At 41.9% G+C, this 502,448-nt stretch overlaps 11 protein-coding genes, 3 long non-coding RNA genes, 2 other non-coding genes and 1 pseudogene across 40 annotated transcripts; 10 read left to right on the top strand and 7 right to left on the bottom strand.

Annotated features, from left to right (window-relative positions):
- The first annotated feature begins 5,137 nt into the window (after window positions 1–5,137).
- Window positions 5,138–28,628, top strand: LOC117755818 (filamin-A-interacting protein 1-like). Of its 2 annotated transcripts, XM_034575923.1 has the most exons (6): window positions 5,138–5,403; window positions 16,343–16,637; window positions 17,209–17,382; window positions 17,721–17,899; window positions 24,210–27,003; window positions 27,992–28,628. In XM_034575923.1, exons 2-6 carry the CDS (start codon window positions 16,350–16,352, stop codon window positions 28,196–28,198), a joined length of 3,642 nt encoding a protein of 1,213 aa, XP_034431814.1. In that variant the 5' UTR covers window positions 5,138–5,403; window positions 16,343–16,349; the 3' UTR covers window positions 28,199–28,628. The 2 variants fall into 2 exon arrangements, with proteins under 2 accessions (XP_034431814.1, XP_034431815.1); XM_034575924.1 differs by lacking the exons at window positions 5,138–5,403; window positions 16,343–16,637; window positions 17,209–17,382; window positions 17,721–17,899 and adding exons at window positions 23,109–23,370; window positions 23,979–24,099.
- On the top strand, window positions 9,207–26,527 carry LOC117755828 (annotated as a pseudogene).
- A 1,424-nt stretch (window positions 28,629–30,052) lies between the features above and the next one.
- Window positions 30,053–36,853, top strand: tmem30aa (transmembrane protein 30Aa). Its single transcript, XM_034575934.1, has 7 exons — window positions 30,053–30,563; window positions 32,155–32,274; window positions 32,710–32,817; window positions 32,910–32,997; window positions 33,176–33,319; window positions 33,947–34,156; window positions 35,682–36,853. The coding sequence occupies exons 1-7, from the start codon at window positions 30,315–30,317 to the stop codon at window positions 35,873–35,875; spliced, it is 1,113 nt and encodes a 370-aa protein (XP_034431825.1). The 5' UTR covers window positions 30,053–30,314; the 3' UTR covers window positions 35,876–36,853.
- A 1,820-nt stretch (window positions 36,854–38,673) lies between these two features.
- On the top strand, window positions 38,674–95,525 carry col12a1a (collagen, type XII, alpha 1a). Of its 3 annotated transcripts, none has more exons than XM_034575911.1 (65): window positions 38,674–38,824; window positions 40,253–40,358; window positions 43,922–44,038; window positions 44,149–44,292; window positions 44,582–44,635; window positions 45,999–46,262; window positions 46,578–46,742; window positions 46,998–47,171; window positions 47,287–47,577; window positions 47,726–48,328; window positions 49,091–49,369; window positions 49,458–49,733; window positions 49,834–50,106; window positions 55,379–55,648; window positions 57,087–57,353; window positions 57,540–57,732; window positions 57,826–57,950; window positions 59,919–60,068; window positions 60,151–60,270; window positions 60,366–60,530; window positions 60,635–60,781; window positions 61,572–61,711; window positions 62,432–62,561; window positions 63,640–63,785; window positions 64,239–64,368; window positions 65,038–65,174; window positions 66,328–66,457; window positions 66,691–66,830; window positions 67,000–67,132; window positions 68,076–68,215; window positions 71,587–71,716; window positions 71,821–71,960; window positions 72,050–72,179; window positions 73,964–74,106; window positions 75,140–75,269; window positions 75,396–75,538; window positions 75,649–75,778; window positions 76,383–76,502; window positions 76,609–76,755; window positions 76,860–76,976; window positions 77,089–77,241; window positions 77,398–77,472; window positions 77,578–77,717; window positions 77,828–77,951; window positions 78,050–78,193; window positions 78,425–78,589; window positions 78,786–78,824; window positions 78,961–79,099; window positions 79,826–79,968; window positions 80,365–80,474; window positions 85,112–85,270; window positions 85,538–85,615; window positions 86,440–86,526; window positions 87,058–87,111; window positions 87,556–87,651; window positions 88,030–88,083; window positions 88,990–89,043; window positions 89,336–89,389; window positions 89,898–89,969; window positions 90,086–90,121; window positions 90,219–90,285; window positions 90,399–90,581; window positions 90,739–90,816; window positions 91,862–92,032; window positions 94,658–95,525. In XM_034575911.1, the coding sequence occupies exons 2-65, from the start codon at window positions 40,289–40,291 to the stop codon at window positions 94,798–94,800; spliced, it is 9,321 nt and encodes a 3,106-aa protein (XP_034431802.1). In that variant the 5' UTR covers window positions 38,674–38,824; window positions 40,253–40,288; the 3' UTR covers window positions 94,801–95,525. The 3 variants fall into 3 exon arrangements, with proteins under 3 accessions (XP_034431802.1, XP_034431803.1, XP_034431804.1); XM_034575912.1 differs by having other exon boundaries at window positions 93,783–95,525; XM_034575913.1 differs by lacking the exons at window positions 43,922–44,038; window positions 44,149–44,292; window positions 44,582–44,635; ... (10 more) ...; window positions 57,540–57,732; window positions 57,826–57,950 and having other exon boundaries at window positions 38,675–38,824; window positions 94,658–94,800.
- On the bottom strand, window positions 50,114–71,936 carry LOC117755829. Its single transcript, XR_004612673.1, has 3 exons — window positions 71,805–71,936; window positions 52,512–52,580; window positions 50,114–52,350 (listed from the first exon to the last, which is right to left on the bottom strand). It is a non-coding gene; the product is annotated as an uncharacterized LOC117755829 (long non-coding RNA).
- Window positions 95,526–165,155: 69,630 nt separating the features above from the next.
- LOC117756067 (CD109 antigen-like) lies at window positions 165,156–180,871 on the bottom strand. Its single transcript, XM_034576369.1, has 32 exons — window positions 180,748–180,871; window positions 180,494–180,645; window positions 180,377–180,405; window positions 180,012–180,245; window positions 179,772–179,894; window positions 179,633–179,685; window positions 178,458–178,535; window positions 178,259–178,364; window positions 177,990–178,110; window positions 177,792–177,901; window positions 177,517–177,711; window positions 177,124–177,228; window positions 176,965–177,027; window positions 176,265–176,435; window positions 176,017–176,172; window positions 174,621–174,690; window positions 174,087–174,180; window positions 173,868–173,985; window positions 173,408–173,521; window positions 172,576–172,794; window positions 172,307–172,448; window positions 171,205–171,381; window positions 170,926–171,007; window positions 170,019–170,250; window positions 169,759–169,930; window positions 169,107–169,297; window positions 168,458–168,613; window positions 168,301–168,366; window positions 167,608–167,747; window positions 167,357–167,513; window positions 166,073–166,175; window positions 165,156–165,525 (listed from the first exon to the last, which is right to left on the bottom strand). The coding sequence occupies exons 1-32, from the start codon at window positions 180,825–180,827 to the stop codon at window positions 165,323–165,325; spliced, it is 4,212 nt and encodes a 1,403-aa protein (XP_034432260.1). The 5' UTR covers window positions 180,828–180,871; the 3' UTR covers window positions 165,156–165,322.
- A 2,260-nt stretch (window positions 180,872–183,131) lies between these two features.
- si:ch211-195o20.7 (cytospin-A) lies at window positions 183,132–199,847 on the bottom strand. Its single transcript, XM_034576370.1, has 13 exons — window positions 199,548–199,847; window positions 198,910–199,034; window positions 194,893–195,507; window positions 194,608–194,660; window positions 186,924–187,468; window positions 186,542–186,617; window positions 186,359–186,425; window positions 185,040–185,100; window positions 184,654–184,750; window positions 184,195–184,311; window positions 184,055–184,114; window positions 183,735–183,931; window positions 183,132–183,691 (listed from the first exon to the last, which is right to left on the bottom strand). The coding sequence occupies exons 2-12, from the start codon at window positions 198,947–198,949 to the stop codon at window positions 183,842–183,844; spliced, it is 1,821 nt and encodes a 606-aa protein (XP_034432261.1). The 5' UTR covers window positions 198,950–199,034; window positions 199,548–199,847; the 3' UTR covers window positions 183,132–183,691; window positions 183,735–183,841.
- A 2,205-nt stretch (window positions 199,848–202,052) lies between these two features.
- On the bottom strand, window positions 202,053–205,374 carry zgc:193593 (uncharacterized protein LOC564090 homolog). Its single transcript, XM_034575588.1, has 2 exons — window positions 205,064–205,374; window positions 202,053–203,895 (listed from the first exon to the last, which is right to left on the bottom strand). Exons 1-2 carry the CDS (start codon window positions 205,112–205,114, stop codon window positions 203,617–203,619), a joined length of 330 nt encoding a protein of 109 aa, XP_034431479.1. The 5' UTR covers window positions 205,115–205,374; the 3' UTR covers window positions 202,053–203,616.
- A 1,899-nt stretch (window positions 205,375–207,273) lies between these two features.
- On the bottom strand, window positions 207,274–217,307 carry LOC117755627 (glutamate-rich protein 1). Of its 3 annotated transcripts, none has more exons than XM_034575585.1 (7): window positions 216,670–217,307; window positions 215,505–215,645; window positions 215,196–215,342; window positions 211,358–211,735; window positions 210,149–210,346; window positions 209,100–209,133; window positions 207,274–208,734 (listed from the first exon to the last, which is right to left on the bottom strand). In XM_034575585.1, exons 1-7 carry the CDS (start codon window positions 216,686–216,688, stop codon window positions 208,599–208,601), a joined length of 1,053 nt encoding a protein of 350 aa, XP_034431476.1. In that variant the 5' UTR covers window positions 216,689–217,307; the 3' UTR covers window positions 207,274–208,598. The 3 variants fall into 3 exon arrangements, with proteins under 3 accessions (XP_034431476.1, XP_034431477.1, XP_034431478.1); XM_034575586.1 differs by lacking the exon at window positions 216,670–217,307 and adding an exon at window positions 216,281–216,424; XM_034575587.1 differs by lacking the exon at window positions 209,100–209,133 and having other exon boundaries at window positions 216,670–217,304.
- Window positions 217,308–217,391: 84 nt separating this feature from the next.
- On the top strand, window positions 217,392–389,493 carry dlgap2a (discs, large (Drosophila) homolog-associated protein 2a). 17 transcript variants are annotated; one of them, XM_034575580.1, is made up of 15 exons: window positions 217,419–217,625; window positions 229,831–229,885; window positions 302,489–302,521; window positions 333,627–334,774; window positions 346,869–347,083; window positions 356,944–357,012; window positions 358,173–358,332; window positions 359,118–359,334; window positions 367,228–367,287; window positions 374,862–375,247; window positions 381,934–382,022; window positions 382,136–382,575; window positions 382,661–382,752; window positions 387,035–387,187; window positions 388,007–389,493. In XM_034575580.1, exons 1-15 carry the CDS (start codon window positions 217,608–217,610, stop codon window positions 388,211–388,213), a joined length of 3,342 nt encoding a protein of 1,113 aa, XP_034431471.1. In that variant the 5' UTR covers window positions 217,419–217,607; the 3' UTR covers window positions 388,214–389,493. The 17 variants fall into 17 exon arrangements, 16 of the variants coding, with proteins under 16 accessions (XP_034431462.1, XP_034431464.1, XP_034431463.1 ...); XM_034575579.1 differs by having other exon boundaries at window positions 387,035–387,208; XM_034575583.1 differs by lacking the exon at window positions 367,228–367,287 and having other exon boundaries at window positions 217,418–217,625.
- Window positions 389,494–390,191: 698 nt separating this feature from the next.
- On the top strand, window positions 390,192–394,257 carry LOC117755624. Its single transcript, XR_004612634.1, has 2 exons — window positions 390,192–390,530; window positions 390,561–394,257. It is a non-coding gene; the product is annotated as an uncharacterized LOC117755624 (long non-coding RNA).
- Window positions 392,660–394,646, bottom strand: LOC117755625. Its single transcript, XR_004612635.1, has 3 exons — window positions 394,636–394,646; window positions 394,389–394,390; window positions 392,660–392,747 (listed from the first exon to the last, which is right to left on the bottom strand). It is a non-coding gene; the product is annotated as an uncharacterized LOC117755625 (long non-coding RNA).
- Window positions 394,647–396,985: 2,339 nt separating this feature from the next.
- cln8 (CLN8 transmembrane ER and ERGIC protein) lies at window positions 396,986–400,753 on the top strand. Its single transcript, XM_034575584.1, has 3 exons — window positions 396,986–397,061; window positions 397,391–398,058; window positions 398,509–400,753. The coding sequence occupies exons 2-3, from the start codon at window positions 397,516–397,518 to the stop codon at window positions 398,833–398,835; spliced, it is 870 nt and encodes a 289-aa protein (XP_034431475.1). The 5' UTR covers window positions 396,986–397,061; window positions 397,391–397,515; the 3' UTR covers window positions 398,836–400,753.
- Window positions 400,754–402,145: 1,392 nt separating this feature from the next.
- On the top strand, window positions 402,146–458,497 carry arhgef10 (Rho guanine nucleotide exchange factor (GEF) 10). 3 transcript variants are annotated; one of them, XM_034576375.1, is made up of 30 exons: window positions 402,146–402,320; window positions 413,414–413,523; window positions 418,244–418,627; window positions 419,547–419,891; window positions 421,112–421,142; window positions 421,609–421,697; window positions 422,022–422,078; window positions 422,640–422,827; window positions 423,761–423,877; window positions 424,804–424,915; window positions 425,218–425,330; window positions 425,427–425,504; window positions 425,586–425,765; window positions 426,717–426,833; window positions 427,148–427,240; window positions 427,760–427,930; window positions 429,176–429,321; window positions 429,802–429,986; window positions 435,733–435,848; window positions 437,046–437,173; window positions 438,592–438,692; window positions 439,021–439,142; window positions 440,898–440,984; window positions 442,088–442,314; window positions 442,922–443,079; window positions 446,685–446,827; window positions 449,010–449,184; window positions 456,493–456,615; window positions 456,976–457,501; window positions 457,593–458,497. In XM_034576375.1, the coding sequence occupies exons 2-29, from the start codon at window positions 413,487–413,489 to the stop codon at window positions 457,479–457,481; spliced, it is 4,329 nt and encodes a 1,442-aa protein (XP_034432266.1). In that variant the 5' UTR covers window positions 402,146–402,320; window positions 413,414–413,486; the 3' UTR covers window positions 457,482–457,501; window positions 457,593–458,497. The 3 variants fall into 3 exon arrangements, with proteins under 3 accessions (XP_034432266.1, XP_034432268.1, XP_034432267.1); XM_034576376.1 differs by lacking the exon at window positions 402,146–402,320 and adding an exon at window positions 408,687–408,748; XM_034576377.1 differs by lacking the exon at window positions 423,761–423,877.
- trnai-aau lies at window positions 413,620–413,693 on the top strand. Its single transcript has one exon. It is a non-coding gene; the product is annotated as a tRNA-Ile (tRNA).
- On the bottom strand, window positions 416,315–416,387 carry trnaf-gaa. Its single transcript has one exon. It is a non-coding gene; the product is annotated as a tRNA-Phe (tRNA).
- A 1,956-nt stretch (window positions 458,498–460,453) lies between the features above and the next one.
- LOC117756136 (kelch repeat and BTB domain-containing protein 11) lies at window positions 460,454–465,742 on the top strand. Of its 2 annotated transcripts, none has more exons than XM_034576486.1 (2): window positions 460,454–460,994; window positions 462,203–465,742. In XM_034576486.1, the coding sequence occupies exon 2, from the start codon at window positions 462,269–462,271 to the stop codon at window positions 464,147–464,149; it is 1,881 nt and encodes a 626-aa protein (XP_034432377.1). In that variant the 5' UTR covers window positions 460,454–460,994; window positions 462,203–462,268; the 3' UTR covers window positions 464,150–465,742. The 2 variants fall into 2 exon arrangements, with proteins under 2 accessions (XP_034432377.1, XP_034432376.1); XM_034576485.1 differs by having other exon boundaries at window positions 460,455–460,994; window positions 462,197–465,742.
- The last annotated feature ends 36,706 nt before the right edge of the window (window positions 465,743–502,448 follow it).

The following is a 502,448-nucleotide window of genomic DNA, read 5'->3' as shown; positions in this document are numbered from 1 at the left end:
TAGTATATTTGGTTTCAATGTCGCAATAGTATTAGTAGTAGTAGTAGTAGATTTATGCTGAGCAGAAGTTTGAAACCAGTTTTAGTATTAAAGTTGTGGTTTACCATATCAGACTATTTTTTAAATAGTTTTCTTTCAATAATAGTTCATTATCATACTTTAAAAAAAACTAACTAACTATATTTTCAACAAAACAAACAGCCACACTAAACAAACAAAAAAACAATAAAAAAGAAAGAAAATAATAAAAAACAAATTTACTCTGCACATCCAACAACCAAGCAGAACTTCTGTATCTCAACATCTGATCAACTAAAATAAAATATGTTAAATCTAAATAAACATACATGTACATCATATATAATCATAATATATCCTGTCTCTCTCTCTCTCTCTCTCTCTCTCACCCTAACTTCATATTTTATCCCTCAACAGCAGAACTTTAATCACAACTCCAACATTTGTTCCTAAATAACATTATAACATAAAGTTATATGAAATCCGATTCTCTAGTTTTAATGTGTATAATCTTGGGTTCAAATAGCCTAAGGTAGAGTCTGAGCTGAGCTTTGTTAAAATGTTGTATGAATGTAATTTTCCTTTTTATAAAAAAAAAACCTAAATTATGTTCATTTTTCATTTTGGACAGGACACTATTACTGTGTACGGAAGTGGAAAATCCAAACCCTAATTAGACATACTTGTCTGTCAACCTAGGGCACAGCACCACATAAAAGACGCTGTGGTACTTCAGCATTGGCATTCCTGTGGTCGTCATTGTGTTCCTGTGATACATGCGCTGTGGTGTTTCTGTGGTACTGTGAGATTGGCTGGCACGTTGAGGAGAATTTACTATAAGACGTTTAGTGTTCTGTGGAACTGCAGTGTTATATGAGTGCTGACATGGTACTTACTGTGAACTGAATAAAACTAGTGTTTCCTGTGCGCTGTGTGTTTCATGACATACAAAAGAATCATGTCTCAGGGAAAATCGTCCAAAAGTCTGGAAGTTCTGGTGACAAATAATTCAGGTCATTCTGCTGATGCCACCTGCTGGTGGTTATGTCAAAGGGATCATTCGATATGTTGGGGAAAAGGGTTCATTTGCTCTCATGCTGAAAGTTACATGGCCAGGCTCCATCCAAAGGTAACAAAATCTGTCATTACGTTGTATCTCACGTTAATCGGATTAAATGAAGGTTTAGGAAAAAACTAAAAATCACTGTATGTACAGATGGATGATGCGTCTCCACTCACTCACACTATCCACAATTGAAGCCTAAATATCCCGGGCATGAGTGCCACCATCTTGTGCATTTAGAGCTAGAGTACAGTAGCGATCAAGAGGTGGAGCTGCTGTAGCGGGGTCACGCCAACACACATGCTCAGCCAATCACGAGTCATTCTCAGCTGTTTCACATCATTTCCATAGCATCAAATAACTAATTAAAACCAAACTTACCAGAACAATAAGAACTTGAACATACATCAGTGTGATAAGAACTAACTAAAATGACTGGAACAATCTTATAGAAAATTTGATTGGTACTTTGTTTGGTCCCATCCACAAACATGGGGGAGGCGGGATTTATCTATACTGCAGCCAACCACCAGGTGGCAATCGAGATGCTTTGGCTTCACTTTTGGGGAGCATCATGTGGTCCATCTTTAAATAAAGATTTCAATCTTAATGCTAAGCTAGCTGGCTGCTGGTTCTAGCTACATATTTACATGATCTTATCCAACTCTCTGCAGAAAAAAACAATAGACTTTCCTTTAAAACAACACGCTTTACAGAAGTGACCACAAGAATAAACATGGGTATAAAGATCTGCTCATGTCCTCTGACTCCCTGACTTTTCTTCATCATTTTTCTTTGGCCTTCATCTCCTCTGCTTAAATCCTCTGTAGTCCCTTTGTGGCTCTGGACCAGGAACAGCATGTTCCCTGTTGTCTGGTCTAATATCACAGTGCTTGGACAGCTCTGGCTGCTAATGTTGCAGGCTGGAGCATTTTTGAATGGGACCTCTGTCGTTAACTTGCTTTGCTTCCACGCAACTGGATGACAAAGCTCAAGTCCCACGGCAACACTCTATCATCCATCTTGTGTTCATTAAATCTGAGTGCTCCTCATTCTGATCGCATCGCATAAGTGTGGGAATGGCAGCGACTTCAACCGACCCACATTTCTACCATGATTCCCAACAACCGCAGCCCCAATGGGCCCGGACAGCACCAGAACTGTCCTGTGGGCATTATATATACAGAGTGAAATCATAACAAACCTCGTTCTAAACTGGATCCCCACCACATGACTTCATTCTGGGTGTGGGAATCGTGGTGTTCAATCAAAATACACTCATGACCTCAGTTTGGACAGATCTTCCTCTTCGATACCACATGACTTCATATGTGGGGAGGAAGGGGTCTGTCAAACAAATGCGCTTTGTATTTTAGTTTATCTTTGCTCAAAATCACCCTGAGTGTCACACACAGGACAAAGAAAAAGGTAAAAAAGAAAAAAAAAGTCTTTAAGGTTGTTCCAAAGCTGGAGAACTCTTGGATGACCCGATATCAGGTGCTTGGGAAAGTCAATTGACAAATGAACAAATGAGGTCAAGGAATGTAAAGAGACAGAAACTGTCCTTCCATTTTCTTCATGCTCATCTCTGGATACATTTGTGTCTGCTGAAGTGTGTTTTCATTTTACTGAAACATTACGTCAGACCCACACCCTCATATTTCAGCGGCGGCTGAACGTGTGAACAAAAGCTGCTCTTAGGTCAGACGTATGTTCACTGCAACACAAAAGAGCTGAGGAGGGAGTGAATGTGTCCGTCTGACATAATTCCTCTGTGAGTTTATCTGCGTCTTTTTGTTTGCTTTGGTTTCCACCTAGTGATAAGAGTGTCATAATGTTCGCCAGGCATCTCCCTCGGGTGACCAGACAGGACTTTGTCTATAAGGATAAAAATATACTGGCTGAGTTGAAATTCTCCTGCATCATATATAAACTATATAAATGTAAAAGTCAGCAGACTGAAACCGTCATAATCATCAGCTAAAAACACGATAAACATGAAGCAGAAGCACAGAACGAGGTCCAGCTGGAAACACTAAGATTTGACACGCACATATTTTTTTTTTTGCTTTAGTATTTTTTAAAGCCATGTCCACACGCCAAATAATAAAACTAAAAGGAAAATCAACGACCAATTAAATCAGAGGCAGAAAGGCAAAACTGTTGTATTGTCTTTTCTGTCTATGATGATGAGGATGTAGAAAATTATTTTACCTTGAATATAGAACTCATGATATTGTCGATATATTGTAAATCTCATAAGTTATTTGACTTCACAAAGTAAAATAACTTTCATTATGATAATTTTGACACAGCATTCAGGGAACTGCAACTTTATATCCTGACACATCAGTGTTAATGTCTGAAAACCGATTAACAAAGGTTAGCATGCTAACAGGGTAAAGTAAGATGATGTAGTACATGGTAACCATTATGCCTGCATCCGCTTATATTGTCACTGTGAGCATGTTAGCATGCTTACTTTAGAATTAAGCATTTAGCACAAAACACTGTTCTTGGCTTGTTTGCCTATGACATTTTAAAGCTGAAATGTTGTGTTTGTCAGTATGTCTTGGATCTCTTCCGGACCCTGGAGGCCTCAACATTCAACCCCAACTAGTAAAACAATACACTTCATTATCCTCACTAAATATTAACCTGTGTTTTACAGCTTCCTCCATTTTGGACTCTCCAGCTCTCAATTCCCACACATGTCAACACTTTCCACCAGGCTTGATGACTATAATTCCCTTTTCACCTTTGGTCCTGCTCTGACCTGGAACGTCCATCCTGAGGGATCTGGTCGCCAGCGGACAGCTCCAAGTTACTGGTGTGAACAAGCTCAACACGCATTGGCAACGCATTTGAGATCCGATCACTCAGACCATATTCGGAAGGAGTAGCCTGATACATCCCTGAACCGCTTACATCTGGTTCTAACACAGAAGCAATTCTACTCCTCTGCTATGTCTACTCTTAAAGGTGCTATACATTTTCTGCAGAGGGGAACCTGAGCCAGATTTTTTCACCACCACAAACAAACCCACTGATTGCAATTTATACTGCACATTTCTGGGATTTTAAGGACGGGGTCATCAGTCATGGTCTTAATTCTCTTTTATTTTAAGGGCCATTTAAGTAAATTTACCTTGTACTGTACACAACTACAACATTTTTGTTGGCCTTAAAAAGTGGCTTAACATGATCCCAAAAGTAAAAAGGTAAACCAAGATTAGGCGTGTTTACTTCCCTTGAAATCCTGCACATATCTTGCCCAACAGTACCCTGGCAGCAACTGTTACAATTTATGCGGAGCACAATTACTGTACCTCAGCTTTAGCTCCCTGGCCTGATTTAGATTTCTACAAGCAGGGCCAAAAAGCCAGTCTAGCTCCCAAGGTCCACGGGAATTTGGCCACAATCACTCCTCCTAAGTCAGCAACTGGTGGTTCCTTGTACCACTGTTATAGGGCTTGAGTGGCTGCTGTCACCGGACTTTCCCGGCATGAGAAAATGGTACGGTAGGGTTCAGCTGTCACCAAGGGGTCAGCAGCAGCAAGGGAGAATTAGATGTGCAGCCGGCCAGCCAAGACATCTAGCATTCAGCTAGCCTCAGCTGCTAACAGCACCCGCGTTGGCAAGAGTGGACAAGTTAAATATAGGGCCATACTTTTAGTCTCTGTGTGACTCTGGTCAAAAAGAGCTGGGAGGGAGTATGGAGGATGCAGCTGAGTGAAAAGATCTGGCCCCGTGACAAGATCAGACATCACACCGCACCTCTGCTCTTGCACCGGGTAACGGCCCCCTTTCAACCCTGAGAGGCCGTGGAACAGTGCCTGCCTTTACCTCCTTCAACCCCCCACCCTGTTCTGCCTTTTTTATTCTCACACACTCGTCCACTGGCTTCTGGGAAAGATAGAAAGGGCGAAAGAAAACGAGAGGTGTGTTTAGTGCTGGGCAGAGCAGAACTGGATAGGCTGTGGGAGTTAAAGCAGAGAGGGAGGGTGAGAGAGAGAGAGGGAAGTTACAGTGCTGTGTTAGTTCTCTCTACCATTTCCTCCCTGACCTGAAGAACTGATAGAGGACAGAGAGAGAGAGAGAGAGAGAGAGAGAGAGAGAGAGAGAGAGAGAGAGAGAGAGAGAGAGAGAGAGAGAGAGAGAGAGAGAGATGGCTCTTGGCACCACTCAGTAGCAGACGCCACAAGTGGACCACACAAGCGAGAGGATATTAGTGGATACTCGACTCCTTCGACTGCCTTTTTTTTCTTGGATTACTAGTTGTGGCTGCTAATTGCTTAAACCTGGGAACAACACAACGGCAGGTAAGTCAGCTTCTCCTGAGTTTCTTAGATGATGCTCCTGTTCCCCTTGGCCTTGTGGGATACTGCCGGACACGACAATGTGCTTCTGTCCATCTGGTCTTCATTACAGTAAAGGGCTCAGGTACAGGTGCTGCTGTGGCCGGACTGTCAACAGTTTTACGAACCCCAACAAAATCCAACCTCCTGGCTCCACTTGAGCTGAATTTGAGCCATGTGAATGAAACAAGTCTTCCCTTGAAGCGTGTAATCAATTCAGCCCATTTTAATATATTCAAATAGTATGGATTTCTACATTTTGAATTAATTACTCAGCCACGAGAAGACAAGGGACTACTCTTAGTGCTGTCAATGGCAATACAGATTTGGCATTGTGGCTATGAATGCATAAAAGAGAGCGGTATGAATCACATGTTATATCACTGTATGAATAAGACAGTTTAGTACGAGGGATTTTGGGCATTGCATGTGGGAAGAGAAACCCACAACGTCTCCAGTCAACATGGGTTATGGTGCACTGAGATGATATGATACTGAGCTTATAGGTTGGTTCATGTTTGGAAATCATATGCACACACACAAATGCAACCTTTGTCCTCCCACATCCGACCAACTCCGACACCTCCGCAGCACCATCCACCTCTCACTGTTGTACATTAGGAGGCATTCATGGGCTGCAGCGGGATGACATCTTTCACCCTGAATATTTATGGGTTGTAATGACCCCCAAAATGAATTCCATTTCATCAACGTGAGGTCATCGGCCTTTCGGAGGAGACACATGACTCCTGCTGCTGCCGCTGTCCGTTTATCAAGGCGCACATCACCTTATACCTCAGTGAGAAGACAAGAAGGAAATGTGAAATGTGCCTCACTCACAAAAGGGGAATGTAGTGCAGGTGTGGTTCAGGCTGCTGTCAGTGTCCAGGGCCTCACCCTTCCTCTCCCCCGCTGCCTCCCACCCTGTCCAGCTGATGTGGCCTCTTAGCACCCGGTGATATCACCGCCGAAACAAGACGAAGAGAGCTGGAGCAGAGATATCACTCATTAACATTTTTGTGCGTACTCCAGCTTTATCTGCGCACATCCTCTCTCGCTCGGCCCATGTACCCTGCAAGGTCCGCGGTGGAGCTCCATCAGCGAAATGGCCACTTGAAAAAGACAGATATGTGAGAGTTGACTGGGCAGTTGGTCAGTCTCAGCATGTAAATCAATCAGTCGTACTGTAAATCAATATTACAGCCCCTGTTTAAACTGAAACCAAGCTGGCTGCGCATGGGTGTTTGCCAAAGCGGCATTGATTTGAGATGCGTTAAATGTCTCACTGGTTACATCATGACATGACTATAGCTCTGTGTCGCCTGACTTGTTGCTCATGCAGATGGTGACATAGTTTATCTATGAGGTGTAGCATTATCTCATCAAACACAAAATTTAGTGTCTGTGGGATTTCTGTGGATCTCTTTATTTGGGGGGGTTTCAATAAAGTTACATATATAATATGTGTATATTCTCTAAAGTTTATACAGAAATAAACAAAAGCAAAAAAATGATGTCATAGATATTTCTTTGCACACCATAGACTGTTTATATAGTTGGATGACATGACAGCTCCCCAAAAGTGAAGCCAAAGTGTCTCAGTTTCCCCCTAGTGGCTGGCTGCAGTATAGATCTTAAATCCCTCCTCTTGCATGTTAGTGGAATGAACACTGACCAAACTAAAAAGTTACTCTACATCAAATAATTATTTCTCAAAGATTGGTTGTATCATTTTAGAAAGTTCTTACCAGCCTGATGTGCTTATTTTTCCAATACGCTGTTGATGCTGTAAAAAGGGGGTGAAACAACATGAGCTGAGACTGACTCGCGATTGGTTGAATGAGTGTATCGACGACACCTCAATACCTCTGCATCTTCAGATGGCTACTACAAAGACTCACAAATGCAGAAGATGGCAGCGTTCAGCGATATTTTATATTAGTGATCAGACTAGATACTGGGAGGAAGTGGAGACATGTTGCTTATCCCTATATACAGTTTATGGTACACACCATGTTGTTTATGTCTATAAAAGATCGCCATATGAGTGCTTCTTCACATCTTTTGGGAATATTGTGTGGGGTTGTGCGTTTTTCTGTTTCCAGTTCGACAAAATCAGTGTTCATGCTGAGGTGTAGTCTGTACAATACTTTGAAGTGCATCAATCCATGTGTGCAGCACAAAGAAGAGGAATGAACGTGTTCTTGAGCCTTTGTTTTGAGGAATTGCTCACCTCTTAACACAAAGCTTTGGACAATATACAAAAGAATATAAGCAGTTATAAAAATATTAAAATTCTAACGTCAGTATTTTAGTAATAGTTGTTATTATTATTATAATTATTCTTTAACATACACATCAACCCCATTCCTTTCTTACTACTGTATGCATTTGTGTTGTATGCAGTTGTCTGTGTGCACCCATAGGCCACTTCATTCAAGGACATCTCTATGTGCGTGCACAGAAACGCACTATAATGGGAGGTGGAGCTGCATCGCTGCCAGCATAGTCGGTGTCTTTCCCATACGTCTGGTGGGCCTCAACAACAGCTGTCACTGACATATGCACAGCTCCAGTCGTATGCAGGCCTCTGGACTTGAATTCCAAAAATGCAGTTTAGACACATTTGGATGTTTCGCAGAACTGCCGCGCGTATAACTCATGATCTCCTGGGTTTAAAAATAAGTCCTCAAACTCCACAGCAACCCAAGATCTTCTTAAGACCATTTGATATGTGGTGTGAGATACTGGCTATAAACAGTAGATTGTTTGTTAATTGGTTCTTGACATGGAGTCAAATTAGAAGTAGTGAGGTCATTCACCAAGTTCACGTGCAGGTTTATTACGTTGTGTTGCAAATGTTTCAGGTTGATTGAAGTTTGTACGTTAACAAGTATTTTCCATACACAGTTTGTGTCTGGCTTTCTCTTAGAAGAAAGGCTTGATATAAATTCAACAAGAGGAAATATGATTTGAATTCATTCCCACCCTTTCTATCCAACACATGCTTTCCTTCTATCAGCCATGTTTTTTTTCTCAGGGGAAATTACATAATCATGACTCTTCCAGTGGAGCAGTGTGTGATGATGACAGCTACCCAGAGACCTCATCTGTCCAGTGATGACTCTGAGTATGGGATAATAAACCAGCGCATATTTACTGACCGCACAGTAACAGTTAGTCTCTGTGGTTGATTGTTAGTTTGTGTTGCAGATTCAACACCACACTGTTATTTCACACAACTGTCAGTGAGACAGAGGTCCTCCTTTCTATTCTACTTTATTGTTGTTCCACCTTAAACTATGCACTTCATTGTTTTTATGATAACTCGTTTTTGTCCAATACGAAAAAGGTAAACAACCAGAGACAAAAGACGAGAGTCACAATAGCAACACCAAACAATACAGTGGTTAAGATTTGAAAAAGTGCAGTAAGCAAGAAGTCCTTAAAAGCTCTCATGACGTCATTGGTATAACATTATGATTCCAAGCAAAAAATGTTTACTGGTTGAACCAACTTTTAGTTTTAAGGCTGAATGTTCATGCCCTCAGGTTACTAAAGACGTACAAAAACAAGCTGTCAAAGATGCATTTTTCAACCTTAAAATCCAACACTCATGCAGCATATCATTTCCAAAGCTCAGACTTCGGTGTGTGCATACGCACTTTCAAGTGGGAATGTGGGAAAAACACGGAGGCTTAGAATTAAATGTGTTCTAGTTATGTGTTTAAAACATTTAAAAAAACACCCTGTCCACTCTTTCCGGCGGTAGAACAGCATCAAAATGGGCAAGTTTATGAAGCCTGGGAAGGTGGTGATGGTCCTTGCTGGAAGCTACGCTAGGCGCAAAACTGTCGGACATGCCATCGTCAATGGCACGGCTGACCGCCCTCACTGCCACGCTCTTGTCGCAGGTATCGACCGCTATCCCCGTAAGGTTATCACAACCATGGGCAAGAAGAAGATTGCCAAGAGGTCAAAGATCAAGGCCTTTGTCAAGGTGTTCAACTACAACCACCTCAATCCCATACTCTGCAGATATTACTCTGGACAAAACTGTCATCAACAAGGACGTCTTCAGGGATCCTGGTCTCAAGCTCAAAGCCAGGTGGGAGGCCAAGATCAAGTTTGAGGAGAGGTATAAGACGGGCAAGAACAAGTGGTTCTTCCAGGAGCTCAGATTGTAAATTCACTCGGTTTCACAAATACAACCCCCTGGCTCCACTTGAGCTGAATTGTGGCTATGAAGTTTTCACTGAATAATTATTAACATTGAGATACTTCAGTCTGGAGGACCAACCAAAACTGACGCTGACAAAACCATACCAGGTTCATTTAATTGTTGTTTTGGGCTCAGTGGTTTGGTTTTACTGAGACAGCATTGCAGCCAGTTGTTAATACTGTATGTGCTTTTCCTCCTGTGACATCTCAAACTGTCTGCTGTGAAAATGGACTTTTATCCGTTGGTTCATCGCCAGCTCCTATAAAACATCTGATAATTAAATTCAGTGTCTATAAAAACAATACAGTATCACGAGGGAAGAGAGTTCCATCGAATTTAGATGCAGCAGACTTTGCCCCTAATAGGGCCTGTATGGCCATAAGCAGAAAATGATCTCCCCACATATCAGAAATTGAGGAAGTGAAACCACAAAGTGACACGATCCAGAGCAACAAAAGTCCAGTTAACCCTCGGATTGAAACAGTGACAGAGATGTTGTCTCAATCTATGACCTCCAATGGCTGTGATATAGCTGTGGCATCGGCATAATATTAAATAATATTAAACAACGTGTCACGAAGTCAACAGGCCTTTCCAGTCAAAGAACTGCCCTTAATTGAAAAGGGTCATCAATCATAAGCTTAACGTTCCAAAAAAGTCACAAAAACGTCTATCTGTGAGCCAAGGATTTCTTTAGCTAACAAAGGAATTACCCTCAGTGGAATTCCGATCATGTAGACGTGGAGACAAGAGAGTTCAGACAAGTGGCTCGCCCCATGACATCGAACCATATCTCAGTCTGTTTCATCCATATGTTGTGTTGCTGCCTCTATTCATAGAAACAACCAGAACTTGATCTCCTACTTCATCTGCATGCTGCGAAGACGATATCCACTCAAGCCGTTTAGTCAGTTTGGTTTTTGGACCCTCCTGATAGAGCAGATAAAACACTGTTGCTATGGGGACCACTCCCTATTCTGAGGCCACAACTGGTTCAAGTCTTACAAATAACGGATGCGTTCATGTTTCCCATTATGTAGGGCCCGCTGTATATGAAACTAATTTTGACAGATGGGGGTGACTCATGTATTCCAGCAGCTGCGGCGATCCATATGCTCGGTGACGGAGTGGCGCTTTAAGAACAATGGCGGTTGCATGTTTGTGCGACTGAAGTCACACACGCACTCCAATGTTCATAATTCACTATTGCTCTCATGACAAAATCCTAACCCCTAACCCTATACCTAACACTCAAAGTGAATATTTAACAAACTGCAACCAGCACAACTGTCATAAATATGTCATAATTCATGTGTTACTGATTCAGGAACTGCTCAAGAGGAATTATTTATGATGCAAAGAGAGTTTTTTGCTTAGAGCAGTATGTAAGTAATTGCACATGGAGAATTACTGACCTTCCTCCTAGTTCACTCATTAGTGAAACCTTAACTGCTGAAGCTCCAGTCAGTGAGAGGATCAGGTTCATTTGACATCAGGAGAATACTACAAGATGAAACCCACCACCTCTGCTGACATTTTGCTCCAGTATGCTACGTCATGTTTGAGGTATCATGGCTGACCTCAGAAGTCATCGGCCGTGGAGTTTGGAATGTGCTGTCCGTCGCAGTCCGGGAACAGTCTGCAGCATTGTACCCGTGCATGGGAAATAGGTGTTTCACAAAACTTTCAATATCCAGACGGATTGTCTCGTAGCTTCGGAATCTCATCTGCAGCTACAGCTTTGATTGAAATTCCCATATCTTGGCGGCCGCGCGTGTTTTTCTTGTAAGGACGGAAGAGCCTCTCGAGCGTAACCGCACTTTATCAGTGTCCTCTGGCAGAGCGGGCTGCCAAACGCTCGCATGCAAAGAACATTTCTAACACCTTGTTTGGTCACATTAGGTCTGCGGCGTGAATACGTGGTAGCTCGCTGAATCAAACTAATCATTTTTTTCCCTGTGGCACGTTGTTGCTTTATTTGCAGCTGCTGTTCTCATCTTTCATCTCTGGCAAATTAATATGGCTGCACGCCAAAATATTAAGTCCTGACCTCCCCTGTTACTCGCGTCCTCTCTCTACATGAACTTCACAGACGTGGACTCGAGATTCCATACCTCATCGGGATAACAGTGAGCATTTCTGCTAAAATAGTAATTCACATTATCTTCAGTTTTTTTTAAAGCTCTGAACAATAAACACACACAGGATTTAAATTCAGACTATCTGCGCAATGATACATGCGTCCTTCACTTTACAATTGAAGTCTGAAACACATAAACCTATTAAGATAGGGATAAACACCTTTGATAATCTCCAAAATCCCAAGGGGACATATTCAGATGAGCAACAATCCAAAACCCATGGATATGAAACTTGAAAAAATATAAATATAGTATTATATAATCTAATATAATACTACAACAGCACTCAGTAAAGCATGTATCTCTGCTAAAGCCCAACAGTCCCGTAAATATCAATCAAGATGCACTAAATTTCTCACACTCAGTTGCCTAAATATGTCTATTCCATGAATTACTCTCTGAGAACATAATAAAAAAAGGTTGCTATCTCCCAATAGATGGATCCGCCCCCTGATCAAGACCACACCAAAATTGAATGGGTTCTTCCCTGACACATACACCATCCTTCCACTAAGTTTCATGGAAATACATCCAGTTGCTTTTGTGTAAACTCGTTTACAAACAAACAAACTAACAAACAAATGGACAGGGGTGTAAACATAACCTCCATAGTGGAGAAGTCAGTTGATATTTGCATGTTTTTCTTGATTAAATAATGTAAACACTTCAATTAATCATCTAATCATAACTAACTAATCTTCTGTTTATCGACTAATCAATTAATCTGCCAATTGCTTCCATTCTGAAGCTGCGGGACTGTCACCGAAAATATGAGAGCTATCTGCCACATGCTCTTGTTGACTTGCTGACCAATGACAAAATTTATAGCCCCTTTTTTCCTGCTGTGGAATGGAGGCATATGTTTTTTGGTGAGGCCTATAAATACTCATATATGTGATGTGACAGCTGGACTAGCCCAAACCTTGGGATAGATTTAGGGTCCTGCTTTAAATTTAGACTTAGGCCTTGACTGGGGTCTCGCCGGGTATTAGGCCACCCTTTCATATTAGAAGACATCAAGGTATTAGACGGTGGGCGGTTGCATTGTGCAGATGGCTCAGATGCCATGAATATGTGTAGGCATTGTGGCGGGCATAGGGTCAGAGCTCGGTGTAATGGCTCATTGTCTCCCGGCTCTCCTTTATTTTCCATAAAGACAACTGGGAATGTCACGTGTCAGACTGGAATTCTGGACGCGTGGCTCACGAATCCCCAAATGTTCCTCTGGAGAATTCATTACAATCGGGACAGCGGCGACCAGTCAATGTGGATCAGACAGTGACGACATCATATTGATGCAAAGTGCTGTTATCAATAAGCTGCGATGACAGATTTACTTTGCTGTCTGTCAAACTAAATCTCATCATCAATAGAGCCCATGAAACTGAAGTGACTGTTACCATCTCCCACAGCTGTCCAGGAAATGTCCTGTGTGACATGTTGTCGATATGTGCAACCTCAGGAAGGTCGGAGATGTATGAAGTCCTTTTAATGAAAAAACTCTTAAGGCTGCTATTATGAGGATTATTATTTTAATAATGCATCAACTGACAATGTGTGATGTGTCTGCACATTCCCTCAGTCTACAGAGTGTTTCAGTATGTTTCAGCTCATTGTTTGGGTCTCTCTTAGAGTCCGACCGATATTAATATTTTGGGGCTGATGCCATAGAAAACGTCCGATACAGATATAGCGGCCAATATACAGATTGAAAATTCTTTGGCAATGATTCCTAAGATGTCGTTATAGAACCGTTGTGACAAAGGAATGTAATTAAGGCTTGATATTTACTTTTAACTCTAACTCTGCAATTATTGACTTTGTCATCATACATTCCTTTATCATATATCATCAGTGTTTGAAGAGATTTCTATTTTATAATATTTTTATATTCATATAGCTCTCAACTGTATCGTTTGCCCTGGTGAACGTGAGTGACCCTGAAAACGAGGTGAGCTGTTACAGTAGCTTCTCTGGATTTTCATGGCATCAGCCAAGAATTTAAAAATAAACCGTGGAGTGCCTAACTAAGTGTCAACCATTTTGTCAGCTGTATTCCGTCATCTACAGTATGTTTCTAAGTTTCGTCACTGCCGTGCCCTCAGTGGTGCCCGTTTAAATACCCCTCCACCCCCGGTCGTCATTCAGACTCGTTGGCACTGTTTGAATGGTGGCATGTAAATTGTAGCCGTTCTGGACCACAACATTAGACTGTGTGACAGGGAGCAGCACAGCTGAAACTAACAGTTATGGGCAGGACAGAAGGCACCAGTTGAGAGCCAGATCTGCTTGGAACCAGTGTGCACTCACTGAACTCCCAGTGCTAAGATAGGGAATGTACCTGATCTGTCGGTTCGGTTTGAACCATGAGATGCAGTGTTATCTTCCACTCTTCTCTCTCATGTTTTCCTGGAAATAGGTGCAATTCAAAGAGCTGGTTTCAAGCCTCATTAGAATCTGCTTCAGTCTTAACTTTGTTGACTGCTATTACAGAAGAAGATAAACATTTTTTCTAAGCGAAACCTTTGAATGACTCACATTCAAGCCTCTCCACATTGCACAGAGAGTCTCATTCCTCTTCTGTAACAGCCATTTCACTTCTATCACGTAGCTGATCCCAGATTGCACTCTGAATATATTTGGCGGACTCGCTCAGGATGTCTCAAAGCATGAATCAGAGGTGAGGGTGCTATGACATCAGCAGGGTGCTATGGAGGGGATTTCAGGGGCGTGGGGGTGTTTCTCTGTTTGCAATTAACAAGTGCGTTGATGTCATATCTGAAACTGATCAAGTGCAGTTTGTCAGGGTCTCAAGGCTCTCGTCAAAAATGTTGAAACACACTTGCGCGCACACATACACACACACACACACACACACACACACACACACACACACACACACACACACACACACACACACACACACAGATGAAGACAAACAGCAACTACAACTTTGACCAGGGCGAAATTATCTCAGCTACAAATGTGTATAACAAGTATTTGCATATGTCTGGATAACAGAATAACAAATTGATGTGATGCTGACCATTAGTATTTGTCATTTGTGAATTGATAAGCTGATGAAGTCATCTGTTACTAACATGCATCAGCTGTAACATTTGACACTGAGAGTCTCTAGTTATCAAGCAAGCAGTGACATTTTAACATTTAGATAAAGATAGTGGATAAATAGTTTGCTAAAAGTACTTGAGAAAAAAATGAAACAGCTAAAATTAAATAATATACAGTTGAAAGAGTGACATAAATGTAGGGCTTGGGAACAAAACAATTTCAATACATATTGCAATACAATTTTCATCAAAAGCAAGATAAAATAGATTCAATGTATATTGCTTGTGCATTAAGGAGTTATATAACACATAACTTATTGACCTCAGGTTTATAAGAGGTTTTACTGTTTATGGAGTGTTTGTCATCTCTGCTCATAAAGAAGAGATTAAAAACGAAAACCTCCCCTCAGGACCAAAAATACGTCTTTAGACTTTTAAAAGAAATAATAATGTGACATTTATCATGATAATTATTTATATAAACTGACGTTTTTATCTTGATGTAATTTTTGGTCTTATTGTCCAGCCCTATGTTAAAGTATGGATTGTTTTATTTTGGTAACAAGTAATGGGTGGTCTCTCCTTCTATCTCCATCCTTGAGCTGGGTTGTGGCCCGATAAATTATTTAACTGAGTTTATCAAATGCATGGACAATAATATATATGTACAACTATCCACATCTGCAATACTGAATAACATATCATTTCAAATGCAGCACTTGGGACATAATACATGTGAGAGGTACAGAGCCAAACTGATAAGGTTTTGTGAGGTCCTTCAGGTTACTTAAAATTGGAACCACTGATGTATTACATATAAGTGAAGAGTACATGTATGCACCGCTGTAGCTCCTCTGTGTTATTCTCCCAGCTCACTGTATGTTTAAGTAATCAGGTTTACAGCATAAGCTGCAGGCCCCCTCAACAGGACCTGTGATGTTATAAGTGATTCATGTGGTGTAATTAAATTCAGTCTGTCATCAACAGATTTATGATAAGGTTCTGGATAAAATGTTTGAGTCAGACTTTTTTAATGTGAGCATAAAAGGTTAGAGCACCCAGGGGTGCCACAAATGTGCCTCCAGACCATCAACCCTCAGCATCAGATACACAACGCCTGTGAGGGGACGTGTCAGGAATGCACACACACACTCCCACACACCCACACAGACACACAGTGCTATGGATATTCATTCCACTATAGGAATGCTACACAGGTCAATATCATGGGTGCAGTATGTTTGTGTCTGGGTGAATGTATTGGATAGAAGTAGGTCAGTAAAGCGGCTGGGGAGTCACTAGATAAGGAAGGTGGTAAAACTCTCTGTAACAATCACAATCTGAAGTGTTACAGTTGACAGATAGTCAGATGCCAAACTTTCAACTGAAACTGAAAATGTTTGTTTAAAACAAAATGTATTTTTTGTTTAAAAATAAACTTCCTCCTGTCTCCTCTGTCCTTGGTGCAGGTAGAGGATGCGGTCCAAAAACAGCGGGGTGGAGAGAGAGGCCAACGGCGTCCTTGGGGTTCCGCAGGACGACCACGACAACAGCCAGGAACAGGAAGTGGGTTTGCCCGTGAAAAGCCTGAAGACCAAAGTTCAGCAGAATGAGAGCGAGGATAAGGTGGAGGTGGAGGTGATCACAGATAAAGAGAAGCTGCTGTTTGATTCCTCTGAGGCCAGAGAGAAAAGAAGGGACATCATGGATCTGTCCAGAGAGGATCTGCTAAAACTGCTGGGGATCATGGAGGGAGAGGTTCAAGTGGGTTTCAATGTTATTCTCACTTTGCATGTGACCTTTGACCTTTTACCCGCTGTAATTTGTGTAGGGTAAGAAAACATACCTGTGAAAGGCATCGTGGAGGAATACAAATATCAATTTGTTTAGTAAGTGCATCCGTATGCTTTGGATTGAGTTTAACTAGAATTTCTTGCACAATAGCTCTATCTTGTGGTTGAAAATGGCAACATGCAAGTATTTGCAGGCAGATTTGCAATGTGTTTAGAATGTGACAATATTGGGGGAATTGAGAGGCCAGTCTCTTCACACAGGTGCCCAGTTGGAGTGAGTACAAACTCCTCCTCCTCGATCCAACAGCTAAAAAATCAGGCATTTAAAAATGCTTTCCTATGAAAATACGTTTTAAACAATGTATTTATCCTGAAGACTTGAAATATATATGGGATTTTGTGAAAGCTAGTTCAGAGATTCAATGGTTTATAAAACAGACGGTGGGGTGAGGGAGTTTTTTTACCTCTGAGAGCCCCGAGCCCCTAACCCTAACCCCTGTTCTATACCATATATAAGTCTTTTTATGTCTATGTTATTTCAGGCCAGAGAGGATGTCATCGGCATGTTAAAGTCCAAACAGACTGAGCCAGAGGCCCTCGAGTCCCGTTACGGCTCTGCAGTCCCCAACTCGGCCCTCCAGGCCCTGCAGAGAGACGGCTTCAACACTGGCACTGAGCCACACAACCACAGTGTCTACCAAAAGCCTATGGCTGAGGTCAGTGTGCAGCTCTGAGTAACCGCAAGGCTTCTGCTCTCAGCAAACACATTCCAATGACAAAATCAAGTAGTCTAAAGAGAAACAGTAAAGAAGAGTTATCAGCTCTAAAAATATATTACATAATATATATAGAATCAGTGTCACGTTTATAATTGGAAAATTAAAAATTTAAGTTTTAAATAATTTCTCTTTTAAATCTGTTACATTGCAAAAATAAGTCAAATATATTTCAGAGGGTAAAAGCTTGAATGTGAAAATCCTTCACTCTTTGTTGGAAGAAAAGTGTCATATTACATCACAGCAAAGTCTTTTTTCTGCTTCTGTGGTTGTGTCAGCTGGAGCGTCTGCAGGAGAAGCACAAGGACACGTACCGGAGGATGCTGGGTCAGCTGCTGCTCGCTGAAAAGTGCCACCGCCGCACCGTTCACGAGCTGGACACAGAGAAACGCAAACATGTGGACTACATGAACAAGAGCGACGACTTCACCAACCTGCTGGAGCAGGAGAGAGAGAGGTGAGGAGGGAGGATGAGGAGTGTGGGAACTGGGGCTTAGAACTGCTATGGTCTTATTTTTTAAATGATAGTATTTAATATCTGAGAAGGTCACTTCAGAGATGTACCAAATCAAGGAAAAATAAGAAAACACGGCTTTTACACAGTAGAATATCTATTTTTGTCATTAAAAGTTTTGTAACATTCATCAATATGTGTTAAAATACAGAATAGGTTTGTAGTACTGACATACATTTTCATTGGATTGGATATGTATCAGGTTGAAAAACTAAAACATTACTTTTTATGTACAGTTTAAATGGTACTACACTTATAGATCTTACCATTTTAATTTAAAGTGTAAATACAACTTTATTTGCTATACTGATACAAACATAATGTGTTTTTCATTTGGAAAGTTTGTTTGCATCCACAGACTGGTAAATTAAGTTTTAGGAGGAAAGAGGAAATGGAAGCAGGAGGAGAGGAGTGGTGAGGGAGAGGAGTGAGGAAGTGAAAACATGAGTTAGAGCCACCATGGATTATAAAAGCAGTGTGGAACATATAAAGTGGAGTGGGGGGGGGGGGGGGGGGGGTGATGGAATGCATCAACTTTGGAGAATGTGTGAAAGACGGCCTCATCAACCTGGTGAGAGAGGACGAGAGGACGAGGGTGAGGATGGAGGGAGCTGGTTAGTGAAGTGATAACCTCACATACCATGACAGGGAGAGGTGCATATAGATCGGGGATGGGAGGAGGGAGGGCGGAGTGGAAAACTGTAACTGGGGAAGGGGTCAGGGTGTGTAGAGAGGATGTGAGGAGGAGTATCGGGATGAAGGCCATTTCACTGGCGCTAATCTCCCATGACATCATCTGTAGAGTGAAGTCATCGCTGTGGGTGGGTCAGGGCTTGTTGGTCAACAGGGGATGGGGGGGATGGGGGGGGGGGGGGGGGGGGGGGTGAGAGGTTGGATGAGGTTAAAAGTGGGGAGGCGGATGGTTGCATCTCGTGTGTGTGTGTGTGTGTGTGTGTGTGTGTGTGTGTGTGTGTGTGTGTGTGTGTGTGTGTGTGTGTAGAGGGCCTCACGGGGATGAAACAAACTCGAGGAGTGGATGTGCGCTGAATGTCTATGAGAGAGGAGGAGGCCCTACTAATTAAAGTCCTCACACATGAGAGGGTTTAATTGGCTGCTGCTTGTTGAGGAATGTATTTCGTTGCAATTCCCAGTGATTAACACATCAGTGCCCATTCTCACTCAATGACCCTGAGAGGTGGGGATACTGTGCATCGGATGCAAGTGAATACGCGGTTCTCTGGTGAGGTTGCACATGTGAGCGAGGAGGACAGCGACCTGCAGTAATGTACAGTACAGTGTATACAGCGCCAGTTAAAGGTGAAGCAGACTGGGAACCACTTACATGCCACATTTCATGAACTGTCTGAACTTCAAACAGCTCATTTCGCAGCACTGACCGAGCCGACACACACAGACACACACACACACACATACACAAAGCTTCTATACCTTGGGCTTTTACTGCAGGATGCAGGAAACAGACCGTGGAAGTTAAATCACAGACATGACAGTTGAGCTGCCATCAGACGCTGAGGGAGACGGTGGGGAAATGAGCAGCAGACTTTCAGCTTCAGTGTTCCGGCTTCTCCTCAGGCTGGTTTCATGGGACGAGGGAACGAGGGCAGTCATGATTTAGAACGTTTCAATGAATAATTTGTTCTTGAGTGTAAATCAGTGAGCGCACAGGCCTAAATTAACTTGTCTTTAGAGTGAAGGTGGGTGTTTTATGATTTCAACAAACTTGCTGTGTGTGGAACTGAAACCATTTGGGTTTTGTACGAGAGAGCATATATTATGTTCTAGTGAGGATTTGGTTTGACTGACATCCTAATGAACTTTTACTTCCAAACACATCTATCCCGGAGCAAAATGTGTGCATGAGTGAGTGCAGAGAAGTTGAGCCGAGATAAAATCACGGGATGAAAGTCAAGAAGTGGGTTTTCCCTTTGATGTGCAAGTAAATTAGTGCCGTCTAGCATCTTTTCAAACGTCGTAGTGACAGCACAGAAGGGCTTTTGGGAAGCTGTGAGGAGAAACATGACAGCAGCTCTGTGAGGGTGTATTCAGGCACAGTGCTGCTTTCTGTTTAAATTATTACAATCTATATTGAGGGGGGAAACCATAGATAAAGAAATTAAACCAAAATATCCTAAAACGCTGCCATGTTGCACATTTGGAGCCAGATTCTGTGCGGTAGCGATCAGGGGATAAAGCTGCCGTACACACCCTCGACCAATTGTGAATTAGTCTTAAGGCTCATTTCTGCTCAACTTTAGATATGAAAATGGATGTAGTCTTCTGTCCGTTCTCTGTGTAAATTTTGTCCAAATTTGTACACGTCTTCTTGAATGAGAACATAATAAAAACCTATAGTCATCGGTGGCAGTCAGCCTTGACTTCAGTTTGAAGCATATGACACAAATCACGCACTTCATGAACCCCCACTTCCCTTTCACTTGACTCTCAGTTTGCATGCTAGAAAGAGTTGACCTCCTTCTATTGCCAGGTAGTTTCCAGGAGGTTCCTTGGCTCACTCAGGTCAGCCTCTGTCACCACAGAGAGAGGAAAGGGGGCGATCTCTTCTCAGGCTTGATCTGTCAGTGCCTGCAGAGCCCAGGTTCTTCTATTTGTTGCCGTAAAAGGACACAAAACTGTCTTGGAGTGTCACGAGAATGAGGGTCGTGGAAGGAGAACAAACAGAAAACAGAAGGAGAAAAAGTGTCTAAAGCCACGTTTAGGAACTTGGCTTTAGAAACCTTTGTTGGATCTCCTTGCGTTTCTACTGCAGGGACCAGGGTCTAAATTAGGTTCCTGGTAAAACTTTTTACCCATAAAAACGTCCCTGGTCAGAGTGTAGTAGCCTACTAAAATTCCCAAGCATTAGGGGTGGGCTTGCAGTGCTAAACATACCTGAGAGCACATACCTCCAACAAGGCTAACGCCCTCTCTTATCGGGATTCTGCTTTAAATGAATGGGTTCTCCCTTGGGTCATGCTGCAATCCTCCAGAAAGTTTCATGGAAATCGTTTCCATTGTTTTTGTGTAATCCTGCTAACAAACCAAAAAAACCCTGATGAAATCTTAATACAGCACCTGCTCTGCATGAAACTATCAGCGGCTAACACCTCTACTGGGGTATGCACAAATCCGCCATGTCGGGCACCGCTCTGTTTTGACATTCAGTCTCTCAGGTGAAATGGAGGCATGTCATCGTCTCGTCCTTATCAATGTGTATCTCCTCCAGCCATCTGGGCGAGAGCGAAGAGAGAGAAGTCAGGGGTCTTGTGCCAAACAGCTGCAGGAATGCAGAGGATGGGCACCGAAGAAGCCGTTTCTGACAGACAGCCACCAGCCATTAACACCCTCTGAGACAACAGAGCACTTTATAAGTCAGGAAGTTTAAATATTTGAGTGGCATGGTGGTATGTGTCACGATTAAGAGAAGAAATGGCTGCCATTCATGAGGTGTGTTTCAAAGAGTGTATACAGTCACGCACACAAAATGAAAAGGTCTGAATGGTTGTTTTCTTTGTCATTTAAACCCAAACTACACATTATTCAAGAATCCGTTGGCAGATTCTGAGCACAGAGCAGTGTGTAGACCTACTGTGAAGGCCTGCCTCTGATTTCTCTCTTTTCGCACCATATCAGTCTAGCATACTGTACATTATCACCGACTCTCTTGCTCAACACTTAATGCTTTTTCTCTGTCAAGAAAGGTCATTACTGCTTTGACAGCTTTTTGGCAGCTCGTGTCTCCTTCAGTCTTCAGCCTCCTGACGTGGGGGGTTGGCTGCAGTGCCTCTGAGCACATTCCCAAGGAAACATGGGATGAGATGTTGTTCCATGATGAAAAAAAAAAAGCCCGCTTGTGGATTTTGGGCCTGGCTTGTACATCACACCTGTGTACCTGCGCAAAAATGTGTTTATGTTTCGCAAGCACAGTTTGTAGTTGTTGAGGATGCTGACACCCTCGTTCAAACAATTTCTTAAACCTGAAATGTTCTTCAAACAAGAATGGCGCTGAGTAGAGCCAAGATCCAATAGTTCACTTAAATTTGAACAAACTGCACCATATTTCACACATTCATAGATATCAGCTCCCTAAATGTACCTGTTTCCCATCAAGACCCATGAATTATTCTTTGGGAGATCAGAATCTCCTTGGTGGAGGCATTAAGGTGATAAATTAACATCTATTTAATGTATAAAGTAGGAACAAGGAGCAAGTACTATTATCATAGTAATTAGTATATATATATATATAGCATATCGCATATAGCCAAGCATTTGTATCTGCCACTGGATGCAGCCACTTAATCCATAGTTATTTCTAAATTAAACTATAGTTCTTACATTACCTGACCATTGGTGCCAAAACCCCCTGACATCATGACTTTGACCTTTGCAGGAAAGTAATTTTGGATTGCCAATTACTAGGGTGTCAGTGACATCTGACTGTGTAAGTATGCATTTTAAGAGCTGGATGGCTCCTTTGTACAGTAGCCAGGCATGCCAGCTAATGCTACTTGGCAATGAATCCTGCAATGAATCAGTGTTGGATGTTTACTGTCACATGTCAACTGAGAGACAACAGGATTTCAATTTGAATTCATCTGCAGAGATTTGTGAAACTTTGTAGTTTTTTGATTTACTTGATCTGCATAGTTTCATGGCAAGAGTCTGGGCATATAGCACTTCATAAACCTATCGTCATGGATACGCTCAATCCTTCTAGATCTTCTCTCCGCCTCACGGGAGACATTGGACTCATCCATATCTGGTTTTCTCATCACACGTAGACTTCGCAGGGATCCCCGTTCAGGTACAGTTGCCCCTGGAATAGAACCACGGCAGACATTCTCCCCTGTCATACCAGTGAGATCGTGCAGACACAATATTCAGCATGTGCACTTTGGAAAATGGAGATATAATTTATTTCGCACCAATCTTGAACCAAACCAGATTTTGTCAGAAAGAAATGTTAATATTTATCATTCTTTCTCATCCTTTCTTTATACATTTGTAAACCTTCAGGATTAAAATAACTGTCCATAGTTGTTTTCCATTAAACAAGACATGTTTTATGAAAGCACGAAATTTGGAGAGGGGGAGCTTGCCAAAACACTCCTCCTGTGGCAAGGGTCCCACCCCCTTCACAGTGTCCAAACCCGGACAGCACGAACGCTCCCATACACACATTTCTGCCTTATATGGATGAGGTGACAACACACACAGGAGGTCTGCTTGTGCTCCACTGTATTTATTCGCCTCTCATTGTCCTGAGAACATGCATGGAATGTGACAGTGGAAGGTCTGTGGAAAAGGAGGCTCCTGGTGCATCTTATGCATTCTGTGGATTTTATCTAACAGCAGAAATGTCCATGTGGTGGCTTGTAGAGCATCAATAGAGGGTAAGTTTTAGGTTAATTTGTTTCTGTGCTGTCAAACAAACCCCATTCGAGGTGACAGGACATGTATGTAGAATAGGCACCTGCATCCTTGTTGTCCTGCCGGTTGCAAACTCATTTGGTTTCTTTTACAATGCAAAATGTTCTATTAGAATATTGCATTAGTCTGAGTGTACAAGGAGAACACGCAGCTTTGCATTCAATCTGCTTTGCATGCATTTGGTCGGAGCCGGAGATGAGAATGTGCATGAGCAGCATAGAAAGAAGCTGAGAGAAAAGAGGAGCACTTGGTGAGGGGCTGTTAAACTTTCACGAGCAGTTTGTGTCCTTAGTTTCTATCCCATCAATGAAAACAATGTTTGAGTTGTGCTGTGGTGTAGATCCTTGCTAGTTTACCCTCACGATCTTTGTGTTTGTTCTGCATAGTAACATAGCATATAAGATCTTTTGTGCACAACATGCAGTATATCTATAACGAAATTGTCTTTTTTTAAAATCTTGGATGGATTCAAAATGACTTCAGTTACTGGATGTAATCTCAGAATCCTGAATTTCAGTTTTTACTTTCAATATGTATCAAATTTGTTTTATCTTGGATTTGTGTCTTACAGTGGTGTGATTTGAGATCATGACTTCCATAAAGAGAGAACACCTTCAAACTAGTCTGAAAAGAATCAGTAGGATCATTCACATCATTGAAACAATAACTGGAATAAAACATTACATTCTGGGGTACAAATAATTCATATTTCTGTGACACAGATGGCTAACACAGATACAAAGTTTCTGACTTTGACAAATACCAAACTAAAGCATTGCCTTTTTTCTCCTCCTACCTTTAGACTGAAGAGGTTGCTTGAAAACGAAAAAGCCTATCAGGTCAAAAAGGAGAAGGACCACTCTAAACGTCTGGCCAAGGTGCAAGAGGAGCTGGTCAAGCTGAAGTCCTTTGCCCTGATGTTAGTCAATGAGCGCCAGCAGCACCTGGAGCAAATGGACCAACAGAGCCAGCGGGTCCAGGAACTCAGCCAGCAGCTGCAGCAGCGGGAGCAGGCACTGAGTGAGGCCAGGGAGCATGCCCAGGAGGATGGCCACAGGGTGCTGAGCCTGGAGGCTGAGCTGAAAGAGAAATCAAATAAGCTCACCCAACAACACGAAGAAATGAGTGCCAAGCTGGCCAGTCAGGAGAGCCACAGCCGTCAACTCAACGTCAAGCTTTTGGGGCTTACGCATAAAGTGGAGGAGCTGGAAGAGAGCAACAGGGCCCTGAGGAAATCTGAGGAGGAACTGCAGGAGCTCAGGGAGAAGATTGGCAAAGGGGAGTGTGGCAACTCCAACTTGATTGCTGAGGTGGAAAACTTGCGGAAGCAGGTGCTGGAAATGGAAGGAAAGGACGAGGAGATTACCAAGACTGAAAATCAATGTAGGGAGCTGAGAAAGAGGCTTCAAGAGGAGGACAATAAAAGTAAAGACCTTAGGCTAGAAGTGGAGAAGCTCCAGAAAAGGATGATGGAGTTAGAGAAGCTTGAGGATGCATTCAGTATCAGCAAGTCGGAGTGTGCGGAGTTACACACTGCTTTAGAGAGAGAAAAGGGCCTGAGCAAAGAGCTCTCAGATGAAGTCGTAGCTCTCAGGATCCGTATGAAAGAGCTTGAGTCTTCAGAACTCAAGTTGGAAAAGTCAGAACTGAGTCTTAAGGATGACTTGAGTAAGCTGAAGTCACTGACGGTTGCTTTGATGGAAGAACGAAAGACCCTAATGGAAAGAATGAAGTCAGATGAGAAGAAACAGGAGGATTTGAGTACAATGGTCAAGGTTGAGCAGAGTAAGGTCATGGAGGTGACTGAGAAACTGATAGAAGAAAGCAAAAAGCTCCTGAAGTTAAAATCAGAGATGGAAAACAAAGTAGAAACTCTTACCATAGAAAAGGGGGAGCTAAGCAATAAGCTAGCTTATGAAATAGATACATCTACGGATCTCAATTCTAAAGTCAGCCAAATGAAAAAGAGGTTAGATGGGTTTGAGCAAGCAGAGAAGCTATCAGTGAAGAATTTGGTGAAAAGTGACCCGGGACGAACACCTGACCCCATAAGAAAAGAAGACAACAAAGTTAACGAACTGACTTTTGAAATTGAGCGCCTGAAAAATCGTCTCAAACAACTTGAAGTGGTAGAAGGAGATTTGATCAAGACGGAGGATCAGTACGACATGTTGGAAAAAAGGTTCATGACTGAGCAGGACAAAGCCAACATTCTCTCCCGGCAGGTGGAGGAAATGAGGAATCAGATAGCTCGGAACAAAGCGATTGAGAAAGGAGAGGAGGACAGCCAGGAAGAAGACCTCCGACAACGATGCAAGAGAGAGGAGGTCAAAATGAGGGAACTGCAGGCGGATGTAGTTGCCCTCAAAGAGAAGATCCATGAACTGATGCACAAAGAAGACCAACTTTCTCAGCTGCAAGTAGACTACTCTGTCCTGCAGCAGAGGTTCCTGGAAGAGGAAGAGAAAGCAAAGAACATGGGAACTGAAGTTTTCCATCTCTCCAAAGAGCTGGAGATAGCAAAGCGCCACAGTCGAGCACTAAGGCCCAGCTTGAATGGGAGGAGAATGGTGGACGCTGCTGTGACTTCCACTGGAGTACAGACAGAGGCGTCGTCGTCTGGGCCAGCAGAGGAGGATACCCCAGCTGTGTTTATCAGGAAGTCGGTTCAAGAAGAAAATCACATCATGAACAACCTCAGACAGAAGTGCCTCAAGAAGTCAGAAAAGTCTATTGAGCGTTGTCCTTCATCGAGCAGCGACATGGGCTTGAAGAAATCCTGGATTCCCTGGATGAGGAAAAAGGACAACCCCCCTCAAGAGACCAGCTTGGAAAAGTCTCTGCACATTAATGGAGATCATCTGCCCTCTGAACTGACCTTGTCCCCAAAGCCAGGGCAGCCCTTACACATCCGAGTAACACCAGACCATCAAAACAACATGACCACTCTTGAGATCAGAACTACTGAGGACGTTTTCTCTAGCTCAGCTCCCCTCAGCCCCAACCCATCTCAACCTAAATCAAGAATCACAATCATTCCCAGCTACTCTGCCCAAACCCCCAAACGAAAGCCCACCACTGGACATCAGGGTCTTGAAAGAGCAAAGTCTCCAGTCACCATCACAACTATATCCAGAGCCAAGTCTCCTGAGAGCAACCGACCTTGCTCCACTGCTTCAGGCAGGCCATTGTCCCCTGTCTCCATTATGACAGTCAGCACTTCTGTAGTATCCGAAGCCTCCGCCTCCCCAGAGCCGCAGGAGATGACTATGGGCCGAGCTGTGTTCAAGGTTACCCCAGAGAAGCAGATGGTCCCGGTGCCTATACGGAAGGGTCACAACAGCACCAGCATCATCACCACCACTGAAGATAATAAGATCCACATTCACCTAGGCAACAGCATGACCCCAAAGATGGTCATCAGGCCAGTGGCTGCTGTGACAGAGAGCAAGGAGATGACCTTATCAACTGGGACAGTTTTGCGCTCGCCCCGCCAAATCACCACCACTGCTACCAGGAGCTCACAGAGCAAAGTGATGAGCAGTATCACGATTTCCCCTGTTACATCCTGCACATCCAAACCGACACAAACCATGGTAAGTTTTATTTAGAGGTTCAAGTAATCCTAATTATGAAATAATGTTTTCCTCTATCCCAGTAAGACAAAACAATAATGTCACTGGCATTCTCCGGACATTTTGCTTGGGGGTTTCCAGGATAGTTCTGTTCAGAGCAATTGATTTAGACATTTGCATTCAGAAATTTCAGGAAAATGTCCGGACTTCAGTGTATGTCTGAAACTATCTTAAGCTAATTTCATGAAATAGTCGATAGTTCCCATAATGGCTAACTATTTAAAATTCCATCAAAATACAAAAGTAATTTAAATTCACACGATGCCCAGCAAAGTAATTTTTCCTTTTAATACGTCCAGGTTTAGAGAAAACTCAATACAGCAGAGGTAGTCCAAGTTTTTTTTTTTACTGATTTGTTTTTCTTTTTACTCTACGAGAGGTTTCATAAGGTGAATTAAGTTCACTCACAGCTTCATCTCACACGGACAGAAATGGGTCAGGAAGCAGCTCTGTGTTGGTGTTTCAGTGGACCTTATAACTTGCTCTTTGTGGATCAGATGCCTAGCGTGACAGAAACGTCCCTATGGGGAGGCCTCAGAACAGCAGAGCTAATGATGTGGCATTTTGCCACCCTGCTTCAGTCATGCTGTAATTTATAGTTGTTACACGGTGTTTACATACACAAACAGCCATGCAGGGCTCAGTGCCCTCTGGCTGACACAAAACAGCACTACACCAGGAACTGCAAGTCGAAACTTGGCCTGGACGAGAGCTCACCCACTAGGATTTAAGTGAAAGAATGGATAAATATTTACATTTTTCCTTCACACACTTCCTATAGTGCAGATGATCAGTTAAATTGTTTGGAAGTTCTTGCTTTTTTTCCTCTTCCTGTAATGGGGTTTTCCTTTATTTATTCGTTATGTTCGCCTCAAGTGCTCCCTGTCTTCATTTCCCTGTCTGAGAAACTGTACTCTTTCACTCTCTCTCTCTCTCTCTCTTTTGTCAGACCGGGCACGATGCCCAACAGCCTCGCACAGGGCTGACCCGCATCCCAATGTCAAAGAGCCTGAAGACGGGGAAAGCTGTGCTGGGATCCATGGGCATCTCGGGGGGAGTGAAGCTTGAGTCGCGAGCCGAGACACAGTCTATGAGGATAGAAGTGAGGAAATCCACTGTGAACAGCAATGCTCTACAAAATGGAGGAAAAGCCTGATTGACACAATAATAGTCTACACATACAATTTTCAGATATACATGTACATTATCTAAATATGGGGCTTAAGGGATTAAGACAACACTCACAATAAGAAAAAAAGCTCTGATGTCTCTATACAACTATTTGATAACCAAGCCATTTATTTTTGTAAAGTCTTTTATACTTGTCAGTCTCATATCTATTTCTGTGATATGGATGAATACATATTCTTTGTATTTACAGTGTGTATTGTGATGGGCATTTGGGTTAAATATCATATCAGACTGTGCTGCTACTAACTGCCTCTTGCTTTGAGTGTTTGAGTGACTTTGTGGATATATTTTATATGGAACCATTATAGACCAGAATACTTTACTAATGTAAATTATGTTTATTTTTTTCCGTGAAAGATTTGTACTTAATATGTATTATAAAATAAATATGTGGTCAAAGGGTCGTGTGACTTGCTTAATTGTACAGAAAAATTAAAAAAACATATAAATGCAGCAAATACAAAGGCACAACTGTGTACATCTAGTCAGATCAATTGCATGTGACTGTTTCCTTTGTGTGGTTATAGTAAGTAATGTGTTCACAGTTAATACTTCTATTATTTAGAAATGCACTCAAATGATGTACTGAACTATCATGGGCTGAGGGAACATCAGTGTGAACCTCAGAAAATTTTTTCATTCTGTTATTTGAAATAATTTGAAGCAGAAAAAGGCCTTAATGATTTGAAGTGAAACTGAAGGCATATTCGTTTTTTCAGATTTAAAAACCACAGATGCTAAACAAAACATTTATTTATTATAAATAAATATAACAGAATACATTTTAACCCTATTTATCATTATGATAAGAATTGAAGATGAATACAAATAAAATTAAGTAATTATATTTAAATGTCATTGACTTCAGAGAATTGAATTGTTATTGCTTTGAAAACCATCTATCTGAATGTAAGAGTCAATTTACAGACACATTTGAACTTCTCTCTCTTGAATTACAAGAAGAATGTATGGCAGTATATCATTACCACCACAGCAAAATTGCTTTTGTTTAGGTTTTCATGAAGATAATTTTATAGAGAAAATGTTTATGCTGTAACAAGACATTTTTAATGTTATTCTTTCATTCCCATTAACAGACTATTCTGCATTTATGCTAAACTTTTGTTGTTATGACACAAAACTCACATAATTTTGAATCCATAATATACTATACATATTATACATACTATAATATCTATGGATTTGTAATAACTTCCTATATTTCACAAAGATCTTCTTAAAATGTCACTATTTAAAATTTACTTTCAAGATGTGGGTTCATACCACACAAAGTTAAACAGGTTAGTGGTTCAAAAAGTAAATTAGATTGCCATAAATTCAGAATTCAGTTGTTCAGTTTTTCTTTTATACTGTCATAGACAGTCTTTTTTTTTATCACAAATATTTTCAAACTATTTAATTAAATATTAACTTTCCTCAAACACATTGACAAAAATATAAACTTTACTTTCTACAACTTTTTTTTAACAAACTTGTATATATACATAAATGTTGTATGTGGTTGACATAGACAATAATCAGCTAAAGTGACAGTAAAGTTAAATAACATTCATATAGATGAAAATGTATCTGTTAGAACAGTACAGACATACATTATGTAAAAAAAGGATATATAACATAAATATAAAGGAGAGAACATAAAATAAAGGGGGGGATAGTTTCCTATTGTTCATTGAACATTTATTTAATTGTAAATTTTGACATTTTTCTGACTTCTTTCGGAGTCTTTTGTAGCTACTTGATATATTCTTTAAAGTCACATAGAAATCCTGTCAAATTAACGGTACAGGATCAGACAGGAGGGGCGTCTGTATTTCCTCTGATCACGTCACTGCTGCGTGTCAACATGCTATAGGCTCGGGCGCTTCCGGCTTCTTCCTCTGGGCATGAGATTAACCGGACAGATCAACACTACAACAAGTGGAGATTTGAACCAGACTCGGGGGGTTTCGCTCCTGAGACAGTTCCACCATCTACCTCATCGTGTCGTCTCTGGTTTCACCGAGGAGCCGTCGTCCGTCGGGTAGAGAGGATCACTGTGCCCGGAGTGGATCGCAGCCATGATGGCGTCCAGCTACAACGCCAAGGAGGAGGACGGGCAGCACCCTGGCGCCGCGGGTCACGGCGGAGCGGCGGAGGCGAAGAGCAAGAAGCCGGACAACACGGCGTTCAAGCAGCAGAGGCTACCGGCCTGGCAGCCCATCCTGACGGCGGGCACCGTGCTCCCGGCCTTCTTCGTTATCGGCCTCATCTTCATCCCCATCGGCATCGGCCTGTTCGTCACATCCAACAACATCAAGGAGTTCGAGGTAGAGTAACTGTCATGTCTGCCGGACATTTAATCGGCTGTCACCTGTGGGAACTGGCTAAAGGCTTGTTCCCCCTCAGCCCGTTTAAAGTCACTGTTAGCAAACGGCAGCTGCTCCACAAACCACGTCAACCTGTTGAAATTACACGAGAACGTAAACAACCAGAGACATCTTGTCTTGTTTCTGATCCTCTAACTCTGCCCAGCTGGTCGTTTATCAACGGACTCGAGCTAGCTAGCAACTAGCTAGCTAGCTCAAACTAATAACAAGAATTCAAAAGTACTGCATGGACAAATACAAGCGCTCAGCTCGTGCTCAGGCAACTTCATGGACATTTGAGACTCTGATTTTAATATTCAGATGATTATCAGGATGTTTTTCACCCGTTTAACGCACATGTAGAACAGATATTGATATAGTCAAATTGAACTTTATTTTCATTCAGACCACACAGCAGGATGTTGTGTTGTTGAAATTGCGTTTCTTCCGGCTCCATGTGCAAACATAAAAAGCCAAATACACTAAATACAACAAAAAAAAGACATAATAGACAGACACAAAACATAAGTATAGACCTAAAGACAACCTGAGCCACAAAGAATGAAAAATGGCACGTCGTTTTCACAGTGGCTGGAATGTTCGATTTACTTCTTAGTATGTAGCACCAAGTTCTTATTTATGACGGTTTGCAAAATGTTAGAAACAACAAAGCAATGCAAAGACTATTTCTTTTAAGGGAAGTAAATAAGTCCTGATGATCGTTTTGCATCAATTTAGTGAAAAGTATTATAATTTACAACATCACACACTGGTAAGGAGATCTGAGGCTGAGAAGTAAAAGTAAACTCTCACATGGTTAACATAGGATTCTTAGAAATAAGAAACTCCTCGACACAACTGGTGAAGCTGTACACGACACAGACCGGGAGGAAAACTAGTACATTTGAAAAACTTCCATCTGGAAGACGACAGGGCACCAAAGAGCAGCAAAGAGAAATATTTTCAAGTGATATTTTGTTCCATTTTCAGTTGTTTTACTCAAAGAATACTTTTGTATGAGCTGTTAATACTTTAGCACCTTTATCTAAAATGTTTACCACCTCAGACTCATTTTATTTACTGCACTTATTCGTATTTCTTTTTTTATGTTTGTGCCTAAATGAATGAACTGTGTTTGCCATGTGCTATGTGAACCAGTGTTATCACAGCTTGTGGTCAACTTTGTAGATAAAAACAAATGTCCACACAAGTGGCTTAAAAAAAGCTTTCTATTTAAGTGAAACCAACACCCAGCTTGTATCAATGCAGTCGACAAGAAATTGGGAAAATATTGGATAAGTACAATACAGTACAGTTCAACAGCATCACATTACAGCTTCCAGTGTCAAGTTAAAGTTGAATCCCTACTTCAGTTATATTCTTTATATTAAAATACAATATGCTGCATAGAAGTTCATAACACAGAATCATAATTTCATCTACTTGTACTGGATTTACTGTCTGTTTAGTGTGTCTCAATATGGCCCAGTATGAAACTAAATGCATTTATTTGAGCTAGGTGTAGTTAATAAATCCACCCCTCTTTTTTCAGATTGATTACACCGGTGTGAACACTGAAAGTCCCTGCTACAGCTGTGCCAATAACATTAGCTGGAACAACACAACACCATGTCTCTGCTCTGTGAACTTCACCCTGGATCAGCCATTCGAGGTGAGCGGGACACCAGCTTACAGTATGCAGGCACCATGAATAATACATGACTTCCACTCTGATATTGACAATGTGGCTGGCGTAATGAAAGGGAAAAAAACTGCCCTCCTTACACTTAAGGTCCATTAAGATCCATTTTGGGTCCAGAGAAAAGCAAACTCAGGGTTTGTTTGGCGACTTCATTGTCATGGATTATTCTCGTCTGAGAATGTGCAGTCCAGTAACTCTTTAAAAGGCTTTTATTGATTAGTTATTAAGAGCTCAAACCCAGTTGTATTTCAGTCTCAACAGATTTCAGATAAGACAATTACTCTCAAAAGATGTTCTGTCTTTTATAAATTATTAAATTTGCATTTATGGGTGCATCAAAGATGAAACTGGACCGATACTTGTTATCTATCCAGTCTGTAACACTATCTCTCTTCTCCCCTGCAGAGCAATGTCTATATGTACTACGGCTTATCCAACTTCTATCAGAACCACAGACGCTACGTGAAGTCCAGGGATGACAGCCAGTTGTATGGCGACCGCTCTGCTCTGAAGGTATGACACTGACGACATTGTGTGTTTACATCATGCAAAGATTTTAGATTGAAAACCTCTTGCTTCAGTGTTGCCTTCTCTGTTGTGTATAGAGCCCCAGCAAAGAATGTGAGCCGTACCGTACGAGTGGTGGAGAGCCCATCGCTCCGTGTGGGGCCATAGCCAACAGCCTTTTCAACGGTAAGTGAGATATGGTGAACAAACACTTTTGCAGCTCCTTTGTCCAACGTCAAGTCTTATCTCACCATTTCATCTCCAGCTAAAAGCTCTGTAAACTCTGACATTAGTTTGCAGAAGTGAAACTCATTGTCTGCTCTTGCTGTGCGCTGGTATTGAATGTAATGCTTCTTTGTTTCAGACACTCTGGAGCTGTATCATTTTGATGTCAATGGCACCAGAAATCTAATTCCTCTGGTGAAGAAAGGAATTGCTTGGTGGACAGACAAGCATGTGAAGTTCAGGAATCCGGGTGTAAACAACAACCTCACTGTAGCATTCCAAGGTGGTTTCAGCAAACTGTGCACAAACTTTTCAAAACACTTAAAGCAACACTATGCAACCTTTTTTTTTTATACCAGAAAATCGCAGCTTCTAAATGAGTTTGATGGTCCACATAGGGACAATGATGCTGTTTTAATTCCCACTCCTCCCCCTGAACACCTGTTGCTGCTCTCTGTAACTGTGGTGAGTGGCAACGATCTCCTGTGAGTGTGTAGCTGACTCATAGTCGCAGTTTAAATTGCCAGAATCAGGCCCAGCAAGTTCAGGAATAATGCTGAACTGTAGATCGGTTAAAATACTTTATCTCCAATATTCAGCGAGGAAACTTTACAATATCAAGAATTATAACACAGTTTGATTTAGTTGTTACAGCAGCACCTCTTTATGTTCAGGAAGCCAGGGATCATGGGTAATATCCACCGCTCAGCTGAGTTTCACTTCAGTGAGTGGGAGTAACCTGTCAATAGATTGATTGGCTTTGTTTTCTTCTCTACATTAAAACCACTTTGCAAAATTAGTCCCAACAAGTGGCTGCAGAGGGCGCTGTTGCTCAGTAAAAGTTACAAAGCGTTGTTTAGAAACCCTTGTCTTGCAGTGTCTAACTTGGTTTTGTCTTATTCTTTCTCAGGTACAAGTAAGCCGGTGAACTGGAGGAAGCCAGTGTACGAGTTGGACCCATCAGATCCTGACAACAACGGCTTCATCAACGAGGACTTCATTGTGTGGATGCGCACGGCTGCGTTGCCCACCTTCCGCAAGCTGTACCGCATCATCCAGAAGAAGTCCAGCACCACCCCCACTCTACCCAGTGGCAAATACGTCTTGGACATTACTTACAGTATCCTTTTGAATTATGGCCTGAAACACTGCAGCACAATCAAAACTAAAGATGGCTTTAAGCTCGAGGGTTGGCTTGTATGAATTTAATTTCCTCATGGAAAGCTACACAGGACACGATTTATTATCTAGAAGTATAATCTTAGATCCTCATTAATCACATAGAGTTGCCTTTAATTCACAAATCCTGTCTGCACCGGGAAACTCGGTGAGCATGAGAACACATTAACATCGAGTAAATATTAGTTTTTGTCGTCAAATCCTGTTCTATGAGCAAACACCAATACACTTACTCTGCGACTCCAGAACTGTTTGTTTAATGTCCACAGCGGGGTGAGTTATCTTAAAAAGTCTGCTGAGTAAAAGAAAGTTGCATTTAATTTTATATCAACATATGTTCCAGAGCAGAGAGGAGTCTGGGTTATTCACATACCTCAGATTAAGGAGCATGTGATTGATGAGGTGTGCTGATACATGCATCTTTGAAACAGGTTAAAGCCAAAACAAGTCCAGCTCTATAGAACTGAACTGAAATTGTGCTGCCCACACAGAGTTATTTAGGTTCATGTTTTACATACATGAGCAGTTTGATCTTATGTAATGGCTTACAGTGGAAAACAGTTTGTTACTTTGAACATTGGTAAAGTTTCTGGGAATTTTCATACACATAAGCAAATGTTCAGGCGTCATGCATAGTTTGTTTAAGTTGTAGTTCTAACGATACAAATATTAGCTCCCTGCCATAAAACAACAAACGAGACCAACATGGACTGGTCAGAAGTGATCTCAGTACACTCGGCGCGGCTGTGGTAAATCAGATACATTCCTCTTTATATACAGTCTGTTATAGAAACCTACCGTCTCTGCCTGTAGTGTGAGAGATAACGTAGCATTTCGAGGGTTATTCTCAACGAGGCTACTTCACCTTATCTTCAATTATAGGCAAGTATAAGTAATTTTGTGACTTTGATATTCCTTCATATCTTTCAGACTGGACATAGGCCTTAAGTAAGTAATGTTATGTTGTTTTGCTACGAAGATGGAGGATGCTACCAAGCAAAGCGGACACCAGAGTGTCTGAGGAGCGGCTTGTGGAAGTGTTTTGTGCTCCACATCGTAACATCAAAGTAACAGATAAAAGTCAGACTGTTGACTTCGTACCATAGTGCTTACTCTTCAACCACAACAAATCTTCGTGCTCAACTCAGATTTCCAATCAGCTGAAGCAGCAGAGGACTGCAATGCGCGTTAGAGCAAATTGCATATCATGTCAAATTTGTTGTAACTGGATATTTGTAAAGTATTTATAGTATTGGTCCAGTAAACAGGAGTTTCCTGTTAACAGGAGTTTCCTGTTTACTGATAGGACAAGTGCAATTTTTGGATAATTAGGTTCTGACTCTACTGCTGTAAAACAGCCCAGTTCAGTGTTACTGCTTTTGCTGTAGATTACTTCTAAATCTTATATCGTCATTTTCTCTCTTTCCAAAAGCTGCAGTTGTTTTTCTTTAACCATTTGTAATCAGATTACCCTGTGACCAGCTTTGATGGTCGCAAGCGAATGATCCTGAGCACCATCTCCTGGATGGGGGGAAAGAACCCCTTCCTGGGTATCGCCTACATCACAGTGGGCTCCATCTGCTTCTTCCTGGGTGTGGTTCTGCTCATCATCCACCATAAATATGACACCCGCAACAGCAGTGCAGATATCCCAAACTAAACAGTTCTTCTGTTCTCTCTGCATGCATGTGGGACCCTGTGGGGTCCGTTCAGGACTGCTTGTTGAATTTCTTTTTTAGTGTGAATACACTGTTATCTGTGATTGTCTGTCGCGTGTTTGTGGAAGGACAGAAGCGTCTTCGGTCTCATCAAAAGCCGTGTTTCGACGTAGGACGTTTATTTTAAAATGAAGATGCTAGAGTCTGTGTCTCTGTGCATTAAGCTTTAAGTTGGCCCCTGCGATCGTCATTGCCCGTCCTCAACTTCTTTTTTTTATTCTCTAATTTATCTATAAATCTATAAAGTGTCTATTTTAGCATCGCTTTGCAAATGGCTTAATTATTGAAGGATGTATGTATTTTTAAAGTAATTGTCTGTACTATTTACTGTTATATGTCCTGCTGATGAATGTACTGTTAAATTCCATTGGCATACCTCTGACGTGACCTTGAATAGAGGATGGGATGAACATTGCCTGCATGCTGGTAACTATGATAAGCATTGATGTTTAACAAGACCTACTTTACTCTTGCAGAGTCAGAGAACATTTATAATTAATACCTACCAATCTACCCCCTGCTATGACTGGACGTATAAGAGAATGTGCCCATCATATTCTATATTTAATTATAAGAAATACTCCAATACGATCTAATTCTTATTAATAATGTAAACATGATTCTTTACAACTACATATCCAGTGTTCTCCCTTTAGAAGCACCTCTGGCTGATCAGAGCACAAAATTATATTTTGGTTTTTACACTTAAGTGTGTAAAAATATCCTGCGTTCTCCGATGTTGACCAAATTATACTGAATGCACTTTAAAAGTGTCACATCTGTTAGTTTTCCTCTTGTTTTCACTCCATCTTCTGTCGTACTGTTGCGTTGCTGATTAGTAAATGATTCGTTAACTGTTTAAACTCAAGTTATCGGTTTTTATAAGGTTTATAGGGTCCAATTAAACAACTTGGTCAATGTTCTGGTGTCATTTGTGATTGTTTTGTTGCACCTCACAGCCACCACCTCACTTCTGCTGCTTTCATCATTAATCTTTTTATGACTAAATAAGACATAAATAATGAATTAAAATCCCTCAAGAGGCCAAGATTCCTCATATTTTTCTGGTTGTGCATGCATTCCCAATTTTTGCAAGATAAACCACACTGAATAATATTGAACATGACAGGAGGGAGTTGATCTCTGCTTTGACAGTGTCCTCTGTTCTATTATTAGGTGCAAGTGCAGTAAGGATAATTAGCCAGCAGATGTCACTATTTTGTTAGAATCAAACATGGAACAATTTTTTATATCAAGCTAAACTGGTTTATTTCCCTTTTTATATACAGTCTGTTTATTTGTCTTGTCACTAGTGGAAGACAGTTTGAGCTGAACAGTCAGAAACTTTTCCAACTTCATGTCACTTAATACACGTGTGTATTTGTGGGACTTCACTTCAGATTCAGTGTAAATTATCACCGTCATCGTGAGGTCTCTCTCTATTTGCTTTCTTTAACAGGAGGATAGTAGTTTACATTCATCTGGAGGTCGGGTTAAAGGACACGCGGCTCCACAGAGTCACTGTGACTCTGTGTGTTTGGTATTTCAGCATTCCTCTGAGATTTGATGAGTCAGGCTCACTTCAGATGTCTGTCTTTTTTTCCTTTTTGGATAAAACACATTCGGCTCCCTAATGTTATTACTGAAAATAAATAAAATTCCTTTGACTAGATGAATCATAAAGTAATTGTTTGAAGTCTTGGTCATTTGCCTGCAGCTCTGTCTAGGACCCATCTGTTATAGTTGACATCTCCACAGGGAGCGGAAATGAGCTGTTTACTGCTGCAGTGACTAGGAAGTCACAGTGAAACAGGACTGTGCAAAAAGACTTTAATATTATTATTATTATTATTATATTTGTGCAAGATGCTATTTCATCAACTCTCTGCTTGTACTTTGGGAAATTATTTGTCCTATCAATGATAATATCATTATTTCATGATGGAAATCGTTACTTATTGATAGTACAAATATTAAACTGCACTTTTTAAAACCTGATTCCTGCTGTAGCTGTTTGGTAAATGTTGCTTTATATGCAGTTTACATATCAAGACATGTTTTTTATTCTATACCCAGAGTTTGAGTTTAGTGTGAGACTGTCGTCCGTTTTCTAACTGATGTGATTTTAACCAGGTTAGATTAGATCTCTGTCACCAACCCCAACATGTACGTATATAGTGTAGGTCTTAACTGTGACCATCAGGGAGCAGTAGAAACCAGTCAGCCAGTGGTTGTGAGGAGCAGGATAAATCTGTTGCTGAAATCCTTTTTCCTTTCCCAACAAAAGTTCATTTTAAACCAACTAGAAGTAAATGGTCTCATGTGACTACTCTGTCCTTCTGTCTTTAAGTATTTAAGCTCTTCAAGATAAATAAACCTGCTCTAGGATTACACTGATTAATTTCTGTTTACAAAGCCAAATATTGAACTTTTATTCCAGTTGAAATGAAAGGTAATACATTTAAATTTAAAGCTGCCTGTTGCACATATGAAACACTTCCCCCTGTCAGTGTTGTCTGTGCCCACTGCTGTGAAGTCACGCTGCTACTGGAAACTCATTAAAGCCACCAGAGGAATGCAAGAGAAAAGAAAAAGTAAAGTTTCCAAACAGTGGATCAGCATTAGAGGGGAGGGGGGACACTTGGTGACAGGCAGGTTTCCTAAGAAGCCCATCTGATGGTAAATTGAGAGCTGGGAACTGCCCCCCTTGTTAAGTAGCTGCTGGTGGAAAGATTCTTCCCACTTGGAGGCTTTTCCTTGTCAGACATCTGCTGGCGGAGAGGAGACCTTGGTTCTGCCTCAGTCTGTTACTCACTCTCACAGGAGGAGGCTTCAAACAGGCTACTCTCAACATTTGGTCTGTTCATGGTATTTTAGGGGGGGTTGAATTGGTGAGTAGACTAACTTTTCATTCACAGAAAATTATTAGTTACTGTGGCATTGTAAAGAAAAGACATTTTATATTTTGTAACAATTTAAAAAAAAAACTTTTGTGCCAGTTTTGTGCCACAGTGCACTCTGCAATAATTTGATATATGTGGGCTTTAAATGCGTAATTTGACATCAACTAAATTACTTTTTCGTTTTCATTACACAGAAGTGAATTTAATGAAAATCACAGAGAAGCTAAATTATTACTGAAAATACACTTCAGTAATAATTTAGAATCATTGTAAGTTATGTTGTGTATTAGCATTTATTATTATTTATTATTAATTATGTGTAATTGAGTCATTTTTTAAAAAAGTTTTAAAGGTCCCTGCAGCTGCAGTTTTCTTGCCTTTGCACCAGGCGGGGTGCAAAGCCTGTGGTTAAAGGTTAGAGAAGCTGGGGTCAGACTAGAGTCTACTGTGTGGGTGAACGGGCTCAATTTAACATTTATAGCTAAAAGACCCCCTCTAATTATTTTTAAAATATATTATTAATCAACTAAGTCTGCTAATGGCGTTAGATGAGTACATGTGAAAAAAGTCAAAAATAAATACATGTAGAAAATAGAAATATATGTAGAGTTTAGAGTGTTTATGCTATAATGGCACAAAGTTGTATGCCTTTTTACTTAAGAGGCTCCGGTGAGGGCAATACATTTTATACATTCAGACGCATGAAACAAACCATTAAGTGACCTCTGATATCACAGTATTTCATGCAGACCTCCATCCCTTCAGGGGCGAAAGTCAGTGTGAACCATAGATGAGACGACAGTGAGCTTCAGTGTGATAATAAACTTTGTGAAAATAAACTTGTGCATAACAGGAAGAAAAATGGATGTTAAAAGTGTACAGGTAACAACAAAATAAGCAGTTGTTAAAACAGATGGGATCACACAGATTAAATACGGTATGCGCCAAACATTCATAAATGCTTTGCGGTTAAAGACAGCTAGAAAGCAGTGGGCCTCCAGTTAAGTCAAAGCAGATGAAAGAGTTTTTTTTCTCCCTATTTAAGTCCTACAGCTGTTAGTACAAGCGTCTACCTTTGGGTGTGTGCGTCAGCTGGAGGCAACAAGGTGTGGCCCTTGTTGTGTAAGCGAGTCTAGATGGTTCTTGCACTTTTTGTTATCATGATGGAACAAAGAGGAAATAATGAGAGCTGTCAATCTGGATTCCTCATTAAAAAGGCATTTCAGGAGAGCGTTTATCTCCACTGTGCATGTTGCATGTGAATACAATGGAATCTAAGTCCAAGGCATACTGTCCGTTCTGTGTGGATCTGACCGACTGGACGCTGCGGTGCGTACATGTGGTTGAGCGTCGGTCACGGCCCCACGCTGAGCTGCAGATCTGCAGCTTGAACTCATTGTATCTCTTTGTTCTCAGAGTGATTGATGAGCTGCTGACCCTCAGAGTCCAAACATGAAGATAGGGCTGTCACTGGCCACTGCGGCCTTCCTCGCAGCCTTGTTATCCTCCATAGATGCCCAAGGTAAATGAAACCACCTGGCCTCCGCCTACATACATACATACTACATCATCCTGTCTCTACATCTCTTCCCTCTCTTCTTTCACCTATTACCTCCACTGGTTGATTGCATTATGATTAGTTTGTTACTTTACGTTGAAACATTTGTATTAATAAGCTGAATAAAGTTATTCTTATGTCATGTGTATGGTATTTGACAATGTGACTTTTGAACTGTTTGATTGTTTGATGACTGTCATGACTTTATCCCTCATTTGTAGCGTCAGATTGATCTCATCACAGGCTTTGATGTAAACTCCAAATCCACTTTACACGTATTCAAGCTGCAATTCAAATCGTTTAAACCAATTCTGCAGCTGCAATTATCTCATTCCCATTTGGCGCATATAGAAGAGACCAAGCTCACTAACGGTTGTTTTGTTTCAATTATCTGATTAAATGTATTAAACACACTAAAAGTAGAACAAAACTAATTTCGTGCTGTAATGTTTCCCTCAGAGATGTTTTAACAGGCCTGTTGAGCTTGTAGTAGATTCTTGGTTTCAGCACCAAGTAAAAACTGTGTTTCAAGTCATTAAATCACTTATGCAACAACTGAAATAGAACAATAGTGGAAGTGGAGCGCAGTGATTTAAATAATTTACTCAATAGGCTGTTAAAAAAAGATTTATTTTGATGTCAGTAACAAAAGTGAAAGTTGAAGCTTCAAGTTCAGAATTGTCCCTTTTTTTTTTTTTATGGGTCCAGTGTTTTATCTATAATTCAACACTGGATCCATAATGTAACTTTATTGGTAGAACACATGGAAACGTCTGAAGAAAATCCATTAACTTAAAAAAGACATTTACTTGCACAACTCTGTTACTTTCCAGCTCTGATCTGTGCTCATACGTTTCTGTTTTAGTGGTAATTAAATACATTTTCTGTGCATGTCACAGCAGCCAGCCGCACACTGTTAACAATCTGTCACTAGATTTGACAGAAAGTGACTCAAAGTAATTTCATATGCAAACATTTCAGTCCGGATAATGACAATTATGGAAATATTGTATGGAAAACTTCTGATTTCCCCCCCTCCCCCCTCCCCTTTGAAAGCTCCCTGGCCGGGGCGAGAGGAGTCGAACGTCAATTCTCACATATCTCCGCTAACGGAATGGAAAGATGAAATACGAGAAGAGCAAATTAATCCTCAGACAGCCCGAAGACAAAGAGCCTTTCTCGGGCTTCTTTGCGGGCACCCACCAAAACGCTGAGTTGCAATACATATGGAAAGTTAATATGTAGTAATGTTTAATGTCAGCACATGTTGTGGAATTACTTTGGCGTCTGTCCTGCCTCTTTTGGGAGAGTGGGAGCTCTTTCCTCCTCCGTGCTGGTCTCTCCTCCTGGCAGGAGCTGCAGGCCAGGAGAGCTGGCTGGATGAAGACAGAGGTTACTAACAGAACAGTAGCCAGAGTCTGGCCCCTCGGAGCCAGGAGGGACCTTTATTAGGTCCTGATGGGACAGACATTCGTATAACAATAGCAACCACAAGATCCAAATAACAAACCAGAGATTTCTATATTTCTATATATATATATTTTTTTCTTTTGGACAAAAACCTCCTTTGTTCCTCGAGAATATTTTAAAACCAGAAGCACATGTGGTCAAAGAAATGATAACAAATTGAAACAGAAGTGGAAGGTGCATACATAACGTTCAAGTGGGCACCGGTCGAAACTTTTTCCACTACCCAATTTGCTGCCAGCCTATGCTGCGACCCCCCCACCCCCCCACACACATACACACACACACACACCTTACCATTTGGTGTTGGAGATGAGTACTCATGGAGAGTTCAGTGGGAACACGGCCCATCAAGTTGATATGCCAGGTTGGTGATCCTCCAAATCCCAGTGTTTTCAATAATTTAGTGGGCTCCTGTTTGTCATCTGCCTGTGCATTCAGTGTGTCCCAAGCTGTGGCTTCATCCTCCGAAGTGTATTTTACAATGATATTCTTGCTCTCCCACTGCCCTTCTTCTTCTACTTTACAGCCACTTGGCAAAGCTCTGTGCTCACACCTCACCTATCTCCTGCATGGACTCCTGCTGCCACTGTGGATTAACCTCCTAGTGCTTAAGTTAGTGCAGATAACATCAAGCTAATTTCATTCACGGCTATAACATTCTTACGAAACTTCTTTTGTTTTTCAGAACAAATTTGATCTTTAAACACCAATTTAGAAAATTGGTGTTTCTCAGGGGCGGATCTAGGGCCAGGGCCAGGGCCAGGGGGGCACTAGCCCCAGCTGAGATCTGATTGGCCCCTGAGGTGCCCTAGAGTAGTCTTTTGAGGAGAATTGCATGTAACATATCAAGAATTTAGTTGAATCGTTAAATTACATATATGACAGCAGTTTATTTAAGGAAAACGTAATTTTTGCGATTTTAGAGTCAGCTCTGATGTGACTTTCATGCATGTAAATGTAGTGTAAATATAGTGCTAAATGCTAACACACTTTCCGCTACCTAACATGAGCTCCCAGCTGCTGAAGCTGCGAGACAGAAAGAATATCATTTTAAAATATGTTTGTCATCTCTGTCTGTGTGGTCCCAACTGTACATGGAAACTACTGTCCAGTCAATCAAAGTTGTTGAACCAAACAACTTTATCATGTACATGATGCATGACGCTGCGATCACGTCAGCTCGGCGTGAAGCCGTGTGGTCTTGTCACACCGTTTATGTTCTTCCTGTGTTTATCGTAAGGTACACACTTCCTCTATTATAGCACATCTGGAGAAATACTGATCTCTCATGCCTTCTCATGCAGTATGCTGCCAATGAAAAAGTACACAAGAGTCTCCAGTGACAAATTGTGTATTCTTTTTAAAAGGTTTGCAATGGATGTGTGCCACTCAAGTGTCTCAGCCAAATAAGCTTCAAAACCACTTATTTTGTCTCCGAAATATGTTTATATACAACGTATATATAACATATGGTGTTCAATTATGTCAAGTGTTACTTCAACAACTTCATGGCAACCTTGATTCCATTGTATAATCAGTAACTGAAGAATGAAGTCAGTGTTGTGTTTTTTTTCTCCTTAATTCTGAGATCAGCTCTATCATAAAAGCGGTTTAGTGTGTGTGGTCAGGGCATGCGTTGTAATGACTGCACTCAGCATGTGTTGGATGGTTCAATCAGTGTTTGCACTTTGGTTAGTTTGTATGGAGTTGTGCACATGTCGGCATACACACACACAACGTGTATGCCGGTGCTTGAATTGCTGGCCAATCTTGGTCGGGCAACTCAAACAAATGTCATTTTGCTCCAAAATGGCTTCTCACCCAGTTTTTATTTAATTTTTTATGTTGTTACGTGTTTTTTCTACTTTGTCACAACGGTGCTGTGTGTCTGTCCCCAACAACGAACAAAGTCCACTTCAGTCCTGAAGTGTTTGTCGTTGGGATCAATGTGAATGCTTGATTTAAAACTGTTTGATCTGATCACGACATATAGAACCATCACTATACACAACCATCACGTTTGTTGTGATATAACGCTGTGTCTCTCTTCCTTGCAGTGGAACCTCCCTCAGACTTGAAATTTAAAATTCTAAATGAAAACACAGTGGAAATGTCATGGGTGAGACCCTCGTCAAACATACAGGGCTTCAGAATACAAGTTGTGTCAGATGCAGGTCAGTATGGAGTCAATGTACACTATAAATAAACACATACAGTATATGCACACAGAAAATACACACGCTGCAACCTGAGAGCTGATGTACCACTTGATTTCTTCTCCCAGATGAACCATCAAGAGACTTAACCCTCGATGCCTATGCCACTAAAACCTCAATCACTGACCTGACCCCTGATCTGGACTACTCTGTGTCCATTAACTCATTCTATGGGTCAGAGGAGAGTATTCCCATCTTTGGGCAACTGACCAGTAAGTACAGACTTCGCATTAGGTCGATGTAGGTAATTCGTGAAAAATATACCAATATGCAATTGTAAGTTATTTTCTTTGGGAGGAAAGAGTCTGTTTACCGACTTTTCAATTGCTCACTGTTAAAAGCTAATGCAGCATAAAGATGTGTGTTGTTGTGTGCATGTGGTTTTGATCCCTTTTACGAAGTGTTAATTTTCTTCCCCCCCCTTTTCCGCTGTGAAAAAGCACACAGTAAGCGTCAATGTGCTGCGATGTGCAAACTCACCAAGTGTTTCCTGTGTTTCAGTCCAGTCCAGTAACACCAGCACACGAGTCAGGAAGCCAAAGTCAGATGCCCTCAGTGAGTATGTTTACTGTGGTGTCAACCCTAATCTGAACAGAGATGGCTTTCCTATTTTTAAAAAAAAAAGTTTTTTTTCCCCTCATCCATCATCATAGTATTTTTTTCCCTCTGGAACAATTTGTTTCAGGCGGATATTTTACCTTCTGCCAGGGTTGTCACAGGGTGAGCAGGCAGGGTTGCGACAGTGACTGGGAGGTCACACATCAGGTTCTTTTAATTGAAACCACCCGGCATTTGAACCCCTGTCTATATTTAAAAAAAATTGAGACAGGGGTTCTGTTATGTGTCACAGAGAGGAGGGGAAGAGGAGGAGGGGGTTGTCAGGCAATGATGTCTTCATTGTGCCACCTTTAGACGCAAGTTCTGTCCCTTAAACCAGAGGTTCTCAATTTTTATCTGAGCCAAGAACTCCCGACAAGATAGAAAACATTCCTGGGACCCCCTCATGTATGTCCCTTGGGATACTTTGGCATAGCCTACTGCCTTTACACGTCTACTTAGCTACAACATGAGACTTAGAAAGACATGAGACTGAAGACATAGATTCCTTTTATCCTGATAGTTTTAATGGATCAATTTTCTCTAGGACCCCCTGGCAGTGTGCCACGGACCCCTGGGGGTCCACGGACCTTAATCTGTCAAAGGATGTGGCAAAGTTCATAATCAGACGTCTCCTTTTCAAACTGTCTTCAGCTCATGTCATGAGACTTATCTGTGGTCATTGACATGGTCACTTATCTGATGATAGGACCCTGTAACCTCCCTTCCTCTGCTTTGAGGCCATTATTTTTAACGTTTAACGACCAGGGAACTTTAAGAAAGAAAGACTCCTTTTCAAGGCTAAGATGTGAATAATTGAGACCTACTGGAATGAGGATTAAAGTACATCCGCATAGGCCCAGCCAATTTATTTCAGCAAAGTTAGAATCTTTAATGTTTCAATGAATTCCATCTGTGATTTAAAGCTCTATAGGATTTGAACTTTACGGGTCTATAAAGCCACATTTTTGACTGCTGGAATGGGTTTACAGCCCGATTTCTTTGGCACTGGTTGATGTTATCTTTGATGTCAGAATGGAATGCATATCCAACTATCTGTCAAGGATCTGATTTCATTCAAACAGACAGGAGAAGATATGGACCAGTTTGAAAATATTGTTCCAAGATCGAGCTATTGCTGCTATACCTTAACTGGCACATTTTTGGCTTGAAAGTCCATCTAACTTGATGTGCACGTTAGGAAAACCCAAACTGTTCCTAATCTAAATCAGTCAAAATGTGTTGCATAACTTCTAAATGCTTCTGTTGGCTTCTTCTGACTGACTATCTAATTTCTCCAATATCAATATCTGTTTTGCAGAGTGTTCGGTCAGTGCAATAGCAGATTTGGTTTTTCTGGTGGACGGCTCATGGAGCGTTGGCAGGGAAAACTTTAAGCACATCCGCAGCTTCATCAGCGCCCTGGCTGGGGCCTTCGACGTTGGCGAGGACAAGACAAGGGTGGCTGTGGTTCAGTATAGCACAGACACCCGCACAGAGTTCTCCCTCACCCGTTACACCAGGAGAGGTGACCTGCTGCAAGCCATCAGCTCCCTGCCCTACAAGGGAGGGAATACAATGACAGGTAAGGTGCTTGCACATCCTGATATAACCTTAAAGTTGTTTAAATACAAATATGTATAAATGTCATGACGTCCTAAATGGTTGACTCTAAATGGTTGACCGTCTTGTACCTTGGTTCGAAATACCAGGTGGCGTTGTAAGCCATGTTAAACCCATAAATGTAGTTTTGTTTTTTTAAATCAATTTGGTAATAAATGATATATTAAAACCAACATTGATGTATTTTATCAGAGAACAGCCATATAATTTAGCTTACAACTCGAAAAAATACATTTAAGTGTGCAGTATTTCTTTAAATACACATTTCTGTCTTTAGGGGATGCCATAGATTTCCTGCTGAGGAACATCTTCACGGAGGCAGCTGGATCCAGAAAAGCTTTTCCGAAGGTAGCCATGATTATCACCGATGGAAAATCCCAGGACCCAGTGGAGGAGCATGCTAAAAGACTTAGGAACATCGGAGTGGAAATATTTGTCCTAGGTATGGTTTATTATTCAGGGTTTTCTTGAACTGTGCTCCACCATGTGAAAGTCAGCCTGTCCTTGGCAACCATTTGATTTTCCACTGATTGTTCTTTGTTAGATATTTAAAAGTGAGGAACTTTTGTTTTATCTATCATACACAATGCTCTTAAACTGTCCGTCAATGGTCCTCCACATCTGTAATGCAGACGGTGAGATGAAAGTTTAATAAAAAGTAAGTTGACATTGTTGTACTTCACATTTTCCCACTCAGGTATCAAAGGAGCCGATGAGGATGAGCTCAGGGAAATGGCCTCCACACCTCACAACAAACATGTGTACAATGTTCCGAACTTTGACCTGATCCAAGAGGTGCAGAAAAAGATCATCACAGAGGTGTGCTCCGGCGTCGATGACCAGCTCAGTTCAGCTGTCAGCGGAGAAGAAAGTGAGTCAAATGATCTTCATTGAACATGTGTTATAATACATGCAGTTTTTCCATTTAATGCTCCTACTGTAGTTTTTACCTTATCCAACCCAACATTTTCTCATCTTCCTCTCAGTGGTGGAGCCAGCCGCGAACCTTCAAGTCACAGAAATCGCATCTAAGTCAATGAGAGTGACATGGGATCCCTCCCTGGGTGAAATCACAGGCTACAAGCTCACCCTTAGCCCCATGTTACCTGGATTGAAACGCCAGGAACTGTACATAGGATCGACTCAGACATCCATCAACGTCCGTGACCTTTCCGCAGACACCGAGTATGAAATCACCTTGTACGCCCTAAAAGGTCTGACTCCCAGTGAACCCATCATGGCGATGGAAAAGACCCAACCTGTCAAGGTGTCAACAGGTAAGATGAAGTGGTTAGGCATGACACATCAGAATTTCTTGACGATTCTTAGGATAGATTTACTTGAAGAACCTCACTCGTCACCTTGTTTCATTATGTAAGCCATACAAAGCCTTTAATTAACCCATGCTTTCTTGTATTTTTCAAGAGTGCTCCCTGGGAGTAGATGTGCAGGCCGATGTGGTCCTTCTTGTTGATGGTTCATACAGTATTGGATTACAAAACTTTGCCAAAGTTCGTGCCTTCTTGGAGGTTCTGGTCAACTCCTTTGACATTGGCCCCAACAAGGTCCAGCTTAGCTTGGTCCAGTACAGTCGTGATCCACACACTGAGTTTGCCCTCAACACCCACCATCACCTCAGCTCAGTTGTGAAAGCTGTGCGCAGCTTCCCCTACCGCGGAGGCTCCACTAACACTGGCAGGGCAATGAGCTACGTCAGAGAGAAGATCTTTACCTCTGCGCGTGGTGCGAGGCAAAATGTTCCCCGTGTCATGGTCCTGATCACAGACGGAAAGTCATCAGACTCTTTTAAGGATGCGGCCACCAACCTGAGGAATATCGATGTGGAGATCTTTGCCGTTGGTGTGAAGGATGCAGTGAGGTCTGAGTTGGAAGCCATTGCTAATCCCCCATCACAATCTCACGTCTTTGAGGTGGAGGACTTCGATGCCTTCCAGAGGATTTCCAAGGAGCTGACTCAGTCCATCTGTCTGAGGATTGAACAGGAGCTACTCAACATCAAAAAGAGAAGTAAGAATGAGGATGGAAACTCTTAACATGCTAAGTGTTTCCAGCCACATGATATAACTTTTTGACATGTATTCTGGACGACTGCCATTTGCTAAGTTTGTTTGTAGCTCCATGTTGGTCCATACTGTCTTTATTAGACACTGCACCATTTGACTGTCTGTTGGTGGCAAAAAGCCAATGCAATCAAGAAAAAAGTAAAACACAGCATTATACAGTGTAAATTGCCTTCAGGCAAGGCACCAGCAAAATTTAATCAACTCCCCCCACAAGTAAACATACCACAAAACCACATGCATGCTTTTGGAATGATGCTATCACGCCATTTGTTATCACTCACAGTTCCAAAAGACAGCAGCGACTAGAAAAACAATTTTTTTAGTTTTTCTTTTTACTTGACCATGCTTATGATTCAGAAGCCCCCTTCAGCTCTGAGAGAGAATGGAGCTGTGGTCACACAGTGGTAAAATTTCCTTACACTGCACAATTTGTTTATTGATGCTTGTAGTCTCAAAACACAGACCAATTACTGAGTGTACCATTCCATGCCCGATTAAAAATCTTTTTTTAAACTTTGCCATCTGCAACAATACTTTGCTATTTTCCCCCATTAATTAAAGCTAATGCCCATGCCCGAGGCAATGGAAAGAGAGGAAAAAAGAATAATAGTCAGCTACAGTAGCTGAAATATGATCATGGTAGAGTGACTTGCACAAGATTAGGGTCCATACGCTGCATATTTCTCAAATAAGTTTTATTTTTCAGGTTTGCTTCCACCCAGAGATTTGGGTTTCTCTGAAATCACCTCCAGAAGCTTCCGTACTACTTGGATTGCCCCTACTACCAATGTCCTGTCTTACCTGGTGCGTTTCCGTAAGGCTGAGGATGTCACTGGAGACTACATTTCCATGGCAGTGCCTGGTGGCACCACCACAGCCGTTCTTCCCCACCTTTACCCTGTCACTGCCTACGAAGTCAACGTCTTCGCCCAGTATGAAAAAGGAGACAGTTTTCCTTTGACTGGCGAAGAGACCACTCTTGAAGGTAAGAAAGATTTACTCTGTTTTACCTGATACAGCTAAAATAATCAAAACAAGAAAATTTAGCAACCGTAATATGATTTTCTTTTTAGAGCAAGGGACGGTACGAAATCTACGAGTTTCAGAAGAGACAACAAACAGTTTTAGGGTGTCTTGGATAAGTGCTCCGGGTTCAGTGATCAGGTATCGTCTCACCTACGTTCCACTGAGTGGTGGTGGGGAGTCTCTGCAGGCACAGACCAATGGACCAGAGACAGCCATAGTCCTCCAGGAGCTTTTCCCCATCACCACCTACCGTGTGTCCGTGGCTGCTGAGTATGCTAATGTTGTAGGGGACGAGATGCAGGTCGATGGGACCACAAAGGAAGGTGAGTCAGATAAGCTTCTGGATTTTGAAATAATTTGTTTACAGCATGTGCTAAACAGTCCTGTGAAACTTGTGTCTGATCCGTTTTTGTTTCCCCTCAGTCCGCGGCTCTCCTCGTGACCTCCGTGTTTTCAATGAGACCATATCTACAATGAGGCTGGCTTGGCAGGCTGCTCCAGGAAATGTCCTCCAGTACCGCATCGCCTTTAAACCTGCTGAGGGGGGCGAGAGGAAAGAGATATCTGTCAAAGGAGATACTACCCAGGCTATGCTGAAGAACCTCAAACCGGCCACTGAATATGAGCTGTTCGTCAGCGCTCGCTATTCCTCCGGTTTGGGCGATCCTCTCCTGGGCACAGGAACCACCTTAGAAGGTAAGGGAGGAAGTCACAGTACTAATGTCTAACTTGGAAGCTTTGAAGCATGATGTGTGACAAAAGTGTGAAGCATGCTTTATGGCTGTGGACTCAGTAAGTTGAACTTCTGAATAGACAAATGTAATTGTGTTCAGCTTCTTTTCGAGCGCCAAGAAACCTCCGGGATTCAGGCATGCATGTTTAGGAAAACCTTGTCCTTGATTAGTATTTATGAGTTTAAGTGCTGCATAGTGTAAAACTGCTGAAATTAGGTCATTTGTCTGCCACTAAGTCCTTTGAAGAATGTAGTATCTGGTATTTCTCACAGGCGACTCCATCAGAATTACTTTGCAAGCTTGGTCGAGTATATGGGATGTTGTTATAAGGGAAAAGACAGGAATGAGGCACTTAATGTAATGTTTTTTGGCAGAGACTGTAGGTTAGGGTGGTTCTACTGCCCATGAAGGCAGTGAAGTGGAAATGGTTGGGGGATGCTTGTAAACCTAGAAAACTTATGGAACAGATGTCCATATGCCTGCCTAGTAATAGCTTCACATCTTGGCCTGCTTGGGACATATGATTTGTAGTTTAACAGTGGTTTTTAAGAAATGTGGGTTAATAATTATTAATGTAATTAATTGTCAACTCCACTTGTGGCTGCAAAACCAGTAAATTTTGTGTGAAATGAAAAGAGTTCACTTATGTGGGCAATTAATTATAAGGGGGGAGTTTGACCCAATATGATCCGCCCACCTCTGCCTCTGAATCCGACTTCGCATTAAAATGGGGTCATTTGCTTGGTTTAAAGATAATGTTTGTTGTCGGATAAGCCTAAGAGGTAAAAACTCCAACAACAATTCCAGTACATAAAACAACTTTATTGTTAGAGTCACGCACTTTGGCATGTGGCCTCACCAGGGTCATCATGGTCAAATGTTTTTGGCTTGTGGCCCTTGTTATGGTCCAGATGACCCCCCAAGCCGAAACACGTCAGTCTAACAAGTGGTTCTATTTACTGCAAGTGTCGCTGGAGCTTTGACCTCTGCAGACTTTTCTCCTCTTCTCAGTGCACCTTGGAAGCAGGTGAAGTTGTGTCAGAAACCTCTACTCAAGTTCTATTCTCAATTCAACTCTTCAAACTCTCAATCAATCTCAATTCACAAGCTTTTATTTAACCAGGTTAGTCCCATTGAGATTTCTGTCCTGGCAAAGAATAGCAGGAACACAGTTTCAACAGTGAAATAAAATAACAGACAAAGATATAGATTAATAACATTAACATTAGTTCCACTCTTCTAGGTTTTGAAGCTGAAAATCAGTCTGCATTAGGTGCCTAAAAGCAAAAAGCTTTCTTTCTCCATTCAGTCCCGACGCTGGGAACAACAAATCGTAAAATGTCCACAGAACGGAGTTTATGACATTCGTAATTTCATTTTAAAAGAGAAGATAAACTGGAATTAAGGAATTTATATTCTTGGTTCTGTGGACATTTTGTGATTTGTTGTTCCCAAAATCTGTCCAGTCCACTTGCCAGTGAAACCAAAGGCTTAAGCTTGGAGGTTATTAGTTATGACCGCTCTATTGTCTTGTCTTAAAAATCAGTCAGTTCCTGTGTTTTATTCATCTTTTTGTGCGCCAAGATAAAAACGGCACAGTTGCAGTCTTAGCTCGCCTTGAATTGGACTCCCTTCTGAAAGCAGTTTGAAGCCACAGACCCATCCAAAGATTTTCTATTCATCATAATGTGTGTTGAGTAGAATGGGTAGAGACAGTCTGTTCCTATTCAAAAGCGATTTATTGCAGACCACATGGACCTGTGCTCTAGGTTGCATAATACCACATATTGGCTCGTACTGTATACTCTAGAATTGACAAAATTTCAACTCACAACCAGTACAATGGATCTTTGTTTACATTTTGATGAGTGTAAGAGTCTGAAAAAAAGGGATTTTCTTTTCCCACATTCACCAAATGGTTTGGGTTTGATTATACAGTTAATTTCCACTGGTCATTTCTGTGCTGTCATCGGCAACACACCCCCGCAGGAAAAAAGAAGCTCCATGACAAAGCACTTTGTTTAGCCAGCTCTGTCAATCTGTCATGACATCAGCAGGCTTCAACACTGATCTCATTGTTTTGAGTGCCACTCATGTTGGGTGCCCCCCCCCTGTGAAGTTCATGTAGGCGAGAACCAGGAGACAGTGGCTCACACAAAGCCATCCGTTGTGGCTATGACGGTGGATGGTCGCCAGTCCAGAAGCACTGAGTGGGACAGAATTAAAACATCCTGAAATAACTCAGAAGGAGGACAGAGAAGGTGTTAAGGGGAATGCTTGGATGAACGTCCCAATATTATACACAAACATGGCCAAAGTTATTTACTTAGGAAGAAGCCGTTTTATCCGACATGTGGAAGATGTTACCTACGAGGACCTTGAAAAGGCGTGTGAGCTGTCTGTCTGGTCTCGGGGGAGAGCCGTCTGGTTGTCTTCCTCCAGGGTGGGGCAGAGGACAGGCAGAGGCAGAGAGAGGGTGAGGACGAATAGAAAAAAAAAGTCTGTTCAGAAATGTGAACCGGGTTGCCTCAGGGTGGCTTTGCGAGTGAAGCTCAGCCCATAAATCGAGAGGTCACATGTTCAAACCCCTGAAGGAGCCATTGTACCCATCTCTCTAATAACTAATTACTTAAATTGCACTGCAAATGTTTTCCCATGTGCCTCTGGCACAAAAACAAAACTGTCTTTAACTCGCAGAGCAGCACAATACAACACCAGGTGAAAACGTAGCATCTTGCTTTGATTTCCTCTCAAAGTGATGCCTTTGCAAACTTTTAAGCTGTGCCAGGCTCTTTTTTTCTCCTTCGCTCTGAAGGTCTTTTGAGGTAAAAAACCAGAGATGGGCAACGTTGGCACAGAGACACTGAAGGCTTCATTTTTGTGTCTCAGACGTACAGTATTAGAACCAAGAGCAATACAAGGGAAAACTGAAGTGGGATGCCAGTGCTGAGATGGCAGTTTGAGGGAACAGTGCATTTCCTGCAGTGATTTTGGGGTTCAGTTTTTAAATTCAGCTTTTTCATACTGAGATCAAAATAACTCCTGAGTCTATTTTTTAAAAATTGGATATTGCTGGGAGGCTAGTACCTTAACTGTGCAGTTTCTTCTGGCTGCTCACACTGATGTTACTTAACATGTGCAGTCATTTCTACTTTGAAGCTTTAGGCGTCTTCGGCTGCAGATCCGTAGGTTATGTCAGCACATGCTCAGCACTAATCTCTTTCTATCTCCTTGATGATTTTCAGTTGTGTCATATGTGGTTTTGTGGAGAAATGGGCGAGGCTTTTGTGTGAATTTGTGATCAGGCCTCGTCCAAGGTCTTAATTTGAGAGTGGCCCTCTCCTTGAAGGGCGGGATGCAGTTAGAGGGGCCTTGAGAAATAAACTTAGACAAGGAGATTCAGCATTTTTATTTTTGTATCTTCTTTATGGACATACTACATGGGGGCAGCATGGTGGTTAAGTGGTTAACACTGTTGCCTCAAAGCAAGAAGGCTCCAGGTGCAGCCGGGGTCTCTCTGTGTGGAGTTTGTTTGTTCTCCCTGTGGAGTTTCCGGCTTCCTCCCACAATCCAAAGCAATGCAGTTGGGGGGTTGGGTTAATTTTAGACTCTATATTGCATGAGGGTGTGAATGTGAGTGTGAAAAGTTGTTTGTACTGTGATATGCTGGCGGCCTGTCCAGGGTGTACACCGCCACTTCAAGGTCTGCTGGGATTGGGTCCAGCCCCCCCCCCCCCTCAAAGGATAAGAGGCATAGATAATGGTAGGATAAATATACTACATGCAAGCATTTGTCTGCAGGTATCGAGAAAAAGGGAGCCACTGCCTGCAGAAGTCATTTTCTTCTGATCCTTTTGTCCTTGGTTCACACACAGTTGTGAAAGTCAGTCAGGTTCATCCTGTGCAGTTGGCAGTTAGAACCTTTTAGACAGAATGATCCGGGTATTTATTAGTAGTCTTCACTGTTTTCATGGTGCTCCAATATCTGGAACTCTTCATCAGTCTGATTTCGCGGCCATCACTCTTCCTATCTGGCCTTTGGTCTGAGGGATCAGTATGCTCTGCTCTGCTTGGCCGGGTGCTGCTCTGTTTTCTGTTCAGATCCGTTTCCAGTTCCTCTGTGATGGACTGATGCTGATGCGGACTCACAGGGTGACAGATGGACACAGTGGCTGCCTTTTGTGCTCAGAGTTCTCTTAAATTTTCCAAATGACAATCTGTGGGACTTGTGGAAGATTTGTGGTGCATCTCATTCTCTGCATTTGGCTTTTAAAAAAAAGAAAAGAAATCGTACTTATATCTGTCAAACCTCAGTCTGATGAATGGGGTTTGACAGAGACCACCCAGCGGGGCGCAGCCTCGCTCAGCCTGTGATTATTTTGTCATTAGGTGCTGGCATGTAGGGCCTGAGGGGCTCGAGCGAGGATCACGATCTCAGTGGTTGTGTAGGAGGATACGTGCGGCAAAGCCCATCTTCCTGTGGTGGATGCAGCTCCTCTATATGGCAGCCAGACTGTTGGGAGTCCATCTCAACATGGGCATCCCTCTCAACCAAGCATGTGCTGGCTGCTCAATACGAAACACCACCGCAAAATCCCCCTCCACCCTATTTTTATGCCTGTCTCCTTTCATGACGATCTCTAAGGAAAAGCGAGCGAAGGAGGGAAAGGAGAGAGGGAGCGCACCATCTGCATTTGTAGCAAGCACACTTTCGTGGCTCTGGTTTCCTCTGTTTCAATGGAAAAATAAAGTGCTACTGGGAGAGGCGCTGGGGTGGATATGGGATTTGTGATTGGTTTTGCAGATATTTTTCCAGTGGTCTCTGATTAAGAAGGGAGAAGATCAGGTTGTTCAAACTGATCCTGAGAGGTTACGGATGAGTAACTGTTGGTGGCTTATCGCTGGGGTTCGTTCCATTGCCCACCTTTGTGTCACACAACCTACTTCCTCCAACCTACAATATTTCTATATCTTCATTATAAATTAACACCACCTGGATAAAGCCCTCACTGAGCTGGAGGAGGGTTGGGGTATTTTTGTAGTTCGGCTTTAACACCACCATCTTAGTTCAATTATTATTCATCGCAATAAATCAAAACAAAGAAAATCCTGAGAAATTTGTTTAGGGAAACTAGATAAAACCTGCAGCACTACCAACTTTCCGTATCCAGTTTGCAAAGGTGTATTTAATACCTCTACCTCTGCTAATGTTTTTCCGTTTCATTTATCCACAGAGCTCGGTTCACCCAGAGACTTGGTGACCAAAGACGTCACAGACACCAGTTTTGCCGCGTCTTGGGTGGCGGCTCCCGGCAACGTTCGTCATTACCGGATCAGGTGGAAGTCTCTGTTCACCGAGGAGACCGGAGAGAAGACAATAGCAGGAGACACCACCGCCACAGTTCTGGACGGCCTCACCCCTGAGACACGCTATCAAGTGTCTGTGTTTGCTGGCTATGGCCACGGAGAGGGCCAGCCCCTGGCTGGAGAGGAAACCACGGATGGTAAGTCACTTAAGCTGCTGTAGCTCCTGCACCATAAACTGACTCCTTCACTTAATCGTTCCATTTTCCTCTTTTCTCACTGCCTACATCTGCCTCGTTCTGAATTTGTTCTGAGTGTTTTTATTAGTCTCTTCCTGAAGCGCCTCCTTTCTTGTGTCACCTTTCTCAGTTTCTGAAAGTCTCATTATGAAAGTGTGAAGTTGTGTTCATGCGATTTCACTCTGTGACCATAAAAGCCAATGAAAACCACAAAGGGACAGCTAAACAGTTTTTCATGTGTAACTGTCACAGTAATCGTTTTACAAGCCAAGAGTCCAGGTCTAGACTTTCTTGTCATTAACACGTTTTGTACCTCAAAGTTTTATTTGTCCGTTCCAGTCACAAATGGACGTTAGAGGATCATCACTGAGGAATCTGGGGGAGTGACGCAGATTAAAGAGTTCTTCATGAAATTCAATTCAGCTGTAGGAGACGTTTCTGGCTTTTATGTAGATCCGTCAGAGACACATATTCTGTTAACGCCTTGGCTGAGTCATCAAGACGTTAGAGACTTTGCGTGCACATCTTTAAATCTGTGCATGTGTATGTACAGAGGTGATGTAATGTCCAGTGCACCTGCACCCTGTTTTCCTGGGATATGCAGGACAGATAGACGTCGGCCTCTCCCCCTTGTTAGACTGAACTTTGCTTGGATGAGAAAAGCACATTGAGCGGAAACTCTCAACATTTGGGGAGGGACATTGTCCACCACTTAGTGAGATGGAATGTCGTCAGGGGAAAAAAAAAAGATTTCCAACCATCGTTAGTGTATAATGTTCACTCTGCTCATTCCTTCCGTCACTCTGCACCCGCTATCTGTGGCTCTCTCTTTTCATGTGCTCTTCACAAATCACAGCTCTCTGGGGACCCAGCCACACACGGCAAACTTGGATGCGCTGCTTTTTTCCGTTAATAAAAATGAGCGCTTAGAATATTTTCCTTTGCTTGTTTTGAATCCTTTGACGATTCACACTTGCCCTCCCTGCTCCAAAAATAAAATTGAAAAAACACTGTAGACACACAATGGAAAAAAGGAAAACTATGGGGTTTGCTTAAATTCACAGGGCATCTCGGTCTGGCTCCCAAAAGCCACCAACTAAACACAATCAATCACGTAAATTTGGGCCTGTTTAATGTATCCCTCTGAAAATCGGAAATATTTGGGTGTGTTTGTGTTCACACGCATGTGGAAACTGAGCAGATATCCAGATGAAAGACTGTGAGGTAGCCAAGCGTGTTACTGTTTAGTTTACTTACCAGCAGGAAAGCCATGCTGCTTATATTTCCAAAGGTATATTGGAAATACATTCAGCACAGATTCCCATCTGAACGAGGCCCAAAGTCCACATTTTCCCTTTCCGCTTTAACCTTCGTTCCCCCCCTCCCCTCTTCTATGCAGTCTCCGCTGCCGGCAGAGCAATTGTAGTCTCGGAGGAGACGGAGAAGAGCATGAAGGTGACGTGGCAGGCGGCACCTGGAAATGTGCTCAACTACCGTGTTACCTACAAACCCCAGGTTGGAGGGCGCCAGCTTGCAGCTAAGGTGCCCGGTGGCACTACCACCACCGTGCTGCGACGCCTTACTCCCCTCACCACATACGACATCACTGTCCAGCCCGTCTACCGTTTCGGAGAGGGCCGAGCGAGGCAAGGAGAGGGAACAACACGTACGTCAGTCTATCAATCATCAACACAAATGTTGCTCTGTCTATTGTCTCAATCCTGTTCTCATCCCAATCATAACCATCTCATACTAAAAGACAATATTAAAGTACATATTAGTATTTAGTTTATTTTTGAATATTCTTTGCTGCTCATTTAGTCATTCAACTAAGCAATCCTCTTCTCTCTAGTGTCACCATACAAAGGTCCTAGGAACCTCCAAACGTCTGAGCCTTCCAAGACCAGCTTCCGTGTCACCTGGGATCACGCTCCCGGCGACGTTAGGGGCTACAAGGTCATTTTCCACCCTGCAGATGAGGACATCGACCTGGGAGAACTCCAGGTCGGACCCTACGACAATACTGTGGTGCTGGAAGAGCTCAGGTGTGTCCTCATTTTCATTCTCTTTGTATTATAAGCTTCAAATAATGTTTTCTGATATATCAAGTAAAATGATTGGGTTTTTTTGGTCTGCAGAGCTGGTACCAAATACACAGTGAATGTGTTTGGTATGTTTGATGGAGGAGAGAGCATGCCGTTGGCTGGAGAGGAGAAAACCACTCTTAGTGACGCACCCGACCCTCCACCTTATGTGGCAACAGGTGAAGTTATCCAATGTTCATCAAAACCTACATTCATATGATAAACAGAAAACAATGTTTTATCCTCAAACCAACAAGAACATGAACAACTGCAATTTCTTCAGTCTTTGTTCTGCTGTTAGTTATTCAACTGCCATGCCTGTCGTTACCATTAAGGTAGTGTCTCCCGTCTGAATCACGTTGTAAATTATTGCTTTGGAAAAAATGCTCTCTATAGACATGCCCCATAAAAGCTGAGGAGTTTCTCTGAATGCCTTTCCTCCAAGCTTTGTGTCTCACGAAATAACAGATGTAATGGCAATTCCATCTGTCTGCCCCTCTGGCCCGTCTTCGCTGTGTCACTTTGGGCTTCCGCTTTTTATTTCCAGTCTGAGAGCAGCCAGTGTAGAATCGAGCCATACGCATATAATCTGTTTGCAGTAATAAAATGTTTTACTACCTAGTGAGTCGGTGCAGTCAGTGCAAGAGGAGGAAAAATGGTTGTGATTGCATGGGAGGAACTGGAAAAGGTCAGCTCGACCGCTGCAGCTGCAGGCCTGGTCTTAATAGGGAGGCAGATGCATATTCAGTAATGTGCAAAAAATAAAAAGGGTGAGAAAATCCCAGTCTTCTTCCTGTTCTCTCTATTGGCTACAGGTCAGTTCTCAGACAGTTTAGTTAAGTTTAGTTTACTTTAGCCTAATTTATAGATTCTAAATTTCACTAATCCAGTTTCCGTTCTAAACCTTCTGTTTGACCTGTAGTAACAGTGGTTGCAGCTCTCTTTCTTAAAGTGTAAAAGTGACCTGCAGCAATTGAGCCGCGGCAAGTAGGGACTCAGTCTACTGACCCCGAAGCTACGTCACTGCAGCTGGACAAATAGCTGTTCACCTCTTTGTTCAAAGTTTGGTGAAGCTCGACTCAGTAGAGATCACATAACTCGAGAATCAGCTGGTGCTGGTGTTGTCGAGAACGAGCTGTTGTCATGATCGACAAAGTCTCTTACGTTGCTACAGAGCCCTGGTGGCGTGTTTATTCAAAGTAAATTAATATTGAACATGTCACGTGTCCAAATCGCACAAAATTTGACACTGCTCTTCCTTGGGTTTCTTAACACTACACGTACCAAGTGTGATGCTGATATGATGAACACTTCTAGGGATATGAGAGCCACATTCAGACTGACAGAGATTTCTGGAATTAATAGATTGATAAGAAAATCCTCTTTTTACGATATTGTAACTTTGTGCAATTTGTCCCTTTTTTAAATTTGAATCCAATCCAACGTACCTGTGCATGCTCTCTCTGTCTCTGTAAGCTTGACAGCTGGTTCTCATTCATGGAGAATTGTCTTTGGATTTTCTGTGTGAGCAAACCAATGTGTAAATCATATATATAACCTGTTTTCAGTTGCAGACAGTGGCAGTTAGTGCAACATCTGCCTATCCCTGTTGCACATCTGCAGCTGTCTTTTAGGTGCCGAGGATCAGACGACTTCCATGTCGCCACCCAGCTGCGTGTTGGAATATTACCCTGCAGCTCTGGAGAACACACTTGTCCACTCTCCAGTGAAGGCCCTTTGATATGTCATGGGCGTATTATTCCTAATCTGCCCTAAGGGATGAACTCATGGATCCAAGAGAAAGAAATACTGTCTCCACACGCCACAAGACAAGAAGATAATAATCATGACACCTGGAAAAAAGTTATCTGATAAGAATTCCTCTGTGAAGGAGAATATTAGTTCATAATGATTTACTGCTTATTCCTGGAGATGTGTGTTTAGGATTGTAGAATTTTTCTTGATGTCCTTGTCCTTTTTGATGTTATGAACTTTTCTTTTACTCTTTCCTTTTACTCTCACATTTCTTTGAGCACCTTCCACACCATTTTAATTCAGACCACACCTTTATTGTGCACATGATAGTTGAACTACTGTACATCTTTCCCCTCCATCACATGATGACACATTCACTTCTGCCCGCTCAGGTGTGAGGTGTAAGACCAATTCACAGGCCGACATTGTGGTGCTGGTGGATGGTTCATGGAGTATTGGACGTCTCAACTTCAAGACCATTCGTGCCTTCATCTCCCGTATGGTGGGAGTCTTTGACATCAGCCCCGAGAGGGTCCAAATTGGTGGGTGTATCGGTCAACTGCTTACCACCAATAATATGAAAATGGTCTTTTTGAGTTGGTCTAACAGGTGTTGTGTCGACAGGTCTCGCTCAGTACAGTGGAGACCCCAAGACTGAATGGCACTTGGAGGCTCACAAAACTCGGGACTCCCTCCTGGAAGCTGTGGCTAACCTGCCCTACAAAGGCGGAAACACCTTAACTGGTACTTCCATCTATTCAGTCTAAAAGAGGCAGCACCACAGCTTCTCTGTCTCACTTGGAAATCAGCGTGATGAGTGCATGTTGTCTCCATTGCAGGTATGGCTTTGAACTACATCCTCCAGAACAATTTCAAAGAGGACGTCGGGATGCGACCCAACGCTCGAAAGATCGGCGTGTTGATCACTGATGGCAAATCCCAGGACGACGTCATCGTCAACTCTCAGAACTTGCGTGATGCAGCCATTGAGCTGTATGCAGTCGGTAATGAAAATTCACACCCCTTTATTTGCAGATTCATTATATGACCTAAGATTTCCATGTGTGTCAAGCTACTAATCGCTATCGACTTAATCACTGCGGTTTAGGTGTGAAGAATGCTGATGAGAACGAATTGAGGTCCATTGCCACTGATCCGGATGATATTCACATGTACAATGTGGCTGACTTCTCCTTCCTGTTGGACATTGTGGACAATCTTACAGACAACCTCTGTAACAGTGTCAAGGGACCAGGTATGGATGGGTTTAAATAGTTAATAATATCAATAATTTCACAGTGGAATCGTCAACGCCAACTGCTCTGCTCCCAGACAGTATGATATGTAGTGTAAACGTAGAGTAGATCATCCCAAACCCACAGACAGTTTAATGTCTGGCCCACCATGGAAGGCAACTCTAAAAGCTAAGAACCGGCTAAGCTCTTGAAAATTATTGCAGATCTGTTACTTTCTTCTTCCACTAATATTCTTGCCTCTGTGGAATAGGAATTTGTCTGCTCCTTAATCAAATCAAATAGCTGCTATTGGGAAACCTCTTGGAGGATGCGGCTTTAGTCTCATTCCATAATGTGGTGTGGACATGGTTCCTTTAGAAGTTTTTTCTGAATCAAAGTTGTATCTGTTGCCACATTTTATTTGTTTTTGCTCTTTCAGCTTTTTTAATTTGGGTTAATAGTTGAAATGGTTTACATGCTCTAATGTTCAGAAAACAAATCACTTTCCTCGGACTGTCCATTGCTGCAGTTCGTCCTGTCAGCCTCTGTGACGTCACATGATATCACAATGATGTGTAACTATTGGCTGGACTATTGAAGAGGTGTTTGTGATGCTTCAGGGCAGTGTTTTCTGTGGGGGAGAAGAGCTCCTGTCCTTTAACATTTGTATAAAAGCTATGAAACTGTAGTTTATGGTAATCCAGATGACTTTTGCATTAAAAGGAAGAAAGATCCAACATAAAAATGTATAATGATCACTGTGATGGCCCATATTTCAGTTTCTATCTTTCTGTACCAAAACCTGAATAGGAGGAGCACCGGGTGCTCCTACTGATCTTGTGACGTCCGAGGTGACACACCAGTCCTTCAGAGCCTCCTGGACCGCTCCCGATGGCCCAGTGGAGAGTTACCGAGTGGAGTACATGACTGTGTCAGGACAGCCACTGCAGGTAAAACTTATTCCATAACGTGCTACAACTCCCAAACAACGTCTTCCATTCCAATCACAGAAAAATGAGCAGTATGCGTAGCTCATCTTCCTGTGTGGGTATTAATGGGAATCTCCATTCAGACGTCTATCCAGCCTCCTGTTTGTGTTGGCGTCTTGCTGCGTGGGTGTCTAATTACATTACGATCTGACTTGGGGCAAGGAAACAAAAACACACACAGCTCTCAGTTTAGAAGATTAGAAACCAAATAATGACATCATGAGTGATAGCCTTGTTGGCCAGCAGGGTCTTGGCTCCACAACGTGTGGCGAGATACATTTTTGGTGTCTGAATCTCATTACAGTTGTTTGTTTTTGTCCAGCTCCCATGGATTTAATAGTGAACACAGTTGATGAGGTTCTATTATTGTTTATGCATCTGGGATTGAAGCACATGTTGAGATTTAGGTCAGTAGAAATTGGTCAAAGGGCTTTCTGGTTTTAATTTCTGGCTTATAGTGAATCCGGTAAACAGATAGAGCTTTTGATTATTTTGCTCCTAAATGAATTATCGCTCCCCCAACAAAAACACCCTCTTTTATTTTGAGAAAGTATCTGCAGACACGTTAACTTCATCAAAAAGGTTTTGACTCTTGAAACTTCTGTGCAAAAACACATCGCAGAGGACAACTACAGCTCGCTACTGCAGCTACATTCACCTAACTCCTCCCTTTGTCAATAGGTGGTCGTGGACGGCACTGAGACCACGGTGGTCCTCCGACAACTCAACCCTCTGACCCAGTACCTGGTCAATGTCTACGCCCTGTTCGGAGAGGATAGCAGCGAGCCTCTTAAAGGAACTGAGACCACACGTATGTCTTCTCTTTTTGACTTACTTCTCAGCCTGTATCATTTATTGAATATAAACCACCTAAAATCAACTCTCTAACAATTACAATTTCACATGAGTGCATTCATCCGCCAATGCCAAACAGTTCCCTTTAATTCAATCAAGCAAGATTTTTTTCAACATCCCTGAATTTCTACCAGGGAAATTCGTGAAAATGTAAAGAAAATAATAAACAACCAAAAAGAAAAAGCCCTTTTCACACAATGTGTTAAAAAAAAGTGGTTAAAATTCCTGGATCCGCCCATCTATACCAATCTGTACCAAGATATCATGGGTTCTTTCTCGGCCCATGTCCCATCCATACATCAAGTTTTGTGGAATGTGCTCAATAGTTTTGCGTAATACTGCTGAAACAAACCAACCAACCAAAAAACAAACAAGGGGCAAAGACATAACCTTGGCCGACTACATTTTTAATTAAACTGGTTGTCAGTGCATCGATATTATGGTGAACTTGCTCGAAATTGGATGAGACCTTCCGATTCAAGAAAAAAATGGGTTGTCTGGGAACGACAGGCTCTTTCGCACTTCAGCCTTCACTTCTATGAGCAGTTTCTCTTTGAGTCTGCCGCCGTCACTGAATCCCTCTGTTTCAGCCACATAACACACATGTAATATTGATTTCCTTGTGGGCTCCATTTATCAGATGTTCAAAGGAAATATATATCTTAGTCCTGTTTATAAATCCCTAATTGGTAGCAAAATGACAACAATAGTACATTTTAAGTAGATGCAAAGTTAGAGGCCTTTTACATGATCTCACTGGTGTCCAACTCTGACTTCCTTCTTTGTTTCTTTAAAGATATTGTGAAGAGTTGTTTCACTTTTGCTCTCTCAAATAGCAGAGATATAATAGTGTTACATAACAGCTATAAAAGCACCAATAAAACAGCATTGATTTTAAGAGTGTGAATGACAAAAATAAGCCTGAGAAACTGTCTGAAGTCCAAGAAAACAAGGAAAAAGAAACGTGAACATCTACAGTTTGTATTCCTGTGAGCACATATGTGTATGTTTAACATAATTGCCTGGTTCTCCAGTGCCCCTGAGTGCCGTGAGGAGGATGGACATTTACGATGAACAGATCACCACCATGCGGGTGAAGTGGGAGCGGGCAGCCGGCGCCACGGGCTACATGCTGCTCTACAGTGCCATCAACGCCACAGAGCCCACCCTCGAGCAGGAGGTAAGAGAGCGGCATGCAGCCAATCAGCTGTGAATATGATGTGTTTACATGTGGAGAAAACGCATTCGTAAACACGCTGCTAAATGCTACATGGGACCAAACGCAACCTGCTGTCAGCATTTTTCTGACAAATCGCAGATGTCACACACTGAAATACCACATTACAAAGTGGCCAGTGTATGCCTCACCATTCAGCAGACAAGGCAGAAGGGACAACACAGAGGAACACTGTTAGTCACAAAGGGGTGGGCGAACCATGAGCTCACTCTGCCAAGGGAACATCATCATTTGTTTATGAGGTGTCAAACCCAGTGGGTCCCGACCGGATTCAGCAACAGATCGTTTGTCTCAATTTTCTTGTCCAAATGTTTCTCTCCATGACAGTGAGCGGTCCCTGTTGTCCACCTCCCCTCTGACCTCATGTTGTCTGTTTGGTCTGCTTCCCCCTTGCAGATCAGAGTGGGAGGAGATACAACTGACGTCCAGCTGGTGAAGTTGCTCCCCAACACGGCCTACACGCTGTCCCTCTTCGCCCTGCACGGAGAATCAGCCAGCGAACCACTGACCAAGCAGGGAGTCACGCGTATGTGCTCACTCAATCACGAGTTGATTTCATTGATGCAGCGCATGTTTTATGACGCTGATTTGACATAAGCTGCTTTCAGAAATGCTCTGAAGTCCGGGCATTTTCCTGAAATATTTCAGAGGGGCTGTACGTGAGAATATGAATGTCTTTTTTACTGACTCCTGCCAGTGAGTCTGGTAAGATGTACAGAAAATGTCCAGGTGAGGCCATGTGAGGGTGCAGAAGGAAAATTCATAGCGAGCGAGTGGGGGCGTGTCATGACATTTCTAGCATGCAATGGACGATACAAATATCTCAGGATGAGAAAGAGGAGCTATGCAACTAGAACTTTTGACGCCTGTGTTCATATGCTGTAGACAAAAACATGTGATTTCCGCGATAGAACTTATACATCATGTCCTGTATGTTCCACCCGGGCACCTCCCCTTGCCTGAAGTGGAAATCTCCTGCTGCGCTCTTCATATGTGAAAAGCAAACCTTTCGGAAAATGTCCGAAGGCAATTTTCCTGACATTTTCTTGAGTGCCTGAAAGCAGCTTAAATGTTTATCGGTGAGGCCTGATGTGTTGGGGCCACTGTGACCTCGGGACTGTCTTCATTCATTTGTTCGTTTATTTAAATATCAACCTGTCCAGAGACTAACACTGACCTTCTGCTCCTCCTTCAGTGCCCCTACCACCTGCAGGCGAACTCAGAGTTCGTGATGTCACCCACAGCACCATGTGGCTTTACTGGGATGCTGCTCCTGGTCTTGTTCGCAAGTACATCATCACCTACAAGCCTGAGGAAGGAGATGCTAAAGAGGTTAGTTTAGTTCCACTATTGTTGCTTTCCTTTCCTTACGTCCCTAAACCCATTCAAACAGATGTAAACAGGCTGTTAGCAGCCAATGACTTACCAATCCATTTCCTACATAATTACTACACTGAGACTGTTCTAATGTGTGTTTGAGCCATTTGGTTTGATAGCGATGAACTTCTATAGATATTCTTTTGATTATTCCTTCAAAGTTTTGGCCTGGACCACATAATGGAGACGGCAGCTGTCAGGGGGGCGGGGGCATCAGGGAATATTCTCGAGTCCAGAATAGATCATGAAACTATACGAACTTGGTCCCTCATGGTGAGGGATTAAAGAGGGGTTTTGGTGGTTGTAGAGATTGAGGATTACGGCTACGGCAGCAAACTCTTAACATCTGTCATTTACCATTTCCTTAGCCATAAATCAGATTGAGGGGATCCTCAAAACTCCTTTGGTGGAAACACACATGTGAAAGTGACTCATGGGCTGAGGATGTGATTGTCAGAAGTTGCCCAGAGAGTTGTAGAACATCACGTCTGACCTTTATATTAAGTGATAGAGCCCAATAAGTGACAGTATGCCCCCCACAGCACAGGCTGCAGGACATATTTCCACCAGCTGAAGCCCTGTGCGTGCTTTTATGGTGCTGAGAGACAAATTAAGGGTCTGTTTATAATGAAAATGAGAGTGCAAACAATCACACAAGCATACAGCAGCTGGTATTGGTATCGAAAAAAGATTCCCTCAAGTTTTATTTCTCGAGTCTCAGCTAATAAAACCTAATGGAATCTAGAGCAGTAAAAGCAGTGTGGTATTTCCTGTAAGTATTCCTGGTGTTCAGTCAAATTCTGCAGCTTGTTATTGTTTGTTGAGTGTTTTATTTGTTTCCCATTTTCCTCTGGATGAAGCACAGTTTTATACCTTCTGGTCAAGTTTCCAACCAAGTCTTATTTGGTGAATATTACCGCCGTCGCCAAAGCTCCTGGAAACGCACACTGAGAGCGGAATTAAAGTTTCACAAGACCTGGCAAACATCTGTCTGAAGAGGAAAACATATGGAGTCTTTTCTACTTTCAAATAGCATAAAGAAGCTCTGTGTATTTTTATATTGATTTGATAAAATTTGTATATAACAAACGTGTTTAATTGTTCACAGCTGGAAGTTGGGGGAGATGTGACCACCAGACAACTGGACAACCTGATGTCACAGACCGAGTATGGTTTGACTGTTACTCCGATCTATGATGAAGGCGCTGGACAGCCAATGCTGGGAGACGCAGTCACAGGTAAGAGTGAAAACTATTATAACTAGTGCAGTGTCCGTTCTGAACCTGCCTGTTTGGAATGGGCTGTCTGCTTAGGCTGTGTTAATGCTAGTTGCAGTTCTCGAGATATGTTAGCCACATACAGACAGACAGACAAAGATATCTAGTGTTATACTATGATGGCAAAGTGGATGTGGACTCGCAGTGATCATAACTAACCCCCCCCCCCCCCCCCCCCCCCCCCTTCTCTGTAGATGTGGTTCCTGCCCCGAAGAACCTACGATTGTCAGAGGCTACCCAGACAAGCTTCAGGGCCACCTGGGACCACGGAGCCCCCGATGTCGCTCTGTATCGCATTGGCTGGACGAAGAAGGGAGACCCCAACTTCCAATATGTAAGAGAAAAGCAGCTGTGCCCCAGATGTTTACATTTCCAATAAATCACAGAGTTTCATGATGAGTCCCACACAGACTGCTGCACCAATCGAATTATGTTTTGTTTGCTTTGGATAAAGTTGTAGCCAAGCACCTTCCCACGTACTCCGTTTATGTTTTCTTCATCAGTCCATTCTCAACAACGACGAGACGACCCACGTCCTGGAGAACCTGGAGCCAGACACGCTCTATGACGTGACGGTCACCGCCATCTACCCAGACGAATCAGAGAGCGAGGATCTGATGGGCACTGAGAGAACATGTAAGATCTAGCAGCTCTGTGACGACTATTATCCAGTTTTTCTCAGCTCTTTGACAGAATCAGTGTTTACTCCTGACCCAAGTCAATAAAATGATTTAACTTTTGATTTTACCTTCTGTAAAAATGCTGTGTGACATGTTCAGTGAAGGGTACGACCATTATACCTTTCTATTTCAGCCTCTTTAGTGGGCAGACCAGGTGGTAGCAGAAGTAAGTATGTTTGTGGTAAAGCAAGAGGATGCTTTTCCTTTCAAGCAAAGAAAGCATGTTTTATCATTTTATGTATCATCCATGTGGTCATAAGCTATGCTGTTCTTTGGACAAGCATCATTTCATCATCAACCCATCCACTGCTCCAATGATGCTACAGCAGAAACATCTGTTTCATCGTGTGTTTGTCTGTCCTCATCCGTTTGTCCCAATGTCCACGCCATTCAATCCACGGCTGTTCATGACTGTGTTCTTACTCAGAACACTGGATTTCAATTGTGCATGCCTTGCAAAACAGAGATTTGAATCCCTGTTTTTGCAGCCCATTCCATCATCCATCATCTGTTCCACCATCCATTCATCAATCCATTCATTGCCTTCATTCATGCATTAATCAGTCCATCCATCCTTCCATCAATCCATGGCTGTTCAACAGAATCCATCCCTGCTTCAGAAAAGACAAAACCCCAGAGGTGGTTTGTCTTTTCTTCTCTTAAAGCCACAGTCCTTGATACAAATGAGACACACCTGCTTTGTTATAGTATGAGAAGTAAATTAACTTATATTTCAATGAAGTGAATCATTCAAGACTAAGAATACACAGCTGAACACAGACTGACCAAAATATCAAGGACAGTGTCTTTAAGATATTTTTTTTATGTGAGTGAGTGTGCTTATGACAGATTAACATGGTTGTAATTGCGATATGTGTGTGTGTGCGTGCATTTCCCAGCCCCCAATGCACCTCCCACCGACCTTGTTGTGTTCAACGAAACCACCACCAGTATGAACGCCAGGTGGAATCCAGCTCCAGGTCGCGTCCAGAACTACAGGATCACGTATGTCCCCACATCTGGAGGCAGGACCCAGACAGTAAGTCTCACAACAGACCAACAGAGAGACACCAGTACACAGCACATTCACACTGCTTTGTGTAGAATTTTGAATAAATATCTATCCCGCGTATGCATGTCATTGGACTGTGGGAGGAAGCCGGAGTACCACCTGGAGAGCATGCAAACTCCACATAGGCCGACCCTTCTTGCTGTCAGACAACATTGCTAACCACTGTTCCACCCTGAAGGAGTACACTGCAGTTAAAATATGACTTTCGTTGATGAAATCTTACTGTTTTTTGTTAAAGAGTGCAAATTGGCCACCTTGTGTTACTTTTCAAGTGGTGATCTTGAAAGCACAAGCAACAAAAGCTCAATTGTATTATCTATCAAGAGAACTCCACTTGGTTGGAAAGACAGAATACCAGCTGAAGGAAGAGGATTAGTGTCAATAAATGTCAAAGTATGGTATTGTAAACCTATTTTAATTTAAAAGGTCAGTAAATCTGATCTGGTAAATGCTGAAACGTTTGCACATCTCGATTAAATCTTTCCTTCATTAGCAGCACCAGTAAGCTTAAATGCTACTTACTCCTCCGTCTTACTCCTTGTCCTCTTCACTGGACTTCAGTCTCGCATTACTTGGCCAGACAAACGATGCTAACTCAGTCAGCGCATTTGTTTCTTCCTCCAGAGCAGCTTTGCCTCCAAGAAATATACACTTAACTAAACATCTGCTACTGGTATTGCATTATTTTAGTTTATTCTAAGTCTTCAAATCTCTTAATCTGTTGTTTGGAAATAGAGGCATTAATGTGGACAAAACCCCTTCCTAGTTTTTCTCAGTATTTCCTGACGCTGCAGAAAGTCTCCTGCTAGTCATACATTTTTGGCTGCCTCTCTGAATATGCAAAAGTATTTTTTGGAATAGACAGCTGAATGTTTGGTTTCAATTTGCTGTCAGACATTTCTCATCGCTTCCACGCGCAAGACTTAAAAGCGGGACTCGAGAGAGTGCTGGAAGGTGTTTTTGCACAAGCTCTTAAACAAGGTTGCGGCCTGATAGTCACACTGATAAGCTGTGAAACAACCACTTAAATCAATGTTGAATGTTCCAACCAACTTTAGCGGCTATATTTCACCCTCAATGTGAAGAGATGAGATAAAATGTTACCGTCTGATAATTTAACAGCTTTGTTGGGAGACAGTGAACAGATACTTATGAGATCAAACATTTCTCTGCACTGGGCTGTAATGGTCCACATGCAGTGTGTGCTATTTGATCAGCTCTGGAAAGCTGTGACATGGAATGCATGTGCCAAGTCAGGTCAGTTTATTTAATGAGGATTGTGTTTAAAGTGCTGCACAAAGCCACTGTGCTCACAAACCTCTTTCTTCAATGCTTCTTTTTTAATAAAGCCCAGATGGCAGGTAAAATATGTAATAGTGGAGAAGGCAAGTACAATTTAAAGCACAGTAGGATTCTTAGGGATCTATTAAAAATGAACAGAGCCATGTAGTAACCAACAACATTCATGGATTCTAGTTTGACCAATGAATCACCAACCTTGCAGGTAGAGAGAAAAAGAGGTGATACACATTGTGCGAAGTGTATCTGCTCTCCATTCATATGCAGATAGCTGATAATAGAGATTAGCCAAACTGTTGTCTGGACCTAAAACACCTACAAAAAGTTGCACTGCTTGTATTTTGTGTGGCGAAACCTTTGACTCCTATGATAAAGAAACTAGTCGGACTGGGTATGGCAAAGGGAGGAAGCTGTCTTGGCCCAGATATCCACCATCTACACAGGAAGCCCCAAAATATTGGCTGTTGCCCCCAGAGGCTAATTTGTCATCAGACGTTAGCCGATGGGCTCAGAGATTGAGAACAGACAAACCAAACACTGGCTCCAGCAAGGGCCATTACCGGATGGCCACCGTAGGTTAAGGGAGGGCTACTCAGTTGGTTAGATTTATTCCAGAAAATCGTACACACTGGCCCTTTGAGCTAATTTTATGTACTTATTATTCACTCAGTCATTTTGTGCAATATTCAGCTTTAGTTCAGCTGGTGTTACGTGGCTCATTTGTTGGCCATTAGTTTCCCTTTTAACACAAGATGGAATTTTTTCCACTTCAGTACTTGATGACATGTAAATGTGTTGATTGTATGGCTGATATCAAAGTGAAAGGTTGATGGAAAACTGGAGGATAACAAGCTAATATTAGCCAAGTCTTCTTGGTTCAGTGTCAGGATTCCAACAAGGACAGCTAGCCCAGGCTGTTTTGCATTACTTTGTCTGTTTTTGGGAATTTCTGACGCACATGTTGCACATGTTTTGAACAAGAAAACTATCGGGCCAAAGGATCAAACGTCCGTCTTTGCGTTTTCTATTTCATTGCTGATAAAAAGAATCAATCGGTTGATTGAGAAAGCTTAAGAGAGCTGTATCATGCAAACGCACTCCCAAATCTCTTTTTTAATTATATCTGCAGTCCTTATGGCTCAAGCCAAAAGCAATATTGTAAATTCATCACCAGTCATGGCTCCTTATGACAAGACATCCTGCTGTTTTAGCCATCAGCGTACACATTTACCTTGGCCAGTGTGCTGGCGACTCACCCTGTCCAAAAACACTCAAAGCATTCCTCCTCTGATATGTTGACAGTCCGGTAGTTTTCCGGTAGAATTCTTTCCATCAAGTTAGTGTCATCAATTCAAGGAACACATGGAGAGTTGTTTAACTTTTTATCCCGGTCAAAACAAATCAAATATCTTTTCCGTGATAGCTGCAGATGGTTGATGGAGATATTTTAGGAAATGTAAAAAAGCTTGAGAAAGAACAGTTAACTGACTAACTAAACTAGTAAACTATTGATTAAGTATCTAAATCCATTATGTATCCAAATTATCACGTGTAAACATACACTTTACAGCATCGTTAACATTACCTCAACATAACTCAACAGTCCCCTTATGAAACCACATTTAAATTATCTATAGATCCAGATTTATATTTGGATTCTGCACACATTAATAAATATCAGTTCCCTAAACATGTCTGATAATTTTCAGACCATATAGATCCATATATTACTCTGTGGGAAATCAGTGAAAATGTAAAAAAAAAAGAAAGATTGAGTTGAGGAAAGTGATCAAACCTTCCTGGATCCACCCCTTTGTCCAGATCCAATCCAAAATATAATGGTTTCTTCCTTGGCTCATACCCCACCCTTCCATAAAGTTTCAAGAAAAATCGGTTCAATATTTTTTTGCCTTTATCCAGATAAAAGTCAAATAAACAAACAAACAAACAAACAGCAATGAAAACAAAACCTCCTTGGCATAGGTAATAATAGAGTTATGCAGCCAGTGAGGCTAACATGTGATCTCTTCACTAACTAGACCCAGGTTGGAGGGAAGAAGACCACTGTCCTGCTTCCCAAGCTGACCCCTGACACCGAATACGACATCAATGTGGTGGCTGTCTACGCCCGAGGAGTCAGCGAAGAGCTTAATGGCGTCGGAAAGACCAGTAAGTTGTCTTTCACCTAAGATTCTCCCCAAATGAGAAGTCATAAAACCTTTGGTATCTTATGTCCCCAATATTAAGTGTATCATACCTTTATCTTACCTTAGAACCTCTGGGTGGCGTTAGGAACCTGCAGGTTACTGACCCCACCACCAGCACCCTGAATGTCCAGTGGGAGGCTGCTGAGGGCAACGTTCGTCAGTATCGGATCTTCTATGTTCCTGCAGCTGGGGGAGAGGAGGAGATGGTGAGCCGGAGAGGGTCTCTACACCATGCATAGAGCTTTCCTTCTGCTCAAACACAAACTGATGCTCGCCTTGTTGTTACCCTATCCAGGTGCAGGTATCAGGCAGCACTTACAGCAATGTGCTGAAGAACCTGCAGTCTGATACTGTCTACACTGTAACTGTGGTTCCTGTCTACCCCGCTGGCGAGGGAAGACGCATGTCGGAGAACGGCAAAACATGTAAGCACTGCATGCATTTGGTCAACTGATGTAGATAAGAAGTTAGTCAAGCGATCCATCCTGGGACATTTAGATGCAGGGGAGACGACCTTAGAAGACAGATTTGAGGGGTTTAGAAGAGCCCACGCAGACTTGGAAGAGATTGACAGCAGCGATTTTTTCAATCGTCAGGAATCAATTCATGTCTGTCCAGAATGAACTCACTGGCCTCAGCTGCTGGTTTTGCTGTTCCTCAGACACCTAAAAACAAAAGGCAGCCAGTCATTTCTAATTTATTTCATAAAATCATTCAAGGCCTTTTTGATTCTGTGATCAAACGCCGTTCATGCACACTCAATCAAGACCTTACATGTAAAACATAACTTACAACATAATAACGACAGCGCTAAGCTCCGTCAGCTGCAGTGAGTTTAAAGAGCAGCAATTTTGTTTTTCATTTTTCTCCCAACGTTTCAAACCGCCAACCTCTGCCGGGAATGAGTCAGCATTTTGCGTGGGTGATTGCGTAGGAAGGAATTCCTCCGGGTTGGTATAATGGTGTCTCCTCTCTCTTTACCGTAATGTTGTCCATTTATAGGTTGGAGCGGAGGGTCGTGGTTGGGATAATGGGGGGAATGGGGGAGGGGGACCCATTGAGTAATTGGCTCCCCTTTGGGAAAAAGAAACAAGGGGTGGGGGGAGGGGGTTATAAATGAATGAATAGCATTATATGTTTTATGGCTCTCAACTTGCTTGGCTGGGGTCATGCTCCATGGCTGCTACTGTTACCCCCACTTTCCCTTCGGTGGCAATGATGCCTCATGTTTATTGGCCTTTTCCTGGACACATTACCCAACAACTCTTGTACAGTATGTACAGTACATCAGAGCATACTGACCTCGTAGCATTGTTTCCTCTGTTGAAAATAACATTTATCCTCATTTTATCCTCTTTGACGAAGGATCACACTCCCACCACTTGAGCTCTACCATTGCAAAGTCACCGATGGTTAATTGTTCCTCCATGTTCAAAGCAGCTCCCTGGGCAACAGTGAAACTTTAACAGTACGGATGCTCGCTGACTGCGTTTGGCCCACTGCGTTTTTCTCCCCCTTTGCATTTATAGGTTTATAATGGGGAGCAGCACAAAGCCTCTAAACATCTGCTTTGGCTTTTTTAGAAGGCGAGCTTCACACGGGGCCACACATATGCCTTGTGTATCCGTTTCATTAACCTTTAGGGCGTTGACAGGAAGTTTCCTGTTAATAGCTGTTGTGTTAAATAAAGCCTTTAACTTGTCTGTTGGTTGCTGCGAGTATTGTTCTCGTTTTTATTGAAACATTCTCATGTATTCATTGGGCTGCTGGCTGTCTGCACAACTAGACCATGTTTTTTCAGTTGAGACAAAGAACGGCAGCACTACTATTCAGGAGATTCACAAAGGTTACATGCAGAGTCTTGTAAGTGCTGATAAGCTCCACAGGATAAAAAAGCCTCTATAATAGAGCGAAACTAAGAATAAGTGTATTTGTATAGTGGTATTATGAGTGTTTTAGAGAACCTAACTGAAAAATCTCTCTCTGTTTCTGTCTCCTGTCTCGTCCTTTCTCTCCATCTATCCGTCCAATCTGCACAAACCACTCATGTCCTCGACCTTTCACCTCACCTTGTCATCACTCTTACCTCTCTGTCCACACTCCGTCATCACGCTTCACACCACTTTGCACCCTTTTTTTTACCTTTTACCCTACCCTGACCCTCACCCCGACCTTTCGCTGCCTCTAACTGACATTCCTGGCTCGGCAGTGGAGCGAAGCCCCGTCAGAAACATCCAGGTCTTCAACCCCACCACCAACACTCTGAACGTTCGCTGGGAGGCTGCCACGGGCCCAGTCCTGCAGTACCGGGTGGTCTACGCACCTCTGACCGGCGCCAAACCCTCTGAGTCGGTGAGTTTCCATCGCTGTGTGGGCAGAAGTGTAGTTTAGCATATGTTGTATGCATGTAAAGAAAACACATTAAAATCATACAATATGCACACACAAACACTGAGGGATCCACGAGGAAAGAGGGTGGAGGTGTGAGCACATGTGGCACAAAGAGGAACCCACTTGGGCAGCTTTTACAGTTCACCATGTGTCATTAAGAATTAAAGAGCCTCATCCTGAACTATTAAAAGCAAATCATCAGTCTGTTCGCCAAATGGTGCATGTGTGCAGCTGAATTCTTTTCATTAACAGACGGATAAAGTTCTAAACGAAAACACTAAACCATTAATTAAAGCAGATTCCTTAATTACAACTTCTGTTCTCGACACGGTATGTGGCATCTGGCACCAGTGTGCCCACATCTTCATGTGTGAAGGACTTCTGGCTCGACAACTTTTGAAGTTTTGCCAGTGAGACTGCACCGTTAGGAACAGTTTCTACATTGGGACCCTAATAACATGCTCTTTGAAGAGTGAGGCATACTCCAGTTTATTGATAGAGACCTGCTCTCTGCCTCTATCCCTATTGGTTCGCACATTTATGGCAGACTCAAATCTTTTCCGCGCCCGGAACCACCGATATGCATCATTGGCAATGTGGCGTTTGTCAGTCAGCACCATCAAACTTAACACCATATGGAGATCAGCCGCATGAATTACCCACTTAGTTTTATACCGAGACTCTCATGCACATCAGTACGTTTTTAATCAGGAAAGATGGCAGCAGATTTAAAGTTATGCTATCAAAAGAGAACTGAAATAGACGGCCAGACATTGATCCATTTACATGAAAACATGGTGAACAGATTCATCCACCAGTCTGCAGGTCTGACACACATATGGCGCTATTCCTCACACGCAACCCCAATGCACAGGTTCTCCCTTTCCGTCGAAACCTCCAGCACAGCTCTTCATCCCTCCAACGAAACTGATCTGATGGTTTACATATACATACAGCTGTGTTAGTTCCTGACACGTTTGGTACCTCTGTGCAGGTTCTGGTACCAGGAACCACCACCACTGCCTTGCTGCAGCAGCTGATCCCAGACACAGACTACAATGTCGGGGTGGTCGCCCTGTACAGCGATGGCGAAGGACCCACCATCAGTGACAGTGGAAAGACAAGTAAGAACCTGTGCTAATACCATCTAAATACCCTTTGCATCATGCTTCCTATACAGTATAAATAATGAGTATAGAATAAATGTTTGTAATTTATCGCACAACCTTTTTTCTTGTTCCCACACTCAGGGCCCCGCAGTGCCCCAAGGAACATGCTTGTGTTCGACCCCACCACCACAACTCTCTCTGTGAGCTGGGAACATGCCGATGGCCCTGTCACGCAATACCGCATCACCTACGCCCAGACCACAGGAGACCCCATCGAGGAATTTGTAAGCATGTGTATAATAAATGGTTTTCTGACCATAGTCCAAAGTGATGACCCCAACAATAGCCCAGATATGCTCTGGATTCTTAACGTGGCCTCTCTTTTCTCTTTTAGACCACGGTGCCAGGAAACAGAAACAACGTGGTCCTGCAGAACCTGGACCCAGACACGCCTTACAACATCAAAGTGACCGCCATCTATTCTGATGGACCAGGAGGGGACCTGGAAGGCGATGGACACACAGGTACAAACTGCTACATCCTCACAACCACAAGAGTGTTGCCTTTGTGCATCTTTTAAACTGATGCAGATTCTATTTAAATACATGAAATCAAGCATAAAGGACTAATGCTTATAAAAGATATCACACACACAGACACACAGACACACATGCACTTACACTAGTGCTGAAAAATCTGAATAGACTGATCCACTGATTAGGATCTTAAGTCATTGCAGCTGAAATGGAATAAGTGAAATTCTTGATGTTTGCCAGAGAATCATGAAATGGCTGCATTCCACTCAAGGATAACTCATACTTGCAGTGCCGGCCAGTGTCTTACTCAATTTTGCCTTTTTGAACAAACAAAATCCTATTAAATATCGTAATGCTGCTCCCCTCCTTGAGGCGGCTCTTTTTTTCCCCACCACAATATCTCTGATGTGTGTGAAGTGTTATCACCCTCTTGATCACACACTGAGATATTTTATCCATAATTCAAAATCCATAAACAAGCCCAGATACAGTAATTACCCCGCTGACAGCTCAATAGCAGCAAATAAAGTGAAATTCAAAAGGACCTGCAGCCATTCCAGTGAACTGAAGCTTTGTTAACTGTTTCTCACAGTCGGCATGCTCGGCCCCAGGAACCTCCGCGTTTCTGATGAGTGGTACACACGCTTCAGGGTGGCCTGGGACGCCGCCCCATCCAGGGTCACTGGATACAAGCTGATCTACCAGCCTGAGGGTACGCACGTGTTTTTACGTTGATGAAATAATCATAATGTTTTTGGTGGGGGAGATGGTTTATAAGCCGTTACATGTAATGATGACATTTTTACGCCTCTTCCCAGGCTCTGATGAGTCCATGGAGACGTTTGTTGGAGACGTGACCTCCCACCAACTGAACAGCCTGAAACCTGGAACCACCTACGACCTGAAGGTGCTGGCACAGTACAGCACAGGCCTCAGTGCACCTTTGATTGGTGAAGGCACCACATGTAAGTTGATGTTAGGAGCTATTCTCATGTAAATAAAGTTGTTTAATTGGCCAAAGGAGAAATACATGTGTGTGCTAATGGCCACCCTGCATGCATCCATTCAGTGTACCTGAACGTGACAGACCTGACCACTTACAACGTTGGCTACGACAATTTCTGCATCCGCTGGGCCCCTCACAGAGCAGCGACCTCCTACAGACTCAAAATCAATCCTTTTGACGGTAAGCGTTCCACTCAATGACATCTTGAAGAGGCCGTGTTGAATCAGACAATAGATATTTTTGATAACTGCAAGCTGGATCTGTCTGACGTGGATTTTTTCCTCTCCTCCAGCCTCCAAGAGAGGAGCTCAGGAAATCACTGTAAGAGGCTCTGAAAGCAGCTACTGCTTCGACGGCTTGTCCCCCGACACTCTCTACAATGCCACCGTGTACACCCAGACCCCCAACCTGGAGGGGCCCGGAGTGGGCGTCAAAGAGAGGACATGTAAGATCACATTTTCCAGTGACACTAATGTATGAGAAGATGGTAAAAAGTCCTGGAACTTTAATTTTTTGGGGCACTATATGAATATCTCCTCACCTATTACAGTATAGTACCTCCCAGTCAGTCTTGTGCATTTGTCTGTATTTTATTTTGCAGTGGTCAAACCCACAGAGGTGCCGACTGAGCCTCCCTCTCCCCCTGCTCCAGTAACGGTCCCCCCTGCGCTCGACGGTTAGTAGAACTTTGACATTTGCATCCTGCGTACTAACAAATAATAACTCTTACTTCTAAGTTGAAATCATTCTTCATATTAACACCCTTGTATCTGTGCCACAGTGTGCAAAGGTGCCAAGGCAGACCTGGTCTTCCTCATCGACGGCTCCTGGAGTATTGGAGACGAGAGCTTCAACAAGGTCATCCAGTTTGTCATGAGCATGACCGGAGCGTTTGACGTCATCAGCTCCACTGGCATGCAGGTCAGCACGAATCTCGTCTTTTTCTTTCCAGTGATATTTGTCTCTCCATAGATGTTTTCAAATGTTTTTTAAAAAAAAATGAATTCACCTTTTGTTTGTCTTTTGAACAGGTCTCATTCGTGCAGTACAGCGATGACGCCAAGACAGAGTTCAAACTGAATACCTACCACGACAAGGGCGTCGCGCTGTCAGCTCTGCAGTCTGTCCGCTACCGAGGAGGAAACACCAAGACAGGTACGCCCTGAAGTGTTGGCACCTCTAACTCCACATTTCCATCTCGATTGGTCTGTTCCCTGATGTCTCGCTCTCTCTGGTCCCTTTTCTTCACGCAGGCGTTGCTATGAAGCATGTCTATGAGAAGGTGTTCACCTCGGACAGCGGCATGAGGAGGAACGTCCCCAAGGTACTGGTGGTGGTCACAGACGGACGCTCCCAGGATGACGTCAAGAAGAGCGCAGAGAAACTGCAGCATTCAGGTCTGTGTGGAGTTGTTTATCATTATCTTTATATGTGTTTTGTTTTGAGTTTGTACATTAAATATGTACAATATCACACATATGTCTCTTAGTAGAACTGTTTTCTCACACACTTCAATTTCCTTTACGTTGTGGCGGATTTATTAAACTCTTGTTAAAAACAGCCAGCGGTTATTGGAAGTAGTACAATGGTATTCATTTTTTTTGTTTGTGTGTGCGTTTCCCCCACAGGCTACAGTGTGTTTGTGGTGGGAGTTGCCGATGTCGACATCTCAGAGTTGAGACTTATCGGCAGCAAGCCCAGCGAGAGACATGTGTTCGTGGTGGACGACTACGATGCCTTTGCCAAGATCCAGGACAACCTGATCACCTTCATCTGTGAAACGGCCACTTCCAGTAAGACGGAGATCCATCTACCATTAAAACACCTCTATGGTTTTCGTATATTTCTGCATGAGTGCGTCTGCAGAAGTAACAAGAAGTTCAATCATTTATCTATTGCCAGAGGAAATGCAAAAGTGAAATGAATCAAATTCCTGAAACCCTAATCGGTTCCAACTCCAAATAACATCTCTACATCTACCTGTTTCAGCTTGCCCTCTTATCTACATCAGTGGATTCACAACACCTGGTAAGCATAAAACATCTCCATGAAACATACACATTAACTTGTCCTGCACAGAGTCTGCTGGCATTACTAAACTATAATTACAATATTCTATTCAGGGTCAACATGAGTAATGTTTCTATATTTCAATCCACTCCAGGCTTCAGGATGCTGGAGGCTTTCAACATCACAGACCGGTCGTTCGCCGGCATGAACGGCGTGTCCATGGAGCCGGGCTCCTTCAACAGCTACATCGCCTACAGGCTGCACAAGGATTCCTTCTTGAACCAGCCCACCAAGTAAGAGCTGAGGCTGAATAATATATATGTGTGTGTGTGTGTGTACAATAGAGGGAGTGTGAGTCTCACTTTACACATATCCCCAGCCTATTGGCCTCATCTCCTGTGCACAATAATGGTGCTTGACCCACAGTAATTATTCATAATCATGTTCATTCACCTCTGTAGTCAGAGGGGTTTCCCTTCTCCCCTTTGGCACTGAGCCGACAGCTATTTGTTGTTGCAGCATGTGGAATAAGGGGTGCTAGCATTTAAAAGTCTCCTGGACCAGGCGCTCGTCCCTCCTATGGGAGCCGACATAGCAGCCCTGGGTGAGGAGCTCTGTCTCTTTGTTAGACCACTATTTATGTGGTGTTAGGCTGAGTATCCAAAGCTCTTCAGCATACTTTGTTAATATGTTTATAATGATGCGTATTTTGCGTGCGTGGGCCCAGCTGTTGACTTAATGTGCACAAATGGAAACACTTGGAACTGCAGCAAAAAAAGGAGAGGGGACAGAAAATACTTTCAATATGTGGTCAATTTCTGCAAGGCCACAGGGAAAACTGGCAATCAGTTCCAGCTTCTGCAGCCAGCGTGACACACTGGCTGCAGAATCACTGCACCAAGATTTAATACTTCTGGTATTAATTTCTAACAGGTGATGTTCCGACTGCAGGTGTGATGAGGGCACAGCTCGGCCTCATGACACCTCATGATGTATGTTTTTATTTCTAACACTAACAGGGAGATCCATCCGGAGGGTCTTCCCCCAGCGTACACCATCATCCTGCTCTTCCGCCTGCTGCCCGACACAGGCTCCGAGCCTTTTGATATCTGGCAGATTGCAGACAAAAACAACAACCCTGAGGTCGGGGTCACCGTCAACCGTAAGCCACCCATCATCGCGTTTCAGTGCTCAGCTTGAGGGGGGGAAGCTGCTTTAGCCGACCCAACGTAAACACAGCAACGTGCACAGTTTATTTACCAACTTGTGCCTTTTCTATTTAACTTATTAACAGAACATTGAAGTATATTGACCTGTGCCAGATTAGATAGGCAGGACATAGAAAGCCTGCATTTTCTTTTTCTTTTCATACATTTCTAACACACATGGTAAATGCATGCACATAATCACGGCCATAGACCTAATCCCTCCAGGCCTCCTCTTCCTCCCTCTCCTCCCTCCACAACCATGTGTTCTCTGCTGTTCCGTCCCTGCTTTGCGTGCCACCGTGTCGTAACGCACTGTCAGGAATTCATCAAGGACTCCTTTCTCTTTTCAGCTTCCAGCAAAACAATCACGTTCTACAACAAGGACACCCGAGGAGAGATCCAGAAAGCCACGTTTAATGAGGAGAAAGTGAAGCAGGTTTTCCATGGGAGCTTCCACAAGGTAAACACAGAGCATGATTTCCTAAAGAGAAGGGGTGCTGTGTGCACCGCATAGTGATATCATTAAAGTTTGGCTTAGACAGGACAGACTGATCTGATTGTCCTTTATACGTAGATCCTTTTGTACACAGTGTGTTGATTCAACTTATTACTTCCTTCACATATATTGCTTTTAAATCTCTTCCTATGTCTGTGAATGACTTCTATACCTTTACCTTACCTGATTCTGCTGAATTACCTTTTATAAGGGTTATTTTCTCATCTTTATTCAAGAGCGTGGTCTTTCAGTTTGAACCCCTAACCCTGACAGGTCCTGCTGATTTAACGTTCAGATTTTGTAATGCCTTCACTCAAAATTCTGCGCTTGCACTCAAATAGCCCCTGCTTGTGCTCAGATATTTCTGTTGCTTTTCCCCTTAGATTTCCTGCGCTCCAGCTTCAGCTCTTCTCCTCATGCTCATGCTTCTTCTGTGCCCATGTGAGACATCTGCTATTGGATTTTTTTTTTTATGCACTTGGATTGTTTTATGCAATAAGTGTATCAAAATTCCCCAACCAATAGAATGCTAGGTGTAGTGTTGACAAAGGAAAGTTTCCCACCCTCGTTGTGGCTGTGTTTGCTTTACTTCTTTGAGAGTCCCGTTCAGGTGGTTACTTTACTCGGCCTCCGGGAGCACAGGAAATCCGTCCAAGCAACAAAATATCTGAGTGCAAACACAGTTTTAGCACAAGCAGGGGCTATTTAAGTGCAAGCGAAGGATTTTGAGTGACATTACAAAATCTGAATTCAATCAATAAGTCCTGCTCTAAAAATGAAAGACCACACTCTTGAATTAAGAAAATACCCCCATACTTTTAATGCCAATGCCATGTTGCTGCACGTGTTACCTGTCAGAGGTTTCCTGCGCTCCGACTCAGACTGCAGTCAAACTGGTCCTTGCACCTTTTTTACGATATGACATTAAGCTTTGTTTTTTTTTGAAGACCACAGGCACTTACTCTGATAAATGGGCTGTGGAGCCTATAAATAATTTTAAGGTGAGGTTGGAGGGAAATGCTGATACCTCAGCCACCCAGCGTAATGTGAAAACTGTTACAGTTACCTCCGGAGGTCTGACTACATCAGGACTAGTCTGCTCCTAACTGGATTGTATTTTCATTTGGCTTCGGCTTGAGTCGGGTTCAAGAATGTCCTGTAGCATTTTCAAGAAACAGGTCGCCTTATTTTTCATGAAATAAGCAGATTTTATTATATTTTCTTTACTCTCATGGTATCTCTGCCTCTCTTGCAAGAAAGTGAGATTGAACTATCTCAGGGGAGAGCCGACTAAAAGATTAATTATCAGCTGCTCTCAAAACCTCTGATCTAATTTAAAAGAACCACCCACAATGGCGTTATTGTTTTGCAAGCTCTTTGTTTCTCCCCAGTGGCTTAACCACCAAATCAGGCCCACATTGCCAAGCTTTAAACTGTGATAAACAGCATTTGTATGGTATGGATTCTCCTGGGGCCGCAGTGAGAGGTAAGAAGAGACATCCAATGCCTTCAAGTCCAACCCAAAGCAGCTGAGAATATAAAACATCCTCTGTTGTGTTCCACCACAGCAGGGTGTAGCGAGCAGAACAATGAGGGACAGTATATTTTCATACGGAGCTGGATCAACTTAAGATGCTGGATTCATCACTAGAGGAGAAATTGCTGGTTCCAATGTACTCTAAGTCACATCGCATTGGATTGCAGTTTGTTCCCAAGGACAGTGTGCTCCTTATGTAGTACACAGGTTCATTTCCCCCCTAATTCTAAAGTAATCCGAATGAATGACCCTTTTCAATGCAGCAGGGTCTTATCCGACATCAAAGTGCCCCCACTTCCTGACATTACAAATTGCAGATTTTTCTGGGACTGATGAGAGCAATAGATTGGCTCGTAGATCAGAGCTTTCTGTAAATGGATTTTTAGTTTGAGCATTTAGCATCCACACAAATAATTGCAGGGTAACTTCACAGATGAATGAGACCGTGGAAAATGTTTGGTCAGGTCTGGATGTACTGTAAATGACATCACTGCTGGTGTAGTTGGATAGCAGCTTGATCTGTGTGTGTGTGTGTGTGTTCGGTCAGACTGTGGCCATAGTGGAGACTGCAGTCTGAATGTACACTGGGTGGCTAGTTTGTGGTGCGGTAGTTGGTGTTTCATGAGCTGGCAGATCCACAGCGGTCTACCTAGCTGCTCATTTGCTGGTCGGCTGAGTGAGTGCCACTACTGTGGTGGTGTGTGTTTACATGTTGTCAAAGGTTTCCCAAAACTTTGTCCATGGCTATTACAGAGTGACCGCAGTGTGTGTGTGTGTGTGTGTGTGTGTGTGTGTAGTATGTGCGGCTAGTCACTAACGACAGTTGGGCTCACTGTCCATGTGTGAAGATAAAAACACATGTTGACCTTTAACCTTTAGGTGAACCAAGTGGAGCCTCAATTTAGGATCTTTTATCACTAAAAAAATCTATTGACATCTTCAGATGTATTGTTTTGAGTGAACAAAAGTCCCAAACCTAATAATATGCAGTATATTACCACATAAATAATAATGTAAAAATACAAGTTTTATTTTAAAATAAAATAAAGTATTCACTTCTGAGAAGTTGGAACAAATTAATTACATGAATAAATTACTTTAAAAAATCAATCAGGTTTTTGTCACTGTCCTCGTTTCAGATTTAGTTTTTCACATAAACATTGATTTTGAAATTTGTCTGATGAATTTTAAGATTCATTAACTATTTGTAATACACAGTTAAACACTAAAGTGTCAGCTTGCAGATTTAGCTTCTCTACAGAGTAACTGCAGAGGTCGAGGTCTGCTCCTGACGAACATGTGGGAAAGCTCTCAGCGATGACTTGAGCAGATGCTGTAGCCGCTCACTACCCCACTGGGGAATCCCACCCCACACTGGACGGGTGGGAGTCTGTGGCAGGAACCTTCCTGTTAACCCAAGTGAAGAAGACATTTTCCATAAGCCACAGTGACTAGTTATGTGTTTGAGTTGTTGTACAGTCACTGCTTCAATATCCGTGCTGAAAAATGGACAACCCTGAGTGTTCCTCGAGAAGTCTTGAACTCGGCCGTTCAAACTTTCCTTTCAGAGGCTCAGCAGGGAGGCCTGTGCCAGTATATGCACACACTAATTAAGACTGAGGGGGCGGGGGTGGGTGAATGAGGTTCTCCACAAAGCCAAAGCTCTCCTTGATGCTGGCCTAAAGCATGGTTTGCCAAAATGTCCAGTGACTGCTCTCTTTGTTCATCTGACATGCTGAAGTCTTTTCTCTGTGTCCTGGACAAGTGGACTTAGTGACCCGAAATAAAAGCCCACTCGAAATACAGGAAATTATGAATTAACTTAATAAACAGACAGTGTCTGCTCACTCAATATGTTTTAAAGAGAGGACTGACACCTGCTTATTAGTTTGTGCATGAAATTAAGACTGTGGGGCCTACAAGGTTGAGGATTATGAAAACGGAGGACAGGGCCAAGAAAAATAAAATCGAATCTGATAGAAATCATTGAAATGTGACAAGTACGTTAGAGCCGAGAGCCTGAAATCATATGTAGTGTTGACACAGGGAAGAACTGCTCTGTGTTAATAATTGATGAATGGAAATTGTTGATCTGTCAGCACCTCGCTGCAGAGGGACCAGATCACTCAACAGCACATATCATCATCTGAAGAAACAGTAGACACTCGAGAGATCCTGATGTCTTATTTTCCAGTGACTGAAGTGTTTTTTATTGTGTTTACTTATTGGTCAGTGAGGTAAAATACATACATGCTTATTATTTGCACTCCCAGAAGATCCTCCAATGTTTTTCCGGTAAGCACTCAAGAGCATCATGGTGTAATATATCCACGTCAAGCCCCTGGGACAAACGACACCCCTCTACTCTTTGCGGTTCACCAGATAGTTTGTTGTGTTGCCAAGGAAGTAAAATGTAATTTTGTGATTGGTTGCCAAGAACTATGGCCGAGTCTGCGGTTGGTACGGGCTTTGTAGAGAGGAATGGTAGCTTCCTGACATAAAGAAAGCTTGTCTGACTGATGAGCAGGGGGGAAAATTTGCCACTGTGAAGGGGGAAAGTATGGAAAGTGTAGGACTGATATTGTTTCAAGATGTGGAGCCAGGTCCTCTGGACAGGAAACCTCACAATCTGGCACTTTGTCATCCCCTGTTGTTATACAATCACTGAGTGCAGCTTTAATGTTACACTGAAATGCCAACTCTTGTATATTTACTCTTTTTTTGAATGGTCCATTCATCTGCAGAGGGTTCAAACGGCAACTGTTTGCCAAATCAGTAACCGCTCTGGGGTAATATCAGAGCCTATAATTAACATGGGTCTGCAAAGACTAAGCAAAACCGAAATCTTGCAATTATGTGGAATAAATGATCAGCACCTTTTCTCAGACAACATGGTTTCAAAAGGTTCAGTTCAGTTGTTTCCAATTATGCCCCTTCCAAATAGAGACAACGACAAACCTTTACCAAAGCTCCTGTGCTCTTACAAGTCTTTGCCAAGTCATTGTGTTGTGTTTAATTAACGGGGCTCTCTCTCTCTCCATCCTCTCCTCTCTTTCTCCCGCAGCTCCACATCACCATCTCTCCGGAGAAAGTCAAGCTCAACGTGGACTGCCAGGAGGTGGCAGAGAAGCCGATCAAGGAGGCCAACAACATCACACTCGACGGCTATGAAGTGCTTGGCAAGTTGGTCAAGTCTGGAGGCGGGAAGAGGCAGTCTGCACCAGTAAGTAAAAAAACACACAAAAAAAACCACTTGGAAAACCACGTTTGGAAAAGCATTTCGCAACTTTCCAAATAGCGAATGTCCAAAAATCTCTTGTGCGTAGATGCAAATTTTGGTTTTAACTGCTCCCAGTGACTTCTTGAAGGACGAGTCCCTCCATCATCCTGTCTCTCTGAGGGTGGTGTTGTTGTCTGCTCTCAACATTGACTTTCATTTGTGAATGGGAGCCATTTGTAACACCTCTCCATGTTTTCTTCTGTTGTGTAGTTCCAGCTCCAGATGTTCGATATTATCTGCAGCCTGAGCTGGGTCAGCCGAGACAAATGCTGTGACCTGCCCGCCACAGTAAGAACAAGTGTCACTGTGAAGTCATTTAATACTGAAGTCAAGAGGTCATTTACAGGTGCAAGACTGGATAATTTACCAGTTCTTAAAGAAACAGGATAATTAATTTAGATCTTAACTAAGAGAATATGTAAGAAGAGAGCCATTCCGATTATATATACTGTACAATTGCGTAACATCTCAGAGCTTCACCATCTATGTTATCTTTAAAATGGAATGTGGCCATTGAGTGAAACGAATGGCTGATAAGACGATTACTTCTTGCGTCAGCCGAACTGAATAGAACCTTGTATCCTGTGTATTTGTGCTGATCGCACTGTTGCCGGCACAACCTCCCTAAAACACATGAAAACAAGCGCTCCTTTAGATCACAGAGCAGACAGTGTATTATATTTATTTGGATACACCATGTTAAATAGGGGATGCAGGCACATTTATCCAATTAGAGGTAATTCGTCTGTGATTTGCATCAGATATTAATACACCACATCAATGATCGCCGTGTTATATAATTTGCACAATGCCAGAGACTCGATTTTTGCAGCTGTCTCTGAGTCTCAAAGCCTGAGCACTGACTTTGCTGATTCCAGTCACATGTCAGCGTGAGCCACTGTTCCAACATGACCTTTTGCTGGGTTTCTGATCTGTCTCCTCTTCTTAAATGACGACAGCACAGCTGCATTTTGCCATGATACTGTCACGAAATTACATCAGGGATTTTTTGGGGTTTGTTTTACTCTGCAGAGTAAGATGTGCTCTCTGTTATTAATGGGTATGAAAAGGGACTCTTTTCTAATTTCTGTCTCCTCTGTCTTCCTTTCCAGAGAGATGAGGCCAAGTGCCCATCCCTACCCCATTCGTGCACATGCACACAGGACAGCATCGGCCCTCAGGGGCCCCCTGGACCTTTGGTAAAGACACTTTTCAAACAAATCCAATCACTGCACCTTCATGTCTTTCTCTACCTCCTCTTCCTCTGTCTGTCTTCACCTGATAATGTTTTCTCCTCAGTCCACATGTTTCCATGATAATGTTAAAGCCTCTTCCCTGTGCTGATCCACACAGAAAGTTTTAACATTATAATGACCATCTCAGCTATAAGTACCTTCTTGACATTGGCCTGCTCTACAGTCTGAACTTCAGTAGACCGAGGTGGTCCCTCGAATCAGGAGTGGTATTTTCTTTTCCTCTGGAAAGAGCAGTAGAGGATGAGACCAGTGGCATGCACAGAAATATGGGTTTAGGGAGAAGTGTCAAAAGATAAATGCCTGTTGGAAAAACAAAAGTGAAAATGTCTCAGGGAGAAGTCTGGAATATGTGTGCTTGGTAACCTCACTAAGCCCCAGCGAGGATTTCATAGGGCTTGTTTTTTTTTTGGGGCTTTTGGAATCTGCTCCTGTTGTTACACTCACTCAGCCTTTTTTGGATCTTTGCTTTTCCAGGGCAGCCCAGGTTCTAAAGGACCACGAGGAGACAGAGGAGAGCGCGGCAATGTTGTGAGTTTAACTTTACGTCACTTTAAGCATGCAAAGTACTATCTGTGTATTTTTTATTTTACAGGCTGTGATTTATTTTACTGTAAGTTAAGTGCTAAACAAATAATCAGACGCTGTTAATAGCCAACGAAGCTCGCTGACATTATCAATAATAGTAAATCTACACATAATAAACCTCAACTTCTCATTGCCATGGAATTTCAGAAGCTATTATTACTCTGCGAGGAAATTGCAAACATCTGAATTCAGTTATCAAACGCTGCTGTATATTTTTGCTCAACTTGATTTAAAGGGAGCCCCCTGAAGGGATCATTTGCCAACACTGCTAACTTTTCATTTTCTGTATCGGTGGAATTAAAATGCTCATTTAGGTTTGTCTTGGGGTTGTTTTCCAAGTGAGTGGCTTTGTAACGGCCTTTATGTTGTGACTGGGTAATTCTGCAGGGTGGAATGGGTCCACGCGGTGAGCAAGGACTCACAGGATCAATGGGACCACCGGGTCCACAAGGCCCTAACGGACTGTCTCTACCTGGACAACCTGTGAGTTTACCTCCACTACAAAGCATTCATATATGATATTAGGAACACAAAACAAAGATGACAAGGGATAGACGGATTTGAATGTATATGACAGACACTGTCATGTATGATTAGTGTTCGTATGTGCTGATATGAAGGAGCAGTTTGTGTGAAAGTAGTTGAAATATACTGCAGATCCACCAGCGAGACGGATTTACAGCAACAGCCAAAACACATTAGATTCCCGTCTACAGGCAGCTAGACTGCTTCTTTATTTTCTTACCAGCAGATGTTCTTGTCAAAACATGAAATCAATCACAACCGAAGCCTGAAAAAAGGTATAAAACAAAGATTGAAGCATCTTGCAAACCTCTCTTTTCGTCTGTCCTCCGACTTCAGGGTCGCCAAGGACCAAAGGGAGATGCTGGAGACCCGGGCATGACTGGTCTGCAAGTGAGTACTCCCCTCGCCTCTTGTGGTTTATGAACAGGAAACAGGAGACTATCCATACAGAGCGGCGCTGCTGCTACTGGAGCCTGGATTCAGTCCATACAGCGAGATTGAAACCACACTCTGAGTGGGAGGTTTACCATGCCATCCTCCAGGGGGGAGACCCACACGCTCAAATCAGCCTGGTGATTGACAGACAGTAGAGGCTCCAGTGATGCAGTTAAACTATTATGAAGCGTGGACTCGTGTTACCAGAGGGGAATTAGGGAATGGAACATGTTCTTCTGCATTGTAACTGAAGACTGAAGTGAAGTTTGAGCGTCTTTGACTTACAGTAGTTTGCATTTGGGGGAAACTCCTTGGATGAAAGTTCAAAGTAGAGACGATTTAACCCTGAGCTTCTTCAGATTATCGATCCCACTGCTCAAGTCAGAGAACAGAATTCAATTTTACATCCCATGGGAACTTGTGAAAGTGCATTTTTGAGTGGGCTGGCATTACGTGGCCATCTCTTGGCCGAGCGAGCTTTCATTCATCCTACTGAGGTCATCCAAGCCAACTCCCACCATTCAACTGGAGAGAACATCAGCACTGGGTATTCTGGCCTCTGAATAAACAATGTCAGACATGGGAGAAAGTCCCATTCTGAATATTTAGAGCCTATTGGCAGCATTGTGTTGGCTACTTCACACAATAAAGCTTATTATGACAGCTCAGTTCAAGTCGATGTAAGAGAGAGATTGTTTCAGTTTAGAGTACTAGGGTGATAAATTATCTTTGGCCTAATAACTGGGAAACTTTTCTTTTTTTTTCCTGTAAATTCTGGTTAAACAGAGGCATAAGGGAGCTGTGTAAATATGTTGTTCCTGATCATTAGTATTTGATTAAGTGTGTCTGTTTCTTTCCCAGGGTCCTCCTGGGCAACGTGGTCCTCTGGGCCCTGTCGGACCGGGCGGAGTGCGGGTAAGTTCTTACTCTAGGCCTGCTCAGTGTACACTAAGCATACAAATGGATCCAACACTCACTTTACACACACTTTGCATGTGATCACCAGCCCAGCTCAGGGTATATACAGAAGTCCTGCCATTATGCTGCATGTTCTCATTTTCGTCAGCCAAAATAATACCTGAGAAAGTAATTTCAAACGACAGACTCGAGGCGGAAGCCAATGTAAAGTCATGACACTGATGTATTACATGAACATGGTCCCTGGAGTGTTGTAACACACGTGTGATTGTGTGTTGTTTCTACATAGGGGCCACCAGGAAAGGAGGGACCATCTGGACCCAGAGGCCCATCGGGGCCAATGGTGAGTGTGTTTGTGTTTGTGCCTTTGTCTTGTGCAGAAAAGAGCGAAATGATTATTCCTCAAGTGTGTTTTATCTCCTGGTACATATACGACTATTACTGCTCTGGCTCCATTGCACTCTGCTGGAAGAGCATGTTAACTGTAGTGTCTCGGCCCTGTTGCTGTTACGAGGATGGCACACACATCTCATTTTCTTCCTCTGTGGTTTTGGTGGAGGTCTGACTCTACTTAATACAGCCACCGTTCCAACAGGCAACACTCCAGCATAGAATTCATATGCACTATACCATCCAAAGTGCTCTCTGTTTCCATCTCCTCTTTAGTGCTCTTGGCAGCATGTGCCACAGTCACCAATCCCACCTCCCACCCCCCGGCAGCATAGATCCCCACTTAAAGCATGTCATGTTACACAACCATTAATACGGAGCAGAAGTGAAATGATGCAATCACTTACTGTGCAGTTATTTTAAAATAAACGCTATTTGCTCTTTTCCTTTTTTTCTCTCAGGGAAGCCCTGGAAATCCAGGTGTACCAGGAATCACTGGGAAAACAGGGAAACAAGGAGATACAGGAAATTCAGTATGTATTGAAATAACAAGGCTCAAAGTGATGGTTACATGAAAACGTTTAAGGAAGGAGTTTAAGTTTAAGGATATTGTCACTGCTTAGTCTAACTTTGCTCCTGTCTTTGTCAGGGACCTGTTGGCATTAAAGGAGAGAAAGGAGAGAGGGTATGTATAGTTTTTCATTGACTGAATCATACAAATGTTTTATCCAGCAACAATAGAGCGAGTGCCATCTCTTAATGAAAATTTTTTTTTTCTCCAGGGTGACTTTGCATCCCAGAGCATGATGCGTTCCATTGCCAGACAAGTTTGTGAACAGCTTGTGAACAGTGAGCAAAACTTTTGTTGTTCCTGAGGGTTTATTCTAATGATGCCAAGGGGATAACTTTGATAGTCCTCAAAATCTTATCCAGATCCAACTTACTTTTTCCTCTTTTCACAGGTCAAATGAGCAGAATCGACATGATGGTCAACCAGATTCCTTCTGGACATCGTAGCAACACTCCGGGGCCAACCGGTCCTCCTGGACCCCCTGGCAACCAGGGATCCCGCGGAGAGCCTGGGCAGCCAGGTCGAACTGGTTTCCCTGGAGGCCCAGGTACACCTGGAAATCAAGGAGAGAGAGGTACTTTATTTTTCCACTTTTTCCAAAAATATACCTAAATACTGAAATATTTAATTTCCCCCGTGTTTCATACATGCTTTTTAGATATACGCTCATTAAAAAAACCTGCTTTATTGATGTAAAATATGATTTGTGGTCTTCTCCATGGTTTTTGTAGGTTTGTCGGGAGAGAAGGGAGAGAGAGGATCTGCCGGAACTGGTATCAGAGGACAAAGAGGCCCAAGTGGTCCACCAGGTAACACAGGTTACCTTTTCTTTAGCCTGTTTTAGTTGAATCTGTGTTCACAGTGAGGCAGGAACCATCGAATGATCCCCTCCAGAAACAGTTTGCTGGTGTCCCACTGTTCTCTTACTACAGATTCACTGTGACAGCAGAGTATTCCCGTATTCCAATTAAAATGACACATTGCTACCAGAGGCCAAAGTTTAGGACAATATATATGATTCAGGCACTGACGTTTGAGCAGCTGCACCACGACTCCTTTGGAAAAAAACCAAACACAATCCCAGTTCTTTCCTCTCTTGAGGATTTACAGTATGTCTTGTGTATACTGAGCTTCTCCAAACACTCTGCACATGTGAAATATTAAACAGTAAATGGAAGGTATTTACATCCAACATTAAGGAGATAATTTGTGTCTAGAGTTAAGACAGTGAAGGTCATGATGTGGTCTTAGAAACATTTACTAGAAAATGTTATTATAGACTTATTTATCAGATTAAAAAAATATCATGGCCTTCTCTCGGTTGTAGTTGATCTGTAAACAGCTTCAGACGATTTATGTTCCCCAGGGAAGGTATTGTAATACAACAGAAACCTTCTATTGATGTCTACCCCACAACACCAAACACTGTTTGTGAATGAAGTGAGATACAACTGAGGACCAGAAGGAGGAAGTCCACGCTGATGACTCATTTGTGTGTGTGTAGTTGGATTGTTGTGCAATGAGCTTTCTTTGGTGGCTTCATTGACAACACATGGGCTCACTTAAGGCAGAGAAAAAGAGAAGGGGGGAAATTTCCATCCTGAGTTTTTACCGTCTAGACACATGGGGCCAGGGGGTAACTCCACACAGCTCCAGACTTTTCTTTTTTTTTCTTTTGAGTCCAGCTTTTTAATTGAGCCATTGAAAAATTTAAATTACAGTGCTGGAACTCCATGTTACCCCCACCTTTCCAACTGAAAATTTACGGGGGGGATGCCTGTGGGTTTCTTCACTGAGCTCCAGAGACTCCCTTTTTCAAACCGCCCTCACTCACCTTCTCCTTCCTATTTGCAGGGCCACAAGGCGAGTCTAGAACTGGACCCCCAGGTACTTCTGGCTCCATGGGGCCTCGTGGCCCTACAGGTCGCCAGGGTACTTCTGGGGTGAGGGGACCACCAGGACCCACTGGATACTGCGACTCTTCTCAGTGTGTTGGCATTCCTTACAACGGACAAGGATACACAGGTACACACAGTACTTTCTAGATCCTGCATGGTACTGCATAAGATTAAGGACTAAGTGTATGCAGACTAATGACATTTGCAACTCAGTGCACTACTTCTTTCTCTGATAATGTATGGAGGTATGGATGTTCCACAGTGATATTAAACAGAAAGCAGTTTTAATGCAATTCCATAAGAATTTCGTTCACTAAGCTCCGCCCCCTTAGTTACAGTTACCATGCCAGGCTTTTCGTTAAACAGTGGGTTAAGCAGAGTAGATTTCTTATTTTTAGCTGACGACAGTTGATTTTGGATAAAATGACAACTATCACTGGCAGATTTTGTTTTGCCGTAAATAGCTAGTGAATTAAGCAAATGTTAGCTTCATGGGTTGTTCGAAAACAGCTTGAAAGCTGACTTTTTTTTTATACCAGTTTCAAAATAATAATGCTTTAGAATGGTCTTCAATATGCATTTGATGGCTACATACATGATATTATTTCTAAAGAGCCAAGGAGATAGCTAGCATATCAAATAGAGTTTAATATAGAAAATGAAATAAAGCCACAGGATCTTAGACACAGCATGTTTGTGCAAAACTAGTTAAATATATATATTATATCGTATGATAAGAAAAAAAAATCCAATATTGCACTATTTGTTGTTTAATCGTCGCTGATTGGCTTAGATAATTGGACAAGCAAGGCATTGAGAAATCCAAAACTCGACAGACCTGCCATGGCAAGTTATGATCACTGTTACCAACTATTTTAAAGCAACAGTATCTAACTTTTAGCAACAGCGCCCTCTGCAGCCACAAATTTGGTTGGGCTCCATGTCCAAGCGATTAAGTTGTTTTCACGTAGAAAATACCAAGCTCATCATTGTAGAGCTCGGACTGTGTAGTCCCAGTCACTGAACTGTAAGACAACTGATTGGTGGATATTATCCAGGATCCTTCGCTTCCTGAACCAGAAGAGCTGCCACAGTAACAAATACACCAAACTCTTTTCAGATTTATTCATATTTTAAAAGTTTACTCACTCAAATATCAAAGATAAAGACTGTTTTTTAATGACTTCTGAGTCATTTTACCTGATCTACAGTTCAGTATTGCTCTTAACTTGCTGGACGGGATTCTGACAATTTAAACTGCGACTGTCAGTCAGTTACACACTTCACTTCTCACAGGAGATTGTACCCACCACCAAAGTTACACAGAGTAAGAACAGACATCCGGGGTGAGGAGACTGATTGAATTCTCCTAATTTCAAGTCAGGGTACAATCAATATAAATTTGAAGCTGCTAGGTAAAAATGCATGGTGCTGCTTTGAGTGGAAAGTAGAGAAATGGAAAGTTTCAAGTCACGTTAATTCAACTTTTACAAAAACAAAAAAGTTTTATAATTGAACAAACAATGGAGCTCTGATTGGTCACGTGAACATGTTGCTGCTTTCCTTGACATAATGAACTAAGTCAGTTCGAATACACACAGCCACTGGCATAACATTCACTGACAAATTAGCATTTATCCTCCAGGGAAAGACTTGTCCGACTGACATGTCAAAACGCGTGAAAGACGCTGTTGGGAGGCAGGGGTTTAGTGAACGATCAGCATCCAATACCTCCATACATTTGATGTACGATTTTAAAACTGGCATGTACATTGCATTCTAGCTAGTGGTGTATGATGACTTGCATTAAATCGAGTCATATGCTAATAACTTTGTTCCACAGAGAAAACTCACACCCTCTTTTAAACTATTTTCAGGTATGGCATAGTAAACGCTCTGTCAGCTGTGCCGCTTACACTTTGAAGCCAAGTTTCTGAGAGGTTTGCCCACTTGCTATGGGGCATGTAAGGATAATCACCATGGACATAATTATTGAACATTGAAACAAAACATTACAAAAGCCAAAAAAATACGCAAAACGGAGCGGCACTAACATCAACTCACAGCTACAAGCTACAGCGATGGCAACCTGCTGGCCTGTTTGCATCTTGAGCCACAAACCGTTGGGAAGTTTAAAAAAAAACAGAGACTGAGCATTTCTACGAAGGAAGGAGCATGTACAAAACACCATCCAAAACAACTACTAACAAAACGGATTTCATAGCTGAAAGCAATGTTGATGTAGCGTTGACATGTGTAAATAAATCTAATGTTTTTTGGTTTTTTTTTGCCTTGTAAATGATTGTTTGAACCAGGACATTTCACTAAAAATCAAGTTAACATCTGTTTGGAGCTTGTGCCTCATAACCCTCTGCTTACTTACCACCAGCATAACCTTTGTTTATGACGCCTTAAGTGACTTAAACAGCTCTGGTACAGAATTAAGCATGTTCCATTTGTACTTTTAATCATCATGCTCATTGTGTAAATTCAGTGCCATTTCCATGTGTCATTTGTAGTTTCAACTGCTTATTTTACTGCGTCTTATATCCAATAGCTTGATGGATTTTATTGTAAATGTCAACAGTTTTTTTAATATTTAGCTTTTTTTGGTACTTTAAGAAGCAATAGTTTGACACGCAAGGCATTTTCTGAAAGTCAATTGTGCAATATAACTTAAATTTTGCATGTAAAAAGTTGTAAAAGGGGAAAAAAACGTTTATTTGATTGGCCGTCCCGAATACTTTTCTAGCCGACCGCTACCCGCCCGAAGCTGAGGTAGAGTCTATACCTGTGGAGCCAGCTGAAGAGTTTGACACAATACAATCGCCCGGTTACTCACGGAACCAACGAGGAAAGAGATCACTAACAAGAGACAATACAGACACGTCATAGCTTCAAGAAAGAGTTCTCAGAAAGTGTAAGATTGAAATGACTTCCACGATCACTTAATGTGAGGATCATGTGATATTCAGAACAAAACTAGTACTTATATGGGTTTGATACCCCTGGTTATATTGAACATATATATTTTTCTTGACATGAGAAAGTTTAGCAAGACGACTACAAACCTACATGTTCATTCATTACAAACCTGTGTGCTTGCTAAGTGCTACCCTTTTAAGTGTCTGCTTGTAAAGTAACTGTAAGTGTTTATCAGAGTCCATTGTGTAAAGCACTAATCATGTGACAACCAGCGGAAAGTGTGGCGAAGAAAGACAACCCGTGCTTTTTTTGTCTATTTTCAATGTGTAAAGCTGTTTCAGATACGCCAACAATTAATTTGGAAGATTAACTTGATTCCCAAAGATTTGTTCATTGTGATGTTTTATATGACTTGTAAACCAAATGATAATCTGACTTATTGTAACAAACCAAACTTTTTTCCTGTTACCAAAGGTGGAATTGCATGTTTGTGTTGTATATTTACTGAGGATTTCTAAGTCAGAATATAGTTGTTGTTTTCTATCAATGCAGTTTGGATTTGCTTGCAAGACTATGGACATAGAATTGCCTTTCTCATGTTTTAACTGCACATTTTGTGAATTCCACACAGCCTTATTTTCTTATTTATTTCTGAAACAGAAGAGGCATTTTTCAATAAAACTACTGAAAATGTAGCATTTGTCTTGGCCTCCCATTTGTACAGAACATTTCGTATAAAGCCAAATATATCGAGGGTCAGATCTACAGCTGTTAATCAAAACTTACCATCTTCCCTTTTCTACTAAAATCCTCTAAATGAAAGAGAAGTCTTCTGATCCGGAGTGACAAAACCTGTTCTTCCCAACATTAGGCCTTGAGGAGTTGAAGGTCTAGCCCTTGTTTATATTGACAACCAAATGGGTTGAGGACCGTCCAGAATGTCAGTTTGTGTCAAATCAACAAGAAGAGGAAGGAGGGAGTGTGAGCAAGCAAGCAGTCCAAAGTACCTAACTTTTCCCCCTTCTTTTAAATGCACTCAGTTTGGCTTTAGTCCTATCAGGTTGTAATGATTATACTGACACAAGGAAACAATACAAATGTAACTGGGTAGATACCGGACCTGGAAAGACTCACAGATTTCCACCCATTAAACATATCTAACGATGAAACAAGAGATGCATGAAGTAAGGAACAACTTATGCCATTTCCCTTTATCGTGATGAAATGAAAGCAGGTCTGAGGAGGTGCTCTGAACAAATGCCAGAGATCAATGAGTTGGGTGGGTGTGGGGAGTTGTGGGTGATCAAGGTCAACATCACCACCACACAAGAGGCAAGAAATCCTGTTTGGAAACCCTTAAATTTCTTACCCTGATTTCCTGAATAAGCAGCCTTGGGGCACGTTTGGAGTATCTCAAATTGGACATTTATATTTAATGAGAGCTGGAAATTCTCGCAGGTAAAGCACTGTATGTGTCTGACCAGCTGGTAAACTTAGGCCATAAAAGAGGCGAAGGCAAGTCTGTGAAAGTACATACACAAAAGAGCTGACATGAGAACACATGTAAACGAAAAAGGACCAGCCGCCCCGTAAATCTCCATTTAGCAGTGTATGGTAGAACATAAAACCCACAGCGATGGTCTCAGTGCACAGTTTATTTCTGACTCCTCTATAAACCTCCTGTTCAATTACAATTCTTACCTCTGAGCTACAACAGAGGTAAGAATTGTAGATGAAATATGTTCTCACCTCTTTACGCTATGTCTCAACATCAGGCTCTGATTTTTGTTGTGACGTCATCCTTTGACCCTGTCCAACGCAACACCGAAGCCTTTAAAGACCCTCCCTCCTTTTCTGTTTCAACCACAACCAATCGAACCATGCTTCCCTCCAAACTCATGAAAAGTTATGCCTGTTTACCATCCTCGTCGTAACCCAGTCTGCGTTCTGTCCTCTGACTTTGTTGACAATCCAGCATCCAGCTGTGTTCACTTTGTGGCAAAGAGTTGTAAGAATGCTGCTCCAGTTTGTGGTTGTTACAGATTTTAATTAACTCCTGTTCTATCTCCAGTTCTCCTGTTATATTAACTCCTGAGGAGATATTGGAATATGTGAGTAGGCATATTGTATATCAAGCAGTCTTGTTGTCCGCGATCAACAATCCACGATCACAATTCATCACCACAATCGTGATCATGGTGGAACCTGATCACGATTGACCACCACCATCCACCATCACGATCTCTGATCCACCATCATGATCACAATCTACATTAGCTTTCTTGACGAGAGATAAATGGCTTAGCTCTGTCAAAAATGTGTGTTAAAGGTGCTGGTTGGTGGATATTATCAACTTTGGTCAGATGTTTCTCTCTGTTTCCAGTCTTTGTGCTAGGCTAACCTGAGCTAAGCTAACTGACTGGAGGGTCATCTTTGATGGACAGATATGATAGCGGTATAAAGGTTGCTTATACTACAGTCAAAAATATATTTTTTAAATTAAAGAAATTGGAAATCGTCGTCAAGAAGCCGAAACAAGAACAATCCCAAACCCCTACGGTACAGTCAAATTAAATAATTGTACACGCTAAGACAACAATCGTGTTTTGATTAATTTCTTTAAAGATGTCTCACATTGTTGTAGCCCCATATTCATATCAGCTGTGGGACATAATGTGTTAGCACGTCACAGTAACGCAGACCGAGGTTTGAAGAAAGCATAACTCACCACAACATACCATCAGGTTTTGATATACTGAAGAGCCAACTACATTAACGTTTAATGAACTGAATGGCTTCTTTCTTGATTTACAATTCATCTAATGCCATCTAAACCAAACAGGCTGAATTCTTGAGTTGTTTTAAAAATTGAACGCTATGAGAGTGAATTTGTGCATGAACGCTGGGCAGCACATGAATGAGCCTGGCACTGAAACGTTAAGTAACTGAAAAATAAAATGATTTGCTCTTTGAGGAGTGCCATGAAAGCATGAGAGTTGGGGTAAGAGATGAAATAATGGATATCACATGCACTGGGACGTTGGAACATGTGGAGATTTTGACTATTTTAATTAAAACACGTTATAGCTCTGCTCATAATGTAACATGACTGCACAGTACATCCATCATTACAATGCAAGCCTTACATAGAGATAGAGAACAGACTTGAAACATCCTCCTGGCAACGGACAGCAAATATAAATACATGCTTCTCTAATGTATCTACATTGAAACATTAATCATTTACAGTGTGGACAGTCGCATTCAACACGCCTCATTAAGGGAATAGTTGAAGATTGCTGGAAAATTTTAGATAGAGACTCTAGTGTGATATCAACCTTAACATCTTAATCTCCGCAAGAAAACAAACCATATTAGTACAAGGAAAGTATTACTCAAGGTCACTTCATCACAGTGGAAACTTGAACTTCACAGGGTTTGAAGGATGGGATTCCTGAGAGAAACTAGCATATGGCATGAAGGAGCCAAGGTTTCAAGCCCTAGAGACACTGACCAACTTGGGTTTTAGAAGACCAATAACAGCAAAGATTTTTATTAGATGGCCTTTGCAACCAGCCAGTTTTCTGTTCCGATTTTAGATTTTTTAAGTTGCAAAAATGTCCCCTCTGAGTTCTACCTTTGGCAGCGTGGACGAGCCTCCGAACCAACATCTCGACTATGCAACACTCCAGCAAAATCGGAACAACAATTTATTATCAAAAATACTTTTGTGGCATTCCATCAAAAACATAATAAAATCTATTTACTTGAAGTTACAACCTTCATGCCAACGGTACTAGCACATTATACTGTATGTAATCTCATCTTGGCTTTAACATCGCATCAGGGGAATCACTGCACAAAGGCAACCAGACACAAACAAATATTAATTGCTTTACTTGAAGCAGCTTGATTCTTGAATTGCCAATCAAAACCTAGAGAAGGCATGAAGTAGACCTTTTGAACATGAAGGAGGATTGACTCCTCCAAGGGCAAATATTCAGTCAGCCTGCAGACAGTAGGTTTCCACAGATGTGAGATGCCAAGAGCAACAGCGGAGCAGCACTCCCACTTTGGATATAGGAAGAGGAGAGTCAGCAGCTCGCCAGCTGTCCTTGTAAAAAAGGAGCTTTGGTTGTGAATTATTCCTCTTAAAACAACCATGTCCTGGTTTGCCCCATTCCCGGTCACCAAATGCATCCCAAACGGGAAACAAAACAAGGAACTATGCAATGTGTTTTATACATAAAGTCCCTCTTGATTCTCCTGGACTCAGCCTATAGTATCGTATAACTTGAAATACTAATGAGAGACACATGTAAAATGTTTTGAGGCCAAACATGGATGAGCTTGTTGATATTTCAGTCTTGGTTGATTTGGCAGCACCCAAGGTGAGTGGAGACAACGGCATGCAAGGTTCAACACTTACTAAGCAGCTTCTTTGTCAGGAATAGAAAACAAGTATGTGTTTACAGCGCAGAAAAACAAACTCATGTTGTTTCAATAAAGGAGGAAGCCAAGAATAATTCTTCCTGCGAACTGATGTTATTATGCTCACTCACTAGATGTTTTCCACGCCACAGCAGGCCAAGGTGAGGAGCTTCAAGTCTTCCTTTCAAAACCTAAACATGATCCGCTGTTGTCTGAGACTCTGATTTTGATTTGGGAGAGTAAACAATAAACAATGCAGCTGATTTCCATTGAATAAAATGTATAACATTAATGCTATTGTGTTCCATGAATGCCTCGTCAGTAGTTAGGCAATCTGAATCCAGCGTAGCACTGGCAGCCTTTGCAAAATACAATAAGTAACACTATATGCAGACATAATTACAGAATGTAAATAAATTGAGTGGTTGTTGCTGAATTCAGAAATAATAGTTGTTTACAGGTTAATAAGGTTTTTAATTTGGGGATTTATTTGTATAGGTTACATGCTATAATGTTTAAAATATGCATGATTTGTCTCATGTCATACATCGCTGCTCTTCACCCATTGTCTGTTATGCTCAGTGTTGCCCCAAAAAATCTCAACAGAAGTATCTATTGGCTCTCTGAAATGCAGCTAAAAGAAGCTAGATTGCATAAAGACTTTATATGTTACGTAGATACGTCTAATTTGCATACGCCGTGCTGCCAACCGGCAGAACTTTTGTAAGCACTAAATAGCTACATGTCACACTAATGGAAAGAAAAAACCCTGAAAAGCATAATACAGGCACTTAGATCCACAAGATCTAAAGGATTATAACTTATAATTTTGGGATCTCTTCTTTATTCCGCCCAGCTCAGTGAATGCTAGACGCTGTGCAGGGGGAGCACAGCTGTGGAGATCACTGACGATTAAAGCCAGTAAGTGTTTTGATTGCCTCGACTATCCCACCAACGGTTGCACTGATGTTTATGAACTGTCTGACCTTTTTCCAGAATGAGCTGTGATGGTGTATTTATTTAGAGATGACGGGTGGTCTCAGATGCTTTGTAGTTCTGAGGGTTTACTCATCCAGAGGATCTCTGTGAACAGAAGATAGCGGTCGACTGTTGCTGTTAGGAAGTGTTAACATTCTATTATACTGTATTTTCAATTCATGTATGAGTGTAGGAATGGATGGATCTGTCAATAACCTGAGTACTTCAACATCAATCTGCTTCTATTAGCACTCATTTATTTCAGAAGTTGGGATTTCTAACCAATCAGACATCATAACGCAGCCATAGGTTGAAAAGGAATTGTTTGGAATAGTCGTCTGTTTTGTCTTGTATTGATTTAGTTAGTTGTAAATATAGAAAAACCTGATTTGATGGAAGAACTGAGAAAAAGGTTAAGTAGTTTCATGAAGTTTGTGCCACAGGAAGTGTCTCCTCTGAAGTGGTCTGGAACAGGACACGCCATGAGGTCAGTTGTTGAATGTAAGATAAAAATGAGATGCAAATATAAATACGCTTTGGAGCATGGAGTATGTTCTGGGGACAAGATGAGTTTTTGACTTCAGAGTTTTTGTGGGGACAGAACACTAAACAAGCACCTAATGATGAACAGATCTCAGAGGCCGTTCCACAGGGATTTACCAAATTTGAATTTGATGGAGGAGATTTCATTCCAACAGATCCTGGTGAGATCGAGCTTTGATGCTCAATAACTGGCACATTATCACGTGTGGAAATCTATATTTCGCCATTTACACCGTGTTTTTAGTCTAAAAGTCCGCTCATATCTACCTATGAGGTGCACATCGGACGTGCTAACGTCCGCTAGCTTAGCCACATCCGGTGGATTTTTAGGCTTAAAACATGGTGTAAATTACTTCGTTTCAAGTCGAATATGAATGTCGGGGCTTGCGGACACTTGGATGACCCCACACAAGCAGTATGGAGGCAAGTTATGTTTTTTCTGTTGTTTTATTACGTCTGAAGTCTTGGTCACCATTGACTTCAATTGTATTAGATTCTGCTCTAACACCGTTTACCCCTGAGACTCCAGAAGGGTTTTGAGGACTCAAACACTTCACCCACCCCTCCATCGGCATAATGGTGTGTAGATAATGAGTGAATTTCATTTTTTCCGTGAACTATCCCTTCAGTGGTTTCATATTCTGATGAGCCCTCAGATTTATCATGAGGCTGCTTGGTTGGTCCCCTCCTGAGGTTGGACACCACAAAATGATAGGTGACCTCGTGGAAACCATAAAATAAGTGCTAGCTAGTTACATTTCACAATAGCCACAACAGAGCCCCCCATTGTGACAGAGTTTGTTCAGATATTTGTGTGGGTGTAGTAGTGTGGGGGGCCTGTCTGTGTAGGCTCGGACAATCAGTGCCTAACCCCCCCCCCCACCAGGGGACTGTGAGAATAAAAACTCTTGCTGTGTCATTCTTTCCTCACAGAGAAACTTAGAGAAAATCCTCTTCAATTTCCCCTCCAGGCTGTAGCAGCAGCTGGCAGAGCAGCCAGTCATTTTGACCCCTGAATCCCCCAACGGAGAAAGAGTCTCTGTGACTCAGCTCCCAGAGGTGTCTGTGAATGTCAGTGAGAGGAGGGATATATCCTGCTGTTCTGGGAAAGACTGACAAAAATATGGATAATGTCTTCAAAAATTCCTTTTTTGGCTGAAAGGATATTTGCAAAGTGTTTTGAGTTAGACATAATGGTCAAAAGTGGCTTGTAAGAGAAGAGAGCTGTTAAAATGTTCTCATAGCATATATAGCTGTGAAATATTTTATATTAGGATTCCCACGTTTTAATTTAGCCTGAAAACTCGGGCTTTACTAACTTGAAGTCATTCATGGATCAAAAAAAGGATGAAATAAATTGTTTTGTATCATGACCCACCTCAACTTTCAGCACAGATTGCCGTGACACATTTTTAATTTGGGTCAGCTGTTGATAGTTCAATTTAGATTATATCACTTCAGTTAATCGTTTTAATGGAGAAGATATCTCATTCAGACATCTCGTGAAACAGGTATTTTTGGTTAAGTACTAGGAACTGACCAGAACGGGGTCAATGAAAACATTAGGATTCATCCTCTGGGAACATCAGACACCCTCTTTGACCCCAGCATCTCAGGGTACACCCAGAACACACCAGAGAGGTTACTAGTGCTAGGAATGCATTGGGACCTCCCAGCGAGAGCAGGATGTAACAGCAGGGGAGAAGGTGGGTGCCATAGAGGCCACCATGCTTAGCTTTCTGTCCATAAATCCATGGATGGGCTGATGGAAAAAAGGTCATGTGGACAACAATAGAAGGATTCTCCCTCAGGGATTTACACAACCTACAGTAGATTTCAGGATAATAATTTTGTCATGTGCCAAATTAGTCAAGGGGAAACAGAGGGTCTCTAAATCAGTAGAATTGATATTGTAGGAATTAATCATAGCTATTTTCATGGCTAACTGATTTTGGACTTTGGACGGTAAGTGTTAGATAGAACATGTTACCTACCAAGATTATAGGCTAAACCAAAAGTCTACATGGGTAAATATCAAAGAGGTTCTTTTACTTTCAGACTGTACAAGTCTTTCAGTTTGAATCAGATATTTGATCCTAATCCATACATAACGTCTATCTTCAACAGAAGCCAAGTCATAATCCAATTGTCACTTCAACGTCTCATGAAGTGAAGTTCTGACGACATGACAGATTGTACAATAGGTTTGTTTTGACTCTATAGTCGAGGAAGCAGCAGTTCTCGCCCACAAATGTTTACACCAGAATACTTTGTAAGAAAACGGGCCTAATTCCATCCATACTGCTGCAGTTAACAAGAGCAGCCAACAGAATAAAACTACATTACATCTGTCCCTCACTGGTCATTTGGAGGCTTTTTACAACTTCACACTGCAGTCACTGTTGAACCTCTCGGTGGAACATTACGTTATGTTACAGAAAATACAGCACCAGTACGTACTCCGGGAGTCATATCATGAATCAAACACCTACAATTAAACATGATTTACTTTGTTTCTTCTTTGTTCCCTCTGTTGAGCTCTCCCCACAGGAGGACAGGAATTTCTTTTTCAGACTTTGGATGGGGGGGGGGGGGGGCTGCTTTGAAGCCTGATGGTCTTCATCTGTGTGGGAGGGACATTCCAAGTGGATGATAGTGGAGTTTTTTAAATAATCCCACTCCTATCAGTGATGGATTTCACAGACGATCACTGTCTGCTTCTCTGCCGTGCGGTTACAGACGAACCGGATGACGACTGGAGGGGTTGTGGTCCTCCTACATCCACCCACCACCACCCCCTCACCAAATAATGTGTAATGGCAGCAATAGGTCCTGTTTTGAATTTAAAACACTGTTTCGGCACATTGGTTTTAATGCAAAACACACATGCTATGATTATATTGAAGAGGTGAAGCACAACCATATATATTTTGCCAGCTGATAACTGTTGCTAGCTGTGACTATCTCACCCCTTTACAATTTTAAAGTTTCCAGCGGACTCATTTTACAAGGAAACTGTCGAACAGTTGCAGTAATTTAAACCATCAGACACTTACTAATCCTCATTATGTTGGGTCATCACTGACAGCTGTATACATGTGTGGGACTGTGGGACTGTGGGACTCTGAGCTGTAGGCTGTAGTGTACAAGCCTCAGACATTTTCACTCTATTATGGACATTTTAGGGCATTAACTAGTGAACATATTTACACACTCAGACTTTGGATAGTCTGCATAGTGTTTGTTTACACTTTTTGCTCTTGTATTTTCGGTTTTTGAAAATACCATAGACTGCATCTAAAGATGGGCGACATGACAGCTCCCCACAAATGGAGCCAAAACCTCTTGATCGCCTCCTGGTGGCTGGTTGCACTATAGGTGATAAAACCCACCTCATCCATGTTGGTGGATGGGACATAGGCCAAACTTAGAAGTCAAAATAGAGATTGAATGAAGTTTTCAGATAGTTACTCTCATTTTAGGAAGTGCTACCACACTGATTTTCAAGATCAAAATTTTATGACAAATTTGATGCTATAAAATCAGAGTAAAATGTTATTATATGCAGCGGAGACCTCTGGCTCCAAATGTGCAAGATGCGCGTTTGTATCCAGGATATTTTACTGCATTTCTGGATAGTGGGACATGCTTCAACCAGATGTTGCTTCAACATGTGGAGAAATCCCTGACAGGCCTGCCATGCCTCGTTAGATTTGCTAAGCTATGATTGGACAATCACTGTTCAAGGGATGTGTTAACAAATGGTCAATTACCAAATGTACATTCCAATGAAATAAGATGTATGAATGATGATCCAATAATATTATGTTTGACCCCAAAACAAGTCTGATTCGTGCTGTTCTTTACTTGTTTTGGTATGAGGTGAATAGTAAAACCAAAACACAGCATAATATCCCTGCAATTAAGTCTAACTACTGCAATTAGGGCCAGGTCTTTCTTTAAATCAAGATTCATCGTTAATCTTTACTGGTCTAATAAATCTTCATCTCATCAACAAGGGTCTTTTCTTCTCATGCTTTTACAGTTTGGAAAGACAACCTCAGATCTGGATCTGAGGGATCGACACACAGCTGCAGGTCTATTAAAATGATCTGCAGTTACGTAAATAACAAACTAAAGATTAATCTGAAGCAGTCTGATGAATAAGATCCTGCTGTAGTCTCATATAAAGTTAACATTTTGTCTTTTTATTACATTAAAGACACTTATTTGAAGTCCAGCCTGAGGTTTCTCTTCACTCTGTCTCTCAACTTAATGCACGGTGCTTCATTTTTTGAAGTTAATCACATGCTGACATTTTCTGCATGATTCTAGGAAAAACGCCGCCTAGTAATCTCGTGGAAACTCGATCGCGGGTTTAAACTAATTATGTCTGAGAGCCTTGTGTCATTTTCACTGGCTGTTTGACCATTTTGCCAGGGTTAATCACATTTTCTGTTTGCGCTGCTGGTGAAGAAAATAGTCAAATCATTGTGTGATCTCATGATGCTTTTAGAGCGAATCATGGATGGAAGGTTCTGATGTGCGATGAAGTTTGTAATTTGTGTCTCAGCCTTAACGCTACATGTCAGCTGACTGGTGATTAAGAGGCTGTGTGGCAGCTCTGGTTTTGCCCTCAAATGTGTTCATATGGCACCACTCAGGAAAACATAATACTGTAAAATGAATGTCTTTGACTGTCTTCAGAATTTGAAAGGCTGCATCCACATGACCATCAATAATGTGCTTATACTAGATTTTCTTACAGGAAGGAATTTACATTTTTAAATCATCATTGACCCAATAATCGATCCAATAATTTGTAAATATTCTACCTTTATTTATTTTTCAGAAATCCCATCACAAGACCAAAACTAACAATGAATCATCCCCAAAAAAGGATTGCCTGTGTAGCCAGAACCTGTTATAGGGTTTTTGCTCTATGCCAAAGAGAATGAGTCAGACCTTTGAATTTTTCTTCATTACCATGAACTTAAGAATTGTAGTTTATTTTGACTCAGTCCCAAATTCATCCTTCAGCTGAGCTGAAAACAAAGTTAGTATTATACTACAGATGAAAATAGCCTCGATAAAATAAACCTCTCTTTTCTATTTGGGTAATGTTTTCTAATCCTAATTTTAAACACTACTCACCCTTAATTTATAAAAACAAATTAAACTATTTATTTATACTACATTTTTAAAGATTTCAGTTTAATGGGCTAGCTCAAAGGATCATAGAGGGATAAGTCAGAAAGTTCTTTTGAGAGGACATTTCCACATTGACAGCATATTTCCTGTGTGTAGGTGGCTATGATGTCACATTAGCTGCTCTCAGACATGAACTCTGGAAAATGTCCAGAAAACTGGAATATTTTTCCGAAATTTTCCCTGGGGACTGTATGTGAAAAACCGAGGGAGTGGGCATGTTGATCACTTTTCAATACAAGTAACAAAGTGCTTGACAACAAACTATTTGAAATTCACCAAAATCTGCGTAAAAAATGCCAATTATAATAAAGATACAGATAACAAAAGTCATACACATCATTCGATAAAGGCTTTTTTTTATAGAGATGTGTCTTAAGGAGAGAGATAAATCAAGTAACCTATTCCGCTGGTCTAATCTCTTCTGGCAGTTTGTTCCAGAGTGAATTTACACGTTATTTCCTGCCTCCTCCATGCTCTACCCTGGCGCCACCTCTCACCTGAATGTTCCAGACATTTTCCTGTTGTTGTGAACGCATCTGACGTAGATATCTCATGCTGCTTTCTTCATAGGTGAAAATACTCTGGAAAAAGTCCGGCCAAAATATCCCACGCATTTCTTTTTCTTTGTCTGAAAACAGCTAGACAGACATTCACAGTCAATTCACGCAATTATCACTTGTAGCATAATCTAGTTTAAATTAGGATAATCAGTCTTTCCAGCGCGTCTTCACTCTCTGGCACTTGACAGGTAATATGATGTGATGGACTTCCATCTTGAAACCCTCATGGGCGCTTCGATCGTTCTGTCAACATTCATCTATTTTCTCTTTGCATTAGATTACTTTTGGCCAAACTGCACTGTAGTGTGGGGTTGTTGGGGTTCATGGAGCTTATTCATTGTCTCCTGTATAGATTCTGATGCTGTCTTCATGCTTTTGGAATTCAAAGGGCCAATATTTCCTCTGCTCCGGCAGAATTTAGTTACAGGCAGGAGACACCAGAGACTCCCAAAAGCGGAGGTGATTTTCTTGTCTGCAAACCACCTATTTTCCTTGTTTAGCTTATGGGTTTAACACTTATTTCTCGGTTGTCTTTACTGCGATTATATCTCAGAGGCTTTTTTACATAACTTGCCCACTGAAACTGATCCTGACTCTTCACCTTGTCCTGGTACTTTGTGGTTTTAAACAGTGCCCCGTGTAAAAATATGGCCCTGAGCCAGTGTCTTAAATCCTTCTTGTTTCCAGGGTTTTTCATGCATAGAGAAATTTCGTGCCACCTCCGCTTACCGACAAAATTCTGGTACAGTGGATACCGCATATAGTGATCATGTTTGTCCTGGGCCAAATTCATCACTGTAAGTGGTTGATTACTATAGAAGAATTGCTTGAGGAAAGGTAAGGGCGCGTACACACACAGCTGCTATATTTAAAACAGCAATTAGATGAAACAAAGGTGAATGTAGGAATATTTCTGCTTAGGCTAACATGACTCAGATTTGGGCTTTGCTTTGTTTCCATTGTCAGCTAAAACAATACAGATTGCGCCTTAAGCTAGGGCTTCATGTACTGAATCCTTTGTCATGTTTGCTTTCCTTATCAACAAAATAACACGCTCCCTCCCCACGAGAATGGGGAGAACCCAGTGTTTCTAGTTGTAGTATTCCAGTGTTGTGACTGAAGGTTCCGGCCAGATTTCAGCAGATGTCTTTGGTTTCGTTCCCCCCCACACCTCCCACCTCTAGAGGGTTTACTATGCACAACAGCTCGGATTAGATCGGAAAGTGTGCTGTTGGAGTGTTTAGCGTTTCCCTCTCCTGTCTGGCTTCATTTAGGCCCCTGTGCAGTCAGATAATAATCGCGTTTTCCCAGAGACTGATGAGGGATGTCAACAATAACTCTTGCGTGATTGGAAGGTGGTTCTGGGCTTATCTTGAGGATTCCTCTGAGGTAATCCCCTTATTTTATTTCACAAGAGCACCTGCACACAGGATCTGCTTCAGGACAAGATGATTTCATTTTCCTGTCTGCATATTATAAAAATGATCATGATAAAACTGTTCCCACAATTTTATAGCAATTTCCTTATCATCATAGAAAAACACCACTGTTGCGTTGTCAGGTTTTCTCGGCTGGAGAGATGACCATGTGCTTCTTGTTTGAATACTGGGAGTATTACTTTTGCAGACAAGTGGCAGCATCTATAAAAAATCCATTTTAAGCAATGACTTGATGCATGTGTGATGTGCTCAACACTTTTCATAAATGTGGTAACATGTTGGCAGACAGTGATCCACAGATTTGTGTCTTCCTCCAATTTGAAGCAGATGCCACCTAAGTATCATTTTTCTACGTACATAACATCTTCGCTTGAAGTTCATAAAAATATTTCTCACAATAATCCGAATAATATCCTGATAATGACACTGAGGTTATTATTAATCCTTGATGGAGAGTTAATTAATAACATAGTAATTTCACATCACATCACATTGCTAATAATGTTAGCAGCAGTGATTGATGTTAAACAACAACACTAATGAAAGTCTATTCAGAATGGGTCATAGTGATCTTTGTGTACGTAAGTTTGAAAGGATCAAAAGTGTGGCCCTTGGATGCACTGACTACACACCATCCAGGACATGTGTGACCCCTGAGAGGAGTTGTGTAGTTTGGATGTAGAGAGATCCGTTCGTTGGTAAGTCTCAGAGCCAAACCTGTCGGTTAGCTACAGTGTCGTACTGCTGTAAGTCAGCAGGCGGACATCCACCACAGTGTGAGGTCCTCTGACTGCGAACCACTAAGGCCAAGTTTATGCTGACCACTGAGACGCTGCTTGTTAGAGGAACAGTGCTGCCTCCAAGCGACTGGGAAAGTCCAGTCATCCAGTGTGTGTGTGTGTGTAGGGGCATAGACAGACATGGAAATTCGTAACACATAAGGTGTGCTGCCTCTCATCCAGACTGTCAGCTCTCTTTAACATCACTGCAAAGCCTGTCATGTGAAAGTCAAAACACTGAAATGAAAAAGACATAAGACCTTAAACTAAATCACAAAGTAAAACCAGATATTATGAACAGTATTATGTGGCTACTTGAACAATGTATTTCTGGTATTTGTCAAGGGACCTACAAGCAGGTAGAGGTTTATCAGAGCTCACCGGGACACACTTAAAGCCCATCACTCATGCAAATACAGTACATATATGGGGGGGGGGGGGGGGGGGGGGGGGGGTGTTCACACATGGACTTCTCCTGGATTTCTACGGACTTTATACTAGGAGGCCATGAGCGTCCTTTCCGGAGTTTAGCGTTCACACGTGCACCTCCTCCAGAGAAAATAGGAGGACCTGCGGAGTTCAGTGCATGTCTGAAAGCAGCTTTATAGAGTCATAGGGCAAATATTAAAGACCTAACCCTAATCTACATGTCTTTGGACTGTGGGAGGAAGCTGGAGTAACCTGAGAAAACCAACGCAGACACAAGGAAAACATGCAACAAGACCCCGGCCGAACCGGTATTGGAACCGGTAATCTTTTTACTAAGTACCACAACACTGTGCTGCCCTTTCTTCATAACGTCAACCCAAATCAGGCTTATTATGTTGCATAGTCACAATACATAAGCAAATATAGTCTATGAATGACACAGTAATGAATCATTACACCGTTGAGAAGACTTTACAAGGTTTACACTGTGATGAGAATGATGGAAAGACATAATGATCAAAAAACAGTTTACTGGGAGTAATGAAAGGCCACGCTTGGAAAAACAAACCTGGCTATGAGGTAATGAAGGGAAGATTTGTGAAGAGACACAAGAGTCATGTATTCTCACTACCCACAATCCAATGTGTCTGTCGGTTTGCCAGATAATGACCCGCCAGGCCACATAAAGAGCAGAGATGTTCTCACAGGGACCTTCTTCTTGTCTGCTTTCTGTTGGACAAGGCGGCCGTGAAGAGTCTGCCTTGGCCCTCTGCGGCGGTTTTACACCTTTAGGTTGTTATTGATTTATTTATTCATGGCCTGAGAGTCGGCCGTGTCTGCTGTGAAGTATGTACAGAAAATGGGATCCTTGTCTGTGCAGTCGGGGAATGTCTGCTTCAATTAGAAATGTTCAGACCATAGCCGGAAATTTTTCCACTGTTTGCTCTTCATCCACTCACATTTTCCATCTGCTGTGAGAGTTTAAGCTCCAGCGTTCGGGAGCACGGAGTTCTTTCGTTTTTTTGCTTTATTTAAGGAAGAAGCGGGAAAAAAGGGGACAGGGAATCTTTCAGCGGACATAATGGTGTTTTATTCACTTTCACATATCGGCCTTAATGTCATAACAATCTGCCGAGAAGGTGTAGTGTTCAATTATCATTTGTAAAAAGCTTGTGAAAATTTGGGAGCATGTTCTGATTCTTGGCCCAAACTGGCATTTATGAATAGGGTACAGCTGCGTGGCTCACTTTTTACAGCATCTGCCCCCTCTTTACATCCCCAACATCTTCTAACTGGCCATTTATAGCTGCTTTGTAATTACCATCTATCACATTATGCATCAGAGAAAAATCACTGGAAACCCTTTAAGACCCTCTCTACAGCAATTTTCCTCAATCATTCAATTAAAAAGCTCTTTTTTGGGAAACCAGAAATAGCAGAGGAGTGACTGTGTCTTTGGCATCTATCTTACATCGTGATGTCGGGGTGCTTGGTACCAAATGAACCGTTGGGAGAAATGCGTCCATTCATTCCACTCCCTTTGGTGTCTTTAACTATCGCTCTCATGTGGAAATCTCACACACAACAGAGGAGCTTTTGTTCAATCCCGGCATGGTTTGGTTGCAGATTTGGCAAATTTGTGGTTTAAAAATTGCACAATTTCTCTCAGAGACACTTAGGTCAAAATGCCCGGGACTATTTGCTGCATAAATGGTTATATACACTTTTGGGAGAAGTGATGTGCACGCACTTTTAGGTAACTTTTACACTGTTATGCATTGGTAAATTCTCCCACGTACTGTTTGACCTGTGCATGCGATGATTAATGATGTACTCAATCGTCTGGGAAAATGGCAATGATGCAAAATAGGAGAGAGGGACTTCCAATTCCCTGTATGTAATTACATGCTAACCAATTCCTGTTTAACCCGATGACCCCTGACATTTGTGGAAAAATTCTTTAAAAATTACAAGGTGCATCCCAGCGTTACACCATAAACGACGGGGATACATTACCCACACTCCCAGAATCACTGCCAGGAGACAGGGTTAGGTTTTCTTTTTGTTTTAAGCCACAATGCTCTCGCTATTCTCCTTCCAAAATTAGCCGAGGCAACATCGAACAGAGGGTAAACGATCGCCCTCTGCCAAGCCAATACCATTCAGTGGCTGCACACAGGCGCAAGAGACGACCAGAATTTTTTCCTAATTACTTGAAACCTCTTTTTGAAGGATGACGCAGGCGGGGGATTGAGGTTTCCCTCTGACAAGATCTGGCGCTGCTGAAAGCTTTTTAGGAGAGGTCATGGAAGGAAGGACCACCTCCAGACAAGATAGTAATTGTTTTTTTTCCCTCAGATCTGAGGTTTAATGCTGGGCTCGCATGCCTCGGCTCCCTCAATAAAACAGACAGCACCTGTATTAAAAAAGTCCTAACACATAATTTGAGGCTCGTAAAACTGTTATTCACCCAGCGTGAGTACCGGGGTGATCTGAGTTTATGACAAACTTAATTCATGAGAGCAGAATCCATGAAACTGTCTCCATGACGTACATTTTGGATGTAGGCTAATAAAAAGTTAGACACACAGCTTAATTACCACAAACCTGTAAACCTGTCTGAAGCTAAGTGTTTTAAACAACGGATCAAATAAATGTGTGACATGTGAAAGCTCATAACAATGAAACCACAGACGATTATCCCTGGACTCTAGCAGTTCCACTCAGCTTAAACTCACTGCACACGGCCAGTTGGGCATCAGATACAAGAAAGACAAAGTTAGCGATTAGCTGGTGAACATAGTGGAACCTTAAAGTGTCAGAGACTTCCCTCAGGAGCTAAAAGAAACACCATTATTACAATCTTCATTTTGTCTGAAACATTTGATTCTTTTTCAGTTTTTCTCAAGTGTGTTTTTTGTCTCTTCTCTCTTACAGAAAATTCCTGAATATCCTGAAATGCCTCGTCAGTAGGTAGGTCAATATTTTTGCAGAATCATTATGTATTTGATGCCAGCGAGTCTAATAAAGCCATGTAATGCAAGAGAACCAACATTTCCTATATGTGCTGGGATTAACTGACCAATCACAATAGAGTGGGCCTACTGGCCAATCAGAGCAGACTGGGCTTCATCTGGAGAGGAGAGCCTAGAAGCTAAAACTGCAGAAATGGAAAATATGAGGAAAGTGATGCTTTTTCTGAACATGTTTAAGTAATTAATAAAGTACACAAATTCTACATTAATTACTGCTCATCTAAAATGCTGCAACAATCTGATAAAAGAGAGCATATTACTCCAATTTTATTTTTTTTATTTTTCACAAATAAGTGTGTATAGATTAAACTGTTTAATTGGAAATTAATACCCATCTACTATAACATAGTTTGAGTGTGAAAAATTTATATAATTGCTCCTCAACTGAATGATGAATAACTTATCATAAATTATAAATATTTAATACTACATCTGCAGTATTATCAGTAATATAGGGAAAGTGAAACTAAACAGTTGTATTTACAGTGTGAATAGAAATGCATGCATGACGACTAGCTCATAACATTACATGTCATTTGGCTGACGCTTTTATCCAAAGCAACTTACAATTATTGCATCATCATCTATGAGGGGCCATTCGGGGTTCAGCATCTTGCCCAAGGACACTTCGGCATGGGCTGGGAATCGAGAACCTTCTGAGGACGACTACTCTACCCTTTAGGCACAGCTCATATGTTTAGAAGAATTACTACATTTCAGCCGCAGGTTACAAGCATTATTTAGTGCTCAATCTTTCCACACAGTCATTTCACGAGCTTGAACATTTTAACAACACAAATATCTGTCACAAATGTAATTACAGGCTGTTACAGCTGCAGTTCACAATGAGTCAGTGTACCTGGGATGGAGGAATCCCTGGTGTTTTGGCTCCGACACAGTGAATGATAAATGTGACCAATCCTCCTTTTTTACCACAACCACAAATGTGCCATTCAGCAACATGTGAGCCTCAGGGCAGTCGTAGCTCATTTTCAGGGGTTTAATGGTTATGGTGGCCACAGAGGTTACTCAGCGGAACAAATATGCCCACATGCTGTGCTGCTGCTCGGAGCCTAATTCTTCTTTGACCTTTGGACTCTTGTCTTGTTGCTTCCTGTAGTTTCAGATCACCTCCCTACATCACTAAATAAGGCTGAAGCCTCCTTTGAAGAACTTCTGAGATACAGTACTGCAACACCGGGAAAGTTGGATGACGTACAAGAGGCTAACTTGATCAAATGACATGTGATCTCTCTGTTTAAGTGACCGGCATGAAAAATCATGCAATTATGGGTTTAGTAAAAATGTCAGCACCTCATTGCACTTGCATTCTGTGACAAGGATAAAGAGTTTGCACTCTGCGCCACGAGCTCTGGCGTCGGAGAGATCTCTCGCAGTACTGTACATGTCACGGGCAGTGAAATCTAATACCTTCTCCTGTTATCACGATTATGCAGGATTACCGTGTCTTGCAATTGTGGTTTTCCTGCATGAACGACCCAAACAACCGAATGTTTTGTGTGTCTGAGGCTGTAGGAGCAGTGTTCGAGCATTGCAGAGGCTGATTACTGTATCGGTCCGTACATGACATCATGTGTAGATTCAGAGTGCGGTTTGCAGTCTGCTGGCTTTCAGTCAGCTACAGTGTCGGGGGAATGCTTCTCATTACCCCGTGTAAATAGTACATCCTGACTCACTCTTTAATTTAACTTTAGGAAGCTGCGTAGCTGAAAATAGCACAGATCGGTCAAATGTTTGAAGGCAAACACAGTCAGCCTCCTTGTCCCTGAGTTGTGGTTTGAGGAATGTTCAGGCCTGATTTCTTAACTGGAGTTTCACACAATCTGGTGTTTGAAGGTTGTGCTGACGCTAGCACTGAAAGTTTAGTTGTGTACTCTAGGAAATTGATTTAAAAGAAGAAAACTAAAATCTGTGTGCAGTGATCAGTGTATTTCAGGCAAAAGAGGTATTGTCTTATTATTTTTATATTTATTAAGTTATTGGTGAGACCTTTGAGGCCTCCCCACATAACATTAATTGTTTTGACCCAGATTTGGCCCACACTGTCACTGCTACACATAAAGCCCATGTATCACTCCTGTTTGCCAGATCTGGGTCATAAGTAAACCATATACCAATACCACATGTCAACCAAAGGTGCCAAAGGTGGTCCAGGTTTGTTTTGGGCCATATTCACCATTTACCACATGGGTAACTTTAGGTTCACATCCAGATTAGACCTTGCTTAAAGCGCTGCATGTTTGGCAAAAAAAAGGCCCAGTTTGGGGATATTTGGCCCCATTTGCTATTTTACAACTTTAGGCTCACATCCGTTTTGTCCAGGCCAGAAAACCAGAAGTGCCGCTTCATTGCCTGAAGTGGCCCACATCGCGACAACATACAGTGTATTTACCAGATAATATAAGGCTGAACTATCAAAACCCACAGTAAACTAACAGCAACCGTCTGACAACCCTGGAGCTCTGGGGAAATATGAACAGGATGTTGCTTTTAAAATGAGAAGACAAAATAAATAAAGTATTTACATTAAGAGGATGATTAATGAGAGCTGCCACAGTAGCTCTCACTGCTAAAGGATGATTTCACTTCGTGTAGATGACAACTTTCTCTAGTGGCCCTAATATCAGGCTTTAACGACCCATGGGAATATAATGTTTCCGAACACACAGTCATGTCTTTCATTACAAGTAAAAGAAATGCATATGAACCGTTGCCGTACTTCTCATAGCAACAGATTTTCACAGAAATTCCTTGTGGCCTTAAACACAACAGTCTCGTAACAATGTAAATACTTTAACACATGAAAGTTAAAAGGAATTTATTTCATTGGTCATCATTGCGAATGAACATTTGTCCCCACTTTGGTCAGCTTTCCATGTGCACAGCCTTGTAAAGTCTCAGATTCCACTGATTCATTGACTCCAAACAATGCTTTTGTTTCCTAGAACTGGATTTTTGCAGACGGAAAGTGTTTCATGAAAAAAAAAATGTATGAGTCCTGGTGCATGAATGGCTCATTAGTGTGTTGTCTGATAATAACTTTATGATGTCCACTTTCCCATCTTTATCCAGACAGTGAATATAGAAATATTCTCACACACACATACACATGCACAAACACACACACACACTGTAACAACTCTAGAAATGAAGTCTATTGTAAGTTCTATTAAATACTTACTTGAAGTGTGACTTGGATTATATGGGATATTAAGTAATTAAGTAAATAAAGTTACATAATTAATGCACTGGGTGATATTACACTAAATGAATAATGAATGAATGTTTAAATTCCAGGAATCAAGAACTATGGTTAACTGTATCTAACAAAGTAACAAAGAATCTCTCCAGTTGTCCAAACCGTTTCCAGGATAAATTTCCTTCTAAGTGTTCTGAACAACCAAAGCTGCAGTAAAACTAAAGGCACCTTTATTGACCTTGCACTGTTGTCCTTTCAAATGAACCACAAAACCACACTTTCCATGGTGCCGGTCTCCCAGACAGCCAGTCCTGCACACTGCCGGCCCCACTACCTGTAGAGGAAGGATCTGAGGGCCGCCTGGGCTCCGTGACTCATAATATCCACACTTGAGATGCCTTCCACACACATTCATAGCTGCAGCGGTAAATCATTATGCACATGCTTTACACTACCTTCAGTACTATGCACCATATAGCTGATGTTTATTTATCCAGACAGCTTGGACATGTTGTTTGTTTAGCACAGGAGGACATAAACACGTATGGTATACCACATCTACTATAAAACTCCACAACAGGATTTCATTTTAAATGACTAATTAGTTGGAGATGGAATACAACAATGTGAATTGTACAACTGAAACAGAATTTTCAAAACCACAAACCACATATTCCATGATGCCAATCATCCAGGCAGTCATTGCACTGCTTATACTGTTGACTAGACTACTGAAGTTTCTGTTTGCTCAGCCAAAGTAAAGAAGATGCCAGTAAAAGATTTCTTGGTGTTAGTTTAACAAAGCAAATGCGAGTTTAGCCTGAATCCAGGAGGAACCTCTCGGATAAAATGTTTGATAGTGAACAAGCTTGATATGTGAGTATCTTAATTTAAACAATACCACTGTGTCCTCCTTTCTGTAATGCCAGGCAGAGGCAGGGTGATACAACTGGACAATCATGGATTCTTGTCCACTTCAGTCCAGTCATTACATCACTGCTTCCACCTGTCAACTAACCACATTAGTGCATTCACTTTAAACTGCAGGATTCTGACCAAAACTGCTCGCCATTTGGCCGAGCCCTTTCGTCTCTAACAGTTACTGGAAGGTGAAACTATGCAGAAACCGTTTTTTTGTTTCTGTCTTTTAAATCTTGCTGCTTAATTCAGATTTTTCCTGATGATGCATCTCCGATCCATTGTTGTCAAAAGATTGCCATTTCTTTCTAACTTTCAGTTAGTGAGTTAGTTAGTTTGTTTTGAAATAATTGGTTGGCTGGCATTTGTTCAAAATATGTATCGAAACAAGTCAAACATTGCTATGGCATGTTCCAAGAGAAAATCTGGGGTGGTGACAAGTTCAATAATGGCAGAGAAAAAGGAAGAATTTAAAACATATCTCTGTGGAACAGATATATGCTTAATAATTTCGGACTTGATTTTTTATCATATCCTAAAGATTTTTTCCCTTTAAACAAATTAAATAATCAGCGAAAAGAACAAAACTTGAACTGGTTACATCATAGATTGTGTATAAAGATAGACGACATAACAGATCCCAAAAGTGAACACAAATCATCATCTGTTGGCTGGCTGCATCCTTCTACTGACGTATTATAAATGAAGACATCGATAATTCACATTAATCTCTGGTCGAGATCCTGTTGACGCTGCATGTCTTTGAAGTCATGCTGCAATTACAGCATCTTTGTAAACAACTCATTTTCAAGATGCATGGGTTTACATCTCCATAACGTTGGTAAACCATACAGCCTTGAACTCCAAGAAGTGGAAGGAAAAAGAAATGCATGACAGATTCTCGCACCAGTGGAAAAAGTTCTCTAAGCATTGCCACATGTCCATGTAGACATCAAGCAACCATCATGTAAGAGGAGAAATGCAGACAAGCACAGATAGTTTCTGCTTTGCGGTTCGCCATAAGATTCAGAAATGAAATTACAATACTGCTCCCTGCAATTGCTTGGGCAGCTATTCTGTGTTATATCCACGGAGGGACGCAGTGAAGGAGACGTCTGGGAGGGTCAGAGTCTTTTTGTGCATGCTGTGTTAATGTGCTCCCTGCTGTGTGGACATCTGACCTGAGTGAGCTGGATCTTCATGAAATGTTTGGTTGTCACATAAACACATAAAATGTAACTGCAAATGGGAAGGAAAGAATGCATGTATACGTTTTACTTGTATATGGAGTAGTTTCACTCACAGATTTACTGTAAATCACAGGTTTTCAAAGTGGGGGGGATGAGCCTCCCCAGTGGGACTCCAGACAGTTTCAGAGGACGCTCAGTGAATGGAAATGAAAAAAAGTTTTTTGTGGTTTGTACATTCGTTATCAAAAGGAGATCACGTCGAGGAGTCCAGATGTGTTTGTGTATTTTGTGGAATTTAATTTCACTGAGCCAGAAACGTAGGCTGGATGTCAAACAGAAATACAGGATTGGGTTATCTTTGTGAATAAAACTTAAACACGTTACGTCGTCTGTGGACATGTCACGCCAGGTTGATTTTCATCCGCAATGGTGGTGAAGACAACAACTCCCATCATCCCACACTGCGGCATGACATCATCAAACTAGGTCTGTTGTAAAATTTTTTGATTAAGAGATTGCGTTACATATTGTGTGTTTAAATATTTGTACATGTTGATTCAATTTATGAATATCCATCAATGATGTGAGATCTCACACGTCTTTATTTAAGTTGGACAAATTTAAGTAAAAGAAGTATCCTGGCCTGACTGGGCCAATTATAACATGGTTACATAAATGTCACTGAGACAAAATACTGTATTTCATTATACTGAGAATTTCAGTTGAATTTAATTGATGCTTTATTCTATATAGTTTCATTTACATGCTTCATTGTAAAAATATTGCTGCATGTGTATTAATATAGTGTAGGAATAAAAAAAAAAAATCCCCTCGCTATGTGGGCGGTCTGGAGTTTCCTCCTTCGAGCTCTGTTCCTCCTCAGTTGTCTGGCTGTAGTCACCATTTATCTTTTCTCTGTGTGTAAATTAGACAGATTCTGACATGCAGTACTTTAAAAGTGCTGATTCAGTAACAGCAGGTGTCAGGAGGGACTATCATGTTGTGGCAGCTGCAGAGAGCATTTAAAACAATCACATAAGTCACCTACTCATTTGTGCATCTCACAACACGGTCATAAAAGTGCCACTGAAGTTTCAAAGACACATCATCTCACATCACCTCAGTGGCTTGCAGATTATTGGATTGAGTGGAAACACATGCTGCTTTTACAGCAGGCAAAGCTTGTGATGGCTCACAAGTAAATAAAATAACAACTATTAGCATGGATGGGGATCAGAGCTCAGCTGGGGCAGTTTATGTAAACTAAAGTCAAATAAAGACGAGGAGTTGTCAGAGTTGATTTGGAGAGATCTCTTCCCTTCAAACGCTGATGCACCATAACAGCATTAATAATCGCGTGCTGATGTCATGGTGGTATCACTGCTACTGACCTATTTCTCTCTCTAAACACCAGCAGTCAGGTTTGGAACTGGGAGTGTTTTTACACCATAACTGGACACAGACTTTCCACTCAGATCTGTCAGCGGGGAATGAGTGAAAGTCTGCTTGGGCCACGTCCATCGGAGGAAGACTCCAGATTGCGTGTGTAGCCAGCAGGATAATTCACAACACATGTGAATAAAAGAGGAGGAGGAAGCCGAGGGGCTGGAGAGACAGAGACCAATGCGGCTACTGTGTTTAATCCTGCTTCACAAAATCAAAATTAAACTTTACAGCAATAAGGCATCTTGGTGGAATGGCACGTGTGACACCAAGTGTCCAAAAGTAGCTGCACATCATGATAGATGTGTTCCAATTCAGGGGCCGCCTCTTTCGGAGGACAAGGTCCACGCCGCCGACGAAGGCCACCTCCTTCACGTAGACTGCAAAGGCTCAACTAAAATGAGATGGTCTTGGATTTCAGCTTGTTCCCCTTCTGTCGCCTTGCAACAAAGCTGCAGTTGGACACGTCAAGAAAGTATCATGCCCCTTGGTATTTTATCCTGTGTAGCGTTAGCTGTTCATTTGAGTTGAGGCCTAATTTGAAAGCTTTGGACATCTCGTTGCTCACCAACCCCCATTATCTCTCTGAAAACTGTTATTCCCCGAAAAAAACAATGTATCCTGGCAAATGTTGGATGGAGAAGGATCCCCCCATTAGAGACTTTGCTGCTCTGGGATGGAAGGACACATTTGTTTGGCGTATTTGGAAGAGCCTTCGAAATGGGAAAGCCAAGTCGTGCGGCTGTGATGCAATCAACCTTCAAATGCAGCCTCTGAAGGAGGCGGACCCTGAATTGGGACAAAGCTGACATCTTCATCATCCCCTAAGTCTTCATCACTTGTCATTTTTCTTTATTTTGAAACCTATAAAGCAGAAATCTGACACGTGCAAAGTTTCTGAGACTTCAATCCTGTTTAAATTTGCAACTCTTCTCATTATTGAATCCATAACACCTCAGTGGAAGATGCTCCATTTCAACTGTGACATCATCCTGTAGACGCCATGTCAACAACAGCTGTATCTTGTAGTGATAGTCATCGATAATAACGCAACAGTTGCACATGATTTATGGAGCTGCTCTGTGTGTTCATATAATCCTCCAGCATTAGCAGGGCTGAGGCCTGGCCGCGGTTGAAAGTCTAAATAACAGCCTCCTGGGTATCTGCTAATCTGTCAGACAGGGTGGTCACTCTGCATGCAGCTCATCCTCTGCAGAACAACGGAAGCCTCCAAGCAAACGTACAGTGTTGTGAAGGGGATTTTAGAGTAAAGTCAGTGGATCTTTTCTTCTCACTGCTCGACGAACAAAAAACAAATCCCTCACATGTTGCTGAGACTGTCAGAAGTGTTGATTCAGCCATTGCGTCTCAATTATCGTGTTTGCCAAGTTTTGAAACTTGCAACCATGATGTGAGGTAGGAGCTAAGTGATCACATCTCACTCACACAAAGTGAAGTCATTTGAAGTTTTGGGGTTTGCAGTAAACATCAGAAAGTCGCTGCCTGAATTCCTGTGGAACAAACAATATAGAAACGGATAAGTCTCCTGAAAACATATGCGAGACACATGAAAAGCAATGACTCTCAACAGACTATCTGTCCATCAAGAAGCAAACAGACTTGCATTTACTGCATACCTATATATAATTTAACTTAGGGTATATTCTTTTCATGTGTTTCTTTATCCATGAATACAGAAAGTAGACAGTGAATGTTTCTTATATATACTGAAAAGAAGCAGGGAATGTAACCAAAATTCTTTCCATCTGTATCCAAGGTTTATGCACTCAACTGTTCTTGGATTTCAGAGTTCTCACATTTCCTGAACAGACATTATGTAGATCAGAAACACGTTAAGTTACAATACTTTTTTATACTTCAAATATTTCTTGTTCGTTGAAAAATTAAGCAATCCTGGGGGAAGTGTGTATCGGCAGGGCTTCACTACCATGACTCCATCTTCTGCTCGCTACTGCACAGACCGTTGCTTCATTTATGGATAATGGGAGGAAGTATGCGTCGTACATCTCTTTATACATTCTATGGTTTTCTTGCCCCAGAAACCAAGTAACTATGATGCAAAAGACTTACTACAGGACAAAAACATAAGAGTCGTGGTAGATCTCATAATATTCTATCACTCCTATAACAAACTTTTATTTCCTTGTCTGTCTTGTCTCATTGTTGTAGAAACAAACAGAAGTGTGATGTTGGGCCCAACATGTACTGTATACTGACCATGAAATTCAGAGACAAACTGAGTTCACCACAAAACCCAATTGGACAAGCCTCTCCCTTCAACTTGAATTATTCTTGAGAAAGATGACTATAAGACACTGGATATTTGTAATGATCTTACTGTGTAACACAATGCTATTCAGAGGGTGTTGGTTCATGGAGCATATGCCACAATCAAAGTATATTAGCTGCTTATCTAGGGTGGTTTTGTGCCAGATATGACATCACGTACAATGCATAAGGTGAATATATAGTCTGGAAACAGAATACACATAAGGAAGAAATCTGGAGAGCAATCACATTAGCTACAAATGAGCTGCAGGTTTTTGGAGAGAACCTTTGCAGGTACTTGATAAAATTGGTCTGCTCTTTAACTACAAAGATGTTTATTGTCTGGGAATGGAAACTGCATGACTGTTCTATTTTTACAAAAGGAAAGGGAGAATACTGGAGGATAGGGTGCCGTAATCACAAAACACATTTTCAAATCACCTCAACTGTGTTTGGGAATAATTTGTTGTGAATGGACTTTACTAATTCACATCCTAATTACGTTCAGAACTCTTTCCACACATCCTGCAATACTGTAGGTTCCACTATGGTTCAATGCTTAGTGTGATCTCAAGCAAAACAGAAACCTCTCCACACCAAGCTATAGTTATATGTGCGGTAAAACGGGACATACAGTGTACGATCTGAGCCCAATTTTGACTTGATGTCCTCAATGCACAACTCATTTTAGAGGTGGACCAAATTGCAGCTTTGTGTTTGTGGGAAAGTGTACAACTACAGTGTACTACCTCAAGTAGTGACCAGACACTCCAAACTGGCTATTTGACATTTGGATGAAATTCTAGCATGTAAGTAATGTTGGCCGATTGTCTTTAGCTTCTTGCACACTTAAGACATAGACACAATTTGATTCTCCAAACAGCTCCTTTGCGAAATGGCAAAACACAATGAAAGTGACACCAGAACACGGAGACACAACACATCACATGGAGAAAAAACATGGAGGCCTGGCTGGTTGTGCTGTGGTAACAACCTACCTGCCTGTTCAATGTTCCTCGTCCTATCAAGACCGAAATTTCGTCACTTTCGTCACACAGATTGACACATCTGATAAAGGCAGCGCTTGTCTCTCTTGATAGCATTGCGTGAGTAAACATACGTCATCGTTAGACCCTTACCATCACAGACGTTTTACTCTTAGAGTATGAATTGGAATCAAACTACAAACATTCCTAAAATTGCATGGTATTCCCATCTTTTCTGCAACGTAATCCATAGTGTGCACTCTATATATATATATATATATATATATATATATATATATATATATATATATACTGTACTGGACTTCGGAGCCTCAATTCACAGACATTGGTAAATATGTTTTATATTAAATACCTATTTGACTTTTGTCTTTCACAAATCTCGTCGTCTGACAGCTCTGCCTGAGTGGTCATCACTCAGATCAGACGTGTAGTGTTTATTTTTGTTTCACTGCCAACATTGTGTTTGCCATCACTTTGAAGAGCGATGTTCATCATGCTCTGGACTCTCTCTTGCACAGAAGGGGTAAGGAGCCTGCGGGTTGGAAGTGGTCAGATGTGTGATGCCTGGTGTGTAACACTGGAACATCACAGCTACTATCATATATCCATTTAAGCAGCAGCATAAACTTTTCCTTTTCGGGGGATATACCAGAACACCAAGGCGCACGCACACACATGCACACACCAACTCAATAAATGTGGATAGACCGTTGGTGTTTCCTTTAAACTTGCAGAGGGCGCTGGACCAGAATCTATGCTCATGTACTCCCACTCAGTCGTGCATCCAGCCATACTGTTACCCTCCACTCTCCAAATGGATATTAATGATGATAATAGAGGAGAGTAGAATTACCCTACTTCACTTGGATGTGGTGTCCATGAAGATTACATACTCAATTTATATTTAAGAGACCGAATCAGGCGGAAAATGTTTTTCTTCATCCCGGTCCAGCAAGGATCTTTCCCAATGCCCGAGCATCACATCTGGGAATGTACAGTATATGAGCCTTTACCAGATATCTGTTTGTTTATTAGATTTTAATTTGTTACATTTTAAAGCTGCATAGGGGGAATCAAAGACATTTGGAAGCGTCTTCTGTACCCTCTCAAGGATATATTCATTACCTCATACATATAAAGATGATTACAAATGCTTTGTTTACATGTCTTAAAGGGATAGTTCACCCAAACATTTTACTTCGTTATCTACTCACCACTATGCCGATGGAGGGGAGGGTGAAGGGTTTTAGTGCACAAAACACTTATGGAGTCTCAAAATCTAAACTTTGTAGCAGACGAATCTGATACAATTGAAGTAACTGGTGACCGAGACTTCAGACGGAATAAAACAACAGAAAAAACATGACATGCCTCCATACTGTTAGTGTGGTATCATCCAAGTGTCTGCAAGCTCCTTCGGTAAAGTGGTGAGGAGATGAGTGAAGTTTCATTTTTCAGCGAACTATCCCTTTAAGAGTAGCTAGTGTTAGCATTTTTATTCCTTTACTGTCCAATTATTTTTGCAGTCAAACCACAGACTGTATATAAAGATGGACGACATGATGGCTCCCCAAAAGTAAAGCCAGAGGGTTCAGCTCCCTGGTGGCTGACTGCAGTATAGGTCAATAAAAAAAACTTATAAAGATGGTTTCTTTGATTTTAGGTAGTTCTTATCACGTCGATGTCTGTACACCTGTAGAAAGTACTTTTTTAAGGATAAGGGTTTTTGTGTATTGTTCCATAGCTTGTATTGTCTGTAGCTTCAGTCACATTTAAATGGGTAAGGCTGTTGTATCCTACTCTTACATCACATTATGTTAATCGGTTGGCAGAGGGGGGAAAGCAAGATGTTTACAAGGACAACCGTCCAGCAGCCTTTTACATAATGTAAATTTTTCTTGTTCAGTGGTTTCTGGCAATGTCACCCAAGTATATATTACTGTCTGAGCCTCTCTCCATCTCAAGCCAGCCATGTGCTGAAACATTTTCCTCAGTTTTCTGTCCTGTGGTTTATGGGAAAGCTTGCATTTCCAGGAGATTTGTTTGAGGCCACGAACAAACATTGGAAACACCTTCGCTGGATTTCAAATTAGGCTGGAGCCTAATCAGAGGCCGGCTGGCGAATGCACACAATCAGCAGAAAGTTCCACCAACCAGGGGTAAAAAAAAAAAGGCTGAGGAGGAAGGAAAAGGATGTTTAGGCGCCGCAAAGAATGCCAGATCCTATCCCAATTTTACAGACTGATCCATTAACATTTTTGGTTTTGTGGATTTTATCCGCACTAATAAAAGCACAAGATCACAAATTCTTGGCCTTTTTAAACTATTTTGTTCTTAAATCATCATACAGACCATGTAGCATATTTTGTTATTTTAACAGTTCAGACCCTCTGCCTCTCTGATAATACCAATAGCAAGTTTCCTGGTCCTTTACAGCCACTGGCACTTTTTCTTGTTTATATTCCTCAAAAATTGATTGAACATCACTTAATTTCAACCCAGATGCCACTGTAAACAAACTGGATGAAGAATGGTTTATTCAAAGGATTTGCTGCTATAGCGAGCCCTGTTTATGTGTTCTGCCAGAATGGTAGGAAAGAGTTCCTCTGAGTCGTCCAAGGTAAACAAGACCATTTAATGATCTTCCCAGGTAAGTTTTTTTTCTTTCTCTCAGCTTAAAAGCAAAGAAACGTGGAGGCTTTCCTGGCTTGAAGCCTCATCTTTTAAATGGTCTACCTGGGGGCCCGTGCTTAAAGCCCACTCATATATCTACCTGTGTATTATTCGGATTAGAGCTTGTTATAAATTTCAGGAATGACAAACAGCGTGTGTTTTTGTCATTTTATCACAGCGTTAAAAGTGAGAACACAAGAATATTGCTCACTTCACTTCTCACAGATGATATGTAACTGGTTAAGTCAGTTGAGTTCTTTAAAGATTGAGATGATAAACAATAAAGTAAAACATTTTCTCTAAGTTTTTTTTTAGTATTTGAAATTTTATTTTGGAACTGAGCTGTGTAATGAAAGTCAGACTAGGTTTTTCCCTGTAAGTGTAGAGAATAAGAATAAAACAGATAAAACAACCCTGGCTGTCACATCCGTCAGACCTTTATCAAAAATCGTCACTTTTTCAGCCTCCTGGAACCGTCACATGTCTGCATGTTTTTATATATTTCATGCTTGCAGTGCCTGTTTTCGGTTTGGCATACTAGTAGATAGTAATCTTCTCCAGTACAAGAGCATAAACTAAATACGAGCTAATGGCTGCATCTTCAGGCAGCACGTTTGTTCAAACTAGCTTTGTTTAAATCTCAGGATGTAGCCGTATAACTGATTGGAATCATTAGGATATTAGTATCCAAATTTTGATTTATCCTCATCAGTGGATTTTGGTGATCACATCAGACATTATATTCACAGTCAGCTGGAGTACAACACAACCGGATGGCTTCAGCCTCAGTGCTTGGGGGACTACCAGGATTTCCAAAATGCTTGGTGCGTGAGTGTCTTTAAGAGTTTCTGCAGATGTGTGAGATATATAATCCGTCGTAGGCTTTTTGCATCATGTCACCTACCTCCTATCAAAACACCCGCTGCAACTTAGCACACATTCAGCCAGCAGTCAGAGCTGATCCTGACCAGAACGGCGTGCACCAAACTCCCTTGACCGTTTTCACACATTTTCATCCGGGCTGAGATCACTCAGTCTGCGGATGATGAAAAAGCTGTGAGCGAAAATAGCCCCCCTGCTGATTTGTCCTCACTGCTGCGAGGCTGTTGGTGAAAAGGCAGGCTCATTCTTAATCTTGTAAAACACTAGAACAATGACAATCCCTCCAATTCTACTGGGTGAGACACAGCTAGAGCACATGCAAATTCACTTAGTATAAATACAAACCATGTCAACATCTCAACTCTGTCAGTAAATTATCCATGTTTCAAAGACGTGAAGAGTCATCGCTTGCGATAACAAATAAAGGAGAAGAATGATGTTTTCAACAGATTTTCATGTGGACGGCTGAGAGCTGCAGATGTTCTTAATCTCTCTCCCTTTTTCCCATGTGTAGCTGTCTATTACAATTTATTTGTGTCTAAGCAACACGCGTCTGTGTGAACAGCGAGCAGAGTTAGCTTGATGGGAAACGAAGCACCAATTTGTCAGCTTGATCCTGTTCAACCTGATTCACTGTTTTAGCAGCTAATGCTGGCGCAGAGCTATCTGCATTCTTTGAGTTTCCCTGATTTAGATTGGTGAGAAGTTACGATGTTCAGCTCGCATCAGAAATAAGTGCAACAACCAAGTGATAAACAGGGAGTTTGACGGCTGTTGCTCATTATCACTGAGGCCTCCGGAGCGCCTGATATCTGCTGCACCGTGGGTCTGTGCTCTATAAGTCAACATTCAGGGATGGAAGACGTTTCTATTTTATACCACAGGCAGCTTGAAGTGTTTCCAGACTTTATAAAATCCAAACTGACTTTTTAACTGAAATAAATTATCACCAAACACTGTCTTTTTTTCTGTGGAATTGAAATAGATCAAACACACATTTTATCAGAGCATTTTGTTGAGGATAAACTGCACCATACAACGTAGCAATGAGTAAGGTCCTGGAGGCTCCAACTGAACCCACACAGCAAACTTCACCTTGAAACCAAACATTTTCATCATAGTACCAGATGCCAACCAGTATTTCTACAATGCAATACAACTGTGAGCCAGGCCCTGTCCCAATTCCTCTCCCTTGGCCCTACCCCTATGAAGTGCCCTTCGCTGGGAGTGTCCCTAGAAAATCTTGCCCTAGGAATTGGGACACCACTCGCTACGTCATCAGCAGCCAACCAATATTATTACAGTGACAGACAATATCAACTAATATTATTATATTAACAACCATTATCAACCAACTGCAGGACACACAGGACAGATTGATCTATTGATAACAGTCAGTCCACGTGTTTGCATTTGTTATGTAACGTTAGTCCTGTCCAGAGAAAGTCATATTTATACAAGTAGAACCCCTACACAAATTAAACAACTGGAATATGTTAGTCAATTACACTATAACTTTAAAGGGATAGTTCACCGAAAAATTAAAATTCACTCATTATCTACTCACCCCTATGCCGATGGAGGTGTGGGTGAAGTGTTTGAGTCAATAAAACTCTTTAGGAGTTTCAGGGGAAAACAGCGTTGCAGCCAAATCCAATACAATTGAAGTAACTGGAGATCAATTTCTCAAACGTCAAAAAACAGAAAAAAAACATGAAATGCCCCCTTATTGCTCCTGTCATCCAATTGTCCGTAAGCCCAGACATTTAAATTCGACTTGAAACTGCGTGATTTACACCATGTTTTTAGCCTAAATGTCCTCTGATATCCTCTTCTCTCTCTCTATATATATATACACAGAGGTGCTAAAACCTGAGTAAAAACATGATTCTAACTTGACTCTATAACTTTTATGGCCTCTATTTTCCAAAAAAGGAAAATCCTAAAAGGCTCAAGAGGGACTCAAGATTTTTTGAATGGTTCATATCACCAAACAAATCGAATTACCATAAAATAACTGACATACTATATGGGGCCTTCAGGGGCCCACGGAGTCCATGGCAGTTGCTCGCTAATTGCTTATATGTTAGTGATTTGAGTCGTCAATGATTTTTAAACCAAACCAGATAATTACATGGGACTTTAAGGCTTAAAAGAATATATAAACTCTTTTCTCAATCCCTGAAAAAATAATCAAATTACTTAAAACTGTTTTTTGTAGTAAGAGTTTGTTACAGGTAATTGTACCAGTTACCAAATGGGGAAATCTATAATTAAAGTCGTTCAGGTATTTTAGGCACACTTGTAAATAAACCTGTCATAACACAGTAAAAAAGGAAAAGTGAAGTTGTTTTCAGGTCTGCTCTCCTCAGGGGGTTCGCCAGCATTTATTTTCCTTCCCGTTGAAACGTGCTGTAAAAGAACCTGCGTTCATCTGCAGCCTCTGCAGGAAATAAAAAGTATTGCAGACAATAGAGAATCAGATAGGGAAGTGCAGCAAAGGTGTATCCACAGAAAGGATTCCCCCCCATCAAAATGCTGACATGTGTTGATGTTTCACAACCTCTGGGAGTCCTGGCACAGACGCCACACAGAGGTCATGGACAGTCAAAACCAAGATGGAGGAATGTTATAGCAGCTGCTTGCTTTTATTGCTGTTATATGAATGCCATTCCATTTGCATTTTACTGTCTGGTCTTAAAGGAATGAAGTTGACAAAAATCTGATTCAAAAGTAGATAGAAGTTCACTTTGGAAGGTGCATATCAGGACACATGGAGGGATGTATGTTTGAAGTGAAAGATATAGGCCGGTGGGTGGCTGTGGCTCAGATGGTTGAGATGGTTGCCAACTAACAATAAGGTTGGTAGTTTGTTCACCTGTTCTCGACTCTACACCTTAGAGACACTGAACCCTAAATTGCATCAGTGTGAATGATTTGTGATAGAAAGTGTTGCATAAACCGGTGAATGTGACTTGTAGTCTAAAGAGCATTGATTGGTTGCTAAAACGAGAAAAACGCTCTATGAACTTTTACCATTTACTTGGTTGATGCTCGTGAAACTAAACAGAGCCTCAAATTAAAGCCTAAAATGTAATTATTGGTTTCCTTGCTTTTTCTTTTCCGATCGTTATTGTGTGGAGAGCTTCCCTGGAAAACCTTCCTTCAGCTGTGCTGTATTTTTGGCATCAGTTTCAGAACAGGGGCCCCCGCGTTCTCTGCTGATTGCTGGCTGTCAATCATCTCGTAAGGTTAACGTCTTGTCATGGGGATGTGAAGCCCCCCACAATAAAGGCTGCCCTGCCTGTGAAGCTGAGATGCATGAGTACATGAGCTAGGAGTCAACCTGTTTGCTGATTACAGTGTGCAAAGTTCTCAACATGGACTCAAAAAAAGTGCACGTTTGATTACTCTCCCTCTAACATTAACATTTTCTCTTTTTAAACTTCAAATGATGAGTGTAAATTTAGAAAAGTAGTGCCTGTGCATTTTGGGGCAATTTAAAACGTCAAGTGACGGCAACATTCAAATTTAAGTATAACTGTACATTTGTATTAACTAAATGGACTAAAAACGTTGTCACAAAAGGAATAGCTCAAGATATCTGGAATAAATACACAAATTCATGCTAATAGTTAAAAATGAAGATCGCACTTGTCTGTGAGGAAAATGCTAAAGCTAGCAGCTATTTAGCTTAGCTATTTCTGGAAAGGTGCTAGCGCACCACCCAAAGAATCTGTTAAATTCATTTAAAAAGTAACTCACTTTTGTACAGACAACAATTTGTAATAAGCACATTTCCAAATAGTCAAACTATTATGGTGAGATTTAGCCTGTTAACATGCAAATACCACATATGAACAATATTTTTGGAACTGCTATTTAGCATTATACTTAGAGATCAGTCATATAATATTAACTGACATATTGGAGAAGAAAAATCATGGCATCCTATATTATTCTCAGAGGTTTTGGACACTACATTGCAATTATAGTCTCTCTGGCATCAGAACATCACTCTTTTCTGCTGCCAGTGCAGCAGAGAGCATGAAAGAAATGGCCCTTAAAGGAAAACAATTTAAAATGTATTAATTCTATCCACGTGCCATACAGTACATTCACTGCAGGCCTAATTCCATCCTAGAATAAATATGAGCAGTGCCTATATGATCCTAAATGAAATTCTGTGGGTGAGTGAGTTCATGTTGAAACTTCAGTGTATTGTTTTAATTCTCAGAATTAGAAGTCATGTGACAAATGAAGAAATTGTGGGCAATTTCTGGTATAATTTGATGTGCTGTGGCAAGAATATTATGTCATTTTATGTTTCTAGTGTTTGTGTAGCGTGTATTTCTCAGTCGTATCAGTTTTTGTATTACCCACTGTATATTTGACATTCATTAGTTGCTTAAGCAATCATAGCTCTCTCCTTTTAGGGACTTGCTCACTTTCTCTTTTAATATCGGCTCGTTACTTTAGCTGAGTAGAAAGCGATAGCATCTCTCTTTGACTCCTTGCTCTCTCTCTTGCTCAAGTCTTATGTTCCTCTGCCTTCTGGTTCTCATAATACATGTTTATCTGCCATTTATTAGTTCACAATAATGGACTACAGAGACAAATTCCAGTCTGTGTTTATCAACGGAATGCCAGTCAATATAATGGAGGACAGCTAGCTCAACTTTATTCGCACACAAGATAATGGTCTTGCTGAGGCCTCACTGTGTATAACACTCACAGCTGTAACTCCTCTGAACAAGAAGGCAGTGAATCAGAGGAGACTGTAGTATAATTCACAAGTTTACGTTTTAACGCAAAAATCGCAAAAGTTGGACAGGAGGTGGCATTCCACCAGTCCGGAAAAATTTAGCCCAGGCTGGGAAGATAGTCTAACAGCATACAAGGCCCTCTACAAAACCTCCTATTTTCAATCAATAATAGAGAAACAATCTCACTTCCTATTTACCGATGTAGCCAGTCAAGAGCCATAGATCTTTTGAACTATTGCAGAACTATACAGGCGCCTTGGAAAAAAGTGTAATGTCTTATTTACATATAAATATAAAAAGGTTTTGTATTAATATAGCACTTTCTATGCGTCGATGGAAACTCAGAGCTCTTTGCATTACACATTCAGACACATTCACACAATGCATCAATGTGTGCAGAACATTCTGTAAGCTATATCACTCAAACACTGCTGGCACAGCCATCAGGGGCAATTTGGGGTAAAGTATCTTGCCCAAGGACACTTCGGCATGCAGAATGGGGAATTCAAGGGATTGAACTCTCGAGGGTAGTGGACAACCTGCTCTACCCCCTCAGCCACATTGATTTATTCATTACATTATTGATGAAGATGGCCGGCCTCCCTTAGTCTAGTTCAACTAGAGGTTTCTTCCTGTTAGAAGGGACTTTTTTCTCAGTCACCAAGCGTCTGCTTGTTGTGGAAAGTGTTTGGTTTGGAGAATATTGAACATTCTCCACCTTAACATATCATACACTTAGATGAGGTATCTTGTGATTCGGCACTGCATGAAATTTATTTAATGAAACCATCCTTTATTGTGCAAGATCTGCTGAACCAAGTCCAAATCATCACTTGAAGGAATGTAGAATTACAATTGAGCGTGCAGATGTGCAGATTTCACGTTCCTCTGCAGGCATTACTGGACGACCCGAATATTTTTTCAAATTGGCCACCTAGCTACATCTGCACTGCAGAAGTCAACTCTAATGTGTTGTTCCAAAGAGGATCCTGGAAATGGCAGGAACAGGAACAGACAGAAGCAGACAGATCACAATTTGGTCTCTTTACAAGGTTTTGCTCCAGCCATCGAGTGGAAAAATCTTCCAAAATGTGTTGAAACACTCAGACAAATTATGATTGCAGCTTTTAATTTTAAACAGCTTTAAATTCTGAGAAGCTGGTAACTATACTAGTCTCATATATGCATAAGACTATACGGGTTTGGTCACCTGGATCTATCCCCCAGACAGATCTGACATGAGAAGTCATATTTTAAAAAGCCGTTAGGGCCCACATTCTTTCTCTGAAATGCAAATGATTTCCTCTCGTCTGTGACAGGTTCATTACTATCCAAACGACTCTCGCATAATATTTGTCCAACACAAACCATCATAAATAACTTTAGATGGCACTGTTATGTCATCAAAACCTCCCTTATTCTCAGTACGGTCTGGAATTACTCAACTTGTTATGTAATGGCATAAAGAGAAAGGCTCCAAATTTCCAGCTGTGTAAAGCTTCCAACAGCACACTTGGTACTATTCCTCCTCTCCAGGCCACACTCTGTTTAAAATAATATCTGTTGTTCTTTGTCTTTTTATTGTTTAATACACATAACACGCTGAGTAATCTCAGATTTGAGGAACAATACAGACCTCTCTCTCTGCTTTTAGTTGCATTGAGGAAGAAAGCTATAGAAAGAGGCCACAAATATATATTTTTAATGGGAAAACAACTATCAAGAGTAACAAATAATTTCCTAAAATTGGGTGCTTTGTAATTTATAGCATTAACTACTCAGACTGGAATAAATTCTCTACTCTTTAGCTTAGTGCTCCAGTTAATAATTGCTGCAGCTCGACTTTGCACGATTCATTCAAATCTTACTAGATTCTGTGTTCAGCATAATGAGAGTTTCACTGAGTGTGGTAGTGGGCTGATTTATGTGTTATAGCAGTTTTTGGGCAACAATTGAGGTCTTTGAATCTGCAGACAATGCTGGTTTTATCTGTTCCTCGGTTCACAATAAGAAAAATGTGGAATATCACCCGCCTGTTCCTTTAGAAGAAACCAACTGTTGAGGATAATTAATAACAATAATAAAATAATAACAAGGAAGCACTTACCTCTTTGGTCAAGGACTTGTATTCAATCTAATGCACATGTAGAGAACACAGCAGTTTGCTTTGTGCATTTACATTCGGAGAAATTCTCCTGGCATTAATTACTCTATAAATCTACATTGCGCAGTCCGTGTGGCTGCTCTGCCATGACGATTCATGGCTGGACTCAGCGTTTGTTTTTCTATGGCATAGTTATGGATTGATTAATGACCTGCCCACAGGCTTTAAAGGAAATGCTGCTGAATCTCAACATTAAAATTAAAACAGGACATTATTACATTACTACAAGACATGGGGTGTTTTTTTTCTCCTGTAGGATTATCACTTATTCACGATGCCATATAAAGATGTAGGCGGTTAGTGGAAATTTGATTTTGGGGTCTGGGACTTCATTTAAATACCAAGTGCTTGCATGACAGTTCTACTTCTCCCTTCTTTCAATGTATATTAAATTCAAAAGGACCTTTGTCTTGTTTACAGAAAAGGACAAAATGAACATTGTTGATATGGTGCCAATTACATCCAGATCAGTTTGGGAATAATACAATTTGATTGATTGATTGTTATGATATTTGCAAGTGGAAAGTATTTGAAATCTCTAGGGACCGTGTTAAAATACTGATGGCATTTTTTTGCCTTTGAGGAGGTTGGAGAAGCTTAAGTTTACAACCGTTCAGTTTATTTGATAATTTTGTCATAAAAGTGTTCATGAACTCAGTATGTTTGCATGTTTCTGATTAATATTCTGTTAGTAATCAAAAGCTTGTGTCAGTGCACATTGTGTGCTATGAGGCTATTCAAATGACCTTAACTACAGTTGAGGGATCCTGCAAATGGATGGACAGCATTTATATAGGCTCAGTGCTTTCCTAGTGTTATCGACCACCTGCAGTGAGACACTACAGTCTGTGAACGTCAGATTAGCAGTCAACTCCTCGCTTGAGAGATTATTTTATGGTCCATAATCCCAGCAGGATTAGTGAAAGGCATGTCACCGTCACTCCAATTTGCTAATTATCCTTGTGCTTTACTTAAATTACCCAGCAAACCTCATATATCAAATAATTCCTGAAATTTCATTCTTTCATTCTTAGTCACAAGCGTAGAGGACACCGAACATGTCAAGTTAGTGTTGTTAACAGTTGACGCCGGTGTCTACGTGCTTTAAACACACACATATGATCCTAGCAGTGGAATTTATATGTTACATCCGGCCTCTTCCCGCTGTACCACCCCTCACTTGAATCCTCCGGAGGATTTGTTGCTGTTGTGAAAGCGTCTGAGCAGAGAACCTCCCGCTGTGTTGTTCATGTGTGAAAGGAAACTTCTGGAGAAACTCTGCACCCAATTCTCCAGAGATCCTTGGAACGCATATCTTGAAAACTGTTGTTCTTATTGCCTGCAAACATGGCATGTGTATTTTTAAGGACCCAAAGAACAACAGTGTTAAATTTGTTGCGATTTAGACAAGCAATTTGTACAATATAAAAAAAACTTTGACTGACCAGCACTCTGTAAGTGATGTTTTCGATCACGACAACACCGCATTCAAGAAAATAGCTGTGTTAAAGACAACGTCAATGACTGACTCTCCAGTCCAGATGGTTATTAAACAGCGACAGCTGCACGGCTAAATATACGACAACTGTACAGCTGCAGCAAACAAAGTCAGTGAGACATGCAACATCGATTACTACAACATTCACACAGTAGATTTATGAAATTAATTACACACGTACAAATACAATATTGTATTGCCAGTTATTTAATTGAGGACAAATGGTGCCACTTCACTTCAATAATGAACTTATTTCTCTTCTACCCTTCAAACCAACATTATCAAAAGTATTCACTGATGCTCAGCTCCAACAAATGTAAAAAGATTAGTTGTTTTTAAATCTGCTCACCATTTTCTCCATGAAACCGCTTTCAATTATTTAAATATAAACATGTCTCTCGCTGGTGTAATGAAGCGCAGATGAAACCGTCAATGCTTCAGATCAGAGTTTGTTTTTCTCTTTCACGATGAACAAACCTGTTTTGAATTCATAACTGAGGCTACATCCACATTTACTAATATAATTTGGTTTAAAAACTCATCACTCTTGCTTTGTTTATGCCTGCTGTCCATCCTGCTCTGGCGTATTTGAGCCCATAAAACAGAGACGTGAAAAAACCCTGCTGGCCACGTTTTATTGTCATATTTCTTTGCAAAAATGAATTCTAGGACCTCGGTTAAAGAACTGTTTAGGGTTATAATGTATGACGTTTACGCTTTTACGCTGTCATTGTAGATATCACAATACATTTTGCAATGATTGAATGCTGTGTAAAAATGCAGTCTGTGTGTTATTACACTGCTATATTTTGAGTTCTGGTATTGTTTTTTTGGCATTTGTTTTGTTGCTGTTGGGCTAGTTTTGATTTAGCCTTGGGCTGGTTTGTCACACAGACCTGGCCCTGAACCTATTTAAGAGTGAAATATAGCTTTTAGTAGCAAGGGTAGGAGTTCTACTGCCATGTACATCTTTACTCTGGGGGTTTAATGTGTATTTTAACAGAGGCTTCTACCCAGGGGTTAGATGACTGGATGTGCATTCAACTCATGTTACACTGGTGACATCTCCTCCATCCATTGTAGACAAGAAAAGTTAAAAACAGATTAAAAGATGAGGATTCGAGGAGATTTCCAACGAACCACCAACAAGGATGAAGTGGAACCATGTTGTCCTTATTACATTCTCACGTTATCCCATCCAGTGCTGACAGTGGTTATATGCTAGCATACAATTATGGCAGCAGTAATGGAAATCACACGATGGGGTGGAGGTCTGATTGTGGAGATGGTCTTTTTAGTTATATTTCTTGTGACATGGCAACTGCTTGCTGTGTAAATTGTTCCTGTGGGGAACATGATACAAAGAACATAAAGAGTAAGGGAGGTGGTCAAAAATGTACATATTATCATACGTGTCTGCTTCCATTATCATCTCTCTTAGCCATATACTGTATTTCCAATGCAATCTCACCAGGGGCTGAAGCCACTCAATGATAACTACACCACTCTGCAGTTCACCAACCAGTGCAGTTTCAGTCTGTACAGTTTGTTTCCAGACCAGTGAAAGCTAAATCAGTCGAAGTGACAACTGATCAAACTCTGAAGAAATTGTCAATAGGCAGACTTGAGATATCATGTCCAAGAGGTCTTAAGATGTTTTGTGAGGTCACCATGACCTGAACCACTAAAATCTGATCGGTGAGTCTAAGTGAAGATTTGTATCAAATATGAAACTATTCTCTCAAGGCGTTCTTAAAATAACACATTGATTGGGCAAAAAAGTGTTTTGTGTGGTCACAGTGACTTGATGTTGGACATTTGACCAGCAAATTCTAGTCAGTTTACTCTTGAGTCCTGCTTTTTGTATGATAAACTTAGCTGAGTCAAAATTTTTACTAAAGTGGAGATTTACACATCACTGAGTGAAGGCTAACTAAAACAAACCAAAACAAGCTAACATTAGCTTGCCAATGTGATCTATGACCCTTTTAGATTGAAAAGAAAAAATACAATCTGGTATGTTCGAAATAAATGACCTGAACCTTATTTGGTGTTTAATCATGATCTAGTTAACCAGGTAACGTTTCACAAAAGTAACACAACATATACTAACCTAACATATATACATATACTGTATATAAATTGTTGTGCTGATAATGTTTTGCTAAATGACCAAGTAACGCTAGCAAAGACAGACAGCAGATATTTCCCACTCATTTGAAACTGCACAAATTTTAATCTTTAAAGGCTCCTTCAGAGAGGAATTTTTCCTCTGGTTCTTTTTTTATTTTTAAACAATACATGAATAGAACTTCTTCCTTTGACCGAGCCTTCACTCTCTGCTGTGCTGTCAACAATTGTGAATATCTGAAGGTAAACTGGGGTGAAATAGCCGAGGTATTTGATCCAACAATTACATCGTCTTCCCACGTAGACTCTCCTCAAGTGACTCTTTTCAGTGCTAACCCAAATGACCTATTCCCACAAAAGCTCTTCAAGTGCCTCACATCTGGTCTGCACAATGGCCTGTGACCAGTGGGAGATCTGCAATGTGAGTGCAAGGAATGAAGAGAATACATTTGTGCGCTTCTGATTATGATTTCAAAGTGAATAACTGGCTGAAGGCATGATACAGATCAATAACAGGAGACAGGAAGTTCATAAGTTGCATATTTGGATTTGAGGTTGTTTTTAAAATTGCTGATTCTTTTTTTGTTGATCTGCTATCACGATCTCTTTTTCTTCATGTTGCAATGTCTCGTAGATGAAAGATTATTTAAGGAGTAGCCTATAATGTTAAACTCCCACACTATGATGAAACGCTTTGGCTTTGACTGACAGGTTTGACCACACCAGCTCCAAACATTTGGTGCATTTTATTACCAGAGCTTAGAAATCAAGCTTCACAATATCTCATAATACATCATGACACTTGTAGCTGTATTTGCCAAGTGATCGGGCATAACCCTCTCACTTTGCATTTTAGTCTTACCGCAGACGTTTGCCTGACCGTGTGCCCAGATGAGACCAATTACAATAAATACTGTTTATTGTTCTTAAGAGTGAGCACTCAAATATGTTTGACCCTTCAGCAAACAAGCGTTCATTATGTTTAATTTGCCATAAACAAGGTCTTTCCGTGTCACTGTCCTTATGTAACCGCTAGTAAACACTCTATTGGGTTAGTGTGTGATAATATTAATGAAACCCACAACAATATGAAAGTGAAAATACGTTTATAAAAGGATCTGCTAGTTGTACAGACAGTAACTGAATAGTACAAGGCCTTAGAGGCACATGACCTAATTATTTACACAAAGAAAAATGCTTGTTTTCTATAGCAAGTTATAAAATCTTTTACTGCACTGCAGAAATAATTCTGGAGGCCTTGAGAAACACTTGCCATTAACGTAGGAATGATCAACATAGTAGTTACTGTGACGTCTGTGGGTATACGGCCCCATGTATTCACTACATTTACTCTCCTCCTCAAGTGCACACAGAAACAAAACGTCCCATCATAGAGAGAAGAAGGAAATGAAACGTCAGTGAATCATAAATCTTAAATATTTACATCGCAGCCCAATGACTAAGTGAACATGAGGAGCACTCTGGATGATTGTTGTTTGATTAAGCCCACTGGAAGAGCTAATGGTGTTGCCAGATTGTGTATAAAAGAGATCAGCAGTTTAAAGCTTCCTGACATCAAAGCACATATATGCTGATACAAAGCAGTGTCACGTTCCCATGCATCTGGCGTGGTACCATCTATAATCTTCTAAGGAGCTGCATTGTACCATATATTAATTTATTCAGCATTCGTGCTTTTCACTAGTTTCCAATTGTAAGGGTCAGCAAAAGATGTAAACATAACTTACATATTATCACCCATGAAGGTTGATATGGCCAATAATTGCAAGATATCCAGAAGACACAGAGCAAACATTTCAATTATTTCGAGTTGTGTCATCCAACATGAATGTGCTCACTAGCTAGTCTGTAATTTTGTATGTCTGCTGTTTGGTTCAAACACAGAGAGGTGTTAAAATGATTTGAAACGCTGAGGAGAACTGCAGTCTGTTGATATGTTATCATTCCAAGTGATGTCTGTCACATTATGTTATCATAAAATCCAGTACCCACTGCAAGAAATAAATTATATTAATTCAAACAATCAAATTTAAAAGTAAAATCTGAATTTAGAGCTTGAATCCCTCATATTGCTTTAGGACATGCCCTGAAGTCTGACATTTTTCCAGACATTTTCTGGAGGGGCTGTATGTGAGAACACATGTCTGAGTCAGTTGCACAGCACATTTTCCCAACTTTTCTTGTTGATTATGTTTCTAACACGCAACAGGCACAAAAAGCCCCAAAAGAATACACAAATCAGACGTTGTTCCTGTGCCCAGTGTTAAAAAATGGCTATCTATCCGATAAAAAAAGTTGATGAATGCACTCAGCAGCTTTAGTCACATTAAACAACCTCATTAAGTTTGATTGAAGCTAATGGCTAAATTTAGACCTTGAGGTTTGCCTTGGAATTACAAAATAACCGAGAATAAAACAACTGATTGTGATTGTTAAACTTCAAGGGTTCACATGATCCTGTGAAAATGAGCTCGGCTTTCATATTGGTACTGGTACTAACCAGGAAAGAGAGCAGCTGGATCTGCCATATCCAGAGGAACGGAAAATCTCTCCTGCCAATCCAGACCTCATGCACGACCTGAATCAATTTACATACATACAAGACACAAACTGATCCGAGGGCAGTCTAAAGGAACATGTTCTTTCAATTCAACAAACAGAACATGAAGAGTTTCATTCTGTATCCGAGGCAATGCCCTCCGAGCATCTGCAACAGTCAAACAAGAAATTGCTGAGAAAGACATACATGGTGCAAATTTCAGGGTTTGTCTGCTCCAAGGATATGGGATCCACTAAAACCTCATCTACTGCCACAGCTGACAGCTGGGTGGCCACAGACCTCTTTTGGTTTGGTTACTATTGTGGATTGATGTCCCCATATAGAAGCCACTAAAGAAGAAATAGGGAGAGTGAGGGTTTCCATTTGGCCGTTATTATAGAGTTTGGTAAATAGAGGGCGTTTAAGTGGGTGCTGTTGAAACTGGCATTTGGTGTCATGAATCAACATTGAGAGGGAGTTGTGGTGACGATATTGACTTAACAGTGAGATGCTCACATAGGAAATGGTGTGGAGATGACCACTAGAATTAAACAAAGAATATATTTTCATCAGAATTTTTACATTACAATTTACAATTTAGTTTTGGAGAAAAAGGCAAAAATGTCTCATACAAGTTCTGGACATTGTTAAATTACATCTGAACACAAGAGCCTCTTTTCTCCGCCTCATGCTTGACTTACCAAAGATTAATCAACACACACACACACAGGTTTGCGCAGCTATCCTAATTAGGACGTCGCATTAACATCCATTCATTAAGGACGGCCGAAGAGATAACTTATCCCTAACCTTAACCAAACACAATCATATCTCACCTCTAACTTCAACCAGGAGCTCAGAAATGGCATATATAGGCAACAGACTTTGGTTCCCATTAGGTCTCCTGGTCCAGGCAAGATCAGTGTTTATGCTGGAAAAGGTCCTAAGGGGGTACCAAAAACAAGTGCAGACACACAGACATTCTGACTCATCCCGATGAATTGACCATTGTAGCTGTGATCAATCATTAAGTAACCCACTGATTTCCCTTCATGTTCAGGCATGCTATCTTGAAACCCGATGACATGCTGGTGAGCCCTCTGGTGCAGCCCCCTACTCAAAGAGCTGGCCAATTAAGTGCCATTAGAAGGCTTTAAACTTATCACAGGACCATTTTGGAGGCTTTGTCCAAGCTTTAGTCACAATAAGCCCAAAGGTATGTCTGGAATCCGGAGTCAAGGATTCTTCTCTCCTCAGGCAGATTGAGATTGCATCCCTGTTTTGAGTTTGACAATTATATAAGAAATAAAAAAAGAAAATCAGACACGGGATTCTACAAAAGGGACCCAGGTTGCATTATTTGAGACAGAAAGAAGACAAAAAAATGTCCCTAGAAGTTTTACAAGAATGTCATTAAAACAAACTGTCCACATTTACCGAAGCTGCATAAGGAAATGTACATATTGTGTGTGTGTTCACAAGTACATGTGTTTTTGTGCTCAAGCATCTGTATGGCTTTGAAACACTGTTTGTATGCGTGTTTGTGTGAGTGTATCCCACAGCATCCAGATGCCCCAGATGTGTTTTCAGGGACACCGTGCTTCGTGTGGCCTGATATTTTGGTGCCTGCAAGGATGTAGATGAGAGAGAGACACTCATCTGTCCACCCCATCTTTAGAAAGCACAACGAGAAGAGCCCCAGGACTTCACATGCGGAAACCCACAAAGACCAGAGGATTAGGTAAACATTCGATAAAAGGCCTTAAATCCTAGAGAACAAATGATAAAAGAGTTATCCAAGGAGAGTTTTGAGGTGTACCGATGGACCAACAACAAACAAGTGTGTGGCAGCAATATGTGATCAAACGACTTTCGTTGTCGGCATATAAACAGAGCCCAAAATGCTCCGAGTGATGGTGAAAATGACTCATCCAAAAGGTGAACACAAATCCAATCCAGAACAATAGACTTTCCAAATCTCAGAAATTAACCCGCAATCATCATTTAGGACCATTTAGTTGCTTCACAATGGATAAAAACACAATAGGTGTTTGTGTGAACTTTGTATCAGCAGGTTGCAATAACAAATGTGTCCTGAGTATTTCAAAGAATCCAATTATCTTCACCCTCAAAGCACAGTGGAAGTTTAATTAATAACATTACATCAGCAAATAAAGCTGTAAGTAGAATGATCCTCAGCAGAGAGAATACCTCCACCAAGGCCCAACAATCCCCTTGAATTCAATCAAGCCGTGCTAAATTGCACACACTCAGATATCAGTTCCTGTAATTTATCAGATTTTTTTCTTTGAGATCCATGAAACTTTGGGAATGGGAAAATGGTGTAATTGTTGAAAAACGTCCATATCACAATGTTAAAGAAACTGAATAAAAAATTAAGAATCCTGGATCCACCCCCGGATCCACACCAAAATGTAAAGTGTGCTTCCCTGATCCACATCCTTCCGCTGGCTTTCACGGAATTCTGTTCAATTGTTCGTGCTTATAAACAAAAAATTGGGCAGAGATGAAAACATAACCTCCTTGTCAGAGGTAATATCATCTACTGTAGTGAAGTTTAACATTGTCCATGGTTTTCTCCCGTGTGCCGTAATATGTCATGTAAGAGGAATTTACTTGCATTTCATTGTAATTTTTACTAGATGGAATTAAAGTTGTACGAAACAGCAGTTGGTCCAGATGTCGTAAATCCTCATAATTTTATAGTGTGTAGTAAAATGCTGTCAATTTACAATCAAATTAAACCGAATGACATAACTACCTCAGAAATGTTGGGAAGACTGAATGAGTTTCTGTCGAAGTGTTTATAACCCAAAATACTTTTCTATTAACAGGAACAAATTTCTAGTTTAAAATAGCTGCTCTCATCTGTCATCTGTCTGCAGAGAAATAACTTGTGTCAGCTTTAAAAACAGAAACACAACTGTGGGCGCTCGTGCGTGATAGAGAAACACCCTGAACTACGTGATTAGAGGGGGACGAGACCAAAATGACCTCGCTGCTCAGCCAGGAATGGCTTCACTTCTTTAAATACACGGCTGGTTAGATTAACGGTACATAAATCTGTCTTTGAGAAGAGGTCTCAAGGTTTCTGTAACCATATCTTTGTGTAGAGCACTTTTCAAAACATATGTTACAAAGTGCTTTACAAAGGCAGCAAAAGAACAGACGGGTCGTAAAGCATCGGGTTTAGATGAAACAAGTAAAATATATTACTGTATAAATACAAGTGCCTTGTGAAATGCTCAGTAAAATAATTTAAAAAGACAGTCATAAGGAAAGTTTAGACTCAGGTAAAATCAGGAAAGGCTCTCCGATAAAGGTGTGTATTAAGAAGGGACTTAAAAGAATTCACTGAGTCAGCTGACCTGATCTCTTCAGACAAGAGACCTCTTGCAGAGGATCTCAACGTGTGTAGTGGTGTGTATGATTCTTAAAGATCAACGATGTAGCAGGGAGCGAGGCCATGAAGGGCCTTAAAAGTGATCAGTAAAATCTTAAAATCAATTCTAAACATACAGGGAGCCAGTGTAAAGATGCTAAAACAGGAGTGATGTGATCATGTTTCTTAGTTCTGGTTAAAAGCCTGGCAGCTGAGTTCTGGACAGTCTGGAGTCAATCAATAGAATTTTGGCTCAGGCAGGTAAAAAGGCTGTTACATTAATGTAAACGTGATGAGATAAAAGCATGTAAAATGGTCCCTCTCTCTTTAAAAGTTAGCTCGGATCTAATTTTGGAAATATTTCTAAGGTGACACATTTACTAATATTTAGGATTCTAACAAAAACATTATATCATATTTAACTTTAGTTAATTATTTGTTGTCCAGCAATTTAGTACACTGTAAATAATTCCTTCCATTAGAAAGAAATGAAGTTCCCCTGCTGTCTTAAAAACCTGAATGCACTAAACTTAAGTTATTTAATAATGTCACTTAGAAAAACTATTTGAGTAAATGGAACTTCAGAAATCGTTGAGTAAATCTGAGATGAATTTGAATCAACTGTTTCTCCACTGTTTGTAAATGTTTTTTAAATTTCAATTCACTTTGTTGACTTTAACTCACATCTGTAGCTGTTGAAGCCATTTTGTACCAGTGTCAGTATAAAGACAAGAGACCAGGAAGGATGTTCACAATGATTAAAGTCAAAGTGCACGGTTGTGAGGACTGAGCTCAATACTTACTTTATGTGGTCAACATTGTTTCTATTATTATGAAAAGAAACAGAAGAAGTCTCCATCCTGTCGGTGTAGCATCCCCGGCTGAATGATGGTCTGACTCTTCTACTGATGGTTCACAACGCTTTATTGACATCTCCCAACACGCTGTGATCAGTGTGAACACACCGTAAGAGCTAGGAGGAGAACAAAACAAATATTACTTCCCTTAATATCCTTATAAAAAGGACCTGTAAAGCCCTTTAAAGTTGTGATAATATTCAACTACAGTATTTTAGATTGTCCCTCATAAGGCTTGACTTGAACATGAATTTATACAAACATAAAATCCCTATCACTTTGATATAGCTGTTTATCTTAACAAAATAACAAACTCTTTATAAACTTAAAACTCTCACGTTATAAACTACACCATATTATCAAAAACATAACGAAAAATGATTAGTCTGAATGATACTCAGTGTCCGTATGAGCATACTTGACCCACATTTTGTAAAATTAAAAACACACACACACACACACACACACACGGTAATGAGCGACCATTTTATACCCAGGTGTAATAAAAAGCCAAGGCTAATTGGCATCTTGTTAGCTTACCCACGCTCACACAGTTGTCCTGAAACTGCCAAAGTACGTTTTAAATTCCCTCTATATTAACCACAACAACAAACGAAATATCCACAAACCTTGTGCCTTTATCCGCCAGTTGCTAAACCACCAAAAAGTATGATTTCTCATTCATTTGCAAGTCACACCTGCCATTTTATCAATGTCTTACGTTTACCGGCAGTACCTTTTCAAAATAAAACTATACTATTTATGCTTCCTTCAATACCATTTCAAGATAAAGGCATTCAATTTCTATACAACATGTTATTTAGGTCATTTACAGTCTGTTTCCTTTTTAATTTGCTAGTTTTGTTCCTTTGAAATGACAAATGAATGAGATGAGTGAACTAGCAGCAGTTTATTTATGCAACTCATTCCACTTAAGTCAAAAGACCAGGAGGAGCTGTATGTGTGAACCTAAAAATCTGAATCAGTTGAACTGGTACAGAGTTTGTGAAATGATCAATTGAGTCGATGTGTGATAAGAGCCAGTCGTTGTAATGTACAACAAATAAGGGATGAAGTTTCTCTCATTTCTCCTTCACGCCCTACAGGCACCACTCCTCTCCCAAACAAACTGAAAACCTCAGGTAAGTGAGAACATATCTAACATCAATCTCCAGTGTGTGTGAGGGCAACTCCAGACTAACATTTAGACCTGATTTCATGGACATTATCGGGAGTTGATCTGTGACACAATGGCTAATATGAGGAAGATATTCTGTCGATTCTAACTTTCTTTCTGAGCGATCATTTTGTATGTAAATGCCGCTAGTCACAAAACAGCCAACTTCACGATAGCAACGTAGAGCAGCAGCTTGAAAGTGACTGCGATTTCATGAACTCTTATTGGGCCAGGTTTCTGTCACTATTTCATACTGTTCCACACAGAAAAACATGTAAATGAGGGTTTTGACCATATTAAAATACTGTATATGGCAGCAGAGAGTAGGAGAAAAGCAGACAGAAAATGGGCTGATCCAGCTGTTTTAAAATATTTGACCAATTTCGCAAATAGACCATACATGTTCTAGTACATACGTGTTTTAACCTATATTCTTGTTTTGAATTTCCCCTCTTATCCCTCCTTCAGCTTGGCTGCTGTGTGTGATTCCACAGATGCTGCAGGTTGTTGTTGTTTAAGATTTGGCTTCAAAACAGTAATTGTCCCTTCATCCATCTTTCACGTCGTCATTTGGCTTCCGATGATGACAAATATCATACGATATTAATCATAGTCCTGGAATCGAGGACTTTGGATGTACACACTGTGTAGTAGTGTTTTATACTCTAAGGTAGCAAATAAATATGAATCCAAGTACACCTCCATAAACGAACCCCCAGGGGGTCACTTATGTTTATGAGAGGTCTTGTATTTTATATTTAAAGACACGCTGATAAACCATAAGTCAAAGAGATGACGGCCACTGTTGAAAGTGCATTCTTACCAACATTGTGACACATTTTACTCCACAGTAACATTATCCCTAAAGCATAAATCATATTCCCACCACTTCTTCAAAGAGACAGCATGTGTGGAGCCTGAGGGAAGTTCCTATAGAGGTCAGAGTTCAGACAGATACTTTTAGTGTGATGAACAGATTTCACAGACTATAGCCAAAATTACAGACAGCGAGTTTCAGCGATCTGACATGTTATCTGGAGCTTTGACTCTTATCTGCTATCAGCACTCAGAATGCGTTTTTTCTTATCTCCGTGTGGGAGGAGGTGCTGTAGACGAACAGTGACACCTGCTGGTGAAAACCCCAACCCCAGTCCATCCACTACAATTAAAGGCCCACCATGTGTGCACTCTTGACCCAAACTTCTCACTCATAGGCCGACATGGTAACAAATAACTTCAGGGGTCTAGAGCTCTTAGCGAACTGCAGTTCATTTAAAATGTGGAAAGATTGAGCAGGACGTGTTTTATTTTGGCCGGACGAGAGAAATTTGACCATGCAAAACAAATTTCGCTGAAATTATGACAGATGATGATGATGCTTCTTTAGTTTCAAATCAGAACACAGATTTTAAAAAAGAGTATCCGTGAAAAACCTATTTCAAATAAAAGGTCAAAATCAAAAAAAAATTGCATCTGAAGCACACATCTTTTTCTCCCTTGTGCTTTTGCCCAGTGACAAATTTCCTTCACGGACAAATGAAATTAACCAGACAGATACAAATCTGGTCGAACATAATCACATGTTTTCCAGAATTAGGTGCTACATCTGCGATCTGTCTGCAGTTTTCTTGCTCTATATATCCGTCCACACAGCGGCTGGCCTGGCCGCTCTCCTGTCTTCCCACATGACATCATCCCCTCACCGCTCTGGGTCCTGTTACCAGGTTCCCTGGTGCTCTCCTCCTCCTCCTTCCATGAGGAGCCTGTGAAGTCTTTCGGTCTCTGCGCACTCAGCTGATACTGCCACCTAGTCACTTTACTTAATCAAGCGGCTACATCTCTCCCGGGGCAGCCACTTTGACCCTTGACCCCTTTAAAGTTATAAGCAAAGAATAACAAATAAAAGGCCTGCTAAGCAGTGCATTACTCACTGAGGCGCCCTGCCTCGCTTCTTGGTATTAGTGTAACCTTTCTTATGGGACTCGGTTGGATGGGGCCACTGCTCTCTTGGCTGGGTTTCGTATACACATTGTGACGCCTGAAGCCCTAAAGAGGGACTGAATGTATTTGCACTTGTCCACCATGAGGTTTTAGGCACAGTTAACATAAAGAGAAAGGCCTCGCCCTGCTGCACTGACCCAAAGTGTAATGTACATACCTCCTCAGATTCCATCTCTAGCTCCTGCGCCCCCCATCCACCCTGAGACTACACTCAACATCTGTGTGTTGAACTTACGAGATGCTCCATAAAAAGCCTCTGAGCAGTTCCTCTGTCTGGCTTGACCAAAAGCTTTGGTGCTTTTATTGACATCCTGCCTTAAGAGAGAAGAAAGAGCTCAGCAGTCACAGTCTTTGCGTGGAGGCAGGCGGGCTGCAGACAGCGGCTGGTCCCAGCTTGCAAATAATGCTCCGCAGCTGAAATGATGGGGAACACACATTCTGACTCAACGATGCTGATTGCTTTCTCGTTTGCTAAATCAGAACAAACTGCTGTGCCCCTCAGATGTGGCTTTATTGAAGACTTTGTAATGGATGAAAAAGTTAAACACATTTTACTTCTGAGATCCAAGTCTCTGGAGGCTGATCGGCTTTGATCGACCATTGATATTGTGATATGTATTGATGCCACATAAAGAGAGACTAAAAACCATCAACCAAGATGTAAATGTAATCCTTCTGTGTCTATAAATAAAACCTGGAAATAACGTTTTATTGTCCAACCTGTGATTATATTTTGTCTTCATACAAATAACATAAAATGATCTGGATAAAAACAATACAACTCAATAACCCTAAAACTTTGTATGGTTACATTTGTAAAATCAGAGCTTTGTTGTCTGCACACAGTTTTATTTCTCCATCTGTTTATCCATCCATCTTCATCTCTGTGTTACTGTGCTCATGTTGTCGAATCATTAACAGATGTCACAAAGAATAAGTTCGTCGTTGTGCGACCACATGAATAAATAAAACCAGTTGATCCACAACAGAGCTCTGAAATTAAGACCTGATCACAGTGCTGTATTGGCCTTCACCACTGTCTGTGCTTCAGAGTTTGATGAGAAGATCGATTCAACTCTCATGTCTGTTAATGTGGCGCTAGTTAGCTTAGCATAGAAAAGAGGCTGGAAAGAAGGGGAAACAGTTACTCCGGCTTTTTCCAATCTATGAGCACCTTGAAAGTTAAGTAATCAAAATGCACAACACATATTTCATGGATTTAGTTTAATCCATGAAATGTCAAGGTGATTTTATGGGTGGTTTTGTATCTTGGAGTCTTGAGGTCAACATGTTGTTGGGATGTCAGGATGTCCCTGCACACAGCCAAGAAACCATCTGGTTTTCCACCCAAAAACCACAAACTAATGTTTTTTATACTTTTTTACGCACACCAGGCCCAACAGTCGCCAAGCTGCACCAAATCCCACACACTAGTAGATAAAAAAGATTCCTGGATGTGCGCCCTGATCCGGATCCACACCTTAATTTAATGGCTTCTTCCTTGATACTACATCCTTCCACCAAGTCTCATGGCCTTTGGAGGCCTTATTGTTTTTGTGTTATCATGCAAACGCAGCTAAATCAAAAGGTCACACTTTTAATGACTTCAATTCCCAGCTGGAGAATCTCATTGACGACTGATGGTGGAATCAGGGCGGAGAGCTACAGGGGAGGCAGGAGAGGAAACAGGGACGAAGCAGAACACATACATACATTCTGGTATAATCAAATAAAGAAGATGAGACTGATGGCCCAGGATTTGCTATAAAAACATGAGCATCGCCATGATGTTACTGTAAAGATAAGACTTATAACAGTATTCAAGCATTTGACTTGTGAGAAATAGGGCAGTGGGTGAAACGTCTGTGGAACAAATTTCTTGGGGCATGTTTTTTAACAGTCATCATTTGCGATGACCTGCTGCTTCAGGCTTCACATAACGTACAGAAGCCATTTATGAGCTCATAATGATGGTTTTCAGCTTCATTCCAATGAGCCGGCTCTACCAGGGCTGGCCAGAGCCAAATGAGGTCATGCTTTCAGGCGCAGTAATGATTAGACCCACTTCAGACGACACCATTTCCTGCAGGAGGGTGATTATTACACATGCAATCACTGGTGTCCCACATTTAAAAACATTACTCTCACGCCACCGTTTAGTTTCGTCACCGCCGCAAAGATCGTCTCAACTGAGGGATGAAGCTACCGGAGGGGAACATTGATGAGAGGAACTCCAGGTAACTGTGGTCAAGAGCATAAACTTCCAGACCGCAGTGATGTAATGTTCAGTACATTCGTGTGTACACACCTCTGAACCTTCTCAACCAACAGCCAATAAAACAGCGCGGCCTGAGAAGCAGGCGTACTCCCAAAAATGAACGTGGGAAAACAGAGGAAGTGCTGAGTCGGCAAACTGTATTGTTTCAGAGAGAAATGTGATGACCGGAGAGACTTGCCATGCTACACCGGGGTCTGAGGGTCCGCTTTTAACGAGCGGAAAATGAAGCCTGGGAGCTGAATTTGCATGAAAGCCTTGGAAACTAATCACGGAGCTCAGTGGGCGATGAGGAAAAGACAGGATCCCTGTGTTGCCCATACAGTCGTCTGATCGAGGCTCAAATTCCAGAGATTATTCACTTTCAACACAAGATTCAACACGTGTCTCGAGGAAGAAATGATGACATGACTTCATTAGGTGTAGTTAATTCATCACTTTGGTTTGGAAATCATGCCTCGGGCAATTTTGATCATGTGCATTATTTCCTATCAGCACCTTCCATTTACAGTTGGTTTGTTCACCATGTGTTAAATTAGGTATGAGGTCACTCTTTAGGCAGATGGACTGTGTCAGGAGCCGAGACTGTTAATGGGAAAGGCCACACTGCGCTGAGCCGATGTCGTGACTTCATTTTTTTCCCTTTCAAGTAAAAGAGAATGACAGGCTGTTAAACTCATTATCACATTAGGATCATCAGCCAAGATCTGGAGATAATGTGCGCGAAATACTCAAAGGGAATTCAAGCCAATAACAATCTGGATTTAATGGAACAACTTAAAAGGGTAATGGGTATTCATGTAACAATTCATTTTTATCGTTTTAATTTCTGATTGTTTATTTTATAACTGCACATGAATTTTATTGCTGCACATGTGTTAGTTTTCCAGACCAGAGGACTTTCCATTGCCATTGTCTCGCCTGTTTCATGAAGTTCTAATTAAGGAAAAACTCTTTCATAGCATTTGGAGATTGTGGTGAGACAGAGCCAGACTTGGTATTTGTGGGGTCGAACGTAAGGTCAATCTAACCTAAGTTGCAGCAGAATCCTCTCCTCTTTACATACCAAGGCACCAGGATGTGAGCATGACAGACATTGAAACAGTGAGCCCCTGCTTGTTTGTGCATGGTGCATTTCTCGATGGTGCTTGGTGTCACTTACCTGTCTACATTCCTGTTGCCCAGAGGTCAGTCTCTCACTATGTCCACTTACATCTCTGGATTGCAGATTCAGGGGCTAGGTGTTCATCTTATTCTTTGTCTGACTCAACACTTTGCCTCATGCATACACTCCTGCTTGGCACGGCCATGTTTTGGCGAAATCAACTATTGCGGTCTGAAAGAAAAAATTAGATGTCACAGCCAGTCATTAATCACAACTGTCCACTAGAATGGAGCATGATGAACTGTTGTCGAAGGACAGATAGAAAAACATGCAATTTCCCAAAGTATTCATGTGATACCATAGAGAAGTAAAACTTTAGTAGGAGTGAGGCAACTAATGATCAGCCAAGATGTTAATATCCTGCAAACACTAATCTTATCTGCTGATTTATTGTATTTATACATAATGTGTTCTATCTAAAATGATGAACTAAGTTCTGTCATTGTGGGCAGATGGTAAACTACACACTGAATTCTTTAACTGGTCTGGAAACTAAAATGTGGAAAATAAATGGATCATTTCCAGATTGTGGGGTTTGGAAACAGCACAGCATGTCTGGAAAGTATATTTAAAAGAACACTGTGATCCTCTTCGACATGCAGCCCATGCAACATTTTATGTTGTTTTCTTATACCAGCGGTCATTTGATATATTATAATACTTCCTGTTGAGGAGAAGAGTCTGTTCAGTTGAGCGTGATACTGCCCCACCAGGTACTATTAACATGCTGTACTGTGGGCTGGTCAATGAATGGTAAAGCCAGTGATGACATTATGGTCTGGATTAAGTGAGGAATTTTAATACGGTATATGTGGCAGGAATACAAAACCATCACAATACCAACATCGGTGATGGTTGTCAATTTAATTAGACATCTACTAATGAAGCTCATGTGATCAACAGCTCAAGTTCATTTCATCAATGGATCCTGAGGTGAGGTTCCTTTTCCTGCTGCTTAAGAGCAAACTTTGGTTCTCAGTCTTGATACATAGGTATTATTACATTTTTAAGAGAGTTCCTACTTTAACGGTGGTTAGCACTGATTCCCTGGTTCCAATGCTGCTTCGCCGAGTTTGCATCTTCTCCCTCAGTTGGGATTAGGTTGACTTTAAATTGACCATAGTTTAAATGTGAGTGTGAATGGTCGTTTGTCCCTGTACGTTGGCCCTGCCTGTCCAGGGTTCACCTCAAAAGGATAAGCAGTATAGATAATTGATGGATGGATTCTGTTTTAAAACCTATGTATTTGTTTGAATGGTTGATTTTACCCTTCTTTATAAATCACTGTTATGCCTGTGTTGAGTCCTTTCACATTTATTTTTTACAACCAAATAAAATATTGTTTGATCTGATATCGAAGCAGATAAAATGTCAAATGGAAACTATTAGGCAACATTTATTCTTTCAGTGTTATCCCACGATCTGTCGACCCACCTATCATTCCAGGAAGTGACTACGTGAGGACACTTGAGCTGTTTGTAGCGCCCACTCACTCTCTCTCACTCACACACACACAAACACATGCACAAAGCTTGTTTCCCCTAGCTTTCTACTCTGCCGATGATGTATCATGGGGCTCGCTGCTGGTAGGAACGTCCCCGCATGCTCCCAAAGAAAAGATGTTAATTTGTCTGGAGTGAAAATAACCACATAATTTTACTCTGGAAATGTTGGAAATGCTGGAAATGCTTTGAGGCACTTTTATACCAAGACTAATATTGTCTCTGTTTTATTGGGGGAAAAAAGTTGTCAGCTTTACAATTGGCCGCCTGATGACATTGAACGTGTCATTACTGATCTGAAATGCACAGTCTTATTATCAACGTCCTGTTGAGTAGCTTTGAGTGTAATCCCAATTTTATGGTTGGAATTACTATTTCAGGTTGATGCAGCATTTGCAGCATGGCGCTGCTCTTTAAATGAAAAGAGTCAGTAAATGTAATTTGCCAGTGCATGTGGTAAGATCTGTCCTACAAATCTGAACAAAAATATTGACGTAAGATTCCAGTCAATTTATTTGAAATAAAGTAATATATGCTCAGGAAATACTGCAGCTCTTTCAGCAGCAGGTATTTCAATTTCTCCTTTAGTCTTAGCACAATAGTGACATCAGCACGGACGTGTGTCATAACTCTTCTGCAGTAGTGACAGGGAGGAAATCCTTTGACATGGTGTGCATCTGTTCTACACCTCAGACCCTGAGCTAAATGAATAAACAAGTGTGTTGCTGGGGAGCCAGGACATGCTACTGAGTCTCATGGGGCCCGAGAGTAGTTCACAGCAGTCAGATCTCAATACCCAAAAAGGAACTTTATTAGTGGTCAAAATCGTTCTTATGTTTGCAATGCACCACTTTCTGCAGGTACAAATGAAATCCATCATCCTCTAGACATTAAGACATGCAGAGAAAAACTGATCTGAGAAACATTCCTCTCGGAAACCCTTCTTCCTTGAGAACAAGTCATCCCATAGCACGAGAGCTCATAGAACAATAAACTTCCCATTTCTGTTACGCCTTTTTTACTGGACTGCAGTATCGGGGTGGGCCTCGCTCAGGTCCTCCGGGGTCGCAGGGTCTGCTGACTTTCATAGCGCTTCAGTGCTCAAGTGGCGTAACAACTTGGCCCGGAAGGACCCTCACCTGGGTGTTCCACCAAAAAAGCAAGCGTTGATGTTGAGATTGCTGCAAAGGCGGCTACAGAGCGCCCCCCAGAGAGCTCTGAAAAAATATTCTTTAGTGCTAAGTATATACTTTAGTAGGCTCATATTGGGCCGAGGGTCTCTCTGTGGGTGTGTAAACGCTTATGCATGATGTTTGAAGGTAATATGGCCAACGTTAAATGCTGATGCAGGCTTCACACAGTTATATACAGACAGTGGTGGAGAATGATAATTTGACTGGTTTATGAGATGATAAAATAACCTGATGCTCCTGAATAAAATACAAAATATATTACAGATATAACTGTTCTGGCCAGTTCTGACCGGTCTTGGCTCTTTGTTCAGAGAAGAGACCCCATCACACCAGCACACAAACATCCAACCCTGCCTCCAACTGTATCCTCTATGACCAGCACGCCCACATGTGAGCCCTGTGGCTCGCAGAGGAAAAAAAAAACCTCCAAATCAGAGAACCACAAATCACAGATGGGCTATAGTTCAGCTCCGACAATCCCGACTAGTATTCACGTGCAGGCACATGTACGCATACACACCTCTCAGACGGAGCTCTCTGGTTTATGTTCTCAACAATGCGTGGAGCTACATAGGAAAATAAAGACTAGAGAAATAGTTGAGGGGAGCGAGGCCGTCCAATTAAGCAATTACTAGCTTTGGGGGCCCAGATTTTCCATGACTTAATCTCAGCAGCTTCTTGTTGTTCACTGTGGAGGCTCCGCAGCGTCTCCTGGAAAGAGGCCTGAGACAGGGAGATGGTGGTTGCTGATACAGATGGATGTCCACCCCCCCACTCCCCCGGAGTTCGGTTGTCCCGACTTCCATCATATATTAGGGGAAGTCTAGAAAATATAAAGGCTCCTACTGCGCTCAGGAGACCCGGCGGCCCCTTCACACCCGGTGCTCAATCAATCTTAAGCCTCTTCTAAATTCTCCTGCCTCACATTTTTCTCCCACACATCCTCAGGTGTACCTTTCTCTTTTTTCTGTTCCCTCCTTCAAGCTCTCTGTCACTGCAGATTGGGCTGGGCTTTTGGATTTGGGTTAGCTGGAATACAGCCTGTCTGGGCAGAGTTATGTAAGACTTGGCATGACTGGCTCCACAAGTCGTACCCGTTCTCCACACGCTGTAGCCTGCATGGCATTGAGCTTAAGCCAACTGTATTTCATTCAAAGAGGAAGATAATGTCTGCTGCCGCTCACCTTGCCGCTTGATGTTTTCTGCATATGTCGGGTCCCCCAGCGGGGAAGGAGCGGCTGTAAAATCTATTTAGGTCAGAGCTATTACGTTTCAACCCTTGTTCCCTGTCTCAGCAGTTTAGGGGGTTCAGAGCGTCTTGACTCCATTTGTCTCCATCCAGTAGATGTTTCTGCCTTATGTATGCTACGTAGTATACAGGAAACAAGGAGGACAGCCCTTCCAATGATACAACACAGTAAAGAAAATGGAAACGATTTTTCTTCGATTTTCCTTTGAATCAGAGCAGGTTTGCTCAGCATGCGTGTTCTCTTTCAGCAACACGTTCCTGATATTCGTCTTGCTACACACATTCGCGCTGTCTGCTTGTCACCATTGAGAAGCCTGACTTGAGAAAGTTACTTTTAACTTCATCAAGACCTGAGGAGAAAGGAAAACTTAAAGAAAAAGTTAGACATTCCATGTTAACTTTTTCTAGCACGAAAGTTAGAGACAGTTGGACAAAAAAATGTATTATACTCTGATATCAGTATGTTATGAACCAAGCCAGAAGGTAGTTAGCTTAGCAGTTAATAAAAACAGGGAAAAAGGGGGAAACAGCTAGCCGAGTGGTGTCTAAAAATAGAAAACAAATCTCTCTACCACACTTAAATCTCACTAATGTGATAGCTTGTTTGTCTTAATCTGTATATAAACAAAATAAAAACAGACCAATTGCTCTTCAAAGCTGCAAAGTCAACGTGGTGGTTATATCCCAATAAAACAAAAAAATATATTACCCCTACATTGGCGCTCACACGTGTGCATAGGATGCTTTAATGAAAATGTTGCTCATTCCCTTAAAATAGGGTGAACTCATCAGTTGCCGAACTGCATTGTGGTTCGGTTGGTTTGCTCTACTTGCGTTATGTCCAGTAGAATTCGAGCAAAGCTCAACTTTTCAAGAGTCAGTTCCATTAGCATTGCGTGGACAGTTAGTGTGGCATGTCAGCATAGCTTTTGTGTCCTGACCAGGAAACTATGATTGGTTGTTTTACATGTAGGGCTTTTAGTAATGAAGTCAATTTTTAAAACTACCAAAGAAAGAAATGACATCAGAGACATTACTAACATAACAAAACATTTACATGTACAGCCAAGTTTATAATACGCCACCTGACAAATCATCGCTTACGGTAACTTACGCCATGCTCCTAATACCGTCATGGACGCTTTGTGCCTACGCACTGAACTGTAATGATTTCCATTTCATTTATTCCAAGTGAAACATCTTTTATAGGTGTTCTTGTGCATGTGTTTTGTTGTACGTGCGTGTAAGAGCGCTGAATCAGTTGTATGCGCACGGGTGTGCTGGCCTAGACGTGTTTCCAGGTACACAGGCTGCTACACAAAAAAACGGCTGCTGGAGAGGATCCATGGCGGCAGATGACCGTGCGGCCTCATGTGGACCTCAGATGTTTGGAGCGAGCCCGTTGGAAAGGGAAAATTCCACAGAGTACAAACAATAACTCAACGGCGGCAGGCACTGCAGCGGCTTTACAGTGTGTGGTACGATAGGGAGTCAGCTCAGAAGTCAACAGGGGGTCAAAAACAACATGGCTGCTTTAGTTGCGTAAGTGACGAGTTACATACAGGTCACTTCAGATGTGGAAGACGAGGGCAAAGAGAGGTTACAGCCCGACTGTTAACTTGGGCTTGTCTGCGTCCTGGGAGCAGGAAGATAAATGTTCTTAGGAACAAGGCCTGCCTGTCAACACCGGGCTCTAGATGGAAAGTCTGAGAACAGAAGGGATCCGGCTTACGAGCATGCCTGTTGTCCCATTGACCATTAAAATAACATCTAAATCTACGATAAACACTCCAAATAATCATTTCATGCTCTGGAGGTGGAGATAAAGCTCCTTAAAGAAGATTTTACATTTGGAGCAAAAACCTCATGCATACAGGCTATAGTTTGCAGCTCATAACGTTCCATTGGCATCTGCTTGGTTTCCTTCCACTCACACATGTGGCCCTGACAGACATTCCTGTTCTGTCTGTCTGAGCTCAGCTTGTCTCCACACAAACACCACAAGATTGACGAAGGGGGGTTGCAGTTAAGATCAGGAGCAGATTGGGTGTGTTTCCCTGAGGTGTTTGATGTGTCAGCGGCCTCCACATGGGTGGAGTGCTTGTTCACTCATTCATACAGTACATGTACATACAGATGCTGTCTGAGGCTGGAGGAAAGAAATACAGGGGAGGTCACAAAGCAGCAGCAGCAGCACACCTTAGCAAGATGACTGATTCAGATTTGGGCACCTGGGGCTTGATACCCACATGAAACATACAAAATGCAATACAAAAAATAAGTTATCCTGCAAAAATCCATAGTTATGGGATAATGCATTTTCTCATACTTTGTACATAATCAAATATTACATAGAGAAAGAGTTAATGCTGCAAAAAATAGCTTTTAATGGGAGAGGAAGGAAGGTTTGAGTAAGGGGATGACGAGAATCCATGCAAGTTTCATTAATGTTGTAAAGAGGGCTGGAGGCTCCCTGAAGTCCACACTGCCAAAGCTTGTCACGTAACCTATTTTCTAGAACAGTTTCCTTTTCAAGGTGTCCACGGGCTAAAAACAGCAGCGGGGCCTGACTGACAAGGTCTGAGGCCAAGGTCTAAGGTTTACGAGCTTTTGAATGTGAACAACTTGAATTGGAGCTTGAAGAGACTGTGTCAGGTAAATTCATTTTAGTCAGTTAGGTTATACACAGATTACATGTGAGGAGTTGTTTCAAGGCTGCATGCCTTTTATGGTCTGGATTTATGGCCCGCCGACAAAATATCACATGACTGAACGCCATTCCCGAGTGTAGACCTAATAACATGTGCACACACAATACCTCCATACTCATTAATGGTAATGGGGTGGTAAGATTCCCCACCTGGAAGAGTGTAGCTTGGATTATTCTAGCCTGTGTCCACCCAGGGAGCACGCCTATAACTCACAATACGTCACTCACCATATTGTAGTGGGCCTAAAGTGGCTCACAGCCCAGTAGCAAAATGGAAATTTTTTGCTTCTGAGTCTTACACCATCTGCCCTCCTGTAAAACTCCTTAAACTGTGACAGGAAATATTTAGACAACAAGATCAGCTCTGCTGAAATCACAGGACAGATGGGATTAGACAGAGCTTAGAGGCCAAGAGAGAAACTGACTAATGTTTTTCTGTGAGGATGTTCAACTAAAAGTTATGGAAACATTTTTACAGACTTTTTTCATAGACGTGATCAGAACTTTGTTCTTTAAATAAGTTCATGACGTGTTTTTTGTCATAAAGAAAATGGATTCAACCAGAAGCAGATGTTTATGATCATAGAGAGTACTCTTGTGATAACATTTTTTTTGCACTTTTATAATTAATTAGCACTTTCAATCACTGTATCACAGTTTTCAATACAAGCTCTCTACTACAAATCTGTAGTGTTTAGGCTCAAGCTGATGATGTCACTAGGGCTTGTGTTTTTTCAGACTTTGCTGTGTTTACAGGATGTCTGACCTGTATGTATGACCTCTAAGAATCATTTCCACCGCTAAAAATAAAATACGTATTACGAGAAATCCGACTGACGCAAATGGGAATGAAATCCTGTATTAAAAACAATACTTAGCCCATGTACTTATGTATTAGGGAAAAATGTATTTAAGACATAAAATGTTAAGTGGCCTCTTATCAGTGTTATATTTACCTCCACGAAGGAGGTAATGTTTTTAACCCTGTCCGTTTGTTGATTGTTTTTCTCTATTATCGATTTGTTAGAGCTGATTCTTTAAAATACAAGCTGCATTTGAATGTTGTAGCTGGTTTAGGTAGAACAAATTCTGAGTAGTTATTTGACTATTTTCTGATAAATTATTAACTGTAATATTGTCTTAAGTGATAGCATATGTAAAATCGTGCACCTGCACACCCACAGGCCCTCCACTTCGTGCCTCAGGTCAGTGTGGGCGTGTACACTGTGCTTGAGTGACATCTCTCTAATGATGCAGACGCACTCGTCCATGTCTGAGTGAAATGGAGCGAGACGTGTTTTCATTCAAATTGACATTCAGTCTGATTGAACTTAGACCTGCACGCATTTCAACTCAGTGATATACAACAGACTACTCTGAATGCGGGGCTGCACTGTTTGATAAGACATAATTAATGAACGTCTGCCACCCAATGAGAAACAGAAGTACACATGTGATGCAGTTGCTCCATCTCAGCTGCGACCTCCAGTATTCCCAGCAGCATTCGGGTCTGCTCCTGAAGTCTCCATTATCACCGAGCTGTACATCAGTGGAATAACAGAGTGCGAGCGTTTATTTGCACAGCTCCCTCCATTCATCAATCCCGTGATCGCTGCTACTGCATGACCCGCCTCACGTCACACCAGTTTAGCTCGGCCTCCTGACGAATCGGACGGCGCTCGGGTCCTAATCAGGCTGCAGGAACTCCCTCTGTTTCTGTGGTCTAGACGCATAATAATCCCGTGTCAGTCAGAAACGTCTATACAAACACATCTTCCAGAAGGCCGCCCCTGGCTTTCACACATCTAAACAGTCTCGCTTTGATTTCCTCTCCTCTTTCTTTTGTCCTCTGTGTGCATACAGTACAAACAGTCACGTATACACATACGGGAGCAGTGGCGTAAACCTTTTCCCACCTGCTTCTGATTACTGTAATTGACTGGCGAGGCAGGGGAAATGTGTGTCAGCTGAATCTGGGGTAGCAAAACTGACCCCCAGTGAAAAATGAGCGGAAAACTGTGAGAGCACCGCAGTGAGGAGTCATACGGTTATTAAGAGTCAGAGTTTGCCCCTTCGTGTGTGCGTGAGCATGTGTGACTGATTATGTTTGGTCTGTCTACTACTTTGAATCATTCATTCTTTGGGGGGGTGCCAAGTGTGAGGCTAAATAAATGGAGCTCAGAGGTGATGAGTCAAGGAACCATCCTGGGCCAGACAGAATATATCAATCACACTCCAAGAGCTGCTATCATCGAGGCCCTTCAAGAATTGATGCCCTCTCACGACAATGTAAACAGCTTCATTGGCTTGTGCTGAAACCTTAGATGGGCTGGTCATTCACTCTCACGTCAGGCAATACACAGGGTGTAAGCTGTGGAAGTACCTGTGAAATCTGGGAAGCGGAGAAATGAAGAGGCGGGGAGAAAACCACAAAGAGCTGAGTAGTACTCGATCCATGTCGGTTCATGCATGGCTATCACAGTCAATGTCAGACATTAGAGGTGGGAACCATGCATCATTTCTCTGATTGGGATCATTTTATAGTTTTTACACTTTGCATTCCTGTTCAAATACACAATTAGTATAAGGGCCATGTATTGCAGAAAAAGAAATTCTGAGATTTTGTGATTAAAGTTGTAATATTACGCAAAAAAAGTTACAAGAAAAGTCATAATGTTACAAGAAAAGAGGGAAATAAGCAGCAAGGAGAACCCATGCTCGCCGGAGTTCCACTCTATGAAACCTCATTAAATATCACAGATGTAACCAACGATAACCTCACAATCGACCACTACCAAACATTTCCTCCTCCATAAAAGAGTCATTTCTTTTAAGTCTGTGTGGTTCTTTTTACAGATTTAAACTCAGTTTCTTACGCAATCTTTTCAAAGGCCTGATACTCATGGTAATGTGGCCCCTTAAGTGACAAAATATGAAAGAATTTGATTATTTTTGAACATTTCTAAAACATAAATTAACAAGATGCTCCACATTCCTCGTTTTAACACGGGCGACAAGCTGATCGTCTGATACTCACCCTTTGAAATGAAACTAGCCTAAAATTTGGAATTTATTCTAATAATATTAAGACTTTATCTCGAAATCTCTGAATTTTCTCCCCCTTCAACGTGGCCCTGACAAATGCACTGCATTCAAGTGATACAAGTAGAAAAACTTCCCTGGTGGAGTGAATCTGTTTTTTTATGTTCCTTTACACTCACCCGATGCACCTTTTTCACACAGTTTACAGTTCATTGAATACATTTCCTACAATTCCACAAATTTGCATTTTAAAAAACGAGAATCTTATCACCAGATCATTGACCCTGAATCTCCAAGTTGTGGGAAACATCAAGGGCAGGACTATGATACATACTATGTGATTCTGGTGCTTTGCCGTAGTGTTATGTCTCACTGAGCTTGTAGCAGCTAATACTTGTATAAATATTAGTGATGCAGACATACACACAGACAGTGATTCACACACACACACACGCACACACACGATAGTCTGGCAGCATCTCCAACTGAGAGGTCCATACCATAGTGATAAGATCCGGGAATGCCTCGCTCATAGAGGACGACTGATTGGAGCAGCAGCCCTGCTTTTGTTCCTCAGAGGAGTCCCCCTCTGTCTGGGATGGATTCGTTTGTCTGGGCCGGTCTGTGCAGGGTCGCCTGGGGGTTGTGTAAATACAACTCTCATTGTGGGTGGGATGGAAGCTCAAAGGGTTTTTCCATGACTCGCCCCGCTGAATGGAGCATGACTTGCCAAACAAACGCATCATCGTCCTCACCAGTCCCAGGCGCAGGGAATCGTTCAGGTTCTGCATCCCTTGGGAGTTGGAAGGTTGTTTTTTTTTCCCCTGCGAATCATCTTTGTTGTTGCTGCCACCGCTGATTTGTGTGTGGACACCTGCAGCAGTGGATTTCCATATGATCTGGTTTTGCGTTGTGATTGGTCATTCTTTCCTACTGATGTCATCTGGAGCAGGGCCACGGGGAGCAATTCACTATCTCTCTTTCAGGAATAAATGTTTTACCAAAATATAGCATCAGACTTGCCAGAAGCACTTCCTAACACCACATCATCCTACACTGAATCACTGTGGTTACGAAACGCAAACTACATACAGTCTTTACTGTGCAATATATCATTACAGTACTGTCATACATTCTTTTTATTGCTGAATATACAAATCAACAAGGCTGCTACTCTTGTACTATACAGAGCACAGACATCTAACCTTTATGCACTGTATACTGGAGAAATCATTGAGGAGTGATTTTTATTTACAATGATATCAAGTTAAATTACAAAGACAGAAAAAGAGGAGAAAAAAGAGACAACTACAACAATATAGGGGAATACTAATAAACAATTCACAATTTACCAAAATAAAAGACAAGATTTAAAAAATTCAAAATAAAAACATGACTTTACAACTTTAAAATGCCAAATAAAATAGAGTTATGTGAGACATTAGGCTTAGTGTAAAAAAATAAGTTAGATAAAATAATTGCAACTGGTTTTAGATCAAATTTCTAAAATATCCAAAGCTTAGAAGCTACTTCACTGGAGGATGTGCTGTATTTTGTTCCTCTAAAAGAAAAGGCAGATTTTTTGCAAGTTCTGAAGAAACCAGTTGAGCGGATGTGAAAAGATACATCAGCGTGTTAGAATAATGCTGTTAGATATTCTGGTCTTTTTTAATTCAGAGCTTTATAAATAAATACCATTGAGATTGAGAATCCTGCTTCACTTGGAGAGAAACCCACCCGACATCATTGTATAGATGCAGTAAGTTCCATAAGCATCACCAGTGATGAATCTCAGGGAAGAGTGATAACGCTTTTCATTTTGTAGAGGATGCACGGATATAAATCACACCACTGTAGTCCATGACGAACATAATCACTGCCTCAACAACAAGTTTTCTACAATACATGGGAAATATTCTGTTTCTGAGTCTTTAAATTATCGATGTGACATTGAATGTAGATTTATCGTCAATCAAGATGCTGAGATATTTGTATTCCAAAACTCTCGGTCATAAATGTGCTCAAATCATCGTACCTTAAAAGGTGCTTTTTGATGAATGTGTTTGATAAAATCTACTCAGCAAGAGACACATTCCTCTCAGTTATGCAACAGCAGATCCATCTGCAGAACCTGCCGTCAATGAGAATTGCTTATTTGAAACAAAACACAGAGTCCATCTTCCCAACAGCAATACTGCATGTTTCTCCGAAGGCTCGCACCAGGAAATCATAAATAATGACCTCCTCCGCCTTGTTTACCCAATCTGCATCCCCCAGAGAGCGGCGCGTTGCCAACGCTACTGCTCTCACACACACACACACATTGATGGGTGTGATTATTAAAATATAAATCTCATCAGACTCAGTGAACCTGATTCATGAGAACAGACCTAATGGTCAATCTGGGCCCAATACGACCCAAAGAGCTCCAGAAACTTCTGTGAATAATCCGTCTCCATTTGGGCATGAGCTTTGTTTTGGGAGATTTTTACATTTTGTTCTTTATAATCTCCTGTTGCTTCACATCTGCATGATAAAGTGGTGAAAGATGGAGCCATTAATCTCTCTTTGCATGTGTTTTATTTTTTTTATAGAGGTTCCTTCAACTCATCTTAACGTCTTAATACCACGACTGCACTTAACCTAAGCTCTCTCTGAGTTAAGGCCACTACATTAGACAGTTGTCAGCCCTCTGTCAGAGTCCATGCATGACCTCACAACCGATGCATGCCCCTGATTTACCGAATGTTTTTGCAGCCTGACCCATAACAAGGCCCTGGTTTGTGGGGTCGTCCGTCGTGACCTTAAAGCCTGTGTCATTATCCGCCGTGTATACACACAGAGCCACAGCACAGCTAAAGAAAACCCACAAAATGACTTTTAGGCAGTAAATAATGTGACATCATATAGAATACAGATGTTCATTTTCACAAACAGTGCAAAAGTAGATCCTGCAACTCTGCTTTTATCCCCTGAGGGAAGTGTTATTTCATGTCCTACCAACATAAACATTTATTTTATTCATCAATGACAACGTTATTATTAGATCAAAAATATGTTAAGTGAACAGGCAAAAAGTATTTCCTGTTTGTGGTACTATCCATTCATGGGGCCTTGAAGTCTCACTTCAGCTTTGAACCCATCACTATTAAAATAGCAAGGCTGCCATCTAGTGTTTCTGAATCTGGCACTGCAGCTTTTTAGTTTATGGTGACATCAAGTATTTAAAAATTACGAGAACAATGAAGAAATAAGCGTACAAATAAACTGCACAGCATGGAAATACTAAAACTATATTCTAGCCATCCCTTATTTTCTGAGTGTCTTTTTGCACTTTTAACTTGTAACCTTGTAAAACATATTAACGCAACTTTCTCCTGTCAGATGTTGTTGTAGTAGGCATCTGTTGCAGAAATTAAAGGCTTTTAGAACTTTTACATTTAAGTCAGATTTTAGGGAAATGTTACAATATTACAACTTTCAAAATTATTCAAATCAGATCTGATCTCAAAATTTAAACGGAGTAAACTAATTAAGAATGTGCGAATAATCAAATATACATATTATATTTCAGGCGTTTTACTTGAATGTTAATATATTCAGTTTTGATTAACAAAGTGATTCACTTTGAGGAGAGTTATGCACGTTGTGTGCGTTCATGGCCTGATAGCAAGACCTACACAAAACACCATTGTGAGGCTAAACAATAGGACCCACTGACTATATAAATGTGGTCTTTAAATAAAGACTGCCTTGTTTTTAGGAGAGCTAAATGTCATTTGGTAATTTTACAACAGGGGGCTTTACAGGGTTAAGGAAACATGCTTATATAAAGTAGAGTCTTATAGCAACGACATATGTGAACACCACGGGGACACAAGCCCGTTTGCTCACATATGGTCCAAATATTCACACCAGCATCAGAGTCTATACTAAAATTGGAAATCCAAACCAACTGTGCTGTGATTCTGCAGCCTTCTCATTGAGCTGCACTGGTGTAAATCTACTTCACTCAAGGATCCGCTTGGGTTTAAAGGAGGGATTAAGGCAATTCTCACAGGTTGTAACCATTTATCACATTCCACCCAAGCCAAACAGTAAAGGGCCGACTGTGTAGAAGTTTGCCTGAAGTATGGATTAGCTTTTTTTGTGTACTATACTTCATTCAATGTCTGTTTTTGCTTACGAACTAAAAGCTTTATTGCCCCTGAAGGAAAATTGCGTTTGCCCAATGAGCCTAGTAAAATGCAACACATAAAAACCAGACATGCCATTAAAACACTAAATATCAGCAGATTAAAAAAAAGGTCATAAGGTAAGAGTGTGTCTTTAAAAGAGGTCAAAGACCAGGTTCAGAGCATAAATCTGTCACTAGAGCCACGATGGGGCAGATGTTTGGTTTCACTATACATCTTTCTCTGGGATTTGGGGGATTCATAGCCAGTAAGATACTAAAATTGTCTCAGTGACTTAATGTGAGGTGTATATAGGGTAGAAGTCAGTAAAAATACATATAGAATCAAGAGAGTGCATATCTCAACCAAGGCCCAACAGTCCCCTTATGTAACCGCAGTTCCTGATTTGTATTTGGATCTCCACCATATTGCACACTCTCATAAAGTAATCAGTCCCCTAAACATGCTTGGTTTTTGTCATCAAGACCCATGAAATATTCTTTGAGAAATCAATGAAAATGCCATTATCTTGTCATGCTGAAGAAAATGAAAAAAAGAAAATCCTGGATCTATCCTTTAATCTAGATCTGGACCAAAATGCAATGGGGTTTTTCCCGGACCCATAACGCATCTTTCCACCAAGTTCAGTGGAAATCCGTCAAGTACTTTTTGCGTAATCTTGTTGCGTAAACTTTTTGCGTAAACCTTTTGCGTAATCTTTGTACAAACAAACTAACCAACAAACGGACAGCGGCATAAACAACCTCCTTGGTGCAGGTAATTCATTTTCATGGTACTCAGTATTTCAATATTGTTATTGTTACCTTCAAAGTAAAATCCCGCCTGTGTGAAATGACTGATTACTACAGTCAGAAAAGCAGTCACATTCAAGCGAACACGCTGTGAAATGTTTGCGTTGTAGAAAATGAAATATGCTGTGGACTGAACACAGTCGGTCAAAATCGTAGAAATCGCATTCAGAATTTATGATACGGCAGCTGGGATGATTTAAACGTGTGCATATGTCTGCAGGTCAGTCCACATTCCTCTGGCGTAGTGTTATGTGATGTGGCACAGGGGTAACGTGAGGCTTTATTTCACTCCAAATCACCTTACATTTTCTTTCCCTGTGCCGCATTCACGTCCCGAGTGTCTTACATCATGTGTAGACGTATATTAAACCCAAAAGTCAGACAGTTGATGGAAACTGTAGGAGAGCTGTAGAATAAACACATGGATTTAATATAGAGTATAAAAATGCTTTAATATGTTTTTTTATGTTTAAAATCAAACAATATATTCACAGTACAAATGAAATATATGGGTAGGTTTCCAAATACAGTATTTCCACATTAAACTCTTTTCAAAAATAACATAAAATAAAACCCACTGTAAATAGTAGAAGGTGAGTGTGCACTAAGCAAAAGAGCAACATGCTAAGCGTCTAAACGTTACAATCATTCGTCAAGAAAACATAAATTTCATATAGAACTTATAAACTGGATCCAGTGCATATCAATGTTTACATACTGTACTAAATTTCCCTCAATTCATTACTTTAATGTTTTTTTGGTTTAAAAAAAATCCACAAACGCAGACTACAATGAAAGGAAAGCAATGACTCCAAGAAATATGCAACTCAAGCTGTAGGTGGCGCTGTTTACCGAGCTAGACAGAAGAAGGGGGGAAGAAACGGTCACTGTGATTCCAGGTCTGCACAGATCACAGTCCGAACCACAGAAGAAGCAGGATTCCATGTTGTGAAGAAAGTCAGAGTTGTACGTTCGTACTGCTTTTCTCTCTAAGACGCAGAGGAAACAATCAAAATTATACTAGAAAATAATCAGAGAGTCACACTGTGTATATCACTGTAAAATCATACTGGTGTGTATATTGAGAGAGCTTGACTTTTGCTACAGTCCAACACAAAGGCTAAGCTGATTGTAGAGTGTGTTTACATATGCTGTAGTATCTTAGTTTTGATTATATTTAAGAAATCACATTTACATGGAACATGAAAAACCTGGATATTCTTATCTCTGTTACGTAATCACAACAGTTTCCTAGTTTTTGACAATGTGACTGTGTCTTGATTTCTCACAACGACCTCCAAAGCAACAGTATCCTGGAGTCTATTGGAGCACTCCAGGTAATATATACATGCATTGTTATAAACAAGTTCTCATCTAGCTCTCTGCAACCAGTATAAGCTGTTTACATGTGCAAAAATAACCAGGATACTTGGAAACCAGATTCTGCATTTGATTTCTTTTTCTTTCCAGGTCTGTGGCTTAAAGAACATTTACACATACTATGAAATTACAGCCGGAATGTGAAGTTGTACTCACGAGGTTCATAGTAGTCGTAAACCTGCACCACAGCGTCCTGCACATGGGCCACTTTGTGGTTTCTGATAACTGGAAGTCCGATGCAGACCTCTGACTTGTTGAGCTGCAAAGTGCCAGAAAAGTGATGATGACAAACTAATGTCTGTACACAAAAATGAACCTTAATCGGAATGTAATTTATCAATTTGTTAATGTTTGTTAAGATGACAAGCTTTTTATGAAACACACTTCTTTAATAAGAATAATAATACATCGCATTTAAATAGCGCTTTTCAAAGCTCTCAAAGACGCTTTACATATTGAAGGATAAAATAAGGAAACAATCAACATACTCTTTAATACTAAGAAAAAGATTAGAATGAGGTATACTAAGAAATATAAAAACATGGAGTCGGGGGGTTAAGCTGGGGAAGGCAAGTCTGAAGAGATGGGTTTTGAGGGATTTTTTTAATCATAGCAGTGTGGGGGCATTTTTAATGTGGGGTGGTAATGAGTTCCACAGAGAGCGGGCGGCGACTGGAAACGCCCTGTCACCCCAGGGTCGGTGCTTGGTCCTAGGGACCTGAAGGAGGTTGGCATCAGTAGATCTGAGGCGTCGGGTGGGGGTGTGCTGGTGGAGAATTTTGGAGAGGTAGGGGGGAGCCAGGTTGTTGAGGGTCTTGTATGTGGTGAGTAGCATTTTATAGATTTTACTGGGAGCCAGTGGAGGTCATGGAGAACTGGGGTGATGTGATCAGTTGAGCGGGCACTGGTAAGAAAGCGGAAGGCAGAGTTCTGGATATACTGGAGTTTGTAAAGGACTTTGTTTGTGGCACCAAAGTGTAAACTGTTGCAGTAGTCGAGTCTGGATGTTACAAATGCATGAATGAGTGTTTCTGCAGCAGAAGGTGAAAGTGAGGGTCGGAGGCGGCCGATGTTACAGAGGTGGAAGATGTGCTGTTTTGGTGATATGGTTGACATGGGGCAGGAATGAATCAAATACACAGAAAACACTATACATAACTTTTTAACTAGCCAATAGAAGTATATTCCTCGCAGTAAAGTAGGATCAAACCATGTTGGGAAATTAAAATGAATAAATACAGTTTTTGGTGGCTAGTCAAAAATGTCTTGAGGTTGGACTCACGACTCTGTATCTTTAAAATCCTTTACGGCTGTTGTACTTTTATGAGATTATCGGATTGTTCCAACAGCCGTGCTTTAGAAAAAGTATTTGTACAACTCAACTGAGCTCAAATGTTCCTGAAATTCTTATAGTATGACAAATGCCGATGAGACACTTACTGAATCCAGGTACAAGCTGATCTTCTCAGGCAGTATCTCCACCTTCCTGATGAGGTCCGTCAGGGCAGCGGCTCCAGGAGACAGCCTGAACCCACTGAGCATGCCCACCTCCAGTATGACCATACCTGTCTGAGATATCACCTGACTCTCCTTTAACCTGGAGAGCACGAAAACACAAGGTCATTTAAATTCAGGGTCTGGTGTTACTGGTGTAAATTTGCATGTAAACAAATCTGTGTTGGAGTACTGACCTCATGCATATAGACAGCAGCATGTGATTGTGCTCTTTGTCCTCAGCAACGTCAACATCTAATGAGAACGCGTCTTCGTCCCAGGCAGGTCTGACGTCCTGGGACAACGCTGAGCTCCTCACGTTGTAAAAGACGTTCATCTGGAGGGATTCATGCTCATGTTTAATAACATAGTGATGAAAGTGCACATTTAATATTACTTTACTACAGCAGTTCACACTGGTACTCCCCACAGTCACAAAACTAATATCGCTTATAGTCATGGAAAACAATTGAATCTCTGTATCTATTTACCTCTTTCTACATAAAAGTATTAAATGACAGATGGGTTATGAAGGGGATATGTGGCTGAGGTTATAACACTGAACATAGTGAAAACATTTACCTGTCACCACAGTCATCATCCACTCAGTGATATTATCTGGATTACTACATTATGTGTTCCAGATGGTAATTGCTGAGCGTCTATTATCCCCCAACATTAGTATTTAGCTGCATTGCTGTAGCATTGGGCCGGGGGAAGCTATCTGCACAGCTGCTGCGTTCAATTTATTCTGGTCATGCTCCGCTGGTGGAACTGAACTTCATGTCGAGCTGAGTAAATTGGAAGTATGGAAACAATCCTGTACTGCAGGGGGTAGTTTGGAGTTGTGGTGTGATATTTTCCTTTAACAGCAATGCTGTATACTGTACCTGAAATATGGCAAATCCTCTTCCCTCCATGTATACGTTTATGTTTAGATCCTGGTCCGCGTTAATCTAACAGGAAAGTAGAAAGCCCAGGCTGACAATAGCTCGGTAACTACAGCATCATGTGAAATATAAAAAATAACACACACAGGTTTATTACCTCTTGGCTTTGATACATCCGATAAGTCGTAGAGTTGATGCTAAACAGAGAACCGAACGAAGATGCTGGAGCGGATATGTTAAGTCTGAGGTCGATGGCGTTGGCTCCGCTGAATGCTGCGTAGTAAGACAGAGCCTGGAGGCCGACCACCGTGTCCTGAGGACGCACATCGGAAACAATCAATACTATATCATGATATATGCAAGAGATAATCAATATTGTATAAATTATATATACATGCAGGATACACATATACACGTGCACATACGGACACACACATATAATGGATAATCCATATTTCTTATAATATACATGCATATTTATATATACATGCATCTACAACATATACATAATCAATATATTTTATAATATATATATATGTATATACAATATAGACATACACAATTATACAGCTCCTATATTTTATGATATACACACAGACACACTACATATAAGTGTATGTGCATGTGTGTGTTTGTGTGTGCCTGTCATTTAATATGCTATTTTCACAAAGCTCAATACACAAATATATTTACAACAATGTTCAATTCTCCCCACTTACCTGATAATCGTCTTTTAGACCGAACCAACCCGTCACACAGTTAAACATCATCTACCTGAGTCACAGAATGAAGGTTTCTCGTCCCACCTGTGTCGTCCCGAAGCCTCCCAGATGATTGCTCTGCCTACTCAACCACTTCAGGAGTGCAAAGCCCTCGAGGAGGCTGGCACCCTTGAAAAGAGCCAGCAGCACGTAAGAGGCCATCTCGATCTGCGCCGAGTACGGCTGCCAGTCACGAGAGTTCAGGCCAGCAGAGGACGCCCACATCATAACTCCATCTTTGGGATAAAATGTTCCTACAGATTTATCATGCTGCTCATTGGAAAAAATATCTACATCGATCTACATGGTTGTCATAACAGATTTAAGATGGAATTTATTTTTAAGATGGATCTGGATAAAAGGAAATTTAAAACGCAGGAATGTTCTAGCAACTCACCAGATGGTCACGTTATACTTCTGTAAAACTAAACCAGGCTGCTTAGGGGCAGATATCAAATGTTTTCTGGTTGGTAACATAACAAGAAAATACTTGTTATTCAATAACAAGTATTTGGAATCCAACAAAAGGTTTTTTGTAACAAAACACAGACATGGGGTTTCACTAATGCTGCAGTTTCAGAGGATTTGATGCATCTTGTGCATCTCAAATATCAGTTTGAACCAGGACTGTTGCGAAGTTCCGATATTGATACAACATTTTATATTTTCGTTAAACAAACAGCCTTTGTTAAATTACCTGTGTAGTCGGCTCTCCCGGTGAGCTGGGACAGAGCAGTGGCAGCCGCCCGACTGTTGGCCAGAGCTAAAGCATATGTCACCAGACACAGGCTGTAGTTACTGAACACCTCACTGGACACTTTGTTCTCCAGGTACCTCGTGGCCAGGGACACGTTGGTTTTGTACATTTCCTTCACGAGGAACCAGAAGAAGAGATCATCAGTGTCTCCGCCTTTCTTCCCTCGTATACTTTACATGACACCGTCTCGACCGACATACCGCGTAGGTCTCATCCTCCAGCAGCGCAATCAGCACATAAGCGGTGAGCCCCACGGAACTGTTATCCAGTCCGCCCTGCATCTCCGTGTGGATCAACCTGCCCACCTCTCTGAACTCTCCCTGAGGCCCCTGGTGCTTCAAGAGCCAAGTAATGGCTTGAGTCAGGACACTGTTGTCTACCTGCATGTAGGGCTGAGCTTGGAGGAAGCACCGCAGCACGAAGGCTGTCAGCCTATGACGGAGAAGAAGAAGCAGCGGGAGGGAGATTACTTTCTGTGAACTTGATGTTTATCAACACAACAACACAATTAAGGGACTTTGGGGGCCCCATACAAAGGGGACCTGGGAGGACCAACATCAAACCAAACCGAACCAAGCCCACAGCCATTGCCAATTTTTTGGCAATGGCTGAAAATCGTGTGATTGATTACCTCTGTGAAGTAGGTTGTTTTCACCCCTGTCTGTTTTTCATCAACAGGACTACTCAGAAATTACTGGATGGATTTCCATGAAACTTGGTGGAAGGATTGGAAAGAGGCCATTTAAATTTTTTAAGCCCTGACAAAGGGGTGGATCACTTTCTTTAAAATAACGAGATAAGGCGTTTTTGTTACATTTTCACCAATTTCCAACAGAATAATTAATGGGTCTTGATGAAAATGAGGCACATTTAGGGAACTATCTATGAATGTGTGAAATGTGGTGTGGTTTGACTGATTTTAAGGGAAGATTTGTGCTCTACTGAGTGACATTCTAGTTTAATTCTACAAATCAAACCTTACTGACCCCTCGGTAACAACACCTCCGAGTGTCCTATCGTAAACCAGAAGCAAGGGAGCACTGCTTTCACCTCATCTACAATGAACCACCTGTCACTTGTGTAATTTCCAGGACACTAGAAACCCACCACGTGCTCCCAGAGGTGTCGCTGTCACCAAAAGCAGCGAAGGATCCATCTTCTCGTTGGAAGGACAGTTGTCGCTGATAACCTTACACCAAAAAATATAACATGATGATAAAACATGACATGTGAAGTGAAACTCAGCAACAAATCACTGAATTTCATACAGATAATTATCTTTATGAAGACGCCCTGTAGAGCCTAAGTAACGATTACACTTTATACAGTATGTACACAGTGTCGTTTACCATGAGTAATCCAGTAAGTCATGAAAATGCTACTCACCCTCCATCATGTAACCCAGAGCCCGTTTCCTGATCTCCTCATCATCCAGAGTTGACTTGTTCAGGTACTGGAGAACATAAACGCTCGGAGCAAAGTGGATCATGTTCTGCTCCCCACAGCCCTGAGGCAGCTGCACCAGAGAGTCCAGGTTACTGAAGGACAAGGCCAAGAGATCACCTGTGTGAAGGGAGGGAGGGAGCAATTAACTGTTGCACAACAACGTGTTCACTAACAAGTTTCAGGTGACAACTCCTCCATGTTAGTGGATGGGACATGGACCAAACTAGAAGCTCAAAGTTATTATCTCAATTTTTTGGAGAAGTTTGGTTTCAGTTATTATTTGATGCTATAAAAACAGGGTTAAAAATCATGATTGACGGCTGAGACTGACTTGCAATTGGTCAAGAATGGTGGGGCCTCAATATCCTGGCTCCACTCCACCATAATCACTATGCAAAAGCAAAAGATGGTAGCTCTTCGATCTGGGATATTTTAGCTTTGATTTTAGGTCTGAACTGAAATACAGCTGCTGCAGGAGGACTCAAGCCTCCATATGCTTTTGCGCTTCATTAAAGTACAATGAGAGGAAGTGGAGAGTCCTTATCCATAATTATATACAGCCTATGGCATGTACTGTAAAAGAACCACACTTTTGAAATGGCTTCTTGGAATCACAAGTCAGAAGAAACACAATCATAAAAACACCATCTCAAGCAGAGTCAAATACTCCATTTTGCACATTTGCTCAAAGTTTAATACTCAGAAACCACAAATTTGGCTCCAAATGAAGAAAAACCCGAAGCCTGCCTCTCTACCATGACGAACGCCCAACATCCCTCAACCTGAAAGGAGCACAGCCTGACAGCTGCTCTGAATCTGCCCACCATAACATTCCTGTTTGAGTTTCATTGTTTCCATTTCCCAACACACAGCACCTGAATGTTTTCAGGACTTTGATGCACAAACGCCCGAGCTCCACATCCAAACACTTAGGAAAATACGAGCACATATTACCCATGCCTAATTGACCTAAAGTAAACACAACATGCACTCAGATGGAACAGCCAATGGCCCAACAGGGAAAGACAAATGATAGACGTACCAACCAGTGCCACATGGGCCTTCTGGCTGTCCGGCACCACATCTGGTGGGAAGGAGAAGGAAACGGATCTGGAGTGGTTGTGCCTCTCTGGTGCCAGCTCCAGGAACAGGGTCTGTGAGTACGACTGTTCCACTCCCTCAGGCTTCAGAAACAGGAAAGTTCACCGTTATCATGGGATTAACCATATGCCACGTAGCATGTTGTATATTATACTGCATCCATCCCCCTAAACAACATCTATAGTATCCTCGATTTCAATCGCGTTATACCTTCACATGCACTCTCCAGACCAGGCTGTCTGAGGCCTCTGCAGATACGGCGTCCACAGATATTTCAATCTCACCCAGAGCTACTGGCCTGATGGGGAACCAGGCTGAAGCAGAGACATGACTCCCTAAGGTGAGTTTCTGGGCATTTACCACAGAGACATCGCCTCGATCTCCCAGGACAAACTTGAAGGCGGCACTCTGTGCAAGCAGCACGATCACCTGCAGAGAGAAACATATGGGAGCTAAGCAAAAACCTTTTAGACATCAAATCAATCAAGCAAACAAACTTTACTTCTATAGCACCTTTCAAACAATTCAAATGCAACTCAAAGTGCTTTACAAGTGAGTTAAAAACATTCAGATTCAGAGACCAAAGCATATCAAAGCAATCGATAACAAAAAATAATAAGGATAAAATATAAAAAATAATGAAAGCTAAAATTATGAAACCCTTAATAAAAAGACAGGCTAAATAGGTGGGTTTTAATTTACAATTTAAAATATCAACATTTAGGATCCGAGGGAGCTTCGCTGTTCATAAACAACAATCATCCCTGATAAGAAGTCTGATGTACAGTAAGTCCATGTAGCGCCTGATGAACTTTTATTTTAAAATCAAAACAGAAACTAACAGGTAACAAATGTCAAGATGTAAAAAAAAATGTTGTAATGAAACTTGACAGTCATACATGTTTATTATTGGAAGATAATTTTAGATGGTCGGTTAGGCAAGTTCTTGGACTTGTGAAGGAGTTAAATAATACTTTGTCCATCAATTATCTGTACTGCTTTTATTTCAGCCTGAATATCCCACAGATTTATTCATTCAGACCTCCAAGTCCTGCTCTAAATGGTTGATGATGTCGACCTCGAGCACCATCTCCTCTCCCCTGATGAGGTACGACGGGACATTCAGAGACAAGGAGAAATCTTTGGACACACTCATCTGTAAACAAGAGGACACAGATACAATTGAAGCAATTTTGGCTAAAAATAATACAAAAAATAAAAGAGACCACAATTCAAATATCTATTTTTAATATTGCTATTTAAGAAAACGATATTGCGGTAATATAATAATATAATTTTTTTTTTTTTTTTTTTTTTTAAATCGCCTGGCCCTAGAAGGATCTGAAAACTAGATTGCAAAAATCTCTTCCTGTATCTCCTGTTCAGCAGAGACAAAAGCACTAAGGCAACTTTGAGAAAGAAAACAAAACAATAGTTGGAAAATACCCGACAATTGAGAAATATCCCGAGGACACAATGGCACATAGTGAGTATTTAGTTACCTTTAGTGGCACAGGAGTGAAGCCCAAACCCAGATTGTCTGACATGACCAGGGCTACAGCTCCTAAAGCAGGAACACCATCTGGCACTGTGATTTTCACACTCGTCCAATTTGTATCACTGAGGGAAATGACAGGAGGAAAGAATGACACGGTATTTATATATGAACATAAATCACTCCGTTTAATCTACCTAACCCTAAATACTGTGTCAGTACTCACCTGACAATAGTGTCTAACCAAAGCAAGGATTCAGTGGCATCCATCCAGTGGCTCCAGTACTTCTCCACCAATAGGACGTCGCCTTTTGAAACCCCTCCCCACAAAAGAGAGAGAGGAGATCTGAATAAGCCCAGACTGTATTTATATCTAAGACTGGAGGTTAAATCAGCTTTTACTGAATTTGTGGAACCAACTTACTTTGCTATTTTTGTTCTTTTATCTCTATTATTGTATTACCATTATTATTAATGTACCTCTTTCTGTATTTAACCATTTGTTTTCTTGTTGTGCAGCACTTTGTACTGTAAGTGCTCAATAACTACAGTTATTTGTTATTTTGCAATTTAATTTTCACAAATTATTTATGTATTATATCTTTTTAATATCCTCCTATTTTATATAATTTCATATCATTTGTCAAATCATGAATGTGTCATCTACATTTGCTTTTTCTCTGGAAGCACACTGAGTCTATGCTTGCCATATGAAATGTTCTATAAACGGTAAATAAACTTGACTTATTTATTATCCTACCATTCTGAGGTCCATCAGGCTGCTTTTGCTTGTACAGTGTGGCATTAGTCAACATCCAAATATGACATTCCTGTAACGTGAAAGACACCAAAAATACAATAAAATGTATACATTAATTATCAGCTGCAAAACAATACAACTGTAGAGATAATCTTTAGATGATGACCACCATTAACGCCTGTACTTAGACGTCCATCAGATGATGTATCGTTAGAGACTAAGAAAAGTAGGTCAAGTCTTGGCAGGTGATGTAAGGTGTAAAAGAGTGTCAGCTCAGGCCAGAGGAGATTTCGGTTTATAAACGGTTTGTTCAAGCCGATACAATTTAGAGCTTTGGAGACGAGGAAAGTTCATCTTTAAGACGAGCCACAGCGGTGAAGGCTTTGTCTCCTCCATCCTGCATCCGTCAATACCCCCTCAGGCCACGCAGCCAACACACTAGAGTTACCAGCTCTTAGAAACGGCAGAGTCATGGCCTAACAAAGCACACAGATAGGTTACATCCAGACCAACTGGTTTAGTGGTCACACACTAAATACAGTATCTCACTGGGAAAACTGTGTCTTTACAACAGATTAAGGTGAGTGTAAGACCAGTGTATAGTAATTAACTGTGAAGCAAATCTGACCGAATCTGAACAGGTGACTTTGTGAAGGAGGTTCTCAGAAGATCAAGTTTCAGAGATTATGTATTTGTCTCTTTTGACAATGGAGCTTCTGGGTTCAAGTGACTTTAAATCACCGATCAGTGTTAAGAAGAGCAAAAAAAGAGCTTTAAAGCAACACTAGGTTGTTCTTATACCTTAAAATAACGGCTTCAAATTACTATTACAGACACCCCATTGCACACCCACTACCAGAGCCGGACTTAGCAGCTAGCTATATCTCAGTGTGGACATAATGGCAGAGCTACAAAGGAAACTAAAAGCTAAAAGAGTCAACTTTATCTTGTTTGCTATGTCTTGTGGTGTTCTGCTTGCTTGATGCTGGGCTGTGTAAGTGTAGGTTGTCGGCTTGTTAGTTTACCATCAGACCCCAGGTAAACCCATTTCAATAGGTGTAGCTGGCAAGTTAGCCAAATAGCGATAACTGCGCCAGCTACTTGCTTGCTGTGTTTTCGCTGAACTAAAACACTTATTCTTCTCTATTCTGTACTTCTTCTGCTTTACTTTTTACTCCAGTGTCACGACAAATAAAACTAACCCGCCGTTTGTGCAAAATTTCGACCTTGTCAGAGGTTCTGAGTTAGCCAGTTGTCAACAAACACAAATGTCCAGGTGCACTGGGAAGCTCAGACCCCAACCCGGATTTACGACAGCGAATTTCACATCCCACCTGTAGGGGGAGCCCGAGTATAGCCGAGAGTGAATCTTGCTAAAGCTTAAGAACTACCGTACCTGCTTCACTTTAAAGTCCAGGTCATCCTCTGGAGTGTTGTCGTCATGCATCCCCATTACCGCAATTCCAACATGGGACCTGGGTTCAACAGCAGTGACGGAGAGTGAAACCTGCTCACCTGGCCGAGCCTCGTCACTGCTCCAGTTGAGAGAGACCTGCCGAAAGAGAAACACGCAATCACAGGCATGTCCAGAAGAATTGTCCACCAATTGTCCACCAATAGTGATAGCACAATAAATGAAAGTACATGGCTGTGTTGGCTGATGGGTACGTGTGCTGCGTCACTGGCGACCTCTCCATCAGAGAGGACGCAGTAGACGGTGATGCAGGCCTCAGGTGACCAGGCCAGTGCTGGGGTCAGAGAGAAAGAGGAGGAATTCTTTGTTCCAGCCGCGAGCACCTGACCTCTGGCGCTCACCTGGAAGTACAACAATATAAGAGAAGCTTTTCACACAGAGAAATGATGAGCACAGTGATGTCTCATAATGATCTATACACCAGCATCCATTGTGGTGTGGTATTTGCAGGCTTCACTGTGATTAATGTGATGGTTGGAGCTATAAAGAGAAAATTCAACAATAATTGCATCAGGGCTTGAAGATCCATAAAGATAATTGAAATGTAAATATATAAAGGCCAATATGAAAATGTACTGATACTGATACCAGCATTTGTAAATGCCTCTGATACTGCTGAAAATGCCGGTTTGGGCATCAGAAAGTACTCTAATCTATGTGCTAATCCAATACCACGTATTTAAAGTATATTAGTTTCACCAAGATTAAACAGCAAATTTCTTTTAGAGGATACAACTTCTTCAGCGCTCAAAAACAGCGAAGAAGAAGTGTAGCATTAGCCAGAGCTAGCTTAAATGTCAGCAACGTTTAAATTCACAGATATCGCACTGGTACTCGGTTTCTACATTTAATACATTTGACTAAACATACCACAAAGTGAAGCGCAGTGGGTTTAAAGGTGCTCTCCACTTCTATTTGAAGAGCCGATCCAACCTGAAAGTTAAATATATTCCATGAAACATAACGTAACACAATCATCTATGTAACAGTCTTTGGGCACAAAGCGACAAAACACATGTTTATGGTTACCTGTGCAGGTAAGGCAGTGATTGGGGTGATCTGAATATATGAACCACTGGGAGAAACATAGTTGTTGTAGATCTTCAGAGTCTCCTCACTGGACTGGAATCTGGCCTGAACATATACACATTATATACACAAATATATGAACTGTTATATATAAATGTTATATAAATATAAACTCAAATACTAATTTTAGTCTTTGGAAAAGGCGCCATCTATCTTTTTAGATTTTATGCTTTTTTTTCTCCTCAGACAGAGGAAAATAAACCTCACTTATTCAAATTTGTTTCTGAACATGTGTAACGAAACTACTCATCTTACGTACAACGAAACCGCCGAACGCCACTTTTCCCTGCAGGACCAACATTCCAGGTGTTATAAATCAAAATAAATACTCACCCGAATAAAAAGCATCGCCACTTGAGCTCGTAACTCAAGCTTAATGTGGACGTCCCCGTCCTCGGGCACTGGTGCCGTCAGAGTTGTGGTCTTGGTCGAGTTCAGCGCTGGCGTTCTCTGATCGACCTCAAACACAGCCAAGTGTGTTCGATCCTGCGAGCTCAGGGGCTTTCTGTCATATCTAGTGATCCTAAGCTGAGGAATAAAGAGGTTCAGCTCTTAGCTTCATGAAAACAGCTGCTACATGAATAGAGTGATAATAATAATTCACTCACTTTTGTAGCGAAGTGTAAAGATGGTCTGAGGGACGATGGGATATCATGGAAGGTGAGCTGGTATTTGTTCCTCACCAGGTGGACTTCAACCGATTTGTTCACTTTAGATCCTAAGGTGATGAGATGATATCAGTCAATGGCTTGAAAACAGGGAATTAAGTATCCCATCAACTAACGCTGTTTTTAAATCCATCTCACCTTTAGAGTTGCTGGTAACACAGACGGCAACGTGCACTCGGGTATCGCTGCTTCTTCCTGATGAAGCGTGGAGGGTTTTAACTTGATCTTTGCTGAAGAAAAACTGTGTTGACCCATAGATCTGAAAAAGAAAAAACAAAGATCAGACGTCAGCTAATGTCATTAAGTATGTAATTGCTTGAATTGTAGAAGGTGGATAAAAACACAGGAAGTGGACTGTTGGCGTATATTTACTTCATAAATGAACTACAAGGACAATAAACCCTCACCTCTTTGGTTTGAGTCAACTTGTCCTCAGAAGCTGCAGGCATCGTTTCAGGTGCCAGAGAGACAGAGACAGATAAAGTCCCCTGTACAGGTTGTCCACTGGGGTATCTAAAGAAACAAAAACCCTTCACATTATTAATGTACGTGTAAATTGCAGATGTGATATTATTGATTATTGGCAATGATCATAATTGAACCCACAGTGCTCTGACTGATCCTGAGATGTCGTCTCCAACGAGGACCCGTGACGGCATCTTTAGCATCACTTCGAAATGAGGACTCTCTGCTACAACAAGTAACGATGCAGTAAAGTAAAGGATCAGGCAGTAATTAAAAGACGGGCTTACATATTTGTGAGTTTATCTTTGGACATTGGAATACATTTTGCTGGGTGTAACCATTGTTGCCATTTAAAGATGCCTTTAAAACATGCTTTAAAGGGATAGTTCACCCAAAAATGTAAATTCAACCATTATCTAACCACCACTATGCCGATGGAGGGGTGGGTGAAGTGATTGAGTCCACAAAACTCTTTTGGAGAAGGTGAACATGGCTCCGGAGCAGGCTAACAGAGGACATTTAGACTAAGAACATGGTGTAAATGATGCTGTTTCGGGGCTTACGGACACTTGGATGTAACCACAGGAGCAGTATGGAGGCATTTTATGTATTTTTCTGTTACGTTTGAAGAATGGTCACCATTCACTTCAATTGTATTGGAGTTGGCTGCAACACTGTTTACCCCTGAAACTCCAAAACTGTTTTGCGGACTCAAACGCTTAACCCACCCCTCCATCAGCATAGGGGTGAGTAGATAATGAGGTGAACTATCCCTTTAAATCAAAGCAAATGGGAACAGAGTATTCTGTTGGTGCAGTGTGTCCATGCTGAGCTGCAGAGGAAGGACACCAACAAATAGAGGGCTTGGTATTTTTAAGCAGTGCTGGATCTAGGACTTTTCTAAATCGGGGTTCATAAATGGGCTTTAAATATATTTAGACAATTGTTTCTTGTTCAAGCACATTGTGTACTTTATAAACGCTTAGAAAATAAAAAATTCTTGAAATTTCATATAGTAGTAGGTGACTGCTGACAGGACAGGGGCCCTTCAGGGTCAATCAGATTTCAGCTGATGTTCCATGCCCTTGGCCCCGCCCCCTGCTTTTGAGGCTTTAACTTTGAAAACTGTACTGGAAGTGGAATCTTTAGGAAGAGGTCTCATCGGTGGGAAGAGTGGGTGGTAGGCTGGCATGTATACAATGGTCAATGACCCTCTCAATGTACAGTGCACATATGCATGTCACTGTTGTTTGAAGAAAGATAATGTGAACCAATGTATTTAAGCTTATTTTCAAAAAAGATATGGCAACAAAAACAAAGGTCTGTTACCATGATGCTCCACAGAGAACGTTTTCTCTTTAGGCACCCCCTGTAGTAAAGACAACATGAGGTTACATTTTTCAGTCTTTTAAAAATAAAATACGAAAGTAAGTCAAACAAAAAAATCAACCATACATTCACTGTTGTTATGAACGTCCACTGTCCAAGAGGAGCCGTGTGCGTTAAACTGAATTCCTGCAACACAATCCCCAGATTCCCTGTGGACTTCCACCTGTCCACGACATCCCCACTGGGATCCTGCATGAGACAGAGGGACGTCGGTCAGACTTCCCACGGCGAAACAATGCCGGGCTAAATAAAAAATCTATTCAGCTCCTGTGGCTTTGTCCTTTCACACACATGACAGAAACCTACCTGTACAGCGATATCCACTGTGCCTTTGTATGGACGGTTATCCAACTGGACTGAAACAATCCTGACTCGGATGTTGTCACCTGGTTGGTAGCGTGATTTGTCCATTTGGATAAAGACGGAGACGTTCTTCAGGTTGAAGCTGAGGGTGGTGGTGTTGGTGAAAATGACATTGTCACCCCTGTAGCCTCTCACGGTCAGGTTAAAGAGGGAATTGTGGGATATAGAGCCAGGAATCTGGAGCGAGTGCATAAGAATCATTAGAAATCTGTGACGATAGGCTAAGAAATCTTTACTGGCATCTTGGAAAGAAATACCAGAGATTTTCTGAGAGAAGAAAGAATAAGGTAAAGAAGAAATATACTCACCGGAGGCAGTGTGAGGACCCGGGTCAGACCTTTAAAAACAGAATGGAGCTTCAGCTCTCAGAGAAGTCAAAAATCATTTTGTCTATCAACTCTAAATTTCTGGAACTGCAGTATCACCTCCTTGGAAGTCCTCTGTTTGAGCCACTTTGGTGTCGCCATGTGCCAATTCAGCCATCACCCTGCCAGGGAGGTCTGATAGAACCGTGACAGCCAAGGATGTCGGTGTCCCAGCATGCAACACATCTGGACCCGAGATCAAATACAACGTCCTGATAGGAGGGAAGACATCCATTAGTCAGACAAGTTGGTTCAACTGAATCAATATATAAAATATGAATGTTCTTGCTTTTACAACAAACTGCACCACTCACCTGGTTGAAACCTGAGTCGAAACAGGCACAGCAGAATACACAACTCCCAAACACACAACCAGGGTCCAAATCCAACCCATGATTCCGTTCCCCCTTCTCCGTTGCACGTCCTCCAACTTTCGGAACTGACGGGCCACCACAAGCTCGGGCAAGTTCAACTGACCTGGACTCCTCCTCCTGTCCTCACACCGGTGTCCCTCATATGCTCACACACCCACCAGCATGCATACTCATACCATCACACTTATAATTCTTTGTCACACACAATGGAGAAGTGGAGTTGGGGAGGGGGGGTGGTGTTCACACCAGCACATACTCTTTCACTCCTTTGCCCAGAGGGGAGCATCTCATCTGTCTATTCAGAGGACGACAATTCACAGGGCACTCCAAAGTACACAGAGATGCTCTGATGTTTCCATATAGTGGAAAGAAAATACGTCGAGAACACCAGGAGGAATCCAACTGTGACATGTGACCCAAGATCCACTCAGAGTTTAATCCCTGGCACGAAAACAGATGACGACATTTGAATCGGTGTAGTTTTACTACTTTATGGCTCTTTCATTGGAAAATAAATCCATATAATCACAACTCAGCATTGTAATTAACAGGTTTGACATTTGTATTACCTTGTGGCCAACACAGGGGTCCAGGACAACAGAGAAGAGGGCTGATGATGAAGTTATGCACTGGGGCAAAATGTGGATCAGTTGCCAAACCGCAGTTAAATAAGTCCAAACCTTCTCTTTGCAATATTACAACAATTATTGGATTTAAATTCTCTTAAACTGAAAAATTAGAGATGCCATATCATTACACTGTTTCCTATTGTGACAGAAGAATACAGGTTATGCAGAGTTTGCACTAAAAACAGCAGCACAGAAGAGATCAGCTAAAGACACAGGCTAAATTAATTATTGCCTGTATTAACCCTCCCTCACCAGCAGGAGGAAGCAGACTCAAGGACAACTAATCACTTTAAAGCCAAGATTAAAACCAGAAGAGATGATGAGAGTTCTGATCATGCTCCAGTCTTTTCATTGTTTCTGGGAAATACTTGATCAGATGTCAAAAAACACCCACACATTGTCATTAGTTTCATATTAATACTTTATTTCTTTGGTATCATGTTTCTTTTTTCACATTAGTTACATATAAACAGGTTTTACAATAGATGGTGTATTTTGGCACGTACGACTTTGGCAACACACGCGGCATTAAACGTGTCATGACAGTACCTGGTGTTTAGTTTTTCAGCTCTTGTGAAATAAGATGTTTGGTGGGATGCAGCTGTAACATGAAATGGAAACTCTGCCTGTGTGTGTGTGTATTTTTTTGCTATGTGTCACGGCTGTCATGCACATCCCTGAGCACCAATGCAGCACTGGCACACTCATGATAACACGGAGGCATGATACTTGTTTTTTTTATTTCGATCACTGCCACACAGTCCCAGTGTTTTCCTGTGAGAAAACATCGACTGCCATTCACAAAGAAAAAACTGACTGGTCTGCAGCCTTGACACTGAACGCCCACCCAAGCTTTTCACACAGGTCTGTACTGTACATCATTACATTCTTACACCAAAAAAAAAGTGCGGACAAAGTGCATATTTACAGAGTGCTAAACAGGTCCAGGAAACAAAGAGAGAGTCACATACAAGGTTAAAAAAAAGGTTGAACATATCTGATGAAAGTCACAATGTGATAAAGTTTCTGCCAGTGTGGAGACGTTTACAGCACCTCGTTCTGTTTACACAACCTTTCTCCAAGAGCTACTATCAAAAAAGATCAACATATCTTCTATAACGGTGGTCAATGATAAGCTTTATTTTGAAAGCTGCATTATGCAACTCTTTGCATTTTGCTTATCTCAAAACTTTTCGCTCAAATGGATAAACTGCGCACTTGGACTGTATCCGAAGTTTTCGGACTACTCACAGATGTGTGTGAAATGTCAGCTGGTTAAGGATATGAAACATACAGGCAGGTAAACAACAACAAAAAATGTATTATTGACTGTGGAGTCAATGTGACTTCCACTGCCTCGACCTGGTCAGAGACAAATACTGTAACAGGACGACGTGTCTTCACTTCCTCCAACTATCCAGGAATGAGGAGAAAATATCCCAGATGGGAATACCACCTTCTTACACATTTGGAGTCAGAGTCTGCACAATAGTGATCGGGGGATGGCACCGCAACAGTGAGGTCCCTTCAATACTCAGCTGTCAATCACGACATTTAACCTCTTTCACTATCTTAAATTGATAGAAACCATCTTTAAGAAAAGTTGTATGTGACTTCTTTAGTTAGGTTCATGTCCCATCCCCTAACATGGAAGAGGCAAGATATTTGACCGATACTTCAGGCAGCCACCAAGTGGTGATAGAGATCTATTGGCTTCACTTTAGGGGAGCAGTCATGTTGTCCATCTTTAGTTTATGGTCAGGGAGCGTTTCCACATGACAGCAAAAAAAGCCAAAGCGAACTTCAACCCACAGGAACAAAATCGATATTAAGAAATATTTATAATTTCTTAAATATAATTTTTTAACTATTATGTTTTCAAGATTAAGCCTTTATCAGGTACCTATATACCACATATTATTTTCCCAATTTACTTATCAAATAAGTTTTTAGCAAAAGGACAAAACAAGGATTTTCCTCATGTGTTACTAACACATCTGCTTAGCTGTGAAATGTTTAGATTGTACGTAAACTCACTTATTCAGTAAATATGTGAAATCCAATGTGCTAGAATCTTCTACACCCTCATTCCTGCCTGAGCCAGCGTTTGTAAAGTCACATTAAATATGAAAGGAAACGACCCAAGTGGGAAAAGCTGACGTCAGCGTTTACGTCCTTTGGTTGCGACGGCTTTGAGTCATAGATATTGGAGTTTCTAACAAATCCTGCACTGCATGTCAAGCAAAATCCTATTTCACGTCAAAAAGTTGCAAATTGCAGCTTTAAATGAAATTTTTTTTCATACAGAACTGTTTCTCCAGTTTCCTGACACGAATGATGGAGACATCGTCATAACAACATGATGGGTTTCCTTTGCCGTGTCCTGTCAGTACCTCTGTCAGCAGTCACATCTCGAAGTGACGGTACATGCTCTCCACGTAGCTCAGCACCCTCTGCCAGTCAGGACCCCCTGCTCTCAGCATCTCCTCTACTGTCTGTCAAACAAAGATTTCAAATAGCTTTATAAAAACCAACCTTTCATCTGTCACTGAAACAAGTCAGATGAGGCTTTGCCCGGGAAATGGTTTGTTATATTTGTAAAGTACACAGAGGCGTACCAGGGTTTGTGCAATCCCAACAGTCTCTCCTGTTTTGAATGCCAGACCGAGGTTCTCCCTCTGCAAAGAAAAAGAATGAATCGATAAGTTGAACGCCATTAATCACTGGGTGGTATGCGTTTCACGGGCACAGCTCGCACCTTGTTCTCTGGAGTGAGGCTGCTGTAGGGGACGTGTGAGGGGAGGTAGGTGTGGTAGACGGCGCAGAAGGCGAGGCCATCGGCCCAGCTGCTGCTGAAGTTGGTGATGTCAATATTCTGCAAGGAAAGATAGAAAGATTGAATGAGAGAACATAGGAGACGGAGCTTTGGTAAGTAAGCAATTACTCTTCAGGGAAAAACTTCAAACATGATTGTATTGCCTTGTATTGTATTGTCAGTATGACAGTATAGACTTTAATTCCTACACAACACTAATTTGACATATTTTCAGATATTTGTTTCTTTAGACGAAACTTTCAGATATCATTACAATAACAGGAGCAAGTGCTTGGTGCCCTTTTATTTAATCTACATAAAATATGATGGGAATTTTACATAAAATATAATCTAGTTCATCTTTAAGAAAGACTTTAGGAAAGACTTGTTCTGGATGATTACCTTGTAGCCCTGGGTTCGGCTCTGACACCAGCGGAGCAGCGAGTTTCTCTTGGAGCCTCCATGGCGACGCAGCAGCAGGTTGAAACCATCCTGGGACCTGACAACAGGACACAAACTACTGACGACCTCAGATTTATATGTTAACAATAAAATAGTGTTGCTATAAGTTTAGATTTTGTGGGGGTATTAAAAAGAACCACTCGTCACATGGTTGACTCGTTTATCGAAAGAGAAACTTAATTAACAGATTGATTCAAGTGGTGTTTTGGCCCCAATATTGACTTCAACAGAAAAACATGACTAATTAGTTTTACACAGGGTGTAGCAATTAGGTGTGTGTGTGTGTGTGTGTGTGTGTGTGTGTGTGTGTGTGTGTGTGTCCTCACTTGGTGGGAGGTAAGTCGGTGAGGGCAGAGTTGTACTTGTTTAGAGACTCCTCACGTTTCCCTGCAAAGACGAGCAACAATACTGCATTACCTAACACCAAGTCATGGGTATGAACAAGCTGAAAGGAGAGGCGTTAGTTATACAATCCGTGACCCATCGACATGCTTACATTCATTTGTTTGCCACTTGGGGGCAGTGAAACAAGCTGTAAACAATATCACTGTATAAAGACTAATGCCAAACATGTTAAATAAAAATGCTCTTTAAATACGAGTTTATCAGAACCTTTACACCTTTTAATAATAATATAAGAGCTGTGAGTAATGTTGTGAACCATGAAAAAACCAAAACAATAAGCTGAAAGATGCTAAACTGTTCTGTGGAATTAAGGGACAGAAATGAGTAACAGCTTCCTGCGGTTTCTTGTGTTTTATGTGCTTCCTCTTTCAACTCACACATACTCGTCATTGTTCAAATATGTGGATTAGATCATCTTTAAAAAGGTGCACGTGAGATGTGAAATGTGTGTTTATAATCAGTCTTTCTTAACCAAAATACATTGTGCACATCCTGATTTTCTACTGATTTGTAGAGCTGATTCAAAATATTGGAATGTTGTCCTTAATGTACTTAACTAGCAGTTCTCTTCTTCACTGCCTTTGTGGACACAGTCCCTCTACGCTTCTTTGAGCTTTATCGCCATCTACGCTCATTTAGCAGAATAGCATAAAACAATCAGCAACAGTATGTGTTTAATCTCCCACATCCTCAAGCATGTGTATGTACATCCATGTGTGTCGTCCGGCGCATTGTCCCGCTCATAAAATTGTTGCTCAATAGCACCTCTAATGGCCATAAACCCCTCAATGGAGTGCCTTTAAGGTGTAACAAGTTTCTCTCCCTGAAAGAAAAAAACGGAAGTTTCTCTCCCTGAAATTAAAAAAAAAATGCCTGTGATGTGCTGGGAGGTGAAAGGCACACCATCCCCCGGCCACCCACACACAGGTATCGTAAATACACACATAAAGCATATCAATTAACTTAATAAAGCTAAGTTATCTAGGTTGTCTAGCTATGAGAAACTTCAGAACCTTCAGAAGCAGCACACAAACATTTGCACCAGAGATGTCGTATGAACAAGAGGCTTCTCACCTCCGGAGTTTCCTAGAACCTGGCTAACCTGAGCCGTTTGAACCTCCATATGATTTAGTTTACATATGTTTAAGTGTACAGCTCAAAAAACACATTTACTTGTGCAGTATCTCTACATACAAGCATACTGTAAAACATTGCACACAATCATTTTGTACACACACACCTATGTCAGTGCTTGACTTGCTGTCTTGCGAATCCAGATTTTTTCGGCCCCTTATTTGCCCTGAGTTCTTGAAAACAAAAGAATTAATTCAAATTAGGTAAAAATCATGACATTGACAACAAACTGTTGCACAGACATTTTCAAGCTAAACATAAAATACGGCACCATGTTTGTGGGTCCCACTGTCGTGGCGCTGTTGGACTGGGATGTTCCATTCTGCATGGTGAGGTCTGTCGAGGCAGGTAACCTGGACAGGCTTCTGTAATATGACAAAACACAGTGAAGAGAATGCACACAATAAGCTAAACCAGCTGTTTTGGGTGGTATTTTTTCCTTAGACAGCTGTTTTACTCGGCTCCAGCTGTAAATACAACTGTTCAAACTGTCCTCACGTGGCCCAGTTCATGCCTGTGGATCGATTGCAACACATTCATATGATTAAATGAAATGATTAAGATAGGAAATAAGGCTTTGGTTAGAAATTTTTTAATTATTAATTTGCTGCAGAAGTAATATTTGTTTTATAAATCCTTTAAAAAGCACAAGGTCAAATAGTTTAACGCACCTTGATCTTTCTGTGGTTATCGTCCGTCGTGTCTCTGTGGGTCGCACCTCCTCTCCCCTCCTATCCTCATTGGTCACATTCCTCAGGTAACGTTTAGCCACGCCCTTACAGTCCGTTTTCGCATCCTCGCTTACGACATTCTTAGTCAGGTCCTTCTCGCTCCGTCTCTCCATCCCTTCTCGTCCCAGCCTGTACGACGTCCTCTCCGTGCCCCTCTGGGTTCCTTCTCTGCTCTCAACAGTGATGGTTGGTTCTGCGTTGGGCCTCTCTGGGGCCGGACACGGAGCCCGGGCCTCAGTTTTACCCTGAGCCTGGTTGACAGTTGCCAGTCTCTGCCTGCTCTCCTTCAGCTCCCCCCTCACGGTGACAAGTTGCGTATCAGCCTCCTTCTGCCTCTGCTGGGCAGCAGCCAGCTCCCTCTCGACATCTGTGTGCGCCGTTCGGAGAGCCGTCAGCTCTTCCTCTGCCTCTGCTCTCAGGCGGTCCGCCACTGACACCGCCACCTGGAGGTCAGCCTGGAACTGCAGCCACTCCCCACGCTCTGTCTGGAAGGTAAACAGTGGGTGTGTTCACAAGATGCTGTAAAGGAACACAAACTGATTTCTGTAGTGGTTCACACTAGAGCTGCTTTCATGACATGCACTGAACTCTGCAGATCATCCGCATTTTCTCCGGCTGTGGTGTACGTCTGAATGCTAATGTCCGAGTGAGAGCCTCAGGATTATCTGCAAACTATCCGTCTGGCCCCCTAGTATACCGCGAGCGAGTAGGGTGGTTGGGGGGGCTTTTGACGAATGACAGACACAAAAATGAATAAAAGAAAACAAATATCATAAAAACACAGATAGAAAACGCCGACTAAGATGTCAAGAGAGTTTGTGGTGAAAAGAGCCTACGACAGTTCATATTCGAACTGTAATGATCGATTCAAACTCAAAACAAACAATCCAGATGGACATCGAACCATCTGAAATAGTTGAAGTAGTTTCTAATAATAATAATAACTAGTACTGAATAGTTTGCCTGATGATCCAACATGATCCATGATGTTTTTCTAAGAAAGTGGAGCAAGCAAAGTCATCCTGAGCGGACAATCACACCAAAGCTTCTGAGGAACAGCGTGTGTTCTACACCTTAAACGGAAAATTTAATGAACCAAGGTGACGGTTGTTTGTCGACTTTGTACCACGCAGCTGTCATCAACGTCAACTATCTGCGGGCTCACCAGTTTACCAACAGGGGTTTTCAATATTTATGAATGAATTGCGTGTCGTGTAAAATTTGTTCAAACCAGATTTTTGGAAAAAAAAGTGTCCCTATTACAAATCAATAGACATCTTTTTATATTGAAATGCACTTATGTCATGAAAACCTCCAGTTAATGTTTTCAGTGAAATGATGCTGCTTTGCTCATTTTCTACACTTTCTCCACAAAGTGATTAAAACTGGATCTCATCGTCAAAAGCAAACATGAACTGAACCCTCACAAGACAAGCAAACAAACAAACAAACAATTAAATATCTCATATCCTCATTAGGAAACTACAAGTTGAACAGAGGTGAGTGGCAAGCCTCAGCAAGCAGAGGAATGGAACTGGCAAGTCATTTCTCATGAGGTGTAAATGAATCATGAGCCAAAAAGGTTTTGCTCATGTCATCTAAAATCAAGTAACCAAGAATGCATTTTCAATTTTTAGGGGAAATAAAAGGACCCCTAACAAGCCCGGACACAGAGAGAAAACAGGATGAAGCAGCCGAGCCAAAGATGCATTGTGAAACTTCTGTGGTTACTGTTCTCCATTAGAAATGAGCCGCACTGGTTAGATGAAGAACTGACTCTGAAGCAGATTCTGTTTCAAGATGAAAAGCGAAAAATGGGCCGTTTTCATCCCTCAAGAGTATTATTGCCTCAGACAAGCACAAACACCAACCCAGACATCTAAAGACGCACTCAGAACCAGTGAAGCCAAGAGGTAAATGATGCCAGACCATTAAAGAAAGACTTTAAGAGACCATAATCATAAAATAGATAGAAGGAATATGAAAAAGCAAAAGAGAACAGGCAATAACAGTGGTTGTAATCACAGGGCGGTGGAGGAGGTTGGGGAGGGTTGGTAATTAGATGAAGAATGGATAGAGAGACGAGGAGGAGGAGGAGGCCCCGTCTGAGCCAAGTTGCTGCCTCATCTGACCAGTGACTTAAGACCACAGCTGGACCAAATTACACTGGATGTGCGCGCACACACACACAGTATCATATTCCCCCCTTCCTGTCCCACATGTGCACCTCTCTTATTCTTTTACCTCACCACCGAACCACATTGTTAAGTTTTCTCACACACATTCAGGGTAAGCTGGAGCAGACTGTCCCTGGAGACATGTGTCAAATGGTTAGTCTCTGTTTTATTTCTATATTAAGTAGTAAAAACTAAAGCACCCACTAGGACATGGAGGATCCTGTTATCACCGAGTCGTCGCTATCTGAGTGTGGACACTCCAACTGGAGCATGTCTGTTTAAGGAAACAGGAAGGGGCGCTCCTCAGTTCACACTGAGATAAGGGTGTGGACTGTCAGTCTTAAGACACACACTGTGGTTCAGTCCCTCAAGACCTGACCTAGTGGCCCACTGCAAGACCAGATGTGGTGTCCCACACACACACACACACACACACACACACACACACACACACACACACACACACACACACACACACACACACACACACACACACACACACACACACACACACACACACACACACACACACACACACACTTGCCATCTATAGTGTGGGTGCACATCTGATTTACAGAGTTCCTGGAAAGCGTCCAGCACACTTGGGGATTGTGTGTAGTGGGTACGTGTAGAGTGTGTGTGTGTGTGTGTGTTCGAACCATCTGTCCCTAGTTCACCTCCACACCCAGTCTTTCGAACACATACTTGGGGAAACATCGCTATGTAATGGCTCCTCTCTCCAGCTTTCCTGCAGTGTGTGCTTTCAAAAAAATGGTTGAAAACCCTCTTATGACTATTGAGAGACTTTTCACTCCCTCTATAGCAGTCACACACATGTACAGTACAAAACGGCTAAGATTCCCACTGAATGGCCACTGAAAGATAACTTCAGAGAGCCTAGAAATTGCATAAATGCCCTCGGACATCGAAGAAGATTCCCGAGATGCTGCCATTTACTGTGCAGAGCAAATTCAACACAATACACAAGGATATATGCACAAGCACTCCTATAGGGCCCATATTGTAAGTAAGTTATAGCACCTTTCGTGAGCAGAGACGTCACAAAGTGCTTTACATGGTAAAATAAGCATATGCAATGCAATATTATTAGTGTGTGTGGAAACTTTTGTAACTGTATCTCAATCCGAGTGTATCAGCTTTTCAAATGTGTACTGAGCTTGTATTGTGATTTGTACACGTGTAGACAAATCTGCAAATGCGTGCATGGATCTGCAAATATTTACACAAATCTATAAATGTAGACAATGTCCTCCAACTACGAATCATAAACTAAACTCTCCCTCTGCATGTGAGCAGCCTCCACATACACGGCATTTTTTAAGTCTGGTTCGCTGGAGCGGCCAAGCGAGGAGAAGAGGGACAACCTGGAGATCATTCCTGGAAATCTCCGGCAGCGCTCACCTGGAACTGATTCCAAAAAAGCCGCGCACTGAGATGGACCAAATCTCCACGAGGGAGCATGAATCTGACGTGCCATCCACCACTCCGCCATGAATGGGCGTGTTTTCATTTTTGTTGGTTAGGACAATTGAAGACTGGCGGTGCACATAAGCGCAGACAGATGGTGCGTTGGATAACATCCTTTGCTGCACATTGGGCAATAATGTGTCTTTGTTTTTTTTTTATTTAGTTTTACCTACAGTACATCCGAAATACACCGTGACTGCTGGATAAACATGGAGCGATTGGGAAAGTGTGGATCAAGACAGATGAAGAGGCGTGGGGGGGGGAGAGAGGCTGATAGAATGTGCCTGGAAGAATAATGTCTACTTGAATTACATGGAAAAGGAAGGAGGTCAGAGCTGAAGAAAAAAAAAGAAGCTTAAATGCTCAAGTTGGGGTCAGACAAAAAGACAAATGGAAGTGGAAGAATGGAGTAGGTGGGGGAGGGAGTGATGGGAAGATAGAGGGAGGAAGGGGGGAGAATGAGGAGGAGGAGTGGAGCAGTGTAGTGAAAGTTGAAGGGTAATTGTTTTGAGTTCTTGAGCTCGGAGAGGAGCGGTCAGCTCTCTAATGGAGAAAGAATGAGGGAACGAAGAGAGAGAGGCACGGCGAGGGTAGGAGGGCGGGATGGGAGGGGGGGAGGCGTCCCTGCAAAGCAAAAACCAACTGTACTCGCCAGGACTTTCAAAGCATGCGTTCTGGTTTTTTGAGAGTCTTGTGTCCAAAGTGGAGCACGCACACACATACACAACAGCACACGGTCAGCCAGTCACTTCAAGCTGCAGCGCTCCACCCGCAAACCCCCCTCCACCCCACACAGCACAAAAACAAAACAAGTTTTGTCTCCCGAACAGCCGAATGTGAACCCCCCCTCCTCCACATTCAGTCATTCAGTCAGAAGCTTCAGCTTCTATTGCTCTGCAGAGGGCCCGTGTAAACACAGTGTTGGATTGCCCGTGATTTTATACCTCTCAGCACGCCACAGTTCTCTCTGAGGTTTATCTGGCAAAGGCCCATAGCTCCAAGGTCCTCGTGGAGATGTGGGAAAGTGAAGGCGAGTGAGAGAAAAGATACACAAGGAGCAGGATATCGAGTGGAGAAACAACGGAGGACAAGTTGTGCGTCAAATTAGAAAGCTTACTAAAAATAATTCAAATTCTAATACATGGCAAAATAAAAGAATAATGGAAGTGGTGGAAGAAAAAAGATGGTTTTAAAAAGGACGTGAACTGCAGATGATATTCCAGCTGTTGTAATATGTGGCAGACCTGGAGGAAGCCGGGAGCCTCTGGCTTACAATACTCATAAGGGAGGGTCAGGAATTGGAAGCAACGACTAACAGGAAATTACCACAGAATATCACCATCCTCAGAAGAGCAAGTAACGCCCCAGCATTTGGACTGAAGTGTGTGTGTTTTTTTTTAGGGAATTTGTATTCTTATTGGCTTATCCAACTTTAGGCTTGGGACGTAATAACGGGAAAGTCCTACACAGACATTTTGTGCCTGGATGCCAGGAAATAAACTTTCAAGTTTCAATATTTATCTCTTGAGATGATGCACAGAGATGATTCATTCATTAACAAAACATCAGTTTCAAGCAGGCAAGTTCAGATTAAACTTATTTAAAGTGCAAAATATATAAATAAAATGAAATAAGTAAATATTTGCTGGAACATATACAAAGATATAAAACACTATGATGCAAAAAAAAACACAGCTGCCCTTGAGGATATCATACATTTACTGAGTCACACTGATCCCTTATAGAAGTATTGCAGTTACGAATATATATATATATATATATATATATATATCATATAAAGGTAGTTGAACTGTAAACATCTGAGCAGTGCGATGCAGATGTGACTGAAAGTAAAATACAGTCGTACAAATGGTCACACGGGTGGGTTCACAGCTCTGATGCCCCACAGTTTGCACATTGAGGATGTGACTGTTGAAAGTGTTGTGTCCAGCTCCACTGTTTTCACATCATAGCGAGGAAAGGAAAACAAGAATTAACCACCATCAACATGTGGCTGCTTGTCTTGAAGTTGCCGAGGTTTCAGATGATGGTTCATTGTTGGCGAAGTGATCCTCAATCTTCCACCTGTAGGCCCATTCAGCCTCCCGCCTGATGCTTCTCTTCAGATTGGCTCAAGCAGCACGCTGAACCTGAAGAAGGTGTTCAAGTCCTTGAGGAAAGTTTTCACCTCCTCAACACAGTTCTGTGTGTAGGGGAGAACAGTTGAAGTGTTCTCCTCCAAATCCTCATCCTCTAAGAAAAATCCCAATTTGTTGTTTCAAAGCAACATGCCTCAGTCCGTATCTCAACTTCTTCTTTTTAGAGACATTTGTAATATGTCTTGATGTAGTGGAAACTTCCTTTTTAAACCTTTAACAAGGAAAGCAACAGGTGTCCTGCAGATGTTCAAGAATCAACTTCTCCCTTCACAAGGAGGCTCCATAGGCACCAATCTGTGATCAGCTTTAAGACACTTGAACAGAAGGTGATCTGAGGGATTTTCCTCTTTTGGACCCCTCAGCAGAATCACAGGACAGGAAGACCTCAATTAGCAGAGCTGGACCTCCCAGAGGGGCCGAGCGGGGCCCATTCCAGAGCTGTTTAGGTGTCATCTCCTGGAACACTACGGTGACTTATGTATAATTGGTGTGTGACTTCCTGTTTACATTGCTATAATTATCCTCTTAAATCTTTCAACTGTTTTGGTTTTTCTCATGTGTGGAAAAGTAGGAGCAGATATGAAGAAGGTGCATTCCAGGCAGAAATGCAAAGTGAACAAGATGAGCCTCATAAGTAAAAAAAAATAAGAAAACTAGTAAGACTATATAACAGCCGGTGCACTATCATTTCAAACCACGGCTGCCTGTACTTCCTGTTGTCAGCACTAAAATAGACAGCTCAGCTCATCAAAAGAAAATAATATATATAAATTATTTTTTGATTTGCAGAGGAAGAAGTGTTTCCCAGAGACATGGCTACAGGGAGATAGTCTGGATCCCCTCGTTACTAACAGCAGTTTCAGGCTCAGGCGGACAGGATGGAACATTTCTGCAGCCCAGACACTGATCTATTAGCTGTGGGGAGTTTTCATGCACCATCCTGGATTGTTGTCGACATCTGCACCGGCTGTATGCTCACGTAAAGAGGCCTCTGTTAAGAGACTCTACCGTGCGCATCTTCTGTTGTTATACTGTTTCATGTAGTCACACTGTGAACCAGAGAAGCCTCACAAGCACAGTATTGTTTTCACCCCGGTCTGTCTGTGTGCGTCTCCAGACGATCAACTTTTGGAGCTGATCAGTCAAAAGTCAACTAAAATATCCATCCGAAAAAGTGACAACATGAAGAAGTCACAAAGAAGAAGTCAGAAAGTGACGTCATGCGTAGTTCAAACATGCGTTTTTGATGTATTTCTGTCTTCTATAGGGCTATAGACACAACTTAAAGCTTAAATAGATCCAAAAATAATTATGATCATATGACAATAATGATGTCATACAGTACAGTAACAAATCATTCATCATCATCATATAATGACGTCTTCATTATAAAAGGCCATTATTACAATATGAAGAAGTGAGCATTACCTGATTGGTGTGCATGCAGCACACAAGCAGCGCATGTGTTGCTCCTCCAATGATTTTATTGTTTGACTTACTCCTACTTTTCAAACTGTGTGTTATGAAATGATAACACAGTAATTACCCTTCAGGGGTCGTTCAAGGTTTTCTGATTCAGTTGTCGTGCCAGTTGTCAACTTTCATACAAAAGCCATGGAATTAATTGGGGAGCAGGACTGTGGCCTAGTTACAGTTGCCAAGCCAAAACTGAATAATTACGGTTCAAGGGAGTGGTTTCACCAACTGTCACTTACTATAAGTATCATACTGAGTAGCCAGCACAAACAAGTGGTAGAAGAGAAACTGTCCAGAATGTATTTAAGATGGAGCACACCTCACCTGCAAAGTGCTCTTCAAAGTCTTCACTTCTGCCAGGAGCTGCCGCAGTATCTCTGAGGGAAGGAAACAGAAATGTCATAAGACATCACATGCATATCAAACACTAAAAATAAATGTCAAGGAAATAAACCTGCCCTTCTCAGAATGGGGAAACGGTAAGCCCACAATGAAATGAAAAGTTTAAGTGTTCAAACAATAACTCGACAGGCCTGCATATTATTTATATGTGGTATTTTAAGTGTATTTTAATTTAAATACTAGTAGTATAACATATATCTCTCTTACCATCTGTGTCCGTGGCCTGATCGTGACTGTCGGTGATACCCAGTGATGTCCGACACTCCTCCAGCAGCTTTCCCCTTTCCTCAGCCTGGCCGTCCCCAGATTCAAGACCCAGCAGCAAAGACTGACTCAGACCACTGTCCCTTTCCCTCCAGGTCAGTCCTGAGGAACTGCCCACCACAGGTGAGGCACTACACAGAGAAGAGGGGCTTTTTGTGGGGCTGAAAACCACAGTCTTCCCCTGGGAGCCCGGAGTCCGAGGCGTAGAGGTAGGAGGACCCCCGTTCCTCCCCACAGCCGCTGGCGCTTTAACCACAGCAGCTCCAGGCTTGTTGTTGTGCACCGGGCTGACTCCAGGGCCAGTGGCTGAGCTGTTTGAGCTGACCGACGAGTTAGACCTCCAATTAGGAACCGGAATGAATTTGCTGGGAGTGGTCGGCGTGGTGGTGGTGGGCTGTGATTTCTTCCCAATTGGTGTGATGACTGGGACTGGAGGTGGAGGTGAAAGTGGGGCAGCGAGGGAAGAGTGAGGCGTGGTGGCGTGGAGGAGTTGGGGGACGGCAGGAAGGTCATTTTGCGGAGAAGCAGGTGGAGTGTGGAAACTCTCCCCATGGGCCCCTGAGGAAGAGAAACATTCAATTCAGACAAAATAAAAAAAGTAAATGTTTAAAGACCCCCCCCCCCCAGTCAAGACATTAACATTTTACACTTCAAAAGGTTTAACTACTGGATACAAACTGTCTCCTTCGATGAAACATTTTATTTTCCTTGTATATGCACTGGAGGATATTTCAGTTTTTCTTTCCTGTAGTGTGTTATACAGGTTTTTTTTTTTACCTCAAAGCAGGTTGTGTTTTAATTTAGATTGTCTTTTGTTTGTTAATCAACTGGAAAGATTTCCACAAAACTTGGTGGACGGATGTGGTACAGGGCGGGAAAGACAGAATATCCGATATATCCAGATCTGAATAAATTGGCAGATCCAGGAATTTAGATTCACTTTTTCTGCAGCGTTTCCCTCAGAATTCGTTCAATCTGCAGCGTTAGCAGGTTCGCGCGTTCGTGAACGTCGCTCTCATGTGCAACAGAATCTTTGTGACAGATACACACAACAAAAAGTGAAAGACAAGTTCTCATGTGAGAGAGAGAGAATTGCTTTGCATGCCACTTGCAGCTGAAACTTGAGATCTAGCTGCTGTCTGACTGTCGTGTGACATCACGATACCCCACACTGGCTCTACACACACCTAGCTGCTGGTCTGGAACGCCCCCTGACGAAGCCAGGGCTGCGTTCAGCCTGGACAAAACAGACTTGTTTATTTAAACTATAGAACCCTCTGAGGTAGATGACATGGGTGTGGAGTTTACCCAGAGTTTGCCTTTCAGACATGCACAATGCATTTTGAGGTTTGTCTGCACGGACGTGTTCACAACAGCAACGAATCATCTGTTGTTCAGGCGAGAGGTGGAGCAGCAGGGTGTAGCAGGGTGCAGCAGACAGAGACAGGAGGTGACGTATTAACTCTGCTGCGTGGATCATGTGATCATGTTTACAGCCCCCACGACAACATCGTCAGCTCTAATCACGACAAACTCTCTTGGCATCTTCGTCAGGTGTCTTCTACGTGTGTCACCGCTTTCTCACCAGGAGATTTTTTATTTTTTTTTTATTTTTGTGTCTGTCGAGTGTTAGAAGCATCATCAAACCCCCCCCCCCCACTAGCTCACTTTGAATTCAGGGGGGGGATCCTCTGCTGTGTTCACACATCGACCTCTCCTGGATTTCTACTGACTGTATTCTAGGAGGTCAGGCGGATAAAGTCTGTAGAAACTAAGAAGTGTCTCACTTTGACATTTGCGTTCACACATGCACCTCCTCCGGGGTCAATAAGGAGGATCTGCGGAGTCCAGTGCATATCTGAAAAAAAACACCCATCAAATGAGAGAAAACACCCATTACAGTCTGTTGCACACTGTATCGAGCGAACATGTCGTTCAAGCTGACCCTGCAGTGAGACGATGCAAAACCTTTATGAGATCAAACGTGCCACAGGTAAAGCGACAGCAGCATATTTCCTACAAGCACTGGAAGCGGTTGACCGATAACAATGGAGCGGGCCAGCTGACCAATCAGAGCAGCCTGGGCTTTATCGGGAGGGTGTCCTTAAAGAGACAGGAGCTAAAACCAAGTGTTTCATACGGAGGCTGAATAGAGGAGCTGCAGCAAAGGACAGTGTGAGAAAGGTGATGTGTTTTCGGACCATAAGAGCATGTAATCCTTTTCAAGTTAAATTCAAACTATGAACCTGAATATGAGCATCATGTGTCTCCTTTAAGTTTCCACATGACTCCATATCACGCTCGTCATAAGCGGAGATCCAAGTCGAGAATCCTCCTTCAGCAGATGAGTGAACAAAGCTTTCTAGTGTCACATTCATCATTCTGCACAGTGAAGCTCAGATATTCAAGTGAGAACAAGGGAAAACCTTTTCTTTAAGTGGACGGGTTCAGAGCAACTGAAAGAGACACTGACTAACCAACTAAATCATGGACAGAATGCCGGCAGAGGAAAGTCGTGCGGTCACTCATATGGCATGTTGTCCCTGAAAACACATTTCAGTGAGGTGACCGGGACAACAGGGCCCTCATTGGCCAGCGGACATCCAGACCGACCATGCCCCTGAAGACGCTTTGACAGAAACATTCCTCTTGGACTGCTCATCCTCAGTGTTGCTGCAATGCTCATTCTTCACATTTAGGTACACTCACATACTCAGAGGACAAATGTTCCATGTCCCAGCAGTGAGCTGCAGCTCACTGCTGGGACATTTTGGCTCAGCGCTCCTTTAAACTCAGAAATGATGGGAACTAGTGGATATCACGTCTCCTCCCTCTCTTTCCTCCTTTACCTTGTTTGGACAAAACTGCTCGAAAGATGAATGTACTTTTTTTTTTCTAGTGTTCTAAGAGCAGCAGCCAAACATTTGCAAAGTTACGCACCACCGACTGTGAGGTCCAATCACTAGGAAAAGAAAGACAGGGCTGTCTAATAACTTTCTCATGTCTCCCCTGATTTTTGTTTCTTCATTCCAAACCTTAATGTGCTTGTCCAACCATGGGTGGCAGATTGACTGAATGACTCGGTGTGTGTGTGTGTGTGTGTGTGTGTGTGTGTGTGTGTCAGAGAGCATTAGGCTTCCCATGATTAATCCGTTGCCCTTGTGCTGAGCCGGGGAATTCTGCCGATTCATCACAGCTGGCCCGGCGGGGCCTGAACGAATCACACGGGGACGCGAGGAGAATGACCACTGACTGAGCAGCACACAGGAAGCCTGCCAGGAGTCCGCCTGCCGCTCAGCATGCACACACACACACACGCAAACGCATAGAGAGTCTTTCCGCCTGTTTCTCCTTTTGTTGCCTCGTATTTCCTGATTGCCCCTTATCCAACCTCTCCTCTCTTTTTAAGGAATTTTCCTGTACTACGCTCACTCCTCCTGTATCTCTCCTCTTTTATCTCTCCACTATAACTACTACATGAATCAGAGCCTTGAGGTGTGCTGGCTTTATTCTCAAAGAACACACACAAACAAACACAAACACACACACTGTCAGTCCTCTGTGTGTGGTGCCAAATCTTTTAGAAATTCAGTTCACAATTCTGATGAAGAGCAAAGAATATTCAAAGGACGTGATTTGACCGGAACAAGAGAGCTTGTTATTGAAATAGGATTCATAAGGGTATGTACATGTGTTTGAGGTCCAGGTATTGCCAATGTTGTGGGGACCTAAATCTGTTTACACAGTCACATTATGGGGACTTATTTACCTTATGAAGACAAAAGCTAGTAATAACTTAAATCATTTCATTTTAAGGTGGTAGGATAAGGATCAGTTTAGGTTACTTACATTGAGGGTTAGGCAAGTAGTAACAATTGTTAAGGTTTGAGTAAGTCTCCAGGAAATCAAGTCAATGGAATGTGTGTGTGTGTGTGTGTGTGTGTGTATCCATCCACGTACCTGTGGGTCCATGGCCTTCCTTGCTGGAGAAGTTGCCCATAATGCTGCAGCGATGGGGTTTGGGCCCCCGGTGCAGCCCTGCGGTGTTTGCTGCTTGTTTTCCCTCAGTCCACACCGAAATGACACTGTGGAGGTTACACACACACACACACACACGGTTATCCAGTTGAGAAGCAATTCAGTGGCTGCAGCTCCGATTCTCCAAACATTCAGCCAGCTCCGGAAAATCATTTGAATGTTAAGAAAATCAGTGTGTTTTGCACAGTGAGGCTGAAACAGGAGACTGAGCTTACACCACATGTGCCAAACAAAGTGTTGTCATGTCAGGTTTAAATACAATCCGAAAACTCAACACGAGAAATGCGTCCAAATCAACAGAGAAGCAGCAAATTACGCGCAATCTAAACCACAAAGTAGTCCAAGTTAGCGAAACTCATTTGATACACGTTGGCATTTTTGTTAAACAAAAAAAAACGTCCAAAACGCTTCTGATAAAAGCGTCAAAAAGTTTTGACGCGCGATCAAACTTGCAATGCGCATAAAACATGTTTGGAAAAGTACTTTTGCGCAGACTACGCTAAAACCTGCGCTTTTAAAATGAAGCTGAACGTTTAAAAAAACAAACATTGGATACAAACCGCTGAAGGAAGACAAATAAAGATCCAAACGATCCGCTGTGAGTTTGGTGAACTCTTCTTCTCCACGCTTTGCTTCCTCCGGCGCAGCCGAGCGCACAGTGCTGCCTCTCCACTGGGGAGAGGGGCGAGGAGCAGCCGGAACAGACCGGTGCTGCTGCTGCTTTCACTGGGAACAACGTTTAACAAACACCCGCTGGATTCAGCCTCTAAAACAAATATATAAACACGGATCAAAGCGATGAAGTCCGGTTTTAACAGAAGGGAATGAAGAACAAAAAGGATGAGAGATGGCTGCTGGGTGTGTCCACTGGAGGGCGCAGTTACGCTGCGTCAGGAGGAACCTGTTGCCTTCTCACCAAACCTCCCTCATGGAGTCTGTGAGGCTGTTGACCCTCTGACCTGCTGGTTGAATATCAACTTTGAATTATCTACATTCCATTTAAACCGACTCATTCCATCGCTGCTGCTCTGATTTGATTTAATTCTGTCGTAAACAACACAAACACAGCACGCTCCTTCCATTTCCTTTCATTAAATCTTGTTAATCCTGTTTTTGTAAACTCTGATGGTCGCCCACCCTGAGCTCTGCCAGAGGTTTGTTCCCATCTCCCAGGTTCGCTCATTGTGGGAACTGTTGGATTCCTCTCTTTCATATTGTCAAGTCTCAACCTCACTGTGTAAAGTGCCTTGTTGTTATTTCATACTATTTGTGCACACGTGAGTTCAGTTAAATCTGGTTGTTGTTCCAAACCTTTAGGTCACACACATGAACTCTGACAGTCTCTTTCTCTTCTCTCACACGCACAAACATCTGTATTAATTTAAAGAATGTACTGAATCATCTTATGACAGTCAGGCTGTTATTGATCACAGCTTATTGTGACTCGTTTGCTGGTTGTATTGAGAAATCTGTCTGGAGTCATGTTTGTTCCAACATTACTCAAAGTCTGTCGCCCACTGGCTTTTTACCTCTGCCAAGGAGGTTATGTTTTCACCCCCGTCTGTTTGTTTATTCCTCTTTTGGAGGAAGGATGCTGTTTGCATCAGGGAAGAGCCCATTACATTTCGGTGTGGATCTGGATCACGGGGGCGGATCTTGATGATAAAAATCAGGCACCTTTAAATATCTGTGTGTGTATGAAATTTGGTGCAGGTTGATTGAATGTGCATTTTATGGTTTGCGACGATGCATAACTGCCTATCCAACCTTGAGTTTATGCAAATTTACAAAGGCACATATTTGAATATTGTCTATTCAAATATGTCATGATAGTATCTGTCCCAGCTTTTTGGATGAAAAGATTCCAGCCAAAATCTGAGTTTGATTTTACTGCAGTGTTCAGACTCTGAAAGATCCAACTCAGACTCATGGAAACCCTGCGTCCGAGTGTTTGAATTCTGTTTTATTGAAAAATCCCAAAATGCTTTAGGTAATTAATATCATGTCGATATTAATGTCAATTGTCCTCAGCTTGTTTACTTGATGATACCTTTATTTATTTATTTACATTAGTCTCCGAAATTATAAAGTAATGTTTCTCCAAATGAGGTCACAGGCATCGTGATTCCCTCTGCATAGTAAGGACATTATTCATCCTAACAACAAAAAAGATGTATCACATCAAATAACTTGGAGGTTTGTACATTTGAATCCTTAAATCTACTCATATTAAAGTGCTACAACGTTCTCTCACCTCTTTGAGCGTAATGACAGCAAAACAGTCTGAATTTCACTTTTACTATAAACATTTATATCTCGGTACAAAAAGAACAGCGTCATCGTGTTGCGTTTCTGCGCAGAAACAATGAGACACACAGGTGTGACTGAAGTGCCACATGCTTTTATTTCACAAGTCTCTTCCAACATGTCGTCATTAAATATCAATCATGTTGCTAACAGAACAAATCTCTCCTCTAATGGACACAGCTTCATTGAATGTAATGGATGAGCACTGATGTGTGAAGCTCGGCAAACAAAGACGAAGACTGGGCCTCCAAACGAATCCCCTGTATTTAAACAAATTTCCCCCAGGGGACAATAAAGTCTAAAGTCTTTATTTCTGACAGCTGAAGGTTTGCAGGTATTCGCTCTGTCAGTGCACCGTCTCGGCTGCTCTGCACGGTGCTGAGCGAAACAGGAAGTTTGCTGCAGTGAGCAGACGCCACCTCGCTCGCTGACTGAGATCAATAGGTTTTCACAGGGGCTCCGTGCTCACTGTGCAACACTGCAGTATAGAGAGAATCCATCAAAACCAGCCAGGTGCACTACACCGCCTCCAACCCATACACACACATTGATTTCACACTCGTGGGAGAGCAATGCATGGACATGAGTACCAGCATGTGAAATACCTGGATTTTACAGCAGGTGAAGCTCATGTTGAATCTGCAAAGTGTTCAAAACCCTGATGTACCTTTTCCTTTTCCATCAGGTGTATGAACACACAATCCTGATGTTTAGAGACCCTCACGTCGCCATTATGCTGAGTGGACTATGATCATTTCGTTGGTTCTGGATTTCCGGTACCGGGGCTCTAAAAAGCTGCAACTGGTCCAATTTGGCCGACAGACAAGAGCGGCTCTTGAGCGAGGAAGAAAAAAAATTGGATTACAAGTTCTGGCCGACCTCATAGTGATGAAACACTCAACTCTCTCACCATCCTCATATTTCACAACCTTACAGAATACTGGTTAAACCTCTTCTTGTTTATAGAGAAATGAAACTCCCCCTTTATGACGTGTCACCATCATATCAGGTTCAATTGATTTCTACACTGTCCATACTCAGCATATGGGACAGTCCATTTGAAGACAGTATGCGCTCCGCAAGGCACTGCACGCATTCTCAACCACGCTCGGTGTCTCGCCACATTTCAAATCCCTTTCAACTGCCAAACACACATGGAAACACCATCAAAAATCCACGTGTGACAGGGGGACGAATGGTGGACACCGCAGGGGGAAAGGTACAAAGTTGGGATGCACAGGAACTGCCTCCCATGGGTCCTTGTCTCTCTAATACCAGATTAGGTCCATGAGTGTGTGTATGTGTGTGTGTGTGCCAGGGATGATTTTCCACCTGGGTTAATTATACCCACTGAGAACACACAGGCTTATCCAGGAGGAATCACCATCCTTACCCTGCCCGTTTGCCAGCGGCAGTGTCCCAGCGAGGTCAAATTAGGTCTCATAATCCGGCACGGTGTATTTGTGCGGGTGTATTTGTTTGTTTACATGACTCAGGTCTTGATACTGAAAGTACATAAGCCTTCAGACATGTTTTGTATCCAGCAAACAGGCCCTGCCACTCTCTCTTTCACCACCCTGAACAAAGAATCTTTTCTAAAAAAAAAAAAAAGTACTGGTGACTAATTCAGCTACAACCTGTGCCTTCCACCAGTGTCTCCTGATTGACAGCCGATGCCAGACTGTGCCAGCCGACGCCAAGGCTACTTGATGGATGGCGGTCGCTTCTCCTCAGAGGAAATCAATTGAAGTCATGGACAGGGATGGGCTGCTGAAGCACTTACACATGGCTGGCTGTCTGCCTGTGGGGACGGGTGGAGGGGTGGGGGGGGGGGCACAGCGAGAGGGGTTGCCAACCATCTGTGTACAGAGGGGCGCTGCCAAGTGTCAGTCCCTTGTTACGGCGGGCCTCAAGGAGACACACAATGTCTCCGAATTAAACATTTAAGCTCATTCAGTCTCCAGTCTTTGGGAAGCTCCAGCACATCACATGCTCATCCAATCATTCACACTAATTAGTGTCCACTCAGTGCATTAAAGGCTCTAATATTACGGAGTAATTCATGAAATCCAGCGGAAGTTAAGCTATTTTTACATGTGTCGCACTATTTTCAGTAACACAACATAAGCTATCGCTCCCAACTTCCTCCCGACACACAGGCTCAGTCAGAAATCCACACTAGCACATCTTCAGAGAGCACATGGGCCACATTTGTGCAACGGGCCAGCATAGCTACAATCTTAGACGCGCTACAATGCAGCAACTGAAGCTCAACCAGTGACGCCGGCCGACCTTGATCCAACCCTCCAATCACATTTTATCTTAAGGGAACTTCTGGCCAATGAAGGAGGTGGGTGGGATCTCCTGACAGGCGTTGGCCCTGCGAGTTACATCCAGAAGGGGGGTCTTGTGGGCCGCCGCGCTGGCATCGGTGTGCGTGCCAACCCACTGCAGCACGCGGGCAGAGGGCCGGTGGTAGAGGGCCAACTGCCTGGAGCTGTAGCCGCACATAGCGATCCCCACCGCCCCCAGCAGCACGGCCAAACTGGGCATGGTCCTCTCAGCTGGGGGCACTACGGCCACATTGTGAAAGGCCTGGGTCTGAAAGAGGAGGGAAAAGAGGGTGAATTCGTGATCAGAGGGATGTTTTGATTGAATATGAAAGACAAACACATCAAAGTAGCAGAGAACAAGAATGATCACAGAGTTAGGATTTGTTAATATACAAAGTATATGCATGGAAGGAGATCAATTTGCAGCACTGGGGGGGACAACATGCCTAGCAGCCCTTTTTTTCCAAACACTCGTCTGCATCAAATGAGTGAACCACAATATGCTCACCTCGGCCCCCACCCCATCCGATCCCCGCCACCAATGCCCGAGAGATTTAAAACCCATCTTCTCTCATTTACCTAAATGCAGAGTCTCTGCACGGCAAAACACAAAAGCCTCGTCTATTCCGCGTCACAGACAATTTCCTCCACCGGTCCCTGACAATTATAAAGAGCGAGGAGGAACGGATAATAGAAACTTCATAGTTTCAAATGGAGCTGTGTCACAGGCAGTTAGGAAGGCTCATTCACACAGCTCCCATTCCCACTTACAGTGCAATGGACTGTCATTGCATTTCTGCATTGTTTGTGGTGAACAGCAGGAAAAAAGTGTGTTTTATGAGCTAAAACCAAATGCATCCTATAATTACGGGAACAATAGCCTGGATGGTATGTATATAATGTGCTGGATACAGACTGAGAACTGGCTGCATAATGGTTGCAAATATTTTAGTTAAGCCAACCTTCTGTATGCTCTGTCCCTATAGAAAACAAGTACGAAGCTATAAAGCCGCACACGTTCATTATGGCCGCTCTCTGACCAATCGAGTTGTTCCACTTTCTTCTACTTAACAAGGACTCCCAGAGCACCGCGCAACCTTGACTTCAAGTCCAAGACGTTTAAAGGGTTTTCTGCCCTTTTCTTTTAAAGGTCTTAAATCAAAACAAACTGCCTGCTGCAGATAAATAGCAATAAAGTGCAATCCACTGCAGGCAATGTGCATTGACTCAGCAATTTAGTTCCCTGATACACAGCAGTACGGACAACTTTAGTGTCCCTATGCATCTGAGAGCAAGACTAACAGCTTATGAAAATATGTAGTAGGTGTTTAAAACATGCCCCTTTATGACAAATTGCATTCAATTATCAAACCAGAACCTCCTTATTCTATTTAATTAATGTTAAAACTAACATCAGACTTGATCAGAATCCTCACCTGCAGCAGCCTGATGTAGCCCGGGGTCAGTCTCGGGATTCTGAAAAACATCTTGGAGCGTTCCCACTGTGGCCTTCCCGTTGGATCAGGGGTGAGTCAAAGACCTGGTGACAGGCTCAGACTCCTCTGCCTGGACTCCCTAGAGGGGGAAGCCAACTGCTGGAGGCTCCGTCCAGGTGTATGTGTGTGGACTCTTCAACCTGCGCTCTCCTCTCTGGATGCAGGACAGACCCGTCAGTCCTTATAACGTCCTGACTTTACATAAGAGGCGGCATGTGGTGTGTCTAAGGGGATTACAGGAGCTGGCACACGGGGACAGAGCAGGCAGCTTGAATATCAAAGCGGAAGTGGAGCCATGCTGAATTTATATAACTGTACTGTATTATTATTTTAAAATCATTCAGTTAAAATAACTTTAACATTTTAAAATTAATAAAATGTCTATTTATGAATTGCACAACTGTTTTGTCTGACGTATTGTTTTACAATGCAACACCTGCATTAAACATACAAGTATTTTGTGTGATCTTTGTAATCTATGTAACATTTTCAACATTGTGATGATTTATACATAAAGTGATGACTACAAATGATTTTCATTGATATATTACTTTTAGTATTATTATAATAAATATTTTTTGTACATACTTAGAAAGCAGATTACACTGTCCACAGTCTTTACCTTCGGAGCTGATATGATTTAGGTGGTGTTTCAAGGATTTTTCCCCCCAACTTTCTTTAACATTACAAGCTAAGGTGTTTTATGAGTTTTTGAATTTGTTTATAAGTAAGACAGAGATCTTGATGAGTGTGGGCAATTCGGTGCAGCTTGATTGACTTTAAAGGGACTTTTGGGTCTTAGGAGGAGGTATGCGCTCTCTTAATACATTTTGGTTTCTGCTCCAAACATTTCCGCCTTTGATGCCTATTTCCATCTTGTTTGAGAAAGTTAGACACCACAGCAAAGTGGAATATGATGAACAAGAAGTTGATTACGAGGTAGATTCAGCACATTAGCCTCAAACAGTTTCTGACTTCAGCAGCTCCTCGAAGAGCCTTCTACATTCGGCGAATCCGCCACATACTGCACATCGATTTGGATCCTTTCCAGTCGATGTAGAGAATGGCTTCTCTTGCCATGTCAGCACATTTCTCTGAGCTTTAATGTCCTGCCTGGCCTCAGGGTCCTGAGCTCAGAGCGAGGTCTTATTATCAGGTAGCTGGTAACGTTTCTTTCTTTCTTTCCATTTTCTCTGGTGAGAACAGCCAACAACGACATTCTTAACATCTCCGGTAACAGGACCTCACTCTGCCTCCTGACTCATGCATCCATGGATAATCTCGAACCCTGGCAATAATGCTGCAAAGTCAACATGATGCCGCTGAAACTTGTAATGCTGAGTGGGTTTGTCAAACAAAACCATACTAATTTTAGAGTGCTATTTTAGAGTGAGATAAAATTACTCAGATCACTAATGACGTCAGAAAATATACAACAGGCTAATGTGATTCCATTAACATCTAGCAGGTATATTTATTGATTTACATTTGTTAATTAAGAGTCAACAAACAGCAAAGCTGAGGTAGATGGGAATATAGGTAATTTGACAGATATTTGGTTATAAAACAAAGATCAGACAGTTTCAAATGTTGACCTCTGGGTGGCACTATATAAGTCAAACCTCCAGCAACTGATATTGAGGCCATTTGGAACAAGGAATCGATCCGTCAACCCAACATAGTGGAACTGCGGATTCATTCATTCTCCCCTTTAACATTGTCACATTGTCTATCACACGTCATTCGATACAATGACTTTATAAATATCATACACTGTAGCTGCTTTAAATGATAACCAAGGTTATTAGAATCCATTCTCGTAAAGCCATGCATATCTGTACCAAGTGTAATGGCAATCTTACACATAGTATACAATAGTTATTGAGACATTTCCCTAAAACCTAAGATGTGAACTTTGTGGTGACGCTGTGGTTTTAAAGCCCTGTCTGGGAACCAGGAATATTTTTAAATGTTGTGCTAATCCATCCGGTAGAACTTCAGGTATTTCACTAGATGTGTGAAAAATTTCAGCTACAAGTAACAATAAAGTAAACGTCAAAGGATGTCACGGTAGCCGTCAGGATTCATGCTCTGGTCATCGTCGATTTTCGTACCAAATTTCATGGCAATTGGTTTAATGATTATTGAGATATTTCAAATCAAAGTGATACTGCTGCCCAGGGAGCCAGCCTAGCATGGCTAGGACAGAGACAATGAAGATAACAATCCATGGACTTTATATTAAGCTACATAAGCGTGAGAGGTAATGTGGTCGGTACCCAGATGGTCTCCTCTGGCTAATGTTGGCAGAATGAGCCCATGAACTTCCATCAGACACAGCACCTGGTGCGTCCACCCATGAATGGAGGCCACAGACGGCTGCGATCATGCCAGTTGTTCACCACTGTAGCCCTTCCCACGCACTCTTTGAGCCTGGGTGTTTCTGTGTTCGCTGTAACCTGCCTGGTGCATCCCAGGTCTTGAAAGACAACAGCTCCTCTGAACCTGGTACGTGGCCTTCAGCTCCCATACAGGTCGTCACAATGCCACCGTCCAGCCGAGATAATTCTCCGGCCTCTTCCTGAACCCAGCCCCTGGCATTGAGGGATGGTTGAACGTATTAGAATAGATTACCTGAGCTGTAGACGGGGATAGCGATGCCGAAGGTTAAGCTACAGACTCCATGGGTGGTACTGGATCCCAAGGTCCAGCAACAACATACTGCGCTGCTATATCGAGCGTAGAGTTAGATAACAGCAACAGGGGGGGGGGGGTTGTGGGAATAAAGCAACAGGACAAGTTATTGTTCTTACTCATTCAGCCTTGTAACGACTGTCTGCTGAGTGACCATTACCATCATCACTGTTGCTTCACTGAGGTAATTAATCTAGAGCCGATATATTGTCGGTAGAACAAGTGTGAAGAGGCACATGGAACAGCAACAAGGTCAGATATCGATCTGTGGGGTGTGAACCGTAGATAATTGAGGGGCTATTAGGTTAACTGGCTGGGTTTAAATGTCATAACATCGGCGAACAACACTGCACCTTCGTCGGAGCTGACATTTACTCCTCCGGCAATTAGAGGGTTCGAGTCTGATGTAAATACCAAATAAATGTTTGATGAACTTAAACTACAAGAAGAGCAACTCTTACAAACCCAGAGAAGACAGAAACAGCTCGGCTGATGACAACAACTTCAGGCTCTCTCGTGGTGGGCGGACGAGCTAACAAAGCAATTTCCCTGCGGGGATCAATAAAGTTTTTATGACTCTGGGAGGAATCTCAAAGCTCAGGATTAACTGGCCTCATGTTCTTTTACAATATCGGGCATGATAGCGGATTACACAAAGGAAAAACAAGCAGAAATGTTTTATTGTAAAAAATATTTTATACAGCGTCTTAAGCTTGACATTTTGCAACGCACGAAATGAGAAGAAAGTTTCAAGATGTAGCGATAGAAGTATCCTAATCCTTCAGTGGCATCTCTGTTTCAGTGTGACTGACAGTCTCATGGGTGTGTGGTAGATAGTCCCGTCGTCTTGTCGCCCCGCATGGGAAGGATATCTGTGATCCAGTATTGGAACAGTGAAGCGACGGCAGCGTATTCTTCTAAAACACAGAGACACAGAGAGACACAGAGAGACACATTTCAGTCACAGCTCAAGACTCCTGACAACAACGATACCACGGGAACCGTCAGAGACTTCATTTGCTGTTGCACTTTGAGCTAAAGAAATCAAAATCACCTCTCAGCGTGCAGACATTCAAACTGACACCTCTGTCTCCAGCCAAAGACAGAAAATCTGAATTAAATGTAATCTGAGCAGAACATAAAAAGGACGCTGTAAAAGCCGGTGTTGTTCATGATAGGATCTCCGGGGTGCAGTGAAATCTATTTAAAGGAAATGTGCTTCAGAAGTGCTCCTGCAGTCGATTGATTGCCACTGCAAGGGTAGATAGAGCGATGAACTCACTTGAAGGACTTTTCAAAACCCGCAGGAAAGGCTCCTGCATGGAGGAGGATGTGGGATTAATTAAAATGCTGATTTAACAAAGTGGATGCTCACCAAAGTTATCGAATATTACTCCACCTCAAATATATCAGGAACTTAACCTTCGCGAACCACAAAGATTCATTCATTCACAATGAATTCTTTGACAAGTTTTGACAGTTTGCATTTTGTCGCCCTGATACAATCTGCCTGCAGAGATGCATTTTAAAACAGTGACTTGAAGCATGACTCATACAGTATGAGGTGGGTGGGGGGGGGGGGGGGGGTGGGGGGGGATTGGAAAGGCTTTCAGCTGAGAATTAGATACATGGAGAGGATACGCACAACTCTTTGGTTTACATGGCGTCATCTTGGCCACAGGGACAGGAAGAGACTAGTAACACTGTGTGACCGACAGTGAGTCTCCTTGCACATGCACACGCACGCACATGCACACACACACACACACACGGTGTCTGCGCATGACAGCAGCAAAGTCCCTACTGATCCTATTATACAGTCAGCTAGCCAAGCACGCAAATGAGCACATGGGCAGACACAGACACAAACACACACACCCAGGGGACACCGGAGATGTTTTGGCAAAGTGAACAAGTTCAAACACGTTAGTTAATTCATGGCGGAGGTCACCACGAGTGTGAGATGTAATATTATGAACTAAACTGGTTTAAGTGTTGCAAATCAAGGGCAGGTGCGTGCAGACGAAGGCAAGTAAGGGCAGGTATACTCATGTGAACAATACGCGTCACTGTGAGAATGAGAGGCAGGCGCTGACAGACAGAGGCAAGTATTAACCTGCAGAGACAGGTCAGTGAGGTGCCTCGGGCAGATCCTGGCAAGAGCAGGCCAGTGCAGACGCATGCGGATAAATGCTTGGAACAAACATGAAGCAGCATCTTATACAAGCAAAGCTCTCATTAGCAGCCGTATCACAGTTTCTCTTATCTCTTGCTCTTCTTGGAAAAAATACAATTTACATTTTTGATGTTTTCCGTGATACCAGCACTGACCTGCGGTCATACTCGAGGTGTTGTGTAGCTCCTGCAGCGCCTTTTCCAGTTTTGCCGTCTCTTTGTGTTGAACAGAAGTCTTGAGGCTATAGAGCTGCTTCAGGACAGAGTTTGGCTCACATCCGCTGGACATGTGGCTCAGAAGGTTGTCCACTGTGCCGGACAGGAGAAGACTCTTGTTGTCTACATGCAATTTGCCTGTAGGAGCACAGAGGAGGATGAGGGGTTAACCAACTCATAAACAAGAACTATTTCAAAGCAACACCACATTTCTCTACCTTAAAACAGCAGCTTAAAAATGTGTTTGATGGTTCACTCACTAAGGCAGAATAGTGCTGCTTTCATTTTCACTTATCTGTCAGTTTAAAACTGACAGATAAGTGAAATGAAATTGCCAGAATCAGACTCCTAAATTTTAAGAGTAATTCTGAACTGTAGATCAGATAAAATGACTTATAGGTCAAATCAAAATCTTTATCTCCAATATTTAGTGAGGAACCTTTAAAAATATGAAGAATTCTAAACAGAGTTTGGTGTATTTGTTAAAGTGGCAGCTCTTCTGGTTTAGGAAGCTGGGGAGCATGGGTAAAATCCAGAGTCAACACACAGGGCTTTGTTTTATTTCTTCACAAAAACAACATTGTGCCCCACAGAATGAATGACCACATGTGGCTGCAGAGGGCACTGCTGCTCAGTAAAAGCTACATAGTGTTGCTTTAAAATGAATTTGAATTGATCAATCAAAACAGTTGTTGATGATCACCAGTCAGAACTCACTGCAATTCTGATTTGATTTTGATGCTATGTTTTAACTTCTTTTCTGTTAATCCATGCACTCTCACGTATTTTCCAAATAACCACAGATGTGCTGTGGCAAAGGTGCAAAACATTCTGGTCACTGGTTTTGATTAATGTGCTTTCAGCAGCATTTAATTAAGCGTTCCTGGATTACATCTTTGCATTGCACCAGCTTTGTTCATTATAACTTCCAAAGTGGGTGAAAGTTTTAAAAGGTTTTAACGGCAGGGTGTTGAAAGTTTTAAAAGTTTTAACGGCAGGGTGTTGAACGTTTTAAAAGTTTTAACGGCAGGGTGTTAACTTTCTAAAAATTAACAGTCAATGAGGAATGTTTCAGCTCTGGCTTTAACAGTGACTAGAAGATTTAGTTCAGAGGTAACATAGGTGAAACAGCCTCTGCTCAGTACTTACGATCTGACAAATAGATTTCCAATGTTGTCCTGAGGAAGTCTGACACCTCAGCAGCTCTCCTCTCAATATCCTCCTCTTCCTCCTCCTTTCCCCCATCTTTTTGGTACGTAAACTCCAGGGCAGCAGCTCGGGGCGTCACACCCATGGAGAGCAGCTTCTCTTTGTGCCGTTTCTTCTTCAGCTTCCTCTTCTTGTTCCTGCTGATGTGCTCTCCTCCCTCAACCGCAGCCACAGTTTGCCTCTGGCCTGGAGCTGCACCATCTTGCCCAGAGTCTTGATGAGGAGCTGGTTTCCTTTTCTTCCTTTTCCTTTTTCTTTTGTGTTCTTCTTGCTCCGTATCCTGGTCTTGTTCCTCATTGCTCTCATGGACGCTCTCTTCTGTGGGCAACAAGATCCAAAGCTCTTGGTTAGAATCCAGTACACTCTTCACATGCAACTCTACTCTTGAGGGAATCAGATCAGGAAAAATGGCAGATTCTTAGATTCACATAGGTAAAGGAAGTGATTTATCTTGGCCAAACCATAAGGGGGGGGGGGGGGGTTCAGGGACAGGGACAGCAGGTTCCATCCAGTTAATCAATGCAACAGTTGATGCCATCAAATAGATGCTTTGTCTTTTTCACTGGTGTTTTGTTCAACTCATGTATTCTAATATGGATTAAGAAGATATCTGCTTAATCTTGATTTAACATGGAACAAGTCAACTGGCAGTAAATGAAAGTACAGTAAAATCTGAAAACTGTAAATATGATGCCTCTTGACAGAATAGTTGACAGAATCCTGTAGTCAATGTCTTTTTATTGATTTTTTTAATGTAATGATAATTTACTGAAATCTACATTTCCCATGCTGCTTTGCAAAATTCCTTTTATTTTGAATCCAGGTCTAAATCTGATGAAAAATCAAGGCGATTGCTAAGCTTATGTAACATCTTTGTATAGTGCATAAATGTACACACAAAATTACCACATTCCACTTACCCCATGGAAATCATCACTGCTGCTACTGCAGTAATGTTATAACTTTTATCACTGCATTGGCCTATTTTTTAAGACTTAACCAGGAATGAATTTAACTGGGATGTGAGTCCATGCAGAAACAGGGCTCTTGTTAGACGAGCAGCTCCCTCTCTGCCTCGTCACACCTCCCTTCTCCTTAACAACTCCTGAGTCACTGTGGGGTCAGAGAAAGCAGCACCCCATCGAATTCTTAACCACTCAGCCATTCACTACAGTGAGCAGCAGCATCTCACTGGTTAGCAACTTGGACATAATGCAGCTGAAGAAGTGGCAGTGCATAACCACAAGAAAAACAAGGTTGAAAAAAGGAGTTTCAGCTCAGTCTAAGGAGGTTTGGAGCGATGACAAGATAAAACGTCCTGTACAGCAAGACGTGTCTCTCGGAGTGTAAATTTAGCTAAATCTGAAAGAGAACTTGTTGTCATTTTGTTCCTCTCATGGTTCAGTCCTGCTACCATCTGCTCAGAAACAGATCCTGAACAGAGCATGAACAAATATGGAGAATTTGATGGATTTCAATGATTTGGTTCTTTAGTGGAAGATTAAAAGTTAAACAGTGTCTAACATCGATAAGTTACTCAGAATAGAAACAGAGAGAAAACTGAATTCACAGTCTCCGTATAATAAACACTAATCATGAACTTTATTCGAAACAACTTCACGCCTGCTTATTCATCTAGTATCCAATCATCCAACCACGTGGCAGCCGTGCGATGCAAAGTAACACGGACACAGGAAAGGAGCTTCAGTTATTGTTAAAATATCAAAATGAGGATCAAATGGGACCATATCCTGTTTGAGCATTTCTGAAACTGCAGATCTCCTGGGATTTTTATGCACAACAGACTTTTAATTAAGAACGATAAAAATAAAAAACTGTTCTTGACAGTAGATGGAAGCACCTTGTTGATCAGAGCTGTTGGAACAGAATGGCCAGATTGATTGGAGCTGACAGAAAGACTACTGTAACTCAGAAAACAATTACTGTATTTACAACTGTTGTACACACAAGAGCATCTCAGAACAATCGTGTTGAACCTTGAGGTGAATGAGCTACAAAACACGTCAGGCTCCACTCTTGTCAGCCAAGTGTGATGCTGCAGAGGACACAGACTCACCAACACAGGACAGCTAAAGACTGGAAAAACATAACCAACAGAATCTGGATTTGTGTTGGGTAGATGCTAGAGTCCGAATTTGGCATCAGCAGCATGAATCCAAGGTGGTGGTGGTGTAATGGTGTGGGGAATGTTTTCTTGCCACACTTGCATACCAATCACACCATGAATGCCACAATCTGCATCCCTATATGGTCCCAATTTACTATCTTCAAGTGGCTGAAATGGTTTCATGACCACAACGTTTGCTGTTCTTCGGTGACCATGACCACAGTTCCCATATCTGAAGCCTTAAAACTTTTAGAATGTGGCAGAAGAAGACCTTTGCAGCATGAATGTGCAGCTGACGCATCTGCAGAAATGATGTGATATTATTATGACAAAATGGAGCAGAAGCTCAGAGGAAAGTTTTCGACACCTTGTAAAATTGATGCCACAAAGATCTGAGAGCAGAGGGAGGAACTACCCAGCATTATTATGGTGTTCCTAACAAAGTTGTCAGTGAATGAATGAGACGAAAAAATTTGAAAAATGCTTAAAAACAGGCAGTAAATATTCCTTCTCTCTTTGAATAAACAAGATGTGTTTTTCCCTGTTCAGACTGGAACATCAAGCAGGTACAATGACACAGAATCGTCTGAAAAAAGTAGTGGATCAGAGATTTATTTCTAGAAATATTCCTTGAATCAGCATGAGCCCACAACTGCACATAAAAATGGAGCTTTTACATTAGTTTTATTTCCATAGCTTACTATAAAATGTTTTGAGCAAAGACTTCACTGTAAAAACAGCATGAAAATACATCTGGCAAATCAATGCTTTAGATTTGTATTCACGCTTAACACATTCACCATTACTACATCGCATCAACAAGTTAGTGTTGGACCGTTTCTGTGATATTATATTAATGCTTTATTGTCAGGAAACCTTTATACAGCCCAACTCAATATAACCTTAAACTGGACTCTGGATCGCACCATCCATCAAGGCTCCCTGCCCACTAAATCAAAAAGGTGTTAAATTAAGCACTGTTCAGCTGCCGAGCACAATTACTCAAACTTCACCTCATAATTTATTCTGGACGCTGGAGTATCTGAGCCAACAAATCTCTTTTATTTCACTGAGGTAAAGCAGAGGCCTGTCAGGTGGATGAAGGACTGCGTCAAGGAAGACGATGATAAGTACAGAGAAACGTGTAATGAGCCAGGGCTTTTATTACAGCCAGAGAATTTCACTGGTTCACAAAGATAAACAGTCTTTAAATGATGCATATCAACTGCCAAGCGCGAGACTCGCTCACCGTATCGAATTGCGAGCCAACTCTGCACATCACAGGTCAAGAATATTTCATCTTGGCTTGAACACCAGCTCTCAATTCAGCCTTAAAGATGGCACCACAGAGGGCTAAGTATCTATTTGCTGGGATATATCTCGCAAACAACACATTTAATAGAGCTTTCAAAGTGGAAAAAAAAAGAAGAAATCACCCGAGCTCAAACGCCATCTGCACTGTGTTCAAATTCTCCGCAGTTCGGGAACACAATTGATTATCACTGTCGGTTTCCGCTAACTAGAGTGGCAGGATAATCAGAACGAGTGACTTCAGTACGGAGAGCCAACCTGGAGAAATCCCATATCCATCTCTCCCAGCTTTATGGTGCATGGCACAAGTCCATAAATGTAGGATTATGGTCGTCTTACCAGCTGGGTCCTTGGCACTGTTCATACTTTCTGGTTGAGAGAGTGTGACCGATTTCTCTGGATGTGTCTTGTAGTCTGCAGGAGGAGGAAGGACAGTGTACACCCGAGCCTGGGGATTGGCTGCACTCGGTGTCTGCCCTGCATCACCTGAGACACACAAAGACAGCTGTTAAAACCTGATGTTAACGGCTGACAGGTATAGGATAATTCTACATGTATGATGTCCTGGTATGTGAATGTGTCTTTTGGGAAAAGTAAAAAAAAGAATGTTTTTCTAAACTTTTGTATGCTGCAAGTTTCTGATCTTACCTGTGGCAGTGTCCTCTTGAGTTGTCTTTCTTGTCACAAAGGTTTTCTTAGCTAGAGCGTCTACAATCCGTGGTGGGCTGGGTTCCTTCTCCAATTTGGGAGCTACAGGAAAAAGCCTCTGCAGGACTTTTGACCGAAATACTAAGTAAGACAGAAACAGACACAAAAAACAGACATAACATTATCATTGGCATTGCAAAGTACCTGACCTCTTGTATGAATTAGAATCTTTACCTTCATGCTCAAATCTGACAGTTTAACAATGCAAGGTGTGCAGTGAGTTTAATCTGCACAGGTTATAAACCCTGATATGTGTAGAACAAAGGATGAAGTCAAAGAAGCAACAACTTCTACCAACAAGTGAGAGAGCTGCTGTTTTATGGATTATGTACATACATGTTTTTTATTTCTGTGTCATGCCAGTACATTAGGGCCATCACTTCTTATTATGAGACACCCCTAATTCCCAAACCCATACATCATCTTCTGGTATAATACACATGAAACATAACACAAACACACAAAAGTTCAACGGGATCACATATCTATAAATTGACTTGATAAAGAGATATATTCTCTCCTCCCCCAGACTTTCAAAAGACAATAAGCTAATTCATAAATTTCATACATAAACAGCTAAAAACAATCTTTGCACATCATCCATATCCACAGAATCAAATTGTGTTTATTCTACAAACGATGCAATAACACTAGTTTTCTTCAGTATTTTGACAGATACACTAAGAGTAAAACACTGCACTTTACCACCGACTCACCAAACACCCAATCACTCATCTGAATTGGAAGATTTCTGCAAACTTTTCAAACCACGTATAAGCCTTCAGAAACAAGCAAGTTTGACCGGAACTTACTATAAAAGATCTAAATCTAAACCAGCTAAACTAAACTAGAGCTTGTGGTTCAACGTAACCTTCTTTATGAACATCGCAGTGACTTGGTATGGGACACAGGAACACGGGGAGGCAGAAATGTTAAGGCAGTCGTAGTTTGACAGTGGAACACGTGCGTTTGTTTACAACTATTACCACTTAACGCGAGACTTAGCCGCCGGTTAGCTACGTTAGCAAGCTGGCAGCAAACCCCTACGCTACAACGTGATGTTTTTAATTTCCCTGAGGTTGTAGTTGACACTGGCGATGCTCACCTTCTTTCCTATGTGTCATGTCGCTGACAGGAAGCGAAGACGAAGCAAACGCGAGTGTTGCGGGTGGCTAGGCAGCTACAGGTAGCATGCTAGCAGGCTAACCAGCATGCTAACTTTCAAAATGAGCTCGTTACGTGCCGGAGAGGACGCGACATCCCACACGCGCACAGGAAGTCAGAGTTGTGCGACTCGTGTTAAGAAATAACTTGTGAAATTCACTTTAACCACACAAACTAAACTGCAGTAATGCTCGGACTTGTCCAGCTCTGCACCAACGACTACTCACATACAACACAGGGCTGGAAGTGAGGGGGAGAACCTCAAGGCTGGGCCAAATTTCATTCGAATTAATGGCAAAGTAATTTGGACTTGGTTATTTTGAAAATTATTTGGCTGTAATATCATGGTTTTGTATATTTTCTGGATCAGTCATATCCATTCTTCAATTCGGCATACAAATCAGTGCTATTTAATGTAGTATGTAGGATATAACGTGTCATATTGACACTGATTGACCATGGCTAAGAAGGACTAAAGCAATCATAGCTTTAAATCTCTTCAGACTAATTCACTTCTGACATAATAAATGCAGGACGATTTCAACTCCGACAGTTCCTCCATCATGATCTGAAGTCAGTTGAGTGATCGTTACTTCCTGTCACAGTGATCAAGGCCAATTTATTTCAAGGCCAATTTAAAATGTGTGATGCATCAGGCTACAGCTCCCCCTGCGTTTGGATCCTGCAACGACAGCGTGTTAAGGGGCGTGCGCACACGGAGCCAGCGGCTGGAAGCGAGATGAGATGAGAATATTAAGCAGGCACCTCATGGCTCAGCATCAGCACCGGTCAGAGTTAGGATTTGCGCACCCTCCAAACTTGGCTTGGGACCCCAGCATGTGAACGGGCTTTTTTTGCAGGAGGAGGATCCACCTTAGCATGTCAGCCCTGAAGAAGGTAACTCCCCCCTCTCTCTTTTATTAATCCTTAAGTGCAAATTCAACTACTAAAATGTGACATGAGCAAAGATTCCAACAGTGCATTTCACCACCGAACTGGAAATGGGAAGGTGCATGCAGGAGTGGATAAAATGGGTGTGTTGAAGCAATGTGGCTGCAGGATTTTCCTAGTTCTGCATTGCAAACAGACTTTTGCATTTTCAAAATGGTCAATTAATAATGATTTAAACTATGATAAGCAGCAAAATGAGTGGTTGGTTTCCTCACTGCTGGATACCATACGTGCAATTTTATTTATCCCAGAGGAAGAGGCTCGGATGAGGAGCATCTCAGGCAGAAAAGCCTCTTAGCACAAGGTGAACTCCTCCTAAAGGATGTAATGTCAGTGTAGATTTCCCCGGGACTCCTCCTGATGTGCACTGTCATGTAATACTTTATGTTATCATGCCCCGACTGTAGTCTATGTAGGTGGATGGGGCTTATCTGACTTTACAGAGCCTGACCTCAGTGCTGGGCAATCCTGAATGAGTGAAGCTCCTTGAAGCTCAACAAAAGAAGGCATTGGAGGAGTTGGGGTATTTGTAAGAATTAAAAAAACAACTCCACAGACCTGTGTTACTGTATGCATTACAGTGAAGAATAAGTAATTGAGCAGCATATGCCCTCTGATTGTTCAAGTAGTGACAGTTGCAGTCATGTAAATGGATGATTATTGCTCCTTTATTGTTGGGGATATTTGCAAAGAGAGGAATGGTTAACTGCTAGTGGTGCAAAACCCTTATCATCACTGTTTTGTACGCTGACACATTGTGTTGTTTGAAATTCAATGCAGTTGCAAGCATTCATGTCTCTGCTCCAATAGATTGAGCGACAAACAAAGAAGTTGTATAGGATGCCTGTCTCAGCACCGCAGCCGCATCCAAATACACAGCACTCAGCAGCACACACCGTGAGTGACAAAGTGCTGTCTGCCAGCGCTCACATCATTAGACATCATAATCACAGAGCTGCTAAAAATAGGGGGACTATATTCATTGCAATGCTTCATATTTAGAAGCTCAATGGTGTTATCGCAGCCCACCCCTCGCAAATGGAAGTTGCTGCTGTATTTGTACCCTACTCAATAATACAAAAAGTTCTTATTTTAGACGGCCGTGGTCGGCCAGTTGTTCTTCAGTATCGTGCAGCTGCTTTGATGAGACTTTGACGCGCACGTTAGGGATTTAAAATAGTGTGCATCATACACAGCATGCAGGCCATACATGGAAACTGCATTTTCTGCCATAGTAGAAAGCAGGTAAAGTGTCTCATGTTCATTCATTATGCAGATGACTAGAAGAGCTGTGGTAGCACCAAGCAGTCAAGGGCAAACGTAATTACTGTAGATCAATGAGAAGGGATTTGACAGTATCTTTGTGTGTGTGTGTGTGTGTGTGTGTGTGTGTGTGTGTGTGTGTGTGTGTGTGTGTGTGTGTGTGTGTGTGTGTGTGTGTGTGTGTGTGTGTGTGTGTGTGTGTGCGCGAATCTGTGCGTGAACTTTTCTTAGGTGTGTGATAATAAGTATTCATAACTGTAGCCTCTCTGTAGCTAACAGACAGGGAACCCGTGGGTGGGCAGGTGGTGGGTGAGAAGTGAATGTCATCTCTAAAAGTCCTTATGAGACTGAAAAATAAATTACTTGTCACTTAGCAGCTTTAGGGGGCCCCACCTTTCACCTCGTCCACATAACCACCTCTGCTAATCAGACTGTCAGTGACGCCCAGGTGATATGAGATGGAGAAAGGGGATTTCTTTAAATGAAAAGATGAGAGCCTGATTCGAAGATTAGAAAACTATGGCATTCAATGCCATAGTTTTCCACCATCGCCTCATGAAACACATTTAAGTTGACTAGATTCCCATTTTTATTTTGATCTGCACCAAATTACACACTCTCGTGGATATCAGTCCTCTTAACATGTCTGAGATCAGAAACATATTTCAATATAAAGCAGTTCAAGTGAACAGCAACATAAGGGTTCATGATGACCATAGAGTTTAATTAACATCTTTTTGACACAGTGTCAGTAAGAGAATTTAAAAATCTCACAAAATATTAAGGACAGCACTGTATGAATTGCATTATCATGTGTGGGTATTAATGAACTAATCAGAGACTGGAGATAAATATGGATAACCAGAAATCCAAAAATGAAGCTGGGATATTTCGGGTATGAACGCTGCCATTTTGCATCGGATCCATTTATTATTCTTTGAGAAATCAATGACAATGTTGACAAATTCCCTGTCTTGCAATGTTGAAGAGAGTGAGAAAACTATTCCTGGAACCAATAAACAAAGGACATAAAATAGATTGGAAACCGACACTATTTGTACTCAGAAGTACTTTGGAATCGAAGATAGCTTGATTCCGATGCTGATGTTACCTTCGCAAGCGAACACGCACACATACAGTACACAGTCATCAATGCGAAGCTTGTGTTGACTTCTTGTACTTGGCAGTGACATGATAAGGCTCTCATAATCTGTTTGAAGATGCATAGTGAACTTGAAACGCTGCATTTATGCGTGTGGTGATGTAGCTTTGGTCCACAGGGGGGAGGAGCAGCAGTTAATGTAGACTTGTCTGACTAAAAGTAAATGTTGAAACATTTAGCAGGCTCTTTTCTCTTTTTTATTCACCCACATACCGTGACGGATGTTTTTCGGCTTTCTCCTATTCTTCTCCTCCTTCTATCTTCTTCTCTGTAGGCCTGCAGTTTTATTCACCTTTTCTGTCTCTCTCTCCATCTTTCTCTGTCTATGTTGCTCTCTTTTTTTGTCCCTGATGAATGCCTCCCCCAACCTCAGCAATAGTTTGGCTTCAGTATATGGATGTAAAGGGAATGGACGGGATGGATGGGACTAGGGTTTATGAATCTAATAATGCATTAGAGCCAAGTTTGTGTATACACTGTACAGTGTGTGTGTGTGTGTGTCTCAGTGTGCATCAACACTACTCATTTAATCACCTTTGTGCTGCGGTGGGCACAGATCTTGCGGGCATGTGGGTGTCATTGCATTCTCCCTGTGTTACTGTGCAGTAGCTGCAACATCGCCCAACGTCAGATGTGACTCATTACAAGGTCCATTAGCAATTTATTACAGTATCTGTAACCTTTCCTCTCTATTCTAATTGAACAGTCATAAATACAGACGGTTTGATCCGAGTTTGTGATGGCATCATTTGTGATGTTTTTACCCGGCAGCAGCAGCCTCCCGGAGTTTGCACTGCAGAGAGACGTGTCCCTGTGTCTCCTGTCAGAGCTGTGTGCCATTGGAAGTCTTTGACTGGAGACAAAGTGAAATCATCTCATCATTTAAATGGAAGTATAAAAGTATTTGTCTCCTAAGGTCGACTGTGTTAAAGGACCAGTGTGTAGGAGTAAGTGGCATACAGCAACTAAATACCCCTCCTCTCACCCCACCCTTCTATAAAAGAATCTACAGTGGCCTTCAGGTAATGTAAAATGTTGAAAGGCCCTCTTTACAGCAAGTGTTTGGTGTTTGTTTATTAGCCAAATCAGCAAGAGAGGATCAACAGAAAACTTGGATGTATTAAGGTTTTTATAGGATGAATTTTATGCATCACACACAAGGGAGAATTCTGCTAATGTTACATTAGGTTAGACACAATGTTGGGTTTTGACACCTCGTGAATTCGTGAATTAACGTTAACTTCTTAAAGCAATCAGATGTGAAATCGGTTTGTGTCTCCCGGCCAGGTTAAGGTTGAGTGTTTCTTGGTTCTTCACACTTCTGGGTCCCAGGAGATCCAAGATAGCAGATCTATAGAATCTATATCAGCTGATTAGTCATCATCATGTAACAGGAAATCGTTGTGGTCGCTGAACACTCGTTTCCTCCTCATCTTTCCATTTATGATAAAATGGATCAATAATCTGGCTTCGGTTCACCTCCTCACGTCTACATCGTCATTTTCCCATCTCCAAAATGTGTGCACACATTCTCCTGTCAAGTTTGTTTTTAAGAATCCCAACATTTGCGTGAGAAGTGGTGGAAGCATCTTTCAGACCCTGTTTTGTGCATACGCAACTGTTATAAATGAGGCCCCAGGTGTAAAAAGTGAAGCCAATGTGGAAGTTCCTGAAACCTGTAGAGGTTCTATAGAGGTGTATGAGAAAATCACTTTAGTTCTTCCGTGACTTATAACGTCAGGTAACATTTTCATATGGAGTTAATGGTCTCAATCACTAGTTTCAAGTTTTCCTCAATACACCTTGATGTTCAGTTTTATAAATTATAGTCCCAGTTAGAGTCAAATAGACACCATATGCATCGGGGCTTACTCTGAGGATGACAGCCGGTGTAAGAGATTGGATTAAGCTTTAGAAAAGGACCCAGTGCTGCAATGTGTTAAGGCTGTTGAACATAAATAGCAGTTGTCTCTCTACTAGTATCGCCTGGATGTTTCTGTTCAAGGACTGAATACTTCACACTTCTTTTATTTAGCAGTCAGAAATCAGCGGCTTTGGATACAGAGTGCTGCTGATACCATGATTATAGTGCACTAGTATGTATATGAAAATGTACGACCCTCTATACCACCCGAGCCACAGATTATAAAACTGGACTGCCCAAATCCTTGCTATGAGATTTATGGTATTGATAATGAATTTTAGAGCTAGGGCATGGTAAAAGCAAATGAATTCCCCAATTCAAGGAAACCCTGTACACCCATGAGACACCTGAGACATGTGAGGGGGGTTAAGACGAGCAGAAGATAATCAGTCTTTTCTTTTTTCTGTATTAAAATATGGTGGTTCTATAATGAGGACTAACAGAGCGAAGCTTCCTTATTATCACATTCAAGTTTCGTTGATTGTGTGTAAAGATCTCAACCAAAGAATATAGATCGCCCCCTTGTGGCTGGTTGCAGTATAGTTCATAAACCCTGCCCCCTCCATGTTAGTTGATGAGAAATTCAACATTCAGTTAAAAAAACACGTCAGAATATTTTTTGTCAGAGATGGTTTTTGTCATTTTAGTTGGTTTCACGGGCCGCGGCTTCATCACCAGAACACTATTGTTCAGACGCTGCCTCAAGACACTACGTGCGAGATGGCAGTATTCGTATCCAGGATATTTTGGTTTCATTTCTGGATAATGAGAGGAAGTGGCGATACTTCGTCCATCTTTGTATACAGTCTATGATTGTTTTGTGACATATGTTTATGCAATTAATACTATAATTACCTTCACCAAGGAGGTTATGTTTTCACCCCTGTCCATTTGTTGTTTGTTTTTAGGCAAGATTACACAAAAACGTCTGAACACTTTTCCACGATACTTGGTGAAAGGATGCCGTGTGGGTCAGGGAAGAACCCAAAGTGTGGATTCAGTTTTTTTTTCTTCACTTTCTTGAACATTGGAAGTGTTTTTCAAGATTTTCACCATAGTCCCAGGGAATAATTCATGGATCTTGATTTAAAAAAACAAATTTACACAAAAGACCCATTTAGGGAACTGATATCTATGCAGATTGATTAAATATTAAAGGGATAGTTCACCCAGAAATGAAAATTCAATAATTATCTACTCACCACTATGTCGATGGATGACAACGCACGAGCAGTATGGAGGCATGTTGTGTTTTTTCTGTTGTTTTATTACGTCTGAAGCTTGGGTCACCAGTTATTTAAAGTTGTATTGGATTCCGCTCTAACACTGCTTACACCCTGGTAGATGCATGCATTCTACTGAGTGCCATAGTATTTCATATTTTGTGAAAGTTTTTGATTCTGTTACTGACGTTGCATCAAAAAAAAGATGTTAATCCAGCTCTATGGTCATTCTGAGCCCTTGAGTTTGTTACGTTGCTCATTTCAACTGCATTATATTGAAAGATGCTTCTGATATTTGGTCTCTTAGGGTGCTTTATCCATTATGGCTTTTGCTGGGGTGAGCGGCTCCAGTGCAAACCTTATCTTCTGCTCAATCTGCACAATGGACCAGATAGTGCTCGAGGCAGACAGGAGGAGCTTTGAAATATAGTGGATTGACTCCACTTCCAGATCTCCACTTCCGCTCAGATCTCCATTAGCTCACCAAGAGTTGCTCTCTAGCCCTCAGCAGCAAACGCCAAGATATCCTATTATACACTGCCACTTGTGATAATTGCCTGTACCCAGCAGTAATAGTGTTAGGAGATAGGTGCTAAGGCTCTATGTGTGTGTGGGTTTATGGGACTGCAGGTATTTTCTTTCTGAGCATCCTGAAACATCACTTGGACAAGAGCCGGTCTTGTTGTCCTACAGCCTCGGATCACGTATAGAAACATTCTATGATCCTGATGCACTGGAGCCCGAGACATTGACTACATCTACATGGACACTTATATTCCGACTGTTGACCTTATTCAGAATTAGACATTATTTCAATTTACGTGTTTACATTAGAAGCTATAAGCCATTCATTTTCACATTACATGTTACGGCGCATTGCTTGATTCCGCCAGTTTTAAAACCCCAACCTGAAATGGTTAAATGTGCAATGCTACCCTATATCATTTGGGTGTTTTCCTAATAACTTTGCAAAATCTAGAACTCTCTTTTCCGTTTTGTTTACACCCAGGGCCGGTGTTGTCATGCTCTTGGTGACTATGTCAATTCCAAAATAATTTAAAAATCCCAATAGGATGTTATATTGAGATTAAGACGTATACTTGTCTACAAAGTGTGACTAAGATTAGAATACTCCACATGTATTAATTCCATAATTGCTTATTCTGAGTGTGACCCATTCAGGTTAAGGTATCAGAAAATGCTGTTTACATGACTGTTTTATTCAGACTATTGTCTTAATCGGATTATAATATCAGAATAATGCTGTCCATGCAAACGCAGTCATTGTCACAGTCATAACTTTGATAACACCCAATTAATTGTGCTTTTGTTGTTGTAACTTTACTTTTCTGAACATCTGCTTTTGCACAAGTTAAATTATGGAGGATGTTTGTGATCGTAACTCTCCAGTCTTATGAGGCAGACTCCATCAAACAGCCAGAAAAACAATCTCTCAGAGAAATGGACGTTCAGGGGGAGAAGTAATCAGCACTTTAACATATGAGGTTGTTTTTTCCCACAAAGCTGATACAAGGGGAAAAACATGTCTTCATTAACTCAAACAGTGTGTGACTCACCTGGTTGGTTTGATTGTTCATTTCAGCTATGAGAGTGCATTTGGTTGTTTGTCTTTTCCATGGCTGCCTCAGCAGTCTTCAGTGCTCGGGAAAAGAACCACGTGGCTCAATATCTGCTTCATCCAAGACATGCAACTATATATAACCCCCCCAAATATCCTTGAGCCTTGTTTTTCTGATCATTCTCAGAAACAAAACACGGAAACCTGAACCTCCTGAATAATTCAATGCAGTTATGAATTTCCATGTGATATTGTCTCTGCTTTCTCATTTTTATTTGATGAGCTGATCTAAAATGGGCTAAAGTTGATGCGATAGGGGATCTGTTAAAAGGTCATGTCTTCAAAAGTGACAGGCAGGTTGGTGCAGCATCAGCAGTAATGTGGGAGTTGTACTGGGTCGTTGTGGTAAAAAAGGAGCTGAGTCTGAACCCTCACCTATGGTCACAAGCTGACTGAAGAACGAGATCGCAAATATAAGCGGCTGATATTAATATTTTCCATTGGGTCGCTGGGCTCAGCATTAGAGATAGGGTGGGGAGTTCAGACATGCAGTGGGAGCTCGGAGTAGAACTGCTGCTCCTTCATGTTATAAGGAGACATGGTTCAGCCATCTAGCCAGGATCATCCTGACAGGATGCCTCTCCATGGAGGCCTTGATTTGGAGGTTTACCGTGCACACCCAACCAGAAGAAGAGCCCGGAGTAGACCCAGTTTTCAATGGAGGGACTACATATGCCATTTGGCCTGAGAATGCCTCAAGATCAGATGTCATGAGAATTATAGATGGAACAGGGCAATAAGATGGAGAGTTGAGAATGACTGGAAAAATCTACTTTCTCTATACCTTCAGCTCTATTCAGTAGAGTGTAATTCAGCAGAGTGCAATGATATCTGCACCGAATCCTTTTTCTTTCAGCCTAAGGAATATAAAAGAACAGCAACCAGTCCTGTTGTAGGAGCGTGATGGCAAACTGCTACAACATTGCCAAATGGAGCCTTTTATTAAGTCACCGACTCAATGGGGTTTGAAGAGTCATTCACAAGATTGGGTTATTGAGGTTATTTATTTGGATTCTCATTGAGGATCAATTTGATTTCCTCTGATGCATCTTCAGTGGCGGCAACAAATAAACACAAAACTGTCAGATTGAACTGCTGATTTATGTGGGTTATAATTAACTAGGTTTTGATATAATGAAGAAGATGTTTGTCAGGTATATTTGTAACAAAATCAGCCTGGCCATAACATGTGGTTTGAATGACGCTACCTATTCAAATGTGTGTATAATACGAGAAAGAAAATCTGTACAAATACCCAAAATACCACACCAGGATCTCGGCTGTTTTGTATTTCCACTCGTCCCAGTTACATGTGTCCATGGGATTGTCCTCGTGTGTCTTGTAAATCTGTCTCGATAAAACACGGTGACATAAATCCTCTCTTGTGCTCATCCCAAGATGAGCTTAAAAAGACAAACGGATGCCTGAGCGCGTTTTCCTATGTGAAATTAGGCGCTGTGCATCCGGACTCCAATCCCTTTAAAGCGTAAATGAGAGGCAAGTGACAGCTGCGTGTGTCTGAAACACTGAAGAGTGTCGCTGACAGTTCATTTTTCCACACTCCTCCAGTACGACTCCTCTGCCTGCCAGCCAGCTACCCAGCATAAATTAGAACTGTACATCATGCAGCTGTTTGAGTCATTACAAAGCAATCATTGTGTCTCTAATCTCCGCAGAGCCATCTTTTTCTTTCTTTGACTCAACTTTCTTTAACACTTCTTTTTGAATGGATGCAGGGAGATATAGATAGATTAATCTGATATATACACATACACGCATGTTGTGATATATAATTACATAGTAAACTGTACAGCAACATGGCTCAGGCTAAGATATATAAAGTGTATAATAAGTACAATATACAATAAAATACACAGTACTAATAGTAATAATTTCTGAGTAGCATTTTCTAGAATGCAGACAATACTGTCACCTCTATGTAATTACATCATGTTAGGTGAAAGGGATCTATTGGCAGAAATTGAATATAAAGTAATCCTAGTGAAATTTGCACAAGTGTGTTTCATCTAAATTGTAAGAATTGTTTTTTTCTTTACCCTAGAACAGGCCCTTAATATTAAAATACTTTATATTTACCTTGGGTGCGGGTCCTCCCTTACGGAAGCCGCCATGTTTTTTATACTAGCCCAGACTGGACAAACTAAACACCTTTCTAGTTTTTATGCCAACTGAAGGTTACCACAGGTTCTCTTTCATGTTTGGAAGGGGAGTGTGAGGTGAGGGGTATTCAGCTGCAACATTAAACTTCACACGCTGAACCTTTAAATGTAACGACACATTCTTTCCACAATTCCTGATAGGGATCTAAAAATATGCTATAATGACCCGGCCCCTGCTTCCCGTCTCCCCATCCTTACAGCTCCCCTGCAGTTGTGGAGCCTTTTCCATCTACTGAGCTCCATACACAAATGGATAGGATAGGTTGCTTATGTTTTTGACATCACAAACCTGGCCCTGAATCAGTTTTTTTTTTTTCAGACTGGCATTTCTTTACAGCATTGTTAAGGTGGAAATACTGAGCCATGATGCTAACTTCCACTCAGAATCTTTTATCATATAAAAGACACAAGGGGGACATGGGCATGTTCGGACGTCTACCAATCTGCCCATGTAGCCTACATGCATTTAGGCTGAAATGTTGATGTAATAGTAATGTAAATAGTAAAGCAGTTTTGTCATCTATAAATGATTGACCATAGTCTTCAATGACTTAATCCTCATAAACGGGTGTCATCGGGCTGCAAGGAGAGATTCATTACAATTTTGGGTAAGATTAATATTTAGTTTTTTTAATTAAAGTAAAAAAGAAAAATACACTGTCCTTTACGAACTGAGTTCAGATTGAGTTTGAGGGTTGGTCATGAATTGACTGAATTCGAAGGGAAATTTACTTACACACACCACTAGCGTGGAAGAGTCTGTTATGACAGTATTATCTCTCCTCCTGATGTGCTGCTAGTAGAGTAGAAAATGGAACTGGATGACAGGAGTCGATGTGCCCGAGGTCTTCCTCCTGCATGAATGATGTAGTGGGTTGATATAGCTCAATACATGTCCCCAGAGACAAGCCATTAAGGGTTCATTGCTATTTTTTAATATATGGTCTTTTCTCTCTTTTCAGGGGGTACCTTTATATATGTTCCCATGATTAAAAGGGACATTTATCTGATCAGTCTGGTTCAGTCCCAGAGTGGATGAAAAAAAAAAACACTTGGTGAGACAGAGGTCTGAGAGGTTTGAGATAACCAGCAAGTCAGCGATTTTAACACCAGAGGGAAGGAAAGGAGGTCTGGCTGTATTACAAAAGTCATTAGATTCTGTCAGGCGCCACGGTCGTGTAGCACTGACAGGATCTGAACCATCCTCTGGCTGAACCTCTGTTACAGTTTGCATGTTCTCCCCGGGCCTGCGTGGGTTTCCCTCTGGGTACACTGGTTCCCTCCCACAGTCTGAACACAAGTTAATTGAAGGTAGGAGTGAATATCAATCAATCAAATTTTATTTGTGAGTGTTAATTGTTGTTTGTCTCTATGTGTCAGCCCTGTGATAGGCTGGAGACATGTCCGGGGTGTACATGGCCTCTCGCCCAATGTCAGCAGGGGATTGGCTCCTGCAGTTTTGGATAGATCAGAGATTGTGTCAGATAAATGCAAGAACAAAGATACACCTGCTGAGCCTCTTCCGTATCTCCCTCTTCAATTTGGTTCCCTGGGCTTCTTTCTCTCAGAAATCCTGCATATTTGTACCTTTTTAACACTCGTAATCTGTTTTATTGTCACAGTAAAGTCTGATCATAGAGAGAATCTAAAACACACTTTATTTAATTCTGCAGAAAATGATTCTGCAATTTTTCCAAAGAACCTAAACCATTCACTTACGGAAGGAAGGTTATGACAGCGGAATATTAGTATCTAAGACATATGCCTTTGATTGTATTAACTTTTTATAGAACTCTTCACCAAATGGACTGTAATCATACATTATTGATCAGTGCCATCACCTCAGGCTTGAGAGTAGTGCAGTAACTGGCTGTTGGAGCTGCTGCTACCACTTCCTCTGATGGAGCAGAGAAGGCTTCTAAGAGCGCGTGCCCACACCACACTGACCCATTAGGTTGCCACCCCTTCTGTCACCATAAAGATAATATATGTAAGAATTCTTCTTTAAAATATAGTCTATAGCGATTTTATATATTATACTGACATTGTCCAAAATGTTTTCTGACAATGTTCAAAACCAGAGAAATCTCAAATTTTGTTCATGGTAAAGAGACGTTTCCATTTGGCCGCCTTTTAATTGCATCATATGCACTTTACCCGTGACTTTGCGTAACTTCTGCAGTCAACCATAATGACTACGGAAAAACACTCTGCAAGCCAGTTAGCCGGTCGGCTGCTTTTTCCTTCCACCGTTTGAATTGGTCCCTCGTAATTGATCATGATTATTCATCGTTGTTTTCTCTGCATTATGTTGCCGAAGCTGAAACGTAACAATGGTGAAGACCACTCCCATGTGCCCACACTGCTTCACAACATCATCAAACTAGGGCTTTTGTTATTGTTTAGAATGTGAGACCCCTTGCGGCACAAGTTACATATTGTACAGTTAATTGGGCAATTCTTTATTTCCTGGAAACTATATCCTAATGGATTGTTAGCATGTTTGTTTCTGTTTCACTAAGAGCTCTTAATCAGAGACAACATTAGAAATGTGCTCTGCTGCTCAGATCTTGTGGCAGAGGGAAGGTGGGGGAGCAGCTTCTCTTAATGAATTTACACCTGTTGCTTCTCTGTACCTGTGGGTCACAGCGCGGCTCAGTGCTTCACCACCTTGTTCATCTGCTCTGAGCTGTTGTGATATTAACATCTCTCTTTCTCCCATCTCTCCCCACCGTACCCCTGTGTCGCTCTCTTCTGAAGGTGTTGCCAGGCATACTGCAGAAGCATTGCTGTATCTTACCAGACAGGAACACAGGTAAGGACCAAGCAGATGTCCCCCTCACCACCGAACACATCAGTCACACAGAAGGAGGCAGTCGGTCAGCGGGAGAGATGAGTGGGTGGTGCTGCTGAGGGAATGGATGCTCAGTGGGTGGGTCATATTTGTCTGTTTACCTGTTTTTGTGTGCGTACCGTACATCATATCTCATCCTCTGCTTATATACATACCCACTTTTTTTGCACACAGTCTTTAAGATGAGATAAACTATTGATCCCCAGCCAGGGAACTTCTCTTGTTACAGCAGTCACAGTATTTGTTGCAGCAGTATTTGTGCATTATGTATAACTAGATATTGAAGCAAACAATATATGTATTTATGTATGTGTATGTATGTGTATATATATAGTTAGAAATTCACAACAGTATACAATATGCTATGGAAATAAAAAATGGTATATATGAATAGATATCATTTCACATTAGCATACAATGTGATATGAATATAAAAATGGCACAAATAGGTTAATTTTCACAATAAGAGGCATATATATTGAATAATATAATTGGTTTATGTTATATAAATAAATAAGAAGTAGCCTAATGTGCAAGTATATAATGACTTGCTATCACCTTACTATTAAGCCATAAACTGACCACTTTATCACCATGAATCTCACATTACACTTGTTCTTCTTAGCCCCTCGCACACAATGTTGTTTCTAGAAAAATGTACATGTTACTATTGGGCCTTAAATCACACGGGGCATGGGGAATAGCTGTTGGCAGTTGCTGCGAACTTGTGATGATGACAGGCTTCTTCACATTATTGCAGGTTGGAAGAGGTTGCTGATGAAATTGAAGAGCAGGGAGATATACTCAGGTACCTGCCTGCAGTCCTCACAATAATGGCTTCTCCTACCTCTCTGTGCGTTTTACACCCGGCGACTCGGCCTCTCTAACTTCTCGACTGCAACAAGACTGCATGCACACAGGCTCTCACATCCATCCCACTAACAAAACCTCCCTAACACCGCCGCTCCGACACGTCCCGGCCGTGCTGTGGTTCGGTCATTCGTCAGACTCACAGCCATTTTGTCATCTTAACAGCATCTGCCCTGTGCGGTGAACTTAGCCCTCTGTTATGCACTTTGTTCTGCAAACAGTGCAGGACCGATGTCTGCTTTGGACAGCAGTGTATCTCGGACACATGGAGAGGAAGCTAACCGCACACTCCTGTGCTGGTGTGAGACACATACTGAAGAGAACAGCAAGGGCACAGCAACCTTGGTGACAGAGAGTAACTTGTCAAGAGTTTTTAGGTGTCGCAGGTTGGAACTTGGAGTTAGAACTGATCACTGTGAAGCATCTTGCAGCGTGAAATTAATGTTTTATGGGGCATGGAGGAGAGATGATCTGCATTTAAGCAGATAAGGAATCTGACCAACCTTTAAATCAGTAGCTTTACTCTTATTCCCAGGATCAGGGTTAAGTGTAAGTTAAGTGCAAGCCTGTCTTTGGTCAAATTTTAATCCTATCCCCTCTCTCCAGAGGGTTTCTAATGCTATGGAACAGTCCTCTTGTTATGCTAAGCAAGTTCAATCAATTACAGAAAAGTGTGTTAAGAGATCTGCAAATATTAGATCAAGTTAGTTCCAGTATTTTTACAAGATTTCGCTCTCCCAGCAGGATCAGTTGCTGTGTGTTTAGTGGCTAACAATCGCTGCATGAATATGTAGGACCCAGGTGTGCACTTCTCAACCGGACTTAGAACAAGGTGTTCTGACAGAGTGGACACTTATTAAAATAACCTTATGAATATGGATGTCTGAGGCTCTGAAACTTTTCCAGGGTGATTCTAGCAGACACAGCCCTGGCATAGGGATCTATAGCTGTGTATTTAGATCATTATCTTGGTCTCTGTGTGTGCATATACATTAAGCTTAAAAAAAGTAGCTCTTTCTCTGAAAATATCTTTATTCTGTCAAAAAGACACAGTGCAGTGCACGTCTCTGGAAAACTCATCTGTGGTGCATCGGATTTTTGTCAAAATATTTCCCCCAAAGTTCACACACCACCATTCAGACACACGTTCCAGATCTCAAACACAAACACTAGCCTTTTGCTGAGTAATGTTCAGCAGCTCCCACAGCTGCCAACAACCTCGGTGCCCCCCCAGTAGTTTTGGTATTTATCAAGTCTACCATGGCATCCTGTTCCCATGGCAACCTCAGCTTGTGGTGTCAGGAGATGTGTCCATGTCTAATAAGTGTTATTTGTTTCCATCTGATTGGGCCGATGGGGGGCTGTTGGGCTTGCATATGTTAAACCGATGGCATAAATGTACACGTGCATTGGATGAAGATGCTCATTAGAATGTTCAGTAGTGTTGAGTCAGGCTTGAGTCTGACGGAGCAGTGAGGTAGAGGAGGGTTGAAAGAGGTGTTTGGGAAATGATGAAGAGTCCGATTATATGAGACTTTAATGTGAAATAATGGCTGCAACAAGACAATTGTCTCCTGCTGGTGAATACGTTGATTGTGTATGTGCGTGTCCGTGCTGTGTGCATGTGCTCTGCTCTGCTAGTCTGTCAAGTGAGGGGCGCCCTCTCCTGGCCAGTATCCCGGCACCTGCAAATCCGTCTCATCCTCAGCATCACTTCCCATTCACCCGCTCCCCTTTTTTTTACCCGCGTCTCTCATTCGAAGGGCCTGTGCTCAGAAACTGGAGAGTTAGGGCTTATCGTAATCTTCCCCTCTCTGTTATCAATGTGTCCCTCTGCTCCTAATGCACTCCACGAGCAGAGCCCTTTGTGCTGATGAGCACTCATCATTTCTAATGCCACAACTTCACAGACTATTCCTATTTATAGATATTAATTAGTGTGTGAATATTTCACCATTTTGTTGCCATTTTTCACATCCATGCTGAATTTCCGGCCTCTTATTATAATACGTCCCCGACTCAGAGTCTCTCTCTCCTGCTCTAATATTTAGAAAAAAAAGAAATTTCCTCTCATTCAATGATACTGAGTCCTGGTTCACATTCACATTTTGACTGTTGCATTGTGAGAATTTTTTTTTATTATCCATTACGATATTTGGACATTTAGCTTTTTGTCATGCCCTTGCATCGCCATTGATTCTGTCTCCCCTGAGTCTCACCTCTGTTTCACTTACACACACAGTGACACACACGCACCCACACACACACACACACACTATTGCTATTACCCATTACCTCAGTTTACATTTCCCATGTGTTCTCTGTGTGCAGGTAAGTGTTTACCTGCAGTTATTGTTTGTCTTGCATTATTCACTATTACTGGAGAGTGTCTATGAAACCAGTAAACATTCATGTCGCCTGCATGATTTATAAATGTATCAAGCAATGTCTCCAACTGCAGTTCACAAGGTTTGCTTACATTTTTTATGGAATAGCAAATATCTAAAGTATTTTTCATCATGAAAGTTGAAAATGCACTTAACTATACGGGGCAAGAGTTCGATATTTCTTCATTCTAAAACATAGTTTGGAGTTTAAATTTGAGCCCTACAGATTTATAAGTTAGCAGATAAAATCAGCTCCTTTCACGGACATATTGGTATCGGTATGTTTGCTGATATGTGCTGATATGAACACTCTGTATATTTGGTTGTATTTCTGTTTTCTTTTTATTCATAGTTATGTAGTTTATGGTTAACTGTAAAATATCAAGCCTCAATTACATTTCCTTGTCATAAAGGATTGATAACAATGTTTTAGAAATCATATACAGCCTATATCGAAAGATAAATCAGAATTATCTTTTTTAAGCAAACAGCAACATTGTAAGCCTCAATCTTACCTTTTTTATATTGAAATGTTTGTCCTAGTGACATTTACACAATGAGAACTTCATAATAAATAATACATCTTTATAAATGTCAACAAAGACAGGAAGAACCAAGCAAGTTTGCCTGAATGTTCAATTTCAATCAATCAAATGTAGCTTGCCAACTCGAGCGCTAAGGAAGTTGTTGGGTTACACTTACAAAAATTAACTTTAATAACCCATTTCACTCTCGCTGTGTTTTTTTGTGTCGAGGTAAAGTGGATGGGTTTGTCTGAGGACACGTTTCCATGGAAACAAGTTGGCCAGGAGGACTCTGGGAATATAGAAGGGACATTAGATAGACACAGATGAAAATCATAACAAAATATTTGGGGAATTAAACTTTAAAGTCCTCACAAGAACCTCAAAAGATATCAAACCAGAGAAGTTCTTAACTTCTAAAGAGCATCTTCAATTCTCCTTGTGTCCCCAGTCGGGAAAGTTTCTGTTGTGTCCTCATCCAGACACAGTTAAAGTCCTGAACTAAATCAGTCCAATGGCTCTTCTCTTTAATTTTGTCTCTGTCCAGGGTCGCAGCACGTCCATCTCAATGCTTCACGTCCTGCTGTGAATCTCAGTGACACAGGAGCCAAGCAGAAGCTGCTCTATTAGCCTGTGTAATTACTAGGCGGGCTGTTGCATTCCCTCTGAGTGTGTCCAGCCTGCTTTTGTGAATGTGCATTGTACACAGACACACACACACACACACACACACACACACACACACACACACACACACACACACACACACACACACGCACACACACGCACACACACACACACACACACACACACACACACACACACACACACTAAAGTCAGTCAGTGCACACATGCACAATGTGTCCTCCAGCACACTTGATATCAATCTGTTGCAAAGGGAGACAACCAGGGAGAGCCTGTCTCTTTCTGATAGCAGGGTTACTCAAAAACTACCAAACTGATTTATTGTCTTATAGGTTGCAAAAGTTAATTCATAACTACGGTATATGATGTCATTTTCTGACTTCATAGTGAGGTAACAATGACATCATGCTTGCCACATGATCAGACATTACTTTTAGATTTAAATAAGCTTTATGTCATGTCCATAGTAGGATGCAGAAATACCTGAGAAATGCATTTTGGATTTATGCATGACATTATTGTCACATTATATATCGTCTTTGTCTCTTTAGCCCAATTATTTGTGGAGATGTCATGGAAAATAAATGTGTTTTTCTGACCATATGTTTGTTCAACTTGACCCCAACCTTTGACTGATCAGCACCAAAAGTAAATCATCTGGAGATACCCTCCCCTACCAAGTAATAATCTCACCAAGTTTGGTAAAAATGTGCATTAAGTTATAAAAAAGAACACACACACACACACACACACACACACACACACACACACACACACACACACACACACACACACACACACACACACACACACACACACACACAGAAGGGTGTAAAACAATAGCCTTCTGTACAATGCTTCCTCTGCTATGCCTGCACCAGGGTAAAGATGAGAGAATGAGTGAGAGCTGTAAAGCGTGTGTGTGTGTGTGTGTGTGTGTGTGTGTGTGTGTGTGTGTGTGTGTGTGTGTGTGTGTGTGTGTGTGTGTGTGTGTGTGTGTGTGTGTGTGTGTGTGTGTGTGTGTGTGTGTGTGTGTGTGTGTGTGTGTGTGTGTGTACTGGCAGCCCTCAGGAGCTCTCCTCATGTCTTCTAAACTCTGGACTGCTGTAGCTGATAATGAGTACTGCACTATCTCTCCTCCTCAGCCTCCTTTACTTTCTGCTGCATCCTCGACTCTCGCCTCCCTCCTCTCTCCTGCTCTCTCCTCGTCTACTCTCCCTTCAGCTCTCCCACTGAAAAGCTACAAGAGTGGGTAGCTTTGAAACATGTCCTCTTCCTCCAGGCCCCTGTCTGTGTGCAACCCGACTGCCGTGGCACCAGATTGATTGTAAACAAATATGACACCGAAGCATAATAGAGTAGAGGGAAACTCAAACATGTGTCATGCGAAATCAGAGATCTGTAAAATAGGACGTGCTGGTCAAGGTGCAGCTAAGCTGAATAAGAATGATACAGAGCCTATGGACATTTTCAAATGATGAAGTTAAGTTGAGAAGAGCTGTGAGACATGGTGGGTTGTCCGTATGCCAGGAGGCTGGTCATCTGGATTTAAGCGGAGTTGAAAGGGACCTTAGGGCATAGTCAGGTCTATAAAGATGGACGTCATGACGGCTCCCCAAAAGTGAATCCAAAGCGTCTTGATCGCCACCTGGTAGCTGGCTGCAATATAGGTCATAAATCCTGCCTCCTAACTAAATAGTCAAAGTACACATTAAATACATTTTTCTGAAATTCTTGCTATTTCTTAACATACTGATGTTTGCAAATTTTTCTGGTAAGTTTGGTTTGAATTCGTTATCTGATGGGTTGAAACTCACAATTGCTCGAGCACATGTCTCGACGGGACTTCACTACCACAGCTTCATCCCCCTATTTGCTATACTGCGCAGACTCTGGTTCCAACCGTACAAAATGTATTTTCCAATATATTTTATTTTCATTCAAGTGGAGAATGTCATTCTTCTTTATATAGTCTATGAGCATGTCGTGGGGTGACCTGTCAGAGGGCTCAGGAGGTTTATGGTGCCACAGTTTGATGCACAGTGTGGGACCATAACATACTTTCCTCTACCAAGGAGGTTGTGTTTCAATTGCCGGTTGTTTGTTTGACTCTTAGCAGGATTCCACCTAAACTACTGAACCAATTTTCTTAAAACGTAATGGAAGGGTGGAGTAAAGGCCAAGGAAGAATCCATTACATTTTGGAGTGGATTCAATTGAGGGGATGGATCCAGGAACTTTTTTCCCCCCAGTTTCTTTAACATACTGAAATGTGGCACTTTTCTTAATTCTCAAGAAATAATGCAGAGATCGTTATGAAAAAGAAAAACAAAGAGTGCTAATATCTATGAGCAGGTGACATTTGATGCAGATCTGGAAAACCGCGTGTGTCTGATTTGAATAGATGTCTATGTTATGTGGTGATAAAGTGGCCAATCAGCTTTGGCCGAGGTGTGGGCTCTCTAAGTGCCCTTAGTTGAGCGATGATTCTATACGACACGACTTGTAAGACATTTCACCAAATTGATGAATTTGAATGTAAGTGAAAATCTTTTTGCTAATCCTAGCGCCTTCCAAATGTGTTGCACACACCTATTGTACCTGCCTAGTGACGTGTCTGAGTGCGTCTCTCTGTAGAGACTCATGTCCTTGAACTGCACAGTGTCTGACGGGAGAACAGCAGGTCTCTGTGGATGTTCTGTCTCAGCTTGTCCCTGACAGAATGAGCGAGCGGGGAGTAAGCTTTGATTTAACGCTGAGTCACTCTGCGTTGCAAGCTGCTCATTAATAAATGAATGATGGTGGCTGAAGTGGGAGAAATGGGAGGTGGTCGCGTTTTTTGTTACTTTCGTGACAGACCTTTAATTTGCTTTAATCTTTTCTGCTTGCATCCTGTCCGTCCTTCATCAGCAGTCACAGGCACACATACACGCACTTCTTGATGGCGCACCCATCATCAGACAACAGCCCATTATACAGAGTATGTCTCCATAACGGCAGACGTACATGGTCCATTTCACGCTGACGCTGAAGAGCTATAAACTCCATTCTGATGCTCTGAGCTATAGCGTCAATCCTGCACTAATAGTGATCACTCTGTAGGAGCGAGCTGGAATGAGCAGCTCCCCTCCATATGCGCTGAAACAGAAGTGCTGTAAAAGTGAAGAGAAATGGAATCACGAAAGGAAATAACAAGTGAGATACAGATACATGGGAAAGAAAACTGCTGGTGTTAAAGGTACATTTTTAAATCCTCATATAAGACTAAAGTGATTGCTCTGCAAATCTAGTAAATTTAGTATTCTTTTATTATTATTACCTCCATCAAAAGACATTGGTTTGCGTTTGTTAATTGGTTTATTAATTAGCAGGATTACATCAAATCTACTGAATAAATGTCCATCCTTAGTGGAGGGATGGGGCTTGTGATTGGGAAGAACCCGTTTTTTTCACTTTCTTTAACAATGTTTTATGACAAATAAATCATTTAGATTATCAGACCACTACCTTTTTTTCATATATATATATCTACACAAGAAGATTGTTCGACCCTGGGGGAGGTATGTGCTCCAATGAGGGCAATTCTACATGTATCATGATGGTAGAAATAAACAAAAAGATATTTTGTTGGATTTATGTTTTTACTGTCGATATTTCATACTGGAAAGTATTGATGTACAAGCAACTTCACTATTTCATTCAGCAGATGTCAACAACTGCTTTTAATGTTAAGAATTAACTTTCTATCTCAGCTAATCATCTGTTGAGGGAGATTGTGTGATCCAATTGAAAGTTATTGAGCAGTTACTAAATGGACCTCATGGTGAGACTGCATTATCATTAGAGTTTGGCTTGGACTGCAATTTTCTGTCAGAACCCGCCCGATCCCGAGAGAAAACTAACTGAGCCCGACCTGAACAAGTCAGGGATTTTGTTTTTGGAGTCCGAACCCGACCCTAGCCCAATATATTCCCCAATTACAGCCACGTGCAGTGTAAACAATCAAACTAATGTTACCAAACCTGCCCTGAACCTGCCCCATCTTCAAAATTGATGTCTGAATATATGTCGGGTATCCACTTTCTTAATTGTCATGTATTGTTTCCAAAGACAAGAATGAAAGTTCCATTTCAATATAACCTGGAATGGCAGCGTGCAGGTTAACCCATTTCGTGAAAACCTTAAAAACCACTTTAGGAACTGCAAATAGAATGTTATGACTTTTTGCCTTTGCTTCTTCGAGAGGTTTCTCTTTGAATTTGACTGATTTTCATCAGACAACATAATGAGTGGCACACAATCCACTAAATAATGGTCTTATTTGGTTTTGGCCCTTATTTTCTCAATTAATGCTACAGTGGTTCACATTGCAACTTGTATGCTGACTTTAATGAATGTGGGGGACTATGTATGTACTGTAAATTGAAGTGAAGGAAAAATGCCCTCTGCATTTTTTCCCTGAGGAAATTGAGGGGGGAAGCTGCAGCCCACTGCCTGCATGTTAATACCAGATCCCTCCATGGAATAGCTTGATAAAATTGAGGTTGTAAGGTGACAGTGGAGGGTGATTGTAGCAAGCTCATCTGAAATCGGAAGCGCAGTTGACCAGCTAGATAGTCCAAACAAAGTGGGCCAGTATTTGTGAATGAGTGTGTGTGTGTGTGTGTGTGTGTGTGTGTGTGTGTGTGTGTGTGTGTGTGTGTGTGTGTGTGTGTGTGTGTGTGTGTGTGTGTGTGTGTGTGTGTGTGTGTGTGTGTGAGGGTGACAGTGAGAAATAGCGAGCTGTCTGCGACGCTAAGGTCTCAAGTGTGGAAACTCAGCTCAGACTTCCTTTCAAAGTTTGTACGTTTATAGCAGAGACTTTGTGTAAAGACGGAAGACGTGTCTCCACTTCCTCCAGACATGAAGCCAAAATATCTCGGAAACAAACAATGCCATCTAAAGCATTTGGGAGCCAGAGTCTGTGTAGTTATGGCCGCGCCATGGTTGCGAGGTCCCGCTGATACATGTGCTCAACCAATTCTGAGTCAGACTCACCTGTCAATCGTGGTGTTTTTATAGCACCAAACAAGTAATTAAAAAAACAATGGCACTCAGTAGAGCGTATACCTCCGCCAAGGTCCACCAGCTCCCTCTAATTTCAAGCTGCACCAAATCTCATACACTCATATTGGTTCGCTAAATACGCCCAATTGTTTTCATCTAGATCCATTAATTACTCCCTCGGAAATCTGTGAAAATTTCCCCCCCAAAAAAAGAAATTATCTTGCAATGGTGAAGACGGTGATAAAAAAGAATAACTGGATTCACCCCCTGATGTGGATCCACAGCACAATTTTCCCTGACGCACACAGCATCCTTCCAGTTTCACAGTAATCCACACAATAGTTTTTGTATAATCTGGTTTATGAACAAACAGACAAACCAACAAACGGACAGGAGTGAAAACATAACCTCCTGGGCAGAGTTAAAGATAGAAACCAGTCTGTATGAATCCATATGTTTGTCCATGTGCGACACACAACATGCAGCAGCTCTTATCCAGAATACATTGCCTCTTTTTTTTTTTTTCAGTTACACTCCTCAGTCCAAATATCACGCGTTGTGTTTCACCCTCATTACAATTCTCTCCACAATTGCCCATAGCTGTACAGGAGTGACTTTCTATTGATTTTCCATAGGTTGGCATTTTGGCATTTGGAAACACTGACCGCATATTTAAACTGAAGTGCTGGCTCTCCCTCATCTGTCAGCTGCAAGGATGAAGTTTCCACTGGAGAGTGAATCCCACTTTTGCCCTCCTCACTTTTACAGTTTCAGAACAAAATGATCAAAAATGTTTGGTTGTTGTTCGTTGGTGAGGCCCTGGGTCTTGCCTCTCAGGCTACTGTCTACCTTTTACCCTTGTCTTCTAAGGGGAGGTTGTGGGGTAGAATGTAGCCTATAGACAATCTGCAGGGATGAAAGTCCCTTGCCTTTTTGTTTACAAAAAGATACAGATAATTAGTCTAAAAAATACAATAGAACTAATCCATAGTCAAAAATAATGATGTAAAAGATGTGTGGAAATAAAACATTATTTATTGAGTTAGGGTTAAAGTTCATTGTGCTGGAAGTGGAAGTAATTGTTCGTATAATGATAATTTTCTCAAAAGTAAATCCATTGAATAAAGTGCATTATGCAGCAATTTAATGTAGCTCTTTTTGGTACACTGTCATTAAGCAAGATAACTAATCAGAATCTTTTCTTTTCTAGATCACATACAGTTGTGAATGTAATTTTCAGTATATGTTAATTGAAAATTACAGTCATATCTTTATTTTAAAGAACCCCTGACTTGGACACACCTCAATCCAATCCTATTCCCTTGGTTAGGTGGAATTTTTCCTGCTATGAAAAACAGTAGCAGGAAAGACATACTAATATCTATAATAATACATTTGCTTGATCATTTGCAATCAAAGCATCAGGCTGAAGCAGAAAGAAGAAAACCTGTCTAGCTCTAAATCAGACATATTCTGTTTGAGATGGAGATAATAATAGATAGATAGTATGTACGGTATAATCGCCACAGTGACAAGAAGCCTTTGAACCTCTTCTTTGCGGATTAATCTCGATCATTCACCTGTTGAGATGGAGAATTTACACCGATCCATGTATTTTTGCCGTGAAATTAAATTACAAAATAAGTTTTAAAACACATAGCTAATGGTTCTAGAATTCCCTCTTTCAAAACAGACCACTGACATATATACCAGTTAGCCACAGTATTAAAACCAGTTCCATGTTGGGGCTGATCAGTGTCACGAATCAGGTCTGGCTCCAGGATTATTGCATTTTTTGGGTGTTTTAGTATAAAAATAATTTAACCATGCAATAACCTTGAAAAGCTTAATAAAAGTGACAAAAGGCGACTGTTTAGAAATCAAAAAACAGCCTTTATGTGAGAAGTAGCACTAAAGTGTCAATTTTTTTAATTCATGAATGATTCACAGTCTAACTTGAGGTTGGCAGGTTGCAGCTCTCTATAACTGAGGGGCCTTAAGACCCCTCGTCGTGCTGGGTCCGTTACAAACTAAACTAAAGCATCACTGTTCGTCCCCTCTTTCCTCCGGTGCTCCTGTCGTCCATAGTTGTTGTTACCTGGTGTTACGAACATGCGTCTCCCTCTGCGGCAATTACACGACAAGTGACACCATTCATTTCAGCCTTCATTATTAGTGACTATGTTGAATAGATTGTTCCCGTCTGGCAGCCTGGAGCTCCAGACGGGGAGAGTCTAACCGAGCTCCAGCTGTTTGTCTGAACATGCTGCAGGCAAACACTTTGTATGTCCCTTTCTCTTTTTATGTACAGCACTTTCTTATCTGTCACGTCCCTTCACATTCATCATTGTGTGGTTGTCTTTGCTGGGACACACACACACACACATTTAAATGGTCATTGCTGCATAAAAATAGGAGAATGTAGAGCTTGTGGAGGCCAATCTCAATGCAAACATTTGTCTTAGTGTTTGCACTGTCAGACGTTCAGGTACTCAGAGGGAGCCGATAACTCACACTATCACGTCTCCCTGAAGAAAACATTTTCTCCGCCTGACAGCCGGCATAGTCATCTTTGTAGTACTTAGCACAGTTCAAATTTAGTTCTTTCTTTTATTTTCTATTTGTGCTAATGCTGTGACGGATAACAGTGGCCGTGCCTGCTGGTAACAGAATCGGTTTGTTTTCACAGGAAGTGACATTATCTGTGGAGCGGCCGTAGCCGTCGGGCCCCATGCAGCAGTCGGCTGTCTGGAGAGGCTAGCTGTGATTTGATTAACCGGGATCACAGCCAAACCAAGTGCAAGACAGGAAGTCAAATACTAACAAAATGCTTTGTTTTGACCAGGATTCTCTGGTGTGCAATGGAGGACAAAGACATGAAAAACCCAGGGCTGCAACTGACAATTATTTGTTGTTATATCTATCTGCAATTATTTTCATAAGTTAAATCAATAAGTTGTTTTTATAAGATATCCATAGAAATTCCCCAGAGCCCGGGTGACATCTCCAAGTAACCAACAGTCCAATAAACATAAAGATTTAGCTTAATTTCTTATAACATAAACAGAACAAAAACATCAATCTTGACAAAGGAGAAACTGGAACAACCAATATCTTTGTTTTTGATTGAAATATAAATTCACAAGCTAAATGAAGTATAGTTGAATACTTGTTTTCATTAACTTATTGATTAATATTAATGGTATCTGGTCTAGAACAATTCAGTGTAAACATGCAGTAGGTAGTGGGTACATCAGGTGAAGTGCTGTAGTTTTGTCATGTAAGTTGCAAGCCTTCAGTGGTAATGGTAATATTAGTAAATAAATACAAGTTGGTACATGTAAATGATCTAACCACTTAAAGCGTTCGTAAAGAGTTCTTTACTTATCAATGGCATTTTACTAATCTGTAGATCATTAGTATATAATTTATTGACCATTCATTTTGCCATTCATTAACTTAAACATTATTTCCTAGAAAGTGGTAAATTAAACAAAATATTAAAAATAAATGAAATAAATAGGCAATAACCCACAAATGATGCAATGATGCAAATGCTTCATCGGAAAATGTTTAGCAAGGAGGCTACAAATGATGCAAGTACCTTCAACAGACATGTGATTTGCTCTAAAATGTGACTTTTGGAGAAGAAGTTTTCTTTATTCACGTCGCCTGCCTCTGCACTCAGCCAAGCCTGCAAGTTAAACTCAAGGACATCTCCTTTCAGAGATTTCCACTGCTATTTAGAATTGATCAGAGGCTTTGCTGGCGAACACACTTGATACGTCAGTGTGTGTCCAGCTGTTTTAACCAGTTTCGTGCGGCCTCTTTGCAGAGACAAGGTGACTGTTTGTGGATGTGTTTAATATTGGATGTGTGTTTGGTATCACTGTTTTAACGGAGTGTTTATCAGGGTCAATCCAGCAGCAGAGCGATGCTGCAGCATTTCTCACCGATGCACAGTTCTCGTCAGAAAGCACCACAATACTTTTTTGTGGAGTTTGTCTGTCTTGGACCTTTCACAATGATCTGAACCATGTTTTATTGTTCATAAGTAGGTTCACGGGGACGGTCACTAATAAAAAACCTGCGTGGACAGATACTTTAACAGCCTCTCCTTTTCAATGACAGAGAAGTGACACATCAGCTGCAGCTCTCTTTCAAGTGATGACTCACTCGGTTTTTATTGTAGCGTTTATTTTGATGTGTCATCAGTAGCTCCTCTTTGTTGGGGGCATCATCGTTTCTGGAGTGACCTGGCTCTTTCTTTTATTTCACAATGCTTCATACAATTTTTTTTTTGGTGAAATCTTCTGAAAATGTCTTTATCAAGGTTGCGTGTGTGTGTGTGTGTGTGTGTGTGTGTGTGTGTGTGTGTGTGTGTGTGTGTGTGTGTGTGTGTGTGTGTGTGTGTGTGTGTGTGTGTGTGTGTGTGTGTGTGTGTGTGTGTGTGTGTGTGTGTGTGTGTGTGTGTGTAGACTTTTCCTTTTCCAGTATAAACACTGACTTTGACAGGACTAGTAGTACTCATGGGGACCAAAGCTCTGTCCTAATAAGGTCCTGGTTAAGGTTTTGGTTTGGATGTCCACAATCAATGGAAGTCAATGCAGTAACCTAACAAGGATAAGCTTGGGAAAGTGAAGGTCAATGTTTACAAATATCTAAACAAAAATAACACAAGATATCCCTTTTTTAGATTTTAAGTTGATCAGAAAACATGACATCATGAAGAAGTGGTAAGTCAGAAAATGACGTCAAGCATAGTTAAATAAATGCATTTTTTCGTTTTGTGTGTGTTTGACATGTTTTTCCTCCCGTAGAATTTGTATTAGAAGAATACTTTCTCGTTTCTTTCATGTGCCACATTGATTAGGTAATTGACGATTTGTCTCAGCTCTGGAGCCGAGCAATGTAGGGAATAACAGGCCGCTCTCACCCTCTGCGCTGCCTGTCTGCCTGATGGCACCCCCCCCGCAGCAAGAGTCAGACCTCCAACTGGGCAAATGATCAAAGACGACCAATGTCAACCTCATTCCACAGCTCATCAGGATACTTCACTGCCCGGGGTTAAAGTTAAATGTGTGTTTGAGTGTGTTAAAGGGACAGTGACAAGGAAGAGGAGCAGAAGGAGAGACAGAGGGAAGTGTAGTATTAAAAAAGCCCAAATACTAAGAATAAAATCTCATGTTAAGCCTTGATTTAATCATTAAACCCAGTCATGAAAAAAAGCTGAATTCCTGAGTCAGATCTTTTTGCGGCACTGTCTCAAAAGCTTGGGCATGCTTACTTAGTCGTGGAAACGTTTCAAAGATCTTTGGTTTTATGACAAGCACCAGCATTTTCTTGTTAGGATAAGTAGTCTTGACATTTCCCATTAGCAGCGATGTTCTCTAATCTCTTGAACACAGGAGATTAAAGATCTGAATCCAACATGGAGAGGTAGACAGAAACAAAAATATCCCGAAGCCAATTAAATATGAATAATGAGACTATTATGAAGCAGTGAGACAAAAGCCGTTTTCAGACACGTGCTGCGGAGGATCTCCGGAGATTCGGGTCCGGACTTTCTTCGCAGTTTGCCTTTCACACATGCACAACGAAGACGTGTTCACAACAAATGCCCCGCTATATTCAGGTGGTGGTGCAGCAGGCAGAGGCAGGATGTAATGTCCCATTTCCGCTGCGGAGGTCACGTGATTTTGTTTACAGCATCAACACCGGCATAAGCTCGTTTCACCACAAACTCTGACGTCTCTGTTGAGGCCCACAGTCCTCTATGTGTATGGCACCAGTTTTTCATCCAGAGATACAGTATATGTTTTGTTTTGTTTGCGAATCCAGCGGGTGATCCCCTGCTGTGTTCTCACATCGACTTCTGCAGAAAGGGGGCCAGGTGGAGAATGTCTGTAGAAACTCCGGAGGGTCTCACGCAGACATTTGCAGTCACACATGCACCTCCTCTTAAAACTGCGGAGGATCTCTGAGTACATGTCTGAAAGCAGCTAGAACAAGATTTAAGTACAATGAACATATATATACTTTGTGTTTTTCTTATATAATCTTGGATCCAGAAGACAAAAGTCGACATTAAGAATCGACAGTGTAAATGTCAAGATCATGATTTAGCACCTTGTTATATAGTCCTGTGGAGGAAAAGACACAAATAACAGAAGACTCTCTGCTGCAAGCTTTCGGTGGTTCAGAGGCCACACTGAACTTAATCAAATTGCATTAGATAGTAGAGTAGCTGGCTTGATTAGTTTTTTATGCACTGGGAGAGATTATTTGGAGAATATTACAGAGCAGCGGATTCAGTTCCTTTACCACTGTGATGTGACAGATGTTTGAATGGGCTTCCATCCCCTCAGTCCAAACCTTTATGAGACGCAGTGTGAGGGAGCCCGGCTGGGACGAGTGGATGACAGAGTGAAAACATGCACTTTAGAGTGCTTTAATTATCATGGTGTCTCAGGAAATTAAAACAGACATGCAGTGTAAGGAGCAGGAACATTTGTCTGTTTCTCATACCAGAGTCACATATTCTACATAACACAAGACAAGAATAATAGCAGGTAGTGCAGGAGAAGGAAAGAGAAAGTTATTACTACTGACAGTGAACTCATCAGTCTGCAGCTTCCCTGTAAGACCCCTGTGTTTCTTAATCAAATAACTCTAAGCACGTCATCCATGTGAAACCAAGTTATATGAGACTGTCAGTCTTACTAAACTTCTCTGTACTGTACAACATCTACAGTTCATTGACAATAACATTGACTGACTCAACATTTGTGTTGCTTCTGGCTCAAAGACATCCTAACAGGAACAGCTTAAATGATAGAAAGCCCAATTTAATGTGAATGGAAACATTGAGGGCTGCTGTTCGCTGCCTTGGCAACAAATTTATTCTGGGAAGTGAAAGTACATCCATTTGGTTCAGCTCTTTGTAGTTCCAAAACTGATTGAATTAGAGCCTGTTGAGTGATTTGATTACCAAAACTGTGGTACGTGAGTAATGTTAACATCGGAGCCGTTCCCTCAGATTTATTGAGAGCACATTTGATTGCACAGCTTGTCTGTGCAATCAAATGTCCTCTAAAACTCTTTTCAGAAGCCACCAAATTCAAAGCTGCCATCCAGGTGAGAGCAAGAAAGCTGTAACAACAATATTATGTGGCAGTTACAACTGTCAGAAACAAATTGTCAGAGTCAACCATCGCTAACATGTGAACTTCAGACAACTTCAGATATGACCAAAAACAATAAAACAGGAACAAGACATTTTCCATCAGCATCTTTAATTTTCAATCTCCTGGAAAAAGGCCCAGAATTAAAGTTAACACAAGGTAAAAATAAATTAAACTCGATAGTCCATTCTAATAATAGAGGTAATTACTCGCATAAATGTAGGCAACATGCCATGACTACCATTGTCACTACTATATTTAATCATCATTTATTACTGATTGTTGTTGATCTGCATAGTTGTGAACGGCTTCCATTAAAGTTAACATTACCAATGTAAATGTTGTATGCAAGGAAAGCTGTTTGCCACATTGGTAAGTTAGTTAAAAAATATACAGTTATCATTGACCTTAACTGCTTTGTAAAACTGATTCCTAAATCTCATTTCTTTGAGGTAAATTGGAAGACATAGGGATGTCACATTCAATAAACCTTCGGTGAGATGCTTTGCCAAGTTGGACATTGTTCACAGACAGGTTTTGGGATGTTTGTGGGCTTGTCCTGAATGGCTGAGTGAAATAATGTGTGATTTATCCACCCTGACAGTTATACAGCCAGAGGGGACCACTCTTAAAGGGATAGCTCACCCAGAAATGAAAATTCACTCATTATCTACTCACCACTATCCCGATGGAGAGGTGGGTAAAGTTTCAGGGGTAAACCGAGATGCAGCTAAATCCAATACAATTGAAGTAACTGGGGACCACTTGAGTATCGTGAAATGAGATGCCGTCACTTTGTGCCCCTTGGGTGAGAGCATAGAGGAGAGAGAGCATAGGGAGAGAGAGCATAGGGAGAGAGAGCATAGGGAGAGAGAACATAGGCTAAAAACATGGTGTAAATGACGCCGTTTCGGGTCGAACATGAATGTCAGGGCCTACGGACACTTGGATGACACCACAGGAGCAGTATGGAGGCATTTAATATTTTTCTTCTGTTGTTTTTTACGTTTGAAGGAATGGTCACCAGTTACTTCAATTGAATTGGATTTGTCTGCAACTCTGTTTACCCCTGAAACTCCAAAAGTTTTTTGTGGACTCAAACACTTCACCCACCTCTCCGTCGGCATAGTGGTGAGTAAATAATGAGTGAATTTTCATTTTTCTGTGAACTATCTCTTGACGTGTTTGTCTATTTTATGCAGATGTGGTCCAGAGACTGGACTTTCCTCTCATCAATTATCTAAACGATAATTATATTGACCACAAGAGGTTTGGTGCATTCGTTCATGATTTTCAGGGGATGAATTGTAATAACGTGACCTTTCACAAGGTCAAAATGTTATTTGTCGATATATGTTGTTGAATTATATCTAAATACCTGCGGGAATAATTACATTCCCATCAGTCCAGCTTGTGTTTTGTGTTTAGTGCCAATTAGCAAATATTAGAATGCTAACATGCTAAACTGAGATGGTTGTCATGGCAAACATTATGTTTTCCGAACATTAATGTGCTAGCATTGCTACTGTGAACATGATAGCAAAGAGAGCATTTCAGCATTTACCTCGCTAACTGGAAACTAGTGTATCAATCTAACAGAGCCATGTTAGCACTTAGGTCTAAGCAAAATGCTAACATTTCGACTTTTGTTTATAGGCTTATTTAAATGCAATTTGTCCTAAAGTTAAATAACTTTGTTTTTTCTGTATGATAATGGTTTGCTCAGATAAAATCTGGTGCTTCATGATGAGCTGAGAGGAACTCCATGCTTTCTCGAGTCTCTTCACACTATGATGATGAATGCATTATGTTTAAATGTAAAACCACCCTGTTACAAATACAGCAGGACCTGACGCAGAAGCAAATATTGGTTTCCCTGGCCGAGCGTGGGGTAGAGCTTGTGAAAGCAACATTTCTCCTAAAGCAATAAAGGCCAGACAGTCATGAAGACAGATGGAGGTTATCTCAGCTATCTAGCATGTCCAACGGCACAGGCCCAAATAAGGCCCTGCTGGGAGCGCCACAGGGGGATAGACACACGGGGCTCTCATTAAGACGGCAGTAATGGTGCTTCACCATCACACACCTGCCTCAGCGAAACGCGCTGTGGCTTTGAGAGGGAGTCATAGTCCATTAGTGGTGATTCACAGCTTTTGTTTGCATGCTGCTCTGCATCATAGCTAATCAGTGTAGTACACTCAGTGGCTACACACGCTGCCATATGTCTAAGATTATCGACAGATGAGGTTTATGCATCAGTGTGCCACTTTGTACCCAAGCAGTGGGTTGCCGTCTTGAGGAAGCGTCTGCATAAAGAATGCTAATAACACCTCCCTGTTAATGGTAGCAGGTAAACGGCTCATGCATCATGCTGTATATGGAAAGGAGATTGTGTTTAGCGTTGACGGGGAGTGCGTCCACTCGAGAGGAGTGATGGCTCTCTGTTTGAACAGCAACAGACGACCTGGCATACGGTTGTCATCATTGTCAAAAGCTAAGGTGTGACGGATGGAAGTGATTGAGAGTTGAGGTATAAATATAAACAACCACGGACTGCGTGAGCCGTCGCTTAACATTCACAGCAGCTCAATCTGTCATTCAATTATCACCTAGTGTCGAAATAGCCTCATAATTAGGTTTTGACTTTTGTTTTTCATTGGACACGCTTTCCTTTTGTGCAGTCCCTGCATTCCCCTGTTCTCATGAAGCATCAACATCTATTTAATTTTCTGCACCACCAGCTCCTATATTATTATGCCATTACAAGTTCGGCTCCAGCCTCCTTTTAATTGGAAGGCATCATTTTTATCGCCGCCTCTATTTCCAGCCTGCATCACACAGATTATGTAATTCCACAGCCTGCCACATCCTCCGCTCTGAGATGGTTTGAACCTGCTGTTATTAAGTGACTTCGCAGCCTCGCCTCACTTTAAGCAGGCGTCAGAGCAGTTAATAAGTCATGCCGCTGTATAGCTTGTGTCTTTCCTTCAAGTACAGTGTGTGGGGCCAGTGCTGTCTGATGCCACCGTCAACATCGTGAGCTTTGATTGTGCTTCAAAGTATTTGGGACGGTAGTGGAACGAGTATCAGTATGTTAAATATTGAACGGCTTGTCTGGAGATGTTGCCCAAATCCGTTTCTTGTAATGTGTGAAATTCTGTTCTGGTGTTTTACAATCCACATGAAAAAATGGAGGAGATGCAGTGCGAGTGATGTGGACCCCCGTCACCACATAATTAAAAAATGAAAAAAATGACCCACAATGCCTCTGGGGTGAGTGTCATAAGCGGGAGTGCCTGCTTGTGTAATCCTCATCTACATTTTTGGAGTTCTCTGCAAAGATTTATGTATTACAGTATTTTTTGTGCTGCGAGCTTTATTCCTCTGTGTTGTCTGATTAGAGATGAATTTCTGAGTGACACCATGAGATGGTGCTATGTGCCTAAATTGGGATATTTACTAGAGAGAGACACATCATGTTTAAACACAGGTTACACCTGAAATCACTGATATGTAACTCATGTTCAGTAACGCTGACTAATGCCCTCAGCTCTTTGCTATGATTTTTGCTCTGTGTACATCTGATGAAGCTGTAGATGCTTTACCTGCATGTGGGAAAAATCTTGAAGGGCTGGAACTGCAGTTAAAAAAAAAAGAAGAAGAAACTACTCCTTTATCCAATTCTTTCCTCCTCAGCCCTGTTCTAAGATTCACTCACACTGCTTAGCATTCACCTGTCGTGCACTGTGAGTCAGCTTATCTTTCCTCTGCACGACTGAGAGGGGTGAATCTGTAGCTGCAGCAACTCGCAGGCCTTTGCAGGAGATTTACATCACTTTCTCGCCGCGCGGAACACTGGGGAGGGAAACGGCACCGGGTGTACGGGCTAGCGGAGCGGACCGCGGACCCGTGTAGCATTCAATCTGTGTACCATCACAACGCATCAGCCTGCTACTTCAGCCCATGCCACCAGGCACGCACGCCGACGACTGTCTGGAGAGGGTTTTAGCAGTCTGCCTAAAGACTGCAAAGTCAACCCCAGTGGAGTAGGAGGCTGAATTTAAACAGGCTTCAGGAATGATTATAATCAGGCAGGAGCTGTGACAGGTGGGCGGCATTTTACTTTTGCACCAGTTTTTAGGGTCATAATCTTTCTCTCAGATGCCCTGAAGACTCATGTGCGATACTTACTCTAATGATCAGCGTTCCTACAGGATATTCACTGCCCCTTATTTATTATTCATTGTGTTTTGACCACACATTAGAAATTTCAATATTGGCGTACCCGGGCTACTTGCAAAATTGTGGCTATTAATCATGGTGGGGACACCCTTTATTACTGTCAAGCGGTGCAAAGAAGTGACCCTAGTCAGCATATATTGAAGAAATTCCATCTAAAAGCTTTAATTATTAATAAACCGTTTTACTCCTATGTAGCTCGGGATTTCCTCGAGTGAGAAGAACAGAGGACAGAGAGTGTCGGAGCTCCGGATAAATAGAGGACAAAGTAACACCTCGTAGCATGCATGTGTCTGCATCCTTCACGGACGTCTTTGCACAGACTTACCTGGGAGCACAGAGAATACATTTTGTTTTCTCACTGATAAGACAAAACACGGATCTTCTCGGATTTAATCCCGCAGGCTCTTCCCGCAATCAGCTTTGTTGTGTGCCCCCCCTCCTCCGGTGAGGGAATTTGGAAGAATTGCTGAGGTGTGGCGTGCTATTCTAGAAGGAATAGTTTGCAGACACACACTCGCACATCATCTCCGGCCAGTTTCCGTTATGGAACAAACCTCCGTGGAGGGGGAACATGAGGATACTAGAGACGACGGTAGCTGCCATTCATCCAGGCTGGCTGCCGGCCCAGAGAGAGAGGGTACCAGGCATGAAAAGTGCTGGCTTGGCTCTGTGTGGGAGAGAAAAGAAGAACAAGTATCTGGCCAGTTATTGTATATAGATATTGTGTATGGGAGAAATGATAAAAAAAACACACCTCTAACAGCGTGATACACCTCGGTAAATGTGCCAGGGCCAAAATCCTATCACTGCCTTTTCCCAGGAACTCCTCTCCTCTTCATCTTGTCTTCCACTTCCTTTTCCCTCAGTCCCTTCTATTTCCTCCTTACCTGAATGATTTACACATATACCGCCACTCAACTATCCCATTTTTCCCATTTAGAGAGTTCTGCTGGGTTCTGATACAAACACTAAAAAGGCCCCTGGTGCGGAGACATCTGAAGTGGATCCCAGATTTTGTCACACTCCCTGACAGTGCTTTCAGAATCTATCTGTAACACATGGCGTAGGTCCACATGTGCAAGCCTCTGCCTTTTGTCCCTCTAAACTTTCCTTTTTAAGCTTTCCTTTCTCATTTTATGCCAACTTCTTTCCTCATGGGGGAGCTGTGATCTCTTATTCAAGCCCTGTCGGAATAAAATATTACTACACTGGTGTCTTAGAGCTGCTATATTTGGCACCTCACACCATGACACACTGGAGCACACACTCACATATTACATTTGACCCGGGGAGGGAAATCTTAATTGCAGGAGCGTGATCTTTTGACCGCCTCTCTTTGTTTTTTTTGACAGTGCCAGCAGTGTGGGGCAGATAGAGTGGCCCGGTTATCACACGCGGCTAAAATATGAAATTGAAGGATTATAGTAAGTCCGGGCAGAGTGGCTGTCCTCTCCACTGCTGTGTTATGGATTTCAGCATCCCTCTGACTCAAAGCAGGGCCAAGAGGAACAAGACTCCACTGCAGGCTGGAAATCATTGGGTTTGGAGTTGCTTCAGGACGAAGAGTACGCGTATACTCATATTTATACTGCCGGTTTATATTCCCCCTAATGATCTCGGCTCAACCCTTTGCCCTCAGATCCCAGGTCCCTGTAAAAGACTGATCCCTTGCTTATAAACAGACGCAGCCAGAATTCCTACAGAAATGGTCCGCCGTGTCGTAATATTGTCGGAGTCATGCTGTCTGGTTTGCCTGCTGCCATTTGGGCTGTGAGATGATCAGGCGGATTGGCATGAGGGCACAGGAGGGGAAGGGGGGGGGGGGGGGGGGGAGAGAGAAGAGGAGAACGAGAGAAAAGACAGACTGTGTGGAGACAAGCCAGGTCACTCGAGCACAGCCCATGTGTGTTGGAGAACAGGTGGAAACAGAGACTGAGCAGCAGTGAAAGGACACGCTTCATAATCTACACAGGGACATGGACAACCACAGATTTTCAACTAGCATCAGCACAGGTGGGGATGTTGCAGTGAGCAACACTGGGGGAAAAGGTGATATTGATCATTTATGTGAGCAAGGAGATGGAGTTACGCAGGAAAACGTTGCCAAAAGCTTGAGTTTACCATCATTCAAGGTCTTTTTCATGCTGCCTCCAGACATGCACCCAACTCCGGACATTTTACTGAAAATTATCCAGAGGGGCTGTATGTGAGGAAGAAAACGGTCAAGTCAGTTGCTGTGGAGATTCACCTTAGTTTCTCCCACCAGCCCCTAAGTAAAATACTCAGAGAATCTGTGAGTGAAGCTATCTGAGATTGCAGCAGAAAAATATCTGGAGAGCCGTGAGTGGGCGTGTTGATGACTTTATTAAGATGCGAAAAGCAGAAAAGAAAAAACACAAAGAATACAAATATCTCAGGATGAAAAAGAGGTGCCACATACAGAGAAGACGCTGATGAAGATGTAAAATAGGAAAGACTAGATTTAGAGCTTTTGGCGGAACCGACGCTCTGTTTCCGTAGAAAACACAATGAGATATCTGCAACAGAATCTATACGTGATGACCTGCCCTGACGCCGCCCCTCACCTGAATCTTCGGGACATTGAGTTGTGAACACGTCTGACTCAGAGAATCTCCGGCTGCATTGACCCTTTGAGAGTTCATGTCTGAAAATGGCTTCAGTCATTGTAGGACCACAGATGTATATCTATAGGGACCTGTTGACTGGCACCTTGTGGCTCACTGCATCACCCTGAAGTAGAAGCAGCTAAATGAAGCCATCATTCATTTTATTAGTCATATACTTCTTATTTACCTACATATTAAAATATCTGCTGTGGAATAGGCCTTCAAAGAGTATCTGGAAACAATGGCTGTTCAAAATCAACCTCTCATTCAGTCAATCACTTCTCTGCATACAATAGGCACTTACTGTATAACAGTTCCGTCTGTAGGGAGCAAAGTAGATTTCTGACACTTACTAATCACAATAATAATGATAATAACAGACTTTGAATATACAGTAGGCTACAAGTTTAAAGCACTTCCATTGTTGCTTTGACATTTACATCATGTCTCAGTGTTTCGGAAATGAAAGCGTCGAACAAAGGATTTTGAAAAGATTTTTACTCATTCAGGAGCTGAACCCGTATTTGTGTTCTTTCTACAATGGAACTAAAATATTGCTTGAAAGGTAAATAGATAGATAGATATTTTTCTTCTCTCAGCCACCCCTCACCTTCCAACTGGTTTCAGGTTTATCAAATTGAATTCCAGTCAAAATACATGTTTTGCATTGTATTTACAGCTATTTCTTAATTACTCTATGTATATATCACAGATATAGGGCGTTCCAGAATATTTAATTACCAAGTTTTAGTAGATACAAAAACCTGTGATATTTATAACCAAACCCTTAAAACTAGTAAAGTAATAAAAGCTTTAAACACAAAATATTTAAGGCACAAAACACCAAAGAGGTTGTTGTCTCGTGAGCACAGAATGATGTCTACCTCTAAACATATGTTTATGATCTGTTATGAGTTTTTGTCGGAAAATGCACAAACATCTTCCATGCTGTGATGCAGTTGAATAGCTGAGGAATCAGTGATGGTGGGTATGGGGAGATTTTTACCCAAAGTTGGAATCGTACAGAGGACGCAGAGTGTTATCAGCATGAGTCTTGTGTGTAACATATTCTAATGACAGCTTTGTTTGCTGTTTTCGACTTTATTTTCTTTCCCTGGGGTGTAGAGAGGGAATATTAAAGGTACCCTACACTTTGAGAAATAAGCAGAATTTCAAAGACGAGCAGTGACAAACTCTGAGCACGCTGAATAATGGATGAACAGTGGCTGTGGTGATATTCAGTTCCTCGTCTTCCTTTCTTTTCTCTTGAGATTCTAGCCTGTCTAGAAACAAACAGGTGCTGTCATGCATCAGTGGATAAAACAGTGGATAGAGGATAATGAGTTTATACATGGACATAGAGCTTGTATTTTAACTATGTGTCAGATAATCACAAAGTATTTGATCATTTATTTGATCAGAGTTTCTACTTTTCCACATTTCCACAAGTGGACTAATTGTTTCCGTCATCTTATGAAAGAACTTTATATGACTTCTCCCCCCTTTTTTGTATCCAGCAGTGGCTGACACAACCGCACACTATAAATCACATTTATCATCCTTGTCACCCACCCAAACAAATTTTCTGTCTCTTGTTGTCTCTTCTATCCCTTTTCCCCCTCTCGGGCAAAACCCTCAGATTCTTTCTCAGCTCAGCTACTGACAGCAGTGGAAGAACATGTTACGTCATCCTTACATCCTTATATTCTTTTCTCTAGTTTTCTATGTTTGGACTTAGTAAGTGCACACTTACTTGTAGTTGTATAGTACATAGACTGAATATAAAGATGGAAAACGCATCTTAACTCCTTCACGCTGTCCAGAAACAAAGCTAAACTACCCTGGATATGAACTGGCCTCGCTTTCGGGAGCAGTCATGTCCTGCATCTTTATATAAGAAAGAGGAACGAAAGAAAAGAGAAGGGGTTTGAAACTTGCTAGTGTTCCCTCTTTTCGTCTAAGTTTTGACCGTGCTCTGTGCACATGCACTTTTAGTTGTATAATACTGTAGTGGGCTACTACTCCATCACTGTCAAACCCAGAATCACAATAAATTAGCTCCCCTCAGCTATTATTGCTGTTGTGTACTCTAAATACCAAATAAGTCTCCTAGATGCTTGATGACTTCGTTTTCGTCTTGCCTGGAGACTTTGAGACTCTGCGACTCGGCAGCAATTACAATCAAAACTTTTTAGGAAAGCCCCTGAGGTTATTTACAAAGCTGTAGCAATATAGTACATCCCTCTGAAATAGACTCGTGTGTTTCAAAGCAAAAAGGCACAAAAGTCTGCTAGAATATGCATTTGTGCTCTGATGCTGGTTGACGTCCTCGCAATCTGTTGTGCTTCTAATGATGAAGAGGAATTCACCACTGAGCCAGGCATTTAGAACCCATTTGCAAGCTGTATGTGATGTCTGTTTTTTTAAATATTTGATTTACCTCCGTTTCTTACACTTATTTACAAAGGGAAAACATTTATTTAGCCTGCTTGTCGTTTCGAGATGTTATTCACAACCTCAGTTTGACTCAACCATGCTTGCCTACAACAAAATGTGCGCTGCATCTCTATCGCTGTGTATTTGCAAACTCTGAGCCCTCGCAGAGTGTCAGATCAGATAACCCACTGTTTCATGTTAACCAGCATGATCCCTGTGTCAGCATGTGCCGCGCTGCTGGTAATATCCAATAAGTAGGCAAATATACACAAGATTTAAAATGATGATAGGAGGAGGGATGTTTCTGCACGTCACAGCACAGACTCTTGTTGCTCAGTGTAGACTAGACCACGGCCTACGATGGAAACCCTCGTTTTTTTAACTCAAGGGAGTTCATTTCCCTCGACAGAAGCTAAAAGGGAAATACATTCTATAAACAACACTAACACAGATACACATCATATCAACATAAATCTGCCACATGGAAAAAACATGTGTGTTTGTGAGAGTGTCCCACCGTTGCCGTCGTGCCAGCTGGCGTGTGGCTGCCTTGTTTTTGTCTTTCAAAGGGCGTTGAAGGGAGCCGACCGCACAGACGCCACATATGTGCACAGTTCCGCCGCAGTGGGTCAAGCTAATTTAACGGGAGCACACTTTGTTTTAATTTTCTTCAGTAAGCATCGACAGACGACCCCTAATCTGTCTTCGAGTCGCGGCACCAGGTGCAGGGTTGAACATGTGGAGGCAGCATTTTCTGCAAGAGGGACTGTGAAAATGAGTGTGAGTCACATGTTAATCACAAGAAATTAATTACTGCTCTGATAGGAATCTTTCATCTTGTTAAATGCAAACAGGTGAGAACAGATGCAGCTTAAATCGCTTGTTTTTGTACCCGTATTGCCTGAGAGACCTGCCCTCTTCTACCAACAGTTAACATATTTTGGTAGAGTTGTGTAACCTCATGCAGTATTTTTACTACGATTTTATTGGGACACTTCCTCACCCTAGCAAGTTTGCTAATTAAGCTAGTGTTAGCTCCACGGGTAGCTTAACACACTGTCTGCGGCTGACCTTTTGGAGGTTGTGAATGAGGTCTTAACTATATTTGTATGACTTCACACTGAGTTTAAAGCTGCATCCTCACCTTATGATTCATGCAACGGTATTGTTTTATAATTGCTTTGGGGTGTTACAGCCCGAATTATGTCCTGGAAAACTTCAAGATCAGGCTGTTATTTTATTTAGACATTTTATAAATTACTCATCAAATACTTCACAAAACTCATTCCAGGTTCACCAACTGGGGCTGCCTGCTCTCTCCAGGCTCATTTTGACCTTTGTTATCAGACATGATTTGATTGGCTAGCACCTGCACTTGAGTATTTGTTTTAGCACAATTTGATTGGTTGGTGTCTGAGAACTGCAATGGTTTGACAACGTGACGTCATTCAAAGTGAATGAGCATCGTTTTCATCAAAGCCTCCAATGCGCGTGTGCTCCTTTACTGTTTGTAGTTTCAAATACTAAGTGTGAACAGAGCTTCTTTTGTAAAGTAAGGTTTATCCCACAAAAGAGTATGATATTTACCACCTTGGAAGTTGTGTTGGATTAAGGCGCAGGTAGCTCATTAGCCTGACATGCTAGCTTTTGCAGATAACATTAAAGCATATGAACATCTTGTTTAAACCATTCCTTGCATGTTTGCATTTGGAAAAGGTAAAAACACAAACCACTACCAAACTCTCCTCTAACTACTGTCTCCTGTAAAATATGTCAACGTGAAGGGCGTGTCAATCTAAAGTTTGACACGCCCAATTAGGTTTGCTACTCATTGGACAATCACTGTTCGGGGGTGGGGTTTAGCAAACTGTCAGTACCTGAGTTCTGTGACTCTTTTGATTAGCATTTGGGGTTCACAGTGACCCAGATTCTGAATATCATTGTTGTAATTCATTCAGTTCATTTCATGGGGGATGTTTGGTATTACAGACTTGAGACCACTGTGGAAATTATTCAGACCGATAATAGCAAGTCTCCATGTGCATAATCTCCCTGATTGGTCCTTTATTGAGCTCCGTAGTGCTCTCCCTATCCGAATGAGATAGTTCATACTCATTACAATCTCTGCAGTGCTGCTCCGGAGCCCATCTTGTGAACATGAAGTGATATTGAATTTCAGTGTAAGCACAATTCTTCTTCATCCCGTGACTTCTTTTCATTAAATCCAGCTTTGGGTCCACAAATACTACCACATCTTGGGGCAGTGTAATAATCACCATTGCTCACTCTGTAATGCGTCTCATTTCCCTTTTCGCTCTCCACTTTGTACCCCGCCAAATCATTTGTATCTGTCACCCTTTCCAGGAACAGAATAGCACCTTCGTGACAGAGGTTTCTGTCACCATTACAGCCGTCCTTCCCAAGGTTTGTGTCCGATTAGGGGGGAAAGTAATTGGTGCCGCGGTGTCATTGAAAATTCTCATTTTGGGCTTCCAGACCTACAGATGACAAAGTGGCCTTTTGAAGACTTTGGAGGAGCTGCAAATGGAATTGGCATGGCTGCGTGTGTGTGGTGTATACACTATGTTTCTGACAGCTGCTTGACATTACCATGGCTTAATATTATGTTTACACCATCTGGACCACTATTTTAATTTGTATGTAAACATTACCGCCGTCTCTAGATGGTAGGAGCCATCTTTACCTGAAAATGTTAAATATTCCACGTTCAAATTGCGTGAGTGTGATTCATAGTGATTCAAACAGCAGCCCCACTCCTTATTGGGCAGTAAAATGGTGTGTTGAGCGTTATGTCACATAATTCCTCGTATGGAAAACTTGTGTCTACGTTAATGTTTTTCATCAGTGCATTTGTGATTTGTTGTATATATTAACTTTACCATCTTGTGCAATTTGTATTCTAATTTCCTGCACACTGTGAAAATTCAAAATTCAGAGTTACAAAGATATGAACACTATGAGAGTGAGACTATAATGAAAACAAGCATTCAGACTGAGGTAAATTTCACTGGCTAATGCTATTATAATTCTGACGTCAGTAACTTTTACTTTTAAAAGGATATATTGGCCCTCAGTTCAGTTTCTTAAAAGAATACATTTATGATATGCCTTCAGAATCAGTGAAGTGATGGCAGGAAATGAGGATATGAGGTAATAACATGCAGAAAACCACATTGTGGAACATGGCATTGGCAAACACTGTTCAACAGCAGTTCAGAATGTCTACAGTTATTGAAAAAAAGAGAAAGAAACAAGTCTGTTTCAGTCTCTGGTGATGAATAAAATGTCAGTGATGTCAAATCACATGCATTTCAACAAAATGACCATTTTTTATTCCAGGGCCCAGAATGACAAATGTGTTTTTCAAAGTTTTGTAAATGGCATCGATGTCTCTAGCAGCCTAGAGGGCAAGTGGACCAACCTGACAGTCGCGCTTCAGCCTCTGCATAATGTTTGACTCGGAGAGAGCTGTTGAGAAAACAGAAACACAGCTAATGCAACCATAAGAATAACAAGACAGTGCTGCACGCTTGCCTTTATTGTTTCATTTCGTGTCATCGTTTTCTCTGAGAAGATTAACTGGCGTGACCTCAGCAGTAAAGTGTCAGTTGAATGCCAAACTTTCCCGCGAATGTGCTGACGTTTATCATACTTCTGATGGTGCCACAGGGGAACGGGGGTTTGCAGCCACAAGCCCTGATTTACACCTTCTACGTCTCCTGGCCGTAAACATTTGCCCTCTACCACTGGGTCTTTCAAGACCTAATGATTTAGATGAATCATAGACAAAGTGCTGAAGTTCTCCTTTCTGCTGCCACACAGTGACCTGCTGAGTCAGGACTCTACAGTGGCAGCTCACCACAAACTGCACGAGATGCCGGCCTCAAATTGGATGTCCGGCTCTGATCACCTATTCCTGGGCTAAACGCTGTTCATCACTAATTTACTGTTTGCCTTCATGTGGGGAAATGTAATTGGACATGTCAGTCATCTCTGTTTTTACTCATGCACGACCAAACACAAGAAGGAACATTTTGCTTTCAATTTTGCTTTGCAAGCTGAGAAGATTGAAACGCATCTGTATCAGTCTCATTAAGTAAACTGAGGTGGAGAGGAGAGAGACCGAGAGGCAACATGTAAGAAACATTAAAACACTTTTCAAATTGCTCAGCCATTAGTTTCCACCTCGTAACATCAGATTTGCATATCTGCGTGTTTTATATGTGTGTTTTACCTGTTTATTATGCGCTTGCAGTCGGGGTGCCTTCGCTCACACATTTGTCTTTGTTGTGTGTGTTATTACCTTCGGGAACATCCATCACGCTGCTTAATGCAGCCGAGTAATCACCTGCTCAGAGTCATTTCTGGTGCTTTCCTAAACCGCAAACAGAACGACTTGGCCTACTCAGCACGTTGTTTTTCTTACAGGGCCTGAGGAGGCGTCATTCATCAAGCCCTGTGTTGACCCAGTCAGTGCCCGATATGAATGAAGCAGCGACATTAACAAATAAATGTGCTGTTGTTGGCTACTCTTTGCAGTTCACCCTTCTCATAGCCCGGGGATGGTGTGGATGGAGCAGACCCCTCCAGACAGCGCCGGCACCTTCCTGTATTTTTTTTAAAACTGCTGTGAATGATTCAAACGCTCTGCAGCTGCTTTATTCCTCCGACGTGACATAGCCAGCTGAGAAGTGGATCGATGCACCCCACTGTAATGCAGACGTATTATCGGTCTGTGAGGTTTGTCTGTGTGAGAAATCCTTGTGAATAATGTGGGCGATATCACCTTGAACAACTTCAGCAGTGGGTTCAGTGGTTACATAATGGTTACACACACACACACACACACACACACACACACACACACACACACACACACACACACACACACACACACACACAAACCACAAACAAAAACGTAAGAGCAAATGAGATCAGAGGGAGCAGATAAACTAGGAGATCCATTATCCCGACTGCAAGCAGAGCCAGATATGCCAGGAATACAGACGCAGTATTAAATTAACTCTAGATTTGATTTGTCTGATAGACTTAGACATTTCCTCTTGGATGCATTTAATGTCACAGTGGTTTAGCAGTTTTGACAGTGTGCAGGTAAAGCGCACTACTATACCACCACTGGAGTAAACATGTGCGTCAGAGTGATGAACGTGTGTGAGGCTTGGTTAGTTTTGGATGTTGGACATTGCTGCTTGATGACATCTAGGTTTCTAATTGTGTTCCCGACAAACTGGTGCATGTTTAGTGCTGTATTCGTCTAAAGAGGTGAATCCGGGTAAAAACCTACTTCAGTTGGCACGTCACTGTGTTTACATGACATCATGGTCAATTTATAGCCACTGTCAACACAACTCAGTGTCTGGAAACATCTGAATGCTGTCCCATGGAAGACATTTGTCAGGTCTAACGAAATTATACAAGTGTTCTCATTACTTAGGTACAACAGCATAGGCTTAGAGACAAGACATGTGTAAAAGAGAGCCAGTGCTTTTTGAAATGTAAGGAGTCTAATATCCGTACTCTGTATTTATTTTGTCCATATGTGCACGTCTTCTGAAAGCTTAAAGATATGGATGAAACAGAGCAGTACCACCAGAGATTAGGGGGGGGGGGGGGGGGGGGGGGGGGTGCAGTGTAGACAATAGTAAAAGCGATACGACCATAGGACGTGAGGAAGGAATCTCAACAGTGGCGTTTGTCGTCAATTTCTCTCATAGGTAATATTAGTGAAAAGGCTTTTACCGTCCACGTGTGGCAATGTCTTTGATGGCCTCACAGACGCATCACTGTATACAGTACAATGCAGCCCCCACTATCACAATGTCTAATGGTCTCATGAAAGACACCATCAAATTGTATAATGGAAAATGTTGGATTCAAGCTTTGGAAGGGTGACGAAAAGGCTATTTCTGCGTCTGCTGCATTAGTGTTGAACACTTGTCTCCAAGGGCTGTATGTCTCAAGAGGTTTTGTACAATTGGAAGGTTCCTGGTTCATTTCTCTACTTTCACAGTTTCAAGTGTTGGACTCTCCTTGAGCACAAGAATGAACTCCTAATTTCTCATCAGTGTATGGATCCATGGGAGAATGACATATACATTCTGAGCACTTCTGAGTGGTCGATAGATTAGAAAAAGTGCACGGCCCTATATAGATGCATCCCATTAACCATTAAGGCAGAGCCATTCATTTAGTCCGCCCACCACTTTGATCCAGACTGAAAAATCTCAATCCTTATATATGTAGTCTGTGGTTAATGTTAACAAGCAAAACATAGCATCATTTTATCCCAGAGGCTCTAAGCAGGCCTTCAGTATGTTAGTCAGGTTTAAACACATATCCCCCATTTCTAAATTGTACAATGCTGAATTTGCTTTGCAACATTTTGTCAAAGCTTATACCTGTAACCTTCTGCATTTGTGTCACCATCTCCCTCCAGCAGAGATGGTGGAGCAGCAAATGATCAGCTGGAAGACGTGTATCAAAGTTTAAAAGCATTGCCACCCTTTGTTCCTCGGTTCAGGATTTTTTATATTTTTATTTCTAACTCTGTTGATACTGCTTTAAACTGTTCCGTACTGTATCTATGGTGTGTGTGTGAATTGAATTTGTTGGAAAGGAATTAGTATTTTACACTAACCACAAATATAAACAATATTTTTTGTTAATCTGAGACGTGGATTCTGTAAAAACCAGGAAAAGATTTGGATTCTAAGTGCTCACTGTGTGTTTCTTGTAATGCTGACACACTTTGAATGAGAAAGTTCTGTTAGCTCTCTTCCATTAGGTCCCCACACTCAACAGTGGTTCCTGTGGGATTTGGTACGTGCATCATTCAACGATGACAAGGAGCCCAGAGCACATCAGTCCGCCACAACAAGACATGTGAGATGTGTCTTTTACACATGTTGTCCGGCCACAGCCATTTGAGAGCGACGATAAGGCCGGATAGTGAATGACTGGAATGAATAGATAGCTGCGACTGCATTCTCATTACAAGGACAAACCACGTACAGCAGGAGGCTGATATCTCTGGCACAGCCCCATTCCGCTGTTTCCAATTTGAATAAAGAGGGGAATAATGCTTAAAGCCTTTCCCCACGTGGATATTGGTTTGTATGGGACAGCGACCCGTGAAATGAATATTTTTATGAAATGAGATTTGTTTTACACAAAGAGGAAGGCTCGCTTTTTTCCAGTCGACTGAGAACACACCCGGCACAGGAGAGAAGAGGTATTGTATGATGAGCATGTGTGAAGCTCGGAAAATGATCTTACCTGAGAAAAAGAGATGAGAAGAGGGATCGAGAACAAGAGGGTAGAGTAGAAGATGAAAGGAGAGTAAGAGAAGAGTAAACAGTAGAGAATTGGAAGAATATAAGAAGGTGGTGAAGGTCATGGTGAACAAGAAGATAACTGAGAGGCTGGGCTAATATAAGATTACTCAGACAATTTGAAAGTGTGTTTTGTGATTTGATGTGACTGTGCAGATCAGACTGAGCAGCTGCGTTATGCTCGTTTTGTGAAGCTCCTTTAGCGAGAGGTTTTCTATTGCATGAAATATATATTTTTAAAATGATTATCATTTGAATCTCTGAGGAATTTAATTTGATATGAATCTTGAGAAAGTATTTTTGTTAAGCAGATAAACTAAATACAAGGTAAAGGAACAGATCTGTCTCCCAAACGGCCAGGGCAAATACACCAATTAAAAAAATTCTCAGGCTCCCAGAGGCTTATAAGTTTAGGACCCAATGGGAAATAAGCATTAGAGTCCTTGACCGGCAGAGCTCTGTTTAGTTCACAAGTATAAAACTTTTACATTTGAAAATCATGGTCTCTTTATGTAGAAGAAATCAGACACATAATACTTCAACTGCACCTACACTGTTAACCTTTGCTGTATTCTTACAGTTAAATTCCACAAAATACGCAGTGAAAATACCAACAAAATGTGCAAAACATTTTTACATTTAATTACCACAATTTGAATGGCATTGTGGGTAAAGTGCAGTAAGTGGGTAAAGAAAATAGTCCACAAAACACTTTGGGAGTTTCAGGGGTAAACAGCGTTGCGAGCTTGTGCAGTGTGTGTGCACAGACACGGCTCCGAGCTGAGGACCACAGAGGACATTTAGGCTAAAAACATGGTGTAAATGACGCTATTTCGAGTCAGATTTAAATGTTGGGGCTTACGGACACTTGGATGACGCCACAGGAGCAGTATGGAGGCATTTCATATATTTTTCTGTTGTTTTTTTACATTTGAAGCAGTGGTCGACATTTACTTCAATTGTATTGGATTAAAACCAAACTTACATACAGCACATCAGTGTGATTAAAAACTACCTAAAATGACAGAAATCATCTTTGTATTGAAAGCATACTTTCACTTTTTAGTTGGTCCATGCATGTCCCCTCTGCTAACATGGGGGATGTAGTGTTTACGTCCCTTACTGCAGCCAGCCAACAGGCGGCAGTGGAGATACATTGGCTTCACTTGTGGAGAACTGTCATCTTGTCCTCTTCATGTACAGTCTATGCTTGGCCCTGATGTTAAAGCACAGTATTATAAATTGGCATCTAATTCAAATTATATCCAATCTAACCTAACCCTTGGATGTTTGGCATGTAGAAAAGTTGGAGATTTGCTGTGCCTTCGCCTGGTTGCTATGGTATGATTGGACAATTTCTGCCCAGGGGCGGGGTTTCATGAATTACCCATTTCCAACCAATTGTGGTAATAATAATAATATTTTTTGGTGATGAAACATTATTTCTGTGGGGCTTTTCAATAATGCTAAAATGGGGCATCAAACTAAAATTATACATTCATAGTGAATTAAATTGGACGATTTTGATGAAATTGGACAGTGATTCATAACAGACGGTGAAAATAATGCTGCGAAAACATCATCCCACCGGGAATAACCCAAGAAACCATTCTGGTCTGAGCCACATTGTCATTATAAACCCAGACAGCCCACCCCTTCTTTCTCGTGTCTCATTCACCTTCATTTTTCCCCTTAATCAAGGCAGGGACCAGTATCAGGGTTACACATTTACCCACCTTTCCAGTGAAGGGGTGGATGAATTTTTTTCACTGAGATCATAAATCCCCTCTCTATACCTGGTCGAGCACTGTTAGAACGCGCGGCGGTTTGCTATAGCCGGCTCCCCTGGCCCGAGACTATAGATCTGGATTGACAGCTGCTCGTGTCGTGTCTGCCACTGTTAATTATTGAAGGATTTGGGCTGACGGCGAGCAGCTCTGCCAAGCGACCTTGAGCCCTGCTGGGGCCGAAGGACTTCCAACTAAAAGCCTGCTCCCCTGTCACGGCAAGCAAGAGGCACTTCAGCCAGGCTGCCCAATTGCTTCATAAGAGAGATTGATAGATAACTGCATGTGCCACATTGCTGGAGAGTATTCCCCTTCAGAATCTGATGTGCTTTAAATATGGATTCCCACTCGTCTGCCTAGTTTTTATGCACCATGTGGATCATTTGACCAACACTGTGACCTAAATGTACAAGAATTCCCTTTGGAGTACTACACTTTTGATATCTGATATCTACGGTGGCCCTGAGAGCTCAAAGCAGTACAACTTTAAAGACCACATCTAAATAGATACAACACGTGCAAATGGAGGCAAATAGAAAACCAACACTCCCATACAACACATCACAAATAATTATGTCACAACTAAAAGCTTTGATAAATTTTAACTTTCAAAGACACTGAGAGGATTTTACATGCTTTTATTTCATCATGCCTTGACTATTGTACCAGCCTCTTTACTTCCCTAACACAAAAAGCTATTGATCGACTCCAGACTGTACAGAACTCTGCTGCCAGGCTTAGAACCAGAAACAAAAGCCATGACCACATCACTCCTGTTTTAGTGTCTTTACAGTGGCTCCCTGTATGTTTTAGGATTGATTTTGAGATTTTACGGATTACTTTTAAAGCTCTCCATGGCTTTTCTCCCAGATACATATACACGTACATTGAGACCCTCGGGCAGAGGTCTTCTCTGTTTTCCAATTACTAGATTAAAAACTAAAGGGGAGCATTTGCTGTGAGGGCTCCAAAACACTTGAACTATCTGCCTGAGGAAATCAGGTCAGCTGAGTCAGTGATCTCTTTTAAATCCCTTGTTAAAACATACTTTTATCGGAGAGCCTTTCCTCATTTTACCAGAATTTTTTTTTTTCCATTTAAAATAATTGTATCTCTTTCAGCGTTCTTTTAAATGAATACCATCTTTTAATATTGTGATTCTAAAATGTTTGCTGTGCTCGTGATTTTATGACCTGCTGCCCTCGTAAAGCACTTTATAACGTGGATTTTGAAAAGTGCCCTATAAAGTCATTATTATTATAATTACTCACAACCCAAAAGGGGACACTAAAAAGGGATAAACGTGACACTTAAGCCTGCCGATTCAAATAATCTGGTGAAATACACTTAATTAAATGAGAAACAGGCTCACTTCATGTTGGCGTTCAATATAACATGCTTTATAATTAGCTGGATCAAACAGATGAGAAGTTGTTTTCACAAGTTCTAATCGACCTTTAACTTTTTCTGAACAATAAACTAACGAGCACTCAAGTCAATCACTTTACCTGCATCACTGTGTGTGTGTGTGTGTGTGTGTGTGTGTGTGTGTGTGTGTGTGTGTGTGTGTGTGTGTGTGTGTGTGTGTGTGTGTGTGTGTGTGTGTGTGTGTGTGTGTGTGTGTGTGTGTGTGTGTGTGTGTGTGTGTGTGTGTGTGTGTGTGTGTGTGTGTGTGTGTGTGTGTGTGTGTTGATTTGGACTACAGTCTGTTTAGGATTTGGGTGGTGTAAATAAATTATTTCATTTGTATTCAACCCGGGCACAAAGAATTCAACCCACTGCAACACTCTAAAAGAAGGGAAAACCTCTGACCTGGCAACCCTACATGTCAACAACAAGTGTGTCTCAGCCATGTTCATCACTTTTTAGTGTCCCCTAAAACATTTCAGTTGTGTTGTGAGTATTTGGTAGTGTTGTGAGTATTTCGTGTTTTGGGAGTATTTGCAGTGTGTTTTGTATTTGTACTGCATGTGTAGTCAAATTGATGATGTGATTCTATTTGCATGTGTTGCATCTATCTTAAATTGTAGTGAGTTGAGCTCTCAGGGCCACCGTCGTTATCTCTTCTACGTTAAATTCTAAAACAGTTTGCAGCGTGTCATACATAGGCTGAGACGGCACAAGAAAGAGAAAGGCAGACAGTGAAAAATCCTTGACGGCATCATAGAAAGAAAACCTACTTGGAAGGAGCTCTTGATATGAAGTAAGTTTAATAGTTTATCCACAGTGACAGAGTAGATAAGGAAACAGAAGAAGCTGGAGAATGATGGTGTATTATGTGTCGTGCAAGAGAGGAATGGCGCTGAGATAGTGGGGAAACTCCTGCTCACTGCAGCCTCTCATTACCTCTTGCTCCTCTTCTCTTCATCACTCTCCAAGTGTTGAGTCCAGGATCCAGACTCCAGTCCCCAGGTTTTTGCTCGAGCCATGCTGTTGGATCCAGCAGCAAATGCCTGTTTATCCTGCCTCTCCTCTCTCCCCTCTCCTCTCCCTCTCTCACTGTGCACTGCTCTGCTCTGCTGCAGTGGATGGTCCTCACCGTGCGCTCACAACTCGTCTCCGTGGAGGAGATCTGAGCATCTCACTGTCGTTTTCCCACCCTCCTGCTCTCCCCCCTGTTCTGCCCCTCGTTCCTTTGCCACCGCACCATCAGAGGGGTCTGGATAAATGTGAGGGAAAAGTCATAGGATAGAAGAGGGAGAGAGGGAAAGAGCTCAGGAAGTGTTTAATCCAACATCTCCTGCACACATGACTGTGTGATGCTCCACTGTCTCCGGGTGACAGAGATGCTCGTGCTCTTAGATGCCTCCTGCGTTTAGACTCTGTTCCAGGTAAGTTCTTCCTCTGGCTTGATCTGTTTGGTCTTATTCTGCATTTTGATGTAAAAGGTGACTGAGGAGCATCAATGGCTTATTTCCCCCTCAGGGTGTGGGAGTAACATGTTCTAATGAGGGGATGGTATTTTGGCTGAGATTGTGTGGTCTATTATAGAGTATGTTATGGATACGGCATATGTGTATGTATGTGCCAACTCTGTGATTCCATCATATTTTCCAAAGAGCTCTGCAATGAATTCTGCTCCACTGCAGCAACTTGAAAATCATCTCTTTTCAAATATTGAGGCCGGATCAGCTGTGTTTACCCTCTTGTACTGTGCACGATTTGCATGTTCCACACACTGTCGTCCACGATCCAATCTGTAATTGGGCATCAGGGAGTGGTAGTGGATGTATTAACGTGTATTGGAGTCGCTCAGAGTGTGTGCCCTGGGGTGGGCCAGTGGGTGGGTATAAAAAAAAAAGTGCAGCATTATAAATGTTACCTTTTTGTTTGGGGGAAACCCTTTGGAGATGTTGTGCGTATGGAGTGCCGCACAGCATGGATGATAACAAGGAAATTCTGTGCGTGCACGGTCGAGGGCGCACGCTCACCCGCGCATGTGTGTGTGTGTGTGTGAGCGCGTGCATGTGGGTGTGTGGGCAGCTGTATGCATGTAATGTAAACTCATGGAGGGGAAGAGCGCTGCGTGGGCGGCTTGTGCGTCATTTTTGTGTTTTGTGAATGAAGTGCTTTTAGTGTGCGGTCAAGGAGAAAGAAAGTGCACGTGTGTTGACATATGTTTCCTCTGTTGTGTGTGTGTTTCCCTCTCAAGCACTATTATTTGCTGGCTCCCATCCACTTGAATGTGGTCGTGGGCTAAGACCTCAGCAGCACACACACACACACACACACACACACACACAATCACTTTTGGGGAAACACTCCTCTACAGTACAGTGGCGTCTCTTCATGAGGTAATGCCTGGCGTTCCTCTGTGGGTGGTGACTCGGTGACGATTTACAACCCAGGCTCGGGGGTTCTCACCACCCCTGGTGTAAATCAACCCGCTTGGCGAAGCACAGAGCCACTGCAGCCAGTTTGGAGGAGATGCTCTGGACGTTCATGTCCACTGCTGCACTGCAGACAGATTCTCTCTCTCCAAAGTGTTACTCAGCCACAGACAGCGTAGGCTTGGTTAGAGAGCCTCTTCATCTATCAGTCCCTGCTATTTGAACAGATGCTCGTAATCTGAAGTAACTTCCAGCACGGCGGTGTGGTGTTTTTGCAGGTGCGGGCGGACCTATCTGATGGGAATTGATGCCTGTGTGTGGCGTTGTGATTGCCGTACTAGAAAAACTGATGCCGCTATGCTGAAGGATCAGGTCTCTAGGTATTAGTTGAAAAACGATTTCAGCATCTGCCATATAATGAACATAGTGATAATCAATCCCCAGCACATGTTGTGGCTCATCTGTCTTTCCCTAGTGAAGCTCATTAATTGGAATTAGAGGGCCTTCGTTTTCAATGGGGCTTCCCCCTACATGTAAACAGTACAATTCTGTGCCTAATACTGTACTGTTACGTCATTACAGTAGACTGCTGCTGTAGTATTAGGCACAGTGCTATACTGCAATAAGTGTATGTAAGGCAGAGCAATGGGAATCCTGGTTCAAGTCACAGTGACAGAAACCATCTGCTGAAGTGTTTTTGCGACAGGTCGCTGTGTCACACATAGCTGGGTGTATTCCTGCAGAGCACAGGTGCTTCTTTAGCCGCTCTTATGTTAACATGCATGTGTTATAACATGTCTTCCTGCAATACTAAAGAAATAATTATAGAACCAAGGACAAGTGTCACTGCGGTGATGAAGTGGTCCCCTTCAATCCGTGTCTCACACTCAGGAAGCATAGCTCATAGTTAATGCAAATGGAAGGAGGAGGTGTTCATGAATTTGTACGTGACTCTATAGAGGACAATCGTGAACACACGTAAGAGTTTGGAGGACTAGATGTAAACAATTAAGGGGGGTGAGGCTGTGGAGGACAGGTTCCCACTGGAGTCTTTCTGTGTGGAGTTTCCATGTTCTCCCTGTGTCTGTGTGGGTTTTCTCTAGGTAGGTTAGGTTAATTAGAGACGCTACATTGACCTTCGGTGTGAATGTAAGCGTGAATCCTTTGGTTGTACACTCTGTGATACACTAGAGATGTGAGTGTTGTGTTGTGTTGTGAGTATTTGGTTGTGTTGTGTGACCCTCAAAGGATGAGTGGTACAGATAAATGCAACGGACGGACAAGCTATTTTCCAGATTTTTATATATGTAGCATCTATTTCGCCACATTTTTTGGGCTATAAAAATGTAATAATGAACAAATTAGATTGTAGATCTAATTTAGCCAATGGCCAAAAACAACAACATAAAAATGATATTGCCCTCAATACCTCTCTATAGAGAAAGGAGAAACTGTTACATAATTTATCACATATTTTGCCAGGCTATGATTTGGTCTGGTATAATGATGTGCAAACATGTTTTGTTGACTTATCTGAAAACTAAACATTAAACCATTAAACACATATTTCATGGTCTGGTGCATGGGTAGAAATTCAACCATTAAAATATTATATTCTTCCTCTAAAACCATTTTGTGCTGGGATTGGCACACCTGCCAAAGAAATCAAACAAGCGGGGCGAGACCGAGCTTTATCACCACACCCTCAGATTTTTACTCCACAGACTGTTTTCGCTCATGGCCTCCTGCAAGTGTGATGAAAATAGCAGGCAACCGCACCGGTCATTAGAGCTTTGCGTTTGCAGTAGTATCCGAGTTAACCACATCTGCCAGCTTGGCTCGTAACTTGATGACACCACCAGGCAATAATAACATTTGGTTTTGTTTTTAATCTCAAGCCTTGCACACTCTGTTTGCACACAAACAACACGCAAAGCAGTTAAACCCAAAACCTCCATCACGCTTCAGTGAATTTACCTTATGTAGATATATGGAGTGCACATTAACCTGGCTGACGATGGCAGGCTATCGACTGACTGACAATGAATCGGAACGAACCAGGACTGAGACACATGCAGCTGTTGGTCTGCTGAAAACGACGCTGTCACATTTACTTTTAGCAAGATGCGTTACTCTCGAGTGGCGGCTGGATTTGACTGGGCCAACAGGTTGATTACATAATGTGTTTTCCTTCGGTCAATTAGCATGTTGTCTGTGTGTCATGTTCGCTTTGGCTGTTTGGCTTATTCCACTTCCGTTTGATGTTTTTCCCAAGAGTAGCGAATGAAGGACAAATTGATATTTATGTACACACACATGCACACAAACACAGACACACACATTAAGTAATGCACAGATGGAAGAAGCGTTCTGAGCGTTGTTGGCAGCTCACGTTGGCTATCTGGGACAATGGACAGCTTTTGATGGCAATGGTCCTGAACACTCCAACGCTGACGCTCATCGACGACAAAAACAGCCCAAAGTGTTATCATCCCTCCTCCCCCATCTCGACATGCAGCTGTAGCTGTGAGACCACGTACAGAATATTGCCATCAGCACCTTGCAATACTAATCTACATCACTTCACATGAATTATACGTGCGGTGGAGAAATCTGTAATGACTATGACAAGGAGCTATTCATTCAATTTGTGCAAGACGCCTGGAGTCACGCGTCTTGAAGCGAGTTATAAGGAAAACCAGGGGTCTTATAAGCGTTACGAGCCCGTGAAGGTTTGCAGATAGTTAATTGGTTTTTGAAAATGCGGTTGACGTGGATACAGGTCTGTTTGCGTCGTCAGGGCAACAAATCCTGTTTGCAGCGCTCCCGGTTTCATGGTTCGCGGCCCACTCACGTTGATTTGCAAAGATTAAGGACGCATGTTTCCACAGTCCAACAGGGAGCGTCTACTGGAACGACGGTGAAGTGACTCTGAAAACGTGTTCCTTATGTAAAGAGACACTAATTCTTTATTTCTGTTGCAACGCAGCTGCAGGAACTTTGCAGGGAAGGAACGTGTTTGACTGAATGAGATAGAAACGGGCTGACAGCTTAATCTGAAAGAATTTAATTTGTCATGGATCATTGTTTCAGCAGCTGACATGGATGAAGACTATGGCAGGGCACTTTCTTATTTTTGGAATGAGAATAATGTGCCACAGCTCTGGATGAGTGCACGAACTGTTGGACACACAGATGGTGGCCTGGCTTGTTATATGAATTCCCCGGTCAGTACATGTTGTTCCACTGTGCGTCCTCTCGCTGGAGATGGTCAGTAGCTGGTGTCAGATGTGTCAGTTTGCAGCATGTGTGTGCGTTTTTTTTTATGTGTTTTATGTGAGGCTGAACAACTGTCAGTGCACAATCTGCTGGGTTCATTTTTTTAGCCTCCAATCAGTGTCCGACTGATTCCATCAGCCTCTCTCCTTTTAGAAAACACACAAACCTGCAGAATGCTAGAGAGGCTGTGAACAGTCACCTCTTCAGAACAGGCTTCCCTCCCTACGGAGAATCTTGAACCGAACCCAAAAGAAACACAGGAGAACAAAGTCCTCTCTTCTTTTTTCCTCAGGCTTCCTCTCTCTTTCTCTCTCTCTTTCCTCTTCATCTCCCCCCCGCCCTTTCTACATCTTCTCTCTCTCCTCTTCTCTGGCCAGTTAGTTAGTTTGAATGCAGCCTGAGCAGGTGTCAGAGCTCAGCCTCTGAGCCACAGGTCGAGAATTAAAGCCAAACGTCTCATGCACGGAAAACTAAACAACCTCCTTTGCTTCCTGAAAGTTAGACTCCAATGAGCTGCGATTCTCTCTCCCTTTACCTCCACCAGCAGCTTGTTGACACACCTTCACGCCTCTGCTAGCCACCAAGTCACAGGATGATAAACTGCTGTTCGCTCGGGCACGCCACCATTCTACCGCTACCTTTTGCTAGTGTAACAGGTTCACGCGTGTGTTTTGCATTGCACTACCTTTCCGCAGTATGGCTGCGTCCACATAGTGTGTCAAAACTGTTTTATTTCTGTAGCCCATTTCCCACAATGTGGAACCATCACACCACAAACCATTCAGTCCTGTTTCAAAGGAGTAATTCAACATTTAACTTACAGAGACTGAGACGAGACAATTGATTCATTCTTTACTGTTATCGTGATGCTAAAGACATTATTTATTTTGTTGTATTTATCATTTTTGTACTTCAGTTTTAAACATGTTGAACAATGAGCTATAGAGGTTTGGCAGGCTATTGTTTTCCATCTATTTCTAATATGTTATGCTAAGCTAAGCTTCCCAGCGTAAACCTTTTTTAAACTTTCACTTTAAATTTGGACTAATCAGGGGAGGATATCTGAATATTACAACCTACAATAGATTTCAAATATCAGCAGTCACTTTTTGTAATAAATGTTAAATTTTTTGGGCAAAAGACATTTGGTCGTGGAGGTTCCAGAGGATCAGGATCACAAACTCTGCAAAACTTCAAACCTACAGTTCTCCATCTTCAGTCCTTGTGGGAATCCAAAAGTTTTCAAAGACACTGAAGATATTCGGCTGAATCTGGAAGAAGTTATATGAAATGATGCCCAAGACAACCAGGGTGTGATGCAGCTTTGCAGCCACATAGATGCTTGGGTTTGATTGATTTACTCATAATCTGTGGCTTAAATGAAGAATCAGAAGATGATTCACGATATTAATGATTTGATAAAACTGTAGAATAAGATTTTTTCATTTTTTTCTGTACCTTAGAAGAAGTTAAAGTGCATGGGGATATTATATATTATGTTATTAGAGTAGAATTGTATTGGTAGGAACTGCACTTCCTGACACAACATATTGCATTGATGTATATTGTCATGTAAGGACTTATCCCATCACACCATCACCACTAAACACAGTTCCTTTCTTTGCAATAAGGTTTAAAATCCTGTCTGTTTGACACCACATCACAGGACCTTGCTCCTTTAGTTGCCATGGAGACACCATTAGGCAGTGGTGCCATACCGATTTTTGTATTTCTTTGCATAACCCCACGCCAAACCTGCTTGTCAGGCGGCTCGGCGGTGCCAACTTCCTGCGTGGGTGTGTGGATGGGTGCACATGCACGTTTTTTTCTGACTGAGAGCGAGTGGGAGTGAAAAGAAAAAGAGATATCAAAACAAGGTGGGAGGGACAGAGAGAATGAACAAAAGAGCGGGGAAAAGAATGAGAGGAGTGAATGATGGAGACGACGTGCAGGAAACGTACACAGAAGTAAACTGTACACACACACACAAACACATACACACGCATCCTCCAGCAGAGATGACTAGATACGGACGTGTGAGTGAGCAGGAGTGTGGGTGGAGGGATGCCGCAACAGTGCAGCTTATTTTGCTTCAACCCCCTCTCAGGGGCTTCTCCCTGCATTACTTCAAGTTTCCTGTGAGGCCACTTCACACAGTGTGATGCCAAATACAGACTCACTCTCATTATAGTCACACATGAGAGTTTGATTACGACTCTTAACGATTTTCAAATCCCAGTAAAACATATTGATTTGTTTTCTGAGAGTTTTCAGTGCAGTGTAATACCGTTTTTAAAAAACGGGGCTAATTTGTCACCTTGTTTTCACCTAATCCCCATCACTCACTGTGCATAATCATTGTGAGTGACCCAATTTGGGTTAATCCATTGGGCTATTTGCTCCTTCAGAAAACTCAAGTTACTACATTAATAGTCTGATTTCCTTTACTGCATTCATTGGCAAATAGAATATTAACATATTCAATGCTCAGTGAATGATTTCTGGTATTTCTGCAAAGTATACAAAGGCACATACATATTTACATGTAGTCTGAAGAGAGTATTATATTATTAATATTATATAATACGTTCTATTGAGTTTCACTGTTTTTATACAATAAGAAAAGACACAAAACATATGAGTTAATCATCCCTCCAGCACAAAAAGCAAGTATGTTGAGAAGTGGAAATCCCCATTGCCTTCCCCACCCATCACAGGCTGAAGAACACATAAGGATAAAAGGTTGAAAATATTATGACATATTCATAAATTGAACAATTACATTTATACAAAATAAAAAAAAATTATAACATTAAAAAATAATAAAAACAAAAGCAATAGGGTCCTCGCACTGTCAGTGCTCAGGCCCTAAAAACAAAGAGGTTATTATAATGTAATAGCTCTTCGGACACAGTGAAGTGCTTTGTAATGCTCCTCGGATGCATTGTGGATTCTGGTCAGCAGATGTCACTGTCCATGTTTAATACTGTAAATGCATTATTAATGGTGTATTGGGTGTAAAAGGTTTTAGGGCTTTGCATTAAGGTAGGGTTCTCTTTGATAAAGCAAATGTCTTTGTAAGAAGCGTTCAAATCGGCCTTAGGATTTACTGTATATATCAAATTGGTGATGCTTTTGTCGCTGTCACTGATATGTCTCCAAAACAAGGAGTGAGGAATAGTTCAATATGTCAATTAACATGAAGCTATATTAATAATGATCATTTCTCTCTGCATGTTGCATCGGTCTTTACAACCAGTTCTGAATTCATGACTGGAAAATATCCTCATTTTCGCTTTGACATTTAAAAAAGAATTTGGCTTGTGTCATACATATTATGGAATATGTGGAACAGCTACTATCTTAATCAGGTAAGAACCCAAATGCTGATGCCACATGAGCGCAGATCCACAGTCTTTAATTTGCCTTACAGGTAGGGTGGACAGATTGGGAGTCAGGAAGGTCGCGCTCAGGGAAACGGACCAGACGAACTGGCACTTATCAAAGAGAGACTAAATGCACAGAGTTAACTATACATAGGTAAAACTAATCAGGGTGGGGCAGGTTATCGACGAAGGGCGGGAATGCAGTGAAATTCTCTGAAAAGAAAAAACACAGGTTAGTACAAAATAAAACAGGAAGTAATAAACTCAAATTGCCAATAACTGAGTCAAATCCAAGTCCAAAAGCTCAACAATGAGTCCAACAAAAGATCCACGAAGAAATAAAAAAGTCATGACACCTTTCTCATGATATATATTTACTATATATAACTGTAAATTGTACATAACGATCCACAATGATGTGCATAACAGCACGGCTTGTTCCCTTTGCACATAAACCTATCCAGTGTGTTTAGTTTACTGTTTCTAGATATATCACAGAAAGTAATTTTACTGCTCAACGGTCGTCTATCCACATGATGCAACCCTCCCTCTGTCGAGTGCCTCAGAATCATCGCTCCATCCGTACACAGCTCTCTGGTAAAGTGACACAACGTGAACTGTGATTGAGTATTGGGACCTTTACCATTTGTTTCACAAGAGGTTTGGTATATAAGGCCGGGAGTTCCATCAATCCTGCTTTACTTTACATTGCCATCACAGAGGGTGGAGATGCTGCGACCTGAGACAAATAGTCAGGACTTCTGATATGTGCCGGGGACGCAGTGGATGCACCTGTAGGTCAAAGGCGACACTGCGCAATCAGAGAGAAAATGGAGTGGCTGTTGCTAGGTTTTGAGATGGAGAGAATGGGGGGGGAAAGTGAGACCTGGTGAGCGAGATTTCACATCTGTCAAGTTGCATCAGTAGACGAGTGAGGAAGATGGCAGTGGCGGCTGTAAAGGTTTTGTTTTGGTTCCTTCATCGATTGATTCAACACAATTGAACTTCATCTTTATATAATCTAATGATTCCACAAATCTGTCTGTGACTTGCATATCTCAAAAGCCATTCAGGGAAGTGCAGTGTCACATCCGGACATGTGAAACATTCCAAAACTGTGAATAAACAGGCGAGCAGCTCTTTGTGCAGCAGCGGTGCTACAGTTTCAGAAAGAAAACTGCAACCAGCATCACCAAAGGCCAAACAAACAGCCCATTCCAATCAGCCATGTTTACAAGGGTTACTGGCAATAGTTGATTTGAATCATTTAATTTGTCTTTGGTGCTGGGTCTTTTGGGAACACAGTCCTCCGTGTGCGTGGTGTTTACCTGCAGTGTTTGTCTCTGCACAAACCAAAATTCAAACATCTGATAAAGATCCAGGATCGTTCATCACAGTTGTAACCGCTTTAAATGACTAAGTAATCATTGGCAGGGCACCACAGAGAGACGGTGTGTTTCTTGGTGCGGGGACTCAGGGGTTTTCAGGTGCAGATTTTTCAGCAGCTTGTGCCAAATCCTCGGTTATGCCAGGACACAAACTTCTGTGTACATACAGTATGAACACACTGACCCTCTGGATCTGTACCCTGACCAAAATGCTGAATGGAGTACTTTTGCTATTTCTCTTCTCCCCCGGAACACTTGTCTTTTTCTTTTCTTTTTTTTACCCCTCCCAATTTACTCTGTGCTTGCTCTCTCTTGCCCGCCCCCGTTCACAGAGGTACACGCACACATTTTCTCATCCGGATCCTGAGCCTCTCATTCCCACTTGTTTACTCTGTGTTTTTTCTTCTGCAGTATGAGCGCATCCAAACTTTAACATTGCTCCGGTCATCTTTAAAGAATCCAGCGTGGATTTTTTTTTGTGCTGTAAATTCTCTCTCTCTCTCTCTCTCTCTCTCTCTCTCTCTCTCTCTCTCTCTCTCTCTCTGAAAGTGTGCAGTTTGGCACCATCAGAAACTGAACTACACAAATACACCATCCTGATCTCCTTAATGGTATTAATGTATTCTCTCACAAGTCTTGCTGGTGTCTCTCTCTCTCTCTACCCATGCCTACACAAACCCCACATTAAAAACACAGCCAGTGCATTACAGACCATCTGAGGGCTGTTTGAAGCACCAGGGTTCTGACCAGACTCTTGCTCGCTAATGAGGAGTACGGGCGCTGCGGCCACATCACTTAGTTCAGTCATGTGATGCGCTGACCTGTTCTGAAATTAGCATGTGCATTGTGTCAGGCAAGACATGATTAGACCCGATGTGGTGACGTCAAAGGCAAATGTGCACTGGCCGCATTTTGCCACAGTCAAAGATTTTTATATATGCATTAGCCTGGCATTACTGACATGGTTTCTTATTCACATTGCATATACAGCATAGATAGTATGCATTAAAATTAGCATTAGATGGAATTGTGACCCAAGATGAACATAAGTAACCAAAGCTTGTTTGGCATGTTGTGAGGTTATGGTACTCTCTTGATGTTATGTTGTTTTGCATAGTCACTCGCTCCATTAAAGAGCTAAGTAGCAATTATGACACCAGCATCATGAGGGGTTAAACCTGCTGTGGTGATGAAGCCATTTTGTCTGTTCACAGTTTTTTTGTGTTTTCAAGTTTTTTAAGAAACGGCTGCAGGGGTGTGCAAAACAACTAATCTGCTTTTTGCAGCATCCCCAGCAACTCCAACAAACTTTACCTAATACAATACTTGAGCTTGTATTTAGTTACTGTACATAATTTCTAGCTAAGTATTAAGTATTAAGCCAGCATAACCAGGTTTTATTCTGAGTTGTTGTAAACTAGAGTGTGGCTCAGCCTGCAATTGACTAGCCAAGCCTGACCCAAACTCCACGGGTACTCTGGTTTTTGTATCCAAACCTGACACAACCCTGATATTATCTCCCGATACCGGCACGTGCAGTGTAAACAGTGAGGTAGATAGCCCGGCCAACGTGACCAAACTGAATATCATTTCTGAATTCTTGTCCAAACCCGACTCGAGCCTGTCAGGCCTGTCAGGCTGGGACAAACATTTCTCAGTGTAAACCCCACAGCTTCACTGTACTGTGAGACTGAGCTATCCGTAGACGGTCATTAAATGAGTCCAAACTGATGGCTGGTTGATTACTGTGTGTGGAGGATTTGGATTTATTCAACAGCACCTTTTGAAGGAGCTGGGTGTATTGTAATAACTAATTAATCAATTATGAGTAATTGATTGCGGAGTAACTGCAACATGATTGCTGCATCGTGTTTTTCTTTCCAGACACCAGCAATCACTGGATAGGCTGAATAGCTGGCTCCTGTTTGCGCTCTGCAGTTCACCAAATTGCTGGGTACAGTTGGTGAATCACAGCTGATGTCTTTGTCACACTCCAAACAGAATGACTGGGAGTCTTTCCTGGAGCTTTTCAGTCAGGACCAACTGGAATAAAGACGCAGGATGGGGCAGGGGTTTTTTTTTGCGTAAAGCTAAGGGAGGAGGAGAGGGGGTCGTGATTAAACAAGTTTTTGTCACTTGGAAGTGTGAAGCTGTTTCTTACTGCAGATATTTAGTTTAAAACTGATCAGAGAGGAAGTGTTATCCTTGAAGTGACCAAATGCCCTGCACTTCACTGCCATCTACTTATATTGCTCACCGCATTACACAGTCAGTCATCACCAGAATGCAATTACACCCACTCCCCTCACAGCTCCTATTAATAGCTGCAGATAAATCATCAATGTGACATGTCCGTGACACGCTGCCAAATTTTAATCAAATGACTGTGGCATGAGTGTGGTTTCCCAACAAAATGCATATCGAGAGCATTCAGATGCAAACGTTAAAAAAATGTTGAATAAACGCAACAGTGCCCCTTGTGAGAAACGTGCTTTAAAAAAAAACACAACCCCTGTCAACGAGTGTAGTGTGGGGGGCCTTCAAGCACAAACACAATTTTCACATTTGCACCTTCCCCATGTGGGCTCGGTAGCAATGTGACACCTTTGAAATGATGTGGTGGCGAGCTAACACCTGCAGGTCTGTGTGTGTTAGGGGGAAAAAAAACCACAAATCCATCCACAACTGGACCCACTCCATCCTCCTCCTTACAGCTGATGGGTAGCAGGTCGATCCAGAGACCTGCTGACTAATGGAAGGGAGGGTCATTAGGCCAGGTGGTGCCGCTGTGAGACCCACTGAGCAGCACATGTCCGGCATTATCACCTACAGACAGGACTATAGATTAACACACTCTGAATATTAGGCATTATTCCAGTCAAATACAATCAGGACCCAACCTGCTGGAATGCCATTTGTGTTTGAGGAGTATGCCACACTGTCTGTTTGGGAATTTACTAGTTTTTGCTAACAGGTATAGAGAGGCAGGCTTAAGACTGGTTGTTAATTGGAATCATAGTGTTTCTGCGGCATTGCTGCAAACACCTCAGTTGTCCTAGTTGACTTTTTAAGAGCCACCAGCACCAGAGTTTTGTCCGGTGTACAGCTCTTGTGTGTGACGGTTGTGTTTCTACATGTCTGAGAGTGAACCAGATCAGGAGTGAGGAGGAAATAATGCTCAACAAGCAATTTGTGCCTCTTATGTTACATTGACGTCACACAGCCCTGCATCCAGAAGGTCATTTACAAACACTTACTCCTGTTACCCCTGAAGATGTTTCCAGAATCCTCAGACTCTTTATACCGTCTTAATTTGGTAATTTAGAAAAATGATGACACTCCTGTGAGCACCAGCATTTCAGACCAAAGGAAAACTTCATCAGCCACACTTCTGGTCTCACTCCGAAAGTGAAAGTGCTCCCTAAACACACAATGAGAAGCACATCTGGAAAAAAGTGAGCAACCGAACAATACGATTTTTTTTATACCTCTAGAAAGAACTAGAGGTAAAAGCCAATTAACTAACTTTACCATGCTTACTCTATAGGAAGTCACAAATAATAATGAATTCAGAAATGAGCAAAGTAAATATTTCATCGTCGAGTGTAATGCCTGTTTTCTTTTTTACTTTGGATGTGACAGTAAAGAATCTTGAATCTTTAATTTTGACTAGGAGCGTTTGGGGGGGACTGTGGGGGACCAAATTGACCCCCACCCCCCAAAGAACACTGGATTCTCCATTTTATAAAAACAATGGGAGTCACAATGTTTATTCTGGTCTTTTCTCTTTCATTGTCAGAAGCCCAACCAAACAAGCTGGTTTCTTCAGCAGAGGATAATTCTCTAAGGTCAATTTCTTCAAACGCTTCATATGAGTATTACTCTGAGATCTCACTTTATAGTAATACAAGAAGGGCCAATGGTTCCACTGGGAAGGTCTCACATGCACTAGTATGCAAATGTAGCCGAATTAGCTACCAAAAGAAAGAACAGAGACGCTTTGATTACAACGCGGTGACTTTGCTTCTTTCTCTGCTCAGGAAACATGCACTCCACTATATCTTCACAGAAACAATGAGTGTTGGCTGCTATGTGAATGTTTAAAGTGTCATATGGTGCCAGTTTGGCTCTCAGGAGGATTGGATGGAGAGTTGTGAGACGGGGACAGCACTCAATCCGCTGTTCAAATGCGAGAGTGAACCAGGCTCTGTGAATGACAATGGGGGATCACAGTGTCAGCTCTCCAAACTATCTGAGTGATTTCAGGAAACAGATGCACTGTACAGATGGGCATTGGTCTTTTTTCATTCGCAGGCATATGACGCAGGCTCTAAATGTGTTGAATGGGCTTTTAGAAAGTTTGCGATTCTATCATTCAGGCTGGAAACTTGAACGTGTAGGGCCTGACACATCTTGTCTATTACTGATACTCAGGCATTGTATTGGCATTAATGAACATTTTTAATGGCTAGATACTTGAAAATTACCACAAAGACTCTCTGAACTCAAGTATCTATAAGGCAGTTCTCTCAGTGGGCCTCAGGCAGGATTCTCTTAATGAATAGAACAGAGACTAGATGGAAATTCTTTGTGCTGTGCCTGTCAGAATAAGTTGGGCATCCATGAGGTTGTGAACCCATCACTAGGATGTCCCTGGGTCTAAGTAGCAAGTAGTTATTACCAGAGGGCCAGGCTCACCTTACCCATCATGTATTACCAGAACTATCATCATAAAGAGAACAAAAAACCCCCACTGTGATATAAAATTTAAGGTCACATCTGTCACCTTTAACTTGGAGTAAAAAAACTGTGTGGAATAACATAAAACTATCTCTGGTTCTGCCGCATTGAGGCTTTTAAAAAAACTATCTTTTAATATTACAAAGCAAATCAATGGAGCACTTTTTAAAAAGAAGACCAAAGTGGACACACACCGATAACATCCCTACGCACAAAATTCCAAACCTGGCAGACACACAACAACTCACTGGTTATTAACCATTTATTAACCCTGTTAATTATTATTTATTATAATTAAAGAGCTGGAGTTTGAGAACATGGAGCTGGTGCAGCAGAAGGCGGTTCTGAAGCTGATGATGACGAGCAAAGAAAACAAATGGGCCGAGGTCTGCACAAGTGGCACAGAGAGGGTGGGAAACAGGGAAGAGTGGGATTAACAAGGAGCCGAAGGAAAAAGAAAAGAAGATGCAGGAAGAGAGCGACTCTTTAAAGTCAAAATTGTTTCAGACCAGAATTACATTCACAGTAAGTTGAAGGCTTCTAAAATCGCCAGCGAGGGTTGGAGTCTGAGAACAAGGGGATCCACAAGAGGTTGATTGTGAAGGAGAAGGAAGTGAAGTCCCTGAAAGCTCATCTACAACAGCAGCAGACCGAGGCCCAGGTCAAAAATAAATCTTGAGAATCTGCAAGAAGAAAATGAAGCAGATCATCTGAGAAAAGGTTGAAGTCATCAACAGTGTCAAGACTGAAAACATGGCACTGGTCAACATCAAGAGCTTATGGCCAAGCTGAGGGCCGTTCAGTCTGAGATCCTCCAGAGCGAGACGGACATGAAGCTGAAAGTCAACTCTCTGGAGGACGGTCTGAGGACTGAGCAGGTTGAGAAGGAGGCCAGCTTCACCAGAGTAAAGGAGCCGGAGAGTCACATCAGAGTCACTAAGGAATAGATTACTATTACATGGATGGAAAATGAACTGTAACTGTATGCAATGTGGTGCAGATACTGTGTGATTGACAGCTAGTGCCGCCCAATGGGTGCAGGTGGTAGGTTTAAGTGGGCGTGCTGTGTCCCAGAGCTCTCAGTCAGACCGACCCTTGACTTGACCTTTTAAATTATTCAGGCCTAAAATACTCCCCTGACCTAAGAAAGACAGGGAAAATACAAACAACTTTAATAAAGTTAGAAATAAAAAAGTATTTTAAACATTTTTTTTTTTTTAATAATACCAACATCAGACCTCAGCAGTTTTCACAAGCCCTGGATGTCAATGCCATTTTTCGTTATGCGTATGTCTGCTCAGTCTGCACCTATAGAAAGGCAAAATTTCCAAGTTTCCTCTTGGATAGCGCAGACACACACACACACGCACGCACGCACACGCACACGCACACACACACACTGTACCATCATTCCTGCATGCCATTGCTGCTGTTGATTAGGTGCAGGACCTCTAAGCCATAACAGCATTGATTGGAATCATATTTCGTTGCGGGGGCCACAGATGCTGATCAACTACCAAACTCCAGGCATGTTCCACATATGAGATTCGATGTGCTTGACATTAATTAAATCACCCTGGGCCAGAGACCGCCAGTGTATGATGGCTTGACATAAATCAGCGGCATCGTGGGAAAAATGCAAACACCTCCCAAGCGAAGTGTTGTTTGATTGGACGGAGTGATTCCCTACAGCTTTGTCACTATGATTTAGACTCCAATTCTCTTTTCTGCAGCCATGGAGTGATGTTTACATGTCTGTGTTTTATGAGTCATCCCAGCTCTTTGGTTTAATCCAATGCAGATTCACACATCAAAGTTGTATGTTATGGTTTTGCACTCAAACACCCCTGTTGTGTTGAACTCTATTCCATATAAAGGTGGTTTGCCATCGCCCTAGCCACTTGTCTGAAAGTTGATATTATATCCCAGGGTCACTTTGTGAATTAGACGACAGACTCATGTATCACTGCATGTTTTCGGCCTTAACCAGCCACATTTGCTCCACTTTTATCCTTGGGAATTCAAGGCTGGTCCTGACACAGACAGACCGCTCCCCATAAGTTCCAGCTGTTTATCCTCGCCCGGCCATCAATCTCTGTGCGCTGTCTCCAAAGGGATGACAGACTAATGGAGATGAGCCTCAACATCTTTTACGTCTTTCTCCCAGCAAAATTGATGTCTGAGCCTCTAAATGTGAACCCAAAAGTGAGCCATCTGTGAAACGCTGATGCAAATCCATTTTTTACCAGGTCCTCCACCTGTTACTGAGGGTCGTAAATCACGTTAAGAGAATCTACACTAAGGCTGCCCATTCTCTCTTTTTTTTACTCTTCTCTGGTTGTCTATTTTTGAGAAGAAATTGTCAGATACTTTTAATCTGTTTCTCTCTTTTGGTGAGCTGATTTCAATCCTCTCATCACTGCTGTTCGGGTGTAGCCCCCTCCAGTAACCATAACTCAAAACATGTCCTCGCTCTCTCGCTCATATGACTTCACTTAAAAATAAAGTATCTCTTCTTTGCTGCATGTTTTTCTAGTTTGGGTAATTTGCACTGTCCTTTTATCTCAATGCACCATTGATGAAAGGATAATATTACAAATAGCTCATTTTGCTTTTTTTTAAGACTAATGCTACATTAGATCGAGATGAAAGTCATTGTTAATCTCAAATGAATGTACAATATACAATATAATGCATTTTGCCAAGGATTACTTTAAAGATACCATTTCCATTATCAACATACAATTAAATTCTGTTGTTATTATCTGTATTTATTGATTAAAGGTTGGGTTAGTAAGTTGTGTTCTGAAACTTGTCTTTATCTTATTTGTCAAAATCCTCCTTGTGTCCCAATAGCCATCAATAAACAAAGTCTTCTGAAAAAAATCTGTGTCTCAGTTCATTTGGACAGAATTAAATGATTGGCTGGCGTACCTGTCTGTCACTTACCGACCTGCCTACCTGCTCACACTCTGCCTGTGCTCTCACTGCACATGACCAGAGTCTTCACTGAAAAGACATACGACAATAAAGCAGACGATAGCTAGAAGTTAGTGAGTGAGGGATTCTAGCAGTTGTCACTCAGGGCGTAGCTTTGAACGAAAGGGGCGATGGGAGGGGTTGGGATGTATTGGTTGCATTTTTTTAAAGTGTAGCTTGCTCTTACTTACTTCTCCAGGATTACCAACCCTAGCTTTAATTGTTTGATCAGAAAGAAGATCTGAAAGAAAACAGCAGCTAATCCTTCCATTTGAGAAACTAGATACAGCAAATCTTTCTGACAATGGCAATAATGGCAAACACAAGCTTTTAAAAACTATTGACCTGCATTGAAAAACGAAGGCTTTGTCCATTATGTCCTTTGACCATTTCTCTGCAGTTGTAAGTTAAACGATTAGCTGACTGATGGGTCAAGCAACAGGTTGCCTCAACAACCACTTTGCCTCATCTTGCTGAGTAGCTGACTCACTAAGGGCTCAGGTGCTTCCACGTAGCACCAACACTCACTCACATTAAGGAAGTGCTCCACTGTGCTTTTACAAAAAATAGGGCCAATTCTTTTCGTTCTTTCTTAGCTACTCCCCTCCAATCTGCCTGCGGCATCTCCCTGCTGACCTGAATGTAAAACAAAATGGCAGTGGCATTCAAAAACAAAGAAGAATAGTGTGAACACACCCTCGGGAGGTTGCAGCTGCTCGCCTATTCACCTATTAAAGCTTGAGCGGACCAGAGGCAATGCCACACTGACAACGGCTCATTTGGATTAGTGAATAGGTGTGAAGCATGGTAGCTCACTGTGTGTTGCTTGGCAGGGACAGCTTTTTCTATTCACTGTTTGAGTCTAGTTCAGTAACATCTCACCTTAATTGCCAGTGCATTCTATTCTATGTAAAATATATAATGAAATAGTCGTGCTTCACTCTCTCCTGGCTGTGAGCAGTTTGCAGAGAGTGGAGAGTCCCCAAGAACCTGAGTTGGCCCCATCTGGAGCCAGCCACCACTTAGTCATGGGTGTTTAAAGACAGCTCCGATGGACTCCTGCTGTCCTGTTAGTTAGAGCTTGTTAACCGAGATGCTCTGAATAGAAGGTCAGGGCTAATATACCCCAGTCATTTGGGGGGGGGCTCCGAGTCTATTAGGGTGCAAAGCTGAAACTGGACTGGACTGTCACTATATTCAAATGCACTGAATACATGTATTTATATGCGGCGGGGCATGTCCGCCACATGCATCTACAAAAGCGCCTGACTGTTCACATGACTGCACATAGCAGCGTATGAATCTGCCTAATTACGTGGGTGGACACATGCTAATGTAGGTTAGTGTACTGTATGTGTTTGAGGCTGAGGGTGCACTTACTGCTGATGTTATCATGTTGGTGTGGGTCATCTGGGAATCAACGCCTGTCTGCCCACCACAGGGCCCGCTGATCAATGCTGAGAGAACGTCTGAGGGAGCGGTGGGAATTTTTTCTTAGATCAGACGCCATTCCCACATTCATCACGCACCTGCCGGCTTCTCCGCATGAGCTCGTGCTTTGTGCAAATCAAGGAGATTAAACTTAATAAGGCCGGGTGCATAAGAGAGTGATTTTGTCTGTGCGGTTCTTGCGGCATTAGAATGACATAACATGCTGTGATGAATAGCAAGGGGCTCTGATGTCATGGCGACATAAAAGAGGACATCGATGTAGTATTAATCAAATTTGCAAATAAACTTCTACTTCAAACCGATGACTCACAAGCATGTTTATCCAGAATGACCAGGCAAGCATGTAATATTTATTTTTCTGTCGGGGTATAAACCCTTCCTCATGCCTCAACCCCTGACTTCGAGCATCATCCTCATCATCAGATGCGGAGAGGGTAGAGAGTGAAGAGTGTTAGCATCCTCGCTCCACGGGGGCGTCTTGCTATCTGGAATGGAAGTGGGCCACATTAAATCAGTCCTGGTGGAGACGGCGGATAAGCTTTATGCATCTGCTCTAAGTAAAGAGAGTGTGAGGGAAAACACTTTGCACGCAGTGAGGAGACTCCACCGACACCTTGCTCGCCTCCTCCTCCTCTCCTATCGCTATGGCAACGGATGTCTTCAATATAGGGTGCGAGTGTGTCACAAAGCTGCATTGGCTTTTTGTGTATGTGTATGATAAAGGTCTGTGTGAAAGAATGTGCGAGTCTCTCGGGATGAGTGTTTTTGCTGGCTGGGTTTTGTCAGCTGCTTTTTGTCTTTTCAATCCTTTCTCTGTGTCACATTCTGTCGCACATATGAGCTCCCTCTTGTTTATCTTCCTCTCTTCTCACGTGTCGTTCCTGATTTCTGAGACTGTTCACTCCTGTCTTGTCATTCTGCAACTGCAGTCGCTCTTCTTCCACCTATAACATACGACACTGCAGAGCAAAAGAAAAAAGATCTGTATTGTGGTTGCTAGGCTACAGAGGGACATGGAGGATCCCTGAAGATTTTCTCTGTTACGGATTGCCACAATGTTTGGCCTTCAGCATTGAGAAGCTTTTGAAGTCATTGCATTGTTATACATAGTTAGAAAGAAAGAAAAAACTCCTCTGCTACATGCTGCACTGCAGTTGCCTGGTGTTCCCCCAGTATACGCCTCTCTCTTCTGATTTTGAGGCGGATGCAGATGAACAGGGCCAAGCCCCGTGTCAGCTTTCTTGTAGCCCTTTGGGTTTCGCACTGTAAGCATTTGCCCCTGTAAGCCACCCCTGCAGAATCTAATGGTTATATCCTGTGGAGAGCAGTAGTTACATTGTATTCCCATCAAGCTGCCATGACACAAATTTAAGCACCAGTGACGGCGAGGGACTGAAAGGAGGGATGTGGTTACAAGCGCTGAGAGGATAACAGGTCAGTGGTGCTAAAATCAGCGTCCAGGGGGAAACCCAGCGTGATAGTGTTTACATTCGATCAGCAGGCGTCAGAGCGTGGAAACACATCCTTTTTTCATCCAATATCGTCAAAGTAAACACCTCTCTGTGGACCGTCAAGCGTTATGTGAGGCTTCTTGATTCCAGCCTATCATGCTTCCTTATTCCCTCATCCTTATCTGCCGCAGGTCATTTATTGATTTGGATCTTGTGCACCAGTGTATATGTTGTCTGTGTCGCGGGTGGTTAAGGTCACAAGACTGAAATGTCATGCTTTTGTGCTGTGAATTCATTTGTTGTTGTTTAGCGCCTTGGCTCTTCTTTCAAATATTTATTTTAGCACAATGTCCTGGGGAGTTTAAAGCTGCTCAGATCGATATTTTGGGTGTGTAGGAGGGTCGACTGTAATAATGAGAATAATCTTCCAACTGCAGTGCACTTCCATTCCGCTGTACGGAGCATTTTGTCATCTCGATGGCCCATAACCTAACTGTTTTCATTCACTCTCATCAATGTCATCTCCAGCAGCAGCAGCAGATAGTTGTTCTCCACAAAAAACTAATGTCTAAAGACCAACTGTGGGCTATGTCCAGCCCCAAACAGCAGGCAATTTGCTAGTCACTATAGAGGAGCATTTAGCAGCAAAAGACACATGACTCCAAATATGTGCTAGAGTCTGTTCAATTCTTTTGTTTGTCAGCAGAATTACGTAAAAAACACTAGATGGATTTACACAAAACATGGTGAAAGGATGCAGTATGGGTCATTAAAGAACCCATTAGACTTTGGGGAAGATCCAGAAATTCTTTTTGAACTTTTATGCTAGCTCAGGCATTTTTTTTACATTTTCACCAAGTTTCACAGGAAATAATTCTTGAACCTTAATGGAAATAAACCTGGCACATTAAGAGGACTGAGAACTATGACTGAGTGCAATTAAGAGGAGTTTGATGGAATTTAAGTGGACTGTTAGGCCTGTGGTGATGGTATGCACTCCACTGAGTGTCATTCTGCTTTTAAAAGGTGTTAATGTAACAGTGTTGTGTTCACGGCTTGCTGCACTAACACAAAGTGCACATAAATGTAAGTTTAAGATATTTTCATGTGGCAGGGCTCGAGTTATGTTTGAAATATAAATTACTGTTAGTTATTAACAACCAGGACCAAACTGGAATAGTGTTTGAGTTGTTTAAGAAAAAACTATGGACAATTTTCCGATGGAATTACATCATCAGTTTCATAAGGCAAATACAAGAAGGCTTTTTAATTAGTTTAAAATCGAGAATAACACTTTGTTAGTCTGCAGGTGGCAGCATTTGGTTTGGATTCAAATATCACTGAAGGCAAAGTCACCCTGGCTATTCCCCCATGATGCATTTACTAGTTAACAAAGAGACAGAAGGACCCAGCACACATCCAATATGGCCGCCCAGTGACATGGCCGACCAGGTGTTAGACACATTGTACGCTGCCTCTGGGCCTGCTTCGTCTGCTTTCTCCTCACGGCCCATTAGGCCCATTTCAAGAGACGGAGAATAATGCAATACCCTGGACAGTACTCGTAAAGTACACACAAACGCACACATACACAAACACGTGCACTACTACATCTGTACCGTGCTCCAGTCTCAGGCAGGGGCAGTCTGCGCCAAAGGCAGCAGGTGTGTGGCTCGTGAAATCTGCCGTGTGGTGATGCCGGCTGCCAATCATTCATCGTTACACAGGCATCCAATCACATGGAACAATGTTGTGACATTATGGTGACAGAGAGAGAGAGAGAGAGAGAGAGAGAGAGAGAGATAGGGGGGGGGGGGGGGTGGGGGGTGTATCTCAGTTGTGCCAAGTTCTCGGTTACATCTGCATCCAACACATGGGGAGTTTGGCTGTTTGATGTTTGCTTTGATTTGATAGAACTGGTGGGATGCTGGGTTTGTGGATGAGTGAACAGATGAGTGTGTGTGTGTGTGTGTGTGTGTGTGTGTGTGTGTGTGTGTGTGTGTGTGTGTGTGTGTGTGTGTTTACCTGACCGGATGACTCATAACTCATCTGTAAGTTGTGTGTGAGAAAAAGAGAAATAAACGGAAATCAAAGGGCGTCTTTACCTCGAATGTTTCCATTGTGCAAAAGTTTTACAAAGTGAGTTGTGTTTCTGTCCAGAGTGACAGGATATGGTGTGTTAAGAGAAATGTGGCACCGCACCCACGTGCACATACACACACTTGATGCAGCTAGTAGCCAGAATAGTTTTCTTTAAATAGTGAGTAGTCAGGAGGTTGATTCTTCTGAAAATGCTCTGTCGCTCCTTCCCTCCCTCTCTCCGTCCATGCTCCCCTGTGTAAATCATGAGCATGGCAGCCGTGTAAATCTGGACAGGAGATAATGAGAGTTGATCCCCGCTCAGTCCAGTGGGCCACCGGCCATGCTCGGTGCCAGTGACATCATCCTTAGGGAGATCAAGAAGACTGATGAGTGTGGTGACACTGTGCCATTGCTTCTGAGTCAGACACACACTCACACTCTTTATGAAGTCTGTGTGTGTGTGTGTGTGTGTGCCCATGTGGTGCTGGAGGTTGCTAGTGTGATAGGATATTATTGTGCTCTATTAGTGAGTGTACATGGTTGTAGATTTAATTCAGTGCAATAATGAGGCTTTAATTGACACTTGATACTTAATATATAACAACATATTCCTTGCCTGGCTTGCTAGATGTTCACTTCACTGACTTTAGGATTCTTCTCTTCTTACTGTGTTTGATTCCCTGACTTTTCACGGAGAAACAACACATCATAGTTTTCCCCTGCGCTGAAAAATCGGAACATCTACTAATGTGTCTGAGAGAAATGGTTTCGTCCATTAATTTGGCTTCTAACTAAACATTTGTGTATAGAGCAAATAAATGCTAACATGCTGAGCTACAAGGGTAAAGATGATAGACATTATAGCCTATCTGGTAAAACATCAGCATGTTTACATGGTCTTTGTGAGCATGATAGCATTAGCATTTATCTCAAAGCCCAAGACTCTATATAAAGATGGACGACATGACTGCTCCCCAAAAGTGAAGCCAAGGCGTCTTGATTGCCACCTGGTGGTTGCCTGCAGTACAGGTCATCAACGCTGCCTCCTCCATGTTAGTGGACGGGACATGGACCAAACTGAAAAGTACACGTTATTTTCATTTTCTGAGAAGTTTGGTTCTTATGAGTTATTTGATGCTTTAAAAGTGTGATGAAACATCATGATTGACAGCTGAGACTGATTCATGATTGGTTGATTGTGTGTATCGTGGGAGCTCGTTACTGCAGCTCCATCACGTGAGTCTCTGGCTCCAAATGACGTTGTCGACATAGGATGGCAGCGTAAGTATCCAGGATGGCTTCATTTCTGGGAAGTAAGAGGAACCATCCATCCATCTTTACATACATTCTATGGTACATGCCCACGCGGCCACTAGCATGGCTGATGGGTGCCAGTCTCGTTGACCATTTTGGTTTGTAGAATTATGAGACACTGGTGATACACAGCCCTAATATGTTAAATCCATCCATCTCCATTGGTTAAAACTTGTCTGGCCTCAGGCTAAAAATCATTCCACAAATTCTGTCTGTGCAGCGAACTGAGTTTCCAATTCCAGCCAATTTACGTACTTCAATCAAGTCTCATTTGCTTGATGCAAATGGAGTAATTTGCATTGTCTTGTTACATAATTGAAAATGACTGAAACGAGGAAAACTCCCTCAGAAGCAAATAGAGTCATTGTTTTCAGTGATTTCAAGAGGCAAAAAAAAAAAATGCCTTCAGAGAAACCCATGCACACACACGTGCACAAATACACTCACACGCATATACTTTTGTGTGTCTGTGTTTCCCCCCCGCCTCTTCTCCTGCTTCGTCCTGTCTGTGTCTTGTTTGCTTTGTATCTACGGAACTAAAACGTCGAAGTGAATAAGAATAACAGACAGTAGCCCCAGTACCGTTGTCACTGACCTTGCTGATTACTTTAATGCCTGACAGAATATCTTCCTGCTTCTTCACCCACTGTTGTCGAGCACAATGCCGTGCACATGTTGCAGGCAGTGAGCTGCAACAGAGGGCGACAACCATAACATTTATTGATTCATAACAGCAACAGTTATGATACGTCAAACCCAGATTTTTCTTGTGCGATTCATTACATCTGTAGTTGAGTCTTAAATGATGTGCCTGTGAAAGTGGGATATGAGGAGGAAAACGCTTTACACGAATGGGTGGTTGTTAATGTAAATCACATAAATAAAAAGTGATGATCTGCAGGTTTGGCGTCAGTGCAGCTTTATTCCAGTCGAGTCATGAGGTTGACTTTCTTGGATATTTACACACTGGGGGTGTTTTTTTACACTGGAAACTATTAAAGAGCATATGCATTCTGAGTCACTGCATGAACCTTATAGGTTTGTAGCTACAACAATATTTCACCTTGACATTTTTTTTTAGGCTTTATCTCCAATTTTATGTTTCTTTTATCCTCAAGGCAATGCACATATTTCCCCTCCTCCCACCATGAGTAATCTTGAAAAACTGCTTTATCTCCCTCTGCTTCTCCATATTTTGTGTCATAAAGGGACATAGTACTTGATTTAAAATTGTACCTACAGGTAGTGTGATATGCAGGGAGAGATCAGGGTAGATGTCTGACACCATGAGATTGATGTTGAAATGTTCCAAGTACCCCAGATTTTAGTGGGTTATATTTAATGGGAATTAACTGCAGCACAAGATGACTGACTCCCAGGTGTCAAGACTTACATATAACATAAAAAAATTAATTCAGTAATTCATTTTCTAAGCCTGGAATGATGTGCACTTTGAGGAACTCTTTGATCATTACGTAAGAGGCTTTAACTCTGTTTTGAACCCGCAAGTATGTTAGCAATATTACCCTGAAGGCCACTGTAGCTCCTGTCACCTTGTATGTTTGTAAAACAGCAAATCTGGCCCAAATATCCCGAAACAAATGTGGACCTGTTTTGGAAAACATGTGGTGCTCTCAGCAAGGTGTAATCTGGATGTGAACCTAAAGTGGCCCCAATGGTAATTGGTGACTATAGCCTTAGTATTACAAAACAAATTCAGGCCACCTTTGGCTTCTTTGGTTGACATGCTGCATTGCTAAGGCTTACTTGTGGCTCAGATCCGACAAACGGAGCGGAACCCCCATATGGCATCATTCCACACGATATGTGGGCCGGATTACAGTGTGGTGCTGTGGCAGTGTGGGCCAAATCTGGGCCAAAACAATCTTGCTACGTGGGAAGGTTGTTGGAATCCCCTGAGTAAAGTTGTGAAAGGCTGTTGATAACTGTAAGTTCTGGATCCACCCTTTCATTGGGGTGACATGAGTTGGGGTGTGGATGAGTATTGAGCTGTTTGGGGGAGAACGTAGGACAGCATTGTAGGTGGCAGAAAGTAAGTGCCTTAGACCACCTTCTCTTCTGTCTTCTCTGGCCAAAATACTGTATGTTCAATACCAACCCATTGTTTTGTGAACTGCCAATTTGGATTCCGCAAGTTTGTCATTTTGGCCAGCGCCATCTTGAACCATATTTGAAGGAGCAACCTGTGACCTGCTCCCATTGGATGGTAGTACCTGTCAATCAATCTCCATGCCCGAATGAATACTGTAATTTATCGTCTATTTTACTCTTAGCGGGATCATAATTTAGAGAATAAATATCATGCTGTACTGAAGAAGACTTGAAACTAGCGAATGAGACCATGAAGTCTTTCGGAATATGTTTAGCGACATTGATTGATGATATCAGGTGGGAATTGGGTCATTTTCTCATAGACTTCTGTAGAAAGTCTTCTTTTTCCAACCACCTGCTGGTCATTTAAGAGACCACAGGTTTCAGGTACTTCCACATTGGCTTCACTCTCTGGACCATTTAATATAGAATCTATAGTTAGTTCTGATTTGCGTAAGGACTAAAAAGAGAAAATGATGATGAGTGAATGTGTTGATGGGAGGATGGAGTGAGCAAGAGGGGCGTGCAGATGTTGGGGAAGGAGAAGTGACGGACATGTCACTGAGGGTGACACCTGATCATCCATCAACAGGTGTCAGTATGGTCATCTACGGGGCCAAGAGCTACTGATATATACTCCAGTAAGACAGAGGGCTTCAGGGGTGTGGAGGAGGCCATCAATATTCTCTCTTTCTCTTTGTCTGCTTCTGTCTCTTTCTGTTTGACCCTCCATCCGTTTGCATCCTCCCACCTCTCTTGTCCTTCTCATTTCCACACATCCACCTCTCTTCTGCCATCCTCACTTCAACACAGTTCAGATGCATTCAATCACTCAAACACAGTTTCAAACATGTACGTCAGTCCTCTGTTATATTTATATCTCCCTCTTCCTTTCAGCTCCATTCACCTACCAGGAGGTGAAAGAAACAACCCATAAATCTTGCCCAGGGCCCTTGGGGGGGTTGATGGAAAAACGATGGGATGTTTTACCTCCTCCTCTTTAAAAACTCCCTCATCCACCCAAATCCATTCCTCCATCTCTCCATCCCTCCCCTCCTCAATCTAGTTCTCACCTCCTCATGTCACAGTCAGGCTGTTAAATGTGGGGTTCAATGACGAAACATGAGAAACAAACTGCAAAATGAAACTTGTACCACCACCTACAGTGTGACCACAATATGTCTACTCTCACTGTGTTACATTTCACAGTGTACATGCACACACACACACACACATACTTATTTGTGGATAGAAACCATTGGCAGACATACATATATGAACATGCGTATTATATGTCCATATATGTATGTGCTGCATTTGCAGTTTCACTGTCATATATACTGCACTTAGGGCCTAGAGATAAAGTGCACAGTAGAGACCACATATAAATGATTTAATTCACCATATAGCTGCAATTTTCCACACTCACTGACACACTCAAAAAGAGCTGAATAAGATACTTTAGGAGATGCTCCTATACGAATAAAAACAAACCGACCCCAGTGGTTTTAGCCTCATAGTGAAGTAGGTAAAGATTATTAAGCTCCTTTCACAAAGTGCCTCACCAACAAAAAATAGTTCAAGATAACACCGTTAGAGAGAAAACAAGTAGCATGAAGACATTAAAAAGAGATTACACACGTTAGGACTGCACAAGGTGAAACAAAGGTCAGTTTAAATAAATTAGTTTTTTAAAGTCAAAAGAGGTCAGAGGACTTTATGTCTGCAGGAGGAGCAATCTGCAGTGTCCACAACTTCAATTCAAGCAGGAGAGAAAGATGAACAAAATGTATGGCCGTGCACACTGACAGAAGAAAGCGATGTGACATAAACGCGCGTCTAATGTCGTGCTTGGACCCCTCGTGATATCATCAAGGTTAAAAGGGGGTGAGGCAATGCTTCGTATGGGAAACACCCTGGGGTCTAGACACGTGATGGTGGATGGGATCAAGAGAAGACCACACAGGGATCGGGATATGGAGACTGCAGTTCACTGAAATAACAGCCAATAGATTTAAAGTTTGACAGCAACAACATGAATGGCTGATTGGGATCATGGCAAAATTTGATTGGATAACACCCCCAGCCAGCTGAGTGGAAGAGGCTATGAGAGTGTAAGAGAATTGTGAATGAATGATCAAACTTACACTTAGCTTCATAAGCGCAATCACATTTAGTTTTAGGTTGGACAACCCGTAAGGCCTGGTCAGAAGAGCTGAGTGACCTGCTGGTTATATAAGGGATGGATTCAAATAACCATTTACACTTTGAGGCACTTCCAACATTGTAAAAAATCCCATATTTAATGAAAGAAGAGCCAAATGCTGAATCAGGACGTTGGGCATTTGGCGCCAGTAGCGTTCGAAAGATAATGTGTGTAAAAGTCAGAAGGCTCCATCTGTTATTTCACTGTGTTGGATTCATTTAATCAACTTTGTATATGTTATGGGGCTCGTTTTGTTTTCAGGTGGATTACTAACAAAAGGCAATAAAACATGATCATATGTTTCAGTAAAGGTGTGTTCACATATTGAAAGATTAAACTTTATAAAAATTGATTTGGAAGATCAGGATTCAAATTTTATAAAATGCTAAATAAATGAAAAATGCTAACACATTACTTTAAAACATTACTTCCTATGCAATTTATGAGAAAAACCATGAAAAAGGATGTTACGGTGAGAACACGAGGAAGAGACTGCAACTGGGGAAAATAATATTGACTAATGAAGTCACTATTCTAACAATATGTGTTGATGGAGCTTGTCTATTAGTTATTAGTCCGTTGTTTGTACCAGATGAGTTGTACAGAACTAAACAAAGGAAACTTAGAAGAAACATTCAGCAGCTGTGTTGTGAATCTCATTGCATCTCAAGCATCAATGGCCTCACTGCCACACGTGTACACACACACACGCACGCACGCACGCACAAACAGATTTCCTGAATAGACAGGGGATGTATCTTGACATGTGATGGCTTTTTACTCGCCGCAGAGTGACAGTGTTTGTCTGTAACTGAAGGTCGTGCTTAGATCCCTGCACCCGCGTCACACCGAACCACCCACTGCTGCCATGAGAGCTGACGAAAAGCTTTTTTGTGTTAGTTTCTTTTTGGGGGGGTGGGAGTTAGTGTGCTTTGTTCTGGTTGTACCTTGTTTGGGAGCTCACACAGCGGTAAAGCTGTTTGTAGTATTCTCATGACATCGTCATCCACAAAACCCTGACGGCTGGCTTCATTTCAAACACTCACTGTTTGATGTCAGACGCCTGCTGCTTCTTTTCTAGAAGGAAATATTTTGATTATTCCTGACAATAAGCTCTTCATTTTTGAACTGTGCCGAGGTGCCGACTCCTTCTCTGGCCCTGCAAAGTGATATTTGGGCTCCTCAGATTAAGCAGCTTTTTAATTGGTGTTTCTGCTGCTTGTATTGTGCTTTAATTACTTTGCTTGTGTGTGGAGGACGGCTTTATCTGAGGTTTGATTCAATGAACCTTTTCTCCTCTGAAGGCCTTTGCACTTTAACGGCGACGCAAAGAAACGGCACAAAATAATGAATAATTTGAGGCAAATGTCGACGCGCCAGCATGAGGCAATTTAGCAAATAAATTACAAGGATCAAAAATAAATAAAAATGGAGTCTACATCAGGCGATAATGATCTGGCACTTTCTTTACTTAATAAAAAGACAAAATACCTTGGAAAACTTCTGAGGAAGTATTCACGGATGGTCGAGTGGACGGAGATTTTTTTTAAACAGAGTAGAAAATATAAATTCGAAAAATATCTGCAGTAGTGTAGACAAGGCTTAATTTTAGGAAGGCCCATTTGTTTGTAAGCAGTTTCAGTTTTGGGCATATGATTGATTCATTATCTTTGACAGGAGTTGTCTGTTGACTCCAGGTTCAAGTTTGCTATATTATTTGCTTTTAAAGACAAAAATAACAAAAATATATTTAGTAATATTGACTAATACACTTAATATCAGTCTGGATGGAGGAGGAAGTGGTTCTTCCAACTACTACTACTGCTTCGAATCTGCAATGTTGTCAACAGCATGCTCTCTGATTGGTTAGATGTGTACATGTCGCAAAGCAAAACCTTGAAAAAATCGACCTTGGTTTAAAAAAAATAATAAAAACCACAATATCTCTCAGCGAAAGGATATGATGTTAAATCTTACATTGACTGACTATTGGTGTGAAAACTTTAAAAAAGGTGCAAGTCAGCTGCACAACTACACGTCTAGTGTGTAAAGGCCTTTTCTCTCTGCAAACAAATTTAAGAAGACGATTTCCCCAAAACATCAAAATCTGTGCTTAATATAAACTTAAGAATGTAGTCATCCATAAATTCTGTCTCCACAAAGTCTTATTGCTGTTGTATGCATTTATATTCATACCCAAGCGTCTTCATGTGACAGAGCAGAGCAATTAGCCCCTGAAGAGGCAGGCAGGGTTTATACTGGCAGGCTGATGAGTTCTCCTCCAGCCCCGTGCTCAGCACAGCGTCTCCTCGGAGAAGTGCTAGATCAGCTCTGTGGGGAGGCTGCATACATACACAGGGGGCCCTGCTGAAGATGGATTGTGCTACTCAAAGGGAAGGTAAACTGAAACTGGTGACCGTCCACATAGAGGAGGCTGGAAGCCGAGGGCGTGCAGGAGTGTGCTTGTTCCTGTTGTGTACTCGAGTAGGTGTGAGTCTGTTTTTCTTTGTGCACGTGTGGTCAGGCGTGTCAGTACACAATCATGTGACCTGTACATAGATGTGCACTTCCCTATAATGACTACACTCATTGACCCTGTCCAAATACAAAGGCCTTGACTTGTGTGCTGCACAGTTCAGACCCTTAATGAGCTGCTCCATGAAGTAAATCCCAAGTCGTTGATCAAACTCAACAGCTCCCTGAACAAATTTATCATGTTCCATCTCACCTGGATTTATATATAACCATGTGTGTTTGATCAGAGATGCAGCGTTCTTGTGAAAAAGCCTCCGAAACAATCTTAGCACGGGCTAATTAGCACCTGCACCTCTCGCACGTCGTATGATCAGGAGGAAGAGAGCGAGTGAGCGAGAGACAGAGAGTGGGGGTAAAGGAGAGATCAGTCAGTGGGGAAGGTGTGATCGAGCCGCGCTGATATGGAAATGCAGGCTTTAATTATGGATGAATACATTATCAGATCAAGGCTGAGGATTTGTACTCTGTGTATGTTTGTGTTTGGAGATTGATATCAGGGGACTTCACAGGCCCCTGTGAGATTCTGCGTTAGTTTACTCACAAGCAGGAGGTCAGCGTAGAGTTGTGCTCCACCTTTGAAGCATGCTAACCGACTGTGGAATTTTTAAATAGACATTTGAACATCACTTATTTCTTTGCTCATGAAGTATGACTAAGACAGTGTTGATCAACTATTCAGTACTAGGCCTAATGTAAATACATTTATACTGGTATTTTCCTTTCTCCCAAAGTCTCTTATTTTGCTGCTTCTCATTCTTCTGTCTATTTACTCATTATGTGAAATGCTTTTGCTATTCAGGAAGTTGCTTGTAAACAATTTTTTCAGTATCTTGAGTTGCACAAATAAAAAAAAAAAACACTCTATTTGGCTTTTGATTCAAAATTCCACCAAGGCCACAGGACAGCCATTCTTGTTATTGTTTGCTCTTAGATGTACAACTACTTTTCATTCATCGAAGTATTTGGACTTTTACTTCTTTAAATTACTCCTATACTTAACAGCAACAATAAAAGATAAATAACTTTACCTCTTCTGAAAATCTACCTTTTTACTTTAATTCAAATGCAGATAGCTGTGACCTTGACCTGAAACACCTACAAAAACTATCACTATGTTTTGCAAGGAGAAATGTTTGATTGAATGTTTGAATTGGCCCAGATATCCACTGTCTACACCAGAGGGAAAACCGAAATATACTCGTTATAAAACCTATATTGTTGTGAAGCAGTTTGGTGTATTTGATTGTTTGATAGGATATATGTTCATGTGTTTCGGCCTCTCTAGCCGTATAGCTGTGGGGATAGTTTAGTCAACATGTGAAATATGTCAACAGTTTTTAGTTTGACCATAATGGAGTACAGACATTCATGAATAATTAATAAACAGAGCTTTGGCCATAAAACTAAATAAATTTTCCATCATCATCATTATCATTATCATCATCATCATCCATTTCCAATCCCAGCAGACAAGGAACATGATGAATATTAAACCTGATAAATATCAGTATCTTAGCATTGTCATGGTGAGCATGTTAATATGCTAGTGTTAGCATTTAGCTCACATCACAGGGCCTCTGTCATGGCTGTAGACTCTTAGATTACAGACACAGATTATTTTCATTTGTCCCTTCAACTTTCATTGAAGGACTGAATATAATCCAGCAGTGCATCCCCGAATGTCCATGATTGACGGACTTAATGAAAGTGTTTCTCCATTGCCAGTTGCATTTACTGACTTTTTACCACTTTTTTACATTAAAGCATCTTGTGAGACTGTGTGTGATCTGTTCAATGACAGAAAGGTGGAGTAGCAGTTTGTTTCCCAGATGGAGGCAGTGCAAATCATGTAGTGCAGAGATGCATGGTCCCCTGATGATAAATGGCAATCTAGCTTTGAAAAAAACATCACTTGGATTATTTTTAATTAAATTTCTGACTATAGATCCCTTTAACCTAAATCTTACACACTGGACCTTTAAGAAGTTGTAGTGGTGGGGTGTAGGAGCTAATCCCAGCTGATGAGGAACATTGTAACTCTTAGCGTCTTAGCATTGTCATTGTGAGAATGTTACCATGCTACTGTTTGCATTGAGCTCAAATCACAGGGCCTCTAGCATGGCTGTAGACACAGATTCTTCTCCCTCATTCTCAAAAGCAGAGCAATGATTGGTTTGGATGATGACTTAAGGCTGGCAGCCACTTTACACCTCCAGCTGTTACCCAAGAACAGATCCTATACTGTAAAAACTGCCTGATCGAGATCAATATGGGCTCCGCACTGGGAAATTCAAGAGTTTTTTAAATTTAAACAGGCAGGACAAACTAATAGGTCCAATTGCTCTGAATCTGCAGAATTATACTGTAGGGAGAAGAAGTAAAAAAGACTAATTAAACCAGTAAATTCTCTCCAGGCTTCAGCCGTCCGCCACTGCACTGCCAGCGAGGACGCTCGTGTGTGGTGAAACTCCACAGACTTCCCCCACCTGCCCAGGAAAAACCCTCGAGAACAGAGGTCCAAATAAACTTATACAATGCAATTACCTCTGGAAAGTGACAATAACAGCTGGATTATTTTAAGTCGTTTTCAGACAAGACCTGCGGGTAAAATCAAGACTAATTTAGAGTTTACCCGCAGTCTGCCTTAACACATGCACAACACAGCAGGGGGTTCTTTGCACAGACACATTCAAAACAGCATCATTCAGGCAGGAGGTGGCACAGCTGGGTGCAGCAGGCAGAGGCAGGAAGTGACGTTTTAACTCCGCTGCGTAGATCACGTGATCCTGTTTACTGCACCCCGACACCGTCATCAGCTCTCATCACCGCAAACTATCTTGACATCTTCGTCGGTGTCTTCTACATGTGTGTCACCGCTTTTTCACAAGGAGATATTTGTTTTCTTTTTGTTTTTGAAATGTTTGTGTCTGTCGCGTGTTAGAAGCGTCATCAACCCCCCCCCCACGCGCTCCCTGTCAATCCAGTAGGGGATCCCTTACAGTGTTCACACATCGATTTATCCTGAATTTCTACGGACTTTATACTAGGAGGTCAGTCTGCAGAAACTGCGGAGCCTCTCAATCGGACATTTGCATTCAAACATGAACCTCCTCCAGAGAAAATACAGAGGATCTGGGGAGTTCATGTCTGAAAGCAGCTTTAGTGGAATTGGCTTTCCTTTCTTCTAACACTGTATGTTGGTAACAATGTTCTCAATCTGTCTGTGTGAGGTGTGGCGTGCAGAAAAGTCTGACAGGAGAAAAAAGAACCATATGATTTGGTGTTTTGCTCTGCCAAATGCAGCCAGGGTGCAAAGGTAAGATCCGGCAGGCAGTTTTGTGACGAGAGAGTGTAAGGGCTGTGACATGTTACAGCCTGTGCAGACTGACAGCTACAACAAAGCTTTAAAAGTGCTTTTTCACTCACCTGCTGGTCTGCAGAACTGCCCTCACTGCACCCTGCCCATGAGCAAGGTCACCTGAGGAGAAGGGAGCGGAGAAATGGCAGCAGTTTAGTGTTATGAACATTTATGGACGTGTTTTATTGTATTTATATGCCCCATGACTGGAGGGGATTGAACCATCAAAAATAGCTGTCTCACTGCTTAAAAAAAAATCTAAATAAGAGAAGTCCTAATTTCAAGGTGGCTGCTGATCTAATTAAGCCTCTAATTAGCAGTGATGAGATAGAGAGCCTTGACTAAAAAAGGGAGAAAAAACACGAGATGGTCTCTCATGGCTGCTGCAGCATCAGGGAACAGAGACGAACTCTGACACAGCACAGCTGTTTCGAAGCCGTCTGCAGGAACCACGGCCTGAGGACATGGCGCTCGTTTTCACCGTGATTCTGTTCTTTTTTGGGGTCTGTCTCTGCAAAGAACAAACTAATTTAATAATTTAGTTTGTTCAAATTGTTCAGCTCTTATCCGAGGTGGCCTACACTCTGTGGGGTCCTGGGAAAGACTGATACTTCATTAACAGTAATGCCTAGATATTGATTTGGACTTTGAGGCTTACAGTGCAGTTTGCTGTTGTGTTGAATAATACGGGCTAATAAACAAAATGAAAACTGCACCTTATCTTCCATGTTTACATTCAACCCTGTGATGCATGTGAAGCCTCGTGTATCTTTGAATCAAAGGACCGTTCCTAAAATGAATAATAAAAATGATGGATAGCATGCAATCAAAAATGACTGCTTCTTTTTGCTTTAATTTTAATTTTGAGTCTCGGCCAGGTTTGTGACTACATATTTCTGTCCGCAGCCTCTTTCGCACGTGGCAGTGATGACTTGAAGCAATATGATGTCTCATTTTGTTGTTGTTTTCCGCCTGTTGACGCCTTTGTCTTCATCATTTTATCTTTTTATGCAGCCACATGTGGCTGATGGTCGTATTATGCATGGTGGCTGGGTTTCTATTATGTTGCACATGGTTACTGCTCTGCAAGAACATTAGGAGCAAAACAGGCTCCGTTCTCCATGTTGTTTATTTAGTTTATTGTTTTTATTTGTTTTTGCCGATGACAGAGAGAGAGAGATGCTGATTCTTGAATGACTGTGAGCATTTTAGCATTCATACAAGAGCAGTGACGCAAATGTTTGTCCCCGCACATACACACACTCGCACAAACTTTCCCATATGTGTTGCCTCTATTAATCCGCTGTTGTCTCTCTTTGGTCCTTGTTTAGAATCACAGTGCACACTGTGTGGTGAACCAGAAGGTGAGTGGGCCTCGCCATTCCCCAAAAGCTTGTGTCATCGTCATCTCCCGGCTTGTTTATTCGCTGTGTGGGGAGGGTGGGAGGTGGAGCGGGGGCGACACGTTGCTGCAGACTCACTGTTCCTCAGTCTTCAGCTCAGTAGAGCAGCGGCACAGGCCAGTTTTTATGATCCATGTAGAAAAAAACACTAAACCTCCTCCTGGTTTTGATTTTATTTATTATAAAGCATTCAAACAGCGGCCCTGCGCATTTGGACCTACCGCAGGTGTAGAATAGAGAAGGTCAACAGAGTGTTAGCACCAGGAGACGGCTCTTACTGACCTGACTGATTGACAGTGTGAAGGCTGAGGGACGCAGTTTTGGGATTGCTCTGCTCTTCTGCTTCTCATCTCATTAATTATTATTTGTGTGCACATGTTATTTCATGAGTGTCCGTGCGCTCGTGAACATGTGTAATTATGTGATCATGGGTGCACAATGTGCTCCAGATGTATTTGAAGGCTGAAAGCTCTGGAGCCTACCACTACATTGTCAGTAATCTCAGTGCAATCCATTTCATTTGTCTCCTCATATTTCATTCCTAAAACCAAACGTCATCCCTCTGCATGGGTAACAGTGTTTGGTTGGGCTGCCTACAGCTTGACGCTGCATCCCTGAATGTCCATGATCGACTAACTCAATGAAAGAGTTTGTGATGAATTTAAAACCATTGGTTGATTGGCACGATGTTGAGATGTACCCCCACTGCCTGCTGCTCTTATAAAATGGACAGTGTCCAACGTTGGGTTTTATCTCCACCAAAGAGGTTGTATTTTCACCTCTGTCCGTTTCTATGTTTGTTTGATTGTAAGCAAGATTACACAAAAACAACTGAACAGATTTCCACCAAACTTGGTTATCGGATGCCGTATGTGTCAGGGAAGAAACCATTCAATTTTGATGTGGATCCAGATGAGGAGGTGGATCCATACATTTTGTATTTTTTTTATATTGCCAGAGAGTGCAGTTTTTTTTTTTAATGAAAGAAACCAGGCAGATTCAGGGAACTGATATCAATTAGTGTGTAAAATTTGATGCAGCTTGGTTGAATTAAAGTGGCCACGGCAGAGGTACGTGCTCTACTAAGTGCTGTTCTACTTTTGCATGTAGATACAGCTGCAATCACAGCACAGTCATGGTGTTTAACTTATGTGTAAGATGATTTTGTAAATCTATGCTTTTATTTCATCAAGATTTTAGCAGTCCAGACCAGCAGCTTATTGGAAACAGGTTGAAAGAGACTGCTGGTCAACATGCCCTCTTAATGGGCTGCATTTTGTAACTTTCTCATACTTGTTCTGTTGTCTGATGACAGAACTAAAAGAAAACCTGCAAATGAGAACAGCTTGGGAATTTGTGGCTGTATTTAAATATTCTATATATGTGTACAGAGAAAAGGAAGGAAGCAAATAAGGTGCTGAAAGTGGCTGACACTTCACACTGCACAATGCAAATACAGCGCTGTGAAGTCACGAGCACGCTAATTGGACTATTCCAGTTCCACAACAGTTTTTAACAGCATCCTTACTATTGCACATTGACCAATTTATGCACCGTCCAGCTATAAGATAAGACAAGATAAGATAAGATAAAACCTTATTGATCCCACACCAGGGAAATGCACTTGTTGCATTTGCAGATAAGTCAGAAGTAAAAAAACAAAACAAGAAAATATAAAATAAAAATAATAGCAATAGCAATAAAAGATTCAATAAAAATAAAGAATATGTACATGATATACACATTTCACAATGAAAATATTGTTTTGTATTTAAATGTATACAATAGGTTTTGACCTCATCTTGTTTGAGGGGTAATCATTACTTGATGCAGCTGCTCAATATTACTCAAGCATTTCCTCTTTTATAGTTGTTTTATAGTTTCAGATCGCCCATTGCTCAAAATGTTATGGAACATAATAGACCAGAAATCCTGAATACAACAGGAGTTGGTCGATATGTTTACATTTTGCAGCGAGGAGGGTGAATCTAGAAAGAAGCCATAAACCATGTCCAGTGACGGACTCTGTGACAGAATGATATTTCCCCCTGGACTTAACCTTGTCCGGGAATCAGACATGTGCCTCTGAGCCCAATAAGCGTTATTCTGTGTCTCCAAAATCAATGGTGCTCTCTCTGCTTTGCTTGATTGGATTAAGACATAATCAAATTGAGCGCGATAACTGTGTGCCTGTGACCTTCCTGCTGTGATGGACAGAGAGAGGAGGGAGGCCTGAGGGAAGGACAGGGTGTGTGTGTGTGTGTGTGTGTGTGTGTGTGTGTGTGTGTGTGTGTGTGTGTGTGTGTGTGTGTGTGTGTGTGTGTGTGTGTGTGTGTGTGTGTGCTTGTGTGCGTGTGTGTGTGTGTGCAGTATTTTATGTGTGCAAAGATGTGTGGAGCTGTGTAGATGGGAGCTCCCAAGGCACCTCCATGCTGTTTCTTCATGTTGCACATGCAGGGCATCAGACCACAGGGAAACGCACAGTGTCCATGATAACCTCAAAAGGGAGACCAGCCTTGGAGAGAAAGTGTGTGGTTGTGTGTGTGTGTGTGTGGTTGGTTGACATAGAACGATTGTGTTAAGAAAGTCAGGTATCTGGAAGACTGAAATATTTCCATAAATCGGAATATTTAAAACTACCAACAAACATAAGCTGTGTTCCAGTTCCTGGAAAGATTATTTATTTTCATGCTTGTATGATAAACACTGTTGCATTTGAAAAAAATGTGGCTTTTTGCTAAACAAACAAAAAGATTAACTTCAAAGCCGTGGATAAAACAACACTGTTTTGGTCTCCTCCAACCAATTTAGCTGCCTTTTCAGCAGCTAAATGCCTCCCTATATTCACTAGCTAAATTCTACTGTTTACTGCTTGGAAGGTATAGTGTACATTTATTTTTCACACTGTGTCAAAATTGTTAATAAAGATTAGCACTTTCCTTAATTTAAAAAAAGAGTGGGCTACTGTTATGTAATCGTTATCCACACTGGTGTATCATATCATCGCTGGTGTCTGAAATAAATGAAACACACAGCACCTCTCTCTGTGTTTGCTCTGACAGTTGTTAGAGGAGAAACAAATGCATTTACAAGGCCAACCAAGGCCTCACTGCCTGCAGGTAATTACTGTCCTGCAGGAGAGAGAGAGACAGAGACAGACAGAGCGAGAGCGTGTGTGATGGTGTGAGGGAGAAAGTCTGAAGTGCAAAGATGCGTTTTTTGCACATCTCGTCTCTCTGTCTTTGTGCAGACTGCCGGGGGGGCAACATGTCCTGTTATGACATAAGACATAAAAAGATGAGTTGGCAGCATCGTACTGGGGAATAGATACCTCTAATTTTGGGAGGTGAAAATTGATTTCAGTTAAGTATTTTCCAGTAACTGGTTGTTCTAAAGACCTGGTGTAGTTTTAGGGGTTGTGTTTATTTAAACTTTGCGTGTTTAATTAAAGCTTTTACTGAGTCATTTTTGGAGTTTAAGAGTAATTCGTCATGGAGCCATATTCTCCTTTAAGCTTTTCAAGCACTTTCTTACCATATGGAGCAGAATCTGAATGAGAACTTGAAATGCTGAAGGTGCTGCTGAATAGTTCTTGCAGAATACTTGAGTTTAGATAATTCCATCTGTTACAACTCTCCATGCAGAAAGGCCAAATGTATTGTGCATGAAGAAAAAAGAAATATCAACCAATTACCGCTTTTCCTTTGTGCCTCAAATACACGAAGACGTGGCTCCAAATGCTGGAAAGAAAAATCCACTACACTCAGGAAGCACAGTGACATTTGTGTTAAGTGTCACACTTTTATGCAGCACAAAGAGAAAATGGGAGGCTGATTTTCAGGTGTGTGTCTGTAAACTATTACTGCTGCAGAGAGAGAAACCAGGGGTCTGGATAATAGCTTTTACAGAACAAGGACAGAGAGGACGCTTCCTTAGACGGGGCGGCCTTAAATCTAAACATTATTGAAAAGACTAGGCTCACCTTGACTGGCACTCTGTGACTTCAAAGCCCAAAACTGAAATTAGGAAGACTGATACCCAGAGAATACATAATACAGCTGATGAAAATTCAAATAAAGTGTGGTGAAGGTCTGACATATGGTGTCAGTGTCGTTTTGCATTACTCATGTGGGACGTCAGAAGAATTCAGAGCTCTTTCTGTGTCGGAATAAATGCCCTGTCCTTGGGCTGATGTGGGTTTACTTACAGATTGCAGGAGCGAATGTGAGAGGGAGCATTTGGTCGTTAACTGAACCTTCACAGCGACCCTGAACTTCCCTGTGAGGCAGAGAAAGATAGAAAATGGCCGCGAGAGGGAACGGGGGTAGACAGAGGGGAAGTGTGAGCTGGATCAGGACAGAGAAGAGAGAGAAAGAAGGTGACAGGCTAAACTTGTGTTCTAAAAATTTTGTTTGTATACTATTAATTTGTGTAGCCATTTATGTTTTGATGCTAAACTTGACTGCTGCTCAGGTTATGTTCACTAGCAGTGTGAACTGGGGTGAGCTGTGCATACCAAGCATTGATTGCCTATACAAATGGACGTAGACTCCGGGTTTGGAGAGTAAAACCAATGCAAAAGTGCCAGGAACCTGTATTCTATCAAATGACCAGCAGAGGGCGACTCATTGGTTTCAGATGATTTCAATCTCTAGTTTCAAGTCTTCATCAATACACCAAAATGCTCATGTTCTACATTATGGCCCCTTTTAGAGTCAAATAGATGTTAATGCACGGTCTGCGCTGGGGCAAGGGTATCGTGTGATTGACAGCTAGTAGCGCCCAATGGGTGCAGGTGGCATGTTGGTGGGTGTGTTGGTGGGCACGCAGTGTCATCAAACTCTCATTCAGGCTCCAACCTACCCTCCCCCAAAAGTGGTTAACCATGGTTTCAAAACACCAAGATGGCGCTTGACAAAAGGCCAAACTTGAGGCTTCGAAACGTAGAGCTGGGTTACCACTTGATACCAAATCTAGGACCTTGACACTGGAGATCAGGGTTCACATCCTTCGATCGACCATTCACTTCAATTCTTTACCAAGAACACAATTTTTCCTTCTACTTTACCAAGCGCTTTAAGTGCCTGCAACGCCATTTCCACACAAAGGCGACGTCATTAGCAGAGTAGCAGCAGTTCCAGTCCTCACACAGAAACAAGCATTCAGATGTGTATTTTAAAAGCACTTAGATCCCAGCACATAATGACTGTAGTTACTGTATCAGTTACATCACTGGAGTTAGAGGTAAGAATATGCTTTGGGTTGTGTTAATGGGAATATGAACACCAGCAGTGATGTTGGTGGCCTCTGCAGACAGCTGGACCGATGATTTTATCTACATGCAGTAAAAATCGAGCTTTAGCTGATATGTCTGAATATTTAGTTTCGTGGAATATATATGAATAAAATGCATTTCTGGCTGATGCATGAAGTATTAATATTTTATGATTGGGGCTGTATGTTAACAACGTGATAAAAACTAAATCTGAGCAGCATTAAATCTCTATCAAAACATATTTGCCTTATATTTTTTATCTATCAATGTTCTATCAATAAAGTTACTGAGGTAGGATGTTGAGCAAATACGTAAATTTGCAAAGGACTGTAAAAGGCTGTCTCTGTAATGTGGAGCACAGTCTCCTACATATTCAAGCAGTGCATGTATTCAGTGCCCCTCTAGACATTTCCCCAGGAGAGTCTTGGAGTTAAAGGTAATATTATTATGCCCTAATGGATATTCCTCCTGAGCCCACAAACACTGTCCTTTATTGAATTGAGCAGCATGGATTTTTAATTTTCAGAAAACCATTTGCATTGTATGTTGGCTAGACGAATGGAAGGCATGCCAGACCGCTGGCCAAGGTCGGTGTCCAATATGGAGGAGGCTTGTTGGTAGATGTGACGGGGGTACTGATGCTGTGCATTATACAGTTTACTCAGCAGTCAGCACTCTGTTCCCCTGCAGTTTCCATTTGCACTCTGTTTATGGTGAGTTAATATTGTGTTATTTTAAAGTTAAATTATTTGCTCAGGAATCGCTTTAAGATATATATAGATAGATGGATAGATTGAACTGTAAGTCAGAAACGTTTATAAGCTGTACAGGGTTCCAGAAGTTGATAGCATGCCACTTGGCCACAAATGCCCTTAAATGTCAGTCAACCATCGTCATGAGACCTTAATGGTTTAATGTCCTCGGGAGTGTTTTGAATTAAACTTTAAGTCACAGCACTGAACCACTCAGTGTGATATAGAAAAATGACAGGAGCCTCCATAACTTTGACTCTCCTTGTTAGTGCTGTGTGCTGAAACCTCACAAAGCTGAACTTTCTGCTTCCGCTGCTCGACTTGGCATGTTCAGAGACCTTTGGGCTTCAGCTCGACAACTCATGTATCTTAGCTTAGATTTCCCAGCCTCTGCCAGTCGATCTGTCTGCGCTCCATACACCATACTGTACACAGCGGAGGAGCCAGGCAGCATGGTGGCCAATCAGTGCAGTGTTGGGTTCCCGGCCCTGGGAGGCCAACACAATGTTTCAGAGACTTATAGTGTTCGAGAGGATGGCGAGGCAGCAGCTTTATGTCCCTAACAGCCATCTGAGAGAGAAAGGAAAAAAGAACATCTGAAGATTGCCTGAAGCTGCCCAGTGAAGTGGGATTAAGAAAACACGCTATTTAAACTGCAAGCATTTTCTTTCCCCTCTTCAGGCGGCAATGAAAAGTGCAGCACGCAGTCAATCTTTTGAGCTTATCATCAACCAAAGTTGCTCTTTCAGCTATTTGCAGTCGCAGACATGCATAGAGAAGCACAAAACCACCACTTAATGTCACACAACACACTCCTGCCGCTTTCCTCGGCCACTTTGATATTTTTACACCTAATAATACCCTTCAGTACATCTAAAAATGTATTTTTAATGTCTCCAGAGAGACATCCATTCAGGTGCGCGACATATAAAATCTTATCAGGAAAACATAATGGAGGAGGCTGTGTGGTGAAAGTTGTAGCAGATTTGCTGGCACTGCCTCAGACATTACATGCCATCTAATCTAGCTTCAATTTGAGTGCAGGCATGACAAATGCGCGGGGATGTATCTGTCCTGGAGATTGAAATGGAACAATTCTCTCTCAGACACACTCTCCGCTGCCATCGATCTGTCCGCCTCTGACTCTCCAGTAACGCCAAAAATCAGTGGCTGGAGTAATGAGAAGGCAGAGATACAGATGCCTCACCAGTGGGAGCTGAGACCTTCAGGAGCTTTGGCAGAAGTTCAAATCAGAAGTTGCTCCACCGCGATCAGTGCTTTGTTTCCACAGTGTGAGAGAGCGCAGGCTGCAGGTGAGAGTAGAGACAAACAGTGACCGCCCACTTTTAGAACGGCTCTGGTTCCAGAAGTTCATTTCTTACTTTATTTTCTCCATTGACGCTTTAGAAAATCCTCATTAAAAGAGTTTTACGCCTGGAACCAGGCCGAGCAGCCAAGAGATGAATCGTGACCATAAAACATTTGATTCGGAGCAGAAAAATATTGGAAAATGGAATAAAGGCAAAGGTACAACACTGTTTACACAAGATATATTACGGGTGAAGGAACTACGCGTCTCATAAACCATTACGACTTCCACTTCTTGACTTTGGCCTTGTTTTTAATATATTGTAGTTTGTGTCTTGTATGTATGTATATTGCTTTTCATACAGTGTATAGTAAAGGAAAGGAAAATTTTTTTTCTTAAAACATACATGATATTGTGCAAACCTGTGGCTTCTACAGGAACATGTAACATTGTTTAACACTGTTGTAACTTGAGCTCAGTCTACTTTGGATGGTTAAAATATTATGACTGATAATCAAACTGTCTTTTTACTTCTGGAAAACAAACAGTTGAGCTCTATAGGAGCTTTATTGTGTGTTTTATGTGTGTGTCTAGGTGTGTGTATTTCCCAGGTGAGCAGCTGTCCAGATTGGGCTGTAATGGCTGCAGGGGAGTGAATACGCAGAATCCTGGGATAGCGAGGGGAGAAGCTTGACATCACTCCAGGCGATAGACTGATGAGCAGCAGGAACATCGGGGGGAAGTTTGAACCAACTCAGACGGGAATGTCTTGAAAAAAGCTTTTTGTGCAAGCTCCCATTTATGACTCATTTAATAAGACACAGCGGGAGTATGTTGGCCCAAAAAAAATGAAGAAAATCATCGAGGTGACTCACAGATGAATTTATCTCCAAATATTTGTGTTGTTATCGCCCATAAGCGTCATGTTCTGAGGCAGAATACGGTCAATAAAATGAGAGTGATACTTTTGAATTCATCGCTGCCTCGAACCTCACTGTAGCTCATGTGGTTTTATTGGGCTCTGGGGGTGATAACAAGAGCAACTGACCGTCTGCATGCAAATAGTCTCATTACGAGGAAAGCTCCCCGGGGCTGTGATATAAATTGGCCAGGGGAGGTGTCATCACTCTGCTCCTGGTGCACACATCATTCAGCTCCCATTTGATGATGGCGGTTAAATACCAATCACTCCACTTGATCATTTGGATAAGTGAAAGTATAGCGGCAAGAACCAACTTGGCGTTACCTAGCTATTGGTTAGTTAACACTTAAATAGTAAACTACAAAAAAATAACGATGAATAAAACTTAAATAATCTTACAACACGAACTACACGAGCACCTGCTTGACATCATTTGCACTTTTTCTCAGATGTTAACATCGACCTGTCTCACACGACAACACCTCTCACTTGGCATTTCTTTGATTTTCATACTTGAAATCGTTCTGAAAAACCAAACTCTAAAAGTTAACCCAGGATGTGCACAAATAGTTCCTGCTTAAATTTGATATACAGTTGATCAATATAATATGATATAGTTGGGATCCATCACTCTGATACATATCAATATTTTGTCAATATCAGCCGATCCAGTGGGAGCCAGTACAGTGAAGTGCACCGTATACAGCTCAATGTATACAGTTAGAGTTTAATGAAGGAGGATTGATACTGGATCAATACACTTATCTGTAGATGCAATGCGCTGAGTATCAGGAGAGGAACTGTTGGATTGGTGTATGTTCAACCCTTGATGTTCAAACAGTTGTGTTGAGTTGATGGTTTGGTTTAGTTGTGGTGATTTACATCGTTGTTTAAACACCCGCTAGTTTTCTGACTCGTCTAAGACCTACTCTGTCTGCTGAACTGGATGTGATTTCATCGTATGTTCTATTTGGTTTGAAATCCCATGAAGCTCATTCATCATTTCAGCTGTTGGATGTTAAAGTTCAATGGAGAATTAGACGAAACGTTTTTTTTAATCAAAGCACCACTTGTCCTAACGGCTTTACCTTCACCATACTTACCTGCTGTTGTTCCACTTGTTCACTGTGTCGTCCCTGTTATTTGTACTAAATAAGATCAGTCAGTGTGTTTAAAACCATTTCTCACAAATAGGTCTGCACTAATATAAAAGTGCATTGTTTTAATACTGTATGTATGCATTACGTTAGGCTCACAAACAGGATGAAAGGGCTTACACATTTATTCCATATGTGGTAAAAGTGGAACAAAGGGTCAATGTCAACTCAAACAGACCATTAACATTTAGATTCACAGAGTTATCCTTAATGTGACACTATGAGTGTCTCTAAAGTTGGCACATCATTCTGTACATTGCAATATACATGTATGAAAAGTTGAAAGTTGATGTGCAATGCAGTTATACTGCATTCAAATTCAAAATTCTTCTTGTTTTATAGTTTTTTGCAGTTTGTTAATTGCATCACTGCATTATACTGCATACTATTTAAGTTTTAACCTTGTCTACTTGCTGGTAAATACCTCAGCATTGTCTTCTTAATAAAAACCAAGAACAGTGTAACATCCATGTGGCAATCAACCTTGCCACGGGGCTCTCCCACACACAGCCAGAGACGGAATTGTTGCTCTTCAGCATCTTTTAATCAAATAAACATAAATCCACGCTACAAACTTAAAGCGGACTGGCTTTGCAGCCCAGTCCTCCACTCAGTGTCTGGGAGTCTCTGGAGCCTCAGTCTTTCTGAGCTCCTTCCTGAGTTCTGAGTCCTGAGGCAGCACCGACGCTGCCTTTTAAGCATGAGGACCAATCAGCTAACAGCTCTCACCTGTGCTGATTGATCCTCTATAGCAGGTGAGGGTGCTCTCCCAGCCCCCTCACCTCCACATACCTCCATCGCAAATTTCAGGCCAGGGATTTATCCCGGCCTGACCTACTCCCCCCCCCCAACGGACCAGGAGAGGAAGCCCATCCACCGCGGCTCTCCGGAGGTCGAGCAGGTGGGCGACGCCGCCCGGGCGCCCCGGCAAAAGGTACCGGGCCTGCCGGTGTCGGCCTCTCCGCCGACAGGGGACCTGGGACAGGGGCTGCAGGCGTCGGTCTCTCCGCCGACGCAGGAACTGCAGGGGACGCTGGCTGTACCGCCAGCCTGGGTGCGGGGACAGGGGACGCTGGCTTCACCGCCAGCCTGGGTGCGGGGACAGGGGACGCTGGCTTCACCGCCAGTCTGGGTCCGGGGCCCGGGGACGCTGGCTTCACCGCCAGTCTGGGTCTGGGGCCCGGGGACGCTGGCTTCACCGCCAGCCTGGGTGCGGGGACAGGGGACGCTGGCTTCACCGCCAGCCTGGGTGCGGGGCCCGGGAGCGCTGGCTTCACCGCCAGTCTGGGTCCGGGGCCCGGGGACGCTGGCTTCACCGCCAGTCTGGGTGCCGGAACAGGGGACGCTGGCTTCACCACCAGCCTAGGTGCAGGGACAGGGGACGCTGGCTTCACCGCCAGCCTGGGTCCGGGGCCCGGACACGCTGGCTTCACCGCCAGTCTGGGTGCAGGGACAGGGGACGCTGGCTTCACCGCCAGCCTAGGTGCAGGGACAGGGGACGCTGGCTTCACCGCCAGCCTGGGTCCGGGGCCCGGGGACGCTGGCTTCACCGCCAGTCTGGGTGCAGGGACAGGGGACGCTGGCTTCACCGCCAGCCTAGGTGCAGGGACAGGGGACGCTGGCTTCCCCGCCCACCTGGGTGCCTGAACAGGGCACGCTGGCTTCACCGCCAGCCTGGGTGCAGGGACAGGGGACTCTGGCTTCACCGCCAGCTTAGGTGCAGGGACAGGGGACGCTGGCGTCACCGCCAGCCTTGGTGCAGGGACAGGGGACGCTGGCTTCACCGGAGCTGTGCGGGGACGCGGAATCGGTGGCACGCCGGTCGCCGCCCGCGGCCGCGAAATTGGGGCCGTGCTCACCGCCTCCTTCGGCGCGGAGTGGCAGGCTGGAGCGGGTCCCAACCAGGCCGGCTGCCGCCCCGTCCGTATCGCCTCCCTCTCCACCTGCCTCAGGAGTGCCTCCATCCCCCGTCTGGTCCTGTCTCTCTCCTCCCGGTACGCCGTCACCAGGTCCTCCATCCTCGGTACCAGTTCCCATACCGCCTGCTGGTCCACGTCTGTGGCTGTGTGGAGCCCCATGTTGGGCGCCAGTGTGGCAATCAACCTTAAACATTCTTTATTCACATAAACATCAATTCACACTACAAACTTAAAGCGGACTGGCTTTGCAGCCCAGTCCTCCACTCAGTGTCTGGGAGTCTCTGGAGCCTCAGTCTTTCTGAGTTCCTTCCTGAGTTCTGAGTCCTGAGGCAGCGCCGACGCTGCCTTTTAAGCATGAGGACCAATCAGCTAACAGCTCTCACCTGTGCTGATTGATCCTCTATAGCAGGTGAGGGTGCTCTCCCAGCCCCCTCACCTCCACAATCCACTAATGGCTTCAGTTAATTGAGACTAAAGTAAAAAAGAATCCACAAATACAATGGCTCCTTCAGACTATGAGGCCTCATTCTCTCTGCTTCACATCCATCTCTCCTGCCTGTGCCCTCTTCTTAATGTGAGTGTGTCCACTGCCTCTCGCTGCTGTGGTCAACAGTGCCGAGGTCTTCTCCCCCCAAGGGGAACTGCCTCTTTCTTCAGAGCCGCTTATTAAAACCCCAAACCTGGCCTCTGGGAGCCTCTTACTCTCTTTCTCCTTCACCACCTCTTCCTCGGTCTCTCCTCTTTAAACACACACACACACACGCACACACGCTGGGGCAAAGGTGCAAGTTTCTCTCCAGTTTGTTCCACCCAGTCAGGCGTGAGCAACAAGAACCAATTACTGTAATATGACTCATAAAATTCTCTCCCTCCTCCTGAACCACCGATGTCATCATTTCACACCACTTCTCTGCCGGCCCTTTCATTTTCAGACAGCCGTGGCCTATGCGATCAAGAGCCCCAAAGAAATTAATCATTGCTTTGCAACGCGATGGCACCTCGGAGATGCTAGTGATTACAGCGCAATGCAAACTCACCATATTTAAGCCCTGCATCATTTTTTGATTGGAATCAAGAGTTTACCGCCACATTTTTATTCATAAAGTCTCCACAGATGCATCACTTGGCCAGCCAAGCGTTAGGCAGGCCCAGAGATATCGGATGATGCACTGGCTCGCTGCTGAATCGCGAGCACACTGTTGCTATGTGTATGGAGAAGAATGGATCAGGAGAGTAGGAGACTGATGGCTACTGTCAGGCTGCAGCATGGGTGAATCACGAACACCCCCTATTTTCACCCATCTGAATTTCCACATGATGTTCCGCTCCTCGTTGTCTCCTTTTCTCGCCGGCGTTTTATTTTTATACGATTGTGCCCGGTCGGGAAATGAGCTCAGATTCTTTTTCATTTCAAGCGAACTGTCGTCACTGACATTTTGACAATGTGCTTCCAGAGGATAGCTCATAAAAACGGGGGGGGGGGGGGGGGATGTAGCTCGGTGACACGGCGCTCATCAGTTCATTGTGGCGCATTGTTTACAAGTTGATAAGCTCAAACAGCTTGAGGTCACGGAGAAGCACAATCCCTTTTACGTACGGAGACTCAGTCCTCTGGGCCCTAGGACAGACAGTAAAGTCTTTCGCGGACCCTGAATCACCGTGACGTGGGAGATAATGAATACGACTCGCATCCTACAACAGAACATTAGGGTTTATATATATATATATATATTTTTTTTTTTTTTTGTGTGCACTCAAGGATGTGCTGGTTTCATTGCCAAACTCTGCCTCTCACTTCAAGTTATTCTTCTCTTGTTCATGCACCAAAATCAAATTATTATGCTCCGCAGCCTCTTCATTTAGGCAGAGGAGTGCTGGGAAAAGACGACAGATCCTGAAAATGTTGACCAGCAGGAAAAAGGGCTTATTTCTGTCATACTGTCTTCTCTTTTTCTGCCGGAATACCTCGCAGTCCTTGTGAAAACCCATAATGCGACCTAATGTTCCATGGAAAATGTTTTTAATAATATATGTTAGGGAACATGCACATCCACCATGTTGCAACTTAGCAGCGACTCCATCTGCGGCTCTATTAGCTATTAACCTCAGTGCAATTCAGGTGAGCAAGTCAGACAGATTTCCCAGTGGCCCAGAATTCATTGACTCCGCTTCGGGCTCAGACTTTGTAGCGACATAACACACAAATGCTCGGAGGACCAAAAGTTTAGCGAGGAAAATTGAACGATGCCGAGGAAACACCATCGCCATTATCGCTGGAACATGGCCGGGTCCTGCTGTATTAAACCTTTCATAATAATTAAGGTCGATAACGTCTCGTCACTGTGCCTAATGAGCTGCTGCGCCACATTTTCCTTTTTTAAATAATTCTAAACTGTCCCTTCTTTTTAACAGGGAGCACTGGAAACACAAAACCACGTGTGTGTGTGTCCCTCCGAGGTTTAGTTCTAGAGCTGGAGACTTTTTGTTGCAAAAAATAATTACATCTTCCCCCATTCTGATTTTTAAGAGGAAACAAACTCAAAGAGGGGAAATAAAAAAGAGACTGAGGGACAGTGCTCACAGCTTGAGCTGCTGAAAGGGACGGCCATTATTTTCCATCAACAATTATGACAAACCTGCACTGCTGTGAGGTTGGGCCGACTCATCCGCCTCTCCTCCATCAGCCCCTGCCACATCAGGGAACATTTGAATCATCCACGAATGAGGCCGATGTGCTCACAAATGATTCCTCCTCCCACACAAGTTTTTAGGAAGTGTTATGTCATCGTTTGGAAATGATTTATCGGAAATGCAATTTAGAAATTCTCCCGGTAACTACCAAGGGGGGGATTGTTAGTTTTGGAGCTGAATACGAGCCTCTGATGATGATGATGATGATGATGTGAATCAACTTCCAAAGTGTCATAGCTCCACTGATTACCTCAAACTTCTTTGTCCGGGAAATTCCCCTCTGCGCTGAAAAAGAATAATGAGTGCCCTTTTTGTTGTCGCCAACCATGTTCAATCCCAGTACCTCCTGTGGCAAACTTAACCTCCGGACCGCCCTTTTTGCCCTGGTCTGTGTTTGATAACCAGCATCAGTCTGACGTGGCAATAATCCAAGATCAGTGGGGTTAATAGTGTGTACTGTGTCCTCACCCTAAAGGCCCCTCACTTCCCCCGAGGGGTTTTCATAATGACTCTGTGCCTGGGTCCAGTGGACCTCAGGAAACATTAATTCCTCACCCAGCCTCAGTGAAGGTCACTCTGGGTTAATCTTAGTGGCAGGAAGCTGGGCAGTGGAGCCGAGGATGATGGATGCATGCCACGGCTCGTGGTCCTCCATCGGATGTGTCTCGCTGGAATGTAATGCACCCTGTTGCTTGAGCGTCAATAATCACATGGAGGTGGAATTTAACCTGTTTGGCATTTTTGTGGATTTCCAATAAGGCAGCAGTGAAGTTCTTATATCACTCTGCAGCGGGACACTACCTCTGAAACCGGCTGAAGTGCTTTCAAAGAGCATACAAGATACTTAATTTTGGTTCACCGTGCTTCACAGGGACAGCCGGGCTCACTTAGCGTTCATTTTTAAAAACCAAACAATCCATCACTGTCGGCCACCAGGGCACTTCTGTCGAGGTAATGCAACCTGTGGTATTTCCCCCCTGGCGCCCTGAAGAGCTCTCTAACCTGTTGAAATCGTGCCCGCACCGCCACTTATCTGCCCCGTTTCTGGGAAACATTTTGATGGCTAAACAAGACCTTCTGTCTGAATGGCTGAATGTCTCCGTATCTCTCTTTTGCTGTGATTCATTGGGTTTGATTCATGTGGTGTTAGATGTGGGATGACACAGGCTGCAAGGCGGCGGTGACAACAGCTTGACAGACGCTGGTTCATTATTGTTTGTCATCAACAGGGGGAGGTGAGGAGGTGGGTAGATATCGCCCATGTGTTCCTGCCTTACAGTCAGTGTAATTGTGACAGTAGCTTCACTTTGGCTTTGACAGTAAATATAGGGGGCAGAAAATTGCCATTGTTTTAATCAGCAAATAATTAATTGATTACCTTTATATTTGATTGATTCAGTGTTGATGAGTGAAGTTAAAATTATACTGAAAATACTCTGTTAATTAACAGATAGATTGGTATTCCCACTTAGCCTGTCATGGTCTCCATATGTCTGCAGTGGTTCCCCAACTTTTCTTCTATCAGGAGGCTCACGTTCTCCTCAATGATTGGATAAATTGTCATGAAATTTTGGGATGCAGTGGTTCGCACCGTCACCTCACAGCAAGGATGTATCTGGGTTCGAACCTGCCAGCCGACAAGGGTCTTTCTATGTGGAGATTGCATGGTCTCCCTGTGTCTCTGTGGGTTTATTGTGGGCTCCTCTCACTGAGATGCACTTGTCCAAGATGAACCCCACCACTCACCCAATGTCTCCTGGGATTGGCTCCAGCCTCAGTATGACACTCAAAGGACAAGCGGTATGAATAATGGATGGTTGGATATTCAGGATGAATAACTATTGCAGACTTTATCCAGCATCGTCATCAGGACATTCTTTTTATTTGACAATTCACCCTTGGTTTAACTTAGTTTTGGGCTCATCACATGCAAAGGGAACAACATTCTCATAAGCTGCAGCTTGACTTTATGTTCAGCCCTAATTTGCCCGCATGCTGAATAAAGATGATGGACATTTTAACTGCTAAACATCTGCCCAAGATGTTCGTATCCAGGATATTTTGGCTTAATTTCTGAATAATGGGAGGAATTGGAGATGCATCGTCCATCTTTTTATACAGTCTGTGATACAGCCTCAAAGTGCTGCTCCAATCAAAGTATTTGAAACCCAAACAGCAGATTGTGAGGCTGAAACCAGGTGTTTTTTTACTTGATGTTGGGCTTGAAAGATTAATCTAAAATCATGATGTGGATTAATTAGTTTCACTAAAACAGGGCATCGCATAATAGTGTGTGCTGTGCAGGAAGTGGTAGCAGTCATTTTTATATAGAAGGATGTTTAAGTTTTAAATTAGCTTAAATAACTATTTTGTAAGTAATAGAGGAGACTATTCACTGCAACACCGATTTTATGATCTTCCCTTTCCACTGAATAGTTCTTGCAAATGAGGAGATTAGGTACTGTTTAAATTCAAGTGTGCCCACTGGTCATATACCATCTTACTGATGAATCATTACTACATACAAAATTGTGATAGCAATTTAAAGAGATCTCACAGTTCAGAGCTCAATCTAACACTATAAAAACTTTAAAACTCACATTGTACATCGGAGAGTCAAACAGCAGCAGTCGAGGTCTAAACTTTGTGACCTCTGCTCTCGACTCAGTCCTCACTTATCTGTTGACCTTAGAGTACATCTTCAATCTCATTGGAAAACCCATAAACACTTTCATTAGTTCCAGTGTAATTTAACTTTATACACTCATATAATGCAGCTCTGCCCCTCCTGGGACTGTAATAGAGACACAGCCAGTGTTTACAAATTCATCCCTCCTGATCTGGTCATCGTCACATCCCGGTAGAACTTCAGTGAACGATGCCCAGCGCATCGTGAGCATACACAGCATCAATAACTCAAGGTAATGAGTTACTATCTATTCCCTTTATCAGACTGACAAAGCCCATGAACAAGGGGAGCAGCATCAATTAAATCACCACCTCTCACTGTTCACGTATAGGCGACATTAAAGTATGACAAGTGAAACATAATTAGGTATTAAATTGTATTAAATTGACCATTGAGTGAACCAGATTCACAGCATGTTTCATATATTTCCTGTTAATTCATGGTGAACAGCGTTAATCCATCATGAGCATGCCTTGCTGCATGCTTCGTCTTGACTCACCTTGTCCTATGTTAATTCACGCTCTGCTCCGGCTCCTTCTCTCTCCTTTCCTGAAGGCTAAAATGATGTGAGACAGCACGACGCTTGTTCTCATTTATAACAGGATCACATACGCTTGCACAGATTTCCTAACTAACCACAGCGCTTTGTTGATTTTTAAACCACAACCTGCAAATATTGAATACTTTGTGATTCACGTTTTCCCACTGAAGATGAATCCGCTACCTTACCCAAACTGCTCTGCTCCTCTTTTCTCTATGATCCTCAGCTCTAACGGCGAAGCAGTTGTTGTGGGCTCATTTGTTTGCATCGTGCGCTCACATCACATATAGGAATTTTTCAAAGCTCAGGCCTCAAGGACGAGCATTAGAGGCCAATCAGGAAGCAGTGTGATGCAACGATGCGGTCATTACCCTCAGGGGTTCGCCTTGTTGGAAATGGAGATGAGAGTGGGAGCGGCCGCTTAAATTGATTTCAGTCAAGGGACAGACCACCCATATGTCGTGCCTTTTCAATATTCATACAGATGAATATTTCATCGTACACATTTATAGCGCATTTTGTTGTGCGAGTGTTTCACTGCATAATTTAAAAATGATGGTAACAATGAGGCAAACTACCATTAACAACCTACAGTGGCATAATTGCCAGAGAGGGGACTGGGGGCAGATTTAATTGGTCTTCTCCTCTCACGACAAAGAGCTCGCACAGCCGGGGCTCGTTCTGCCTCGTCCTTCTGATTTGAATTTTCAACTTGAATCCAATCCTTTGGTACGAGCTGCATCATTGTATATGTTTCAGGTACTCGTGTAGAATGCTCGATAAAACACACAAAACTTGATATCCTACCTGTGTTTTGCCTCATTATCTATTAATTATTTTGTCAATGAATTGTTAATCAATAGCCCTAAACCCAATGATTATCATAAAACTAAGTATTGTCTTTTGTGAAATGACAATCAGTCAGTTTGTGGCATTTTTATGCCTCCACGCCGGCAACAGACAATATGTCTTGGATTGTCCTTGTGTCTCTCTGTCCACCCCACTCTTGTGAACCAGATATCTCTAAAACACCTTTAAGGAATTTCATCAACGTTCACTTTGACTCAAGCCTGAAATAATTAAATTTCGTGGTAAAAGGTCAAGGTCATTGTGACCTCACGAACCCTTTTATGCCTTGTGAATGTGTTATCTTAATAACGCCTTGAGATAATCCTTTCAAATTTGGTACACATGTTCACTTACACTCGCAGATTAAGTGATTAAATTTGAGTGGTCAAAGGTCAAAGTCCCAGTGGGGTTTAAAGAAAACATGTCTTTGGCCTCTTTAACATGATAGGTCCAGTCTGCCTTAAGGGAGTGAGGACGTCTGACCATTTGTTACTTGTACTTAACTTAATTAACTCATTCGATTTTTGTGGTCTAGGTCATGGTTACCATGAAACATACGTACACTGAAACTGCTGTTTGGTGTAATAATGCAACAGCATTGCAGTAATTCTTGGTCTATCAATATTTTTTCAGTCTTTTTATCTATTTACATGCAGCTTTTGTTCTTCAAATTTGGGCAAAGAATGCAAAATGTCTAACAGCCTCTAAAATAGGATGAGCATTTTTGCCTTGTTGCAACATACTTGTTCTACAATATACAGACATTGGAGGGTGAGGTCGTTGAGTTGAGACACAGCTAGCGGCTGTTACGACTGTCACATCTCCCCGTGCACTGTACATGCCCCGGGGCTAAGACTAACACTCTGGTCCCGGCTGTGATGTGCTCGAGCTTTGTTTCTAAGCAACATCCAGCTCAAAGCTGGGAGGTAATGAACAAGAGAGAGTCGCTGTGGAGTCTTGATGGGGTGGGAGGATGGAGGGAGAGATGGAGGGATGGGTGTCTGGTGTAGTGGTTCCATTTAAAGGGTTTTGCTTCAGTAACATGTCAGAGGTTGCTGTAACAGCAGCGTTGCACTTCAGCAGGATCTTGAGGTATCTAACTTCTCGAGCCGTGGCGTAAGTCTTGGTATCGACAAACATCTTATCCGTAGCTCATAAATTTTATTCTCCAGGCCTGTTTTGCCGAGCAGTTAGAGTGAGTGATATAATGAAAGGTATCTTGTTTGTTATTTACCAGAAAGCTTTCTCTCTGCGGGACGATCTGCATTGCTGCCTGTGTTATTTATCATAACACTGTGTTTACCCTGTTGTTGCTTTGTATTGCAGCAGCAGGAAATATTCCCAAGAGCTGAGTTAAACTTCCAAGTCAAATAGTTTTGTCACCTCCATTTCTTTGACCGTGCGAGTGTTCCTGACAAACTTTGCTCTGTTGCCGCTGAACGCTGCCCTGTCTTCTCACCCCCCACCACTCTTGTTCACCCGCTCCCTCAATCTGACAGCAAACTGATTTCCACACACAAATACATGTGCTAAACATTCTGACATTACAAATTGCTCCCGGTCACGTCACAGGGATTCCAAAATGGCTTGTGGAAGAGGCTGCTGCAAGACCCCTGGGAATTTGTGTAAAAAGGAGAGTGAAGTGCGAATATCAACCGAAAATGGGGAACATGTTTGACCCGTCACCGATCAATCTCTTGCTCTTGAGTTGTTTTCTCTGTCTTTCTGTTACACACTTCAACGAGCAGGTGACAGCTCGAGCTTTTAACAACGAGTAAATCCAATCCAGTGCGCCCGTTCACGAAAGCCTACAGCCGTGTCTTCCGCATCTCCTCTTATCCCATTACAGCTACTTGTATTGGATCTTGGGATGGCGGGGGGGTGGAGGGGTGGGCACTACATCAGCCCACTCACTCCATTGAATTATTACTATAATCACTACCTGGGGGAAGCAAATGAAAGCCAACCTGCCCCCTCAGGAGTTCTTCAGCGCAGATGTTGACGTTCGAGGCGGCATGAATGTGCATGCGGTTTCTGATCTGCATTGCTCTTTTAAGTCACACAGCATCGTGCTGCAGGTGGGAGAACACAGGTGCAACAAGTAGCTTTTACCAAAACCTGTCATAATGTCCTTATTTGCTGTAACTGCAACTGTCGCATACCTAACATACAGTATATGTGTAGTGCAGTTATAATCCAACATATCAAACAGCCCAGTCTCTTATGACCTCTGTGTCCATGGACTCTTTCTCCCCCCATTGGTCTATTATTGTCTTTGATGTTTTTCCATTACTGTGGGTACTTTTTGGCACCAACTCTTTATTTCTAGGAAGCCACACAATATCAATCAATACAAATGCAAAGGAGCTGAATTCCCTATGAGTGATTTTTTTGTAAAATTGTTTTCTCCCATTTAAATTTACAGAAACTTTGTATTTCATTGTTCATTTTTATTTACATCATTTATGAACATTTCTGTGCAGATGATGCTCTTATGAGTGTGTACATTTTAAAGTATCTCAAGCTGAAACAATTAGTCAATGTGAAAATGTGAATCTGTTCAATCTCCGCTGGTAGCAAAGACTTCTCATCGTCGTTGCTTTTATTGGTGAAAAAACGCACTTTTAGTGGACATTTTGTGGACTGTCGCAGTTGCCCCATAAGATTACATTGTAGCCACTGCCGCTGTGTTGCTGCTGCTGTCGGAAGTGATCTACTGTACCGATGCCAAACGTTTTTGTAAGTCACATTTATAAACATATGGCCCATAGGTTGAAAAATTCTGAAATTCCCCTTTATTGGAGTCCTACTTGTGTTTTGATTTACATTCGAACATTACCAGTTGATTTCACCTCTTCCGTGTTAGATTTGTCTGTTGCATATAATCAGGCCGTATCATGTCTTCTACTCCCCACAGTAATTGCGTTTACGCTCCTTCATTTATTTTGTGGCACAGAGCAACAGTGAGCTTCGCACATGTAGATTTATGGTTGCAAACAGATAAGTTACGACATCGTTTCCCTGTGTCTCATTACTGGACTACAGCCTTGCAATTGCTGTGTTTGCATTCATTCATTTATGCAGAGTGGCGACTGCTGTGAGCAGAAGCTTTGCAAGTGTACTCTCTGCGTGAAGTGTATGTTAGTGAAAATGAGAGGACGACTGAGGGTCTATCCTCAACTTCCTTAGGGTTGTTCTTTACTGTTGATTCCCCTTCTTACAAAATCCACTCATATTAGACAAAGCAGGGGAAAACACAAACAGATAATCACTGTTCTTGTGGGTAGATTTTCATCCTGGTGTCTTTGTTTGTTTGTCTGTTGCCAGGATTACGCAAAGCTTTCGGACAGATTACCACAATTTTGGTGCAGATCCATATGCAGATCCATAGGGGACAGGTCCTTTCTTGTATATTTTGAGATAGAGTGTTTATTTTTGTTGGATTCATCAGAGAATAATTCATGGATCTTGATGTAAAAAATTGCATCTTCATTTTTTTTGTAGGGGACGGATATTTATGAATTTGGTGAAGATCCACATAAAAATCCAGATCCTGTGAATTCCAATGTGGTTTCATCAGGGGACTGTGGCCTTGGTGGAGGAATGTGCTGTACTGAGTGATATTCTAATTAAGCTTGCACATGTCAGCTATGGCGTAGCCCACTGTATAACCTCAGAGCCTTACGCACAGCCCTTAATGCAGGAATAGAAATCTAACTTTAGCTGCAGCCCTAAAACTATGAGTTTTTAAATTACGCTGTAGCATTATCTACAGGTGTGAGATACATGCTATTATGTAGCAATAACACCCAAACTGTACAGTTACATTAATGATAATGGTGGCGGCTGTCTGCAGCACATCGCTCAAGAGGTTAATTGTATAAAGCCTCATGTAGTGGCAGTAGCTGCTGTTTGGCTGCTCCATCACTGCCTGTTGAATGTGTCGTTTTTGTATGATGCGTTTTGAGAGCAGCCGAGGCTTTGTCAATAGCACTTATTTCATTTTACTGCTGTGAATTAGGCCAGTAAAACACTAGGAGAGGCACTTACACTAATTACATTTTACCGTCAGATGTGTCCAGGTTCACCTTCGCTCCCCTGAGCAACATGCAACCTTCATCCATTCACATCAACACGTGGGTGTTGTTGTGTGCGAGATTGTCTCCGTCTACACAACTGCGTGCTTTTGCTTTTTCAGTCAGTGAAGGTTTAATGTAGCAGTGTTTGAATTCTTCCATTCACACACACTTCCTGTGATCCTCACGGTAATTAAGAGCTTGCATACCATCAGTAGCACTTGTTTCCACCCATAGATGTTGTCAGTGCACTTAATTTTTCAGATTTTGTCCAGATTAACATCACAGCGAATCATTTAACGCGCTGATTGACTTTGCGGCGCTAATGTTCCGGCTGACTTTGGGAGGGGGAAAAAAGGCGAGTGAGAGACAAGGATCTGAACTGGACTGTCTGTATCGCCTCCATCTCCAAAAAGTCATTATGGTCGGCCCCCGCCCTCCGCGCTCTGTGCTGCTGTGGTCTGCAGAGAGGAAAATTACATTAGAGGGAAAAGGATTTCAATTGTCTCCTTCAGACTGAGGACTGTGGACGCCTGCAGGGCCCGGGGGGATCTGTAGTGTTTTCAAAATAAGTTCCCTGATGGGATTGTCTCTGGGGGACTGAGGGCCTGGTCTGGATCTCTCACTCTGCCGGGAAATATGAGCTGGGTCCTGGGCAGTTAATACGGTGACGAACCTGCTGCCTGAAAACCTCTTAAATGCTCATCGCCGCCTTTGACGTGTTTCTTTACGTCATCTGTGCAAATAATAACGAAATGACAAAATCAAATTATCTCTCATTTTCCCCGAACTCCTCGGTGGCTGCAAAGCATGTGAACTTCAGCGCATGTTGCTATGGCAACCGGGAACATTTCTGAGGCTTCCTCTAACAAGTTGCCTGGCAATGCGGTCCTGGCTGTTACATAAGATGCGACTTACTCTCTTTTTCTCTCTCTCTCTCTCTCTCTCTCTCTCTCTCTCACTCTCTCACACACACACACACACACACATACACTCACAGGGCCTTTCCAGTCGCAGAATTTCACATTCAGCATGATTAATTCATAGCTGCACTAGATTTATGATTCCACCATGTAAATTCAAGCCAATGCAATCCACCACACTTGGCGAGAGTTTGCGCAGCGGCATTGTTGTGCTGCACGTCAGCTTCTGTGGCTGTTGTTAATAAAGGGGCTTTGAAAGGATTCAGATTGAGGACGTCTCTGCTCGAAGAAGAAAGCGATACAAAGATACTAAGACAATTTGGCTCCGTTCCCTGCTGTTGTGATGTTGTGTGGGATGAAATTAGAAGAGCAGACAAAAGGCTGTACGTTCTCAATATAAACATTATAAAAAGTCTTTTGTGCTCAATGCCGAGACACAAAAGAGGAAGCAGAAATTTTGTGCAGTACAAAAGCCTTCAGCATTGTCATTCAGGGAGGAACAAGGAACGCTGATTCCGTTAAATTTCTTCCCGTCACCTATCGTCCCCGTCCTTACATTGACTGTTGGAGAGAGGGAGACGAGGAGGAGCGCTGAGCAAAGCACAGATAACGCACTTCATCATTAGTGGGTCCACGATAAGTATTCAGACATTCAGCGGCTTCTCCTTATCTGGCCGCCATAATCTCTCTGCAGCTAAATACTATATGGCCACCTTCAGCTCGCCACTCTGCTGGTGAAATTGGGTGTAAGAGAGGAGAAATTGCCATTTTACATTTGTTGGGACAGCCTGCCAATAGCCTAATCATTTTTGAAGAGATTAGTGCCAAGGTTGATAGACTCAGAGCTCTATACAGGAATATGCATATCTGCCGTTATAGCTTTGCATCCGTATGATTTCTGCAGTGTTCTGTACCTGTTATCTACCAAAACATACAGCCACACACACACACACACACACACTGCCTTCACTTCATCATTACTGTTGTTTTAGACAATAACTCTGCTACAGTCTGTCCCTCCGGGCTGACAGGCAAACCCTCACATCCTCCTGGGAGAAGGATGGTGGGCTCTAGGCTTTGATCACTGCAAAGGTGACCGGGAGTTCTCTGTCTTTGCCGTCTCTCACATCCAGACAACACGCTCAGGTGTGTAAGCGTAACTACAAGCAGTTCTGCGCAGCATTAACCAGAGGCTACGGTGCAATGAGCCAAACCTCCAGTGATGCACATGTGTATCAGTCCAGGTTAGGACTGAATGTTTGCCAGAAGACAAGAAATGAACAAACAACAGTGGACGCTCCTGAGGTGCCTTGGAGGTGCAAAAAAAAAAGTTTCAGGAGCATTTGTTGTCTGTTAGTTTTTGTTTCTACTGTGCAGCACCGAGTGTTTTGCGCGGAAGTGTGCACTTTTTATACTTTCTGAGGGAATAAATGTTAATCATTATTCAGGAAAGATTATTTCCTGGGAATCATTTTCTTTCTTCTTTCTTCTTCCAGGATATTTTGCCTAAGTTTCTGGATAGTGAGAGGAGATGCGTCTTCCATCTTTACATATAGTCTGTGGTACACTCTGTAAACATCTTGGCTCCCCACAAGGACACAAGGATGTATATGTGTCCTGCATGTGTGTGCATGCACTTAGATAACAGAATCCACGCACGTCTGCAACACTTGACTATGAGATCTGTCAACTCTGTGTCTGTCAACTCTGTGTCTGTCAACTCTGTGTTTCACTGAAGCGAGTGTTTGGTCTTTTTTAATAGAGTGAATCATCATGTGTGACTAGCTTCTCACGACATGAATTCCCAGTTTGCCAGTTTGATTTATGACCATTTGTGAGAGCAGGTCCTGCCCCATCGTGTAAGCGTGTGACTGCCATGTGACCGTATACCTGTCCATATGTGACACATGCAGTGATGACTCAGCAAATATAAAAGCCTTTGTGTTTTTTTTATCTCATGTCTCGACATTAGGTGTCCGTCACAGCATCGAACATGAAAGAAACGGTCTTTTTTCCTGACATTTGTGGTGTCTCGCTCAGCCAGAGACGGACGATGTCTGTGGAAAAATGTCAAGTAATTGGCTCCCAACGGCTGTGTCAGTTTGAAACAGCTCAGTTAGTGGAGTTTTGCATTAGCAACTGAAATGCTGCAGGTTCACTTTCCGTTCACGGCCGACACTCCAAACGCATGCATTAATCGTGCTGCGCTGTCACTTAGATGGACAAGTGAGCGGGATGTCTGCCAAAGCTGGAAAACCGAGGCCTTATTTTGATCAGAGTCGCTATGAGTTGCTGATATGATCGGGCTTGCAAAGCTGAAGGATTTACTGCTACTTTTCCTCTTTGTCCCTTCACTCCTTAAATCTAATAGCTCAGACCATTGCTGATTAACCCCTAAGGTTGAGGACACAATTCCTCGTCCTTTCCATTTTCTAAGGAAAGGCCAGGATTCTAAGGAGAGTGCATTTAACCTTTGGGAGACGGATAAGAAAGCTGCTCGATCGATTTGATTTGCTCCGGGAAAAAGGGCGTGTGGCTTAGCTCTGGCCATTTGAAAGGGAGGCTGCCTAAGTAGCAAGACAAGGCTTTTTTATGGGAAAATATATTTAGAACTTATTTTGTTGCTGCGTCAAAAATGGTATCCAAAAAGATTTGTTGCACAATATCAAGTGGCACCCACCCAAGTCTTGAGCTCTTGGCTTTTTGTCCAGCGCCATCTTGATGCAGGATCCATGTTAGAAACTTCTGCATTGGCCTCACTCTCTTCAAACTATGTTTATACATTTGTTTGTGCAGCAACTTTGACGAGCAAACATCACAAATTGTTTCAAAAAAAATTCCGGATGATTTAGAAATGAAAGATTCTTTCTGTGATGCAACACAATAAAGGCATTGCCTCAAAACAGTAGCTTTTATCCTTATCTTCCCTTTAAACAAAACTGCGGCTGCTGCTGCTAGCCACCATGCTAACCACGGCCAAGTCTGAAGGTCGCATGCTTCTGATCTCTCAGTCTAGTCTGGAGCTTTATTATCTTTTAACTTTGTTTTCAACTCCAGTTAGGGTCTGAGCCAGTGGAAGAGTGGGAGCTGTCAGTGATACTCAGTGCAGATATAATGCTATTTAAATGCTAATGTGTTAAGAGGAGCAAGACGACCTTTACTCACACTCTGCACGCAGGCGGAGCAGAAGCACAAAACAGAAGCCCTCAGTAAATGAGCCTCTTCCTTTGACTCTGTTTCCCTTCCCTGCACGCCCTGTGTCAGATATAAGGTGTGTTTATCACAGTCGAGCCCAGGGGGCTCTGACTACATTATGAAGCTGAGTTCAGGTGTTAAGTCAAACATGATTGGATGGTTTCGGAATGTGCAGAATGTTTAGTCAAATGTGACTGGTTTATATTTTTCTGGGGGAAATGTCTGCTCAAGCTAGGGCTTCTCGTCACTGCAGTGAAAACATTTGTGCATCCGGTGAATTGGGTTAGTTTAAAGAAAACAAGGTTAAAGATTCCTGCCTTTTCCTTCTTATTACCGATTTCATATGCTTCTTTTCTTTATGTACCCCAACATTAGAACTGCATGACTTCCTGCATCCCATACAAAATAGGAATACTGCCATCTTGTGCATTAGGAGCCACACCCTCCTCAGTAGAGATCAGTGGATGTAGCCCAGGTAGCAAGGTCCCATTGATGCACACACTCGACCAATCAGAAGTCACCCTTAGCTGTCAATCATAACGTTTCACCCCATTCTTAGAGCCAAACTGGAACATGAGCACTTGAACAAGCATCACTGTGATGAAAACGACCTTGCATGACAGAGATCATCTTTGAGAAAAAAAATATTTTACGTGTGCTTTTGACTTTTTAGTTTAATCCCTACAAAGTCTGCTAACATGGAGTAGGTGGACTTTTTGACCTAGATTGCAGCAAGCCACCAGGGGGCGACACTTTGGCTTCACTTTAGGGAAGCAGTCATGTCATCTATCTTTATATATACTCCTCAAACCCTACCTGTTCTCAAAGGCTTTTGACCATTTGTTTCTTTATCCCCTGTCTAGCATTTTTACTATTATTTTCTGTCCTTGGTATTTTCCTTCCCGTTTTGAACTCTGTAAAGGGGCCTTGGGGACCTTGAAAGTTCAAAGTTTCATCTTATCGTTAATATTCATTAAAGAATCTCTTTTTTTTCTAAAAATGTGTTGTGCGGTAAATTATTTGCACTCCATTTTCTAAATTCACCACCCCTCCTAACAGTCCACCGAAGCACTTGGCACCTCAGCCAGGAAGCCGATAATGTGATGGCAGGTGCTTGTATCAGTGTAAAAGAAGAAAGTCCACTCCCTGTCCTCAGATGTCACAGATACTTGTCTCCCTGTTCGCAGAGCACTTGCCAGAGGGATTCACACTCACCGAGAGAGACGCTTTCTCCTCAGTCTTTAAATACATAAATATGAAATAACCATCAGAATGCTTTGTAGTGTTAACTCTTTGAATGCTTATTTTATCTTTGCTTTTAACTAGAGTACAATTCTGTATCAGCGGAGGAAGAGGAGAAGGAGAGATGGAGGGTGGATGTGTCTGTCATCTGTCGTATTATCACATGAAATACCATAACTCTGATGGTAGATCATTTATTCAGTGCAGCTCCCTGAGATACCTTGAGGAATGGTTGGGCCTTTGAGTAAGAAAGGGACATAACTTCAGACAGAAAAGTAGCATCAGTCCTCTGTCAATAATCCACCATCATCCTTCTGCTGCAGTTACCAGCGAGCAGTGATAGCAACTGACTCAGGACATGCACGTTCACCTGGTTTAACCTGTTGAATTGTTCCCAGTATAAATATTTTTTTCATTTTCAGCTTAGTTATGTGCAGCCTGACAAAAACAGTTCCCCCTGAGGGGAAAAACGTCTTATCTTTTTTGATTTCATTTTTTTTTTGCACGCTCAGAGTAGCCTGGATTAATTTTACATCAGGCTGCCAAGTAGGTGTCCTCATGTAAGACTGGTAAACAGCGAGAATTTGTTTTCATCTCGACAGATGGAGGGCGACAGCAACAGAAGAGCACGGCTGCACCTCGGGGCTTGAGATCTTAGACCTCATTAAAACTAAGTTTGAAAGGAATACATTTTTATCTCATTTGAAAGATGAAAAGGAAGCTTCCACCCTCAGTAAGAATTCACTGACAGCACAGCGGGCCATTGTCTGTGTGTGTGTGTGTGTGCATGTGGCTGTGTGTGTGTGTGAGAGAGAGAGATTTTTCACAGCTCTTGTCAATAGAGTAAAATCCTCAATATAGCCAGTGATAAACATCAGTAACTGCACCCAGGAGACATTTACAGAACACACACTGGTTTCTAACTTCTGCCACAGTGAAGCTTATACTAGTATTTGAATGCAGAGGGATCCAATATCTATCAAGACATCACAAATATTTAGTTTTAAAATTGTAGTAGTACTGTAGTAGTTACAGGAAAGGTTGGGAGATGTGAGAATACAGAGTGTGACTTTATATCAATTTGTCATCAGGTCAAATATGGCGGCTTTTTCTTGAAATCTCTTCATGTCTCAGCTCTTATCTGGGATGTGTGAGTATTAGTTGGTTTAATCATTATGGAACCATTTTTCTTTCCTGTCTTTGTGAGGGGGATGAAATCTTGTCGCCCGTTCCATCAGCCAAACATAACTGAAGCAAAGAGACTGTTTCCCTCGAAAGGTTAATGAAAACGACATAATATTCTTCATTTCACTCTTTCTTTATGGTGGAACGTTTAACGTCCTGACACCTGAGGTTTCGTTTGAAATGCATTTTTTATGTCTACCACAGCTATCTGAGATCAGTAGGCCCTGATAAGTATAATAACTAAGAGTTGTGTTTTAACCAGAAGCAGTTGTTGAAAAAAACGATGTCCTCAAATGAAAATATCATAATAATAATAATCGGAACACGATTTTGACAAAAAGGAAAACGGGTGGAATTTTCATTGTGCTGCATGAATTTAGATCCTTTGTATGATATATTATACTTGTATTTATTTAACTGTGAAAGTTTAAAGCACACTAACATGCAACAGTTCACTCATAAAAGAAAATAGCTTACCTAATAACACAGAACAGAGAGGCATGTTCAATGTGATGAGAGTTTTTGGGAAAGACAAAATCTTTTGTCACCATTAGTTACGTGGAAAAGGAAAAACAAACAGGAAGCAGTTTTCTGGAGAAGAACAGTGGTACTAACACAACCAGATTAGATTTGCCAGCACTGTACCTGTTTTTGAACCATTGTTTGAAACTTGTTTTTTTAGGAAAGCCTTTTAATGCCTCATTTTCTTTACTTTTAACATTTCTGTGGTTCTTATTTTTGTTTTGTCTTGCTTTATTCTGTGCTGTTTCATTCCCATGTATATCGTAAAGCACTCTGTCACCCTATCAGATAAGTGCTATAGAAATAAACTCTTATTATTTTTATTGCTGTTACTATCATCATGAGCAGGACAATAACCTCCAGTCTGAACTCCATCCCATGCTGGTTTACACTTGTTGTTATCTGCCTGGGCATCTGAATAAGCTCAGTCAAGGTGTTTTTACTCCTCAGTTGTCAAGTTTGCTTTTGGTATTCGTGCCACTATATCAGAATGAAGTTGATGATAATATTTAGAGAGTTTATTGACATCTTACTACATAGATATATTTGAAAAGAGCTTGGCCTACATCTCCTCTCCGTCTATCGCTAACCCCGGTGGCTCGTAAAGTCTCCCCTTCGTTTCATGGGGTTACAATGAGAGTGAAAGTGCATGCGGCTTATGAGGCGTATCATTGGCAGGCAAGTGAGATGGATATGGTTATTCTTTGTTTGTCTTCTGGTTTTTTTTTTCTTGCTTTGGTGTTTTGTTTCCTGTTTCACAAGATGGGGTGGAGATGAGTTTGTAATATGGAGAAGCTTTTTTTTTAGCTTTTAATCTAGGAGCAGGTAATGAGTAAAATAAAGTGAGAGACAAAATGAGTATGGTTTTATAAAATACATTAAACTTGTGCTCCTAATTAATAAGATTGAATGTTTAATTAGCATAATTTAATTAAGAGTCATTAGCTAGCTCAAACCTCATAAATCAAAAATAAAACACCACTGGAGACCCTCAGACTAGCATCTATCCTACACTGGGATCAGCTGAACTTTATTGTTTCCAAAATAACGCCATGTTAAGGCAGAAGATCAAGTATCATATTCATGGTGTCATTAATAACCTAGCACTTGTGTAACCCTTGAAAATGTTACCCCAATAATCCAAACCCTATTTAAAGGCCAGACAGTGTAATTACAGTGAGGGCAGGTGGCGGTGAAGATAAAGTAATCGTTTCCTCTGATTAAGTTGAATACAATTGTATGGCGTGCGGAGACGTCTGCCCTTGGTGACCAATCACACAGAACTGGGTGTTAATCTAAGACTACATGGCCAACGCTAAGAGAAGGAGGGAGGGTGCATTCTGTGATCGCCTCCCAAGGACGCTTATCCGGCCATACGGCTCACAAGCGCTCTCCTCAGGGCTTTGATGGATGACACCAGCGGCACAAAGTGATAGGCTATTACTTCACTTTGCATTGGATAAATGGCAATGCAGGCTCCTACCTGTCGCCTGTCCTTCTCTCTTGTTTCCCTGTCTCTACACCAGTGGGCCGTCCTGAACAGAGCGTGAAAAAAATGGAAGGGCTGAGATTTTGTCTGTGCAATCCGTTGATTTCACTTCCACATTTCAGATGTGCCACATTTGGAGTTTTTTTGTGTCCTTTGTAGTCAAGGTGGATGCGTGTGAACAGCGTCTAATAACCAGCCTGTTTGAAGAAGACATGATTTGGTACTAGGCTTTTTTCGTGCTTATCATTATGTGTTAAATGCATTTCTGCGAAAATGTCTTTTTTTTACCTTCTGAGAGATTCATATTCTCTCTCGCTCTCTTGCTTTCAGACCAGCAGTATTCATGGTCGCCCTCGCAGTACTTCGATGAGGACAGCTACTCCCCTCCACCCAGGAACATGAAGGGTCTCTCTGGTGGCCGCCCTGCCCAGCTGCAGCTCACCTCTCCCATCTCAGCTCACACCTGTGGCCTGGCCGAGTGCGACCATGCCCTGGACCACCACCTTTATCATGGCGACTCAAGGTCACCCTCCTACCTCCTTAGCCCCACTGAGAGCTGCCCCCTTGATGGTCACCACCGCTGCTCCCCGCGAAGCTCCATCCACTCTGAGTGCATGGTGATGCCCGTGTCCATGTCAGCCACTGACCACTCCATCTCTAGTAGCACTTTCCCCCGCATGCACTACGGCAGTGCTTCACGGGACAACGGTGGAAACACGTCTGGTGGCAGGGACTCCCGAGATGACTGTGGCTCCTCCTCACACGGCGGCAGCGGCAAGATGAACCGAATCCCACCAAACCTCATGGACCAATTTGAAAAGCAGATGCCGCTGCACCGGGATGGCTTCCACACATTGCAATACCAACGCACCTCCACCACAACCACGACCACAGAGCAGCGCAATGAAAGTCCTGGGAGAATACGCCACTTAGTTCACTCAGTACAGAAGCTTTTCACAAAGTCGCACTCTCTAGAAGGATCCTCCAAGATGAATGGCACCAAAAGCGACTCGCACCGGGAAGGCTCACACCACCACCATAACCACCACCAGGGCCACCACAAACACAGCAAACGCAGCAAGAGCAAAGACCGTAAATCTGATGGTGGTGGCAAGCAACGCTCTGGAGGATGGTGGAGCTCGGACGACAACCTGGATAGCGACAGCACATACAGGACGCCGAGCCTCATGTCGCGACATCCCGTTGAGCACATCAGCCACTGTTACCCTGACTCCATGCACAGCCACCTGGCAGGAGACCTGTCGCTAAAAACCTCCAAGAGCAACAACGACGTCAAGTGCTCGGCCTGCGAGAGCATAAGCATGGCACCAGAGGGCAAGTTCATGAAGAGGAGCTCCTGGTCAACACTAACGGTCAGCCAGGCCAAGGAGGCCTACAGGAAGTCCTCACTCAACCTGGAGAAGCCCATGACACCAATTGACCTCAAGCCCAACCTCAGGCCCTGTCACTATCTACAGGTGAGTTTGGCTGACTATGCCATCAGTATGCACATTTTCCAGTGAAACACCACAGCTTCTAATTTCACTGATTAACAAAAATTGCATGCACATTACTCTTGATGCCACTTGATTGGGGGAATTCACAGGCTGCAAAACAATTTAGTTTATTTAAATTGGAGGATGTGTTGAGAGCAGAAGATGGTTATTTAAAGGTTATTTCTCAAACATGTTTTATTGTATTTGTTGAAATCCTCTTCACGTCTAAATAGCCAACCTATATATAAAGTTGTCTGGGGAAAAAAAAAAGTCTATGGCCCTCATAGGACTGTGATAAACATGACCACTCATTTCATTCACTCGCGTACCTGTCTGTCACTAACCGACCCGCCTGGCTGCGCTCTCCCCGCCTTGCTGTCACGGCACATGACGGGAGTCTTCACTAGCCGGAGAGACATAAACCGCTGACCCAGAGACGATAGCCAGAAATTAGCGAGCGAGTCACGGAAAAGTCTTCCTCTAGCGGTTGTCAGGCTGTAAGCATTCATGTGTTTTTGGGGTGTGGCTTTGAGAAGAGGGCTGAGGGGACATATTTGTGTAACCTGCTCTTGCTAGCTATTCCACGATTGCAAATCCTAGCTTTAATAACGACATGCAGTTAAAGGGATGTTAAAAATAAATTATCTCCCAGTCCCTACAGTGATTAAGGGTCCAACATAAAAGTACAATGTCCTCGTTAACGTTATTCCCCCGAACATAAGCCGTTGATTGTACAACACAAACCGGTCTTTTTCTATAGGTGTCGTCGATCAAGGAAGATTAGCTGCTTATCACAGCTGAACAACTGATTGATCTGAAATTGTTTTGTTTGTCTCTGTATATGACAATGTCAACCTGTCCTGTGGCTCAGCCAGTCGCTCGCAGCAGAGAGAACTTTCACAGCAGGACGAATCAATTAACTCCATACAGTGAATGGTCTGCATTCGAAGGGATGAGTCAGCAGTGTGAGGATAGAAGATGAAGAGATCAATGCAGATTTTTTTACCACGTTGTCTGCTTCGATTTTACATAGGTTTTAACTCTGGAAAAAAAAAGATTAGCATTTAGCTCAGGCCCTATCATCAGGCTCTGCATGAGACCCCCTCCCGTAACACTGCGGGGATCAATTCAAAATGAGTCAGCGCTTTTCACAGAAGTGTTTCACAGGTTTTTTATATGCAAGCTGAAGGGTAGACTGTGTGGAAAAAGGAAAGAAAGCATGCCCGAAAATCGAAAATTGCAAATCCAAGCAGCGAAAGTAATTGACTTTGGAACAAGGCTGCTCAGTAAACAACAATGTGGTATGTGATAGCATCATGTTCGTACCGCCTGTGGCCAAAATAAAGTGAGCACTTCAGCACATTGGGAAAGGGGTACTCTAAGCAGAGAGTGTGTTGTATGGATTAGAGGCTGTTGTAATCAGAAAGCCAATCAAATCAGCCAATGGAGCTAAAGTGAGCAAAGTTTATGTCGGCCAAATATATATCAGGTGGCTAATTTTAGACGTGCGTGCTATTAAACATAACTGATGGTCGTTTCCAACCCGACAGGCACATTTTTTACAATCCCTCTGAGTGTCTCCCAATGAGACAGCCACAGTGTATGGTGCCACCCCTCCACCCTTTCCTTTCTTCCATTTGGTCATTCAGCTGAGGTAGTGTCCAAGTCATTGCACTATAAACACTTCTAAAAATATCCCCCGCTCCTGCTTCCTGCCGCAGGGCTATATTTAGCCGGCCGTTATCAATCCAATCCATGCAGGGTGACACGTCTTCACTCCCCGGAGGAGAATCAATGCCCTTTTCGGAGAGAGCGGGGAAGATGTATCGAAGAGGAGAAGGGCGGGGGAAAGTTCGAGATGCATACATCTGAGGCCCGTTCCTCTATGCACTGAGATCCTCCAGGAAGCAGAGAGAGGGGAGAGAAACGCCGAAAAAAGGATGGCTATTTTTGCTCCCCCACGGCTAATGTTGTTGCTCATCAGCAGGAGCAGTCAGGCAGAGAGATAGAGCCAATAGTCAGGAATGGTGCTCACTCCGAGGGGTCACATTGAGAAGTTTTTCACTTCCTGCTGCAGCTGATTAGGATTTATCCCACAACTGTCTGCACTGGACTATACTGAATGTGTGTCCATGTATGAATGTGTGAGATGGGGTGTTTTTTTTCTTTTTTTCTTTTTATCATTCACCAGATGGTTTGATGACGTGCTAGTCACCTTGTTTGCGTCCTTGGTTGATGACAAAGGGAAGGAAAACAACTTTCTGAAGTGTCGTAGATGTATGAGAACACAAACAGACAGATGTTCGGTGTCTGTATGTTAATGCTTGAGCTTCCAGCAGGTGTGTGTGACACTCTTTGTGTGAGAAGTGGGTTATGGTGCGTGTGTACGTATGAGAGATTGATTAACTGGACATTGGGGGAGACAGAGATAGATTCATTTTGGCTGCTCTTTCTCTGAAATTGGCCACAATTAGCCCTCCTGAAGACACACACAAACACACACGCACCTTTTGCTATTCCTTTATGAGTAGGATCATGAACTTGATTTTAATTAAAGGAGATGATTGTGGATAACAAACACGCAATGTTATTTGTCTTTTACACCAAAGTTAGCAGGTAGCGATTTGACGCCTTTACCATTGCCAGTGTAGGGGTTTGCACTTCTGAAGTGGAAAACACGACAGACAACTGAAATCACTATAGAGACCAGTGAAAATGTTACGGTGGTTATACTTTCATGGCTTTTACTTCAGCGGCGACGGAACATTGTGTTGCATCTTGCATGATACAAAGAGAAGGGATCGCTGTTTGCACGTTGCTCCCAAGATGTAAACAAAAAGTACACATATGTCCATGGCCATTTATGCGCCAATGGCTGAAAGTTCAATGCGTGTCATAACTTTGCGCTGTAAAAGGTGCAAGCGCATTCACCTGCATGTCATGTTTTTCATCACTGTCTATCAGAGCAGTTAAAAAACATAAGTCATTTGACCTGGGAGTGAATGCCGATTGTATCCATTCCGATAACAGACAAAAGCCAGATGTTAGTGGTTGGAATTTGAACGTGTGTCCGCCATCTCTCTGTTGTTCTTTCACACACTGATGTACACCTGGACTGACGTTAGAGTTGCTATCTGTGCCACCTTCCTTATGCCCAAACCAGTAACTTCCCAGCACAATAACTTAGCCCTACTGATAGCTCTCAGACCTGTTTAATAAGTCAGCTGCTCCAGCAAACTCTACTCTGTTCTCTCCTAGCGCCCAGTAACCATGCTACAAAGGGAGGATTAGCCTATGATAGTTTTGCTGATGGGGCATTGCGGAGGGATTTAATAAGCCAATTAATTGCCATGATGGCTTGCCAAAGGTGGAGCTTGAGAAGCAGAAAGGCTGATGATTAAAACACAAAAGTGAAGTGCAAAGCAGCAGAAACCAAACTGGCACTGTGACGGAAAGCTACTGTAACCTCCGCACATACACACGCCCACACAGGGGTTCCCTAACTTTTTCATGAAGGGGTTTCCAGATAGCTATCAGGCCATGAACCATTACCTAAGATTTTGTATGATTTTGTCCCAGGATCAGACAGCAGCTTGTAGATAAATATTACTCGTCTGTTGCCCTGAGGCGACAGGGTGGCTCCATGGTTACCACCGTGTCAGCAAGCATCTGCTCATACTTCTGTTTTGTTATTGACCTGTTGTTATCTAAATCCTCAAGTTTCATTTCATTCTACAAGGGCATTGTCAGGCCAATTTAAGTAGCAATTAAAAGTCCACGGTTCAGCACATTTTTGTTACTGCTTCTCAAAGACAAATCAATGATAATAGCAAACAATTCCTTGGGGGTTTAATACCAATATTTGCTGCTTTATCAGCATTTTCTTGCTTAGATTTGTTCTGTATATGACTCTTAACATAGGGAGTTATAGTCATTTGGTGCGAACTATAAATTTGACCTTGTAGTTTATCATCTGTCATGAATCCTCCCTTTTCCCCCACATTTTTGAAGAGACAGTTATGGACCTTTTGAAAGAGTTTTTTGTTGTCTGTGGATATATGTTTGACTTTTGATTTACTTTCATGAACCTCTGTGTTGAATTGGTGGAAGTTTAGATTTTTGAACCTGACATCATTTTGTGTCCTGTGTTAAGAGAATGTGGAGGTATTGAATAGAAGAATACTTTATATACATTATTACATTCACGTTCATTTATTCTATGAATTTCTTTCTTTTAATATCTTCTCCTCTGTGTATCATATGTGCTTATATAAGTAGCTAGTAGTTAGCTAACTGAAGAGTGAGTATTGGAACAATATCCCAACATATCGGCTATCGTCTGATGAGGCATTAGCCTCTGGGGGCTTCCCGTGTATACAGCGGATATCTGGGCCAAGACTTATGAGTCTACCGTTCGCTGTACACTGTTTACAGTCTGACTAGTTTCTTTTACCACACAAGTCACAAACAATGATACTTTTTGGATAATCTCTATTAACAGCTATCTCTATATGAATGCAGATAAAATAAAAAGTTGATAGCCGATGCATTTCGGTCAGTGTGTTCTGCCTCTTTTGCTCTTCACACAGACTGTTTACCTGCAGGCAACCAGAGCCTGCTCAAATGTGATTGGTCAAATTAGAAACATTTATCCAGATGTTTTGAGCCACCAAAATGTGTCCCAATTAATGCAAATCTTCCTTGTCTGCAGGCTGTAAAAGCACATTTGCCATCAACTGTTTTTTTTTTTTTTTAAATGTCCTGCCCCTTAATGGTCAGACATGAATTAGAGTAGCAAGATATAGATAAAGAGTCACATCCTTTACACTGATGAAAATGTACTAAGCAATCATTTTTGACCCGCCTTGGATGTAGCAAGCACATGTGGATTGTCACAGCTCTCAGGGATTGTTATATAAAGGAAGTTCACACAAGAGGATTTGTTCTGAATATGTAAACTGTATTAAGTCAACAGATAATTGGGTTGTGCAGATAGGAAACATTGGCAATGAAAGAACTCTGTGAATGTGTGAGCTGTGTGTTGTGGAGGTGTTAAAGGTGCAAAATAAGATGATGCAGAGTTGATGCCAGCTGAAGGGAGACAGGCCGAGCGGAGCACAGGGCCAAGCTTTTATAATGATGAGCTGACAACCCTCCACTGTCAGCCATTTGCCTGCTGAGCTTGACAAGGATAGCCCTCAAGGCAGTGGGAGGTGAATTGTTATGAATATTACACTGCCAATGGTCAGCCAGTGATGTACCACCCATGACAGCCAACTGTCTCTGTCTGTCCTGTTATAAGCAAAGTTTAATAAAAGAGAAATGGGAAATATCATGAGTTAGCACAGGAATATTTTATTGCATCAATTTGGACTTTGGCTACCACGTCCTTTTCCTCTGTGTTTTTCATCCTGCTACTTCATGGGAGAACTCCATGTGTTGCCAAGCCTTCTGGGAGATCTGTTCCCTCCAGTCGGTCTGGTCTGGCTGTGGCTGGACACGTCCAATCTGCTTGCTCTTCTCATAGCGGAGAAAGAGAATATGGAGATCTACCCAAACTCCTTGTTAAGAAACATTACCCTGGCCACTTATTCTAAAATCTCTGTTCTTGGTCACCACCCAAATTTCATTTGGGTAAAATGAAGATTTACCAGTAAATCAAGAGCTGTACTTTAAAACTCCTCACTCTATAGAACCACTTTGGCAAATGGATTGTTGCTATTTCACTAGGGTCACATAAATGCATGTCTGACACGACTCTCACTGCCTCTCTGTCTTTGTCTTTGTCTCTATTTCTGTGTTAATGGGCGACTACAATTTAACATGTCCCCAGCGAGTAGAAATAGCAATTAATTCAACAACTCAGTTAACTGAACAATAAAATATGTGATGAATGTTGGACAGAGTTCAGTCTTATTTGGAATGGAGGGATTAGTGAAAGTGTGGTTATTGTTTAGGCTTATGTGTTAAATTGTACTTTTACTGTATCCAGTTGAGTTGAACTTTAGATTATCCCAAGAGTATGTTTGCATTTTCATATTTTTATAATCTTAAATGTCGGTGAAGTTGTAGTGACAATGAGAGTAAGACAGACTTTTGGTGTGTTTAGTCGACTGTAGAGCAAGTGAAGAAACTATCTTTACTGCATTGGATTTCTTAATATCATTGTTCAGTGTCAGAAGAATTGTAGAACCACTGGAAAGATCAGATCTAAATTCACCCAGTTATCCACAGGAATAAGGAAAACATGCCAAAATTCAGGCACTCAACATTTTACCCATGTTATTGGCATGGATCTAGTGATGACTATGTCAGCCAGTTCCCTGATTCACCACTTTGGTCCACACTGAAATATCTCAAGATCTGTTGAATAAACAACATTTACATATTTTACAGATATTCATGGTGGCCTGAGGATGAATCCTAATGGATTTAGTGATGCTAACTTTTCCTATAATTTCACCATGATATTTGTGGTCAAGATCGGCCTCAGCTATACTTTCTGTTTAGTGCTAATTAGCAAATGTTGGAATAGAATAACATGTTAGCATTTGGAGCTTGTTAATCTGCTAAAGTTAGCATTTAGCTCAAAACATTGCAGGGCCTGAGCCTCACAGAGCCACTATCATAGCTGTAGACTCTTGAACATTGAGACTATATGGATACCTGACCCGAACCTGACTCGGTACCCAACAGGTCGGGCCGAGTTCGGACAACAATTTTGAAACGATATTTAGTTCTGTCTCATCGGCTGGGCTAGCTGCTCGATTTAATACACTGCAAGTGCCCGTAATCTGGAAAAACATCGGGCTTTGGTTGGGTCCCGACACAAAAAGCAGAATGCCTGTTGGGTTTGGTTCGGCTGCGGTGAGTTTTCTCTCTGGCTTGGACGGTTTAGATGGAAAACTGTGGCCTGAGCTATATTCTAATTGAGACTAGATATTTCAATGATCCTCAGACATCGTATATGTTTATTATGACAGTAGGATATGTCGATTTTTCACACCCTAAAGTTCATGATTCTTACCTTGACCTTCTATTGTCCTTCTAGAATTGAGTGTCACAATAATGTGTCACAAACAGGAAAACATGATGACCATACAGTCTTCTAGATGTTGCATGTGTGGGCGTGTATGCGTGAAAGAGAGAGTACGAGAGGTGAAGGGTGGGTGGTGGGCGTGTGTGTTCAGTCAGTTGGCCGTCAGGTAAAATATGTGTATTCAGTGTCCCCTGTGAGGCAGAGAGAGGAGACGCAGAGAGAGAGAGAGAGAGAGAAAAAAAAAAGGAAAACAGCACCCGTTCTGTCATACACAGCTCATCCATGCAATATTGTGGGATGGAAATGAGGGGCTGGAGCCTGTTGGCTGGGATTACCAATGACTGTAGCTTGAAGAGCTCTCAAACTCTCCCCCCTCCCTTTCCCTCTCTCTCAGCCACTTCTCCATCTTTCTGCAATAGATCCCTTCCATCCTGCTTCTCTCTATCTCTCTCCCTCTCTGTCTATACAACTCTATTTCTTGAGTTAATAGCAGTGACTTATGTGTCTTAGAGGGAGAGGCGCTGTGTATAGATGGAGCTGCAGAGTTAATCAATGAAATGCACTGCTGCACTGCAGGAGCATGAGCTGGTGCCTACACACAAACACACACACACACACACACACACACACACACACACACACACACACACACACACACACACACACACACACACACACACACACACAGCACACACGTCTTCTTGCAGAGTCCAAAAGTAAAGGTAACAACAATGCTATTTGAGGTTAAATGTTGAAGTCCTAACGTAGCTGTGTAAACAAGATGCCGGTTGTGGTAATACCCCAGTTTGCAACAAGAAAACTCTCATCATACCATGTGAAAAAAAATAATTCCCCCCAAGTCATGTCTGTTCTTTACTAAGCAGAATCTAGTTTATTAAAAGGTCAGAACCATCAGAACGTCCCTGAAAAAAACGTAGAATGGTTTTATGGCAGTGAGCCTGTGGGTGCATTATAACCTCTGAACCCCATGTCTTCCCTCAGAGGGATTTTTAGCTCAAGATCTATTTTAGATCTTTATTCAGGGTTCTACTTTACTCTATTACAGTCTTAAACTGTATGATGCACAGTGAGTCTCTCCACGTCCTCCCATTATACAAGAATTTACCAAAAGTAGCTAAGATACGAGTGCTGCCGTCATACATCTTAACATCGTTTGGAGTCAGAGTCTGCACAGTAGGGATTTTGTTGTGGAACCGTGGTACTGCGGTCCCGCTGATACATACGCTCGACCAATCACAAGTCGGTCTCAGCTGTCAATCATGTTGTTTCACCCCATTTTAATAGTCTCGAATATCTAATTAAAACCAAACTTAACATGTCCTTGGACTTGTTAAGTTTGGTCCTTGTCCCATCTGTCAACATGGAGGAGGTTTATGATCGTAACTGCAGTCAGCCACCAGGGGGCGATCCAGACTCTTTGGCTCCACAGGATTATCTTCTACACTTGATCTGTGTGTGAAGCACTTTTAACTGCCCGAACCTGCATGAAAGGTGCTACACAGTTAAATTTGATTGGCTGATTGATTGACGGTGAAACCCCGTGTTGAACAGTGTCCATACTGCTAAGCATGCTGGGACACCATGGTGTGTTTCCACAACAGTCAATACAATCTCACTTTTTTTTATCTTCACTGGGGGACACCCTGCAATCTATCCGGTTTATCAACAAATCCAAATTAAACAAACCTCACCACAGCTTGCGCCTGTCCTCCGGCGTTCCGTTCATTAATTAGACGTCTAAAAATACCAAACCCCTCCAAGACTTAATTAACCCATCGACTCCATTTGGTAGCTGCTGCATAGCCTGTCTTTGCAGGGGAGATGAATGACTTTTATCAGGATGTGTTTAAGTGTGTTTGCATCGGTTGGGATAAGAATCAGTGGATCCTTGTCTGTGCATGTTCTGGATAGAAGACGACACAATGAGCTTGTTTATGCGTAATTCATACATGAATGTCTTTGTCTTTTTCTGCAATAGTGTGTGTTCGAGTATGATTTTTGCTGCAGAAGTGTTTTTGTGCCACATACGTATTGACCAACACCTCAGCTTTTCACTGAGATCTGCTCCTGAGCTTTAAAGACTGAGAGGACAGACTGTTATCCCCCATCAGTCATGCCCCCCCCCCCCCTCCATCCTAACTTCTCATCATACATGAAACATGAGAGTCAAAGGCTGCTTCGATCTCTGCAATTAACAAAGAGTGTCGTAATGAAGCCATAACTGATCAATTATTCGAGTCGTTCTGATTTGACGTGACACTTGTTAGCATAGTAATTGTGGGTGGGCGTGAGCTAATGGCAGAGGTCAGTAGAATTAGTGTCACGTGGAAATGAATGAATACAATTAACAGATGCTTTTGGAGCTGTTAATGAATGAATGGCTCATCAGTGTCACAAGTCGGACTAATTTCCTGTTTCAAACATTTCCTGTTTGAAAAGATCAGCAGCTTTTCTTTGCCTTCACGCCGGCGATAGCCAGCGGCTGGAGGCATCATGTTTTCAAGTTGTCCATCCGTCCCACTCTTGTGAACATGATATCTCAAGAACGCCTTTAGAGAATTTCTTCGAATTTGGTGCAAACTTTTACTTGGAGTCAAGGATGAACTGATTAGAATTTAGTGGTCAAAGGTATAAGTCACTGGGACCTAACAAAACACGTTTTTGTTCTCGTGAATGCATCATCCCAGGAACACCTTGAGGGAATACCTTCAAATTTGGTACAAATGTTCACTTTGACTCAAAGAGGAAGTGATTGGAATTTGGTGGTCGAAAGAAGAAGGGCAACGTCATAGTGACCTCATCCAGCATAAAAAATTTACTTCGACTTATGAATTACCTGATTACGAGATCAAAAGTCAATGTCACTGTGAGCTCACAAAACCCTTTTATGCCTCGTAAATGTGTTATTTTTAATTATCTTTACGACGCCATGAGAAGATCCTTTCAACCTTGACACAAATGTTCACTTAGACTATCAGATGAACTGATTAGACTTCATTTATCAAACGGTCGAAGGTCATGGTGAAAAAAAAAATGTTGTAGACTGAAACCGCACTGGTTGGAGGAGGCATTCAACTACAATGTGGTAATTCTAGTTTACCTATTGAATAACCATGACATTTCAGTTGGGATTTTCCCATGAGCTGACATTTGTCTCAGAGAGTAATTAGAGTCACGAGTTTGACGCAGTAATGACATTTGGATGCCACCTATCTCCTCCTGACATTTGCCACAGCCAGTCAACTGCCACCAGTTCACTGTGAACCTGTGAATAATGACTGACTCATTTACTGGTACAAGAACGTGTCGAAAGAAAAACACAGAATCCGTTTTATCCATATAATCACACAGTTATGCTGGGGTTTTAATAATTAATGGTTATTGTGGGGAACGGGGGGTTTACAACTTGTCTTGACAGCATGAATGGCTTTAAAGTCAACGAAATATGGACCTGAGTCAGATTTAACTTAATGAAATCCAGGGCTGGGTGGACTGGCACCGTGCCGAGGCTGGCCCCGCTGCCAGAATGTTAAAGTGACGGATGGCTACAGCATTGGAGAAACCTTCAACTTCCACATAGAGTTTAATGATTACTGACAATGTCATATTTTGTGAGTGCAGCCCATTGACCATGTAAATGAGTGTCCAACTAAAGCTTCTGACCATTGCACACGGTCAACAGAGTTCAACAAGGTAAATCTGGACGGGAGGAAACAGAGAAGGAGACGTAGGGGACGTCTGTAGAGGATCCTTGCTCGTGTGTATTTGTGCGTGTGTGTTTGTGAGTACTTCTATCTTTGTGAGGACCATTTTTAGCATAGACCTTACGCAGTGAGGACATTTCGGTCGGTCCTCACTCTTTCCAAGGGATGTTTGAGGGTTAAGACTTGCTTTTATGGTTAGGGAAAATCAAGTCCCTATAACGTAAATCATTACATTTTAAGGTATAGATATGTTTTAAGGTTAGGTTTAGCTTAAGGCATGATGTAATGCACTGTTGTGTGTGTGTGTGTGTCTCTGTGTTTGTCTGTGTGTGTATTGTGTATAACACGCTTGAACAATCATCATCAGCTCATTACGTGAACCCACCGGATTTTAATAAACAGCACAACCATGACTAAAACAGAAACATGTTGTCGAGTGGCAAGTGCCATAATGGAGCGTGTGTGATCTGCTTGAAATTGAATCTAATAGTCTGACGAAAGCATTTAAGACCAACCTGGGTGGTTAACCTACATTAACACTGTGCAGCCAGATTGCCTGTACAGATGCTCTGTTTTTTTTAATCCCAACCTTGTTGCTGCTTGTTCAGTGTGAAATATTCACTCCATATGCAGAGAAGATAGACAGGCAGCAAGTGCAAGTTCTCACTCTGAATGGGATAATGGTGATGATAACGTCTGTAGACTCAATTACCTGCTTTAAAGAATGGAGGAAAATTGCGGCATGTAGGCAGCCTGGCTTGTTTTGACGGAAGGTTTCCACACGGGATAGATGCCACATGCTGAGCAACGTTAGCTCCTGTTTCCTGAGATTTAATTTGAACAGAATATCAGTCGAGGTTTTGTGGAAGCTGTGTGACGGGTTTGACGTGTGTTTACTCATCATCAAACAAACACCTGTGTCGCTCAGTGGATGGGAAGTGATTTCCTAGAAAAGAAAATTGCAGTTTTTTGGGGGTGAAACGAATATACTCTAAATTAAAAAAACTAATGTACTTAAATACGTAGTACATAGATTTGCATACTTGATACCCGATCTAGCGTTTTCAGCAGTATCAGAGGCACTTCCAATGCTGGTATTGATATCGAATTATAATAATAGCCTGTTGTAGCCAAGGAAACAGATAAGACTTTCTGTGAAGTAATTATATCTCATATAGAAATGCTTCCCCTATGCCATCAAAAGTATATACACAACTTCTACTCAGATATCATCCTCATCATATTGTCACATATGTTGTATATACCTGTAGAAACCAGTATGTGTGTCCTTGTCCCTCGCTGTTCCACACAGGTGCCCCAGGATGAGTGGGCGGGTTACCCTGGCGGCGGGAAGGATGACGAGATCCCCTGTCGTCGGATGCGGAGCAGCAGCTACGTTAAAGCCATGGGGGATGAGGAGAGCGGCGAGTCGGATTCCAGCCCCAAGACTTCGCCTCAGAAGTTGGTGCGGCCAGACGCCCTGGTCAAGGCCATCATCAGACCCAGGGAACTGCTGGATTCTCAGAGGTACCACACACTCTACTTAAAGGTTTCACAATAGTTCATAGTGTTTGGCTCTTTATTAGGTTTCTGTTATTTTTGGCCTGTTCTTGTTTGTGTATTTGCATCGGCTCTGGTGTAGATGCAGCGAAGCGAACAGTTATGTATATGATAGTTAGGTGATTATATAATTTCAGTCAGTTTTATTTGTTTATATTATATAAAAAACATAGTGCAGCTTATTTATTGGTTTCAACCACAGATGATATATATAAATATATATAAATAGACGACATCGCAGCTTGGCACACAGCAAAATAATCTGGATCGCTACCTGGTGGCTGGCTGCAGTATAAATCATGAACCCATGTTAGTTGATGGGATATGGACCAAATGATTAGCTATTTGAAAACAGGGTGAATCGGCATGATTGACAGCTGAGAATGACTCGGGATTGGTCAAGCATGTGTATCAGTGGGACCTCAATACTGCGGCTCCGCCTTGTGATCTCTATTGTGGAATCTCTGTCTTCAAATGATGTCAAAAGCAAAAGATGTGGAGACGCATGGAGACTTTTATTGATGTTTCAGCACATTAAGTTTTGATACTACCACTAGGTGGTGCAAAATACGAACCCTTTTACCAAGTTTTAAGTAAATGATTCTTCCTTAGGGATGAGATAGTCTGCTTCTTATGCAACTTTTTTTATTTTTAAATTAAAATAATGTATTAACGATTTGATTTGGTGAAATTATCTCCGTACATTGGGATGTCCTGCATGACTTCTAAGACATACTTATTTCTGTATTATAGTTGTCAAGGGTGCACCTTTCTAGAGTTTATATCTGTTGCTGTTCTGAGCGAGACCACGCTTGTTATTTATTTGCTAATTTACATTCCCTCCAGCAGTGTTGGCAGTTGTCTTGTTGTCTGGGCCCACCGCTGCAGCAGTGTCAAACACTTGATAGCTGAACTCTGTTCTCATTAAAATCCCTTTATGGATAGTCATATCAGTGTCTTCAACTGTAAGAAAGTGTTGTAGCGCATTCTTCTGGGATGTGTCCTATTAAACGCAGAGGAAATACAGGGCTTTTGTCTTTGTTAGCTTGGCGGCGGAGGAAAATGCTCATAAGAGGATTACACGATGAGACAAGCTGGAGACAATGTCACGAGGAAATAAACACGAGAAACTATGTTATGGAGAGATGGGAGAGGAGTTGCTTTGATTACAGCATTAACAAATCCATTAGATTAGAATGAAATTAGATAACAGTGGAGTCGGATCAATGAAGAAGAGTGATGAAGCCTCACCTGCAGTAATGTTGTAGCTGAGAGAGAATTAAGAAACCGCTTTTCTCCAAGAGGGATTTACTGTGTTGTGTTATCATCAACATAAATATGAAAATGATCTACCTTTCTTAATATTCATACGTGAACGTAATAAAAGCTGAACAAGATACAGTTGTGATACACTGCAGAGGTTAGTGTAAAGCTGTTATAGGTCAGAGGAGGATTCCCTTATCTATCCTGTTCCTTTTCCTGTTGCATGTTCTAATAATCATCTACCTTCCTCACCGTCTGTAGCACCTCACGTCCTATCTCCATCTTTACTTCATCCATTTCCTGCCCAGTTCATTTCCAAAAAGAATGACGGATGCAGGAATAAAATTAAAAATATTTCCTCCACCTGAATGCATTTGTTCAGCAGCTGTTAGATGTTCATTTTTCAATTATGAATCCACAAGTGAAACTATTTCGATGTTGCTTGTCGTTTTATTTTACTGCCTATTGTGGTTTTTAAATTGTATTGTTAAAGTATTTTTAAATGATTGCATTGTGCACCGACAGCTTCATCTTTTCCAGAGTCATTTTTTCGAGGTGGCAACGGAAGAAAGCTAATTCACATCCGCTCCCCATTCAAAGAGAACTTTTCCTCTTTGTTAGCAGCAGAATGTAAAAAACAGTAATTACAGCTGAGGTAGAGATTTTAATAATGTGATGATTTAAAAAAGAAAATATATTCCAGACCTCCTCTTTTAAACCTTCTCTATGCTCTGATTTGTCAGCCGTGTATTTTGAGTGAATTTATCAGCGCGTTATGTGCTTGTCACATGTAGTTTTGGTTAAAGTTTTTACAGAGCATGAACAACCAAGAGCTTGTTTTTGTGTTGATCAAAGCCGTTCGACAAAAAGCAAACTGATATCAACTAATTTATAGTTTGAACTAAAGTTTAGGAGGAATATGGTTTCAGAATTTGTTGTGGGCCCTGTTTAAATCACCTGTTTTGTTTCCTAACAGTTCAAATCAGTCTTCTTCACCGTAATCTACACCAAAGACTAAAATGTATCTCAATATATAGAAGTTGTTGTACATGACAACAGTGAGAATCAATAGTCAATAGTCAATAATCAAGTCAGATTTATTTAAATTGCACATTAAAACAACAGGATTTGAGCCAAAGTGCTCAAAGGAAAAGAAACACAAGTATGGAAAAAAAAAAGATAAGAAGTACAATCTTAGAAATAAAATTTGTAAAAGGCATTGAATATAAGTTAAAGGGATAGTTCACCAAAAAAGAAAATTCACTCATTATCTACTCACCACTATGCCGATGGTGTGGGTAAAGTGTTTGAGTCCACAAAACACTTTTAGAGTTTCGGGGGTAAACAGTGTTGCAGCTAAATCCAACTGGGGGGACAACTTCTTCAAATGTAAAAATACTCCTCCTGTGGTGTCCGTAAGCCCAGACATACAAACTCAACTCGAAACAGCATCATTTACATTAGAGGTAGCATTGCTATACCGCGCACCCTTGGGCGAGAGCTTGTGTGCAGTGTGGGCAGTGTGTGTGCACAAACGTGAACGCGGCTCCAGACGATGATATCAGAGGACAAGAAATAAAAATAAACAAAAAATATACAACAGAGAATAAAAAGAGAAAGACAAGAGAAAATGATTTGTTTCTTTTCCTTGTTTTAAATCAGAGGACTCGTGGCAGATGTGTTTTGCGGTGACCTCAGTTGTTTTGATATTAAATAAAGGTTATCCAGGTAGTCATGCAAATATTGAAGGACTTGCAAGTTACAGTAATATTTACATACATCCAGCTCTATTAATAAAAATGCGGCTTAATTTATGCTTTTTTTATTAGAATATTGGTGTAAATAGAGTGTGTGTGTTTCCATCCTCTGGAGTCTCTCCTGCCAGTGGCATGATAGAACGGCTTATACAGCACAGCTTATACAGCTCAGTGCACACTGACACTATAATCAAACACATTTGGACAACTTCCTCTTCTATCGTTAATCGGTTAATGTGGTATAAACATTTTTCTATCAATACAAGATATGATATCAGAATTATCTTTAAATTAAATATGATGAAAGGTTAAATCAATATTTGGCTTGAGAGAGAGGGAGAAAGGAATAGAGGAATACTGTTTACTGTGGTTACACAATCACAAATGGCTGAGAAAATGCATGTAATTGTGAAAATGGACCATATAACAACAAAGTAACACAATGTGAGAGCAGCCTGTTTGATGTCTCTTCCATGCAGAGCAATACAGGCTGCGTGAAGATAGACCCTAATAAGCCACTCCGCTCTTTCTGTCTCTTCTGTTTCCGGTCTACACAAAACCAGAGGAGAATAATGGGACATAAATTATAGATATTATGCAAATACGACCTTGTGTCTGAACTCTGTGTAGCGGCCCACCTGTGACAGACACACATCTTTAGTATGTCACAGGCAGACATAGAAAGCACCTGTGATTCACATACTGAGTAACACTGATGATTCCCTCACTCTTGCTGTCATATCCTCGTCTCTCACATAGCTGACCCCATGCTCACTCCACTTCAGCAGAGATTTTGAAATTGCTCCTCTCACATATAGACTTTCTTCTACTTGGAAGCCCCTAAACCACAGCGAGCAACAACCATTCGATTCGCTTAGAGATTGGTGCAAGCAAACATACAAGCAGAATTAATGATGAGCATTGTGTCATGCAGAGGTGGAAAAGTACACACAATCTTTACTCAAGTAGAAGTACAAATACTTGTGTTAAAAGCGACTCGAGTAAGAGTATAATTACTGATTCAAATTTACTCAAGTGAAAGTATAAAAATATGGGATCTGAAATGTAGTCACAATATAAAAGTTAAAATAAATTTCCCCTCTGAAGGTCATTTCTTCTGTGCAAAGCAAACTGAGACTCATGTCACATTAGTGCAGTTCGAAGACAATTTCCCTGAAACCACTTTTATTTAAAATAAAATAAAACACAATATACTACAAATAGCAATAAAAGATTTTTGAGCATGAAAATAATCCGGGAGAAAATATGTACAATGTGCTGAATGAAATATTCTTAATTTATATAAGACCAGGGATGTTTTGATGCTCTGCTTGTTGTTGATGTTGTGGACATTATCAGCATGTTGTTAGTCCTTGTCACGGACATACGCACTGCCCCTCTTCTCCCTTTCTTGTCTTTTATGCTGTGTGTGATATGCACTGACAAACCAAGAATTGTCTTTGCTATGTTTCTCCGTCTCGATGTTGGGAAGGCGTCGCTCGATGATGTAAAATACAACCAAAGGGATGATCTCCTGAAATGCATATAACAAAAGTAATGATCCTGCTGTGAAAATCTAAGGAGTAGACAGTACAGACATTTGTGTTAAATTGTGGGGAGTAAAAGTAAAATGTTTGGACGTAAACTAACAAAAACAATATACTCTAACAAAGTATTTGTTACTTTCAACCTCTGGTGACGTGTGTCTGCAGGATGGAAGAGAGTAGAGATCCACATCCAGGGAACCGAGTGTAATCTCAGTGGATATACTGTACAATGATAAATCGAACGTTATGGATTGAGATCAGGCGGCGTGATAATGATATTCAGTCACAGAAGATGCAGTCGTTTGGCCATTGTAGTCGCTCTTTCTCATTATAATGTAACGTCTGAGGCCGCCACTGTGAAGTATGCTCCTTTTTTTCTTTGACGTCTTCCAAAGCCTCCCCGTGACAATTCATTGTGAATAGCTGCAAACAGTGAATGATTTATGAGGATGCAGCAGCAGGAAGGGTTATCAGTAGCAGTTATTGTACTCCAAGGCCCCGTCTGAATAATGGCTCTCTCAGTGGTTCTACTGAGAGTCTGCTGAAAAGACCAGCGTGGATCAGGCTGTGTGGCCTGACTCTGAGCCTATTGACAGCAGTGGCATTATCATCGAGTCAGGGGGAGAAGGCTTGTTGTGTGTCCCCAAGGGAGACGTTACTGATGAGTCCTGATACTCCTCTGAACCCACTCTAAGAAGGCAATAATATGGTGTCTTTCCTCTTGGATTAAGATGGAGACATACTTGGTCTCTTCCTCTGCTTTTGTGCGTCTGAGATACCCAGTGGTTGTTGTTTTTTCTGATTGGGACCAGTTGAGATTGATTTGCTGCATCTCCGGGCCAATAAATCAGCCGGGTCGATATTAGACAGTTTATTAGCTAATGGAGTAAAACGTATGTGTTAGATCGGCTTCCTCCCACTATCTGGAAAGGGAGCAAAAATATGAAAATATTAAGCCAAAATAGAAATGACTGCTGCCATCTTGCACATTTGTCCCCAAAGTCTGCGCAGTAGCGATTGGGAGGTGGAGCCGGGGGAGCGAGGTGGAGCCGGTTCACGCACTTGACCAACCGTGAGTCAGTCTCAGCTTTCAATCATGATTTTGAAACCCATAATTACAGCATCAAATAACTAATGAAATCCAAATTTACAGGAAAAAATATTCCCCATCCATTAACGTAGAAGAGGGAGGATTAATAACTTATTCTGCAGCCAGCCACCAGGGGTCAATCAAGATGCCTTTGCTTCACTTTTTGGGAGTTTCTTGTCCATGTGTTTATACAGTCTGGTTGATTTGTTTATACACTCAAATATTAGAATGAGAATCTCTATGTACCAGTCAGGCTGTAGATCAGTGTATCTTCAATAGACAGAGATTTATTTTTGATAAAAGTGAGTGCAGCAAGAGGTGAATCTCTGAATAGATTTAATTGCACCAAAAATTAGTTTATATGAAAGAACACACTCATGTTTGAAATATATAGAATTCCTGCACAGTCTTGTATATGATAAGATTAGATTAGATTGTTCATAGTACTAGTAACCTTAGTGCCTTAAGAAAATGTATGTTGTGATTTGTTGCAAGACAAATAAAATTAAAGTGAATAGAATTGAATTAGATTAGGCAGCACGGTGGTACAGTGGTTATCATTGTCACCTCAAAGCAAGAAGGTTCTTGGTTTGAAACCCAGTTGCTCAGGGTGTTTGCATGCTCTCTCTGGGTCTGTATGTTTTTTTGCTGGTATTCCGTCTTCCTCCCTCAGTCCAAAGACATGCAGATTGGGTTTAAGGTTAATCATAGATACTAAATTGACCATAGGTTGTTGTTTATTCTGTATATTTGCCCTCTGACAGGCTGGTGACCTGTTCAGAGTGTACACCGCCTCTCGCCCAAAGTCAGATGGGACTGGCTCCAACTCCCCCAGCGGTATAGATAATGGATGGATAGATTAGATGGATAGATACCCGACTATCTCGTCATTTGAAGTTGGACTATTTATTGTTTTTATTCTTGGCACCACAGCACTATGGTCCATATCTAGATCTGTTTTTAGTCCACACTTTAGAGCCTCTGCGGATGCGGGTGACACTTGGCATGAGAGCTCTCGTACTATTATGGTTCATCTGGCTTTTTGGGATGGAATTAGATTGGATTCAAGACAGACGTGCCATAGGTTGGATTTTCTCTGCACTTGTAGCAATTTGATGTCTTGCTGGGGCATTGAGATGGGCCAAACACAAATTTGACAGCAGCAGGTCCCTGAAGCAAATCACGTTAAAGTGAGAACAGGCTGTCAGGTCGTGTCCCCTCCATCTTTCTCTCTTTCAGGTGCTCTTACGTTGTCGCGGTTGACAGGGTTGTCTCTTTGTTCGTCTCCCCATTAAGGAATACGGCACAGAGCCCGCTGAGCCCAAACATCCTTCACACTAGAAAGTTGGATGATGACTGTTTTAATTAATAATCAATTACGCCCACCAACCCCTCCCAGCCAAGAACCCCATAAGATACAAAATATTTCAAGGACCCACTCATGTGTGCCCCATTTCCAGACCACTGCCACCAATATGATGATGTTAGAAATGAGTCAGCTTTATTAAAGGTCCTGTTAAACATGTTTAACAGATTTATTGACGATGAGCGTATCTGAATGACATGTGGCAGATTCCCCCATTAGCCATTAGCATGATGAGCCACTGCACCGTCTGTTATGTTTGATACTGGATCTCATTGACACACAACCACAGGAGAGAATCGACATCAGTCTCTTTAAATGACTGTGGCCCCGGCGTCTCAACACCACAAGCAATTCAATCACACCCATTTCTGGCAGTTTCTAAAATAACTCATGTTTGTTTGCCTCCCATCCATGATTAGCTTCTTGAATCACTATAATTAATCAAAGTTAACACCGGCAAAGCGTTCAATAATAATTGATTTGACATAATATAATTACTCATTCAAACATCACCGGGTATGAGCATTTCTGTCTCGCACGTCAAGGTCAAAGCAGGATTCCATTCCACTGATGTGTGGCTGTGTGAGACGTGTCCAGCATAGATAGGCTAATTTTCTGTTTTTATTATTCCACTTTTCATTCCACCACCGTGAATAAGTCAATGTTTGTGTCAATTTACTTCATTTTTTGATGAGAAAGCTTTGCAACTGTTTGTAAATGTCTCTTGATTTGTTTCGGCACTGACACAAAGTCAGTAGCTTGAAAAGAAAAAGTTGTGTATTTTCATAAGAGAGAGCTTGTTAGGGCACTTTCACTCCGACCTTGTTTAGTCTAAACCTACACAACCAGTGTGAAGGGTGCCTCAGACCAAAAGAGGTGGTCTAAGTACGGATCAAATTAAACCACGGTACGATTTGTTTACAGTGCAAAAACTCTTTATTCTGACAGTTTGGACTTTTGGACCAATAGCATGAGGTTGAGAGAGCATTAAACTATAGAAGAAGAAAAAAAAGCGGCTCTCAGGATTGCTTCTAGTCTTCGTCTCCAATGTTTGAACAATGAGGACGTTCATCAAGCACATTCAAACTAGTGTCAAGTACTGTACCTGAAGTTGATGATGCTGAAAGTAAAACCATAGTGATTTTACAGTAGTAATGGAATTAAGGGGTTCAGGTACAGGTTCATTCATTTTCTCCAAAGACAACCAGCTGTCTACAAACCAATCAATGTCCAGTATAGGTAGACGCAGCCCACATAGGTGATGGCGACACATGTAAAAAAATTCTTAATTACAATGTGACATCAAAACTAACCAGAACAGATGTGAACAGTTTAACAAAGACATGGACCTTGGTGAAGAACATGGTGTTAAACATCATCAGTGTTAGTTTGTACATTTAAATTCTAGCCTCTTTTGATGAACAGAAGTTTTAGTTTGGGTGAAATAAAGACACATTAGTCTAGCTTATCTCATTTTCATCTTCACGGTATTTTGAGTCAATAGCTGTCACCATCTTACTGTGCAGTTACCATGGTTACAGGTGTAACCATCTGAGTCACCTCAATAAATCCAGTTAGCATTTCAGACCTCTGTCTGTTTGGACAGAATCTAATATAGAGGCGTCGCTCCTGCTCACCCAGGATCACTGCAGCTACAGGTGCTTGGTCCCCTCATAGCAGTGAGTTACTCTGGAGTCACTGAGATACTGTTCCTTTTCTGGATTTAGTTTGAGAGGAAACTAAAACTTATCATCTAACATCAACTTTATTTAGTGAGCATCAAGAGGACGGTGGACTTAAAATATTACTGCTGAAAGTTACTCCCTACTCCTGAGAGTAAAACTATAGCTGACTGAAAGTTACATTCATGTAATAGCCTGAAGGTTGTCCTGTTTCAGCTGTTCTGTTGTGTTGTGCATTTTAGGTGTATTTAGTCCATTTAGTCTAGTTTTAGTTTCATTCTGTTTCTTCCAAGAACAGGTAATGTTATTTTTATTTAAAGACTTGTAACTTTGCAAGACGATTCTTGTGCAACAGGTGAAGCCGTTAAATCATCTGAGCAATGGATATTTTCCACAGCGGAGGATGTTAAACAAATATTTTACGCTTTTGTAGAATTTACTTTCAAATTAACTTTATCATTTTAATAATGTCCCCTGTAGGCTTCAATATACATAAGAGACATTTTGCTGTGGTTTGAATTGATAAAACAGCCTCACTTCCCTCAGCCGTGGGTTAAATAAGCCTCAGCACTTATATCTTATCTTGTCAGCTAAAAGCTCGACTAAATTCATTGCTTGGGGAAGGACGTGAGGTAGTTTTTTTTGTTTTAACTCTCATTTGGCTCAATTAACCAAATATAATTAGCCGCACAGGGAAACAACGGGTGGTGTGTGATGTCCTGTCACTGTTTTCCGTGCGCAGCTTTTTCATCATCAAGTGCTTTGTTATCATTTTTTGGCTGGTGCTGATGGGCAGTGTGTATGTGCATGTGTGCACCTACTTATAATTCACTCCTCATTCCCTGTGTGTATACGTGCGTGTGCTTCATTCAGAGGATGCGGCCTCGACCAGCCAATGCTTTCTGCTTTGTGAATGCAACCGCAACATTCTCCCACCTTTGTCGGTCACATGGTATCGCCCTAATGTTTGCAGCACTTTGGTGAAAACCCCCCAAAGCAAGCATTCAGTGCACCACAAATGCCATAAAGAGCCCGCTCCATTGGACCTGGTCCCAGTGACATCACATCCATCCGACTCCGAACTGTGGGACCCAGTAACTCTGTTTTCTTCTCTACCCGCAGCTCTTACCGCCTGGATAGAATCAACAGTGACATGCGTAACTACATCACCAATTTTGCTGCAGACTTAAGGTGAATACAGGCACTCCGCCCCCCGTCCCCTCACCTCCCTGTTGCTGCCATGTTGCAGTGGTCAGACTCGAACGTGGGGGCGCCAGCTGGCTCGCTGCCCTGCTGACACACTCGATACGGACGTCTCACAGAGCAAAACATTCAAGACCAGTCAGTGAGAGGTCACCTGGGGCAATCTGCACATACGAAGCAAAGCAGAAGGCACTTCCAAACACATTATAGATATGATTTCACTGCTTCACATTACAGCAGCATGGTATTTAATGACTTGCTCATTTTAACGATGAAAGCATCACTGTTAGATTGTGTGTTTTGAGCGATTAACCACATCATTTAAAATAGGATTTCTTCCCATTTACAGCTTCTCCCCTTAATTCAGTCTTAATCTCTGGATATTTCTGCTCTAGGACGTCTTTGGGTGTTTAGAAGGTTGATATTGCTTTGCAAATAACGCACAGCATCGCTACAGCGTGACAAGATGGATTGAGGGACTTTTAATCACGCTGGCATTTTCCTCGCTGCCAAACACCAGCGTTTATCTCTATAAAAAGCCCCACGAAAACTGCTTACTCATCACCGCCTGCCATCACAAACAGATCTGACTGAGGGAATCTCACTTTGGTCGTCCTAACGTGACTCACATAGTATTCTTCAGTTTACTTAAAGCCCATTTCTCCCTCTGTGTCATTCCGTTCATCTTCTCTCCAGCGGATTTCTACCCAGTCACGGGTCTCTGAGCATCTCTCCCGCCCCTGCATGCTGGGGTAGCACATTCATTTGACCTGGCTGACACCGGAGTGCTCTCTGAAGTGCTTGCTCGTTAACTAGCTCCCGATTTGCATTTCTCTCATTTCCAAGCATTGATTAGATGTTGCAGCCCCCGCAGAAATCTTTTTAAGGACGCTGGCGGCGGAGAGGAGCAGAAAGAGGAAGGCACCCCTGTTGGAAGACAAAATGTCATAACCAAGTCTACCTCTTGAGTTCCGGTTACCCAGAGGACGCCCGCTGAGTTTAATAGCACTTAATTGCTTTTGTCAACATGTTGCACCTCTCAGCCACTCATCCAACCATATTTGTTAATAAGTTCAATTATATCTTGTTTAAGAAATAATCACCATGACTGTCGTCCCACTCCCCACTCTTCCTCTCTCTCCGTTCAGTCAGAGCTACCACCTGCAAGCCGCCAGGGACATGCACCCCGGCATTGCCCTGGATCCCTCAGCCAACTACAACTCGCCCAAGTTTCGCTCCAGGAACCAGAGCTACATGCGGGCTGTCAGCACCCTCAGTCAGGCTAGCTGCGTTAGCCAAGTGAGCCAGGTGAGTCTACACCCTTTCAATTAGGAACGATTCCCGACTCCATCTCAAATCGATGTAAGGAAGAGAAGTGGTTCTTCCGCCGCAGAGGGCAGAGGGGCCCAGAGGAGGCCCCAGGGAATCTCCAGAAAAATATAATCAGATGATTTCACCACAGTTCTTCATTTAAAATCGATAAAAGATAGAAAATAATACTGTTGTTTGAGTATATTTCATAGATATGTTTCCAAAACCCACAAATGATTTTTTTTCATTTATTTATCAATTTACATGATAGATCATTGCACAATCTTTGGCTGTACGAATTATAGAACTCCAGTTGTGGTTGTTGAGATATTTATCTCCCTTAAATGAGAGCGGTATTGATTTGTTCAGAGTCCTAAAAGCCCAACTAAACTCCCACTAATTCCAAACCTCAGTAAAACAAGATGTTTATCTTTGATTCTTGATTTCGCCAAATGAGAATGAAACGATAGTCATCACACAGCTTTCTGCTCAGTAAACAACCATGTGTAACAATTCAATGTCACACACACATCACATTATTGTTGTTTTTCTAGTAGTGTGGAAATGATGGAGTCATCTCTAGGCATCATTCAAAAAAATCTGTTTTGTGACATTAAATAAAAATTTGTCATTGATTTCTCTGCTTCATTTTGCACCATTTCATTGAGTTTTAATCAAATTTACAGAGAACACTGTCAGGTTTTACAACTAAGCAATTAATATATAACAAAGAAATATTCCCATTAGCTTGAAAACGGGCTGATGGCTTCTGTATCTCGCAGGTGAGTGAAACAGAAATAAATGGCCAGTTTGAGTCGGTGTGCGAGTCGGTGTTCAGTGAGGTGGAATCCCAGGCCATGGAGGCCTTGGACCTCCCCGGCTGCTTCCGCACCCGCAGTCACAGCTACCTGCGAGCCATCCAGGCCGGCTACTCCCAGGACGATGACTGCATCCCCCCCATGGCCTCCACTCTCACCTCCACCATCAGAGCCACCACAGGTAAGCACAGATTAACCTACCTTGAATTTACACAACCTATAACATCCTGGATGTTGGGATTTGTTTGCTTGAGTCAAAGTGACAAACGGACACCAGAAGCTTACACTTGGCATTGTTGTTTGGTAATGGATGAATATAGAACAGTTAGTGCAAACCAGTTGTGCTGTCAAACAGCTTTGTATCTTTGCATGAATCACTCCTGTATGTTTCCATTGTTTTTGATGGAGGTCTACCGTAGCTATCACTTGTGAGCTGTACCAGTTCATCCTACTGTATTTTGGATACAGTGCTTCATCTGCTCATCCATTGGATGCATCAGAGAGTAAAGCAATGAACCCTATTGAAAATCACAGTTGGACATTATCTGAAATATCAGGTCATAAGGACACGACTGCTTTTTCTAAAATATATTGGCTGTGTGATTTTTTTTTTTTATGAGGCCACATGGTGACACTTGTGAACGTACTCACAGCTCTATTGCAAACTGGTGAAATTTCCAAATGCAAAGTTTGCATTCTTTATTTGTGAACTCAATGCACTGCACTGTGCTGCAGACACTCAAATATCACACAATACACTGTGAAATTTGTTTGCCCAGAGATTGTTCACTTCATAAAAATGATTTTGTCTTATTGCAAAGCTCATGTTCGCACACAATGAGATCTTATTACGAAGCTGCACACTATTGTGTCCAAACAATAGTGTGGATAATGGAAAATGTAAAGCTGGCTATGAATATATCGCTAACTGAAGTGTCCCACTGGTCAGTCACATATATCACATATGCAAACTTGCTGCAATAAATCTAAACCTACTTAGCTGACACATGCATTTATTTGTGGTACTGAGCCTGATACTGATTGTAAATTGTAAGCTGGTGGTGGTTTCAACAATTCCCATGGTTGCTGGATTCACAGAGGACATGATAACGTCCATGTACAGATGAAGAAGGTGGGAAGAAACGAAGACAGTTTCTGGACAAGAAGTCTGAGCGGATTCCATCTCTTCCCACAGTAGATTCAAGAACTAAAAACAACAGTCAGCCTATAATAGGGAGGGTTAGAGGTGTGGACACCTGGAGATGTGCTTAATATCAATTCTTCATACCTATAAATGTTTGCTTACACTGCTTTCTCAGTCAACTTAAATATGTTTGCATTTTTAGGATGCCGAGTTTGGTATTTGATGGATTTGGCCATTATTTTGAAAAATTGGGCAGGTAGTGCTTTGAAGGAATCGATCAACCTGGACCTCATATTTTCAATAGGGTTCATACTATACTTCCTGATTTTTTGAGAAAATGTCTTGAAGCTTTGCTCATCTTTGCCTCTTTTCATTGCACAAAGTACATTTTGCTTTACCTCAAATGAAAGCAGAAGAGCATGCAAGGGTTGTTCTTACACCTCATTTATAAGAAATATTGTCCATTCTCTGTGATGTGTTCCGGGAGCTAGGAGCTTCAGCTTTGTGCATTGAAAAGATGTGAAGATTGCATGCTACAAATGAAGGTTGAGAAGGCAGTGTAAACCATTGATGGAAATGAGTCAAAATGGGAGCACTTTGCTTAGCACTGTGATTTAGAATAGTATTACAAATAATTAAAATCTTTACTCCACATCTTAGGTATACAGATTAGTGAATTGGGGCCAAAATCATAACACTAGCATCCTTTCTTATCTTATTTTGACTCATGGCATTCAGTGCATGACTTCATGTTATTGCTTTGTGGCAATTAAAAGCACATTCTCTCCAGCTGCTCACACCTATGGTAATATTACAGATACATATTTACATTTGTCTTGCAGACAGAAATTATGTGCAGGAAGACTCTTGTTTACCTGACCAGACCAGTATACATGGGGATTTGGCAGACACAGCCCCTTTGGCACATGATGATCTAGGCTGCCCCATCAGAAGAGACAGGCTTTACCAACAAGATGACATGGGGGCTACCGCCAAACCTCTGTCTGGACCACCTGTTTCTCCAAGCCTCTTCAGATCACCAAGATCTAGTGCCCCAGAACGGCCGTCACCAATAGCCATCCAGGCCAGTATCAAAGAGTCAGCTACCTTGGCGGCAGCTATCAGCATGCAATGGAAGGAAGAGGTCTCTGCCATGCGTAGAGAGCTTGCTGATCTCAGGAAGGACCTTTGTAAAGAGCTTCGTGCTTTCAACAGTAATTTCAATACGTTCACGCAGCATTACAACACATGGTCTCCTCAGGGTGGCCAAATGACGGGTGGAGCTGGGGTAGGTTTAGGAGGAGGGGTTGGATCTGGGACAGGAGCAAGGGCAGGGACAGGTGGAAGGGCGAGTACAGGGACAGGAGCAGGGGTAGGGGTACGGACAGGGGCAGAGACAGGTGCAGGTGCAGGTGCAGGTGCAGGTGCAGGTGCAGGTGCAGGTGCCGGTGCAGGTGTTGGTGAAGGAGCAACAGGGGCGGAAAGACTTGGAACCTCTTCAGTAGATAGAGGGACAGGGGGAGCTCGAGAAAAGAGACCCCAAGTATCCAAAGTGTCTGTGGGGACCCAGGCCAGAAGCAAGGTCCTTGTTCGTCAGAGCACTGCCGATGCAGCCGTCAATTGTCCAGAGGAGAATGAGGAAAAGAAAAGTGCCCGTCGAAATCTGCCAAAACAGCTCTCAATGGACCCAAGCATTCTTGCCTGTCCACAGTCAATGTATGTAGAGAGTGCCATACCACTTTCTCTGGATCCAATACTCCCAGGCTCTGTTAGAACAGTCCAACTAGAGCTGTTTGACTTGACTGCTATTCCCTCCAGGGATAAACCACAACCAAAACCAGATGTACCAGATCATGCAATTTTAAATCCAACTGACATTGTCACTAATGATCCAGTCACAACTCATGGTGTGGTGCCACTTCTGTCAGGAACAGCCCCTGAAAGCCCTCAGGATTCAGTGACAGTGAAACAAGAAATGCCAATCACCCCACAACTAATAAATATAAACCCAGCTAGTGAGTCCCATTCAGATACTGAACCATCTCATTCTGATGTCATGGCATCCCAAGATATAGAACTAATTGAAAGAGATAAGATACAGCTACCATATCCAGTCCCTGTTCTTACTGTGTCTCCACCAGAGGAATATGAATATGGTATCATGTCAGATTCAGAATCTACAGATCCCAATGCTGTGGACCAGCCAGATCCAGTATATGAAGATCCCACTACTGTATCTATGCCATATTCAGGATTAGAAGATCCTGATCCTGCCGAATCAACAGAACCAGAACCAAAGCCATCAGACTTAGCCATAGAGTCTTCATCTGATGCAATGAATCCAGAGCCACTCGCAACCTGTGATGACCCTTCTAATCTTGATGCTGTTAGACCATGTCATTTAGAGACTGACATCAGATGTCCATCCATTGTGGTGTCAGAATACCTTCACACAGACTCTCCTGGAAGTCCAACTGACAGTGACACAAATCCAGATCCCATTGTGGTGTCAGAATACCTTGACTCAGACTCTCCTGGAAGTCCAACTGACAGTGACACAAATCCAGATCCCATTGTGGTGTCAGAATACCTTGACTCAGAGTCTCCTGGAAGTCCAACCGACAGTGACACAAATCCAGATCCCATTGTGGTGTCAGAATACCTTGACACAGACTCTCCTGGAAGTCCAACTGACAGTGACACAAATCCAGATCCCATTGTGGTGTCAGAATACCTTGACACAGACTCTCCTGGAAGTCCAACTGACAGTGACACAAATCCAGATCCCATTTTGGTGTCAGAATACCTTCACACAGACTCTCCTGGAAGTCCAACTGACAGTGACACAAATCCAGATCCCATTTTGGTGTCAGAATACCTTCACACAGACTCTCCTGGAAGTCCAACTGACAGTGACACAAATCCAGATCCCATTATCACCCTTCCAGATGATCCCCCTGACCCTCCCCCAGAGCAAATGATGCTGGTTTCAACCTTTGCTTCCATTTCAGAAGAAACTCAACCAAACACTGAGTCCCAAGACTTGGAGTGGCCACCCCTTCCAGAACCATTGGATAACACCACCATATATCACGCTGATCTGGTCCACTTTGACTTAGTCATGCTGACTTCCCTAGATCAAGATGATCTTGACTCTGTATTCATGGACCCTGAACCAGAGCCATTTGACCTGAATTATGACTCTCCTTCTAATGCTGACAATTTAGACCCACCCTTTTACCAGTCAGATTATTCACCCATATCCACTGATGACCCTTCCACGCTGTGCCCCTTGGATCCTCCACAGTTAACAGAATCCATCTGTTTGGATCCAGCCATGGACAATTTCCTATCCCACTTGCCTCAGGACATCGCCTTGGAACTAAACCAATTCCCACTTCCCCAGGTCACTGTTACAGTATCCCCTCCTAGTTCTGTATCCCCAGATACGTCACTGGAACTAGATTTTGGACCCACAAATACAGCCTCAGATCCTCTTTCACCAGATACAGATTCATCGCTACCAGATCTTGAAGTCACATCCTCAGTGGAAGTGGCACATGAGGAGCCAGATGATATTATAGTAGAGACACTGCAGTGTATGGCTGTGTACCAGGAGTGTGGGGAACAAATGGAAGAAGAGACCCCGGGTAGTCCTGAGAGATCGAGTGAGAGGGCCTTTCTGTGGTGCAGGTGGCAGAAGAGGGGTCATAGACGAGAATCAATGTATCGGAGTGCAAGTGTGGAACTATGGAGCGGTAGATACGAGTACAATAGTGCAGAAATTACATATGTATCTCTCACTCTGTGAGTTCGTACCTCGTTCTCAGCAGATGAAATGTAGCTCAAACTAAGTATATATATATAGTTCATGGTTTGTAGCTGCGAGCAGTGTGCAGATTTACATGTCATGCGAACATCGGCATTCAAGCAAGGACTTTCAAATTCATCAATCTGCATTGATATTGTAGGTGAAGGACTGCATCGAGAGCAGTGAGAACCACGCGTCATGGACTGCAAAACTGTGATGAACGCTCTGATGTGGTGACTGAACAATGATGTTTCAGACACATTTACTGAAAGAAAAAAACTGTGAACTCCTCTGAAACAATCACTACTAACTTCCAGGACAAAACTGCCTACATCAGAGTACCTATTTGAATCACTTCATGCACTTGTAATGAACGTTCTTGTTCAGTCAGTGGATTACATCAAAGACATTTTACACATATTTTAAGAGACTCTTCTGGAGCTCTTGTTATAGGCTACGGACAAAATGGCCAAATGTATGCAAGGTCCAGGCAATCCTTGCTTTGCTTCACTTGTTTTGGGCTCTGTGTTTATTTTCACGCCAATGTGGAGTGAAGTAAATGTTGGCAGTTATTATATAACTACAAGGACATTCTGTTTACTATGTGAGCTGCTGGGTGGACTCTGCAGTTATATAGACAAGTCAAATGATACTGTGGAATAGTGTTTGCACAATCGACAGAAAACTGTACTCTTTATTTGTTGGGAGAGAATAACTGAAATATAATTATGAACTATAAGAGTTATGGTATGTAGCCTCATAACCTCATTTTACCTTCATGCACATACACTGTACACACATCATTGCTGGACAATATGTATAAATACATCTATTTAAGAAATATACAAAAAAAATGTGATTACATGTGTCTGATAATCTGACGACAGTAATAACAGGCCTTGTTGAGAGGTGATATTGTATTTTTTATCATGAGATATCATCTTATTGCTCAGGAATCAAAGATTGAGAATGTAATACAATGGGGACATAAGTGTAATGTGATTAATTGAATTGTGTTCCTTCCTGAAAAGAGGTGTACATCTTTGTGTGGCTATTTTTCAAAACGTGACAAAAACTATGGTATATTGGTGCATGACAGATGGCCACAATGTTTTGTGCATTTCATACACGGTGCCTCACTGTACGTGTTTGGTTCTATTCATGGTTTCGGTTTGATAATCAGTGCAATGAACGCATCCTGCATACCACCGAAGACGCGGACTTCTGTTACCAGCATTGAACCGCTAAAGTCAGGCAAATCACAAGATGCATATCTGTGCTATCTGTCCAATTAATGGGCTCTGTATAGGATCCGCCACTGGAGCCTGGGCTCTAATAAAGTGCACTGGAACAAAAAGAATCTTTCAGCTGAACATCAGTGAGCTGCCAGAGAAGACCTTCTTCCTGTGTGTTGTTTTAAATTAAATCTGCGCAGAGCACTTTATGAAAGTTTGCTAAATTGACTGAATCTGAAAGGGTTCTCAAAGGGGAGGGAAGTTAATTAGGTTGTATTGTTTTATTCTTTACACTCGTTTCGCTGGCATACAAACGCACCAGCCTTTTCTTCCCTGGGCCGCTTCCACGTTTAACTTTGTGTTAGCAAAATTGTCATATAAAAGCAGCACATTTAACCTGTACTGCAGAGATGTAATGTTTATTCATAAGTGGTAGTCTGAGAATAAATGGCGTCAGGATTCGATCACGCCATGAGAGATACTGGTATATGATAACAGGTCTTTTTTTCTGCTGTGAACTGTGGAACAATGGGAACGGTGCTGCTGGGTAGATGTGAAATTTCTGCTTAATTCAAGGTTTGCAGAGAAAACTTGACATGCAAGGTGTGTTTGTAATAACACATGATTTACTGTTATATTATTAAAAGACAAATAAGCCAATGACCTCAATGACATGGTAAACTAATGAACTGCCCTTCTCCATTTGCATAATTTCTTGATTTGCTCTCTGTGTATATCCATTTTCATTCTTTGTGAACACATTTGTAGGAGCATCGAGTAGGGTGGTAACATTTACAAGGTTGAACAATACCAAATATCATGATCCTTTCACTTTGCCCAGCCCTTCTCACGTATTGAATGGTTATACCCTCGGTTGTTGCCATTGTTAGCACCCATTAAGAGCACATTTTCTTGATGTAGGACTAAATTAGGTCATACTGTCTAAATCAGAGGCAAAATGATTGAGTACTGCCCAAGAAGCATTTTAGAAAATACTCACTAGATCATTAGAATGCATTGAGTATTGATTTCAGTCCCCTAAATACACCTGATTTCTTTAATAAAGCTTCACAAAAATTCACAAATCTTGCAATGTTAAAGATAGTAAAAAAAAAGAAATCCTGGATTAGCTCATTAATTGAATCCACTTCATAGTTAATGGGTTCTGCCTTGGGCCATATGCTACTCTTTCAAATGTTCATGAGTAATCCTCCTAAAGGACAGACACACAACAATGAAAACATACCTTAATAAATATACAAGTATGAATCCCAATGTATACACCGCTCTGCTAATAGCATTGATGCCTGGTTTTTCACAGTGCACACAGTTGCAGGTCACCTGTAACTGTGACGCCACACACGTCACTGCTAATCCACAGAATTATGCAGACCTTCACCTTATTAAAGTGGTTGTTAAAACTAATTTTGGAGCAGTGTCACAGTCAGGTTAGATGATGTGTGTTGATCTCTTCACAACCTGTTTGCTCAAACATGTTGAACAATAAGGAACATAAGTATGAGACAAATGATCATTCAAAGACGTAAAAAAAAAAACTGTACAGGGAAATAAAAAGTGTTTTTTATGAATGCTGATTGCTGATTGTAAACCCTGACTGAAATAGTCCCTCTCTGAACCAGATGCTCATTTAACGCTGTATGTTCTTAGACTTTCTAGGCAGTGTTCTTCCCTAGTGATGCCATGTTTTAGAATAGTATTTTCTTTGTATTTTCTTCAACCCACTGTGCAGGATGATCCACACTGCCTGCCGTCTCTCCCTGGATCCACTCTTCCTTGTGTAATGTTGACTGTACTGCACTGTACTGTATGTTTGGGCAGATACGCCCATTCTTCTGAACATCCACCCTACTCCCTTGTTTTCAGGGATCCAGTTCTGCCTCCCCTCCACCTGCAACATTGATCGGACTCCCCAACAAACCCCAGGTAAACCTGCTTCCTGGGCCATCCTCCACTGCTCCTTATTAGTGCACTACATATTAGCTTAATGGGACGTGAGCTTTCCTGTAGCAAGCTGATGTAAAAAAAGCCCATATGATTTATGGACTACAAGTTACCAACACAATAGCTGTGTCACAGTTCAGGGCCCCCTCTTTTGGAAGACGTTGTCGACACAGCCCATGAAGGCCAAACCGAGATTAGATGATCTGGTTTTAGAAGGATTTCTACAATTTAAGTCACCAGCTTGTCCCACCGTTACCAAAGTTGAACTGTGTGCAGTTGGACACATCAAGAACGTTTTAATGCCCCTTGTTACTTTAACATGTTTACCGTTAGCTGTTGAATTGAAGCCTAATACAGTTGAAGTGTAAAAGTTTAAGCATCGGACGTCTCATCTCTTGCAGCTGCCATGACCTCTTTGAATAAAGGCAAGGTCACAAATGCAAATGCAGGGGAATGTTGCCAGTCAAAGTTCGATGAAGTTGAACTCCATGCTAAGCCACACTGCAGTTTTGCTTTGCCAAAGGAAGTGAATGTTTTATGAGCGGGAGGCAGTTTGTCACCGATGCACAATGAATCCTGGGACAGGTTGGCCTTTGAAGGCTCCAACCACAGCCATCATTGCGCAGGTGTGAAAGTACGCATTTGTCTCCCATATTTGGAGGATTCTTCGAAATGGAACAGCGTAGTTGTTCCATTTCCAAATATTTGGCGGCCTAATTGGGTTAATAATTATAACAATTTCTTTACACAACAGTCTCCCCGTATCTGTGCGACTTGACCAGTTGTCATTATCTTCCCTCGAGTTCTTTGTTGATTCATGAAACATTCGACCCTACAGTAGATAGATTGACTGGAAAACACAGTTGCTCCACTGCACATAAATCATCCGGCTCTTTTGATTGAGGGAGAGACCACAGTCTTGACAGACTCTCAATTGTTGAGAGTGCTTCCTCTGCTGTTGCCTGACATATTTACGATTGCATCACATTCTCAAACCTGCCCTTTCTCAAACATCCCGCAGCAGAACACGAGCACAGACCCGCATGTACACATCACCCTCTGGATGCTTCTATTATTAGCTTCCATCTGGTGTTTTAGTGATCCATCTAGTCGACAAGAAGCCAGTTTGTTTTTTCTTAAAAGGGTTAGGGTTAGGACCACAGGGACATGCATCTCCGTGGTGACGTGCAGATGCTGCTCAGCGTGCCACCAGGAGCTAAAGCAGAGATTTGCTCCCTAACAGACGGCAGCAGCCATTACGTAAAGACAGAGTCGACAGTGTGACTTTCATGAACAGCAGGACGACATCAGAGGCAATAGAGGCGAGCGAAAAGAAAAGCAAAACTAGCTATGGAGTGACTACATTTGCATCCGCTGGGTCGGTTGTTCTCAGGGAACTTTTAAACTTCCACAAACTCACTTGCACTCACTTGCACTTGTTTTTACTATCTAGTGTTGCTATTTTTATATTAATTTCCTTATTGTTTCTGTCTGCAACACTGTGACGGTGCCAATAATGAATCTCACCATCCATCTTCCGTTGCTCCCCTCCCTCCCTCGCTCTCATCATTTGCATATCCTTAAAAGCCTTCTGCAAAACAAACTCTGCTGCATTTCCTTTACAGTGATAAATCCAATCGGGGAGAAAGACTCTTAATGACGCGTCACTCAACTGCACTCCGCCACCCCCCCCCTTCGCCAGCCCCACCCTCGTGTTAGCATAGAAGCCAGTTCCTGATAGATAGAGAAGTCCTAACAGAGATGGAGTGGTTGAATCACTACCTTTGTGTCTCACGTTAATCAGCCTCACTGGCACTGTGTGTGTGTGTTTGTGTGTGTGTGTGTGTGTGTGTGTGTGTGTGTGTGTGTGTGTGTGTGTGTGTGTGTGTGTGTGTGTGTGTGACGGAGAGATTAAGTTGAGTATTCGCACCAAATACATTTAGCAACCTCTGAGCAACCTCTATCATTCAAACTGTTCCTGCTGCACATACTGTGTGTTGAAACATCACCTGCACACAAGGAGACATTTTGTTCCTCTTGCTGTCAGGGAGACGTTTAGCACATCTGCAGTTGTAAGTGTTGTTTTTCTCGCATGCTACAGAATATCGTATTTGTGGGTTTCCTTCCACTGCACACAACAGTTGTACTCATTTTACTGCTTGTTCTACCTTGGCCCCGACTTCATGTGTGTATTCATTTCAGGTTAATTTTGTTGAGGAATATGCACAATGTGAGCAAAATATGAAACTGTGGTTCACAAACATTTTTACGTTAAGCATCCTCTGATAGCCAAACAATGTTCTTGGTGAGGTTGGCAACTGAACTCGTTCTGGGGAAGCCAATGTTAACCCACTGTTACGTCACACATTGGTTTTTTGGAACCACAAGTAACCATATTTGGCGGTGGACACTTGCGACTTGCACCCATTGGACGATACTAGCTGTCAATCACGTGGTATTTATGCCCGAATGCATACCGTGCTTTATCTTCTATTTAATTCTTAATGGGACCATATTTTAAACATGAACAACATGCTGTATTGAAGAAGATAAATAAACTCTGTATGAAAATGGTTACCAATGTTATAAATGAAGTTAGAAGTATGGTCATTTTCTCATAGGTTTCTATATCTGCAACAAATTGTAATGAGTCGCCTTCATTTTAGAGAATACATGTTTCCGGCACTTTCGCATTGGCTTCACAGTCTTTATATAGTCATTGGTTGTGACATGGTGTTTCTAATTACATTTTTTTGATGTGACATAAAGAACGAGAACCTTATTTTTCTTTTCATTTCTCATGTAATATGGCAAGAGAGCAAGATCATCTTTGACATATTTCAGATTTGACGGACAAATTAGTTTGAAGAGCGTTATTTGTTTTTCTTTCTGACAATCTTTTACTTCACCTGTCAGTTTTCTAATGGAATTCATCGGAATACTGTTCGCTTTGCTCCACTCAAAACATGACAATTGATCCTTCATAAATCTGATTCGTTCAACCTTAGATGTGTGACATGTTTCACCCTCCCCCGAGTCAAGTATTGGCTGAACTGACGAGTATGTCTTGCAGTATTACACCAACCAGCTTGACAATCAGTTTGTGGGCATGGAGGTGGCTAGGAGAGCTGGGAGAGCTGGGAGAGCACCTCCACCTGTACCAGAGGATCAATCAGTATAGCTGAGGGCTGTTGGCTGTTGATCCTCATGTTTAAAAGGTAACAGCAGAGCAGCCAGAGGGAGACACAGAAACACACATTGGAAAGGAGAGAAGCACGAGAGACGCATTGGAAAAGACTGAGCTGAGCTGCCAGGCCAGCAGAAATAGCTGGACCCTTTAAGTTGAGTTGAGTTTGAATTCATGTTTGGTGAAGAGAAAATGAAGAAGGTAAAAAATGAATGGTTCATCTCTGGCCGCTGTGGGGAGACTCCGGTGGCAGCGTCTATTGCCGCACAGTAATACAAAGTTCGTAAAATAAGGTTTACTTTTTGACAAAGGGCCCTGCAACAAGAAAGTGACACATGAGGAACAACTGTCTATATTTGCAAAAGATCCACTGAGTTCTTCAAATTAAAAGACAAATTGCATCGTTTGTATTTGTCCTCCAGAACTACACACAAAGCATTTTCTGATTCTAAGCTCTAGAACCAACAGGACAAAGTCATTTGCATGTTTGCTGCGGATTTCCTGCTGAATTAATGTGCACAAATACAAAGAATGAGAAGAACACTCAGCTTTGCTCGAAGATTAACAAAATGATATTGATCAATAGGGGATACAGCTCAGCAAATCAATTAACCCAAGTAATACAGAGTAGTACTGCAGCTTTGTTGTATTCTTGGAGAAATTAGATGCACAGAGATTGGCTGAAATCCTATCTGCTGGAAAAAGAACCAGTTATTTTCTTCTGCAAACCCTCAGACCAAATGTAAGTCATGTATATGTTTGAGGCAATGTTAGACAAGACACAGTAAACCATGGACTGAAACCTTTTCTATAACCTTCTAACCATGGGACATGTCCAGGCTTCTATTTTATGGAAGTTAAAACAAGACAAGATAATGACTAAAAACTATATGATCTATAATGATCTACATTTCATTCCACATTCCCAGAAGAGTTTTCCTTAAGAACCTTTGAGGAAGGTTTTACATTTTGTCTTATTTAAATGATAAATAAACATCTGATCCTTTGTTCACTGTCACATTTTTCTACAAATCACCACTGCAAATGTGAAACCAATTTCTGATCCGACACAGTTATAACCAAGGTCAGGAGCCAATGTTTAAAGAAACCAAGGTTGACTATTAGAAGGGAATGGGAAACAGCGGACTCCTATCTCTAAGTCCTCCTTAGAGATAGTCCACCACCAGACTAAACTCACAATTCCTTGGACCTCTAAGAGCTGGTATCTGGTGGTCTGGGGGCGTCTAGCTCTGGTCTCAGACTCTGGGGCATGGAACATAGAATAATGATAATGTTTAGTTAAGGTACTTTAGCAGTGTCACATTTTCCTCCAGTGGATGAGCTTAAATGAGACATATGATGCTTTTTTAGTTCTTCTCTTTCCTCCAGTGTATTACAGCTCTTCTCCCAATAACACTGCTTCTGAAACACCTCGACAGTACTTCTGTATCATTGTGATGTCACATGATGTCACAATGTATCAGATTTGCCTTATACAGGCCAAGCAGCAAGTCTGGCACAGTCCCTAACCAAACGAAGTAAATCAAGAGAGGATTGCCAACATTTCTTCTCGTGCTGGAAGCAGTTGACCAATCACAAGAGACTGGGCTTTATCGGGAGGGGGGCCTTAAAGAGACAGGAGCTAAAACCAGGTGTTTCAGACAGAGGCTGAAAAGAGGAGCTGCAGCAATGGACAGTTTGAGGAAAGTGATCCGAGCCTGACAAGAACCCGACAGGCATTCTGTGTCTGTGTCTAATCCTGACCTGCAACCAAATGCAGTTAAAGTGTTACCCTGTCCCTGACATTAATTGTTAAAACTTGTTTAGCATAAAATCTGTCAGGCCAAGGTGACTCAGTCTGTCGGGCTTGGGTTGGGTTGGGTATCCGCACACCACATGGTTTTATTTTCTTTCGGAGGCTTTCATACACTAATGCCTCTAATTTATATTTTGTCCATGTCACAGTGGTGCATTTATCACAGAACATTGTTCAGTGAGTGAGTGAGCGAGTTGAATAGATGCTGAGAAGGGCACAGGAATAATGACTCCCCCATGCTCGACTGGCTGGGGCTAATAATAGCTCTATTTTGGCCGTTCTGCTGAATCATGCCCCCTGAATGGGTCATCTCTCTCTCCTCCTGATCTCTCCTCGCTCTCCTCGCTTTCCTCCACACACAAACACAAAACCCCTCTCTCTCTCTCTCTCTCTCTCTCTCTCTCTCTCTCTCTCTCTCTTACCTCTGCATCTCTGCGCTCTCTTACCTCATCTTCCTCACTTATGCATCACCTCATCCATGAGGAAGCACATTTTCTGAATGGACGGCAGTGTGCGTCATTAAGCACCCGGAGCAGCAGAATGCTTTTCATAGACCCGACGTCCCTAACTATATATAAACACAACCACAACACGGGAAAGGGACAGACCGAGACGGGCTCATAGGTGCTTGAGGTTTGAGGTGAAGCTCAGAGTTTTGTTTTGATCATAATGGATGCTCTTTCAAAAAAAGGGATGCAAACAAAAGAAAATGCATTCCTATGTTTTCTCTGTAATTGTGTTGTCCAGGCTACAATTTAGTTAGGATGCAATGCTATTAATTCAATGCCCTAACTATTTTTTAAAGGGGGGGTTTCATGAGAGACGCAGCTCATTAGAACTCAAAATAGAACTTGTTTCAGTCTCACAAGGACGTCCTTAATTGCCTTGTGTGATGTAAGCATTTGTAAGACAGGAACGGAAGCAGAGTTCAACAGCGTTCACCTCTCTGTCAGGGAAAAGGATAACCCATAACTTAACCCGCAGCGTGACTCACTGTTATTCCTCCTCCCCCCCCCCCCTCACTTCTTGGCTCAGAGGAACCTGGCACGCTCTCAGCTTTGATCGCAACATGTGAAACACAGCTTGCGCCTCAGATGTTTTGGCCCGTAACCACGCCGAGCGAGCTTTCCTCTCAAAGCCTCGCTCTGAAAATAAAGACGTGTGAAAGCCTAGAAGGCGTTCGCGACCCGTTCCTCAATCCACCTCTCTGTGGATTAGGTCCATATTCTCATTTGCACTTGAAAGGGAGTAATCTCCCCTCTTTCTGCCACTAAATGGACAGAATAAGAAGATGGGAGTTGTCAGCCGTGCTCGGGCGGCACGAGCACTGTTGATTGCTTCTCTGGGTTTTTTCCGCTATCGTCCACGTCTGATGAGAGTCTCGTGTCACAAATGCTTTGATGTTCTCTCTTACTTTATCGACTTTATTCCATTATTTATCTGTCCTTGCCCTTATCCGAGCACTGACAGAGAACAAAAGAGGAGGAAAGGGGTTTCCACAGCGGAGTGGTGAAGAGGCAAAACACACCTCTTAAACACAAAGTACTCACTCAGCCCCCGAGCGCAGATCAACAACATGTTCGGGAACAAAAGAGAATTTTAAATGTTGAACTCACCTTGTATAATGTGCCATAAGTTCCTGCTTATACACAGAAACAAATGGTGTTTAAGCTTCATATCCTATCATCATATCCACTTATATCAGCTCACCACATGCTAATGAGGTCATTAAGTAATGATGGTGGATTCATTAAGCAGTAATATGGAGTGATAGGGAAATATTTATCCCAGTCATCTTTTTTTATAACAACTCATGATGTCTGTGCTGCATATTATCAGATGTAGCATATTTTGGCATATTGTGCTGACAAGGGGGCTTGTAGACAAACAACTCTTTGTATCATGATAAAAGGGAATTCAACTTTTAAAGCAAAATCAGGCCTGAAACAGTCTGATTGACAGCAGAGTAGTTTCATTACTGAAAGCATGTGTTTAATAACAGCTATCAGGTGGTGGAGAGATACATTTAACAAAAGGGTTCTTCCAAGCCAAGGAAGATGAATGCAACAATGGATCATGCTCACTGTGTTCATGATGTGTTTGCAAAGGTCATAGGTCATAGCTTGTTTGTTTTTAATGAGATTGACGTTTTTTGCTCGCTGCCTTTGTGTTTCTCATGACGCTCTGTGCACCTCACACTTTGGGGTTTTATTGGTGACTATCACTGGGCCTTAAAAATAAAATTCTCAGGGGCACACGTAGACTTTACAATATGTTCCTTCATTACAGCTACGGACTTCTGAGTTGATCCCGAATAACGTCCTGCTTGTGTAAAACTAACTAGAGCATAAATGTGTGTTAATCCACAGCAAATGTGCAGTCACTCTCTTTACAATTGCTTTAAACTCTTGTTTAACTTGCTTTAGAAAATCTATCACGAACCAAAACGTTAGTTTTTCTTACTTGTTGACATTTAAAAAATACACGAGTTTCACTGTCTTTAATGGTAAAAATATGTTGTCATCACTCAGAATGTCTTTCCACTTTTTCCAGCCATCACCTACACACCCAACTACAAGAAGACCCCCCCTCCGGTCCCCCCGCGCACCACCTCCAAACCCCTCATCTCCATCACAGCCCAGAGCAGCACCGAGTCCACCCAGGACGCGTACCACGATGGGAGGCACCCTCACGGTGGGATGTGGGCCCCCGACGGACTCAGCCTGGGGCTTGGTCCAGGTCGGGGACTCTACAACTCCACCGACAGCCTGGACAGCGCTAAAGCCGTGACCATAGCCATGGAGGCAGCCGGGGTCATGTCGGGAAAGAGACACCCGTCCACAGACAGCCACAGCTCGGTGCTCACCTGCGACAAGGCCATCTTGGTGTCCAAGGCCGAGGAGTACCTGAAGACACCTCGATCATCTATAGGGATACAGGTCAGTCTCAGCACTGAGGTTACATCCTCACTACTACGTTTTCGTTGGTAAAAGATCTCTGTCCACGTGAGCGTTTTGGCTCTGTATGAGTTTTACTATTAATACCATATTAACACCTGGAAACGCATATCACGTGACCACTCACGTACACTGGGCGCACACACGTACATGTGGGTGCCGATGTAAACAGGAAGGCATGTGTGTCAAGCGGGACACGGGTATTGACGCAGATAGTTTGTCTCGTACGCATGTGAGCAGTTGTATCATTGTAAAATGCAACTGTACAACAGTTAGCAAAGAAAACAGGGTCAGCGACGCTTGTAATTGATTATCGATGTGCATTCTAAACTGGTAGCTGTGGCTGATGCAGGTGGTTTTCTCCTGGAAGGGGCTCATGTGATAGAATCATGAAATCGGCGAAGGCTACGTTGTGACCAAAAGACCCAATCAGCAAGCGGTTGTGAGTGTCTACGTCATACTTTCCAACCTTTTCCTGTTTCGACTCGTCCAGACTAAAATGCAGCCTCAGAATTTTCAAACTTCAGTGTTTAAGCGGCTCTAAAAATCTGCAGGCGTATTTGTAGCAGAGTTGATGCTTGTGTATGACCCCACATGAGACTACAGGAGCAGTAAACACAAACCTGCGTGTGGTTATGTAATGATGTGATGCTTACACACACACATACATTCAGCTCAGAGACTGTGCTCTCGTTTCAGCCGCTAAAAATAGCAGGAATGACTCATATCACTGCAATCCATCATTTAAGATTCAACTCGTGCCGGAGCAGGTTGTAGTGAATGATAGTTCACACCACGGTTCATTCACTCCTCCTCCACTTACTCCACCTGTCTATCCTCCTATCCAGTCTCATTCCCGCTCCCTCTCTCTCCTTCTCTATTCTTCTTCCCTCGCTTCTTCGTGTCTCTCTCCACCTCCCACTCTCCGGGATCTTACCTTGGGTTTGTCTTACTTATTCTTTGAAATAATATGAGTCTCCAGTGTTGTTGATCTCATGTCATAGTCTAAAGGTCGCAGAACAGAGAGAGTGGAGTCTGTGGCAGCTCACATCATCACCTCGGGGCCATTTATAGTATTTTATCAAAGCAGAACGTCAAAGTTACCTTCTGAATTTGAGACTTTAAAAGTCATTCTCTGTCTCTTGTTAATTTCCTTTCCTCTATACTCACTCAATTTTTCTTCTCTTTCCCACACATAAATCTATACATTCTCACGCCCAGTCACTTCTCTGCTGACTGTCCAATTTTCTTAGACAGGTGCAAAGGTGAACTCGAGAACCTTTCAGATATTTGAAGGGAGAAAAAAAGCCGACCACTCCATTAATCTCATCCTGGGAGTGTTGCTGGGTACTGTACTGTTCTTGTAGAATAAATCAAGCACACCTTAAAGGGTAATTGCTGTGGGGGTTTTCTTTTTTCCAGCCGATGTTAAGAAAGTTGGCTGTTGTCTGGAGAATCGGTCTAACACCCAAATTACACCGACGCCGCTGACTGTCAGACGCTGGCATTGAGGAGTCGGCCAGCAAATAAATGATCACCAAGAAAGTCGATTGATCCCGTTACACTCGCTGGAAAAAATGCACACAGAGACAGGGAGTTAATGCAAAGTTTACACAGAAAGACCCTTTTCAGCAATGAGGATTGAACCCACAACCTTCCTGCTGTGCCGCCCCAACCTGGGACAAGTTATTTCCTTAATTAAGGCGAAGGATTAAGAGAAATCTTAATAAACACAGCTACATTTCTGCTGAACTCCATGTTAAATATAAGGCAATTTCTAGCACGTTGCATGTGTTCCTGTGCCTATGGCCATTACACACTTCAAACTTTAACACTGCAGACAGATTCTTTTACTGATGAGAAATAAAGTACAGGATTGAAATGTTTAAAAGTCAAACTCTGCAGGGAGCATCACTGGGCCTGGAGATATTTTCACACCTTATATATATATATATATATGATATTTCAACAGGCCCTGCTGCTAGATTGATATAGGTTGATATTTTTACAGCTTGTACAGCCGTCGATCCCAGACTGTAAAAATGATTTGTTTGTTGAGCCATCACTACATCAACTAAGGTAAAGTAAATATGTTTGAATAAGCCTCCCTCTCTCGGCTAAACAGTGGAGTGTTTGCACAAAAATACTGTTTTATACCAGAGCAGAGGTCGTGGGATTGTAGTGTAAAAGCAGGTTTCACAGTTACCAGGTTACATTCAATTGCTGCCTCATGTAAACATGCAAATCTCCAGCTCATCAAGTTTTCATTCATTTTCTCACTGTCTTACTTGTATCACCAATCATTCAATGAGCAGATGACTCTTAAATCCGTCTCTTCAGCCCCTCACTCACACACAGTACCTTCAGTTTCTGTTTCCTGTGATTGAGGCTCAGCTTCAGTCATCCAAGGCAGATCCTGCCACCTGACAACACTGATGACTGTTCATTGTTAATACCAGGACTGCCACATCAAAACCACATGGATACAACACAATTAATCAGGAAGCTTTTGTTAGGTAACTACGTCCCAGGAAAGATTCAGTTCAACTCCTCAATGTCAGTCCAGTAATGCTTTGACTGTTTAATTTTCCAAACCACAAAGTTGGTCAAAACCTTTGATGAAACTTAGGTCATGACCTCAGTATTTTTTATGGGAATTAAAGGGATAGTTCACCCAAAAATGAAAATTCATTATCTAATCACCACTATGCAGATGGGGGGGTGGGTGAAGTGTATAAGTCCACAAAACCCTTTTGGAGTTTCAGGGGTAAACAGCGTTGCAGCCAAATCCAATACAATTGAACTAAATGGGGAGAACTTGTTACCTGCAGTAACATGGTGTAAATGATGCCGTTTAGAAAGCCGTTTAGAAAGCCGTTTAGAAAGTCGATTTATGGTTTTATTTCTTTAGTTTTTTTAAGTTTGAAGTAGTAGTCACCAGTTACTTCAATTGTATTGGATTTGGCTGCAACGCTGTTTACCCCTTGAAACTCCAAAAGTGTTTTGTGGACTCAAACACTTCATCCACCCCTCCATCGGCATTACTGGATTTTCATTTTTGGGTGAACTATCCCTTTATATGGTTTTATCAATGAGGTAGAGGAGGATTTGATGGTAGTTATGAGGTGCAGTGGATAGTATTGTAGCCTCACAGTGATAACGTTTGGGGCCGGGGTCTTTCTGTTTGGAGTTTGCATGTTCTCTCTGTGTCTGTGTGGGTTTTTTTCTGGGTTCTCCAGCTTCTTCCCATAATCCAAAGACATGCAGGTTGGGGTTGGGTTGATTTGAGACTCTAAATTGACCAGAGATGTTAATGTCTATTGTCAGCTGGGATTGGCTGCAGCTCCCCCCATCTCCCTCTAGAGGAAAAGTGGTATTAAGGATGGATGGATAGATGGATGGACTATTCTATCAACATAAATAAAAGTGTTCATATTAAATATTAGATTTTATTCTTGGGGGTGTGGTATTTATATTGAGTATGAAAACACTTTCTAAATATTTATTATTGTTAATGACAGAGTTTGCAAACATTTGTTGATTTCAGGAGAGATTCGTATGAATATTAGTAGATGATTCACTAATTCAGACAATAATTATTTGGGATAGACAGACCGTTTGTTCATACAAACAATGTAGCATTAAATGCTTTACAGAATATTAGCAATAACAACAATCTCCACCCCCATCCATGCACGGAATAAAGCAATACGAACAGGAATGGAGGAAACCTTTGCGAATCTCATAAATTTGAAATGAGGAAACCAAAGGCTGGTAAATGAAGATAGATAAAATAATTAAATACCAAAAGAGATGAGAAGAAGATAGGAAAAAACGGGAAAATATTATAGATCAAATAATAATAGTTCCCCTCTGTTTCCATGCAGGAGCAGCTCTGTCTGACTTTAATTGGTTGCCATTTCACTAGATGGGATGGCAATAATGTGCTACAGCAAGCGACCCTATAGGGACTTATCGAGTATTGATTTATCTTCACTGCAGATAGCTTCGGTTGAGTCTGCTTCACCTGCTACAGGAAGGACTGTATAATTAACTTGAATTAACCTGCCTCTGTATTGATCTGCATTTTTTTTTCTTTCAACACCTTTTGATCTTTGCTCTCTGAACGTGTCTCCTCTTGACTAATCAATCCTTGGAGAGCCCTTCATAGCCGCGCTTTAAATCAACGTTAAGGCCGCGACTTGTTTGTGTTCCGAGGCGCTGCTTGATTTATTGTACGAAAATAGTTTTAATTGGAGCCATATTGAGGTTGTGTGAAGAACAAGTCAAAGCTTTTAACCTCAAACGCAGTCACTGGCTGACAAAAGTCACTAGGTGGTGTTTTGTTGTTCGTTTGAGACAAAAAGCTCAGTGGCTCTGTTCCGGTTTCCGCTGATGCTCGCTGTTTCCACACCTGTGCTTATGTTGTGACTGTGATTACTGATGTTGCATGTACACTGTGTGTGTGTGTGTGTGCATGCATGCCAGTGTGTCCCAGGGTACGTACACCACCGCATCTACAGGATGGGTAAACCTATTGGACATAAATCTCCCAGCCTCCTGGATGTTTTGTCTTCCATCAGCCCTCATCCATCACAGACATGAAACTCATTCTCTTCTCATGTTGTGGACCCGTTGCTCTGCCTCTAACACTAAGTAATGGAGGACGCCTCGCAGAGCGGCTCCGCACTCATTTCCTCGCAGCTAACAGCTTCCCCCCAGCGGCCTGACAGAATACAAAATGGCTCCCCCCCAAAAAAAGTCACTCCCCCAGCTTTAGCACTGACCACTCCACACTGAAGATAGAGTTGACATTTCTCTGTAACAGAAACATGTCCTATTTTGAACTGGTGCCTTTGACTCATTCTCTTAGTCATAAACCCACATTGAGCTGAAGATGTATGAATGTCAGCCGCTCTAAAGGCCTTATGCGGACTCTTCTGGATGTGGCCTGCATTCTGGTGAAAAAGGCGTTATGCTCCCTGTATGACAGAAAAACACTGGTTTCTTTTTATTACAGCCCATGCTATTACAAAATCACATCAAATATATATGTATAAGAAGTGTTTTCAGGGAGAGCTACTTTCAAAATAAAAGAAACTGCACATTGCTTCCTACCAGCGAGCATATCAGCCCTATCAAAATTTTGATTCGCAAAGTGTTTGTGATAGAGTCAAATTGATAAAAGGCTCACTGTGCACTGAATAGGGAAAGATTGAAATGACAAAAAAGACAAAGAGAGGCTTAAGACTGCAAAGATTGTGACAGTAAGCAGCAGGAAATTTTGAACGCTAAACAAAGAGTATGTGAGAGCAAAGAAACTAAAAAAGACAGCGATGAGCAGATGGTGAAACAAGGCTGAAAGGAAAAGTCTGAAAAAGCAAAGTCAAACTGTTGAGCAGCGACAGGATTTCCACAAAACCACGGGTCTGGCTCCAGGGAGCGGAGCGGGCAGCGATTGGCAGTCTGTGAGTCTGGGGCTGCTGGGTCAGGAGCTCTGGCATCGAGGGCCAGAGAGGGTCAGATCTTTTTTCTGTTGCAGTCTCTTTTTAGCCACTTAGAGGCAGTAGTGCAAGACGCACACACAACATTGGCGATATGTCTGTCATCCAGGTTTAACTCAACCAAGTCCATGTCCATGACCTGTTGGAATTCAAAATATACACTCATCAGTCCGTCTGGAGTAGTTTACATTTTAACGAATTGCGTGTCATGTCAAATTTGTTCTAACTTGATTTTTGGAAAAAGTGACAATAATGGAGAGTTATAAGTATTTGCTCATCATTCGCCTCATATCTATGTAATCATATCCGGAGGAGGGAAGTCAGAAACACTAACATGTTCTACTGCTGCAATAAACATTTGTAAATGCGAGTTGTCCGACTGAACTAAAATACTATGTGCATTCAAACTAACACACAAAACAAAAGGGACAGCTTGCTAGAGATAAACAATACTGCATTAAGAAACAATGGTTGAGTGGTATTTGGATCTGCACCAAATTGACAATCATAAATATCAGTACCATAAACAAAACCAGTAAAGTCTTGGGCTATGAGCTGAGAGATGCTACAAAGTTCCACAAAGCAAACAAGAGCTGCAGGGTCAGGTGATAATTCTGTGGATTTATTATTGTAAAAAACACATATTTATCTGATCCATTGTTCATATTAAAATACTGATTAGTACAACATAGATCCTTGGGGTCTAAGGAACACCTTCAACAACAAAAATATTCTTACCCTAATTTTTCCTTCTTGTATTTTTTATGTAAGAAATCATTGACCTGAATTATAGAAGAATTATAATAGCACTATAGCACAAAAAGATCAATGAGCAAAAAAGAAAATTATGAAACAAGAATAAGAATTACAGAATTTACAGTCAGCTTCAGATATTCATAACTGTTTTCTAGACTTTGTATACAGCTCTTCCTCCATCATTTTGATATTAATTATACTGTGGAAACCTGAAATCCTCTGCAGGAAACCTCTTCCATCTTGTTGCCTTTGCAACCTCCATAAATCATGTAGTGTTTGTACTTTCTGACAGCCTCTGTACAGTTAAGGTGCTCTGTCCAGTCCCAAACCAATAAACCCAGTAACACCAGGGAATGGTAGCTCACATAATGAGAAGCACTGTTGCTTTGTATCATTTCTTCATATTAGGTGGAAGCAGCCACCGACTCCGAATCGGAAAGCAAAGGCTCACCGGAGTACCACTCTGTTGGGATCCAGGTAGAAGATGATAAGAGAGGGTGAGATAATAATTTAAACCTTATTAGAGAAGCTGAATGTTTGTTGTTTACCCAATTGCCGCTGCCATTATCTGTCATCTTGGCCTGTGTGTGTGAACTGCATCCCTTTACAGACAGGGCAGGTTCAAACGCTCCAACAGTGTGACTGCAGCTGTGCAGGCTGACATGGAGCTGGAGTGCTTCCCCACCATGGAGGACAAAGGCCTGCAGTTCGGCGGGGGCTTCCAGCGCCACTCGGAGCCCAGCACCCCCACGCAGTACGGGGCGGTGCGAACCGTACGCACCCAGGGACTCTTCAGCTACCGCGAGGACTACCGTACCCCCACTGAACCCCCCAGCCCCAGGGAGACGACCAGCGAGGCCACCTGGCAGCTGGAACCCCCCTCCCAGCGGGAGAGCGCAGTCTCGTCAGTGGAGTCGGGCAGGGCGTCCCCCTCCCTGCGGAGGGACGGGAGCTGGTTCATGCAACTGCTTCACACGGAGACCAAGAGGATAGAGGGCTGGTGTAAAGAGATGGAGGCCGAGGCTGAAGAGAACGACCTGTCAGAGGACAGTGAGTTGCCTGCTGAAAAACTTCACATATTTGTGTGTGTGTGTGTGTGTTGTACAATATTTGACATGCTGTGTGTGTCTTTCAGTCCTAGGGAAGATCCGAAGTGCAGTGGGAAGCGCTCAGCTGCTCATGTCTCAGAAATTCCAGCAGTTCTATTGGCTGTGCCAGCAAAACCTGGTGAGAAACCAACCACAGAGTGTGTGAGAATATTCTGTCTGAACCGATTTGTCTCCAACAACCTCCCTGAAGTATTTTACTATTGACAGCATTATTTCAGTTTTTTATTGACCGTCGTGCTGTCACAGCCAAGTTGGGGTCTGAAATACCCAGTCAGCTGTCTCACCTGATTACAGAGAATGTGTTTGTTTCTTTTTTTTTACCCCAGATATAATCAGATCTTTATCGCTAATCAAATATATCAATAACAGCAAAAGAGATGAAGGAAAGAATGTGTTGCCTGGCACATCTGCATTGCACATACTGAAAACAAGGGTCAGTAAGTCATGTTTATTTATCAATAATAATAATAGTTATAACAATAATAATCATCACCTTCATAATCATTCATCAAAAAAACTTTATTTATAGAGCGCCTTTCAAAGCACAGTCACAAGGTGATTTACAGGTTAATGAAGAATTGAAGGCAAACAAGAGGAATAATTAAAAGCCATTTAAAGATCAAACAGAATTAGAGCACAATGTTATGGATGAGAAAAGAGTGAAAATGGAATTAAATAAAACATGATAGAATTATTATTATCCGAATAGTCGGTAAAGGCCCAGTTACCTCTGGTCCACAGACATGACTGTGGACCTCAGGTTACGACCAGACAAATAGCGAAGCAAACAAGAAAATAGTTTAAAGATATTTGAGCTTATACATGATTTTACCTCTCTATCAATGTAAAAATAATGTTTCAGAATAAGTAGAAAAGTTTAAATAAAGTTACTCCATTTCACTTTCTTAGAGAACATCACATCTGAATTTCAAGTGATGAGAAGAGATATTTCTTATTAACTGCTGCAATGTGAGGAAAAATGTCAAGGTAAATAATATGCACGTGTTATGAAAATAAACTTTTGTCCGTGTCCTCACCACCTTTGTTCTCCAGCCTTCAATACAAATTTAATGCTTTAACAAACCGAATCAAAACCCCCTGAATCTATCATTGATTGTGGAAAGCTGCACTAGTGAGAATCAATATCTCGCACATTTATAAGTGACCTGAACGTTGTTTTAAAAATGAACATTACGTGAGCTCGGATGGTGTGTGTATGTGTGTGTGTGTATGTGTCTGTGTGTGTGTGTGTTGGGGGGGGAGGAGAAGAGAGAGAAAGCGAGGGTTTTAAATAGACCTAAATATCCAGACGGCAGCTGCTCTAAGAAACACATACAGTGTGTGGGATGCTCTGCCTCACATTTTTATTGCACTATTCACCAACTCGTGTTATTGATCCCGGCCAAATGCCCAATATTTCACATTAGGTCGGTGCGGAGTTATGAGGTATAGTGATGCCGTTTTCGCATCAGAAACTGCTCATTCAGGGGGAGTGGGAATTGCGCGGGGATTATATACAGTGAAGGAGCCTTTTAAACGGAGTCAAGCCCTCTGCTAGTTCACTAAAACAACTTTTTCATTCCAAACAGCTGCAACATTTTTCCACATGACAAACACACGAAGAACAACTTTGTGAAATTCAAGTTCACAAACCGGCAACTTAAAGACATGTTTTACTGCGTTTCATCACCCCGGCTTCTGTCGACCTCTTGGATCAACTTAACATAAAGTTTGACTTCAACACTGCTTTAAAAAACAGGGTCTGTGTGGAGCTCTTCTCTGGGAGGAGCTCCAGGATTAAAAGCACACAACACTGTCAACAGCCGCAGTTTAAGATTTACAGACTCCTCCTGAATCTGTCACCTCTGGATGTTCAGAGCGTTATGACTTCTGAGAACTGATTGCAGAACATCACGAGTTCGGGGGTCAGAATAAAACTGAACAAGTGCGGAGGCAGTGCTACGGTAATTACAGGGAACAGAAATATGTTCACATTTTCCCTTATTTGACCTTAAATGATGGATATTATCATGGGCCTATTTAAAATCTAGTGCTTTTTAAGCCTCCATGCAGACAACAGCCAGTTGCTATAGGCAGTTTATTCAAATTTCTTAATATTTTGTATAAACATTCAGTTGGACTCAAAGATGAAGTGATTACATTTTGGCAGTCAAAGGTCAAGGTCACAGTGACCTCAAGTTCTTGAGAACGTGAAATATCAGAAACACCCATAAGGAATTTCATCACATCTGGCACAAACATTCACTTGGACTCACAAAGGATGACCTGATTAGAATTTGGGTGTTCAAAGGTCAAAGGTCAAGGTCCCTTGACCTCAGAAATCACCTTTTTTGTCTCATGAAATTGAACATTACCATTAATGAATGTTACCTTAAGACTTCAGGAAAAAATTACTCACAGATTAACTGATTATATTTAGGTGGTCAAAGGTCAAGGTCATGGTTGGAATTCACAAAACATGTTTTTTGCCTAATGAACATCATATCTCAAGTCTGCCTTCATGAATTTCTTCAAATTTGGACCAGTTGTCAATCAGACTTAAAGGTTCAGTGTGTAGAATTTAGTGACATCTAGTGGTGAAGATGCATGTTGACGCTGATTACCCCTCACCTCACCCTCCTCTTCCAAACATGAGAGTGAACCTGTGGTAAACTTCAGTTGTCATTAAAACTCAAAGGGTGTTTAGTTTGTCCAGTCTGGGCTACTGTGAAAAACATGGCGGCCTCGGTAAAGAGCACCTGCTCCTGATGTGAATATATACTATTTAGATATAAAGGCCTAATCTAGGATAAAGAAAACAACAATTTGTACAATTTAGATGAAACACACTAGTGAAAACATCACTAGGATTATTTTATATTAAACTTCTGCCAATAGATCCTTTTCACCTAAATCTTACACACTGAATCTTTATATGTGAATCGATTCGATTTTAGTGGCATTACCACCATGCTGTAAATCTGTCGGACCATCAGACTGCAGCACCCTTCCCCAGCCACAGACTCTTAACAGCACAGGGTTTCAAGTGTGAGTGTAACTCCAGGGTTACAGAGTCGTCACGCTCATCACACATGTCGAACATGACAGACACCAATTCTCCTGATGTGAGACAAACTGAAATAAATCAAAGAGACTGGAGCACTGAGTCGAGTGGAACACTTGGACAGCTTCATTATACAACGTGTGATTATTGCTCTGTTTCTTAGTAACAGTGAAAAAAATCATGTACTCTCAATTGTCCATCGTTCATACAGAATGTAAAGTTGTGACATTGGTATTGTTACAGAATCTGTGTGTTTCACATTTGTATCACAGATCAGTACCAGCCACAGTGTCTCTTTGTAGATCAACTGAGAATAAGTGAACAAAGCCCCATTATACAACTACACACATTAAACCAATTACAGATTTTACAGATGTAATATTTGATGTTGAGATATTAATGTGTGCAGCGCAGAGCAAAATGTAAACCACAGACTTTGGTTTCTGGATAAACTGAAATCCCTGTTTTTGTTTCAGGCCCTAAAGCTACTGGGTGTTTTTCTAATTACATTCATAGCAATATCTTTATATTGATTAACCAGATGATGCTAGGTGTTGGTGTATTGTATTGTCTTTGGGATCGTCTCTGCCTAACGTCTGATTCTCCCTATTTGGTTTGGGTTTTTAAACAATTGAGCAAAAATTGACTGAATTAATGGAAGAAAATCTGAAAGTAAAGACAAAAAAGTGGAATTAGACCTGTTACCTGTTAGCACCAAATTCCTCACACTTATAGATATCAATCCCCTAAATGTGCTTGATTGTTTTCATCAAGATCCATAAAATATTCCCTGGGAAAACAGTGGAAATATTAAATCTTGCAATGAAAGTGAAAGACTTCATGGGTTCCTCCCCGACCTCATCCCACATCAAGTTCCATGGAAATCCATCCAGTTGTTTTTGTGTCATACTGCTTACAAACAAACAAACAAACAAACAAACCAAATGGACAGGGGTGAAGATATGAGGTGCTCTTCAATCTGATGTTCATTTCATTTCAGCAGTCGAGTGATGAACAGGACCAAACTGACAAAAGCAGTTTATTACTTCTCACCTCATACGAGAAAATATTGTTGTTACCCTTCATTTCAAGCAAAAGCCTCCAACCTTGTGTATCCATGCCTATTTTGATGAGTCTGATAAGGACATCTAGTGGATCTACGGCGAAGTGCAGTACTGACTTAATCCATATACTCTATGAGCATGTGTTTCTATGTGTGTACCATTGCTGACTGTGTTTCGTTATTTGGACTACAGACACTGAACCATTAATGTCACCACAGACACCCGGCCCCATCTTGTTGTACGGTAACTCCTCTCACCCGTATCTCTTGCAGGACCCCAGTGCCATGCCGCGGCCCACCTCTCAGGACCTGGCCGGCTTCTGGGACCTGCTGCAGCTCTCCGTCGACGACGTCACCATGAAGTTTGACCAGCTGCAGCACATCAAGAACAACAACTGGAGGTCCGTCGACAGCCCGGAGAAGAAGGTGAGGAGCCTCCCCGGCACGGTGAGCTCTGAACCCAGGCAACTTTCAAACACATTTCAGTATGGATGTAGCTCCTGCCTCAAAGTGTTACTGCTCTGTCAGCTGCATGTGTGTTGTACAGTGATAGTGACCAAAGTACAGACTGAACTTATTCAATGTTATTTATTATTGTTATTATCATTTTTATTAAAACTGATTAATGGAGGAAACAGTCAGTATTTTTAATTTGAGGAAGATTTTCTTTTAAATATTTACTTGAGGGAACATTTTTGATCAGGGTGCCAGAGGGACATATTATTATTATTATTATTATTATTATTGTTATTGTTGTTGTTGTTATTGTTGTTATTATTCATATCAAGCAACTAGTCAAGAAGCGTGCAGCAAAATTGATTACATTTTTTTTTTGTATTTTTATTTATTCATGAAGGGTTATTCAATTTGGAGAACGCAGGAGAAGGTCTTTTAACATGTGTCTCACTCTAAAATGTTTTATATATTCTTTCTTTGGAGATCTACTCTTAAAAATACACATCTAATGTGCAATTTAATGACCTTTGATTTAACAAAAATCTATTATGCATATGACATTTTATTTTGCTAATATTTCAGTATATTTTCTATTTTTGTATCTATATTCATTACAAGTTGGGCTTTTCTCTTACTCAAGATTATATTTTCCCAAAATAAATATTATAAGCCCCCTGGAAGGATTTCAAAAATATTTTGCAACCTTCCACACCACAATGATTTGCATACAGTGTCTTTGGAAAAAGTGTGCAACCACTACAAAGTTATTATCTATTCTTCTTCTTAAAGCCACCAGCTCCAGTACCAAAGAAGACAGTGCGACAGAGGAGCTTGGTGACAAGGGAGAAATCCTTGGACCTCCCAGACAGGCACCGACAGGAGGCCCGTCGGCGGCTCATGGCAGCCAAGCGGGCGGCCTCCTTCCGGCAGAACTCGGCCTCGGAGCGAGCGGACAGCATCGAGATCTATATTCCCGAGGCTCAGACTAGACTTTGAGAAGATAGGGTCAGGGGCCAACGTGTCTCCCTGCTCCACACGTTTAAACAACTTTAAAACTAGCCTTTTTCTAGACTGCTACTCTCTCTACTCTTCCTTTATCCATCTGTAGCCATCCTCAATATCCATCGCCATCGGTCTGTAGGATGAGCCGAGCCTCCTCTCCCATTGCCAGAGTGTGTGTTAGCAGGAATAAATGTCTGACATGGGTCGGTTGGGTTTCTCCGTGGTTTGCTGGGGATCGCGATGCCCAGCCTACAAGCGCTCTCTCTCTCATCCAACGTCCTGGATGGGTACATCTGTAGTTTTTCAGCATTTGCAAAGTGCCATTCAAAAAGTGCAGCTTTGAAAACCTACCAGCAACCAGGCCTTTGAGCTAAAATGAGTAAATGAGAGAAATTCTATTTATTTCAAGTTGTTCGAAAACGGTCAAAGTTAGTAAACCTTCAGTATTTTTAGATGATTACAAGTTAGATTGTGGCTCTTGTTTCTCTGTTCTTTTTTTGGGAGTAAATGTTAATTACGAGAGAAATATCACAGAATTGTTGTAAGTTCTAAACTTTGAAAAGTGCCAATGCTTGAAATACCTCAACTATGTGCATGTGGCACTGATCACCCATTCAAGGTTATTCAGGCAGCCCTTATAAGCTCTGAACTGGTCAGTGTTGAAAAATGCAGCTTTCTACCCTATCTGGTTGTACTCAAACATTGTTTCATGGTCTGGATTGGTGGAAGAACGACATCCATCAGCTCATTAACATGCACATTTCAATCTACTCTCCAATATATCTCATGCTCCTGTTGCCAACTTTTAAATACGGACATTTACTTGAAGCAGAAAACATGCAAGTCTCGTGCCAACATCTGCATCATGTCATTGCAGTAGGAAAATAAACTATGAAGATTTGTATAACTCCTTAGTTAAAAAATGTGTAGACAAATGCACTTATGCACTTATTACAATTCTCTCTATTTCCAAGGGAAATGTATATACCCAAGTTCACAATAGTACTGTTGTATTTTTTAAATTGTGAGCGGGAAGAATATTCATTGTGTTTATTTTTTCCCCACGTATCCGCTGCTTCCCTGCCCTCTCTATTGCTTTCGACAAATCCGGATCTGTCGCAGCTTCATCACACACATGCAGACACACACACAAAACCAAGCTGCTGTGTTTTCATTGAATACACTTCTCTCAGGCCCTTCCAACTAGTGCCCCCAGCCACAGTTAATGAGGAGTGATAGAAAAATACAATCAAAACATAAACAAAATATCTGCATGTTAGTTTCTTTAATTGAAGAGCTTTGCGATGTTCATTTTCTTGAAAAAGTTTTGTGTTGCTGAAAGTCCAAAGAAGCAGAATTATAACTGTGCTGACTCAACCAAGAAAACACTGAGAAGTAATGAAAAATAATTTGGGCAAAGGGACTCCAGAGGGATGGAAGAAGCGACCCCCCAATATCTAAAAATTGCATATCTCCTGTTGAAAGGAAACACGAGTCACAGTCTGTAGCTGTGCAGACCCATGTGGGACATCTAAACATTTAAATATCATAAACTATGATGTAGCTTATCGAGAAATTATTTGCCATTGATTACCATGGTAATGCTTAGATTGGCTTTGGTTGCACCAGCTCTTTGTAAATTTAACCTTGCGATATCACAAGTGTTAGATGAAGTGGACATTTCCACATATGTTACAATTGGATGCACAATGTTAACAACTTCATATGAAGACGAATTTGCAACAAAATATTTAATTACACCTACTACCTGCCAGGTGTAACTGCAACGTAGCTAATTGTACCAACTGACAAGCTAATGTTAGCTTGCTATACGTGACAAGTTCAGATTTAAGCGTTAATGAACACCTGAAATGTATTCAACACACTGTATCTGACTGATGAGAGCTTCAAAGACAGCGAGTTGACCGGGAAGCGTCACCAACCGGATGTTGCGTGCTTGTTCTCAGTCATGATTTCATCTATTCTTTCGTTTTTCACTGCAAAACAGAACACACGACGTTGGACCTCGTGTCCTTTACCAGGCTTAAAGGGACTTCTCTTGCGATATATTTTGAATTTACCATGCTAGCTACTTTTCCTAGAAACATAAAGGCCTGAGGAGACAAGTTTTTGCGCTACAACTCGATTTAGTAAATCCCCAGTTTGAAATCACCACGTAGATTCTAAAAACTCAGGAGGGACATGAGGGACATGGTGGTGGATTTACGAATTCCTGGTGCAACCCATATCCTGGTATGTGACACGGTAGTACGAAAAACCACACTGAAGTGGTGGGGCCTTGAATTAAAGTGTCCCCACTTGTCACAGAGTTTACTCCCAGTTATAGAAAATAAGCTAGTCTTGAGCAGAAGCCAAAACGCTGCTGCTCTTTCTTCCGCATCGCCGAGCTAAAGACTGTAGTCTGTTGGTAAAAACTTTGAATAATCAATCAACTAAATGGTGCTGCTTTTTATTTAATCAATACAGTACTTGACAAACAATCAATGCGACACAGTGTCCTGTTAGCAGATCGATACATCACTTAAAACTCTATTTTTATGACTATTTTTGGTTGATTAATTGTGCCAGTGTGCCTGGCATCATTAAGCGTTGGACCAGGGAGATTCATCATAGAGCATTAACAAGAAAAGTACACTTCTGTGAATTGTAGCTCACGCAGAGATACAAATAGTCCCTGTGTCATCAGCACTCTGTTGAAACATATTTTAGATACCATAGCATATAATTTAACTTTTTGTGCTACAGATTGTATTTTTGATAAATACAATCCTAATTTTTTAACCGTATAGGCTCTTTGGTAAATTTAAGAAGACACAAAACAAAAAAGGCTCTGAATCCTTCAGATGAGTTCAAACCGACTTTTTCAACCATTTTCAGTTGCCCTTGATTCAACTTTGACCAGAATGACAGAAAATCTCTTCAGACATCAACTTTTCACTACATCAGAATGGAATGTTCACTTTTAATTTATCATCAACTCTTGTAGCAGAACTCAGATGATACATTTCAGAGAGCTAAGAAATATTTACACTCTAACAAATCGCCAAGTAACCAAATTCATCAGTAGAGTGTTTCTGATATGTCATGCCATTCTTCAGTTTAAGTAAAACACACACACACACACTCATCTATAGTTCTGCCCTTTTGTTCATACAGAGGCAGGGACCTTTAACAGCATGACAGCAGGTTTCTGGAAAGCGTCTGGGTGTGTGATGCCAGGCAGTTGGCAGAGCTGAGACGTTCCCCTGCTGTTGCCACAGTGGCAGGCAGACGGGGTAGAGACAGACTCGGCCTGACATATGCTGGCTTAGAGGAGACGAGAGCTCCGCACTGAGCCCCAAACCGCTGGTGTTGTGTGCTGTTGTGTAGCTGCGAGGCTGTTTCTGTGTGCAGCGCTGGGCGCTGGGCTGGGTATTTTTTCCAGCCTGCCTTTGACTAAGCAAAGCAGCTTATGTAAGATTTCAGGGTCCTTGGTGAGATCAAGCAAACAGCCTCTGAGGCCCTTCAAAGCTTATGTTGATAGATGTTTTGCTGAATAGTGGCCTACACTGTAAAACTTAAGTATCAGCACTGTACAAAATTCAATCTCTGCTGGGCTAGTTTCACCGAGGGCTGTCATCGAAACATCAGAGCCATTTTCTCTCATATGCAAATCGATCGGGGCGGTGGAAAAAAAAAAGAACTGTATCCACCGCCTTGGTTCGGGTTAAAGCATTTCTCTCGCTTCTCCTAGAGGCTTTCTCTGCTCATAGCTGCGATGAGACCATTTTTCTAGTTAGACCGTGGCTGAACCATTTTAAATAGCAAAATGAGATCAGTGCCAGAAGTCAAGGGGGTGCGGAAAATGTTGAAAAGGATTTGTGCAATAGAGACACAGGCTTTAGTAAATTCGCAGCGATACAGTCAGAAGTAAGGCAGTTATCATATATTTAGTTTCAGATCAATTTCCTTTCCAGGAAAAAAAACTATCTTGGTACCTTGAAACACTCTCAGAGCCGTTTCCTTAGCTGTGAACAACATCTTTCTGCTGTAATGATTATAAGTCAGAAGAAGTGTTTTTTACCCTTTTACTCACTTTTGTCCAAACAGGTAACACTTTTAGGTGGACAGCTATAATGGCCTCCGGTTGACAAAGTGATTTTGTATTTTCTTGCAGTGTGGCTGTATGTTTTCTTATCTTTATTCCAGAGTGTTGTTTTTGGTTTGAGAGCAGGACTTATTGATTTCACGTTCAGATTTTGTAATGCTCTCACTCAAAGCCCTGCGCTCGCACTCAAATATACGCTGCTTGTGCTTAGATTTATTTGCGCAACAAGTCTGTTCAATCCCCATCCAGTAGAATGCCAGGTGTCACTTTCGCTTTTGGTACTGTTCCTATAAAATACAGGGGGGAAAGAAACAGGGCACCATATATTTTTTGTTTTATAGCTGCTATAGCTACAGTGTTCCCATAATGGAAATATCTTGAGATCCTTGATTTTGCTGCTCCATGTTGACCAGAGATCTACTGGACTCCTGCTCCGTGAAGGTGTCGTGAAGGTTCTTCTTCAAACACACAGACAGAATGCCAGCGTAAGCCGTGGAGGGCGCGAGTGCATATACCCGGTAAAAGTAACCACCCTTACAGGACTCTCAAAGACAATAAGCTAACACACCCTCATTTATGATGGGACAATTTGGCTTGTCATCACTACATCTGGCATTCTATTGAATGGGGATTTTAGACAGACTTGTTGCACAAAAAATGCAGAAGTAAAAAAATCCGAGAGCAGACGTGCATGGAAGCAGTGTGAGCACGAGAAGTAGAGTTGAAGCTGGAGCGCAGGAAATCTAAGCGCAAGCAGGGTATATTTGAGTGAAAGCACAACAAAAAATCTGAATGTGAAGTCCTGTTTTCAAACTGAAAGACCAAGCTCTTGTAAAGATAGGAAGAAAAAAAAACATATGGCTGTTTATACCTTTGGTTGTTGTACACTTGCGTGGTGCATATGGTGCTGTGAGCAGTGGAGGATTCCCTCACTTGGCAGAAAGAAGCTGTAGTCATTTTTTAGATTAAAGATCATGGTACTCAAACATGTCACCTCCCGAAAAAACCAGAGGGCAGAAAATGCCATCAATGTCACATTTAATATAATGAGGGCAGCAAATAACTACAAGTGCCATCTTTATCCAGCATACTGTAAAATCATGACTCCACACACGCCGCATATCCATCAGTTTTGTGTAAGAGGACCATTCCAACCATCTCCCTCTGTATTTCTATAATTTCAACCCATATCTTGACATTCTGTGGCCTCCCTTCCAGTATGTGACTGTCTGTCCACTTCTGACTCTTGAACCCATGATGTGAAACGTTTCAAGGGGACTTATTTTTCATGCCGTGGAAACAGCGTCAGACTCACTTGGAGATATTAGCCTGATATACAACACTTCCTTGAACCTGGAATGTGAGACAACTCTATAATTACGAGATAAAAAGGAAAAAATGTAGTGGTTTAGCTAAAACTATTTTCATCTCTTGTATATCATATCTATAGTGAGGATGAATATAATTCCAAATATTCATTATTTGTAAAGAAATATATATATAGATATATAAATATATAATATATGCTTCATTGAAAACATGACTATTTTCTGCTCTTGTTCATGTTTTGTTTTCATTTTTACTTTGTTATGGTTATTTTATAAGCTGATATGATGGCATGCGAAATACTGATTCTGAATGTAGGCTTTTGTTTTTGTCAGAGACGACCACACTGCCCCACTGATGTACATTTGTTACGTATTTATTTCAGTCGACCACATATGCATTTCTCAGTGTGTGTTTTTTCAGTGCGAGTTACTGTATCACAGGGTTACTTTTGTATTATTTGAGTCGTTTGCAACAACATATGCATCTCCCTCCATTCTTTCCTAGCTGAGCTATTGAAAGACTTTTGAGTAGTTTGATCATTGCTGAGGTCATCACATGTAAATAATTCAGCGATTAAATTTTTGGAGAAAAAGTTTGGAAACGTTTGTCTGTGTCATTTCTTTGAAAAAAACCTCAGTCAGTTGCTCTCACGGCAAAATAAGTTGGTCCAATGTTATGAGTTGATTTATAATAAACCCCTTAAAGATTTAATTTCATATTGTCAGACTCAACAGCTATTTATTGCCTCAGCTAATAACAGTATTCTCAGTGGTATTAGCTCACAGGAGGAGCTCAATGAGTTAATCAAATTGTTCTTGACAATCCATGTATTTTCTATCTGCTCAACAAATTAGTAGTGAGATAAAGATGAAGGGGAGCTTTGCAGCATCAAAGAAATGAAAATTACTTCTGACTGTTCTTGGTTAGGTGAGGCAGGAAGGTCACCAGCGACTTGGCATTTACACCTATCAGCCATAACATTAACATTAACATCACAGATAATTAGTATTTCTTGACTTAGTCGAGCCATGAAGCCTCAGCAGATGACAGGGTTTAATGCTGATTGGGATAGAATATACTTTCATTTCATATGTGCTGCTATTTTGTTCATTTTGGCAAGTGTGAGTCAACTCACCTATGTGTGTAAGTCATTAAAAAATAATTTTGGTCCGGGAACCCCCCAGGGTCTTTGAGGGGTTTCCAGGGAGGTCCCTGGCAAAAGGGGAAATCATTTACTTACTTACAAATTGTCTGCTTGGAATAGACTGTTTGCTTGGCCTGTGGTAATGCTGTTTGCAGCTTTCTTTCTGAAACTGCAAAAGTGACCTGCAGTACCTGCAGTCCACATGAACCTGAAGCTGTGCCTCCTCTGCTACACAAAGAGCTGGTCACCTGTTTATTCTGTGAAGTTTGGTAGCTCAGCTCAGTATGAAGAACTCCAAGTTTATTAATAATGAACGTATCACGTGTCCAGGATATTTCACACTGCACCCTTAACAATACACATAACAACCGGGAAGCTGAAAAATGAACAGTTCTCGAGAAAGGCGAGCCAGACAGAATGTATGACTATTTTGGTCCTGAATTTTAATGCACTTCCTGTAGTATAACATCTAAAAGCATCAAAATCTTGTAAAATTTGGGTCTGTGGTCTAATTTGTGTCACTTTTGGGGTCCCTGACATGCAAACCTTTGAGAGCCACTGTCACATCCAACATGATCTGTCCAACTTGCAACACCGCTGCAGACAGTGAAATGGTGTTTTGTGAAAAGTATGCTATGCAGTTTTGTTACATAGTTTTCACAAATCCCGGTGTGAAGGTAATCTGATTCAGGCCCATTACAAGACAAGAGCAGGGTTCCTGTGCCATACCCATGATTCCACTGTCAGCTTTGTCATATTTGGTTTACTTGTCAAATAAAATTGTCATATGTTGATTTAAATTCAGATTCCTTTTCTAAAATGTGGATACTTGATGCTTTCAACATTTCTGCAGGAAGTCGGGGATCTGAACATACATCAGGACTCGAACTTCAACTTTAAAAATCCAAACTTTCCAAGATATTCGTCTCACAGGCGCTGCACACGGGTCTTCAGTTGTTCTGGCAGATGATTAAACCTCCCCTATCTCTGAAGTTAGGCCAGGCTATGCTTTGAATTCCCAAACACCGTGTGCTAATGAGAATGATAAAGGTGTAGGTTTCGCAGCAAAAGTTGTCTGACTCTGAACACTGCAATTTTCAAACCCCCAAAAGTTTTAATATATGCAACAATTTGGCCTGTAGGCTGTTTGTCAGGAAAACAAAAAGGTGTAATTTGTCCCACTCAACGAAGCGAACAGGAGAGTTAGGAAGATGTCAATCCTTTAAATGCAAGTCAGAAAAATGGGTTTATCTATGCATTTACTTAAACCAAACTTCTGATTGTTTTTCATTTATTCTTGTAAGGGATTTTTTGGCAGATGTCACAAACAATCAGATATTCAGCATCCATCATTTAAATAATACTACATTCATAGTACTCAACTAAACTCATTTGCCCTGTCTCACACATATGAGGTGATGTTGTCATCTGCTGGACAAAGAGAGAATTGCAGGCTTTGTTCAAATAAATGATATTTGGATCTGCACCAAATTACACACACTCATAAATATCAGCCCCTGTCTAATGTATTTTTTTTGCTTGATTTATTAGGTGCAATAAATATCTTATAGATCATAACTGAGATCAAATCATATTTCAAGTCAGTTCAATTCTTAATACAGAGTATTCATAAGAGCCACAGAGTGTGTGCAATTCCTGATGTGTTTATTTATTTATTGTTGGTAATGTCAACTTCTTTTATATTCCGGTATTAAATGACTTGCTCATTGAACCATGTAGCTCCAAAAGGCTGCAGCACACATCACAAACCACAGCATAAGCATGAATCTGTAGAGAAATGTATTATATGCTGGTAAATATTAGATAGATAGATAGATAGATAGATAGATAGATACTTTATTGATCCTGAGGGAAATGTAGGGACATTAATCAGCATCAAAGGTTTTTATAAAACAATATTGTATGTAATACAGAGATTTATTTTTACTTTTAATAATCATGTTATTCCAAATGCAGCAAAAAGTGACTTCGGCCTCATTCCTGCACTTTTATAAACAGTCCATGTTCCTGCAGCACTGAACTGATATTTAAAGGAACAGCCGACAACCAATAGGATTATGACTCCTTACAGTGTGGACCAATGGGAGTTCCGGGAAGTTGAACAGAGGGCGTGACTTCCTGTTCTGCGGTCATATGACCAAATTGAAGTCGTATGATGTAAGTTGTGTTTGTGTCTTCGTCTCTCTGCTCGGGCGAGTTCAGGGGAGATCGTCTCTGTTCAGAATGAACCGCACAGTTCGGTGAGTAGATAGCGCTTCTTCTGACTTCCTGGTGTTTTCTGGAGCTGCAGCCAGCTTCACGCTCGTGTGTGTTGTTTGTGCTAATGTGCTAACAACTCCGTGAACTTTACCTTGACTCATCGTGTTTTTAAATGATAAAAGTTTGTCTCTTTACTTGTAATTTTGAAGTTACCGCAAACAGTGTGTGTTCATTGAAGCTACACAGCTTTAAAAGGGGTTGTTCTTAAATCAAACGGAGTTAAACGTGTAGCATAGCTAAGCTAGTTGTTTGTTGTCGTAGTGTTGTGTTCTATTCATGTTCAGTGTATGATGTGTTGTGTCATCTTCAGGTGTTCTGCACGTGACCCGCACGCCATGCACGTGCCACGCTCTGCTCACAGACCCACCCGCAGCTGAGGCCCCCCCACTCGATTCACCTTATAGCTCCAGTGTCCCCCCTCCCCTCCCCACCATCATGGATCCAGACCTGCAGCCCAGTCCTCTGCTCTCCCAGCCCAGTGCGGAGTACTTCCAATGGGACCTTCGCCTCCAGCTCATCGGCCTGGGATTCAGCTTCTATGCAGCAGCCTTCCTCCTCTCTCACCTCCTGTCCCTGGCTCTGTCCCGCACCTACAATGCCCTCCCCGCCAAGGAGAAGGTCTTCTGGAACCTTGCAGCCACCCGGGCGGTGTTCGGCATCCAGAGCACCGTGGCCGGTCTCCGGGCGCTGACTGAGGACTCCATGTTGACCAGAGACAAAGTGAGAGGACAAGAGGACTGGTCGTGGTTTAACGTCCTCACAGCCACGGGGTTCTTCATGTTTGAGAATTTTGCACTACACGCCTCCAGTGTGGTATTCAGGTCATTTGACCTCCCACTGGCGACACACCATTTCTTCGCCCTGTCAGGGTATGCGGGGGCGGTGGTGTGGGACTCCCATGGACACTACCTGCCGATGGTTACGCTGCTGCTGGAGATAAGCACGCCGTTCACCTGTATATCCTGGATGTTACTGAAGGTAGGGGCCTTAAATCACATTGTCATGAGTTAAACCACTCTTCCTCACTTTGCTCCATAGATATCTTGCACATTTTTCTTTGCATTGTCACGATTCTGAGAAATTGCAAGTACCTAATCTTTCTATTACAAGTGCAGGTACCATACCAGCATCTTAGGGCTGTAGTTGCATCTGATACTATTAATTTATCATCTTTGCCTTATAAATTACAAGATACCTTATCAGGTTTCACTTCCTCTTCCTGTGCACCTTATGACCGTTCCTGTCAGAAATAGACTTTAGCCTCCCTCAATAGAGGAAGTTTAAATTAAACCTTTACACTTCCTCCTGAAACTTTTGACCCAAAACACATAAGCTACACAGATGTAAAGTACATACAAAATGTTATGGTATTAAAAATGAGCTTTCGACAATGTAATGAACTTTTCTGTGTTTCTTTCACCTAAACAGGCCGGCTGGGCACGCACCCTGATCTGGAGAGCTAACCAGTGGGTGATGATCCACATGTTCCACTGTCGCATGGTGCTCACCTACCACCTCTGGTGGGTAACCTTCACCCACTGGGGGGACGTGAACACCCACATTGCCCTGCTCCCGCGCCTGCTTTTCTTCACTGGCCTTGCTCTGCTCACGCTCATCCTCAACCCCATCTGGACGCAGAAGAAGACCATGCAGCTGCTCAAGCCTGTGGACTGGAATTTTGGCAACAAGCCGGCTACCTTAAACAGGGCTGCGGACGGCGAGTCTGGGGTTTCCATCAAACCTCATGCCAGCTAAGGGGCAACTGAGGAGGTCCTTTCTTATCTGACGGATGCCATGTTTGCTTTTACTTATTCTTTTATGATGGATGTTTGAAGTTACTTTTAACATGATATTAATATGGATATTTTCAAGACTCATTCTTTTTAAAGCAACACAATGTAGTTTATAAAACGGCTTTGAAATCATTTACACTCTTAAAATTTGGAGAGAATTACATTGCCCTATGTAACTCTGGTGTATCGTGCAGGAACAATTGCAACAGGCTTTATGAGAGAAAGTGACGGTGTAAGAAACCGAAGCGACAGCGGTGTAAAAACTACGTTAAAATAATTGTTTAATTGGTTTGGGCAGTTTTTTTTTATTTTTTATGCTCCGCTGTCAACTTGTGTTTACGACACTGATAAAAGCGTTTGTCATCCCTTTCACCTGTAGGGGGATCCTGAGTGTAGTCGAGAGCAATTCTTACATTGTGTTGCTTTTAGTCCCTGATCTGAAACCCATCTAGATAAACATTGCCTCCCATCAGGTTTTACTTTCTGACAGTTGTCATGTAGGTTTTAGTTTTTTTTTTTTTTATAATCTTAAGAAAAGACAATTCATTTTACATCTGGTTTGCTCTTCAAAGGTATGTGTGGTTGTGTAAGGCAGTGTAATGGGTCACTGCTTGAATGGGTCACCTTCAAACACTGGATTGTGAAAGATCCATTCTACCAGTTTAAGAACGGTTTATTCACAGTAGGGCAAATATATATAAGATAGCAAATCTAGCAAGAGCCATTCAAAAGTACAAACTTAAAAATTTGAATCCTGTTTACTCGAAAGAAAAATCCGCCCACAGAGTTAACTGATTTGACTTATTGTGCAGAAGAAATGTTAGTGTTGTCAGACCGTTTGAAGCTACTGCACACTTACAGTTTTTTGAGATTTACATCCTGTTGTGTTTGAGGAGGTGTTCCACTGTTAATCTCTTTGCAGCCACAGCTGCTTCTGGTTTGCTGCTGTTTATAGTTGAGTCCTGTTAGGCTGTCAGTGAAAGATGACCAGTAGTAACACGTTGTCAGCTCGGGGGAGACATGAGAGAGGAGAGGTTGTGCTCCTTCTCAGTAGTCATCCAACGACTCTGCCGTAAAGTCACGTCAAGAATGTGGCCTTTGTCTTCTGGGGCTTTTACAACAGATAGTCAGCCCTTATTGGGCAGTGTAGGCAAGAAAACTGAATTATGCTTAAAGCATTAGGTTCTGAAGGTTATTCATTAGCGCTAGTGAATACTAAGTGGATAATGACATGAGTCAAATCATGATTCTCATTCAGAGGGAACTATTTATTGTGGCCATGAGAGGAAAAAGCCTTTAACGAATCTTCTTTACGGTGGAAGACAAATCAGGTCTGGTTCACTCCACAAAGGCTCTATTGTTCAGAATGGAGATGTAATGTGACAAAATGGAAGCAGTACTGATGCAGAATAACCATGAAACCATGCTTGTTCCTGGTTTCACACTGACAATAATTTGAATTAGAAATGTTTTGATATAGTTTATGCTTATTCCTACTCAACCCGCATCAATATTTCAATATGTATTTTTTGTTTTTCTGCACAATGTAATTGCTCTTGGCCTTGAGTGTTTGATGTGTATGTCACAGAAAATTTGCATTTAAATGTCAGACTTTCTGGTCTTTCTACCATCTGTCACATTTCTCAGTGCGTTGAGTATCTGTATTGTTACTGTACCTCATAGCTAATTATGTTAATAAGCACTCATGTATTTTACACTGCTGGTGACTGAATTGAGCTCAATTCGACAAGCTCAATTTGTAGCAGCGAAATATTGTCATCAGATCCGTTATACACATGTGAAATAATCATTTGATCTCTTACCGTATGTGTGAGCCTAAAAATGACCAACAGACTATATTCTATTTACACTCTGCATTTTCATTGGTTTTTATGATGGTTTAGATACAGTGTACTGTATTATAATGGGATGGGTTGGTGGTGGTATAAGCTCCATAGCATTCAACATCCTGTTTTAGTTGGAGTTGCACACTGTTTACTCTCAAACAGAATTGTTTCCATAGGTTTGGTTCATACTTGAATGTTTCATGGTTGTTCATCTGCCTGTAGGTGGCAGCATGACAGAAAATATGCATCCTAGATTTTGGTTTAACCACACATAAGCTTGACAATTTTTTTTTCCACTTCAGGGTGACTCCAAAGCACCAACACAGCGGTTTTAACAGGCTTGTCTTAAAGTTGTTTTATTAAAGTAAACTGTTGAAGATGATGAAAAGTTGTTTTCTATTTTAGTAACATTCAATAAAACCAAGTAATCATATGAGGAAAAAAAATAATTTAAGTGTCTTTTTTTTTCCCATAAAGAAATCTTTTGGGGAATTTTTGAAGTATGTAGTTTTATGTTGCACATACACACATGCAGGTTTGAGAGCTATCCTCATTAGGACTTTGAATTGACTTCCATTCATTGTGGACAGCCTAATCAAAACCTTTTACCTTTCCTTAACCTATCCACAATTCACATCTTACTTTTAACCTTAATCTTAGTTAAAGTTAGGGGTAAGATAAGAGCTGAACATAACCTTAACAATAGTTACTGCTTGCCTTGCCTTACCCTACCCTTAACATAACCTAAACCTTACATAAACCATAGTTACTGCTTGCCTTACCCTAACCTTTACCTAAACCAAACTTAACCATAGTTACTGCTTGCTTAACCCTTACTCTAACCTTAACCTAACCTTAAGGTAAACCTAGCCTAGCCGAATCTTAGAATATGTCCTCCCCTCACGATTTAATGATTTACATTACAGGATCTTAATGTGACGATATAAACAGATTTGGAACCAGCAACCTAAGAAGTCAAATATCCATGTTGCCTGACAAAGTAGAGATTTAACACAAATATGGAGATGCAAACCCTGTCCACGTGACATATAGGCTACAACAGTGGAAAGCCTGCACAGCTCCATTGGAAAATCAGTGCAAACCAGTCGACCCATTGTTTTCAAGTAAAGGATTTACACCTCTGTCGCTTACTCTCTTTTTCTCACACACACACACTAACACACGCACTCACTTCCACTACACTCGAACACAACATCAGTCTCCGGACAGCTGTTTTCGAGGGGGGGTGGGGTGGGGGGGGCACCTCACACGTCACGTGAGCACTGAGGAACTCCTCCGGTCCCGGTCCCATCGGAGAAGGCGTCGGAGGCTTGACTGATGCCCGGGACAGCCAATCAGAGCTTCCCTCAGTGCGCCCTGCGGCCAATCAGCTACCAGGAGGAGGTGTAGTTTTCATGGATGGAGTCAGCTCGGTACGAAGGCAGAGAAGTTAACAGAAGGACAGCGGAGGACAACTGGATGTTTGGATGTAGTTGTTATTCCTGAAGTCGTGTCACGGTCAGGAATGCATCAGGTCTGACATTTACACGGTTTTACAGGAAGGAATACGAGCATTCGTTTGGGGGAAAGCCATTAAATGGTGAGTTGAGGACATTTCTTTTTTAAGTTTCTGAGAAAGTTGGAAACATCCTAACTTTTCTGCTAGCTGTTTGCGTTCCAATTCAAACAGGCGCCATTAGCCGGCTAATTCATTGATAAAAAACGAACTGGGACGTGTTCGTGTTGTGTGTGAAACGTGTGACCTGCGTGTATTTAGTGTGGAGAGCAGTGTGTTGGGACATGGCTATAACGTGGCGCCTCAGGCTCACTGTCAGGATGCCAACAAGCTGGAATACCTGCCACAACACAGACAGCCACTGCTTTTAAAGCATGCTTTTATTTTTACGAACACAGAAATAAACTGTAAGAAGTTAAAATGTCCCAGTTCAACTTCTCCTGTGTTGAAGACTGAACAGGATACTTACACGTTTCCCCAGGGGTTGACTCTGTCATTAACATCATGATAGTCAGGGCTGGGAGATATGGGCAAACATTATATCAAGATAAAAGCTTTCACATCAGTCGATATCGATAGTTATCACGATAAATATCACATTATTATTTCAAAGTTAAAGTGAATGTTGTGGTTTTAAACTCTTCTTTATGAGCAAAGTGACAAACACTTGATAAACAGCAAAACATTTAACAAATCTGATAATGTTTGCACTATACATAAGCAATATGTTGATAAAAGTTTGGCTTTTGTTATGGCTATTGATGAGAATTATAACAACCTCATACTTTTCTGAACCCACTGTCCCTCTTCAAGGATGCGTATGCAGGTGTAATATGGCCCCAACAGGGATTCAAAAGCATGTCAGGTTTGTCATCTTGACTTTAACCACAACTTCATTCATATGGAAAACATATTCATTAAAAAATGTAAGAATTTCAGCTGCTTTACACACTTGCATGAACTCATTTATGGGTGAGGAAGTGCTTCTGAGCTGCAGCAGTTATCCCATCTACAAATTCAAGTAGTCATGCATAGCATTCCTCAGTGAAAAGGCCGCACAGCTCCAGTCAACTGGAAGATCAGTGCAAACAGGTAGTAAAACCTTAATTTAACTAGAAAGGCTCTTAGTAGAGTCCAAGGCCCAGAAGTCCTCTTATGAATCCGCTTTTAAATTCACTAGATCAATAGATTTTTATTTGTAGTGTAACATTGTTCCTGGAGACTCTCCTTGATCCAGACCTGCACCAAAGTTTTCATCCGTTCTCCCTTGACCTATACCACATCCTTCCACTAAGTTTTGTGGTAATTTGCCGTGTAGATTTTGTGTTATCTTGCTTACAAACATGCAAACCAACCAACAAACAAATGGACAGAGGTGAAAACATAACCTCCAAGGCAGATGTAATTAAACAATTTACCTTAGTAGTTGCCTCTTTGCACCAAAGCACCTCCAAAGAGTTTTAAAGCTGAGCTATTTAGGTTTGAATACAAAGAGTAGTTTGGTCTTGTCTGCTGTCACACACACGTGTATGTACACAAAGTCTCCACTGGTCATTTGTTTAGCAAATAACCACAGTGGCCTGGCTGCAAATACAGATGCTTAATACCCTGAGCTGCTGGGACAACACCTGAGGGAAGCTGTCAGTGGAGCACAGATCTGATTTTCCTTCCTGAAAATCACACAGTTTCCCAATGAAAGCATGCAGGTGAGACATGTAGACAGTGGGCTCTTTATGTGCGACACGTTCTCCTCATCAAACCACAGCTGCTTTGACTGAGAATGCTCTCGGGAACCTCTGGGGGGGGGGGGGGAGTGTTTTGGTGAAAGGCATGTTTACTGTTAACGGTATTTAACGTGTAAACGCTTTAAGGGACAGTGTTTAAACATCCTATCAACCCTTTTGTCATCAGCACAAAAATATGGTATAGCCTGAAACTGCAGTATCTTTTGTCAATGTCATAGTAAACGATGTACAGTCATTTAGAGGAGAAACCTGCTAATTGTTAAAGTAATTGTGACAAATCAGTACACCACGTTTTTCCAGTTGCGGCTCATGGAAATGCCCTTTGTTTACCATGACTAAGCTGCCTGAGTACACAGTGGCTGAGCGGAGGAGCATACCATTCATTTTTAGAGACCCAGTTATGGAGTCACTGTCCATCCACTACCCCACCGGCCATCCGCTGAGATAAGCCGTGGATTAGCAACACAATTCTGCAACAGCTTGGGAAAGAAGGCCACTGCTCTTCTGCAGGTGGATGTGAGAAATTGCTCACATACCACACACTTGTTTCGCAGCTGGGAACGTGTGTCAGATAAATGTCCAGCTGGAATTGAACTTGGAACATCAATTATGCAAAGTAAAGTGTGGTAGGCATCAACAAATCCTGCCAGGACCAAGACGGTTGATCCTTCTATTCAAATTCCTGTGTTGGTGCTACGCTTTGTGAATTGAGATATACAGCGGGCAAGGATAAGTAAAGTCGTAGCATTGTCTCCACACTTTGAAGTCCGTGCAATGACCAGTACGCTGACGATTAACAGTATCTTGGTTTCCAGTGCTCTTGATTGTAATCTGAATGAGTTGCTCTGTTCATCTTAAAATTCCTTCAGAGCTTAAATCTCGCCAGTCAACAAAAGCTCTTTGGAGCGGGCCGCTTATCCACTCCTCACCAAACACTATGTAGTGTTCTTCTGCTGACACGTTGGGCTCTCAAAGCTTTGGTGTGGCTCAGTGGGTGGGTGGAGACCAGTTAGGAGTGACAGCCAAGACTGCGGCTGCCTCTGTTTTTAAATGGACACCACATTTAAAATATTATGCTGCCCCAGTCTTTCATTTCGTCCTGTGAGTCCCAAACAGACCCGTTTCACTAGTTTGTCTCTTTAACTGAAAACAGACGCTGCCTCACAAGCTAAGGTCAGTGTAAAGATAACTGTAATGTAAAAATGTCATACAGCTTTCATATGTTGTGTGATGCATCATAACCACCATACCACTTAAGCCCTTTTCACCCAATTTTCTGGACATTTTCTTGAGTTCATGTCTGTTTTACCTTTTACTTGAAGAACGCGGAAGGAGATTGTCTGGGTCAGATGCGTTCACAACTACAGGAAAATGTAAATTCCTGTTGACATCATGTGTTTTTGCTGACAGCACATCAAAAATGGCATTGGGCCTTTGCCAAAAGCTCTCGAATCCCGTTGTCTTTCCAAGTTGACGTCTTTGTCGATGTTTTTATATGTCTCTTTTTCATCTTGAGATATTTATTTTTTTCAGTTTTGCGTCCATCACATGTTAGAAACATCATCACTTCCTGCTATATTCTCAAGTGGGCTAACTCAGACATTTCCCGGACATTTTACGAGGAGGCCTGCAGGACAATTTCCGGAAAATGACATTTGAGTTCAAACATAACATTTCAGGAATATATCCAGACTTAAGAACATTTCTGAGAACAGCTGCACTGTGATGGATGAAACCATGTATGTCGCTTAGCATTTACCACATTTGGCTTATAAACATGGCTTTTTTTACTTGTGGCTAACGTGCAGTACCCTCACATGTCAAATGGATCACACCTCTCACATCAGATAAAACACTGCAGACCTTCTGACCTGCTTATTTAAATTTATTTTCTAAAATCCACACCCATCAGACCCATAATTATAACTGCTCCCTGATAGCCAATACTAGACTCATCGTCTGCTTTTCTAGCTTGGTTGATTGTTCAGTGTGTTCGCTGAGGGCAGGTTATGTTACGCTGAGTAGGGGGATTTGGTGCATGAGACAAGTTTTGCTGCCATAAGAACAAAAGTAGAGGTATGTATGAGGGAGATTGTTTGCTAATCTGTGATTGATTGTGATATCTGTGTCTCGGAATATGCTTCCAGTTTGACTTTTGCTGATCCTAAAAGTAATGTCTACTTGCCTGGAGTCAGGATTCTCAGATTTAATAGTCAACTATCTTGTGCCTGTTTGTTAGCGTCCCCACCCCTTTTGAGGTCAGGGAGGGTGGGTGAAGTGTGGTATGTTGTCAAGGCGGTTTGGCCCAGATACTGTGATATTGTGAAGGTTGCTGTGTTGATCTTATATGAACTGCAGAGCTTTTTGAGTTGATATACAGTAGGGGTGTAAAAATGATGGTTCGGTACGTACCTCGTTTTTGAGGTCACGGTTCGGTACGTTTAGTAATAGTAAAATAAATATGTATTAAGGTGCAGCATGTAGAAAATTAACTATACTTAAACTGCTCAGTTATTGTATTGATGTATGATAATCATTATTAAATATATGTATTTTCATCTTTTTTTTTAACTTTTTTTATTTGCAAGCAGCAGATTTAATGCCGCAGGGAGCTGGGTTTGCACGGAACTCGTTTTTTCCTTGTCCCACCAATGTTAGTGGGACATCAATCTGGTGATGCCGTTTCAAATGAGTTGGCATATTCGATGTGCTAACAGCTACATATCCGATCGCAGTAACGCAATGTCGGCTTTTGTACTATCCACTCGTCTTTGTCCGTCGTCATTATAGTGGCTGTGAAACTGAAATGTTCCCACACAGTAGATTTAAATGATGAGGAAGGGTCTTCACACTCCTGTTTGTCTGCAGTCGCTATGACCACTAGCCTACAGCACATTCAGTCCTTGGCTAAAGCTGTCACTTCGAATCTGTGATTCATACATACATAAATAAGTTTTGCACGTGAACTCACTGCATTCGTACACGTGTGTACCGAACCGAAAAGCCCGTACCGGAAATATTTGGTTTGGATACATGTACCATTACACCCCTATTATCCAGGGTACAGGCTGTGCTACCTGGCAGAGTAGATGTATGTCAAATTGTCACGACAAGGAACCAAGCAATGTGTTTTTTTAAAGTTATTTCGCTCAGATACTCTGAGTGTGTTTTACTCATGCCAGGGATAGGGGTTCGATTTCTGTATGTTACGCAATACATAATGATGTGATAGTGGAACAATCAGCGTTAATGCTATTATTTTTCAACTCGTTCCTGCTGATTATGAAGAGACTAGAACGAGGTACCTTTTCTCCTTTTTAGTATGCAGCAGGGCACTGCCCTGTCATTCCCTGAACCTCCCCACAAATACATTACAGCACATTGCCTGTCCGTCCACTCTTTGTAAGCCTGGGATATGCTGTTTTCAGTCGATGCCTGATTACAGTAAGCCTGGTGGAAGGAGAAGATTTGGACACACCGCTCACTACGAGTCAGCCAAAGAACTCAGAAGCCAAAGACAGACGCTCACAGCAGACTACAAGTCTCTCTCTCTCTCCCTCTCTTTCACCACACTTTCCTCCAGGCTTTTGTTTATGGCTTTCAGCCCGTGTGTGGAATTCCGCTTGTCATTAAGTGTGCTACAGAAAACTCTCCAGGAGAATCGAAAGCCCTTATCAAACCAGGGTGTTTAGCACAAAAATGTGTGAGCAACTCACACAATTCCTTTCTTACAAATTGCTGCTTGCCGTAAAAAGGAAATGCGGATCAGTATTGTTAGAATTTTCTTTTTTCTTTTTTACTCGGAGGAAAACCTCTGATTTAATGTATGGACAAATATTAACATTCTCTCTTGGTGTCTATACTGTCCCACCCTCTCTGCAAATTCCACCATTCCTTGATTTTCTTTTTGTTTTTAGATCTGTTGTAAAGCACTTTGATGTCCGTATTGAAAGTGCTTACAAATAAAGTTATTATTATGATTATTGATTTTCTATTTATTTAGATGATGTAATCATTTGTGGATTATTATGTATTTAGAGAAAAATTATGTTGCTCTGGCATCGTTAAAAACGTTTAAAGGATACAATGAACACAATAAGCCAAGATCAGAAAGCCTTATATACATGTTTAAACAAAACATTGTGCCCCGCCTTATCTTGATTCCTTTGCACAGCAACGTGGAGATAAATGGAAGATCAAAAGATGCAATACGCTATAGCGCCATGCAGAGAAAGTCATGATAGGGCCTTGTTTTACCTTATGCAAGATCACCCTTAGATAAAGACAAAGAAATACATGAAGTGACTATCGTACCAAGGACGCCTTCAGAGGAAATTACTGAACTAATAATGTTATTTTGTAAGATTAGTATTCCATTAGTAATTTAAGATTATGAAGCACTGATCTCTCTCTATGTTTTATACGATTATTTTGTATATACTGTATATTTATATGTGGAGATTAGAAGTATGATTTGTACATCTGTTTTTAAGTGGATGTCCCCAAAAAGGTGAATTTATTTTTAAAGTGTCTGTTGGTGTTTTATTTTATTGTTATTATTTTTGTTTTGTTATATAAAAGAAGAAAACAATGAACCATACAATGAACTACAATGAACCATAATAAACAAATACTCCTATTGCTGTATGTGGGACATGCTTTTTTCATATACGTGGAAGTCTCAAGAATCTTGCGGTTAACATTTAAGGCCCACGACTGAACCTAGGTAGCAGTTTATACTCCACACCATGGAGCACCATACATACTGTATGTACTATACATACTGTCAACATGGTTCTGATCTTGTCATTGTCTGTTCTGTCACATTGGTTATTAAGAATACACAGGTGAGCAAATTGTCTGCATTACACCGGCATGCCCAGATGACTGTTTTCCTGTTTGCCGAGCACAGCTCAGCCTTTCCAGCGTGTAATGACATGCTCAGCTGAGTCTGACATCAACAGCAGAGCTGATTTTACCTCTCTGGTGTCTTCTGCTTCATCCTTTATCATTGCTCTCAGATTAGACTGTAAACCAGAACCTTTTTATTAAAACACTGTGCAGATAAGCAGAGATATCATAAGTGAAGTATGTAGAATGTTTTCTGCGAGGATTCACAAGCCTTTTTCGGAAGTGAACTCTGGAAAATATGCGTGAAGTTGGGTCAGGACAGTGACCTTTCACATAGAGATGGATACTTTATTGATCCCTGGGAAATTTAGGATTATATGAAGAAAGCAGTTGAAGATTGTCCTGGTGAGATCTGTTAACAGCAACAGGAAACTCAATCACATTCAGACGTGAACTCTGGTGCCTGAGTTGAGCATGCAATAGCCAGGACATATATGTTCCAAACGAGTTTCTTACCGTCCTTGCAACTTGGCAAAACCTCTCTTGAATCTCTTTCTCCTCCAAGTTGAAATCTTTGTCGACATTTTCTGCGTGTATGGCACCTCTTTTTCATCCTGACATATTTTTATCCTCTCAGTTTTGCGGCCGTCGTGTGTTAGAGAAGTCAACAACTCGCACACCCGCTTGTGAATTTTCCTGCTGTATTCTCACATGAGCTCACTTGGACTTTTTCCAGGCATTTTAAGAGGGGGCTGGCAAGAAAAGCAACAGACTTAGACATTTACGTTCTCACATACAGCCTCCTTCAGGAAAATGTTCGGACTTCAGTGCATGTCTAAAATCCGCAGTACTGACTCACATTTCTTTCCATAGTGATCACAATTAACAGCGCTGCAATACAGACAGGTTGCTACAAATGTAGGGAGTGCTTTTGCTGAGCTGGTCACCTCCATGGGGTGAGCCAGATGCTTGTAAGGTTGCACACCACACCTGAAGTCATACCACACCTTGCAGGATGTAATTTGTGCAAAGGTGCATTTTGTTTAGTTTTCTCCAACTAGTAAGTAAAAAGACAAAATCAGACTAATTACATGAGCAGGGAGGATTGGAGGAATTTGCAGACTGGTTTCAGAGCAAAGGTGAAAAAGGCCATTGTTGCCTCTCAATCAAACCCCTGAGACAGCTCCTCTAAGGAGACAATATATTGAATCATGTTGGCTGATCACATATTAAAACTTTTACTTTTATTGGACAATGTGGTTCCTCTCCTTTGCACCTCAGTGTCAAGAGACGCATACCTGAGTTTTTTCTCCTTTTATTTTCCCTCCCTCCCTCCCTTCCTTCCTTCCTGTCCCTGCTGTCATAGACCTTGAAGAGTGCATTAGAAGGAAGAGATGAGTCACTCTCCAAAGCTCCTGTCAGGACACGGCTCTTAATTGTTCCTACTCCAAAATGTGCTGGTCAGTTTACAGCCATGTTTGTCACGTGATTCCATTTTTCACACACAATAGATCACTTTTCTCCGAGGATGCAGAATACAACCTAATGAAGGCATCATCATCAGTCGTACTATATAACAGTGTAGCTGCTTTTGTTCGTCTCTGTTGTATTGTTATTTCTCCTCAGGCTATGCATACTCCACCTGCCTCTGTTAGCGCTAGCATTATCTGTCAGCCGCACTGTATTCAGCAGACACTGGCCCTGTGTGTTCACATCCACTGCTCTGGCCTTGTGCCCTGTGAATAGGGTGGAGGACAAAGAAGCAAAGGATTTCACATTATTTGTAGACAAAACAAGCTTTGAGACCGAGTCATCCTCTGGCTCTTGTTTGCTGCGACCCTGTTGTGTACGTTTTTTCTTAGTGAGAAGTACACTGCTGTAAACTTATGTTGTGGTTTGTGTTGAACTATTGAGATTGCATAGAATATGGGACACGCATGCCACAACAATGGCTGCTTTTTTGCTGCAGCATGATGTCACGACTCTGTCATCTGTTCGTGTGGATACCAGCAAGAAGTCTGGAAATAGCACCGTTTTTTCTCTAGAGTAGGCCTGTGACAGAAACTGTCACCTCTGGATACGAATTGTACATCTTCAAACAAAGGGTGTGCTGCAGAGGAATGTTGTGTCTCTCATGCCCCTGCAGGTCCAAAGGACTCTCCTGCCACTACATGCTAATGACATTTCCCTGGGCCTGTATGTTTTCCATCAAGTCTGCTGCCTAAATTAATTTGAAAACTCTGGTACTGAGACGGGCAGGAACGGAGATGTTTGGAAACAATGATGTAGACAGTCACAACTGCTTGCTGATTAGGTCTTTTCTCACCCTGTTGTCTTTGCTAACAGCTGTTGTACAGTTAAATTCTGTATTTTACAATGATACAACTGCTTGCCTGCACAATTCTTGTGCACACCGGCCTTACCAATGTTCGTGAGTTGTTATGTAGTATGTGTTTTCAGGCGTGTTATTATAGACGGGGATTAAATATGTTACAGAGCCAAAACACTCATGTGGACAGAGATTGTTTTAGTTTGGAATTTTTTTTTAAAAATGGGAACGTAGTAGTATGAATGTAGCCTTAGTCATGTCCTTTTTTGCTACCTGGGGTGACCTACAGGTATGATAATGTTCTTGCTGGGCGATAAAACAATAAAGACAATTATCGCGATATAACTTTTCTTTGATAGAAATAAAAGACATGGTTGAGTGTAGGAGGGAACAGCAGCACACGTGCTTATGTTTGGGCTCATGGATAGAGGTGGACGACTCTGCATCGATACACTGACAGAACATAATCGATTCATGTTTTCTGCTATGTTCATTGTTTTAGCAGTTTTCCAACACTGAATAATTATAACCAGCGCTGCTTTAGGATCAGGACAGACGCACATCAAAGGTCCGGTCATCCTGTGTCTCTGTCGGAGTCTGTTTCCTCCTCACTCCCCCTCTGACCTGCACTCACTTTACACTTTAACAATAAACACCATCCTCCTCAGAAGTTATTTTACTTTGTGTTTGTTTGATTTGCTCTAGAGTTTATGAGACACATGTTTAAACCTGCTACACAACACAAGACGTAACGTGACGCGCACAGTCAGGACATCAGAGTTAAAGTGACCAGAACGATCCGAGGTCATGATCTGACACCATCAATTAATAACTAAATACATGTGATTATCTGTTTGTTTGTGAAGAGGGACAGAAACGATCACACACACACACACACACACACACACACACACACACACACACACACACACACACACACACACACACACACACACACACACACACACACACTCCTGCATACAGAAGTTCTTCCCGCAGATTATGACACAATGCTGTGTTTTAACTTCATTGTTGCAGAAGAAGTGCTGCCTTGTTTTTATAAAGATCATTTCTACGTGTGAGTGATTAGAAAACATAAGAGGAGCAGAATGACTTGTTGACCTGCGCAGAGTAATGTGCCTCAGTGCAGTGGCGCTGATTTGATTTATATCGTGATATATATCGATATCGACTGATATGCATACAAATTATCGTGATAAGATTTATCCATATCGCCCATCCCAATGTTCTTGGCTTTAAGTTTACATTTACATAGATTTCTCGGCCTATTTTATCTTTTCGATAGTCAAGCATAACAATGGATTTTTTTCCTGGGCTTGAATAAAAACACTGTTAAGTGCGAGAAGTAGTGTTTGCCTTGAGCTGTGTTTGTTGTCTAATCTTAATTGGATTGTATTTTATCTCTTATTTTGGAAAAAGTGATAATAAGGCTTATGCCCTATTAAAGAAAATGGGAAAAAACGCCTGGACCCACCCATTTATCGGATCCACTCCAAAAATGAGGGTCATGCACAAATGCTCCACAAAATTTAATGGAAATAACTTATATTTAAATAACTTCCTTAACAAAGGTGGTACTTGTGGGAAACTAATTGATTTCACATCTCTGGTAATTTTTTTAATTTTTGATAAAGGCAGACTTTCATAAACTAATAGAGAAATCTATGTTTACTGTTGACTTTCACAATGAACAAAAGTAAAAAACTGAGCATGAAGCTGCTTTGAATACCAACAGAATAGCTACAGAAACCCCTCCCCACTGCCTTTATTTCTCATAGTGGTTACTCCACAGGGTATGACCCATCCATTTTGAAGCTGGCCAAGCCCATTTATACCCATGACATGAGTCACGCCCACAATTAGCAAATGAGAATGTTGTGTACACTTAAACCATGTGCTACTGTCAACAGTCCTCAGGAGCACTTTAAGAGCGTCTTTTGTTTTCATTCATTGTCTGAATTAGCCATGGTACAGATTCTGGTGTTGACACAAAAGGCATCAGACCGTGACCGCAACACAGCCACGCTCCTCTGCTGTGATTAAGTAACATGGAACAACAAGCGCGGTTGGGCTTTCCGAGAGTGGCTAACATATGCCAACCCAGAAATGCCCAACTCATGATGTATGGAAACATTCTTGAGTGGTAACTTAATTTGGAAATACTGTATTTATCAACCCACCTCTTTTGCCTGTTTATGATGTTTGTTCGTTTTTTTTTTTTCTCCCTTTAGGAATGTTTGTCGGCGTAGTTGATCCCCTGCATGCAGCTGTCTGAAGAGCTTCGGCACTAGAGGAGCAGCAAGCATGGACGTGGAAGACTTTCCTCCCCCACCTCCTGAAAGTAAAGTCAACAAAGTCACTCATGCTCGTATGACCTTTGCCTCTAACCTCTTAGAGAAAAGTTACGTAGACTCTTAACCTTTGTGGGGAAAAAGTAGGCCGGTTAGCTCAGTTGGTTAGAGCGTGGTGCTAATAACGCCAAGGTCGCGGGTTCCATCCCCGTACTGGCCACAGCTTTTATCTACATACCAGGGAACAGAACAAAGTAAATATAGAGGAACAGATTACACTAAATGTCTGCACTTCAGAGGTAATAATACTTGCACTTCACCAATGAATGGAAATTACAGGGCAAGTAATCGTAGAGGCAGCGAAAACATTAGGTCTTTTTAGTTTATGGAGAGAAACACATAGTGAGACTTTACATTTATGTGGTCAAATAGTTATTTAATTCATTTATTTATAAAAAAAAATGTTTTACTGTGCTTTTAAGATGTGACACTGAACTTAAGAAACAGTGATGGACATTATTTACTGTTTTATTTGACAGGACATCCATTTTATTGATTAAATGAGAAAATAATTGGCAGATCATTGGGGAATTAAATTAATCATAAATTGCAGCTCTAATAAGACATTTGGTGATGCTATAGGACTTAGCTCGAGATGTTTGCAGTGTTTGACCGATAGTATCACCTGCTAGTTTCTGTTGGTCATCTCGTAGTCAGATCACTTCCTGGAGGGCTGCTGAAGCTGGACAGTAAGAGTAAACAACACAGATTCCTCTCCTCCGCTCCTGCGCTGCTTTGGAGCGTGTGGGCAGAGGAGCGAGGGAGTAAGGCGGGTAAAATGTGCTGTGCTGCTGTGAATACCAGACAATGTGCCTCAGTATTAGACTGAACACTGCTGCAGCACACACACACACACATCGACACACACACTGACACAGCCTCCGGGGATAGACACAGGCCAGAGAAATGCTTCGTCTCCTGCTGGCCGGTCTAGCTTTGTTGCCAGGGGTGATGCTGGAGCGGGTCGTAACCCAGTGACTCATTTGAGTGGACCATTATATGGCAGTGTGGAGATGAGCCCACGGAACAGAATCCATATTGTGGTTATGAATTGACAATGGGAACCTCAACTAGGCCATGGTTGTGTGGCGTTGTGCGTTCACATGCACTTGCATGTATATCCCTCCATGGTGTTGAGGTCTGCATTCTCACAAGAATAGAAAGATACGAGAAATTCTTCAAAGCGACAACACTTTAATTGCAAGTTCAGGACTGGGGTCTGATTTAACATGACGATCCTTTAACTCAAGTAAAAGAACAAATAAAAAGAAAGAATGGTATCTGGCTGTAGGGTCTGTGGACAGTGAATGCACGAATAAGGGAGGTGGTCAAAGTCACTGATGGTGTAGTCGACTATACTAGTCCTAGTTGCTGATACATGTAGTGGAGTAAAAGTGAAAAGTACCAAAAAATAAATCTACTTTAGTAAAGTACTGATACATAGAAAATGTATTTAAAGTAGTGAAGTAAATGTTTCTTCCCACCACTGATGATCATCACATTTGTGGTTATATATACTTGTGTGTTCACATGTGTGTGTGTGGTTGCACTGTAAGTTCACCATCCCGGCACAGTCTCTGTAATTAGCTTGCTGGCATTCATACCCGCACAGCAGTCAACTATCAGTGGCCTCATGTGCATGAAGTTGCAGATGCACTATTGAATGGATGGTTGTGATTCATCATCTGGCCAAATCCAATCAGATCAAGTCCTTCTCTGTTCTGGCACAGTCAAGCGTTTCACATTGACACCACAGAGAGAGAGATAGAGAGAGAGAGAGGAGGGTGACCTGAGTGCATTTTAGGACATTTATTGACCTATGATATATATGCCACAGTCCTCGTATACCACAGTCCACTTTTACGCCGATATTAGCGGGAACACAGTTTTTTTTAAATGCAGGTAAACCCACAAAAAAAGGGGATTTACTTCTTTCCCATTGCCAGTAGAATTGCATTACGTAGTTTTTCCCCATAGCATCATGTTCGATGTTATGAATACACCGAACACTGAGGTGCTCTCTCAACTCTTGCCAAATTAGCGCGCTCACTAGGATGTCTCGTTTAGATCACTGCCAAGGAGCAGGAGCCGATTAAAATATGTGCATACTTCAGAGTCGTTTGACGCAGGATTTAATGCTGATGTATCCACTCCCATTGCAGACAAAAGCCAAATGTTAGCGGGTCTTTTTGATCAATGGAAAAGGAGCTTTAGTTAGCTAACTGTGCCTTATCTCTGTGGCCCACACCATTCATCATTGCACAGATGGAAAAAAGAGATAGCATCTCTGTTTCCCAGTTTTGCCCTTTACACTTGTCTTTTTCTTACACCTTTAGTCATGGGTCCAGATGGACGTGGGGTCAGGCTGCTGACCTGAAACGTTAGTCACAGGCTGTTTCCTCACGCACAACTACTACTGGAACAGCTACCTGTCGGAGCCTGAGGGAGTTGTTCCTGGTGATTTAGAGCTGTGTAAACTGTTGTAAGGAACTTCAAAGTTAGTGGGTTTTTGCTACAGGGAGTTTGTTCTAGATTATATTTACTTACATTCTGGCCTGGAGGCAGAACAGAGCTTGTTGCAACAGTGATAGTGATTCATTTAGTGGTAATTGTGTGCAAAGACACACCATAAATGTCTGAAATTACTAAACTAAGCAGGAAGTTGAAAATTAAACAGATATTGTTTGTTGAAAGCAAAAGTTACTAAATGATAAGGAAAACTTTATGTGGACATTTATCTGCGAGGAAGAAGTGACTGGCGGGGGGAGGGAGAGGTCAAAATGCCGAAACCCGGGATCGAACCAGGGACCTTTAGATCTTCAGTCTAACGCTCTCCCAACTGAGCTATTTCGGCCTGTGTAGTGAGGGAAACTTCATCTCGTGATGCTGTATATCAACTTAGAGTTTTCTGTTTTCTTTGCGAATACATTCAGGATATGAGGCTGTGAGCTAATACAGTCAAGCTGTGGCTACTGATGAAAGTGCTCGCAAAGAATCCATGGTATGCTTGTGTGAGCAAAGCTTAAGCAATGACAGAATATCCGTCCCCAGAAGTTAAACCATCGCTAAACCTTTGACGCCCTATAGGGAAAATCAGCAGCACTCTGGAAGAACTTCAGGGTTTTGTTGGCGGTAATGAATTTCTTCCACTCAGGCTTTCGGGTTGTGGCTCAGTTTATTCTTCTGTTAACCCTGTTTAAACGATCAGCCAACGTTTTCCACAGCGTTGAATCCTGGATCACGGTGCACTTTTTTTCATCTCACCGCAGCACTGAATGAAAACTGAAATACTGTCTTACTCTTCACACATTCAGCTCTGGGGGCTAGAAACATGAAACCAGCTGCTGGGAGTTGAGCCTGTGAATTCCTTATCTTTTGACTCGCTCTTGCTCCTTATCAAGACTTAGAGTTTCTGGGGCGTTCTCTGCTCATCAGATCAGAAATAATGCATAAACTCAGACGGTGCGACTCACTGACGGGAGTAACAGCTCTCTTTCCTGCTGCCCTAATTGCAGTGTGGAAACTGGAAATTCATTTGTTGCTCCCTTCCTGCTTTCTGCCAAGTGAGCGCTCTGATGTGAACGTGACGCCTTTCAGTTCTAACTATAATCTTGTAGCGTGGCTCTACCTTGTTTTTGCTTGAAAGTAGGAGCTGTTTCTGTGTAAAACCTTGATGTTAAAATTTCTGTAAGAACACATGCTGCTGTAGTAGACCCCACCCTTAATTATAAGTCTGCATGTGGCTCAGTCCTTTAACGTAGAACAGCCCAAGGACTTGAACAGCCACCCACATTGTATGTTTTAACAGTGTACTTTTTCTAACATCTCTAAAGTAGTATTGAGTAAAAGTATATTAATGACTCACATCCTGTGCCATGTTTACGCTACTGTCATTCCAGAGTTATGCTCTAATTTGTATCTTCTTCTTTGTACCAAGGCTTTAGCTACTTCACTGTTGCAGGTCAAAAAAGAAGCGCGGACATTAGGCCCTTGTGTTTATAGGGTAACCCTAACCCTCAATTTAGTCAAGCTGCACCAAATTACACACACTCATAGATACCAGTCCCCTAAACATGTCTTGTTTTTCATCAAGATCCATGAACTATTCCCTGGGCAATCTCGTAGCCCATTGTCTATTGTCTGATGATGAACTAACCTCTGGGGGCCAACAGCCAATATTTTGGGGCTTCTTGGCTGTACACTGTCTACAGTCCGAGTCGAATGTATCTCAACACAAACAGCAATACATTTTGTAGGTGTTTTAGGCTCATACGACATTCTGATTAATCTCTACAGCTTTCTGCATATGAATGTAGATCATTTGAAACGGCGACAGCCGATTTCGTGGAAATAGTTTTTGCTTAATGCTGTTGACAAGCAAACAAACAAACAAACAAACAAACAAATGGAGAGGGGTGAATACAGAGGTTAATATGATGTTTGACTGCTTTAAATACCCCCCCCCCCTTCACAATATTTCAGTTCAATATATATGAATCGATTTTTTTCAAAATACCTGGAAATTTGGTTGAGATAATGTTTATGGATGAAATAGTGAAATAATGGCATTAGTAAATAATTATAATTGCAACATTGTCTGTGTCCTAATATACCCAGGAATGTTAAAGGGATAACTACCTTTGTGGAGATAAACCTCAACCTTCATTGTCGCCTGGTATATATTTATATGCATCCTTTCTCTGTTTCCAGTGTTGGCAGACAGCGTCCCTTTCGCAGACGAAGATGAGGGGGAAGCCTTTGACTTTGATGACAGCGGTGATGACGTCCCTGAGGCTGAACCCCCTCCCCCTTCACCTCCAGCCCCTTCAGCCACCAGCTGCAAGGATCAGAGCCAGGAGAATGTGGTGGCCAGTCACCCTGAGGGCCAGCTCCCCGACCTGGACCCCCCAGCACCTTCCCTCACATCCGACACACCTCCTTTATCAGCAGACGCGACAGTCACCACGGATGAAGCCTCCAAGGCAGGAGGAGGAACAGGAGAAGAAGAGGGGACTGTTGATACAGAGTCAGATTTACCTCCACCCCCACCCCCTCCTCTTCATGACGACACAGAGACAGATCCTGGGACACCAGGTTTGCACCCCAAATGTGTTGATTTTTTAATGTTGCCTGTAGTGGAGTGAAAGTATTTGAGCCCATTTAGTCTTTCCTCAGGGCAGAGACTCGTCCATACAGAAGTAGCTTTTGGACATTGGTTGCCTTTAAATAATGCCTTGAGTGTGTGTGATGTTTCTCGTCCGTGGACACACATTCTCCACATTCTCCTGCCATGTTTTTTGGTACTTTATCTGGCTCATATCCAGCTCCTGCAGCTAAAGTGGTCAGTCTTGCTGTCGTGACACCTTGTATCTCTGGCTGCCTGGTGCAGCAGGTTGTCTGCCTTTTATCACTGAAAGTTGTGACAGCAGCAGCTGCAAACAGTGTTCGGGTCTCTGCATATTCTCACTCGCTTACTAACATGATATCTCATGTCTGCCTTTAGGGAATTTCTTCACATTTTTTACAGTTGACATGTGGACTCAGAGATACATTTCAGTGTTTAAAGGTCAAGTTCACAATGACCTCATATTTTATGAATGCAATATGTCAGGTACACCTGGAGGGACCAACACTGCACTGAAATTATTGTTCTTGCATCAAATTGACAAATTGAAACCAAACTTATCAGAAAAATAACACTTGCACCCACGTCATCTACCTAAAACACCAAAGCAGACATGACCTAATTATGTCATTCAAAAGTTTGGGGGAGGAAATGCGAAACTAAATTTAACCAGATTGAATATAAGCAGGGTAATAAAGACATGAACCTCCAGGTATGATAACATCTTAAGTTTAAGAAAAGGGAAGTACATTAATAATCTACTTAATCACAAGTAAGCTGATCACGTTTTGTGAAATTTTTAAATTTTAAATTTTACTTTGATGCATCTTTGCTCAGTTCCTAAACAATACGTGTAACAAAATATGTTTACTGTATTTCTGTCACCAGGCAGAGAGGGCCAGGATCCATCCATCGACGACCCTCACCATCCCCAGGCCGTCGCTAGGACCTCCTCCCAGAGCAAAGTCAACCCTTACTCTGTCATTGACATCACCCCTCTGCAGCTACAGCAGCTTGAGCATCCGCATGTGCCCTCCTCTTCCACTTCCTCACCTATGGAGCCCAAAGGACGAGAGGAAGAGGCCCAAGATGTCCACACGAGCCCCGTTGGCATCACCTCGGGATACTCAGTCCCAGTGCCTTGTGGCTACGCAACCCCCTCTGGTGTACCACTCCTCACACCAGCGTACACCACACCCGTCATCTTTCGACACATCTCCGTGGATGAAGATGGTAAAGTAGAGGCTAATTCTGCAAAAACCTTTACATACAATTCTGTAGATATGTGGGTTGCCCTAGTGGCCTGGGTACCAGCCATGAACTCTAATGTCCCTGATTTGAAGACAGCCAGTGTCCCTTGTTGCTGTCACTCCACACATCTCCCCCCCTCGTTTCCACTTATCTCTTCACTTTCTTAACACCTAAACAACTTAAATATACTTGTCTATTCTTTACTTTCAGGACTATTCTCCTAATAGCTCACAGGCTCATAAATGCAGTCTCAGCCACTTTTATTTTGTCCCCTTTTGTCTTTCTCTTGTTTTTCCTAAAGCCTTGCCACAAGGAAGTGGGGCCTAAATTTAGCCCTCCCCAAAGTTCTGTGTCGGCCGTAAGGATTTTCCGGTTTCCCTGAAACCTCATGGTAGCTTGTGTCCAAGCCTGTGGCCTGGCACTGTGAGGAGTCTGATTACACTGTAATTATCTCAACCAGGCCACGTTGAAAAGAGTTTTAAAACAGATAGGTTGGTGTGAAAATGTACAAAATTATTTACATTCGGTGTCCTGTTGGTTAGTAGATGCTCAGCAAGGACATTTTACTTTAGTGATCACGTTTCCTTTGTAAAATTTCTTAGAAATTAATTTTAAATTAGATGCATTTGACAAGTGAAATTCATGAAAGCACATTTTCAGGAATATGTCATAGTGTCTAAGCTTGATTCTTTTAACCACACTGTAGTTGCAGGAGGCAGACACTTATCAGTGACACCTTGTGGTGGCATATGAAAATGTTTTTTCTTACTTCAGGATTCACACGAACGTGACTGGTTTAAAATGTCACAGTGTAAAAACAAAGCCGAGTGGAGAGCTGTTTCCAACTTCAGTTGAAACTGTGCTAATTTTGTTTGGTGTTTATAGGCCAAGGAATATATAGTGATGTATATTATACATACAACATTTGCAACCTGTATTTACATTTACAACTTTCAAAATACTTCATTGAGCATGTTGGTGGTTTTTATAGTGAAAATAAATCACATAATTTCCCAGATCGGGTTTTGTTTCCTGTGAGTTTCTAAACAATAAATCCAAACCGTTAATAAAAATGGCCTAAATCTCTGAATTACAAACATGCAGTGTGCTGATTTCTGAAATAAATGTTTTAAATATTTTTTTGTGTAGAGTTTCAAAAAAAGGTTTTCCTTGTGTAATGTTTTCTCTTTTTTCTCCTTCAGTGGTCGGGACTGGAAACACCTCTGGTGACAGGTAAGTGGCAGCTATTAGTATATTTAGTGCAATAACCTAAAATCATGCTACCCTACTCCTCACTTATGGGTTTTAGTTTTTTTGTTAGTTTCAAGGTATTTGTCTGACGTAAGTTAACACAAGGTCAACGGTACAATGATAATGTTGGACTTGTTAAATGTTTTAAAGACATTAAGTAAGAAAAACGAGAAAATATCTTATTATCAAGAATCAATCAAATACATTTGAATAGCAATTAAATAAAATAGGGCTTATCATAAAACAAATCAGAATATTACATAAAATACTATATTCAAGTAAATTTTTTATGTATAGTTATTATAGCTGACTGCTACCGTCATGACATGGAGTAATATCACTATTTATTCAGAATAAAATGCACAGTCTTTTCTTTATTTTCTGATATTCCACTGACATTGAACATGTATATTTGTTTAAGTAAATGTTTGTTTCCATGTTTTTTAAGTGTTTTAATTGAAGAGTATCCACCTATTAGAGAAGAGGATGCTTTGGCGAAATGGGCATCAGATCCTGCCAACACTGCATGGATGGAAAGTAAGCAATGACATGAAGGAAGATGCATGTGTAATCAACATGGAGAGAATACTGGTTATACTTATCCTTATTTCACTTCATTTCTGTGCTTGCCTCTGCATAAACTGTGCGTTCCTTCAGTGTGCTATTATTTCTTTTTGCTTTTGACACAGCTGCATTCCCAGACTTCCTTCCCTGTTATTTTGAGGAAGCAGGCATTTGTGTGTTGTTCTGTCTTTTTAGATCCCCCTCACATTACATCCTGGTAGTAGTGTAACGCAGCTTCACTATGTGACATAAGAAACTGTGCATTACCTTTTCTGAATGTTTATGTTTGTGGCTCAGATCCAGATGAGGTGATTTATGATGACGTACCCAGAGAGAACTCTGACTCCAACACAGGTATGAAAAATGTCTTACTTTTCACAAATTTAGTTTCATTTTTGCTGCCTGTAGCCGGGAGCCTTTCAGTCGAAGCCTTTCACTTTATATGAAAGTTTCCTATATTTGCTTTTTAACTAACATATTTGATACTGGTGGACACTCACTTTTCTGTTGTAACATTGATGATGATGATGAGTATAGTGGTTTATAGTCCAATATGATAGATATTGTTGATCTTACATTTTTGTTGAAGGTGTTAACAACATAACAGGAACACTTTATGGTATAATGCAATTTCGCAAAATGCGGAAATGCGTTTTTTGCACAAATTACTTCATAAAATCGCACATTTCTGCAGATATTGAGGATTATCAGCTTTACAAAATCAATATTTTTCTCATGGCTATTCAATTTGAGTGCAGTACATTATTATTATGTTTATTTCCATAGTTTACATTTATGCCTATCATGTGACAGAATAACCGTATAGTGTTTGGTAGGCCATCATTTACATTAAGATAACAAATTAAACATAGTATTTCTAAATGCATTTCCTCTGGCTACGCCTTTCTGATACAGACCCGGATGAGATGATCTATGATGACGTGGAGCTTGGAGAGGAGGGCGGCTGCAACAGCTCCCTCGACAATGGATGGAGCTCTAGCGAGTTTGAAAGCTATGACGAGGCCAGCGATGGCGAGGGCCTCCCTGAGAACGGCCTGCCCCACGCCTTCATGAGAGGAAAGCCGCCCCAGAAGAAAACCCATGTGTGTAACAAACTCAATCCCATTTCTCTCTCTGGATCACAGCCAAAAACCAGCTCTGTGTCTGTGTTATTATACTGTTCATCTTTTGGTGGGCGGATGACTGCAGTGGATAAAGAAGGAAATTCATTTTATTTGTAACTAGAATATTTATATAAGGGATTATATTTTCTCTTGTATCCTCCACATATCCACTTTAACATAGGCTGTCATACTTGTTTCGAATAAAGTTGTAAAAGTTTTTCAGTTGAGCAAATCCTCTTATCCTGCTTGTTCTTCACTTGTGCATAAATTACTTATAGAAACACCATCTATTTGTGTGTTTCATGTGCCATCAAATGTCTACTTGCTTCTGCAGATCTGAGAGAAACCATTCTGACTCCTGGTCAGGTGGCTGCACTTTGTATGTATTGGCTTGTGGTTTTGAGAATTCAACTTATATTTTACCACAGACAGACATTAATAGCAAGAATTTTATCCAATGCCAAATGCCTTACATATAAGGTGAACATTTCCCCCAGCTAGAATGGTACTCAGCAGAGCACATACCACCAAATTTCACACACCCGTAAAATGGTGAAAAGTTTCCTGTTAATCTGCTCAGTTATTTAGGTGTAATCTTGCTTACAGTCAAACAATGAATAAAGGTAAAAACAACCTCCTTGGCAGACTATCAACTATTTTAATTAGCATTTTTACATTTTATGTGTTGATGTGATGAAAATATATTTATGCATCAATGCAAATGTTGCCTGAATAAAGGGGATGGCACAACCCTCTTTTAGTAAATCTTTATTCATCTGAATAGCCTCAGAATTAAGATATTTGTGGAGGCCAGAGTCAGCAACAAAAGATTAAAGTCAGTTTGCTGTGGAATCTAAGTTGCTGGCTCATTCCAAAACCATAACCAGTAACACTTGCTTTGCTTTTGTTTAGCTCTCTCAAGATCTGACTCGCTTGAAAGAACACTATGAGAAAAAGATGAAAGATCTAATGGCAAATACAGTGGGAACGGTAGAGCTGCAGCAGTTAAAACAGAAACACGAGCAGAAGGTAAACGACCTGAGGCCCACTTCCACCCGCCTGTGCTCGACAAAGTAGTCCCAACCCTTTAATCTGAGTCCCGCTAACCCCTCTGGTACATTTGACACTTAGCATGGTACCTTCATACTACTCTGATGTGAATGACTTGTGGTGGTGCTAGTGGTGATGGGTTTGCATACATGTATCTCCTTATGTCTGTTGTTTTGATATTTCCCGTTATATGTTGATGCACTAGAAGTTGTAGAGCTTAGGATATATATTTGAGAAACAGTTGTTAGATTAATATCTAATGCAGTGTCTGTTCTAAACCTGTCTGTTTGGAATGGGTTGTTTGTTTGGCCTGTGGTGATGCTAGTTACAGCTTTGACTGTTGTCGAGTCACTTATGTTGATAAGTCCCAGCCGCTGCTGCTACAGAGCAGAACAGACCTGTTTATTAAAATTGAACGAGTCACATATTCGAATTGCACCAATTTTGACACTGCACCTCCTTGGGCCCTTAACAATAAATATGTTAACTATGAGATTTCTGGATTTTGTAAATAGATTCAGGGAAAACAGAAACACTAGTAATTGAATTGATTTAAGTTGTTCTCAGAGTAGCTTGAAAACTGTAACATAAAGAAAATACGAGTGGCTTCTACAGCATCTCTTACAATGTTAACCTGTCTTAATGTGTGTAACCACTGTGTTTCTTACAGCTGATGTCTCAGTCACTGTCATTCTCTGATCAGCTCTGCTGTATGACACCATCTTCTGTTTACATTCATCCCCGTCTAACACTACTTCTGTCCTGCTTAGCCCGGTCCAGTGGCTTTTTAACCATAGGTTTAGATGAAAACTAAACTTCACCTTGGATTAAAATTCTCACATTCTATTAACATTTTGTGTAATTTTTGCCATATAGATAATATAATGTATATTATCTTATCCAAGATGCAAAAGCTGGTGAAGGCCGCCAAGGAGGGGACCAAAGATGGGCTTGAGAAAACGAAAGCTGCAGTGAAAAAGGGACGCTCTTTCATCAAAACCAAGTCATTCTGTCACGGTATGTGCTTCTTAAAAAGACCACTGCCTCTTCTATTTATCTTAAAGCAACACTATGTAACTTTTACTGAGCAATAGCAGGTGTTCAGGGCGAGGAATGAAAGAGGCACCGTTCTCTCTATTTCAAGTCGATGTATAATCAAACTAATTTGAAGCTGCTATTTTAGGGTTAAGGAGTTGGATAGTGTTGCTTTAAGTCAGTGTTAATGTGAGAGTTTCAGTATTTACTAAAGACTAAGGACTGTCCCTTCAACATGTTTACTTTATTGCAGCTTTTCTTGCTCTGTCTTCTTAATCTTTTAGAGAGGAAGTCAGTGGGTTTTGAAGATGAGGAGTCTGAACTCTTCATCGAAGTGGACTGTTTCAATGTTGAGCCAGTGCTGTGTCTCGCACCAGAAGGTCTTTCTCAGCAACAGGTAATGAACATGCCCTTCTATGTATAGCTTTAATAAATCGAGCTCATTGCTGTGTGAATTAGCTGTTTTAGAAAACCATGTTATTTTCCTCCACAGCTGGTGAGAAGATGTATATTGGGATCTATTTTGGAGAGTGAGAAGAACTATCTTGAAGCATTGAAGAGGATACTGGAGGTATGGGAGAATGATTGCAGCAAATGCCTAAATCCACTTTGAAGTGTTTGTTATTACAGTGTACACTGTTTGCTTTGTCAGCAATATGAGAAGCCCCTGTCCCAGCTTGAGCCGAGGCTGCTGAGCGACAGGAAACTGAAGATGACTTTCTATCGGGTGCGTGAGATCCTGCAGTGCCACTTCCTGTTCCAGATTGCCCTGGCGAGTCGCGTGGCTGAGTGGGACAGCCTGGAGATGATCGGGGACGTCTTTGTGGCATCGGTAAGCTGTAATTACTAGGCCTTTTTACAAGAATTGCAACACTAAAATAAAAGAAAAAAATGGACTGAAATGCATTCGTATGCAGATCGCCTATCGCCTATGCAGAAGTGTCGTTTGTGTTTTGTGTGGAGAAAAGTTTGTCTTCTGTGATTTATAAACAAAAAAAAAAGGAGTCAGACTTTAAACAGTGTAGAGCAAACAGAAGAAAGAGTCTTGGCCTGAATTTCTGCTGTCTTCACCGGAAGCCCCGAAATATTACCCCCAGAGGCTGTTGCCTTGTCAGGCAACAGCCAATGGGCTCTGACCTTGCATTTGTTTGGTTCTTGTTTGGCTGAGCTCATGCTTCTCATCCCATCATTAAAAAAACCACAAAAACATGGAACATTCCCTATAATCTATATGTTCAATAAAATAATATCAAGATATAATCACATTTATAGTTCATTTACAGTTTACTTAGATAGACAGAAGCTGAATGCACACAGTTTTTTTTATTTAAAATCTATCTACTAAATAAACAGGGAGTCAGCTTGACTGTTAAAATTATGTAAATATGTTTTTTTTCAACAATGTGATCCAGTTATTTTAACCATAGTCAACAGAAACAAAATCAATGAAAATGAAAAGGCTCAACCTCAGCGATGACCTAAAGATCATAAAGGTACTGAATTATGCATCACCCCTCGACGTGCACCAAGGTGTAAGGGCTCTTCCATGCTATTCACAGTTTTTACATGTATTCAACCAGAGCAAATCATGGTATGAGTAGAACTCTGCTTGTGGTTAAAATGCTTTTTAAGTCACACAACAGCGATCATATCCATAGAAATCTCAATCTAAACTTCCAGATCTTGACAATGAAATCCATCTTCAACAGGAACACCAGAAATATATTTGAGATTCCTGGTGTCCCTCAGATCCAAGTCATAAAATCTGTGTCTTTCTCAACAGTTCTCAAAGTCTATGGTGCTTGACGCCTACAGCGAGTATGTGAACAACTTCAGCAATGCAATGGCGGTGGTGAGGAAGACGTGCGCAGCCAAACCTGGCTTCTTGGAGTTCCTCAAGGTTTGACAGCAACACTGAAATGCAAAGTGTTAAACTCAGAATAGCATTTTATTATAATTGTGTTAAATAATGTTCTCTCAAAGGGATCTTTTTTTTCTTCTTTTTTTTCAGAAAATTATGCACATATTAATTCTCTGTTTATCTTTTTTGATTTTTGTAAATTTAGTGGAAAGCACAAATAAAACAAAAAACTGAAGCCTGTATTTTAACAAGCTTTTTACTACAACTATGTTCATGCATTGTAGTCCTACTCCTTTTAAAATCAGTTTGACTGGTTCCTCACTACACTCAGTAACCAATATTCTCACCTGCAGCATCGTCAGGAGACCAGCAGTGACAGAATGACTTTGTATGGCCTGATGATGAAACCTATCCAGAGGTTCCCACAGTTCATTTTACTCCTTCAGGTACAATGGAGTCTTGTTTTTAGCTCCTTGTGTAATATGTACATTCACCAGCAGGGGGAGGACTATGCACATATGTCAAGGCACTGGGTTTTTCAAAGTGCTATAACTCAAGGTGCGCTCTAAAGGGAAATGGATTCATCAGATCTCTTTAAATCCCTTTATTTATTTGTTTATTTCACTGATATATTTAATTTGCCTGTGTGTCTTGAAGAAAACATCATACAACATATGACACACTGAGTTTCTTGCTTTTAAAAAAAGTATATATATGTTTAACAGTACATGCTATAAATGCCAATCAGAATAGCTTGTGTGTTCATGATAATAGGAGTTGAAATATACATTAATTCTGTTATCAAATCCTGTGCTTTGTGAGTGTAGAAAAACAGACGAGAAGGAGAGAGGAGCAAATGCTGTTGGATGCAGATTTAGGAGTTTTTATTAGATTATTGACAATTAATGAGCAATTGTCCTAACGGCAGACTAATGTGTAGCTTCTAACATGTGCCTCCTCATCAGGACATGCTGAAGAACACACCGGTGGGCCATGCGGACCGTCTGGCCCTTCAGATGGCGCTGACCGAACTGGAGACGCTGGCGGAGAAGCTCAATGAGAAGAAGAGGGAAGCTGATCAGCGTTGTGAGATCCGCCACATTGCAAAGGCCATGAACGAGCGCTACCTCAACAAGGTCTGTCCGTTCCTCTTGTGTGCTGGCATGTGTTTTGTAGTTTGAATTGTATGAGACTGAGATTACATTTTGTTTTTGACATCCACCAAGGAGGTTATGTGTTCTCCCCTGTCAATGTGATTTCTGGTTGGTTGTTTGTTTGTATGCAAGATTACACAAATACAACATGATGGATTTTATTGAAACTTGATGGAACAATGCTGTGTGGGTCAGGGAAGAATCCATAAAAGTTTGGTGCAGATCCAGATCAGTGGGCAGATCCAGGGAATTTTTTTTCCCATTTCTTTAACATTTCAAGATCGGGCGATTTTCAACATTTTCATCGATTTCTCAGAGAATAATTCATGGATTTTAATGAAAAAAAACTATCATATTAAGGTAACTAATATCTATGACTGTCGAAATTTGGTGCAGCTTGATTGAATTTCAGGGGGAATGTTGAGCCTTGGCGAAGCTATGCGCTCTTCTTAGTGTCATTCTAAGTTAATCTGTATTTTCTTACTTGCCGGTGAAGAATGTGGTTCTAACGATGTTCTCATTGCTCACTGCAGTTTGCACATTTTTGGCCTACGTTTGATTGTTTCAGCATATGCTGTGGCATTTCCCTCTGTCCCAGTGTGGGCAGCCATCAGGCATTTTGAGCTCCACATTTTCGACCTACTATTCTCCTGACTGAATGCCATATTTTTAGCACGTTGCTCAGCACAACATGTGCCCACACCACCAGCCTTCCCCAAGGTATAATTATTTGCCTAACTGCAGCCACCCCCTCTATGTAGCATCTGTGTAGAAACATGTGTTTACAGGGTACCCCACATGAGGCAGAGGAGTTTTGTTCTTCATAGCCTCTAATTGTTCAGAGTCACCGTTGAAAGTGTATGCTGTGATCCAGAATAGGTGGTTTCACAGCGGAGGGACAGGAAACAAGTGAGACGGAGGAGCAGGATGAAATTTGACTAAAGCTCACTGAATTTTTCCTGGATACTCTGAGTTTGAAAACATATGGCAGTGTTCATTTTAAGATTTTATCTGAGGCTCTATTGGCTGAAATGCTTTGGAATTATTTTCTTGTGTAACCCAATAAAACCTGTTGAAATGTATGAAGGACATTTAGATCTCTGAATGGTTTACATTGCTTCTCTGAAGTAGGTTATGTTAACTAAACAAAGACCTAATTCAGAAATCCAAACTCCCACTATACGTTGACATAGTATCAGTATCTGACTCATCTGCCCTGTCCTTTAGCTTCTGAGCAACGGCAGCCGCTACCTGATTCGCTCAGACGACATGGTGGAGACGGTCTACAACGAGCGTGGGGAAATCATTAAAACCAAGGAGCGCCGCCTCTTCCTGCTCAATGATGTTCTCATGTGTGCCACACCCAATATTCGGTAAGAGCGACAAACCAGACCTGCTCTTAATCTCGCCATTAAATTGCACCTTCTACTGGGATCTCAATACAATCTTAGAAAGACATTTCTCATGTTATTTTTGTTTTGATCATGACATTTGCATATGTCACTTTTCCTACTAAGAAAGATGGTCAGCATTGAATGTAACTGTGAACCTTGGGCTGACTTTTGACCATTCAGCCCCACTGTGGCCTGCTATTTAACTGAGAGAGATGGAGAGCCCTGTTCCCAGACTTTTCAGGTTCTGTCCTGTACTGTAACATGCTGGTCACCACATGCTGCCTCATGATGCCCCCTCTCTTTTGCACATGGCATGTTCTCTTTATCCAACCTTCAGCCTTTCTTCTACTCCTATACCTTCTCCTCACACAGCGCAGGGTCTACATACAGTTTATTCTCCACAAACAAGATGCTAACACCCTGAAACCAAGTGCCGCTTTACCCCCTTCTTCTGTCCAGATGTCAGGATGGCAGTGGGAGTGGCAGTGGAAATGCTCCACCTGAGCAGAAGTTCCTCCTGAAGTGGAGCGTGCCATTGAGCTTCGTCGAGGCACTGGAGTTTGGATCCAGCGAGGACATGGCCGACAGCAGCCGCTACCCGGCAGCTCATTCTGGGGAGAAGGTGGTCATCAACGCTAAGCCAAGTAAGCACCGTAGTGTCTCATTCTGTTGGTTTGAATGATCACATGGCCTATTTGTCTGTCTGTCCGTGCCTTTGTCCGCTTCTCTTCACACTGAGCTCCGGAAGTAAAGCTGACGTGATTACAGAGTATCAGGTAGTTGAAGATTGATCCCTCTATAGTCCTTGTGGATTTAAGACTCTGGGATCGGAGCCAATAAATGCCTCTCAGGTAACTGCCTGTGCCTGGTGTGTGGTTCATGAAGTTCTCAATTGTGACTGAAATATCTCCAACTATCTGTCCTACCTGGAGTCATTTGATGGAACGAATTGACCCGTTGACTTGTCCCATTTTAATTAACTAACAGAACTTGTCTCATACATAAATACATAGAAATAAAGGCTGGTTTATACTCGCTGTTCCTTTCATTTCTACTGGCGAACGCCATCATTTCGGCTTGTCGCACACCTCACAACTTTTTTAACTTGGCGCCCATCGTGCACCGATAGCCCATGCACAAACTAGGATAAACTGAAAGCAAGAAACTACGAACAGGTTTGTCTCTACGGACTGACAGAGATTATTATTCTCCCTCATGAGGGAGCAAAGAGATTCTCAGATGGCTCCTAGATTGCAGATTCTGTTTTGAGGCACTCTACAGAAAACTATGGAAAAAAAACTCTGCATACGGTTGTCATGACGAGAGCAAAAGTCGGAAGTGGTGTTCCATTTGTGTTAAGTCATCTTTGCATTTTTCCGGTGGTCTATGACACCAAGCTGCACCAAGCTGCACCAGTATAAAAGTGAAAGGTATCTCGTTGATGTCACAGTCGGCACATGCAACGACCGTTACGTATAAATGCAGCTTAATTGATTGTCGTTTCCTGCTGGACTTTTGCAGACATTTCTGAAATGGTGTTTCGTCCTGCGCTGCCCATACAGCCACCAGCTGTTATTTTTTCCTTCTGTAGTCCACTGGTCGGTTGGCTGGTGAGTCCAATGATTTCAGTCTTTCCACTGGATTATCCCCCTGTCACACACAGCTGCTCAGCCACTTTAAAAGAACCCCAGATTAGACAAACAAGAAGCACAGCGACAGCGTATGATTTTGTGGTCACAGTGCTGCAGCTTTTATTCTGGGATCTAGATATTTCTGTGTGCGTGTGTTTGTGCACGTTGCTGGACTGGTGAATGCTTTCGATGCCGTGTTATCCCTGGTTTGTCAAAGGTTACATGTATTCAAGCTCAGGTCAGAGGTCCACGCTTTCAGTTGCCAGTGGTAATGGACTGGAATTACTACCACGGAGCTCATCCACTCTCTCATGCTCTCACCCAGTGTCCTTCTCCCTCTGTTCTATCATCTTTAATTCACTTACATAAGGCTCAGTCCTTTGCTGCTTTGTGTCACATTTATCTCATAATAAATCCTGTGATTCTTTTTTTTTATGTGATGCTGCAGCAGTTAGTCCCCCATCTATGTTGGGGGGAAAAAAGATTAACAACCAGGACGTATTTCAGTCCAAGTGCACAGGGTATAACAGTAACAACTGTGAATTAAGTTAACGTGACAATGCCCATGTTAATGAATCAGTCCCTGTGCTCTGTGAAGTTGTTGTGCAGATGACAGCACGTCATGTAGATACACACTCCTCCAGCCCAACCTCGGCCTCCTGTGCTGAAAATATCAGAGTTTCAACGGGTCACAGGGAAAAAATTTTTCCAAATTATTTTTGCCTTCCCAGAAAATATGTTATGCATTACTCTGCAATAGTTTCCCGCTCCCATCATGCAACATCATTCTTTCATTTTACATGCACAAGTGTCAATCAATCATTAAAATGTTATATGTACCGTGAGCAAAGGAACACAAAAGTCAAAATTCTCGCCATGAAATAACGGTGGGTTCCAAGGTTTCTACACTTTTCCTGTCATAAAATGCTTTTTCTTGAATCCTGTTCCTTTCAGCTCTATTCAAGCAACATTTGGTGCGTCTTTTTCAGCCTCCTGTCAGACCACCTGTCCTCTGCTACTTCACTGATATGAGCCATTGCATTGGGCATATATGTAACAGATGGCAAAGACAAGCCTATGTAACATCTGGTCTGACTGACAGGTTTTCCTAGGGCTGCAACTGACAGACAGGTTCACAGTGTCATCTTAAAGTGGTGATACCAATGTATAGTGTGTACTTGAGGATGGGTCTTAGTATTATGGGTTTGTTCTTTTAAAACTGTTTATTGAATAAGATGTTGAGTCAACAATAACAGGCCTTCACTGGGTCGCCTCACTCCAATTTAGTTATTTTCGAACCATGGTCACTTCTATGTGTGTCTTTGGGAAAGTGTATTTGTTTGTGTTTGTGTGTGTGTGTGTGTGTACATGCATACAAATGTGTCCAGGAATGTATAACTAGTAGAAACAAAAGACAAAAAGTCTCTCAGTCCACTGCATTCAGCCAAAAGCAGCTCAGTGACCAGGCTGCTCGAAAGCTGCTCAATGAAAAGACTGTTCAGCACATGATGTCACCTCCTTGAGAGTCTCTCTGGTTTGTTCATCTCTCCACTCTGCTGCAGGGAAATCAGATGCAAGACCACCACACAGACTGGTTGTTAAAAGTTACATTCCCCTGCTGCTCTTACAGCCCGTTTATCATGTTGATATGTTTTCTTTGTGTGTGTGTGAAATGTGTAATTGCTGGGATGGCTGGCCTGCTGCTGGAGGTGCTCCCAGGCCTGTTTTGTGAAAAAGGTCTTGGTATTTGGCGCTCTCACAAAACACCATTCAGGAAGTTGGATGGGACTTGAAAAGGGTTGCCCAGTGCCAGTGTAGTCGATGGGAACGGTCAGTCCAGTGATGGTGCAATTATATTACTCTTTGTGTCCTATTATTTATCATATATTTAATTCTGTTCCTCCTTGTGTCTTATTATTTATATTTATAATATTTATATATTATATATCAAATATAGGTTATAAATAGCAAATGGTTTATTTTAATAATAGATACAGATATAGATACACTCCAAAGAGAGTGCAGACAGATCACGGTTACTAACATACATCATTCATCAATGCCAAAGTCTAAGTGATTTTAACGTAGAGTCCTAATAGAGCGATAACATGACACATCAGCAGTTCTGCCCTGACCTGGTTTCAACTCACTGTCTCTCAGCCTTTTACTGAGACCAATGAGCCATGAAGACGGCAAATAACACATTTAGACAAGCAAATTAGTTGAATGAACAGAGACGTGGTCAGAAAAGAGCAGAAGACACTCCTCAATTCATTACCTCCACAGAGGAAGTTGTGTTTTCTCCCCTGTACGTTTGTTTGTTTGTAAGCAGGATTACCAACAAACAACTCAAAAGATTTCAATGGAGTTTTGGGGAAAGACAGGGCAAGTTCCAAGGAAGAACCCATAAATGTTGGTGTGGATCTGGATTCAGGATTTTTTTATTTTTTTTTAAACATTGCTAGGGCTTTTTCATTGATTCTCCAGTGAACAATTCATGGATCTTGAAGAAAATAATCAGGCACATTTAGGGAACTGATTTATGAGGGTGTACCTCTTGAATTTAAGGGGAAAGTTGGGCTTTGGTATGTGCTCTGAGTGCCACTGTAGTTTCTTATTTGTGCTTATCAACATTTTAAGTTCATAAACATAGTGTATGTTGTATGGTGGCTATGATTTGATCCAGTGATGTGAATAAAATAAAGCAGGATGTCATTGACCACATCAGTGAGATCCAAATCCCTGCAACAATGCAGCTACAGTCGGCCTGTTGTGCAGTGCGTGTGCTCCAGTGAGCAGGGCTGCAAACCCATGTATGAGGCCAACTGAGTTTCTCAGCGTGTGTGAGCTGCCTCTTGTGTACAAACTCACAGGGAGGCATTCTCTGGGAGACCACCTACTAATGCGTTTCTGGGGTAAAGTTTCCCCTGAATGCCTGGTCCGTGAGGCCTTCAGGAGAGGACCGCCTGGGTTGCCATGGAGTTGGAGCAGCAGACAGACTTCAGTGACTATTGAAGAAGACGAGGAGTTGGAAGGAAAGGAAGAATAGAAAGTAGAAGGGCAGAAGCAAATAGAGCTGAAGGTGCCAAGGACTCGAAATGCGATTTTGGTCTATTTTTGTTTTACCCTCGACACACACTCTGAAGAGTTAATATAGAAAGGAACACACATTCAAATATTTGTTGTTAGGTTTCGATATAAAAGACTCCTGTACTCAAATTGCCGTTATAATTTGTCAGTTTGGAGTTTTGGCCAACTGACAGGCGTAAACCCTGTTCTCCATGCGTGCTTTTCTTCATGACTATATTCATAATTATCCGTATGTGTGTGTGTGCGTTTGAGTGTTTGAAAGATCTTCGATGAGCCTGACTCTGTTCTGTGCAGCAGTGGTTTGTGGCCACACACAATGTTTGCCATTGTTTCGTTGTTGATGCAGAACAACACAGTAACGGTAAAGTTCACTGAACCGTTCATGTAGCTCAGTGATCATTAGTTTTATTAATTTGAGCACAAGAGCAAAAATGGTGGGAGGCAGCACACATAGCAGCTACACAAGCTTTTGTCCCTATTTATTCATTCATTTACTTATTTATTTTCCAGTGTAATGGTCTCCATTGTTACTGTTGTTATTATTGATTGTCATTGCAGGTTATTTTTCAGATCTGACTTTTAGTAAAATCTAACAGTTAAAACCTACAGTAGGTACACAATGGAGAACAGAGGATGATTTACTTGCCAAAGCAAACACAGTATTCGGTGTTTGGCCTCTGAAACCTGACTGATTATAAATCTTGACCTGATTATATAACAGTTTTCTTGTGAACAAGTCAGCACGCTGGTCAGAGTCACTGCCAAGTTTGCAGAGTGGCCTCTGCTCCTGTGGGAAGCTGATTGATTGTCCCTTATTGATCTCAGTCTTCATCAGTACAATGTAATGGCTTCTCTCATCAGAGTGGCCTCACTCATTACTGTGTGTGAGAACTGTTGGAGACATCAGCTTTTTAGCTCTCACCTCAGTTTCTTTGCTATATTTTTGTTTGCTTCTATTATTTCCAGCTCACACAAGGACGCTGCTTTTTATATCAGACCGAAGTCATTACAATTTATGAGCTGAGGTGATGACTGTTGCTTGTAGCTGTACTTCCAAGAAAGCGTAGTAATTTTCTAGTAACACAAAATTTCGAATTTAAGTTACCAAACAGCCATCTTAAAGGGTAAGGAGTTGTGGTTAGGGGTTAGGCGGTGAGAACACGCACCCACGCAATCTCTTGGGCGACAGTGTGTGTGGTTTTCCAGTGTGTCCGTGAGAACGTGAACGCGCCTCCGAGGAAGATATCAGAAGACATCTAGGCTTAAAACATGGTGTAAGTCATGTTAACACGCCAAGTCGAACATGAATGTCAGGGCTTGCGGACACTTTGGCTGCAATACTGTTTACCCCTGAGAATACAAACGTGTTTTGTGGCATCAAACACTTCAGCACACATTTTGGTGGTTGAAGGTCAGGTCACTGTGACTTTACAGAGCATATTTTTTGCCTTGTGAATGCGATATCTCAGGAACACCTACAGGGAATCCTTTCAAAATTGTTACAAATGTTCATTTGGACTCATGGATAAACTGATTAGAATTTGATGGTCAAACATCAAAGGTCATGATGACTCCAAGAAAAAAAAGACAACTGCACAGGTAAAAGGTGGTCGAGAACAAAACTTTTCTCTCTGTCTAAATATTTTTGCTCTTGTGTGTTTCTGTGCAGACAAACTCTACATGGGCCCAGGTCAGTTGTACCAAGATCTTCAGAATCTAATCCATGACCTAAGCCTAGTCAACCAGATCTCCAGCATGATCAGCAGCCTCAAAGGAAACTACCAGGTACCGTACAACTGCACTCATCACAATCACAAGAAAAATCTAATCATGTTAAATCCTGATAAGGTAATTGGTTAATCAAGTTTGAAAGGGAATCAGTAACAGAAAATCCACACACACACACACACACACACACACACACACACACACACACACACACACACACACACACACACACACAGAGAGTTCGCCTGTCGGTGCTGCTGTGTTGGATGCTCAGTTTGCAGAGCACAGTGTGAGTGTTTGAGGCTGTTTTTGTGCTGCGCTGGTCGGTCTGTCAGAAGCAGAGTGGGAGGCAGAGTCTCAGAGGGACACGTGTCCCAGAGATGGAGGGAGGGAAATACTGATGGAGGGGGGTCAGGTAAGGCTAAAATGTGAGCTGTATTCGGCCAAGCTCTTTCACAATATTGAATTTAATATTCTAAATGATAATAACAGTAATCTTGTTCTAAAGGAGGTCATGGCTCTGGTGGTAGAGCAGGTTTGCTGCTGTTCCCTGGGTCGGTAGTTTGATCCCTGGTTCCCCCTGAACTCGGTTATGCGGTGTACAAACCTATGTCAAATCAAATATGCAGATGATGATCTGCAGTGGTCATCTCTCATGGGAGCAACTGAACAAACAATAACTAACAGTTATGTGTATACTAAAGGGTTCCTCATACAGTTTGAAGCCATGCATTGAAAAGGTCAAGATACTGTCCTAAAGTCCTAATGACACTTTAAATGGGAATTCTGGTATTTTTCAACCTGGGCCTTGTGTTTATATAAACACAATCACCTCAGAAATCAAAAGCTTCCTGATACTGTGTCAACATAAAATATTAATGTGGTTATTTTTCTGTGGAGCCAAAGACAATTTTTCACATTTTGGACATTAGAGTTTGATTTAACCTAAGATTCTCAGTTTGCAACTGACATGTTTTATTTGATTGCATTCAAGTCAATGGATCTTGGTCTATTTTTCATTACTTAATGTTTCTGTTGTTTTTTTAATCTCAAATTATACTAGTGTCTCTAAATAGGGTTCATTTAACAATGTTAAATGCTCTGACATACAAATTATGACCTTATACACCTTTTCCTCTCCATTGTTTTCTTCCTGTAATGACAATGAAACGCTCTGATAAACAACTTATGGCTTGTTTCCTTCTCCTCTTTTCCTCATTGTTTCTTTCTATCCCTCCCATTTCCTGTTCACAGAATGTGAACCCCACCGTGGCCCAGGACTGGGTATCAGGTCTCCAGAGGTTGATACTGAAGAAGGAGGAGGAGATCAGGGCAGCTGACCGCTGCAGGATCCAACTCCAGCTGCCTGGCAAACAAGACAAGTCTGTTTTTCTTTTTTACCCCACACATGGACACACCTCTTTAGCATTAATTGCTTTTTAATACAGACGGCACATACAACACTGTCACAGCCTCCAGTCTCAGTCCTTGCCCGCCCCCCCTCCCACCCTCGTCTTGTTTATCCTAGGGTTGTCTTTATCCCCTTTTACCCTGCTTTCTCCTTCCATCCTCCCAGCCTCCCTGCATGCCTTTAGCTTTGGTATTAGAGTATTAGAGCACATTTGTATATTTTGGATAAACAAGTTTCTCCAACAGCTCTAATCTGAGGCATGAATCTCAGGGGAGGAAAACTGCATCAGTGTTTGCTCCTAAAGTCTGCCCAGTGCTGCAGCTGCTGCTGAACCCGGACGCTCTTGTCACACATTTACACACTCTATTATAATCGGCACATGATTCCCCCAGGGGTGAACTTCCTTTTTGACTTTGTTACATTCTCTCTCTCTTTTGCTTCCTCACTCCATCCCTCACCCCTGCTGCATTCAGCTGGTGAGATTACCCACGGGTATGTTTAGAAACACAGCTGTGCCTCTGTTATTCCTTCCTTGATCCCTGTGTTGCAAAACACACACACACACAACAAAACACTTCTCACCATCAGCCAGTGACAAGAGGGATACATACACACGCACACACGCACACACACCGACACACACACATAACAAACACACACAGCATGTGTACACGACCTGCTGTTAGAAGCGGTAATTGACATTGACTCCTATCGCATTTCTGTCACTGTCTGTCTAGTCAGTCAGTGATAAATAGCCAGAATCAATTGACCCCTTTGCCGGGATTCAACCCAAACAGAGCTGACTTAATTTCATCTTATTACGTATTTTACTCAAAAGGACGCAAATCATCAGACTGGTGTGTCGACGAGAATATCCAGACATCAACATGACGGCTTAGAAAAAAAGGAAAACCTAACTCAGGCCCTCTGGCTGCAAAAGATGTTCACACGTCTCGTAAAAACATAAATCATTGAGTACGTCTCTGATGTTTGGTTCATAAAAACTCTTGTATTTGAACTCTCGCTGCAATGTGAGACTTTTTTAAAGCTCTGATAACATTAACATAGTAAAATATTAACTTTTATCCTTTTCGTAATTTCAAAAAGCCTGATCTAAGTTGGTCTCTGAAGGCCAGTTCCTGTTTTTTGCTTTAAAATACAACCCCATGCAGAATGATATTTGTTGTCTTTTAAATAAAATGACCAGGAAATAACAAAACTACCATTTCACTATTCTGCATGTGTTCCTTGATCCACCACACTCTGCAAGCACCAGACAGCACAGTAGTTTACTGTCAATACCCCTGAAACACACTGATCGTATCCTGTATTTTGTGATATAGATATAATCATAATCAATGTTTGTGTTTTGTTTGTCTTTGTTTGCAGATCGGGTAAACCCACTTACTTCAGTGCAGTGTTCAATACTTTGAGCCCAGCCATCAAACAGTCATGGATCAGTAACTTGCAGATGGCGAAACTGGCTCTAGGTACTGTACTCTGCTTACCTGTACACTGAACATGCATTTATACAGTGTCTATGTACTGTATATGTATATGTATCTATCCCTTCAGTCAGTTGCCTATGATTAAACCAATTACTTCTATTAAACATCTTTCCCATGTAAGGTTAACTATATTTTATGAATGAAATGAGAAATTTAAATCTGTCGTAGAATATGTTTAAAATTAATTTAGAGAAGTTTTACAGTGTAACTTCTGGATTCTCTCCTTCTCTCTTTCTTAAAACGTGTAAAAACACACTGCAGGCTGTACATTATTGAATCAATAACATATTTGTGTGTGTTTTTACATCAGAAGAGGACAACCTGCAGGGATGGTTCTTTGCAGAGGATGATGGGAACCAGATCAAAAAGCAGAAACACCCCCTCTTGCTACGACAAATGCCTGTGGTCATGTCGAAACTACAGGAGTTCAAGGTGGGACCCTCTGATGTTATCTCTAACCAAAATGTTAGTATTTCTGTGTGCGTCTTACAAAAGCAACCCCTTCTATATCATACAATACTTACTGTAGTATCAACCTCCAAAAACATTAGGTAAGCTTTGTTGTATATATGTTCAGTTAGCTCAGTTGGTTAGAGTGTGGTGCTAATAATGCCAAGGTTGCAGGTTTTATCCCCGTATGGGCTATTAAGTTTTGATTGGAGACCAGTTTCGCTCATAAAGTCACAATATATTTAAACTGTATGTAATAATAAAAGAAAACATATATGGCACTTACATGTAGCACTTTGTAGTTTGGCTTTTTTGAAGCAAATTGTACTTACTTGATTCTTGTTGTTCTGGGTTTGTACCCTCATGGTTGAGTGAACTTATTGTAAGTCACTTTGGATAAAAGCGTCAGCTAAATGAAATGTAATGTAATGTAATTACGGAATTTGATAGAAACTCTTGATGGATACTTACTCCAGTGCCAGTGTACATGTAACACGTGTTTGTTCACATGCTCTATACTGTGGATCTCAACCCTAGTATTAGTATAATAGCATTATCAGGCTGGTGCACGCCAAAATAAACAAATAACAAAATAAAAGTGGGGAGGGGGGGTTGTTTTTTGTTATGTTTTTGTTTGTTTTGTCCTAGTGTGCAAACAGACTTTGACTCTCACAAACATAATCAATAACATCCACTCTAAAGTAGATCTTATCACTGGTGCATACTATTTCATTTATTTTGTCTACAACAATCTGGCAACCACCAAAAATTGTCTTGACCCCATAGTAGGTAGTAAGTAAGTTTATACATTCTTATTTTATTAATGATAGTTTGGAGTTTTTCCATCTTAAATCAACTTTCCGATTGTCCATACGTCTTTCTTGTTCTTGAGTGGATCTCTCAAATGTCACACTCCCCTTTGTATGTCACACAGTCATGTTTCCACCAGCATCGACTGACCCTGTGTGACAGAAATAGCTGACATGTGTGGCCAGTTAGCTCAGCTGGTTAGAACATGGTGCTAATAACACTAAGGTCGATGGTGTGATCCCTGTACGGGTCATTATTTAGATTATACTGACATGTTCAAGCACTTTTAAATTGCATATGATTTAATGGAAGCTAATAAAATGGGGGGGGGGGAAAGAATTCCTGCTGATGTGTGAAAGGATAAATCACAACATTCTCTACCAACAAATTATCTTTCGATTTAGATGTTTGGTTATTTATTTTGGCCTGACACTGTTACATGACACTGATTTGTTGACTGGAGTCAGATAACGACATGCAAATGATTGTTTAATGTGTGTTTTGGGCCAGTTGGCGTGGCGTTAATAATGCAAAGGGTTCGATCCTCGTGCAGGCCATGTGGTTTGGAGAACATGAAGTTGTATTAGGTTCTGTGAAGAGGAGCAGTCATTCTGTTTAATAGCGTTATTGTTCCTCGACCATATTTCATTCTCGCAGCTCAGCAGCTCCTCTACTCCTGTCAGTGCTAACAAAGTCCAAAAATGGCAGCTACTAAAAAAACCTCATAGCCAGTTGAGATTATTGACTTCAACGGGGCTGAACCACAGATCTTTGACAATTCTACCTTCACACTGATAAACACTTATTTGCATAGCAATAAAGACAACCTTGAACCCTTGACACTAGTATTGCACCTGTTTTATTGATCTGTGAATTCCTATCTGTTGACTTTACTGTTCTCTCTTGCTTCCTCCTGTCCTGTGCCAGGTGGAGTGTGCTGTTCATAACCCAGAGCCCCATGTCAACACAGAGAGCACAGCAGACACTCCCGTCGTGGGCCATGGATGCGTCTGGGTGAGACATTTTTTTCCCATCATCCCCCGGAAAAGAATCACTGTGTTAGCTCAGATCTAAACAAATACACAAATCAAGATCTTATTCCACGGTTTACAGTGACTGCCGACAGTAATGAGGGTCTTTTCTACCCAGAGGGAGAACTCTATTTGTAGCTCTGTAGAAACACATTCGTTAGCCTCAACTTTGAAACCTAACTGTGCATTCACGTCTTCCTCTGAAGGTCCAATTTCCCCGAGTTTTGAAGTCATTCCAACTTCGTTTTGTTCATTTGCCTTGAAGTCAGAATATGGAAAAATCATGTATGCTGTAAAATGTGTTGTATTTATATGTTTAGAACTTTAAAACAACACATTTGATCAGAGCATGAAATAGAATTCATCTGCATTTGTTCACATTGTATATTAAAACATTTTGTTTAAAATGGGGTTGTTATCGCCTAATGTCATTGTCTTTTGTGTACAGATGCAAATGAATGTTGACGGGCGTGATCTTATTGTTCAATAGCTGATGCAATCAAAAGCTAACACTATTACTACATGACACTATTCTATCATCAAGTCCAGCTCTTCGTTTTTCAAGGAGGTAGATTTTCCCAAAAACGCCTCAGCAGAGCAGATGGTCCCTTTTTGCTGTTTATTTATTTAAGGGTCTAATGTGCCCTTGAGAAAGACTCTCAGGGTTTGAAAGTTATTGCTTCAGTATTTAAGCTTTTCTCTAAATACACAATGAATTTCATAACCAAAGCTAACGGAGTGTTGTGTCTGTTAATAAAAAGCTTGGATCTGTTGAATATATAAACATATCTTTAGTTGCTTATGTTCATGATGAGGTGATAAAGGAAATGTAGCTGAAAGAAGTTAAACCGAGAGAGGAGATTTTTAAATTGTCCGTCATGTTTTGATGTGCACTCACTAATGTAATTAAACTTTGCTCGGGGAGAGACATTTGTTTTTCTCATGCATTACATTGGGAATACTTCACCTGTTCTTTTGTATTGTTTGCTTTCTTTTCATACATTCTGCATTGGAATGAGTTTCACTCAGGCCTCGGCTCCACAAATTGTTAAATACATCTGTAAAACAGTTCTTTTTTTTGTCCAGGTTGCAAGTTGCACCAACCAGATGGGCCAGATAGCCATTGTGGCCATGCAGAACTCCAGTCCTAAGGTGACCGAGTGTTTCAATGTGGAGTCCCGTATCCTCTGCATGGCCTTTGTTTCAACTGAGCAACCCCAGGAGAATGGCGAGAAGGTCCCAGAAAACCACCACGTCCCTGCAGCAAAGGCCAGCGATTCTCCCAGTGTCTGTCTGGGCATGGAGGAGGGCAGGTACACATGGTTATACAGTGTGTGTCATAAAAGTCTATCTGTAGGAACCATAAACATTTTTGTGAAAGTTGTGCTCTACCGACACAATGTAATTTGCTGTCTATGTCTTAGTATCAAACGACAATAGTGTTTTTCTAGACCCCCTCATTTGACACCAGAGTTAAGCTTTGCAAGTCATTTTTGAAGGTCTTTGAATGAACTCAAATTTGGAAAAGCAGCTTCAGGGACAGTGAGGACACTTAAGGGCCGCTCTGTCAGCTCATATCTCCGCCAAGGCTAATGCCCTATCTCACCCCCCTCAATGCAGCGTTTCCCATTCATTATCTAGACTTTGTGGCCGGCCATATTCTTATTTGTCCCGCCACAGTTTTAATAATAGCCAAAACATTTTCGTCACACTTCTCATAATAACATAAGAGCACTCGAACTTGTGGTTTTGCTCACGCACAATTCAGCAACACTCACAAACATCAAAGTAATAACTAGAGTCTGTCATTTGTTTTAACTGCATCCACAGCCAGTATCATACTGATGTAATGCGGATATGAGTGCATGTTAAAGTATGTTTCTGTATTAACTTCCGTACTAACGTTATCTCTCTGTCCAGTATCATCGTGTATAAAAGCAGCCAGCGGTCCAAGAAAGTACGTCTGCAGCATTTCTTCACCCCGGACAAGTCCACTGTCACCAGCCTGGTCTATAAGAAACCCTGTCTGTACGCCGGCCTGGTCAGCGGCTCGGTGGCCGTTTACTCCAGATCACAAGGTGTGTTTGTGTGTGTGTGTGTGTGTGTGAGTGGGTGGGTCTGTGAATGTGTTTATCTGTTATATTCTCAGAGTTCTGCTTTCATAGTGTTTGTTGATAGCCATAATTAGGGTGATTACAAGGCTAAATCACTATTATTGTGCTAAACAGAAATGCATTCACTGAGTTAATTAGACTTTTTGAGTGTGGACTCTGACATTGTTTACTTAGATATTTAGTCTGTGCCTGCCCAGAGTTTTGTAATTTATCTGACAATGCACATGGATGAGAGCACTGTTGCTGAGTTTACCACTTGACTTTTTGGATTTAGCAACTTTTGAGACAAAGCAACATACCTGGTGAGTTCTTCAATGAATAGGAGGATGATTAATGTCTTAAAATGCTGAAAAGTTTGGGGCTAAAATGACTCAGCTAAACATTTGTCCACACTGAATGAAAGAGGTTATTTTCAGAGATGTTGTTTTATGGTCCACTCCAACTGCTTTTTTTTCCCTGAGGTTGCCGTTACTGTTTAAGTCAGAGGTTCATTGTGAAAGCTCGGGGGGTCTCTACTCCTGTGTGCCGAGGTTCTGTTTCCGTTTGCTCCGTTGTCTGGGAGAAGCCAATTCGTTAGTGGTGACCTATTTAAAATCTGCTCCTCTCAGACGAGGACAGACAGCAGAGGAAAGGATCTGGGCTGCTCTAATCCCACAGTCCTTGACATTCTCTGTTTTGTTTTATCTCCTATTAGCTTTCATAGCAGTGCAAACAGATGGTCTCAGAGCTTCTCACACATTCCCTTTCTCAGTTTTTCTCCGTCTTTGTCCGATTCTTCTACGTGTCACGGTGTACAGGTTAAGATGAATTCATATTTTGGAAAATGGAGAAACAGAATCCTTGCAGAGAACTTTTAAATTTAAGGATAATACTTGTGTGTGCAAAATAACGAGTGAGAAAGAGAGGAGAAAAGAGTCCGAGAGAATATGGATGATGGCCTGAGGATAAGAAAGAGGAAAACTCCTCCCACATTCAAGCTACAGTTTGCCTGGAAGTAACGTGCAGCATATGTAACCGTTCAGGAATGTTTTCTGGGCCACTCATTACACCTCGTTTTGATGCACATGTCTTTTCTTCCCTCCACACACGTCCTATTAGACAGTGGCACAGTGTGTGCCAGTGTGACTGAATGTTCGAGCTGCAGTTGCTTTTCATCATTCGTCACAACAAGTGTGTCAAATCACTTCCCAGAAGAAAATTCCTGGCCCCTAAAACTCAGATTTGTTATTATTTCCACGGAACTGCAGCTCTGTCACCGAGACACGGTGCTCGATGCTGAAATCATGAGTCATCCTGCATAGTTTGGTAGGAAAACTGTGCCCTGCATGCCGATTATAAGCCTGCTCAAGTACTTTGTCACTGCGGCTGCCTGTACCCCATTAGCATATAAACTAGGCCCACGGTTTACATTGTAGGGAAGAAAGCCGGCAGAACTAGGAAGAATGATCAGCTTATATTCCTTGATGTTGCACTGTCATCTGATCAAAGGGGGGGGGGGCGTCACAGTGAACAGTGATGTGGAAAACACTGAGCCTTCAGTGCTGAGTTTATTGTTGTCGCTGCACAGAAGTGCTCCTCCGCTGCTGATGCAGTGTGTCTGAAGCTGAGGCTCATTCAGCCTCATTCTGCCACGCTCGCTATTTCCTCTGTGACTGACTGTGTTATGAGGGATGGAGAAAGAGGGAGGCAGTGATTCGGCAAAGGTCGCACGTCACAGACAGACACTCAGATCATGAACTCTGTCCTGCCGTTCTGTGTCACGCCTCCTTTCCTGTTGAGAATATTTTACAGTAGAGCGGTGCCCGTTCTAAACCTGACTGTTCTCTTGGCCTGTGTTAATCCTCCGGAGCTACTTCTGAATTATTCTTTGTAATTAGTGAGTCCTCCTCAAACAGTTCTACAATATACTGTCACTTTTTATTGTTTGTGTGCTGGACGTTGTGTGCAGAGCTTTTTACAAACAGTCGATGGTGCAGAGGGAAATTAAAAAACTTTGTGTTCATCCTACCTGGTTTATCTGCAATGAAGCCGTTATAAGATAAGATAAAAGAATCCTTTATTAGTCCCACAGTGGGGAAAATTGTAATATTACAGCCGCAAGAAAATTTCTACACTGATACTAATGTCAGTTTTTTCCTTAAATGAAACTCGGTCCACAGACTGAAGGGAAACTGCCCCACCCCCACAGACAGAGCTGGTCACATGTTTATTACATTTTTATTAATATAAAATGTATTGCGTTTCCAAATCGCACCAAACTCAACACTGCACTTTCTCAGACAATTGACAATATACATGCCAAGTGTGAAGCTGATTAGCAGAACGGTTAGTGGGATATGCATTCCACATACAGACAGGACGTTGTGAAACTAGTCGGTAGATATGGTACTCTTTACACACATACACTAATATGCAATTCTTTTGCGTATAAAGTACATGCTTACTTACTTTTACTGATATGTTACTGATATCTTTTTCCCCATTGTGGAACTAATGAAGGACTATCTTATCTTATCTTATCTTATCTTATCTTATCTTATCTTATCTTACACTGCGATGAGAAGCTTGTTGCAGCTGACACTGACATGAAGGAATGCTCTGGTTGAAAATGTGAGATATGTGGGCAGACTCTCTTCAGCAGAGATGACTTACATAAGCCTCCAAGTTGGCACTCATGTCATTTTCTTCTTCTTCCTCCACTGCTCCTATCCTTTTTTCTTATTTTCTCTTTTCTTTCATGTGCATTCACCTGCACAGTATGATCATTACAGCAATATAAACAGGGCACTGCTGGAATGCTAATCCCACCTAGCTCCTTTATTTGGGAGATTACCCTTACTTCCCCAGTCATTACTGTACCTCTGAAAGCACACCTCTTTCTCTCTGGGTGGCTTCCTTCAATAGCTGCCTTTGTGCCTTCTCTTAAACAAACACTACTGGTCGGGCAACATTCACTTCCTGGGCTAGATTAGCTCAGGGAATGTGGTGTCTGGAGGAAATGAATTTGGTATTTAACACAGGGCCCTTCTAGCTCAAAGTAAGTTAAAGCCATCTTACAGATGCACGGTTCAGTTTTTCCTAAATTCTAACTTTTTTTCTGTCTGACAAAATTAGATTTTCTCTCATTTTAAGACAACACTGACTGAAATCCAAACCAGAACGGTTGCAGAAAAGCAACGCGCTGGTATTTATAAAGGCAGTCCATGTGGTGTTTCATTGCTGGCGCTGTAGGTGCCCGGGCACATGTAGAGCAGTGCGTGTAGGAGGTGTGTGTGGGATTCGGCTCTGACTAAAGCCTGGCACATCTATATTCATAGTGAAGGCTGTGAAAGCCATCAATGGCCACTCCACCAGCATTAGCAGAGCTGCAGATGACCTTTACAGACGACATATATAAAGACAGATTGACCAATAAAGTGTCCTCAGTGAGCCGTTCTAACTAATACATGAATAATTGCAAAAGAAAAAACAATAATATTAATAGAAGTGATGTACAGTACTGCACTGTTTAGTTTTTCATCGTATGCATGTTCTGCTTATGTATCCCAACACTGTGTTTGTTCTTCCAGACGGTTTGTGGTGCAGTGACAAGCCCAAGGTGCTGAAGCTGGGAGTCCTCCCGGTCAAGGCCATGCTGGCGGTGGAGGAGCATCTCTGGGCATCATCGGGGGGCCAGGTCTTCATCATCAGCACCCACACACATTCTGTGGAGGTATGAAGCCTCGCTCAACCTGATACTGTTATCACGCTGTTATAAATACGTGTCATGTCCGTGTGTGTGTGTGTGTAAATAATCCTTGGTGCATGTCTTCTTATCTGTGTACCTGTCCCAGCCGGCCTGTGTAAATCATACAGGAAACAAGCGCTAGAGAAAAGGGATGATTGGTGCGTTAATCATCCTCATATCAGTTTGTCAAGTCTAAACCTGTGTCAGGTCAGGAAAATAAAAAGCCAGTTTGGAATCTGTTTTGTTTACTTGAAGGTGATTTATTGAGTGTTTTAGTACTTTAGAGCATCCAGAGTTCAGTAGAGAGGGAGTGTGATTTTCTTTTTAATCAAATTAAGGGCAGTGAACCGTCATAAAGTAAAGTGGAAATGTTTGAGTTTGGATACGTACACCATTGCTTATTGTTTACGTTTTTTTAAAAGGTGAAATGTGATCACAAAGCTATTTTAGACATGAACTCCGGGAAATCAGTGGAAAATTGTGTCAAGGCGTTTTACGAATTTCATATGATGAACGCAGAAGGAGATTGTCCGGGTCGGACACGTTCACAACAGGAAAAGAAAATATCCTTAGCTTTCCAAGTTGACCTCTTCATCAGCGTCTTCTACTCGCATGGCACCTCTTTTTTCATATTAGATATTTCTATCCTTTTTTATTTCTATCCTTTTTTTTCCTCCAGTTTTGCGTCTGTCACCTCTTAGAAACATCATGAACACGCCGACTCACCCGCTGTGACTTTTTCCTTCTGTATGTTCACACATGAGACATTTGTCATACATTTTATGACAAGGCGGTTAGCAGTGACATTGTGGAATATCTCCCGAGAAACTGACTTTTACATTTACGTTCTCACATACAGCCCCTCTGGGAAATTTCAGTAAAATGTCCAGAGTTCAGTGCATGACTGAAAGCAGCTTTGAAGTATAAAAGGCATCTAGATCAGGGCGCCTCACTTCTCTTCTCACTCTACCCGCTCCCATTTTCCTGGAATATGGACGTTATTCCCTTTGTGTGTGTTCTGGCCTGGTTTAGGGATTGGAGGCACCTGCCGTGGGTCCAGGAATAGTAACGTTCCTCTGACATGCACTCATTCATAATCTGTTTAGCCTCATTAAGCTCATTATGTTGTACCACCTGCCTGTCGCTCTCTCTCTTCCTCAGCGAGGGCTTACAGTTTGTCCACAGTAGTGACTCAAAGTCCAACAGATGAGGGAAGCATGACCGGATATTTTAATACTTAGTCATTTCAATGAAAGGTATATCTAATATAAGTTACAAGGGTTTACATTTACACAAGGTGCAACACAGTACTTGAATGTTTCACATTTTATCAGAAACATGTACTGATACACTTGTGAATGGACTCTCTCCTTTGCTAACTCCACCTACACGTAGAGTAATGTGTGGTGAGATTATGTAACCAGTGGTGGTGGAGTGAGGCTACTCTGTTGGTTCACATGTTAAGAGTTCAAAACTACAAACTGATTGTGATTTAATCTTACGAATGAATTGTAACTTTTTTATTTATTTTATTTTGTTTGAGATTTATAAACCAAATCTTCTTCCCTGTACTTCCTGTTTGGATTTCACCTGACCGTCGTCATTGACATCACCTCTGAATAAATAATGTTTGAGCGTTTGGCCCAGAACAAACCCCCCCTGTATCATATTCTGCTTTGCACTGTGGAAATGTGATTCTTCATTTTGATGCTTAAGCATAATCAAAGAATTCCCAGACATAACAACCACTTACAATGCATGGGCAGCTGCAGTCTAAACAGACTTTCTGTGGGTTGATTCTCCAGTTCCACCAACATTCAGAGATTCTCCTCCAAAAAACATTTAGTCTGAGCCTAGAAAGTTACAAATATAATACTATTGTGTAGCGTTGGTGCCAAACACAAAAACAAAAGTTTGAATTCCCTCACAGAGTCATTTTCTGTTCGCCAGTGAAAATGCATTTATGGTGATGTAGATGCTAATGAGAACTACACAGTTTATAATCCTACAGGTTGTGTACACTGACATATTTCTATCTGTATATCAATTTTATTATTTTATTGCTTATTTTTTTGTGATAGACTTGGTCCCTCCGACTGAATCTAGTGTCAATGTGCAGTAGTGTGATGACTTACTCCTGTCACTCTGCCCTGTGCTCCTGATCCAGAGGCAGCTGGAGACCCACCAGGAGGAGGGCATGGTGGTGTCCCACATGGTGGTGGCCGGGGTGGGCATTTGGATCGCCTTCAGTTCGGGTTCCACACTCCGCCTTTTCCACACGGAGACCCTGGAGCCCCTACAGGACATTAACATCGCTACACCGGTCCACAATATACTGCCTGGTAATACATCATTTTCATTTTGTTTGATTTACCATTAAGAAAAATTACTTTATTTCATTGACATTTCTAGATATATATGAACTCAGTAAACCTAGCCAGGGTCAACTACTCTGTCAATCATTTTTTCTGTGAAGGATTTAGTAACACGAAAGTTTGTAGTTCAGATATTCAGTCTATATTCAGGGGGTACTTTCACCTTTTTCCCAGGGAATAATTCATGGCTCTTGATTGAAAGGAAATCAGACATGTTTAAGGAACTGTTGAGTGTGGGGGATTTGGTGCAGCTTGAGTGAATTAAAGGGGACAGTTGGACTCTAGTTGCTCTTGCAGGTGGTTCAATCTTCTTTGATTTATTCTACACAATAGCCAATAACAGCCACCACCTGTACCCTTCCCCTCTTGCGGCCCTCAAAGGATAAGCAGTATGGATAATGGATGGATGGAGTGTATTATTCAGAGTGTTTTCTCACCTTGTAGAAGTCCTTGGCCTGTGTACAGGCCTGTGTCGTGTGGTTTGAGTTGATTCATAGTGATTCTGCGGTCTCACCTCCTTTACCACCGTACCCACCACCATCACTCTCAGTTCTCTTTACCTTCTCTCGAGTGTCACTCAGTAATGTGATCCGCACGCCTGACGGGGCCTGAAACCTTTTAGCGAGTTTCAAGCTGTCCAACAAAGAACAGCAAATCATAGGTGTTCTCCTTTTTGATCATCTCGTCCACTGTGCCTATTCAAATACGCCTCTGCACCTGTGGTTGACGTTTGCATGTCCCCTGAGCTCACGTGTCAAAAATGCTGTCTTACTCGGTGCCTGTCAGTAATTAAGCTGACATCAGTGTCGTAGCTCATCCAGACAGCTGTTGTTATGGCAGCTCTGTCACGCTCTCGTCCTCTTCTAAACAGTGGATCTGGGACCTCTCATTTTGTCCCTATTCATAGTGTTGCGTAAAAACTAAACTTTTGACCTCCTCAAGTCATTTTATGGAAACGTAGTGAGTTTTGGAAGGTGCTGTCTAAAAGGAAAATCCAGCTCAAAGTTGAGCACAAACACAAACTTTTATGATTGACCAAATATAGACAGGAATTTAGATATCGAATTGAAATTCAGTGCAGATTTACAGCTGAGCTACTTTTGGAGATCAGCATAAATGAACAGTCCTCAGCCACATGAAACATGAGTGAAATGAATCACTTAAAAAGAAGAAAAAAAAACCCTTCTCCAATAATTAATCAAAATGTAATGGTGGCAAGCTTTTTTTTTTTATTTATTGAACCATGAAAATGTCAAACAAAACAGATGAAAACATAAACAACTAGAAAGGCGCTGAAGAGCACATACCTCCGCCATGGCCAACAGACCCTTATGAAACCACATTTAATTCCTAAAATTGGATCTGGCTTTTGCTTTTTGGATCCACACCCACACATCAATCTGCACCAAATTTCACACACTCGTAGATATCATTCCTCTAAATATGGCTTATACCTGTGAATTATTCCTGTGAAATTGTTAAAAATGTTTCTTTGACCCGATTAAAAACTTAATGTGTTATTTCCTGACCTACACCGCGTCCTCCCGCCAAGTTTAATGGATATTTTTCTAGTAGTTGTAGTAGTAACAAATGGACAGAGGTGAAAACATAACCTCCTTGTTGTAGATAACAATGTAGGAGTATTTGCAGGTTGTTTGTTTGATCTAATGTAGCGTTACAAGTGAGTGCATTGATTCTCATCACAGAGGTTTTTCTCTGCTTTGAAAGGTAATTTGATTACGTCATCCCAACGCCGTGGCTCACCCTCAGTCTGTGATGTTGTAAGGCGCTGCTGCTGTAAACCTGTCATTAGCAGGTTGTAACAAATACAGAGGCGAACTAAATGAGCCATCGCTCACAGACAGTTTGATTCCAGATGAGTTTCTTTCAGATGAGCTAATATTTGTTTTACAGGCTCTGGAGACGTTAACCCCATGTTGCACAGTGCATACCCGAAACTGAGGAGGGAATTGCATTGTATTACACCATAACACTGCTTTCAGTTCCTGCCTGTCTCCTTTAGATTTGAAACTGGTTCAGTTTCTATGGTAATAGATCATAGTGTTTTTATTGGTGTGTGACATAAGGAGAAGTTCCTGCCATGTGTGTTTAAGCCAAACATTGTCGCTGAGGATGATCAGATCAGATCAGATGACTGTTATAGTGAAAGTAAATCAAGGCTGAAGTCATCACAGTAGATTTGGATCTTGTAATCTGTTGTGTTACGTCAGCTTGACCCAAAAACACAGTTGTGTGTTCTGTTACCGAGAGGAGATTGCTGCTGTTGGTAGGAAGTCTGGATGTGTGCAGTTCAGTAACTGCTGATTTCCTCCATACAGAGTAATGCAGACAGCTAGAAGCGTTTCCAAAGTTTTCTTTAAAGCTGCTTTCAGACAAGCACTGAAGTCTGGATATTACCTGACATTTTCTGAAGGGGTTGGAAAACGCAAATGTCAGAGTCAGTTGCTGTGGACATTCACATACACGTTGAATATGGCAATAAAGAAATCGACTTGATAAGACAGTGAGATTTGACAGCTGATGCCAGTGTCGAATTGCTGTAAGCAATAACAGCTAAATGTATTCATCATGTCCTCCCTCCTCCCTCCTCCCTCCTCCCTCCTCCATGCTCTACTCCTCACATGTCGTTGTGAACGTGTCTGACTATCTCCTGCCTTGTTCTTCACATGTGAAAGACAAAGTCAGAAAAATGTCCCGACCCTGTTTTCCAGAATTTTATATTTGTTCAACACTTCCATCCTTTTTAAACTGGAATATACATCTGGTATAATCTTGTTTTAGCGTTTTGATACCTGAAGATTTTGAATCTGTGTTTTTTGTCACAGTCGTTTGGTGTGTTACGATCTTCACTTAATAACTGGCCCTGTAGTTGTAGCCTTACTTTGTCATCTTCATCATTACCAATATCGTCATTAGCCTAGTTTAGCATAAGATGTGTTTCCAGTGATTCCTCTGAGGGATTTCTCTGTTATTGCTATGAGGTAGGAATAACATTCAGAAAGGCATCAGGAGTATTTAGGTACAAAATGTCAGAAGCGCATTGCGTGTGAGTCGTGTTATATCTGCTAAATCTGCATGGTAGCTCTTTTCATCTGACTCGTCTCCTTACTTCAAGCGACATTAGTTAATCAGCAGAATGTCAGATCCCTTGTAATTGGGTTTAGGGAGAAGGTTTTTAAATGTCACTAATTTGTTAGAGCAGCTCCGAAGCCAAAATCCAGTTCTGCAAATGTAAAAAAAAAAAAACTGCAACAAAGAACCATTCTCTCATGTCCTATTGTAACCATGGCTACAGGTTTTTCACCGTGGCACGATGATGAACAGCCATTCTGCAGCGTCATGCTTCTGACTGTAGAGAAAAACAGATTAATGGTCGGTACTATCAGCTCTGAATTTCCTTGAGGACATTTCAAATTGCAGGGAAAACTTGTACAAGATAAGAGAACTGCTCCGATTCCCTTGATCCTCCTGCGTTGGTGAGAGAATCTCTGGGTGATGCCCAGTGTTTGGAGTTACGGGGGAAGGCCTCTTTCTCAGACAGATGTGAATGATAAAAGCTGCCTGCAATGGGACCTCGCTGCCCGTACTGGCTAATAGGATCCATGCAACCGCAGAGGAAGCCGTATCTGGGACAGACCACCGCACATTAAAGCTTTCATCCTCCGGGCCTCGCCATTGGGAAAAGCTCACTTCCTCTGATAGCTGCACTGGCTCCTTGGACTGTCAGTTAGCATGGAAATCAAAAGTCTTTTTTAACCCATGATCAAGGGTGTGTAGATGAGATTTGTTATGTTTTAATGAAGCAGTTGCATTAAATCCACCTGTCTCACTGGCTCTCTGCTTGTCGTCTGTGTTGATCTGCTCCAGAGTGTTCCACCCTGGCATTAACTGCTGCTGGCCGGCTGCTGGGGAACAGAATGAGACCAAAAAATGTGCTGTTTCTGCACAATCTCCGGCGTAATTGGATTTGCCAGCCAAACAGTTTGGGACAGGAAGGGACCGTCTGCAATCGATGTGTGTGAGGCCAAGAGTGACAGGGCCTTCCTCTGCAGCGCTCCGCTCCATCGACACTTGTTTACCGAGACGCGAGATAGAAATGAAATCGTCTCGTAGGAAAATAGCAATGAAATTAGATCTTTTTTTTTTATAAAAATTTTTTTTAAACCTCTGAATCTCCAGGAAGTCCACATTATTATGAAGGAATATCACATTAAAGACCCTAATGCGGATGTGGCTTGTCTACAGAGAACACACTGATCCAATGAGCTGTATCTCCTCAAAGAAAAAAACACAGGGCGTTGTCTTCAGTGTGAACGGCGTCAATGAATGGTGCAGTGTTAAATGCAGGAGGCGCTGTAGGTGGGGTTATCCTTCTCATGTTCGAGCATGTTGGAGCAATTTCTGCTAACTCCCGTCTTTGGAGACCGAACTTCCTGATCCAAGCACTGAACACACAGTGGGTTAATATGCTCTAATAGCCGTCATTATCACTGTAACTCAAAGCTCGTGTTTATTAAAGAATCCTATACAGTTTATGTTTTAGAGTAATTTAGTGGTATCAGTAGCTGATTGGATGTCGTGTTTATTGGACTACTTTTTCCTCTATATTCCCAAATACCGAGTGTTAGACACGCAGAAGTGTAATGTGGATTTTCTTATTACCTCCACCAAGGAGGTTGTTGTTTGGTTGATTGTATTGAAGATTAAACAAAAACAAATGAACAGATTTCCACAAAACTTGGTGAAAGGATGCAGTATGAGTCAGGGAAGAACCCATTACAGTGGGGGTGGATCCAGGAGATTTTTTTCACTTTCTTTAACATTGTGAGACAGGGCGGTTTTGGACCTTTTCACTGATTTCCCAGCGAATCATTCATGGATCTTGATAAAATAAAAGAAGCCATATTTAGGGTTCTTCTGGGTGTGAATTTATTGTATTGAACCTCCGTGGGACCAGGGTAAAGACCGCGACAAAGAATCTACAAAAGCTGTAGAATAGTCAAAAAATGCCCAAATTAAAGGAAACCTTTAGGGGAAATCATTGTGTTAAATGTAAATAAGTTTGAAATTTAATACAAGACTATCTTAACAAGTTCTGAAGAAGCACTTCAAAAGACAGTGGGCCTCCATCAAAGCAAGACCTTACTGTGCATATGTCTCAGAGGATGGTGGCTGACCGGCTGGCTGCTGTGCTGAGGGTCTCGTCTGCCTTTGTATGCTGCTCTGTGACCTATAAATGCAGCCATGCGCGGTCTAATGGGAGATAAACATCAGGGGGGGTCAGTAAATAACACCTCCAGCTTCTCTTTGTTTGTACGCCACTATTGTTGCACACGTCCCAACACGCTTATTCCTGAATGAACGTTCGCTCACAAAGCGCTGACTCAACATGATAGTGTCCCATAGCTGCACTGTCAGGGAGCTACAGCTAAAACTGAGAGTCTTTGAAAATAATGAATGGTGTGTAGTATTTAGTATTTCTTGTAACAGCATGGTTCTGGTTCGAGATCCCGCAGATACACACGGTCGCCCAATCATGAGTCAGTCTTAGCTGTCAATCATTACGTTTCACCCCATTTATATAGCGTCAAATATCTAAATTAAACCAAACTGAAAAACACTTGAACATTAGTCTGATAATAACTAACTTAAATTTCAGAAACCCTCTTTGAGAAAAATGTATTTGATGTGTATTTTTAAAAAAAAATTTGACCCATGTCATATCCAGTAACATGGAGGAGGCAGGGTTTATGACCTATACTGCAGCCAGCCACCAGGGGGCGATCAAGACACTTTTGGGAACATGTTTTACAATAGTAGTAATAAAGAAAGAGGGTGTAACTTCCAGCTCTTTCGCCAGATCCAATGCTTCCTCACATACTGCTGATCTGTTATTGCTCCACTAATAGAATGGCTGATACAGTGTATTATTGTAAAGTTTGGGATTTGCTCCTCCCGCCTGCTGGTGCTTGTCAGGAGTAAGTGTAGATCAAAGTGGGGCAGTGGTGCGGGATCAGGGCCAGAGCCGGGCCGTGTTGATGCTCACTCTGGGTTTATTTTAGTTCACCCTCTGGGTGGGGAACTCCAAATATTATGAAAGGAGGAAGTTGAGCAAGGCCCCCTCCGACCAGCCGGCCGTGTGTTTCTGCTAACTCTGGATCTCATTAGAAGCACATGTGGGCAAGACGCAGAGCCTCGTCCTCCACTGTACCTGCCCTCTGTCTGGCAGGATTCCTGGAAGTGTGGCAGGGTGGCGTGCGTGTGCCCCGAGCAAGGGGTCAGCTCCAGGGAGGGAGGGCGGGGGGTCAGCCTGCAGAGACTGGCAGTCATTTTTCCTTAAACCCAAGAGGATTACTTTTAGGGAGGAAATTCAAGTCAAGCTGTTGCAGCAGTAATGACTCATGACAGTCTCGCCTCCCACATAGCAGCACTGAAATGACTGTTTTTGCCAAACCCTCAGATTCCTCACACAATCCTGAAAAATGATGATCAAAATGTTGAACACGATTCAATAAAAATGACTAGATACCGTTTCTTACACAGCTTGTTCCTGACAATGCTCCCGTGCAGGGACGGTCTGAGCCGAGCGCCAAATTCCACATCACAAGTCACCTAACAGTCCGTCAGCGAGCCTGAAAGGTGCTGTTAACTTCACAAAAGCTGCTTTTAAAGCCCAAAGGAGCATCACAGTGATTTTTCTAACCAGGAGGGGAAATGAAAGGTCAGCTCAGATTGTCCCTTTGTAGCTGCCGTAAGCTTTCTCAATAGAGGCAGCGCTCCCTGCTTAATTACACCAATCTGTTACATAACACTTTTGTGTTTGCCTGTCTGACTCAAAGCGGACAACAGCTCTGTGTTGTTCTGCGTTCAGCCTCTTGAAAAGAGCTCGCGCTTACCCAGGCTCCTCTCCTCTACGTTGCCCTGGAGACAAATAACCGCTGAACATCATCGCTGCGAAAATGCCCCCACTCGCTAAAAAGATATATCTCCTCCCTCCCTCCTTCCCTCCTTCCGTCCCTCCCACACACCACACTGTGTTCAAGCTGAAGTGGCCCATTAAATATGCACTTCTCTGATTTTCCAGGAGACAAGAGTGTGCACGGTGCATCTGTGTGAGGTCCAACAGTTCACACCTGACACCATAAACCACGGAACATGTCTCAGCCAAGAACCATTTAACTCTGACGATTTCAAATGTCACTGGATTGACTTCGGAAAATGAAAGCCATGTTGTGTGTTTGTTTTCTTCTGTAGGGAACCAGAGAGTGTCAGTGAGCAGCCTGCTGGTCTGTCACGGTCTGCTGCTGGTGGGGACCAACCTGGGGGTGACTGTGGGCCTCTCTGTCCCCAGACTGCAGGGGATCCCCAAGGTCACAGGTAACACCGAAACATCACTGTGTCACTATTTCAAATGTACTATTGTTAGATCAAGACTTAAATACCTATTTTACACCAGATTTAGCAGTTATATGCTGTTTTTTTTAATGCAAGTAAACCTCCCCCCCCCCCTTAAAAACGATTAGCTTAATCATCATAGTTTTAACAGCTTGGCGATGTAATGATCTTAATAGAACTGTCTCCTAAAAAGACATTTTTGATAAAGACATATGACACATGATAAAGTTGCAGATTATTAATTTCAGTTCTCAGACATGTTTATTGATGATAAACATTAACAAAAAGCAAAGTGTGTGAAACAAGCAGGATGAACACTGATGTGTCTGTGCTCGTCGTCAGGCCGGGGCATGGTGTCCTTTCACGCTCACAGCGGAGCAGTCAAGTTCCTCACCGTGGCTGCTGCGGTCTGCAATCGCTCCACGGGCCCGGCATCCTCCGCCCCTCCCGCCTCAGCCCAGCCAGCAGAGACTGAGGATGCGGAGAACACCCCCCCGCCCTCGGATCCAGCGCTGACTCCTCCACAGGGACGAGGCGTGTGGCTGGGAGAGGCGGGCTGCACCGCCATGGCTCTCCGAGACTCTGTGTCCTCCTCGTCCTGCGGCTCCCTCGCCCCATCCCAGGGCTCGCTGGAGCACGGGCCGGAGGACGGGGCCCTTTACGACGTGCTCCACGACCCGGCCCACCATCGGAGGGGTCGCCGCTCCAGCAAGGTGGACGTGAGCTCGCTGCTGGTGGTGTCCGGGGGTCTGGGCCACCGCAGGGTGAACAAAAAGACCAAACCGTCTCGCCATGAGGACACAACCTCCACTATCATGATCTGGCAGATTCCTTTACTCAACATGTGACACCAAAAACTCATTGATGGGTCAGTACAACAGCATTTTATCAGTTACAAGTAGAAACTATGTTGTGTGCATACCTCTCACCAGTATTTCTATGTTTTCTGTGTTTTTCAGGTTTTCGGCTCCACAGAACTCTCCCTGTGAGGCGTGGAGTTACACTTCACAGAATATTACAACTAAACGTGTTATTTAAAGCAGAACTGCATCGGGAACTCTGCATCATCGTCTCCTGCCATAAAACACAAAGGATCGATAAAACCACTCAACCATTACGCTCGATACAAACACCATCCTACAGACCAGTCGAAGGATACTCTCCACTTGTTAAGGATGTATTTTTTTTAAAAAAACACTACAAGGTCTTTTCATTTCACCCTCTGATAAAAGTGTTCCGTAACATGGCTAATACATTCCATTGCTTCCCAGTGTTTGTGCCACACAGTTGACTGCAGTGTTTAAACCAGTGTTGAAAAGGAAACGGGACTCGATCGACGACACGGTCCCGCTCAAAAGGCTCGCGAGGAAACGACGCAGCTTTGAAAGTGTTACATAGAAGTTTCTCGTACGATTATTAGGATTAGGACTCCAGATCGCCTCTCAAGGCCCGAGTTGTGAATGTGACGTGTCGCAGCTCAGGATTACATGTGCAGCAGATCTGGGGTCAGAGGAAGTTTTTATATATGGAATCAGATGCTTTTTTTTTTTTTTACCATTGAAGCTGCAACTATACTGTAAACAGAGCAGAGAAAGGGATATAGAGAAAAAAAGGTGAAGTATGGATGACTGAATTAGTTTGAGAGGGTCTGAGGAGAATGCCTGGCTGGCCAGGTTTCATTTCATAAAGGGAAGAAAAGAGTCTTTATCACCACAAGAGAGTTTGTTGTTTCCCCCTAATGCATATTTGTTTCTCACATAAGGATATTTTTAAAAAGGATGAAAAGCTTTATACTTTGTCATAATTTGTCTGTATGTCTGTTATGTGCATTAACAAATTCATAAACATTGTTTTATTGAGCAAACTTGTGTATTTCATGCATTCTTTATCGAGAATTTCCTCTTTTTGTAATTATATTCTTCCCGTCGTGTCAGTTAAACTTTCAGGGAAACACACGTCGTTCCACAAGCCTTGTGGAAGCTTTTCTGCAGTTTTGGAATCTTTAAAGCCAAACAAAGTACAGTTTAGAAGCAAACAGATTTTTGTTATACTCAAGTGGAGATAAAAGAAGGAGGAAATGGTGTCGGTGTGAACACGTTTTTTTTTTATTCCAACCTTGTACTTCTCCTCCGCTCCGACTGTGTGCAGCCATCAGTACATGCAGGGACTAGCAATGTGCCTGAGGGGCTGCAGGAACTGAGCCTGATGCAGCTCTTCCGGGATTCTGCTGCTCATTTCTCCCACTGCCGAGCAGAAAGGGTCAAGACTTCCTCTCTCTTATGAGGCTCACGCCCACTCGTGCACAACCAGCCTTCACTATCATGTCAGTTCTAGCAAAAATAGGCAAGATGACTCTCATGGTCTGAGTTTTTTATTTAAAGCTGCAATCCACAGCACCTGAGGATGATTCCTAAATATAATCTCATCTGATTTTTATCGACTTGAACTTGAGATAATGCTTAACTCCTGTAACTGAATACTGTCTTGTATTTATTAACTACAAGTACAACATGGCAACACCCCAGTCTCAGTGTAAGTAAGTAACCGGGTTATCAGTGTGTCTGGATGGGTGTTGCCATTGCTCACATATCAAGACAGTGCTGTGTCGTGAAGTCCTTTTGTTATCCCTTTGACCCTGATGTTTCCATGGAGACACTTGCGTTCTCTCTCTCTCTCTGTGTGTGTGTGTGTGTGTGTGTGTGTGTGTGTGTGTGTGTGTGTGTGTGTGTGTGTGTGTGTGTGTGTGTGTGTGTGTGTGTGTGTGTGTGTGTGTGTGTGTGTGTGTGTGTGTGTGTGTGTGTGTGTGTGTGTGTGTGTGTGTGTGTGTGTGTGTGTGTGGCGAGTCTTTGTTCTCAGAATATCTGGCATTAAACCCTCCCTGCTGAAAGCTGTCTAATCTCACAGGGCCGATAGTTGTGTGATGCCCTCGTGGTGGCTCCCGTCTATTTTTGTATTTGAAGGCCAGTTGCTAAGACGCCGCACAATCTCCAAGGAGGAGAGGTTGTGGACCCCAGGATTTACAAAAAAAGAAAATTGTTCCCCTGCAGCTGCTGCTCTTTAATGATGCCCCTTGTCACGTGTTGAGTGTGTTTATGTCTCACACATTTTGATTGGTTCAGACTGTATCTCTCATTGAACTCCGATAGAAATAGTGTTGCATCATCAGCAGATGGAAAATGTGACTTTTACTTTCAGAGCATTGTGAAGTTTTGGGTTAAACCTGCTTCATGTACACATTTATTTATTACCTCCACCAAGGGGGTAATTTTTTCCATTTTTTCATCAGTGTATTTGTTTGTTTGTTACCATGATTATGCAAAAGCTACCACATGGATTACCATATATAACATGGTGGAAGGCTGTGGTACGGGTCAAGGAAGAATCCATATAATTTTGGTGTGGGTCGGAAACAGGGGATGGATCCAGGGTTTTACTTTCCACTTAATATTGTAAGATGTGATGTTTTATACGCCATTTTTGTTGATTTCTCAAAAATGTTGACATATTTAGGGGACCGATATTTATGAGTGTGTGTAATATTCCAATGGGCAATAATCTTTTGGGGTTATTTTGAGTGTAGGCTCACACTTTTTTGTGAGTCTTATGTTGGGGTTGCTGTACCAGTGTGTGTGTGTGTGCACAGGCATGAGGGGCGAGAGGGAGGGAGGGAGGGGAGGGAGGGGAGGGGTGTCCCACATATTTAAATCCCCATGCGGACCCACCCTCCTGCTGCCACACGTCCTGGTACCCAGCTCAGGGATGATGCGTAAAGGATGATGCGTAAAGGAATGTCGCATCTCTTGGATCCGTCCAGAGCGCGCGCACACGACAGATGGAGCCTCGTGCTTTCCTGAGTGTAGGGTTAATGCCGACTGTAGGGGGCGTGGCTTAGATCAATAATAACCGCCTCACTGTAGTGAACTGTAAAAAAAAACACAGAGAGAGAGAGAGAGAGAGGAGAGGACTCAGTGGGAACTCACCACACAGACACTGAATGTGCTCAGCAGCTTCGCACCGGAGGAGCTCACCGATCAGAAGGAGGTGCGACCTGGAATGACTGGTTGATCGTCCCCTCCGTCCTCCCTGCCTCCTCCTCCTCCTCCTCCTCTTCCTCTTCCTCCTGCTGCCGCCGCCCGGACAGACACCTCAGTGCGGGTCGGGAGCGGACAGAACCAGGAGGCTGCGCAGTCTGGATAAAAAGCGGTGATCGGAGGGACAAAGCGGCTGGAAATTGTCGGGAGAAGTGAACCAGCGGAGCCACAGGAGAGTCTGCTTCATCGGGACTTACGTAACTGAGCTGTGAGGAGCGACCGGCGGCAGAGAGAGAGAGAGACGCTGCTGCTGTTTAATCAGAACCGCAGGTAGGTCACATTTAACGGGAGCTGATCTCACATCCTTATATATAGATTATAATGAGGTTACCACACCTCATACTCCCGCAGGACTCCACTGGGGGAACTGATTTATCATGTCTCCATGGACACGGTCTGTGGAATGTCTCACAGGAGTTACTGATACAACACAATCCTCCTTTTATTCTTCATATTAGAGATTAATTCTTCCATCAGCGCAACACCCTGTGCGCATGCGCCCTGGGCGTCTCCAGATTACCACGAATAACGGACAGACAGTGTTGCACATACGTCGAGCACTTAAAGATCAAAGCTACATGTAGGAGTGGCTTTGATTTCATGTGCGATCTGCAGATTTTGCACCCAAAAGCCTCCATGTATAGGTTGACATGATGCCACATTACTATAGTGGTGAGTCGTAGAGCAAACCTGGCAACAGCAGGAGAGCAAAGTAATATTTTCCTTTAAAATCCACTGGTTCCGAGCTGTTCTTACTAGAGAAATAGCGCCCCTCAGAGATCTAAGGCCATTTTATTTACACAGCAGATTCCTTACACAGAGGTAGATTCAAGGTGCTGTACATTAAAAAACAGCACAGAGACTAAATGAAAAGAAAAATCTATTAAAAAGCAGAAAGCACAGTTTAAAATAATTAAAAGAGATTAAGAGGTCAAAGAAATACCAAGGATAAAATCTGAGTATATATTTAAAAAAAAGTTGAAGGAGTAAAATAATACAAAAAAATAGAAGTACAATAATAAAATAAATAAAAATAGAGTAAAACACAATGATGGAATGACCTTGTAAAATAGTTAAAGGCACTAAAAGTTTTCAGTCTGGAGTTAAAAGTGCATAGTGACTTAAAGCTGCTCCTCCATGTTTAGACTGGGCCCTGGGTGCCACTAGCAGACCACTCCCCAGTGATCTCAGGGGTCCCACAGGGTTGCATTGCACTATCATGTCTGTTATGTTAGGGGCAGCTGCATTAAGATATTTTAAAAAGAGCAGTTCAACTTTGAATTCTATCCTGTGGTTGTCTTTTTAGATTTGCTTCAAACTCTTGCAGCAGAATTTTGGAAGAGTTGTAAGTGCCTGATTTCTTTTTAGGTAAACCTGTTAAAAGCCCCATGTCGTCAATTCTACTGGAAATAAAAGTGTGAATCTTTTTTCTCGCTTTGGTAAAATCCTCTCCTTGTTTTCCCTCCATGTAGGTGAAGAGTTTTTCTATCCAGTCATCATGATCGGCGAAGACAACATCTCCTGTCACCAGTGAGGACGTCAACATGAACGAGGGCCACAGGCAAGGCGGAGGGGCCATCACCGTGGAGGCCGACGTCATCCTCCATGTCGCGAACCCCGACCTCGTCAAGCCCGCAAACAGAGATGGGAGTTTATGTCCGGGTTACGTCCAGGGATTCCTGCCAGAGGACAAGGACTTCAGCCCTACTCCGGTGTTTGAGAAGGAGTACCTGTTGGATGGGAGGCTGATGGAGAATAATCACATCGATCATCAGAAAGGCAACGGCTCATACGACTCCAGAGCTGATCAGTACCACCTCTCTAATGTAAAGGGGGCTCTGGTTCTCCCTCTTCATACTGACTCTCTGTCCAATCATGTTTCTGACACACTGCAAAACTGTACAAGCAGTGAGATGTACAACGGCGCCAGAGCCAAAGTATGCTCGTCTAGTCAAGGCAAAGAGGAAACTGATCGCTCAGGGCTAAAATCAAACCTCGAACAGGCAGATGAAAATACATCAGCTAAAGAAAAGCCTGATCTAGTCATCGAAGTTGGCGGGCAGACGATCAGTGCTCACAAATCTGTCCTTGCAGAGAAGAGCGACTACTTTAAGGCGCGGCTGTCACGAGACATCCTGAAAGTAAAGGGAATGAGCTACAAGACATTGTCTACGTTGATAGACTACATTTACACTTCCAAGGTGAATGTGAGCAAGGACAATGTCGTCGAGGTCATCACAGGCGCTAAAATCCTCCAGATCCCCTGCGCCGTCCAGGCTGCCATGGACTCCATGTCGGAACAAATCACCGCAGAGAACTGCTACGAGATTCTTACCATTTCCAAAAAGCAGCGGCTGAACGAGCTGAAGGAGACGGCCTACGGCTACATGAGCGACAATTTCCTCAAGATCCTCAAAGACCCCGCCGTGTACGGGCGTCTGACCGGATCGGAGCGGGACCTGATCCTGAGGAAGAGAATGGAAGGGAGGAAGACGCTGATGGTCGCAGAGATAAACGATGTGTTTGATCGAGTCGGGAGCAGGCCGCCGAGTCGTTGCGGCAGCCGGCCACAGAGCCCCTTGTCGGAGGGGTCTTTAGAGGATAACCATATGATTTACTTCTTTAACGAAACGGCGAATGACTGGAGACCTTTGACGGCGATGCCTGAGGACTTAAACACTAAAGGGTGCGGGATGTGCACCTTGTACAACTACCTGTTTGTGGCAGGGGGGATCAAGGGCTACGGTGACAAAGGCAAAGTGTCGGACAAAGTCTTCTGTTACAACCCCATAACCAACCGCTGGGCTGAGGTCAGACCTCTGAACCAGGCTCGAGCCCAGCTCAAGCTTGTGTCCATGGACGGCCACTTGTATGCCATCGGAGGGGAATGTTTGTTTACAGTGGAAAAATACGACCCTCGCATTGACCGATGGACTACCGTGGCCCCATTGCCCAAGGGAGCCTTTGCCGTGGCCCACGAAGCCACCACCTGCAGCGGAGAACTCTACGTCTCAGGGGGCTCCCTCTTCTACCGCCTCGTCAAGTACGACCCCAAGAGGGACGAGTGGCAGGAGTGCCCCTTCAACAACAGCAGGAAGAAGTCCACCGACATGGTGGCGTTCAAGAGCTTCATCTACCGCTTCGACGTCAACCGCGAGCAGGGCATCACCGTCTTCAAGTACAACACCATAGTGAAAATGTGGCACGACTGCGAGTCGCAGAGGCCCGGGAGCCACTTACCGTTCAGGTGCGCCGTCATCGGGAACTGCATCTACTGCGTGAACAAATCCCAGACGCTTCAGTTCGTAGTGGAGGAGGAGAGCGGCTACTTTGTGGAGGAGGCGCTGAGGGCACCTCTGGAGGCGAAGGGCGTTCTTTTTCCTTTTGTGCTCACGTTGCCTGAAAAGCCTGAAAAAGTGACATAGTGTGTGCGTGTGTCATCCAGAATAAGACATTATACCTGGCAAAACTAGAATAAGCAGAAGACATTATACACACTCTTCAGTGTCAGCTTCTGTCCTTGTGTCTCGATGGCTGCTTTGCAATGGAATGTGTGTGTTTGCATGGCAATTTAACAGGTTTGCGCCTTAAAAGGAAACATTTTATTTGTCAGTGTTGAATGACTGAACGAAACCATATTTGTATCTGACTGTAAATAATGACATCATGAAAGTGACTGTAGATTTTTTCGTGTATTTCCTGGGTTCAGTTTTGGTGCAATGTAGAATAGACTTAGAACATATTAACTAGTTTACTGGTGACTTTGGTAACAAAAAGTTGTTTTGCTGGAGATTCTATTGTTATAAAAAAAAAACGATGGAAGCAGTTATCGTGCGCTTTATGAATGATGTAAGGCAGGTTCTATGCAAATGAAACAGAATATAAGGGTCTGCTGTTCATGGTTACTAGGAGCGGATTTGACTGGAACGAGTACGATGTTTTGCCTTTTATTCATCCTGTGAAATATCCTCACATTATATTGAGTGAAAAAACAAGAAACTGCTGTATTCATCTTCTAAACTGAACAAATATTCCTGCTGGTGAAGCGTTTATTTACCTTTCATGAATTCAGGCGACGTTCACACAAAGCAAATTTGTATTTCATCTCCTTCAAGTTAAAGCTTTAGATTTTTGCATCACAAATCAGAAACTGAAAAAAGTACACAGTATTCTTCTTATAGTGCCTCTTCACAGGTGTAACAGTTCCTGCATTTAGCACATTTGCCAAAGATAAACAAGAATTCTTTAAGGCTATAACAAACCTGCATAAATCCAACCCACAAACAGTATAATGTATTTTCACATCTATTTTTTTTCATTAGGTTCTTAATGAAGGAAGCACTTCTCACCACAGTCGAGTCAAAAAGTAAAACAACAGTTTGCTGCTAACTGACACTTCTCTGGAAGGTTTAGGAGAAGTCACTCAAACTCCACAGCTGCTATGACCTTCCCTGTGTGACTTTCAGCAGCAGAACCCTGTTCACCTGTTACCAGGTTGTTCCCATGAATAGGGTCCTTCCCTTCAGGCCCAACATCAAATCCGACCACTGTGCTGCAGGCTCCCGGCCCCTCGCTGCCTCCACTGGTCATATGACACTAATGAACAATGTTCTTCCTACATCGGTGTACGTGAATGCCAGTTTTTGCTCTTAACAGTCCTTGCTTTGCAATAATACAGTGGCAGTTTTGTATGGAGGCTAACGCTGATTTATTCCTTGAACAAATAGCTTTTGATAATATTTGTAGAAGTGTATCCATGCAGTCGATGTGACGCAGACAAAATGGATGTGGTTTTGTATTTTTTTTGGCTGGCTGGCTGGCGTCTGTATTTTGGTGATTCTCTTGGTTTTTGTAAGGATTTGGTAGTTCTGGATCTGCTGCTGTGATGGACATTAAAGTGACGCTGAGGCTTCCTGTTCATGGCGAACGTACGGAGTGAGCTGACCAATAAGCTGTTGGATAATGTACATCAGTCAGAGTTAAGTGCTTCAAATAAAATATCTTGTGTCTGAAAATGACCCATTGACCTCTGAGTGTGTTTTCAACAAGATGCTTTGTTTGGGTTCAGTCAGCCTGTCACACGTGGAATGGACTTGCCATCTAGTGGGCTCTGAGTGTAACTGCACCCAGTACTGCTGCTGCTCATGGCCAACAAAACATTAAGGAACTATAATGGACAGATAGATTGATTGGCTGCTACACCATATAACACACACTTAAAGTTATAAGTCTCCTAAATATGCCTGATTAATTTCATTTAGATTCATGAATTCAATCAAATTGGTGAACGTGTCAAGTCAGAGTTAGTGAAAAAGAAATTCCTGGATTTGGATCTGCCAAAACACTTTATAAATTACTTCTTGGCCTGTGTCCCATCCTTCCACTTAGTTTCAATAAAATAAATGTAATTTCCTTGGCAGAGGGAACTAAGATGCCTGTTTTTCCTCACCAATAATGTACAGTGATTGTTGTAATATTCACAGTACTCTATGCCAATAAGATGTGTGGGTTTAGGCCATTACGAACAATATTAAGGAAAATGGAGATTTTCATCTGTGTGTTATTTAATGCAACAAATTTATTGCAGCTGGCTCTGAAATGTTTTTGATGGAGCTATCATGCCAAATACTCTTCAGGAAAATCTATCCACACGTAACCCAAAGGTGACTTCTGATTTAATCCACACACCTCCAAGAGGTTTGGTTAATGTAGCTTTTCTTGCATATAATTGTATATTGTTTGTTGTAAAATATCAGCTCATGGGAAAATCTCTCAGTCAGATCTATGAGTTTAGGACAATGTGTTGGCCAAAGACACAAATCCTTCAAATCCAACTGTAGCATTTGAACATGATGCTTTTATTTTCAGCTGTTACAGTTATATATGTTTAAATTGTTAATAGATGACTATATATTGATGATAAAAGTGAAGTCGCTAGCTTGGTCTCACGGTTATGACTTGGTATCGTAGTTATGAGGCTCCTTGAAATTATGACCTGCTGATCTCATATTTTTGAGGAAGTACCTTGCAAAATTCTGCCATGCAAAATTAAACTCAGATAGTTCCTATAGGTTTATCCTTTGAAAATCATCAAACAATGTGGAAGCATTGAAATGTAAGAGTTTTGTTATTTTATCAAAGTGGACATTTTGTGTTTTCTACTTTTGATTCATCTGCAAAAGTGTCAAGTGAACGAGGCTTTTTTACTCCTGCTAAACAGCGACCTCTGGTGGCAGATTCAGGACATTGACACATCACGTTTCCCTCCATTTCCCAAGATTCTCCTGGGTGTGTTTCCTTTAATACATCATCACTAGGTGACCTGGCTGACGGGATCACCCGCAGGAAACAACACACATGCCTCCATGGTGAGTTAATATGTGTTTCACTGACATAACACAACATAGTGACACAGCTCACAGGCACTATTATCAGTTAAACAGCATCTTTAGTCCCGTTGAAGTCAACACTTTAGACTTAAAAGGTTTGATTTTCCACATGTTTGCTTCAAGAAGTCAACTTTATGTAATGTGATAGTTGTGAAACTACAAAAGCCTCACAACACATTTCATTTACACCAAGGCTTGACTACTTTAAGCCCATATAGTCATTAATATAGTTCTGTTTTCTTACTTTGTAAGAAATGTAAACTCAAGGCCAATGTGGCTCAAATACTGTGTCATTTAAACCTCACACTGATTTTTCACCAAACTGTGATCTACATTTGACCTCAGACCGTCACAGTACATTTACACGAGTGCAGTCTGGAAATGCAAAGTGCCTCCATGGACATTGTTTTCATGTGACAACCTCAAAATCACAGTATTTGTAAAATGTAGTAAATATAGAGAAAGTTGTGGTGCAGAGGCGTGTCGGTGTTTTCTAAAGGGACAGTGGAGGCATTGTTTTACTCCACTAAAGCAAGTCACACATTAGAGTGCAAGCGACCGTCTCAGTGTCTTAACAGAGACAAAACCTGTGCAGAAGCCTGATGGGAGATACATTTCATCTCCTGCCAACAGCTTCAAGGCAACAACACAAAACACTCGTACACTACACTTTTACTTCTGCTTTGCTATCGCGTTAACAATCCCCTCTTCTGCTCTATGATTTGCTTTCATTCAGTTGTTTTTTTAATGCTGTTGGGGAAACAGACCCATTTGCGAGTGCAAATTAGTAAAATATGAATATAGTTGGTAACATGTCAGCTGGCATTTCATCATCTTTTTATTCCTATCCATCGATTAATTAATGCATTTGTACTCTAGAAATATAAGTGATCAGATAAGAGGCTGTTTCCTCCTCCACAGCAATAAGAGCAGGAGGAATGGGACAGAAAACTAAAGGAGGCTGAAACTGTATTGGACAGTGAAGCTAAATTAAATGGTGGAAGTATATATAGGCATGTACTACTATATGTAGCAGTGTGTACCCACAACACTTCATGTTAAAGTATAGTGAGACTGGACTACAGCTGCAGAGCCAAATCTATGTAGAACAATTGTCCTGTATTTCAAAACACAACTGTACAATCAATAACATCATAGAATCCAAGTCTCTTTTTCAACATTGTACATTTATTATTATTGTAATAATAATAATAATAATAATAATAATAATAATAATAATATAAATATAATTACTATTAGCATTAGCCTTTATCAAACCATGTTAGTATAAAATCAGTAAAAGTAATTAACAGATAATCATATAGAATAATAACAGTTAAAGTAATTTACATAAAACACACACAAGAGATTTTCCCAAATGTTTAAACCCATTGAATGTTACTAGGTGTTGAAGCTGTAAATCAGTCTGTACATCAAATCATAATTTCACACCTACGCTTAGCGGTGATATATCCTCAGTCTGTTTAAGACTCCTTATCTTTTCTGACATTTACATTAAACCCCAGATTTACATCCTGTGATGTGGATGTAAATCTGCTGTAATACCTGGGTTGGAGACCAGCTTTACAAATCCCACCTCATCATGTTCCTGCAGGGATACGATCAGAGACAAAGATCTCAATGACCTACACATGTAAAAAAAAAAAAAAAATAGAAACCTGTCACAGTGGAAGGGCCTTAAAGAATACACAAGAATAAAAACTGCAACTTATATTTATAGAGGATAAACTATTTTCACTCTATTTTAAAATCTCATAACATTATATTAAGTTAAATTTCTTTATACTACCAATGCTAATTAGACTTTTTTACTTTTATCAGTTTCAAGTTGAAATAGTTTAATAATCACTTCGGGACTAATTATTACATTTTTAATAATAACAATAATAATAATTTCTTGAATTGATATTGTACCTTTCAAGTTACCCAAGGTCACTTTGCAGAGTTGGGAAAAAATTGAATAAATAAATAAAACAAACCAAGGACCGATATAATGGTAGTGATCTAAAGCCTTTGTTAACAGGTGGGTGTTTTTGAAGAGTCTCAAACTGCCAGACTGAGTTCTCTATCACCACATCTCAAGGACGATGCATCTACCCATAATTTGGAGTCCACAGTGAAGGGCCTGAATCCTTTTTGTACATGCAAGAGTTTAATTTTATGGTTTTTAAATTAAAAAAACTAAATATGTGGGTTATTTGGTGTAGACTGATGGCACAAATGGCTTTTCATTTAATTTACAATAAAATCTGCAATATGATTAAGTGTGCAAAAAGGTAAGGGGGCTGAATATTTTCTAAATCCACTGTAAATTGGCTTGTTGCCTTGAAAAATGTTTAATTTGATGGAGTTTTTTCTAATTTTGGTGGTTAACCGAGCATATTTTCACACTGCGAATGGGCCAACACAGTAGAAATGTTTCCTTCATGTGAGTTTTGTTTGTTTTTTATCATTAAAAATCTGCTTCATGTCTTTTCAGTGACACTGCAGTGGTTATCCACCAACCTTATCGTTGTTGTTTTGTGGGACTTACCTATGCAGTAAAAGTTAGGTACGCCAAATTAATGAATTGCATTAATTTAGTCACTATTCCAATACAGCAACACTACAAACTGCCGCCTAAATATAACACAGACTGAATAACTGTTTCAGAACTGACCTGTTTATTTCAGTATTGTTATACTGACTTGTTTCACATTGTGCTGCTGTTGTGCTGCTTACTTATTATTAGCTTATTCCCTCTTTCACCACTGGAGAGCAGTATGAGTTTGATGTAAAGAATAGATGAGCCACAGCTGCACCCTCCTCCATCTGTGCCTGCACTTGGGCATGTCCACATGAGTTCATACAGATTGTATAGCACCATATACCAGATTAATATGGTCCATAGCTGGCACACGTGTTGGCTGGGTCAAATGACGGGTTAAGGCCTTGTTATTTCACTGAAAACGACTGTGCAGAACTGAAAGGATTAGTTTTCTAATTCTAGTCTAACAAACAAAACACCATGCAATAACCCACATCCTGTTATTGTTTTAATACTTTCAATTATCGTACTTTTAGTTAATTTGCCAACTCTATTTTTGAGCGATCCAATTTTTTTATTAGAAGTATAGATTTATCCACGCTCTATTTCCTGATGACCGTCAGCTGTGAACATTTGACATTGTGCTTGTTATTTTACCCGTTCAGGTTTAAATGAAAATGAAACCATATGCTATTTAATTAATGATTTCAATCGAGCAGTGCACTCGCAGGTCTCGGTGAAGAAGAAAGAAAACATCGCGCTCACTAATTGCTCCTGCGAGTTGTCACAACAATTCACAAACCCAACTCTGCCTGTTGCCATGGCGCTCAGATGATTGACAGCCCCTGACGTTTGTTTCAACCTGTTCCTCTGAAGGTCTTGTGGGATGGTTCACTCACACAAGGAGCGCACTTCCCTATTTACCATTTCCCAACCTACCAAAATAGCTTTCAGTAATTTTAGAGATGTTACATGGAAACATTAGAAACCGAACCCAGGTGCAAGGTACGTGGGTTTTGAGACTGTTGATAAAATAAGCAACATATCACAGCTGGTCTATGTAGCTCATCAGTTAGCGTAAGCTAATGTCAGCTAGTTGTGTTTATGTTTATACCTGAGGCTGAATTGCAGAAAAAACTCCAAAAAGGCTTGTTTTGAGTTTGTTTTTTTATTTTTTGTCACAAGAAGCTATCGGGTTTTGTTAGCAGCGATGCTAACTGCAGTAGCTGCTACAACTTGACAAAGGCTGAGAAAACGGCAATGTTGGCTTGATGTTTAAAAAGCAATCATGGGGAAAACTTGCCCAAATGGTGTAAATGTGCCTGGTTACTATTTTTGAAAGCCTACACTAAAGCCAGGTATGTTTTTTGTATAAATATGTTGTAATTAGAGTAATGACATAGTAACATGTCATAGCTGGCTGGCATGTTTCGCTCAGTAGCTTGTGTAATTAGCATTAGCTTGACTAATGTTAGCTGGTTGTGTTTAGACTTTACACCAGAGTGTGAATTGCGGTTAAAACCTCTAAAGCAAGGTCGGTTCAAGTTGGGAATTTTTTGCTATTGGGTTAAATTAGCAGTACCATGCTAACTGCGGTAGCTACTAACTTAAGCTAATTGATGAAGCCTGAGAAAATGTCAGCTTGCTGTTGGAAAAGCATAAATGTTAAAATTGTGATAAATCTAATTTGTTTAAATGAAAAACATAGATAACAGTTATGTAGTTGATGGTCCTCATGTATGTCACTGCTAAGTTAAGCTACCATAAAGCATTCCCTAATGCCAGATACAGATATTATGTATGATGCAATAAGCTGCTTGGTGTGTTTTGCTTATCAGCCAGTGTAGTTAGCATTAGCTTGTTTTTATACCTGATGCCTGAATTGCTCCAAAGAATCTTGGTTTGAGTTGAGACTTTATTAGTCACAATTAAGAGGCCATTGGTTTAAGTCATTGTCTCTGTGCTAACTCCAGTAGTTGCTAACTTAGACTATGTGATGAAGCCCAATGTGATGTTAGCTTGGTTTTAAAACAAGCATGTATGTGAAAATTGTGCATGAGGTAGGTGCTCCTGAATTTTAGCAACTTAGCACAGTTTAGCTTTCGTATTGAGTCATATGTCACAACTAAAGAAGTTAAGATGCATAAATGAACATTTATTTAATATACTATTTTAATACACACATATATTTAATGTACTATTTTTAAAAGCATATCCTACTGCCAGGTACATGGTTTTTGTAACTGTTGATATAGAAAACAGCATATCACAGCTGCCTGGTGATTAACTTAGCAGCTAGTATAGTTATCATTAGCATGGCTAATGTTAGCTCGTTGTGTTCATACACGACACCTGTGTGTGGAAAAATAACCTCCAAATATGCTGCTTTTATTTATTGCTAAAGCATGAGAAAATGCAAGCTTCGTGTTAAAAAAAATGAAAATGTTAAAATGGTTCCTAAAGCTTACTTGTTAAAATGTAGTAGGTAGATAATATGGAGGAAGCTGCTGAATTTAGCAGTTTATCTTTCTTCCTATTGAAGCTCACAAATGACAGAGCTAAGTTAAGTGGGCTGTGCAATGTATCACAGCAGCCTGCGGCTCTTGACTGCCTGAGAAAAAGGTAACATTAGCTTGGTGTTCACAAAGCATACATTTTGAGACTGTGCTAAAGCTAACTTGTGTATCGTAATTATGAGGCTCCTTGTCTAGGCTTGTCTAAATGTATGAGATAGATATTAACTAGATAGTGGCTGAGTTTTAGCTCGTACCACAGTGAACTTTTATGTGGTTCACTGAAAAGAAAGCTTATTTTATATTGTATATTTCATAGGCTATGTCAAACTTTATCTTAAGTTTGGCTGAATAAATGTTTAACTATTTTTCATTTTTTACACTCCAGTTTGTCTGGTTTCCAGAGCCTGTAAGAGGTGTGAGGAGGTTGGAGCTGTATGGATCTGCTTCCTTCGGCGGTGATGAAGTTTGCAATGGGCCAATGTGGTTAACCAGAATGGCTTGTGAGACGAGGGCAGTTTTTTTCATCAGCCGTTGTTGCACGGACTGAAACGTCCACCAAGATCTTGTATCATGGGGCCTTCTTGGAGGTAAGCAGCTAGCCCCCGTGCTGCAGTTGTCTTTAGTTTTCTTTCAGAATACTAATTATGTTTGCTAATTGGTTTACTCATTAAAATGGGAGCTTGTTAAATCTTTTCCCCTTGTTTTCACCTAGAGCCAAATTTAGCTAACAAGGTCTGTCTGAATCTGAACTACTTTGTTTAAAAAATGAGGCGTTAATGGTTTAGGCTTTCAGAGTGCACTGTCAACTGATCTTACATCTTGAAAGCATGAAGATGAAATTTTAAATGACTTACAGCTTCTCATGTGATAAGCTGCTGGAATGTTTTTTTTGTGCTCTGCCGCTGAATAGCTTTGAGCTGCCTCTTTTCATGAAATGGCAAAGAGATGTAAAAAAATTTGACATTTTGTTTTAATTTCCAGTTGATTATCTGTGACTATGTGCTAAAACAGCAAACCTGCACCCCCTTTAGAGAAGGAGTGAAAAACGTGAAAGGCTGGAAATTAGAATAACCAGAGAAAAGTATGGCCTGGGGAGAAGCATCATGTAATGTGCTTTTCCGTATCCACCCCACACTCTCTCACTCTTTCCATTTGAATATACACAGAATTATTTACACCTTCAAGGCAACTTGACTGAACTGCACATCAGTCAATTAGTAAATCAGAAATTTTCTGTGATTCCAGTTTAGCGTGGAGTCCTTGGCTCCCTCTGGTCCCCCCCTTTTAGTCTCCCATCCTGACAGTGACAAATTACTACTCTGCTTGGCGAGATTGAAAATTAAAAGCATTTAAAGTTGCTCATGCATTTATGCTAATGAGAAATTCAGATATGATTTGCATGCCAAAGAGGCTAGTCTGAGAACTCATCAGTGCCCCCACCACCTCGAGCCTTGCATTTCTTTAGGCTCAATTTTGTTCCCCTTTATATGTGAGCAAAGAAGAAAATGCAGTGTGTAAACACTCTCTAAATGTGACATATTTTATGGCTGCGTGTCGGTACATACAAGAAATTGTGTTATTGCCTCCAAGAAGGTATTTGTACAGTATTTATGGTGCAACCTAACATTGGCATCCCCCTATAACCACTCAGGCAAATTGGTTCAGCAGTGGTGACTAGAATTGTCACATCACAACACATGAAGGAGCAAACACTATGAACATAATGTTGCTGCTCCTGCTGTCATGCATTTGGAGAGGAACTATTAAATAGAGGACGTACTTACTAGTCTAACAGTGGCAAGGCAAAATTTAAATAATGAGAATTATTGTCTGGGCATAAGCTCCTAAAGTCTAATATTAAAATGTTTGTTTAGATGAAAAGGGCTTTGTTTCATGATAAACACGGGCAGAACACTTTGGAGCCGCAGAATTAAAACCTGTTGTTTTTCCATTAAGCTCCATTCACGTCTTCCTCTCAAAATATCAAAGCGCAGACTTCTTTAAATTTGTTTGTTCCACTGTTACTAAATGATTGTAACCTTGGAAACGCAATGCTTTAATGAAGGTGGAAAATGAAATGGGACTTTAATTTGTTTCAGTGCTCATAGCTGAGGTGAAATGGATTAGCTGTGATTGAGGTGTGAGATGAGGAAGGGAAGCGCTGACATGACACTTGTATTTGTCATCATGTCATTTCAAGGAGGATGCTGCAGCAATTATGAATATGGGTACACAGCAATTAAAAACGGTAGTATTCATTAATACATTTTTTTTAATTTTCACTGGCCTCTGAAATGATTGCCACTGCGCACAGGATTTCCAATTATGCTGCTTAATTAGAAATGTCAATATTAAGAAATAATTAAACCTGGGAATATATTAAGCCTGTCAGAAATGCTTAAAAAGTTATGACCATCACTCAAATGATGTTTTCTCTAATGCACTTTGCAATGATTTGTAAATTAAAGATGAGACTTTGATCAATGTGTCTGGCAAACTTAACTGGATATTAGTAAGTTACATGATCACCTATATTCTTTTAAAAGAAACTGCTATTATTAGCATGGGAATGAAAATTATATGTACACGAACATATATCTTATTTATTAAGTTATGTATACATTGAAATAGAGTTTGTGTGTGTGAATACTGTTTCAAATGGCAGTGTTAGACCACAGCAGTTACATGCAGTTAGTTAAATTATGACTATAAAGTGTGTGTGTGTGTGTGTGTGTGTGTGTGTGTGTGTGTGTGTGTGTGTGTGTGTGTGTGTGTGTGTGTGTGTGTGTGTGTGTGTGTGTGTGTGAGAGAGGTTCTGCTTCTAGTTATAAGTAAGATGTGAATTGTGGTTCAGGTTAGGCATAAATTAGTCAGGGTTTTGGTTGGGTATAATTAAATACATTTAATTTAAAAGCACCTCTCAAGAAACCAGTTTAAAGTGTTTCATAGACATAAAAATAGAAAATACATATTCCAGTTTCAAATTTAATCAAGATACTGGATGAATATCTAATTGATAGCCATTTTATAAAAAAATGTGTTTTAATAAGAGGACATTGATTAAACTTGTCTGATTGACAAAGGAAGGTTATTCCACAGTTGTTGAGCCCTTAGAATGTTTGATTGATTGTGTCATTTAATAAGCCTTATATGTATTTTGTAACATGTGTGTTTGTGTCATTCTTTCAAACTAAGTGAATTGAATTAATCTCAGATAAACTAAAATTATATTGCTTTTTTCTTAAAATAATACAATGAATATCTGTGTATCATAGCCTTACAGCATAAATTAAACTCATTAGTGCATTTGTATTTAGTTACCTCCCTAATCTCAGACGCTCGGAGCAGTATTTGTGAACATGGGCAGCATTCTATTACAAAAGCTGAAAAACATAGCTCTATTTGAGATGTTACCAGAAGATGAAAGCCAGACATGCTCCAACCAAATGATTTTGTCTGATCATGAAATTGTTCTAATTACTTATTTCCAAGAAGTTTTTTCTTTTCTATGGTAGCTCCAAGACACATTGTACTGACACCGTCCCATTCACTTCCTGTGGAGATGTGTCTCTTTGTCTCTTAATATTAAAAGCATCAAGCATCACTTTGACTTTCTTGGGGTTTTTTTATCTTGAGAGACAAACCCATTTTGAACTGCCTGTGATCATAGGAATACATTTTCATTCCAATAGAGATCTCACAGGTAGCTTCGTATTGATACTAGTGGATTTAAGGCAGACTAATAATCAAGTAGAGCCATCACCTGTTGACTGTAGCTGAGGCAGACTGAAAGAAAGACTTGAAAGCATTTGTACCTCAAAGCGATGGCAGCCTCTAATGATAGGATCGGTTTTGGCACAGCATGTCGGCCATGTTTCCCTCAAAGCCTTGTGTGACAGCTCTTTAATTGGAATGGTCCGTTCCCTCAGTGCTGTAAAATGCTATTAGCCAGCATAGTTCGACTATGGTATAATTATTCCACAATGTACTGTAATAAAATCAAGCAAGACAAAGATGATCTCAAGGAATTCCGTACATCTATTCATGAGCACAGGCCATTTCATGTTCATTTGTACCTTAATATCTGTGTCTGAGATGCACTGAATCGCTGTAAACCAAGTGCTAACTGAGCGCTTATGCATCTAAGAGAAGAAGGAGCTGAGACTCCTTAGTGTCACAGTTAAAGCAAGTTTTTTATAACGTCCATCAGAGGATAATTGCTAAAACCATGTCCAATTACCTTGTGTGTTGTTTTTAGTTTTCAAGTCAACAGAAAAAAATATTGTTGTAGTGTAAGAATATAATTTCATCACCATCCAGCCAGTGTAAATAAAAAATAGAGCCCCACAAGAGGTTGCATCCTTGACCTTTATACGTTTCACATCTCGCTCCTTCTGTCTCTTCCTTCCTGTTCTTGTTTTCCCTCTACTGAATGGAAAGAGTAAAAAGACCCTTGTGAACTAAAGCCTATATCAGCTGGATGAGAGAAGAGAGAGTCTACGTGTGTGCGAATGTGCGTCTGTATACGTGTGTGTCTCCTCTAGCCTGCGGCTGCAGATTAGCCGTGAGAGCCAGAGGATCGCCCCCGCTCTCTGACAAATGAGAAAAGCCACAGTGGCCCTGGCCAAAGTGACAGGCCAAATGGAAGCAATTCCTCCCGAGGCGGGGGAGAGCAGCTGTGACCAGGGCCTGCTACGCCTTTCTAGACAGGACTGTGTGTGTGTGTGTGTGTGTGTGTGTGTGTGTGTGTGTGTGTGTGTGTGTGTGTGTGTGTGTGTGTGTGTGTGTGTGTGTGTGTGTGTCTGTTTATTGGCTGTAGAGACTTAACCCACGAGACAATTGGCATTTCTCTTCTGGCGGTCCCCATGAAGCGGTTTGTATCGCTGACCTATGGGGAACCCCAACAGTCACAGATGACTGTACCTTTACCTGTGTGGGATTTTGCCATGTGTGTTTGTTTTATCCTCCTCCGTTCTGCCCCGTTCTCTGCGGGACGCATTTGTGACCATTGCTTGCTGACTTTTTTATATATTAACTTGAGCCAAGGTAATGGGCCTATATACAAAGGGTCTCCACATGGTTGTGGGATCATTCCCAGAGGCCACTGGATGTGTGAGTAATTAACACTGAGCCTGATAGATTAAATACTACCCTGCTGAGATCGCCTCTGTCTGCAGCCATTGGTATACTGACCTGCTAGCAGCAAGACGCTGTCAGGGGGCAAGGATGGAAAGAGTGGCAAAGAGAGCAACAGGGATGGAGAGAAATGTAGAGAGAGTTCCCAGACCACACAAATAAAAAAGAATATAGTGGACGTAAAGTGTTGAAGCGAATAGGCCTAAAAAATGAGGATAAGAAGACGGATAGCTCAGGGATGGAGGCTATTCCCACTAGTGTGTAGTATTTTGCCTCCAGTTCAGTCAGGCTGTCTGTCAAGAGATATATCCAAATCCGTGTCTCTGTGCTGTCTTTCCTTCTCGTCTTTAAATCTGTCTGTTCTCCCCTCGCTCTCTCTTCTATCACCCAGGGCCAAGTGGATCAGGCTTCACTTCAACACAGCCATCATAATTACTCCACGCAGCAAGAATCAATTACAGCTAAGCACCATTGTTTCTAGAATGGAGCTAAACATTAAAGTTTAAAAATTCAGAATTATTAAAAAGTCATGCTCTCAGGGACACATACAGAATATTTACTGTTAACAAATAACTTAATAACTTCACTCCAAATTATTAATTCATGGCTCACATTGGCTCAGCACGGCGTGTCTGATGGTTAATTTCTCTGCCTTTATACATTGTTAAATATGCATTACTTCTTGACTATTCCATATGAGCAAATCAGAAAATCTGAGCTGCAGTTTTGTCTGTTGACATACTGATATAAATATTCTAATATGAACTAGTTTTCTGTTCATAGTTTTGGAAATGCACTTTCTTCTTCGCATTATACTGACTAGTGTAGTGCCCGTTCAAAACCTGCTTGTTTGCTTGGACTGTGGTAACGCTGGTTGCAGCTTCCTTTTTGAAACTGTAAAAGTTGTCTGCAGTAATTGAGACGCAAGTAAAAACTGATCGATCTGCAGAACCCTGAAGCTGCTGCACAAAGAGCTGTTCACCTGTTTATTGAAAGTTAGCTGAAGCTTCACGCAGTACGCAGAACCCTGATTTGGAGATCCAGTTGTTGTGAATGCACCCATAGACCTGGATGTGCTATTGTTGTAGACGTGCTGTTATGTGATCGACAACGTCACTCGCGTTGATGAGTCCCAGCCGCTGATGCTGTAGAGCGATGGTCACCTGTTAATTAAAACTTTATTAGTATTGAACAAATCACATGTCCAAAGTTAACACTGCACTTCCTTGGGCCCTTAACAATTATTCACAAGTGTGAAGCCGGTATAGGGACGGTTCTCGACATATGCGAGCCACAGACAGGAATTATTAGATGGATGTGGTCTGGTTGGCATATCTCTGTACATCTGATCACTTTTACTTTGAGGAATGGTGAGTGTTTAAGCAAAATATCCTTGAGTTGGCCTTGTTTGACTCATGTTTGAGCTAATTAGGGGGTTCTGATTAGGGCAGCAATCATGGATCATGTTTTGATGTTTTTTTTTGTTGCTGTACCAGTCTCCTGCTGGGTGGTACTTGTTTAAAGGTAAAAAGGATCAACCGACTAATCAGTCAGTCCACTTGAATTTGACATAGAAAATAATTTTCATTAAACATTGTAGGACTCTATAGATTCAGCACATTGAGGTGCAGTCAAAATAACCATAAAGAGATTTTTAAAATCGAATATCCTTTTATTTTGGGGGTCTATTTGCTCACTTGCTCACATAAAAAACGTTATCCCAGATTGTTGTGGATTTCTTGGTGTTGATAGAGATTAGCACAGTATAGAGGCCATATTCACCCCTAAAGCCAATCGCTACTGACGGCACTTCTTATTCATTTCCTCTGTGTATGCATACAGAATATTACCAGTGGGATTTATTTCCTTATTGGTGTTTTATGCACAATTCAAGTTGTTGGGCTTCCCTGAGATTAATGTTATTGCTGACTTGTTCTAATAGCAACTACGGCAAGCTGAAAACATTTTCCATTACAGGTTACAACTAGTCAGTATAGTCAATGGAATGCAAATTCCACTTTACATAGCCTTGTCTGTTTACAGGAGGCATGAATGGAACTAAATGTGCTGCAGGATGATTGAGAACAAGGAAAGTGAAGGTACTTGCTCTTTTAGCTTCTTCCAGCTGAGTGAACCCAAAACAATGTGGCACAACCTGAAATAGTTCGCAGCTTTGGAAAAAAAAAGTCCCCAGGCACTGTAAATTGGCTCTCAGAAGAGGGGAAAAGAAACAATTGCCCTTTACCTCTGAGGTTGCATGTCATCTCTCTGAAACTCACTGCTGGGCAGATTAAGGTCAAGTAGACCCTCTGCCTCCTTTTTTCCCCCCTCTCCTCTGAAGGAAGCAGAGAGAGGGCGAATAAAATGATGACAGGGAGGCACTGAGAGAGAGAGAGCGAGGGTAGAAACTCAAGATTTTGGTCTTTGAAAGAGGTTTTACACTCATCCCTGGTGGTTTTCCTCTCTCACTCTAAGAACTGTGTTGATAATGGCTGCTTGTCAAAGCGGATGAGCCCACCTGCTCTTTGTAACTCTGTCCTGCTGCTTCAGCTCCTAGCCTCGACATAAATATGAAAGAAACACGACTGGGGGTTAGTAGTGATCCTGCATCGTGCTTGTCAGCTGATGTAGCAGTAAAGTGTACAATATTCTATGAGAGAGCACACATTTTACTGACTATTAACCAAACTGTAGAACAGGGGTATTCAATTAAAATTCAGAGAGGACCAGATAGAAAAAAATTCAACAAATAAAGGTCCTTAAACATCATATTATCTAACTAACGTTATGATTCAGTGCTGCATTGATATTGAAATATGAGATGTATTAACAATTAATAAGATGTAGTTGACAATTGACTGTCAAATCAAAGAAAGTATAATTCAACAATATTTTAACAGGATTTATTGTCCCTTTCAAATTATACTGGAGGGATTATAAATAAATTCTCTAATTAAAAATAATAATCTTTTTTCAAGTCAAGGAAAATATAATAAAAATACAGAAAGCACACCATGTCACTTTTCTTACTTCTTCCAGACTCACTTCTCACCATCTATTCTCCCTTGTCTTGTCTGTCACTGGTCAGAATGCTCATCATCATCTCAGATTTGATTGGCTGAGTGTTGTCACATGAGATGATTTACAGGGCTGTTAAATCACCATTCAGATAGACTGGTGTCTGGGTTTATATCTGGACCATGGTCTGCCTACCTCTGTTGTAGGCCAACTGAAATACAGCAGGTTACCCTCCTGAACCTAGCTGATCTCACATCATTGAGATAATGTAGACTATTTCTCTGCTAACACCATATTATGTCATTAGGTTCTTGCTCATCACAGATGATAAATCAGTGAAACTCAAGTGGTGAGCCTGCCAATTGTAATTACTGAATCATTTGACACACAATTAAGTCTTGTGTTTCAATGGATTGTCCTGTCAATCAGGAGAGAGCCCCTGTACGTTCGGTAATATGCGAGTAAATGGCATAACATTTTGCCATTCCATGTCAAGGGCACAGTCACCAAGTCTGCCGGCAATTATGAACTATAATGTGCTGAGTTGAGCACAGCAACAAAATAGGCGGCAATTTCTTCTGCTCCTATTGAAATTATGCTTATCAGGTACCTCGCCTCAGCAGAGGTGAAGGGTCGACCCGATCAGGCAGGCAGCATTTCTCCACATAATTGAGAGAAGTCTGGATTTAATTGTATAATTAATCTTTTTGAATTAAGTTACACAGAAGTCCGACCCCTAAATTAGGCAGTCTGGAATATTTTAAATTGCCTTAATGTGAAATCTGGCTCTGGAATTCACTTTGCTCTCTTCTGATGGTATGAGGTAAGTTTTTAGGCCTGATGAACACGGCATGCTGTAATAACCTGTTAGCAGTTCTTATCACGTTGTTCCTGCATATGATTCATTTCCTCAAAAAGTAATTGCATTTTCAAAAGGAGGCTCGTTTTATTGTATAGCTTTCTATGGGTCTGTGAAAATATATAGATGGATTTTATGGTGTTGCCCATCCAACGGAATTTGCATGTAAAAAAGTCGGTGTTTTGTTTAGAGCTTCTTTATCTAATTTATTGTTTGTGCATTTCTCTTACCTAATATATTCTGAATGAAGTTGAGATCTATCATTGATCAATCTTCTGCCCTCTAAAATCAGGTCTGGCACATATGTGGTGCTCTTGTTCCTAACAGTCCATACATATGAACACTCGGCCAGTGGATGATCAGCTCTCCTACAAATTTCAGTTTGCATTTAATAAGACTCCCACTGTGAGCCAAGTTAATTAACTAACTTTGGGATTATTCTGAAATTATCATAGTTGTCCTGCTTAGATCTGATGCAGACTGGTCACTGTGGCGTTCGTCTGTATCAAAGTCCAAGGTTTACATCTGTCTACTAGAATGGAAGCTCCAACAGTCCCCTTAATCAAGTTGCACCAAACTTCACACACCCATAGATATAAGTCTCCTAAATATGCTTGATTTTCCTCATACAAGATCAATTAAAATTTCCTGTTGGTGAAAATGTAAAAATAAGTCTTGTTAAAGTCCACAGTTCCGCGACAAATCAAACCAACCAACAAATAAATGGACAGGGTCGACAACTTAACCTCCATGGCGAAGGTAATTAGCACCAGACCCATGTGGTATTGATGGAGTAAAGTGATGCATATAATCATTGTCTATGTGACTGGACTTGACTGATTCCACCGCACCTAAGAATCCATCAGATCTTTGTTCTTTTGTGGAATCTTATTATCTCATGAATGTCTGGTATTGACTTTACAACTCGCATGCTGAAATGTATAGCCCAAGTAAAAATGAATGGACTACTGCTAAAACAATCAGTGGATTCATTCATGAACGAAAAAGGAATTCACAACAATTTGAATAGCAAATCAATTTATCTGTTAACTATCATAAACAACTAAAAGTTGATGATATAAATTTATATATTTTAATTGTCCAATTGACTCCCCAGAAACAGTATTGATATGTCTATATTATATAAGTATAATTAAATAAATTGAGCTGAATTCAAGCAATTAATGTCTTAGGGTTAAGGACATTTAAAAGATTAAAATATTAATCAGGAAATCAGGAAATTCATTGACAGACTAATATCATCAATAAACAAATTAAGAACAACTCAGGGTTCCTTTTTAATGGTAGAAATGAGCAGATCTAGCAGCTTTAACTTGGATTCCTTTATTCACAGGGATATTGGATTGCATAGCACGAGAGTACTTTGGTGTCTGTGTTGTGGTACAACCTTGTCATCAATCCAAAAACTCAAACTCCGTCTCTAAACAACTGAGGGCACCTCACAGTATCTCAGCCAGATAATCTTTGTTTCAAGTCACAGTTAAAGAGTGCATCTCACCACAGTGTCTCTCTCAGCAGACTTTGCAGAGATTAGAGACACTTGAATGGAGATTGGTTTGGGAGAGAGAAGCCAGTTGAGGGTGTCACACGGGAGGGGATGAAAAGTATCAATGAGCTGACAATAATCTGACGTGTTGATAAGGCAAATGTGAGCAGAACCAGTTCAGATCGTCATGTAACAGTGCTCCTGGTGTAAATATAAATTAAAGGTACAATACTGGTATGTGTCAAATAGAAAATCTGCTAAGCTTCTAGTGCACGTTGCCTAGTGTTTAGCTTGCTGCAGATATTATCTGTATATTTTTGGCAACTGTTCGGTTGACTCAACTCTAATGACATTTCTATTTACTGCAGTATGGAGATGAGAATGCACGTCCCATAGCTTACTGCCTAGAAAGTGGGATGCCCCTGGGGTATTTGCCAGCATAATTCTCTTCTTAACACAACGACCTTACTCTGCTGCTGTTGTCAGATTTAGTAACAGCAGATGCATGTGAGGAGCTGGTAGGAAAAAGTCTCCTTCAGCTTGTTCGAACGCCAACTGTGTGTATGAGCTTTCAAGGGGCCCTCTTTAATGTCCGTGACGTACGGCTGTTTCTGTGTATACTGCATCTCGTGGAGAGATACGCAACCCCAGCACAACGCTGCTGTCACCCAGAATACAGATGGAGGATCTGCCCTTGTGCACTTTCGCTGAAGTGCGTACTTGCATAGATGGCTCTATTCTACACTGTGTGTGTGTGTGTGTGTGTGTGTGTGTGTGTGTGTGTGTGTGTGTGTGTGTGTGTGTGTGTGTGTGTGTGTGTGTGTGTGTGTGTGTGTGTGTGTGTTGTGTACTTCCTGCAAGTGGGGAGATGTTCAGCTGCTCCAGTGGAGTATTCTGGAGTGTGATTATTTTTAGTGTCTCGGTTTCTCTCTGTCCTTGTCTCTCTCAGTTGAGGCAGTCATCCCTGCAATAAAGCCATTTCTGATTCGTGGCAGAATGTAGGACTAAAGGGGTCGGAGATGTGGTTTTGCTGCGAGAATAATATATTTTTTTTGTCAAGAAGGGGCGTACCTTCCTGTCCCTACAGCGAACATAAGGACAGCATTAATGCTGTATGGGAAAAGGGGTCTGAGTCTACAATCCTGGCCACTGAGACATAGAAACATTTAACCTCGATGCACCTACGGTTTTTCTTTCTCTCCAAAAAACATTGCAATATACTGTTGAGAAATTGACTCTAGCTGCTTATTTTAGGACTTCTATGCTTTATTTGGCTTCTTCGTCTTTTCCCAATCTGTCTTTGATTGTTCAGGGAAATCTTGTGAAATGCAAATGGAGCCATACAGAATGTAATTGCTGCTGTTTGATGATTATGAGCGAGAACAAATGATGTCCCAACACCGGGGTCAGGTAGGGTTTAATTAGAGAAGGCACAATCAGTGTCACTCTACTCTCCTGCTTTGCTGTTCCCGTTTCCTTCCTGGTCCTGTGCCAGCTCGATCTCCAAGAGAGTTTCAAGAAAATGGGCTGTTACTGCTGTGAAAAGAGAGAGAGGGGGCAGGAATTAATGCTGCTAAGTTCTTTTGTTCACAATAGGGCTGTTTTGGAAATGGAGCCCTGTAAGAAGCATTGGCCTGTCGGCAGATAAAGGTGGGGGTTAATGAACAGAGCAGAATGGAAAAGGTCACCGTTTGTGCTTCCGAAAACATTGGTCCATTGTGAGAAAAGGCTTGGGATGGGCAGGGCTCCAGACTAACTTTATACAATGGTTGCACCGGTGCGCCTTACTTTTTTATTTAGGTGCACCAGCACATTATTAAGGTGTACCCAATATTTTTCACTATTGACACTGCAATTATACACCTACAATACCTTTTTCTTGACAGTTACCATATGCATTTGTAATTTTTTAGGGCTGGCTTCGATTTGATTTGATCGAATGTCGATTTATTCTTTCATTTCACTGTACAATATCACGTTTGCCTGGATATGAAATAAGTTCTTAGAGAACTAAAGCTGTAAACTGAACAAGTAAACTTAGTGCATCAGTGCATTCTTAAAAATATTAAAGTGGGCCTGTCACAATAATAAATTTTGTTGAGTGATATTTTGTCCCAGAAATGATTGCGATAAATTATATTATTGTCATCATTGTGAAACCATTTTAAACGACTGGTAAAATTATAATATTATAGCATAATCATGCAAGTACAAAACCTAACCCTAACCCAATTCTAAAGAACAGTCTGACAACCAAAACAAGAAATAAAATGGACTCCTCTGGCTCTGTTAACTGGTCCATCGCTAAAACCCTGTATTCACCCTTTTTGTCGCCACAGGTTCGACATTTACCAGCCTGTTCACCGCCTCTCCTCTCTCATCTCTGCTTCCCTGTCTGTGTGTCAGGATGTGAGTTAGTGGGGGGGCTGTGTGTGAGTGTAAACTTCGCAGAGGAGATGAGGATGCGACACGACTCGCTAAAATATAGAGAGATAGACCAGCTAAGTATTAGGCGCACCGGTGCAATCACGGAACATTTTTAGTGGCACTTTACAGATTTTTGGTGGCTTGTGGGTTTAACTAAACCACTGCACAGTGGAACACTCACTGAGCATGTTATTAGGAAAACTGATTAGTTTCTCGCTTTGATCTTGAAGCAACCTCTGCGATCTTCGTTACATTGATTCCACAAGGTGTTGGAAACCTTCCTTAGATTTGTCAACTGCAAATTCATCCAACACTCTTGTTCTATCCGATCCAACAAGTGTCTTGGATTCAGATCTGGGGACTGGGGAGGCCACGGAAAAACACTCAACTCACTGTCGTGAAACCAGATTGAGACGACATTTGTTTTATGACATGGTGCATTATCATACTGGAAGTAGTCATTAGGGGACGGTAAATTGTGGCCATTCATTCTGTCGATGCCAAATTCTGACCCTACCATCTGTGTCCTTCAGCAGAAATTCATCAGCCAAGGATATTGTTTCCTGTCTTCAACTGTCCAGTGTCCACTACACAGCCAACTGATGGACAGGAGTGGAACCCAGTGTGGTCTTTTGCTGTTGAAACTCATCTGCCTGTAGGTACGACATGTTCTCTACGAGATGCTTTTGTGTTCACCACACTTTTAAAGTGGTCATCCGTGTTTCCGCAGCTTTTCTGACAGCTCCAACTAGTCTGGCCATTCTGTTCTGACCTCTCTCCTCAACAAGGTGTTTCTGTAAAAAGATCTGTTGCTCACTGATGTTTTTGTCAACTCTAGAAACTGTTGTGTGTGAAAAATCCTAGCAGAGAAGCAGTTTCAGGAAAACTCAAGCCAGCTCATCTGACACCAACAATCAGGCCACATTCGAAAAAATATATTCTAAAGCTTCTGACCTGTATTGGCATGATTTTATGCTTTGTGATCCTGCCCAACATTAGCTGATTGGATAATTGCACGAATAACCATGTTTATCTGTAGGGGATCCGAGTAAAGTGCTTGGAGAGTGTTACGCTAACCTCAGGTCCAGAACAAATGATCTACCTTGCCTTTCACTGAGATCATAAATTGTTGTTAAGCAGGAATATGTTGTTCAACTGAGCAGATTACTGAAACAAGGAGACCAGATTGGCCTGATGAGTGAGACCAGCCAAGGAGGCTGACTGTGGCCAACATTCCTGATTATCCGATCAGCGCTCCAAAAACATAAATTCCATCTCGTCAATAGATAATTAAGAGGGATAATTGGCTGGCTGTGCTCCGGGCAGACAAGCAGTGCTGGTAAAGTTCCATCCCTTACCTCAGCACGCACGCACGCACGCACGCACGCACGCACGCACGCACTCACACACACACACACACACACACAGCAGAAAGACGCGGCTACATCTGATGTAATAATGTAAATCGGAAAGCTGGTAGTACTATAGTTTTTCCGTGATCCAAATGAATTTGAGCAGTGTTTTGTAAATGTTTGTGTGCTTTATTATGCACTGAACATTTTAAGTATCCTCCATGCAGATTCTCTTTTGAGATCTTTTATGGACCAGTCAGCTGTTCCTCATTAGAATCTTTTCCATCTGCCCTCTGTTGTTTTTCAAGCCACTTCGAAGGATTATCTTACTTGGAAACTAAAGGCCAATTTTACAAGGCCAACACCTCACCCTATCCAAGAGCAGTTTTTTTAGTTTTTTTACTCTCAACCATCTTGCTCACAGCTATTCATCCCTGTTAGGTCCATGAGTGTCTATGAGGCACAGGCCAACAGATTTAACCGGACAGGGCTAGAGATTTAAAACATTGACCCGCCCGGACTCAACAGCTGTGTGCTAATCCATTCCATTGCTCTGTCCGTCCTCCTCCTTTTTTCTGCTCTGGTGAATAGCACGGTCCTTAATGTGTGAGATCAAGAGGAAAATAAGGCTCTCCAAATGGAATCAAATCACACAGAGAGGCTGCAGCAAAAGGCCTCGGCAGCATTAGGACCAGAGTAAGACAGAGCAATTGGACTGTAATTCCTTTTCCAGCTATTAGGCCGTCACAGCTTGCCGTACACTCGTTTGCTCTGTTCGCTTCTCGTCTCTCTCCCCCGACCAACCAGTCTTTGATTAATTCATTAATTCACAAACAGAGGCTGAATCACATCTCAGCACTCGGTCGACTCAAATTGGATGCAGGGTAACAATCAGTCCCTCCCACCCCAGACTGATCTGACACATAAAAAATACAGCATTACTGAGTAAATAGATCTTTGTCCATTCGCCCTGATAATTTGTTGCATTTTCATGTTTTATTTATGCTCACAGAAACTGCCTGTTCTCGTATATCACAAACCCAACGAGGCAAGGCGGGTAGGGGTGTATTGATTTGGGTTGACTGTGCACCCCTCCACTCAGCCCTACTCCTGCAGCCCCTGCTACGTCCTTGCAGTTTGTATTCATCTCAAGCTTTTAGCCCTCTAGCCCTTGTGGATTGGCTCTCATTCAATGGTCCCTCTTCTTGGCTCACGCAAGGCGCAATCCCATTCCCATGCATTCAATATTCCCATTATAAGCTCATTAGTCTAGTCATTGTTTTGGGCTCATTAATAGGATATCCATCGCCTTAGACACCTCTGAATTACCATGTCACAGTGTGGCCCCTTTCAGAGCATCAACAGTGGGTGGATTTACAGAGTTGTGCGAGTGTGTGCGTCTGTGTGCATCTTGCACTTGTGTGTGCCATGTCGACCTTGAGTTTGCTGACATGCCAGCCCCTCTACAAAACCTGCTGACACACTTCATGTAGATATACATGCACCCACACATACACACTCTGAAGTCCTGCCTCCTCAGAGTTGGTTCCCCCGCCCACTCGCTCCCAGAGGCTTGTCCGTCAGTGATGCAGGAGACAGCAGAGCGAGCGGACGGGGGAGGGCTGGGGCTGGATCAGAGATTTTAACATGCGAAGCAGGTCCTCCTTGTGCGTACGTATTGATCCTCAGAGGGCTCCCAGGCCCCCTTTTCCTTTGTTTCCCCGGCAGTGGAGGCCATTCATCACCGAGGCCATGACTGGAGAGCTCAAACAGCCGTCTCTGTCAGAAAATGGGCAGCACCGGGCCGCACCATGCCACACAGAACTGGCCTCTCTTATCAGGAAGGATGAAGCCCTGACACAGTGGCTCATGGCTCGATCTGCTCCTCTCACTCACAGGAGTCATCCATAGTGTGTTGGTCAATGCACAGTCATGCCTCTATAAAGCCAAGCCTCCCTTAACTGCTCTATTGGATTGCAGTGTTCCACTCTGACTTAACATGTTTTATTGATTTGCAGGAATGACAAAAAATAATCCAAAAAGAGGATCCCAAGCAGGCTGTTATACTCTTGGTAAGAGTAACTTGTCTCGCTGGCAAGAAAACAATCAAGTTTTAAATGGTGGTCCCTATAAAGGGTAATTTTTTTATATCTATGCTCAAAGAGGGAAAATTAATTTTAATATCCAGGTCATGTTTATCTCAGACATCTTTCCCCTGGCTGGTGATTTATGTGAGTCACCTGCAGTCTCCCTTCCTTCCTGGCTCCTGCCACACCTAGGTCCTCCCCAGCACCCTCATGTTTGATTGATAGTGACTTTAGATGCCACGGGGAGATGTGCATCCCAACTGAGATGGAGATGTGGCCACAGCCTAAGTTTGGGCTATGACAAGGACGAACAGGGAGAAAGAGTGATGGAGGGAGGGAGCAGAACGGAGCGTGGCCTCTGCATCAGATGTGTTTTAAATAACTTTGACAGAGGAGTTTGAACCATCTCTCTGTACTGGAGCTAATCTGATGTGAGAGGATGCCACACTGAGGCTGATAGGACATAGAGATAGAGAAGGGGGGTGAGCCAGAGGGGGACAAAGGGTAATAGAGGTGCTCACTCAGCTGGTGGGAAATCTGCCCTCTTCATCTTTTCATCTCTCCTGCCTCTCTCTTTCTCACTTTGCCCCTTCCTCTCTCGCCCAGTTATATCCATTTACCACCGAGCCCTGGCTCTTTTTTCCTGTCTCTTCTTTCTCTTTCACACTTTGCGTCACAATCTCTCCTCCCTCATCCCTCGTCCCCTTCACTCACCATCTCCCCCGCCTTGCAGCTCCCTTCCTCTGTCTTTCACAGACGATTTAGGAAGTCACAGCCTCTCCCTTCCATTTATGAAATTGCTTATGTTATTTCCTGCCCCCCCCTACAACCTCCAGTGCCCCGTTCTCTCTCATAAGTCTCAGTGGATGCTCCCTCTCTCGTCAGACAGTCACTACACGGCCCAATCCTCGATCCAGAAAGCCCTCAGCTCAGTGTCCAATGCTAAAAAAACAAACAAAGATTTATCCGCAGGGTAATATTCTCAAACAGCATGACTAGCCCCTGACACCACGACCCCACCATAACACTGTACTTCCATTCTTAGTCCCCACCCATGGCCTCTTGTTTACCTCATTGCCCTCTGGCCACTGTGAAAAGGCACATGCTGCCCAATTTTTCTTGTGGCTGTCTCTTTTTTATGGCTTACTGCTCTGAGGCCGTTGGTGTTATGAGTGTTGTCCAAGTGCTGGTGTAGTCAGAAAGATTTACAGGGCCTCAAAACATTTTTTTCACATAAAAGTGAAGCACTGAGCCCTTCTCAGGGCTTTGGAGGAGAGCGGTGGCTGGGATATGGAATTTAAACTATTATTTAATAACAGAACAGAAATGTTCACTCTAATTTCAAGAGACCACGCCAGGGTTAGGATCAGGATTTATTGCATTTAGCTAAAGGCGCTGCATTAATTAGTTTTGCCATTAGGGGACAGTAAAAATTGACCCCACACAGCTCCCAGTGAAGCCAAAACATCTCGATACACCATCTGCAGTCTAGGTCATAAACACCAACTCTTCGATTTAAGTGGATAAGAAACTGTCCAAACTAAATAAAGTCAAAATACACATGAAATAATTTTTACTCAAAGATGTTTTCTGTCATTTTAGGTGGCTTTTATCACACATCCAAGTGCAGATTTTTACTGTATGTTTGGTTTTAATTTGTTTTTAATGCTATAAAAACAGGGTGAAACATCATGATTGACAGCTGAGACTGACTTGTGTATTGGCAGGACCTCGTTATTGCGATCCAACACCACTACTGCACAGACTTTGAAATTACATAAAAATTGCAAAACAGCGGCACATGCATCTGGGATATCTTAGCTTCATTTTTATAGCCTGTTATACTATGTTTTGCCAGTTAGCCACTAATTTTGTCTGTGTTCTGTTTGACACTGTGCAAGAAGCCCAGCATTTTTTTTTTCACTATGAACAGAAGTTGATGAGAGAGATGAGAATAAAACAAAACACAGTCACAGACTGTAAAACCAAAACAAGGACGTGAAAGATGCTAAGACAATGCAGAGGCTGGTGATAATACTGGGTGGGTTTTCCAGTACACAAGGCCAATTTCATGTCATGCATCAGTCATTAGAACTAATAGATTAGTATTTATAGCCTATTGATTTGGTATAATCCTGCAATAACACATTATGACCTTCCTTTTTCTGATCTTATTTTGTGGTCTTGTTTAAACAAATCTTTATTTATATTTATCACCTTTATCTTGTTACCAAGATAAAACATCCAAGTAAAAACAGTTCTGACTAACTTGATGAAGGCTAACTATTTGTGCTAAGCTAGGCTAAACACATCCCAAAGCTAGTACATTAAATATACAAAGGTGTAATTGACATCTTCTTATCTGACTCTTGGAGAGCAAATGACTAAATAAATACATTTTCCAAAATGTCAGGACATCCTTTTAAAAACAGTGTTGCATTGTTAGAACAATCATATTCTTTTAAACCATGTAATCTTCACAAACCGCTGCCTTATTCAAAGTAATTGGATGCAGTGAAGTGAGAATAGTGCGCATGTAATCTTACACACTTTTAAAGGGGCCTGGTATGAACAGTCGTGCATGGACGCATGTGTGCCTAACCTGTTACAGTATTCACGGAAGCACACACAGATGTATTTTTTCAATTTAGAGTGTGATAGCAGAACAGACAGAGAGCCAGACAGAAGGAAGTAGGCAATGAGTGTCAAATGGGGAAAGGAAGAAAAAAATCCAGGGGAACCTTGATGGTGCTTACGGTGGGCACATGAGGGATGGGGGGGGGGGGGGGGTAAGGGAAGGAGGGAGAGTGAGTGAAGTGTGTGAGGTGGGGGGTAGAGTGTGGCCTGTCCTTGCGCCTCCTCCACTCCTCTTCTCTCAGCCTTCTTCTCTCTCCTCTCAGCCTGTTTCTGGCTCATTACCCCCTCCGCCAGCAGACTTCTCCCTGGGCGGCAGCGAAAAGAACTGTCCTCTCTCGCTCTCACCGACAGCCACAGCCCGAGTGCTGCCCTGCCCTCCTGATATTAATCAACACACCCTCCTTCAAGCTCGCGCACTCACACTCCCCAGTGAGCTCCTCTGACGGACAGGCTGGTGGGCAGCCGTCTCTTCTCCTGGCCCTCACTTGCAAATGAGACATCCAACCTCTCAGCGAGGCAGGCGAGGGACAGGATATTAGAAAAGTTTCATTGGGAGGAAACTTTGTTTTATGGTCTTGACTGTGGGAGGAGATGCTAAATTTTCTTGGTGCTGTTTCCCTCTCATTAATTCTAAAAATAAAACTCTTCACATTTGACAACTACTTGACATCAAGGAGAGTCGGGTAACATCAACATATTGATCAAAGCTGACCCTTTTTTTGGCCAATTCATGATCTATATGTAAGTAAAACAGTCACCTTCCTACCGAACTTATAAAAACAAAAATGATCGGAACTGTTTATCGCAGTTTAATTGATTGACATGTATTTTAATGCAGGGGAATACAATCCAAGCTGTTTCGTTACTAATGTTGCAGTAAATCCACAGACCTATATTTTTAGCTACAGGCAGTTGCGGAGCTATTAAATTAATAATAGTTCTCTATAAATCAAACTTAAACTCTGAAGATTCTTGTATTAAAATGGACTGGGTAAAGGATGGATTCTTATTGCCTCCGCTATAAGCTGGTTTTGTTTTCATCTGCCTTGGTTGTTTGTCTGATATTTAGCAGTATTTTACTTTAATTTCAAGTGTCTCAGTACGTGATAAAGATAATTTGGATTATATTCATTATTAATATGAATTAACAATATAAACATGTTTAAGGGATAAGGTTCTCTCAAATAAAGGTTTTAAAGAATTATGAAAAAGATATGTGCAAACAAAGTGGCCACACTGACAGCATATATATTGCATTTCAGTTCTGCAATTTCTTATACTCATTTATTGAGGAAGAAACTGACATTTATCATGTTTTTTATATGTTTTTAATATTAAATAGTATTTGTAGCTGTGTAACAATATCTTTTAAATTTTTTAAAAACTTAGTCAGGAGACTACTGGAGTCAACAGACATGCTCTGTATAGTGCTGTTTTGTGTTTTGTGTCTCCCTTCCCTAAACATATCTCGGCAATCCTGCCCCTCCCTGTCATACCCTCTTCACCCTCTCTTAAAACCTGTGCCCGCTGACAGTCTGCCAGGTGTGCCCATACCCAGGAGACATGCCCGGTGTCATGGAGCATAGCCGGCTCACACCGGCCGTGAGGGGAGACGAGACACCAGCTCGGCCACAGAATAACTTTAGGGGGCGACAGAGAGGATCCCCGGCGGTGGTATGTGTGACATTAGCTGGCTGCCTTCCCTTTCCTCTCGGCAAAGCTGGCAGGCCCAACTTTGTCTTCACATGCTGACTGGTTATGTGACCCGGTGTCCAAGTGACATATTCCCTGGCAGGGAATCAGAATATGAAATAATGGTATTATTCACGTCCTACCTTTGACATTGCCTGTTAGCTGCGCGCCAGGCAGCACAGACAGAGCTATAGTCTGAAGGTACCAGTCACCTGAGGTAGTGTGTCTAAACATCAAGTCAGGAGAAGGAAATCCAGCTCTGCACATGTCTCTCATGTGTGTTGTTACACAGCATCATTCAAAACAATGAGCATCAAGCGAGTCTCCTCTCCTGGTTTGACACTGTGCTAATAGCTCATAGCTGCCACTATTGTGGTGCCGTCTCCTGGGTGTTCCTCAAGTCTTCCTGTTCTGATGACAACAGCTGGACACTGGGGAGCCTTCGTCTCCTTTTTCGGGCAGACTTTGCAATTTAAACCTGCCTCGGGCATGTGGATATTACTCCCCAGCGAGATGGCTGAAAATTAATGGAAATTGTTTTAGAGGAATCATTATTAACACTCTCCTTTGGATGCCCTTTTGTCATCTCAGCCCCGTTGCCTCTCTCCCTTTTATTCTTACGTTAATTTATGCATCCATTGACATTCCTGTCGTTGTGTGAATGTGCTGGAAAATGTGAATAATCAGACTAATAATTAGTAATTGCTCTGTCACTTCAGTGGGCATATATTTTGGCATTAAAAGAATATCAATCATGCATTTATTTGTCTTTTATAGATGTTATTTTCCCTCTTATGTTCACTATCATAATTTTTATATTTAAGCTTCCAGTATGTGGTGTTTTGGATTTTCTAATTCACAGAGACGAAGGTATTACACCTTCTCCTCATGTCTTTACCCTGGTGAAGAGCACTTGGTTGTAGTTGTAGTGCAGCATAGCAGACTCATCTCTGGAACTAGGAAATCACATTCCCTCGCACATGCAACTCAATTTCACACCCCAAGCTGGATTAAGAGGACTCCAGGCCTGTGCAGGAAAAAAGGGTAAATATCACCCTTGTTCCTGGTGCTGGAAAATCCACTATTTAAATGGGGAGTAATATAAGTGACATTTTCCAGTTCATTATGCAGCCCCTGACCTTCATGATGTACGACTTGGATACTTCTCTTGAAAAAAGCAGGGCCTAGTTTTCCCTAATGGGAGATGTTTGACCTTGTCAGGAACTAAGGGGAGGTCAGGGATGAAGGAGGCTGTAATCGGCCAAAGAGATGGCACGCAGCAGAGCAATACCTACAACAATGACTAAGACAACCATAAAACACTGTACAGCACTCAATGTGGCACTGAGTCAGGTCTGTAGTTACTAAAAGCTTGAAAATCTTTCGGTTTCTGCACAGAAGTGAGCAAATAATCTATTTGTGTATTTTGGAAAGTGATAATGCCTTTGATACATTATGTAAATGTGTGATCTGCAAGGATAATCTATAGCTGTCAAATGTGTATTACATCATCTGGTCTTCAGATTTGTGTTTATCTCAGTTTTGTGGCCAAACTGCTCAAGCTTATCACAGATGGATTCAACTAATCTTCAACTGGCTCTTTGCCTTTATGTCCAACTGTACTTTAAAGACTCCTCAGGATTCCAGATAAATCCGTCGCTCTCGGTCACCAAACGTAATAGAAACTAATCATATCGGGAGTCTTTCACGGATTAGGGTGTTTTGAATGTGATTTATAATCTCTTCCATTTGTGTGAACTACAATGATGTGCACTGGGTGCCTGGAAGAGATAATCTTATTACCCAGTTGGCTTTTGTTTTCTACTGCCTTGCTTTTATTCTTTATTAAAACATTTTGCTGCATTAAACATGCTAATTTGTGGCTGGGCATAATTGGGGTCTTGGTTTAAAAACTTCTCCCCTGTTTGGTAGAAGATTAGAAATTTCATCTTCAGGATTATGTATAGAGTACTGTGAAAGCCCATGAAATAGTCTTGTTTTCCATTATGTTTAAAGCCACTCAAGCTTATTAATGTGAAAGAAAAATGTATTATTTGCCACATAACGCCATTGTCATGTGACAAAGATGTCAGATGGAAGCTATTTTGATTGATGGGATTGTTTGACTGATTAGTCAGTCACTGTGCTTCAGGGATCATATTAATCAAACCAGTCAGATTTCAAAGAGACAGAAAAATCCTGATAATTCTCACTCAGTGTATTTTCAGGATTGTTAGAAATAGCCGCGCATTCTCTGTCAGAGCCGCTACAGCAAAGCTGTCAAATCGTCTCTACTCCTATAATCAGAAATAGAATGGCAGCAAACCTAGCTTTGGACACCAGAAGGGAGAAAGTGAAGCAGATAAAACCCAGCAACTCACCCAGGAATCCTCATTGATCATCGGTGGCTCTTTGTGAGCCTCAGATGTGGAGAGATCAGAGCTTCAATCTTACTATGAAATGATATCTCACAATGTGAAATGATTCCCAGATCTGCTAAAAAAGAGAAAAATGTCAAAGAAAGTGCAAAGAGAATATTCAGGTGTCAGTATTTCTGCCTCGTTCACCTAGGGGTCTAATAAGTGATCACACAGAAAACGGGGGAATCTCTCCCCCATAATGGTGAGCAACTTTTGATTTTGTGTCAAAACATATTTAAAATTTGAACAGTGCCGTCGTTCCTGTGGTGTGCCGCTCTCCATGGGGCTTGTCACAGGAGGCGTCACGGCATGCGGCTCCAGTACATGAGGCTCCTTTCATTTTTCTGTCTGACATGTTAAGTGTGATTGTACAAAGAGGTTTCATTTTAATTGTTTGGACAGATCACTCAAGGGAGAGGCGCTTTGATTTTGGGTGTTGACAGAATAGGCACAGGCTTGCTGAGTTGCTTCGGTATCTGTCTTGCCAATTCTGGCACCTCGCTGTATTGATCGTGATAGGCTGTTTACCTCAGTCCGCACTAAGGCCAAAAATTGCCCTACCTTCCATAGTAGCTTTTGTTGAGGGAGAGGTGAGGCTACTAGAAAGTGCTATGATGAAAAGATGACTTGTTATTTGTACGCTAATATCCATTCAATCAAATCATACCTGTTGATCAATTTTTATTGACTATTCTGTTGGGAATAAGCTTTGCAGCAAGATTCATGACAAACAAGCCTCCGATCTATAAAGATGGATCTATTCTATGTGTAATACCTGTGTTAAATAAGACAAACAAGCACTTAAGCTGTACCTTGTGGGCACTTTATGAAATACAGGTATACTTCGATGAGGCAAAGCGAGCGGTGAGAAATCACCGGTTGATGGCCCATATAAAATAATAGAACATGCCTTTTGAATGGGCAGGAACCATAATGTCTCACAGTCCATTAATATTCTCCTGCTGTGCCCATGTCTTGGCTTTCTGCTCTGGGGAAATGATGGAGGTGACGGACGATGGGGCGATGACACAAGAAAACAACTACCCCACCCCCCGTCTACTCCTCGGCACCCCCACTCTTCTTTTATTCACCTCCCCTCAACCCTTCAACACAACAGCCATAAATTACCCACTTTCCTCTCAATATTATCAGGGCTGATCGTTGGTATCCATAATTAGAGTCTTGGTGTCATCTCGCCTCCATTAGGCTAACAATAGAGCCTTGGAACAAGGCCACTTTGGGCAAATAACATGTTGAGAACACTTGACTTTTGTGAAGAGATAGTGAAAAGGCTTCTGAGGCCATCACTGATCCAAACAGCCTTGAATAGCTGTGTTGGTGAAACCCGTGGATAGGCAGACAGTGGAATCATTCCCATTGTAGAAAACGCGCTGTAGAGATACATAGGATACACACACACACACACACACACACACACACACACACACACACACACACACATGTCTTCATGCTCAAATGGTGACAGAGTTTTCCCTCTCCGTGCCCATATTCCTTTGACAGAGACACAAATACAAATATCTTCACACTTCACACCGCAGCCTAGTGGAGCTTGTATTTCAGTCACACAGCGTTAGATAGCTTTCTGTTGAGTTTCCTTCCAGGCTACGGAGAGAGAGGGAGAGAGGGGGGGCGCGCTCTCTGTATTCTGAGCCTAGGCCCCGTTTGATCTCCGTCATCGCCCCTCTAAGACATCATTGTGTAACACTGTAAAAGCGGACAGCTTCATGGAGCGAAGGAAATATCAAGGAAGTTATTCATAAATATTAGATAATATCAAAACAGCCGGTTGCTCTAAGACTCTGAACTCCTGGGTCAAGCCATCCACATCCCTTTGATTTTTCTTCTTCCACTCAGGCTGAGCAGGGAGGATTGAGCAGGCATTGAAATTGAAGTCACCCCCCCCCCAACTTCCTTTTAAGAACTAGAAAACAGGAAAATAGAAAAAAAAACATGTAGAGTCCAATCCTGTTACTAATAAACCGCTAATAAAGCACAGATCTTCTGTTTTGTTTCTTTCTGATCAACACTTTTCATTATTCATAATTCTGTTGTTTTGATTACCGTCCCTAACGCACAGCGTGCTGAACCTGAGGAGATTAATAGGCAGAATTCTCCAAACTCTTCCTCTTCTCCCCCGGAACTGACACAAATTGGTGAAATATCACTTTGATCATGCCTCCTGAACAACAAACAAAACACAAACCTAATTAGCCTAATTCAAAATCGTTCCAAATGCCTCTGTTTGTTATGAAAGCCTTCCGTCTCAGCGCAGTTGTTAAAGATAAAACTAAGTTGGACAAGGATCCGTGTTTTACCTCTGTGTATTGTGAGAGAGAGAGAGAGAGAGAGAGAGAGAGAGAGAGAGAGAGAGAGACATGTGACCTTTAACCTCACAATTGACAACATTGACAACATGGGGCACTAGTCGCTCTGATGCATCAGTCCTCTTGCCTCATATGCCTGCTTTAAAGAAACATGAAGGTGGAGGGGCTTTTTTTATTTATATGGGAGAGCTTGCTTCGCTGATTTCTATGCTGATGTTACTCATCCCATCTGGATAGAAATATTCAGTGGCAGTGGAATCTGGAGGTTGTCTAATTTATTGCATCACAGGTATTTTTCAACCAAAAGGGTAGATCTGCTACTAATATACTTACTATAAACCCCAGACTGTATATAAAGATGGCTGACGTGTTTCCACTTCCTCCTTCTATTCAGAAATGGAGCTAAAACATCCCAGATGTTAAAGCTGCTGTCTTTCACATTTGGAGCTCGAGTCTACACATTAGTGATCAGGGGATGGAGCTGCAGTTGCGAGGTCCTGGGAAAATATATGTTCAACCAATCGTAAGTCAGTCTCAGCTGTCAATCATGCCGTTTCACCCAGTTGTTATAGCATCAAATACCTAATTAAAACTGGACTTATCTGAAAAATGTGCGCTTGAACATACATCAGTGTGATAACCTAAAATGATAGAAACCATCTTTGGGAAAAATGTATTTGACTTTTTAGTTTGGCCCATGTCTCATCCTCTAACACAGAGGAGGCAGGATTTATATGGGTTTATACTTTGCACATCTGGTTCAGTTTTTATCATCTTCCTGATGATCCGATCAGTAGACTTTTATATAAGTTCATGAATATGTTAAACCTACCACAAAAAAAGCAATGTGCTCTTCTTTTGCTGCCGGTGCCTCTAATTTGCTGTAAATGTTGATACGTCGCATCAGCGTCTGTTTGCCAGTAGGGATTTTTTTTTCCAAGGGCAGCAATGCACCAAATCTATACAGCATTTAAAGTGTTCACTTACTGCAAGCAGCATGAAGTCTACCTTGCAATGTTAGTGGATTAGCACACGTTGCCTCGCCAACATATGCAATGACTGCTGGCGAGCTCTTCCCCATTAGGTTGGCACATCAAAGGCGGTGGGAGAAGTTCTTCACAGGCAGTTAAAAGTGGGCTCAGTGTGGATCTTGTAAATACCGTCTTTGAGTCTGTGCCTCTCGGGGGACACTTCACACACTCCTCCAGTCATGAGAAGGGGAGGGAGGGAAGGAGAGGAGCAATGACGGGTGGGGTGGGGGGGTTGGTTCTGAGAGCCCTCTCCCCTGTCACCATCAGGATGGGATCTGTGTGGATGAAGAAAATCACTCTCCTTTACTCTCCTCTCCCCCGTCTGTATCTCGCTCTCATCCTCTTCCTCCTCTTCACACTTCACATGATAGCTGACAGTGAAAGTGGAGCATAGCTGTTTTCCTTTTTCTTTTGAGTCATGTTTTTCATAACACATAAATAGAGCGTGCTGCGTCCTGGGAATTCTGTGATTCTGCGTTTCAGTATACAGGCGGACACAATAGCATCCACTCCTCTCAAGTGTTGTTGAAAAACATTTTATCCATCATAGCTGTTTGTAGGGCTCTGGTGAGGCCTTCCACTCCGCGAGGAGCAGAGAGGAATAAGAGAGGTGTTTTTTTTCTTTTTTGTTACCAGCCACTCGAACACACAGACACACACAGACGAGCGTATACTGTATGCTCCCAAGCCCATCATTGCCTGGTTTTGCAGACTGATCAATGCAAATGCTGTTATTTACCCAAGCCTGAAATGAAAAGACTATGGATCAATTTGATGCACTTCCATAGGGTGTTTCTCACAATAGCTGGCTGGCTTCATGTCTCAGCTGCACACCCCTCCTTCTACTCCTTAGCCATCCACCTCTGATCTTAAACAATGTTGAACATTGCATATGCAGAATATACTACCATTCTGTCTCTCATACACACACAAACCATAATCTATGCATTCTGTCTCTGCATGCTCTTTTTCTTTCAAACACACCCACAGTGTGACACCGGGGCTACATCCGTCTGAGCTGTGTGTGTGTGTATCTGGGTGTGCATGTGTGTGTGTTTTGGGCTGACCCACTTTCTGTGCTTGGCCAGGCTTGTGCTTCTGCTGCTGCTGCTGTCTGCTGTCTGCTGTGCTGTTCTTTGCTGTGCTGCTAGAGGGAGATCCCTGCAGACTTCCCCCCAGAACAGACTCCAGCTCTTCTCCTGACAGACACTCACCGTGGCATGTTACCCCCCTGCAGATTGGAGACCTATGCCTCTCTGTCAGTGCGTGCATGTGCAACTGTGTGCTTGTGTGTGTGTGTGTTTCACATACACCTTGATTCAGACGTGCAAATGAGCACAAAATTGCATGCAAAGGCTGTAACAGCATTGTTGCCAACATGCACACACACATACACACATGCAAACACACACACATCAAAGCACATACCATCCCAGATCTGTATATTTTTAATTCTATCCTCCCTCCTCCGGCTCCTCCTCCTCTCTTCCCCGTGTTTGTCTGGAGTTATTGTTTCAATCTTGCTGCATCAGGGGGCCCCTGAAGGTTATAAATTAAACATAAATGCAAATGCGCTGAGCCATTGCCCTCCTCCACCTCCCTCCTCCTTCACACACACATCCTCGCCATTCAAACAGATCAGTGTGTCTGCGAATTAATAGGAGAACAGTGGGCTTTTTTTAATGAGCGAGAGAGGGAAATTAGAGTTGCAAAGCCACAGCGTGGCACACCCAGAGCTGCAGCCGAGGCAACGGCTTGAAAAGCCGGGCGCCATCATAGAATATGCTAATGCCCGAGGTCCCCACACTGTCAGCCTCAGTGTTGCTCTAGATGAGATCGGAGCTGAGGCTTTGATCTAGGACGCTGATGGGAGCCAGAATCATCATGTGCAAAAAAAAAGGACAGAGAGCAGGAATGGTGTGGATGAGGGTTGTTCTAATCAGAAAAGGTGCACATAACCAGTGATGATGACACTTAACATAGAAAATCCTAGATCATTTAAAGAGATGTAGTTTTGCCTGTACTCCTACACACTCTACAGCAGTCACTTTTTGTCACCTATACATTTTTCTCCCTTACAGGAGGATGTAAATACGATGTCTTCTCAGGTTGTCCTATAGATAAATAGCCATCTGTTCATGTTGATGCTATAGGCTGGGCCCGAGCATACTGAATGGTGAACGCCATGGAGACTTTGTAGTGTGTAGTTCTGCTTTTATTCTCAGCCATATGGGCTCATAAAGGCAAATGGGAGGGAAGGTTTCTGGGGATGTCAGTTACTTTTATTTGTCTCCAATGTGAGCTTCCATTTGGAAATATTGGATTATGCCTCTTGTCATGCGTGATATGAATTTGTGAAATATTACAAATTCATACTATGAAAGTTTTGTTCATATTCAGCACAGTATTACTGAAACACAAGGTGTGTTTCTGCTTATATATACATGCATAGACCTCTGTGTTTTTAATGCTCAAACTTGTACCAACAGTGTATCTCCAGCAGGGGTCTTCCCATTGTCATGGACATGGCCTCATCCTCCACTCTACACAAAGTATGAGGCAGAGTGAGTTGTTCCTCCTTGTTTTTTAAATGTGTGACATAAAGCAGGAGTTAGGTGTTAACGAATACATTCATCACTACACCTATACAGTCATCGACAGCACTATGGTCACCACTAACATCTGCCACATGGCATTACCAGCATCATCTTCCTCACATGTGTTCCCCCCATTTACCTTCATTGTCATTATCATTATCATGGCCATCCTCAGCACAACTCTCATCCCCAAATCCTTCTCTTCCCACCCCCTTACCCAAACCCCTCTTTCATCCGCAGCTCCCTCTGTTGATCAAATGCATCTGATCTCATCAAAGCAGACCCTCTGCTCATTCAAGTCCCAACAGACACCCCGGCTTCTTTACTAAGCACTATTTTACATTCATGTTTGAATGCCACTGATGGGAGAGCATATCTTATAGACTTTGGTTTTTGTGTGGTCCTATGCTGCAGCCTGGGGTTGATTTTTTTTTTCTTTCTATTTTTCTTTTTTCATTTCATTGTCATTATCAATTCAGACAAGTTTGTCTCTGACAAAGTAAATCCATGGGAGGAAATTAAAGAATGTAGCCTTTAAAGACCCTAATGAAGAATGGCTTTAATATTCATAGGTTATTACATTCCTATGGAGACTTATAATGAACTAATCGTAATGACATTTTTATCTGCTATCACACCGAATAGTTCTAAAGAATATTATACAGTTTATAGTTTGGTAATGTCCGTGGTTTCCCTCGTATTACAGGATTACTGTGCCTTGTTGAGGGGGGAACATTATTCCTTTACAGCCTGAGAAGAAGTGACTGGGAGCGGATGGCGCGGTGGATGAACTCTGCGGTGCAGATATTAGAACATTATAGCTGCTATAAAGTGTGATTATATTCTTATTCCGATGGCAACATTATTGCGCACAGCTTGTGGTTGCGTGTCCAACTCCTGTCAGAGCTGCAGAGAACTGGCTTGAGCCGAGGGACAGCGATGGTGGGGAGAGGGAAAATCAGGTCTGGATAACTGCGCAGAAACTCGCTTCGGCAAAGTTAAGATCTCTTCGTGCATTTATTTTCGGGATCTGTGCGGAGCGGAGCAGCAGCGTCCGTTCGTAATTTGGAAATCCATGATTTCACGGGTTATTGGTTGTTTAAAAAAATAAAATTCACCCTAAACTCACGGGAAGGAGTCATTCCCTGACCGTCTGACATGTA

Source organism: Hippoglossus hippoglossus, chromosome 22 (genome assembly GCF_009819705.1).
Source record: "Hippoglossus hippoglossus isolate fHipHip1 chromosome 22, fHipHip1.pri, whole genome shotgun sequence".
In the NCBI taxonomy this organism is placed as follows: Eukaryota; Metazoa; Chordata; class Actinopteri; order Pleuronectiformes; family Pleuronectidae; genus Hippoglossus; species Hippoglossus hippoglossus.
Note: the sequence above shows the minus strand (reverse complement) of the source record. Positions and strands in the feature narration are given on the sequence as shown.

What these genes read in the sequence shown, in the direction of transcription:
- LOC117755818 (XM_034575923.1), top strand. Translation starts at nt 16,350, where the DNA reads ATGCGGTCCAAAAACAGCGGGGTGGAGAGAGAGGCCAACGGCGTCCTT. An exon ending in TCATGGAGGGAGAGGTTCAA is followed by an intron (nt 16,638 to 17,208) that starts GTGGGTTTCAAT and finishes ATGTTATTTCAG; the next exon opens with GCCAGAGAGGATGTCATCGG. An exon ending in ACCAAAAGCCTATGGCTGAG is followed by an intron (nt 17,383 to 17,720) that starts GTCAGTGTGCAG and finishes TGGTTGTGTCAG; the next exon opens with CTGGAGCGTCTGCAGGAGAA.
- tmem30aa (XM_034575934.1), top strand. Translation starts at nt 30,315, where the DNA reads ATGATGGCGTCCAGCTACAACGCCAAGGAGGAGGACGGGCAGCACCCT. An exon ending in ACAACATCAAGGAGTTCGAG is followed by an intron (nt 30,564 to 32,154) that starts GTAGAGTAACTG and finishes CTCTTTTTTCAG; the next exon opens with ATTGATTACACCGGTGTGAA. An exon ending in GCGACCGCTCTGCTCTGAAG is followed by an intron (nt 32,818 to 32,909) that starts GTATGACACTGA and finishes TGTTGTGTATAG; the next exon opens with AGCCCCAGCAAAGAATGTGA.
- col12a1a (XM_034575911.1), top strand. Translation starts at nt 40,289, where the DNA reads ATGAAGATAGGGCTGTCACTGGCCACTGCGGCCTTCCTCGCAGCCTTG. An exon ending in CATTGAGCTGTATGCAGTCG is followed by an intron (nt 60,531 to 60,634) that starts GTAATGAAAATT and finishes ACTGCGGTTTAG; the next exon opens with GTGTGAAGAATGCTGATGAG. An exon ending in CTGTGAAACGGCCACTTCCA is followed by an intron (nt 78,590 to 78,785) that starts GTAAGACGGAGA and finishes TACCTGTTTCAG; the next exon opens with CTTGCCCTCTTATCTACATC.
- LOC117756067 (XM_034576369.1), bottom strand. Translation starts at nt 180,827, where the DNA reads ATGGGTTGGATTTGGACCCTGGTTGTGTGTTTGGGAGTTGTGTATTCT. An exon ending in AACAGAGGACTTCCAAGGAG is followed by an intron (nt 180,406 to 180,493) that starts GTGATACTGCAG and finishes CTGTTTTTAAAG; the next exon opens with GTCTGACCCGGGTCCTCACA. An exon ending in TCACTCCTGTGCCACTAAAG is followed by an intron (nt 173,522 to 173,867) that starts GTAACTAAATAC and finishes TCTTGTTTACAG; the next exon opens with ATGAGTGTGTCCAAAGATTT.
- si:ch211-195o20.7 (XM_034576370.1), bottom strand. Translation starts at nt 198,949, where the DNA reads ATGGGCAACTTCTCCAGCAAGGAAGGCCATGGACCCACAG. An exon ending in CTTTGAAGAGCACTTTGCAG is followed by an intron (nt 187,469 to 194,607) that starts GTGAGGTGTGCT and finishes TTTACCTTCCAG; the next exon opens with ACAGAGCGTGGGGAGTGGCT. An exon ending in ACCGACTTACCTCCCACCAA is followed by an intron (nt 184,751 to 185,039) that starts GTGAGGACACAC and finishes TCCTGTTGTCAG; the next exon opens with GTCCCAGGATGGTTTCAACC.
- zgc:193593 (XM_034575588.1), bottom strand. Translation starts at nt 205,114, where the DNA reads ATGTTTTTCAGAATCCCGAGACTGACCCCGGGCTACATCAGGCTGCTG. An exon ending in GCTACATCAGGCTGCTGCAG is followed by an intron (nt 203,896 to 205,063) that starts GTGAGGATTCTG and finishes CTCCTCTTTCAG; the next exon opens with ACCCAGGCCTTTCACAATGT.
- LOC117755627 (XM_034575585.1), bottom strand. An exon ending in TCAAGAGGACACTGCCACAG is followed by an intron (nt 215,343 to 215,504) that starts GTAAGATCAGAA and finishes TGTGTGTCTCAG; the next exon opens with GTGATGCAGGGCAGACACCG. An exon ending in GGTTTTGAAAAGTCCTTCAA is followed by an intron (nt 208,735 to 209,099) that starts GTGAGTTCATCG and finishes TCTGTGTTTTAG; the next exon opens with AAGAATACGCTGCCGTCGCT.
- dlgap2a (XM_034575567.1), top strand. An exon ending in ACTGTGTGGTGAACCAGAAG is followed by an intron (nt 302,522 to 333,626) that starts GTGAGTGGGCCT and finishes TCTTGCTTTCAG; the next exon opens with ACCAGCAGTATTCATGGTCG. An exon ending in GCGTTAGCCAAGTGAGCCAG is followed by an intron (nt 358,333 to 359,117) that starts GTGAGTCTACAC and finishes TGTATCTCGCAG; the next exon opens with GTGAGTGAAACAGAAATAAA.
- cln8 (XM_034575584.1), top strand. Translation starts at nt 397,516, where the DNA reads ATGGATCCAGACCTGCAGCCCAGTCCTCTGCTCTCCCAGCCCAGTGCG. An exon ending in TATCCTGGATGTTACTGAAG is followed by an intron (nt 398,059 to 398,508) that starts GTAGGGGCCTTA and finishes TCACCTAAACAG; the next exon opens with GCCGGCTGGGCACGCACCCT.
- arhgef10 (XM_034576375.1), top strand. Translation starts at nt 413,487, where the DNA reads ATGGACGTGGAAGACTTTCCTCCCCCACCTCCTGAAA. An exon ending in AACAGAAACACGAGCAGAAG is followed by an intron (nt 423,878 to 424,803) that starts GTAAACGACCTG and finishes ATCTTATCCAAG; the next exon opens with ATGCAAAAGCTGGTGAAGGC. An exon ending in ACGAGCGCTACCTCAACAAG is followed by an intron (nt 427,931 to 429,175) that starts GTCTGTCCGTTC and finishes CCTGTCCTTTAG; the next exon opens with CTTCTGAGCAACGGCAGCCG.
- LOC117756136 (XM_034576486.1), top strand. Translation starts at nt 462,269, where the DNA reads ATGAACGAGGGCCACAGGCAAGGCGGAGGGGCCATCACCGTGGAGGCC.